This window comes from Aethina tumida, chromosome 1 (assembly GCF_024364675.1).
Source record: "Aethina tumida isolate Nest 87 chromosome 1, icAetTumi1.1, whole genome shotgun sequence".
NCBI classification, from domain to species: Eukaryota; Metazoa; Arthropoda; class Insecta; order Coleoptera; family Nitidulidae; genus Aethina; species Aethina tumida.
This window is the reverse complement of record NC_065435.1, coordinates 53,314,201-53,785,297: the sequence shown is the minus strand read 5'-3', so window position 1 is coordinate 53,785,297 and position 471,097 is coordinate 53,314,201. Positions and strand designations below refer to the sequence as shown.

At 30.9% G+C, this 471,097-nt stretch overlaps 22 protein-coding genes and 5 long non-coding RNA genes across 52 annotated transcripts; 15 read left to right on the top strand and 12 right to left on the bottom strand.

The window, feature by feature from the left end:
• Positions 1 to 13,336: 13,336 nt before the first annotated feature.
• LOC109594327 (retinaldehyde-binding protein 1) lies at positions 13,337 to 18,030 on the top strand. 4 transcript variants are annotated; one of them, XM_049968215.1, is made up of 5 exons: positions 13,337 to 13,354; positions 16,244 to 16,423; positions 16,503 to 16,915; positions 17,121 to 17,237; positions 17,292 to 18,030. In XM_049968215.1, the coding sequence occupies exons 2-5, from the start codon at positions 16,252 to 16,254 to the stop codon at positions 17,544 to 17,546; spliced, it is 957 nt and encodes a 318-aa protein (XP_049824172.1). In that variant the 5' UTR covers positions 13,337 to 13,354; positions 16,244 to 16,251; the 3' UTR covers positions 17,547 to 18,030. The 4 variants fall into 4 exon arrangements, with proteins under 4 accessions (XP_049824172.1, XP_019865108.1, XP_019865116.1 ...); XM_020009549.2 differs by having other exon boundaries at positions 13,353 to 13,462; XM_020009557.2 differs by lacking the exon at positions 13,337 to 13,354 and adding an exon at positions 13,899 to 13,917.
• A 2,192-nt stretch (positions 18,031 to 20,222) lies between these two features.
• Positions 20,223 to 29,525, top strand: LOC109594727 (far upstream element-binding protein 1). 4 transcript variants are annotated; one of them, XM_049962414.1, is made up of 12 exons: positions 20,223 to 20,318; positions 21,008 to 21,077; positions 21,266 to 21,427; positions 22,127 to 22,372; positions 22,863 to 23,137; positions 23,195 to 23,509; positions 26,038 to 26,311; positions 26,692 to 27,173; positions 27,232 to 27,441; positions 27,501 to 27,615; positions 27,889 to 28,046; positions 28,635 to 29,525. In XM_049962414.1, exons 3-11 carry the CDS (start codon positions 21,352 to 21,354, stop codon positions 28,014 to 28,016), a joined length of 2,121 nt encoding a protein of 706 aa, XP_049818371.1. In that variant the 5' UTR covers positions 20,223 to 20,318; positions 21,008 to 21,077; positions 21,266 to 21,351; the 3' UTR covers positions 28,017 to 28,046; positions 28,635 to 29,525. The 4 variants fall into 4 exon arrangements, with proteins under 4 accessions (XP_049818371.1, XP_019865534.1, XP_019865527.1 ...); XM_020009975.2 differs by lacking the exon at positions 20,223 to 20,318 and adding an exon at positions 20,705 to 20,911 and having other exon boundaries at positions 27,501 to 27,570; XM_020009968.2 differs by lacking the exon at positions 20,223 to 20,318 and adding an exon at positions 20,707 to 20,911.
• On the bottom strand, positions 24,668 to 25,970 carry LOC126264445 (nucleoside diphosphate kinase 7-like). The gene has a single exon (XM_049962426.1). It carries the CDS (start codon positions 25,945 to 25,947, stop codon positions 24,766 to 24,768), a length of 1,182 nt encoding a protein of 393 aa, XP_049818383.1. The 5' UTR covers positions 25,948 to 25,970; the 3' UTR covers positions 24,668 to 24,765.
• Positions 29,526 to 33,072: 3,547 nt separating the features above from the next.
• Positions 33,073 to 36,001, bottom strand: LOC109594311 (nucleolar complex protein 3 homolog). Its single transcript, XM_020009523.2, has 9 exons — positions 35,867 to 36,001; positions 35,553 to 35,815; positions 34,954 to 35,492; positions 34,766 to 34,899; positions 34,505 to 34,705; positions 34,266 to 34,454; positions 34,032 to 34,213; positions 33,357 to 33,977; positions 33,073 to 33,301 (listed from the first exon to the last, which is right to left on the bottom strand). Exons 1-9 carry the CDS (start codon positions 35,873 to 35,875, stop codon positions 33,094 to 33,096), a joined length of 2,346 nt encoding a protein of 781 aa, XP_019865082.2. The 5' UTR covers positions 35,876 to 36,001; the 3' UTR covers positions 33,073 to 33,093.
• Positions 36,002 to 37,019: 1,018 nt separating this feature from the next.
• On the bottom strand, positions 37,020 to 37,866 carry LOC109594291 (GTP-binding nuclear protein Ran-like). The gene has a single exon (XM_020009502.2). It carries the CDS (start codon positions 37,765 to 37,767, stop codon positions 37,063 to 37,065), a length of 705 nt encoding a protein of 234 aa, XP_019865061.1. The 5' UTR covers positions 37,768 to 37,866; the 3' UTR covers positions 37,020 to 37,062.
• A 2,302-nt stretch (positions 37,867 to 40,168) lies between these two features.
• Positions 40,169 to 100,135, top strand: LOC109594076 (sushi, von Willebrand factor type A, EGF and pentraxin domain-containing protein 1). 2 transcript variants are annotated; one of them, XM_020009243.2, is made up of 25 exons: positions 40,169 to 40,468; positions 70,398 to 70,498; positions 71,490 to 71,589; positions 71,790 to 71,972; positions 74,515 to 74,705; positions 74,763 to 74,865; positions 75,762 to 75,941; positions 78,655 to 78,846; positions 80,861 to 81,037; positions 82,853 to 83,035; positions 83,182 to 83,361; positions 83,413 to 83,614; positions 83,670 to 83,839; positions 84,031 to 84,235; positions 84,325 to 84,950; positions 86,663 to 86,893; positions 87,950 to 88,274; positions 88,356 to 88,528; positions 92,445 to 92,624; positions 92,679 to 92,925; positions 93,049 to 93,200; positions 93,278 to 93,451; positions 95,668 to 95,847; positions 98,568 to 98,738; positions 98,854 to 100,135. In XM_020009243.2, the coding sequence occupies exons 1-25, from the start codon at positions 40,384 to 40,386 to the stop codon at positions 99,057 to 99,059; spliced, it is 4,917 nt and encodes a 1,638-aa protein (XP_019864802.2). In that variant the 5' UTR covers positions 40,169 to 40,383; the 3' UTR covers positions 99,060 to 100,135. The 2 variants fall into 2 exon arrangements, with proteins under 2 accessions (XP_019864802.2, XP_049824701.1); XM_049968744.1 differs by lacking the exon at positions 95,668 to 95,847.
• Positions 88,555 to 89,612, bottom strand: LOC126265867 (glycerol-3-phosphate phosphatase-like). The gene has a single exon (XM_049968747.1). It carries the CDS (start codon positions 89,479 to 89,481, stop codon positions 88,564 to 88,566), a length of 918 nt encoding a protein of 305 aa, XP_049824704.1. The 5' UTR covers positions 89,482 to 89,612; the 3' UTR covers positions 88,555 to 88,563.
• On the top strand, positions 89,649 to 90,756 carry LOC109594821 (glycerol-3-phosphate phosphatase). Its single transcript, XM_020010062.2, has one exon. The coding sequence runs from the start codon at positions 89,705 to 89,707 to the stop codon at positions 90,644 to 90,646; it is 942 nt and encodes a 313-aa protein (XP_019865621.2). The 5' UTR covers positions 89,649 to 89,704; the 3' UTR covers positions 90,647 to 90,756.
• A 3,452-nt stretch (positions 100,136 to 103,587) lies between the features above and the next one.
• Positions 103,588 to 183,173, top strand: LOC126264148 (rhophilin-2-like). Of its 5 annotated transcripts, none has more exons than XM_049970872.1 (8): positions 103,588 to 103,923; positions 174,484 to 174,728; positions 180,160 to 180,697; positions 180,844 to 181,201; positions 181,459 to 181,653; positions 181,843 to 182,072; positions 182,129 to 182,281; positions 182,336 to 183,173. In XM_049970872.1, the coding sequence occupies exons 1-8, from the start codon at positions 103,852 to 103,854 to the stop codon at positions 182,528 to 182,530; spliced, it is 1,986 nt and encodes a 661-aa protein (XP_049826829.1). In that variant the 5' UTR covers positions 103,588 to 103,851; the 3' UTR covers positions 182,531 to 183,173. The 5 variants fall into 5 exon arrangements, with proteins under 5 accessions (XP_049826829.1, XP_049826827.1, XP_049826830.1 ...); XM_049970870.1 differs by lacking the exon at positions 103,588 to 103,923 and adding an exon at positions 143,587 to 143,679; XM_049970873.1 differs by lacking the exon at positions 103,588 to 103,923 and adding an exon at positions 148,609 to 148,650.
• Positions 183,174 to 183,888: 715 nt separating this feature from the next.
• LOC109594086 (NACHT and WD repeat domain-containing protein 2) lies at positions 183,889 to 194,788 on the top strand. 2 transcript variants are annotated; one of them, XM_049970361.1, is made up of 20 exons: positions 183,889 to 184,335; positions 187,865 to 188,082; positions 188,278 to 188,472; positions 188,529 to 188,696; positions 188,750 to 188,900; positions 189,218 to 189,425; positions 189,488 to 189,643; positions 189,700 to 189,995; positions 190,046 to 190,280; positions 190,335 to 190,706; positions 190,762 to 190,993; positions 191,047 to 191,234; positions 191,290 to 191,363; positions 191,786 to 192,307; positions 192,362 to 192,609; positions 192,667 to 192,739; positions 192,789 to 192,925; positions 192,975 to 193,175; positions 193,228 to 193,362; positions 193,418 to 194,788. In XM_049970361.1, the coding sequence occupies exons 1-20, from the start codon at positions 184,268 to 184,270 to the stop codon at positions 193,627 to 193,629; spliced, it is 4,089 nt and encodes a 1,362-aa protein (XP_049826318.1). In that variant the 5' UTR covers positions 183,889 to 184,267; the 3' UTR covers positions 193,630 to 194,788. The 2 variants fall into 2 exon arrangements, with proteins under 2 accessions (XP_049826318.1, XP_019864813.2); XM_020009254.2 differs by having other exon boundaries at positions 188,275 to 188,472.
• A 45-nt stretch (positions 194,789 to 194,833) lies between these two features.
• Positions 194,834 to 195,711, bottom strand: LOC126266435 (uncharacterized). The gene is made up of 2 exons (XR_007548806.1): positions 195,623 to 195,711; positions 194,834 to 195,570 (listed from the first exon to the last, which is right to left on the bottom strand). It is a non-coding gene; the product is annotated as an uncharacterized LOC126266435 (long non-coding RNA).
• A 1,651-nt stretch (positions 195,712 to 197,362) lies between these two features.
• Positions 197,363 to 198,824, bottom strand: LOC109594409 (phosphatidylinositol glycan anchor biosynthesis class U protein). Its single transcript, XM_020009633.2, has one exon. The coding sequence runs from the start codon at positions 198,699 to 198,701 to the stop codon at positions 197,400 to 197,402; it is 1,302 nt and encodes a 433-aa protein (XP_019865192.1). The 5' UTR covers positions 198,702 to 198,824; the 3' UTR covers positions 197,363 to 197,399.
• A 125-nt stretch (positions 198,825 to 198,949) lies between these two features.
• Positions 198,950 to 205,730, top strand: LOC109594833 (uncharacterized protein DDB_G0287625). Of its 7 annotated transcripts, XR_007547210.1 has the most exons (8): positions 198,950 to 199,424; positions 199,484 to 199,641; positions 202,230 to 202,743; positions 202,949 to 203,131; positions 203,184 to 203,424; positions 204,058 to 204,151; positions 204,842 to 205,215; positions 205,286 to 205,423. XR_007547210.1 is itself a non-coding variant. In XM_049962830.1 (7 exons), exons 4-7 carry the CDS (start codon positions 202,334 to 202,336, stop codon positions 205,652 to 205,654), a joined length of 1,203 nt encoding a protein of 400 aa, XP_049818787.1. In that variant the 5' UTR covers positions 199,502 to 199,641; positions 200,787 to 200,852; positions 200,914 to 200,983; positions 201,796 to 202,333; the 3' UTR covers positions 205,655 to 205,730. The 7 variants fall into 7 exon arrangements, 4 of the variants coding, with proteins under 4 accessions (XP_019865631.2, XP_049818787.1, XP_049818788.1 ...); XR_007547209.1 differs by lacking the exon at positions 204,842 to 205,215 and having other exon boundaries at positions 205,286 to 205,425; XR_007547208.1 differs by having other exon boundaries at positions 204,842 to 205,422.
• A 1,517-nt stretch (positions 205,731 to 207,247) lies between these two features.
• On the top strand, positions 207,248 to 208,500 carry LOC109594432 (transmembrane emp24 domain-containing protein bai). The gene is made up of 5 exons (XM_020009651.2): positions 207,248 to 207,571; positions 207,625 to 207,745; positions 207,885 to 207,955; positions 208,045 to 208,171; positions 208,229 to 208,500. The coding sequence occupies exons 1-5, from the start codon at positions 207,395 to 207,397 to the stop codon at positions 208,348 to 208,350; spliced, it is 618 nt and encodes a 205-aa protein (XP_019865210.1). The 5' UTR covers positions 207,248 to 207,394; the 3' UTR covers positions 208,351 to 208,500.
• An 84-nt stretch (positions 208,501 to 208,584) lies between these two features.
• LOC109594105 (NPC intracellular cholesterol transporter 1 homolog 1b-like) lies at positions 208,585 to 213,865 on the bottom strand. The gene is made up of 20 exons (XM_049961245.1): positions 213,827 to 213,865; positions 213,492 to 213,689; positions 213,063 to 213,435; positions 212,792 to 212,909; positions 212,560 to 212,728; positions 212,431 to 212,502; positions 212,156 to 212,373; positions 212,005 to 212,103; positions 211,767 to 211,951; positions 211,539 to 211,715; positions 211,164 to 211,368; positions 210,915 to 211,108; positions 210,632 to 210,860; positions 210,466 to 210,578; positions 210,275 to 210,413; positions 209,894 to 210,057; positions 209,175 to 209,838; positions 209,003 to 209,116; positions 208,786 to 208,948; positions 208,585 to 208,728 (listed from the first exon to the last, which is right to left on the bottom strand). The coding sequence occupies exons 1-20, from the start codon at positions 213,831 to 213,833 to the stop codon at positions 208,694 to 208,696; spliced, it is 3,636 nt and encodes a 1,211-aa protein (XP_049817202.1). The 5' UTR covers positions 213,834 to 213,865; the 3' UTR covers positions 208,585 to 208,693.
• A 4,452-nt stretch (positions 213,866 to 218,317) lies between these two features.
• Positions 218,318 to 223,596, top strand: LOC109594300 (uncharacterized). The gene is made up of 7 exons (XM_020009512.2): positions 218,318 to 218,494; positions 218,551 to 219,215; positions 220,243 to 221,261; positions 221,348 to 221,659; positions 222,481 to 222,738; positions 222,874 to 223,068; positions 223,118 to 223,596. Exons 1-7 carry the CDS (start codon positions 218,391 to 218,393, stop codon positions 223,190 to 223,192), a joined length of 2,628 nt encoding a protein of 875 aa, XP_019865071.2. The 5' UTR covers positions 218,318 to 218,390; the 3' UTR covers positions 223,193 to 223,596.
• A 392-nt stretch (positions 223,597 to 223,988) lies between these two features.
• Positions 223,989 to 318,992, bottom strand: LOC109594111 (protein jagged-1b). The gene is made up of 16 exons (XM_049961653.1): positions 318,755 to 318,992; positions 307,926 to 308,222; positions 249,098 to 249,152; positions 246,517 to 246,774; positions 246,191 to 246,251; positions 241,116 to 241,249; positions 234,797 to 235,030; positions 230,521 to 230,634; positions 230,254 to 230,460; positions 229,459 to 229,586; positions 228,870 to 229,020; positions 227,688 to 227,837; positions 227,516 to 227,629; positions 226,816 to 227,385; positions 226,233 to 226,759; positions 223,989 to 226,152 (listed from the first exon to the last, which is right to left on the bottom strand). The coding sequence occupies exons 1-16, from the start codon at positions 318,845 to 318,847 to the stop codon at positions 225,346 to 225,348; spliced, it is 3,900 nt and encodes a 1,299-aa protein (XP_049817610.1). The 5' UTR covers positions 318,848 to 318,992; the 3' UTR covers positions 223,989 to 225,345.
• A 69,168-nt stretch (positions 318,993 to 388,160) lies between these two features.
• Positions 388,161 to 439,935, bottom strand: LOC126264309 (uncharacterized). Of its 2 annotated transcripts, none has more exons than XR_007547067.1 (4): positions 439,814 to 439,935; positions 388,482 to 388,550; positions 388,344 to 388,433; positions 388,161 to 388,294 (listed from the first exon to the last, which is right to left on the bottom strand). It is a non-coding gene; the product is annotated as an uncharacterized LOC126264309 (long non-coding RNA). The 2 variants fall into 2 exon arrangements; XR_007547066.1 differs by lacking the exon at positions 439,814 to 439,935 and adding an exon at positions 405,080 to 405,209.
• On the top strand, positions 393,834 to 399,957 carry LOC109594651 (uncharacterized). Its single transcript, XR_002191244.2, has 3 exons — positions 393,834 to 395,097; positions 395,152 to 395,285; positions 395,345 to 399,957. It is a non-coding gene; the product is annotated as an uncharacterized LOC109594651 (long non-coding RNA).
• LOC126264141 (uncharacterized) lies at positions 405,296 to 409,089 on the top strand. The gene is made up of 3 exons (XR_007547068.1): positions 405,296 to 405,464; positions 405,520 to 405,699; positions 408,669 to 409,089. It is a non-coding gene; the product is annotated as an uncharacterized LOC126264141 (long non-coding RNA).
• On the top strand, positions 422,251 to 429,935 carry LOC109594850 (uncharacterized). 4 transcript variants are annotated; one of them, XM_020010112.2, is made up of 7 exons: positions 422,251 to 422,316; positions 426,176 to 426,311; positions 428,451 to 428,638; positions 428,690 to 428,831; positions 428,884 to 429,183; positions 429,239 to 429,383; positions 429,438 to 429,935. In XM_020010112.2, the coding sequence occupies exons 3-7, from the start codon at positions 428,451 to 428,453 to the stop codon at positions 429,896 to 429,898; spliced, it is 1,236 nt and encodes a 411-aa protein (XP_019865671.1). In that variant the 5' UTR covers positions 422,251 to 422,316; positions 426,176 to 426,311; the 3' UTR covers positions 429,899 to 429,935. The 4 variants fall into 4 exon arrangements, with proteins under 4 accessions (XP_019865671.1, XP_049817613.1, XP_049817611.1 ...); XM_049961656.1 differs by lacking the exons at positions 422,251 to 422,316; positions 426,176 to 426,311 and adding an exon at positions 426,828 to 426,844; XM_049961654.1 differs by lacking the exons at positions 422,251 to 422,316; positions 426,176 to 426,311 and adding an exon at positions 426,943 to 427,112.
• LOC109594844 (senecionine N-oxygenase) lies at positions 434,950 to 437,894 on the top strand. The gene is made up of 5 exons (XM_020010082.2): positions 434,950 to 435,238; positions 436,460 to 436,598; positions 436,656 to 436,955; positions 437,014 to 437,331; positions 437,389 to 437,894. Exons 1-5 carry the CDS (start codon positions 435,051 to 435,053, stop codon positions 437,698 to 437,700), a joined length of 1,257 nt encoding a protein of 418 aa, XP_019865641.1. The 5' UTR covers positions 434,950 to 435,050; the 3' UTR covers positions 437,701 to 437,894.
• A 319-nt stretch (positions 439,936 to 440,254) lies between the features above and the next one.
• Positions 440,255 to 442,682, top strand: LOC109594319 (uncharacterized). 2 transcript variants are annotated; one of them, XR_002191206.2, is made up of 3 exons: positions 440,255 to 440,372; positions 440,600 to 440,778; positions 440,966 to 442,682. It is a non-coding gene; the product is annotated as an uncharacterized LOC109594319 (long non-coding RNA). The 2 variants fall into 2 exon arrangements; XR_007546998.1 differs by lacking the exon at positions 440,255 to 440,372 and adding an exon at positions 440,525 to 440,542.
• A 1,063-nt stretch (positions 442,683 to 443,745) lies between these two features.
• Positions 443,746 to 445,895, top strand: LOC109594397 (RNA-binding protein 34). Its single transcript, XM_020009623.2, has 5 exons — positions 443,746 to 444,774; positions 444,832 to 444,974; positions 445,104 to 445,348; positions 445,402 to 445,539; positions 445,780 to 445,895. Exons 1-5 carry the CDS (start codon positions 443,873 to 443,875, stop codon positions 445,852 to 445,854), a joined length of 1,503 nt encoding a protein of 500 aa, XP_019865182.1. The 5' UTR covers positions 443,746 to 443,872; the 3' UTR covers positions 445,855 to 445,895.
• Positions 445,896 to 447,090: 1,195 nt separating this feature from the next.
• Positions 447,091 to 448,539, bottom strand: LOC109594421 (putative transferase CAF17 homolog, mitochondrial). The gene is made up of 2 exons (XM_020009640.2): positions 448,374 to 448,539; positions 447,091 to 448,315 (listed from the first exon to the last, which is right to left on the bottom strand). Exon 2 carries the CDS (start codon positions 448,295 to 448,297, stop codon positions 447,233 to 447,235), a length of 1,065 nt encoding a protein of 354 aa, XP_019865199.1. The 5' UTR covers positions 448,298 to 448,315; positions 448,374 to 448,539; the 3' UTR covers positions 447,091 to 447,232.
• A 14,920-nt stretch (positions 448,540 to 463,459) lies between these two features.
• On the bottom strand, positions 463,460 to 465,954 carry LOC126266509 (transient receptor potential cation channel protein painless-like). 2 transcript variants are annotated; one of them, XM_049970631.1, is made up of 2 exons: positions 465,826 to 465,954; positions 463,460 to 465,776 (listed from the first exon to the last, which is right to left on the bottom strand). In XM_049970631.1, the coding sequence occupies exons 1-2, from the start codon at positions 465,893 to 465,895 to the stop codon at positions 463,573 to 463,575; spliced, it is 2,274 nt and encodes a 757-aa protein (XP_049826588.1). In that variant the 5' UTR covers positions 465,896 to 465,954; the 3' UTR covers positions 463,460 to 463,572. The 2 variants fall into 2 exon arrangements, with proteins under 2 accessions (XP_049826588.1, XP_049826590.1); XM_049970633.1 differs by having other exon boundaries at positions 463,460 to 465,772; positions 465,826 to 465,935.
• Positions 465,955 to 467,383: 1,429 nt separating this feature from the next.
• LOC109594595 (uncharacterized) lies at positions 467,384 to 470,580 on the bottom strand. 2 transcript variants are annotated; one of them, XM_049970630.1, is made up of 2 exons: positions 470,450 to 470,580; positions 467,384 to 470,044 (listed from the first exon to the last, which is right to left on the bottom strand). In XM_049970630.1, exon 2 carries the CDS (start codon positions 470,040 to 470,042, stop codon positions 467,541 to 467,543), a length of 2,502 nt encoding a protein of 833 aa, XP_049826587.1. In that variant the 5' UTR covers positions 470,043 to 470,044; positions 470,450 to 470,580; the 3' UTR covers positions 467,384 to 467,540. The 2 variants fall into 2 exon arrangements, with proteins under 2 accessions (XP_049826587.1, XP_019865377.2); XM_020009818.2 differs by having other exon boundaries at positions 470,101 to 470,525.
• Between the last annotated feature and the right edge of the window lie 517 nt (positions 470,581 to 471,097).

Below are 471,097 nucleotides of genomic sequence, written 5' to 3'. Positions count from 1 at the left end.
TAACAAATAAATAACTCAGTTTATTGTCATATCATATTAATATTTTGTGTGGTGGTACCCTTTAGCTTTTATAACTTCACATCTCTTGGGCATGGATTCAATCAATGTATTAATTTACCTCTGTGTCCCTTTTTTACCACATAATTTTTCAAATAAATCAGCCTTGTTGCGTTCAAAAATTTCCCACAGATTCTCAGTAGGGTTAAGGTAGGGAATTTGTGCCGGCCACTTCGTTACTTCAACCTTTTCCGTTAAAAACCCATCCTTAACCAATTTTCAGGTATGTTTTAGATCGTTGTCGTGTTGAAAAATATGTCTTATAGGCATTTTTTTAAAACATTACTAAGGTTGTCTTTATAAACAAATCGATTTGTTATGCCCTCTAAATGGTTAATTGGACCAACGCCGTACGAAGAAAAACAACCCCATATAATCACAGATCCTTCTCCATTTGGTTTTATGTATTTTTAATTCAATCGTTCACCTTTCGGAAGTCGCTTTGCAATATTTTTAAGATCTTTTTGTAAACAATGTTTATTATTAAAATTATAAAAAACAAAAAAAAAAAATTGTGACTCTTTGTATAGATTCTATATGTATATTTTAGAGGAAATAATATTGTTGGAATTACAAAACAAGAAGTAATCTGTAATGAAAATAGAGCGACATAAAATAACAGCATAATCTTGGTAAACCAATCGTTGCCTTATAGAGTACAATGATCGTTAACCAAATACAACAGACAATTTATCTCGGGCGACAAATTCTTACAAGTAAATAAATATTTATAAGGAAGTACGTTCTAAATTTAGAACATTTAGTTGTCTCATAGGTTAGATACGAGTTAGATAACAATCAACTAAATAGATAATGCGGATATGCTTTTAATCAGAACAGTTAATTTGGGAATTTACCCACCTTATTAGTTTTATTATTAATTATGTTTGTTAGTGTTTATTGATTTCACGATATTTTGACTCTCTGTGTGATAATATCAATGATGTTGCGACGTTTTGATGTAATGCAATCTACAATATTGGCTATAAATTTCCAACTCAATTTTTACGAAAAGAACCACTTATTTAGTATTCTTCATATTCTTGGAATTGTTAAATGTCAAAAAAGTCAAGATTCAACAATTTCATCGAGACAGAAATACTATTGCCTTTAATGGAGATTTCTTAATAATCAATCAGTATTTATCCCATTTTAAATATGTGTAGTAACAAATGAAAAAGAAACGTTGTGCTGTAATTAGCAAATCTTGGTTTTTATCCCGAAATTGGCAAAATCTCAGTTTATGTAATGCTGCCTTTACAGCTGCCGCTTTTTCTCGACAATAAAATGTCACGACTAAATAATCTGATCGGATTTACTTTATAAGGTTATCTCCTTTGCTAGGTTCATAGGAAACCCACGGCAGAATAAAAAATACTCATATCCGTTTCATAATTGCCGCATATCTGGCCTCAATACAAATACGAACAATAGGTTCATATAAGATCATTATCGTGTCAATATGTGCAACAAAATGGTTAAAACTATTTGGGACAGTGTGTTCAATATGGCCCTGGGTTTTATTCCGATACCTTCATTTATAAACATTGTTTGGATGGACGGATAAAAACAACGCCGAAGGCAAAATGGACGTGAAGGACGTCTCTTTGATCTGTATCTGGTGGATTTGTCTAATGCGAAACACATTCGCAGTAGAAAAAAGACTGTAGATTGCACGACCACCGCTTTTTAACATAATTAATCAACTATGAAGATATTTTTATTATATTTTATAGCGAAATTTCATTACATAATCGGGTTTTTTGTCTGAAGAGATAATCCTAATGAGTTTGTACTTGAAGTTAATAAATTTTGAAGATTAATGTTTTTTTTTATCTTTTTCTACTAAAATTACGACGAATTTTACTTAAATAATTATGTGTGGATATGTAACACATTTTTTTGTGTCCGCATTTCTCCGTTTCTCAACAATAGACTTTCTATGTATCTGAAATAATTGTCGGTGCAGCGTGATAAAAGGCGGAATGGTTGCATTCGTTTCGAGGGTCACGGTCAAAATAGTTAGGAAAAAAATATGAAACAGCTCTCCCGGCCACAAGATTCGTGAAATCACGACAGATGTGTCGCATATATTGTTAAATAATTGTTTTATAATACACGACAATCATCAAACCATTAAAATGTGTCTGCCGAAAGCTTAATTTGTTCTCACTTTGTAAACCTATTATTTTATCATACAAGGTGAGCCACAAACTAGTCGAGTTTGTTTGTCAGTAGAACAAATTGTCACCCTCCAAATTTTTTTATAGGGGAATGGAGAATAAATATTACCTCATCAAAAAGATTTATTTATTTAAATTAATTTCATATTACGATAAAAACTAATAATAACTTTAAATGACTTTTTTTGTTTATATTTTAATTTAAATACTTTTACTTTAATTAAATTTAAATAAAAACAACGTATAATATAAAAATGACCTTAGAACTTTCTTGTTTGTGTATGTTAGAGTGACTTAAACTGTTTTTTTAACTTTGGACACTGAAAAATTGGTTCATAGTTGCCTATAAAAAATACTCTCCAATAGCTCTTAATTTTAATAAAAAGGTGCAACTCATCTCAGTTTTCCATTTTTTCTTCAGTTCCAAATATCAAAATCCATATCTCGTCGTTACTTGATCGTACAGAAATTTTATATGTACATTTCTTGTAGTAAATTGAATGCTTTAAAAAAAGGTGCTTTACAATTTTTTCATAACTCTTACCATTTAGCAGATATCAGAGGTCATAGATTGAAGAATTTAACTAGAAAAATACATATTTTAAAATGTCCAACATATATTTGTAGGAAATTAAAGGTTCTACAAAGAAGGTATCCTAAATATTTTAGATTTATCAATTTAAGTCATAAATTTTGATTTTGATTTCATTATCTATTTCAGAAAATATAAAGCTTTTTATCATATCATCATCATTAAATATATCAAGTTTCATTTCACTATACGAAATTTTATATTTTTATGTTTTACATTTGAAAAAATATATTTTTTTTTCTTTAGTTATAAAAATGGACCTTTGATACAATTAGGATATTTAGCTATTTGTAATATTTACTTATCTATGAGTTATAAAATTTAGAAAAAACTGTTAAAACTTGTTAAAATACAAATACAGAACATAAATAAATCTGGAAGATACACTTTTTAATTTACGCAGCATTTCTTCTATTGTTACTTGTGTTGAACCTGTGATTGAATGTTTTCAGTGTTATATTTGTTTCTTTTTTAAACACTAATACTGAAATGGGACTATGGAATGGTATGTAAACTTTGTAGTTATTTTATATTTCTTAATTTTTAACTACCTCGACTAGTCTAGAGAAAATCATCTCTTAATCATCATCATCATCATCATCTTAAAATAGCTAACGGTTTCATCGGTACAACAAAAAGTTTCTTAGGGTTGGTTTCAATGAAACAATGAATAACGTTTACTTTAAATCAATATTATTATTTCAATCGTTGAACATAGTTTGACAAGATAAATGAATGAAATTATAAAAAATCACTGTTACAATAAAAAAATCAAACATTATAGTACATTGATGTCATGAGTAACATATTTTTTTCAGTCTGGAATTATTTTTGCACGAGTGCATATTAACTAAGTGTAGTTAGTGACCAATCAGTATTCAGCAATAAGCCGTAAATCGATACACACACTCGACCTTGCTGAAGGATGTTAATACACAATGTACGGTTTGTAGGTATCTATCGAATGTAATTCGTGTCCGTTTTTTTTTGAACAGGATATACAACTTACCGTAAAAAACTACTGTGTCCTTGAGTCACACCCAAAATCGGTTTGTTTTTTGGACAATTAGCAATTATATTCAATAATATTTATTGTTAATGAAATATGGTTCGAGTTGAAATCGAATGACAACGCGGATTTTGAGTTAAACGTTCGTTTGTAGGAACGAACTAATTATGATGTATAAATGCACGCAGATTTATTTGAACACTTAAAATGAATTGTTGATATTATCTGTTGATTTCGACCATTTATCTCGTTGTCAGTTTCCTGTGAATGGCATTGTCTTCAAAAACGCCGCTTAACAGCTTGAAAAAACCTTTTCGGCACCTTAAGGTGTAATTCAGAATTGTTTAAATAATGTTGGACTATTTATCAATATTATGAGTAATGTCAATTTTTTTTGTATAACTTTGATGTGTTCATTAAGGTTTACGAATTAATTATATCAGTTCCGTAAGAGTTAGGGAATTGTGTGGCATTGACATATTCTACATTTATACGAAGATTTATTGCTTTAAGGAGTAAAAAATCTAGAAGACAAAAAAATCCGTTTAAAACTAGTCAAGACGGGAAAAAAACAGAAAGAGGACATCTTTTTAAATTAGAAAAATGTAAGGTGAACAAAAGAATGATTCAAAAAGAGGCAAAAAACTGAAATACGTTCCCTTGATGATAATCATAATTAAAGTTCATTTATCAAAATATTGTATTAGTTTTCGACATACTTAAAATGATAACCTTAACCTTTCCTTATTCGGAAATTGCAAAAAAATCAATTCGTGAACATACAATTATTTAATCAGATTAGACAAAAAATCTGTAATACAATTTATTATAAGTATTTTTTGTCCACAAATGTGTTTCATAACTGCGGTTGAATAGAGACAATAGAAGACTGTTTCACATTTTAGTAATGACTATAAATTTAAAAAATGCTCCTTATTATCATTATTGTGAAAGGGTCCAGACAATTTTATGCTAAATTATTTGCATATATGGATGTTGGCCTAAATACATGACGGCATGAGCTTAATTTTGTTAGTAATTGCCGGTGACTAACATAATTTTCAGTTTACCAATATTAATGCTGCAGCACTCGTACTTTCGTAAGCCTGTCTATAAACAATGTTGCTTCTAGACGTCAAATCTAAAGTAACTGACTAAATTGGCAAATATAATAATTACAGTACTTAATTATGCTTAGCTTGGCCAATAAATAAATGCATTTTTGTTGTGCTCATGAAATCTCTAATGATGACATAAAAAATGATCCAGTTATTTAGAATACATACGGTAAATATATGTTTTTTTTTTGTTCTTCCAAGCAACATTTACATAATATTAATAATATGCTCACATTTTGTGTCTGGATATAAACTTTTAATTATGCAAATAGATTCTTTACGAAGGCGGTTCTCTGTTATGTAACATGTTGCCAATTATGAAAAAAGTGCCTTAAATTTCGACAAGTTGTATTTTAAGACATGTAGCGGAATAAATCTCACTTGAGAATGTGTTTTGAAATATCCATGGAATCCGGAATAGGAAACATTTGCGATGTGGTACTACATTTATTATCTGCAGTAACAATTTGGTCGGCACTATTCGATTGCCAATTTGGTAAAGGAAATATAATTACTTATAAATATTTCAAAGGTCATCAATGTAGGTCAGACACCATGAAGTACAAGATTAAATTTTAATAAAATATTAACTACTACTACAAACAGTAAAGTAAATTTGTGTTGCATAACATTTTTATTGAACTTATTATTAAATTAAGGCGGATGCGCCTTACAAGTAAATTATAATTATAATATATAATATGGTGTTTATAATTTACTGTTGTAATTAAACTATTATGTGGATTAATCACCATCAATAAATTAATGGTATTTGATAAAAATTCATTTAAAATGTTATGTTGGTCAAGGAATTTGAAATTTTCAAAAATTAATTAGTTATTGGTTAGATAGACATTAAAAAGTTAATGTTAAAGGCAATTTTTACAAATTGTTAAATAAATCTAAATGATAAACAAATGACCAAAATGCATTAATTAAAAAAAATTATATATAAAAAGAAATTAGATTAATAACAACTGGAAAAGAGACCCTATTAAATTTGAATACATTTGCATCAATTATCGAATATTTAAATTTGTGTTCCCACACTCTCAAGGTTGTTACGAAAAAAAAACTTTTTATGTAAGTGATCTTTTCCATTAATCATATTAAATTAAATAAAATTAAATAAAATTTAACTTAGGAAGTGTAATTGATTAATTGTTTCTATCATTTTTTTAAACTTAATTAATATTAATTTTTATCACAATATTAAATAAAAATTAGCCAAAATTTTCTAGAATTTATATTTTGTTTTTACATTATTATTATATAACAATCTAATTAATGAAGTTCTTTATTTATTAATTGTCAAAATGTAAATATTAATTGATATTTTAATTTTATATTATGATAAATATTAAATATTATTTTTTTTTTCAACAAATTTTACAGACATACTAAATCAAATAGTATTTTATAATACACATACTAGATAGGATATTTTATAAAAATTTAGATGAATTACTTTTGCTTAAATTTGCTTTTTGTTACAAATATAATATAATATATTTTTAACCTTTAAAAATGTCTTATTATTTGACTTAAACATTTACGATTTAATTAATTCAATCGTACTATTAAGTGCCTGTTGTATCAAAATTATTGTGTTTTACGATAGAAAGGTTTATTGGAAAAATTAATTAAGCAGTGGAATAGCTTAAAGCAAATTGAGGTAGCTGAGAGGTATATTGTTTCCGAAAGTTTCATTAGTCGGTTGTAAAGGTGCTTTAGAAAAACTGATAGTCCCATTGAACAGCATCCAGGTCGCAGTCTCCGTACAACAATCAATTCAGGATCTATATTTGACATTAACTGCCCCAAGACAACCTTTTCTAACAAATTCTGAGATTGTAAACAATTTATAATAAGCACATAACGTGGTCGTTAGTTGGAACAGATTACGTGAAGCCAATTTACATTTTAGAAGATCACTAATAATGTGAAGATTTTGGGTTGAAAATGATTGGGAGACAGTTTTAATCACCGACGACCACCTATTTGATGTTCATCCAAAATTTTCAAAATTTAGAGAGGATCTAGAAAGTTTTTACATATAGAAGTGGCACAATAATCGTTTGGGGTGGTATCATTATTGGCAGTAGAGATGATCTCATTTTTTCAAATTTATTCTAATTCGTGAAACTGAATAAATGTGAATAAATTTACGATTTTTTATTAAAAACATACGAAAAATTACAATAGTAAATTCCAGTTTTTATTTACATAAACGCCTGAAACAAAATTCAAAGTTTACACATTTCTTGTATGTATGTTAATTATCAATATTATTGATGAATTATGCAAATTATCATTTTAAAAACATCTGTTCTTTTCACTTTGTGTCACAGCCAATTATTATTACTTTGTTGCCCTGCACAATGCCAAAATTAATCAATATTCATCAAAACTATCAACTCATTCATGTTTACTCCATCATCACGTCAATGAACAGGTTAACATGGAAGATCCTGCGTCAGATAGTTACAGATGAACGTACGAAATGGATCTTCAATTGCTGCTGCTCAACTTGCGTGAAAACCAAGGACGAATTTCGAACACTTTCGATTTTTATTACGTACATTATGTCATACTCCAACACACGAACGACGAAGGGTGTGTCCCGTCTAAATTTAATTACACCCAATCTGCGGCGAACGCTTCACCTAAAGTGATTTCGCGTACGTGTAGTGTTTGTCTATTTGAGAGATAAGAGGTTATTTTGTTACCCGCCGATTATACCGTTCAGTTCGACCCAGTTTCTTAACTGTGGAATGGATTTGTGTAAATTTCGTCACAAATTTCAAATTACGTACTTGTAAATTTGCAGGTATACCTGTTTTTTTTTTAAAGATGTAAATAAGATACACAATAAAAACCGTAACAATTCAAAAATGTGATTTTATTGTAAATTATTCATGCTTTTATTGAATTCCCTTAAATGGCATGATTTGAATTTATTTAATTAAATCTATATCATGCTATTGAAGGACATATATTTTTATTAACTCGTAGAAGATTAATTTTAGGACAAAATTACAAATATAACATTTTTTATAAATATTTATAATGCAATTTAATGCATTTAATTATAAGGTGCGATTGCTTTTATATAGATAAAAAATTTATTATGTAGTAGATGTTATATAATACTAATTGATTACCTTGACCATGTTATTGATATTTAATTAAGGTTGATTTTTCCTTTTAATATAATTTAGACGATTAAACATACAACTAAGTCTTTCAAAATAGTTTGTTTTGCAGTCATTTTATAAGCAATAAAATTTCAATTTATATTATAATTTAGAAATATAAGGATTTGTTTGATATACTTACTAATACTACAGTATATTAATAATAAACTATAACTAGGCTATGGAGAATTTAGAAACAAATTTTTTTTATTAATAATTTTACCTGTTATTGTTGTATTGGTCAAAAAAGAATAATATTCAAATTTCATTTTATCAACTATCTTATACTTCTTTATTTTACATCGTATGTATTTATTGTTGCAAGTAGCAATTCACATGTAAATTTGTTTTAGCTTAAATACAAATGTACCACATAGGGTATCATGACATTTTCTTATGTAATGTTAAAAATTATAACGAACCCTATATAGAAATACGACAATAAATAAATATAAATGTTGCAAACTTTGATATTACCACTTGGTAAAAATGGTATAACAAATTGTGCCAAACCTACGTACCTATGTGAGCTTCAATGCAGAAATGGACCAACTCTAAAAACGTAATCTTGTACCTATTTATCTTGCGTCTGAACACATTTACCAAACTAAGTAAGTGCAAGGGAAAATTAATTATTTCTCACACACTAAAATAAAAAATATATTATATTTTTGTTTGTTAATTAATGCCTAAAATGTAAAAAAGAAATTGATTATTATCGGTTTATTTGAAGTTTGTTGTACCTCTAAGATATCATAATACAACTGATGTTTAGGTTGTGGCCAACACTTTTTAAGTATACGTAAAATTAATTCAGTTTTCGTTAAAAATCGAATACTTCAGTGTGTAAAGATTGATAAAAACAAATATTTATCGAAATTTGGTTAATGATTAATGTTCTTCCATGGTCCTCATAGAGTCCGGAATATTTGAGATTAAAAATCCGAAAAAAAACATCGCCAACAAAGAACAAAGTATTTGTGATAAAAAGAATGGACAAATATTCTTATGGAAATGTGTCGTAATGTTGTCGATTCGATAAACAAATTGAAATACAAATAAATCAAATGAAATGGAAAATAAACTTATTCTCCACATTTTTGATCAAGGATAGAAGGAAAATATAGAAAAGGAATGTTCATATGAAATATGATATTTACAGACAAATATGAGCCTACATGTGCCCTCATTTGTTAATTTTTTTGGCAAATGTTAATAAAAAAATAATACAACTAAGATAATAATAATTAAATTAAATTATCGATAATTGAAAATGCGCCTGCGTTGGAGTCAACGATTCGCCGGGATTTCCTTCCAATAGGGAAAGTGAAAACGTGGAAACATTGTTGCTTTCGACTGGATGAGTCCGCGTCGCTCGTTCGTTACACTTTCCCCACTAGTTCATTGTCATTGGTTTCCTGAAATTTCCTCAACCCATTCGTCCTCTGACTCCCTCCGTCTGTCCGGTATTGAATCATGCGAAGCAATCACAAATTGTTAAGTGGTTTTAAGTTTTTTTTATATATTTCTCATTTACAGGAAATGATATCATCGAATTTACTGCTCTGTAAAACAAAATTACATGGTTGTAAAGCAATTTTGCTGACGGTAAAGGTCAAAGTTACTTTTAAAAATAATTAATTTTCGTTAATAAAAGTATCTGATACGAATCATGTAAATAAATTCTTTTTGCATATTAATATTAATTGCATCCAAATGTTAATGTTTCCCTCAATTAATAATGCACTAGGATGTGTTATTTAAATTTATTGCACTAATTAATGTTATTATGTACACAGGCAGTTGACTATAAATTAACATATCCTTGTCCAAATCAATAACAAAAAATTTAAAGGACATTTATAACGGGAACTTATTGCCGACAGTTTACAAGATTTATATAGATCAGATAAATATGTTTTGGTGTAATAAAAATATTTCTGAGAAATGTTGTTATTTTAAATATCTCTAATCTGTATCAAATATTTAACATTTAAATAAAGTGAATACACTTTTTGACATTTATAGGTCGTTGATTTCTTTCCCAAATTCCAATAATTGCTTAATAATAAATTTATTAAGCAATTTTGTTACACTTTTTTTTTTGTCTTAACACGTCACGTTCAGGTTTAATAAAAATATTTATTTAACGTTAAGTTCTCATTTTTAAAATATTAATATCTTTGACAGTAATTACTAATTGTCAGTTATTCTTTCAGAAATTTTTAAAATTTTTATATAGTGAATTATTAGTGCCTGAACAAAATCAAAAATATATTCGTGTATACTTTTAAAATGGTTTGTTAAAATTATATTCTCGTAGAAATATCGTTTTTTTATTATCCATGATGAGAATTTACTAATTGTTTATTCTCAAATAAAGTGAACATTTTTTTTCAAAATTTACACCGTTCAAGTGTAATTTAAACAAATATTCTTATTTTTAATTTTAATAATATACTAATTGCTTATCTACAAATAAGGTGAACCATTTATTTTTTCCAAATCTACACCATTCAAGTGTAATTTAAAATGTTTAAACAAATACTTTAGTTTTTAAATTTAATAATGGCCACCTATGGGCAAGTAGTCAAAATAGTAACCAAAGACATATACGCACAATGTTTTTATTAGAGGAAACTGTAGAATTGATCTTTTAACTAAGTGGGAATTTTTACAATTTACTGCTTGAACTTTCTTGTCACTACCATCTTCAATGATAGATGTCGCAAGTAAGCAAATAAGCTCAAACATTTACTTTTATGAAATTGACTATTTCATATTTGTTTAAATAACAACTTTCACAAAATCAGACTTATCAGTATTTAAATTTCATTGTGTATAATTAAATTTATTGATTAACATTAAAACTATTAAAATATTGTATAAATTTTATTAAAATTATTATGATAGAAATATTATAATGCAACTAATTTCAATTTATTTGAAATTTAGACTATTCACTTTTATTTAAAAAAAATAGAATAAAAATTAAGCATACAGATATCATATCGGAGGTTAATAATATATATTAATATGTATTTAAAAATAAAAAATACATACTAATAGTATTAATAATTTTCCCAAAAAAGACGTTTTTAACAATAATATTACAGTTAAAAGTCAGTAACACACAAAATTTAAAAGAGTGTCAAACAATTAAGTACCAAATTACAACATTTATGGAATAATACACACGACTCGACTTAATTAATAAGAAAGTTGATTTAAAAGTAGACTAAATATAATGTTCTGTTGGAGTTTGTTAATCAAAAAAATTAAGTGGAATGTCAGCATTGTAAAATCAGTAATAATTATCAAGAAAGTTGTGGTTGCTTCCAATCAAACAAATTCGAAACATTGTGTCCGTAATTGGAATCGCGTGCCTATAATAATAATTATGATACATGTACATGTATAGTGGGGTTAATAAATTGGGAAATCAAATATCAGTTTTCCTTTGTCCGAATTAATTTTATTACACATCCATAGAGCAATGGTTACAACATGATCCATACATTTTATTCTAACATGAATTATTAATAAATAATTTTAAAATAATTGCAGTATATGATTGAATATGATACAAATGAACATAATATAATTTTAATTTCGTACATTAAGAAAGCGTATCCAAAAACCGTTTCAGAAATAAATTTTGTTGCCTAATTTAGTATGAATTTAATTTTTAAAATATATTAATTAACGATAAGTAACGTTATAGTATTTTCCACTATAATATTGAATTAATTTAATTAACCATTTACATCGAAATGGAATAAGACAAAAGTCGTTTTTTAATAATTTATTTCATATTCTCGGTATTTTAATAATTTATTTCACATTCTCGGTATTTTTGCAAATAAATCATGTCTGTTATACTTTACTAATTATTAAAATAATATATCATTTACTATTAATATGATAAAAGTATTATATAAAATTATGCTACCACATCAGATAGCTTTCCAAAAATAATGATTAAAAATATTTATTTCATCAATATATATTTAAAATAGTCCTCTCAATTTTAATAAAAAAAAAAATTCATTTAGATTCAGAATGAGATAAAATTAAAACAATATGAACAAAATATATTATTATGTTTTTTTGACAAATTCTCCAGAAATTTTAAATAGGTAAATGTAGTAAGTATGTTTAATTCTTCATTTAAATCAATTCTTTGTCATTTACCTAAAATGTGAACTAATCAAATTGATAAAATATTAAAGTACATTAAAAAAATTCATCTGAAATAAAAAATATAATATTATATATTTTTTCTTTAGACTTTTTATACAAATTAAAAAAAATATTTGTTATATCAATTTTTATTTAAAATGGCCCTTCTATTTTAATAAAAATTTTTGATTCATGTTCAAAATGAGAAAAAATTGAAACAATATGAACAAAATGTTTTGCTTTTTGACTAACTTCTCCAGAAATTATAAATAAGGAAATGTATTAAGTATATTTAATTCTTCATTTATTATTTTTCAACTAAATCAATTCTTTATCATTTATATAAAATGTGAACTAATCAAATTAATAAAATACTAAAGTACATACATACAAATTTTTTGTTATCAAAAATAGAAAACTTGTATATTATATATTTATTATTATATTTTTTAACTTTTTAGATAAATGTAAAACAATATGAACGAAAAAGATATTTTATTATATTTCGCGGCAAACCACTTCAGAAATTTTAAATATAGAAATGTATTAAGTACATTTAATTCTCCATTTATTATTTTTCAATGAAATCAATTTTTCGCCATTTATCTAAAATATGAACTAATGCAATTTTGCATTTGTTTTTCTTTTGCCTTTTTAATTAAATTGGCGTTCAACTAGACAATAGAGTCATACCTAGTTAAACATTGTTGGTATGTCAACACATGCCTATTATAGCACAATAATTATACTTATAAATATAATCACAAAACACTGTCTGCAATTCCTAAGAATTTCCAAAGCCAAATTCAATTGTTCACAAAAGGAATTGTAAAAAATTATCAGGACATATCAACTACGCTGTCGCGTCAAGACGAATTAAAAATTCCTCCACCAAAATAATTTTCGAAAAACCGCATACTTTTTAAACGGCATTACTTTCTAGTGTATAGCGTGCCGAAGTTACTCATCTCGGATCGTCGTGTTTTGCAGTCTCACATTACGAATTTCTTCGGGCCGTAAGTAGGTTAGGGAAAGTTAACTTTTTACAATAAACAGTGCGAACCATTTAGTTTAACATAGACTGTTGTGGTGTACAGTGATATATTTATCGAAACTTTACTAACGTAAGTCCACTTTGTTTATCGGTTACCGGATACTTGTCAATATTTGATAGTATTTATTGTTTTAAGTACAGTTCTTTGAAAGTTTAACGTGCTATATTATAACTCAACAATAAGAATGTTCATATAGATCAATAGCGACTGTAACAGGAACAGTTTCCAATAGCTAGTGACATTTTTACAATAAAAGTTTTACATTAATAAATTTGAATAGGTTTTACATAGGTGAACCGAGTTTGTGTTGCCGTTGTAGTGAAAGTTCCGCCCAAGTAACTGTTTTATTGTTTTTTGACACACATAACAACCAGTTTAAACACAAAATGCCCAAAACGTTGTTCAATTTTCAGTAAGGTGTATCCATTTTCAGGTGTTCTTTTTTATAGTGATTCCATTCAATGATTTATTTATGCACAAGTGTATAAGGGGGATTCCCAAATCCACCACAACACACTGTACTTGTAAGTTTGTATTTATAAGTGCTAGGTAATGGTGTGTCGATAACATTTATTTTTTAACCTTGTCCTTAACACTCAAAATTCGATAATTTATACAAGCATCTAATTAATAAACAACAAGCAATTTTCTCTTAATTATCGCCTTCTAATAATTGATCAGCCAGCATCTGTGCAACGGTTTTAATTCAACAATGCCAGGCAGAGTTAATTAAAGTTTCTACTTGAACTTTCTGCAAAGATTAATAATTTTCTTCATTCAACAACGACACGCCTATCAGAAATTTCTAATAGATTATACGGGGGACAGAGTTGTGGCTGTTCAACACAGCGCTGCCATTTGTCAGATTTTTTAAAAAATCGTATTACGCACCGTGTTTGTAGCCGTTCTATAAGGTCAACCATAGAGAAGAATTTATATTGCTAATTATTCTATATACACATACAATTAATACTTTTAAATTGCGGTTCAGCAATTATTTTATGTTGAACGTCTACCCATAATATTAATTTTAACATGTGCCAAATGTGCCTCTTTTGTCGAATTAAATAGTGCTAAAACGTGGTTATTTGTGTGTTTGTTTATCGAGAACGAATTTATCTTTCGAATGATTCCTAAATTACAATGGTCCCAGTGCGTGCAGTTATAAATTATTTTTGATTGCAAATATGATTTCCTGTACAGATTTTTGATAACCGTAAACGTAATAATTAAAAACTAGACAAGGTCACAGTTAGATAACCGGAAAATTACCTTTTGATATCATTTTTTCGTGTAGTGCATTAAACATGTTCAGAAGAAGTGGAAGAACTGGTGAGTTTTGTCTTCAGTTGCCACATAATCATCGCATCAAATTGACACATGTAAAATAATTAAAAACTGTATGTAAATTATCGGAAAATTTGTTACTTATTACAAAACATCGCGAACTTGGATTACATCCTATTTTTAGACCAGTGAAAGCGTTGTAAAATTTAAACAAGACTCGATTACAATTTCTTTTTATTTCATAACCCTTTAATTTACATACCGAGCATCTGTTGTAAGAAGATTTAATTTCTACTTGGGATTTCAGGCGTCTTCTTTTAATTATCTAAATGTAAAATTTACTATTTTAATTGCTTCATTATATAAATTAGGCTAAACGAATGAATTTTTTAAATTCTTTTGTAAATGTTACATCTTTTAAATATTTTCTTCCATTAGTAATAACTATTTAACTATTTTCTCTTTACTTTTTATTTACTTTTCATATTGTAATTAAAAGATGTACTAATATTTGTACAATATGAAATACATTCATTTTCGTGATCATTATTTTATTTAGGTCACATTTGTTTCCGTTCCGTTGATATAACTGTACTAACAACACCTTTGTTTCCCATTTACTATACTCCAGTACTAAAATGTTTCGTTTTATTAGTATGTTTAACATGTTTTATTATTTATCTTTCAATTCTGTATATTATTATTCCATTATAAATTTAATAAATGTTTTAAATAAAAAAATGAATACAGTAATAAAACAATATAATATCTTGGTATTATTATTGGAGGTTAACAGAGCGAAAACGTGTCAAATATCCACTTTTGATAGACGTTTCTTCTTCCAGTCTTAAGCACCTTAAAGAATTCAAAACCCACGTACAATAATGAAAACCCAACGTCCCACTTGCATAAAAATTTCTTCCACAATTCAAACTCTCGCTCAAAAACTGAAGATAAACGAGCCACAGAGTATGGATGGCTGGGCTGTTTGCACAAGTCTCGAATCGATGTCATCGGAGTGATCGTTTCGTCGCTTTTCAGCAGCGCTTCGGCCGTGCGGTTGTGAAAGTGACGCGGAAATAAAGAAAGTAAAATGCTTTCTTCGCGAGCATGAAATACTAATGCATGACCCATTTCGTCGGCAATTATTTCAACGGAACGGTTTTTCTGTGATTGTCCGCCGAAACAAGCCATTTATTTCGGTAATTAGATTTTCGTTAAAGCGTGTCAGACTTGGAAGCATTCTGAATCACCTGACCTAGAATCAAAAAGTTCTTGTTTTCGTTATTTATTCACAATTTCTTAGTTCTTCGCCAGACACAACGGTTTTACTGTCCTAATTTACATGTGAATATGACTCTGACTGAATTTATACGAGACTACTAATAAGGACTGAATTCATTAGCACAAAAAGTATGCAATTATCAGAAATTAGTGAAATCCATCACGTGCTTCATCAATAAATGTTGCCTTATAAACAGTCCATTAGCCATTAATTCAAATTCTAAAACACACACCAATTATTGTTTATAGTTATCGATCAATTGTGGTTTGTCTTTACAGAAAACAAGATGGGTTTGGGTGGTGATAACTCCGTAGAAGAATACATTTGCAAATTGAACGATACCGATAAAAAACGAGCTTTAGATGAACTCAGGGAAGATGATAACATCAGGGAGCAATCACTGGCGCAAATGAGAGACTGGATCAACAAACATCCCAACATCAAGAAATGCAGAACAGGTAAAATAATATTACTTCAACTGATAACAAATTATGTTCAAACAATTGCCGTAATTAAATAATTAATTTTTTCTTCCAGATGCACCGTTCCTGTTGCGTTTCCTGCGCACGAAAAAATTCAGTGTACCGCAATCCTGCGAAATGTTGGAACGCTACCTCATCATCCGCCAGATCTACCCGCAATGGTTTAGAAATTTGGACTGTGATGACAAGGACTTGGCTGAAATCATTAATGCTGGGTACTTGGTGCCAATGCTGGACCGAGACCAAGGAAGATTGGTGCTCTTCAGCTGCGCGGGTAAATTTGACCCCCACAAATTCACCTCCGCCCATATGATCAAGGTCCACAGTTTAGTCACGGAGGCTCTGATGGACGACGAAATTAATCAAATCAACGGGTACACTTACGTGAACGATGAGAGTGGCTTTTCCATGTCTCATATCTCCCTTTGGTCTCTCACTGATGTTAGGAATATCTTAAGATGCATCCAAGTAAGTGGTGATTTACTTCTACTTCAACATTGGTCACTATATTACTATTCACATTAGCAAGTATTAGGAAAATGAGACTATTTGAAAGATATATCTAAATTTGTTTGACATCTTGGCAGATATATCCAAATTAAAATTTTGTATTAAATGTTGAAACTATTTTTTACACATATGAATTTGAGTCTAAATTTACGTTGCTTTTCAGAACACCACTCCAATGAGGCATAAGGCTAACCATTTCTTGAACATCTCTCCTACTGCTATTAAGTTAATCGAATTTGCTATTTCGCTGCTCAATGAGAAATTGAAGAGCAGAATTTTCGTAAGTAAATTTAAATTACATTCATAAACTTGTAATCACATATTGTTTTTACAGATATATAAAAATATAGAAGAAATGTATGAAAAAATAGACAAGAAAATTTTGCCCAAAGAATATGGTGGTGAAGTTCCTTTATCCGAAATGTTGGAGAAGTTTAAAGCATATCTAAAGGAAAAACGTGAGAAAATCTTGGCTCTAGATGACATGTATATTGAAATTGATGAAAAATCTTGTCCATTGGTCTCCGAAATGAACGAAGAACTTGGAATTGGTATCGATGGCAGTTTTAAGAAGTTAACAGTTGATTAATCTAGTCTTAATTTAGAGATTAATTTAAAGTGCACCTATTTGTAAATAATAGAATTTGCTTTTCATTTTGTTCATTACAAGAATTGAATAATAAGTTCATTTCTTCTTTATTAAAGATACGATTATTTTTGTTACATATTTAATATTTAATGTTTTGATTATGCAATAACTTATCGTAGGTAAGTATATGTGATTTTGCTTTAATAATACTTATTGTTAGTGGATATTCGCATAATTGTGATAGTATTAGTGCAAATTTCCGCAATCACTTTCGGAAATTATTTAGGTATCTATTCATTAAAGAATGTTTGTGTTTGTATTTCTCATATTGTTATACATAGATTTTTTGTTGTCCATGGTGGAATTAAGTTACCTTTATTGTTTTAGTTATTAGGTCAGCACTTGTGTTATGGTTTTCGTCACATTGTTTTTTGTTAATTTTTGTACTTAAGTTTTGTAGCACCTATTATAAAATTTATGCATATTTATTTGTTTTAATTCAAACACCTTAATAAAATAAAAAATGGATTAAAGCCGCGATAATCTTATTAAAATTAATAGATTATTTGTAATTAGGATACGATTAAAGAGGCCTATACCAGAGGTAGAAAAGGATGTTCACACCACAATCGAACCACAACCGTATTTCACAGTGGACATAGATTGACTTAATGTAATCTGCTTCTTACAGTATTTTAATTAATAACTATATTATGTATTTGCTGTAACTCCGTTAGCAACTCAGACATTGAAAGAATAAGTTGACTTCGAGATGTTAATGTGAAATATCGATCCTGAATTGCTGTTGTTCAGCATCCACGACCTGTATGCTGTTCAGCTAGACTATTAGTTTCCACAACCGGCTAATGACACTTTAAGAAATATTAAACATCTCAGCTTTTTTTAGTTTAAGTTAATGATGTTGTTCCATCGTATGTGAACTTAATCAAGTCAATGTTGGACTTTCACATTTTTAGATGAAAACAGTGTTTAACCATCTTCTCATAGTCCTTGAACTAATTTGTACCAGTCTCAGTCAGTTTCCTCCAGGTTGCCTTTAATTTGAATGGACAATAAGTTTAAATTGTTTTTTGACATTCGAATTATCATATTATCGATTTTCTTTAAAGTCAGACAAATTTTTTCGTAGCTATCTAACTACTTGGCTAGTTTCTCTAAATTTTTCAGCAATAGGGGAAACGGTCGACTCTTGGTCATGTCTCCTTGTTTTTCTCAGACTTGGTAATGCTAAATTTTAATTTTTCTTACAGTTTTATTTCAACCAATCATTAAAAAAGTATATTAATCAAAAGACTGCTAGTAAATAATCGGTTTAAATACTCAGAGCAATGAAAAACTACAAAGTAAAAGGTTCCTATATTTTTGTCCATTCAGAAATGAAAGTAGGCAATTTTTGAAAGAATATAATTAGGTTGATCAGTTGTCTTTACATAACAATAACAGAGAAAACAATAAACAGGTACTGACACCCAAATCAAGTAAAACACTCATATTTTTAATATTTTGTTGCTATAATTATGACCAATACTGTATTTATTATAAGTGTTTATATTGTTTTGATGAATTTGATATCTTTGAATGTTTGTATTATTAAAATAGATTATTAATAAGTAACATTTTGAAGTTTGTTTTGTAGATATTATCACTGTAAGAAATAAATTATAATTAAATACATCAAAAGAAGAAAGACTTCCCCGTAAATGAAATTAAAGTATTTCATAACAGGTACAGAGTTACAGGAATAAAATAATATTTCTTATTCTCTTTTAATTTTATTAAGTTCTTCAGATCACAATGGACACAGACCCATCCTGCTAGATCACATTTATACAAATATTACTATGCGCATTCTAAAAAATATGCCCGAAGGACCGAAGTATGTAATTTTACATCCAGCTTCCGCTCACTTTGCGCCACCTATATTGCGCTAGCTCAACTATCACACACATAATTGCAGTTGGCTTTGTATGTCACTGTTCACCGAACACGTTAATCATAAGGAGAAAACAAAAAAATGCAAAGGATAATTTGATAAAGTCGAAAAGAACATGCAAATTCTGCGAAAATAATGGTACGTGTATAATGTTTATTTAAACTTACATTGTTCAGATTTCACGAATTATATTATGACGCCACGTGGTATAAATAACAACAATTGTTTGTGTGTCGGTTTATCGAAGTATTATTTTACATTCTTGATAAAAGCTTGCATTGTTTTCCAGTGCCAAATCACAGAATACAAATCAAGCGGAATGTATTCTCACGTGCCGCCTTTAGTATGCGCACACAGCCGTGCGCATATACAATGCTGACACCCTAAGGGACATTTACGCATACTGATGTCCTTAAATTACAACTAAAAAGGTCAAATGAGCGTTTAATTTTCCCTTTCAAAGGTGTGAGTTTCAAAAGATCTAAATAATGATTAAATAAAACTCTAAAATTGTTTATTTTTTATGTTGCAATTGATTATTTAAGTTTGATTTGCAATTTTCAGGTACACCAACTTAAAATTTGAACTGTTGACGCTCATCTATTGTTGGTAAAAGTCAATTTTTTGACAATTACAACCAATATTAAATTAATATATGTCATTATTGACATTTATTAGAACATTCTACAAGTAGTATATAACATACATCATTACGAATAAGTGTCATGTCGCAAAACGTCGATTAAAGTAAATAATAAGAAATAAAATGAATGCGTTACATACAACGATATAGACTACAAGACACTCTATGAGTATAAGTAAGATAAAATATGTATATATTAATATTTGGGGTAATTATTTTATAAAACTTTTTATGTTTATTAAATTATTAAATGAAAGTGTTATAAAATTCTTACCACATTGGCTGATGAATGGAGTATGCATAATTAATTAAGAACTTGTAGCAGAAATTTAAAAAATATTATGTATATATTGTTACAGACATTTTTTATAAATTGTTTGCCTCCGGCCCAAGTACCAAAATTTAATTATCTGGTCTATCAAAGCAGCCAAAATGGGGAAGAGTATCCTGTAGGACAGCAGTATTTGAGTTTCGCGCCAATTGAAAAGAGCTCCGCAACGGTCTGTTATTAACAGGTAGTTGCGGTCGATCCTCCGAGAAGCGGTCTGTGCCCAGGCGCATTAAGTTGGTAATGCGCTTGTTACTGAAATAGTAACAAGCTGTCGGTTTTTCTCACTTGCTTGTTCGGCGACACCATTTTATGTTTTATGTTCTTTATAACTCGTTAATGTATAAAAAATGAGTGATTATTCAGCGGTAGCTCCGCCACCACAGCAAAATTTTAATCAGTCTTCAGCGTTTGCGGCCGCCTTACAAAGAGCTAAACAGGTACGACCAGGTGCAGCGACTCGGCGACATCGTGTTGGCTTTGCTAAAAATCTTGCAAGTAAACAAAATCATAGTGACTGAACGATTTCGTTTCAGATCGCGGCTAAAATCCAGCCAGCAGGAGGTCAAACAGATAGGAGCAAAAGGCCTTTGGAAGACGGTCCGGGTATGTAATCAAATTTCGTTAGATGCTAAACACCCGCCTTTTTTGTAATCACCCACCCATACACAGTCTTTAATTAGTTATCTAGTATATGTCGCACGTTTCCCCGTATTAATTTTGCTGCATTTTCTTTTATTGTTTATTCAATTTGTGTATGTTGACATACCAAAAAAATCGATGAGTTGTTGTAGAACCGGATGCGAAAAAAGGGCCAGGCTTGCCTGTACCAACAAATCAGGGACCTCCACTTGGTCGTCCACCCCAAAGCCAAGGTGGCATGGGTGGTCCGATGATGGGAAGTGGTCCACAAATGAACGAAGACATCAAAGTCCCAGATAAGATGGTTGGGCTTAGTAAGTATGCTCATTTCAAAGAAAAAGTCCTAACAAGTCAGTGTGGCGCACATCTTGTGTTGATTCCTGTGTGTGATTATGTTTTATCCATATTTTTCATGTATGTATACAATGTTTCGTTTTCATTTTCATTGTCCACAAAATTAAGGTGTTACTTTGGTGAGGTCTTGCTGGCTCTGAAAATTGTAATTTAAAGTGGCTTGCCCACTCAAATTTGTCCTAAACATTGTGAATGAAAGTCATAACAAATTGTGCTTCTGATTCATTCATGGAAATATAAGAACGGATTTATAAACGTTTAAATACGTTTTTTAATTTTAATTACAACACTGCTAAAATCTTCTTTAGTAGTGCATTTTATGTTTACATAATATGATATTAATAATAGGATGTTATTTTGTGTAGTAGATAGAAATTATTATTAGTGTTTTAACTATATTTATTCTAGACAATTAATAATCGTAAATGGCATTAAGAGAACGATTTTTAATTTAATAATAAAAACACAGTTTTCTTCCTATGTATGTGTGCGTTTCATTGTGAAATTGTATTCAGTTTGAACAAATACATTTTAGAATTTTAATATCAAACGAAAATGATACAGGAATGTGCTGCTCATTGCAATAAGGTGTCAGTGTGCGCCTTAAATCCAGACAAGTAACCGAATAGCCATGAAATTGCGATATTTTGTGTTTGCAGTAATAGGTCGTGGTGGTGAACAGATCACGAGACTCCAGTCCGAGAGTGGTTGCAAAATACAAATGGCACCCGATTCGCAGGGCATGCCCGACCGCATCTGCTCCCTTTCGGGTACTAAAGAGGCAGTGTCACGCGCCAAGGAACTTATCATGAGCATAGTGCATCAACGGGGTCGCAACGAAGGCTTGGACATGAACGGTCCACCAATGGGTGGCGGCGGTCCTAGCAATCATAACAACTTCCAAGGTTTTTATTGTGTAGAGACATTTGTATCCTCCATATTCCTTGTTCAGTAGATGGGCCCTTGTTATTCGTGTGGAATTTTTATTATTTTCTCTAATTGGCATGTCTTAAGCATTTATTTTGTATTTTAGCCTCGGATTAATTTTGTTTATAATTTTTACCATAACCATTTTAACACTTCTCATTGTTCATGCATGTTTATAATCATCTTCGTTAATTTCAGTGTCCTGTAAATGGTGTGTTTTTGCCAATTGTTATTGCTTGACATTATTAGGTAATTAATTATTGGTTATTGGTTGGTGACTAACAACTAATGCCTGATTTTGCTTACAACATATAAACGACTTCAAAATATTAATACATAATCAAATAAATTATTTTCCATTAATATTTTGAAATCGCTTTTACACCCACCACCACTAAACAACATAACACAATCCCGCACGTTTCTAAACAATTTACCAAATCTACGATTGATTTGTAAATTTTACAGGAATGAACAATATGAATCAAGGCATGGGTCCTGGCCAGGGCGGCGGTCCAGGTGGGCGAAACTTTGTGGAAATAATGATTCCCGGCCCTAAAGTTGGTCTTATCATCGGCAAAGGGGGCGAAACCATAAAGCAATTGCAAGAGAAGAGTGGTGCCAAAATGGTCGTCATCCAGGACGGTCCCAATCAGGAGCAAGAGAAACCTCTTCGCATAACCGGTGATCCTAGTAAAGTTGAATATGCAAAACAACTTGTCTACGACCTCATAGCTGAAAAGGTAAATTAGCGAAAATACACCGTCAGTAGTTTTGTTATTATCGATTGCTCCTTTCAGGAAATGCAAAATTATAACAGACGAGGCGGCAGCGGCGGCGGCGGTGGCGGCCGTGGCAGCGACCGAGGACCTGGCGGGCCCGGCGGTCCGGATCAATACAACGATTACGGCGGCGGACCCGGTGGAGGAAATGGTGGAGAATTAGAAGTTCTCGTGCCAAGACAGGCCGTTGGTGTAGTCATTGGAAAAGGAGGCGATATGATCAAAAAGATACAGGCTGAAACTGGAGCGAGAGTACAATTTCAACAGGCCAGGGAGGAAGGTCCAGGCGAAAGGAGGTGCTATCTCTCAGGAAATCCTAAACAAGTAGAACAGGTAAATTTTTCATACATATTTTACTGGAAGTTTAGTTCTAACGCAGTTTTATAATTTTGATCTAAACGTATGTTTAGATATTTTATTGCTTCTGAAATTAAATAAAAACTGGTATGTCATCAGTTTATACGTTATTATTAATTACCAAGGTTTTAATTTATTAAGGAGCACAGCTAGTGAAAAAGTGGTGATTTTTTGGGATTTTTTTTATAATTAGTATTTAGTGAAGTTATTAAATAAAACAATTTAATTCTAAGCTGCTGCAAGTGATGAGTTGCTTTTAAATTACAACTGCAGCATATTTGAAAAATGTAGTTTTGAGAAAAACGCGTTTAAAGATAAAATGATTCCATTGTTATGAAGAGATACACATCATATTTAGAGCTAATTTGCTATTCCAGGTCCTATAATTCACCTTCCTTTTCTTCAAAAAACGCCTATTGGGTTATTCTCTAGCTCTTTCTAGATGATCCACCCTATTACGAGGCAGCTTGTTGAAGACTGAACTGAATTTTAGTTGATTATTTGGTACCAGTCTTATTATCATTATTTGATAATGTTTAGTGAATCTGTCATACGTTGTAAGAAGTTAAAATACAAGTAGAGATTATTAACAGTGTAAAGCATGTAGAATAGTGAAAGAATTGTTTCTGTTCGTTTGTGGTATTCATGCAGTAACTGGAACGATATGGGCTTCTGTGGCGTTCTCTATATGAGCAGCCAATTGCGTGGATGACGATGTAGGGTCTCTACTGGCTCTCAGTCACAAATATCGGTCTTCATTTGCCGAATTTTTATGGTATATCTGAAGTAAAGACAATTATAAACTAAATGCACATTGTATTCACTTCTTTTAAATGCTTTTTTTCTATATTTTTCGTAGTGTAGACTTTCATAAAAATTAATAAAACAATCACTTGCTCTATATACAATTAAAGTAATTTAATCTACAAGTCTAATATTATCTATTTGTCTAACTGTTAAACAATATTTTGTTATTGTAACGTTAATAATAAATAAATTATAACATTCAATAATAAAAAGTTCTTATTATGTTATTATAATTATTATTATTATTATTATACAAAAAGTAATTTTTAGTTTCGTCCTACATTTGCTCAAATTACTAATCATCTATAATATTAAAGCAAGGTGTATAACTGATTTATAAAATTTTATTTGTATATATATAGTGCCATTTTGTATAATTTACTTAATTTTGTCAAAGTATATTTGATAAAGACTGTGAATTAAATTTATTGTAAAATTTTAAAGAAATATTCCAAGTCGATTGCAGCATCCTCTGCTAAGTCAGTGCAGTGCACTGCGTTGTTGAACTTATCCACCCCGAACTGGGCTCGTATCGTGCCGGGTCTAATCTGGCGTGCAATATCGGGATCGTGCGGCCCACACACCTCTCTGAAAGTCGGCTGGGCCGGCACATTAGGGTCCAACGTTCCAATTTCCAAGCCGACGCACGGGCCACACAGAAGACTGTCCACTAAACGGTCGAAGTTTTCCACAACGCTGCGGTACACTTCTAAAAACTCTTCGGCCTCGTTGCGTTCCAAATAAAATATTTGTATCATCGTGATGGTGAAGTTCCGTTTGCATATGTAGGTCATGATTTCGCCTAGCATTTTGTTACGGACCACGTGCGGTTTTATCAGACATATCGTGTTGTTGCCGATTTCCGCCGTTATAGGCGCGCTGCGATTTCTTAGTAACAGAGTGATTTCTCGATTTATTTCTTCCGGAGTCGTTGAAAGGTGGAAGGCGTTCGTCACTCTTTCGTAGCCGTATATGGCCCTAAGGCTGTTGGGTGCCTCTTTTCTTCCTATCACGGGATCGGATGGTCCCAGCAGTTTCAGACCGTTCTGAATGGCATTTTCGCTCACCAACTCCAGAACGACTATTGGACCGGATGCTATGTGGTTTCTAAGGAAGGCCGTGTTCTTATCGTTTGAAAAACTGGGGCCTGAGTACAGTTCAAATGCGTATTCTTCGTTAAGCATGATTCTTTTTATGTTGGCAATGCGAAAATGTCTTTCCATAACCGATATAATTTCACCGTACTGCTGATATTTAACCAACGGCTTTATTATTATTAACGCACGTTCTTGAGTGGATCCAATAAAACTTTGAGTGAAACAATTCATATAGTCCACGACACGTATCATCCTACCAAAAATTACCAAGGTGGTGCACGGATACACATCCTTCAGTTCGATATTTTTTATCTTCGTCCTTTTCAAAAAGCATTTGTGGCCGTGTGGGTCCAATAATTCTAAAGTGCCGTCTATCGGATAGAAATTTAATGTTAATATTATTATGTTCTCTTGATGATGCCATTCAGCCACAAACGACAATTTATCGTTGTACGCAAAGTCCTTCTTCAACGACATGAGTACTAATTGTAAATTAAGAGCAACATACATATATTAGTTGACAGTGACGTGAAACATTGAATCAGCAATTAAACATAACAAACAATCAGACCAGCAATAATCGATTTCATTGTTTTCCAGGCTCGACTGAGAATTGAGGAATTGATCGACAGCGTTCACCATAGGGACAACGACGGAGGCGGTGGCGGTGCTGGTCGCGGTCACGGCGGGCGTGGTCGAGGTGGACGCGGCGGTAGCGGAGGACGAGGTAGCGACGGTTACGACCGGGGGAACAGGAATGGCGGTGGCGAATATGGCGGTGGCGCCCCATGGGACGACAGGCAACAGGGACCACCTCAACAAGAAGTCACATTCACCGTGCCCAGTTCGAAGTGTGGTGTGATCATTGGACGTGGTGAGTAGCTCAATACTTCTCTGTTATTTGTTTCTTGTAATACAAATGCTTATTCTATTATTCTATATTTTAGTTTATTCCAGTGATTTTAAATGTACGCTAATCATATTATAAAAACAAGGTTTATTGTGAGTCTTGTGTTTCAATGAATCATTCAGTTTTTCTGCATTATGTAGGACTTATCTCATAGAGATTATTTCAAATTGTCCTTACATTTAATAATTTTTAGTGTTAGTTATACTTTTTAAATAAAAGATTATATAATGGGTTGTTTCTAAAAAATAATGATAAAAAGAAAATTTTGGCATTTGTAATTGAATCGTAACTAGTTATAATAAATAAAAAATTGGTGCTATTAATATATATTTCGTAAATAATAGGTGGCGAAACGATAAAACAAATAAATCAACAATCAGGCGCCTTCTGTGGCCTGGATAGACGTACACAGAACGGTCCTAACTCGAACGAAAAAACCTTTACCATAAAAGGCGACCCGGACCAGATCGAGGCAGCCAAGCGAATAATCAGTGACAAAGTACAGATGCCGCTCAATTTTGTCTCCTCTGGCGGACCAAACATGTCGTCTAACATGCAGACCGCTTACCCCGGCATGGCGCCGCAGGGTTACAATCCACAAGGTGGTTGGGGCGGCGTTCAGGGCTACCAACAACCTCAACAGCAACAACAGCAACAATGGTCGGGTCCGGCACCCGGCAACGATGGTCCAGTTGGTAGTGGACAACAACCAGGTGGCGGTGTGCAGGTCAATCCGGCCACCGGTCAGGCCGACTACTCGTTACAGTGGGCGGAATACTACAGGTCACTAGGCATGCATCGCGAAGCCGAAATGATCGAATTACAGGTATTTGATTGTGGAACACTTTGACCTTTGCAAGTACTGACAATTTAATTATTTTAAGGCTAAATCGAAAGCTGCAGGAGGTGCTGGTACTCCAGCGCCCGGACAAAACGGACCGTCGACGGTCCAACCTGCCCAGACGCAGCCGGCTGCGGGATCGGCGGCTGGCGGTGCTTCACAGCCGGACTATAGCGCCCAATGGGCAGAGTATTATCGAAGTATAGGGAAACATAAAGAAGCCGAAGCCATTGAAGCCCAAATGAAAAATAAGGTCAGTTTAATTGGAATTGTTTGGTTTGTTATGCAGATGTTAATTTAAATTCGTTTCAGGCTACTTCCAGTGTTCCTGCAAGCGGCAACGCTGCGACATTGACGCCGGGACCAGCGGGACAAGCACCAGGTAGTTACCAGCAACAACCATATGGTGCATATCAACCCCCAGCTGGTGCGTTTTGTTATTTTAGTAGTTCAGTTTTATTTTGTGGTTTTCGAGCATATCATTGTCGTGTCCTGATCATTACATACTTGTTTTCCAAGAGCCAGTATAAAGTTATTGAACTAGTATCGAAATTTCTCTTACTACTAAATTACATTATTAGTGATCATTTTAATTCGATTTTGAAGGCACATTTACACATTTTACACACACAAATAACTGTCTCTTTGAAACATTCCACAGTTTCGAAGTTCTCCTAGTTTAAACAAATTTTTCTCGTAGGATACTACGGCGGTCAGGCGCAGGGCGGAGTACAGACTGGCGTGCCTCAAGGAGGCTATGGTTACCCAGCTTACGGTTACGGTGCCCCAACGGCGGGATCGGCACCCAGCGGCGGTAGCGACAACTAGTTAGTGAATCGAACAATGGAATCGGTGATCGTGAGTATCATATTTTGCCAAGTGCACATACTTTCTCTCGTTTGTAATACATATGCTTTTTGGGTGTTGCCTATTACCTGATTTTTATGCAGTTTCTCATCTACTTTGGAAAACAATGTTTACTATGTTTGTTTGTTCCTTTCCGTTTTGTTCAGTTTTAATTTTTATTTTTTTTACATATTTCAGGAGTATCATTTACGTAACAATGTTTTCATTGTAGTTTTTTCATAATTAACGTTTTTACGATGGGTCGTCAAACTACCGCGGTTGAATGGTCATTTACACATGTAACAATTGGATCTAATTTATAATTTTTGTTTTTATGGCTATGCCAAGATGACTTTTTTCTGATCATATAACTTGACCATAGGTTAAAGTACGTGGTTTAAATAAAATCTATTTTTGAAATGTAACAGTATTTCAGAGCAACATTTAAATTTCGAAATGTTAGTTTTAAAAGATCCAGTGGGTATTTCATGTATGTGTATTTGGTTGACGAAATTCATTAAACCAAGTTCGTTTGACAGCCAATCATCACTTACAGGTCGACAGTTGCAGCAAGATATCAGTTTTATCTATCATTTCCAGATTTAAAATGTCACTTTTGGCCCCTCAAATTATCCAAGTTTGATCCACCGAAGAAAAACATTTCTTAGAGTTTTTAGTATGTAAGCAACTCTGTTTTATGCGCCGCCCATAGAAAATCGCCCAGCAGAGAATGATCCACATTAGATTTAATATAATAGACATAAGACGTTTTTGTTCAATTCATACATATGGCTGAAGACTCGTTTGTTTTAACAATTATTTTTTTTTTTGGAACACCATTCCAAACGTTATATAGCCATGATGCGACACTTTTCGTAATTGCATACAACTTTATTATATGTTTTATTATGTTTTACACAATTGGAATGTTTTTTACTGAACTATGAATTAAAAACAATTCCACTTTATATAAATTATAGTTTTGTAGCGTGTAGGTTTCATACAGGTCATGTGTGTTAGATTGTTATTTATAGGGATTTATGAGGAAAGAATGTGAGGCGATTATCATGGAGTATGGAGCTACCGTTTGGTAAGATTGCTTTATAAAATGCTGTACTCCCAATTATGTTCTGAATTCATGTTCGAGGACGATCGTGACAATTGCACTTGTATTAAGCGCAAAATAAGTATTATATTTATAGGATTCATTTTATGTAATGGTGATGCATCTCATCGTGATTAAATTCCCGTATCTTTTTTCTATTAGCATTATATATAATGAATCAAGTGCTTTATCCTCAAGCATGGACTATCTTTATATGCAAGACGTTTAGTATGAAGTCTTTCCATTAACGAATCATGGCATATTTTTAAATATACACCAGCGATATGTATACATTGGCATTAATTATTTTTTCTATATTGTAATCCACTATGTACAGCAGTTTAACTGCGTTTGTATGAAATCAATTAAAAATAACCTAAATATCACGTTGTGTTTGTTTTGTGTTTTTGTTCTATTTGCAGATCTTCCCACCTGCAAGGTAACGTATTTGATTCGCGTGCGCCCACGTATTTGTTCCCTCGTTCTGACATTTTCCCATTGATATTTATTGCGATAACATTTTAACATGGGACTTATATGCTTTACAATTTATGTCTATATTATATGATGACATTTTGACACGTTTTTTATTATGCATATGTATTTTGGAATGGTGGATTTTACTGAAACTGTATTTTTATATATGTACGATATTTACCGATATTGCTCCACATTGCTTGCTTGCTGTACTTCATGTTTATATATTATTATTATTATTATTATTATTATTATTATTATTATTGTTCGAAATTTGTTGTACCTTTTAGACAAACTGGATGTGTATATAAAACGGTTTTTGTGTATGACACCTACATTCCCTTTAATACAAAATATTACTTTGTTTGCAGTACAGGTGTATATATTCTACATATATTATAAAATAATGCATATATTTCGCAGTAAATACTAGTGGGGGACTGTTATAAAAAATCTCGATAAGTAAAACTATTTACTGAACGGTTACATAATTTTGAAACTGTTACTTTTAATTTTTATTATTTATTTGAGTGAAATACATATTATTTAACCCATTCAGGACAGAGTGAACACGTTCACTCCCGGTAGGTAAATAATATGAGGTGCCGATACTTCCACTTTTTAACAACTGCTGGTCACAGCTATGTGGTGTCCCAAGGATTCCAAAGTGTAAAGAGCGGAGGGAGATTTTCTCTGATATGTAATATGTGAGTAAGTATGTACATTATTATTTTGAGTAAACTGTGAGTCCTGGATGGGTTTAACATATATATGTTTATAACATGTAGTTATTTACATGTACCCTACGTATTTCGTCTCAAATCGAATTAAGCTAAACAGTAACAGGTTACAATTAATTTGTAAATTGTCCCCATTATATTTTACCATATTTATTCTATATTTATATGTATGTGAGTGTTTCTCAGTTTTACTATTTAAAATTTATTATTTATTGATCGCAAAAATTATCGGTTTGTGAATTATTAATATCTGTATTGTATAGGTAAGAACACAATTATTTCTGTATGGATGTTTTTTCTTGATATAAAATGTGTTTGCTAGTTTTATATGGGATTCGTTGCTATTATCCACCTGGTTTAAATGTTTTTGAGACGTGCTTTATGCGAGTAATCTTAGTTGTTGGTTACTTGTTTCAGGTACCAGACAAGATCATCTTTTTTAATTATTTTGGGTTTTGCTTGCTTATAGACTTAATACCTGTACTGCATGCTATTTTACAGGGTCAGCCTCTCCTTGTTGACATCCGCTAGAGAAAATATTACATAGATTCATTGCTAAATGTATTTATTTATTTTTTACATCAAAGAATTCATTTTCACATCGATATTAAAATTATAAAATGTAGATTTTTATAAATTTAGTTAGCGAAGGACTTAGAATGCCTGAGCCAAAAATACAACGCAACGCAGCAATCTTCAAAATATATTTTTGATATATAATAGATTTAATTTATGACTAACATTTATCTTATTGAATTAACATGAATTCTAGTGTTGTAAATTTATTGAATATGTATCATATCTGCTATTTATTTTTTAATATTCTAATCCTATTATTATAAGACATATCTGACATATTAAATAAAAGAACTGGTTTAAGTTTCAGCAAAACATTCATACAACATACAATAAATATATGTAAGTAAGAAATTTAGATAGGTACTGAAATATTTAAATTTTATATAAACATATTTGAAGATAGGTTTGGCCGACTAAATTTTAATAATGGATAAGAACACTGTCTATTATTGATTTTTTGTATGTCAGATCTCTAAAAGAGGACAGACTACTTTAACAAATTTTTGTTTTAACAATTTTTAATTTCATAACGTTACATATATATTCTTTTACCAATTGCCTATTTTAATTTTGATCAGAGAATAACTTTTCATGACTTATAATGATTTTATTCAACATATTAATTAGAACAATAATCGTCATAAATAAAGGAGCGGATCTTTTGGAAATGATTTGAATTTAGATCAATATTCTGTCAAAATTTAAAAAAATGGGATAAAAAATCACAATTATTAAAAATATTATAATTTTGTGTACATAATATACATTTTTAACTCAATTTAACAATTTTTGTTAAATTTAATAAGACTAAATCAATTAAGTACGTGCAGTGTATGGCAACAGACATATTTTAATGTTGTACAATAACACCTACATTGTAGTTTAATTGGGCGAACTTTGAAACTGAAAATTTTAAATGTGATAAAAGAGTGGATGTTAGTGACTAACATATGACTAATAAAATTGTAGATAAATATTTGTACTAATTGGTAGCACTAGGAAATATAAGACCGTAAATAACTGATAGTAGTGATAGTTTATCTGTTGCTATTTCTCACAATCGGACTATCAGCATCTTTCAAATAGTGTATATATGTGTTCTAATCGTTTTACCTACATTAATTCTTTTTACGGAATATAAAAATTTTATCACTTAGTACTATAAAATGATATATTAAATCCGGATAATAAAATAGAGGTAATCTGATTACTTATTCAATCATATATTTTAATGTGTGTGTAATAATATATTATTTTAGACTAAAAATCAGTTCTGTACATATGCTAAAAGAAATACTTTTTTATAAGTATATACAGATAGTTTATTGAATAAAAGTTAATAATATAGACTTGATTAAAAAACTAATAACCGGACACGTCTGTTCATTTAAAGATTAACACATAGAATATGCAGATAATCGGGGTTGCACTGAACAATTATTTTGCTAAAACATTAGTTTTGATTAGTACTAGTCATTTTTGGATATAAATATTAGTAAACTCAAAATAATTTGTAGATTTTTGTTTTTTAAGAAGTAAACTAAATTATAGATGATTAAGTAAACCAATTGGGCGGGCTGACTGCTAAGAAGAAAATTTATTGTAGGGTTAGGCAAGCGTTATAATTAGGTAATCCAGTAACTGATCAATTTTAATTATATAAGTTATTTGTAGACTTAAACTTGCATTTTTATGAACGGTTTACAAGTCGAAAGTAAAGCTAAAATTGTGTTTGTAAAAGTTTCGCATATTTTCCAGCGCTTACGCTACTAACTTAAAAACAAGATTAAAAATTTCACTCCTTAAAATAAAAGTAAACTTTAAAAAAGATGAAAATTTTCAGCATTTCTCAAATTAAAATAATTTGATTAATTATAGTTTGGAGACCCTTTTGGAACAAAATAATAATTTTAGCCGTTCCTTTGCTTATGTCGACAAAATCTTGTTAAATTGTCTGTCATAAAATTAATTAAAACATGGTGCATGATTTTTAATTTATGTTGCTTAAACTAGTATTTTTCCTTTATAGATTCTAGTTCTAGTGTTATATGTGTAATCTTGTTATTAATAAACGTGATAATTGTTGATTTTGTGTTTCATTTCTTGTACTTAAATACTATGCAATTTAAACACGGGGCATTGTCAAATTTGTTTATTTTTATACATTAAAACCAGAATCATTGATCCAAAAATTGGTTTTTCTTCTTTTGGATTTCATAATTTCAAAACAATCATCTTCAAAACTGGGATCACTGTACACGATCCTCTTGATACCACTCTTTGGCTGAACCTTTTTCGGTACTGGTACTGGAGGATTGAAGGCCATTTCTGTCATACTAAATTCTTCAAACAATTGTTCAGGAGTCCTGTAATGTGACACCGTTAGTAAATGTATGTTAATTTTTGTGAATAACCCCTCACTTTTTCCAATATTCTGCTGGCAGACTTCCGTCGCCAGTGGCAGGCACACCACTCGCAATATTGCAAGCATACTTATGTACAGTTGGATGGTAGTGATTCCTCAGTAATATCATCTCGTATAAAGCTGTGGTGGACGCATTCGCATACTCCGGATCATCTAGTTCTGGATGAAATTTGCCATCTCCCACACTATTATCCAAATCCAACAGAATATCAATTGTCCGATTTACCTGCATAACATTTTTAACTAAACTGAGGCAACCTAATGAGCCATTGTGTAATAGATATAAACTTAACGTCGCTATTCTCTTGACAAAACCTATTGCACGCTTATTCGTAATATTTTTTCGTCGCCTTAAAACCGCTTCGTTTAGGGTTTTCAACAGGATTAATATGTTTTCATGACTGACGGCAGCATTTGAGCAAAACATATCTTTATAAAGGCTATTGTAGAATCGAGTAGGGTCCATATTTATGGCTTCGCCATGGCCACTTAAGATTGCGAAGACGGTACTGATGCAGTGAAGTTGTTCCTTATACCCTAACCAATCTTCTTTCATCAAATTGTCCAATGCGTTTACAATGTCTACATAGTATTCCAAATTTATGCAATGGGCAAATCTAAAATGGACAAAGGGTTGTAAGAAATCAATTAATTATAACTAAATTTCTTACTTTGCTAAACCTTCTAAACACACTCCTAACACCTTTGTGTTGGTAGAGTTTTTCAATATTCTAAAATAAATATTGAAGATTATCTTGGTAATTTCAGTCAGATTTTTTTGTTTTGCTTGCACACTTTCCTCTGCCTTTGTCTCTAATAATTCCTTCTCCAGTTCCTTCAGTTTTTTCTTCCTCTAGAAAAATGTGTTACTTATTTTATGATTTATAATTATTATGTGCACTTACCTTTCGTTCTTTCTTTGACATCTGTAAAACGTTTTGCTTATGATGCATAAGTTTCTTCTGTTTTATATCAACCTCCTTTTCTTTATCTAAGTTAACATCCTTTAAATTCAAAACTAATAAAACTTCTAGTATATCTGGGTTTGTATTATGGGAATGATTTTTAAGATATTGATTTATAATCCTTAATATCTAAAATAAACTTGTTAGATATTTAAAAATGTTTTATATAATTTTCTTACTTTCAGGGTTACTTCCTCCTTTTTATCTTCTTTTATAACAGTTTTAACAGCAACTTTTACTATCTCCCTTACACTTTTTCTAGGATTGTTCAGACATGGAACAACAACTTGTGCAATATTCTGTGAATAATTAAAGTAAGGATGTGAAACCAAAAGATCACACATTCCCTGAACTGCTAATTCTGCCAATTTCAGTTCTTCCTAAAAAATAAAAATTTCTTTATTAGAATTCATCAATTTGATACTGAACTCGTTGCTCACCTCTGATCTTCTTTTAGAATCTCCTTTCTTCCTCATTAACATAAAACAATATTTTTCCAATTTTTGTAGAAACTTTTTATAATACAGCAACAAATTTTCCTCATATTTATACAGCTTTAGTGTGTCCTTTTTCACTGTTAAAAGAATGTAAATAGAATTTTAAACACTAGTCTTAAAAATTTACTTACATTTAGCCCCATCAGTGCTAATGTTTTTGATTTCATATGATGGTAAAATATCCTTGAACACTTCAACCAAGGATACAATCACTAATTTTCTGACTGTTAGATAAACTTCAGGTGTCTCCTCATCCATAATCTTCAGCAATGTTCTTAAATTAGTAATTTTTTCCTCAGGATTTTCCAAAAGACCAGAACTGAGGGTTCCTATGTGTATTTTTTTCTGCCTAAGAATATCATTTCTGGAAGCCAGTAATTGAGTTGCTGATATTGGCTTTGAAATATCAAATTCTGATTCTACCAAAGTGAATTCTTCTGCATCTGATGATGCAGCTTCATCATCTTCCTCAGGTTCAGCTTCATCTGCAGTTGGTTCTTCTTGTTCTTCCTCCTCTTCAATTGTTTCAACAGCTTGCTGTGGTATTATCTTGTTCCCAGACTTAATTGGGAGGAGATTTTTAATTTTGACATTTTTTTCAGGAATACTGTTCTCTTTTTCATACTGCTCTTCCACATCTTCACTGTCATCTACTTGCTTCTTTTTATTCCTATAATATAAGTAATTAATTAGACTTTTAGAACAAAAATTAATCAAACAATTAACCTACCCCACATATTTTATTTTGTTTAGTATATTATATGATCTGTTTGTTATGGCATTTTTAATGAACTCGAGATCATCATCATCCACCATTTCCAACAAATCTTCACCTTGATCACTTTCCTCAGAAACTTCATCTTGTTTCTTAACAATTTTCGGTGGTTGTTCACGCACATTCTTTCCTTTTTTAGCTCCCTTCTTTATCACACCTTTCTTAACCAATTTATTGCGCTTTTGGTTGTTTTTCTTTGCTTTTGATATCTTGTTTTTCTGAAAGAAAAATGCTGTAGAATGTTTTTTTAAAATGTTATCGCGACTTACCACTCCCATGTCAATGCAAATAAATCACAGAGAAAAGTAATTAATGTCTAAAACAACTAAAAACCTTAACAATCACTAGTTTACAGTTTAAAAATTGAAAACACATGCGAAATTATACATAACCTAAGATTATTGTTAAACAGAGAAATATAACCTGGAAACCGACAAGTGACATCTATGCGTATTTGTACCGAACCATACAAAAGTAGATTACTTTTTTTAAATAAAATAATGTGTTAATTATTTTTTAATTAGCATAATGAATATTTGAAAATACGCATAAATTTACAGATTTCGCAATAAAATGATTCAATATTTTAGACTTTAATTGATAAACCTCTTTAAATAAAATTATGCACTTTTTAAAATTTTTAACAATTGAAACATACAAACAGTAATTAGAATTTAAAATTCGAATTATTTGAAAATTTTCTGATAAATATACATCGCCCTATCAACGTGTTAACAAAAAAAATATTTTTAAAAAGGTAAATTATGAGGGTAATCTCTTTCTAAACATTAAGGAATGCTTTTACTTCTTCTGTGCCGTAAATGATAAAATCTGGCAATGGTATTTCTCTATGCGTGTGTCAGGGCCCCACATAATTCAAGTTAGTAAAGCCTGCCTTTTTCTTTCATCTCCTTCGCGCGGAGTGTAAATTCTTTCGACTCCAATTCCGCAGGCAGGCTGAATCTAGGTTAAATAAAGTAAAAAGTTGTGTAAAACGTAAACTCTGATAAGGGTGTTATCCTTGTTAAAAGGAATGGAACCGACAACGGGCAACGGTATTAAGCCTGATGTTTTACCGAGCCGCATAAAAGGCTTTGTCTATATATGTGTAATAGGTCGTGTTGTAATCCGCTCGTAATAAGGAGGGCACAGGTCGTCACGTACCATAGATTAGATACATTTACCTTCTATCTTGGATGCCGCCTTAGACTATTACACACATTATTTTAATACAGTAAATGTTTGTGACGACGACGGTTTGAATTAAATTTAGATAGTTAATAGAGAAAAGTGCCTATGTTTCTGGTTTATGGTATTTCCTGTTCAAGAAAGATTTTTAGACAATGAAACTCTCAATAATCTAAAATAACTTAATAAATAATTCAAATAACTGATATTGAAAACAAATATAAAAATGCGTAGTTACGTCTCATAATAAATTTATTTTAATTCAATAATTTCCATCTTAAGCATCATCTTTAGAATGTCCGTCATCAGTGAGTGCAGAGTCTTCCGAAACGTTAGCAGTGTTTTCCTCAGTCAAGTTCCTTTTCGTACCGTTTTCAGTCGTTAATTTATTGTCCATACATTTCCCTGTACTAAAATTTTGTACAATCGATAATTTTGGAAGCCGAATTAGCTCCAAGTCCATGTCGCCGATCAATTTTCTTATTATCCATAGAAAAGGGGTTTTCAAATTGTAATTTGTCTTTACCGATATTTCAAAATACTGCAATTTTTTCATTTTATGGCTCCTAAGATAGGAATACGTCGACTTTTCCCGTTTGTCTCTCGAGTCACCTTTGTTACCACACAGGACAGTGGGAATATTCTTGCAAACCTGGACAAGATCCTTATACCAGTTCACCGCGTTGCTGAATGTGACATTAGATGTGACATCGAACATAATAATGGCACAATGCGCTTGGACATAATATCCGTCTTTAAGTCCCACAAATTTCTCTTGGCCAGCGGTGTCCCATACGTTAAACATAATCGGGCCACGATTGGTACAGAATTGCAGGTTGTGAACGTCCACACCCACGGTAGGATTATAATTTGGGATATATTCTCCTGTCAAATGACGTCTTAAAAATGATGTTTTACCAGTAGCTCCATCGCCGATCAGCACGCATTTATAGGAAAAAGGAGTTGCTTGTTCTTGAGCCATCTTTCTAAATTAAACCATCTAAATCAGGGAAATTAGTAATTTTGCGGGAGCTCGTTCACTGCACTTGAGTTTTTGACAAAATAATAGTTTTTTGTTTTGATTTTTAATTTTCGTTAACATAGCGACGAAACCAAGACATCAGAAATATTATATGAAATAGAAGGTGTGCCATGTATGGACAAGTTAGAATCGGAGTGATTAACTAAATGTATCCACTTCTATAATTATAATTATTATTCTATTATTACCCTTTAATATTGAAAATATATATATAAAAATTGAGTTATCATTGACAATTAAGTTCTTGTGAAAAAATAAAATTTATTTAACAAAAATATAATAATATATATATATATATATATATATATATATATATATATATATATATATATATATATATATATATATATATATATAATAAATTTAATAGATTTCAGCAATTTTTATTTTTGATCAAATTTATACATTCAAATATTGTGTATAAAAAATTATGGTTCTGCTTATGTTAAACATCCATCAAGGACAAAACTGCACAAAAAGTTTGTTATATCTATAGTGGCAAATGAATATTATGAAAATGAGTCAACAATTTGCTTCCACACGTTGAAGAAATGATGTTCCAAATGTTTTTAACAAGAAAATGATCCCAAACACAAATCCAAAATTGTTACTGAGTGGTTAAACGACTAAAGCATTTATGTTTTGTTTTGTCAGTCCTAATCTCCAGACATATTATTTTATTATATAACCAAATTCGACATGAAATTTGTAAAAATTGTGTGAATTCATCACTGCACTTTAAGAAGCTTGAAAGAAGATAGACTTGTCGTATGCCTAGGAGATGAGCTAAAATTATAAAACAAAAAGAATATTATACAAAGTGTTAATGTTAAATGAAATAACATAGATTTAATCATTAAAAATTCCCTTAAAAGTTAAAGTTGTCATATTTATGTCCAACTCAATTCATAAAAATGTATAGAATAATAATATAGTAGTTTTTATATTATAATGTATAAAATAATAGTAAATTAATATTATTTTAACAGTTAAGGTGAAGATTTATGTCTAAAATGCTTAACATTTTAAAAAGTTGTTATAAAAATGACTGTTACTGTGTGCACAATTATATACGGCCAATATAACAAAATCATCCCCATACCATAATGGAACCCCTTTAAAATGGGTAAAATTCTGCCTGACTATTTTCTGAAACACTTCGTCTAGAGCAGGCGGGAACTCTATAAGCATCTTTATACAGCTACTTTCATATGTGAAAAGTAGAGATTTTCACTCTTCTGCCCATTTCACATGATACCTTATTCCTTCCAATAGTTGTATTGCTTATGGTCTTGGATCAAATGCAAGCGTCACAATTGTCTTTGTGAACGAAAACCTATGTTTGCCAAGCGCCTTGGTTCCATAACTGGAACGATATGAACTCCTGTAGCGTTTTCTAGCTGACAAGCAACTTGCGTGGAGGACGCTGTAGGATCCATGCAGGCTTTCCACTTGGTCTACCACTCCTTGATCTTTCTGAAGTGGAGACAGTTCGAAAAAATCGAGTAGGCAAGCGAGAAATAACACTTTGTGCAACATTGACTCTACCTATAATTCGAACACTCCAATTACTCTAAATCTCTCGAGTTTATTTACGACTAAGCATAACTGTCCGAACAAATTTCGACAAATACCTGTGCAAACACTACTGTAATAAATTATTAACTAAATGCACACGGTATTGACGTCTTTTCTGTTTGTTTTGAATTTTATTAAAATTAATAAAACAATCACTTGCTATATATACAATCAAGTTCAGTTAAAGTTTAATTCATGAAACTTTTGAGCATGAGGTTATTTAAATTGTAAAAAAAAGAAGTTTTTAAAGAACCATCCACTACCAAGTTTGTAAATTAGCCAGAAGGAACAAATTATTCAATTCATTTTATTTAACTTTAACAGTCCACTAGTTTTAATGACGGAGAGAAAACTGAAACAAAATAAAAAAATATCAAGAGTTCCAAGATAAATATAAAATACGTGGATTAAATGTTTTATTTTCTTATTATCGAATGAAGTGGAGCGTTTTGAAATAAATTGTAATTTTAATTCGCAGCTCAAATCAAAATAAATAATGAACGGTTTAGAATAATATTCTGTATTGAGAGATCTTATTAATAAAATTCATGACACACTCAATATGTTCAGGAGTTAAGCTACGTACAACTTTTAAGCATTCCGCAATAAGCGCCGTGTTTATTTAATTCACCCTAAACAACAAATGGTTCGGACACACTTTCGATCTCCTCTTCACCAGCCGCTAGATAGAAGTCCACGAGACTTCTCAATTTTCGGTACGGAGTCAGATGCTGTGCGAACTCCACGCGTGTTGGAAGTTTCGTCTCGCATTCCGGTTCACTCGTTGTCAGCGTGCGCGCGATATAACATCCATATAGAGTGGTCACGCTATCATCTCGCGAGTATCATTCCGATGCAGTGCAGTTAATTCCATTAATTTTCACTTAAACAACACAAGAACAATTCCATTAATAATATTGTCGAGTGGACAAAATGTAAATAAATGAAAATGTTTCGGTTGCATTTAAAATGTAATACATGACTTTCGATATAGTGCGATTACATGCGACTTATGCCATGGAGTTTTTCAATTTTATGGTGATCTGCTTAGTTCTCTGCTCTGGTAGGTAGATTTATAGAGAATGGCTGCGTAATTATTTAAATTGATGTAAACAAAACGTGCTTCAAAGTTGTTTGTTACGTCTTATTTAATTGTAAATTTACCCCTTTTAAACAGAATCTTGTTGATTGAAATATTTATTAAAAAAATCTAATTTGAATGAAATTTCTGAACTTTTTTATTTAAAGTAAAATAAAATTGAGTTATTTTTGAATGTATTTTAAATTTAGGTGGCTTCGATAAAAAATTATCCAACAACAACAGTCCAATTATAGAATGACAAAATATCAAACACTTCCCCTAAAAATATCTCGCCGGAATGTCGACGCTAAATAGACATGCAGTCTAGAGAGCACTTTAAAATTAGACACAAAAAATTTTCATTTTAGGTAATTTTTGAAAAATATATATCTTTTTGTATTTTAGTATAATAAGGGTAAATCAATAAATAAAATAGTTTTATATGTAAGAGTAAAATTTTAATAAAAATACAAAAAATTAAAATGTTAATAAATATAGAATTTAAATCATTTATATTATCAGATTTTAAATGAAATTTTTCGAAAATTTACACATAAACAACCAGTAAAAGTTAATTTTAAAAATTAATTGTAATGCTTATGTAGTATTAAACTAAACTTTTTGTTTGGCAGTTTTTTCATTTGAATTTCGCCTTAATTATGAATAAAAAAGGCCTTAATGGAAGGAAATATTTTATTTGTATAGTGTTATAAAGTTTGACAACCAAAATTTGATTCAAATTAGGCCCCCTAAACTTAATAGTTTTTAAGAAATAAATGATTTTTGAATTTTTATATATACAATGTGACTAACTGACTTATATAATATGTACTTGGAATCAAAAATAATAAATTTAAAGAGACATAAATAACTATTTTAGATAACCGACAAAAGCGCAGTGTCAGTTATCTAATACACATGTAATTTACGATAACAATGCGCCTCTTAAAGTATAATATAAGTGTTGTAAGGGGACGTTGTCCGAGTTTAGTAATTCCACTGTTTATTATATATATATATATATATATATATATATATATATATATATATATATGTGACCCATTTGAAAAATTAAAAATGAAAAATTCATAAAATTTGTATTTTTTGTCCGATTTTTTTCAATTGTAAAACATGAAAATATGTATATTCATAATTCTGTGAAAACAATAAGAATACTTGATGAGAATCACGTTGGCGATGACAAAAAAAATAAGTAAACGTAAATAAATGGTTTAACATTTAATATTTTGTCCAATATCTCTTATGGGCTATAACGTTCTTAGATTGGAAATTATTTGCCCGTCTATATAGTTGTAAACATTTTTGATTTGTTCAAACAAATTTGCTTCATTTATGATGCAGTTTGGTGTCATCATCTTATCCACAATCTCTCACACGTTTTCTATTGGATTAAAATCGAGAGATTAAGTTGGCCAATTTAAGACATTGATTTTTTGTTGGACAAACCATTCTTTAACAAACTTGGTAGTGTGTTTTGGGATAATGTTATGCTGAAATATAATATTTTTACGGCATTTCCCATTCACAATAGGGTAGCATGTCATAATATGTTACGATACCTAAGACGATATGATCTATTTTGTAAATCGGCACCATACCGTAAGCGGAAAAACAACCCCAAAACATAACAGTGCCACCTCCATATTTAACAGCTGTTGAAACATATTGTGGATGATGTCTGCTGTTTTTAGGGCGATGAACACCAACACATCCGAAAATATTAATCATTGATTTGTCCGAAAATTTTTTCTAATCTCTTGCTGACCATATCCGAGGCCTGAGTAAAAAGAAGTCATACTTTTCGATTCTTTTTTGAGGGACCAAAATGATTTATCTCCTAAATCTCCTAAATCTCTTAAATGTTGACCACGACGCATTGTTCTTAATGTAAACACAATATTCATGTATGAAAGATATAAATACGACTGAAAAATACTTGAGTCGCTTTAATTTTGTCGCGTACATTGTTTGGGCTTTTAGAAAAAATTAAATAAAAACAGTTTCTCCTCTATTACTTTATAATTTAGTTTTTAAACATTTTATTTAATATTTAAGACAATTGATCTAATTTTGTCCGATTGTGTATATCCATTTGAGGGAGTTTTCTATAAAAAATTTGATAGCATGATTTCTTTAATTTGCATGCCTAAAAATGTTTCAGTAAGTTTTTGTTTTTTGACAAGAAATGTGACATTTTGTCTACGAGTACATATTTTCATGCTTTACAATTGAAAAAAAGTTCAAAGTTCAAAAATTGTCAAAATCGGACAAAAAATACAAATTTTATGGGGGTATCTTGTTTTCAAATGAGCCTGTGTGTTTTTAAAAACCTCACATTTTTATGATTTATTATTTATACATTAAAAATATCTATCCATTAATTTTTATTATATAATATATAATTTTATAAATAGGAATATTTATGAAAATTCTTAGGATTTTTTTGCTATAAAATTATACACAAATAAATGTTTATAAAAATTTGTTTAATTAATTGAAAATGTTCCTGTACGTTGTATCACAATAAAATTAAAATTGCAAAGTTGTTGATCCATTTAATGGAAACCAATCACTTCAGTCGTTTTATTCCATTTTTAATAAAATTGTGCCGTTAAATGAGGACGCGCTTAAATGTAATTCACAAATGTAAACTGTATTTTGGTGTGTCTCGTCGAGATTTTAAAAATGTTTTTCATGTTTAAGCCCTCGAACCGGTCGCGTAGGTACTTACAAGCTCGCGAGCTTATGATAAATTGCCGACATTCCGCGAAAAATTCTAAAGCGACCCGCAGCCCGGCCCGCATTCATTGCAAATGCACCGTCTTAATTTTAAATGATTTATTCAGAATGTAGCACACACCTAAAACCGACTTAATTGTATAAATTACTGGAACGCTCGTAGTTCTCCGACGGTGTTCATTATCTTGTTGTCAAAACTTCGTAGACTGCCATTCGTTTTTCGTGAGAGAATTTCCCGCTATTCAGTTTAAGCATTTTAAATGATTATTACGCGGATGGGTATTGATCTCACGAATTCAATTTACGTCTCGCGGTTCGCTTATTTATTTTTTTTCCGTATTTCTTCCGTCGAGTGCTCGGTCTGATTCGATAAAAGCAAATTCATATGTTACGGACGCCCGAAATGGAATTATCGCGGAGCCGTCACTGAAATTAGATCCGACATTACCGCAATCGTTGGCTGTTAATACCGTCGTCGTCTGACTAATCTGTGCGTAAGAGAAGTGTCGCATATCACTGTAAATCTGAGACCCAGTTTCAGCCCCTCGTGGATAATGAATAGGAAGTTGACGTGAATAAGGCACTTCATAAATTAGGGCAGGAGCAGAATGTAATGCGGTAATTAAGCACCAAATGCAATTACTGTAGCTTATGCGTGTAATGTTGAGGTCGACACCGAACTGCCACCTTACTCACCCTATTTATAAATACGGGGCGAGTCTTTGCGGAAAGGAAAAAGTTCATCGATTGACCAGGGAGAGGAAAACTGACAAGTGTCCCGAGTTCAATTTTTGTCAGATTTACAACTTTTTTATTTATTTATTGATATATTGTCAAGTGGTAAAAACTTTCGACGGGTACTTTTTTACGCAGTAGTAGTTACTTTTATAGAAATCCTTAAAATTTAGATGTATAAAGTACAAACTTTAATTTATTTTTCATTTCATTAGATTTATTTGTACATTTTTTCTTATTGAATAGAAACAACTATATAAATGTGAATGTGAATGATTAAATTAAAAGAGTATAACAAATATATATTGCAACAACCACAAGAATGTTTGCCTATTCATCTTGTACAATTTGCTAGAATGGTTTTTTGTTGGTGATGTTTGTTTGTTGGATTTTTAATTCCAAATTCTGTCACAGATGTTCAGTTTAATCTGAGGGCCATAGAAAAACATTCACCATTTCATTAAAAAACCAAATTTTTACATGTGTGTTTTGAATGGTTATCTTGTTGAAACATCCAAACTACAGGCAAATTATTTTCTGAAAAGACAGAATATATTTTGCCAAGATATCTTTATAGACAAAACTATCCATTTTGTCTTCAATTCGTACTATGGGACCAGTACCAGATGCCGAAAAACATTCTCATACCATGATGTGTCCACCACCGCGTTTAACTGTTTGTTTTTGGTATTTAATATCGTATCTCGTTCCAACTAGTCTCCTTACATATAGCCTACCACCTGAAACAAACAATTTATACTTGGTTCCATCACTCCATAGATCAAAATGCGTCAGGTCCACTCCATATGATTTTTAGCAAACTCCATACAGTGTTTCGCTTAGATATATAATGCTTTGTCACAGCTATTTGCCCAAATAGTCCAACTTCACATAACCGATGTCTCACGTTTAATTAGACATATCTGCACCTATATCTTGGTATATTTCCTGGTTAATTTGCCTTGATGATTCTGTTGGATTGTTTACCGATACCCGTCTGATGATTTTATCAACATTTGGATTTGTTTTTCGAGGACGTCACATCCTTATAAGTGTTGTTACATTGCCCTGCGTTGATGGCGTTGATTTAGTCAATCACTATGAAAATCTTCAATTCTTTTTTGTAAATCTTGTGATAAATATTTGTTTTTTCCCATCTTTACAAACTGAAGGCTTCGACAATCTCCTAATGTAAAGAAATAATATTGAAATTCACTACATGACTAAAAATTAACAATTTTAGAAACATCAGTTACGATATCTTATCTCGATATAACGAATTTTCAGTTCAACCGAGATTAACAAAAATAATCAATTTCTTAATGTTACTCTATACTTTTGACGACCACTGTATACCGAGTCAACGAATCTAATAGATAGAAGATATAACTTCTAGGACATTCGGTATATCAAAATAAAATCTGGTATAGGTAAATGGTTTAGAGAGAGGAGAATTTTCTATTATTTTTCACTTTTCAGTCACTACCAGTTTCACCGGAAATGGTTGCGTTTTCGAATTTTTAAATGAAATATTCTGTATATTTTTACATTTTTCGATTTCTAAGACAATTCTCGATGTATATTGACCATTTTTACTTATATGAATGAATTTCGATCATAATCTATTGATTGAAACTTCTAAAGATGCCAACCACTCGAGTGATGAAACGTTAGCTGGCAATTTATTATCACTAAGATGTTTATGTCGGGAGAACTTAACATATTTTGTTAAAAAATCTCTAAACTTATGTGTTTATGTTATTTAAAAGCTTTTTTATGCTTTTTATCTTTTCCTCCATTGTATTTAAAACATTTTTGGCTTAAAAATGTCTTCAAGTTCAATAATTCACAAATTTGCTTTATAACTTCAAATATTAGATGAAAGTGATAGAAACGACACGTTTCATTCGCAGAGCATTTGTAGCATATCTGTAAAGGATGAAGTGACTCGTAGGTTAAAAAATGTGAAAGAAAACAAGGTCGTCTCAAATATAGCCGGTCTGGACAATCGGTTGAAGCTAGTAAACTTGGTGGAACACTGCCGAAAAAAAAATTTTAATGCCACAAGATACAACATATGTACAATTCTGTATGACTATTATGACAAAATCCTCCTCTTACCATAATGAAACCCCTTGAAATGGGTAACATTCTTGACTCCTTGATGATGTAATGGTCTGGACCAGACGATCAATCATTGTGCAGTCCAATTCCACTTTTGTCTGTGAAAAGTGCAGATTTCCATTCTTTTGTCAAGTGAACATAAATAAGATCTTGCTCATTCCAATCGTTGTTTATGCATTTGCCAAGTGTCTTCCTACCATAATTCTAGCTTTCGTTTTGTTTACCGCTCCTTGACCTTCCTGAAGCAGAACTAGTTTGATAAAATGGAGTACACAAGCGAGAAATAACCCTTTGTTATTGAACTTACCTGGGACTTTGATCTGATTGGCCCCAGATTTCAACTTTGTAATTTCTCTACCCTTCTCATCTGGAGTTAATTTACGTCTAGGCATAATTATCCCAACAAATGTCGACAAACACTACTGTAATCAATTATAATCTAAATACACATTGTATTGACTTACTATAATCACTGTCTTTATAGACAATCAAATACAATTAAAGTATTTTATTACTTAAATATAAATTTTGAATACGTGTGTATTAGATTCTTTATGTTTTGGTAAATTAAAATCTAACTGCTGGTTTTAGTTGGTAGATCGTTGCAAATTTGTACAATGCAAAAGTAATTAAGTTTCAAGTGCAATTAAAGTCGCTTATGTGAACAATGCTTCGGTTACAGTTGCATCGAATGTGTAGCCTTACGTTGTCGTCTATTTATATGTAGTGAACTTCTAAAATTATACACAGACGAATAAATAAAGTTAGTTGTGTCGCTTTGTGCGATTTAACACGGTTAAATCAATAGCCAGTTAATCAAAGGCTTGGAAGACCTTCTTCGTCAGCTTTCACAGGGTTGTCTACCTATTCCATTCTATTGTTCCATAATAACATTACGGACTAGAATTACACGAAAATAATCATTTCTAGCTGGTCTAATGGCACTTTTGTATTTGCTTTGCTACCCTTATCTGACGACACAATACACAAGTATTCCCGACAGGACAATTGGTTTTTAGATTTTCCAGATTTGGGAAATACCGTTTGTTTGTTTCGGTTGAAGTAAACAAATGAATGGGTTTGTGAAATCCCAAAGCCATTATGATAAGGCCCTAATATTTCAGTTTGACTTTTATGACTGGGGAGTGTGCGGCGCGCATCTCTGAGAGCTGTGTTTAGCGGGATAAATATTTATAATCGATTCACGTGGATTTTCTCTCCTGATCAATACACGACACTGCACACATACAATTGTAAATAACGACATAATGGCGTTAAAGAAATTTTGAAAATGGAGTTCGCGGTTAGTAAAGTTATGAAGGAATCTCCACATGTAGTTAAGGAAGTTTCCGGCAAGTACATCTACAACTTTTCTTGTAATAATAATCCTGTTGCATGTTTTGTTTTGCGAAACAGCGGCAATTTAAAAGTTTTTGAAATAGGAGTAATTGTGTTTCAGTTTTATGTGTTCATATATAGGGTGTTTCGCAGAAATTTTAACCACATTCTCACTATTGCATAAGTAGTCAATTTATCATATTTTTTTAAATGTGTATATGACAGAGTGTCTCACAACTTATCCGAAACATTTTAACCACCAACCCACGGTTACATAAGCAGTCCATTAAAAAAAAATATAATAAATCGACTACCTATGCAACAGTGAGTATGTGGTTAAAATTTGTCGGATAATTTACGAAACACACTGTATAGAAGATTAAAAAGAACGATGTGTTAAAATTGAATTCAGCGGGCCAAAGCTTGCATTCGAATTAAAGGGAACAATTTCGAACAGCTTTTATAGATGGACTGAATTATTTTTTATCTCTTTTCCTGTTGCTCTATTACATTTTTTTAAATGGACGTCTTATGTAACAGTGAGTATTTTTCGGATAAGTTGTGAAACACCTTGTATAAATTCTGATAGCTCTTCTTCGGTCATAAAATATATTTATAATTGCATAAGTTAATTTTTGTGTCTTCCATGAAATATTCCAAAGTAAAATTTCTCATTAAAATCCTTAAATCAACTTTATATTTGATTTGAGGAAGACTTATTTACAAGAGAATTAAGTTAAAATGCTTACTTACCTCTAGCAATTTTTGCCTTCGTTCACTTCAATTTGTGGAATTATTCAGAAATTTCAACTAAAGCAAGGGAGTTTTTTTCTAATTTCATTCTAATTTATGTTGATTACACAATTTTACACGTTTATACTCGAGAAATGTTTTGCCTCTTGATGTTCATCTTTTTAAATGATTTACTACTTGTTAACTTCCGGAATTGATTGTTCTGATGATTTTCCTTAATATAGTTTATCTTAATTGACATATTCCTTTTATTTGTTGTTGCGTTTTCAATCGATAGTTATTCTGCTAACTTGGATGACAAACATTGTTGTTTAGTATTAAATAATAGTATTGCTTCGTGTCTTAAATTAACCACTAATTTTTACTTACTTAATCGTTTGCTCCTTGTTTAATGCTAATCAATTAGTCAAATAAAGTATTGTTCAAAACTTAAAGGAATAATATTAGGAAAAGCTAATGATTTTCAATTGTCCAACAACTAAAGTCGAAGGTGGATAAGACACGAAGCGTAAAATTAGCTACGTCCTCTGATAGCCTAAACGTGAAGAATCAGCAACATGTCATATTTGCAAATTTATTACGCACTTTACTCCTATTTATAAACACTCCATTAATTTTTGATAATTCTAGATATTGTTTTTATGATCCTTCGATTCGGCTCAATTCCTGTATACACACACAGGAGGAGTTTGAGGATATTTATAAAAATACACAAAAATTATTTACATTTACTTTTTGTTACGAGTATTATATTTCATCTTTTTAAAAATGTTATTATTATTATTATTATTATTATTATTATTATTATTTGTAATGTACTGTGAAGTTATGTATAAACCCTGAATTGTTTTATAAAAATGTACGTAATATATGTATTTATATATCTAGCTATTCAAGCTTTTACGATTTATTATGTTTATTGTATTAAAATTATTCTCTTTTACGATGGAATAAGATTATTTAATTTTGTAAGAAATGAATCAATCAGTGGGCAGCTTCAAGAAAGGTCATTAGGCATTTAGGTGGTGGATACTGTACATCAGTAATTCAAAATTAATATTTGATATTACCTACTGGAACAAACCTCTTCTTAAAGCACGTGTATTGGTAACAGGAATACTGCAAGAATTCAATGCAGTCATGCTATGCTATATTCTAGACCACTTATAAAATGTTCATCTCTTACTAGAATCAATTGAGGAACAAGATTGGAATGGTGTGAAGATTTTTAAAACTGGGCGACAATTTTTTTTACCGACGAATTCCGATTGATTTTCTTCAGTATTCTCGTTGAACAAGAAATTTTTACATACAGAGGTGGCACAATAATTGTTTGGGAAGGTATCATTACACTGGTGTACAAGGTTTTAGACTGGAGCAACCAAACAATATTTGTAAGGTAATTTAGTGGGCTGGATTCGAATCTGCAACTGTAACGGGTTACCTATGGGAATTGGGAATGGTATTAAATAGATGTTAAATCGGTAAAACCAAAGTCTTTTTAACTTTAACTTAAATTAGATGGAGCATGTGTGATAGCTTTAGATTTAGAGACCTCTTGATTCAAATATCAAAATTAATTTTTTTATGTATATATTTTAAATTTAACAAATATTTCTTACTTTAATTTAACTTAAATATAGAAATATATAATATTAAACTTTGTATCTGATTTATATGCAAATCTAAAACAAACCCTTGTGGTTTACATAATAAATATAATAAATTGTTGTTACGAAATTATAATTACTTTAATGGAATATCAAAAACTAAAATTTCTCATTAAAATTTCTAAATTATGTAAATGTAGAAAAATGTGAAATTCAAATAAATTGGAATTTATCTTAGCTTACTTATGTCGAGTAATTTTTTGCTTTCCTTCACTTCGATTTATGGAGGTGTTCAGAAATTCCAATTAAAGTAACGCGGTTTTTCATAGTTTTATTCTAATTCAAGGTAGTCACACAATTTTACAAGTTTATACTCGAGAAATCATTTGTTGTTAATAATCATCTTCTTAACTTCTTGTTATCTTGTAACACCCATTATAATAACCATATTTTTTTAATTATAGTAGCGTTTTCAACTGATATTTTTGTGAATAATAATATTCATTTTAGTCAAATAAAATATTTTTTAAATCAAGAAATATTTCAAAACTCAAAGGAATAAAATTTTGGAATAAATTTCAATTGCACAAAGCTGAAACTGCAGATGGATATAGGACAAAGTTTAAAATTAGTCACTGATAACCTAAACGAGAAGCAGCAATATGTCGCGTTTCAAAATATATTACACACTAATTGTGTCTCCTATTTGATTCTTAATATTTCTCGTCATTGTTTTTATGATCCTTTAATTTCTCTTCGGACAGATAGTGTCCTGTTGCCTTGTCAATCACTTGTCCATGAGATATCAGTTCTTTGAAACGAATAAATACATAATGTCGTGCTCCAGAATCACTGATATTTTAGTCTATATATAGCAACATTACAGATTAAATTTTCAATAGCCATTTTTACCACAGGAATATTTAAAGGATTAACGCATACTAATTTCAATTTATCAATTCTATGGTTACTGTAGAATACTTCGGAAATATACAGAAACCGCATAAAAAATAAAAAAATATTTTTCATCTATTTAATTTAAATAAGACATTTAGGAAATATTAACATAGAGTTTATTCCAAATAAACTGGCGATTTCACCAAAAATTTAACTAATAAACAGACACGAGTTCATTGTAAATGTCAGTTTGTTTACTTCAGTTAAAAAATTCTAACTAATAAATTCCAAATCTACGGTCATTTGTGCTCCGATTAAATTAATTTACTTACCATTCGCAAAAGTTCGTTCGGCACAAAGAACCGCCAGATTAAAACCCTTCGGCTCAGTCTTATTTCTGAGTGCCTTTGTTCTGCCTTTTTTACTGCAACTTAATTTATTTAGTATTTCATATACTTAATTTCCAGTCTGAGTGTCATTTTTAATTACCTTTTTAATGCATTACAAGAAAGCGCTTTTAGGCTTTCGGTTCGTTCTAATTCAGCGAATGTAAATTCACGGTTACATTCGAGTCCGCTCATCGTCCATGAAGCCAAGCCAAGCGCAATAATGTTCATTAGAACGTATTTTATTAACATGTAAATTAATTAGTAATGTGACATTCTCAGTGCTCTTAAGGTAGACAATTTTAGAATAAATTAATAAAGGTTTAACAATTCCCCGAACATCAAAGGAAATACACTTGACATTAATTATAAAATTGAAATTGGGTGGCGGCAAATAGAAAATTAGGTTTGTAACTAGTGCCGCGAGCGTAATTGGTCCTAACATCTGCCAAAAATGTTGACTTAATTAACCGGGAAAGGAGTGGGGAATTGAAATAAAACAGCTTGTCTCGTTGACGTAATTATGTTTGAACTTAGTCCATTCCGAGAGTACATTTTCATTTGCATCCAACTCAAAAACCGCAACGGGTAGATTGCAATTTGGCGGAATGTTCGCATGTTTTAAGGTGGTTTTATGTGATAATAAACGGCATTTTGGCGGATGAATATTTTAGCGTTCGTATGCTGGGCATATTGGAGGAGGATGTAATTTATTGAATATCCGCATAAATATGAAGCGGAAATGTTAATCGTAATTTTCAGTAAAAAATTAATCTGCAACGGTACATGATTGATAATCTCATAATTCAAAATTTGCAACGTTAATCGATAAGCAATTTAATTGAAAACTTTTCCTATATTTCCAGGCCGTAGCTCGTTAATGGATTATTAAAATGACACTTTGTTATTCATTACTCTAGGCGATGCCTACGTTTTTGTTGTTAGCATTAATATTTCCAAGCCAAGATAAAGTTAATAAAAGCAATATCATTTTAAGCTATTATAATTTAATATATTTTAGAAAGGGTGACGAGATAATGCACACACACTTAATATTAAGATTCTACAGGAATTTTGGTAAAACTCTGATTATCTATCATAATAATCTTTATATTTGCAGAAAAAATAAAAATAAATTTTTAAATCAAATTAAAATTGTTTAGGTGCTGAATCAGAAATTGTTTAAGGTATTTCAATATAATCATATTTAATAAAAACAACTTTAGAAATTAATTGTGATATATAAAATTACAGAAAACAAAGTGGAACAGTTTTCTAATATCATATTTTCATCTTTATTTTTGAAAGAGAGTGTAATTGTCATCTAGAAAAGAATCCTATTTTGTCCAGATTTGTTTATATGATATAGAGATCATTACAAATAAAGTAAATGAGTGTTTATCTTAACTGGTTTGAACTGGTCAAAGTTAAAAATATTTTAAATTAATTGTAGCTTAAAATCATTAAATATAGTAAGTATAATTGGAATTATATTTATTCAACTTTATATACATATTTAAACTTAATTATAACTTAAAATCATTAAATATAGTAATTATAATTGGAATTACGTTTATTCAACCTTCTGTACAGATTCACAAATAGCATGAACGAATGATGAAAACTGAAAATGATGTGCACATTTTAATAGATAAGATTGTAAGAGATCTGCAACAGAAGCACTGAACTGAAGAGTTTGAAACTATAATTATTCAAAAATTTAAAATTCAGTAAAATTTTGAATTCGTTTTGTTAATATTGTTAATAGTTTCTGGAACCATTTAAACAGTAAAATTGGCCAAGAAGATAATATTTTTGCTTGCATAGGATCAAAATACTTCATTCTCTCTGGTTCTTCTTCTGGTATAATAATTGATAATAGACACAAAAGACAAACTAATCTATGTCATTAATAATATTTATGAAATAATTAATGAAATATCGAATTCTCTTAAATATTCCTATTAATTTTTAAACGGATTTCCATTAACAATCATTTATTTTATTTTAAGCTATTTAATTAAGAAACTAGACTAAGACTATAAATTTACTTTTTGCTAACTCAAATTAAAGTTTCTCATATCTCAAGTTGAAAGTTGTATTATTTTTATCAAAATTTCCCTAAAATGTATAAATTGCACCCAGAAAAAGACTTATTTTGTTGAAATTAGTTTATACAAAAGGACTCTGAGGGAATTACAAATTAAATAAATGATTTATCTTAATTGGTTTAAAAATGTAAAGGTTAAGCAAAAATATTTAGAATTTTATAACTTAACCTCCTATATATATATATATATATATATATATAAGTGGGATTAAATTTATTAAACCTTCTGTATCTTTTAGCAGTTTCTCAAATAGGCTAGGAATGATGATCTTAAAAGAAGATAGAACTTAAATAAATAGAAGAACTGAAATTGATTTCTCACAATCTTGGCTAAGAAAATATTTTTACTAGTTATAGTATTCATTCTTAGTAATTTTTGTCCTTCTTTTGAGATAACAATTGAAAATAGACAAACTAATTATGTCATTTTTATTAATTAAATTATATTAATTTGTAGACTTCCTAAACATTTATAAGATTTTCATTTTATTTCAGGTTATATCGTACATAAATCCGAGCAAAAAATTATTGTTTGAAAAAATATCACAATAGAAATTATGTTCTTTCTGAAATTCAATATCAGTGGTCCAATTTTAAGAAAATTTGTTGAATACATTTGTTCTTACGATTATAAAAATGTAAAAATTTTAAAGAATTCTTAGAGTATAGGGAAACGTGGAATGATAAATGAAAATCAAAACCACCGTCTTAGAATTTTAACTTTGTGGCCACTCATGCAATTGCCAACCAGTACATTTTTCTCATCGTCATCAGTTTGTACTACCTTTCACATAACAACATCATAGTCAAACGTGTAAGTGGTATAGAGAATGATGGTAAGATCTGATTGAAAGGCTAAATCCATAATTTTTTGTGGCAAGATCTCTCACTTTTAACTCTCACTAGATGCCCAACGTTAAATCGCCTTTTCCTTAGGATATTTTTCCAAAAGAATAATGCGCAATTTCATAATGCATATTGGTTAGTTTGGAATGTTTCTAACATTCCCATCTGAATTTATTGCCACGGCTAGCAAAATTTTCAGACCTATCATCCGTTAAACATATATGTCATATCATAGGCAGAAGCCTACGAAATTCATCTCCTCTTCCACAGACTTTGATCGATCTTCACCATTACGTAGAGGTGGCATTTAATAAGGTACCTAGGGACGAAATGGACCACATCATTAGACTAATGTCGAAGCGAGTCATTTACTTTCTATGTTGTTGAGTATAATTTAATAATATCCTAAAAATTGTTTCACTCACATAAGTTTAGGAAAACATCGAATGATAAATGAAGTCAAGACAACCGTCTTAGAATATTAATTGTACGAGATTGTTTTGTAATTTATGCAATTGCCACCCAGTAGTTTACAGATGGAAAGTTCCTTACTATGTGAACTGTTTTCTGTTGAATCCTGAGAACTTTTTCCCAATGTCTTCAGTATGTACTTCCTCTCACATTGCAACATCGTCGTCATAGATGAAAGTGACATAGAGAATGACAATGATAAGATGTTATTGAAAGACTAAATCCATAATTTTTTGTGGAGAAGTCTGTTAATTTTAACTTCAATTAGTGATAAAGGCCCAGCATAAAATCCAGGATTGTAGTTTTTCAACAGGACACAACTTCATATTGCAAGGGTTACTTTGGAGTGTTTCCAACATTCCATGTACATTTATTACCACGGCTAGCAAAATCTACATACAGGTTTACCATTATTAAACATGTGTGAGATATCGTAGACATAAGACTTTGAAATTTATCTCCTCTTTCACAGACTTGGATCGATCTTCAGCATTAAATAGAGAAGTCTGAATCATTGTAGGGGTTCAACTCACTATTTGTTTAAAAAAAATTATACTGGTTAATTCAATATATTTAAATTAAAAAATCATCATAACTTGATGTGATTTATTTTATATGTATAATTTGATAATATCCTGAAAACAGTTTCAGTCACTTAACTTTTAAAATAATTGAATTTTTACGCATTTGCCACACACACGATACACCAGCCTATTCGCAGATTTTCGTCTATCAGCAAAATGTGTTGGTTGGACAAATAAAATTAATACATAATCTCATTTATATACATTTGGTGCAGTACGCCGCACTGGCTAATTGTGTAAAGTGATTACGAGATGGGAATTGTGTACTACAACAAATTTACATACAGTATATGCACACGTAACAATATGCCTGGCAAACATCAGACTACGACTCTACGCTAATGTACTAATAATGCTTGCATGTAAATTTTGCTCAACACAATCATATTTACTTATTCATGATACCGACATGTGCACAGCTTCCGAACATCAAACCATTCAAAGCAAGATAATGACACCAATGTACGTTTGATTCCATCTACGCTTAATTAGTTCTCGCATTTTGCGAAATCGCCTTTAAATAAGCCAAAGATCCGGCGGGGTGCGACAAAAATATTGGACGCCGTGGAAAATCCTAACCATCCGATAAGGTTGCCATGCCGCCCGTGCCCGTTTGCCAAATAAATTGCCCGCGGCGTTTATAATCTCACTTATACGGTGGTAAATATTGCTCTCGAACATGTGCTTTCCGTTGCTGGGTCTCCGCCTTCCGTTTCCCACGCGAAAATCGCGTAGGAAACTCGGCGGGTTTTCTGTCGTTAGTTACTGCTCGGTAACATTTTCGCTTAGCCAAGATAAAGAATGATGGAAATTACTAAAAAGAAACAGGCAGCATATTATTACTTACTTTAATGTACAAGTTGTACCAAATATTGCCTTTATTCTTTACAATTCTTTAATAAAAAGACATTTTTCAATTTTAATTTTTGCACTAAAACGACGTCCAAAAAATGTTATGCAAGAAACTAATGTTAGTATTGGACAAAATTAGAGCGATTTTCTTTTTGTTTAAATACTTAACAATATATACTTACAAGATGTTTGTTCCTTTAAATAATAAAATACATATATATAAATTATATTATTTATTGACGAAACATATCTTGCAATAAAACCAAAAAACCAAATGTGAAAATCTAATGATTTAATAAAAACAAGTGTTTTTATTAATTAAATAAAAATATAGTGGAAAATGATATTACAACCCCTTTAAAAAATAAAATATCATCAACCGAATATCCAAATATTTATTAATATGTTAATTATAAAAATTATGTCATATTTAGTTTTTTTATTAAAAAGTAATATCTGCACGGAGCTCTTTGTTTATTTACGATCGACTTACTTCAACTTGGCATGCTCAATATCGGCTTATCGAATAAGTTTTTGTCCAGATTTCGCTACACCTCCTGTCTCGGAAAAATTATCTGCCGCAGGTCTCCATAATGGTTTTGACGAATCAAAAGTCTTCTTTTCATTGCATCCCATACTGTTTCTAGTGAATTAAGGTCTAAGAAGTTTGCTGACCAAGATTCACCATATTGGTTAAATAAGTTAACAATGGGTAAAACTATGTTGTCGCGATATCTGCATTCAAAGTGGTTTCAATTAAAAAGACAGTATTAATCCCTCCCCAAAACATCAATGAACATCGTCCAAAATTCACCACCTCACGAATATGTTGTAGCCGTGCTTGGTTTCCAGGTTCTCCCAGATACGCATCCTTTCATAATCTAGGTGGTAGCAAAGTCTCGACTCAACAGAAAAAAGAATACGGCTCCAATCATCCATCACAATTAAGATGTTCATGTGACGAAGCTAAACGAGGACAGCGATTTCCAGGGAGCAATCGGAGTACCTTTAAAGGTTCACTCTCAAACAGACCTTGCTCTCGGACAGGCTTACTGACGGTTTGACGTTATACAATCATATCATGAGATCTAGGAAGCTCTTGTCTTAGTACGGTAGCTGTTATTTTTTGCAAAAGCAAAAAGCAGATTTGTACCGGTGTAGTCATCCTATTGCGGCCTGGATGTCTTTCATTTACGTCATTATAGTCATCGTATCGATTCCACAATCTGCTTATAACACTCATAGATGTGTCTATTTGACGAACCACTTCACGTTGTGATTATCCACCCTCTATTATCTCAATTGCTCCTAATTTTTATTTGTCACTTAGAAGGTGACCATACAATAAAAGTATTTTTAGAAAAATTTGATGAATATTGGATCAATAACACAAAATATTCTAATTGCACAGTTTAACGAGTACCCAGAAACACAATAAATAGTAAAAAAACATTATTTTTAAAAAATGAATTATACAATGTCTTCTATCATGTTTAGTTATTTTATAATTTATAAATTAACAATATATACATATATTGTTCCAAAGATTTCTAATTTGTTTTATTTGAGATGCGATTTGCTCTAATCTTCTTATTCACAATCTCCCACAAGTTTTCTATTGGATTAAAATCGGGAGATTGAGCTGACCACTTAAAATATTGATTTTTTTGTTGAACAAACCGTTCTTTAACAAGTTTTACAGTGTGTTTGGGGTCATTGAAATATAAATTTCAAAGCATTTCCCATTAACAATTGGGTAGCATCACATCTTCTAAAATGTTACGATACATAAAACGATGCATTTTGCCTACTATTTTGTGAATCGGGCACATACCGTAAACGGAAAAACAACCCCACACCACAACACTCCCACCTCCATGTTTAATAGTTGTTGTAACATATTTTGATGGAAGTCTACTGTTTTTAAGGCGATGAACAAACTGTATACCGTCACTTCTGCGAACATTGCTTCGACCGAAAATAGTAATCTTATCCAATCTCTTGCTGTTCAGTTCCCATGCCTGTGGGGAAAAAAGAAGTCTTACTTCTTTTTTGAAAAACAAGGTCTTACTGACGCTGAATTGTTCTGGAATTAATTGATTTATCTCTTGAAATTTGAGTTGCGGACATCCTTGGATTATTTCTAATAAGCATTTTTATGTATACTGTTTAAATGTTTTTGATACCACTTCTTTTGATACAAGAAACTGTTCGCTCATAACTTTTTGCGATCTTCCTGATTTATAGGCCATAATAATTTTATTTTTTAAATTCGCCGACAAATGTTGACCGTGAGATCTTAATGTAAACACAATTCATCTATGAAAAATATAAATACGACTGAAAAATACTCGAGTCACTTTAGTTTTGTCGCGTACGTTTTTTAGTTTTTAGAAATAATTGAATAAAAACAGTTTCTCTGCTACTAAATATATGTGGGACATAAATAAACTAAGCGAAATAAAGTAGCGGGCATAAATAAAATTATAATTACAATTATAAAATACATTTAAAAAATTATAAAACTGTAATTTAGTTCTTAGACATTTTATTTAAGTTTTTTGGATATTTTCTTACATATTAAAAAAATTGCTCACAACTGTGTAATTCATTTAACCACTAAAATGGCATTGAATATAGAATAAAAATACCATGCAAATGAGGTATCACAATAATCAGTTAAAAAAAATTGTTGATATTGTCCATATGCTACTGAACAATTTAGCGTATAACTTTATGACAAAATTTAGTCAGATTGACAATATTTTACACGGTTTTTATTCGAGGTCGATATCTTGTTTCATTCAAAAGTTATCAGAGGCTGATTTTTTATGATCACTGTATAATAAATTTTATCGATCGATGTAACTATAAAGGGGGATGATAACCTTACTTACTATTCATTTTTTTTAAATATTTTTTATAATTTTGCTTGTCACAAAAATGTGATAATAAGAAAATGTTCAAAATAATAACATATAATGTTATCAACAAAATTTGATAATACTATTAGAAATATTTTAAACGTCAAACTCAAAAACATAATTTTAATTTGCTAATTATTCAGCCGCGGATGTAGTTAAAAAGAGGACGAGAGGGCTTTTCCATTATCAGTTTAATTATAAAAATATATTATTTATAAACATTCTGCCCCTTAAATAAACCTGTTTATCATAAAAAATATTAGACCAAATGTAGGGGAGAGTGAGAAAACATTAAAGTGATGTTAGAGACTCTTTATTATTTTTAGCGAAATAAATTAAATTATTAAAATAATTTAGTTTAAAAACTAAATATCCTAAATATCAACACATATGTGGTGTTTTTGTTATTTTAATAAATTTTCAAGTTTCTGTCAGCATGTTAACGTTAGAAGTAAGAATTCATTTAGTCAAGTGTTGTGACATTCAAAAATGTGTCTTACCCAAACACGCAAGTAAATTGAGCGAGTTTGTAAAAATTAATAATCAAATGCCATGGTATTATTTAGTAGTAAAATACTACGACAATGATGCAGCTACATTGCTTGTAATAAATGCAGGATTAGCAAATTCAAAGGAATCTTTATGGGATAAAGAAATACAATTAGGAACTGGTAAAAGCTTAATATAAAAAGTTTACAAAGAAAATAAATTTATTCCTTGTAAACTAAAAATCAGACACACTTTGTAAATTAAAAGGGAAGATGAAAGATTGAAATGTAGCTTATTAAATAATTAATAATATACTGCGTCCACAAAAAAAACAACACCTAGATATATAATTGATTTATTCCAATTTTTTTTTTCATATTAACTTATTACAGAATAATAATTGATTAAAAAATAAACAAAAATTTTAATGCATGCTTCATGTAGGGCCACTATTCTATCTCTATTAAACTCGCTTAATTGACTAAAATTATTTCTTCTTCGTACTCTAAGTATGTTAAACGTTTAGTATAAATTACTAAATAAAACAAACTGTGACAAAAACTAAGTATAAACGTGTATCAAATTTTATAAAAATGTCTTAATGCTTTCTGGGTGTTGCGTTTCCTTGATTATTAACCATTTTTGACAAATATAATTTTTAATTAAGTTTGCAACTACATACGTGATAAAATATGTTATTTATAAAAATTAATAAAATAATTTTTTTATTGAAAAATGTTTAGTTTGCATATTTTGTAATTAACGTTACATTAAAACTCGACATGAGTTTTTTAATTAATTCTCCGATGCAAACAAAGAATATAATGAAATGTTCATATGCGCAAAAAAATTCCCTATTAAACACATTTACAATATTTCACAGTTGAATTCCCATCCTATATTTAATTTTTTAATAATCGGCTACGAAATAGCATCGAACTGGCTTCCTAAATTATTTACGCTCGCATTAATATTTAACAGGGTTCAAGCCATATGGCTAATGTAAATTGGGGCTGTAATATAACTGGTAATGAATTGTGGTTGGTAATTCATTTTCATAAATACTAAATTATTCATTAACAATAACACCGTACAATGGTGAATTGTTATTTATTGTGGTCAATCTAAACTAACGACAACATGAATAATTTAAATTCTACATTATTGATAACAAATCAAATTATCGCCGGAACCAATTAACGGTTATTAGAACAAGCTATCTTTAATTACTACTTAAAAAAATAATTGAATTATCAAAACTAGAAAATTAAACTAAATACATGGAACAGATTTAATTTCGTCTTCATCAAAAATAACGATGGCAGAACAATTCCGAAATGAAATTTATTCGGCAGGATTAATCTAAGGTTTATGTTACATTACATTCATCTGACCTATAAATTGTTCAGACTGTCGGTAGAGAAAGTTTAATGATGTAATGTAAGTTTCATGGCTGGCACGTCAGACCATCGCGACGCGTCGCACAATTATTGCGGCAGCAAGAGAATCTGATACGAGCACGAAATGTATAATTAATATTCCACTATTTCAAATTAATTTCGGCGATTCGGGTTAAAATTTAGGGGGTTCTTGCAATCGTTCGGGGTCGGTAGATCAAAGCGTGAATACGGATTCGGTTGACGTTATCTGCTAGTTTGTGTCGTGTCCCGTGTTTCGTACCGGCTTTAAACCGTTTAACGAATGCACTTAATTATCAACTCTCGATCTCGATATGTTTATCCGGAAGCCATGGAAGAAAATGCAATTTCCTTCCGACAAAAGTGTTTATATTCCAACACACACTTTTATTACTCAATAAATCCATATTTTACAGAGCGACATAAACATATTCTCGGTAAATGTACACGGGCGTGTGGCTTTTTAAGACCTACCATAACCATATTTTCTCAGTTTTTACTACGCATTGTGGTCGCCTTCGACGATATTAAAGCGCAGTTTATTGAAAACGAACTGAATTTGCATTCTTTCGAGTCGTCGTTTACGAAACTTTACATGTAAATTCGCGTGCATATGAATTTCTTTTTTCTAAGACGTAACTTTTCCATTTTTTTGTAACAATGCTAATACTAGGATAATGAAAATGTGATGCCTCAGGGTTCAACTTATTGGATACTTCAAGTGCAAAATATGGCGAATGCGCAAGCTTTAGATTAAAAATTAACGTAACAGTAAAATTTGTCATTTTCTGAAATTAGTTATGGACAGTAAAGTATTTACAAAATAAAATTAATTTTAATAAATGTCACTAAAACTCAATATTATTAAATGTTACATTTTCAATTTTGTGAAAGACCTAATATTTATTTAATAACAGGCTAAAACTGGTTTTCTAACAAAAACTAAAGTGATTTAATCAACTTTGCTAATTACATTTTACTGATTATAATAAAATATATAAAGAAGCAAATATTTAGGTTTTATAAGACACGTTTCTTTCTTCCTTTATTATTATATATTAATAATAAATTTTCAACTAGGTGGTATTCTATGAAAAACAAAATAAATTTAATAAATTTTGTTTTATTACAGTTAATTATTGAGTAAATATCATAATTAAATTAAGATACCTATAGTACCTTTATAATTAAGGATCTGAATTTAAATTCTTCCACTATTATTGCATATTAATAATAAATTAGTTACTGGGTAAAGTGTATTCTATCAAAATCAAAAGAGATTTAATAAATTTTGTTTTATTACAGATAATTATTTAAATAAATACAGTAATTAAATTAAGCAAAGAAGAAAATATTTAAGTCTTATAAAGCACATAATATATGCATACCTATTGTACCTTTATAATAAAGTGTCTAAATTCAAATTCTTTCTTTGCTTCTATTATTATTACATATTAATAATAAATTAGTAACTGGTGTATTCTATCAAAAACAAAAGAGATTTAATAAATTTTGTTTAATTACAGTTAATTGCTTGAGTAAATACAGTAATTAAATTAAGCAAAGAGGAAAATATTTAGATCTTATGAAACATATAAAATATACGACCTGAATTCAAATCCTTTCTTTGCTTTCTCTATTATTGTATATTACTATAATAATAAATTGATATATATCAATATATTTTAGTCAGATGGCAAAAACAAAAAAGATTTAATAAATTTTGTTTTATAACAACTAATTGTTCATTAAATACAATTTATAATAATTTATAGAAGAGAAGAAAATATTTAGGTCATATAAAAAAACAAAATATTTACTTACCTGTTGTATTTTTTTAATTAAGAATGTCAACTCAAATTATTTCTTTGCTTCCCCTTCCAATCTATTTTAATAATAAAACAATAACGGGATAAAATGTGTTCAAACAAAAACAAAGCTGATTTAATAAATTTTGTCTAATTAGAGTTGAATGTTTTAATACATTCGATATAATGCCTAATATAGTTTTATAATTAAGGATATTTTTTTAAATCCTTTCTTTGCTTTCGCTACCATCGTATTTTAACAATAACATTTATGTTTTAATAAATTTGCCCTTATAAATTTAAATTAAAGATAAACACATTCGTTGAAAAATTTTACCTTAAGCTCATGTTAAACTGTGTAATCAGGATTTGTTTGGGTTTGTTTGCACAAAAGTTATAATATAACCGGGTAAATATTCTGGACATAAACAAAAGAGACGATGAACAACTGAAATTTGTTTTAATACTGTTAATCATTTTAGTAAATATTTCAAATGAATGAAAAGCTATTGCTATAGTCGCTCTACTTGAATCTTATGAAATAGATGGTCAGACATTTATTTATGTAGTATTATGTAATTATTTGCAACATCAAGGTCTATTTTATTCTAATTCCAGTTGAAACAAGTGTTATGCATGTCAATGGATTTTATTGGATTATATTCTAGTAAAAAATGTGTTTTATTTAAAAATGCAAAATTTATGGATTGATAACTTTGCACAAATAACAAAATTCAATCAAAATCCATATTAAACTTTATAAACGAGGAATTCCATGACAAATCCGATGGTTTAAAAAATTAAATTTTGATTTGAATTAATTATTCAAATCAAAATTTGAATTTTGATATTTTATATCATGATAAATTTTATCTTCTAATATCATTCTTCAAAATCTTTGCTTCCTTATATTTTCACATATTTTTAGAAAAAAAACAATAAAAAATTAAATTAATTGTATATATGTAATTTTATATTCAATTTATTAAATTATTATTTTATTAATTTAAAAATTTTGTCAAAAGTTATCTGCAAGTTTTCGATAAAAAAATCAAATTATAGAGAATAATAAAAGGCTTCAAATTTGACGTGGGATGCCTCAAATACAACTGGATTATATATATTGTAATATTCGAGTAAATTGGAAACAAAACCAGAAGAGATTTATGGTGTTTAAATACGTCAGCAAATATTTCACATCTGTATAATTAAATACATTTCTGAATAACTGACTTAAATTAAATATTGTGTGATAAACCTGCGCATTCGCCCTATTTCGTATCTTTTATTCAGAATGATCACCATTATAATCAATAATTTTTTGCCAATATTCCACAAAGAAATTCATGCCACGAGAAAAAAGTCCTGAAGAAATAATTAACCTCGATTTGAACTTTAAGTCACTAGTGCAGAAAACCTTTTCTAGATATTTTAAATATAGTTTAATAAAAAGTATACATCATAGAATGAGAATAAGAAAGCTTATAATTTAATACAAAGACCTTAAAATATAAAAATATTGATTACTTTTTCGTGTATCTAACATTATATTACTTGAATAGAAAAATCGCATAATTATTTTACTTTTATACAAAAATATATAATAATCCTAATTAAAATAAAAACTAAAACCTCATTAAAACTACGTTAGTTATAAAATAAAAGCGTCAGGTAAATATTTACCAACTTCCATCTGAAACTCGTGTTAAACTTTATAATAGGGATTTGTTTACACATTATTATAATATTCGGGTGAATGTTTTAGAACAAAAACAAAAGAGAACGTTTGAGTTTAATTATAGTTATCATAAATTAGAAGTCCCGAGCCGCGGGATGAACTTCTCACAAAACAAATTCAAAATAAAAGCGGAATGGAAATAAAACAAACCGTGCCGCTTTGATGGTCGAATAAATAGAATAATTTTAATTGGCGCTTTGTAGTGACCCCAAAAAGAGTGAGGGTTTAGCGGGGCAGTGCAAACAGAATGAATAAAACGCCACTTGAATAACATGTGTTTTATTTCCCAACTTTTCCCATAAATTTCATTTTACGGCACGTCAAATATTTTATTATACGTTGGTTAACTTTGCCGAGGAGCCATAAATCAACGTGCCACCAATCACCGCTAATTATTCCATGTTGATTTATAATTTTATCTTATTAATATTATTGAATGAATTGAAGTGTTAAGTATATAAATTACGCGCAAGAACTGCTGAAACGTTTCCTTTTAATCCCTCTCGGAAAATACATGATTAAAATTAATCTCTAATATGAGCACATTCCATTTTTCATAGCGAAAAATAAAAGTGCACTTTGATTAATGGCATCGCAGCTCTTTCTTTGTTAAAAGAGAAGCTTTTTATCAACATCGGAAGCTATCACCGATATTAAAGGATGTGATGGATATGGTTTAAGAAAACTCATCGGACCATACTCAAGAGAAATCATTTGTGTCATTTCCTAACTGATTAATTAATTCGTAAATTCGTCGAAGAAACATCCGTCGAATAAAAGATAAGAAAGCGGAAAACAAAGTTACGTTGATAATTTGGTAAAAACGCTTTCGTTCATTCGATTTCCTAAATCCTTTAACAGTCTCGTTCCGACGAATAGAAATTATAATTAACAATTTGAAATTAATTTGGTCCCTCAAGACGTACACGTTGAGACAATTCATCGTATTATTGTTTGTCGAGAGTACAGACTAGATGAAACTGTAATAATTAAAAAGCTGCAATAAATTCAGACGGCTCCATTTGAGAGTTCTCCAGTCAGAACGATGTACTTCGGAATGCGACCAACTTTTAAATCAAATTGCTGTTAAACGGTTACCAGTAGCAACTTTTGTAGTCAAATGTGTTTTGTATTAGGGAGGCACAAATTTATTGAACGGTACAACTCTTAAACAGTTACGTCGCTCAAATTCCAATACGTTTTCAGACAGAAGAAGACGTTTGATTTAAGAGCAAAACAAAGCAACAAAAGAAATTATTCGAGCAGAAACTCCAGATAGTCTGAATAGTCCAAAAAGCAAACTTGGAAGCTCTTGTTTAAGTCTATGAATAAATTGAGAGGAGTGGAATAATAAAAAAGTTCGTGCAGCTGTTTTTTTTTTTAAATTAACCTAAACACACAGACCATAAAACTCTTGGACCCCTTAATATTTTTGGGAATAAAAAATAGTAACATGTTATAATTAATTGTATATAATTTGTTGCTTTATCACAAAGGTTTTTAGCATATTTGTTTGTTTAGTTTGGTGTAACACTGAAAAACAAAAAGTAGTTTACTGAAATTTGTATATTTGCAAAATAGTATACTTTAAAGAAACACATAGACAGTCTAATACTCTGTATGTCTTCCTCTGTTCTGAAACAGTGCTTCTTTTAATGCATTTTGGACATTTCTTGTGCGGTGAGGTCGAACATTCTCATCCAAAAAAATGAATTTTCTCTCAGTTGTTATCTCACGGTTTAAATAATTTTAACATTTAAATAACATTTTGGAGGTAGATGTTCCCTCTTAATGTATGTGGTATATGAATTAGTGGAGTCCGTCGACCATGCATAATACCACCCCAAAAACATTTCAATTCCTCCCTGAAATGGCTATATCTTGTACTTTAGGCACTCTTACTGATCGTCTGGATCTTAAATTACCATCAGCAAGTCGTCGTCGGATTGTAGGTGCAGAAGTCAGTCTAGGTTCTTCTAAACTGTGTTCTTAGAGATAGAACTGTAACTTTATGGTTGCGTCGTACAAAATTGGTTACATAACCATTCTCCCTTGCATTTGTTACTGGACGTTCGCTATCTGGTCTCATAGATGATCTAGGTATGGCAAGTGTAGTCGAAATTCTGTATTTTGATCAACCCTGTTGATCTAATGGCATCATCTTTGCTCTATTGAAATCAGAAATTTGATTTCCAGGCATTTTTGGCAAGTAGATAGTAATTTTGGTCGCCATTTACTCCAAACTGAGAACTAGTAATCAAGAAACTACAATTTGTATATTTCTATTTCTATAAAAACGTTATATTGATATTAGTTTTTGTTTCTATTTTACGAGGGGGGTCCAAGAGTTTTGACGTTGTGTGTAATAAATTGCACAATCAGTTTTCCACATTTTATCTAAAAAGTTAAACGTCGTCAACCTATAATGCACAAACATCAAAGTTCCGAGGAGAATCTCAGGTACACAGGCGGCGTCACGTTCGATGGAACGTTTCAAGTATCTCGTTTTGCCATTATTTCGTCCTCGTCTATCATGAGTCTCCAAACATTTATTGCCGATCGCGGGACTGACTTTCAAACGGCGAAATGCATTCCGGGCATGCTGATATCACACGGTCGTTAAACGGAAAACTCAACTAAATTGCGAGTTAACGTTATTTACGGACCTCTGATTTTCGGGCGAAACGTCTCAACTTTAGGCCCATCGATTTGCTCACTGATTATATTTATGTGTATTTATCGATGACATCAAAGCAGCGAGTTCAAAGCACCACTTGATTTACACGAGCATTATTAATTAAGCGTAAATCACCGGCGCGTGTACGATATCGGTTTTTGGAGTAAATACGCGAAAATTAACGGGCGAACTTTGCTGCGACGTATAAATCGCACTTTCATGTTCGAAGACAGGAGTGTATTTGTGACGAAAGAACGTAATCGAGAAGGAATACTCGAGCTGAAAAGTATCGGTGAAACTTTTGCTAATACTTTTGCGAAACTTTCATTTGATATTTGTTATTGAGCTTTCGGGAGATATGTTTCGTTTCTTAAAACAAACATGTTTACGAGAAACTTTTCGATTGGCTTGTGATAAATTTTAAAAGACAAAAGTCATATGCAACGTTTTAAGGCGGAACTACTAAAAACTTTAACGTCGTCCCACATCAAAAATTAAATTACGCAGCGCTCTTGACTTATTTGATCTGATATGCTCCCATTTCACGCTATTAAGAGCCATCCATCATGTCTTACGTCAGAACTTATCAAAGCTTGCATTTTTGCATGCGCCCAACGTTTGAAATATGTCTATATTGATATGGAACGATGTGAAGTAGGACAAAAAAACTAAAGATAAATCAATAATTGGAATATTTCAATGAATACTTTAATCTTCTGACACCTTGAAATAAATTGGGGATGCACATTCCTGATTAAACAGTACATATACAGAGTTTTAAAATATTCTGTTTTCAATAAAGAAAAGCTAATAGAGGGTGTCAAAGTAAAAGCTAGAGCAAAAATTATTATAAATTCTGGATAATTTTGTTCTTTATACCGTATTTCGGTATTTGCTTAGAAGCGTATTGCAAGCTTTATTTTATCTTGACTTTTAAAACAGCTATTTAAAATCCACTCAATATACAAAAAAAGAAAACATAATAAATACGTCAGTTATCCAGTAACTGCAATATAACCAAGCATAAACAAAACCATTGAGAGATACATAATAGACAAAATAACGGCATTTTTAAGATTGTAAATAAGATTTAAATGCATAAAAAAGGAAGTACAATAATATTACTTGAAAACTTTGGAAAAGCAAAAACAATCAAGTAATTATTTATTGACTTTTATAAAGCATTTGATAACATAAACCATAAAACCCTTCCTAGAACATGAACAAGTACTAAAAACTGTCAACACAGATACATTTTAAGGTGGAAGGCATCCAATCGTTTTCTCTGATGAATCCCGATTCTGCTTGGGTGGACAAAACGGGCGAAAAAGAGTCAGGCGACATCAGGGAGAACCATGTCAATTTCAGTTTGATATTGTACACCGAACAATGGGTGTTATGGTATGGATGTTATTGCTCATGGAAGTCCTTATTAGAGGCAACATGACAGTGCAATGTTATCTTCAGAAAGTAGTGAAGTCGCATGTTCTTTTTTACCTTAATCAGTCCAGGGATCCAATATTACAGCAATATATTGGTCTGTCTCATGTTGCCAGGTTTAGTTCAAACTTTTTTGAAGATATCTATGTCTCTAAACATATTGGTATAAGACATAGTTCTAAACTGGATTAGATAATGTATAAAAATGTCAAAATTGGAAGATCATCAATGGATGCATAAATAAGGGGAGTATCTCAGAGGGGCCATTATTGTATTTAATATGTATAAAGAACTAGAAACTGTCAACACAGATACTCCTGGTTTTGATTGTAGATTAAAACATTCTTTGAGATTAGGTATGTATATAATCTGAGAGATTAATAGTATAAATAATTAAATTTTCAATTAAATAAATCAGTGTTAATATACGGAAATAATATAGTGTTAATAAAAAAATTGTAGCTTTAGTAGCAGAAGTACTGGAAACCATTAAAGTTGACCAGTAGGAATGGATTTCTAGAGAATGTCTAGTGGGCAATGGTAACAGTATGCTTTGTTTTCAAATGTGATTTTTGAGGTGAATATGTTGTACTTGTTGTTATTTTATTAGAAATTTGTACTGGCAAATTAGAGAGTAACTTCTCAAGTTCATTGACAATTAGACATTTACTTCAAAGACATTATTTTAATATTGTTCACAGGCATACATATATCAACTTGATACATACTAATCAACTTAATGTCCACTAAATTCTTCTGCTGCATCAGAAGTTTTTTAAGCCCTGCATAATGTCTAATTAATAGAGAGTAGTTTATATTAAATAATTTTCACTATACTTAGCTCATGGATTATCTTTTCACAGCTCTAAAAAAAATTCTATTTTATACCTCATAATCGTTTGTAATCACAAAAATAAAATAAGGAGAAGTTTACTCGTAATTTCTAAGCAAAATTTAAAAGAATATATTTTATAACTCCTTGGTTCTTTCAAAACATTCAATTATATTATGCTGGAGAATCAGTCAAATGTAGATCTGTACGTTCCCTGTTCCCTTGCGGTTAACCGCCATCAATATTCGCCGGAAACAACAACAATGTATTTCCACCGAGATATAAAGATATTGGAAAATGTATATGTGTATTTTCTACACTCTATACACATCCTTATATATTCATTATTAACGGGCACGGCGAAAAGATTCGTTCGTAAATATTTATTCGGCATTTCAGACGGGGCGTACGCCTTTTATATTGTAATATTGAGAAGCCATGGCAAAAAAGAAGTTTCAATATCGGGATTCAGGTGTTTCCTTTTTCGTTACGCTCCATTTTCGGTGCGTTTTGTTCGTCCTAAATATCAATATGCACGAATACAAATGATTTTATGCTACTGAAAATCTAGCGAAATGTTACTATGTAACATCATATATTACACAAAGCCGGTCTCGGTACTCCGCTTTATGGAGACTAATATTGTGAAATTTTACATTCTAAACTTCGGTACATTTAAAGTAAATTTCCTTAAACAAAAAAATAGTCGGTTGTACGTTACTGTCATCATAAAAAACGCATCTGCCGGCAAAACGTAACGACGAAGGAATTTTGGCCTTTATGAAATGGCTACAATGAAAAATACGATTTTTTTCAGTACACTCGCTTCGCACAAAGTGGAATTTAAACTCGTTTGACTGGAATTTTATTGTTTTATGTAAGAAAGATGGGTTTATCTTTGTTAGTCATTTCTTCGCGTTTCCCCTTTAATAAAAGATCAAAGGGACGAGAGCCTTGAAAGGTGCTTCTGCTGTAACGCATTCGAAATGTCTACTACATAAAAATCTTAAACACGAAACGCCTCAAATTTAAGCTATTATATTATCTTTAACGTTTTGTTGCGAGCTTTTATTGGATTTTCATTTTTATTGATGTTTTTTTTTTCTTTTATTGTTGCAGCAATCACGCAGTCGACCTCAAATCACGAAGATGGAGGATTGCCAAGCAACTCTACGTTCCTAACAAGTTTTTGCCCTAGAGATGAACAAGCCACATTATTGGTACGTCTAATTAATATCTTATAATCTAACAACTTGCAATTAAATCTGCAACAACCTGAAATTGTATCGTTGATATCGAATTACAAAATATTAATTATTAACGTCCGAGGACGTGGTAAATTGCCATTCAATATCCGTAGACATGCCGATCAAATTCCCCGGGATACCCAAAATACCTTACATCAGTCGTAAAGTGCTCGGTTAATTAGATCTGGCGAAATACAATTTCCGAAATAAAAACGAACATTATCCCGGACTCACTTTCCGTTACAGTCGTCGTCAGCCCTCCGAGTCATTCCATCCAAACAAACAATCACAAGCCATAAATACTGAAAACGACAACCTATTAAACGAACACAAGGGTTTATTTCAGTTAATTGCGAGCTTTCATTTATTAATTAACGCACAACATGAACGTTGTTGCGTGATTTAAACAATTCCCGTGCATGCAATGTTTATAACATAGAATTTCCGTCGTCAGCTCTGTTGCAGCTAATCCCGAAAATCTCGTTATCTTAACGTAATTGATGATTTATTTCGAAAAACTTAAGAAGCTTTAACATGTTACTTTTTGTGCGTGCTGGGGAATGTCCCGGCCGAACGTATTTCCTCCTATTAACCTTCGACGGCTCAACTTCGTTCTTTTTCTGCTGACGGGCAAGCGATCTACGGAAAGACCAAGGAGGTAAAAATAAATTAAATTATTCACCCTTCAGTCAAAAGACATCGACAAAAAATTAGGCGGTTTACATTTTTTTTGTTGAAGAACGTAACTCCGGAGAAATTTAAATTTAAAAATAAAACATCTTGCCAAGAGGCAATCATTACCTTTTCTTGATGGAACGCCCGAGACTGCCGGCAACTTTAACAATTTCATCTTTTTGCGGTGATTCTGTTGTCTGGAAGGAACGTTATTTAAAAAGATATATTGTTATTGTTGCAAAGGAAAATGTTTCGGGGGAAAGTTTACTTTTATATTTTCTTGTTGCAGGGACGAACTTGTCAAAAACTATGTATATCAGATAAAGACTGTAAAGATAAAACTAAGTGCCTTTGCGACGGAGAATGCGGAATGTCTTGTGTGGATCCAGGTACGTTGACTGTCGTTTTAATTAAGTCATGATGAACTCATTTAGTAAATTAATGAAAAAGAATTTTCCTTGATTTTATTACGGGAGTCGATCTTACGGCACATTTCGTATTTTATACTTTGGTCCCGATGTAAAAATCAATTCGTTTCACACAATAAGTTTTCCATTATTTGAGAGAGGTCATCTTTTGTCTATTGCAGAGCTCGAATGTCCGGTGCCGGACGGGATCCCCAACGGAACGATAAATTCGACCGGCCGGACATTCGCATCGACGTCGTCATACTCCTGTTCCACCGGTTATCAACTCGTAGGTCCGGCCAAAAGAACTTGTCAGGCGGACGGAAAATGGAGCGGCGAAACACCTACGTGTCTATCGTCATCTAGTAAGACATTTTTATTTCTATTTCCTACGGCTGAATTTTAAACCGGTCGTTGTTAATTGTTGTATATGAATTAATTTCGTGTTCATTTGTCACTTTACTTTTGTCACACACATTTAGTTCATTTAGTTGATTGCTTATTCAAAAGTTAATCCGAAACATATGAAAGAGCTCACGGAGTACCTTACACTAGATGTAGTTGTGGACTGTGATAAAGGAGGGGTGCGGTTTTAATCATTCTAAAGTTTCGAGCCCGGCTTAAGTAGTACAACTTTAGGTAATTTAAAGTCGGATATTAGCTAGATAACTATTGCACTTTCACGAAGTTTGATCATTATTTTTTTAAAATATTTATTATTATATTGCGAGTTCGTTGAAGTTAAGAACTAATTAGGTTTTATTATAATTAGTTTTGAAACTGTTGCATTCTAATATTTTTAAAGTCTTATCTCAACAAGTGAATTAAACTGTTAAAATCTACGTGAACTTTACTTTAGAAGTTTCGTTGTTACACACAGTAGTTGTTAAAAGAATTTTCAGATAGGTAATCATCTTTATCTATATAATTGATAAACTGGAAATGTGTGAATTATTTCATAACTTGTGTCTGGTTTATTGTAGTACATAAAATAGATTTTACGTAAAATTTAATAATAAAACTAAAATTTATTATTAACATAGTTGATACATTAATTCCATTTATTTACACTTTCTTGAAGCTGACAAAACATTCTAATATATTTATTCAAATAGGACACAGATTTTTGATTTTGATAGAAAGTAGAATTCAGTAAAATTTTCAATATCACTAAAAGCTTAAAACTGAAATATATTGATAACATTATTAATGTATTTTTCCCACTTGTTTGCACCCTATTGAATCCGACAAAAAATTCATTTTATTCAAACAGGACACAAATACGTTTGATTTTGATAGAAAATAGAATTCAGTAAAATGTTCAATACCACCAAAAGTTTGAAGCTTTTTAAAAGTTTTTGTTAGTTTCCTCAAAACTTTTGGTACTGCTAATAGAAAATAATATATTATTGTTTTATGAGAACCATAAAATGCTAAATTTGTTAGAATTATTGAATTTGTTCCAGAGAATTCATTGTTTCTATTTTTAAATGAACTATAAACATTTTCTGTGAAATTTAATGGTTAAATTCGAATTTATAGTATGTATGTAAAAAGATTTTACACATTTTGTTCACTCTTGTTTGCGTTCTCTTGAAGCTATTATTAAATTATTTTTACTTATCCTCCAATTGGACAGATTGATGTTATATTTTGGCAAGAAGTAAATTTTAGAATATTATCAAAAGTTTGGAACTGAAAATTTCTAATTCATTTCCTGAAAACTTTCGGAAGTGCTGATAACTTTTAACTTTAAAATATTATTGGTTTATGATAACCATAAAATTCTAAATTTATTACAATTATTATTCCCACTTGTTTACATTCTCTTGAAGCTATTAGTAAATTCTTTTTATTCAATGATTTGAGAAGAAGTAAAATTTAATAAAATTTAAAATACCATCAAAAGCTTGGAGGTCTTTAAAATTTTTAATTAATTTCATAAAAACATTCAGAAATGATGATAATTCTTAACTACAAAATATTATTTATTGGTTTGCAATATCATACAATTCTAAATTTGTTAGAATTTTTGATAATCATATAATACTGACAATTTCTTTCTATTTCGACACAATGACTACTTTTAGTACCGCTGATAGTATAACTTTAAAATTTTATTGTTTTCAGTAAACCATAACGTGTAAAATTTGTTTGAATTATTTATTGACAATTGCTTGATTCTGACTATATATTTTTTTAAATTTTTACATGATGGTTCAAGTTTGTACATGATATTTAACAGTTAAACTAAGATCAACTGTCGCATGTAAAGAAGTTTTGTACATTTTATTTCTTTCAATTTGCATTCTCTTAATACTACCAATAAATTATTTCTATTCATCCTCGAAATGGGCAAAATAATGTATTATATTGGTGCAAAGTAAAATACAATAAGATTTATAATATTATTAAATTTCTAAAATTTTTGATTAGTTTCCTCAATTCTTTCGGTACTGTCTTAAAATATTATTGATTTATGATAGCCGTAAAATTGTAAATTGTTAATATTATGATCGTAGCAATTAATTATTTTTGTAGTTAATGACCCATATTTGTTAACACTAACAAAAATTCTCTCTTGTTTTATTTAACATTCATCTACAAAATTCTTGCTCTTCTTATCTTGTTTTTCTCTCTTAAATGATGAAGTTTTATATTATATAATCTTATTATATTTTTAATTATTATTTTTCAAAATATTTCGTGAGTTATCTTTCTTCATTTGGAATATATTCCTATTTAACTTACGTTTTGTACGTCTGCCTGACTAACAACATGTTTCAATACATAATGTACTTTTAATGCATTATTCTTACTTTATTATCTTTATTTTATGCTTTAAAACGTAATAACAAAGGTATTAAAAACCCTATTATAGCAGACATCATAATATATAATTTTCAGATGAAACTGAAATATTCGTTCGACTCATCCGATCTGCAGATGGCACTACAACACCAACACCTGACGACGACGACGACGACTGGGAGGAAGAGGACTCCTCTGAAATTGACGACGATGGAAGGATATACAAGAACCCCAGAAACTCACCGTCAACTCTGTGCCCCAGGGACGAGGAGCAGGCAACCTTACTGGTCAGTTTCATAATTCTAAATCAACCCACATATAAATCCTCATCGGTTCGTTCACAGGGCCAGAAATGCTTGAGAAAATGTTCGTCCGATGAAGATTGCAAAAGCAAAAAGAAGAAATGTCTCTGCGACGGCGCCTGCGGCATGTCCTGCATCAAACCAGGTATTCGAACACTTTTGTCCGATAAATTGAAAGCCAAACATGCAACCGTGCCTCTTATATTATTAAATTACATCCTTCCCCATACAGATAGGCAATTCCCATTCAATACCCCCAAGGAAAGTCTTATATCTATCATAGGGTGAGCCGAGGGTCCGTATAAGAAAATTGAAGTGTTTTCCTTTTACAGGCCGTGAATGTCGTGACCCGGAAGTGCCCATTCGGCGGTGTTAACGCGGCCGTCTGCTCCGAATAAAATTATAAATCTTGTTTTTTGACAGCGGTCTGAACACATCTATATTAATATTTTCGGGTTGTGGGATTCAGCGAATTTTGCTAATGTCGTTTGTGTTTAATAGATTTTGCTGATATAGGACGTTTAGCACATTCATAGCATTTATTACATTTTGTCATATTTATATTTTTGCCTTTTTTTATTATTATTATTTTTTTTTGAAATATTAATATAGAAATTCTCTCTTACATATTTTTAGGGTAATTTTTATTTTTTGCTTTTTTACAGAACCTTAGTTTACTATTATTTAAAGGAATCTGGATACACTGAACCCTAAAAACATATTAATTTTTTTGTGATAGAAAAAGAATAAATTAAATTTACTGCTATGCTTTTCAATCATTAATAATGTATAAACCAACCACAAAATTTCCCAAAAATAGTGTAAGAGATATCTCTATTTTCACAGTAAACTAATCTGTTCAAAGATTTTAAAGGCTAAAAATAAACAAGAACACCATTCACCCTTCCCCTATATTAATCCCTCCAGCGCCTTTGTGACCGATTCCGTCATCCACGAATAGATAATCAATTTCCTTTTCACCCGGCCTCACACAAAATTAAATCGTGTTAAACACTTTTTTATTTTCTCTTCGTTCCACAGACCGCGAGTGTCCGGAACCGGAGGAGATTGCCTTTGGCAGCGTGTCCGTCAGCGGACGTTTGTTCGGCGCCCGGGCCACATACTCCTGCCAGCACGGCTACCACGTCGTGGGCCTGCAGAGCCGCACCTGCCAGGGGGACGGTAAATGGGCGGGCACGGCCCCCGCGTGCAAGCAGAATAGTAAGTGTACTAGGAGGGTGGTGCTCCTCTCTGCCTCGGGTTCGTGGGGTTTTCATGGAAATCACTGACGATTTGTTTGGATAGGCGCCTTGAAATGAACAACTGGCCAGAGACGTGGATCGAAAAAATTGTCTCGAGATTGGTTTGAGGGGGGGGGGTGCTATTTGTTTCGAATTAATCAGATGTCTGCGTCAGCAGTTTGACGGTACGGACACGGGGGAACAATACGTGTTGGGGCGACTACGGACGGTTTTGTTTGTTTCTAGAGTGTAGCCAATTTTTTTTTTCTATGTGCGATGCAATTTTATTTGTCGGAACAAACAAAACCGTTCGTTGTTTCCTTTGTATGAACGGTTACATCATGCCCACATCGTCAAAATGCTGACACAGGCATTTGATTAATATTAATCCTAACTGGAATACATGTTATTTAGGTTATTTCACATAATCTCATTTAAGAATCTTTTAAATGTGATCCTCTACAAAAAATAATCTTTATTAATTTGATTTGGCTCTTTTGGAGTTGAATTTAAATAGGTTTTTGAGTAAAAATTGATGCAATTCGTATTTCAATATTTATATGTTATAACACCACCAAAATGCCACATTTAGTAGATCTACTCGATGTAGATCTACTAAATGTGTCTGCCTAAAATTAATGATTAGATAAAGCAAATAGCGAAGCGTAATTATAGTCAATTTGGCTTTTATGGATATCGCTGAGCCACAAAATGCAGTTTCAGTGGCGTGATCAATGTAACATACCCTGTTAAATGATAAAATATATATTCAACTCGTTTATTTCAGGAGGACATTTTTTAATTAAATTTTTACCTTTGTAATCAGACTTATGAAGTAATTTAATTTAAAAATTAATTCACTATAATATTTATTTTAAAATTAATTTAATCAGACAAATAAATAATAAAATATTTGAAATCACCATATTTATTAAAACACGAAATAGGTAATTTACCAATTTCTCCTCGTAACTTGGAACAAAGAGTTTATTATATGGATTTGTTATCGGTCACTTTTGAACCCGACTAAATATACATCTCTGTACTATTTTGTAACTTTTTTTCAACTCATTTCATTCATTCATTTTTTAATGAACTTACAAAGAAAAAGTCTTGAATTTATCTTATATTACTTATTCAAAATAGATTTAAATGTTTCTAATTTCTCAGTTTTTGAAAAACGTGTTTATTTCTTCAAAAGTTAAAAATCTGTCAAATTTTGAACAAAAAACACTATTTTCTTCAAATTGTTCTTTTTTAATCAGCTTTGCAAACAATAAATACAGAAAAAAATGAGTAAAAGTTTAACATTTTAACTTTTATTTTTTTAAATATAAAATACATTTTTGAACATTTTTTACTTGAACTTTAAAAAAGTATATATTTATATTGTTTTAAGACATGTAGTTTTTTATTAGCTGCTAATCTGTCAAAATTTGTCCAAATAACACTTTTCAACCCTTTCAAATCATTAATTTTTGAATGAATTGGGTATAAAAAATTTCAAAGAATAATTTATTAATTAATTAATAATTACCATATTTTATTTTTAGATTTATTTATTTGACCGAACTACAAAATTCGTCTGTATTATTTTTCAATTGATTATATTGAAAGACATTTATTATTTAAATAGTTAGTCCGACTAAATACATAACACATTTTTTCCATATTAATAATTTGTTATTTTTAATTGATTTACACCATAAATTACAAAGAAAAATGTTTGAATTTATTTTTACTATTTTATTTTTTTGATAGACTGGTTCATTTTTAATGAACTTGAATCTTGAATAAGATATTTTATATACTTGAAAATAATTATTTATGTTTCAAATTTTGATTAATTTTTGACTTTTTTTACAAAGAAAGCTTTCATTAATTTTTCTTAGGTTTTTCTTAATTAATGCAATTTTTTTCACTTTTTCTCAACAGAAAAAATATAAAAATTCTTACACATTTTAGAGTAATTTAGGAGTGCAAAATATGAAAACTAATTTTTCTCTAAGTTTGTGCAATTCACTTACTTAAATTTATATTACTATTTCTCAAATTACAATTGTGCTTAAACTGGCATTCAGAATGAAGGATAAACCCGACTGAGATGAGTGACATTTCGTTATAATTATTAGATCAAGATAGTAATTTCAAATATCATTCATCCTCACATTTGAATTTCGAAATCGATTTGAAATTTCATCAGCCGTAACTCAGTCATTTTTCACCACAAACAAAAATTTAGGAGGCTACTATAACACATAAAAGTTTCAACGAAACCAAGGGAAAGGTCGGATTCAAAAGTCATCAACTTTACTACTACCCCACATTGCCCCATAAGTATCGGCATTTTCAATCACGCCACCCTGACAAGTTATTCCTTGGTTTCCGTTAACAATATAAGACAAGTTAAGTTAATTTGGTCCCACGGGCACGCGGGAGGGTGGCGTTTTAAAACTCGGTTTGAAAAAGCCGAGAAAAAGGTTATTAGCATAATTAACTTGGCCGTACTTTGGGGCATTTAATTTCCGCCCTCGGGCACACGATAGAGTACGGAAGATCTTAACTTAAATGGCAACACTTTTAACTACATTTTACGAAAAACGTCCCCACGGTTCTGGAACAATTTAGAATAAATTGTTTTACAACTTTTTATATGTCTCCGTGCCGCCCCTAAAAACATGATATAATTTCAGTTTATTGCTTGAGCCCGCCAACAATAGACCATGCCAGGCACAACGCCCTCCCGGAACAGACAACATTCGATTTGGATACAACGCTCCAATACTATTGTCACAACGGTTACGTGACAAATGGCTTCCCGAGGGCCAAGTGTCTGGCGATCGACGGACAGGCTTCCTGGTACGGTCCGGATATGTCCTGTGAACGTAAGTAGATTATTCGATTAGATAAAATAGTTCCACAGACACAGAGAGGATTCTGACAAACACCGTATAATATATCTTTTCCCTGTTTTCCACTTGTTTTATCGCCTTCTTCTGGATTACAATTGTCCGATGAGCAGGGTTGACGTTACAAACAAAACGGATATTTGAATGGGATAAATATTTTATGGCCCCATTCGTGATATGAACAGTGACTTATTCGCAAGGGTGGAAAGGTACTTGCGAATCTAAGCCCCCCTAATAAATTAAACATCAGAGCGGTAAGTGAAATAACAAGAAACAGGTCTGTTGTACTGTTGGGGGGACCCTGTGGGTCAAGGTGAAATTACAACACATCAATAAATTAACACCACTGAAGCACTAACGTGCGGCACGAGTTCGATGGTATTCTGAAAAAGTTTACAGTTCGTTTAAATTATTTATTTGGAAGTTTTTGCTTCTACTTCTTGTTGTGCACGTTCAGTTGGTTGAAATGTAAGAGGCTGTTTGCCTTTTTTATTTATAATTAAATGGAGAAAAAGTAGGCTATTTTTTGGTTGTTTTTTGTGTTTAAAAAATGGAAGTTCATTGGAGAGATTTTTATTTCGCAATTCGGCTAATTTTCCACATTTCTATAAATATATTTTAATGAGGTTAATAATTCTTCTTTGCAGCTGTTTTTTAGTACAATTTCAGATTTGCAGTTTTAAGTATTTAAATAATTAAGGGAAAAATCGCTTGTAATGAAACATGCAATTTGTTATAATGTGAATGTGAAGTATTATTTATGAATTTAATAAAAATAAATAAATATTTATATAAAATTATTAAAAACAAAGCAAAAATATTTGTTTAATAAATTTTGACTGAAATGTTTTTATAAATAATTTCAATTCAATTATTGTTTTTACAGAAAAGTCTATTCCATTTCCTCAAATTTTGATATTTTGTAAAAAAAATACTTAATATATATTAACAAATAAATTTTAACCTGAACCTACATGATTAATAATCGTTGATCATTATTTATGTATGCAAATTTATACTTTTCTTTTTCGGTGAAAAAAGTATGAATCTACGTTAAAACGAAAAATTTACATTTTTTAATTTAGATCCATTTCGTAATAAATTTTGATGTAGCGCAGGATCTCACGAAAATATTCGAAAATGCTTTTAAGTTAAGGAATAATTAACATCATTCTGTGGAGATTTTTATGTAAAAGTTTGCAATCGTTCCTTTCAAGCTAATGGAAATGTATTATTCACAATTGGAAATAAATCCATTTTATGTGAACTGAAACAATAAAATGAAGTAAATACAAATATTATTCATTTTAATTATTAATTCAAACTGTTGTATGGTGTATCAAATTATGATTGTCATTAAGATTTTGAAATCATACAGAGAAAAATTTATTTAGCTGTCCAAAGTTCAATTTATTAAAACGTTGATCATGTTTTGTAAAAAAACTCATGTACAAAATTTCGGGATATTGAAAAAGTATGTAAAAATCATGTTATCATAGATTTGTTATTTTTTAATGTTAAGGGGCACACCTAGTGTGAGATGTGTGATATTATACATATTATTATTGTTAAAAACAAAAATAAATAAAAAGATTATTAGACTTTTTCGAAATCAGTTTTTACAGATATCTCAGAAATGGTCAGATATATCAGAAAACCGTTTGAAACAGTCAACTCTGGTCAACTGGACATTTAAGAAAACATCTCTGTACTTGCTTTGGAAATACTTGCAACAGACAAACGAATAACCGATTTGAGACACCCTATATAAGGCGTACTTGCTGAAATAGGACAATTGCTGTTTTCCTGCTGAAATCATAATACGACAAAAAAAGGACGACTGTCGATCGACCAAACATTAAAAACCATGATCGTACGAGCCCATTAAATTCCCTCCTTCCGTTTCCACACATTAAATAAATACATGGGCTCTTTAAATAAACATTAAACCGTAGCGGCGAATGAATTGATTGCGGTTTGTTGGTTGCAGCACGGTCCTGCGGCGCCCCGACGGACATCTCTCACGGATGGCACGCCGGCGAGTGTTACACGTTCGGATGCCGCATCACTTATCACTGTGCCGAAGGCTACGAGCTGGTCGGCAGGAACGAACGCTTCTGCCAGTCCGACGGCACTTGGACGCCGAAGGAATTGCCCACGTGTGTCCGTAAGTTCGTTCGAATCGTCGATCTGTGCGACTTCTTTCTTTTCGAAGGAACATTGCCAACGGGGTGACACGACGTGACAAGACTTGGCGTGACGTGACGTTGAAATTTGATTGATCGAATGATTTTTGTGACATAAATAATGTCATTTTAGAGAATATTATATTATGTGGGTGGTTATACCAACCGTGCTGATTTATTTAATCCTGCTGTGTTGCGATGGTAGCTAAATTTAGTTGCGTAACGTTGGGTACCGGAAAATGTCATTTTTGGTTTTTGGCATTTGGCAACATTAAAATAACATAACTTTCATTCAACTAAATAATCACCAGTACGATCAACTGGTTTTTGCCAATATTCAACAAGCAAATGAAAAAGTAACAAAAATACAGGGTTCTTAGAAATGATGAATTGATCAACCTCAATTTTGACCTCCTCTGAAGTATTACAGTATTATTAGTAAAATTGAACAATGATAAACATGAAGAGACGGATAGAGAAATATATGCATTATTTGGTGGATAAGAAGTTCCCATTTAATATTGTTAAACTACCTTTGAGCCTCCAATGGGATGTGATCTTGTGTTGTCATGAAGATGCAGAACAACAAGAAGCACGTCTTTGAGTAAGTTCTTCATAATTTTTTACCAACTGCTTTATCAGGTTTGCCACCTTCGGCTCATTGTCCAAATCAACTACGTTTTATTCCTTATCGTGCTATATTATTGAAGTCGTAAAAATGTTTACTCAAAAAATATTTGGAAAGAGCATAAAAAAGCTTCCACGTAATAAATAGTCCATTACAAAATAGTCAAAATGTAATAAAAAAAAATTATTCAAATAAATCATAAAACGTAAATTACTTTTTCCGGTGCCTAATAGTATTTTTTGTAGCTCATCGATTTGTAATTTTGGTTTCGAGGACGGGATTGGTAAATCTGCAATGGATTGATGCCGAATGGCTCGGTGGGTCTGCACAACAAAAGCCGCGCTAATTAATGATCCCAGCTTTGGTGTTTATGTTAACAGGGACACTGCATTACAATTCGATTAAATACACACACAGGTACTGCTTGGCAATTAACGGCACATAAATCAGTAGCAGATATGCTGAAACATTAATTAATCAAAATTACATGTACCCTTAATTAATGCGTTTATAAATGATTGGGACAAAAAAAATGAGGCAATTACTCACAAGTTGTTGGTGATTTATAGCAACATGGGAACCTGACATCATTGAAGTTGTACATTATGTTCGCAGATCGATTAGGCATTCATTTGCTTGGCAAATAAATTACTAAAATTGTTCCGTCCAGTTTAAGTACTTTTATGTTGTCCGATAAAGTCACGGTGGGAAGTTAATACACAGGCAGTTGCTCATTTGCCCCGGGAACCGATTTGGATCTCTAAACAATGGTTAATTTTGAAGTTGGCAAATATATTCGGTGCTGCATTTTGCACTAATTACACACTAGACTGATCTCCGTCTCTTGTTATTTCCAGTGCCATTAATCGCGGTAGTCACTAATTTAATGGAGCATTCCACTGGCTGAAACGGACTCGGCACCGTGAATTCTTTTTAACGCCGACGCAAGAGTTGTTTGTTACTTTAATTGTCCGGGGAAAATGAAATAATTAGTTTCGTTCATAATGGAAGAAGTTGGTCTAATGATCGTATAAAGGGAAAGGGGTAATTACGATGTCCAAATAAATTAGCGCTGCGCCAACGCTCGGTCTGCAAAACCGTCCCTTCGATAGTTTCCGACTGAACAAAAAGAATACCATTTACTTTCCTGATAATGTTTTAATTTCAGTGGTGACGGCTGTTCAGTGTGCCCCGCCGGAAAATCCCAGACACGGCAAAGCCGTCTACACATCCTGCAGTTACAATTCCGTGGTCAGCTACGAATGTAAGTATGGTTACACGCTGGTCGGAGAGAGTACTCGAAGATGTGGTGCTGACAGGAAATGGACCGGCAACCAGCCCATGTGTAAAGGTAGGCCAAAACTTATATTAAACTATCACACTTCCATTGCAAAACAATCTGGTTCTTGTATTTAATGGAATTAACTGAGGTGCGAGACGCACCATCGAAAATTTGATCATCGTTCATTTATCATGGTCAATCTTTTATACGATTAGAAATTAACTGTGGACATCCTGGGCGGCTCTGGAATGGCTGGTTGGAAAATATTGAAGGCGGTACCGGTTTGGGTGCTTCCATAATATTTAGGTGTCATGATGGTATGTTGCTTGAAGGTAACACGTCGTCTGTGTGCCAGATCGATGGGAAATGGAGGTATCCTTTGCCAAGATGTTTAGGTATGTTTTAATATCTTTGAGATTCTCCTAGATACTGATTTATTATTACAGCCCCTTGTGTGGTACCACACGTTACCCAAGGAAGAGTTCTGCTGTTATCCAGAAACGACACAGCCACCACATCAACGGTTGTCCAACACGGCGAAGCGTTAGCAGTTGATTGTGATCCACAGTACGAGTTTTTAGCTAGTGTGTCAGAAGTGACTTGTAACAATGGAACTTGGACGGAAATTCCTAAATGCGATCCGGCTAGGTAAGTTTTTTTGGTAACTCATCTGAAATCATGAAGACTGATTCCGCGTTCTTAGATGCAAGAATCTTCCGAAATCTCCAAAATATGGAATGGTGATGGCTCCCAAGATGGAACATGGAATGAGGGCAAGATTCAAATGCAAAGATGGTTACGTCCTTCGTGGGAATCCGCTTGTTAAGTGTGACTTTGGAAATTGGACGGGAGAGGTTCCAAAATGTGAAGAAGGTATTGATCATTTTCTCCTGAAACATCCCAAATTTGATACCTCATATAATTCAAAGTAATAAATATTATGTTTTTATGACACATTTTTAAGCATGATACCTCAAAGCGAATAAATGTTATTAAAGCATTATTGTAACAGAGGCACTCTTTAGCTTTTTGGTTACTAATAATTACTATTTATTGCTATTTAGTTTATTGTCCATATCCGGGAAATGTACAGAACGGGAAGATATTACTAGTAGGAAATATGGGACTGTACGATTATCGTCCTTATGTGAGAAAAGTTATCAACAATAAGCAGATTATGTACGACTGTGACAAAGGCTACGTTCTATCTGAAGGTCCACCAGGTGCCACTTGTATTGGTGGTAAATGGAGTCCCAGCCAATTGCCAACGTAAGTCTAAAAAAGAAATTGAGTCGTTCTTCTTCTGAAAGACGTAATATAACAAATCACAAAAACTAGCTTGTCCATGTCTCTTACAGTTGCCTTTTGGGTCAACATCCAAGATTAAGATGGAACCGAAGACGCAGATCCATAGTGATGGAGAAGTACAAGCGTGCTTACATCCGCCACCACAAATTGATTCTGAACCAGCGCGAAAAACGATACATCCACAACTACCTGAGCGAACTCAACTCGATATTCGATGCGAAAATCGTCCGCAAATATCTGCGTAGGAAAACCCTGGCGGAGCGCATAACCGAAGCCATGAGGTTGGCGGAGTCGCGACGCAAAAAGCGGGCACTCAAAGGTGGTAGTAGCAGTCGTACCTTCAGTACCACCCACAAGAGCTCCAACTCCCAATTGAGTCTGCGCAGGAACAACAAGAAAATGAAGAACAACATCGACGACAACAGCGAGGACGAGTTCGCGGTGTCCAAGCCTTCGAACAAACACAAGAACAAAGGTCCGTGCGAGGCGCTTTCGAGCGAGCCGTACGTTAATGTGGAGGTGGTGAAGCACGGCAAGGATCCCAACGTGTCGTACAGCTCCGGTACGGTGGTGAAAATGGCGTGTGGATTGGGATATGGTCTCAACATGCCCGAAAATAAGACGGCCAAGTGCATGAGGGGCAAATGGAAGCCTGTTAAACCTATGTGTTTGATATGTGAGTATTCTAGGTTTTACTATTATATTAACTTCTTAATTCTTCTATTTTGAATGGATCTAGTAAGTCAGGTGCTAAAATTTGGTTCCAAATGAGGTGCAATCAAAAATTGTTGATGGCCTTGAGGACCATTATAAACTGGTGTTCAAAAGTTATTATTTAATTCTTCATTAATTGGCCTATGTCGGCGAAATTCCAGCTGAAAGCGCTGGATGAATATTTGGACAGAGTCTATGAGAATGTCTCTCTTAAATTCCTCCCCATCCCATAATTTCATAAACTACCACGATTGGACCAGACGCCAACTCGACAATTATCATTTCCAATTCTACTTTCATCTGTGAAAAAACCTTCCATTCTTTCGTTCAGTGAACAAGAAGCCTTGCCCATTTCAGTTGTTCCTGAAGCGATACAAGCTTTTGTAACGTCTTCTAGCTGACCACTTAGATGCGGGGAGGACGCTGTAGGGTGTCTACAATCTCTCAATCGTAAATATTGGTCTTCATTTGTTATAGTTTCATTGGTCTACCACTCCTTGGTCTTTCTGAAGTAGAGGCAGTTATACAAGGGAGAAACAACACTTAATTAATTTAACATTCTTCCAATATGGGTACGAACCAAATTTCTTAATTCATATTCTTCTTATAACTTTGGAGTTGGCAATGGTAAAATTGCCTTTGTTTTCAAGTGTGACATTTTTTATGTTGAATGTACAACTGCCAATGTACTTGTTATCAATTTCAGTTATTTAATAGTCATATTGTTGAAAGTTTGTATAGAAAAATAAGAAAGTAACCTCAAAACTCAAGCGAGTACATTGGCAAACAAGTCTCAGGCAAAGCCTACTTTATCCTTGTCCCTTGAACATTGCACAAAGATCCATCCCTTGAACACCTATATCTCTTCTACTACTGAAGCTACCACTTTTTTTTTCTTTACTTTACTTTTGCATCAGAGGTATGTCCCCTTAAGATGGGTCAGCACGTCCGAACAAACTGCTTCTACTTTCATCTGTGAAAAGTACATATTTCCATTCTTCCATCCAGTGGATATGATAGCTGATTCATTCCAGTTGTTGTTTCTTATGATCGTGGGTCAGATGCAAGCGTGACAATGGTCTTCATGAACGAAAACCTGCATTTGCCAAGCGTCTCCAAGCCGCAACTGGGCCATACGCTCCTGGAAACCCTCCGATCTGACCTACCAGTTAGAAAGAGGACGCTGTGGGGTCTTTTCTGGCAAATATCGGTCTTCATTTGGGGTAGTTTTCCTTGGTCTACCACTCCTTAGTCTTTCTGAAGTAGAGCCAATTTGACAAAGTCGAGTTCACAAGTCCAGATTCCAATATTCCAATTGGTCTAGTCTTTTCACGTAAAGCTAATTTACATCTAGGCATAATTATCCGACTGAATGTACATTGTATTGACTTCGTTAAAAGCGTATAAAATTTTTCCATAAATGTTTTTGGGACAAGTAAATTAATTAATCCATTTTAATTAATGAAAGTTTAATCTGTAACTTTTGGACACGGGTTTATATAAATTATATGAATTTAAATTGTTGAATTACTAATTAATTGGTGTTAATTATGTAAAATATTATAGGTACAATGATTCATTTACTTGAAAATTGTTCAACAATAAAAAATATTGTGTTGCAGCGATACTATCTATAGGATATTTTACGATATGTACGGTATTTATTTGTTTTAGTACCTTGTTTTGTACCGCTTACACCGAACGGGATTTATAAACTATCGAAAAGCAATTTACCGGAAAACTACACTCTCGATCCGGACGCACCGCTAAACGAGACAATAAAAATCGAGAACGGTCAGGTGGTAGAGTTTAGTTGCGAGGAGGGCTATAACGTGCAAGGTCCCAGCAATTTACGTTGTTGGCATGGTGACTGGACGGTCACCAGTTTACCAGAGTGCACGCCAGGTAAACTCAGCTAATAAATCAGCAAGTAGAGATCAGTTCAGGCTAACGCGCCCCGCAATCACATTTCACACCCGACCATCGTAGATCACGCCGCGCGTACCTGTCATCGTAGCTCACTCCAACGATATTCATTCACGTCACAGTAGATTTATGCACTGATTTACAGGGTGGTGATTTTTTTAAATTAACGTTTTTGGCAGCAGCTCCGCCGTAACTTATTCTAACGACGACTAAATTTGTTTTATCTAACAGGTACTACCTGATACTATTAGTTTACAAATTCATATTTTCCATCAAAAGTTTGAAATCTTCTTAATGTTGTATGAGTTTTTTAAGGAACACTTGTAAAACTTTCATTCTAGTATGTAATGTTATTAATTATTCCTATTAATTTGTTCATTTTAGTTTACTTAAAATAAATAAATAAATAAATTTGGCTTCTTTTAATGAAAAATATTAATATCAGAATAATGTTCTCTGATATAACATTTAGTAAATTTACCAGCATAATTGGAACGGAATATCATGAAACTTGCATCAGCCTCTTCATTTTGAGTAATACACACTTAATTAATTTTCAATTTGTCATATAGTAAAGCGTTTACAACCATGAATGCTCGAAAGTTTCGAGTCAAAACTGTGTTTAATTATTCACCAACGTATCAACCCACTTACTGTCTGAATCAGTAGTCAAAATACAGTTGTGGGTTTTATCGAATATCTGCTTTTAACTAATTTGTATCTCCATAAATTCGTTGTTCGAACGATTTTGGACTGTTTTAACTGCACTGCAAATAGTAATTTACAGCTACAATAATAAAACTTAATTGATTAACGTTTTGTTTAATTGTTTGTTAAAAAATTGTTTACAATAACACGACTAACTAGGTTTGACTTTTATATTTTAATGAACGTGCAAGTTACCATCATATAACCTCTGGTTAATTAATCATAGTGTTGTGACCCCATCGGTTTGATTCATGCATTCAGAAGCTTTTCTGACATCCACAATCCGATATTCCAACCACGTAAAATATTAATATTAAAAATTTCCAGCTCCTTGTCAACTTCCAAAGATTCCCAATGGACAGTACATGTCTGGATACCGTCACGGATTGACCATAGCGAACGGATCCAGCGTGACATTTCAATGCGACAACGATTACAGTACGAGTGCGGCGCAGCCGATCCAGTGTCTGCTGGGTCAGCTGTACCCGAAGGAGCCCAACTGTAAATCGGAAGATGGAGGCGAAGGAATTCTCGAAAATAAAGTGGTTCAAACACCTGAATATTTAGGCGGTAGCGATATCGTTAAAGGAGGTGACATTACCGTTGTAGATTACGGCATTCTCTCGGGGAAATATTGCGGACCACCTGCAAAGTAAGTACGTAGAATGATTTATAATCGGGTTTGTTGACTGTTTTAAATGAACGCTGTTTAAATACGTGTGTGTGGCTTTAGAGTACGGGGGTCTATAATATACAAAAACGGCGAACCTCTTGTGGACGATGAAAATAACTTCCCCGATGGTACCGAAGTAACTTTCAATTGCATTGAAAGTATAATGGGTGAGAAGACCACTTGGAAAATTATTTGCGAAGACGGCAGTTGGATCGGCAGATCTTTTAATTGCGGTTAGTATTGAATAATACAGTTATAATAAAATAAATCATTTAATAGAATCCAATAACTTATTTAGACTTTTCACATAATACTGAGGCAATAGATTACTGTCAATATTTTTGTACGTGTGGAGCTTCTCTACCGTTTCGAAGGTCAAAACCAGCAATGTGTAAAAGCCGCACTTTTGTCCAAAAACCACATCTTCGTGACAAGTACTTCCAATCATCAGGGTTGTTTTGGGGTTTAGTTTAACCACTTCCTTAAAGTGCTCTACACAAAAATCAGTGGGTTTTCCCACTACAGTGGCATTTCTTTTTGCTGCTTTTTCAACTGCTCTTAATATAGATCCAGCTCCTGGTACGCACACTTTTTTATTTGAAGGTACGGCTCTTTCGGCACTAGTTGCAATAAATTGACAGGATTTATCCTTGAGATACGTTACTGCTTTAATTAGTTTTGTATAAGACAAGTGTACATCCAATCCAATTACAACAGCCTCAACGTTTTGATCCATTTCTATAGTTTCCAATCTTGCCTCCACGGTGGTAGAAAATACATCTGGTCCAGGACCAAGACTGTTAATACCTATGGTCCTAAGTTCGTCAGCTAGGCCGTCTGACCCTATTATGTATACTTTCTTGCTGACTTTTTTAGATCGAAGGCATTTGGCTGTTAAATAGACCGAACTTACAATATTATTCATGGCGAATTTGAAACCCATATTTGTGGCTACTTTGCATAATTCGTCGGTAGAAAGAATGCTGTTATTGCTTACTAAATAAATGGTTTTTCCACCATCGGATAATTTATTGAATAGTTCGAGAGCTCCATCTATAGGAACCTTACTGTTATACCATAAAACTCCTTCACACGCAAACACAATTGTTTTAATACTGTCCAAAAAGCTGAGCAATTCCCCACTTTCTAAACTACATATGTCGACAAAACCCACTTTCTTAGACATTTCAAGATGACATTGACAATAAATGTAAATTGTAATGTTTAAAGGTTTAATTAAATATTTTTAATTAATGATAATTACTATAATTTAAAGAAACATATTTAAATATATATAGTTACCGCCTTTGTATTTTAAAAAAGAGTGGGGGGATTTTTATTTGCAATATGGCGGATAATGACAAATAGACAAATAGAAAGATCAAGAAGTTGTCACAGTCGCATGCAAAATGGCAGATAATTGCATGTTTCCCACTTGCAAAAACGTAATGGAAATGACTTCCGAAGATATACAACATCTACTCGAAGACATTGATACGGTTTTATTCGACTGCGAAGGTACGTTATGGCACCTAAATAAGCCTTTGCCAGGTGCCGTAGAAGTCGTCAACAGATTGATAGATATGGGCAAGCAAGTCTTCTTAATAAGCGACAACTCCACCAAAACTCAAAAGGATCTGGCCGATAGTATCAGAAAAATGAAATTCAACGTGACAAACGAGCAGATAATAAATACAGCTTTTTTGACAGCCAGTTTTTTGAAGCATGCACACTTCTTTAAAAACGTTTATGTCATTGGAGGAAACGGCATAACTGAAGAGCTGAGAAATGCTGATATCGTTAGCTTCGGCATGGGCCCCGACGAAACTTCTGTGGATGTGGAAGGCAACTTAGGAAACATCGAGATATTTCCTAACGTAGGAGCGGTAGTCGTAGGTCACGACATTCATTTATCGTATGTTAAGCTTCTGAAAGCGGCAACGTATTTAAGGAGCCCAAGATGCTTATTCCTTGGAACAAATGCTAGTGATGTACTTACCTCTGATGATAGATGCCCTGTGACTTTGCCTGGTCCCGGATCACTGTTAAAGGCTATTGAAGCTGTTTCCGGCAGAGAACCGTTTGTAATTGGAAAGCCATGTTATTACCTTGACGGATACTTGCACAAAGAACACAATATAAATTCTCAAAAGACCCTAATTATCGGTGATTCGGCTGATGATGACATAGAATTTGGAAATATGTGTGGATATATTACTTTCTTGGTTTTATCTGGCGAAACTTCAATGGATCAATTGGTGAAGTCTAAATCTAATTTACTGAAAACTCCCCAGTTTTATTCAAAGTCTTTGGATGCTTTGGCTAAATATTTTGAGAAGGAGGGTAACTAACATAAAATATTCACATAACAAAAATTATTGTGCAATAAGCAGAGATGTTCACTCGACTTTGTTATAATTTAACTTTATACCTTTATAATAAATGTGTTTAATGATAATGACACTGTTTTTTATTATTTTATGTATTATTATCTGTCTATGTAAAGGGATTAGAAAGACAGAAAATTCTTCTTTCTGGGGTGTAGTCGAAACATTTATGTAAATAACTTGGAGTTAATTTAATCTAGTTCTGTTGAAAAAACTAGCTCGGCGTGTGAAATAAGTGAAACATTTTACCAGAGGGCACCAGATGACAGTTCTACGAGAGTGACAGACAATTATAAAAACTAACCTCATATTTTATTTTTTTATTATTTTTAGTTTTGTTAACAAACAATTGAAATTTCGAGTACTACAATTAATGAGTTAAAAATTACCAACAATCATAATCAATAAATGTAAAAAAATTAAATAAAAGACCAATAGAAAAAAATTACTTTTATATACTTTGCGTGTTTGAAAGTCACCACTCTTTTTGACGTTACCATTTGACCAGACATATTTAATGCCCCTATATAAAGGGGTGAAGTTCTGGTCAAATTTTTTCTGGGAACTCAGAAATGTACAATATTAATTATCAAAAATCTAGTTTTCCATTTTTAAATATTCAAAATTTGACAATTATGTCCTGTCGATAGATGTAAATAGCAGAGATGCGGCGGTGCAGAGATGCGCAGATTCGGGGATGTGTGTTGTTAACATTCAAAACTTTAGTTTTCCATTGTTAAATATTCAAAACTCAACAATTATGTCGTGTCGCTACACTATTTAAATATGGCTGACGAAATTTCTTCCCGGTCTCCTATGAATTTTTTGGAATTAAGTAACGAAGACTTGACCGAGTTCTTCGGCGAGATGGAAACAATTATATTTGACTGTGACGGCACGTTGTGGAACAAAAACATACCACTTCCAGGGGCAGTGGATATTTTCAATTCCCTGGTAGATATGGGCAAACAAGTGTTTATGTTGTGCGACAACTCGACCAAGCCTCACTGGATGATCGCCGCCGATGCCAGAACGATGAAATTCAATGTTAAAAACGAACAAGTCATAAATACAGGATTTCTTACAGCTAAATTTCTACAGCACGTGCATCTTTTTAAAAAAGTATATGTCTTGGGAGGGGAAGGAATAAACAAGGAATTAGCTAAAGTCGGAATCACAAGCTTCAGAGGTACTCCATCGGAAACCGATATAAATCTAGAATCAGATGTGGGCGCAGTGGTCATAGGTCACGACGACAATGTCTCTCACGTTAAACTTCTAAGAGCAGTTACTTATCTGAAAAATAGGAGATGTTTATTTCTTGCAACTAGTCCAGATGAGCACCTTACGGTCCCATTGGGATCAGCTTTTGTTTTGCCTAATATTGGTTCGGTATTAAAGAGCATTGAGAAAGCATCTGAAAGGGAAGCTTTTGTAATTGGCAAACCATGTTATTATGTAGACGCGTATATGCAACGAGTATACAACATCGTACCGGAAAAAACTCTTATCGTAGGGGACTCCATTCCCAACGATATAGAGTTTGGTAATATGTGCGGCTACGCAACATTAATGGTAATGACTGGCAAGACTACCAAGGAAATGCTAAAGAGGAAGAATAACATTTGGAAAACACCTGACTTTTACATAGATTCTTTAGCAAGTTTACTTAATTTTTTCTTACCCCAGCCAAACCAAGAAGAAATAAATTATATCCAATAAATATTTTCGTAATAATTTGTGTTTTTATTGCATTTTTCAGATGAAGACGATTTATTGGGATCCCAAAACATAAATAACAACACTTGTATTTTTCGAAATCAAGAGCCAAACGTCATTTCGTTTTATAATGATCAACAAATCCGGGAAGAAGTTGTCGAATTTCCAGCTGGCGCAGTTTTAATCAGTCGTTGTGTTGACATTGGAAAATATGCAATGATTGGTAAGTGTTCTTTTGACCATCATCACCACCATTATTTAATTCCATAACATTAAGGTCCAAATAAACGCAAATGTTTGGGCGGAGAATGGGACGGCACCAAACCGGCGTGCTTCGGTTTAAATCAAGAAAACGACTACTCAATGGAGAAGCCACCCACAATTCTTTTCAGACATCAGCTTGGACCTATAGCACAGTCCAATGACGGCAAGTTAATAGTCTATCCCGGCACAATTCTTCACATGGAGTGTTTATGGATACGAAGATTTGGGAATCCCAAATGGACAGTTAGTCATGACTACAGGTAACATTCGGACTAAGTTTTATTTTGATTGTAATAAATTATGTAGAATTGAATTAACCGTTTTGCCACAATCGATATCACCGACAATTAAAACGAACGTATTGAATGTTCGCTCATTAACAGGAAATATCCCGAGGGATGGTCTACCGATCCTGGTCGCGATTCACAACTGGAATATAGACTCTCCATATTTCACGCGACAAAGGACGATTCCGGTTTGTTCACTTGCGTAACTCCGGCCAGATACACGCATTCAGTGGAAATCGTGGTGAAAGGTAACAAACATCAATATTTTAAACATAAATGATTCATTTTAAATAAATTTACATGTCGTTCTTTTTTTATTATTCAGCCGTACATTGTCCGGCGGTTCAAAAACGGCGCGGCTTGAGTATCAGTTCGCAGAAGACCAAGATGAACACTCGTATTCATTTCTCTTGCACGAACGGAAACGCTCTGATAGGCGCGCCAGAGATCACCTGCCTTCCTTCCGGTAACTGGAGCTCACCGTTTCCCATCTGCGAAAGTAAGTTGAAACTTAATTCCTGCTATCCTGCTGTTAGTATGCAACCACGATCACATAATCCGTAAGCTAGGTTGTCACGTCATAAGTAGCAATAATTTCAAGAACCTAGGATGTTTTGGACTTTTGCACAAACAAAATATTTTGTAGCAATAAATTAGTGGTCACTTGTATCAATAATAACTTTATTGTTCTAATTAATTGCACAGGTTATTAGTACTATCGCAAAATTAATGGTGCAATTCTATACACATAAAATGAATAAACCTATAGTTCATATTGAACATATCTGTTTAATTTATATAATAATAGGTGCAATAAATTTTGATTATTGAAATTTATTAACATTTATCGTTTTTATTACTTAATTATGCTATAAAAAAGGCAAAATTTTCATAAACTTAGCAATTTGTTTATGGATTTGCACAGAATTGCAGCATAAATCGATCGTATTATCATTATATCTAATCTAATTCATTTCGTTTATTAATTAATACTAATACAGACAATTTCCTGCTTTGTCGGATACGAAACAGTTTAACTATTTATCTTGTAGTATTTGCAGGAGCTCTACTTACATTGACCAATTACAAAATATTAATTTTCTAAACTATCGATTTTATATATTAGAGAATCCAATAAATTAACTATATTGCATGCAACCGTACACGGTTGAAATTAAATTTGAATTATTTAAAAGTTAATTATATATATTATTATTATATTATAATATTTAAAAGAAGATTTTAGCAATATACTTTATGAATCTTGTTATTTTGCATATTAATGTTAATTAATTATTAATATATTATTTATTAGTACATTATATATACCATAGAAGTCTTAAGATATTGTTTATGCCTTTGAATTAAAATTAAAATTTATTATTTATTATACATTTGTTTATTTAAAGCATATTAAAGTAAAAAAATATTTGTTAAACCTACAATATAAAGATAAAAACTTAATTCACATACAATTAATTTTCATCAGCATAACATGAAATGTAATTTAAATGAACAAAAATAATTATAATAAAAAGTATGTCCACCTTAACTGTTTGTAACTGCTCTACATCTATTGGGCATAGACAAAATGAGGTGATTAATATAATTTTGAGTCCATTCTGTAAGCAATAGTTCTTTAAATCCAAAGACGTTGTGACTATTGCTTATTTGCAAAGAAATTCTTCTTAAAAGCATGTCCCACCTATGCTCTATTGGGCTTAAATCTTGAAATTGTGCAGGTTATGGCGAAACCTCAGTTCCTTTATTAGTCATCCAGATTGTCACAAGGTTGAAAAATGTTGTGTAAATACTGTTATGGCCCTAATAACTAATTTGAAAAAAAAACAAATTAATTCTACCGCCAATAATGATACCACTCAAAACCATTATTGTGCCATCTCTATATATAAAAATTTGTTGGACGTGCGTAAGACGTTCTAAATTTCCAAATCCCCTCCAAACCCTTGTTCGACGAGAATCTGGATGAATATCAAATCGGGATTCGTCGGTGAATAAAATTGTTACCCAATCATTTTCAACCCAGCTTAGAACATCTTCATACCATTCCAATCTTGCCTCACGATTACCTCTGGCAAAAGCTGATCATCTTACTACGAGTATGTATCGTATGTAGATTGGCTCCAGGTAATCTGTTTCTTTATGGTATCTCGACTAACGACTACAATAACTACGTTACCAACTCAGGTGCTGTAAGAAGGGATTGTCGAGTAGTTAATGTTAAATATCGATCCTGTATTGCTGTTGTACAGCGTTCACTATCTGATGCTGGAGCCAGACTGACTACCAGTTTCTCTAAAATGCCACTACAACCGATTAATGAGACTTTTGGAAATACTAAGCTACCTCAATTTGTCTTAAACCACCAAAAATTAAATGACATCATTTCAGGGTAAAACTTAATAATTTTGATACAAGACTTGCTTCTGTGTGTATGTTATTGTTAACAAATATTGTTGTATAGTTCAATTTATAAAAGTTAATTTATTGCTATAAACTATAACTTAAAAAAATGATGCATATTTGCATTTGTAGACATTAAAAATAATTAATATATAATATAACGTAAATTAAATATATCTTATAGTTGGTCATATTTTGGAATTGACACAATTTATTTAAACATCAACGATCACCCCTCATGAAAAGTACCAAGCACATGATAAAACAATTTCCGTTTTACTAACAACGCAGGTATTGAATGCGGTGAAGTAGGTCCAGGTTTGGGGCCCCATTTAAAAGTGTTAATCGTCTCCAGAGAGGTAGGTGGCAGGGCTGTATTCAGCTGCGATTCGGGATACGGATTAAGGGGCCCCCAAGAAACTGTGTGTCAGCCCAACGGAGACTGGGCCTCGCCCTATCCTACATGCAAAGGTTTGTTCAATGTTCGCAAAACGCGTTTTTTGTTCCATATAAATGTTCGATGGGCTTTACGTGTAAAATTGTGTGTTCAGGGACGTTCGTCGATTTGCATCGACAATTATAAATTCATGTGGCCTACAAAAAAAAAAATAATAATAAAGAGTTAAAGAATGGGCTGTGGGATAGATGGTAATTGCACAAACATAATTTTATGGTAACATGGTCATTAATGTGATACCAACGCTTTTAAAACACAATTTTAATTACGCACACATTAAAAATATATGGTGTGTGTTACATCACGAAACTTGATGCAAAACGCTTAAGATTGCCTTTTAATTATTCTAGATGTAGGTAAATGCATGGAAAAATTTCGTCATGCACGTGTTTGCGTTCTACACTATTTTTATATGAGTTGTTTATTCTTGTTCATATTGTAGTGGCAGATAATGCGAATAGTGTTTTCAAATACAGACATGGTAAACTCATGTTCAATATTTAGGGATATTGAAAAGAGTATGTAAAAATCTCATTATTACTGATTTTTTGTTATTTATCTTACAAGAATTTGTTAATTAAAAATAAGTAAGTAAATCGACGTCTTCTTGACTCCTCCTCTGTATGCCTTCTATAAGATTATTCAATTATTCTATGCTACATTGGTCCTGCTTGAAGCTGGAAGAGTATTAGGACGGCGATGGAGCCAACATTTTTGCATATCCTATGTACGCTCGATAGGATTTAGGTCAGGTCACCTTAGAGGAAGTCAATATTCAACGTTTTGAGTCGTTTCATCACAATTTCTGGATGATACAGACGAGTTCATCGTCAACAAAAAATATTACCCGATAGCATCTTGAACATTTGTTAGCATACTATTAACAATGTTCCTTGCATATATCAAATGAGTCACCATGTCTTGAAATATACAATTTTGTACGGCCAATATAACAAAATCTTGACATGGATAAAATTTTCTTCGACGATTTCATGAAACAACTCCTCTGGACAAGGCTCAACGATAATCATTATACAGACCAATTCTAATTTCACCAAAGGACTAATTTCCATTCTTCCATCCAGTGAATATGAGCCTTGCTCATTCCAGTTGTTGTTGATTTTAATCGTAGGTCAAATGCAAACATCGCAATGGTCTTCGTGAACGAAGACCTGCATTTGCCAAGTGTGTCTATACCGTAACTGGTGCCATATAAACCCCTTTAGCGTCTCTAGCTGACCAGTCAGGTCTAAGTGGAACGCTGTAGGGTGTCTACTGGCTATCAGTCCCTAATATCAGTCGTCATTTGCTGTAGTTTCTTTGGTCTACCACTTCTTGGACTTTCTGAAGTCGAGCTAGTTTTGACAAAATCATGTAAAAGATTGAGAAGCAAGTACACCTACGATTCCAATATTCCAGTTGCTGTAACCCTCTCATCTGGAGTTACTTTACATCTAGGCATAAGTACCTGTCCATGTAAATGCACATTACATCGACTTCTTTAAAAACGTCTAAAAATTTAATATTCCTAACTTTTGCGCATGAGTTTATTAATGAATACATTGAGAAAATTATCATATTGTTTCATAGAAATTAGATAGGGACAATAATTCATAATAATCAACTACTAAAGAGTCATGTGGTATTATTGATCTGCATTTTGATACCAAGCAATGATAATATAATTTATAATAATAAATTTTATTGCCAATAATACCATTATGTCTATATGGAAAACAGTTACCAACCTCAGCTTTATTATCAATAAAGAGCACTAATAAAATTTTTAATAGTTTTTATACATTTACTACCGACAATAATGTTTAGAATACGCATTGCTTTCTCGTTTGTCACTATTCATTTGCTAACGAACGTTAGTCACTGATTTATGTATTTATACAAATCGCTGATTGCATAAAGAGTAGGACTCACATTTTTATTGTGTCTTGAGATTTTTATAAAAACTGAAGATTCATGTAAATGTGTATGTGCAACACTGTGAGACAACATTCTGTTTGACACTGTCGCTTATCCTAAAATATTTAACACATAATCAGATAAAATAAAACCCTAAAAGTTCATTTAAAAACAAATTCATTCGTACAAGAAATAAAGTAGTTATTGTAGTTATTTCTTTTTCTGTGATGATGTATATTTTGTGCAAATTATAGTGTGGTTAATTTCTTCATTTTTAATATCAGTTAGTATACTTTTGATAAGTGTATTTACTTTTTTTGAATCATCACAAGTTACTATGAACAGTTATTTGTAAACTAAGTAAGGCTTACTGGCTTGTACCCTTCCTGCAATCAGCGATTCATACGTATACAGATAACAAAGATTTCAGTCTCATAAATCGAATAGATGTATACGAGTGAAGCAGGTGCAGAACATACAAACGGCAGAGCTCAGATTATTTCCTTCTCTGTGTGCTCTTATTGTCGTGAATACGCCAGCACAGGTGGTGTTTAGAACGGAAATAAAATAGCGACTGATTCCCTTGTCACATTTGTCGTCTTGTAAATCCCCCGGAATTGTGCAACACAATGCAATACATATTACACGTCTGTATTTGAAAAATATAAAAAAATAGAGATCGGTATCCTACCGTGTATGCAAAGTTGTCGTTGGTGCAATTCTGAATAATTATTACTTGATTTATGCCTACCATAAATACCTACGTGTGTCCGCACTAGTTGGTTTTGATGTAACGAGGACTTTTCTGGCCTTGCAGAGGTGACTTGCGATCCTCCGGCACCACCGGAGAACGGCTACGTCCAAGGCACGGGCCCGTACAAGGCGGGAGACGTGATCCAATTCAACTGCAATCCCGATTTTATGATGGAGGGACAGCCAATTATCGCCTGTCAGGAGAACGGAAGGTGGTCCGGGAAATTGCCCAAATGTAAGGGATTGCTTTGTCATTTTGTTCCTTCCACTTTTTATCCTAATACATTTATCAAACATTTTACACGCCTGTGTGGAATTACATTTTTAAAAATACGTTTTTTGTATTGCAGGTCAACAGGCGTGTTCCTATCCTGGTACCACTATAAGTGGCAGGATGTCTTCGGTCAAGTTCTACTACAAAATCGGTGAAAACATAACGTTCACCTGCGACGATGGGATGCAGTTGAAGGGAGCTGCCATGTTGAAATGTCTTAGAAGTGGAAAATGGTCCAACGCGATTCCGACATGCATACCAGATAACAGTCAGAGACGATAAAGGATTTCATCTCTCAAAATAATTACGAAATTAGTCAATGATATTTCATGTCGTTTTAAATGATTAAAATTTGTCATTAATGGATTTAAGTATAGTAAAATAATGACTCATATATGTTTGTGACAGGTTTTATCAGTTACCTAATTTTTTGATTAATAGTTATTCATTTTCTGATTAAAATATTTTTTATAATTTTCTGATAAGCAGTTAATTGAAAGGTAAACAGTTTTATACGTGTAGATATATTTTATTTATTACATACTAACAAAGTTGAAGCGGTATAAAAGTAAGCGTGCTTGAGACTTATTTTTAAAAACAAAAGTTGAAAATAATTTTTATTTTATTAATATTCAAATGATCTGTGATTTTTTAAATAAAATCTAAAATTCCTAGCATCAAACTAGCAAAGGATGCACCTCTTCGTTTCTGACTGTCTCATTTATGAATATGAAATTATAACTTTGTTGAATATTTGTGGATTTAATATTTTTGTGTTCAGTTAAAGATTTATTGATAGTTAAAATTGTATTACTTATAGTTATAATGTACAGAGGATCACTCCGTTGATTTGATGCAACACTTCTAATTACTGTATAATTATTCTAATAATTATTTGTATATAAAAGTTTTATTTAAATATTTTTTATATCAACTGATTCATAAGTTATGTTAATTGCAAATTCATTGACATTTCATTAAATTAGTAATAGTAAAACCTAAGTAACTTAGAACTAGATTTCAACTAAACATTAGCACACGCACAATATCTGTGTGATACATATCTTTAAAACAAAATTTTTATAGAAATTTGTACTAGTCCATTATATCATTGCTATATATTAGTGTCTAAATCGTGGATTCGCTTGATTTAAAAAATTGTCGAATATATATGATAGTATCAAACTAGGTCTAGTGTCGACATATTTTAGGTAATATTTAAGTCACTTTATTTAATAGGCTCTTGTAATCTACCTGTGTATCACAGTTTTCTCATATCACTATGGGCTTAATTTAGATAGAAGGAAACTACATATTGTAATATATTCTATCGTGGTAAATAAATATGGTATAAATAAGTAGGAAGTTTTATTTACCCAGCAATCAATTGTAATGGATATATAGCATTACTAACAACACTTTGTTTAACACTAAACGATAAAATGCGATATCAATATTGTTCACTGTAGGTAAGGTACTTGAAATGGAATATTACATAAAACCATAAACAATATTTATTTAATCTGAAAATGCCAAGTTTCTGACATTCAAATAAACTTTCTATAATCTGATGATATATGAATGTAATGTGGAATATTTTAAAATTAAACAATAATTTAATATAAGCATTTTTCATTTGATCATTTAATTAAAAATAAAATAATTCAAAATAACTACAGTAGAAAATAAGTAAGGTAAGTACTTTACGAAGACATTTGCATAAATTAAGTAAGATAAGTAAAAATTGAACTAGTATCATTTTTTAATAATGACAAAATCTTAATTGAAAATTTACAGAACTGTAATCTGTAGTATAAAAACTTATTTTTCGAGTGATTCTAAGAAATTAATCCTTGCCTGTTTTTACTTCTTTGTAGTATTAAATTTATATTATTTTTTACAATCGTAAGATTTAAATTTTATTACACTACAATATTCATATTCAAATTTTCTGTAACATCTATATAAACAAGCATAACGTCATCCATAAACCTGCGACCTTCGACCTCTGCCTATGGCTCTGCCTCAGGGCTGGAAAGGATTTCGCGAGTCTTATCTAGTTATTGTATTTCGTGTAATACATACGTGCACACACGCACTCACAGATATATGTGTAGCGAAGGAGATGAAAAGCCTAGGAGATGTGTACACAATACGCTATAAATAACAATTATTTATTTAGTCTCAGACACTCAAAGAAAACGATTCTTTATAATCTTATAAATAACGTGGAATGTTTTCAAATTAAAAGATAATTCAATTTCATTTGATCGTTTAATTAAAATCTAATTGGGCTTTATTAAAAAGCAATTGAAAACAACGTAGAAAATTTCTAAGTATTTCCTTTATGTATTTCAGATATTATAAGCAATTTTATTTTGAATGAATGAAAATTTTATTTAATTGTTGACATAAAAACCGAACTGAAAATTAGAAAACGATATTAGGATTCACACTCATCTAACTATGTATTTTATCTCGAAGAAATTTTAAACAAATTAATATTATTAAAGTACCTTTATTACAAAATACCCAATAAAGAAATGTGTAATAAAATATTATTTTTAATATATTTAGTAAATTCAATTTTAAAATTAGACAATATTTTATGTGCTTAGGAAAAGATATTAACAAATCCCTGTAAAGAATTTTTTGTTATTTTTTATTTTAATACTATTTTATAAGTATGTTAACTTGAAGAAATTTTAAACAAAATTATATTATTATAGCATCTTTATTAAAAAATATCAAATAATGAAATATTAATTTATATGTATTTTGTAAATTTAATTTTAAAATTGGACCGCATTTTATGTGTTTGGGAAAATATATTAACAAATCCGTTGTATTAAATTATTTTTTCAATTGTATTATATTCTTATTCTTCTTATTATCTCGTCAATAGTCACAAACAAGTAGCTTAGGACATCATCCATAAACCTATGACCTTGGGCCTCTGGCAATGTCTCTAAGTCTGGAAATGATTCTGTAAATCTCTCTCCGACAATTTTGTGTATATCCAACTCTGTGACTAAGAAGATAAAACTGGCATGTATCTATGTAATAAATTATAAAAAACCTCAAAATTTTCCAGAAACACCAAATACATCAGCTAAGATTAATTTAATATATCATAATTTTATGGAGATATATTTTTTACATAAGAATATTAAATATTATGTAAAAAAGTGCTTGTAACCTTTTTAGTGAACTTTTAAAGACAACTGTAATTGTGATTTCCATTTAAAATAAAAAAGTTGCACATATCTCGAAATTTTAAGGATGATTTTTGACGTATTTTTGTATAGAAAATTTTTGTAGTTTATATATTAGCGAACTTTTATTTTTCGGACATTTTAAACACAACTTTAATTATAGTTTTGAAATAAAATTATTGCATATATCTCGAGTTTTATAGAGAAGTTTATTGTTGTTACATAAAAAGTGCTTGTAAAAAGCTTCTATTGTATATATGCGATTTTTTTTGACATTTTAAAAGAACCTTTAATTTTAGTTTTCATTTGAAATAAAAGATCTCGGAATTTTACGAAGATATTTTTTTTAACATAAGAAGTATATTTATTAGTTTTTATCATTCGTATTTTTGTGAAATTGTGATTCTTTCCAACACATTAAAGGCAACTTTATCTATGGTTCCCATTTGAAATAAAAAAGTTACACATATCTTTAAATTTTAAGGAGATAATTTTTGACTTATATATTGTATATTACGCAAAAAAGTTCCAAAAAAATATTTTTATTATTTTTATGATCTTTGATTTTCTCCAATATTTAAAGAAAACTGTCATTAGGGTTTCCATTTGCAAAAAAAGTTTCACCTATCTCCAAATTTTAAGAAGACAAATTTTTTTTCGTATATTACGTAAAAAAATCTATAGAAAGTTTTTACAGTTTATATTTTAGCGAACTTAGTTTTCATTTTAAATAAAATAGTTCCACATATCTCGAAACTTTATGGATTTTTTTAACGTATGTTTACTATATAGTACGTAAAAAGTTTTTATTATTTACATTTTAACGAAATTTGATTATTACTGACATTTTAAAGACAACTTTAATTATGCCCATTCCATTTGAAAAAAAAAAGTTTTTGAATTTTTAATTTTCCAACACTTTAAGGGAAACTTTAAATATCTCGGAATTTTATGTAAGTATATTATATTATAATGTAAAAAAGTGTCTGTCAAATGTTTTTATATTTTGCATATTTATGATCTTTTATTTTTTCCGACATTTTAAAGGCAACGTTAATTATCGTTTTCATTTGAAAAAGTTGCACATATCTCGAAATCTTGTTGAGAAATTCAGTGTTTGCCAATATATAAATAAATAAAAAAAAATATTTTTCACAATATCATTACTTTTATTTTCAGAAAATAAATTAACTGATACAAAAAGAATCCTGGCTTGTTTTTTTTCTTAATACAACTAATCTTATTAATATTATTTCAATCATAGTAAATTCTTTAAATTCACGGCATAGTTGATAGCGAAGAAAACATTATCGACGACCTCCATAAACAACCATCGCGGAACATCATCCATAAACCAGCGACCTTCGGCCTCTGCCTATGCCTCTGCCCCCGGGGCTGGAAACGATTCCGTTCTAGCCTCCATCCAGCACATAATTGTGTTTCGTGTAGTACATGAACACACACACACACATATCTGTGTGGCGAAGGAGATAAAACGAAAAACGGGTAGGTGTCTGTTGGCGATTGCGACACGAGACTACATTTGTTTACCTGTGCACCGGTGCGCGGTGCGAGGTGGGAGCCCCATCGTACCCCCATTGTCGGTCGCGCGGCCTGACAATTCACACGGTCTACGGCGCGCCGATTTCGAACTGGGTCGCGGCTAATCGAATCCGCCACTTTGTTTATGTTCGAGTGCGTTCAGTTTCGGTTTTCGTTGTGTCCAATATCTGCGAGCTGAGCGTTCGCCCGTTGTTTATTTATTTATACGTTAATCTGGTGGTTTTTTTTTATTATTTTGGTGCATGTGCGGGGTGGTTTTTGGCGATTAACGAAGTTGTGCCGACTACGATGACAACATGTGCGACAAGGATAAAGACAATATTTACATAGAGGATTGTGAGGACTTGCCGAGGAAACCGTTCATAAGGGTAAATGGGATTTGTTAATTAATGCACTTTTGTCGCAGACCCATTAATATGCGGTTAAAATTCGATTCAGCCTGTTCACGTTGATTGGTTGTTATCTTACAGTCATTTTCGATTAGGGTACCCTATTCATTTGCTTCGACTTTTTAGTGCGTGTTAATGTTACGGCGTTTTTATCAATTGCAATACATTTTTATTAATTAAGCGTGACCAATAAAATTTTCATTAATATACGTGTCCAGCAATTTGTTATAAAAATATCGCATAACATTACCAACACAATATCACATTACAACATATTGTATCAAATTTTACAAAAACATTACTACTTTATTATCACCTAGGTTTCCATTTACATAAATAATTTTTTTTATATTATAAATTTTATAAAACTTTTTGATTAATTGAATGCAAATTACATTTATACAATAATACCTATTTTAATACAAGGCTAAAGCTGATTAAAATAAAATATAAATGCATTTATGTATTTATTTATATTTTAATTATTTATAATTAAAAAACATTACTTTATAAAACAAATTATTAATTTTACATACATAATTAATTACAATTCACATTCTTATGTTATATGTTTTGATTTAATAAAAAAATTAATAAACAAGATTTTCTTTCAAAGGTCTAATTTTATATGTATAGTACCTTTAAATTATGAAGGTTTTAGCATTTTTGTTATTAATTATAATATACATATTAACTAATTGATATTCATAACCATATACTTTAATTAAATTTTAGAGTATAATTAATAAATATTTAAAGTAAACATAACAGACATACTACAATTGATGCCTATAAAAAATATAGAGAAATTTGGAGGCATTAAATTTTAATAATAATTGTACAATTTTAATGTTGTTAACACAATTTTCGTCTGTATACTTTTTACGAACTATGATGTACTGAATAATTTTATAGCCATTAATGTAAATTTTAAATATAAATTATTTACTTAAATATTATACAATCAATACTGTTGAATTTTATATTAAAATTAATCATAGCCATAATAAAAAAAAATAATTTAAAAAAGAACATAAAAAATTTTTGTAGTGGTTCTCTATATAATACAAGTCAGGAGTCATTATAATTTAAAATTTTTTACTAACTTAAGTTCTTTTAGTAAATTTTACATTTTTATGATTAAAATTAAATTGAAATAATAAAGATCTTAAGAACTATGAAAAAGTAATTTTTGTCTGTAATCATTCTTTAAATTATGAAGTTTTGAATAATTTTTTAACCAATATATATTTTATATATTTTTTTCTTAAATATTATATATAAAATTATTCATAACGATTATTAAGAAAACTACTTAAAAGACACCATAACAGAAAATTTTTAAAGGTTCCCTGTATAAAACAAGTGTACAGAAGTCAGGAGTCATTATAAATTAAAATTGAAATTTCTTTTTGTAAATTTTAAATTTTTTTATGATTGAAATGAAATTGACAATAATAAAATTGTAAGAGTAATGAATATTGAATAATTATATAATTAATATTTAATTTTTAATTGTATAGATATGTTTACTTGATTATCATACGATCCATACAATTTAATGTTATAATAAAATTATTCATAACCTCTTAATTTAAATAAAGTTTCATACATCATATTTTATTAAACCGCTTTTGCAGAATTCCTATAGACATTTCAAGATTAAATTTGCGATAATCGCTAAATTATAAGCTATTATTTGAATCATGATATTGCGTTGTATTCAGCTTATTGGAATTTAATAATTATTTGCCAGAAGATGACCATAAAGCGCTTAGAGGTTGGCGATTTCTTTACTCCCCGCGACCGTAAATTATGTTACTTATCATGGGCGTTCTATAGTTAAATTAAACTTCCCCCGGGTGTATAAATATTGTTCGACTTGTGCAATTTCAAATAAAAAACTCATATAATTTTAAACCAGACTGAATTTGTAATTGCACGAACGTACCATTAGGATCTAATCGGTCAAGGAGAATCAGAAAATCGTTTCTCAGTCACTTTCGATGCCAGCGTTAATTCTATCAACCCGTAAAGTGTACGGATAATTTTAATTACGCCAATTAAATATGATAGACTCGAAAACCGGATTATTATTAGTTTTATGTTATGGTTTTAAGTAGTTCTTATGACTGTTCATTACAATTTAATGTATGTAATTATACAACGAGTTAACGAAATTGAGGATAATATTATAATTTCGGGTTAGCAATGTTAATTTTGAATGAATTCTCTATGGATACAGACGTATCTACGTATAAAATAAATTTAATATATGTATACATACCAACAATTAGTTTTATTTCAGATTAATAATGCTGCTTTCTATTCTAATCTCGGTCTATATTGCCGGCTGTGTTTTGCTTTATTTTTTCCACGATATTTAAATTGATCCGTGTTCATGGGCGTATAGTTAACTTCGGCTTAATCACCATCTGCGATGATATCATTACTCTTGATTAGACGTACAAAACAAACCGCAGTAACAATTAACTGCGTTAACAATCCAATTAATAAGGATTTAATATACAATTACCGGCTAATTCAAGTGTGAAATGCAAATAGCATTAATTACTCGGGTTCGCGTGTAAAAATCGTGCGGTAACCACAGTCCTCCGCATTCTCCACATGTATCTACATTGATTTACCGGCCGTTGCAACTAGTGCATAAGAAACCGGAGGGAAAAATTATTGCCTTTAATTTTACGGTCTCTTGATTACAGTGTTTTTCTTGGGAGAATTATGGAACGTGAAAATGGTACTAAATGGTATCCCTTTACAATAATTCTATGTACTTACATTAAAATATTGTTCAATGATAAAAAAATTTAAAAAAAGCAGTACGCCCATTAATAGAGCAACTTTTTTAAATGATATATATTTTAGTCATAATTCTTTTATTTAATGTAAAGTGTTAAAATAATTTTAATTTACTATTATCTTTTTATGCGGAATTTTAAATATTAATATTAACTTCTTCTATAAAATATTTTTTTAAATTGAGCTTGACGTAGATATAGCAATTTCAATTTTGAAAGGGACTTATATAGATTAGATTCAATCTGTGTTATTTAATTTAACATTAACACTTTTTATACTATGCATTGTTTCATAATTTTGGCCCACATTCGTGGCATTATCTCGACCATTTTCCGAATATACGACAAGTTTATTTTCTTTCAAGCTTCTTGAATTATTGTGAAGAATTCATTTAAATTGGTAACATTTTTATGTTAAATTTGGTTATAAACGTGATCTCCTATGTTTACTCTAGGATTGATGTCTTGAAATTGAGACAGGCAAGACAAAACATCGATGCTTTGGTGTTTTAACCAATCTCTCACTATTTTTGATTTGTGTTTGAGATCGTTTTCATGTTGAAACATAATTAAGAACATAATTTTTTCAATATATGGAAGCAAATTGTTGTTTAATATATCCCTGTACATAAAACAGTCTGTGGGACCTACGCCGAATCCCTCTAGCATAATTGAACTGTCACCATGTTTCACCGTGCAGAACCATATTTGTTTTATAAATTAAATTTGTCTCTAAAAATTACTCGTCCCCACTGTTCTGTGGTCCAATGAATGTGATTTTGAGCAAATCAAACTCGAACTTTCTCATTTTTAGTGGAAACCAGGGTTTTTCTTGTAGATCTAGAGTTAAAATTCAAATAATTTTTGTCGTGGTTATTATGTTAAAAAAATATATATAGTAAAGATTAACTTTCCTTTATATATTTAACAATCACATAGTTAAATAATAAAAAAATAAAGTGTTTAATTTTACCAATGATTAATTGTTTTAGTAGAGTGAAGCAATTTATGCTATTTAAAGTTTTATTAGTACAACTAATTTGTATAATTGTATAATAATTTGTAATAATTTTAATTAATTCTAATAATTTGTAAAATAGTAATTAGTATGAATAACTTCTAAACACCTTTTTTTATAAACAGCAACAAATTGTCAATAATATTTGGATCCATGTTTTGCCAGGCCTCCTGCAAAACCGTAAATAAATATTGCTGCATCTCTCCCACAAGTTTTCAATAGGGTTTAGATCGGAAGATTGAGATGGCCAATTCATAACATTAATTTTTGTCCCTTAAAAACCACTACTTCTAATATTGTGTGTTTCGGGTTATTATCTTGGTGAAAATAATGTTTTAGTGACATATTTTCATATGAATTTCATGTTTTTCTTCAATATTTCTTTATACATAAAACGATCCATGATACCCTCTATTTAATGGAGAGGACCCACTTCAAATTCTGAAATGCAGCCCCATACCATAACTGACTTGCCGCCGTGTTTAACAATGGGTATGGATATACTTTAAGTTAAGCCTTTCATGAATAGGTCGCTTTACATGTAAAATCCCATCATTACTAACCAGATTAAACTAGAATTCATAAGACCCCCTATTGTAATCTGTCGCAAGTATTATTTTTCTGGAACTCAGGAATCTTTTTTGGAATAAGATAAAATTGTTTATCCTGAAACCTATTGGCTTTTCTTGGTCTTCCAGTTTTATTTTTTCTTTCCACATTACCAAATATTGAAAATTGTTTGAAAATAACAATTCACTATTTTAATTCTAGATAATTTCTTTCCGCGAGGCATTATATCAACTCCGTTGACTTAGGTGTATAATATAATGTGTATACGTTCTGCCAATACTGTATATTCAATAAATTACTATAATTATGGCTCTATATACTGAAAATGGGAATCGAAAAATAGTATTTTAGTCTTATTATTATTTTTTGACGTGCCTTTAATGTAATCAATTTAATTTTTTAATTTGATCTTCATGAATTGATGTCCATACTGAAAATCGGATGAGGTACTCATATGACATAATGTTACGATTATCTGGCACAACTTTCTCTGGGCGTGTTCCGAGCCATCGGATCTTACGGAATTTTCTCGCATTTTTTGTCTTAAATTCTTGTTATACACACAATACTACGTGCTAGTCCGAGGAGGTTTATTATATTAAAAAAATACCGTACGAGTCTTTTACTTCTCCATTCGAAATTGCTCGTTTGTCAGTGGTTTTGTCAGAGCGAAGACTTTAATTATAATAATTTGTACGAAACATAACGTGCATTGTGTGTATTTATCATTAGTCATATAAAGGTAGAGTATCATTATGACCGAATATTCGGTAAGAGCTACCGCTTCATAATCACTTTACACTATTAATCAGGAGGATAAATAAAAATGATGTTATTTACGAGAATCCGTTCTCATAGAAATGTAGTGTTACTATAACTGTTAGTGCCATGTGGTCATAAATATGGCTTATTGAATTTTTAATGGGCAATGAAAAATCATTCTTAAAACTAACAGCACGTTATTAGTGTTACTGTAAACCAATTTTCGAATAAATTTGGTAATTGCTTACGCCTTTTTTTGTTGTATTTTTATAAATAAAATGTGTCAAGGTTTAAATTTAGTTATGTGCTAGACGGATGCAATTTATCGATAAAAACCATAAATAATATTTTAACTATAGTTAGAAATATATATATATATATATATATATATATATATATATATATATATATATATACAGTGTTTCGTTACACACACGTGTTTTAAAAATAATTGGATGTCGCATTCGTACATTCAAACGAAAGTAAACTTGTATTTATGTTACAGCAACTAAAAGATAATTACTTACTTATGTACTCAAAAGGTTGCATATTAAAAGTGATTAAAAAACACCTCGGCAAGTTTTTTATTTGTAACTCGATTTTAATGAACTTAAGATAAAGAACAAAGATAGTTTACTATATCTTACAAATTGGCGTCGAGTCATACATAATAAGAACAATCAAACATTATCAAGTTCATTTTAATGAGTTTCGAGTACGATTTTCAATATAAATATCAATTCATAAAGATTAGTAACCTCAAGAATAAATTTTTATTTAGGTTAAGTAGTCAAGTTAAAAGATTAAATTGATTACAAATAGTAATAATAAACAAGTCTCTTTAAAAAATAAATAATAGGATGGACCAAAAAATCCCTAAATTCCTAAATTGAGTGCACAAATATTAACCACATACTCTTGACCTCAAAATAGGCCGATTCGATCCAATTTACCTATATACCTATCTGCTTCCTTCAAAGGTTACCAAGTATAGTTATCATGATACATCTCGGAAACTAAGAAAAGTAGAATAACGAAATTTTGTATAGTTACATAACTTTTAAAGTCTAACAAAATAGGTTTAAAATGATTTAAAAAAATTTATGCAGGGGTGTTGGAGGGGATGAGGAAGAGCTTAAAAGTCCCCAAACTTTTTTGTATGTAATTTTATTTTAACTTTGACATCATAATATGAAATTTTAAATGTTTTTGCTTAAAAATGGTTCTCTTGCTGAACTTTGTTTTCAAGCAAAATCAATTTTGAAGTTTTTGTGGACCTAGTTTAAGAACATAAAGATAAGTAATCTTATTTAACAATAAAAATTAGGTTAAAAAGTCGAGATAAAAAATGAAATACAACATACACAATTTGTATTTCACATAATCAAATTTATCCTTCATGGTTAATTTCCTCTGTAAAACACAAAACTCAAATCTAGATATCAAATTATTTATTTTGCAACCCGAAAAAAATAAACAACAAATATGTTTATTTCCACCACAATGAATGCCATGAGTCATAGCCAGGTCACTGCCAACATTTACTTCGACAAAACGCAATTTCTAACCGCCCGATAAAAACAAATCACATTATTTTTTTCTTCTAATCTTCCATAAAACAGTCACACGTGCAAAAAAAAAGGAGAAATAACAATGGATTATTAATATCAGCAGCAATTCCAGTCGAATTGTTTTCTGGTTCCCAGACCAATTAGCAAGTCAGTCAAATGGATATGATCTTGTGCGGTCGAATAATAAAACAACTAAAATTTTCATGGCATTGCATTTGCATGTTTCTGAAAATTTTATGCGATCTATGAATTATTCAAGGCGGTTTCTAAACCTGACCCACATTAGTATATTTTTTCAAGAACGGTGTACAACATTCAAAATTATGTTACATAGAAAACTGCATGTGTTACATATTCCTCACACGTATTTTAGTAAATTTTAATTCGGTTTGATTTCACTGTCTGTTTATTTAAATTGTGGCGAAAAAGAGAGTGAATGAAAGAAAATATCGGAGTAAAGTTTTTCGCCTTTAGGAAAAAGTTTTTGTCCATAAAGGAATAACTACATTAAGGGGGATGGTCCACGACGTTCTGTATAGGCCATATCTAGAAAGCAGAAAGTAGGATAAAAATAAAAATTGAAGGCTAGAATGGCTGACAACCTGTTCAAACTTTTAACATGACATAACAACCATTAAATTTGTCGTGAAAATCAGTAGCAACAAACTAAGTAATTTAAAAGACCTTAAAGAACAATTTCTGGTTGATATGAAATATAATATGGTTGTGTTATATAGGAAGAACCTTTGTATCACATGTATCTGTGTATGTTTTCTATAAAGGCTGCGTCTGACAGAAGAAACCTTACTACCGAACATGTGATATTAAATGTCACGCATACGGCCTCAGGTGTGTGGCGGTTTTGAAGATAATTAAATGTCGCGTTTAACCTTACGGAATAATTCTACATGAAATTTACACAAAAAAAAAACAGTTTTAATTACAATACATTAAGTTGTCGATAAATCAGCGAAGATATACAAACAATGCCAACGTTTAAAAGTCTGTTGTTTTTTTTAAATGCACACATAAAAACCGATATATTTATTTAACGACATCGACTTAGTTTATTGTAAAAACCTTTAGAAAACGTGACTTGGAAATTTTTAGCCGTTTCAATCTCATCCCAAGCCCGGCCGGCCGCATTGAGATACGTTCTCCGTAATAACTGTAAATTGCAAAAACGTAAAAAGTGGAATTGCACGATTCACCGTGTAATGTTACATGACAGCTCATGACGGAATTTAAAAGGACATAAAGGATGGCGGCGACTCCGTAAGACGAAAACGATTTGCGACTTCTTCTCACAAATAGGCTCTATCGGAGATCACCGATTTTTCGCTCAAAATACTTATTCCACTAATATAATAATTAGTCAGACTAGAAATTCATCGCTTTGACCAATGATGCCTCTTAAGTGCTAAAGCACTCAACGAAAAGGAAGTTTATTAGTGATGTACCACTTTGTATTGCCTACAAATAGTTTTGTACGCGAGACAGAGGATGATAAAAAGTGTATAAATTACACTAGATTTAACTTATCTGGAATAATTTCAGTCATAAGCTTTTCACGGAAATAATCTAGTTCATTGGCATGTATATTGTCAACTTTTTGCAACGACCATCTACGTTTACAAATAAAAACACAATTTTTCCAGTAATTGTGAATCTGTTATGTGCAAAGAAAGATATTATTACCAGGAAGTTTGGTTTTGCGCCATTATTGTACTTACGTCAGTGTAAATTACATTACGGAATTAGCTTGGTTTTTGCGGTGTCGAGTAGCTTCTGTTTCGAACAAATTGCATTGTGGATTTTCCAGGGAAGAAATTCACGCAATTTTTTTTCTATTTGCATTTTTATTACGTGTAAATTAATATTTATGCCTCTAATTTTTTACTGATTAATCTTCCAGAAGTGAAAGGAGATTGTTAACCAATTGTTTTTAAATAAAAAACTGAAATTCTCGTTTCACATAGAGTGTCATCCAATAAGAAAAAAGGTAATTGTTGAGAATCAAGGTTCTTTCAGTCATAAAAAATCAAGCAATTGAGCTGTTGACATTTTTTCTTCAAAATATTCTACTCTTCGGCGCAGTTAGAGAAAAATTAATTTTTAATCTGTAAAAATGCCGGCCTTTGCAATTTTTTCTTGAAAATTTTATGAATTTTTTTTTTATACTGTATGCCTGTTTTTTCCGAAAAAGTAATCAAAAATAGCATATTTAAAAAAAAATGTGTGGGTTTTTTGGAAAAATAAGACAGTACCAAAGGGTTTTTTCATGAAAATTTCAAACAAAAACGGTAAAATTTAGCATTTTTTTTTCAAATTTTAAATTAATTTTTCTTTTTTTTTAACTCAATCAGAATATATTTTAATGCACAGAAGAGTAAAATGTTTTGAAAAAAATATATATATAAAAAATGTTGTTTTTTCGATTTTTTATAGCCAAAAATAAGTTGGATCCGCAATTCTAAACAATTACCGAAAAAAAAAATGAATAATTGCTCCAAAGTAGTCAAGCACGAACTCTCCTAAAACATTTCAAAAAGAAAATTAATAGACTTAAGTATTTTTATGAAAAAATGGAAAATAAATTTTATATAGAGTGTGACTCATTTAGAAATAATGAATAATTGCTCGAACGTAGTCAAGAAATAATTCTACGTTAACATTTTTCAGTCAAAAAATGAGAAACCTAGACTAGGTTATTTTAAATTTAAACTATTAAATTTAACATTCTTCTAAAAAGGGTACTAACCAAATTTCATATTTTATATTCGTTGTAAATTTATTACTATTAGTTTGGACATATTCCAAAAAATTAATCAAAAATAGCATATTTTCAAAAAAAAAATGTGTGAACTTTTTGAAAAAAATAAGACATAAATGGTTTTTTCATAAAAATTTCAAGCAAAAACGGTAATCATCAGCATTTTTTCAAATTTTAAATTATTTTTTCTGTAAGAAATCTTATTTTTTTACTCGATCAGAACATATTTTTAATGCGCAGAAGAGTAAAATGTTTTGAAATAGATATATAAAAAATGTTGTTTTTTCGATTTTTTATAGCCAAATATAAGTGGAGTCGCAATTCTAAACAATTACCGAAAAAAAAATTAATAATTGCTCCAAAGTAGTCAGCACGAACTCTCCTAAAACATTTCAAAAAAGAAAATTAATAGACTAAGGTATTTTTATGAAAAAATGGAAAAATAAGTTGACGTGACGTGAGAGTGTGACCCATTTAGAAATAATGAATAATTGTTCAAAAGTAGTTGTATATGGTATATTTAGTAACTTAAACCATTAGTTCTCATAATCAGTCACATTGTAGAAAATTATTGCTCCTAGAAATGATTAAAATAGATAGACAAAATGTCAAATTTTGTGATTAGTTTTTTCACATTTGGGAACCGGATTTGAAATCGTTTCAAAACAGGATACCCCGTATCAATTTAGTTTGATTGACATCACAACTATTTTAATTCGTCGGGTGAAAAAGCAAACATTCTCACATGATTCCAATTTGCTAAAATTATCATAACTCGCAACATTGTTAGACCCGTTTCCAATTCAAAACTGACAGATCGTTGAAATTCCACCTTATGATCGTACGTACAAATTGCAACGATTTCACGTCCACAACACCAACAACAACAACAACAACAACAAAAATAAAAAAACAACCTAAAAATAATTTAAAGAGTGTATTACAGATATACTTCCTGCATGCAAATTGCACCACAGTTTATTCGCTGACAAGTATGTATGTAGATCGTTGAAGATAATTATCCCGTTCTCGTTTTGATGTTGAACTGGCATTTAATGAAAAACGCTTTGTGTCTTTTTTTATTTGCACGCGGATTTCTATCCGCCTAATTATTTAATACCGGCTACTGCACCTACAATATTTCCATAACGAATCCGGTCCGGCATTTTTGTCTAAAATTTTAATTGCATTCGGTGTAATTATGCAGAATCGACACGGCGATCGACCCATTCGACTTATGCAAGAGTTATTTAACAAATTTTTCGGTTTTCGGCCTTGAGGAATGAATAATAGTCGCAACAACACACACACACACACCCCGGCAAATTTGACAAGGTCCGCGTATTAACATAGATACGTCGACCAAATTAACATAGATTAACTCTGTACGTGGACAATTTTATTGTTAAAAATGCGAAGTCGGTGACGCATTAATGTTGAATTTTTCATATAGAAACAATCTGTTATCTTAATTGCTTTCACTTAAACGTGTTTAAATTAAATTTTACGTGCCTTTACACAAGGTCCCATTATTTATTGTGTTTGTTCCGTGCCTTTATCGACTTACCTTTTGGGAAACTGCAACATGCAACGTTTTGTTTTATCGAACGCGAAAGATATACGAGGAAAGTTAATTGTTTTTATTTTTTTGACGAAAACGAATAAATATTCAACATAATTTACTATCGCATGTCGCATTCAAGGTTAACGAATACATGAATCCACAATTTCTTATCACGTTTGAACGTGAACTTGTAACGATTTTTTTTATTCAAATGCATGTCAATAAAACCTCACTGAACCGTTGAAAAATCGCATGTGTTTTGGATTTTGACATTGTCTAGACGTTTGAGGACGAACGGCTGAAAAAGATTATCGATGAACAATGATCGGATGTTCCTAAAAGGTTTGATGCTCGACATCGAATACCATTACGGCAACAGTTAAAAATAATTATTATAAACTATTAAGTAACGTGCACAAACGAAGGAAACGTGACTTCTGAAACACGTTACCTGTTTTTATACGCGGTCCATTGTTTTTTTTTCTGTTATAAATAGATGTAGATATTAATGAACTGGTGCCGCATTCTTGTAATGAATTCATCGGGTGAATGTAAGGTTGTTTGTGAAAAAAGTAATTTACCGGTACGCAGTAAAAGTCATATCATGCCTGAAAGGTGAGTGTGTTAGCAAGGACTCTTGATATCATCCTCATAAATAATGTTTTCGTGAGGATTCCAGCTAATGAATGAATATGTTTTGAAAAACTAATCATTTGTTTTCACAGAAGTACATTTAGGTATCTTAAAACATTCATGTGGTAACTAAAGACAATTGTTTTTTGTACTTTTTTTCAAAACGATAAAATTTTCCTATAATTTGTTTGACGATTTCCATTGTAATTTATAATTAATACGATGTTTATCCTTTGATAATTTGCAGTTTATGATTTTATTAAGTTCTACTAAGAATTTTGTATTCCTATAAAATTTGCCTATAAATCTACGGAAATAGTATTGTTGTCATTAATCAAATAAAATATTTTCAACATAAATTCAACAAATACACCATATTGTTTTTGATAAGATTTTATAAAGCTCGCTAAAAACAAAAAAAAAAAAAACAAATTCTCTATCGTTCTTAGTAATCAATATTATTTTATTTATAATCAATATTCTCTTTGATTATTTTATTACAGAGAATATAATTTGTAATAAAGAAAATATAAGAATTACTTTAATTTTAACTTGATTAACTGTAAAGGATATAGATAAAGTAATACTCGAATAATTAATTATCAATTTTTTATAGTTATCACCAAAATTGTTCTATTTTTCATCTGATTTTTTAGAAGACCTTTTGAAAACTATTGGGAATAAAGCAAAAAAATATTAATTTTCCAAAAATTATTTATACAAAATAATTCACCTAATTGATTTATTAAAAATTTATGAAGCATTAAAAGAAAGATTCTTGACAAATTAATTCAAGCTTACAAATTCAAATATTAGTGCATTTTTTAATTCTATTTAAAATATTCAATATTCCACTTTGTTAGACAGATTTTTACATAGATATTTCTTATGTATTTTAAATAAATTCAACATGAAAATAAAAATATATTGCTATACCAAATAACATATTAATTAAAAAAAACTGAATCATATTATACAGAGGAAAATATTTTAATCTTGGTTCAAAATTTATTTAGTTTGCAACAAATAAAAATGGTTACTACATTGTTTTAAAGTTTGTGTCGGATATTGTTAAGAATACTAAAATCTGTTATTCATCTAAATAAATAGATAACAAATAATAAATCATTATTTATTATTTATGTTATTTTATTTATAATAATTATTTTCGTTGATTTTTTACTAATATATTTAATTGCTTAATAAGAATTATTTAAATTACATTGTAGCTTCTTCAACTGTTCAAGATTCAAGCAAAATAATAGTTTTGAATATACAATCAATAATAATATACTGATAATCAGTTTTTCATAATTATTCTCAAAATTGTGAGAAGTATAATTATCTAACAAAAATATCTGATTTTGTAGAACTGGTTTTAAAAAATGACAAACTACTTAACAGTATAAAAATCTAAAAGAAATTAAAAATTATAAAAAGTGATTCACTTAAATGATTCGAAGTTTATATATAATTACAAGAGACTATAATCTGAAATTTTACCTTCTGCTAAAGAAAAAAAACTGTCTATTTTTATAATATATTTTTAACATTCTTTTTTTTTCAAAAAAAATTCACACTTGACTAAATAAAATATTTATATTACCATTAATTGTAATATGTAATATGTATTAAAAATTACACTTGCTATATACATTCTAGGAGGAGTCATTAATACAATAATTATATCAAAATATTAAAGTATTTGCATTTCCGTTTTTGCTATTCTAAGTGTCAATAACTAACATTCTTATTCCAAATGGAACTACCATAAACTTCAAACCGTTCCACGAAGAATTTTATTCTATACTGATACGGTGTGGTTCAACCGGAAGTGACGATGCCTTGAAAATATTTAACAAAAAAAGATAACTGCAATAAAAATTTCAGACTGATATCTTTTTTAGTTAACTATGTAAAAATGATATAGTTTAATGTATATCAACGGAATTTATAATATATCATGTAAAGTAATATTTAATGCAATGCAATTTGAGTATTTCAGATAACACAGTTGGCAGGTAATAATTTGATAATAAAAGAGGACCATAATTCCTTGCCAGCAAACTAGCTTGCTGAAAAATTAATACAGTTCCGTGACAAAGATTATAGACAGTAGAATTGTAACTTCGCAGTACAGAATAATAAATGATAAGGCAGCCATCTAAATTTAGACTAGATGATGCATTATTTAGTGAACTTCAATGACGAAAATTAATAAACTGATCACACCAAAGTATCTGAAAAAAATTACTCGAAGCAACTGTTTAGACAGTCAAATGTGTGGTTTACGGTATATAGCTTTGTAATTAACGAACCTATTAATTATAGCCACAACAGACCACCTAAATAACCTCGCAGTTAGATCGATAAAGATCTACCACGTGAAACCCCCTCGACGTTTGTGGAGGAAAGTCCGTGGGTCGCAACGGTGAAATGCATTCACCAGCTGTGGTAAATTAAAATCGATCCTACTACTTATGCATAAAGACACTGCACCCCACACTTTATGATTCATGGTGCCATAAACCCAACTTGATCAATATGCATCGCATGAAACACCCTAGGCCTTATGGCAACTACGGCTTCGCATAAACGCAACTGCACGTTTAGCTGTTTGATGGTTTAAATGGATGCAATTTAATAGGGACGCGATAAAAGCAATTGTCGACATTAACATTATATGGGGATTTGATTTATTAATTACAACCATGTTTTTCATTTCCTTCCTTCGTTATGTTCATGTGCCAATACGTAATCTTTATTATAAAACGCTGCGATTCTCATAATTTGTAACAATTTCAGTTATGTGTTATTACTTAATTTGCTAACAACATATTTCGTATTAATTTTAAATGTAAGAAGAAACTGTTTGACAAAACAAGACTTTCCATATCAACTTATTTTAAAGGTACCATGTTTATATTTTGTCCTCTTTGTACAATGACATTCTTAAACTTCAATATTTGTAACCAAAACTCTAAAATATTTCATAATTTAATCACATAACTTATAGTATTATCATAATTCAAACTCTTGAATTTGTAACCGTTGGATTTTATAGTCGATTGAGGTACGTTAATAATAATTCAATTCCACAAAGCAACCGTACTAACGGTAAGACAAAATTACATTCTGAAACTGCATTAATTACGATTTAAATCACGTAAATTCACCATTATGCCCGGCCACAAAGGAAATTCAAAATATTAAATAGATAACTTTTTACGGTTTTTGACTCGTACAACATTGAATTGTTTATTGTACTGTAGCCGGACTGATAAAAATTTTTCGTTTATTCCGGTCGAAAAAAATGAAATGATTGTTCGACTGAGTCAGCGTCCCAAAGTTGTACATGAATTCGAGCTGTTTAAATCACGGCATCCCGAAAACGTTGATCAGAGAACAATGGATTTGGGACATGACTTTTCGATAAAGACTGGAACATTAGATAAAAAACGGCAAAACAAAAGAACGAAGAACAATGAGGAACGTTTATTTGTAACTAACAAATTCGACTTGTCAGCTGGTGATAATGCATTGTTATTAACATTATTATTAAAATACGCCATTGTGTTCTGCACTTTATGGTGGTCAGAGACCCATTGTAATATTGACCTTAGAAACTTCTTTGACAAATCGTTCATTGATAGTGTTCTATTGATGCGACGATGTCGTACTTGGAACGGAAGTGTGAGATGAATATTTTAGAAATGTGACAATCGTGTGTGACTCACTTTTAACAAAACTTCCTGAAGCTGTAAAATGATAAAACCGAAAGGATCATGATAGATGCTTATTTAAATATTTAAATCCCGCCGAATAATAGACACTTGTTTGCGCTTTGTTAAAACTTGTGTGTTAACAAACATACGGCAAGTAAAAAGACATTAAAATCTCATTCCACTTACACTTACACGTGATAAAGCAAAACCAGTGACACAGTAAACTACAATGGTGTTATATTTATTTAACCTTAACGTTTCTTGGGTGCGAGCACTTTTACTAGTTCAATGTCTGTGAATGGAATTCATTTTTTTTAAATATCACTATCAGTACTGTTAGAAACTGTATTAGTAAGTGAGTGCATAAAATATCGATGTAGAATAAGTTTAACTAGCTGCACACAATCATAAATGGTCGATCATTAGAAATCGTGAAGTATGAGATTTATGTAAGACTGTTCATATTGAACAGGAAGTATTTTACTTTATGTCCATTTTAAGTTTCATTTGTATGCGATGCGAAGATGGCACGTATAAATGGTATTCCAAATGCTCGAGATATTTAACTAGTATGAGGTATTATACATATGAATTTTCTGAAAAGCCAAACGAAATATTCAGGGAATGTTGACGTTTCTTTAAAACAATGTTTTTATCACAAAGAAATGTATTGGTTTAGTTTCTGTGAATCCGACAAGATGAAGTTGGATAATAAATGATAATACAGCTTGACTTGTCCGGAAAACTTCTTCTTAATAATCGGGGTCCTGAAATTATAAAAGAAAACCTTATAATTTTCTAATATGGCACCATTGACTTATCAGAAGTGTTATTTTTTCTTCATAATTTACCAATTCAAAATGCTTTTAAGACTTTGAATGATCTTATTATATTTACCAAAATTCTTATCATCTCTTTCTTAAGGTATGGTATCACGTTAAACGTTGAAACAGTTATTTTGTAACTTAAATTTGGCTGAACAGAGATTGAGAGACTTATCATCAAAGGAAAAAGTTCTTCATTACCTGAGTTCTATATTTTATAATAATTTTACATCAGCCATTTATGGGACTAATATGAAATTAAAAATTAATTTTGTGATGTTAATTTTTTATTGTATTTTTTCAAAAATAAAATATTAGTTATTGCCCAAATCCATGGACCTTAATTAGGTATTTATCGAATTTGGTATAATATCAAATTATCGAAGTTTGAGTTATCAAGAAAAAAAATACACGTAATTCCCATTATTGAGCCTATTACCAACCAATTTCATTCGAATTATCAAAAGTTTCAGTTATCGACGTTCGGTTGTATTGGCATATTTGAATATATGAACATTCAAATACACTATTCATTATTTGAAGGTGATAATTTAAATTATTTAAAAAATCAGAATACGAGTGGCATTATATTGCAACAAATATATTACCAAAACATGTTTTATTAAACAATGTCATCTCTTGCATAAATTAAACTAAGCTAACTAAATTAAGCTGGTAATAAAACTAATAATCACCAAATTCCTTGGAAATTAATGAACAAAATTAATTAAAATAAAAAAAATATATTAACCGCCACATTCTAATCAGTACTTGTTCTGAACACCTTGCATCCTCCTTGGCATACTCAATTTTAGTGAACAAATAAATTCTTGACCCATAATTGGTCAGATTTCTCTAAGAGTATTATCAAGTTGCTCTAAATTTTGAGGCTGCTTTTGTTTAGCAAAAATAATTAGAAAACAGTCCATGGTTGTAATTCGTTGCCAACTACCACCATGTGTCGTACATTGGCATTACCAGTTTGCCAATAATGATTTGAACGGCGATTTATTACACATTGTGAGACATTATACAGGGTGTCCCTAAATTGAGTGCACAAAAATTAATCATATATTCCTGATCTCAATAAGCCTAATTACCTATATACCAATTTCATATTGTGATGTCAAAGTTAAGGGACTTTTAAGCTACTTCTCATCCCTCCAACATTCCTGTACTAAAGTTTTTAAATCATTTCAAACCTATTTTGTTAAACTTAAAAAGTTACATAACTGTACTCATTTTAAGTATATTTGGGCTGTCTTGTCGTTGAGTACAATTGCCAAAATTACAATTAAAGTAGTAAATTTTTAAGAACTCCTCTTTGAGACATTGAGACAACAAATATATTAGAAATGAAATGAATAAATGTGTTTTTAGAAACACAAATTTTATTGTTTATTTTTTTGTCTATTAAATATATAAAAAGTAAATTAAATATAATTTTATTTTCTAAAAATTTTAAATTAAGTAACAAGTAAAATAATTTTAAAAATTTAGAGTCCTATTAATAACCATATTAATCAATAGTAAGCCTAACTGAAAAACATCAAGTTAAGAGACATAAATAAATAAATGTGATTCATTGAACAAACATTAATGAATTAATGTTTTTCATCTAAATAATGAATTTAATCAGGATTTCCCAACGCATATTTAACTGATTTGTTCACGTATTTTGTTGCAGGTGAGTCACAGATCGATTTTGACGTCATCAGGTAAACCAACTAATTTATTTCACCTGTTTATATGACATCACGTTTACTAATTAATATATGATAACGCTCCAGGCTATATTGTTCACGTTTCCAGAATCTAACAACGGAGTAGATAATAACAATAATATCAATTATTAAAGCGAATCGTTGCAATCAACGTGTCGATTATCGTCAGGTTCCTCGTAAAAATTTATGTGCACGAGGTGGCGTAAAAATTAAATAAACAATTTAGTCCGGTAGCCCAGTTGTACACGTTGATTGAGAGGTTCATGTTTCGCCATCAATGCCACGACGTCCCACGATCCGTGTTGTACAAGAAGTGAAACCAGAAACCAGAAATGCGATACTACTTAAGGAATTTTCTTATCGGTTACAAGAAATGTGCTATACATTTTAATATTGATAATATTTCATTGCAGACAAGTTTCGTCGCCACAGGAAGACAAAATAACGTTCGTGCAAAGGTGAAAAACCATTGCAAATTTTTTCGTTAATTAAACTTGAATTACGGCCAAGATTATTTTAATAAAACATGAAAGAATTGCGAAACGGTTCATTACTTGGAGGTTTCGTATTATTAATTTAATTGTCCGTTAAACGTAAAAGTTACCCGCGATCTCGTAACCCTGAAATTCCTTTTCACACACAACCTAACAACAAACAATCAAAAAAATATTAATTAAGATCTACGAATTCCACGATTTAATATATATATAAATGGTGTCCGGCATTGTTTCCAGTCGACAGGATCTGAAAACGAATCGGGACCATACGCCAGTTTCCGTAATTATCTAAATTGCAAACATCCACGACGTTTTAATGAATTCCTCCAATGATCATATACAAATAAACACTTAAACAGTCTTAATCGTAAATGCTGGCGTGTACGTTGCACTTAAACGGGATATGCTGTGGTTTTTGCAATAAGGAAATTAATCTATTTTTTGATTGGTTGACGTTAATAATGTCATAATTTAGTTCTTCGGAATAAATTAAACGACCGTTACAATGTTGAATGTTTAATTAAAATAAGTCTAGTAATTTTATATCATTAAAGTTCATTGATGCGAGCCGGGAAAGCAAAAACCCAACAGTCCTTTAATTAGGGATCGATAAGTTGCGTTAATAATTTCGTTGCTGGTGGGTAATAATCAATTATCACTTTTATTCGAAGACGCAACTGCAATTCATCTTTTTGAATTTTTCAATGAACTCTCCCGTTGAGGTTTTACCAGGCAAAGAAACGTTTTGTTTTTAGACGAGAAACTGGTCTTCTTGTTCTTAACACTTTCTACATTTCAGGAACAAAAAAATAATAAGTTTGTGACATGGGCATTATTTCATTCATATAATAATAATAATTAACAACAATTTACTTACATAGTATAAACCAATGCTAAAAGAGAAAACAAAATGGACAAAGCTATTAATGGCGATGATGATTTGTCTTTTATAGATGTAACGATCGATCCTATTATAGTTGACGAACCCATTTAGAAACTGGAGAAAGTACCAGTACTTCGATTTCGTAATAGATCACGACTGGGACTTATAACATGAAGTACTGTTTGCAAGTTTAACTGCTGTATTTTTATATTTTTTTCTAAAATAACGTTGATTACGGCCTGGGTTTTGTGGGAACCACTCGGATCCACTGATTAACATTCAATAACCATTAATTAAGGTAGTTTGATGCAAAAATGCAACAGTCCAGTATTACGATAACGGAAAAATAACGCACAATTAATTATTCCATCAAATTGGATTAGTTAGTCAGTCAGTTGTACAGTTATGCTCGCATACCTCGTGTTCCGTTTTTGTTTTGATTTGAAGTTGTGTTGTGTTTCGCACATGCAGCACATTTCCTATACATGTGCTACACATTGCACAGTTACGACAAGATAATTTGCACCCATTTGCGAAATTGAATCAAATTGGCTTAGTTAAAACAAAACGCTTTTGGTTCAACAGTTGGAAGGTGGAGAAAAAATAAATTGTCTTACGGGATCTGAGCATCGTTTTTTGTTTTTAATTGAATTAATTGTCTTAACAAACACTGATGGCTCATCCGTCATAGTATTAGGTACCGGAAGAAGTAATTGCGTTTTTGGTTCATGATTTTTTTGAAAACATTTTTTAACATTTTGTTGACTTGAGTTATTTGAAATACTAGCGGCATTATATTGCAGCAGATATGTTATCAAAATAAATTTCAATAAACAATGTAATCTTCTGCATAAATTACATCAACAACAGAACTTTTAAAACAAACATAAAATCAAATTCTTTGGTGTTTCTAATCAGTACTTGATCGGCAATAACAGTCTCTTTGACATACTCAAAATTAGTGAAAACCGTTCTTCTCTAAGGGACCCACCAAATTTTGAGACATACGGTTTCAAGTGTAAATCTATTATTGAAGACGATTCCATACATGTTTAATTTTATAACTTCTTCTTCTGATGGTATTTTATTTTATTTTAAATGAAATTTTATCCTCACATTGCAACCCCTCTAATTGACAGTTGTAACCCTTAATTTTTAAACTAGAAGATGAGCTCGTGATACATTTAAAATGTTTCTTCATTATCTTTTTAAAAATGTTATTATTTTGAATTTTATTTCAATGGTTTTCATTATTTTGTTTTATTTTTATTGTGATTTTTTCTATAAATGAAAATCATTATGTTTTTATTTTATTTTTTTTCTGTAAAATTTCATAATCTAATTCTGAAGTGTTGCAGGACTTTTTATAAATCTACTGAATAATTGAAATTATGAATTTAACCCACTAATGAACCACAAATTTACATGAAAATAATACTTTAAAATCTTAAGTTAGGGTCACTGTTATTATTTGTTAGTTCCATTGATTGGTATTCATTAATCCTTAACTAGGAAACAAAAGTGTTTCCTGTACATAATTTACATATAATAAACAATCACCTAAACCAGCATTTTAAGATAATTAAAAGGAACAAACGATACCTCATAGAAAATTTCAAACATATCAATTTTTTGAAATAATTTTTCTCGTCAATCTTATTAATGCACCGGCATAATAGTTTTGTACTACTTATATGATTATAGCTATGATTATATATTGAATAAAAGCTGTTTCAAAGAAAGTTACGTTAAGACCGTAAATTACTTTTTCCGATACTCAATATTTATGTAGATATTATCAATTTTATTTCCTAGTGATGAAACAAACTTATTTTAAAGTCCACTTTATTCTTGTAAAGAAGAATAATAATGGTTTATATTTATTCAGAAGTTTCTAAGGGAGTGGACCAAAAATCTAAAATAAAAATTAAAATTAATCGTTGATACAGAACTTTGACCTGATATTTCTCAAGTTTAGTGATTTGTCACTGCTTATTTTTTAATATGTTTTCAACATAAAACCAAGAAACTGTAGTTCTATCAAAATAAACTCAGATTTTTATGAATATTTCCAAAATTCATAATCTAAACAGAAATTTTCTGTACTATCAAGTAATGACGAGATATGGATTTCACCATATGGGACTGAATAAAAAAAGGAAAACTGAGATGAGGAGGACCTTCTTTTAAAATTAAGAGCTCATCTTTGGAGAGCATTTTTAAAAGGTTTAAAGTTAAAAAAATCGATTTTTTGACCACTCCTGTTTAATTAACTGCTGTTTAATATAATCTATCTAATATTTTTGTACCCATTTTAGAGTGAAATAGATTTTTTTTTTCAAATTATTTTAATACATGAATTAGAAATAAAAAGAAAACTAGTGTAGTATTAAATTGTAATAAAATAAATTTGTCCGATCAGTCCGATTAAACGGTGTAAATGACCTAACCTAACGTGACTATTTTATTGCCATTTTAGCATGTTTATGGCAAGTAAATCCTATGCGCATAACAAACAATATGTCATAGTTGTTAAAATGGCATAGAAATAATTTGTTCACAAGTCATTTAAAAACTGTAAAATTCTGGACATAATCTCGCTGCGAGAACGAATACAATTCTCTCGACCTTGTTTCTGGACCGTGGCACATCCGGTCTGCGACTTCCGGCCGGTTTGAATATTAGACAACATCATGCAATCAACTTGCGATTGATTTCCAGGTGAAACCGTAACAAACCGACGAACATTTATTTTATAATCGAACTATAACGTTCGATTTTACGTAACGTTCTGTCTAGTTCTGTTTTTTTTTATATAATTCCAGTAAATTTGCATGGATGTTTAAACGCGCATTACGCAAGACTTTCTAGCCGAGGACGGTTCTAACTGATTTATTGGTGGATTGATTGGTGGTACAATTTTTTTTACGCTAATTAGTGTTTTGTAATTTTATGGATCCGGTCGTAATGCTCGGGTTTATTATATCACATTCCTCAATGCACCATGAAATTTACATAAATCATTTCAGTTTACACTCAATTAAGTTACGTAAAAGACAACTAGGCAAAATTCACTCACTCATGTTTTATGTTGAGAGTGACACGTGCACAAGTTTTTGCCTTAGGAAGGATACAGGATGTCCTTAAATTACATTGTTTAATTATTACGTTTCAACTAATTAATGAAACTTGTTGTTTCGTTCCAATTTGAGAAAACATGTTTGCTACTTTTGAAATATATTATAAGATTTCTCCGGAGCTCAATTTTTTTATAACGTCAATCACCAAACGTTTCTGAAATATCTACTAAAAAAGGCACATGGCAAAGTTAGACAAAAAAAACATTTTTTTGTTCATTTATTCATTTATCTATTTGCCAACTTTCCACAGGCAATTTTTTACGAATTAAGTACAACATTTTTTTTTATTTAAATGTTAGTCAAAGTTAAATTATCTAAAATATAACAAGATTTCTCGTAAATTTAGTTGCCTATGAAGAATATTGAATATGAAAAATAGTATTTTTTTAATTGAGAATTTAAAAGATAAATATGTAAATTAAATAAATAAATGTAAAACAAATTATGAGTTAAAAAATAAATTAATGAACAAATTATATTATAATTATAAATTAAATAGAGATACATAAATTAATTAATTAATTAAAATAAATATATAAATTATTATTAGACAACATTATTTATCTCAAATCCATCTGAAATATCATTATATCTTTGTTGAAAGCATTTTATTATATCATAAATTAAATAAATGGAATAAAAAAGAATTATATTTTTTAAAAAAGTAATGTAAGATAATCATCTCAATAATAATAATAATAATAATAATAGCAAATAATCAGTTAAAATTGAATAAGTAAAAAATAAAATTAATTTAATAGACAAATCGTATAATAAATAAATAAATTAAAAATACATTAAATAAATAAATAAATAAATTGTCAGTTACGTTCTTTATATTGCATAGTCAATAATATTAATTATCTCGAAATTCATCAGAAATATAATTACATTTTCCTTAAAGGTACTTTATTATGTCATAAAATTAAATATTTTTGGAAAGACTCATGTTTTCTCGACACTTTGAAGAAAAATTCAAATACAGTTTCCACTTTGAATAACAAATAAATTTATTTTTAAATAAATAAATGAAAAATTAAAAAATTAAATCAAATAAATTAATAAACAAGTCATAGAATAAAATAATAAATTATAAAAACATTAACTTAAATAACAAAATAAATTGTCAGTTACGTCATTTATGTTACATAGATAATGATATTAATTATCTCCAAATCTATCAGAAATATAGTTATATCTTCGTAAAGGCAATTTATTACATCACAAAACCAAATATTTTTGGAAAGGTTCATTTTTTCTCAACATTTTGAAGGAATTTTAATATGGTTTCCACTTTGAATAATAAATAAATATATTTTTAAATAATTAATGAAAAAATAAATAAATAAATAAATAAATAAATTAAGTAAAATAAATTAATAAACAAATCATAAAATAAAAAAAATAAATTAGTTAGGTCCTTTTGGTTGTATGATAATAATATTAATTTTCTCGAAATCCACCTGAAATATAGTTATATCTTCGTTAAGGACAATTTATAATGTAACAAAATTAAATATTTTTGGAAAGATTCATGTTTTTTCGACATTTTGAAGGAAAATTCAATTATAGTTTCCAGGAATAAAAAAGAAATATCCTTTTTAAATAAGTAATGAAAGATACTCATCTAAAAAAACAATAAAAAATTATCAATTATAAATAAATAATTAAAAACTAAATAATTTAAATCAAATAAATTAATAAACAATTAATGTTCTCTGAGATTTGAAAGGCAAATTCAATTTATTTCAACTTGAAATATAAAAGGAATATGTTATATCTGACAATTATATTTAATTGAAATGAATGGCATAATTTATTGCTGGTCCGAAACCATCCCATGAAAAGACAACAACAGATAACAATTCATTTAAATTATGTTATTTTATCTAGCACAATACCAAAATTAAAAATTACAATGAAAAACACACAATAATAGTACCCACTCATTTACATAGTGATACATGATACTAGGTAATAAATACCATCTCTTGTAAACAGAACTAAATTGAGATATATTATTTTATAAAATTACTAATATCTTGTTTATGCATTTCAAACCGGAGAAATACATTATAAAAAAGTCTAAAAATATTTGCAAAACGAACATTCTGTATAGAATTTCAAATTTTTTATTAAGAGATATAGATTTTTTAGTTATAAATACCCCCCTAATCCAAATTTCAACAGATTTCATCAGTCTGTTGCAGAGCAATTAATAAATAATCAAAAGATTCTGTCAACTTTTGAGGCTCACAACTTTGAAAAGAAAAACATTTCACTGAACTCTCTTTTGACGAATGGTCCCAATTCGTTGCCCTCAATTTGCCGTTACAGCGTTGTCGGTGTAATTTAATAACACCCCGCACAAACATAGGAAGAAAAACCGAGTTCTACCAACAACGTCGAAATTGGAAACGTTTATTTATTTACTGTTACCTCATGAAAAACGATCGCGTATTATATAATTTAAACTATAACGCATTTCTATTATTAGACATCGTGTAATTCATTGAAATTTAATACACAATTGAACTACTTGGCCATAAAACAGAATCACAGTTACGTTTTCCTCATCCGACCTCAAAATGATTGCTATTAAAATTGCGTGAGTATCGTCCGCGCCGGTATCGGTTTGAATTAGTGTTTTTATAAAGACGTTAGAATTACGTTAAATCAAAACGTTTAATGGCCGGTTAATTTGCCGCCGTACGTTCGCGTGTAAAGAAATGAATTGAAAAATGATGGTGTGCTGCGAGAAAAAAAATTGCCCGTTTCGAACAATGGGATCGGGATCGCGACCGTTGTTCGCTAGTTATTGGAACATAAAGATTAATTAACGATTTCGTTGTGTGTGCATTTTAATTTTTTAATCGGTCATACCCGCACGGATCGATTTGCATTCAGTTGCGGTAACGGAACCGGTGCTCCTTGGTAATGGAAAGAGATTAGGTATCGGAAGGAGTATTTTACTTTTAATATGTAACAACTTTCTTTAAAATAACTTTTATTTAACAAAATAATCGCCAGTATAATTAGCTACTTTTTGACAACGTTCTACAAGCAAGTCTACGCCACGCAAATCTTATAGTAGTATCTGAAGAAGAAATCAACCTCAGTTTTGAGTTTCTCCGTTTATTACGAAAAAAATGGGACAATGGCAAAAATAAATGAATCGCGCCCCCACCTATTTTTGGCTATAACAAATCGGCGCATGAAAGAATATATTTTGATCGAGTAAAAAAAATTAAAATTTTTTGATATTGTATACCTTATTTTCTCAAAAGTTTTATTAAAAATAGCACACTTTATTTGAATTTTTGAAAATTTAAAAAATTAAATAATAATATTTATATCATAAAAAATCAAAAAGAATATTTTTTCATATATTTTTTAAATATATATGTGATGAAGAACTTATCTTGGTTAATTGAAAAAAATAAAAATTTCTTAGAGAAACATTTTTTTGAAAATATACTATTTTTAATGAACTTTCTGAAAAAAAATAGGTTAGGTTAGTTTAGTTTCTATTTTTTTCCTTTTTTTTTGAAAATATTCTATTTTTGATGAATTTGAATTTTTGAAATATGCATACAATATGAAAAAAAATTTCAAGAAAATACCTCAGAAATCAGTATTGTTTAAATTTAAAATTAATTTTTCTCTAAAAAATTTTGATTTTGCTGTAGAAAAGTTCTTGATCACATCTAAAAATATGAAAAAATATTGATTTTTTATTTTTTGTAACATAAAAATTTCAAGAAAAACCAAAAAGATCGACATTTTTCCAAATTTAAAATTAATTGTTCTCTAAGAAATATTAATTTTTTACTCGATCAAGACATATATAAAATATTTCGTAATTTGTCGAAAGTTCAACTTTTTGATTTTTTATGACTGAAAATAGGTGGAGCCATGATTCTAAAAATAAATAATATTCTGATTCTAACAAATAAATAATAGACACATGAAGAAATATGTGTGCTAATATGGTTGATGAGGTGGAACTTCTTATTTAACTTTTTGAAGCTTCCTTTGAGTCTCTAATGTGATACGATATCATGAAGAAGTAGAACACCTTTTTTCGTGTTTTAGTGAGTTTTTCATGATCTCGATCTATTTTGGAACTATGCTCAGATCTTTTGTATTATAATCAGTATGAGAACATCCACATGCAAGTCCACCACACAATCAACAAAATCATTCTTGATTTAAGATTAGTCCTGTTTCACCAAGTATACCATTTTCTAGATCGACGAAAATATCTGCAATATCTGAATCCATTTGTCGTCAAATATAATAAAACGATTAATGGAAAGTTCATTTGCTTTGCTAACAGGTTGGAAGTCAAATGCATAATTTTGTTATCGTCACTTACTTTATGTAGAATATATATGTACAACTTTTTGGTGAAATTCATTGAATGAAAAATCAAAATTGATTTGGAATTTTGTGAAATCAGTTACTAAGAGCATTACAGTAACTGGAAGAACCTTTGAAGATCTGTATCCCTGTTAGGAAGCATACGGGTATATAGGTAAATTTAATCAAATAGGCCTAATTTAAGGTCAAGAAAATGTGGTTAATTTTTGTACACGCAATTTAAGGACACCCTAAATAATGTGATATATGACAGGTTTCAGGACGACTTGAAATTCTTCGTCTTGCCACTTTTAAACCGACAAAGCATAGTTAGAAGATGCATAAGTAAAATATACAATTCAACATATCAAAATGTTAATAAAACTCAGTACAGAAATCTGTTCAAATAAATCATGAACCAAAAACATTCCTTTTTCCGCTCCCCGCAACAAAAAGACAATCGAAGAAACTGAAATGGATCGATCGGATAAGACGTGTGCACGGTTGTACTGTTAGGTCGGGCATCTAAAGTGCCAACAACAATCTCGATCTATAATTCCGCAATCACTTGTCGTCGGTTTCGTACGTATAAAGTTTCATTGCGCGCTTTCAGTTTCCGATGGAGCCGATAATTTTTTTCTCCTTCGTGTTCTTCTACCTCTCCTTCATTTCTTCTGTTCGTTTTATTAACGATGCATCGACGGCCAATTCCGCCAGGCTGTGTCGCGGTCATTTTTCAAATTGTGACCGCTTTTTGCCGGCTTCGAGTAACATTCAAGGAAGTCGGCGAGATGATAATCGATTTCCAACGACGCCGATACCGGCAAGATGCTAATAAGCTTTACTCCTGTGAGAAACTGATAAACCGTTCTCTTTTTATTATTTTTATACAATTATTAATTATTTACAAGCATTGCAAAAACTAAATGGGAACATAATTTTATTTTCCAATTATATCTACCTATTAATTTTGATTATTGACTTGAGTTTTATTTAAAAATCAACATAATAATAAAGAAACTTGTCAATTCTAATTGTTTTAATTTGTGTGCATATTTTCTTACTTATTTCCTGTGGATAATTAATAATTTTTGTTTCATTTATCTCTAATATAAAGTAAAACATTCGAAGTGCATTATTTTTTTAATTAAAAACAGCAATAAAATAATAAACAGTAGTTAATAAGTAAATGTAGTAAACTTGCATACTAACTTTAAATCTTTTGTATACATAATAGTGTAAAAAACGTATTTATTCCACGATGGAGGCCTTTAATGTTCATATTGTTTTCAAATGATCATAAATTATAAATTACTTAAAAAAATGTCTTAAAAACGTGTTTATATAATATTAAGTATTAAGTAATAATTTACATATTTATTAACTTAATAAAAATAAATAAATAATGTAATTAAATTGTACCAACAGCTCCATTTTTATACTTTATTAAAATATTTTGTCTACGTAACACTGACACAGGGTCCTTGTTTATACTGTAACAGTGACATTGAATGTGTATTCTAATTAGTCTAATCTAAAAATAAAATATTTATTTCAAATAATTATAAATCATTATTTTTTAGCAAATTCTGTTAATTTCCATAAAATCTTTGAAATATTTACATACTTCATAAATTTATAATGTAATTTAAATTATATCACCTTTATTATTATGCTTTATAAAAATTTATAAATCTTTTCTGTACCTAAAAGAGGAACAGAATACTTATTTATTCTATTACAACGGCATATAATGTGTATTTTAATTATTCTAAACCAGATATAAATAATTTTCATTTGATAATAAAAATTTTCCAATATATTTTCTTGAAAACATTATCATAAAAAATTTAAAGCAAAGTAATTTCTTCTGTGACAACACTTTATAAGATATTTGAAATTATTTCAACATCTTTATTTTATAATTTAGTAAAATCTATAAAACTTTTCTACATTCTCCTCTTTGTTTTATACTTCAACATAACCTATGAATAATAGTGGCAGTTATTTATTCTGTAACAATGGTATTTAATGTATTTTCTAAATATTCTAAATTAAATTATAATCTTCTTTTCAAATGACAATAAATTATAGTTTTATAAAAATTTTTTTATATGAAACATATTCAATATTTTGTAATATAAATTAAATTGTATAAATATTTTTATTTTATTTTATTAGAATCTATAAAACTTTTGTAAACATGACAATTGTACAGAGGTCTTATTTATTCTTTTACTGTGGCATTTAATGTCTATTCTAATTATTCTAAATTAAATAAATACAAAATATTCTTTTCAAAAGATAATAAATTAGAATTTCCTATACAATTTTCCTAAAAACATTTGTTTTTTTTAATATTTAAAGCATTTATACATGTTTAATAATTTTATAATGTAATTTAAATTATATAAACTTCTACACTTTGTTCAAATTTATAAAACTTTTGTATATATAATAGTGGCACAAATTTCTTTATTATTTTATGACACTAGCATTTAATGTGTATTATAATTAATTTAAATTAAATATAGAATATTCATTTCAAGTGATAATAAATTATAATAAATTTCCCAAAACATTCCCCTGAAAAAATATTTAAAATATATTTAAAGCATTTATTTATATAGTAAATAATTTTATAATGTAAATCAAATTATATTTAAATGAAAATAAAATAAATTATAATTTTTATAATTTAATATTTATTTACATATTTAATAATTTTATAAAGTAAATTGTGTAATCTTTATTTTTATACTTATCTGTTGGTAACAATGACAAACTATATAATTTATCTTTATATTTTATTAAAAACGACAAAAAACTTACGTATGTTGATAAAAATATTAACTAGCAAATAATTTTCATTTCCTTAAGAAACAGGACATTAACTATAAAGTTGAAAATAATTTTCATAAAAGTTATTGTAAGTGTCCAAACACATAAATTAAAATATTTGACTAAAATGACATCCACTAAGACAATATTATTTTTCCGGTACATTCTTTATATAACCTTATTGTTTGCTAAACAAAGGAAACGGGACATCCAGTGAAAATTCCTCGTCGATTATCTCAGCGCAAGAACATATTTACAATTGATGTGTGGATTTTGACTAAATTGTTAAGTTTAAAGTCACTAGAAGAACAATGGACTTGCAATTAAGTCAAATTATGTGAACCTTGCAAAAATAATCCTATACCTAATGTTGTTTAAATTATGATTACGAGGAAGTTCATTACTCCAGAGACGTTGATCCCGGAGAATTTTGCTTGTCTAAGTCAAGAATATTTTTTTGACCACACAATTAAAAATTCAGTTACATATCAAACAAGACTACAGTTTATTTTAAAAATTGCATATTACAATAAAATGTTTTTGGTGTTTGCATGTCAATGTCGATGACTCCTTCATATAATCACTAAAATTATCAGCAAGTTCAAATAGTCAATTTTCCTTCACCTCGACAAATATTAAAATGAACTCAGATAATTTTAAACAGGTGTATTTATCAAATTTTAATAAACAAATTTTTATTGTTGTAATACCATTTACGTCACAAATTCCTTATTTTTTATAGATATTGATTTCAAGCTTGTTTTACTTATTTACTTGCTGACTGACAAGTCAAAACCTAAAAGTAATTTCACACTTTTATTATGAATGATGGTGATTTTATAATAATAAAATACAATTTGATGTAAATTACTAATATCACTTAATAAAATGAGCAGTGTCAATCACTACCCCATTCATAAAACAAATCAATTAAATAAGAATACGGATCGAACATCTGTTTTCAAAATCGCAATGGATTGATAAAAGTTTATTTGAATCGGAAAAAACATTTTAATTCTTGTATTTATCGAAAAATGTCCTGCCAATTCTTCGGGACGTAATACACAAATGGTTGCATATACGCCATATGCCACATTAATGTGAATGCGGCAACAGTTAAGTCAATAAATGTGAAGAAGAGCAAAGAATGAGGAAATGTATTATCTCCTGAAAACAATTGTCCGGTTTCGCTGGCATTATCATTAATAGTAGTTTTTGTGGTCGCCGAAGAGTGCGTTTGCGTATTAGTATGGTAATCTAATTTAAGATGGTACGTAGTTGGATACGAGCAATTACCGGCTGTTATTAGCTGAAACAGGTTAAAAGAAGATCTAAAAGAGGCTCGCATAAAATCTCAATTGGCCATTTGTCGTTCAAAATCAATTACCGGCCGCTCCGCCATTGTTTCAGGTATATTTTCTAATAAGTCAAACAATAAGCCATAAAGTCCATAAAGTCTCAAGAACGGAGTGTCCATTTTACACTTACGTGCAGACACTTTCTGAGAACTGAGCAGATCATCAGGAAGAACAAATCAATTTTAGTGAAAAAAGTTGTGTGCCATTACTTCTTATGGAGGGGTAATTTTTGAGAAATTTTATTCATTTTTCAGTTACAGTAATCACATTATGGACAATAAAGATTGTCTTATTTTATTTTCCACAATGGTTGTTATTAGTGCCATGGACCTTTTTTGTCGCCGGTGATTTAATTCACTCACTCACTGAAACTAACACTGTTTTTTTTTTTTTTTAAGAACACCTTCCACCTTTCTTGGCATAATCAAAATTAGTGAACGTATAAATTCTTGTCCATAGCGAGCCATTCTTCTCTAAGAACAGTAGTAAAGTTTGCGATTGATGGTTTCAAAAGCAAATTTATCTTTGAAGACGATCCTATACGTGTTCATTTTTATGCAACGTCGAAAGCTTCTTCTGGCTGTAGGAGCAGCTTCAGGCAACCTTCTTGTGGTAGTGTACAGACATTACAACGTCTGTACGTAGTATATTTAAATTCCCTAAAAGTTACCAGTTACAAAAGAAACCATGTTATAGATAGAAACCACAGAGGAAAGTAGTTTTACTCATTTTTGAAAGCTTGATTTTTTTTGTACCCAAACAAATCATTTCACATCTATTTTAAATTAAGAAAAATATTCTGCAATGAAAAAATTTCATCCTCACATTGCACCCCTTTTAAGTAATAGTTTTTCATTATTTTATTTTATTTTTATTGTGATTTTTGCTATGATTGTTGGATTTCATAATCTGATTCTGAATTGTTTCAGGACTTCTTATAAATATGCTTAGTAATTTAAATTATGAATTTATCCCACTCTATATTGAATTTACATAAAAATAATACTTTAAAATCTTAATTTTTTGCCACTATTATTATTTGTTAGTTCCATTGATTGGTATTCATTAATCCTTAACAAATGTGTTTCCTGCACATAATTTACATGTAGTAAACAATCACTTAAACCAGCATTTTAAGACAATTAAAAGGAACAAACGATGCTGTTGAACCTCACAGGCAATTTCAAACATATCAATTTTCTAAAAGATTTTTTCTCGCCAATCTTATTAATGCACCGGCATAATAGTTTTACACCATATGTTGAAAATTGTACAATCACAAAAAGACCATAATTATACGATTTACTGTTACAGGATGATTTGCATTCAATAATGTGGGCAAACCTCAATTACATCATGTTAACCGGCAAAAAAACATATAAAAAGAAATTGAAATTCTTAGTCTACATCAGGTGCCTTTAAGTGCATCCGCTAATAATCTCCGGTTACAATTACATTATTATACAGTATCCAGCACAAAGATGTTTGTGCAATAAACAAGCGTCTGAAAAGATCGTGTTTCGGTAGCCACATTTCAACCGATAACAATAAACACTTCGAGTATTATCTATCCCACTACACATTATTATTATTCATTTTAATATGCGGCAGAGGTTTTGGTGTTTCGCCTTTAACATACTGTTTTCGTGGACCAAAAAATGTGCGTGTGTAGCCTTTGTAAAACTGGAACAAGACAATAATTATCAGTAAGAGCCGACATTAATCTTGACGCTGGTCTTTAGAAATGCGGAACCGTGTATCTGCCTCTGCCTGGGTGAAACCATTTTAAATTGATATTAATTGATACATCGGGTTGATTGATCACCTAAGGGCCGGCGTCCGAGATCGCCGCGTTCGTTTTGGTTCGAATGAGTGGCGTGCGTGATACATTTCACCTGTGCTCGTGGCGTTCGCTTCATTTGTAATGTATTCAAGTGAACGTCCGCTGGCAAGCGATCAACGAACGCAGAGGGGACACCAACCGGATACGTGGAAGACACTCTTCCTGTCTCTGCGCGGTGCAGATTCAGATGTTGGACGCGAGGTTTTTTTTCATTATTATTTTTGCTTTAATTCGTTTTTTTTTCCTGTTGCACCGGGCCACGCTTGTTCCGCAGCGGTTCCGCGGAGTTGTGTCAAGGAACTTGGCACTGCTAATGTGTGTGTATACAATCTTATGAATTAAATAAAATGGTAGTAGTGAATATAACAACATTTACGACTCAAAAAGACATGACATTTAATATACATTTTGTCGTTTGAAGAATGTATTATAATGGCTGTTTCATACTAATTTTTTTATACAATATCTAACATAAAAAAATAAAAATATAAAATATAACTATTAAATAAACAGTAGTTATTGCAATGATAATTAAAATGAAGAATATAAAAAATATAATTTAATAAGAGAAAATGAAAATAAAAAATATTTAGGAGTTTACGCAGGTGCTAAGTAAATTAAAATATCTTCTTCATTATCGTTAAGAAAAAAATTTACAATTAATTAATTTTTCTGTTGTTATGAAAATATATAATTATAACAATGAAAAACATTCATTGTTTAATATTATTTTTAATATTTAGAAATTGATTCATTTATTTTTTTTGTATTAATTTTAAATAATTAAATAATAAAATTATAGAATTAAAAACTTGTTTTTTACTAATTTTTAGAAAATTTGTACTTCTAACTAGAAAAATATTTACAGATATTATAACAATGAAAAAAAAACATCAGAATCAATTTTATTTATTATTATATGTAATACTTAGAAATTAGTTTAAGAATAAAAAGTAATAATATTAAAAACCTTATTTATATATTTATTTTAATATTACGTCTTAATATGTAATATAGTCAAATTTATTATTAAATTATAGAATAATAATTTTACTTTAGTATTTTTCTATGTTTCGGTTTTTATAAAAATATGTGATTATAAATAGAAAAATATATACAATTAAAGAAGGAATTAAAAAAACACTAATTTTAGTTTCATCTAACATTTTCTTTAATATTTCGAAATTTGTTTTGTTTTTAAATAATTAAATAATATAATTAATTAAATTATATAATTAAAAAGTATTACTTTACTTAATTTTTTTCTAGTTTTTAGAAAATATGTATTTTTACCTAGAAAACTATTTACAGATACATTAACAATTAAAAAAAACATCAGTATTAATTTTTATTATATTTAATATATAGATATTAGTTTGAGAATTAAAAAAATCATTAAAAACTTCAATTAAAAATAATAAAGAAAACGTTTGTTTTAATTTTTCTTTATTTATTTATTTATTTTAATATTAAAATTTAATATGTTGTTTTTAATCAAATTTGTAAAATATATATAATTTAAAACTATAAACAATAATTTTAGTTTCATCTAACAGTTTCTTCAATATTTCGAAATTTGTTTTGTTTTTAAATAATTAATTTAATTCAATTATGGGATTAAAAGCATTACTTAGTTTTTTTTTCAATGTTCAATGTTTAATATTTACAAATACAACAATAAGCAATTTAAATGAATTAAAAAACAACAATTTTAATTTTACTTATTATATTTAATATTTACAAAATAGTTTTGTTTTTAATAAATTTTTATTATTAAACTGAAGAATTAAAAAGTTATAGGTATTAAAAATTTTGTGTAATTTTATCTAAAAAATACGAAAAATTAAATCACCAATTAAAAAAAAAGAAGAAATCATTTGTTTTATTTTTTTTTTTTTTTATTTAGGTTAGTATTTAAAATTTAATACGATGTAAAGGCCAGAAAAAAACATGTATTTAAAAAAGGATTTAAAAAATTAAAAAGGAAATTCTCTCTCTTTAGTCTCATCTATTTTTTTAATGTTTTTATATTTTTTCATTTTTAATAAAATTAATTAACCTATTTTTAATTTTTTTTGCATCACTTATAAGTCCACTACAAAAAAAATCCATGACAAAATTGTATGATTGAAAAATTATTAAATTAATTATAATTTAACTAAAGAATTGATGTCTTTTATATTGTTTCAATATCTTAATTTTTATGAAAATATATAGACTATTAATAATTAAGTTAACAATGCTAATAAAACAATAAAAAACATGTTTCCAATTTGTTTATTAATATTATTTTTTAATATTAAAAAAAATACATTTAACACTTATAAATTTGTCTTGTTTTTATTAAAAATTGTTAATGAATAATGAATTAAAAAAAAATTATTATTTTCACATGTTCTTACTTTTTGCGTAATTTATAAAACCAGCTATGAAAAATATTTATAATTAAGTTATCAATTTCAACATAGTTTTAATTGTCTATATGTGTGATTTTCCAATATTGATTTGTCTTGTTTTTAATAAATTTGTATATTTTTATATTTTGAAATATTCATTTAGAAAATTTGTATTTCTATCTAGAAAAATATTTACAATTAAACATTATTAGCAATTGAAAAATAAAAGAGAAAAACTATTTTTAATTATCTTCTTCAATTTTTTGATATTTGTCTTTTTTCTAATAACATTTAGAACAGGAATAAAATTCCATGCCGTGTAGGTTTCAGGAAATATTACTGCATTAATTATTTTACAGTAAAACCTAAATTTCTTTTAAAAAATACGTTAAGTTAAAGTAACTAACCAAAAAAGAGAGAGAGCGCATCCGCCAAATTTAAGAAGGCAAACATTCCAACCATAAATTATTACATACATACACATATATGTTACATAAAACGTTAATCTCATTTGAGTTTATCGATTCATCAATTCTGTAACAGAGTAACAAACCGATCATGTAAATTTTGAAATTACCCGCAACTAGAAGAATAAAAAAAAAACTTTCTGAACAAGAATGTAATCCGCCTCGCAATTTACATACGGAATGTGTATGAAAATCGTGAAACTGTTTCGAGATTCGTGTACAAAATATGAAAATTTATGTGGCTTCGAGCATCTTAATTGGACCCATGTTGCATGCACTACTAACAATTCATGAATATTTATTTTCCGTAAAGAGATCAGATCTGATGGTTATCCGATTTTAATATGATGTATTGCGTGAAATTATGCCAACGAGCACATTAATTATTAGCGTTTTTCTTCTTATTATTATTTTTTATTATTGTTTTACTTAACAGAAATTGATATTCCGTAGGATATTTACGAGAAGCCGAATAAAAGGAAAATTAATGTCGGGATTCGTATGCACGATACGTATTCACATGCTTAACGTTAAGTGAAAAGGAAACGATTTAATGCACGTCTAGTACCACGAATTAACGTGATTTGTTTATTCTTTTATTTTGTTTTACTTTTTTTTTTCTTTTTTTCATTTCCAGTGATTTCAATTTGCGTTTCTATTAAGTAGCAGGGACCGCAGTCATTTGTAATGTTGTTGCATTGCGTTTCGTTCGAATGTACATGCATCAAATTGCCTCAACGAGATCGTTTCGGATTCACAATCCAATCCCAATGCATTGAGGTAATGGATTCCGGTGAATTAACGAGGAAGCCCCGGAGAAAAAGAAAAAGGCTGAAGCCAACAGTGAGGTCTCCATTACTCAACCATGCAGATATTTGCTCGTTTATATTAATGTAAATACTATAACATGAATAATGTATGGTGTTACTACTGCAGGATACTTAGTACATATTATTAGATTCATCTAAGCATGGGTTTATGCAATGCACATAATATTTAGGTTTCTTTTTGAATTATAACACTTTTTTTATGATTCAATCCAGCGAGTGCATTTTAATTCATTTCTGGTTTTATTGAGCAAGTTTTTTTTTATTTTTAATACACTGAGTGATCTATCAATTTATTCATTATGAGTAATTCATTAATAGAGAAACAATTCCTACTAACTATTCAACACATTGTGATTTGTGTACATATTTCAATACTTCAAAGTCGTAACGTAAAAGATGGAAAGAATATTTTAAGATAATGGAGAGATAATGAATAAATAAATGTTTTATTGTTGATTAAAATTTAATGATTTAACTTAATTGTTGTAAAACTATTAATTTTAATAATATCCAAGTGTGCAATGCAAATGAATACATTTGCACATTCAAAACCTATTTTCATTAATAGTTAATAAATATTGTTTTACCAAATTTAATTATTTATTGTTTTGTTTATAATTTTATTGATAATTAATTTTAATATTTTTAAATTACCTGTTTAATTTAGTGTACTGTATATTTTAAACGTCTAAAAAGGATCGTATGTATACATAAATATTTTATTGTTAATTTTAATTATTATTATGCTAATTTTAAAAATTATTTATTGCAAAATTGTTGTTTAAACGTTGTGCAATGAAATCCACAACTTTTTAATATATTATATTACTAGAAAAACGTCGTGTTTTAAACACATAAAATTTTAATAAATTATAAGAAAATCATTGGTTTTTCAAATTCAAAATCAAAAATTTATAATGTATTAAAATTGGTATTAAAAATGACACTTCTAAATATATATTGTATTTTATTTATTAATTGACTATTTATTTATATATTTTTTTTTAAATAAACAAAATTGTAATATTTTTGAAAACAAGCTTCAAAATAAATTTATTAGATTTATATTAAAAGTTCTTTTTAATAAAATTGTGAATATTATAAAATAATATCTTTAACTTTTTTAAATATTTAATTTCTAAATCAAAATAAGAAATTTCTAATCTCTAGAAAAAATGGTATTTTTTATTAAAATTAACTATATAAACATCTATTGAAGTTTTTATTGCATATTAATTTAAAAGTACGTCTAAGCTATAAAATATCCAATTTTTTAAATTATTTTACGTTACTGATTAATTTTATGATATAATAAATTTTAATAAATTTATAGTTTTTCTAAATCGAAATTACAAATTTGTAATCTGTCCAAAAATTGAAATATATGTAAAAACAAGCTCATTACAAAATTATTCATTTTTAAATATTATAAAATAATATTTTTAAATATTTAATTTCACTGAATGATCTAATAAAATATAAGAAAACTTTTCAGAATCAAGATAAAAAAATTCTAATGTATACCAAAACTGTTTTTCTTTTGTTTATTTTGTTTTTCTTTTTTTTTGTTATTAAATTATATATTTTTTAATATTATTAAGTATAATATAATTGTAATCAAAGTCAAAAATGTAAAAATTCTTTTAAAAAGCGTTTTTTACATTTTTATTTCATTTATTAATTGACGCCACATCTCGTTTCTTTTCTTGTTTAAATATTATAAATAGAATATGCAACTTATTAAAATATTTTATTTTTTTGAATAAATATATTTTATATTTTATATTAACATACAAAAATGTAATAAATTGTAAGAAAAATTAAAATTTTTAAAATGAAAACTAGAAATTTTTAATATAAACCAAAATTCGTATTTTTCAATTTATTTTATTTATTAAGTGACCCTATAATATTATTTAGGTATATTATTACAACAATATATAGCAATTTAATATTTTGTTTCACTCAATAAATATCGTACTTATATATTTAAATATTGTTTAATAAACATTTTGTACATTTTTTTATTTTATTTTTATATTTTTTATTAATAAAATGATAAAATAATTTTGCATTTTTTATGATATTTAATAACTTTATCTTAGACTATTATTTGTTCAACAATTATCATAAAAATATTGATATTATACAATTGTAAAACAAACATATATTAAACACACAAATTTTTGTAATTAATTGTAAAAAAATATTATAATTAATTATTTCTTAAAAATTAAAATCAGAAATTTATAAACTGTGTCAAAATTAGTGTTAATTTAAAAACGACCTTTAGCAAACAATTATTTCTTTTTGTTTTGCTTAATTTATTAATTGACCTCAAATTATGCTATTTCATGAGCATTATTACGAAAATTTAAATAAAACACAATTAATTTAATAACCGCGCAAGAAGCAGTACGTGCAATTGAAAGTCATAAAACTTCTCCGGACATAGACTCACACATACACACACATACAATTATGATTGCACGCGTGTCAAAACGTCTCGGGACAGGCCGCGTTCAAATTAAAAACCAGATGAAGTAACAAAACAAAATTACCAGAGTTTTTTCGCGTTTCTTCATCCTGCCATTAACCTTGCCCCAATGAAACCTCCACTACCATTGTTGTTGCGTGCGTGTGTTTTTGAATAATTGATACGCCAATTGCACACACACACACACACACATATACACACGCAAACACACATCCCTTCTCTTGTCTCGTGCTCATCGGGCGAAACTTCTTCGGAGAACCGTCGCTTCCTCAGCAACCTCATTTCTATATCTCGTGGAGTACCGTTGCAGTCCTTCACCAGCATCGCAGATGCTTAGAAACGACCGTTCGTTGATTGTCTTGTCCGACGTCCGATTGTTTCCGTGCCCGTATTGTTCTTGTTCTACTGTTTGACTTTTTTTTGACTACTGCTATTATTATTGACGTTTCAATAATTGGTCATTTTTTATGGAGTACTAGTACTTAGTGGTGGTATTGTTTCTTGTGTTGTGCGGATATGAGTTGAGGTGGTTGCTTGACGGACAAGCAGAATAAGGGATGAATAAGTTTTGTAGTTTTGGTAACAGTGAAAAATTGCAGCAAACCATGCTGCTCATGCCGGATATTACTATCCCACAGGTAAATTTACTTTTTAAAAATTTTTTAATATTCTATTTAATTTTTATCACCCCCTTATTGTCTGTAATAAGCTGTAAATAAAATGTTTTATATAATAAAGAACAAATTTGCGAATCTTTTTTGTTAGTAGACTTTATAGTTATTTACTTTCTTTAGTTCGTTGAATTGACTATAATAAATAATATATTTTATTCACCATAAAAATATTTTATACTTATAATTGCCAATTTTGAAAACAAGTTAAACTATAGATGATAAAATTAAGGCCTATTGTTAACTTGTTTTTAAATTATTTTTCATAAATCCAATATTTCTTTTTTATAATATGTTGCTAATAATTAGAAAGTTTGTTAATTAATGTTTTTATTTTAATATATTCAATAAAATTATCATTAAATCTGTGACAAAGAATGATTAATAGAACATTAATAAAAAAACTAAAACTTGTATATCGTGTAAAAAAAACAATTTAATAGTAAGTGACTATAAGTTTCATCAGTACGTACATAAACTTATATTGTCAAATAACGGAATTGTTTATTGTTACTTTAATTACACTATGATTGGGTTCTTACTTTAATATTCTATAAAAATGTCAGTTATGTACAAGTTTTAACGTTATGATATTTTAAAACTGAAGTAAAACTTAAATAAAAATACATATTTAATAATATACTTATTTTTAAAAATAAATATAAAATATTTGTTAAAAATACATTTGAGACAGTAACATGCACAGCCATATTCACAGCCAAGTTTGACAAATCACATTTGTTTAATTAAAATAACAATCTTATTTTTACTGTGAAAACAGGATTTAAAACTAGTTTTAGATAGTTTATAATAATTTATGAGTCGGAAAGAACATCATAATTTGTAATAAATTTCAATAATTATTAATTATTAGTTTTTAAAAACAAAATCACAATTTTTTGTTAGTATAAAGTCTTAATTCAATTAATTGAGTACATATTCTTTTATAAATAACAACAATATTTTATAAATATAAAAAACAAGATATAAAATTTTATTTATACAGTTTATATTATTTTTATTTTATTAAACATCAAAATTGGAATAAATTGTAAGAAAAACATTGTTTTTTAAAATAAAAATAAGAAATTTGGAACCTGAACCAAAACTATATTTTAAAACAATATTTAACTAGTTAATAATATTAATATTTTATTTTACTGAGTATATAAAAATAAACTGCGTAGAAATTATTAATTAAGAAGATAATTTGATTAATTTTGATATACATTTATAAAAATATATTTGAAACTTTGCCAACATATCATCGAAATAAAAAATTATGCAAAAATCGTGCTTTAATACTTGTTTTAAATAATTTGTAATATTTTAAAAACATTTTAGTAAAATATAAAATTCTTACATATTTTTTAAGAAAATTTGAACAAAGAAAGTTATGTAATGTGCCAATTTATTTAACAAATCAATAATTTTTGTTATTGTATAATGCAAGTCTTAATTGAATTAATTAGAAAATAATTTCATAGTTTTTTAAAATACATTTTAAAAGAAAAGTAATATTTAAAACATTTTTTATATAGTTTTTAATATTTTATTTTGCTGAGTGAAAAAAATACAGAATTGTAATAATTTTGTAATTTAACGTAATTTTTTTGTTTTATGCAATCTTTAACATTTTTAATATATTATTTTATTGAAAGAATATTTTAAATATTGAAAATCGTTATAAATTGTAAGAAAATTATTGTTTTTTTATTTTAAATAAAAACAAGAAATTTGTGTTAAAATTACATATATCCATATGTTATTATTATTTTTTGTCAGAAAACAAAATTTAAAACTTGAGTTTACATTTATTACAAAAAGTATATGAAGAAAATTAATAAAGCAAATTTTATTAAATAAGTAAAATCACAAATTTGTAACCTATCACATTTTTTAATATATTGTATTATTTTACTGAATGAACATAAATATATAAAATTGTTATAAGTTGTAAAAAAAAAAACATTTTATTTTATAATAAAAACAAGAAATTTGTGCCATATTTTATCAATTATATATATAAAATGAAATGAAGAAGATAGAGAAAATTGATAAATGAAATTTTAAATCAACGAATAATATATAATATATTTTATATCAACCCCCCTTGTACACACATGGGCGTCGCATTCGCCGACCCAAAACCGACTTGGCACACAAGAATTTCAGCAATTTTATTTCCACGCAATTATCGGGCGCACCCAGTTATGAACTTTCTTTGTAGGTGATAATTATTATTTCGCTCGGATCGTGATTTTTATAATTGTATGCAGATTGTTCGGACCAAACCAGCCTTAAACGAATCAGACGTCCATTCCCGCGTCCCACGTAGAAACTTTAACCTACATAACGTTAGAAGAAAAAAAGAATGCAACGATTTGCGATGCAGTTTTGTGTGTATGTGTGTGTTGGATAATGCAACGAACAAAAGTGAGGCATTCGAAATATTTTATTGTGCAATTATGTCGTCATTGACGGAACCATAAATATTATTATTTCGCATTCGATCACAATTTAAGATAAAATTTAATGAAGAGTTTGTTTAATTGCCTCAAGGTGGAACGTGGAAAAGTTGTGTTGGCCAACGGATATCCTGTGGTCTCCATCTATGTGCAGAATACATAACCATGGGAAGATCCTTATTTAGTAACAATTAGATACGCGACTAACGGCGTATCAATAACTTTATTTTTTTATTTTGCCGTTTTCGTTTTGGCGAGAAGGCATGATTCTAACTGAATTTTATTTATACAGTTATGGCAACTGCCAAGATTTACCATTTGACTTAGTGGTGCATGAAACCGAATCGCAACCAATTGTATCAGACCGTTTTGATTCACGAAGAAAATTATCTACTCCACGATATTCTGTTATGTAAAAAAAATTGTTTGTGGTTTATTTAGTGAAATGGAAACTAATTATATAATAATCAGGTCTCATTAATTTCTAATAAAATAATCACTAACATTTTTTTTTCAATCAAATAGAATGATTGAAATATCATATCACATTTTTATAAGACAGAATAATTTTTTTTTTTTTTTGATATTGCAGGATTATTTCTTTCAGACACAATTGTGAACTTATTCATTGGTAATATTTATATTATTCAATTGTATAACTCACTTTCAGTGGGTAGAAATAAACATGACACTCCTGAGAAAAATAATTAACAAAAAAATTCAAGGTCTAAGTACTGCTGACGTTGCTAAAACCTTAAGATGTCCTAAATGATTAAACAATGCACGTATTTGAAGACAACTCCTTTTATAGGCAGACAAATTGGAAGAATGAGTAAATGAAATCTTTTCTTGTCCTCTAATAAAATAAAGAATGTGTTAATATCAGTGTATCTAGTAGAACAATCAGACGTCGGCTGAGTTAACAAATCTTCCAATGATGTATTCCTGTAAAGAGACCATTGATAGCAAAAAAGAATATTCAAAAATATTAAAGTTTGCATTATTATCCTCCAGAATTTTGGCGAAGAATACTTTGGTGTGAATAGAATCAGATGGTAAACAATACGTTCGTTTTCTAAATTAGTTTTTGGACCTTAGATACAGTACAAAAACTTGGAGAAAATATTTTGGCTTAAGGTTTTCTTGGCACGGTATAGGTTTATAACAGAAAATTATTAGTGAAACGGACTGTTTCATACATAAAGATATCATGAAAGATATAATGGAACCACTTATCAATGATAATTTATCAGTTATATGGATGTTTATACATGATAATGATCTGAACTAAATGCTTAAAAAATAATACTGATGATTGATCAGCACAAAGTCCAGTTTATGGAATCAAATGTCTCTGTTTAAAACACCAAAAACCATCAAAATTTGGTAAATCGTCGAAATTTCTTTGATAAGCAAGAAATAATCCTCGATTTCTCTAAAATTATTTTGTTTTTTCATATAGTTTGTGACACTTATTTATAACTCTGTATAACAAGTCATTGCCAACCTAAAATATTGTGTTTTTGCATGTTTTTAAAGTTTACAAATCATTTTAAATTCATAGACATTAACATCGTAAAATGTCCCTTTTAACCTAGAAGATAATTTAAGAAAAAAACTAAATATGCACTGGAGTATGGATCAATTGAAAGGAAATTCGAATAATATTAAAAATGGTGAAAAACATAAAATTGGAGTGTTGCCTGAGACTGAACGCCAGTGTTAATTTCAACGAGCAGCTGCACCATGTTTATTTGTTTTCCTGCTAACAGATATAATTTAATTGAGAGATATATAGATCATAAATTCGTGAACATAACTTAATTAATATATTTCAATTAATTACCATTTTCACGATGCTATCATAACACTCGTGAGAGGATCCATAAAAGTCTGGCGAAAAAACAGTTAATCCAATATGGAATTAATATTTTATCAAGTAATTAATCTATATGTGGTTTTTACGTCTTTTACACATGCCGTGTGTCCGTTTTTTTCCTCTTTCTTTTACAGATCGAAATTCCGAAACTGGTTTTCCTTTAACCCATATTCGAGACGGCGAATTTAACGGTTCCCGTGTATTTTAATTGCTCCGTTAAAACTACACAAAGGCTTCGACTATTGATTTTTAAATCGGCCATCGCGTACGGTACGATTATGAACACTCACTTATTTACGATAAACATGACCGCAACAATGCGCGGCTGTCCGTAAACGACGATTATTTAAATCCGAATATTAAAATGAGCCACACTCATTAGTCGGGCCGCAATTAACGTGTTAATTCGGACCGATCCGTGTGTTGTAAGGTTCCTTTGTTTAGTGGTCGAACAAATTGCCATCGATGCGTACCCACTTACTACGGATTACGAATAATCTCGGCATAAGGATTTCCCATCACGAATTTTAATGTATTGCTGTAATAAACCAGGAAACTCTCTAGATGAAAAAGAAAGCAGCTCAAAAAAATGTATGTTTGTATTTACAAGCGATAGATGCGCATTCATTCCGGTACATTTTACACTTTTTGTAATAACACGGTTTGAGGTATGTTTTACTTTCTACAACAAGTTGTTAGGCAACAAAAACAGATGCATAAATACAAAGCGGTTCACATATATCAATTTTATTGGTCTTCCACCAACTTCTTTACATTTAAATAAATTTTTCTTCTAAAATATTCAGTTTTTAATAGGAATAAAACCTAGTCGGGTGATAAATATGATGACTGTTTGCTATTCAGTCGTTTTTTTTCTGCTTGTGCAATGATATATTGAGCCATTAGCAAGTTGTTAGTACCATTTGGACCTTGTCCATAATGAAGTTATTTTAATATGCTTCTTTTATAATAATTCGTATTTTAATATTAATGTATTAAGGTTTTTTTTCTTTGAGGGAGTGCTTTTCTTATGTTTATGCAATGATGTATTGAGCAATCAGCAAGATGGTCGTACCATTTAGACCTTGTTCCTAATGAAGTTATTTTTAACATGCTTCGTTTATTTATAATTTGTAATTCACATTTTAATATTAATATTTTTTGAGTAAGTATTATTTTATGTTTATGAAATGATATATTGAGTAGTTAGTAAGATATTGGTTCTCTTTAGACTTTGTCCTTGATGAAGTTCATTTTAACATGCTTATTTTATTTAAATTTTGATAAATCACATTTGAATATTAATGTAATAATATTTTTTTAATTTTTATTCAGGGATGCTTTGAGCAATTAGCAAGATATTCGTACTATTTGTCCCCCAAGAAGTTTATTTTTTCAAGTTTCTTTTATTTATAATTTGATAATTCATATTTTAATATTAATGTAATAGTGTTTTTTTAAAGAAATAAGTATTATTCTATGCGTATTCAACAAAGTACTGAGCGGTTAGAAAGATATTGCTATTATGTAGACCTTATCTTTGATGAAGTTAATTTTAACATGTATATTTTATTTAAATTTTAATAATAGGTTATAGTGTTTTTAAGGCTTAATTTTTTATGCTTGTGTAATGATATTTAGAAACATTAGTATGCTGTTGGCACCATTTGAATCTTAATTTAATTTAAAAACATTTCTTTATTTAATAATTACAGTTTAATATAAGTGTAGTCTTTTAAAGAGAGTATTATTTTATGCTTATATAATTATATATTGAACCATTACGTATTAGTTGTTGGTACTACTTGGACCTTGTTCTTACTGAACTTAACTTTACCATGGTCCTTTTATTTAAAATTTAATAACATACATTTTAATATAAATGTTTTTAAAGTAATATTTTTAAAATTTATGCTATGAGATATGGAATTATTACGTTGTTATACTCTTTGATGAAGTTCTATTTTAACATACTTCTTTTATTTAGAATTTAATAATTCGCATATTAATATTAATGTAATAATATTTTTAATGGTTATACACTGAGATATGGACCCATTAGCAAGTTGTTCGTACTCTTTGGACCTTACCAGTGATGAAATTGATTTTAACAAGATGCTTATACATTGATTTATTACACCATGTACGTAATGAAGTTAATTTCAACCATCTTTCATTTGAATTTTGATAACTCACGTTTTAATATTAAAGCAACAACGTTTTTTTGAGGGGGACAATTTTCAAACTAGTGTGAGATTTCACCATTCCGGGAATAGCAGTCAATTATGTCGTAATGTGGAAAAAGTCATTGTCAACCGTGGGTAGTGTTCTTGGAAACGCAATAAATACATGAGAAAATTCTTCAGCTCGACGTCGGAAGATATATATTATCCACGATGCAGAAGAGACACATATTGACATATTGATTATTAAGATCGATTACGGATGAACATATGATTGAAAGCTAAAGTTTTTTGAATAATCATTGATATACAGTGTGTTTTAAGAGTGTCGATCAATAAAGTGAATTCAAAAGTTGTCAATCATAAAAGTTTAACTACCAACAATTAATCATTACGTTGTATTAAAATAGAAGGTGAGCAACAACCCAACTTCGCCACACTCCTGGCAATTTAAACGGGCATTCATTTAGAAAAAATCAATGAAAAACGGTTCAAGAATAGCCGCTTGCTGCTTTTAAAAGCGTAATGGTCAATTGATTTATGTATATCGGCGACGGGAAAAATGGTATTACCATAAACTGTCACTTTCACTGATACATTTACACATCTAATAATGGCCTAAGCCTGTAACCAGATATCGTATTTAATTCAGTAACATTCATACTTTCCAATTCCTCTCAGTATCTTATATTCTTCTGGTAAAGTAAAAGTGATGTAGATTGGTCTATATTAAATATGTCTCTGTTGATTAATGGTATCAGCTGAAAAATTAAATTATTTGTATTAGCAGGATTGCAACACCATAGCTAGTATTACAGTAATTTTGTAAACAAAACCTTGTTATCAAATAAAACTTGAATCAGCCTTTCTATATAAATGGCATGATATCATATTGTTTTAGGGTGAATCAATTTTCATTTACGACACAATTAGACAACAAACTGTCGACACAAAATTTTATGTTTTTTTATCTAAATTTCACAAATATGTCACGTCGTAAAAATGACACGTTCCCCTCACTTGTCGTACAAATGTTGTGATGGGAACAAATTGAAGAATAAAAATTCCTAAAATTTTAATCAGACATACACAATCACTAAATTACACACATTAGAATCGTCGATCGACGCAATAAATAAACATTATCCAATAAAACCGTCCTATTAGCATTCATTCGATCGGTAATTAATGAAAAATCTGATAAGGCCGTTGCCGCGCGTCAGCTTAGACCCTTTTGGTGTATCGTTGATGGTATTTATTTTACATGCTTCAGGAATTCTATATTATACGAGCGTGGCGTCCATTTCAATTCACATGTCTCGGTATTTATAGCGTTTCCGTGGACGTATTCGAATGCGGAGCGAGGAAATGAAAATATTGCCGAACGGAACGCCACGCAATGCGAATAAATTTCGTATTTGTGCATGTGCCCGAGCAAAATTGGCGCTAGTTTTTACCACTTGGAATTCCTGGTGGTGGCCGTGTGCGACGTTATTGAATTACAACGACCGAAGGAGACGCGTTTTCTCGTTTTCTGCCGACGCAACCGAAAAGGCAAAACCCGGTTAGATTTGTAATTAATTTATTTTAATTTATTGCTTGTCACAGCTTTTATTAAATCGCCTTTTTTTCCTTGTGTCACACTAAGGATACAATCTGGTTGGTTCGACGCCATAACTAATGGTAACAATGTGGAATTACAATATGGAAAATCCGTTTGACACGGTCAATTATTTCGTCTAATTAATGCGGAAATGGGATTTCTCATGGGGAGCTGTGGGGAGCGGCGACGAGAGTGACACGCGTTGTTTTGTGTGGCACCGACGAAATCCTGAAGAAATCAATCGGTTTTACAAATCGCCTTTCGTTTCTTAATTGCCCTAGTTTGATCGTCAAACTATATTGTTGACGTTTCATCATCCAATTTCGTTTTGATTTTGACCATTTAGTGTGAAATCTCACCACACAATTAAACCATGTTTGTATTCACGTTAACCTCAGCCTCAGTTTGTTGACTTGTGTAATTGTTTGTTTGTATTGCATGTAAATTATTGTTTTGTTGCGTACGAAATGCGAAATTGAATCCCGTAATCCCGTTTATTGCCTGCTTAAATGAAACGATGGGTGGCTTATTCGTAAAAGGAAATTTAATTTAATTAAATCAAACAGTCACAGAGAAATTTGCAAGTAAATTGTCTTTAAATATCACTTAGATATTATGTGTGGCTTTACTTTCTCCGCTTAGCTCCTATAGATGCTAAAGACAATTTAGTTCCGTCAATCAAATTAAAGTAACAAATTAAGTGAAACCAACAACGGCTGGTAAAACGTGTGTGGGCATTTCAACATGACAAAACACCGTACGAAAATTTTACACGTTTAAACCGTAAATGAATTGGCAACATTAAATCGCCATTGACTAATTAGATTTTACTAGGTAACAGTAAATATGTAAAGAATGTTAAGTACACATGGCAATTTTGGATTAGGTACTTGGGACAAGAATATTCTCCCATTAAATATAAATGCCAAAACCATTATTTGGTTCACGTGTGTGTGTAATATCGGTGTATCAGCCCGTTTTCTAATATTTCGCAAGACAACAATGAATCGTTGTAGTTAACCACATGTTTAAACACTTCAAAAACATTGCATTTGTGCAACAACACTTAAAATTAACAAAACGCCGCTTTTTTCGACATTGTTCTTCGGCCGATCAATTTTATCTCTCTGGTGCAATGTTGCAATTGGATATGTCCGTTGCCCAACTGTGGTTAAACTTCGTAGCGAAATGGAATCGTACGCGTACGGTGTTTGTGTAAGCTTATCATCACAATTTATCTTTATTGTTTCACTTCTTTTACGTAACAATCTTTCACCCACATGAGCGTCGCGCAGTACTCGGCGGACATTGGTTGGCCGAGGGAAAATATAAAATTAGTTGAAATTTACGACGACACAAACTGAATGTAAACTAGTACGGACTATAATGAAGCTGAATAGGCTCTCAGCCTACGATGCCTTTTAATTCCGCATACGAAGCAATGCATCATGTAAAATCCTCGTACCGTTTAAACTATGATTTCCCAGGTATATATTTATTACGCACATATTCACATCGAAACTTGTTTATTCAATTTCCTCCTGCGGTAGCTGTATTTCATAAATTTTCAATTTTTTTTTCTTTCCCCGCCGACTTCCTACTTACGTCATGAATTATTTATTGCCGTATTAGAAAATGATTTACGGCGCACACTAAATGGCCGATTTTTTATGTTATTTTTTTCTTTTTTACAGGTAAGCCAACGCGACCATAACTGAAAACGGCGCAGGCGGTCAGTAAGTATGTTAATGTTTTGTCGTGTCCGCGTAATAGTTATGATGGAAAAATTGAATAACAACAAGGAAATTATATTTTTCTCGGCTTGGTTATCTTCCATCTGTTGCGACATCTTCCCACAACACGGATGATATGTTTGTCGTGTCCCGACTGACTGTGAGGGTCAAGTAAATTACGGTAATTATCTATTGGAATCGGCGATTTACGATGCACACACGTGGTGGACCTGCATTTATTAAAAATCCAACACGAATCGGCAATTTCACTTGAATTTCTTGGATGCGAATGAATCCGGGTGATAAGCATGGTAGGAAAGTGAAGATGGTACTTGTAATGGCAGTAGAAATGAGAGAGTAATGCTAATTTGACACCATGATTAAAATAGTTACATATGTGTAATGATTGGAACTAGAATTTAACCAATTAAAGCAAAACCTTAATTAGAAGAAATTTTTGTTGTGTATAAGTAATAGTAGTAAATATTTATGACTTCATTCATCCTCTTTTGGCTTATTGATTGTACATTTATTATTTGATTTGTTTATTATAAATTTGTATGCAATATATTAATCATACGTCTTCTCTAACTGACAACATCTAGAATATTTAATAACTGAATAGTGTTTCATTTATGGAATGTCCAGGATTCTTTGAAATACTTTTTCTTCAGTAACAATTTAGAATGTATAAAGAGACAGGATTATATAAAAATACTAAAATGTTTGCAGTAATTTAAAAAATATGTTTAAAAAATATATTTATTGTTAATTTACTTCTAAATTCTGAATATATATTTTCATTAATTTTTATTTATTTAAAATTTTATACTAACAATTTTTTAATTTAATTTTAAACTGTTTTTAAAAAATTAAAAATTATTAGAAATATCTAAATTATATATATTTTGGTATTCTATAAGTTTGTTTTTAAAAGATATATAAAAACCATAATAAAAATCTTATTTTTGCAATAATTAAAAATAATCAAAAACATTTGTGAACTTTTATATTATTTAAGAGAAATTTACATAATGAACATTACTTCTTGGATTTCAAAGTTACATAAAATCAGTAATAAAAAACTAATTTCTCCAATAATTAAAAAAAGTTTCATTAAAATACAAATTTATTGTTAATTATTTTTTTTTCTACTTATAAATTTTCGATTATATTTAATAATCATGTTTATCCCTGCTACATAAAAAAATTTTTTTCAAAATTATATTTAAAAAAACCGTAGCAAAAATCTAATTTTTCTCCAATAATTAAAAATCATCAAAAACATTTGTAAACTATTATATTATCTAAGACAAATTTATATAAGGACATTAATTTTTGTTTTCAAAATTACATAAAATCAGTAATAAAAAATTAATTTTCCCGATAATTAAAAAAAAAAGGTTTCGTTAAAAAACAAATTAATTGTTAGTTAACTTTTGTTTATACATTTTTAACTATATTTGATAATCATATTTGTACCCGCTATATAAAATACATAGAATTAATTAATTAATCTCCAATAATTAAAAAAAGTTTCGTTAAAACACAAATTTATTGTTATTTACTTTTCTTTTTTGTTATTTATTAATTTTTATTTATATTTTATATAATTTTTTATCTCCAATAATTAAAAATAATAAAAACAAAAAAAATACTTCATATTTTTTTGTTGTTAATGAATTTTTAATTATATTTTAAAATCATTTTTATCCTCCACTATACAAAATACATCGAATCCAGAAATTGCGAAGTTTACTAATTTTGAACGATCCTTTTACAAATAATAAAATTAAAAAATTTAAATTATGACTTTTTCATTACTACTCTTTTTAAATTCTCCACTATATAATATATAGAAACTTACAGTTAACAGCTAAGTTTTATTTGAATTAATATTTCAGTTTCTAGAATTTTGAAAAACTTGATTGGTATTTTATTGTTAATTTATTTAAAGATATAGTATTGTTATTTAATACTTCTAAACTATGAATTAAAATTTTTCATTTATACAAAGATTTTAAAAGAAATTTTTACTCTTTAAGGAAAATTCTTGAGAGCCTCATAATTGACAAATTTCTAATAAATATGATTAAAAGTTTTTATTATCGAGTCGATAAACTGAATATCTAAGAATCATATATACTGAGAATAAATAGTAAATCTCCTGCTGGACAAGAGACATTTTCCAGCCGGCCATTAGCGATATTATTCTGCCGGCATATTTCTTCTGCCGCTGCCATTATACCATCCGACTTTATGCAGATCGTAGCCAATTATTGATCCGTTCGTCCATCCAATTTCCGGTCCTTACGTGAAATTCGATCACCTGTTCACCGTTTCCCTCTTGTCGAGGGCCGTGAAATGATCGGTGTCCAATTAACCGTTAGGCATCCAGTCGAAACATGAAACCGACCAGTAATCGAATTGATTTCTTTTCATGTACGATCGCGACCAGTTACATAAAAGAAAACCAATCGGCCGGTGACATTGTTACCGATACGTGTTCCATACGCGTAATTGCCCGCCTGTTCCATCCCGGGCAGGCACTTATTTAATTATCCCGATTTGAGAGCCGAAGAAACGAGACCGAGGGAATCGACTGTCGGCAATTAAAATTGCCAAGTAGCATTTTCGCAATTAACAACTTTTAACAACGGGAATTTCTGCCCTGGCAAATAGCGACGGTGCTTGATTGAAATATGTTTTCATTAACGTCATTCGCTCCGTCAATCAGCAAACGATCGCTCCTCAGCTCCAGCTCCCGCCGCACATTCCGCATATTATTCCGTGTGTTTAAACTCTGTTATGCAATAAAAGCAAATCGAATTAGCCTGAATAGCCGATCGGTATTAGCACCCGCATGGGATGAGGCCTTAAAACGGCAACATAATCACATAACCTCCCGGTTTATTGGATAGAGGGAACCGATCGCGTGACCGCCTCGGCATTGACATTGACCGAAAGTTGCGGTCTCTTTAAACCGGCATGCCGACCTGGCAATACCTTCGAGCCGTATCGCTTCGGATGCGTGTGTGCTTGTGCGTTACGATTCGAAATCTGGGAAGTGTTTCGGGGACACGCGATCTCACCGCGTGCAAGGAGATTCGTCGGAGATCATGTGGAAGACCGACCGATTCGAAAATGGAATGAGAGTGCCGCACGGACACGTCCTGCGACTCATTTGGTTTTGACCTATTCATACACGACTGTTTCTTAAATAAAATAATTTTTAAGTTTGGGATAACTTAACAGTTGATTTCTATAATTGCTTTGTAAAAAGAACACCTCTGATTAGAAAATGTTTGTGTATTTTTGATAAACGTTTTCCATTGAAAGTGAACTCTCCATTCGCTCAATTACCTTAAGCACGTCGGCAGGTAAATTATAAGTCAACAAACGTAATCTCGACGTTTGTAATACAAAGGACAAATTAAGCCCGGCTCATCGAGATTCATTGATATTTGTCGAAAGTGTCCAAGAATTTCACTTCTTTACTATGCATCACAAAAAGGAAAAGTGTTGGATAAATTACTATTGGTGTGAAGTTTCTGTTAAGTAAAATACAATACAAGACTTTTAATTGAAAGGAAATCTATTGGGTTTCTCTAAAACATTAAAGAAGCTTTTAGTTAACCAATGGTGACACGTCACATTATGCATTTTTTACAAACTTATGTATAAAAATTATATCTATACATTTTCAAAATAATGAAGATGTAACGAAATTGATGAACATCATGGGCATCAGAGATACGATTTCTGGAATAATGAGGGATTGTCAGAGGGGGAGTCTAAGGACCGCCTTACCATTAGATCATACTAGATATAAAACATACTCTTTTCAAGGAGTGCTTTGGTTCCACATATAAAAAAACAAATTCGTGAGCAAAATCATACAAATTAATAAAGGTAACACCACGAAACTTACGAAAATACGAGAATGTGGGGATTGCAGATATGTTGCTGGGAACGAGGAAGAACGTTCATTAGTTACTAACTAAAAAAGTGCAAGAACAAATAAGTGCTGTGATGACTTTGTACCATCTTCGACATCTGAATACTCTCTGAATAATTCTGAAGGAAATTCAAACTTAGTTAAACAGTGAAGTAATGTGATTTGCTACAGCAATTTTTATATAGAAACCAGAAAAGTTTTTGATTACTTTTTCTTCCTTCCTATTTATTTTTAACCAATAACCGGATTTTACTGTCCCATCGGAATTCCGGCACATCCCTTTTAATAATGATGACTTTTTGTTAATATCAAGCAAATACTTTAAATTTTAGATCACTTCAAACAACACTTTTTAATTAACCTTTTAGAATAAATGTAGCATATTTTTATTTTTTTATAAAATATATAAAACAGGCACATTAATAATTTTTATATATTTATTTTTTCTCAAAAACATAGCGAGAAAACTAAAATAAAAAAGTAGGAAAATGTATTTTTGATTGACTAATATGACAAAATTTATATCAAAGCACTAAAGTATCACTTTTATCAATCAAAACGTTTATTAAAAAAAGTATTTTAGAAGCAAACTTCTTTCAGAGACAACATATTTTTAAATATATTATATTTTCATAACCCTTACCGTTTAGAAGATATCGGACGTCAAAGTTTGAATTTAACAAAAAATTCTTTTTTTACTTCTAAATTTTATAATTCGTAGATAAATAAGTATTATAAGATACCCAACATATATTTTTGTAAGAAATTAAATGCTCTACAAAAATATTTTCTGTGGTTAATCGATTACTCTAACCATTTGATTTTAATATATTTTTAATAAGTATTTTAAATTATGCATTTAAGTCATGAATTTTAAAAATATTCATAAAAATTTGAGTTTATTTTGATAGAATAACAGTTTCTAAATTATGTCTTATCTTTTGTTACGGAACATATTTCTTTCTAATCAATTTTTTAGCAATATTTTCTTTTCATAATTTTCATCATAATCACAATTTAGTATCGCAATTTAATATTTTTTAATTAATATTTTAAATTATCTATTATTTTAATTAATTAATTAATATTATAATAAATAGTTAGACTAATTTAGATAGATTTCATATTTCTCGTAAAAATAAAATATATTATTAAAATATTTTTTTTCATATTGATAAATTGTTAAAAATATCAATTTATGTTTTTTATATTTTAATATTATAGTTAATTTAGCTAAATTTTATATTTTTTGTAAAAATAAAATATGATAAATTAAATTTATTTATTTAAGACATTTTATTTTATTATATACAATATTTTACTAATAAAATGTTAGAAAATAATTATGCTTTATTTATATTTTATTATTATAATAAATGTTCAGATATTAAGATATTTTATATATTAAACATATTATTATATATTTTTTATATAAAATATATTATTAATAAATTATTAAAAATATAAAATTGCACTTTATTGATATTTTTATTATTATAATAAATTCGGACAGATTTTATATTCCTTGGAAACATAAAATATGATAAATTAAATTTATTAAGATATTTTATTAGTGTTGTAATAATTGTACAATTTTCTCTACTGGCGGTTAGATTCATAATAGAGACAGTTTTGAGTCTGTGTGGATCTGAAAACGAAACTAACCGGCTTATAGATGCAATTGTTCATGATTTGTTCCAGAAGATGAAACCAATTTGTGAGTCTGATTTCTTTTCCACATCGATTCAATTTTCCTTGCACTGCTCTTTGTTCTCGGCCAATAGATTTCTGAGAACAATTCCGACACGGAAACATCGCCACACCGGAGAGAGTAAAAGTAATACATATAACAGAAAAAAAATTGAACCACAAGCAGTGCATGAGAAACTTATTACATGTAGAAAAATGAGGAACAAAAAAATTCTGCACACAATAATTTTATCGCATAAATATTTATTATAACTTTCCAACACGCACATCTCGAACTGACACACTTGCCCAAATTTAACGTGACTGGATTTTATAATTTATGCAGTTCTTAATTCCCATAATTTATCGACTATACATTTTATCGTGTATGTTAGGTAACAGTTAGTGGTTAACTTAATAATTAGTTGCAAATGTATGCTGTTATTTACACTAAACACATAAATAATATCCGCGTTACATATTCATGCATCCGTGGATGGTTTCTCGAAATTAACTCCAAAGAGAAGTAAACGTAACCGAATTGGTTACAATATTTCCATCGTCGGTCCTAAAGGTAGAGAAAAAATAAAACAATTTCGTGTTAATTACATGGCTCACGCATCCATTACGGGATCCTGTTACAACAAAATGAAACATCGTTTTTTTATCGTCGTGTATTTCGAACGACTTGATTTAACGTGCGTCCACTCTCTTAATTTTTATGTGGAGCAATTAATTGAAGATTCGAGACTGGCCCGAAAATCCCGACCAAATAAGGACATTTGGCACAGGAAATGAACCGGTCGTGCTTAAATTCTTCGTGCGATTTATTCTCGTGCGATGAGAGTTTTACCAATTACAAGAAATTACTGTTAATACAAGATTTTTATCCATATCGTAAATATGTGCACGTATAATACACGATTACAAAATATACCCGCTTATAAAAAATGGTTTGACCATATTTTACAGTAACGGCATTTTTTGGCAAAAATTAAATTGAAATATTAAACCAATATTTTCAATATAGAAATTTGTAAATTTTTGGTGAAGGATAAAAATTATTATCGTTATATGAAATTTCAATATTATAAGTCAAATATAAAAAGTAACAAAATACAGCAATTACTTCCTGTACTATGGGAGTTTTACCATTTACAAGTAATTAGTGTCCATTTAAACCATATATTTTTTATTAATAATTTTTTTATTAAAATTTTATCAGAAAATCTTATCTTAAAGAGCTACATTTTTAGACAAAAATAAAAATTGAAAATTCAATAAAATTTAATAAACTGAAGTAAAATAATAAAACCCTTAAAATTTTCGTAACAATTTTGTAATTTTAAATAAAAATAAATTATTATTATTAAATTTTTCAATTTCTTGTAAATGATGAAAGATGAAATTTTATGAAATTTCAATATTTCAAGTTAAAATTATTTAGTTTTTTATAATATTTTTATAATTAAAATTTTGATAGAAATTCTTATCTTATTTTAAACAATTTAAAAAAAAAATTCATAAATTTTTTTCAATATTAAGTAAAAAAAATAAATATTTGCGTTATATTTGACGACTTATGGTTATTAATTAATTATATTAAATTTCAATATCTTATGTTAAAAAATATTCAGATTAATAGTAAATTTATTAATCACATTTTTAACATTAAATGTCAAAAAATAGAAAAAAAACTCCACAACTAACAAAAATTTTACAAACTTGCAAGATGTGGAAATCTGTAATCAAAGCCTTAAACAATGAAGATAAATTATACTATCAGACCAAAATTCAAGTTTAAAATTTCCAAGAACAATAAAATAAATAATTCTCTGTCTTAAAATTAAAACCGAAAGTTTTCGAAACATTTTTTCAATATTAAATAAAAAAACTATTATGAAAATTTAAAATCATATTAAATTTTAATATTTTGTCAGGTATGAAAATTATTCCGATTAAAAGCAAATTTATTAGACACATTTTTACACACAAGTTTAAATGTCAAAAAAACAATCAAATTGTCATTAAAAATGGCAGAACAAGAATTCTTATAACATTTAACAGTGTCGCATTATTCATAGAGATTAACAAAAATCTTACAAACTTGCTGTATGAGGAAATTTATTAGAAACATCAAAATTACAAGCCTTAGCAAATGTAGATAAATTATACCAATACACACCAAAATTCAAGTTTAAAATGTCCAAGACCATTACAATAAATAATATATTTCATTGTATTGTGGATTTTTGACCGTGAAATAGAAGTTTAGCTTTGGATAACGAATATAAATAAATAATTATCTATGTATAAGAAACATTTCTGCTAAATAACCTGCAAAAATTGTAAAAAAGAGAGAGCTGCTGAAAATATCATCAGTTCAAAAAATAGTAATAGTAAGTAATTTTTGTTATATTTCATAATAAAAATAAAAATTGCAATACGTTTGTTAAATGATTTTTTTCAATATAATAAAGTCAAGTCAAGTCTCCTCTTGCACCGAGTTTACAAGGTGTTGCGGCGAGATTCCCATGGAGAAAGTGGGAGAGCGCATCGACAGGTGAATGGACATTTGTGTTTAAATTCATCGATCTGATAAGGACGTGTCCTGTCTAAATATATAATCATTACCTATCCTGTTTACGGTTTATATTAAAGCGGCGGCCAATTAATTGAATTTATTCCGCAGAAAAAAATGCGACGTAATCGGCGGTTTTGTCTGTTTCAAGTCGTATAATTAACGAGCTTGTGCACATTCGATTCTGGTAAAACGGCGATGACTGCTCCCCGAGATGAGGATTGTACTAATTAGGTAAAAGTTGCTCTTGTGATTAATTCACCGTTTGTGCGTCTCTCGGACTTAAAAAGGCGTATCGAAATTTCCTCGTCAATATTAACATTCAGCGACAGTTGCATTGAAACGCGGAAGTCGTTGTCGATTCTTTTGTGTTTCGCGTCGTATTGTTTGCATGTGAATCATCTACAGATTCTCTCCTAAAAGAAGTTAATAAGCGAATAAGAGAAATCGGAAGCTCTGCGAAATTATTGATTGATATAGATATCCAACTATTGATTGTCGTAATTCAAAAATGTGTTAAATTTATTAATTATTTATTATTCTTATTATATATATTGATTCGTTGGTGGAGAGGTTAAAAATGAAATAAACAATATCCTAATAAATAAAATAAACCTTTATCGCAACGAAATTACTTGCCTGGATGTGTGACTCACAAGTTGGGGGGGAATAAGTGATTAGAGAAAACTTCACCTGCTCTCAAACAACATATGCCGATATAAATGTATATATAGTAAACAAAACAAAATAAATTCACATGACATCATCATCATAATAATAAAAGATAAACAAAATCGTTATTAATATGGTGGAATTAATATCCGTAGTGCATAAAAGCCGTACAGTGATGAATAGAAAAATAATACACATTATTAATTAAATATAAGCAAAATATTTTACTTTTTATTTTAAATAATGATATATTATTTTTACAATTAATCATTTTGAACCTAAATCAAAATAATTTCTACTTAAATGTAATCTTAAACAAAATAAATGGACAATGTGGCAGCTCACAAAAATAGCACACAGTAACGGTCATTATTATAGTAACTTTTTAAAACGTTAAATATTTAGCCAAACTCTTTCATTCATCGTAAACTGTTAAAATAATATTAATTTACTGTTGTTGTTGTTGTATACATATAATATTATAATAAAAACTATTATATTCTTATTCTATAAAATGTTACAATATTTTTCTGAATTGAACTGGACAGCAACAATTTCGAAAACGATTTTTAATTAAAACACAGTTAGAATCTCCATATATCGCATTATTTAATCCTACAGAAAATTTTTCCCTACATCTTTTGTAGAAAATTGAATGCTCTACAAAAAAAGTATAATATAATTTTTTAGAAGACATATATATATATATATATATATATATATATATATATATATATATATATATATTATAAAATGCCCAACATATATTTTTGTTGGAAATTAAATGCTTTATAAAAAGGTCTCCAGTAATTAATGGATGATTCTAACCATTTAGAAGATATTCGCATTATTTTAAATTTATTCATCTAAGTCGTGAATTTTGACCTATTAAAATTAAGAGGACATCTTTGGAAAGTATTTTTAGGGGTGTCTAGGAACCAATTTGTCAGTGTCGGATGTTAAAAAAATAGTCGTCCGACGTTTTAAGATGTGTTACAAAGCAAAGAAAACAATAATTATCACTATAACAAAATATTTCATAAACTTCTAAACAATACTTTTCCTCTTTATCACTCTCATTTGCCACACGCATGCCAATTCATCCTATCATATTGGAACATAATATTGCGAGAAAGGATAAACATACTAATAAAAGAAATTGTCGCTAATCAAAAGTGTTTAACAAGATGTGTGTTCGACACACAAACGCATTATGAGATACATCACAAATTCCCAATAAGTGCAAATCATGTATGTAACAATTTACACCAAAGTATCAATTAATTTAACATATAAACTAGTTTCAAATGGATAAAATAAATAAATTCATTCACTAATATGTCACGCCGCCATTAGAGATGATCCTGGTACATCCTTTTATAATTCCTCAAAATAATTAGTAAATCTTGAACATCAATAAATACTCAACAATCAATTAAAAAACTGAAAATTAAATTATTATGACTCTAGTTAATGATTGATAATAAATATTGTTTCAAACTAATACAACCAACCACTGACAAATATTTCAATGAATAACGGTAATTAAAAACTACATATTACCCTTCTTCGTCAGTTTCACTCTGCCTCCTCCTCTTTTTTTCATATCTAACTATCCATGGATATCACCAATCTATCTTCTTACGTAGCTCATTTTAAAACAGAGGTTCTGCTTCACATTTTACAAGGAAAAAATCAACCAGAATTGAGCGCACCTTAAACAGATATTAATCAAACTTATTTTAATATTTTTTCGAGGAAGAGAAAGTCGGTGGTATGCAAAATACCCAAGTATTAATGTCAGCCAAAGCCAATAAAACAGAGAGATTGCGACCATCTCAACTAAATTGAATGTTAAACAAAAAAATAAGAGTTATGCACTAGTTATTCGAATGATGCACTAAAAATTACAATTATTCATAAAAGGATCTGGTTTTTCTTAACAACAAATAAACGGTGGACAGATTATATTTTATCATTTCCATATAATCTCGAATCTTATCGGACTACAGTTATAGACCTGATGAAACGAACGAATATGTTGTTTTCTTTACACAAAACCAATAATAAGTGAGAAATGTCGCTCGTAAATAAGATATAAACTGGGACACGTAGAAATTATAGGCGTATTCGTGTAATCAACATTACAAAATGAAGATTATTAAAAGCTAGAATTCCCAATAAAATCCTCTACATAGCCCACGGGGAGAATAACAAATCAAACCTGGCCGTTCCCGTTACAACATCAATAAATGTCATGCAGTTCTATTCAGTATCACCCGAGAAATTATTTCGCAAAAAACCATTATTAACCATTATGTTCAAATGAGGCAGATATTTCTAACTGTGCTTGATTCGCTGCAAATGATCTGGAGTCTGGGATGCAGGAAAAAAACGCCCCGTGCTGTATAAATTACGGTCGGGCGTGGATTTTAGCCAATTTTAATTCGTCTGTGAAAAATTTAGAATCGGTGGGCCGCTCGCCGTGTAATTAAGACAATGTAGACACTGACTGTTATTTTCTCATAAAATAAATAGTTTGCATTAATCTCTGTTTAACCGGAAGTATTGAACGGGATATGTTCTTGGTCACTCACCTTGTCACTTAACTGAACTAGTTTGAAGAAGTACGCGTTCCAGCAAAAAAATCAATATCTGCGATTAATATAATTTAATTAGCACCATTTAAAAAGATTATTGTATAATTTATTAATGTTACCATCGAGTGGGCGTGTAAACTCGTCCACTTTTAACCACATTTATTGGCTTCTCGTTGTGTGAAGAGTCGTCGTTAATCATATGGTCGTACTACTGTAATTTGTACAATGGTATATTTCCCATCAATATTGTCATGGTTTAACTGTACTTCACAATTATGTAAACTCTCATGCCCACATCATGTATTGTGGTTTAAAACAATGTAAACGTCGCTTAATTGTTTGGTTGTTATTTTAAGAGGTTTCTTTGTTGTTGTAGTTCACTTTAATGCAATAAAATCATAAAAAGTTTTGGATGTTCCATATGGGTTTATGGAGGTTCTTTCCTTTAAAACATTTTTTTGTTGTTTACTTCACAGCAGTAGCAACATAGAAAGTATTGGACGTTCTATAAGGGTGTGGACAAGATGTTGGATTAATTTGTTTAAGATATTATTTTGTTCTTGCAGTTTACTTTAAAATGTTTTCTTCTTCTTTAAGAGATTTCTATGTTGTTGCAGAGTTGTAAAGAGTTTTGGAGATTCTATAAAGGCACTATATAAAATATTTGGTTGATGAAGAAAATTGTCCGTAATAGTTGTTTACTTAAAAAAGCAGTATCATAAAGAATTTTGAAGGTTATATAAAGGGAATGGACAAGATATTGACTTGGTGTAGGTTTTTTTCATTAAGAGAATTCTTTATTGTTATTATTTATGTAATGCAACAGCATCATACAAAGATTTTTTGTTGTTGTAGTTAACTTAAAAAAACAGTATCATAAAGAATTTTAGAGGTGGTATATAGGGAATCGACAAGATGTTGAGTTGATGAAGGTTTTTTCATTAAAATATTTCCTTGTTGTTGTAGTTTACATAAAAAACATTATCTTAAAAAATTTTGGAAGATATATAAAGGAAGTGGACAAGATGTTGAGTTGATGAAGTTTCTTTTCTTTAAGAGATTTCTTTGTTGTTGTAGTTTACTTAAGAAAACAATATCATAAAGAATTTTGGAGGTGGTATAAAGGGAATCGACAAGATGTTGGGTTAATGAAGGTTTTTTTTTAATCTTTATTAATAAAATTATTATTTTTTATTTATATCAAAGAGCATCAAGGTATTAATATTAATTGTATTGACCAAAATGAAGATAATATTTATTTCTTTGTTTCCCTAGGTTCAATTCTAATGGTATTCTTTTATTTTGAAAGAAAAATGAAAACCAAATCCAACTTGTCAAATGCCAAAATATACTTAATCTGATGATTGACCACATCAAATGGTATGCTGAATCTAATCGTCAAGTATCACAGCCATTAAAAATTTCAAATGATCCACAAAACCGTCCATTTTATATTGAAATACCATAAAAGATTGGGTTAACAGTGTTAGTTACCAATTACCGTGGCATCGTTCGTCCGCATGGTCAATGGGACACGGAAAAACTGGAATAATATCGAAAAAGAAGCGCGTCGGATGATCGCGTAAAGTGTCTAACTGTAACCGTCATAAGTAGAACCACAATCACTAATAAATAAATTGTGAAATAAAAATTTCGTCTATTCATCACATTGCAGTACCGTTTACGATTTTTACCGCTAACTGGCGGGCATAATTCGAATGTGCAAACGCATTCGCCTCCTGTTAGTCAACACATCTTGCCGGTGGATCTGTGTGATTTGTGTGGAAATAAGTGGTTTTGTGGGTAAATTTCGTACCACTCACTGTTGTTTGCTGTTTTGGGGAACTACGTGACGGTTTAATGGCATGAATTCAACACGTGAATTTTTGTGATTTATTAGAAAGATTTTTTTGACACGACAGTCTGAAGGTACATTTTTATTGTATTTGTTATGAACAAAATAAATTATAATATTATATGTTGCAATGATTTATATAATAGAATTAATCAATTTGGACATTATTAAACACAATGAAATTTGAAAATAAAAAATACAAATTGCTTATTAAGTACTTTCATTAACAATAAAATTTATTGTTGATTTGGTCATTTTATAGTTTATATCAATAGTCATTAAATTATATTTTGTACAACAATTTTATTTTACTCATTATAGTAGATAATTAAAATTAATTAGGGATTATAAAAAATATCGCTTTCATAATTTTAATTTAACATTTTTACAATGTAATATTTTTATTATGTAATGATATAAATTTCATTTAAATTTTAAAAATAATTATAATCAATAACACTAATATTATATTGAGGGTCGTAAAAGTCCCCCCTGATAACTTTTGAATGTAACTCGAATAGCCAATTTAAAGTATTGTCAATTTAATTACATTCTTTGTAAAGGAAAGGGTCTTGTGACACTTCTGAAAGGTATTTTAATTCTTTATTAAGTGCTATTTTATTGGAAAAAATCGGGTGAGTACTTACAAAGTTGTGAGTCATTCATTTAACGTGTTAAATAAACTTCCAAAAGAAACTGTTCAGTATTTATTACTAAAAATATCGATTATCGATCGAATATTTATGTAAAAAAAGAGTTTTCGTATCTCTTTTACGTCTAAATTTGTTGTGCCTACAATGGTTATCAAAGGGGGGATTTCTTATGACCTCACTGTATGATTTATTAATAAATAATTTATGTTAGCACATATTAAAAGTTATACGTCTAGAAGATGATATATAAAGATTGCTTTATAAAAATATACACTGTAATTATAAAATAAATTATTAATTAATAGGACGTTAATTGATGCTTTATGTTGTGCTCTCAAAATTTTAAGATTTACCGTCTTTAAAATATGGTACATTAACCAGTAATAACAGCAATTATTACCTAAAAATGCATAATCTAATATTAAAAAGTATAAATTATGTAAATCCAATATTTTCGAAACACTCCAGAAACTGCACAGATTATTTCCATGTCCATCCTAATTATCCTACTTATTAACGATTGCGTGATGAAAATAATTTACGCCGTCCTTATTAAATATAAAACGATCGCGTAAGAAAGTGTAAATTTAATTGCATCCCGATTCGATGCGGGGCTATTTGGCAATCCGAATTCGTCGATTAAAAGCTGTTTTCAAACAATTGGAACACCTTTTAGGTAACTGTACCGTATATTATTTTTTTTTTCCTTTTTGGAGACTAACCAGCGAGCGCTCTTTTGTGATGCGGACGGCGTCTTTCAAAAGCGTGTTTGTCGATGATTAATGATTCCGCGGTCCAAATATAGTCATATTAATAGGTGGATCATAGGTGCCCAATGATTAATTCGTATCCAAACGATTTCACAACGATTTAACGATGAATAAGGATGTACGGCCGCAAATGAATCCATTGTTATTGCATAATGGAAGGCGTTTAATGCTAAGGCCGTTTTGACATATTAAAATCAGTGGGTTAATGAAGCCATTATTTCCATTGTGCCTTCGGAAATTGTCGAAGATATTTAGGTTCATTCATGTGCGTACGTTTTAGTTTGATGGTCATGGTCGTCGTCAATCGTAAAATTTATAACGGGTTAAAAATTGGTGGGTTTTAAAAATAATTTTTCGTTATTCTCTTCAAATCATCTCGTGATGGTTGCGGTACATTTGCGAGGTGATATCGTTTTACAATGTTTCTCGTCCATTGTGTCGCACACGCATTCGAACTCTCATTGAACTTGGACGTGGATGATTCGTGGAACGGTAAATTTTTATTGAAACACTGTTTACCGTATAAATTTGCATATTTCATACTACATCACTTGCAAAAGATGGTTTGTTTAGAGACAGATGTAGTGTAATTGCGAATGGAACAGCGTATTAATACAACGACTGGTGTTATGCTATAATTCAATGTACGAGTAAATTATTTTCTATTGTACATGCAATATGGTAGCTCAAACAGTTACCACGTGAAGCATGTGGTGAGAATTTTGTCTCGTAGTTGGATTCAATTCATTACGAGTGAATTTGAATATTTATTTGTTTTCATAATTTTTTAAAAAATATTATTTTATTCGAAATACCGAGTTCCATATTTCCAACGTGTAAAGAAAATGTAAATACTTTTGAGTAAATATTTTTAAGTTATTCACTTTTTTGAAAAATTTTGACAATTGGAAGGATAGTCTAACTAAAATGTCTCTAAAGCTGTCAATTTTGATACTGGAGAATTTATTTTTGGCAAACGCTTTAACCAAGGACTATTTTAAAAGGAGTCATTATTAGTTCTTCCAAATTTTATACAAGATGTTCGTTATTTACGTTTAATTTTCGACATCTTAAAACAACAATAACTTTGGAACACTGTATATATTTTAGCAAAATTAAATTAAAGCATTACATATTAAATAAATGTTAACAGAGATTTACTAAAAATGTAAAAATAACGCTCATTTTCTTATGTGTCTGATGGTCACGTGCCATGGATGACATTTGTATCAGACAATATTACAATACATTTTTGATAATATGTACCTGGTGTTCCATTGGAAATAACAAATTTATCGATGGTTTAACGTCCTGTATAAAATTTATTAATACTAACAATGGTTCCTTATAAAATGGTCATTAGTTAATATATGCCAAAAGTGTGCCTTCCAACATACAAACATTTTAGTTAGACTAATCGATGTAAAAAATTTTGAAAAGTAGTGAATAACTCAAAAACAATTGTGTTTAAGGACATAATATATTCAGTTTATTTGTAATTATATTGAAAAGTAATTCAAGTAAAGCCATTGTCTATAAATTATAAGTTACATGGGTCAATACCAACATGTTGTAGCATGTTTATGTAGAATATTTGCTTATTTTTGAAGTCATTCATTATAAAATTAGGGATGTACCGGAATTCCGGTAGAATAGTAAAATCTGGTTATTGCTTAAAAATAAATAAAAAACAAGAAAAAAATATTCAGAAAGAATCCAGATAATACAAAGTCATAATAGTACTTTTATTTATTGTTTTTTTATTTATGTAGCAACTTGTTGATTGTTCTTCCTCGTCCTCAGTAACATTCCTGCAATTCCCACTCGTATTTTAGATTTTTTTGGTGATACCTTTATTAATCTCTAAGATTTTGGTTTTTTATATCTGGAACCATAACATTGCTTGAAATAGGTACATTCTACATTCCAGCTTCAATGACATACGTCAATTGTTGGAAATACATTGAAATAACCAAATCTGTGCTCTTCCACAGTTTAGTTACTTCTTCTTTTTTTTTTTGATTAGATTATTTTTGAGTATTGGCGACATAGAATACGATAAAATTTCCGATTCAGTAGTGACACTTCCATTACGTGTTGTATGAAATGTTCAGAAATTAGTGTGAAATTTTGCATTACATCAAAATGTAAAAAGCCTTCCTTCACACATAAAATTCTTTAATAGTCGAAGAGAAAACTATATATTATAAGAAAACTTGAAAATGAAGCAGAAAATTATGTATGTTATGATAAATTCTTACGTAAAAATTATGAAGCTACAATAATTTAGATAATTTATAGTCTTACTAATTTCCTTGTAAACTACTTATGTCTAATTAGCCTAGTCCAAGACAAGATTAACACTCTCTTATCTACTAAAATATAAATAAATAAAAGTTAAAGACTAGCACTGTCAACATACATTTCTCAAATTTAGGGTAAATGGCCTTGGCCCTTCACTGACTTAAACACCTAGATACTAGTATTATCCGAGGTTTATAACAACATACGACTATATTTTTAACTTCCAACAAATATTATATTAAATCATAAAATTTAGAAGTAAAAAAGAAATTTTTCTTCAAACTTTAACCTCCAATATCTTCTAAACGGAAAGAGTTATGAAAAAAATATAAGGTGTCATTTTTATAGAGCTTTCAGTCGATCGACATTTTCCGTACGATAAAGTAGTGACGAAATATGGATTTTGCCATACGGAAATGAAGAAAAAAATGTAAAACTGAGATGAGGAAGACTTTTCTAATAAAATTAAGTGCTCATCTTTGAATAGTATTTTTTAAAGGTGTCTTATAATACTAATATTTAGCACAAAAGGCATATTAATCAACTAAAGAGTAATAAGATTGCAAAAAATAATATAATCATTCAATTTCACCTCCATAATGATGTGTCCTACATATTAAATTCATCGTGATGAAACAAAGATACATATTTTGTAGAAAGTATAAATAATCACATAATTTCCTACACACGAAGTGCTAATTTTCGCATAAATTGAAAGTGATACATTTTTAGTACGTACCAGAACAAATATTTTCTTATTAATTATTATTTATTATCTCTGGTCGGTCAACGGAAAAGTAGAAAAAGGAAATTTTTGCAAGCATTGCTTGTTACTTTTTTATGTCAGTCGTAAAACAAAACAATATAATTTACTTATCACAACGATTAATGGTCCAATCGTTAAATTTTAAGGTTACCAATGGCAGATTTCGCATGAATTAATTCAGTTACAGTTATTAAATCACCCAGTTTTGTCAACCAGTATGCATTTATGCCACAACAACGACAACAACAACAACAAATCGATTTAGCACTTATTGCACCGTCGAAAACAAAAACAGATCCGCTACAGCCGAGGCACACAATGAAGAAAATAATCGGCTCCATGACAAAATCCGCACCGCCGGCATTTCACGGTGCTCAAGTGCGAAAAACAGTTACGTCGATTATCTTACAGCTGTTTCCAATATAATATAGGTCTTACAATCATATTCTGTTTACAATTGAACAGCGACGCATTGTAATGAGACTAGTGCCATTAAATCGTCATCGTCGTTCAGTCAGTCGATCGTCGGGCCGTTCATATTGGTGCGCCGGTTTTTGATCGGACGATAAGGGAAATAGGGTTTTCGGTGGCGAATATGATATCGCGACAGTTTGTGACATGATGCGATTTAAACAATGTTGAAGTGGGTGCAAAGACAAAGTTTCAGGTGGCCGTCTTCCGCTGACGACAAAGATACCGTCATTATACCGGTAAGATAACTTGTGACGTGTTCTAATTAATTTTCTTTTTGAAGGTGCATTCTTAAAAAAATTCATTAGATATAAATATATTTTTCAATAACCATTATTAGTCAACAACTTAAGTCACGCCCAATATTAATTATGTTAAATTTGCGGAAAGTCCCCCCTTATAAATTATTTTTTATACAGTATTTGTTTAAATTATTATTATCATTATTATTATTATTTTAGTTATTATGTATTTTCAACCAATTAAAAATACTGTAGTTTATTTAAATTCTAAAATTCATTCAAATAATTATCTTCAACATATACTTTTTATTTTTGTTTGTTTTTATTTAGTTATTTATTTAAAAATATTTCATAATATTCCAATAATTGTAGTTTTTAAATTTTATTGCAAATACGTATTTGTATATTATAAACAGATGTGGTACAAATTCAGTATAAAATAGTAATAAAATTTTAATCATATTTCTAATTTTTTTATTAATATTATCTTAGTGAATCATGTTTTTAACCAAAATATATTATTAATAATTATAAAATTAAATTTGTAAATAATAAATATTTGTTAGAATATAATTAAACCGTAAAATATTGATATAAAAAAATTAAAAATTATTTTATTAAATTAAATTAAAATTAATTTTAAAAATAATTCACAGTTCAAGTTTAATAATTCTTTTTCAAATTATTTTTGTTTTTTTTTATTTTTTGATGAAATTGTGTTTCTTAAACTTGAAAATAATGTAAATGAGGTTCAAGTTTAATAATTTATATATTTTTGTATACTGAAAAACAGTTTAAAATTGAAATTTATTTATAATTTTAATAAATATTCATGTATTAAGTCCTAAAGATAAAATTTAATTTTTCAAATTATTTTTATGTACTATTTTATTTTTTGACTAAATTTTGTTTTTTTTTTTAATTTGAAAATATCTTAATATATTTTTTTCTATATTCTTTAAATAGTTATATATTTTTAAATAATAAAATATTACTGAAAAAAATATTTAAGATTAAAATTTATTTTCAGTTTCATTTCAGTTTTAATAATTTTAGACATAAAATTTAATTTTTCAAATATTTTTGTTTTTTTTTTTATTTTTTGATTAAATTATGTTTCTTAACATTGATATATGTGTATATATTTACTAATATACCCTTATTACGGAAAATTATTTAAAATGTAAATTTATATTATAATTTTAAAAATAATTCATGTATGACGTTCAATTTTAATAATTTTAAATATAAAATTTAATGTTCTTTTTATTATTTGATTAAATTTTGCTACTTAAATTTAAAAATATATGAATATAATTATTTCTGTATTTTTATTTACTTATTATTTTTATTAGTAAATTATTATTGAAAATTTATTTAAAATTGAAATTCATTTTATATTTTAAAAATAATTCATGTATGAGGTTAATTTTAATAATTTTAAATATAAAATGTAATTTTTCAAATTGTCAAATGTTTGATTTTTAATTTTTTTTTATTAAATTGTGTTTCGTATATTTAAAAACGTGCGGATAATTAAAGTTTAGTTAAATTTTGATTGATCTGTTAGCCCATATAAATAAAAAAAATATAAATTGGTCATTTTCTATTTTGTATATTATTTTTTAGGTTAATATCAGGTGAATGATAAATTTTTAAATTCACTTTAAATCATGTACAATTCAAATAATTAATAATAATAAAGTTATCAGTAAATTAAAATCTCTATTTCTGATAAAAATCCACTTTCACATAATATTTTCCAATAATTCGCTGTTTTTCATAATTTTAATTAAATATTTCATTAGAGTTATTACATTATAGATGCAATAAAGTATTCAACAAGTTCAACAACCGCATTGATTATATAATAAGGTCATCTCTGTCTCATTCCTTGCAAAACGTGAAGAATTTCGCACAAAAAAGTCAAATCCGCGGTTCTAATATAATAAAGTGCAGACGGATGATTAAAATAGTTCAATGGTAAAAAAGTCGCATTCCCCGCTTAATATCTGTATCAAGAATTTTATATTAACTTATAACTAGCAATTATCTTATTATAAATAGCTGTTTAATTGTGTAAACAATTTAAAATAAATTACGATAAGTCGATGGAAATATTTCCCCTGCTAATAATATGAAATTGGTATTTCAATTTAATTATTAACATCATTAGGTCATTAACTTTCTGTCATTATCATAATTGCATTATAATATATTACGTTTTTACAAGAAATAGATAAGATTTAAACGTGGAAAATCTCATTAGAATGAAAAAACTCTAATCTTCGCGAAACACAAGTCGAAAGGAATTATCACTCAACCGTTGACCATCCGTTTCCAGGGTTCCGATCCACGAGTGGCGACATGTCGGGGCAAGCTGCAGAACCGCCGTTCCAAGCTCAACCAGGAGATCAACAAGGAGCTGCGGCTCCGTGCCGGTGCCGAGAACCTTTTCAAAGCCACCACCAACCGAAAACTTAAGGAGACGGTCGCCCTCGAACTGAGCTTCGTCAACTCCAATCTGCAGTTGCTCAAAGAACAGCTGGCCGAACTCAATTCGTCTGTGGAGCTGTATCAAAGTGACAGGTAAATTTTTCCATTTCGTTTCAATGGTGACGACGATGATGGCTTTGCACTTTTCGATTAATTAAACAAATCTAAATCGAGTCGCCGAGCGGGAAAAGCTTGTAAAATATCTCTCGCATTATTCGTTACGGTTCAAACACGGGAATTTTAAATTCTACATGCAGTTTATGATCTGGAAACATGATTTCTATATTTCTTATACTCTATCGAGCCGATCTAGTTACACACGACATTCCATTTAAATTAATAACAGACTAAGCGTACAAGACTAATGGAAATTATTATTGTATATGGCTCGTTATAGTGTGACACATGTATTTTATTCAGTAAATTCCATATTTTCACTTATTAGTTAGAAACAAGACGTTTATATGCCCCAGATCTGAAGATATTTTGTTATTAATTGACAGAAAGATATATTACTTCATTATGGTGGATTCGTTTCAGGTGTTGCTCCGCTTGTGAGTTGCTCTTCATATTTTTTAAGAATCTAATTTAAAAATGAAAGGAATTGTTCCACATTAAAAAAATCAAGATGGCAACGATGAATATAAATTACTGTTCAGCAGTATCTTTTCCATGGCAGATTGCATCATTATGTCGTTATATATTACGTCTTTGATGCGAACATATGGACAGAGCATAATATGTATATTATGTTATCCAAATAATAATTTAGAATGTTTAACGGTTTTCATATATTTTAAGGCAGACGGGCAGTGTTTAACGGGTTAACATGTCCGACATCTGTAGAAATATTCAAAACATTGAAACCAATATTTTAATTTTTATTCAATATCTTTATGAAGCGTATATGAATTGTATTTTATACCACGATAGATATGTGTATCTTAATTCCATGAAACGACAATCTGAATCATCGTAAACAAAGTTTGTTTTTCCTTTACTGTGTACAGAAGAAATAACGTTAACCCAACAAAACGATGTATCATCATGTAAATATATTAACACATCGAGTAAAATTATTCATGGGACTATTGATCAAACAATCGTATTAATTTAGAATTAAAGTCAAGGCTTGAATCCATCCATGGCCATGAATTTCTGACCTACGACTACTACACGCTTTTATATTATAAATCATCAACAATAATCAAAAATAAAACATTAACAGCTTATGATGAATTTCTTCTGGTGACAAAAATATGCATTTATCAATTTTATGTAGGTCAATTTTTAAACACAACACACTGAATAAATATGAAGAGTTAACATCCACTTTCAGTGCATCGAGTCCAATCAAATTACCATAAAATTATTGTAGGTCAGGTATTTCTACTCAACTAAAAAAAGAACCACTCGAACGAACATTGTTTGCCTAAACTCAATTAGAATAACATTAGCGCGATGAATGAGATGAATATTTCGGCGGCGCATCAGACGAAACATCCGAAGAGAGATTTTTGTAATTCCTCTTCGTGTATGTGTGATATGCAAATAACCGTTGGAGAGCGCGCGGAGATAAACACCGAGAGGCCGGAAGATGTGGGTCAGGCTAGACGAGCCCTGGGGCACAACTCGGGAATTATGTTAATGGAGCCGGTGCACCGTTCAACGGCACGCCACTACTTCACCTTCGCATTCTATCAACTCATCTCTCCGACAGCGATGAGAGTAGAGTGAGACGGCTACAGATTGATCTTGAGCAACTCCAGGACCGGATTCCGGGCAACGAATCGGAATTAATTCTAACAGTGAAAAAACGGTTTTGCTGATGTTCTAGGATATCGGTAATTAATGGTTTTTTGGTATCGGTGTCCTGGTCACAAATCTTTATGTCAGTTTGTACTGAAAATGTTTGTATTGAGCAACACCTTCAGCCACCCGTATTGAGAAATTTGAAATAATTACTAAAACACTCAAATTTAAAATCTAGCTAGGTGAAGCTGATGAAGCACTGTTGCAATTTTCAGATATTCAATATTATAATATTTCTGGGTTGTTTCGAAATTTGCAAATAGCATGAGTTTCTGTTTTTGTATATATATATATATATATATATATATATATATATATATATATATATATATATATATATATATTATTTTATTAATATGTTAAATAGTACGCAATTAACTACTAATGTTTAAATTAATTATAAATTATAATGTGTACATTATATTCCCATAATTTTGAGTTGTGCAGTTTTATTAATAGTACTTCATTTACAAAATAGCATTCATAGATGATACTTATGGCTCCAAATTATTCAGATATTTTTGATACTAATTGTAGAGAGATATGAAGAACACATAATTTATATATTACCATTATAACTTTTACAAGTAAAACATGTTAGTTTTAATTTTTGGACTCTTAAAAAATAAGGAACAACTCACATGTCAAACTATTTTGGTTGACAAAATTTTAGAAATATTATAGAATATCTAGAATATTTTTAAAATTTAAATTAACAGAACATATTTCTGACAATTCTTCAGTTGTAAAAATAAAAGGTTTTTTGCTTAATAAAATAAAACTAGCAATAGTAATTTATTAGAAATTATTTCCTTGGCTATCTGAAATCTTCACGGGCTGTCACACATTATTCTTTATCACACGTTTATTTCATATTTTCTTGAAATAATTATAAAAAATTGTATCCATATCCATGTGGTTCAAAAATTATACGAACATTATTTTGATTCTAGTCGTGCAGAGATAAACATGAAGAAATACTTAATTATCAATATAATAATTTGTCCAAGCAAGCCACGTTAATTTCACTTTTTTACTGTTAAAAAATAAGGAGCAACTCGCATTGCCAAACTATTCTGTTTGACATATTTCAGAAATTTTATTATCAAGTAAAATTTGGTAAAATATTTTTTAAACATAAATTAACAAAAACTTGTTTCTAACAATCCCTCAGTTGTTGAAAAACAAAGGTTTTTTTCTTAAAACATAAAACAAGCAATAGTAATTTATTAGAAATTATTTCCTTGACTATTTGAAATCTTTATGTGCTGTCACACCTCATTCATTATCAAACATTTATTTGATAGTTTTTTAAAGTTTAACTTCCCAATCTGTCAGCAGTCTTGAACCACAACTAAATTTTTGCAGATTTAAAACAATATCTTCATTTACAAAATTATATTCATGAAGAACTTTTATGGTTCAAGAATTATACAAACATTATTATGATTCTAGTTGTACTGAGATGAAATGAAGGTATACTTAATTATCAACATAATAATTTGTCCAAGCAAGTCACGTTAATTTCAATTTTATACTGTTAAAAAATAAGGAGCAACTCGCATTGCCAAACTATTCTGGGTGACATAATTTCAGAAATATAGTATAAAGTAAAATTTGGTAAAATATTTTTTAAACTTAAATTAACAAAAACTTATTTCTAACAATCCCTCAGTTGTGGTAAAAAACAACGGTTTTTTGTTTAAAAACATAAAACAAGCAATAGTAATTTATTAGAAATTATTTCCTTGACAATTTGAAATCTTCACGTGCTGTCACACCTCATTCATTATCAAACATTTATTTGATAGTTTTTTAAAGTAACTTTCCAATCTGTCAGCATTCTTGATCCACAAATAAATTTTAGCAGATTTAAAACAATATCTTCATTTACAAAATTATATTCATGAAGAACTTTTATGGTTCAAGAATTATACAAACATTATTATGATTCTAGTTGTACTGAGATGAAATGAAGGTATACATAATTATCAACATAATAATTTGTCCAAGCAAGTCACGTTAATTTCAATTTTATACTGTTAAAAAATAAGGAGCAACTCGCATTGCCAAACTATTCTGGTTGACATAATTTCAGAAATATAGTATAAAATAAAATTTGGTAAAATATTTTTTAAACTTAAATTAACAAAAACTTATTTCTAACAATCCCTCAGTTGTGGTAAAAAACAACGGTTTTTTGTTTAAAAACATAAAACAAGCAATAGTAATTTATTAGAAATTATTTCCTTGACAATTTGAATTTTTCACGTGCTGTCACACCTCATTCTTTATCAAAGATCCATTTCATATTTTTTTAAAGTAACTTTCCAATCTGTCTACAGTTTTGATACACAAATTGGATTCATGAAGAACTCTTATGGTTCAAGAATTATACAAACATTATTATGATTCTAATTGTGCAGAGATGAACATGAAGGTATACTTAATTATCAACATTATAATTTGTCCAAGCAGAACAACTTTAATTTTAATTTTTTACTGTTAAAAAATAAGAAGCAACTCACATTGCCAAACTATTCTGTTTGACACAATTTCAGAAATATTATTATCAAGTAAAATTTGGTACATTATTTTTAAAACTTAAATTAACAAAACCCTATTTCTGACAATCCTTCAGTGGTGATAAAAATCAAAAGTTTTTTACTTAATGACATAAAACCAGCAATAATAATTTATTAGAAATTATTTCATTTACTATTTGAGATTTTCACGTGCTGTCACACCTCATTCTTTATCAAACATTTATTTTATATTTCCTTAAAGCTACTTTCCAATCCGTCTACAGTTTTGGTACACAAATTAAAATGTTTTAAAAAATATATATTTTTAAATTTAAATTGACACACATTTATTTCTGACAATTCTTTAATTGTGATAAAAATAAAACGTTTTTTTTAACTAACAACAAAACCAGTAATAGTAGTTTATCAGAAATTATTTCCTTGGCTATCTGAAATCTTCACGTACTGTCACACCTCATTCTATATCAAACTTTTATTTCATCTTTTCTTAAAATAACTTTCCAATCCGTCCACATTCTTGATACAAACTATTCTAATTATAATCCATAGATAGAACAATCAAGATATGTAATATCACTCTAATACTAAAATAAATATAATAAAACTAGTACAGTAAACTATTCCGGTTTTGCAGTTAATAGCTTAGAGAATAGCTAATAGTTGCTATTGTAAAAGCACATTATCTGCAATATCCTTTCAAGCATTCTGAACGTAATAACTCGCTCAATAGCCATTCAAAAAAAAAGATAAAAGCCAACTTTAATTACTCCACATTTTATCGGATTCTAACTGTACACTCAGATCAAGTGCAACTGTAACAATGAACAAGAAGGAGAAGCATTCTTTGCATGCGGAATACTAATGGTCATGCGGCTCAGTAATTGAATTTCAGCGTTATAATTCACGCACTTGACTTGTAACGGTATTTTTTTTTTTTTTGTGACTTTCTGAATAAATCAAAAGTCACAATCACAGCCACGATAACTTTATAATTACGAGAGACAAAAAGTTTCTGACTGTGACACGTGATTCAAGAATCTTGAAACAATTGTGAGAGAATTGTGGATGGAGTACGCGTCAATAATACCATAGATAATTGTTTTTTAATTATACTTCCACTCAATTTAACTTCTTTCATTTTCTTACAAAAATACGTTTGGTTTTAGCACTGATGCTGTGATACCTATGATACCTTTGGGACTAAAGGAAACAAAAGAAATCGATTTCCGAGAACCTTTCAAGGATTTCATCCTGGAACATTACAGTGAAGATGCCAACGTGTACGAAGATGCGATCGCCGACTTCATGGACACCAGGCAGGCGATGAGAACACCCCTGAGGGATAATTCGGGCATAGGTTTACTGTTTCGATACTACAACCAATTATACTTCGTAGAAAGAAGGTTCTTCCCACCCGACAGGTCTCTGGGGATCTACTTCGAGTGGTTCGATTCATTAACAGGTGTGCCATCTTGTCAGAGGACTGTTGCCTTCGAAAAAGCCTGCGTTTTGTTCAACATGGGGGCTGTCTATACGCAAATTGGTGCTAAGCAAGACCGGTCCACGACAAAAGGCCTGGATGCTGCTGTGGATAGTTTCCTTAGGGCAGCCGGTACTTTTCGGTACATACACGAAAACTTTACCAACGCCCCTTCTATGGACCTGGGACCTGAAATGTTGGAGATGCTCGTTCAACTCATGCTGGTAGGTTTGTCCTTGAAATTATAAACCAAGTTAGGGTACTGTAGAAACGTTTGGTAAATTTGTATTACCCACAATTTGATTGACAGTCATATAAGAATAAAGTTTTATATTAGTTATACATAATATTATATAATATTTTATTACAGGCACAAGCTCGAGAATGTCTGTTGGAAAAACTACAGTTACAGTCAGAAGACAACAGATCACTAGACATCTGCCTCGACTTGGCTCAGGAAGCATCACAACTCGCCGACTGTTACAGTCAAGTGTATCAGCTGATATCTCACGAGTCGGTTCATGATTACGTACCCTACAGTTGGATATCACTTATCCAAGTGAAAAGAGAATATTATACAGGCATGGCACATTTTCACTCGGCACAGGGCGTCCTCCACAAGGACGCGACAAAACCTTCGGCGAATAAAACAATGCAGTACGTAGAAGATCTGACTTCCCAATCCGATTTGAGATTACCCAAAGATGAAGCAGAAAGAAGAATTTTAGGTGAGCATAATACATTTATCCCATGACTTCGATGCGTTTTTTTTATTCTTTTACATATAAGTTATCAGATTTTTTAGAAACTGACGACTATAAAGAGTCAGTTGACTGATGCTATCTCATCGAAAACTTTGCACTCGCTGTCACGCTTAACGTACATTATTAGTGCCAACTCCAAGAACCCCGCAGCACCATCTCGTGCTTTCATCACGCAATTAGTTCCAAATGAATACGTCTTAACGCCATGTACATTGTTCTAGCCAAGGCTCATTTAAGAGAAGCGCTGGTGCTGCACGAAGAGTGTCAAAGGTTACACCGCATGTGCCGCGAATTGAAGGGAAAGCACGCGCTGACTGCCGTGCTGAAGAATGCTCACAAAACGGCGATGCAAGTCTACTCGCCGCTGGACAAGGAGGACGACTTCACTGAAATGTTGGATGCGCCATTAGTACAAGGTTATTATTTAATTACGTTAATTTTTACTTTTAATATAAGTAAGTAGGAATATTAAGACTCACTTCGAAAATCAGTAATAATGAAGGTGCCAACTTCATCTGTATAAATTACACAAATCCGTTAATATGAAGGCAACATCCAAAAACACCATGATGAGTAAAAATTTAAAGCATACTTCTTTATTTTAGCTGCCACTAAGTTCCAGTTGTCTTTGACGCCACCGGACTTTGCACAATACAGAGTAAACGATTTGTTCAGAGGATTGGGTCCTATTGCAATTTTCTCCGCCAAAAGACATTGGACTGCACCTAGATTAGTGCAACTGCACAGAGGCAGAACTTCAGATGGATTCGGTTTTTCGGTCAGAGGAGACGCACCCGTTATTGTGGCCATCGTCGAATCCAACTCATTGGCCGAAGTGAGTGGTTTACCCCAATATAATATCGCTTTTTCTATTACAATTTTCTGTTACAGTTTGGAGGCGTTAAGGAAGGCGACTTCATCGTATCAATTAGCGACAGAGACGTGAAGTGGTCATCTCACGATGAGGTGGTTACACTTATAAAAAACGCCGGGGATTCCTTAAGCCTAAAAATTGTGACCCCTATGGACAGAAATTACTTAAAGGTAAGTCTGTATGCAATGTTGGATGCTTAATAATAAAACGTGTTAAATTTATAGCCGTCGAAGTCGAATAACAGCAAGGGGTCGGTCTCTACGCATAGCAGCAGTTCGGGAGTATCAAGTGGCATGTCTAGTCCTTCAGGATCCATGGCTCAACACAACAGCAACAAACGATTGAATTGGAACCCGTTCAAGAGGCACTCTTCGTCTAGAGAAGGAAAAGACTTTTTCGAGAACGTTATCCTTAGATAGATCATAATACTATCTATATATTTATCTACTTAAATTATTCTACTTTACCTGGTTCTGTTTTGGTAATTTTAGTTTCTTCTAGTATTTCTGGAGATTTCCTCGTATAGTAAATGTTATTCTAGATATACACTATTCTTAATTATTGTGTATTTGTTTTCAAGAAATGAACGATTCTCAAACTCAATATTTTCTACGCTATTGGGTTTCGAGATGCCCTTGGTTTATTTTAAATAACACATTAACTGTTTTATTTAAAGTAAAATGACCTGTGTTTTCTACAATCTTAACGCATTATAAATGAGAAATATCCATTTTCCAGTAACTAACAGTAATAACGCTAAATTGATTGTATAGTTATTATTTATTAAGTTGCTAGTTTTGGACTTATTTAGATTATAAGTCGAAGTACTGAATAGTGTATGATATTATAGACGTTATTTTTCTATTATAGGTATTAACAACAATAATAGTCACGCTGTTAATTATTTATGTTATTATTTTATATATTTTAATGTTAGCTTCTTTGATTCGCGGAGAGTTTTTTCGTTGGAAAATATTTTAGTTGTGCTAAAATATTTGTATATGTTTGATTGTTATTTTGTTATGTATAGATATATTTATGTAAATAAACAATAAATTATAATCTAATTAAATATGTTTTATTTCCACATTACCTAAACAATAATCCAAAATAAAATAAGCTTCCAATTTTACAGTGTTAGTATGATTTGAATTTTAACTAAATATATTAATTAAACTCTTATTTAAGTATTATCCTTGCAATTTATAAATGTGAAAATCAAATTAGTAATTGAACCCACAAATTTAAAATAAAATTAATTTTTTTGACTGAATATTCAATTCAAAAAGTGCCAGTTTAAATTAAATATGAATGAATGATCAAGACTCAGATTGAAGATTGAAGAAACTGTTAATAGAGTCCACATGTGTTCTCAAACACTGGTATAGTGGTAATCCAAACTTAGATGATACAGATTGAAATGTAGTTGGGTAAATAATTGGTTGCAAGAGGTGTTACTATTTGAATTTTCAACTCATAATTTAGATATTTATTAATAAATTCATTTGAATGAACCATCTGAAAACTGGATAGATTTTAGTGTGTTTAAGTGTCTGAAAATGTGGACAATCGCTCCATCTGTCGCGGCTCCGTTTTACCAAATGGGAAGTGAGTATCGAATGCATCAGTTCCCTATTCGGGACACCTTGCACAAGACCAACATCGGCCGCAAGCGTCGGGACGCCCGCCTAGATATTCCTGTAGTCGAGCGTCGAATGACGTCACAGCCCCGCGCTTGCCTGATATCTCACCGGTTTCAGCATTGATTATTACCTACTGTATGTGTGTGACTTACGTCAGGGCAGACATGCAGTCGTACTACTATTTATTTATGTCGACTCCAGTGTAAATATCTCAATCATATAAGTTGAAACAAACGCACCACACCGAAGTTAATACTCACGCACATTTGTCAAGTCGATCGACATGAAAACAATAAAAAAAATTTTGCAGCATGCCTTACTGATTAAAATATGATCTTCCATTTCGGACGGATTTTTGAAAACGGACCGGTGTTGTCGCAGCCCGCAAATCAATTTAGTGAAAATGTGTCTCAGTGATGAATTCCGTGGACGCGAGTTACACGAAGGACTATGACACGATCGTGCGAACTGGAATAGTTTTCGTTTTATGAAAAGTTGGATTAGTAAGCAACCATGGGCAACTCTTGTAGCAGCGGACAGGCTCACAAGGATAAGGATAACATGTCCCAGAGATCGGAAGAGTAAGTCCATTTGTTGGTTTGATTCGATTCTAGATTGAGTTCTGCAAATTTTTCGTAAAATCATCAGAATTGCGGTTGAATGTCTTGATGTGGCAAGAAATCCGTCTTATTACCCCAGCAATAGATACTCGGTGGCGAATTGATTTTTTGATTTGCAAAAGTATAATGAAAGCATTGTGGTTAACGGTTACTGGGATGCTGGGACGGCGAAATAATTTCAGGTGAATATAGGTCACTCAAGAATGAAGCGAAACAGAACATTAAGATGTACATATTCAGGTTCACATTTTAGCATTTAAAAAAATATTTGCTGTGACATTTTAATAAATTTAATTGATTAAATACATCAATAATTGTAATTTAAATATTTTATAATGTGTTAGTTGTTCATTATAGAATTACATATTAAATACGAAGTTACAAGTAAATTTCCTACAATTAACTAATGTAACTCGAAAGATTACTGTCAGAGTTACATCAGTTAATTGCATAATTTTAATGATAAAAAAAGCATTACTTGAATAATTTATATTATTTTTTAATCATTTTGCTCCTTAAGCATTAAATTTAAAAAGTCACTTTTTATAAAATCTCTGCATTTATTAATAAATGGTTGATTAATTAATAAATAAAACAATTATTGTGATTAATGTTCCATATTCATCTAATTAAATTAAAAATGAATAATTTATTGATAGTATTGATAAATAAAACACGTTTTCATATTAAAACAAATTTTGATTATTATTTGCATTTTAAGAATTTGTTTGAACTGTTCACACATTTTGTTAAAAGAAAACTATTTTAAAACTGTTAATTTTCATATTTAAGGAGAAAAAAATGAATACAAAATAAAATATGAAAATATGTTTTATAATAATTCCATACGATGTATCTCGTTTAAGGGCGTTTAACGTCGATAATGACACCCCCACATATCATATCATCATGATATTCTGAAGGGGTGTCTATAAAATAGTTGAACCATTAACAATTTGGCGCATAATTTCATAACAAACTGTGATTAATTTGATTGGATATTTTGAAAACAGACAGAAAGTTTGACATTATTTAATGATTTGATATTATTATTTAATGCACTGTTTACTGAACATCCAAGTGCTGCTGCATTGACTCCAAACGAACTGAATTGTTTTTATAGTATAATTTTGTATATTTCGGCTGATACGTTGAGTGACGACTTATTTATTGGTTATGACGACAGAAACCGTAAATAATTGGATTAAATTAAATTTATTGACGTATTTTTACGTCAGACCATTCCATTTACGATAATGTTTTTGACCAATGTGTCCAATTTACAGAATTAAAACGTTTGAGAAATATTTGTATGTAGGCATTTTGCAATTGCATTCTCAAGGAAAAGCAGCGTAAATTGCCATATATTTAAGTGACGTTTTATTTGTTATGAAACAGTTGCGATTTATAATTCCGCCATGGCTGTACAAGTAATATAAAGGTAGATCACGTACCGAAGTCACATAAAAAATAATATTTATTAATTAATTAAGTCTGGCTTGGAAAATACTGCTATTAGTCCGTAACAGGTCTAATGAAAGCGAAAATATTCAATTAATCTTTGAAAATTCCTGTTGCCTGTTCCGAGGACAAAATAATTACTGCGTTTTATCCGAATGACAGTCTATTAAGACGGAGACATGTAGTTCCTGACATTCGCGATATAAAACGGTCAAAGGATACAAAAATACGTTGCTGTCGCGTATTAATAGCACCGTTGAATTTCTCAGTATTTTTGGAAATGTAAATTATTATTATCAAATATACATTTATGAGTCTCATATGCTCTTTTTTTATATATCAGTTGGTGCCAAATTGAAAATAAAAATAAATCGACTGTGTAATAGGAATAAGGAGGGTATAGAAATTACAAAATTCATTTTTGTTAATTTTTTAAAAATAAATATAATTAAAATTTTATTACAGTTCAATCAATTTTGTACACATACCTATTTAATCATATTTGTACGTGCTCGTAATATATATTCACGTCAATTATTCTAATAACGAGCACTAGCAATAAAAATAAACGTTTTTATATTCATTATTAAGTAAATGTGTGAAGCAGACTGATTTCAATTAATGCTATTTATTTTATTTTTAAACGTAACTCTTTTTAAATATCTGAACTTTAATGCTTTTGCCATATATTAAAACCGCAGTTAAAGTAAATATTTAAATAAAAAAACATTTTTCTTAAAATTTTTAATCATTTGGACCATACAAAGAGTTACTACAGATTATTATAAGCCAAAAATGTTTGCTCTATACTTGAATAATATAAAATCTAACTTGAGTAGAGAAAAATTGACAAAAGTTCCTAATTATTTGAATAGCAGATTATAGTAAATACTTGAATAATCATGATCACAATTATAAGCAAACTAAAAAAATACACTCTTCCATATGTCACATTTTCGGATTTATTAAGTGGATTGATTTTTGTTTATTGGGAAAACTATGCATCACCAATTGATTGACGTAACTGATACTTCAATATTGATGTTGTTTGTCATGGCATTGAGATAAACAGGACCTATAACTGGGCCATTAAAATTAATGATAATGGATACCTGTGACATATAGAAAATTAATTAGTTTTCTTCAATAGGACATTCGTTCATATGGAAATAGATTATGATAACATTATGATTATGATTATATATGTGTGAAAACGCCAAAAAATGGAAAATTGTGGTAGTTTTATCAAATTTCACCGTGCATGTTACTTGCGTTACAGTGACGTCGACGGCGAAACATACTTTATCCCAGCGGATCCTGTGACCTATTTCTGCAGGATTGAGGCCAGACTAATGAAATATCTGTCGATGGCCACTAGCAAGAGACTTTTTATTAATAATCCACAATTACATCTAGTTTAGGTCGGGAAAAACTAAAATATTGGTTTGAAATTGATCGATTTATATTTTTACATTTACATAATGTTATTAACAATGTTGTTCTTGATAAACTGTAACAAAATATTTCATTCCATTAACACTAAAATACATTGTTTAATAAACAACTCTACAAGAGAATCTAAAATTAGAATTCAGTTCAAAATTATTGACGTAACTGACTATTTTGATTATTATTATAAGGTCACAGTGTCTTTATTATTTTCTGGGACTGAATCGATACAATTCTGGAATTGTGGACAAGTTTTTCTTAAAAAATTGATTATATTAATAAGCAAATTTCTTATAAAATCAGTGAAACAACCGATTTCTAGAACGAAAGCCTGCATCCTTATTATCAGCCAGTTTCCAGCTCTCAATTCCGTAGTATCGTAGTATCGTAAAGTAGGTCACTTGTGCCGTCAGCACTTCTCCCTCTCTCCTGGCCGTTCTTCTGTGCCCTTCCAAGCTCCCCCAACCCTCTGCATCCCGTATTATTAATTTGATTCGGCCGCAACACAAATTACAATCGACGTCGTAGATTGAAAGGATCGCGTTAAATATGATATATTTTATTTAATGAATTTATTTAGGTCGGGGAGCTATCAGATCCGAACGAGTCTGCCGACTGAGAAGCAACAGACTCTTCTGAACCATATAACACCCCATTCGGGTGTTATTTTAGAGCCGAGCACAGCGGGACAACAGTCGCTTCAGCGCACGGGTGGCCAGCAATCCGTTCCTTCGACGTTAGTGACAGAGAAAAAGCCAAATAAGATCTTGAAAGGAGTTACCGCCGCCAGTATATCGGGTAAAAAATCATTGTACATTCATAAAAATGTGGGAACACAAAGCATTAGGTCAAACATAAGAAATAACTAAAAAAAAACATTTGTGATGTTAACAATAGAAAAGTCTTCTGTTGTTTCATGAATAATGAAAGGAGATGTTTCATGAAAAACGACAATAATAATAAATTATTTTAAAATAAAAAATATTTTAGCAGATTCAATGTCATTAAGTTCACCACCTGGTACCCATAGTCCGAAGGACTTTGGAAAAGAGGACGGAAATTTGCCAAAAGAAGTGTCCAGCCTGAATGAACAATTACAACATTTAATAATGGGTAGAGTTGCGCACGCAAAAACCGCAACAAGAACTAGAAAGATAGTCATATATGTTTGTGCTGCCGACTCTCAGGGTAAAAAAGTCACAATTTATATTTAAAAAAAATCTCGAGTTTAATTTTGTTTGTAGATTGTACGGTTGAAAAAGGTGCATTACACAACACCGTTTATCCAGAATTAAGGGCTATGTGCAGATCTAAAGGCTATGAGCTTCACATAGTCGATCTTCATTGGAAAACACTTTTGGAAAAACAGCAGGACCACGAGTTTCCTGAACTTTGTATCGGAGAGCTGACTCGTAATAAAACAATTTTGCCACATTACATCTTGATTACCGACTGCTTGTTTTAGGTCAAATGGAAATTGCCTATGTGATACCAGTACTATTTCTTAACAATTCTTTGGGAACCCCGCTATTGCCCATTACAATTGAAAGTAATGACTTCAAAATGGCCATGGAAAGTGCTGAAAATCAGTCTGCTCAAACTCTGTTGTCCAAATGGTAAGTCTTCATTGATTTGATATAAATTTATTTTGAGCTACAACATGATAAAATTCCACGGACACTACACTAGCCGTAGTATTTTACACTAACGATATTTAAACCACCTGTTTTATATAGAACTCACTTGATCTTGGCTCGAAGCCAAAGCGTTAAAAATATTTATTAGATGACGTAGCAAACTAACAAAAACAAGTGCATGTTTTAAAATTGATCAAATAAATTTATAGCACAAAGTAATAATTTATTTTATTATGATATTTAACTTTAAATGAAATAAACATTTATAAATATAGGGAATGTTTACTATTATCTAGGTATCAGCTGGATAGTGATTCTCAACCGCCGTGCTATCGACTACAGCCAATAGCATGTCACATTCCTGGCTTCAAAGAGACATCACACGAATTTAGAGAGAAAGCCTTGGAAGAGTGGAGATCTGAAATTGAGAAAATGTTGGCCGTGCTTATAACAGTATTTTCGACTGAACTCAGAGACACTTACTTAACAACGGTGGTCGAACAGGTGACTAGATTTCTTCATTCTCCTTAATATTTTGTACTTAACAATTTTTGCGGGTTTTATAGGAGGTGCATAATACTGTATTCATGAGTCAAGAACTGGCGAAGAGGTGTATATGGATGAACCGAGTCTACACACCAACTGCAAAAACACCAGACAATATGAGCCCCGTTGACGCTGAAGCTTACAGACGATTAGGTATACTCCAAAAGGATTTAAGAGTAAGAAATTCCATAATTTTACCGTTTCCGTCATTACAAGATGAGACTTATTTTAGAATCAACTAACGGAGAAACACATTATTCGTATACCGGTACGCTATGTGGACGGGGGAATAAATATGGATATTCAAGAACACCAACAATATATTTCCTTAGTAACTTTAAGTTTACAAAAACAGTTGCATGAAATGATTGATTCTATCATAGAAGAACACCAAGGCAAAACAATGTTGAAGCCGAGTTACGGCATTGAAGCCTCTCTTTTCGAGGAACTTAATCAACAAACCAGTTTCTGCCAAAAGGCTGCCCAATGCAGTATTAATAGAGATAAAACTATAAATAATATTAGAACGTATGTTGAACTCCTTTTTGTTTACCCCATTTAAAACGAGGAATTTCCAGGTATATCTTGGGAGACAGCACAGCCCCATTGGTTTTGTATGGTCCCGGTGGATGTGGAAAGACAACGCTGCTGGCTCGTGTCGCGCAGTGTTGTCAGCAATGGTTGCCGGAAGCTTTCGTAATCCTTAGATTCGTCGGCATTAGTGCCCAATCAAGTACCTTAGAACAATTACTCAGTTCAATTACAAATCAATGTTCCATTTTAACCTACGGTCATAAATGTTACTGCACTCATGTAAGTTGTTTCCGGTTATTAATGGCCTTTTGTTTTAAACATATGTGCTTGTAGAGCTTGGAATCTTATGAAAAAATCCTACCCACTCTTTTGACGGCCAGTTGTTTGCAAAGGCCGTTAATAATAGTATTAGACGGGATAGACCAAGTGCGGTCCTACAGTTCTAAATCTATCAACTGGTTGCCAACTAAGCTGCCAGATAACATAAAACTCTTGCTTTCTGTATCAGAAGGCACCGATATGCATGAAGAAATGTCCCATAAATTTAATGAGGACAGCTTCATTAAAATGCCTCTCCTTGGCGAGGCCGAAGCCAAAGGTATTCTTATGTCTAGCGTAATGCAATATAATCATAGCGTTAATTCTAAAGTACAAGACTGCGTGTTGAAATCTGTCCAAGAATGCACACTTCCATTATATTCCAAGGTAATGCTAAGGCTGTCCTATTCTATGGATGGAAAATATAAAACATATAATATAGGTTTTAGCTTGGCAGACGTCTTGGTGGGTCGACAAAGAACACGATATTGTTCCGAAAGGTCACGTCAATGATCAATTGAGTTTGATGTTGGAGGAATTAGAAACCATATTAGATAAGACACAGGTCCAACATGCACTGGCTATCATAACTTGCACAAAACACGGAGTTACTGACTCGGAAATGATGGATCTACTAGCATTCGATGAGAACTTTCACAGTACGACAACTTATGGTAAAAATGTTTGAGTACCTTATGGATAAATTTAATACATTGTGAATTTTCAGTATCATGGGCCCCAGCATGTCTTGCATGGTCCAGATTGAATAAGCATTTGGCACCTTTCCTTCAATGGACGCTTACAGGCGGAGTTCTAGGGGTTCAGTGGAGGGATAACATGTTGAGGCAAGCGGTGGCTACCAGATATAAGCAACATGCAAAATGGGCACACCAAATGTTATATGATTATTACAACGTACGCATATCTCTAGCTAAAAACTATAAAGAGTAAATAAATTGTTTACTTTTAGGGCAAATGGTGGACGAACAATCCAAAAAATCTTCAAGCGCGTTTGGTGTGCCAAGATAATATGCTAGGAAAATGGTATGATTATGTGTGCCTTTTTATTAACAATGTAATTCACGTTTTAAATTTAAATGCACCTACATTTTGTAATTACATAGATGTTTATATTGATTTTAGTCTTGCATGTATTACTTTAAATAAATATTATTTAAGTTTTCATTTTGATTTTTGCATTTGCCCTCATCAAAGTAAAATAAATAAACACACAGGTTGCAGGTAATAGAAGATTGAAACCTCAATGATAAAGTTTTAATGTTTATTACAGTAGTAAGTAGTTATGTAATATGAACATAAACTTTTGTTTGCAGATAGTAGAAAGGAAAAATGTTTCACTACAAAAGTTTTACTAGTCCTGTTAAAAAAAATGAATGATTAAAAAAGATTTTTTATATAAATCATTAGTGATCAACGGAACAGTTCAATGTTCCTTTCGGTTCCAGGTATAATCGCAGAAAATTGGATGAATTACCTTTCCACTACTTCCAACTGAAATCTGAAATTGAACATTCTCAATACATCTCTGACATGAACTGGATCTATGATAAAGTATGCGGCTCGAATTGCTACCAAATTCTAGAGGATATCCAACTTCAAGAACAAATCACGGAAGAGTCCACCAAAATTCTGAAGACTTTCATCGAGACGCATGCCAGCGTTCTGAATTACGACGGCAGACAGTTTTATTCACATCTGTTTACCTATTTGGAAGGGAAAATGAAGATAAATGAGATTGTGATCGATTCGGATTCCAAAGTGTCGAATATGTATCAGTTGGCAAAAAATCCACCAGTTACGTCATTAATTCCGTTAAATTCCGACATGCTAGAACAAGACTGTGAAACGACTGAAAGGACGTTACGTGAAAAAACATTTGACTTAGTGTGTAGAATCCCCGACACTGATCAGTTTATTGTTACTGTATCAACCAATAAGGAAGAAATTTGTGTATGGAACATTAAAACGTAAGTCGAATATACAACTTGAGATCTTTTTTGAAATGCGTTCGTTCATTTTAGGTCTGAAGCTGTTAGAATTTTAAAAGGTGTGCCACATCCGACCAACTTAATACCAATCGACCAGTTTAAATGTATAGTATTATGTAGAAGGGAATTAAGAATATACGACTTAAACTCTGGCAGTTTCTTAACCAAGCTAAAAGGAGTAATGAACCAGAAAATGCCTTATTATGGGCTCCATGACCAATCGCACTTAGTGGCACTTAGTAGAAACAGAATGTACATTAATCTTATGAACTTAGAGACAGGTTAACTTATGACTTGTAATTACGTTACAATATATATTAAAAAAAATAAAATTCTAGGTGACTGTGTGACGACATTTAAAGCTGGAGAGGACCGCTTCCTAAATTCCCTCCTGGTTTCGGGCGATGGAAGGCAAGTTCATTGATTATATTAATATGTGTGCTAACGTATAAAATTACAGGGTACTTGTTTGCGGTGACGAGACCCAAAAACCATTTCCACTTTTAGTGTGGAATTTACAATCTAGAAAATTGCTGTATGATCTCAGAATACCTCACCATGATTTTATTACATCCTTGTCGGCTATCACTTATGAAGGTAGATTCTAGTATTCATCGTATTGCATTTTATAACCATATTATTTTAGGCAACTATGTTTGTTGTGTTTGCCATGAGATTGACGAGCCCAATCCGAATTTCATAGTTGTGTATGACTTACAAAGTGGAACTTTGTTTAAGAAATGGAAACCATCTTGTAATACGGTATCACTAGAAATTAGCTCTCAAGGTGGATGTGTCATATCTGGTCTGGAGGATGCTAGAATACTCGTTTGGGATTTAATAACAGGTGAGTTCAGAAAATTTATTCATTTCAAAAATGTCTAATTCGACTATGACAGGAAATTGTCGATGGTCCTTGTGTGGTCATACCGCTCCAGTATCCACGCTGAAACTAGACCCAACTGGTAGTTTGTGTCTATCCACCGACGCCGAATGTCGAGACCGTTCAATAGGCGTGTGGGATCTTAACAAAGGTAATATGAAAATAATTTTTCGTAGCAAGGACCTGCTTACAAACGTCTATTGTAGGTAACTTGGTAGCAGTGTACACACCAAAAATTAATATCAGTGCGTGTGAAATCACTTCAAACGGTCAACATATCGTACTGGCACTGGAAGACCACAAGCAGTTAGTGACCCTACAGCTTAGAGGACCGATAGCCAATAACGCACAAGAAGATGAGATCTACGGCAATCCCGAAAACTGTGGAAAAATTTTCGAATTGAAGGACGAGTGCTGACCGGCATAGGCTTCTCAATTATCCCAGGAATTGTATTATACAATATTATCTTTCAACAGCTTATTTGTCAATTTTTTAAGCCTGTGAACTGTGCTGGCTGCAGTTCCAGAACTACACCTGTAATACTTGCAATTTTAGTGATGTATATGAACATTCCAATGGCAGTATCAATTGCAGTAGCGACAAATCATATAGAAACAATAAATTTACTTGCTAGTCATTAGGTATAGTGTTGCAGATGCTGGAGAGTCAAGTAAGAGACCCACATAAACGTTTATTCTAAGAATAAGTTGAGCAAGAAGGTTATGAATTAAATTCCATACTGTGGATACATTGCATTGGTGTATTTGTGTTGGTCCAACTGCGAAAATTGCAATCATTGCACGTGTTAATTAAACAGAAGAATCGTGTGTTGCCGAGAATAAATGTTTAAGTCCAACGAAAACGAAAAATATTGCAGTTTTAAATGTACCGGACTCATACTATTGGCACTTAAAGTGAATACTAAATAAGTACTTTTGAGCAGTAATATTTTCATATATATTATATTATCTTTCGTGATTTCCGTATCTAGGTTTGCTTGAAGTAAGGGTTATTACACTTTATGTAAAAATATATTAGTAAGTATGTTAAAATTCTATTTAGTTAGATGTATCTTTCCTAAATTATCACTTTGAGTGTCGTTGCCATAATTTTCATTAATAGTTATAGCATTTAGTGTATAAACTATCATGAATATAACTTAATTCATCTTAAACATTAGATATTAATACAAAATTAACGTCATTCGAAATAGAATTGGATTTAAATAAACTTTAATACTCTTTTCTTATATTAAGAAAATCTAATTAGGTACATGCTATTTCTTCATAATATTGATGTTAGGAATGTTTGGCCTTCTTACTCAGTTTTTCATAACGTATATATGGCAATGGATTGTTTGTGTTTTAAGTTGTTTTAAAAACGTTGTAAATTATGTATATTTTTATAAAATTTTGACAAATAAGTAACCATTAAATGCCAATGTTATAGTGTAATTAAACCTCCTATTGTTGAAATAAAAAATGATATATTCCCATCTGGTATGTGGAACTATATTAATTAAAAATTATATTTGTATGTTGTGATTCTTGTGTATAAATAAATGTAATAAATATTACGTTTATCAATTATCACTCAAACTGCCCAATATAAACGACATGGATTTACGTTGCATGATTTAATAGATTTTTGTATCGAAATCAGTAATGTACATATTTAAATAATTTTCTAAACTAAGTTGTTTAATTATTTCCCGACGTGGCTCTATGTTTCCATAAATCGACGGCATATTATGCTTGTGGAACCGCGTACAATCCCTAATTTTGATAAATTTCTTGAGTTCATCATAATTGTAAGTATCGCGTTGTATCCGTTGTTGAATCCAGCACAACTGACACAGAAAGACTTCAAAATTTTTATGGAAATAATCGCCTTTACAAACACTCTTGCATTTGTGGCATGTGTGAGTGATATGCTTATTGCAATGCATGTCAACGCAAGGCTTCATATTAACTTTACCTTTAACGCAGGAATAATTTAATTTGTTGCACTTCTTCTTGTTTAAATTGTATGTTCCTGGACCAGGAGTCGTACTTATTGGTGGCTTGTACTGTTTATAATTGAACGGTATTGAAATTTTTTTCTTTTCTTCGAACTTAATATTTGGTTGATATCTTGTAGGTGACGGAGTTCTGACTTTTATTGGATTATAAACTGATGTGCTTGCAAAATACCCCACACCTCGATTACTTCGAATTTTTCGAGACAAAATATCTATGAAATTGTCGTTAGGATTGCAATAAGTTTGAGGTCCGATATTTGGAAATTTGTTGTCTACTTGCCAAATATTTCTGTTTAAAGTTGTGCCAAATGCTATTCTGTTCGCGAAATGTTGAACTTCTACAACATAATTATTTTCAGAAAGGGTGTGATCCAAAGGCTCTTCACTAACCGCCCTGCATTCCATTTTAACAAAAATATCCTTTTTAAACCGATGCTACAGCCGACCCCGCGAAACCCCCAAATACTAATGACAAATTTAAATATTACCATATCTGAAGTTGTCGTAGCAACGCATTAATTATACCAACCCAAATATTACAACAAACGTTTTATTATAACTTATGTAGAAAGACTATTGTAACTACGATATTAATTTCCAATATTTTGATTGTGTGGGATTTGTTTTTGAAAAATAAATTCCTAAAACGCAGTATTGTTCAAAATGTTAAATCCATTGATTAATATACACAATGCGGTCCCCCCTCCTGATAACTACACTGTGTATAATTTAAAATATTTTAAAAATCACAATACCAATGACATTATATTGCAACAAATATAGTATCAAAATTAATTATAATAAACAATGTTATCTCTTCCATAAATTAAACAAAACTGCATCAGCAATAGAACTTTTAATACAATAATAAAACTAATATCGCCAAATTATTTGGGAAATTAATAAAACAAAATTCATTAAAATTAACAAAAAACAGAATACTAACCGTTATACTTTTCCAATCAAACTTGGTCTTTGGCCCTTCCTTAGCATACTCTTAATTAGTAAATAAATAAATTCTCTCACCATTCTTCTCTAAAGCACTAATACGATTCTACAAATTTTGAGCTGACAGTTTCGAATCAAAATTTGTCCTTGAAGACAGCTCCATACGTGCTCATTTGGAACGCAGAGGCCAGTACATATCGTCCTGCATTCATAGTCTCTCAGTTTATTATGAGCAACTCCGTATGTGTCTCTCGAGAAATTCCACCCCACTCTATAAGAACAACAGTTCACACCATGTCCAAATACGGCTATCTGAGTACCTAAACTCACCTGTGATCAAATAATTACCCAATTCGGCTGCAATCCATAACCTGTGATTGTTGGTCCACACTCTGCGGGAAATCTGATGTTCCCTATTTAACAGAGGGTGTTGAAAAGGTTTTTTGGCTCTAAGACCAACTTCATGCAACCCTCTTCTGATGGTAGAGAGACAGTGGTTCGAACGTCTGCACAAACCCTGGATGAACATTTTACAGATGAAATGTTATTTATTTTTGTGTCTGTTAAATATATTGTTAACTAAGAAATCTTAAAAACGTGAAATAACACAAAACTAAATCCATCTTTTAACTCCTCTGCGCTTGTCCATTAAAAAAAAAATTGTAACAGCAACAGGAAACGAAATAAAAAATAATTCAATCCATCTATATAAGCTGTTCGAAATTGTTCCCATTGATTTGAATGGAAGGTTTAGCCCGCCGAATCCAATTTTAGCGCACCGTTCTTTTTAACCTTCTATACAGGGTGTTTCGCAACTTATCCAAATTTTAATCACATCTTCTTATGCAACAGTGAGTATGTGGTTAAAATTTGTCGGATAAGTTGCGAAACGCCCTGTGTAATAATATAATATCTCTTATTTATAATTTCTAACTTTATTCTGAAGATTCATATAAAAATCGAACAAACAATTAATAAATAAAATAATTAGTGTACAATATTGCACTCTTACAAACTTTTATAGTTAGAAGCAATTATCATTGATGTAATAATTTGACAAATAACTTAATACAGTTACAAAAACCAAAGAATTTTTTTGTACAATTATTCATTTATTTAGCTTAAATAATACAGACGAATTTTTTAACTTGATTTTGAAGGGTATTAAAGAAAACATCATAACAAAATTAAAAATTGTATTTATAAATTTTAAACAAGTTTATTCTAAAGTTAAATTTCCATCCTGGCCATTAATGCTAATATTTTTTCCATTTTTCAGATAGTACTCCCTTTTCACTTGGGCGAAAAGCACATCAGTTAACAAAAATATTTGCGCAATAGCAAAGGCTAAGGTAACACCAAAGTAAAAGTTTGCGTTTGCTGAATTGCAGTATATCCACAAGTGCCATAAAATGGGTGCTAATGTTGTTGTAATTATGTATACCACTGATGCTGGAAAACCTTGCTGGCAAAATCTAAATAGGTACATAAATGACGGAAGTAAACTGATAACAAAACCGACATCGCCAATGCAGGGATAAGATTTGAAAACAGTGATTAGAAATAGTAAAGCATATGTCAGTAGAAAAGGTTGCTGCCTGAACTTAATTGCCAATGGAATTAAATATAATATTGTCGCATTAATTTGGAATGAGTAAATAAATAATTCCCTGAAATGGTCAAACATTTCAGTGAAGAAATACCAAAACAAACCAATATTTGGTTGTAAGTCGGGCACACTCAAGATAAATCCATACACATTCATGAAGTATTTTGGATCATATTTATAACAAAAAGTGTGAATAGAAAATAAACTGGCTAGGAAGAGTCCAACACTGGAAACAGCTTTCAACTTGCTTGAGAAAGTATTAACAAAATATAAGCAAAGAGGTATAATTAATGTAATTGGATAGAATGACATAGAAGTACAAATACTCAGAAAAACTGAACTAAGGGTTACTTTCCCATGTACCATGGCACATAAAAACATGGATAAAAACAAATAAAATATAACAGCAGTTGAACAACCAATACAGTTTAATATGGTAAATGGATTAAACAAAAATGTCAGCAATACCAAATTCGGTGCCTTCACGGAATCCACAAATGTTAACAAATATTCTGTGGTATCAGGTGCATAACTAAGTTTCTGCCTTTCCTCTTTTTTATACAGTGTATTTAGATATTTCTTGGTAGTTATATACAAGACAAATCCAGTGAGCATGTCCAACGTAATAAACATGAGTCCTGTATTGTTCCAGAAAATCTTCAGCAATTGTTTGTACATGTAGAGCAATAGCGGACTTTCATGTAACAAATCTCCATTATATGGACTAATGTGCTTCGATATTAAGAACAGTCCTTCCGACACACGTTTCCATGAATTCAGTGGAGTCGAAACCTCGATGTGATTAGCGATTATTTTCTGGTACTTTGAATGCATCAACCAGAACCGCACCCCCGCCGCCAATACGGTCGCTGCAAATATTCGTAGTGATCCATTTTTATTGTTCGCTGACATCTCGCTACTACTTAATTTTCTATATTTTATTTATAAGGCGTTGGACTAGAACATTTTATTGTTTATCATTTACTTATTACCGAACAGGTTGACAGTTCATTATCCGGCAAACACTGTCGATAATACAGTTTTCATCACACACCGAAGTCACCACAGACCACCTGACTTATTTTTTTCTCAATTTTCATATTTTTTAATGTTCGTTTTTATTTTATTATTGTGAGTTTGAAAACATAAAAATAACCAAAATGTTATTTGTCATATTTTGTAATTAAAAGCTTAGAGATATCTCGTGCTTACCCAAATAATAAAAACGTTCAGTGTTGCCAAAATGTTTATTTACATACGAAAATAACTTAAATTACACTAATCACGCATTATAATATTTACAAGTAAACTGCATAAAATTGTTTTAATGTAACGTTTTATACAAATGTGTTGTAAACTGAAAGAAATAAACTATGGAAAAGGGAAACATGCTTGAAATAGTACTCTTGGCATCAGCGGCATAGATGGAGCTTCCCCATTGATTTTATGGGTTAAATCCTCAACGGATTTGCCCATTTTGTTGTTCCGTAACTAACATTCATTAAACAAGTAGTGGTTTATCTGCATCTGAAATAATTGGACGTCATCACAAGAATTGTATTAACTAAAATAGTACCCATTAACTGTAACAAACATTGATAACAAGATGTCTTCAAATACATCAAAACGTAACAGGTAAGTAAATACACAATGTTCTACATGTGCATATATTAACCACATAACTTAAATTTTAGGAAAAACAAATTAACTTTATTGTCTAGACCAGAAGTCCAAAGAGATTTTAATTCATTTAGGATAAAAATCAAAAGGCATGACATAATGGCTTCAGAACCCTCTCGACCACTACAAAGAAGCCTAGATGATCCCACACAACTTGTTATCCATAGGCCAGGTTAGCTCTTAACTCATTTTCCAAGTTATTAACATTATTTAGGTCCTCATCAACAATTAGTTTTAAAACTAATGGCATGGTGTAGAGATTACTTTTGTGACTTTGATACAATTCTATGATTTCTGAAAGATGTTTTATGCTTATGATTTATTCATTCTTTGTTTAACCACATATTTGATACATTTAAATGTATGTTTTTCATTTATTTTTCAATTGCAGGTTGTACTTATCATTGTTTCAAATGAAAATGGCAAATTGCAAATTTTGCCAGTTATCACAACTCTTTGTGACAAGATTGGAAATAAGTAAATGTATTTTCAGCACTTCACTTTTTCGAAATTGTTGAATATCATAATTTGAGTAAAAACTTTCTTAAAAAATATTAGGTAATGGAAAATTTATTATTAATTAGAAGTAAAGTATCACATAGATTATTTATCAATGTTTTATTATTTAACACTTAACATTTTTATTTCAACAAAATTAATAAATCAATTTCTAATATAGTTTCTATTGAGTTTTAGCTTATTTCCAATTCATTCTATAATCCTGCAATTAATAATTCATTTGAACTTTTAATCCTAATATTTTATTATTAAAAGCACAGATGTGGCTTTGATCTTAGTTCTGTGTGTTCACATTTATCATAATTGAATGTATTATTACATTAATGCTACATCTGTGCTTATACAAGTCAGTTTAACCATTAGCTTCACAGCAATGTGAATAAAAGAAGAACGTTCTAGAAGATTGAAGATTCATCTCGTCAACAATATTTTAAAATTTATTAAATTCATAAAATATAATTTTTAGACAGACTAGATATTTTAATATATATTATAATCATAAAATACAATTATTAAACTGACAATTAGATTAATTTAAAATTAATAAAAAGAAGACTGAAGAAGAAGTGAATACATCAGCAAGAAGAAAGAAGAATCAAGATAAAGAAGGCGACATGAACAACGGCTATGAAGATATATTGGAATACTAATTATTAAAAAATCCGTCCCTTGTAATTCATGAGTAATTAAAGTAAAGTCAATTATTCTTTAAAAATTAAAAAAAATTAGTAAAAGTTTCTTAATATAGTTGATAAAGCATAAAATAAAACATTTTAAGTATTCATTCATTGATTCCAGATTTACATGGGATTAGTTGAAGAATATTGTATGAAGATTTAAACCATACATACGGCTTTTTTGGGAGTAAGTCATTTTATTAGGTATATTTATTTTAAATGTTACTAAATACAGTATTTATTTTCAGGATTCAATAAGTAAATAAATGAAGAAAACAGCTTCTAGCGAGGATCAGACTACACATAAAAATTAACTGGGTATGTAGACATTAAATTAAATATATTTTTAACATAGAAAATAATCTTAGATGTGTTTAGTTACATGATAGACATTAGTGCTCAGTATATTTAAATCTTAGATTTAGATTTTGTTTTTCAAAAGTGTTAATATTTGTATTATTAGGTTTTATATAATAAATGGTGGTGGTGGCCAGATATATAAGAAATCTAATTAAATAGAATCAAACTGTTATATTTTAATTAAAATAGTACCATAGTATAGTATATTTTCCTACAATTATTCATTCTTAAATAAAATAAATTAACAATGTGACTAGTCATAGAAATAGCATACATTTATAAAATACAATTTTTGTGAAATTATACTTAACTTGAGGTGAAATGTCATAACGGACGTTTAATGGTTTTTGGTGTTTTAACCGAGACTTCATGTTGTTCCATAAGATTTTATTTGGATTTAGGTCCGAACTTTATACTGGTTAATCCAGAACTTCAACATGATTATCTTTTAATCATTTTCGAATATGTGTACTGTTTTATTGAATTTGGATCTATCACTCCAAAGTAGTGTTTGTAAATTTGCATTAAGTCCTTTTATGAAATGTCTTACAAAATGTTTAATTTTGTGCCACCACTGTATATTATGTGACAACAATATTTATAAACATAAAATGTGGTTTTTAAAAGTATTTAAAAAATATATTGCATATTACATTGATTAACTGAAACTAACTTATAAAAACATATATTTTTATATACATTTAAAAACTGCGAAGTAATATCACCAAGTTTAAAAATTTTATGTAATCATGTATAAACCAATTTTCCAGGAATAAGTATTCAAACATGGAAGAAAGAAGAAGATATACAACAATTAAATTGCATGCAGTTCTTTCATTTCTTTTAAATTTTGATTAAAATATCTAATGTAATTTCTTAACAATTAGTAAAGTAGTATTAGTAATAAATAACTTTTATTGTAAATGGCAAGCCGAAATTTTGAAGATTTAAGAAGACAGAAGCAAGAAGAAAATAAGAAGATAAAGAAGATGGTCAACGTCATTGAAATAGTTCTAAGTTTTCCATAATGTATCATTTGCAGGAGTTTATAAGGATATATTACGCAATCTTTGTGTAAACGGTTAAATATTGTTTATTTCATTTTTTTAAATCGCATCTATTCGTAATTTATGAAATTACAGGAAGCCACGTAGGTTTCCATCCCTCAAGCAGTGATTACTCTGAAACAAATCATGGTTTACAGGTGAGGGAACTAAACCGATCTTTGACAGAGACGATGTGTTGTGCAACGAAGTGGACTACGATGAAGATTGGCGACCGCAGTGTGCCAGCGTCGAACCCACTCGCATGGTTTACAAGAGTCCGACACGAAACTCGAACAGTCCCTACCGTCGCGAGACGCGAAGTCAATCAAGCGACAGTGGCACAAGTGAGACGAGTCCGCAGAGGCACAGGTCGCGCGACAACCGACGCACCAGGTCAAGTTCCAAGTCTTGTGATTACAGGAAGGGGGGATACAGAAAGGACTCGCGCGAGCGGGAATTCCCGCCGTTGACGGCCGAGTACTACAGACCGAAGAAAGGTGAAATTAGGCGGAGGTCGTGGTCGCGCACACCTCCCAGGAAGCCGGGCGAGTATGGCAGGAACGGTGAGAACCGTCGTTCGCCCGATAAGTTTTACTCGGAACACAGACACAAGAATTCGGGCATTCGCCGATCGAGGTCCAGAAGTCGGGAGTATTCGTCCGATAAGTACCGGTAAGGAGACTACGCAATTCGTTAAATTTCACTACAACACTATTTTTATTATTGTTTAATAAACACATTAATACCAACAAAAGAGGTATGGAAGTGTTTTTTGAACAGTTCTATCCAGGTTTATAATATACTAATTTCAAATAAGTACTCACATCTACAAAGTTATTGTTATACGAGGACAAAAATCTGATATAAATCATTGTAGTAAATACAGTAGATCACCGCGGAGAAAACACCTAGACGGTCCCAGAAGATCACCGTCCGGGAGCAGATCCAGAAGATACAGCGATGGTAGAAAAAGAAGTGCCTCACCAAGATATGAAGGCTCATACAAAAAAGAAAGAAAACATTCCGTTTCACCTTCCAGGTCTCATGAAATTCGTAAAGGGTATGTGCTATTTTCTGTGTCCATTTAATTTATTTATTTAAATCGTTTTTAGATCGCACGATAGATACAGGGGAGATAGTAGGTCACCACATAGACATAGTTACAAAAGACACGACAGATACAGATCGAGATCGCCCAATCCACCCGGCAAATCTTTCGATAGACCGTCAACAAGTAGAAGGAGTAGATCACCCAAATCTTCGAATAGGAGAAGCAGGTCACCCAAACATTACAGCAAAGGTGGAGATAGGTCACCTCATAAAATACCTGCGGGATATCCACCTTATTTTGAGGTATGTTGAATTAAAATCGTCTTGGCTTAATTACTGTTAGTGGAATGAGAGGTCATTTTCAAGTAATTGTTAATATTTTATATCATTACAATCAATCAATCAATTTTTTAAATGTTGCTGCATTTAGAGGTAATTCATTATTCAATATTTGAGTATACATAGTATGTAGGTATATATTATTAGGTTTCACATCTATTTGTCACAATTATTTTAATTATTACAATTTTATAGTCATTGTACGCAATTTTACTTGTACTTGTATAAGGTATCTAATATAGCTCAACACTCGTTCAATATTTAGTATAAAGACCTAAATAATATTTTTAGGCCAACTAGTATAGTCAAACGACCTGAAATACGTATTTATTAAAATCGTCGAACAATAAAAGATGTCAATAAATTATATCAAAAAAGCTTACAATTATAAAGAAATGACTGAGAATTCCTAAATAATTTTTATTTAATAGTATGTTGAGACTCGGAATTGCTGTGCTTTGTTGGAGAACAAAAAATTCACCCTGTTAATATTATGTTATGTACATTTAATTGTAAATTCTCTTTAATGAGGTGGAATTTTTTGGAATTCCAGATGTTTTTTAAAGTTACTATTTTTATATTGTTTGCTATTTACAGTTGTTTGATTTGGACTGAAATATTTAAGACCATTACTTCAAAATGAACTCAAAATAGCAAATAAAAAACGTTTGGAGGATACTTCTTTGCAAAGGTACAGACAGATTGAATTGGACAGAATCACAAAACGAAAAACTAGAAGAACATACGCGGATATGTTTTGTTCATATTAAAGGCGCACGTTTACGTAAATTCTAATTTACACAATTTTATACATCTATTCGACAAACTGGAACTTAACGAAGACTATCTGACGTTTGTCAAATAAAAATAAATGTATTATCGGTGTTTATGAGTAATGTTGAGACATTTTCATTTTTACACGACTTGATTATGAAACGTCAGGTACTCTTTTTCAAAATAGCATAAATGTAGAATCATGTCGTGACATCTCTTTAATTTCTAATGTATTCGTTTAAAATTTATTTCCGATAATCTGAGGTAACAAAAATATTGAAATTTTTGTGTTTTTTAGTTATATTCATATTTCTATTGTTTATTTTAGAAACAAGTTCTAGTTTTACTGAATTTCTAAAAAACACAAAAATATATACCTCGACAACACATAGTATGTCAGTAAACCTTAATAAATTAAATAACTCGTTATATCTACATTATTCACAACAGACGGATAATAGCTCAATTAACATTACACGATCTGAAGAAAGAATGTTACTTATAATACTACGCGGGAAAGGAAATCATAAATGAAAATTTAAGAAAGGCATACAAGCGGTTTACACAACTAGCGGTAATGTATCTAATTTATCCTTCTTTATTACAGCAGGAATCCATGATGGTAATCAATTTAAAACAAAAATAAGAAATAGTAAACGTTTTTCTTACGCCGATATTAAAAATGTATACAAACATCTTGTACTACAAATAATTATATGGAATTATGCCCCTAATAAATAATTTAATGATTTGTATAAATCCTGGGGTTCCTGATTTAGGTATATTGAAGTATACCGACAACGTTTATCTCCGAGGCTTATTAATCTTCTCAATCTCTTATGAAAGTGCATTTCAAATTTGCAATTGGCCTAGAATCTATTATTAAACGTTATCGATATATGTTGAAATAAAAAATCGTAATATCAATACCATGTAAAATCTATTTTGATAAACTTGATCACCACCCTCCGGAGACTTAAGGTAGTATGACACATACTACACGGTTTTTAAACGAGTATAGATAAATAAAGTTTCCCCTTTGTTCTTGTAGGCACCGGAGTTTTGGTTCCCCGGACCAATATTGCCGATCAGACCGATGTTTCCGGGTAATCCATATGCTCATCCAGTTCCTGGGCCACGTGTTATGTATCATCCTGGCGTGCGGGTAATGGGTTATCCTCCATACAGGGCTCGATTGCCCAATTACAACAGTCATAAAACCATCATTAAAAAGGATAATGTGGCAACAATAACATCGGCCCCATCGGAACCAACGCCGACCGCCACGGGTGAGAGTACGAGTTCTCGAAATGATAGTGCGGGTCAAGAAAGCTCCAGTGCTAATAAAGAGGACGTTACAAAGAAGGAAGATGGGTCGAAGGAAAATGCAGATGAAACTGAGGATTATCAGTTCAATTAATCACACCGATTTTGTATATTTATGTAAATTATGAACATATGAATTATATAATTTTAAATAAATTTAATAAGTTTTATTAACTCTCTTTATTATATTTATAGTTTCCTAAAACTTTACTTATAACATTTTAATTTATACGTATTTTATTAACAAAATACAGTGAATTGTCACGTTGAGCTTTAGTTTAGCGTTATTGATGCTCTGTTGATGGTCACATGTGTTGAATCTCTAAAACCTCTTCATTTTACTATGTAAGTTAAAACAATTTAAAAAGCGTTTGCAATACTTATTAATAATTATGAAACAACACACTTAGTTGAAAACACAGTAAGAAAATGTCCTAACAAATAAAAAAACAACTTATTTTATTGACAGATAAATTGGAAAAATTAGTAAACGACATCATTTCTTGTCCTCTAGGTAAATAAAGTGTCAATTAATTGGGTACAAAATCAATCCGTCTAATAGAACAATCAGACTCCAACTGATTGAACAAAACTTGGAAAGAATATTTCAGTAGAGAAACCATCAAAATGTAATATGCGAACAAGACTAAAAATTTGCCCAAAAATGTATTAAGGATCCTCCAGATTTGCGAAAGGAATATGGTAAAACTATACTCAGTGACAATGAAATACAACACCCAGAAGGGGATAACGGTAAAACCTTTGTTTGTTAACGATTAAATAGTCGTTATTAGTATATATATATATATATATATATATATATATATATATATATATATATATATATATATATATATATTTATGATTTTAGCGTCGTAATAGATTACAAAAAAATATTAATTTCTATTATCAAAGGGATAAAGTTGATTATATCAATATAAAACAAGGACATTTATGCATACTATCAGGCCGGGTGATTGCTGAGTTTTTTCTTCTGCTGATGTTTGTACGCCATGTAGACGTCTGCCGTGATATATATAAGTTTTTAATACTATTAGGAATAAAATATGTCAATGGCACACATGGTCATTTACATTCAAAATTTTTATTTTTTGGAATTTTCAAAATTGTCTGCCACTATGTTAAACGCGTGATGGTCGTCTGCCATTGGTATTTTCTGGTAGTAATAATATCATATTTTTAAATTTCCAAGTGGCAGACGTGGTCAAATGGATTTGAAATAAGCGAAAAAAGGATACCTGTCTCACATGCGCAGTACCTGCGTCCGCCACTTTGGGCTTAGTGAGTGCCCATCTTATGTAGGGTAGGTATAGAGGCCTCAATGCACAAAAACTATATATATATATATATATATATATATATATATATATATATATATATATATATAAAATTATTTTGATTTAGTTACAAAATGAATATCTGTGTGATCTTAAATAAAATATAAAATATTTTAATTGTATACAATTAGAGGTGTGCGTCTGTATTTATATTAATGTAATCTCACATATTGTATATAATCATGATGCAAATACAAACAAATAAATAAATTGAAGTATTATATTTATATGATCTACATTTAAAATCCAAACGTCATCTGGTGACAAGTGTTTTGTCTGACAGACTTATTAATATTGCCGGTTTGATACCGTGGTTGTTCTGTTTTCGGCTCCTAACGTTGGCGGTACTGTGTTTTGACAAGCCACCTCATCGTTTAGGCAAAGCTTCAACATATTTATGAAATTAATGCGAAAGTTTGCAAAGAAATTGTATTTGATTAAACATAGTAAGGTTTTTATAAATTTACAATAATATCATGGATGTCCGGCTCTTATTTTTGGCACTGTTCATGCTCATATCATACGGAAACTGTATTATGTGGAACTTGCAGCCAAACACACAGAAATGTTTAAAAGAAGAATTGCAGCAGAATGTGCCAGTTATTGGTGAATTTGAAGTATCTGAAGTACCCGGCCAGAGAATAGATTATGTGGTATGTAATTAAATCTGTAAAAATTCTAAATATTCCTCACATTTTTGTTGTAGGTAACAGATTCAAAAGGACACATATTAGCTCAGAGACAAGACATTAGCAAAGGAAAGTTTTCGTTCAATACGGAAAACTATGATACATACGAAATATGTTTTGTGTCTCATGTGCCACCAAGTAAGTTATATCTATGACAAATAAGAACTGGTCTAATAAGATATTGTAAGAATTATTATGTTTATTTTAATACTTGCATTTTTACTAATGTGATATGTAAGAAAAAATTACTACAGTAATTTACTTTGTCTGATTTTAGATCAACGAGGAGTCTCACAAGAAGTTTCATTGGTGACAAAACATGGAGTCGAAACTAAAAATTATGATACTGTATGTATTTATGTTTTTTTCTCTTCATCGAACAATAACTGTGATATTACTATTTGTGCTTTTTGAATAAATTCAGTAATATTTTTCAGTATGGTGAGGCAGCACAATTGAAACCAATAGAGAAAGAACTCAAAAGGCTTGAAGATTTATCGAGTGCAATTGTTCAAGATTTTGCGTTTATGAGGAAACGTGAAGAAGAAATGAGAGATACAAACGGTAATGATCATTTTAATTGACCTAAGTAACCATTTATTATAATATTCTATATTTTAGAGTCCACCAACACAAGAGTACTTTACTTCTCCATTTTATCAATGCTTTGTTTATTGGGACTGGCAACCTGGCAAGTATTGTATCTTAGAAGATACTTCAAAGCAAAGAAGCTCATTGAATAAACATGATATAATCACTTTCTCATTTTTGCCAACTTAATTGTTTTTGTTTATAGCGTTTAATAAGTGTTTATTTCTTTTTGTTCTAAATAAATTATTGAACTGAATCCTTTTGTAAAAAAGAGTAAATCAATAAAAATATATAATTTGTAACACTAGTTTTTCTTGCAGATATTTAAGTAAAAATTGTAAGTAAATATTTTTAATTCATGGTGATGCATTCTAAATTTGCAACCTAACATTTTTAATAAACATGTTTTAATAAAAATATTTTATTACTAAATTTAATTAACTTATAATTAATACAAATATTCATTGGTAAATTAAAAATTATGAGTCGTAAATGTCAGTTATTTTTCTTCCTTGGGTATTTTATTGAACCTAAAACATTTTTCCCAATTAAAACTAAAATACCTGAAAAGTAATATGTGATACTACCTCCCAAACTAAGCAGAACTGGTAAAAATATTAAACCATGAAGTGCTCCTATGATTACCATTCCAAGATACATTCTGAAGAAAAATATTCTGAATATTTGAGATTTTGCAAATGCTAACACGACTATTCCGGAAAATTTAGTCAGTGTGATACCAGAGAAAACCTAAAACAAGGTAAAATGACTAAATGTCCTCTAAAACATGTAACATATACTTACAGAGCTTCCCATATTTATTGAAGCATCAATAGCTTTCTCCTCATCTGTTTTCCCGTCTGATTTTGAGAAGCAGTGTACTATATGTCCACAAAATTCTACTGCAATTCCAACGCTCTAAAAATATATAAGAATAAAATAGCAATTTATAGATATATATATATATGTCCCATACCATTATTAAATTAACTAGGGAAACTGCATTTAAAGTAATTTTCCAGAAGTACATTAACCCAAACATGTTTAACAATATCATAAGAACAATTAATAAAATAACGAGGGACGAAAAAATATCAAATCCGGTCAAAATAAATGACACCAGAGTTACTACCAATAAAGAATATGCAAGTGACGTGAATGCATCATGCCATATATCTAAATATTGTTCGTAGAACACGTAAAACACACTGTAAGGGAAAACTTCGACCCCCTCAATATTAATAGCTTTAGTCAATTCGTCAGCCATATTTCTGGCATATCTCAGCGCATTTATGTAGTCCGCCGAATTTTTTAGGATTGTGTGGTATGACATAAAATTGGTAGCAATGATCTTCGTCGTCCCGTTATCGTCATTTGTATATGTAACTCCCCCGTAATAGGCAGCATGACCTCCTTTCGCACATGTGTCGTTTGGATTATCCATAAGAAAATACGGCATGAATTTGTAAAAGTACTCTTCTTTCGTCATACCCATATTATCAAATGCGCACACGCCGCATGTCTCGTTTCCGTGGGGACAAAAATCACCAGTATCCTTATCATATTTGCAACAATTTGGAGACACACTCCAGTCATTAAAGTCATCCACCCATGAGGTAGCTTGAACCGCTAAATATGTTCTAAAATTAAGAATAAGTAAACTATGTGTTCGAATTTATTGAGAAAATTCTTTACTTGTCCGATTCTAAGGAAGCTGTAAATAATTGGATAGCTAAGGAATCATTATTACATCCAGTTCCACCGCATAATTTTTTTTGAACGTCGTCTAACGAATAATCAATGTTGCCACGAATTACCCAGTACACCGGGGGTCCAACCCCCATCAGTTCCTTCATGAACTAAAAAATAATATTTGAATATAATAAAAATATATCCTCATTTGAAAGGCATAATTTCAAGACTTAATCAATGCTTGAAATTATTATACTGATCTGTCTTGATTTAATTTAATCAATTTGATATAATACATTAATTTTAAAACTATTCGTGTTCTAAACAATTTATGAACAAACAAAAACTAATAAAATTGCGTAATGTGTGCCATAAAAAATTTACCTTAAAATAAGTCAAAACATGACTGTCTGTTGGCATAGATAATTCTTGATCTAATCCCAATTCGACACTTGGTAACACGTATATACTGACCGCTGACAATGCGAAAAACACCAGAATAACAATAATTTTCACATATTTTCTGTAATAAACTTGTTAACTTTAACATCTCCTTAGTATATTTTAATACTCACATCATAAGTTTAGGTGTTAAATAATTCCAGATACGATATATTAATTCGGGAGTCTCAGGACTAGGCTTGGTATTATCACTTCGTATGCAACAAAACACATCCCACCTGTTGCTCTAAAAATAGAATATATAATATAAATAACTAATCTTATGAAAGAATAAATTACCTCGTATCTGATTTCATCTAGAGCTAATAATGCCACAAAGGCTGTAAGTTGTAAAACTAAATTGAATAGAACTGCAATTGTTGCGTACATGGCGAAAGTATGAACCGCAGGCATGTTGGAAAGCGCACCGATCCCGAAACAAAATATTTCAGAGGCACTAGTCAACAACATACTAGGACCTACTTTGCCCATAGTTTCACCTATTCTATCTACTAGAGGCTTGTCAAGGCTGAAATGTTAATGTATGTTTGCTATAATTAATGTTTAATGTTTTACAAAATACCGTTTAGTTCTTTGGTGATTTTGTACAATAATGAAAATATTGTCGACTCCGACAGCAAGCACTAAGAAAGGTATTACTTCTATTGTCAGCATTGTGGTCGGTAGGTTAATGTAGCCACAGATACCCAAAGAACAACCAACGGATCCCAACACGATGAATATTCCTCCAATACCAAGTGATAATTTTGACTCTTTCTGAAACCATCAGATGGTAAGACATGTTACATTATATGAAAGTAAATAATTTTACCAAGAGGTTAGTAAAGGAATTAAATCTTCCTAATGCCACGGCAATGTAAACAAACATAACGACGTAACTTATAACCACAGTTGACACTTCTCCTCTTGATTCTCTGTCGATTTCATCTTCGATAGATCTTTCTGCGCTGAATGCTACTTCGAGTATGTCATCTTCTTCTCTTGATGCTTGCCATTCTTTCATGTATTCAATAAATCTAAAATATCAATCTTATTTAGTTTATTTATAAAGTTAGTAAGAGAAGTTTTTGAAAACATATTTATCGTAATATTATTTTTTATAAATTATCATCATATCACAGTTCTTTATCTACTTGTTTGTTTTATTTGAATATTTTTTAATCAAGTATCAACAAACAGAGCAAACCTTTTTTCCCACTCCATTGTATTCACCAACTCATCTGTATTTATACTATTCGCAGTTAAAAAAGTTAAACTGACTGCAGAAGCATCTTGATATGTGGGACTGATTCCTCCTCCCATGACCAAACCGGGTAGAACTGGCCCTCCATATGGAGCCAAGCAGCTAAGACTGTATGGCGACCTAAAAAAAATAATTATAAGACCCCGTAGACATTGAATATGTTAAACGTACTGTAAACAAGTGTAAATTTTTGAAATGCTTTCCTCAGTGTTATTCTCTATCGCGTCGTAATCGTTTTGTAATGTTCCCAAAAGAGACATAATAGTACAATCGTTTATCGTTTCAGTTTCAGTAAAAGGCGTTCGTAATGGCGCGTAACATATCTTCTCCAATCCATTTTCCGAATCATAAGTTATCTAAACATATATTAATAATAATAAATTTGTAATTGCTTCTTAAAAATACTTACATTTTCTATTCCTTGTTGTAATTTAAATACTTCTTTTAAAAATGTGGCGTTGAATGCCGGACCCAAAGTAATAATGTCTCCTGTGTTATTAAAATTAAACTAAAAATTAATAATTTATTAAATTGTAAAATTTTATATTAATACAACTCACGGGTTCGATATTTTTCGTTTTAATGAACACTTGATTGGTTCTATAAAATGGATTGAAAGTGGTATCAAAATAGTCCTTTTCTAGACGACTTCTACTGGTACTAGCAGCCCAAATTTCGACAGGGGCGGTAGTAATTTTCATAAAGAATGTACCACAGGATAATCCGATAATTATTATAACCGCAATCGCTAGCACTATTTTACGATGATTAAATACAACTGGAAAATAACAAAACTCAATAGGTTAACTCCAAGCAAATATTTATGGTATGGTACATTTTCCAAAGTCTGTAAACAATTTTTCCAAGAACTCATTTAACTTTTCTCCTATAGGAATACTGCCGCTAACTGAAACATTTTAAATTTGAGTTTGTAACAATTAGTTCTTAAGATTCTACTTCATACCTTTGCCCTTAAATAAGTATACCACGAACGCTGCTGTCACCAATGCTAATATAGTATAGGCGAGACTCAGATATAACGTCAGATATTCAAAAAGATCTTCCAACTCCTTATAATCAAATGTTGCACAAGCAGTAAAACAATCGGTACAACTGCAAGGTGCGAGTCCGTCCTAAAAGTGAGAAGTAAATTAGTATCTTCTGGAATCGCATATATATAAATATTAAGCGCTCACATAGATTTCACCGCACGGTTTGGCTGGATAATTCATGACAGTTGTATTGTCCATACTATGTATTATATAGTCCATATCCAATGGTCCCATACCACTGTGACCCATATAATGGAACCATCTGTGAATTCACATTAATGAATGAGTGAATGAAGAATATAAATAACCGAGAAAAATATCAAAATTTGATAGTCAAATGTTTTGTTCACATTTTCTATAAACTAAATTTCAACAGAAAATTATATTCAAGAACAAATTTTATAATTTAATTTACCTTTCAGGATTACAGTTGACTTTACCGTAAGGATAGCACGTGGAATGCAAATTGTTGTCACCCGTTGAAGGTATGGAGACATTTTTGCAGGAGTCAAAGGTAACATTGACGTATTCTTCGGTTAGATGCATTTCAACTTTTACGACGTACTCCGATATACCATCGGCCGCTTTACCTTTTACAACATTGTCAAGATACGAGTCCTGAAAGGGGGAACACGAGAACATACAGATGTGTGCCTGTATATTCTTGAGACAGGTCGCACATCTGGAATAGACATTGGATGCGATCTTGAAACCTTCTGCCATCGTTTCTATTTGCTCTATGTCGCAACAAAGGCCACTTCCATTTAAAGCCACATTTGCTACTTCATCTGTTAAGAATACGCGATTGTTTCATTGTAAATAAATATTATTCGGGATGACTTACCAACATGGCCACAAAATTCAATAATTGATGATATAGCATTGTCATATCCAGGATCTGTGCTCTTCAATGATTCGGGTGGTGTAGGTTCAGCGCAGTTTGTTGTGAGGTGGTCACTATCCTTCGGGCAATGGTGAAGCATCACACAGTCTGAGTATACACATGTCGCACATCCTAACACTAACAAAATTTTCCAAACTGCTGAAAGTATAATAATGATTTTATTTCTGAAAAATTATAATAATTATCATAATAAATTGTATAATTTACTTAGAAAATGCATGAATTAATATAGTCTTAATATAAAATGCTTTATTATTTAATTATACCGTACTCACCTATCATTTTTACTAGAAACACACTAATTACACCATACCCGAAACTTAAAGAATAGCTTATTCTCAGCGTCAAATTATTAATACATACATTTGATAAGATAAATAACACCTGCAGCATTGTAATTGTATTAATTAATTAACTAAATCAGATAGATTATCAAGAATCACTTGTCAATTGAATTTCTTCCTTATAAATTTTAGTATCATTGTTCAATTTTAGATACATCATCTAGAAATATTTATAGTCAAAAGTATTTCTGGTTATAGATTATTTTACAAATTTTATATTTTTAAATTGTAAATAGTTATTCGTTAATATTAATTTTAAAATTTAAAAAATATGTTCGGGATCTAATCATTATTTTGATAAGAAAATTATTTTGTCAAGAATAATTTACCCCAGTGACCTGTATAGTAAAACATGCAATTGTTTAACCGATAACTATAATTATTGACAAGATAAAAATACATTTGTTTTGCATGGATTTTCAGATGATGAATAATTATATTTATTTAGTAATAAATAAATTAAAAAATAATTTAATAATAATTGATAATTTTATTACATTTATATTGCTTGATATATGTCCTGGTCTGATGAATGAATGATCTTTTAATAAATATACAGGGTGTATCATAATTTATCAAAAATTTTTTAACCAGATATGTACTTCTAAATAATAAGTCAATTTATTAAAAGAAATTCTAATAAAAGTCCATCAGAAAACGAGATAAAGTTTTAACAAATGTTACTCTAAAAAATAAAATTTTTAAGATTTTCGAAATAAGTTATTAATCACTTACGTACGCAGTACTTAAGCATAATTAAATTGAATACATACATACATTGAATATTATCAGAGATTTTACCAATGTATTGTTCTCAGTATCAAAGTTAGTGACTTTACAGACATTTAATTAAAGACCGTCAATTTTTCAAAAAACTCAAAATCTCAAAAACTTAAATCTAGGATATGGTGTAGCCGTTTTATTTGCATCACATGTAGAATATAAAAAACTTAAAATATTCAGGGTATTCTATTGAAAATAACAAAGTTGATGTTGTATAAATTAGAAAAGTAGTTAAAGTTAAGTTATAATTCCTATAAAATTTTCAAATCAATACTTCCGTTAAATTTTTCCGTTCTTCACAATGAATAATGGAAAATAATGATATTTTCGTCAAACAATATCTGGAACAAACAAACATTACAAATTTCAAATAAGCCATGAGACCAATTGAATCTTATCAAGACCACATATATTATAGTAAACAATTTACTTTACTAAATCTTATACTATATAAACGTTTTGTTTCTTTGTTATACAAATATGAAAGGTACAACCAAATCCCAAGTTCTATTCCAATTAATCATAATTTTGATTTATTTTAGTTGAAGAACGTAACTCCCTTAATGAAATGTTGGACAGGCCTCTAATTCACACCCCGTAGAGTATCATTTATATTTAGTTAAACAAAGTTATACAATATATTCTATATATTCTATAGAATGTGTTAATCAAATAAATATGTATAGTTTTATAAGTAGATAATAAATATATGTAATAAAATTGATATTAGTAATAAGTTTCATTATTATTATTATAATTTATAATTTGTAGTTGAACTTTGTCTAGGATTCATTTATTTAATATAAATGAATCTACACAGACAACTGATGAAAATATCTAATCAGTGGATTATCGGTCAGTTCACTATTTATTTTTAATTACTAATAAAACACCTGCAGCAAATATAAAATTTAACTCACACCTGCGTCATTTGCCGACGTTATTTTAATTATGTTACGTCGTCATTTTTGTTCAAATCACTTGTGTAAATTATAGTTCCTGTTCATTTCACATCCAAAAAAATAGATTTATTTATACAGGATATTTCATAATTATTGCGACAAACTAAGGTTATAGCAATTTTGTCGCATAAACGCCTATCTGGAAAAGAGTCGTTAGGGCAATAGGAAAAGAAGACAAATAGCGATTTCTAGTAGTTTAAGACTAAGCATACCTTAACCGGTCTAATGCACGTATATTCTTATCGCTTTTACACATTTGACTACATAACATTTTCTAATTAATTAATATACAATTAATATTCTATTTTTTTTTTTTTCGTATTTTGACAAGCTTTAGTTACTCTTTACCCAGAAAAATGTCTAAACAAAGACAGTACAAGTTCTTAAAAAATATGAATAATATAGGCTTTGAAAATGAAAATATATTGGTTGGAAATGATAATGAGTTTGAATGTACAGATACTGACAATGAAGAGGAAAATATTGTGAATATATGTTGTGGAAGAAATAGAATAATGTTACTCTCAAGTTCTGAAGAAGAGATAAAAAAAATGAATAACATGTTGTGAATGATGGATCTGTTTGCAAAGAAATACACCTGGAAGATCACCATTTCATAACATTTTCAGACAAGTAGGCCCAACAGGATATGTAAAGCGTCATATTATGAAAGGTATAGTTAGAACTGCATTTTCTTTCATAATTGACCACCGTGTTATGAACCATTTAAGAGCATGCAGAATAGAAGAATCAAAGAGAGTGTGTGGAACCGATTGGAGTTTATATCAAGAGAAAGCTGCATATGGAGCAAATAATTTGAAAGTTGCTTTTTTGTGGAATAACATATGGGAACCTAATTTTTTCTCTGAAACTATGAATAGAAATAATTTAACATTTTACAATTTTTTCCTTTATTTCCGTCCTGACATGCAATAAATTCATCAGCAATTATCCGCGCTGAACTCATTCTGTCCCTTAGGGTCAATAATCTAAGACGATGGTCTTGTGGCTCTGTGGGAGCTCTAGGTCTTCCGGAACCTCTTGCTCTATCTCTTCTGTCCTCTTCACTCCATGACTGCCAACATCGTATTACAATACTCACCTCTGTGATAAAAAGCCGCGCTATTTCTTGAAACGAAATTTCTGTTTCATTCAGGCTGACTATTTTACCTCAACTCGCTTAATTGGCTAAAATTATTTCTTTCCCGATTGACTTCAAATTTTAATCATTTCTTATTTCAATACGTACCTACCTACTTGTATACCAAATTTTATGAAAATATCTGAATACGTTCTAGGTGTTGCGTTTTTTTTACAGTTAGTATAATTTGGTATTGCCAAATTATGACGTCATTGAAGCGGCGCCTGTGTTTATGAGATTGCAATCCAAGTGAATACATATGGGATCGTCTTCAAAGATATTTGCATCAAAATTTCGTGGAGTTTGCTACTGCTATTAGAGAAAAACAGCAAGTATCATGAATATATTCGTTTATTACTTTTATGTATAATTTTATTAATTAACATAAATTGTAAAATAAATGAATTATTTTATTTTTAGAAAATCAACAAATATAAAATAAAATATAAGAAAAGAAAACAAAATCAATAGTAATATATAATAACACATAACATACAATTCGAATGATCAGTGCTTTTGCCATGTAAATTTACTCCGCAGATAGATTTTTCAAATCACAAAAACCCCTTTTATAACAATTATCTTCTCTACTCTGAAAGTAAAAGAGATGAACAGCAAAATAATTTGCGTTAGTCAGTCAAATTTATCATACAAAGATATAGTAAATCTTAGGTTTGTTTCTCGTATTTGCTTAAAGTGGAAATACACATTTATTTTAATAAAAAAAACACCACATCAACGGCATTTCTTATGTTAATAAATTCTTTCGTGTTATTACTGCCTGAGGCCATATCGTATTAAAAAACAGATGTAATATTAAAAACCTTTCTACAACTGAATCACTCAGACTAACCCACGACCAAGTAATTTTTGAAATTGAAGAATCGGGAATGTTCAGGAACTTCATTTGTGTCGACATTTGGGGTTATCTCATTAGCTAGAGGCACGCCTCTGCTCCCCTGCCATTAAAGAAAAGCCTGACCTTAAAGCACATGCGCGAATGTTGAAACCAAGTATTCAAGATTTATTTATGAAACAAATTGGTGCGAGGGGCACATTTAAAAGTCGGTCTGGAAAACTTGCGTACAAAATATTTATTGAAATTAGTAAATATTAATGTTTGTTTCATTGTGGGTTTTACAACATATTACCCTTTTGTCTTTATTTAAATTTTAAAGTATATTCTATTTTAAATAATAAAAACATAAAAAATGTATTTTTTAACATGAGGTATTAACTTACCTGCCTCTTCTCAGTAACCGCTAGTGATATGAGGAAGGACGTTGAAATTTTCTAAAATACTTCTTATAGTTAAAAATTTTAAAAAATTATCTGATTAACCATAAAAATACTTTATCTACATTTATAAAAGAGATTGTTTTGCATACATTTGCTATTATAAAAATTATAAATTGAGATGAACAAAATCTGCTTCTACATGTCTATGGCACAGATAAATAAGCGTTCCCATGAAAAAGAAGTCTTCTTTGTCTGTGATCTATGGTATGTTGTTATTCCTAACCTCAATAACTGAGGTTTACCTTGGTTAAACACAAAACATTGTATGTTAAATCAAGTTAGTTGTATGCTGTAGCATTTGTTTAAAAATATGGTTTTGCCTGGAGAATCAACATACCAATATAATAAACAAAAGTTTCAACAAAATAAACAAAATAAAAGCCATAGAAGACAATCATTTGTATGTATGGAAAGGTATGTAAACAAAATTATTGGCTTCAAATTTACTTTAAGCCATCCCGTTTATTTAGATCACCAATTCCCTTAAACAACGTAGGGAACCAAAAAAATAGCGGTTCTTTTAAAAGAATACCAGGCAGGAAAGCAAAAGAGATGTCACCGGTCAGACCACCTTCACCACCTATTGGAAGTGAGGAGTACATAAAACGGAAAGTCGCCGAAACTAGTCCCATAATTATGCAACGTATATTAAATCCCAACGCTTCTGTAACTGAGAAAGAAACTCCCAAGACTGATGAAAAGAATCCAATTGAAGAAACAGTAACAACTCAACCAGCAACAGAGATCCAACAAAAATCAAATCCAAGTGACCGTCCCAACAGACCCAAGAAAGTTTACAATTTTCAGGAACTGGAGAGCAAAATTTTAAAACACATCACGAATCTCGACAATGGAAGAATGAAAAATCTTATTAATGCCACCACAAGCAGCTTCGACTCCCACTTTCAAGAAATGCATAAACGCCAGAGGTTGGAACTGTCTTCTCTGTTACGACAAATGGTTTCTTCAAAGCTGCATGCAAATTCAGGGGCAAATAATATATGGAATACAATTATTCCTGATCTAGGCATTGATGTTGAGGAATTACCTACAGAATTCATTGAAAAGCTTTCTGAGACACTGGACCTTGACCTATCCAATAATGAGAAGGAGAACATTGATGATTCTAGTCAAGGTAATACCATATTGTGAATTTTTTTAATAGAATTACCAATTAAACTAAAATGTGTAGGTCTCTTAAATATTTTACTGTGGACTTTCTCTAATACAGTAGGAAAAAGGAAACTAAATATACAAGCAAAATGGATATTGAAACAATGTAAAAGATAAAATTTTGCTTCATTAGTGGTTTTATATGGTTAACTTAAAGCACTGTAAAATGCAGTGTGGTTGTTACACTTACACAAATTTCTGTACATGGCTAATTGTGTAACCTAACTGAGCATTTATATGTAATAAACAAACAAAATCCAATTGCAACTATTATTAGGTTATACTATTATACTAAATATTTGCATTGGACTCTAGTTTACTAGAATTTTTTAACGTTTTTGGATATTTATAAATTACTATTAGTGACATGATGTAGTTAATTCTTTTGATTTGACTAAATAACAGCAAAAAATATGAGCATTTAATATTTGACGAATATTGATTTTAACGAAACATACTGTATTTAATAATAGATATCATTGTTTATGCAGGTGTCTTATTACAGACAATTTTTGTCAATTCATTGTCCTTGTTTTAATTACGGTATAATTTCCAGATAAATTATAGACGTATTCTTATTTTGTATATATGCTAATTTGTGTATTTGTCTGAACTTTATATCATATATACATCTACACTTTGTATGAGTTGAGGCACGTCTCTTGAAAATGATTTTTTATTGACAACGTTAATATTAAAAAATACTATGTTTTTATTCTTTAAAACAGAATGTAACTTAATGTTTAAATAGAGATAGAAGGTAATATGTCGTAAGCGACAATTAAACAAGCAATAACAGTTTTACATAAAATTTAATTCCTGCCTACTCTTCAGTTTACTTGGTCGTGTGTGTGTCTGGTGGATTCAGTTGTAGAAAGGTCTTTAATACTTCATCTCTTTTTTTATTACGATATGGTGTCAATCATTCATTTTTTTTATAAACGCATTCTGTAACGAATCATAATTACTATACCTTTATATCTTTACAGAGACTGCGTTCCCGACAACATTCCCTTCCCATCAAATAGTACCCAAAATAGAACCCTTAGAATTGCTGTCAGATGATGTTGATGAAACAAGTAATTTATTATGTACTGAGGATGTGAAATTTGATTCACAATATGAAGTAGGCGACACCAGAACTGGTTCCGATATTAGCGATTTTAATATGCATAGCTCAGTGGATAATACTACGCAGACATTGTTGGCGGGACCTCATATACAACCTTATCATAATGATCATTTATTAAATAATTTAAGGGTACAGATAAAAACTGAACATGCAAGTTTTATTTCAGAAATTGTGGGTACAATTACCGTTAGAAATAATACTCAGACTCAGATGATAGAATCTCAGGTACAAACTGACTTGAATGGCGAATATGAATCTTGTATTAACAGTCCTTCAAACAGATCACAAAGTCATACTGAAAAAGCTAATGTTGCAACTCAAGTTGATCCACCAGTTGTTATAGATCGATCACAGCAGACCGAGAAATTGGAATTATTCAGTGAAATAAAAAATTCACTGTTAAAAAAATACAATGGGGTGGTACCCGTAAATCATTACCATTGTGTAGATATTATGTATGAGGTTGATGATTTAGTAAAAAAATTAACGGAATTTAGACAAACATTGTTTGATACGCGAAAATCTAATTCAAAACCTAAAAATGTGTCAAAGAGAAGGGAAACGTGTTATCACAATTCGCCTAAGAAGAAGCGATTCGATGAAAGACATGCTAAACCTCCAAAGAATGAAAATAGGGTAGAACTTCCTAACCAAGCAAAAAAACCAGAATTGGCGAAGACTCAGGACAATTCAGTAGAATTAAGTGTAGTCAATGAAAGACATGCTGAACCTTCAAAGGATGAAAATAGGGTAGAGCTTCCTAACCAAGCAAAAGAAACAGAAATGGTGAAAACTCAGGACAATTCAGTAGAATTAAGTGTAGGAAGTGAAATTTTGAAGTTTCCACTCATGGACGAAGAGGTGTTACAAATTCAAGTAAGACTCTTAATTATTAATGAATTATTAATTAGATGCATCCGTAAAGTTTTCAATTTCATAATAATTAACGATATTATTTGCAGGTTGAAGGTGAAGATGTTATAATTTCAACTAAAGGTGGAAAGATATTGTATTTCAGTATGAGACTCAAATGCTTCTTTTACACTTTAAACGTTACCGATGTGGCGATAACATCTTTGCGTTTTACAACGGTCTCAAATTCCGTTCAAATGTTCGTTGGCACTCTTGATCCAGTTTTAAGGGTGTACGACAATGAATCAAAACAATTGCTAAGAAGTACTGTTATCAAAGAAGGGGCTCAGTGTATGGATATACAATGGAACTACGTATTCATAGGAGGATCAAAGGGTAGTCTAATGCGGTATTCCATAAAGGTACGTAATTATTTATGTTTCAAGTTCAAGAGTTAGGGGATATTGAAAAAGTTATATAAAAATCGAGATATCATAGACAGTTTATTTTTTAGAATTTTTAATTAAGAGTAAATGTCATGAAAAAATAAAAAAATCAAATTTATAGATATAAAAAATTTAGTCCATTGTATGTCGTCGATGGACATCGCTGACTGTATCAAACACTATCATCAACAAAAACGAAGCTCTCGCTGATAGTAGATTGAAAATTTGAATAAAGTTCCTTTTGTGCTGCGGCTATTATGACAAATTCCTTCCCATATCACAGTGGAACTATCTTGAAATGGTAACTGGAGCGATACGAACTCTGTAGCATTTTTTAACACACCAGTCAGATGCGGGGAGAACCCTGTAGGGTCCCTACTGGTTGCCAATCGTAAATATGGGTCTTTTACCGCTTCCCTTGGCCCTACCCCTCCTTGTTCTTTTTCAAGTAGACCAAATTTGATAAAATACACAAACAAGAAATAACACTTTGCACAACATTGAATCTACCTGCCATTTCGATCTGATTGGTCTCCAGATTTCAACATTCCAATTGTTTACTCCTTTATTTAAGGTTAAATCTTAGCATAATTATATGAACAAATTTCGACAAACAAAACACTAATTATTTATAAACTAAATGCACATTCTATTGATTTCTTTAAAAATGTATAAACGTCTTTATAAAGTAACATTAAAGTGGACCCATTATGATTTATAAAAGCTAATAACCTTAACTTTTGAATATGAGTTTATTTAATTTAATATTTTTATTCATTTTTATATGTGTTTATTAGAACTCGAAACTTGAAAGCAATGATAAATTTTCCAATGAAGAAATACTGGCGTTAAAGGCTACACAAGAAGGAGCTAGGAGAATTTTACTTATAGGTTGTAGGAATTGTGAAGTATATGTGAGAGATGCCATGAGTGGACTTTTTATGAGAGCACTGTTGAAGTGTGCCAGACCACAATTCACAGTGCATTCTTTGTTGTATGGAGGAAACACTGTGTTCTGTGGAACAAGGAACAATATACTTGCAATATCGTTTTACGTAAGATCTCTATAAATATACTTAAGCACATTTACAGTCCTTCTGTATTGTTTATTTATAATTAAGAAGGGTTGTAAGTACAAAGTCTGTATAAACATAAAATTGATTATGTTTATTATTAATTTGGTATTTTAGGATGGATCTTTCACACATATCCTTAAATCTCCATGTAAAATAATTAGCTCCTTAAAAATGTATAAAAACTTACTACTTGCGAGCTGTTACAATGGAATTATTTATATCTTTGATATGAAAAATCATAATACCATTGCGGGAACTATTACTGCATCTAGCGAAGCAATTTTAACAATGGAAGTGGTCAAATCACAGGTATATTTTTGTAGTCAAATTAATTTGTGTTTAATTTTATTTGTTCTAGATTATTGTTAGTACAAAGGAAACGAAGATAGACGTTATTGCAATACCTGATTACATCTTAAAAAAAATAGTTTAGTTAAATATAGTATTTATTTTTAATAGTATAGGAGGTCGCAGGAATATCCATTTTCGACTTATGCTATTGCTAGTCTTAACACTTGTTCAAATTTATTCATATTTTACATATATTTTTTTAATGGGTTTTTTGAACTTTTGCACCTACAGTTCCATAATATTTATTTGATAAATAGAATATGAATACGATTTCGACAAGAATAATAGAGTATTAATAATCACACGTACAAAAACGGGCATTTTCGTAATATTACAAAAGAGTAGTTTTTTATTTTTATTTGTAGACTGTTTTTATATAATAAAAAGATGAAAAGTAAAGTTTTTTTTATAATTGACACATTAAAATTATGCACTGAAGAATTGCATCATATTTTCTTATTTTTATAACATATTTAACAGTAAATATTTCAATTGTGTTAAGTGGCGTTTTTAATACACATTGTAAAATTATGACCAAGCATTTCAGTCACGGTTTGAAGCTGAAGTACAAGCTTCAGTCACTGACTAAAGTTTACTGTAAGTTATATAATTTTTTATATACAAGTTATAAATATAAAAAATTGACTAAATATAATATTAAAAAAAAAGTAATGTTTTGAATAATGTAAATATGAATTTCAGTCATTCCCAACCTGATTAAAAAACATTTGGCAAGTTGGAAACCTCATATTTGCAATTGAGAAAAACTCTATTTTATAAAATTGAAATTACTGAGATGTGATATTTCAATACTCTTAATTTTCGACTTAATTTTCATATTCACTCCTCAATTTTACATTGATTATTTTTAATTATAAATCGTAAAAATGAAACTAATTATTTTATTAATTATTTATTTCATCTTAAAATTGACAAGCTCTAAATAATTTTTTAATAATTACACAAGCTTATTGCATTCTACAAAAGTATTTTATACAAAATATACATACATATTACTCTATTTAATACTTTTTAAGTTAAAAAAATCTCATGTGTGTAGAATGTGACAAGTGTATGATAGTTTTTTTAACATCCGTTCCATTGTAATGTGGAATCAGTACAAGGCACTATAGTAAATGTTATATAAGTACTGCGTTTAACATAACATCATTTCTAATATTCCGGAATGAGTATTTTACTATAAACTTTTAAAACTATGGTTTTAGTTAACTTTATGAATACTGGGATACTATGTACATATTTACAACAATATGTATTACAATAAAGATTTTTTATATTTCATAGGGCATCATTCAGATATTTATAAAAAATTCTATACGGAAGTAAAGAAAACTATTAATAAATTAAAATACTAAATATTTTTTACAGATATTTGAAAGATGCTTTTTTATTTAAATGGAATATTATGACATAAAACTAAAATCTAATAAAAAGTCAGGAACAATAATACAATAAATACAAAAAAAAAACAAAGTATATATACACATTTGATTGGAACTAAAGAAATATTAAATTTAAATAAAAATAATTTTAAAAATTCTAACAAATTATATTTATAAAAACAAATCAAAATATTAAATAATATCACACTATAATAACACACTTTCTATATTATTGTGTCACCAGTTGTTTTTTTTTAATCACGAGATCAATCTCTAGATATCACTTTATATTGTTCATTAGATTTATAATGTTCATATTTTAGGGGCTTCAGTGCAAACAATAATTACTTACTCAGAAAAACTAAATAATATTGATCTACATATTTTATCTAGTAACATCTTAATTTACTTACAATAATTTGTTCACAACATGAAATTGTTTAATGACATTATCATAGAGATTGACTGCAGTGAATATAAATAATAATATATTAAAATTCTAGTCTCTCTTACAACTAAAATTGCACAAATAAAAAAAAAAATTATACTGCAGTCAAGTTTTGCTCAAGAAGCCCAAGTTGAAGGTAAAAGGTTGTAACGAGTTTATGTATCACTCGATATTGTGTCAGCACTAATACTGCGTAAACCATAATAGCCAGTCAGTAAATCAATTTATATCAGAAATAACTGAGCCGAGCAATTAGACTTGAATCAAACTTAGTTTTAATGTCCAGCACTTGGTTTACAATAATAATCTTAACAAGCATAACACACAAAGTACGTGAAAACTCGTTACTACCCACTTATGTTCATTAACATTACACTGGCCCTGTTACACAAGCACTGTCAGCACATCCACACTACCACTAGTGTTCTGTTGTGAAGTCCTCTGTTTGTTTATATTAATAATACTTTTGCTAAAGTCCTTATGACCCGACGAATCGTCGAACGCAGCAGTGTTTTTTCGCACGTCCGGATTCTGCGCCTTGTACAGCATTATTTGGCTACTGCGATGCGCAGGACTGAGCCCATCACCTAACTTGATATTGTCACTAATTTTAACACCGTCGTTCAATTTGAGCGTGTTGGTGTCGGAACTTGTGCCTGGCAAGACCATCATTGTTTTCCTCGAACCTGGACAGTCCACTTCGGATATCATTTCCAACATTTCGCTGGAACTGTCGTGAGGCATCATAGACAGCGGTCTTACTACGCTCACTTTAGGCATGTCAAGCCCGCATGCGCCCGCTGAATTTATGCTAGCCATGCTGCCAACGTCATCCTTCAAGGGATTCGTGTAACGACGTAGATTCTCTTCGTTTTGCAAGTTATTGGACTTCTCATCTTCGTGATTTCTGTGGCAAGAGTCTGCGGAGGGTGACAAGTTTACACCGCTCAGTCCTAAGTTCCTTCTGCGCTGACGCAAATACAATAGTCCTATAAAACCGGCGGCACACAATCCGATTATGATGAAGCAAACCAACGCTATTAAATATTTGTTGCTTTGTTGCTCTTCTGATACTAAAGCGGTCTCCACTTTTACTTCAACTATCGACGTCAAGGCAAGTAACGTGGTCTGTTTCCTGGAAATTGCTTCCCCGACTACTCGGATTCCATCTAGAACCCAGTTGCTTCCAGACTGGAAAAGATACAATTTAATTAGAATGTTTATTGAAAGAAAAATATGTTTTAAAATTCAATAATTTTGAATGAACTTACCAGAGTTACTTCTACAGTGTCATTGTAATCAGCTTTCAAGTCGCAAAGTAGGAATAGTTCATCCTGTAAACCTTCATTTGCTTGTTGGTTGGCCAAAAGTCTTCTCAAGTCGCCACAGAGGCCCTCAACCGTTATACCTTGTGGTAATTTAATTCGGTCTAATAACAGGGTCAACCTGGCGCAAGTGTTACTCAAAACAGCTTGGTTAGGCCAACAAGTGCTAGGGCTGGGCACAGTTGGAGGCTTTACTCTTCTGCCGCTCTCCAAGTCCCTACATTCTCCATATGGCATACAAGGCGGCGACAGACATGACTCAGATGGAGCGGGTACGCAAACTTGGTTCATGTTGCACATTTGCTGATTGGACATTCTGCAATTGCCTAATCCGCACCAAATTTTCGTGCATTTAACGATACCGTTGGCGCATACACATGTATTGCACTCATGTTGCCATGTGACATTATTTTCCAACGTGTGACCTTTCCAAGAGCAACTTCCAGGTGACGGAAGATAAGACAAATCATCCACTAAAACAGAATAAAATTGTAGAGCTGAAATGAAGGAGCATTGTGAACTGACTTACCACTGCATATCTTTCCACTACGTCCAGGGGGACAGATACATCTGAAATCCCCGATTCCGTCGATGCACGTGCCTCCGTAACCACAGGGATTCGAGGCACAATCGTTTATGTTAATTCTACAGTCAGGCCCTGTGAATCCCAAAGCACACTCGCACAAAAACCAATTCACTCCATCAATACACTTGCCACCGTTGTAGCATGGCTGCGGAATGCAATCGTTGACGTCGTCCTGGCAATGGTTTCCTTCGAAACCGTCCCGGCAAATGCACTGGTAATAATCACCAGTGTTTACGCAGGTTCCTCCGTTCAAGCAGGGATTCGATCTGCACTTGGTTTGCTTGGCCAAATGGCAAGTGGTACCTTCCCATTCTGGGGGACAGATACACACGAACGTGTTGCCCAAATCTTGACAAGTACCTCCATTCTTGCACGTCGTGTGATCGCAGTGGCTGTCTTTAAGTGAACAGGTCTTGCCTTTCCAGCCGTTGGTGCATTCGCACTCAAAATCGGCTACACTGTCGATGCACGTACCGTTGTTCCTGCACGGGTTGGTGCTACAGTCGTCTGTGTCTATAACAAAGTTGTTTTTGTTAATTTCAAGACTCGAAAACTTCTGTTTGGGTAAGAAAAGGGAAGAAGTTAAGTTAAGATGCGATTAGTATATCTAAAAACTACAAATAGATGTGTTTGACTGGCTTACTTATACTGCAGAGAGCGCCTTCCCATCCCTCAGTGCAAATGCACTGGAATGCGTTAACTCTGTCCACACAAGTGCCTCCGTTCTTGCACGGATGGTCCTCGCAGTCATTGATGTCTATAAATTATGAATTATGTTAGTTTCCGATTACTGTTAAAGACCACTGGTGACTTACTCTCATGACAGTATTTTCCTTTATATCCGGGTTGGCACTGGCATTTGTACACATCGTTGTCGTGTTTGACGCAGTGTCCGTGTTCACCGCACAGACTGGGAGCAGTCGATCGGCTGCCTCCAACTGATACTATGGCGCAGCTGTCAAATCCTACAATAAAAACGATTTCCTATTACATCTAATTTGAATTAATGTATGAACTTTTGGAGAAAATGAGTCAAATGTTTTTTCTATTAACGGTTATTGAAAAATTTAATTACATTTCAATACTAAATTCATTAAAAATGATGATAATTACGTAGGTACTGAGATGGATAAGGAGTGATGTTGATTAATGATACCAATCAGAATATTGTCCAAAAATATTTGTTAAAAATTCTTTTGGCAGTGGCTTCATAAATACGATTTTGATTTTTCCACGGAACAAATTACACTGAATTGGAATAATTAGGTTTTTTTTCTATAATTAACCAGAGTAATTGGTACGTTGCTTAAGAAACGCAGACGGTGGTCCGTATTTGAATATTACCACCAATCCCGTTCCGAGGACGTACGCCCGTTCACCACAAATCAATTATTGTCAAGTTAATTAAAAAACATACGAAATTATTTCGGATTGATTGGTTTTTATGGTGGAATCGGCGTTAGACGCGCACATCGTGGATTATAAATGGTTTTTAATTTAGGCGCGAGCGAGCGCGAACGGTCAAGATGTACGGCAGTGTTAATATTGTACATGAATCTCCCGCGATGACCGCGGTTGACAGGTAATTTCAAGACACCCGAAGTGGGGAGCCCTGCTCCATAGGAGTCCCGGACGTCCCGCTGCTACAGAAATGGAGCCGGAGTGGTCAAGTGCCCGTTACTTGTCCGCTGTATCTGGACTGTTTAATTGACGCGACCACTAAAATTGTTAATGGCCGTCTAAATCCGCCGCGCTCCGCACACCATCAACGCCCCGGAACAGTGGCCTTTGCCGGGAAAACAACATGTATGTCATTTATATTAGAGAGATTAAATTGTTTCTACGGACTGCACCCGGATTCCATCACACTGCCGTGTCCACATTAAAACCGACGCGTTAAACATTTGTAACATTTAACGAAACTTAGTTTTGGGTCTGGTCCAAATCGTTGATCGTACGATTGTTGAAATAAATTTATTACTGTTGATTGTTCTTACCGTTACATGGCGGATTATCGCAAGTAATTCTCGGCTGACTGCAGTTCTTGCCCTGCCACCTTTCGTTGCAGTGGCAATAATAGTCTCCTTGTGCCTTGAAGCAAGGCGCACCATTTTGGCAAGGGTCGGGATTGCAGTGGTCGAAGTCGTTCTGTAACAGAAACAAAAAGTTAAACTAAATGGTTTCGTGTCGCGTTAATGCGTAAACAATTAAATGCGAGGCCCCGCGGTATCGAATCCATCATTTCGACCGCACAAATAAATAATCACGGTAATCGTTTCGGAGGACGGACATTAGAAGTAATGACCAACATTTACCGAGTTCTCGCGGCGAACGAGCGAATCTTTAGGGGCCGCGCTAATGCGCTCGATAATAAGAAAACACAAGCGATGCCCCATGGCGACATTTAAGCAAGATAATGGCTCGTATAAAGCCGTCAAGAAAGGTATCAGCAGCTGAGACATGCGGGGGCGTGTCCACGCACTTGGCTCCGTACATTTCGATCGCAACGTTTTTTCTTCTCCATGTGACGCGATCAATGCTTGTCAGTCTTTCCGTGTGACGTTCCAAAAGAAAAGTTCGACTCACCTCGCACTCGTGTCCCGTGATGCCCACGGGACAAATGCAGCGATATCCGTTGATCTGGTCCACGCATTCGCCACCATTTTTGCAGGGGTTCGGGGCGCAGTCGTCTATGTCCGTCCGACAGTCCCTTCCTGCAATAATAATAATAAAAAAAATAAAATCAAAAGGAGCAATTATAATTATGTCGGCGTAAACAACAGTTTAATTTGACCACCCGCATTGAATATCCGAACTTTGACTCGCTCCGGCAAGAGCGATACAAGAGCGATGCAAGAGCGAAGGTCTCGTTGCATCGCGACTCGAATCACTTTCCTGTTCTTATTTTTATTTCGAATATCGCGAACCCGCGCTACATGGCGATATTTATTATCGATTGTTTTTAAAAAAGAGCTACATTAAGTCGGTGCTCTGATTCGAGTAAGCGCAGTTTCATCGATCTCGCCGCAGATTAAACGGATCAACTGATGGTTTATGAAGGAGATTTCGAACAGATAGCACATTCGTCAGTGTCGGCATACGATAAATAGTTTCTGTGAATCTGCAAGAACGCTGGTCGGTTCGCTCCGTGCAAAACGTGGAATAATAATGTGTCATTAGAATTCGCTCTGACGTGTGAATGTTTCACTTTATGGAATGCCTCTTCCACGGCAGTTAATGCCTCTTGAAATCCCGATTTTACAATGCGGGATGCGTGGGTAAGTAACACTTAGCCGTGACGATACGGCCAGTCGGAAGTAAATTTACCCACTCCATTTTGGCTATCTTTAATTACAATAAGGAATTTGATATTTAACTTACCTGTATAGCCCGGCTGACAGGCGCAGTGATAATCGTTGACGAGATCGATGCAGGTCGCGCCGTGCTGACACTGGCCCACGCAATCGTTGATGTTCTGGTCGCAGTTTTGTCCCGTCCATCCTTCGCGGCATTTGCACTGATAGTCACCGACCAGGTTCGTGCAGGAGACGGCGTTAATGCACGGGTTCGTCAAGCATTCGTCAGCATCTGAAACGATCGAACAACGAGTTACGAATTTGTATCAATCGATAATTGGCGGGCGCATACCGATTTGGCAAACGTGTCCCTCCCAGGCCGATGAGCACTGGCACTTGAAGGAATTCTCCATGTCCACGCAAGTGCCACCATTCTGACATGGGGCCGAGGCGCATTCATCAATGTCTGCAACAGGAAAAACATATAATGACATCTGAAATAGTCGAGAAGAAACTAGATGTACCGTTCAGTATAGACACGAATCACATACATCATCTTAATCTAATTCTCAATCGATACCGGCCGTGTTATTTATTTAGTGGCGGTACTTCATCCTTTTGACAGCTGACAAACAATGAAAGTTGAAATTAGAAAAATTGTGTGTGCATTCCTCGCCGGATTGCGGCCGACACCGGCATATTTCCTCGGACGCCCTACCAAATTTAACTCAAACTGGAAATGGGCTTTGATGAAGATGTTATATCAATGGGAACTTTATGGGTATAATCACGCCCACTGAATGGTTATTTGAGTAAAAAAATAAGTAGCCATTGTGGTAGTACTGGCCGTAGCTAATCATAAATACACAAGTTATTTTGATTAGATTCTTGTGTAGGTGTAACTTAATTAATTCCTTAATAATACTTGTGGCTCCTTTTCTTGATTATACTTTAATCACTATTAAATTTCTAACGTTCATAATTAATCCTGGTATTTAGGAACTAACACTGAATTATTTATAATATTGTTGGATACTAATTCTCGATGTTATTATAGATAGTATGTTGAAAGGTTCGTCGTCTGCGTAGCGTCGATGTCTTTACATACCCAATATAAAAAGTGTATCAGTTCTGTACCTTACAAATTACAGACGAGGTTAATGGCAATCTCCCAAATCGAATAATTTATTAAATAACAATTTTGGAAACGGTAGACAACTACCATTTACTGAAGTAGTCGGGCCCCGAGATCCATTATAGACGTCGGTAGAACCGCTTAGTGCTCTTAAAAAACTCAATTAATTTTACTTCTTGGAAAATAACAGGTCCGTGCATCGTTTGATGGCAGCATCAAAGGCGTGGTACCAAAACAACTCCACTACAAAACTATTATTTTAGCCTCACTTTCTCCTGCCATCGTTTAATACCAGCCAAGTATCATTTGCGTTACGATTTTGTGAAATACCACGAATTCAAAAGTCAATAGCATCGATCACTTATCGGACTATAACCATTAATAAATGCCGCTATAAACTCTGGTCGCACAGACGAACACAGAGAAAAATTGAACGAAACAAAATAAAAACATTAAAATATTTAGACGAGCTTTCCTTTCTCGTTGTTATTTTTAATTGCACATCCGTATTATGTATGGCATTATAAAAATATTTTTAAAACCTCAGAATGAAATAAAAGTGCATCGGTCTGTGTCATTTGCGCCTTTCCACAAATTAGATAAGCCTACGATCGTGGGAGAATTATGTGAAATAAAAATGGGACTTCGCCAGGTTTGTCTTCGAACATTAGCAACGAACATTTCATTTACAAATATGACTAAATCATCTTCAACGGTACATGGTTGTGAGTAAGCATGTGCACGAGGATTTCTGGTAGTGGACCCTGCACACGTTAGAAGAGGGCCCCTCCGAGGCAACGGTGGAAGGTAAGAAGAAGAAGGTTCTCGGCCACGGTCTGTATAAATCAGCAACGTACCCGGCAATTACGGTGCTCCCCGCCCCGTTATTATATCTATTAGTTTGTAGGGAGCGCTGCGATCGCGGGGAAACTTAATTACGCCAGAACGATGCGCTTCTCCACCTTTGACCCCACATTCCACCGCTGCTGCCACCTATTCCGACACGAATCTTTCTCGAGAGAGAGAGCCGGTCTTATCAATGAGATTTTCAAAACCACCAATAATCGGACGATTTCGTATGAACTATGCGGAACTTGCGCCTACAAAAAACGAAATGATGTGACTCAACAAAGGGCCGCGCACCATTAACGTTCTCAGATTAAAAGAGTACACTTCTGTTCTGACGACTGGAATGTGTAAGTTTTCAGTGAGAAAACACTGACGACCTTAAAAAAAGTTAAGTAGTCGAGCAATAAATCTCTCGAGTCGAAAGTAGTTGTTCAGGGGCTAAATCGGCTCTTAAGATAATTTACAACCCTCCTTTTAAGACGCGCACAATTAAAAAAAAAACACTTGTTTCGCTACCACTTCAGAACTATTTGTCCCTGCCGGTTGTTGATAGATTCAGAGCAGCCCCATAAAAGCACTTCGTTAACTCGTTGAAGTATTTCGTTATTGGGAACGGATTTTTTTTACAACGTCGAACGACATTCAATTTATTTATTTATTTTTTAACTAATTTAAAACCTATAAAAGACAGGGCATTATCACACGCAGTAAATGTTGATTTAATAGAAGTCGAGACGCTTCTCCCGATAAAATTCCACGTATTTATGGCGATACACATAGAAGAGAATATGTGAGGTAATTTTATGAGAAACACCAATAAATTTTTAATGTCCCGCTATAAAATATAACTGCGGTCGGTTTTAATTAAAGCGATGTTGTTACTAAATATTTGTCATTTTATTAATAAGAATCAACACGGTAGTCACATTGTGAAGTTTATTGAAAATGCATATTTTTCTTTTTGTTGCATTCAAGTCATCCAACACCGGCTTTTTCCGGTGTCTTTTTGATTTTTCTATCAATTTATATTTCAATATTCAAAAATAATCATTTTATTCAAAGAATGATTCTTTTTAATTTAATTAATTAATTTTATAATTATTAAGTGTCTAAACATTTAGTATCTCCCTTTATATACGGATATCTTTATTTACATAGTCTTTATATAACTTTAATTTTGGGCAGCGTTCATAAGTAAAGCAATTAAACCGTATATATCATCAATACAGTTGATTTTATAATTTATTTCTCAATCCCACATCGTTCCTTAAAGCTAAAAATGCGTAAATATGAGAGAGTGAAATTGCAGTCTATTTAATTTTAAACATATCGATCATTTCGGGGACCAATTTTAACAGAAGGAATACCTTGGAAGGAGTTCAATGCGTCGGTAAAAAATCAGCAAAGAATCCCTTCATTCCTGAGTCTAAGTTAATTAAAGAATGGTTCGCTTTTCAAGGAGTACGTATGTCTTGTCCAACACAGATCTCAATCCATTGAAATAAAATTGTACAGAAAATCTATGCAAAAAGAAATATAGAACGATTATATTGAAAAGCTACTGAAATAAAAATAATGGATACTAAATAAAGGAAGGCTAAATGTACGTAAGGTTGTTTTATTTTATAGTATAGCTCTACTTTTGACCATTGAATTTATTTCAAATATTAATAAATACAGAAATGAACCCATTATAACCCAATTTTATTCCCGTATTGTTGTTATCAAACATAACTTAACTGACAATAAAATGGATATTTAAACATACACTTTTATCGCGATAGTGTATATGTAAATTGTTACACATTTTGATGAGAATGGCATGTAGGAACTGCTTATGTAGATTGTCAATTAGGTTTTTCCTAGAAAATGCCAATGTCTCGAAATGGGCAGACCATCGTTTATTTAAAATATAATTGTCAGTTCGAACAACGAATCAATTAATAAAGCAGATAACGGTCGTCATCCATATTTTCAAAGTGAGATGGTGAATGCCGATAAGACTAGTTTTGAGAAAAACAAAACAAAACACGCGTACCTGTTATGAGAGAATTGGTCTAATAGGAAATCGAGACGTGTTTAGGTATGAAATAACTACGATTACGCAACGGCAGTCATTTCAAGTATTTGCTCTAGATTAATGCGACTAATTTAGACGCACATGTTCGTAAACCTGTTCCAGGGGATATTTGACAATTGAATAATTATCCATCGTGTATACAAATTGCCACGGTCGTAAATTAATAAGCCGGTCTGAATAAAAATCCGGTAACGGGGCAAAAGAATTCACAATTGAAGGCAATTGATTCCGAATATGATCGTAAGTTTTGATTGGATCAGGATCTTCAATTCGAAACTCGCAGAGATGTCATGAGGTCGTGTTTCAAGCCCGGTTTTCTCAAATAGTGATTAAGATTTATTTGCAAGACACACATGATATATTCATGACTGGCTGAATCACTTACCTATATAGTAAATACATGCAAACCAGATTGAAATAAACATATCTAAATGGATGTCTGTGTGGTAGTACCAAGAATATTTACATCAATCCCATTTTAGATAAACTTTCACAATTAATCAATTGTGCAACTGTCTAGAATGCTCGTAAACCAAACGGTTTTCGTTCTTGTTCCACACTTACCGATGCTGCATGTGGGTCCGGTCCATCCGGGGGCGCATTCGCAGTTGAAGGAGCCCCCCGCTTCCAGACATGTGCCACCGTGGAGACAGGGCGCCGGGGCGCACGGATTGTCGACGGTTTCGCAGTTCGCTCCCGAAAAACCTTCGGGACAAGTGCACCGATACTTGTCGGGAGCGGTGTTTTCGCAGGTCCCTCCGTTGAGACACGGTTCGTGGGTGCCGCAATAGTTCAAATCTGGAAATAATCAATCAATGGTTGTTACTCTTCACGCACTTGACCAACTGTTTGGAGTAGTGAGTTAAGCAGATTAAAAAACATAAAAAAGCCCCGAGGGGATTTGAGAGCATTATCCGTCGTCGTACCCCTCTTTGACAGATATTTCGATCAATGACTCGTGAAGGGATCCCGAAGTAAACACAAATCACAATAGATGTATACATTATAATGCCGCCCTTGTAGTTTAAAATAAAAACAGATCCTATCAGATGGCCTATATATAATACCATATGACGTTGATCCGAAATGGCCATTGATTGGATTAAAACGTATTAAAAAGGTATTTAGTATCTTAATAAAATCGATGATAGACCCTTAATTAAAGAATTATTATATATTAACTATTTACTACTTAAGGTGACGAAGCTCTAATATATTTTTGGTGTAAGCTGATTCATATCGAAAACTCATTAAGATAACTTTAAGGTATATTAAGAAGGCATCACCTGTTTATCTCGGTTTAAATTTAATGAATATAAATCCCTTTTAAATTGCAAACTGCGACCTTTTGCATGACGGGAAGTTTTTCTGTTTTAAATTTCAAACGTCTCCCATGCCCAACAGATAAACGTTCCAGCGATCCGCAAACTTATTACCCTTTGGTAAAAGGCAATGTTCATGAACTTTATTATAATTGTAATTACTGTTATTTTATAATTACTGATCAAACGCCTTATACTTTTGATATCGTGCAGGCTATGTTCCCAACACACGTATTATTAATAGGTATGTTATTTATTGATAATTAACAATATGGTTCTGAGGCAAAAGAGCTTGTGTGCACTTATGCACGGGAGAATATAATGCGTAGGTTTTATAATTTTTAATAATATCGGTATCTGAACTAATGGAAATGTAAAACTGTATAACGAATTTTTAAAATAAATTAGGCATTTTAAGAATTAAAAGCAGAGATTTTATTTAATTAACACTGAAAAAAGTTACAACCTCACCTTTATAAAGCATATTAAACTATTTAGTTTTTATTGAAAATTGTAATGTGATATTGATTAATTGTTTCATAAATTTTAATTTAGTTTATACTCACAGACAGAAATATAATGATTAAAATATAACATGTTATTAAGTTTTTGTAAATTTTATGTGAAACTGAACGAATTTATTAGCTTAAACAATAATTTAGCTATTTTAGGAATTTTAAAACTTCTATTAATTATTACTGAAAATTTACTGTGACAATAATGTACTGTACTGCAATATAATAATAATAAAAAATACATGAATTCATTTTATATTTTATTTCACATTATTATAATAAAACTTTTGAAATATGTCATTCTGATATTTTATTATATTATTAATTAAATATGTTTATTATAAATTATGAAAATCATGATTTTTAAATTAATTTGTATTGCAAAAACGTTTGTAAAATATAAATATGTGATAATTTAATGATATCTTTGTAAATTTGTTGTAAAACTGTATAACGAATTTATTAGCTTATATAATAATTTAGATTTTTAAGGTTTTATTAATTATTATTGAAAAGTTACTGTACGTAGAAAGTGCAATAAAAAAAAATGAAATGAAAATGTTTTCATTTCATATTTTATTTCACATAATTATATTAAAATTTAAATGTGCCATTCTAATATTTTATATTATTATTTAAATATTTTTATTACAAATTAAGGAAATTAATAAAATTAAGTATTGTAGTATAGTATTGCCAAAACGTTTGTAAAATATATAAATGTGATAATTTAATAATATGTTAAGTCATTTTTTTAATTTGTTGCAAAATTATATAACGAATTTATTAACTTATACAATAATTTAGGTATTTTAGTAATTTTAAAATTTTATTAATCATTATTGAAAAATTAATGTATGATAAAAAAACATTAATTAATTTCATATTTTACTTCGTATTATTATAAGAAAACTTTTAAAGTGCGTCATTCTATAATATTTTTTTTTTGTAATAAATTATGGAAATGATACTTAATTTATATTGTAAAAAAACGTAAAACATAATAATTTAATAATATATTACTTAATTTTTTTGAAATTTGTTGTAAAACTGTATAACATTATTAATTTTACTGAAAGAAGTTGAAGACATTTCTTTAAAAGAGAACATATAATATGAAAAATAAACGATTTTTTTAGTTAATATAGTAATTTTAATTTTAATACTTAATATTATATTAATATATTGAAACATTCGAATGTCTAATTCAAATATTTTATCATTAACTTTTATTATAATTTATAAAAAAGATGATTTCTCAATTTTTGTAATTTTTTTGTAAAACTGTAAAGAGTTTTTTAAGTTTTTACAATAAATTAGGAGTTCAAACTCTTATTATTTATTATTAAAAAATAAGTAATTTAATTTATAATTTAGTTTTTTAGTTTATATTGGAATTTTAATTTTAATATTTATATTACCATTATCAGTTTTTATTATGAATTTGTTATAAATTAAAAAAATTATGATTTTTCAATTTATTTTGTAATGACTAATTCTAATATTTTAATATTAATTTTTTATTATAAATTATAAAGTTTTTACAGTAAATTAGGCATTTTAAGAGTTAAAACTCTTATTAATTATTAATGAAAAATAAATAATTTAATTTATAATTTAGTTTTATTGGAAATTTAATATTTAATACTATATTAATATATTAAAATATTATAAATGTATTAATACTTTCTCATTTATTAAAATTTATTACAAATTAAGGAATGGTGATTTTTTAATCAATTAATTTATTAACACCGTAAAAATTGGTTTGTGAAAATATTAAATTTTATTCAAATTTTGCACTTTTTTTATGATAATCATTTTAGTTTATAATAAAATTACGATAATAGCTATAAATTTTGGGAATGATTTTTTCCAACCAAACTTGAATCCAGGAAGAGAGAGAACGTGGTGAGTATAAAACTTGCCTCGGGGATTGGCAGTTCGCTCCTTCAGTGAACTTCCTGTTATCCGTTGGTTGGAGCGTATGCGTGTGTGTGTGTGTGTGTGTGTGTATGTATGCACGGGAGATGCGGCCATAAACCAATTTAAGCAGCTTACCGATAAAAATGTAAAGCCGTTAAAGATCGGAGCCGGAGCGCTGGCCGCGCGGACATGTGCATGATATTTCAGTTGGAGCAGTTTCAAGAGACCGTGGGATCCTTGGGTGTACAGGTGCTAAGCCAATCGCGCTGCCATCGTCTGGCACCTTTTTGCCTCCGCTCTTTAAAACTTTAAAACCGTGGCTTAATCCCGACCGGATGCTGGGAGAGACGCGCCTCCAAACTGGTGCTGATCGCACGGTGGTACTGTACGATTGCGCCACCAAAAATACTGATGCTTTACGAGTTTTTTCAAATGTAAAAAAACGTTCAACGCCGTTTCGACGGCAAATGTTGCCCCCGCACGTTCTATCTCTTCGCAATTCGTCACGACGTTGGTTGGTCCAAACGTACAGCCGAATTATGAGTGAGTAACGGCTAATCTAGTCGTGACTAATTCGTTTCCCCTTACCTTTTTATTAATACACCAGACAGTATAATTAATTATTGAAGATTTGTGCTTCAAATTTAATAATCTCATCTGTCTTATTGTTAAATTACTCAATCCATCATCTTTAATATGTATGTTTAATGTAATGTGCACGTTTATTACTCTTCATTAAAATTTTATCATAGACGTGTTAATTCAGTCCGTGAATAAATGGATTTATTTACCGAACCAAATCCGCCTGATCATACGCATAAGGATAAGAGTGTGCGATACGAATCTGCGGCGAGAGAAAAAAAATAATGGGACAATTAACACATGGTTAAAATTCGAATTCGTACGACGGGGGCGTGTAAGTGCGCACATGTTCGCGTACACATTAAAAAAAGGAAAAGAGTTAAAGGGTTGTTAAACCGCAACTGCAAACATTGAATCTGTTATCGATGTGGGGTGATCTTGTAGACTGATCAAGTGCGCCATTATTTCGGGGCACCTAGCGTAACGGCAATAATCCCCGCACTTGAACGTAACACTGTTGCGCCCCTACGTCGACATTGTGATCCACTTTTTTATATATTTTTGATGAATGACCATGGGGTCCTTTATGAGACTGTATTATTTTTTTTTTTTGGTTTCCAGACAGTTGCCTAAGTGTGGTCTCTCGCGCACTCTCGCCACACAAAGGCCCACTGTCGCATCTGCTGAACTCACAATGTTTTTTATGGCTTTTGATCATAATGGGTCATTATTTACGGTTAAATTTTTATTATTATGTTACAAGTTTGACAGCTTAATCTATTCAGTATCACGCCGTCATTGTACAGTACGAATTTGGAATATCATTATACTGAATAGTTTCTTATTGTTCGGCATAATTCAATTCCTACAAATATTTTCGTATGTTTAATATAAAGTTAATTAAATTATCCGAGACTCGTCCGGGGCTGGGGGAATTTAATCAAAATTTCTCGTATTGTTGGACGGCGCGATTCAAACCGAACTGGAATTTTGATTGAATATTGATATCGGGCCCCCACATACGCATTGAAAGATTTTTTAAAATGGCAACCGTAAATATCATGATTTCTATTAAAAATATCAGAAAATTTTCATTTTTCAGTTCAGCGTTTCTTCTCCAATTTTTTATTGGAAGGTACAGTTTTATTTTTCACCAATTTTTATGCTAGTAAATTGGACTATAAATTGATGTCTATGTAAAACAACTTTTAAATCTGAATAAATAACAATAAGGTACCAATGTAAAAACTTTGATAAACATCAAGAGAAGTACTGAAAAGTTAATGTAAATGTATGTAGACAGTATAATTTAAAAAAAAAAACATTAATTAATTTCATATTTTATTTCGCATTATTATAATAAAACTTTTGAAGTGTGTCATTCTATTTTTTATTATAAATTATGGAAATGATATTTTTTTTACTTAATTTATATTGTAAAGCAGAAAACTGTGGTAATTTAATAATATATTACCCATTTCTTTAAAAAAGAATATGTAACATTAAAAATAAACGATTAAATTTAATATTTCAGTTAATATAGCAATTTTAATTTTAATATTTCATACTATATTAATATATTAAAATATTGGAAATGTCTAATTCTAGTGTTTTATCATTAATTTTTTATTATAAATTTATTATAAATTATAAAGATGATTTCTCAATTTTTGTAATTTTTTTGTAAAACTGTAAAGAGTATTTTAAGTTTTCACAATAAATTAGGCATTTTAAGAGTTCAAACTCTTATTAATTATTAATAAAAAATAAATAATTTAATTTTTTAGTTTATATTGGAATTTTAATATTTAATACTATATAAATATATTAAAATATTAGAAATGTCTAATACTAGTACTTTGTCATTAATTACATTAAACATTAAGCATAGAAACATAAAGAAATACTGAAAATAAACATTTTTATGTGAAAAAGTACTTATTTTTATCTTTTTACTTTGAATTGTAAATCAATGCCTGCGGTACCATTAGTTTCACCTGGAAAACCCCCTCTTCCGTTGCTAGAATCATTTGAGGCTCTATGGAAACAATTTGGATCTTCACGAGACTTTCGTCTTGTGGTATTTTATTTCTGTTATAAATCTAATATGACAAGGATTACAATCTTAGTATTCCAGTTAGTATATAATATAATGAGGACGTCTGATAACTTTTGAATGGAAAAAATATCGACTTATGTTAAAAAAAGGTGTAAATTGTTGCCATTTTAACTAAATTTTGTCATAAAGTACGCAATGGGAAGGGTGTTCTTGTAATCCTCATTTGAAAGACATTTTTATTCTCTATCTAATGGCTAAGTTAAAATCTGGTAACTGGTTACAACCTTATAAACTGTTTGTTTAAAGTATTTAGATGAATTTCAAAAAAGAACTATTTTGTGCCTAAAAGGGGGAAGTTTTGGTCACATTTATAGCAGTTAATCAGCTTACACCATAAGAGCATTTTACATTTTTCCAAGGCAACCGTTCCTTAAAGTTGCAGCAGAATAAAAGTAAAGGGAGGTAGACTATGAACAAACCTTGATCGCAGAGAATTCCACCCCAATTGGTATCGCAGATGCATTGCCAAGAAGATCCGTTGCAATATCCATGTTTGCAGCCCGGATAGGGCTCGCACTGATCGCAGAAATCTCCTTTCCAACCGGGTCGACAACTGTAAATAAATAAATAAAATTAAAATCAATATAGGAATTAGTGTGTAAACATGTGACTCAATACAATAAAATATCAGTGTTATTTACACATTTGATGCGTTGACATTTAGTAATGCGACTTCTTATCTAGCTTAGCTCCATGTGAAAACAGTATTTGCAGTCTTTGCAACAGAAACTGACTGTATTTTGAAACGTTTTTATAAGAATGTGTCGCAAGTATAAATATTAAATAACGTATCCCGCGCATGTATAATTTCGATTAAGTGGTGGAAATCTGCGACATAAATAATGTATTAATGTAAATGCGCAGACAGGCCGGCAAAAAAGCTCCTCAATTACACACGCAACTTTTATTACAAATCGTAAATGAATTCGATTAGGTATTAATGTAAATTTATTTAAAGACAGTCGCAATTTTAAACAGAAACATAATTACAGGCAATGAAAATATAAATTGGTCAATTAGTCGGCGATTATGCGTCCGTAAATGAGTATCGGTTTCAGCTTCGTTCTATTACAAGTTGCACACACGTACACACGACGAAAACGTGGGGAGTTGCAACAGTTTCGTGGCGATGTCAACGACCCGTTTCATGTTCAGACTGAAAATTGAAGAGCGCAAAACAGATCTTTAAGAGAGACCATTTGTCAACGGAAGCAGCCTGATAATTGCTTGTGCGGCGCATTGTCGGGTTTCCGCCGCATTGAATTTCGCGAGACCTTCCACGTCGACCCTTTAAGGCGGTCAAATGCACAACGGATCAAAGGGCTGCTCCTCCGGATACCACCAACCGACACTTTTTGCCCCATTGTGGCGGCGACCATAGCAAATTCGCGAGCTCAATCCTTTAAAACGGTAATAGAGTTATTAACGACATAATGGCTCGCTAGACGGAAATATTAATAGTAAATACTTAAAAACTAAGTCATTCTGTTTGAAAAGAAACTAAATTTCATGGTGGGTATATGAGAGAATAATGGAAACGTATAATATGGAACCAGAAACCGTGTCCAAGATAAAACCCAGCAGAGACTTTAATCATAGATGAAAATACAAACCCGCCATTACATACCTATTAGTTGTTTTCTCTTTTTCGAGCATTATTTTTTGAAGAATACGCCGTAACAATATCCTTTATGGCTCGAATAAATACGATTCAGGTGGCTCACTATCAATTTATAAACGTTCAAAACCATTGTTCATTGTTTTCAAGCAAAATGTCTTAAAAATAAACTTCACTATTCAATACAAACATCATTTTTACACTCAATCAATTTCTTTAAAGTATTTTTTAAATCTTTAGGTGCATAAATTTATCGTTCTAAACAAACCTGAATAGATTATAAATACAATATTTATTTGGACACATTAATGAAATTCATTATTTTTACCTTAAAAAGAGAACTTTAAAGTAATTTTTAAATCTTTAAATGTACTTACATAAACCTATTGTTCTAGACAAGCCTGAATAAATTATAAATACAATATTTATTTGGTTACATCAATCAAATTCGTTATTTTTACTTTAAAAAGTGTTGGAGACATTTTGAAAAATAAAATTTAAGCTCAGGAATAGAGATTATTTGATTAAAACGAACGTTCGTTATTATAATAGTTAAAGAGCAGAACCGGCTCTTTATTTATTTATCGTATTCAGTATCGAACAGTTAGTTTTTATGAAAACCAAGCATCCAGAAGTCACAATACCAAACCAGACGCTCGATTCTTTGTGCAATTTCAAATTAATTGTAATTGTAACATAAACGTTTCAGTGTTTACAAGAACCAGATCCTAAAGCGGTCTAACGATCGAATACTAAATTTCAGTTTGACATAAGAAACGTCTATATGGTTCAGCGTAATGCCACATTAAGGCTCGGTGTTCGTTGCCGAGCCTCGTTCTACAACTGCAGATTAAATTATATCAATTGTTCGGTAAATTGTGCGTAACATAAAGAAGATACGTCAATTATTGGAGAAGTAAATCAGATTTAGATTAAGAAATACGTGAGAAACTTCTGCTGCCGGAAACCGATTCCTGGCTTCTCGTGCATCATTTTGCCCGGGACCGATGCGTAATGGATCACTCAGGAAATAATAAATCACCCGTCTTTTTTTTTTACTTAATCGGCCGTTTCATATGTATCCATATGATTCCTGCGACCAATTAATGACAATATTGAGGAATTGTATCGTGAAATTACGACGATGATAATATGTAAAGCTTAAGTGAAACAGGCTTTTATGTAAGTCGTTTCGCGCCTCGTCCCGTCCAACTCCCTGGGAAGTGTTTAAAATCTAAATTAAAGAGTCTATTAATCTAATTAATATCGGCAATTTTCAAACGTTACAAGAGCACTTAATAAAGCGCAACGTTATTAAATCATTGCCTTTATGCAGATAATTTGTGTATTTATAGTTGTAAATTGAAATGAAAATGTGGTAGGACCGACCGGTAATAGGTACAATAATTGCTAGCAACTCGCAATGCCTCTGGCCTTTAAACCACTTTTTTTATTCGTGTTCTCAATCTTGTATGTAAGTCCTTCCAGTTTTATTTGCTCGCATGCAAATACCTTCAATTTATTCGTAAACCGATTTAAATTTTATTAATTCCACAGTCAAAACAGAAATTAACTAAATTATATATGGCGATCGGTTACTGTACAATTTCGCGATGTGGATAAACAAGTGCATAAAAATGACCGTGCATCATTTATTTAAGCCGTTTGAATTCATCATCTTGATTTTCATGCTACGTCTTTCTTTAAAAAAAAAAGAAATGTTAACCGCTCTTTATTGGAGGGATTAACGTTAATGTGGTATGAAGTTTTAGATATTAATTTTGTTTCGTCACACTTTCCATGCCGCGACGTTCACGTCCTAGGTCAAGTAAAATTCATATTTATTGTACCACATTCTAAACTTACAATTTTTGGGCCAAGTTCAAACGTTGACTTATAAATTGTGACGACGATACTTCACATAGGTACACACACAAAAGTGAATTATTATCACTGAAAACTGAAATGACAAATCCGTTAAACAAGATAGTGGATTTTTGAAGAAATTTTAAATATTGACATGAAAAATGGTCTGATGCGTATGCTAAAATCGAAATTCTTTCTGTGGTATTCTAAAATAAATTTCCATGAAAGAATAAGTACTATATGATATTAAAAAGTATTTTCTTAACATCAAAAACTGAAATGACAAATTCATAAAACAAAATAGTGGATTTTTGGAAAAAAAGTATTGACATAAGAAAGATCTGAATTAAGTTTTTAAAATAGAATTTTTTTCTATGGTACTCTAAAATTAATATATATGAAAGTATAATGTGGTATAACCAGACGTAGCTGTACTATTTGTCAATCCCATTTTATGATCACCAAAAACTGAAATGACGAAATAGTGGACTTTTGGAGAAAAGTAAAGGAGTAAAATTTATATCTATTGTATCAAGTTATAAACTTATAAATTTATAACAAGAACATTACACATACGTCGTTGTATAGTATATAATCGGAATGAAAGAGTATTTTTTAATTATTGAAAACTGAACTTAACAAGATAAAATAGCGCCTTCTTGGAGAAAATTTAAAAATTGGAACAAAACATGTGTTTCTAAAAATTCTTCTTATGGTGCTCTAAAATTAATATTAAATATTTGTTAACCCTACATAAATAAATAAATAAAATTGATCTTATTACATTAATTAATTATCTATTTTTGAAAGTTTTTAATAGATTTATAAATTTCTTACATACAGTACAACATAATAATTATTTTAATAAAAGTTTTATTTATAAATTGTGATAGATTTTTTACTATACTATATTATATAACTGTTCTAGTGGAAAAACTTATATAAAGTTCATTTTAGATTAAGATATAACAACAGAAATAAAAAAAAGGTGTTTTCTGCATTTCTCAATTTAATTAATTCTTCTTAAACTATTGTGATCCAATTTGAATTCAAACAGTCATGAAAAGCTGAACTTGCTGTATTCTGTTATACAAGAAATTTGTTTTTTTTTTTTGTATTTTACTATAAAAATCTCCAATAATATAAAAAGATTCTTAGAAAAGGCTCAATAGAAACGAACAATTATCCGAATAAAAGATGCCCATCTCGATTTCATGACCGTGGGCTGATCCGTTTTTAATTACGAACGATTCAAAACGATTATATTTTTTGGCTATATTTTATGGCGCGTCCGAAAGCGATACGACCGACCGATACACATTAACTTCTGTTGTTATTATTATTTAAACTACGCCTTCTGCTTTCTTTCATAATTAATGTTAGATGGTCTCCTCACGGATTTCGATCGTATCTAGATTCGCCTTGTCTGGATAATCGTAATTGCGAGGCACTAGGCGTATGCTTTGCTTATTTTGAAATAATATTGCGAAAATTGTTAATAATAAAATTACAGGTTCACGGCGATAGGAACTGTATTAGAAGGAATTCTTGTTCTGTTGCATCATTTAATGTTAACTGCCAATAACAAAGACAATGTAATTAACTGCGTGCCCACGGAGTTTATTACAATATTAATTGAATTTCAGCTGTCCATGATTTTATTTCATCAATTAATCATTCAATTTCAAATGTGTCAATTGCAAAATTTTGCTGTAGCACTTTTTTTATGTCGGATTAAATATAAAATCTTGTAAAAACCGTAAACTTTTATCTCCTTTATAATCAACATAATAAAATCTGTATCTATCAGGACGTTTTTGTGACATTCAAACAGGTGTCTTATAATGATGTGAATTAAAAAAATTAAACCCATAAACCGTGTTATCTTAACATCCATCGGGCCATTGAATTACTGTTACTTTTTACTGCGCTGAAATTAATTAGCCTGTTACAAATTGTCAGATTTTTAGCATTTTTTGACGAATCAGGTCCATCCGACGAATTACTTACTTGCATTCCCCGGGATAGTTGCAATTCCCGTGGGTTGGATGACATCCAGTTTTACAAACAGCTGAAAGGAAAAACAAAATAAATTAATTATCAATTAATCTTGCAATATTTTTTTCTAGATTAGTATTTAATTTTGATTTAAACAATCAGTTATCTTCTTTATAATATTAAAATTTTTATTGTTTACTTTATTATTTAAATTTGTGTCTATATGGTTAAATTAATTAAAATTAATCATGAATAAAAACTAAGTTTTTAGATTGAATTAATTATATAAAGAATCTCGGAAGGGTTAACTAAGCTGTCCCCTTGTAGGTTTTACTCACCAACTTCACATGTCGAACCCTTCCAGCCATCAATGCACTCCTTGTCGCCGTTGGTGTCGCATCTGTAGTGACCGAATTTGTCGTCCCTCGGTCTGCAGAACTTGGTGCACGTCGCGTTGTAATAGTGCGTGTCGCATTTCACCCTCACCCTGTACGTAATCCGGGGCCGGGACGCGATGTTGTGGTTCAACGTGTGCCACTCCGAGCTCGGATCAATTATTCCCGAATAGTTGGCCTCCTCAATTATGTTGTCTTCGGCTGTAACAAAACAAAAATCAACACATAAAATTACGGAAACTGTAGAAGTTGAAAACCGCAGTACGGTTTGTTCCCATCGGACATCAATTATAATAAATTTATAGTATTTTTCCCGCCTCTGATTGCATACACGTATTAATTACTTATTTAAGAAGGCCCCGGCCACGGAAAATAATTACACACGGTGTGGAGATGTTGGCTTTTGCAAATCACGATTTGTGGGCGTCCGTGCATACATTAATGAACACTCCGCCGTTTTATTTCCTATTCTCAGATGTGTTTCTGAGTGTGTATTGACTTATGAAAGGACCGGCCCACACGGTACACACATCGCTCTTTCGAGTGGTGTTTTCAGAATAAACCCAATTAACCTACTAGAACATGACACTTTTGCTACTTTAAACAAAACACTTGTTTCATACGAGTTTTTTTCTTTTGCGTGGGCCTCCAAGTACTTTTCATAACATAGTCCACGCGAACGCGTCAATTCCCTTCATCTTTGGATTGAAATTGTTTAAATAAAATGGGTTGTTTTTTATTGTACATTAATAAACTAAATTGTTAAATTAGATATTAATAATGGAAGACATCAATCACATTTACATGCTAATTAAATAATTGCGTAATAATACCATTGTATAGGATAACAATCTTTATTTAATCATTTATCGGGTTATCCTAGTTGCTAAATGTATGTCATTTTTGTTAAATCATAGTCTTAATCTGAATAATTTTGTAATTTGCATTAAGTGTATGCAGTCTAATTATCTTATAATGCAGTATCAAGGACTATAATAATTTAAAATTCTTCAGGTTTTGTTCTTGTAACGTCGTTAAAAGTTTCCAGGTATTTATCTGTATTATAATTTAGCGTTATGTATTGAAATTTAATGGTTTATTACATTGCAATTATAATACAAATCAAGTTGTGTAATTATATCGTGTAAAATCAATTAATATAATAAAATTTTCGGAAGTAAACCACTGTGGTAACACATTTCAATACAGAAAACAAATGAAGCAGCACAAATTATCCCCGATTAGCATATCAATAAATTATTACGAATAAAATATGCGCGATAAAGACTATAATTTTAATAATGTCCATAATTTTACGTGATAATAATCTCGTTGATTAAAAGTTACAATAACGAAAACCGAAATGTGCCTTAAACCATCGATTAATCTGGCATGTCGAGGAACAAATGTGGAAGTGTGGTATGAATGGATCGGTCGAGGAACACGACTAACCTAAGGGTGTGCAAACGGTAGGCCGGTAATCGTAACCGGCGCATACCAATTATGGAATCACCCTGGGCAAGGTCAGGACCCATTTCAGGAATACAGGTTTACTGAACCACGAGAATTTGTCTAAACATTACCATATTCATATGCATTTTTTTAAAAATTTCTTTTAATTTTGATGACATCGAATTTTGTTTCTTCATGATGAAATTTTTTGAATGAGTCTAACACAATTTGTAACTTACTGAAAACTAGAATTAGCGTTACTAAAACTTTTCAACCATTTCTCTTTAATTTGGCATGTAATAAAACATTGTATTTTTTAAATAAATTTGTGACAATATATGTGTTAAGATTTGTCAAAATCTTTATAAATATTTTTCAATTACTATTCTGTAAATTGTGATGAGATGAAAATTTGTATATTTTTTAGATAAAATTGTGAATCGTGAATTTGGAGCTTTAAAAATTTGTAGCAAGATATGTATTAAGATTTCTCCAAAGCTTTTCAAATGTTTTTCAATCACTATTGAGTAAATTATGATGAAAAAATTCTTAAGCAGATTAGTGTTAAGATTTCTTTAATGTTTTACTGATATTTTATTAGTGGGATCAATATTTTTTTTATCTTTATAATATATTTTATAAATAAAACTAACATAATTTCAAATTTATTGTAAACTTGTACCTTTGAAAATTCTTAAAATATATGTACTAAGATTTCTTAAATGCTTTACTAAAGCCTTTCACAACATGTTTTTTAAATAAAGCTAACATAATTTCATTTGTGAACTTTTACCATTCTTGAGAAGTTACGTACTACAAGTTTTACTAATGCTTTTTAACAACAACAAGCTTTAAATTGTTTTATTTACAAAATTTACATCTAAAAATAAAAATAAAAAAAAAAATCAATCAAACCTAATTTAGAATCGTGAACTTGGATATTTGAAAGTTTTTGGAAAGATTTTTCAAAAGCTTTACAACCACGATTCTATAAGCATCATAATGTAGATACAATTTTGTAAATAAAACTAATATAATATGTGAAATATTAATAATTTAAAATTTAACTTACCAGGAACCGAATAATTGTTGTGATCCATAGCCTGCAATATCAGGGTAAACGATCTCTGCAAAAACCAAAAAGACACGAATTAGCAAAACGAATAGTATAAAAAAATATCATTTACACATTACTGTAAAATATTAACGCGACAGGAAACAATTATAATAATTGTTACAAGTGTATTAAAAGCAATTTACAAAATGTTTCCCATTGTACTTGCTAATGAGCATTACCATTGGAAAACATAACAGAACATGTAAACGTTTATGCAAACTACGACTTCCTTGATTGAAATTATTTGTAATTTGTCTCTTTCTCAACGTACCAAACTGAAACGCTTGAAGTTTTTTCTTTTGCTTTCATCGCAGTGGTATTAATAGTTTCATTTTGGTGTGTGCCTTTTTTATGTGGTGTTTTTGTTGTGTTACACGACAGTGTTAAGGTGCCCGGTGTCTTCTATGGCCGTGATGGAATGTATTCAATTTAACGGATAATATCCGTGCCTGAGAACCTCCTGATTTCATTCTCATTTCTGCACAGTGGAGGTGCCCAAACAGGGCATGGGTATAAAAAATCAATTATATTGGATTTTAGAACTGCAACAGACGGGAAAAGATTCTTTTTTCCATGCTGCAGGTATTTTGCAATGCAAATATATATGTATGTATATAAAAACAATATAATAAACTTCTCGGTTGCATGCAATTAAAAGTCCTAATGACTGTCGCTAAATGATAAAGTCACATTTTGAATTGTTTCAGAAATGCGTTTTTTTTTTACTGAAACGCATATAAATAAATAATAATAATAATAATAACGCAAGTAATTTATTCCACAGTAGCGTTTTTTCAATTAAAACACGTTATCTAATCAGTTAAGAATTTATTAAATTAATTGAGTGAATATATAATTGCTATTGTTTCCGATACATGATATGTCGGATTAACATGACATATTATAGTATGTGGCGCATGAAAAAAAAAATGGAATTTTATAAAAGCGTGGAGACCAACCCAGTCGTTTCAAGGAATTTTGCGATTAATTTTGAATAAATAATAAACCGTTCTTCATAAGGTGAAATATATTTAAAATCGAACTGCACTGGTGCAAAATGGCTGTCGCCTTTTACCGGTAGCATGCCAGACATTCATTTTAAGTGAAATATTGATACCAATTTCGCAAACATTGTAATTCAAGAAACCGCTACTATTTATTGCGTTCAGTGTAGAATCTCAATTTTACGTTAAGAAGCCACTTGTATTATAAACCGCGTTCGTTTTGACGTCCGAAGCGTTTCGCGTATTGTTTTTCAACGGCGTAATGATGGCCGATGTGTTAGGACAGTAATAAAATCTTTTATTGGTGCGTAAAACGTGGATTATTTTTTTTTTCTTCAAATAGCGGAATATGTCCCGTAGTAAAAATAGTTTATCAACCTCCTGAGGACACCTGTGCAATTAACAGACTATTAACATGTTTTAAAGATAATAATTCTCTTTGTAATGGAAACGCAGTATAACTAGGTGCTTACTTTTAATACTTCGCTTTGGGCGAATCGTAAATATATGTTGTTTAATTAAAGGATATCTAATGGTAACATTAGTACTTTGTTGCATCCATCAAAATATTACATCAAGCAAACGGTGTGTGTGCTACTTGCGCAGATATTCGCCAATAAAACCCTTCTTGAGATCATTAACGTTAACGAAGGAAGAAATAAATACTGTAAGTTTATTAAATTCAAGAAACATGCCGGAGAGACGTGTAAACCACCGATATAAAGAGATACAAACACGAGAGCTAATATTCCGTCCTGAATTCCCATTCAGGATGAACGGCCATTAATTTTAATAACGAATCAAAGGACGTCATAAAGGCTCTCAATAGCTTTTATGCTTATAAGCAATAAATAAGAACAGCTTATTGACATTTCTTTTTAAGCCCCATATCGGAGATGCTCGTAAAACAATTATTTAAAGCGGCAATTAATTACGGGGCTGTTGTGCGATTGTAAGGATTATTGGTCATAAATATTGATATACGGTCCGGTCATCCTGGTCTAACTGCGACGACAATGTTTACAATTTCTGCGGCGCCCGAGATTTATGCGCCGCAAAACGGTTTTATTTCGGTTTAACGCCGCAAAAATTGACACGAAACCGTTTCGTGCATAAAAAAAAAAAATAAAATAATGTGGATAATCGACGGCCGAAAAGAGCACAATGACGAGATCCCGCCTACCGATAAGATCCACATCCAGTCTCGGAGATGTCTCGAATCGCAGCCACCCCGATGTGACAGTGACAGACGACGACACACTCACGTCCCGCCAATAAAAATGTCCAGTTCTTCACCCGTCTTGGGCCATAGGTACTACAAAGACAATGTTCGACATTGCCCCGGCTACACACAATGCCTTGTTGTCTGACATCTGTACGCTAAACGATGATATAATTATATACCGCGGCTGCGACAATACGGCCGAGATGTGTTCATTATGCGGACGAAGGTTCCTGCTTCAAAAACAGCGACGTTGGATTTGCATAAATATACTCGGATTTGATCCTGCGTATGTGGGTTCGTCGTTTCAAAAAAAATGAGCCCAAATAATCACTTAGCGTCTGCATCGGCCGTGGAAATTTACTGTAATTATTATTTTTTCACCGCGAATCCATCCCACGGACATTAATCCTCACCTTTTAATATTTTAAACCCAGATTTCGCGGAGTCGAACAAATGCAAAACCGAGATTGGTACATGCAACAATTACCATTAACCAGGCTCATTAACCACATATGCAGATCTGAGGCGCCCAGCAGTACCAGAAGAGGCAGTAAATTATAGACGATCCTTTCCAGAATGAGTCGTCGAATTAATTGCCATCCGCAAACAGCAAATGGTTTCGATGTTGCTAACGTGCCTACTTCGTTGTTTATATTCAAAAGATGTCAACGTGGGCTCCACTCTCACGGGATCGGGTGTACGGAGACGACACACGCAAAATATTCACTTGAATTAAGGCAAATTGATGCGCGGCTGTTGTCTTGCCTGGGACAAACCTTGCAGAAATATTCTGTTATCTAAATTGTTTTTAACGAGCGGTGCCGCAACAATTCCGATTATTTTATTAGGTAGGCATATCCTGCTACGGTTTTGGGAATTTGTTTTATTGGCTAACTTAAAATGGGACATTATCATGCAAACTGTTAAATTATTCTCGATTAATCGACTATTTGAAACTATAACACTAATTAATCAGATATTTTAATTTAATTGTGTATTGGTCAATTTTTTCCCAGATGGCAATTTACCATAATATTGTCGCATTCCGGACCATTTTGTTGAATGTTGGGACAATTTCTGCGCCGGTTGTGCGGTGCCCAGTCCGGCATAAATTATTGATATAATTCCATTAGCATGTGACAAGTTTATCGTCTGAGCCAGAAAAAGTAAAACTGGTGCAGAATGACACGCGCTTCAGTTCCAACGTCTGTTATATAACGCCAATACTGCATCTGTTTAGCATAACAGGTAGTCACCGATGAAGATGATGTGGGCGGATGGAGACAGTTTTTTTTTGGTCCAATTTACATGTAGCAAATCGTAAATTTCGGTCTGTCGTAAAGAAAATCGTTCCGATAGCCTGTGCCGATGCTAATTGGGATTTGGATGGAGATTCGTATGACTCACGATGAAAATGTTTCGGTTGTGTCGTTGGCGAAGGCAGAAGATCATTGTGAGGCAACACGTTTGGATGTTTTAGGTTCTAATATGGGTCACATACACGTTGGTTTCTTCTACTAATTTGGTACTGCGATATGGAGGCTACAAACCATAATTAGTAGGCAATAAATATCCGAATTGTGAGAACGTAACCAATAAATCTTTATGGTTTCCTCTGGCATTAAAATGATGCTCCTCTCAGAAAGTCGATCATTTAATTAGCATGGATCAGGTCCGAGTATCTAGAACATTTATTGGTCCAGATAGCGGTGATACTTCCAATATCTTTATAACATGTTATCTGTTGATTAGTAATATATAATGTTAGTCGATAACAGGAATATGAGACTTCTGCTGTAAAAAATTAGGATGGTATTCTGAAAACTTTCTCGTTCCACGTATCCGAGTCCAAACCACTTTTTTTAAAAGTCCCGTGTTTAATTTTAATGTGGCGTGATGTTGACTACAAATCTAATTGTGCGAGGTCTATCGTCCGATCTCGACAAAAGATTTGTAATTGAATAAATGCCTCGGAAGAAATTATTTAAATTCATAATTGTATTCTTCCGAGACACTGATACGTGTGACTGGAACGTAGTATCAATTCAAGAGACAATGGGAATTTTAAAAAAGCCTGTGCACGACCAATTACGTGAAGTGTCGCAATCAAATACTTAACGAAAAGTGGTGACAATATCCAAAGCGAAACTATTCCCAAGTCGTGGGGCAAAACGGTCTACGGAACGACTTCCACATCATCCGATTGATAAGATCAAACCGTAAACGAAAGTCAATTTGGTGATATGCGAAAAAAATTGATTGATGGGAGAACGATTTTAAGATCTAACGGTTTAATAGCAGTATACACAAAGTGGGTTGTGCCGTGACATGAAAAAGTTAAGATCAGGGCGGTGCTTGTCAAAAGTCACTAGCGCGTTGGCTATACTGCGTTTAACTTGTCCGACACATTTTTCCAGAGTCATCCCGCACCGAAACATCTAGTTTATGTATGCGGCAGTTTAACTACTACTTAAAATTATTATGTTAATATATTGCCGGACCGAGACGCAGATAACATCAATACAGTTTTAATCGATTATGCGTGAATAAACAACTGATAGGATAAGTGTAACATGCAATTAAGAAACGTGTTATTAGATTTTGTACATGTTGGGTTTTTACATGGCATTCGCCGTAATTATCGGTGATGATAATTGAATTACGGACGGAGAAACTCACATAAAAAAAGTTCTTTTGCCGTGCAAGTCACCAATTACAACCATAATTAATTTTTATACGAGTCTATGAGCTTATCATCGCGATTCGTTTTCCATTTCCAAGTTTTTATTATTGTTTTAGTAGTTTGAAATAACTGCAGAAGAAGAACGTGTAGCTGGAATGAATAAACGAAGATCGTTCGCGATAACTGAATGCGTTTTAATTCAGGCCAGGAAAGTTGGTTATGATGCCATCAACTATAACCATATGTGATAATTTCGCTTATTAATTTGTCTATTGAATGAAAATGTGTATCCTCGTTTGTGTTCAAAAGGTTAATTACTGCGAACTAAGACTATGAACAACACAATGAAGAGAACTTGTTAAAAACACCTCTGGCTACTTAAATAACCACAATTGCTTTTAAAGTTAATGTAAAGGTTGCCCTGCAGCAATGGCAACTGCGAATTCTAAGAAATTCAATCAAACCTGGAATTGTGTGTGTCGCCTTCATTATTTTCTGCTAACATTAAGATTAAATTTCGCCTTATTCTATTACTTCTTTTAATTACTTCTGCTTAATCGCCTCAGTTACTGGACCAAGTGATTATTTTCCCATGCACTTAGTTTCCCTAATTTATTACCTTTATTGAATGTTAATTGGTTTACGCCGCGATTAATATTTCTTTGGCATGGCAGATGTTTAAAATAACATGTTTATTTAAAATCTTGTGCCGGAGCATTCAAATATTATTCTTAGTTTTCAAACAAGTCCTAACTTTAAGCACTATCAAATTTGTGTACCATACACTCCAAATGCTTCTGAGCACTGAATAAAAGGCACTTCCAAGCCATCACCGAAAAAGTGGATTCGGAGACATTCCATCATTGCCTCAAAGAACCCAGAAAGTTGAATTTGATATTTCACAAGGATTACGAAAGGTTACAAATTGTCCGAAGCAACGAACCAGACATAGATCATTTCAGTAAGAATTTCACGACTAATACCACTAATTAACGCAATATCATTAACGTCTAAAACACGTGTGATAAATTATGTTTTAATAATTCAGAAGGTGGGACAGTTATGGCTGGGCAACATTTCGTGTGGAATGGCCCGACATAAAAATTTGCCTAAAGCAATAAGGCACGCTCTAGTGCCGGTTCTTATGTACACAGGTGCTACAATTCAGTTTGTAAACATCTCAGCTTTCCCTTACCAAGCATGAGAATTTGTCATTCTGCATGTGGTGCATTTCTTTTCCCCGATATTGTTTATTACATGTAATCGAATCTCCCTAGGACCGCACCTTTTCTAAAATAAATTGATTTCGATGTTTCTCGTGTGCCCCTGGCACGGCTTATTGGCATTTGTCGCACTGGCTTACTGTCCATATGCAGCTGGTCCAATTAGAAATTGTGATTTACTGTGTCAAAAATCGTACGGACTACGACGACAGCTGAGGCACGCTCCGGCGACGGTTTATTTTCGGTTTCGGATAACGCCACGGTTCAATCAAAATTTTAATTTCGTACGGCGTAAAAAAATGTTGTACGTGTAAAGGCTGTTCACATTTTAATTTAGCGTTGAGTTTATCTTCGTCAAATGTTGAATTTGCTTCGTTGACAGTGCTGGATACATCCGCAAAACCGCCGTGCCAATTATGGACTTGTTATTGTTCTTTTATTTCATTTTCTAACCGTGACAGAAATGATTGATTCTTTTGTTTCTCGACTTTTTTACACCGGTTTTTCTATTGTTGCCATTCTTTTGTTTACATATTTACGTATTGCCTAATATTCATTTACTAAATTATATAATTACATATTTTTTATCAGCCTCGCATCATTCACGTATGTAAATAATATGTTAGAAAGTGCTGCGTGGTATAGAATTCTTTTTTAATTATAGTCGTTACTTTTTAATTGATCAGATGTTTGACTAGCATTGTAAAATATTTTTTATACAACACGGCTACTTTATTTTCAACACCGGGTACCGCCACGAAGAGAGGCATTGAACTGGCCAGAATTCACCGGAACACCAAGGCAAAATATTAGTCACGAGGCTTATTGAAGTTTTAAAAGAAAAAAAAGTTTTCTGGTGTGATTTCAATGTGGGTATTTTATGTGCGAACCACCCGCAGTCGCAACGACTTATGTACAGGATAATTTCAATTTCAGTTGACATTTCAGTCCATTGTAACGCTTAAGCGAATGTGTCAGAATTTCACTTAGCGTTTTAAAGGAGGAAAAAGCTCCATTAAATCTAATGGCGTGGACTGTCTATAATTTTATTATTAATGGGGTACGAAGTAATAATCAGTGATAAAACCCGCGATATATTTTCCACCTGTCAATTTACAATAATGCGGATATCAAATAGCTTTCCCGCGGTTAATCCAATAAAACTAATCCGTGTACCATAAAATTTCATTACACGTTCCCTGTATTAACTTTTTTACGTCAATTAAACTGGCGTTATTAAAAAAACGTTAATTCTATAATCTATTTTTAATGCGTTATTGACTCAAACAAATCATTCCGCGGTTTTGATCTTATTGCCGGAGTCCGCTGCTACACCTGAGATTACTTATAAATTACATGCGCATTTACAAACGCTAAATTATCCGATGTCTGCTCCAGGTTCTCACAGACCACTTATCATGAATTTATTTGCGACATGCTCTTTTTCTGACGAGGAAAGCAAATCCTGATTATTGAATAAATTTTTGTTCACTCCGCCATAATTGTTTTCATTTTCTATGGCATTTCCTGCAACATGAACTTGGGGAAGCTAACAGAAATTAGAGAGGATAATAATCGGCATTTAAACTTAGACCGTCACACTGCGTGTGACATAAGCTAGAAAAACAACATGTAGGCAAACGGGGATGAAAAACAGGAATCGCGTTTTGACGTGAATGGTGCACACACACACACATACACATATGTAGGTATAGAGAGAAGATCCCAGCGCACGGCCTCCCGAGATCGAATTAGAAACTGGTAGGACGGGTTGCGTATGATAATCCGTGGCCAGCGGTCGACGGCCTTCTCCGGTGCACAGGTGCAAATGCTTGCTGTGGGTCAGAATCGAAGAAGAATCTTGTCCGTGGATTTTTGGAAGCCGCACATCGAACCCTTCCCGCACACACGTATAGACTACATACGAACGGTGTGGATGGATGGACGGTCACGAACGCACGCACATAAATTTTAAATGACCGTCAAAGAGAGGGCTTAAAGATTTACCAAGTCGTTAATCGTTCGCTTGGGAAGCTCTTTTTCTTCTGGGCAGTACGGATTATTTAATTATTTTGCAATTTGCGTACCGGCAATCGGAGTCGGGTTACTGGATTTTTCAAAGCGAAGGCGTACAAATTAAATAGGAATTTGTTACGCGAGGTAAAGTCCAATGCACAATGGACTTTTAGCGTTTGCTTTGTCAACAGCCATCAATCATCAATGATCAATGATCATTGTACAATTGTGGAATTGCTTCGTTTATTAGTAACATTTAAAACCAATGAGATGGGGTGTGATAAAACAAATTTTTAAAAATGATCAATGTTACGACACTTACATCAATGATTTATTGACTATAAAAGGAGTTTATAAAAGAAGCACCACAATTACAATTATGAAAACTATTTAAACCAATGGGTTGGAATGAGATGAAACAAATGTTTAACCCTTAGAATGTTACCCATGTAAGGAGTTTCTTCAGCTTAAGTTTTTAAAATTTTCATTGACAATGTTAGGCTCTTTCATCACAAACATATTATTACTAATAAAAGGAGTTTAAAACAAGATGCATCACCATTACAAATGTAGGAGTTACTTCGATGACTGGTAAAGTCTAAAAGATACGAGATGGCACAAGGTTTTTAAAAAAAATTACTTAAATTTTTACACTCCTCCATCACAAATATACTTCAATCGTTAATGATAGTACCACGTAAAACCTGTGAGACTCTTTCATCAAAAATATACTTCAATAGTTTATACTACATTAATGATCCATAAAAGCAGTTTAAAAGAGATCCATCACGAATACAATTGTATTGGTACCACCTTAAAGCCTATGAGATGGCTCAAGTTTTTCAAAAAGCCTCACAGAATGTTGGTCACATCCATCAAAACCATACATTTCATAATTTTTTGTTCACATTGCATCAGTAGGTGTTCGTCCGTTTGTTATTACACCTAAAACGTTGAAGATCTACCATGTCAAGTCGTTCTCGATTTGCATATTCGGCCCATTAATTTATTGTAGCAACGAAAGCAAATATGTGGAATGCAAATGAGTGGTTGTCTTCGAGTGCAATTTCCTCAGCCACTCCTTTCGCACAACTCACCCATTGTTGGGTTAATTAAATCAGAGTCAAACGTTTGGGTCCATTGATGAATGCAGTCGGTAATTCGCCGTATTCGCCAAGGCTTATCGAAACCGAATCGAGTCTCTGTTTGTGTATGTGTGTGGAACGGCTACCGAGTGAGTGCAGCGCCATCCGAGAACAGAGATCACAATAACAAATGAACATCGATTTCACACATGCTGTCTGATTACATCGTGGTACCCATGTATAGTGCTCGCCAACTGTGATCATATCAATAATAACAGCCGAACACGCTGGAGAGATTGTTTGTACCAGTTTGCGGGCATTAGATGTAAATAATTATCGAATCGTTCCGTACCTACAGTTATACCGTCTTGATTTAATTAGACGATGATGCGTTGCCCCCACCATGTTGTACATCATATTAAAATAATTTAATTATCATAAAACGGCGATAAAATACGATACCACTAACATGTACGATCGGTATCTGGTTATGTATGTAACGTTTCCTGCGAATGCAAACTTTAACTCAGGATTAAAAGGAACAATGTTGATGATCAATCTTCCTGAAGCACACAACTTCTCCCGTTTTATCTTTAATGCTAATTAATGGAGATTAATTGCGGCCGAGAACAGAAGATGTCACCCGATAGCGCTTAGTTCTCATATTATAACGAATCACCCCATTCACGATTTTTGACGCTTCCAGTTTCATAGAAAAATACAGCAACATTGGAAATTTATCTTGGGATTAAGTTAATTTATTATGGCTAGATTAGCGGACTTTTTACGCATTATGGTCTCAGAAACTCATTTGTTGTCTAAAGGTTCCTGCTAACAGCTAAAAAATCAATCTTGTGCTTAAAGATCCATTAACTCATCATCTCAATAAAAAAACTAATAATAAGTTTCGACAGTTTTTTTTTCGGTGATCTCCAAACATTCGTATTAAACCTTGTAAATTTTGTAACGCTTGGATTCTCCCGGATCCTAGCGCTACTGTGGTACTGTTAAAGGTGCGACTACTGCCAGATCCCTTATGGGCATCATAAATATTATTAACTGTAAGATATACACTTTGCGTTCCTTTATCTTATAAACATTATCATAAATGCGGTTTATTAAAAGCCGAGTCCTCGAATATTTATATCTAATGGGTTTTATCGACGGGGGTTTTTATATTAAGTTGATTAGATTATTTTTTTCTAGGTGTGGACGAATGTTTTAAAGATCAGCTATTAATTATTGTGATAAGCGTTTTACGGTATTAATAACTATTGCGTTCTTATAAAATATGTAATTTATTATTAATAAAGGAAACTATGAAATTGCAATATATCATAATTTCTGCCAAGAGGTGTTGATAATTTATATGAAAAAGTACCATTTATTCATTGCTATAATTATGTTTAGTAAAAATAAACAAGCTATGCATAAGTAATCAAAGCAAAAACATTGATAATATGAGATATATCATGTGAAATGTACAAATAATTACACATATTCAGGAAAAAATCAATTGAGCGTACGCTTTATATTTGATAGTACCGTTTACCTTGATTTATTGGGCAACTGTTTACCGAGATGCAGATACACACGAGTACCAAGAGGTTGCTAATGATGTCAATATCGAATTACCGATACCCGAGCAATCAGTTAGAAAAGAGAGAGATAAATTAAAAATAATTGATCTTTGCTTCTTGTCAATTGATCATCAATCAATGAAATGAATCCGGACAGCTCGGCAATCCCATGAAAACCTTCTTTATTTCTTTGTCGATCCGTTTGCCGAATGCAGTATGTGGGATATGATTTATGGTTTTTTTGTAGAGCCGCCAGTTTAAGTACTGGTTAAGAGCCAGGAGGTAACCAGTAAAGGATTACAAAACAAATATTGGCAAATGATATCCAATTAGAAAAGTTGTTTTAATCAATTACAGTTGTCAGGGGTCGACTCCCAGATTCGGCCCAAATCTAAATTGATAGATGACTTTATAGAGAAATTCGATTTCTAATCCACCTTTTCCAAATCCATCAACCAACACGACATACCTCGTTATTCGCTCAATGTATAAATTATAATTTTTTCATGCGCGTGTAATGGGAAAAAGGTGAACGATCAGTAATTATAAGGCCCCCAAAGATTTTACCTAAGTTGGAAGTTTTTTAACTATTATTGATTTAATGGGCCGGTGCTACCGATAGGACGGGCCACGGCTGGATAAGGCCCCCCAATCCCGACCTGTTTTTTACTCGTCCGGCTTAATTACACATCTCTCAATTTCATAAACAGACATCATTCACGGACCGATTACGAGATAAAAATCAGAAGCGAAATGTTATTCTTCCTTTACCTGGGGCATCCCAAATAAAACAGTCGGAACGGTTGCGTGAACTGGTCGCGTTTAGGCGTCCGCGGGAGCCATTTAACAATTTTACCTCCCCGTGGACAATTTGCAACACGTAAGCTGCTTATGCGTCGCGACATCGCGAGATTAAAACCGGAGGAGAAGAGAGCCAGTCCACTTTATGTTTTCAACGCCGGCCCTACCATGGGAAACGTTTATGTTATAATTATGCTAAAGATTTTATGGGTACAACGAATTAATAAACATTTGTTTATCTGTGTATCTGTTGTGTTCATTATTATTTGTGATTTTAACGATTCGCGATGCTTAATTAACCGTGACTGGAATCAGGTTTTAATTAAAGTCGATATGTTTGCAGGTAGATTTGAATTGTGCTTTCCTAAACGCTACATTAGGTATACGGGAATTGAAGCATTTCAATAATTTAAAAATTAACAATTAATTAGGCGAACAGTTCTGGTTTTTGTTGTTTTAGTTCTTTTTCCACTGCGCTGCAAATGATGTTTCGAAGGAAATGATAACTTACTCGAGTTTGATGCTAATTAACGTATTATTTCGTCATAATGAATAAATTGAGGAGCTTGTTAACCAAATTAACTAAATATTATAATGGTTTCAGATGTTAATAATCCATAACGTATGAAATGCAAGTCGATTATGGAAATTATTTTAATTAATTGGACATACCGGGTAAATTTATCTTTACACTTTATAAGCGGAGGTTCAAATTCGATACATAAACTATAATTGTGCTAATTATGAATAATTGAAGACCGGGATTAAACAATTTAATGGAACATGTTAAACTCTTGAAGCCTTTTCGAGATAATAAGTCCCGTCGACTTGCTCAGCCAGGTAGGTATTTTGATTCTCTAAATTGTCTATAAGTTCGTAGCAGATTACCTTGCCATTTCTTAATTATTGATAAGCATAAAAGTTAATTTTTACAGCAATAAACCCATCATCCTTGTAGGTTCGGTTAATTGGATAAAAACATTGAGATAAAATGTGTTGTGCTTTATTAATTGCCAAAGGTGGTGACGAAGCCATTCCAATATGGAGTGATAAATGGCCTGATACAAATTGCATCTTGAATGCTCGGCCTTCGGGCTGTATTAATCTATCAAAATATTTCCCAGTATTAAAGGAGATGAATTTAACAGTTGAATTCACTAATGACATGGTGAATTAGCGGAACACCACGCGGGTACCTCAAACGCCATGGGCAACTGACTACCTTAATACTCGGCAAATAACATCGGGTGGAGAAAAAAGAGGAAAATGAGTCTCATTTCATTATCTCGTGGTGCACGGAGAGTTGGGTATACGAGAACCGATATCATTATAAATGAAAATAAACGGCGGTGGTAATAATATTGGAAATTAAAGCGAGCAAAAATTTTAAATTCAAGGATGAATGATCGCAGGTATATTTAGTTCTGTGAACAAATTGGCGGACGGAAACTGCCAATCACTCGACAATTTATCGACGAAATGGCATATTTGCGTAAAAAGTCATGTGAACATTGGGTTTTTATAACAGTTTCGGCAACGCCGCGGCATTTGTCAGTACCGGTGTTTAGTTTCATGAACTGTGAACGTTAACATTCTCCGGCCCGTATTAAAACATACATTCCGTTGCAAAACAGTTTTAATAATTAATCCAGCCTCGGAGTAGTTTCGTTAATTACCAAGAACCATAAAAACTGAGATGAGAGCACTAGATGACAATGCTAATGAATCGTCTACTTGTTCGAGGTCCTTCCTGGAAGCAACAGCCACGACAGAAGACAATCCGAAAACATTACAATACGAAATATTCCCCGAGAACATAAGGAATGTTATCACATTAAGAGGAAAATGGCCATTAACTTGATTTACCAGTTATATAAACTGTACGAACAGAATTTATAGCAACTAGATGGAATTTAATGGTAATATGTGATATATGCACCTGCATTCATGATACATTATTTTATTATCTTCTATTCAACGTAAATCAAACGTTATATTTCATTTATTACAATGAATTTATACGCGGACCGCAGCAGAGCGCTGTGTGGATACACTATTTCACTTCCTAACGATTTTCCACGCAATTATTCCACCTCTTGATCAACGATGTTCTTCATTTACTCCACGGAATGTCGGAGGAATTCCGAGCCATTGGGACTCTATCAAAAGTGAATATGACTGCGATGTGGTAATAAGCTAATTAATTCAGGAAGTGGGTCGTGATTTCTTTCACTGCCACCGACTCCTGTATACATTTCATTCCCTCAGTATAAAATGTGAGCATTATGTCTCCTAACAATACGTAATAAATACTAATAAAATACATTAATATGAAATTTGTGGTTTCCTGACAACAAAAGACCAGTTAATTTTATGTTAATTAGAACAATGACGTCCGAAATATAAAAGGAACGTGTGAAAAATGTTGTTTATTTGTATTTAACATTTTATGAATGAAACGTGGTTATTATCGCGTTTACTACATCGGCTGAATATTAAATTCGGGCGAATTTTGTATTCGAAACGGACGGAGCTGATCGCGTGTATCGAGAACACATGGGGCCGTTTACCCCATATTTTATTGCTCAAAAATTTGTTTTGTTCAAGTTTTAATGTCTTCTTTAAGGGTATCGTCTATAATAATTCTTAATCTCTGGTTCAATCATTTTTTATGCCAAGAAACTAGTTTGGAAGAAAACTAGTTCATTTTTTTTTTTTTTTTTGATAAAGGGAATTTGAAAATAACTATTTTTTACAAAAAGTGGTCTTGTTGGAACAAAGTGAAGAAATTAGTATCATAAAGTTGATTTTATGTTGCTAATTCCACATTGGTTACTATGTCGTCCTCAATATTTTATAGTTGTCTTCAATATTCTTCAATAATTTGAAAGTAAACTAGTTAAATTTTTAGATAATGGGAGAACAAATATTCTTCAAAAAAAATTATAAAGTTCCTACATTCATAAGAATGTACTTCAATTTACCTTCATTCCACGAAATTAGTTTGGAAGTAAACTAGTTAATTTTTTTTAACAAAGAGAAGACTTTAGTCTTATATTTTCTACGAAAAGAGGTTTCTTAAAACAAAGAGAATTAGAATTATAAAGTTGATGTCATACAGTTAATTCCTCTATGATCACAATTTTTTTAGAAAATAGCAGTACAAATATTCTTCAAAGAATGGTGGAATTAAAAAGTTGACTTTATATTGTTAATTTCACGTTGATCACTGTACACTCCATAATAATTCATACAATCTTCTTCAATTTACCTCTATGCCACTAAATTAGTTTGGAAGTAAACTAGTTAATTGTTTTTATAAAAAGACTCTTTTATTTTCAATGAAAAGAGGTTTCTTCAAAGAAAAGTGGGACTATAATGTTTATGTCATTTTATAATCATTTGAAAGTAAACTAGTTAAGTATTTCAGATAATGGGAGGACAAATTTAGTTGATCAAAGTGAGGTAGGATTATAAACGTGACGTAGTACCACACCGATTATCATGATAATTCATAGCTTTTTTCTCAATCTTCGTTTATAAGTAAAATAGTTCAATTTTTTAGATGACGTGAAAATAACTATTTTCTATAAAAAGTGAATTACTCGAAACAGAGTGAAAAAGGACCATAAAGTTGACGTCACACAGTTAATTTCACATTGTTCAACTGTTATTGAAACTGTTAATTAGTAGACTAACCGTCAAACTTTCCAGTCTTGCGGAATATGCCACATTCCAAACTGATTATAGAATACGTACGTATTTTCTGTAACTTTATCGTATTTTTATGACGTAGTAAAAGAGATTGAACAAACCAATGGCAACTGCAGAGCGCAAACATTCCGTGCATCATTAATCTGTCCCAATATTTGAATAGAGGTATCCGAGATGTACTTAACCGTACATCCGCCGCCAATATTTAAACTACCGCGAAAAATGTAACACCTCTTGACCCGTCCTTATTCCTTGGGCACGATGACGATTCGTCAGTCAATTCACATGGCGAATACAGGCAATACCAGCATTGCCCCGTGTGACCTGCAGGTCTTCACCATATGTTATTGATGACACATGGACGGGTTTCTTCAATTCCATAGCTTTGCCCAGCGCGGTCGTGAGCTCGGGCCGTATTTTTTCGCCGGCGTCAGCGGTCTGTTCGCTCACAGGACATACCGCGGCGTTCTGCAGTAATGTATGCACTGCTGCATGCTTACTGTCCATATTTTATTATTATAGGTGCTGTTCCTCAACCGTGTACCCTGTTTATGCTGTTTTATCAATTCAATTACTTCCTATGATAAGTCAAGCGTTGCACGCCGTTTCATCGCATTATCATGCCGGAGCGCCCCAGGCCCGTTCTACGTTCCTGCCACGGAACGATTTTAATAAGGATTTCACAGTTTTTAAATACCGGCGTTTAATTATTGAATTATCCAATTATACTGTTACGTGGATGGAGATCAGTGATTAACACACACAACACTATCACTTCCAGGTATCCACAATTTTTGGTGCTAATCATTAAACCATCATTAAGTGATCGGAATATAAATTTCGGACGTCACACATCCGGAATTGTGCGAAAAAATTTCCAAATAATGCAGTGATAACGAAGGCGAGGGAATCATCTCGCGGGGTACGGCGACAAAGTAGAGTAAAATTTATGGAAAGCGGTTCATTTAATATAACAATGTATTTTAATCCATCTGACCCTAAGGCGTCAATTATGATCCGACCCGGTGGGTTATATTAATTAACAGACGTACCCACTTAATTATCTGGGTGCTAAAACAGATAAAAGCACGCGCTCACAAAGGCGAACCCAAACCACAAAGTGGGTGATTGACTCCGAAATTTGGTCCTTGCCTAGAGCGAAACGTCGTAAATGCGGACGCCACTACCTCTCTGTGAGTATTCTCGGTAACCGGAGATCGCGGCGGGTTCACAGTAGCAGTTCGGAACCTCGGGGTTCTTAACGTCTTGCACCGCATTTATCATAACGTACAGATGCCCATTGTTCATTGACTTCTGTCTGAAATCATCAGTTTGGAACCGATTTAATGGGGGCAGACTCCCAGTGACGGGGCACAGTGAGCAGCGTGCGCATTATCGACGACGGACAAATTGTCGTCATATCGATGCTTTTTGTGGCCATTTGTTTTTATATCGATAATTTCATGTTTTTCATTCGGGTTTTATGATATTTGTAAATATTTATTGTTATACTACGTTGGATTATCAGAATTGTAGAGAATGAAAATTCTATAAGATGCTATTAAGGAAACTGAAACCATGTTCATCAAGTTGAACAGTCAAAAACTTGCTAAATGGTTGATTGTGGCAAAATACATTTTGACATATTATATCTTTTCAGAGGTAACAACGATAATTGATGTATGGTAGAATTTTATTGTTTGTCAAATGGATACATTTTTCTCAAAAAATGAAATATAAATGGAAACAATCATCATCATAATTTCTTCTTTTTAGTTGATGTTATTAATAGCTTGATTAAAATAAATTGTCAATTGTTCTTTCTATGTTCAATAGAACATATTAAAATTCATTATATTTAATACATTATCTTTAATTTATTTTAACATACTAAAAAAATAATATTTTTCGAAAGCTTAATTCTCGAAATCTAAAGAAAATATACTGTATTAAACAGGAATCTTATTTTATATAAGAAAGCTTTGTTTTATTTTACATAAAAATGTCGTTTTATGAAACATACACAAAACAGTGTCGTTTTATGAAGCAAGTACCTTAATTTTACATGAATAGTGTTGTTTCATTACACATATTTTACATAAAAAAGTGTTATTTTATTAAACAAGTACATATAAAAAGAGTCGTTTTACTAAATAAGTATTTTATTTTGCATAAAAATGTATTGTTTTATTAAACAAGCATCTCATTTTATATAAAAAGTGTTGTTTTATTAATCAAGTACCTTATTTTATATAAAAATGTATTGTTTTATTAAGCAAGTACCTTATTTTATATAAAATAGAATTGTTTTATTAAATAAGTATCTTATTTTACACAAAAAAGTGATGTTTTATTAAACTAGTACCTTATTTATGTTATATAATTTGTGTATTTTTAACAAGTACTTTATTTTACATAAAAATTGTTTTATTAAACAAGTGCCTTATTTTAGATAATAAATTGTCGTTTTATAAAAAAAGTACTTTATTTCATATAAAAAATATTATATTATTAAACAGGTATCTTAATTTACATAAAAAAAGTATTGTTTTACTAAATAAGTATATTATTTTACATAAAAATATATTGCTTTATTAAACAAGTAACCTTATGTTATATAAAAATGTATTGTTTTATTAAGAAGAAAATATCGTTTTATGAGACAAGTACTTTATTTTACATAGGAAACTGTCCAAAGAAAGATTTTCTAGTTTCTAATTAAAAATAAACACATACACATAGAATTGTAGAGTTGTACAAGGACATACAAGTTAAAATTTGGTTGAACCATTAAGAATTTGAAATGAAACTAGAAACCCAGGTAAAATTTCACATATTTTATCGCACGCCAATGGATTATATACCTAAGGTAGCGTATGTTATTAAAGACCTATTGCGGGCAATGAAACTTAAACAATAGCCTCCGTGGCTCTATAATTTGGCGTATATTTAACTGTGCCAAACAAAATTGCTTGTTAGACAATGCCTTATAATTTTTTCAAAAACCCTTCTACCTGACGCAAAACGCAATTTTAAAACTTATTCGTAGGACACAAGTTATCGCACCGAGGCCGATGAGAATTTTGTTATGTTGATGGATTTTGTTTTCCTTTTGTTTTGGCGTGATTGTTAATGAAATGTGCGAACCAGTTACAGGTATACCCACCACTTATGATAAATATATGTTGAATAACTCACTTAGGTTATCGGTACAAGAAATCTCGGTATATTCAAATTGACATCGATCCGTAATTAGCCGAAGCACGCCTGAATTTTTAACAACGCGAAAAAAATTATGTAAAATTGATTCAGCCCGTCCGTGTTATTAATACTATTATTGCAATTTTAACGGGAACCTGACGATTTATTATTACGGTTATGTTTATTATTATTGGATAAATACGGGTGTCGGACTCTAGTAATTTATTCGCTCAAATTACGATACTCCAAAACCAAATTGATATCTGAATGCCGACTCGAGACTGGTCGAAAGGTGGGCCATGCAACGTTATTTATGGGCCTTTAAGATGTTTCCGAGCTCGCCAAAATGTAGACACCCTTTTAAAACGCATGTTTATGCCATATGCCAATAAACCAACTGACTAGTTTTTAATTGAACAATGGCGCGTTATGTAAGCACCCCATTTTTGAGTTATTGGTGGCCTTTTTACCGCCTTCTGTCGTATCGACGGGACCTGTCCGACAATAAATCCATTATACGCATCGGGGGGTGTCAATTTTAACACCCCGCAATCATAGCGCGCATTGTTGTTTCGCAAGGGGGTGTGAGGGATGATGGGCCGGATGCAAGTGGAGTGTTTTTCAATAGATACAGACGCGATAGTCCGAATGGTACTTCCTCTGATATTATTTATTGACCGCACATCCATACGGTGCCAAAATGGAAAAACTGATTTACAACTATGTAGAAAAAAAACAGCAAAATAAGTCAAGATGCAACTGCTTCATCTAAATAACACAGTAATGGCCAAAGCAATTTTTCCGATGGTCATAAAATTATTAGTACCATAGTTCCCACACTTAATTATGACCAACAATATCCATATGGCAAGCGCTTGTTTCAGCATTCAGCGATTTGCATGGCTTTTTTAAACCTTCATTTAACAGATGCTTCTTCACTATCCAATTTACTCAATATACGACAGTTTCCTTTAATACGTCGCTCACGTTTACGTGAAGCTAGCCAGTAAATCACAATAGAGTTGGGCCCACGCAACAGACAACATGCAAATGTTTGAAAAAAAACACCGCCTTATTAAACTCAAATATTGAATTGTGTCTTGCGAGCGTATTCACGCCGGTCGCCCCCTTTAATTTCGGCTTCCGAATACGTTCGCCCAGACATTCTTGACAGTTCATAGGAGAATTTCGGTTCGATTTCAATAAAACTGAATATTCATTTTAATACGTCGTGAAATCAGACATCACAATCTTATAATGTCTGACATTATAATGTTCCAGTTCGGGTAAAGCAGTAGTTAAAGTCAATGGAAGTAATTTGTTATGGATAGTTTCGAGAATTTATTGCCGGATTCCATGTTACTTCCGATGCGATTTGCATTTTAAAACAACCGCATCAGGCAAAATGCACCGTAAACTGTGAATTTTAAAATCGAACATGAAAATCGGTGTTTGAAAAATTCAAATGAATTCTTGTTATTATTAGTCCAGTAATAAATTAACCAAACGCAGGATAATAATTAATAGTTGTTTAATGCAAATCCGAGTGTAATTGTGTCAAATAAGAAGAAATGGGTTTTTCAGTAATGTGTCTGGCCCACCCACTTTTGCAAAAGTGATAAAGTCATACCTTCTAGAAATTGTCATAAATCACAAAGTGCCATTTGTCTTCTTTGCGAATAGTTTAGTACCACTTGAACAGGAAACGTGGGCCGACGTAGCTTTCCTTAACTCAACTTGGACAATTCTTAATTAAATATCTCTAATACTACCACAATATAGGCATCCATAAATAACAAAGCGAATTGAAACCTATAATGTTGTTGTTTGCGTAAAATCAACAATTTTTAGAATTAAAGGCCACATTGCACAAAAATAAATTAATGCTAGGATCACATTTTGTGTGTGTGTGTGTGTGTGGTACAAAAAATACGTTTTCAATTATCCTTTGGTCAAACCGATTACTTACACAAATTAAATCTAGAATTTCATTTAGGGTTTCGAGAGCCTGACACGTGAAAATCAATGTAACTAACAAGATCGGCTTTAGTCGGTTTTTATTTCGGTCCAGTACTTTTTTATGTTTTAATTTCATGCCTATAAGAACAAACGAGTCCGGCGTGTAATGTGATTTATTACAATTTTTGTTTATGGCTCCCAACATCGATTTGGTTTCGAGAGCTCGAGTCACTAATCCGGCTAGTTGTGTTAAGAATTAAGTTATTACCACAGAAAAATCGACAAATTGAGTTTTTATATTGGACGTTAATGCATGAAAGTGTCGATTAGAAGTTCTTCTAAGAGATTTCTTCCTAGTATTATCAAATTACAACGTAATTGTATACAAAAAGGCAACGACCACACGTTGAGTTTGTCTGATGATCGCTTTATATAAGTTATTACCGATTAACATAAGTAACGAACATGTATACCTATTTGAGGCAGGTATTGGATTTCTCGACATGAAACAAACATTTGCCGTGATTAAAAACCTAATTAATGACAGTCCACGTAAAATGCGATGCTAAAATATGGACATCGAACAGCAATTTCTCGCAAACAAAAAGTGTATTACCGATTTAAGGGTCATTAATAGAATTTTTAGCAAATCGAACGATTAAATTCTCTCATAAAGCAGCTCTTAATGATACTGAACCTCACGAAAGCAGCTGAAGCACCGGCATTAATTGCTTAATCTATCAGATAACACACCCATCTCTACCCTGCACACATTTCACTACGTCAAAGATAAAAAACACTGGCTTGGTGGCCACGAATTTTAACTCGTAGCCTCCCAGTGGCGGATCGAAAAATTATCATCCAACACACACACACACACATTTTTTTAACGCTCAACGTTTTGTGCAAACTTGAATATTGCAGTGTGAACAAATATAGAATTCTCAGAGGAGATCAAAAGGTTACGTTTGAAATCACACTGTTAATAGGATTCCTTGTAATGTATTTGTCATGCCGTCGTTGAATTTCCCTTCTCTTATTTGAGGCTAATGGGACATAAGTTTAATACACATATTTTACAGTAATGCAAATTATTCATTCTCAAAATAGCAAGTGTATCTTTTTGCTGGATGTTCCCACCTTAGAATGCGGCACCATGTGTACCCCAAAGAAATGTTAATATGTTAATTGCGCGAATTCCGTTGGTAAATTAAAAGCCACACAGCTATTAAATACCTCAAATTGCCTAACGAAGACAACAATTTATTTCTGAATTAACGGGTCGCCGTGCTGATTGGTCGAAAATCTATTTTTCTCCTTTTACGTGGTAATTAAACAATTTTTTAAAATTCATCGTGTCTTCCTCTTGGTTCTGTTGGTTCTGTAGATAGTGAGATAATTAAAATTGTCATCGGGAATATTAACAGTAAAGAGACTTTGCCACGTTTATACTGCTACAGTTCTCAATTAAACGGCACATAGTAGATTTGTGAAAGGAAAGGTGATTTTTTTTGTTGGCGGAATGCAAGAGCCGGTTCTGCGCTTATTTACGTTGTCCTTATTAATTCGCGCATCAGTAACTTACATATGCAACATAAATTTATTTAATATTTATTACAAGTATTTGCCGGACCTGTTTCTCGTATCTTTTAATTACATTCCCATAGGTATTTTACGTGTTGCTAAATTCTAGCCATCTATAGCAATGTTAACATGTATCTACAGGCGATTAAACGCCCAATTAAAAAATAATAAATCAACCGTGGCATCATAAAACTTCGGTAGGTGAATTTTATGAATTTATTTATAATTAATTGTGCCGTAAATCTCTGACTTCATCAGCCGAGATCCGCAATGAGAGTGTCTAAATTCCAGGCTTATCTGAAGTGATATGCAGAATGCACAGTTGGATCGTAGACATCGGAGTAGTTGCACGCCCATTAGTCTTGTCACTTATCGATGTATTAACAAATGAGAATCAATGGTAATACGTTCATCTTATATCATTAGTAATAGTTGAGATTGTTTTGTTTGTCTACAAACGCTGTTATCCGTTTTTGAACAACTAACCATCTCCATCGGATTCAGTATCGATTTATCATCGGATGATTTATCGAAACGAACAGTCTTATCCGTTTTCATTAAAGGATTTATCTGAAATATTCTCGACGGCATCATTATCGGCACACTGAAAGGCGAGAGAGAAATGTTCATTAATTTTTATTAAATGTGTACACAGCCCAAGTGCGTTTCTCAAGAGGCATCGATTTCTGGCTTCTATTGTGAGTGCAGTGTATAATAATACATCATATTGTTTTAAATTAAAATTGGATTGTTTATAATTTTAATAACACCCTGTCACTAACACGTAATTGTCTTGTTCATAACAACATAATGTACATTGTTCTCATTCATCCCATTATTGAAAAACCAGGGACAGGAGAAATCACGAAATTCACACATTACATCCTTTTAATCTGCACCGAATTATGCATGTATCTGGAGAGCGATAAACCCTCTTCATCCCTTCCATAATCTGTGTCGCTTCGCCATGATTACCACATGTCAGGTATATCATTAATTTATCAATCTCCCATGCTAATACAGAAAAGGATATATCGGGAGGCGTGAGTCTTGGAAGATGTAAAAGAAAAAAATAAGCGAGAAAAGAAAAAAATGCTTTTGTGTCCTTACGACAATGAATTCATCAGACGGACACAAAGAGAGGAGCCCACCACTTTCATTGTGCAACCGCATACGAAGCGAAGTATGTAAATAACAATATGCCCGATTATGAGGCAAGGTAATAGAATAACAATTTGTGTTGAATAACGCTGCAGACAATAATTGTTTATATGAATTGTTAAATGTTGTGTGTCCGTAACTGTACATTTTATTGACTATTACCGACTAATAACGCACCAAATCGTAAATCACCGATTCTCATGCATAAATACCCAATCCAAGACATCTCAAAAATCAATGTCCAATTAATACAGGCGTAGAAAATCAGTTTTTATGGGTAAGTTAATTACACGAGGCGACTAATGGCCGACTAAAACTGACAAAATTAAAATATGCGGACCACAGACAGCACCAATGTCTCGAGTTAAGACATTTGATTAACATATTACCACTTCGCGCATCACAAAACCGGTTAATGAAGAAGTACGCGGACAAAAGAAAAACCGAATCCGATCCACGTAAAATGCTAGAAACACGAGTCGGCTCCAAAGATATATGTTTCGACATGAATAAACCTGTTACGATCTATTTTTAAGTCAATACACCTTTAAATGTCCCGGTTATTCTTGCATAATTCAACGGGTTTCTGTGAAAAATTGTCTATCTACCTAAAATATTGCAGTACTAATGATTATAGTTGTCGAAATTGTGACACTGCTCTTTACTGCAAATGTTTCTGTAGAACATTTTTTTTTTTGTTTTGTTATAACTTACGGTTGTTATTTGGGGAAGTAAAATCGAAGACTTACCTGAAAATTAATAAAATTATTAATAACAAATTTATAGTACTAAGTGATACGATGTAGTTTTATTCGTGACAAATATTTCTGTAAAATTCAATATTCAAATGGACTAAAATAAAAAGAAATATTTGACCTATACTCAGAATATTACAGCACATATTAACCCAAATTTATATAACATTAAAACAGACAGGTGCCATTAAAAGTTCGTTGATAGCATAAAACACATTCCCAACTAAGAATTGTTTTACTTTTCTTATAAACACGCTATTATTCTCCATTTTTTAAAAATTGTTATGCCACTATAAAATATCACTATTATGACAATTATAAAAACTAGTGGCCCTAAAATGGAGCCTTGAGGACCTCTCATAATATGGTATTTTTGGTTTTAGTGTTAACTGCCTGATTTGTGAATAATCTCAATTATTTAACTACAATTAATCAAATATAATTTTGTTATTTGCTTGTAAATCTTATGCATCAAAATTTATAATAAATTCCTGATTTTGAAGACCAAAATAAAATTCCCATAGCTGAGCTCACATCCTATTTTGCCAGTCCAAAAGTAAAAGTCCCACAATTTTTCCAACGTAACATAATACGTCTTGCGAGTGTTGCGAGATAATTTGAATGCCCGAATTAATTAATACGAACCTATTCTAGAATATAAATAAAATTGTTGAATTTATTGCGTAATAAATTAACTTAATTGGGACAAAAACAAGTTTCACAGACAAGTCGCAACAGAAAAAAAGCAAATTGCTGTGGACTGAGTCAAAACTGTTCAGCTACTTGTGGCGTTCATTTATGTATGAATAGTGTGAAAATAACACAGAAGAAACTGGTATTACAGTAATAACATACACAATTCAGTGGTTAATTGTACTGTCAACTCCCAGAGACCGGATAAAAATTGCAGCATAAGAAAATAGGCACTGTGTCAATGATATTATTACTGTAACCGTCGGATAATGATGCCACTAAACGCCAGAATGTCTATATTGGCGTTAAACGCTGGATAATGGCAAAATATTGAGCCTAAGGATGATTCACAGCTTATTTACTTATTATTACAATGCAACAATAGTCTTCCGTTACTTAACTTTGCTACAATATCTACGCCATCATCATTGTTTTATTTGGCGAGATGACTTTCTAAGGAATGCCTAATGTGGAAGTGTTCGCGCCTTTCCAGACTGCGACAACAAAAATCGTTCGGCGGTGGTGGGTGGACTTTTACCTTCTATCGAAAGATTCCGATAATGGGTGAGCAAACTGCGTGAGAAATGATCATAAAATATTATGAAACTGGGTTAAAAGCGTCGCCGTGTGATCAAATCTCGAATTAATAAAGAACAAGTTCTAGTAGTTAATTCGCTTTACTTAGACGTAATCGCTATTTTAGCTGTTTTTACTGAATAAATTTACCTGTTTTAGTTTGTTTGGACTGTCTGTTAAATGTTACTTATTTAGGCCACACACACATACAACAGGTTACACGCGCAATAATTATAAACACGGTTTTATATTTGGTCGAAATGTTCCAATTTTAAGGTTACTTGTTTACCTGCCAATCATTTCTATTTAATTTAGGAATTTGTTCCGACCCGTACAAGAACGGTATCAATCATTATTTCGTCTTGGCATCGAGTTTCATTGCCACACGAGTTCCAAATGATCACAGGCCGGTGTTTGTTAAGACACATATTTCATACCTGACGTGTCCGTTTTTTATTTACCATTTGAACGGCTCACAACCCAACATACATTCGTCCGTGGTAAATCTTTTCCAAATTTAACAGCCGGACACTTTTAATTCGCCATGCCGGACGTGTGTGTGTGTGTGTGTATCTTTTTTACGACCGTCTTTGTATGTTTTCTTGGTACTGCGACAATTCTGTGGGAGATCAACGAAAAACGCCAAATTTATTCCATGATCGTCCTAATATTGTGATTGATATACAGTATGCATGTACAGAAGTTTCCATAGAATATCAATGAGTCCACGTTCCGATATCTATCACTCAAAGTGACTGGGGACCAACGGTTTTTGCAATCTTGTAAAAATCCGCCGTACGTGAATCACCGTCTCGAATGGATGACATGTTCTACACGCTTTCGATTTGCATTGTCCTTAATTCAGTAATGCACGGAAATAAACCATATAATCCATTTTTTTTTTAAATTTACTTAGTTAGGATTGTACATATTCAATAATCTGTCAGGGCATGTTATAATTCTTTTAAGTTTCTTTAAATAACGTTTGAATTATAATAAAAATATTGTATTATTAAAATTAAATAAATATATCATGATTCAATTTTTAATTTCAAATATGAAAAAAAATATTAATCCATAATCAATTTTTTATAAATCACTCAGAATTGTACTCTTTAAGTTTCTTTAGATGATGATGTTGAATCTTTCATTACATTTTATGCTTTGCCTTGTTTGGTATATGTACTTATACTTACTAAAAATTGTTAATAAATTAATTTATTTAATAAAAATATTAAGTTATGTTTAAAATTAACATGTAAAATGTGAAAAAATATGAAAATTTATTTTTAGTAGTTTTAAAGGAAAATTAATTTTAATAAGACTTTTTTCTTTGTTTTTTTTCAAAAGTTTACAAAAATACTATAGCCCCATTAAAAATATAAAAATATAATTTGTGGTATTTCTGAATGCTGAAATTTTTTCTTCATAAGTTGACAAAAGAAAACCTAATTAATTTAATAAAAATTCACAAACATCGTGTGAATCTCAATCTTAGCGATGGTCCAGAGATTTTCAAATGTTCATTTTCCTGCAACACACCAGTGAAACCAGTTACAGCATCAAAACACGCTTACATTTGCATTACCCTTAATACAAGACGTTTGCAAGGAAATTGATTAATTAATTTTTCAGATTTGCATTAATATGAGCCGGAATGTACGGAAACGAATGGTAAAAATCTAGTTTTATTTTAGTGAATCCACGCAATTATTTTTAATACACATTTAATTTATAACGTCGGAACGGTGCCTGAACAGGTTACTTATTGTGAGTGGAAAACGTTGATAGCAGGCCGTTATGGAACAGCTGATTGACGCGAAGCCAAGAAATTTTTTTAATAATCAACAGTTTCCAGTTAATCAATCCATTTCGTGATCGTTCACGAACAGTTAAATCTCATTTTTCATCGTACAAAAATAATACGAACGACGACATTGTGTGTTATAGAAAGTTGTTGTACGTTAACTGCGATGTTTACCTGTAACCAGGAAAATCCGTGCAAACGTATCAATTATGTTGGCGTACCACAATAAGCTAATTAAAGACATTTCTTTTCTGTGTACTACAATTATTTCATTACAAATGCATTATCAAGTAAAAAGAATCGCTTTGTGTCTCGTGTTGTTTGCTGAAAACGGCTCTTTCATGCCGGGACAATTGCCCGCTGTGAGATTTGAAGAAGTGAAACGCGGAATGCCTTAATGTCGTTTCTAATTGTAGGTTTAATTATTAATTTAAATTTAGATTAGTAATTTTGTTTCGAGTGCCATTTGACGTCGTTTGGATTATTCTTTTTAAACGGTTGAGTCGGTTTGACATTTGACTTTGTGGTTACCGTTCGTTTCAAAGGAAAGTAGCGCGTGAGATCAGCGCGACAATCTTGAAAATATATTCTTTCAGCGGAATAAGTAAACTTCGCCGGGACATACTTATGATATTTAGACGAAATGTGCCATTAAGTGAGTTTCACTTTTTATATTCGAAATTAATTGTTCACGATTTCCCAGAAAAATCCAGCAAACCAAGTCAACAAACAATCACGGACTGGACGTTGTTAGAATCACAATTAATTGTTCTTATGTAATATTTATCAGAGGTCGCATCCAAAAATACCGACCGCTGGATGGAAATAAAAACAATAACTAATAGACAAAAGGAATTTACTTCGAGTTAATCAAGTTTTATTGATTTTTACATAATAAATCTAGCAACAAAGCCTCCGATTAATAAGGAAGTTGAATAAGGTGGATTAAAATGGTTCCGTAAAATAGACAATTACTTTAATTGTCAGACATCGAGTTCCCAGGCTCTAAATTGCAACAAAATAATTAGTTGCGTTCAGTTATTAACACAATTCATTAACACGGCTTTACTGCAGTCGATTGTTCTCCATTACGGATTAAATCGACTCTTCAACCAGTTATCCATTAAATTATGTCGTTTGTCAATATTGCCAAGGCATGTAATGGCTTAATTAAAGAAAATAGATTATTAAAACCGTGTGGTATTGCTAATTTGTTGTAATTAAATGAGACAACTAAATACAGCACAGTTACGAGAGTAAGCCAAATTTGGCGTCTTGGGCAACGCACGTAATTATGGTTTAAGGAGGTGGATCAAAATAATGAATTAATAAAAAAATAAACAGTTTCGTGAGATGATGTTGTAAGATCGGCGAATCTCAGCACGAGACATCTTTAAAAGCACCAATTTCTCTCCGGCTCAGTTTCTCCAATTTGTGTGCAAACACTCGGAGGATTAGTTGAAAAAGCCATTAAGTTAAAATCACTTTCGATTTACTTTATTTATTTATTTATTTATTGAACGGGGATTAAGATGGCATAATTTGCGTCCATCGTTATTTCCCAACAACCATAAACCAAACCATTATTCAAACTGAATAACACTCGTGTAAAACATTCTAATCCGTCATAAAGTAAACAATCTTAATCGAATTGCCAAACCATTACAACAAAGACCGTTGCGCAATCAAACACAAATTTCCAATCGCAGATATAACACTTGTTCTCGGCATCCTCCCCCGCAAATCCGACAAAGCGGTCAGTATTACAACTCCCGCAAGCAACAAAGGTCGATTAGAGACCACAATAAAATTGCAGTGTAACCGTAACCGCAGCCCATTGGGTTCCCAAGACTCGTTGTGGGGACACATCGTATTGTTTCCTCTTCTTATTCACTCGACACTCTTCCACTCTTCATTGTCTTCCCGCAGACGAACGCCACAAAGGATCGGCGCTAATCGATTGAAATGTTAAAATGATCCCCTTTAAATTACGTGAGAACTGCAGCGTGTTTGATCGTTTAATCCACTGCCCCCGACAAGAGTGATTAAGCGATCGCTGCCGATCCGTTTTGTTAGATTCTGGAATGAAGATAAAGCGCAGTAATTGCATTATGTTAATGGATGATTAGCGCCAGATACTTTGTGTGCTAATCCTGGCCTGAAGTTAACAATATTATACAAACGTAAAGCAAGGTTCCAGGATAATAATCGAGAGCTGAACGACTGACTTTACAGTAAAATTGATGTTCCATCACATGATCAAAAGATAAACGATTATTTAAACTATGCGCCATAAATTATTGTATTAATTTAATTATTGTTTTTTAATTGTCAATTAATAAAGGAAAATTGTGCCCATCCGACTAGTTAAAACTGGTTTTCGGCCCGTCTCAAAATGCGAATTGACATTATTATAATTTAATTACAGTATCAGATCTACATAACAAATATCTTAATTATTGTCCGAAGTTAATGGACAATAAAACCGGAGATTCAATCATCGGGTGGTATTCTTAACCTTTTTGTCTGTTTGGTCGCAAAATTCTTGTAGGACGAGTCAATGCTTGCAGTTTCAGCGGTTTCATTATGAAAGTATGCACTAAGGATCGAAATAAAAGAGTTAGATAAGGATCAGTCGAGATATTTTAATTAAAAGTTTGGCAACAAAAAAGCGGATCCGCAAGGCAACGGCTGCGGACAAGAAGAGAGTATTTTGCACCACCCGCGGCTTGATTAGAGTCCGCTGCTCTGTTCCCATCCAATTAAAATCCGCCTGATATTTAGTTTATTGTCGAAACCCGATTTTATCCAAGACCCGGCCTTGCACAATCGAATTTTTCGGACGCGAACTTGGTACTATTTTTCGGACCACACCTCGTTACGGAATTGTTTTTATTTATTTATCGGCCGGGCCGCGAACGTTAATTCGATGTTCGGGTGTTGTAAACGTGGTTTTTACCAAACACTATGGGCGTTCGCGTTTGACGCTGTTGTTAGAGCAATTTCAGCAGTTTTGCGACGTCGTGCGATTGATGTTAATGCAGCTAACGTTACTTGGACGTTGGTTGAATGGAGCTACTACCTGTTCCCACATCCCAGATTTGAAAAATGCCCCCGATTGTATCCAATTTTCCTGCGACCAAATGGCAATACATTAAACGGAATCGCAGGTATTTCCGATATGGTGTAGTGAAGCGTTCATAATAACGCACTGGGTACTATCTGGGCTGCGTTATTAGCGAGATATACCGGCGAACCTTGAATAAGATCGTTAATTACGGCCGGACTCATGTATTCAAACTAGATAGTGTGTAATTATCTAGGCATTTTCTGTAGCAGAAACTTTGACATTTAAATGTGCTCCGTACACGATAATACACCTGCAGTTATTCGGTAATACGATCCAATTAAAAGAGAATTCGTAATATTTGATTTTAAAGAACCAATTAAGAAATTTCAACAATCAATCCAACAACCTTAAGAAGCCAATAATTGGCGTATTAAAATAGTCCGGTACCACTCTACGATCCATCCTTGAATGGCACACAGCGAAAACCGTACAATCTAATCAAAATTTGGAACATCGAAAATCAATACAACATAACGTTGTGAATGTACAAAAAGTGTGGCCAATTCATCAATGTGTACCTGTCAAATTGTTACGTCAGGAATTTCGATTGCACAATGGCAATAATGCAACGTTTTTAAAATTAATCGAGTGATAATCGAAAATTCTTGAGCCGATAAATCACTGGTCCCCACCCAATATTCAAATCGGTGTTTTTCTGAACGTTAGCCTTGACTTATTTGTATTTAATCTTAAGTATTCTAGTTTTATGGAAAACTATGCAATAAATTATAGAACTAGATCAAAAACGTCGACTACGTTTAAGGAACTGGACAATTTGAAAATATTATAAATGATACCTGTCGTAGTCCAATGCCAAATGATTTTTTCCACGACAATTAATTTTTATTTTATCCGAGCTTAATGTCTCTATAGTTGTTTCCAATGTCTCATTGACAAAAAGCAGATCTCGGACTGAGATAAATCAAACACTTTTTATAAGTATTTCTATTAATGAAGCACAAACAGTATATAAAGATTTAGTAGCCATCTAAAGACGATATATGGAAAATTTAACATTGCCATTAAGTTAATTTACGAGGTAAATTTATGGTTCTCTTTATTCTTATTTGTATAATCTTTGCGCGCACTTCACTGTTTTCCCATATTCACAGAATTGTGAACTCCCTCTATTTCATTAGAAATAATGACCATAGACGTAAAAATAAATTGGCAGCAGATTCCAGCGAAACATGGAGGAGTGTTATATAAAAAAACTGCCAATTTGAAAATAACTTCCGTCATGCACCAAGATGTTGTGCATGTTTTATCCATAAAAGCACGAAAGCTGTCCTTTGTATTATGTAAAAATTACAATGAAGATGCCATTGTCAACTTATTATGTCACTGCTCTCTCTAAAAGGATATGAAATGTATTCTAACCGCGTAAGTGGTAATATAATTTGTATTAAGTATGTTCCTTTTCTGTTCGCCGCGGATCGACTCTGGGTAAAAACAAAAAAGATGGGAATAGTGCGGATGCCTCAAATTACATAAAGCAGTCGCCTCGTCCAAATACAGACTACTGTGAAATGTAGGGATTACTTTATTACGACGCTACAAGATCAAGTTCACTAGGTGTTTACCACGATCTCGCTGTAAATGGCGATTCACTCACTCGAATAATTAATTTACGTATTTATCTGCTGTTTTTTTTTCTTTTTACCTTTTCACCTATTTGCTGTAGTAAGTCGTTTGAGGAAATCGGCACAATTTATATATCGAAGTTAGGTGTTACGTGGGAAGGTGCCTAGTGATTAAAAACTATTAAATGCCAACAAATGTTGTGCCAGTTTAACATTATAACCAATGAGAAAAATAATGTGGATTATTATCAAAATTTCTCCGAAATCAATCTGAACACAAAGTGTGTGAAATATCGTTGCGAATACAGTGAATTTTTGCATGTTTCGTAAGATTGCTGCAATTTACCGAAAATGCAATATCCTATACTTTCAAAATTTTAATTAAATATTGATAATGTCCGAACTTCCCAGCATCACTTTCAAATAATTACTTACTGTGTTTAGTAATCACATATGGTATATAAAACCATCATGTTCTCATCACGGGTAACGTATGATAATTACATGAATCCCTCCGAGAATTCCTGTTTTATCAGGCCGTTGCCTGTTTACCATTAAGATTATAATTATACAATTTTTGCTAATTATCCGAGATTTTTATGTGATATGACAGCTTTCTTCATGTGCGATCGGTTTTCGTGAAATGTGCTTCCTCAGTCCAAAACGGATTTTTTAATGCGATTAAAGAGTTACCGGACTTGATTCACTGACCAAAATTGCATTAAATTAATGCAAATAACCATCATTATTAAAATTTAGAGTAGTTTTTTAGCGTTCCATTTATAAATTAATGGTGCACTAAATTTTAAATTGACGTTGATTATTCAAAAAAAATAAAGCATCATTAATTTTGGTAAGTACCAATATCGGTACTAACGATTGCGTAATTTTTCCGCATAAATTTTACAAATTAGCTTAATAAATACATGATACGCTACTTAAATTTAATGCACGTTAACTTATCTTCAATCAGGGAGTATTTGTATTTAAGTGGCTCTACTAATTTGTTTTGCAGCCCGGCGATTACCGAAAATTTTAAGAAAACATTTACTTACAAAGTGGCCGTCGCCTTGTGGGATTGATACACCCCATACAAATTATCTTTCTTTATCAGATTAGCAATATCTTATAATTGCAATTCACTTTCCATTAAATCAGCACATTCGTAACTTATAGGCTTCTATCACAAAAAGCGCTGCTCTGATGGACAGTTTTTATTTTTATGGGGCGCTATACGAAGCAGCGAAACGATTCATTGGGGAATTCGAAATGGACATCACAATGGTCGAGATCCATTGATACCGTCTGGAACCAGTTCTCTATGCAATTAAATCAGTCTTAATGTGGTGACTTAATATCGAATCTGATTATTAAAATTGACCGTATGAAATTTGAAAATATTTTTATGTCTCCGATATTTTCGGTTTTTGCGCGCATTGCCTTCTGATGGCGATCTTGAATGAAATCTGCTCTGTATGAAGGTGCAATTTCACACAGAATGCAGTGTCACTTATACAAAACAACATTCTACTGCTTCGAAAACGTTCTACATGAATAACACATATGAATTGGAGCCAATTGCCAATACAATTTGGCAAAAAACTTCATTGTTATTTTACGACGTGTCCATTAAAATTTGGTGGTCCAACGTAATGTTTTATGCATAATTCCACACGAAAAAATGCACCAATTTCCACAATGAACAGATTGCAAGTCAATCGTTCATTGAGCAAATCGACATTTTTTTTTTGTTTTGTAGCATTGACCTTGCATTCGACTCGGTAAGGGTATAATCTGTGAAACATCCAGTAGTTAAAGACATCCAACCATCCCGATACTGTCTTTTATGTTGGACCTTCGTCAAGGTAGAATAATCCAACCGGATTTTCATCAGACTTGTCCATAGTTTATAATTAGAGGTGTCTAAGCCGATTCAATTTGATTTCGACCAGGGTCAATAATATATTAATTAAAGTAGGGGTTCTGAAACACAATGTCCATAATTAATAGTCGTACCCCTTTTGTGTTACACTGCTGATGAAATAAGAGTCCAACAAAGGCTTTAATTATTGGGTATGGATGTGGACGTTCAGGGAAAATGATCGAAGTCAAATTGTTTTTGTATGGTCACTCCGTTTTGTGGTACTCGTATAGTTTCAATTAAAATCAGATTTATGTGCGGAGATTATAAACTAATTAACACACCATTTAATGGTCGACTGTTAAGATTTTTATATTATATATATCTGGGTGTTCTCCATGTTATCAGAAATGTATCCGAAGGTTGGAAATGCGAGGTATATAATAAAATTGAGATTAAAATTACATGTAATTAAAACGAGAGATGCTCATTCGCCATAACCCATATTGTTTCCATAAAAACTGCATGTGTACGGTTTTTACTGATATTTTAATAAGTACGTACAAACAAAAACAGGTTTTAATGATATTTTAACTCACGGTAAACTAAAGAGTTCAGTTATTTAAAGAAATGCACGTCGCTATCTCAATGACGAAGTATCCAGCTAATGTTGATTAACTACAATTAGCAACTAATTAATATAAATTCTAGTTTTTCCACAATTAGAACTTTTTCAAATGTCAACAAGTAAGGTATCGAGCAAGCTTTGTACACCAGTAATGGCCATCACATAATTCTAAATGACTCAACTGGAAATATATTCGATCTATTCCAAATTTAATGAGCTACAACCAAGACCGGTGACATTTTTGTTATTAATCCGTTTTTTTTATACACGGACTGTGAGGTTTTTACAAGTTGTTAATCACGTCAAATGAAATATTAGGGTTTCACAGGGTACTGGTTAATTGGAGGTGTATAATTAACTATCGTCAATGAATCACAGCAAAACACAATTTGTGTTTTATCTACCGAATTCTTCTCTTAAAAAAATGAAAACCTTTATATAAATTAGCAGAGATATGAATTATGTTTCCTATTAGATATGTTAGGAGTAAGTGTATATGAAATAGACAATATTTAAATGTAGATATTAAGAATACTACGGTAGTAACTATATATAGGATTAATTGTTTGGTGATGTTTAAAACCAACTAAGAAAATATGGAATTATTAAATTAGTCGTGATACCAAACAAAGCGATTACTATATAATAAAACGATGTCCCAAGTATCGAATAAGGCAAGTGCATTTTAGCGTTCAGAAATTTATTGTAAGACGTTTATTATATTCCTTATTCGTTTTATCAGAATAACAAAGTTGTTAATTGGCTTGAACGCTCGGTAATAAACATGGCTAAAAGCCTTTTATTATGCATTAGAAACTGCCTTTATAAGTTAAAATTTCAAAATTATATATAAGAAGTGACCCATGACTCTCTGGTGAGTACCGTTGCTCAGAAATTACATTAGAACAAAAAGCCAAGTTATTACTGATTGGGGCCCGCTTCCGATGTCTCAAGCTAATGCTGAATGGGATGATTAATATTTGGCCCTCAGTAACAAATATAAAATAATCGGTAAATTGTCGTCGGTGATTTTTCGCCAGTATTATTGGCCGTAGACGGGCCGGGGTCAAACTAACAGTTTATATAGCTGGGCCACTCTACGTCTGTCGACGTTCTCCATTTTCCTCCCGCGCTACCTCCACTCACTATCTTTCTCGCAAACTCTTCTCCGTGGATACGTAATTAGGCGCATTGAATGCCTCGCCAAAACGCACAGTCATATAATGCACGGTTTATCTAACATCGGCTTGTGGTAGTGTTGTTATCTTGTACCGACTACAATTAAATGTTACATAAAGATAGTAGGTATATCTCGTATCAGTTTAATAAACAACTTCAGCTACACGTCACACCATTTAGAACGGTAATATTATATGTCCAGCGATCTCGATCATTGCCGATCTGAATAACGACGGATTAATGAGAAAATCATTACTCGTCTCTCAACAAGCGGACTCAACACATAGTACTACACATACATGCATTAATTATCTATTAGTGGTGTTACACTAACCTCGGATGTTCATCAGCGAGGAAAAACTCATGAGAAACGGATATCGAATCTGAACTGACCACCACATTAAATTTAATTTTCTACTCTATCTACGCGGGATTGTCTTCCATTCCTTTTTTTGCTTTAAATACTATTTATTACTTGTTGCCAAAGCACTCAATAGGATCATGAAGAAATGACTTTAGCAATGAGTAACAGCGATTTATTCTGTCTTTGTTGTGGGGAAGCAAGGCCGGTCTGGTTAGCGAGTGGTGTGAATGAGACTGAGTGCTGTTACCGCATGAGACTTTCCCGTGGAATGTGAATGTCCACCGCACTTGCTGGAGAACAGGTTACTTTGTCTCTCTCTTCAGGAATACATCTGCAGAACCAGTCTCATTCTCTATCAATGCGAATTGTTAATTTTATTTTGTCGATTAAAGGGCCAATTTAAAAAGACGTCGGTTGCGTCTTTTTCTTTCTTTTCTTTCACAAAGCGAAATTTTTGTTTTTAGCTGCGGAGCAATGTCGTAAAATAATTGATGGGGTTTCCTTTGAGTTCTGGAGGTGTCTTGCTGGGAAACTCGTTACCCGAACGGATGCTGTCCCACCAAATATTAATTAATTTAAACTGGAAGTATTTACCGGTCGGGCCGGATAAAAAGTGCATCTTAGTCGGGTTGCGTAAATACACTTGGCGAAATTAAATAAGATACGGGGCTAAACAATATTTGTTTGGTACTGATGTTTATGAGTCGGTGGCTTTTACATTTTCTACACTTTTATTTGAACCTTTTCATCAATCAAGTAGAATTTTATTTTTTAATGTATAGGTAAATTAAAATTAAAAAAATCTAAAAATGAATTTTTAACAAGGTCTTACCAAAATATACTTTTTTTTTACTTTTACTAAACAATACTAGAAACTTTCATAAACTGTAATCTAGAACAATAAAATTACAATTAATATAATAGTAGAGAATATTTTAAATATTTTATGAACTAAAATCTGAAGCAATTAAATTACAATTAATATAAACTGATTAGTAAATTAATTAATTAATAATATACTAATACGAGTTCATGCATGTACGTACTATGTATATAATTATTATATAACATATTAATAATTTAGCCACACATATAATTATGAACATTATTGAGTAATTAACAGGGATAAAAGCTTAGACATTTGTCCCCGCCAGTGTTGCTAATTGACAATATAATAATAAATCTCCCATTGTCAGCGACAGCGGCAATTTCTTCTAACAACAATAAAGCTAACCATACAAATATGCGACAAATAATTAAATCCCATTGAACAAATCGCCAATAAGAAGTAATGAGACCTGCTCTAACAAATTGCACCTTTTTTTCTCTTTTATCGACTGACCTCGCAACGTATGCAATCCGTTAATTGAACATTGTTTATGTAACGATTTATCAATATTAGAAACAAAACGGTTTTTAAAATACTGCGGGGAACGTTCTCATAAAAAATTCAATAAAATGCTGATCGATCGAAGCGGCTAAATTTGCATGAAGGTTATGGCGTAGCGAATTACGTTTCTAATAAAATAGTTGTAACATTGTCAACACAATAAAATAATTTAAAACTGTGGGATCAATAAATTGATTGACCATTTACTTTCTCCGATGCCAGTCCCGTTTCGAGTAATCGATCTAATTAATTGTTGTAAAACAAGCGAAAACAAAACTTTCTAAGCCATTTTTATTAATTAATTGTATCAGTGTGTCAATTTCTGGTTACAAAAACCTTGACAGGTCCCACACAATCAATAAAAATTTACGTAACTGCTCCACATTTAGCGTCAATTAGGATTTTGGAAACGGGAACTATTGTGACCCACTCATTAAAATTGCTAAATAGATCGATCGATATTTATTTTTCCCAGATAAAAAAAATGTCCACTCCGCCCGACTCATGTATAATTATTTAATTAACATATAAGTTTTTTTAATTCGTCCTTGGCTCAGTGATATATTGTGTCTGTCCCGAAAACTAATTTATATAAATAACATTACGTCAGATTTCAGCTTCACCAAAAACTGTAACAGAACGTTGTCATGAAACTCTTTATACCCACATTTATTGTTCATTGAGGAAACCACGTTGAAACGCACTGGAGTGTATTCAGTTAACAAGATTACACTACGACAGTCCTGTTTAGATCAACTAATGAGTCACGGTTAATTACATTTGTTTAGCTCATTAACTGGAAATTATACGGCTTAAATTTTGACCAAGCAGGTGTAACACCCCGATAGCATCGCTACCACCACAGAAAAAACCACTACGGGTAAATTCAGGTAAAACAGTATCAAAATTGATTATTGCTGTCTAACAGATTTGAATCTAATATAAGGCTACACCCCGTAATAAGGTTTTTCGTTCATTAAAAGAGAATTAATCACTGTGCCCGTAGATAAACCCACCTTCGTTTTAAAGTCGGTTATAAATGGTCTGGGAGATTCGAAAATGTGCGTACGTTTTAATTGTTTGGTTGAATGATAAAACTTGGACGGTTAATGAAATTGCAATTAATTAACCGATCGCAATGGTGGTGTATCACGAGAACGATTCTAATTGTTTTGTGGGGATTAATTGGCGATTTTTTTGGTGTGTTACTGCCGATTGTGTTTGAGCTTTCTATCCACTTAATTCTAATGCATTATTCAATGTAAAATAAAAAGTCGAACGGCACGTAGTTTTTCATTGGAAGAATGCACAGGCCGTGTGGAATGTGAAACGGACAAAATTTCTTCGGAAATTATTGCACATGTAATTAGAGGCAATCGTAAAATGCATATATGTTCCATTGTGCAAGATCGTTGAACGGAGCCGGTGTGTTGATTTTAATGATTGTTTTAATTTACAAATTTTAATGTTGACATTTAGCCGAAGACCAATTAGTTAACTTTTAGTTTCATTAGCGAGGTTTCAGTATGGCCGGCCGCGACATACCAGACTCATTCCTTAAATATCCCGAGTTCGGCGACTGACTTTGTTACGGGGATCCAATTAATTTTGATATAATTGACTTTTGGTTTCGTTTTCGGACACGTCCCCTCAACAAATATCTTAAGTATTCCCGAATTTTGTCTCTCATTGACCACGAAATCTCGCAGGCAAGGTTATTTCGTCCATTAGCCGGCCACGATTTTTTTTCTCCTTCCAACGACATAGACAGCAATCATTTATTAGTTTTTACCGGGAAATAGGCACACAATGAGACCAATAAAACCGCATTGAATTTATGTATCTGTGAATCGATGTCGTTAACAAGCTTAATTGTCGTAAACATCTAATGCCCGTACTCATGAATATTAAAGAACCTCTTAAAATATCCGAATGCTGTATGATTTCCTTGAAATGTATCTGGATTCCTCCGTACCAGTATTTATTTATGTCTTTTAATTTCCGTTACTTCTACACCTGCATAGATCGCAGCCACGATCGTTACTCAATTTATTTGATCACGCTGAATTTATCGGACTGTCGAAAGTACACTCACTTCTATAAGCCCAAACACAATCGTTGCGGCATTGTTCGTTTTCAAAAACTTGCAGGAATGTAGAAATCCACAGTTAATAACACTTTTTAGGTCGTTGAAGTTATTAATCATTAGTTAATTTCTAAGGATTATCTTTCCGCTTTTTAAACCAGCGCTTGTAATTAGCTGATTCACTTGTGCGCTAAAGAAAGTGTTGAGAGGTGCCCATAAAAATCAATGGTTCGAAAGTAAATCCACTGTAAAAATAATTAATAATAATGGGAATATAGTTGTTGGTTTACAATGACGTAGTTCACATTGAGACATTTAATATTGATTTGTCCTTTGTGTAATTATAAAATCCCGTCTATTGTTTCTTATATAATCGCTTGATAAATACGAACAATTCCTCAATAAACAATTGCAAAAAGCGCTATTAATGCCATCGCTAATGACATTTGCGATAAATCCGATGTTCGCATTGGATAATTCACATCATAAACATCGATGGTTAATTGGAATTCAGTCGAGGTACTCCACTTCGTACCCGACTAAATTATCGTTTTAAAAGAAACAATAACCAATAGATATGCGCATCTACTTAAAATAAAACCATTAAGTATAAATTGTCAATATTGACCTCGTAGTTAACGTACTTAAGTGACCTTACAAGCCAACCGCATTGCTATACCATAATTGGACATTTTCTTTTCTAATTAATAAGAGAAATGCATAAGCCAACTCAGGTAGCTGATTTGTGGCGGATAAATATGCGTGTTTGTGCAATATCATGTTGTTAGTTGCGCTGGAACAAATGAAAATAAGGAAGTTTTATATGCATACTCTATATAATTTAATGAACTTACATTAATTGTATGCAATTAATAGGCGACGAACAGAACGATTATATAAATTGCTCATTACGATACGCTAATCTGATGCAAATGTTGAAAATCTGGACCGACGTCTTAAAACAGCAACACGACAAAACGATATTAGATTTGCTTCGAACAACACCAAACGCAATTAGATATGCTTACAGTTAATGATTTTAGATAAACCCAGCTGCAGGTGAAAATAATTCCCAATCAACGGTACACATCTTTACGGAAATCTATTAAAAGATGTTAGGAATGAATTGAAGTCGAAATTTGACTTTTAATCTGAAGCAATCCAGACTGTTTATCAAGAGTAAGTCGAATATTCTCGATTTAGAAATGAATGGATAAAGATCCTTCGAAAGTCTTGATTTTATTGCTCGTGACATGAAACTTGGAAGAGTTCAAAACGTGCTTCGAAATGTTTCCGTGTATTTATTTCCTGTTAAAAATGTAAGCAACATTCATATAACTACAAATCAAGTTTAATTAAACCTCCAATTGTCAAAAAGTTATCAAATTAAGTCATTCAAACTTACAACTCATTTTTAGTAGACAATTTGTCGGGAATAACTTGGAAAAATTAAATGGATTAACATCCTTTATTTTGCTGCTCATAACATGAAATTGGAAGATTTCGAAACGTGTTTCCTTCAATTATTTCCCGTTTCCATTTATATTACTACAAATAAATTTTAATTGAACCTCCAAAGAGACAAAAATTAAATGTGTTAATTTAAATGAATGAATTAAAATCCTTGAGTCTTAATTTTGCTGTTAATGACATAAGACATGGAAGAGCTTAAAATATGTTTAGCAGTGTCTTCTTACAACTATTTCTGTTAAAAATAATTAAATATCATTTTTAATAGAAACTATTTAATTGATAATAATTTATTAAAATAAGTCGCAAATTATTTTTAGTTGATACTAATATACTAAAGATGAACTGAAGTCGAAGTTTGATTCGTAATTAGAATGAATTTAGACAGTTTGTCCGGGGTAACTTAAGTGAAAGGAGAAATACATGATAAATTAAGTTATATGTTTTATTCTCAAATCACTTGGAAATGTTTAAAACATGCTTCGAAGCATTTCCGTACAACTATTTCCTGTTAAAAATACGAATACAATTTTAATTGTGCCTCTAAATTTGTCACAAATCGTTTTTTAGTTGTTACTAATATATTAAAGATGAACTGAACTCGAAGATTAACTCATAATTCGATTGAATTTAGACTATTTCTCAAGAGTAATTCAAGTGAGAAGAGAAAAAAGTGTTAATTTCAGGCATATCTTATTGTCGATTTAGAAAATAATGAATTAAAATCCTTTGAGAATCTTCACTTTACCATCATCACATGAGACTTGGAAGAGTTTAGAAACTGCTTCGATGCGTTTTCTTACAATCATTTCCTGTTAAAAGTACTATGAGTATAAGTCTTCAAGTTACCTAAATTATTAAATTAAATTAAATTAGACAATTTGTTAAAAATAGCTAATAAGTCGCAGCTCGTTGTCTTATCGATGTGGGAAATTTCATAATTTCGTCCCCTAAGTAGGGCGTCAGAATCAACTTAGAAATTGTATGTAAAAAAATAATACCGCATGGACCTTAGCGCTTTGAATGTTCTTTCTGACTTTGTAGTCCCCGCCATAAAAATTGGAAGAGTTGAAAACGTGCACTGCAACGTTTCCCTACAATTATTTCCGGTTAAAAACACAAATAACGCTAATATGAACGAAGTGATTGTTTGTTTCGCGTCGAAACGGTCTTTTAATTGGCAATGAGTGTGCATGTAAATGAGCCCAATAAACCGAACGTATTTGTGACTGTTTAAATTAGCCAGGATATTGCCCATATCCGTGGCTGGGCTGTTTCTTTAATTACGCGAAGCCACGTTTTTCATTTTTTTTTTTTTATTTCTGTGTGATAAAACACTTTTATCGTTTGAGTCACTCGCTTGCGTAACCGCGCGTATTCCGCTGCTGGGCATCCAACATCATAATTGTCATATTCGTCTTAGGTTAATTGCTGTAATTAAATTTTTTTATACGTAACAAGAATAAGATCGTTCTTCATCCCGGGAACTTGGATCCAACTATTTTTATGTGGTTTCCCAAAGTTGTTTGGTGTAACGGGGTATTTTCATTATGGTTTTGGATTTTAATTAGGTGGCCGATGTCGGTTTTATCTTGGGTTTTATGACGGCACGAATCTCTTGGTTCACAACAACAGTAGTAATACAGTTAGGAAGTTTGTAATAATTGCTTAGCTACCACTAATTAGTTACATTTTAACTCCGGGCTTAATTTTGTTCTTGAAAAAACTTGGTGGTTTTCGTTAATTTTTAGTCACAAGTGTCATATACGTATGTAGATTCCTACACCTAATGCACAACTAGTATAAAATGATTTGTTTAGAATAAATTAAGCGTTATTTTATTGCATCTTGTGCGTCACGCGGCTAACTTAGCGGGGTTCTGCGGCGTAAACTGCAAGCAAAAAAATAATTGATCATCAGACGGTACTATAAATGATAAGTGGGAACGCGTATCATAAATTATGGTACAAGTCCAATTTCTGCGGAGGAAGAACCATCGAGTAAAAAAAGTTGAAAGTTAATATAAAAAGAAAAAAACGTTAAGACAAACCAGGGAAGAGTCAAGAGGTGAGTATTTAGCCTACTTCTGAACTGAATGCCGTTAGCAATGGCGTATATAAATAGCAAAATGCACTTTTCTTCAGCGAACAGGTTATGAACATATTTATGCAAATGCTTATTATTATTTATTTATCAGGCTTATTTAATGTAGTAATACGATTTATCAACTTCTTTGTGAATTAACGACAGTATTTACCTTGTGACTAAGCGGTTTTCAAACAAACCATTATGGAGTAAACGAGGATTAAGAATTTTAATGCCAGATGAACAGAACTCACTGGTCAGGCTCAAAAGCCATTAATTAATCTTTCGGCATTTTTTATTAGTAATCATATTGACCATTAGCTTCTTATTTATTAGTTTTGTATTATGCTCACATTAACGTTATCAGAATGTGCGACAGTTTTAGTAAATTGTAAACAATTAATTTTAACAGTGTTGCAAAATTTTAGTACACAAAGTTTCTATACGTTCACAACAATAAAACACGTAGATGATGCGATACGGGGAATATAAATGAATGATATTTAAATAATGCCAATTCAATCATTGCTCGGGACTTCATTAAATCAATGAATTAACCCGGCAGAAATTAAAAATACAGGTGTTTGAATGAATCATAATTCCATTACTGATTTAATGGGATTCGAATGTATAATTTAATAACTGCGGTCAACGATTTAAGTATCTTTTTTATAAAAATCATTAATATCTATTTTAGGTAATATGATATGTTACAGGCAGCTTCTTACCTGTTTATTAATCGACACTGCCCACGTTGATAACTATGCATAGTTCAGACGCTAAAAATACTGTAAAATTAAAATATGTAAACTGCGGATTAGTGGATTATTTCCAGACGCATGTATTAACATCTGCCAACGGTCAACAGGTCAATATTACAGTGTCTTAATACTAATTATTCGTTAAATGAGCATTAGTCGAAGTTTTATGTTCACCAATTAAGTCATTTAATATGTGACAGTTGCATATTCCCGGCAAAGCAAACATCGGAACCGACGAAAAGCTCAAACTGCAAACTATTGTATGTCATATGTGGGAACCAAGATTTATCGGCTTAGCTGGAGAGTTATTAAAGCCATCGCTTAAATACGGTTTTCGAAATTGAGTTAATTAAGCGAACCAGACGTGCACGGAGTTGCGCATTCATCCTGCTGAATAATAACATTAAAGTGGTCGCCTCGGTTATTATAATTAAAAATCGTAAAGTTTCCGACTCATTAGTAAACAGTTTCTCTGGATTCGGTCCTCTTCTCAGTGGAGAAACAGTCATTAGGGTGACACTTATAAAGAAGGCCACGATTCAAAAGCCTGCTGGATGTTTGTTCAGTTAATGTCTTTTCTTTATGCCTTGTTTGTCCTTCGGGCCAGTTGACAAGCGACTGTCGCTTGACAATTGAAAAGATGAGAGAGGATAACGGTGACAAATTATACTAAGGAGCTTATTTGTGGTGCAGGGCCACGAAGTTTCTTGGGTGGTTCGTCTTAAGATGGGAAAAATGATTCACGGCTCCGGGGCAAAGGGGGGATTAATATTATTAACTTGTCAAAATATCTTCGGGTTCCGTCCGATCGGTCATGAACGCTTTATTTATTCGACGGATTAATACATCTAGTTCTTTCGTTTGTTTGTTTTAACTTTACGATATTCAATCTCGGTGACTATTGTCCATAAAGTTGCAGTTCATTGTACGGATGGTGTATGTGTGGTTTGGCTGAGAGTGTAGTCTTAGTCCAATATATTGGTATTTTGTGATTATGTCGCTATAGACAACGGAACAAGTTTCTGTGAATCTCGGTGAGAGTAAATAATGATCGTATAATGTTTTAAATAATTTAACTGTCACAGTCAATTTATAATAGAAAATTAATATACTAGCAGCGACGGATATATAAATATATGATGGAATTAATATTATTAATGATGTGGATTTGGCCTGGGGGCACCCGACCAAAATCACCGAGACATGTTCATATAAAGCGACACATATATTTATAATAAATCTTGGGCCCTGATAGAACTACCATAAAACGTCACGGAATAATTATTGCCTTTTGGTCTTACATTTTGACAAGTCAATAAAGTCGTAGGGAAACCGCTAACTGGAAAAGCCACCCAGAATGCCGGTCGTCCTCTGTAAATGGTTTTCATCTGTCGCCAGATGATCGATATAAGCTGCGGTTAATTAATTATTCAGCTATTTTTGTCCGATTATACATTTGTCACCGCAAGATATATTAATTATATCAATTTACAAATAATATCCAGTTTTTGCGGCCGACTTGTTCGGTCAGGTAATTTATATAATAAGAGAAAAGTGCACGTACGCTTTATGATTGATCCAAAAACGAATTTAATTACGGTTAATCGACGTGTTAAACACTCATGTATCCAATTACAAAATCGATTAATCCCCCCATGAATTATTCCACGAATTTGAAATAAATGCGGTATTGCACAACCGTGTAGGTTCGCTTTACAAGCCGTTTGACTAATTCAAACAACCTGCTATTTAAATGAGTACAAAACGTTTAATCATTATACATCGGGAGCGAGTATTAAGTTGTCGTTGAAAAAAATTAAAAGAACTGTACTAGTTTCAGACCAGGTTGCACGTTACCGATATTGAATGGCCGAAAAAATTGGTTTAAGGCATAAACCACAGTGATTAACCTGCTGCAATTTGTCCGTAACGGAACTTAATTTTATACCACCACAACGGATATTGCATTTCTCAATTGTGCCCAAAATGTAATCGGTGAACGGATAAGGGAGAGGACCAAATTAAAGAAATCCGAAGCGTCGAATTAATCGTCGGCCAACCCGCTAAACCGTCGATCGTATCTAATTGGATTGCGAGCGTTGTTCGGAAGAAAATTGTGAAATAATTCTAAAACAATTATTAATAAATCAGAGGAAACGGTTCAGCGGAGTGCACACGATTTTATGGGTTTCTATCGATTCCCATATACGGCGTCTAAATATTGTAAAAGTCATTCATGATTGAAGTGATGCCCTCGATATCAGAGACAAAATCCATCAATACATGTACATTTCCATATTCGATCGGTAACTACCTCACTTATTTGAATATGTTGTTTTAAGTAGACATTACGAAGATTTATGTGATGCTCTCAACAGTTTTTTTTATTAAGGAAATTTAACCTGTCCGGGATAAATAACAAGACAAATTCATGTTCTTGTGTATTAAGCCAGTGTTTACAAGTTATGTTTATTTATTAATTGTCTATTTATAATTTAATTAATGCGAGTCGATGGTAACAGATGTTAATTTATTGAAATCGTTAAAATAGCTGTAGAAGTTTTTTCTATGGGATTTCGGCCATTAATAAAGCGAAGTTGTGTAAACTTTTATAATAACGTCATTTTAAAGACACTAATTTGATGAAAACTACCTCAGTTTCCTGTTGTATAACATTCTTATGAGTATTAACCATAACTCACAGTTTAAATTGGCAAAATATTTCAACTTTTTTCGCAGATAATTATTTTATTAATTTGACATTGACCACCCAACTGTATGAATTTTTATACGAGAAAATATTGCCAATTTAGTTCCCAACCTCCGTAAAACATATTACTACATAGTATCTAGTTTTTTCCTCATTTACAAAATTTCCAATACCGTTTATTGGAATATTAATTCTGGAAGCACTAAAACTAAAATAATTTTAGTTGATATGAGTCACACCACATGTTGAGTCTTCTCTGTACTTTTAATTCTGCCGGCATTAAATCAACGTCACTAAAATAAATGTTTTAAAACAAGATTAAGTACAAACTAAATCCACGAGATCAGACCTGCGCCAGATAACTTAACATGGTGGATAAAATGCTAAAAGCATTGGCTTAAACGTATTGGTTCAAAAAATCGATAATCCGTATCGTGATCTGATTGAATCAAGCTTCAGGTACAACAAGAATCAATTTAATTAAGAGGAAATAAACAGTTCTAATGCCTCCTTAAAAACTGGGATGGTTCACATGATTGACACAATGTTAATAGGCACTTCAAATGTAAGAATTTTTAGACTAGATAATATTACAAACGTATAGTTCTTAACATAGGAAGCCTTGATAACATTCAGTTTTTTGGTGGGGTACATAAAATTTCCAATACTTAAGGTGGTATGACCCAATCCACAGATTGAGTCTTCTCTTACACTTTTAATTCTCATGGCAAAGTAATTGTTTTTAAATAAGATTAAATACAAACTAAATCCACAGCTTTTGAACAACAGGATTCTAATAATCGGCCTGTTCCATGTAACTTAACGCGATTGAACACAGATTTAAGATGTTTATAGCCATCGTATTGGCTTAGATATGTTGGTTGTAAAAACTCTTTAACCCATATCGTGATCTGTTTCAATAGCTTGAGCTACAACAAGAATCAATTTAATTAAGAAGAAATAAACTGTTCTAATGCCCCCTTAAAAAATGGGATGATTCACATGATTGACACATGCTGATGCACACTCCAAAGCGTTGCGTTTTAGAAAGTACTTTATCTTAATTCTTACCAACTACTAAAAGCGTACGGTCCCGAATTGGTTACTCACCTGCAACAAAAAAAAAATACCAATTAAAGTTAACTTGTAATTAAAGCATTAATAATGGATTAAAAACTCCGAAAAGTGTAACGATTGCGGTGCAGAATGTGTTCATACTTAATAACATTTCGGATTATCATAAAGAACACCTGTGTTCGTGGCCCGCGGGCGATTTAAATAATTAGGAAAGTACTTTTTAATCAATAGATCGGATGACTCGCGCCCTGTCATGAGGTCGTTAACGACAAGCGTCCGCTGTCGGGGTGGGGTGGGGCGTCGATAATTTTTGCAATTATTAAGGGGTAACACTTTCGCAGTCCGAAACAATTTAGAAGACAAATACGTCCATCGAATAAATCGGCCGTAAAAACAGTAGTAACTTATTCGGATAAGGTAAGCTCATAATTTATGTGAGATGGTCCCGATAAAAAAACCACACGACAAACACATGTTCTGGTGAAGTATGGTTCAGCGACAATCGTAACTACCGAGAGATGCTAAGATACAAGTTCGAACCTGTCCGAGCAACAGGCGATTTTTGTTCGCTTTTTTCAGCGCTCTCCCACGCATATGTGTATCAGATGCAATCACAAAACATTAATGTGAAATATAAGTGATGCTTTTTTCGTCGCGGCACCGTTCTGTGTGTGATTTAAAAGTTTGATTTCGCTCTCTTCGGCGTAATCCAAACGCATTTACCGCCCGTACAATTAAGGATGCGAAAATAAATCTTAGCGTAAACTGTATTTTACATTAATTATTGGTTTAAAAAACCCATTATAAAACTTAATTAGGTAATTTAAGTAGATGAAGAACCACCAGATCATCATGAACACTCCTGAAAGACGTGGTCTTCTAGAACATCTCCGAGTACCGTACCCAGTCTCCATTAAAATTGTATCAATCATCTTCAAGAAAAGTGTATAAATAAAGAGATCAAGAATGACATAGCCTGTAACACTGAAAGAGGCACATTTTTGGCAGCAGATTCGTGACGACTTTTGAAAATTATGCACGTTCAGGAATTCCATTCACCTTGAACTTCCATTCGGTTTGTTTGTCTTGGCAATGCGCCAGTTGCAGGAAGCGCATACCTGAAGTTTCGGGCCAATTACGCATATCCTGTCATGTATTTTAACAGGAATTCGTTGAAAAAGAAAACTGGGCACTACGAGTTGGGTAACATCAACGATCTAGTTGTTTACTGTTTCTAATTAAGCGCACCGATTTTCCGATGTAACGCGAACGTATTAGTTGGAAAGTCGAGATCAATGGGCAAGGTTTACATAACCATTGTTATATAGAGTGCAACATTAATTGCGATAAAACCAAACATACCCGCCGACTTTCTTTATTCGTAACGAAGAGCGTCCGTCAAAGCCTCGGAACGGAATCAGGACTGACATGTAACATATTCGACATTCAAACGGTGGAATGGATTAGGATTAAAATCGTGTGCTGGTAGAGAAGTCGTGAACCGCATTCGCTTATAAGTTTCCTATTACATTGGATCTTCCGAGTAATGTTATGCCCCGGTTGAAAATGTATACGATTTTCTGATTTACAGCCGCTATGGATTTTTTCATTCCGGACAGTACAACACTGACACATTCCAATCATTTTTGAGTTTGACACAGGAAAATAGAGATTTATACTTTGATAAATGGTCTTGTTTCATAAATTATTCATTTCATCATTTTTATAATGAGGCTGGAATATTTTGCATGATTCAGGTTAAAATATTTTTGCTAAGGGTGATTTTTATCAATTATTTTATTCTTTGTCTTCAGATTTCCAAAAGTAACTGTGGTATCTTTTGGATACTCCTCATCATACCTCACAAACTATTCTCGTTCATGGCACCTCTGATGAGGATTCATCCTCCTGCATTTATAATTAGCATAAGATTAGACAAAATATCACCAGTTATTCATTTTCATCTTCAGTAATTTCAAATATAACTATTAAAATCCATCATTTGTAAAACTTCAGACAATTAAGGAAAATTTTGTATCCCAGAATTTATTCCTGATGAGAATTTTTAAAGCTATTCTTTGTTATCATTATAACTGAAACCTATTTTTGACTATTGCTTTATTAAATTAGACCTTCATCATGGTTGAGAAAAGGATTCCTGCTTCCTTATTAATAGATACTACTTTAGACAAAATATTTACAATTATTTAAATTTATTTTATGAATATATTCATCATTTGTAAAATCTGAGGCAATAACCAAAATTTTGTATTTCAGAGTTTTTTTTAAAACCGTTAAACTATTTTTATATCATTTAATGATATACAAAGTAAAAAAAGCGAATGAGTTTAGAATAAGTAGTCTTGAATATAGTTTTTTTTAATTATATTATTATAAATATTCAATTGACTTCCCACTTTTAGATAAAAAAATGTGTAAGAAACAACAGTTATAAATTATTTTTTTGTTTTGATCTCTTTGGAAGGAAATCCATCCGACAGATTAAACGTAATAATTAATAAAAGTGTTGATTATAACTGCGAAAGTGTTTTTGAAGATTGCCGTTCTGCATTCAGTGAATTCTTCCGGGATATGAATGCGTTCTGTTAGTTTCTCACGTTTGTAATTGTACGGATTTGGCGGACGCAAAGAAGGAAGACATTTACAAGCATCCAGACATTGGAGATAAAAGAGTGGACAAGCTCTTATCAAAACAAATGGTCCGTTCGGCGTTGGAACACCGGTAGTGCAATGTGTGGGTTAGAGACGATTGTATTCGCTTCGAATACACATAATATCAAGATTAATTCATACAATTACATTTGAATGTCCGCGAGAAAAGGCCGATCCGCGAGCCGCACAGTGTTCGCCGCGCAATTTACATATGTCATAACTTTAGATATTCCACGACATTTTTCACGGACCGTCGTCGTATTCCTAGGCTTTACGGGTCTCCAGGTGTATGACGGCAAAACTATGCAGCCGCTTATGTCGCTGCGCCGCCCAAGATAAATGGTCTACACTTCTCTGAGTTATTGTAGCCACCATTAATTTCAGATGGAAAAAACACGGATGTGTCATTAGATTCTTTGTGGATTCCGCGAAACCGCCGCGAAGAATCGAAAAAATCCTATTTATTAATTAACTGTAAATTCACAGTCGTAGGAATGCTGTCGCGATCAAACGGAAAAATTTCACCACAAGAAACCCAGGGAAATTAATTGATGGATGGCTACACACTTAGTTTTTAACATCGGACGATAAAATTAAATTAATAAACGTTTTCCATTGGCGCGTTATCTTTTTTTCCTGGTCGCCATTAAATCCGGAGTTTCCACATGCATGCGACTAGAAACGGACGGAATGCGTGTGCTCGCAGACCATCTCATAAATGGGTTAAATATTCCAAAGAAGGCAAATAATACGGGCAATACAGTTAGTTAGTTCAAATAGCGGAATCCCAGCGTTTGCATAAAATTAATCGGACTGACAGGACAGACAATGGTTTTATTGAGGACAATTGGTGTATGATGCTGAGTATTTTCGTCCAAAGATGGAAACTGGTCTAATGAAAAGGGAACGTTCCTCTACGAGATTTAATCTGAACTAATTTATTCCAAAACCGGATTGAACTTCCGAGTGAGATTGTCTAGCGATATAAGCCCTAACGACACTCTTAAATCGCTCTAACTGGACTCTAACACGCACTTAAACTAGTACTTAGTATCAGTTGCAGAGCTTTGTCTCGACTGTTTAACTAAATTGCCAACCGTATACCTTGCATATCCCTGGCCGGTTATATCTCAGATAAAATTGGTAATTAGTTGGAATGTATTAGTGCTTAGTCATACAAATTGTTTAATTGGTGACAACACGTCGGGTTCGTGGTTTTGTCGTTTCCCCTGAAACCCGACGCATTAACTGAATTTACGACGAGCTCTCTATGATGGATGTTCAAGATCGTTTATGTTTGATGAGGCAGATAATATCTTGTTACATGTGGGATCAACACTCTTATTATTCCCATGGCGGCAATTTTTGATACAACCGAGTTCCTCATACCTTTTCAGTCACTACTAATTTGTTATCTCTTATAATCCTATAACATTATGAATGTATTTAGCAGTGGTCAGGAACGGTCCATCTGTGGCGATCACGAATCTGTCATTGTATTTGTCTCGTACCAAAGGAAAAAAAAAAACAACAAATGGAATAAATCACCAACATCATAAATAATTTACAGTTATAACACGAAACTTCAATCGGAAATTCGTTCCGTGGACATAATTAATTGCAGAACATTAGCAACAAATAAACACAGCTGACGTGTTATGTTACGTTGGGACGACGATTAATCCAATTGTCTTCGGACACACATTCTCGCGCATTAATTAAACACGGATCAACCGTATCGACGTAAAGCAATTTTCGGATAGTATTTATAAACTGTTCAATCATGTGCAGGTGCCTCGGGACCATGTCAACGATCTTAGCCGTCTGGAATTAGCATGTAGCAGGCGTTATGTAAACAATTCAGGGAAATTATAACAATCGGCGGTGGATTTATTGACTGCCGAACTCGACGCGCGTGAATTTTAACGCTTTTGTTGCCAGCTTTGACCGTCATTTAATTTATTGACTATGAATGGAGACACTTTTCGTTCCCACCCAACTTGTTATCCTCGTCGTAGTTCAACCAGACGTTTTCTAGGATTCATGCTTGTTGATGATATCCAGCCATTAAGTATAAATACAAGAAGAAGACAGCGTCAAGTCGAAGATGCTCTCTGACCCAAATCCCGGGAAGTATATATTTGTTAGCAGAAAGAAGACAATGACGATTAGAATGTGCGGCATTCGATATTCTCCGTGCACATTTGGACGTATTATGACTATTAATAATCGGCCCGAATGGACTGATTGATTAAAATAAAGGCGAGGAGTACTTCAGTGTCCAGTTAGTGTTGTGTGAAAATATTCAATTAATCTGACACACGTAACAGTGAGATAATTAATAATATTTATCCACTTGTCAATGAAGAGGCGACCTGCTTACAGGAAATTAATGATGGCAGCATACGATTATCGGTCGTATATGTAAATAGTGTACTTGAAAGGACATTGTTATCGAATTGTAATTGCACCGGTCATTGATTAATATTATATTTAATTTCAACAGTATTTGTACGACGAATATTTTCCACACCAATTAAAAAGACCTATTGTGGGTCGTGTTACATAAAAAATATGTTGTGTATATATAATTCAGCCATTGTTGTTCCAAACACTAATTGTATAACATTTATATAACGCCGTACATAATTTATCTATGTAGGTATAGATTTCAATCAGACATTTATTTTGATACAATGATTCTTCATACATCAGACATAAATATATTATCTGTGGATTTCTACCTGTCAGTTTTTATTAGTAGGCAATCATTTTTATATATTAGACAGGCTCGATAATTTATATTGACCTTATTTATATATTTCGCCGACGAATATGGTCTCTTAACAAGCACAAATAAGTATAAAACATGAAAAATTCAATTCATTAGCCTCGATACGTATTTGATTTTTATGTTTGCCATACAAATTGGATTTTATGTTAATGGTGCAATTATGGAGACATTAAACCAGACAGTCGTTTTAATCAAATCGGTAATAACATTAATGCACTTACAATCATTAAAAGGTATGAATTTCTCATGAGTAACTTGTAACAAATACAAATCGATAAGCATAATCAACAGAGTTTCTGTGGAAACAGCCGAGTTGTTATTTTATTGTTGTGCATGGAAATTAAATCAATTTACATATGTTGCAAAATTATTCTACGTTACTAAAGGATATTGTCAATGGACAAGTGACAATTTTATGTTCTGTGAATGAAAATTTAATATAACATTGAAAGGAGATGGAGGAGTTTCTATGGGAACAGATAAGTTATTTTATTATTATGCATGGAAACATTTACATTTGTAATACAATTATTTTATATTGGTAAAGAATATTATTAAAGGACCAATAAAAATTTTGTATTTACTGAAGGAACATGAAGTTTTTTTTACAGAAAGGCTCTCTGTACAAACAAATAAGTTATTTACTAAGTCTGGACAAGTGATAATTTTGTATTCAGTGAATGAAAATATAAGAATAAAAAAGTTATTTTATTGTTATGCATAGACATATTACATTTGTAATAAAATTGTTCTATACTACTAAAGAATATTATCAAAGAACAAATAAAAATTTATTTTTAGTGAATTAATATGAAATATTTTATTTATGGAAGGAGTTTCTGTACAAACAAATAAGTTATTTACTAAGTCTGGACAAGTGACAATTTTGTATTCAGTGAATAAAAATTCAATATTATATTGAAAGGGGGTTGGGGAGTTTCTATGGGAATAGACAAGTTATTTTATTATAATGCATGGAAACGTTATATTTGTGATAAAATTATTCTGTATTACAAAGGAATATGATCAAAGAACCAATAAAAATTTTGTATTTAGTTAATGAATATGAAATATCTTATTTACAGGACGAGTTTCTGTAAAAACAAATAAGTTATTTACTAAATCAGGACAAGTGTTGAGTTGAAATAGATGTATTGATTTCTAAAAACACTTCCCATTTAATGCTACAAAATAAGTTTACATAAATATGATGAGTTTAATTAGTTTTTTTACTACTTCATGTTTGTGTGAAATAATTTGTAGTGTATAAATGATGAAATCCAACAATTTTATATATTGCATCGCAGACGATTATTAAATATATTTATTGACGCTGATTTAGAACAATAAGAAAAACGACTGTCCCAAAATAGAATAAAATCCAGAACAATGTAACAAACAATGCCTTAACTGTTTAAGAATGATAGTGTTGTTTGGAGTTATTTAACCCGACGATTTCATACTAATTAAGTACTGATTGAGTTGCCTTATATAGATTTGATGTAATTAACGTTTTTAATAATTAAATATTGTTGTATCATGACGAAAACGTTCTGTTGTTTTATACACTCAACTTTCTAATTAGGGTGCACATCAAAACAATGAGAAAAAAAAATATGAAAACAATGTGCTTAAATGGTAATCTGTGCCAAACATCAAAAACGGCAAAATGGAAGACGGCGGCAACGCCGTAAATTGTGGATAACCATTAAGTAACCTGTCGTGCGTGAATTTTTATTATCATGCTCCATTTGTAAACGAAATTTTTTTATGAGTAAATCGTTGCAATGTTTCTCGTCGTAAATACTATTGTTTAAAATTAAACATTTTCCGCATTTCGTTGGTAATTGTGTTATAAAATTTAAAGTCAGCTAAGGTAAATTATTCACAATCAATTTACCATGCCGTACAAAACATTCATTTGTCAGGTCTATTAGTATTATAAAAAGCTCGTGCTTAGCCTTACTGGCGAATAAATGGTTAGGTCCCGATAGAATAAATTGGGCGCGATCTGATTTACGATGTAAGTGTAATTATTTTCGGTACCGTTCAAATATGGCAATGATAATTACAGGATATGATGGTGGTTATTAACAATGCTCATTGGAACCGCAATAAATAAGATAAATGAAACGATATTTTACTTTTAATTACTGATTGTAGTGGAATATCCACCTACCAGCATATAATAAATAATTACGAAATTCGATCAAAAAGCTTGATGACCTTAGTCTGGTCAAACTCAGGCAAGGTCGGCGGGAGAGTTTGAGATCTCGATTCAGCCAGCAATAAAGAAATATCAAAAATAATGATACGCTTCTTAATTCTCCCATATAATAAATGAGGCACAATTTCGAGTTTTTTACTGCCGAGGAATGGGTATTATCCGTTTAAAACTTTGTGATAATTGCAATAAAAAGCCTCGGTCACAAATTGTTATATTAAAAGCAATTATCAGCATTAATCGCTGTTTGTCACGACATGTTTACCAGTAGCTCTGTGCGGCAAAAGAATTATAATCACATTTGGCATAGGAAGACGTTATTTATGTAAGTATTCTTTCCCAGTATTGGCCGTCCACGGCATTCCGTCACGTGACATTTACCTGATAACTCGATGCTTTCAGTCCGGGCCTACTTGATTGATATCCCATAGGAGACTCCTCGGACAAATAATAGATGAATTGATCAACGAGTCGTTTGTTATTTGTGTGGATGCACTGCGCACGATAACTAAATAAGGCACTACCTGTTTGAATTTAAAGCCTAATTGTTTTGTCCGCGGCGGAAAAATCGAACGCACTCCAATAAATTTATCGCCCAGTCAACTTTCAATTTCTTGCATACGTAAATTTTATTGTTCCCAGTGTGAATAAAGACTTAAAGGAGTTTTTTAAATGGGGCATCGAAAATGATCCAATTTTCTTTGTCCGAAGTATCGAACGTAACCAGGAGCAGCAGCCTCCGATCCGTGCCGTACTATAACCGGACCTCAAGTCCCATCCTCAAACGCCACGAAACGGGTTTCATCGTCGGATAAAGTTGGAAAATGATTGCGATAAATGAATTGGCATAAAATAATTAGGTGGCTGATATATTTCCTGAATGGATGGCAAAAAGCACCACGGCGCGGTTTTTTCCAATTCGTCCGCGAGCCGAGGCGAGTACGTGGTGCGGACGTCGATGAATGCAAGTCAGAGACTGTCCGCCAGGACCGGCTAAGCATACACAATGAGCAGGCACCGTTTTCCCACGGTGCCTCGACTAGCACACAGGCCGTGATGTCATAGTGTTGGCTCATGCACGTACATGTTCATTGAGCGAGTACTCCGAATATCGTCAATGTCACCACCACGCAGCGAGTTATTATGTAAATGTGCGTCTAATCGGCCAGTCAGGAACTTACGGGAGCAAATTGATAATTACGGCTCATTAGGCGGGCGGTGGTCCTCTGTAAAAATGCGTTATGCCCCGACGGAATTTTCGACATGTTTTCTCCGGCCTAGGACCAGGTTTTTTTGTTAACAACCAGTGAAATTGTGCTTAAAAAATTTTATCTCCATGAACTTTCAATTTTTTTCGCACTAATAAATTGAAATGAAGAAACGACAAGTATTCGGTCATATCAAAATGTTAATTAAGTCCATATAGATTATGGAAGGAGTTTTACTGGTCCCCCACATATGTTAAAACTATTATTGGACTGAAATACCGCCAAAAATGACCGTTGTAGCTAAGAAATTTATTTCCTAACCTTGAAATTATTTCACAACCAGTGATTAATAAATAAAATTTCACATTACTTACATAAAATACTTCAATGTTCAATCAATAAAAAAGAAAAGCATATATAACAAGTCTACTTTTTAAATAACAAAGCTAATTAAATAAAATTAGTCAAATATAACATAGTTTTAAATGAACAAGATTGAAATGTACCATAAAATAAGGAGCAGAAGTGAATGACTTACAACTTAATTTGTGATCTTTGTGGGTTTTTGGTCTGGCCGAGGCGGTTAAGTAAAGGCCCAAGTTAAACGTCACCATTCTGTCCAATTTGTACGTTAACAATTAGAGTCGAAAATCAGTATTTTAATTACGGGAGCGAGAGAGAAGCGGTCACAATGGGCTTTAATTTATTTTACGAAAATGAACCGGTTGCAATTCAAAAAATCCCATAACATCGAACTGTTAATGAAGAAAATAAACGAGAGAGACCCTTTACATTCCACACTAACTAAAAGCGGACCTAATCCGAATTACCTGAAATATGTTTCTCTTTCTGACAACAAAAAAGGATTCTAGTGCCATCTTCTACAACTGGACATAATAAAAGATAAACTATAGGGACTTATCACATCATTATTGGAGGACCGCTCACCGGTTCCGTCTCTTTTCACGTCGCGGTTAAAATAAGGACGCGAGATTACGGTCTTTGAACGTCGTATTTCGTTTTATTATACAAAAAAGGTCCCCACAGAACGAACGAGTCGAACGGATGTGTAGTGCACGACGATTAAACAGGTTAAACACAAAAACCACGGCTTTTGGTTACATTTCGAATCGACCGCCACACACCAATTATGACTTTTCGTATGGTACAAACGTTTGCGCCAATCGACATCTTTGATGTGCGATAAGCGAAAACACCTTCAGTACGCGAGGAATGCTTTAATAAACAAACCATTTATTTTAAGTCACAAGCGGCCATAACTGTATGCGTTTGCACAATTTGCATAAATCTTCATTTTGCAAACACATTTAACGGATACGAGACACTATTTAATACTTTCTGTTTCCTTTTCTGAGGTTTTTTTATTGCAATTACTCCAATGATTTATATATTGGTCAAGTTCAATTGGCAGGAAGTACACAAATAACGGATGTAAATAGCATTTTTAGCATTGATATAAAAGTTATATCTTAGTGCAGTGGCACGTAACGTTCACCTACAGCATTTAATCCATCATATTAACATCAATTAATGAATTTAAGTGGCATATGTCTAGATGTTGTTGAATGCTATTGCATGAAATAAAATGGGCTTAGTTATATGTAATTAAGCAACATCTACTCGAGCAAATACATACAGGAGTCTTATAGAATCATTGTCTACAATTGGGTACCGAGAAATTATCCCCGTAACTCTGTAATCATTTGCTTTAATGTTCAGTTAAAAATGACTCACAATGAGCATTTGAAATTGCTGGGATATACTTCGGTCGTTATTTTGTTCTTGTTTTTGTAATAATGACACAGGCGGTGCGGCAATTAAGAGAATTAATTGGGAAATTGAATTCATCATATCAATTGTTAATTTCCCGAATCACGATACGGAGGAGACAGACGACTTTCAAATAAACTGCCCATTGTAATTGGCGATTAGTTATTGAATCACCGTAGGAAATTTGCATCTTATGATTTATTAATTAGTTTAGCAGTTTCTCACGAATCTTTCTCTACGCTCAGGCATTTAGCATATTAGTATTTGTATCACCTGAATATTAATTTATGTTAATTCGTACGTAGGCAATACAACTAACACAAGAAACCAATCATACAGATTGCACAAGTGTAAAACCGTAGATATTAATTTAAAACGAAGGTTAATGGGTTTGCAGAGAAAATACTTGTAGAAGTCATAAAAATTCCACTTGAAGTAGAATCACATTTTTGCTACAGTGCGTCAGTTCTAATTGCTATAAAACTTTATTTGCTCCTCTATTCCAATTTTTGAAATGCCACCATCGGCATCAACTAATGAATAATGTAGATCAAAATGGCTCTTGCAACTTTTCATTTTGACACACCCCATTACTTCTTCCATCACCATGTACCATTTCAAAAGAAGTAAAGCAATTCCTTAGTCGATACCTTAACCCCTCCGTGTTCGATTAAGCAACGGCGTAAAAAGAAATGCACTTACCGTCCATCTAAATGTGAATGGCAGCACCAGTTTTCCGCGTTCCGGATCGGACAACGTGAACGAGTCTCTTCCCAGCACTTGGCTGGAGTTGCTGCCGAACGAGCAGCTACCCGTGCTGGTGATGTTGCTTTGGTATTCCTTGAGGCACAGCCGGAAGAAGGTGTTGCATGGCGCCGAGCAGCGTCCCGTCACCGGCGACCGAACACCGCCTCCACAGCACTCGCCACTTTTCAATTCACTGCGCGGGTTCGCTATCTCGAGCACCTGCAGTTCGAAAATCCCTGACCCGTGGGTGCACTGAAATAACACAGAAAAAAATCTCATCAATATCTTCAAATTAAATTTTATAAGGGGGGGAGATGAAATTTTGGGGGTTGCGGGCAATTTTCTTTGTCCCATGAGAAGCTGTATCAAAGAAAATTGTTTAAGCCTGTAGGGACCACTTGAAAAATGGACCTGCACCAGGTTGGGTACCATGACTTGCTTCGAAAAAGAACGAAATATTACGTTTTATCTTTTGGATCAAACAACACAAATCCATAATTAAAATGGGTGACTGCGGACGTGTTCAGAACGAGGTGGTGTGGGATCATTAAATAATTAAGTAAGTAATTTTCTGACGCTTCGTTACATAACTCCGCCGCCGCCTTCTATTTCTAGAAATCCGGAACGGCGGACATCTTACCACCTGTTTTGGTTGTTTAATTTTCATGACCCTCCGCGTCTATTCCCATGGGTTTATTTATTATACAAAACAATACGGAACGGTGGCGTGCTATTTTAAAATTCAAATAAATACTCATTTCACTACTTAGTATGTAAACCTGGGCAATATCAGCCGTAATTTTGATTAATTTTCTGAGAAAATGGGCCGCACTGTGGTCCCCGAAATTCAGTGATATCGATCTTTATTGCAGCTTAAAATTCTATTTGTATATTATGTTTGAAGAAATGGTGTAATTTCAAACTCGGGCAATACGGAATACTTGTCTGACTCGTATAATAAAATAAAGAATACAACACGATAACAACGTTGAATTATAGTACCGTAATACCTGTTTACCGTAAAAGCAACAAATTTGATTATGTACTGTTATCAATTATAAAAAAATATTACTTTTGCATTGTTGATATTAAATTAAACTGCGTCCATCAGCTTTCTAATGAACTGCTTTTAATTGCGGAATTTTTTGTGCTTTCACACGACAATGCGCGAGTAATTGCCTAAATAAACGCGGCCAATAATCGTTTTTATGTCGATGGCAACCATTAATTATTGAATTTCGTTGATCATTTTCAATAAGAAGTTGCCGTTGTTTTTCTAAGAATGCAGTTTTTACGTGTATTATAATTATGTGAAACAATTCCTTATTGTTGAGTTTGTTTTTTTAATTAACTGTATTAATTTTTCATAGGTAATCGAGAAGTTAAATAGGCGTAAATTATAAAGTATAATTCTGCAAATGTTTTTAATATTAAAAACAATACGCTTGATATTTATAAAAAATCTCAAGAATGTGCTCTTGTATTGTGCATAATGTTATGGTAATCAACAACGCGATTACCATATTCTTTTTATTAGAGATAAAGTATCCTATGTTGTGATAAATGCAGCTTAACCCGTGAGAAATGCCTGTCGGAAATAAAAAAAAAACCGCTAGTACACATTGCTGAGTACCAAATATTTGCTTTTTCAGCTACGTTTTCCCCAGCTGATAAAAATGAGTATCCGACTACTGCATTATCCGTTTGAAACTACGGTTCATTCGATACGAGACCAACAGCAAAACATGCAAAGCGTTACTTTTGATAAATCGAATCGAAAGATGACTTAAATAAAACACATGCAGTCGTGTGTCCTATAAATAAAAGCAATTTTCGCACGTTTACTTTACACACATCCGGATCAAACACGTACACGTAGATATTTACACAGATATTTACGCGTTCATACACAAGAACGTATTTTCTGCGACTCGACTGTTTTTTTTTTTTTTATTATTTTTCGTTAAATAAAGGAACGGTATCTGTTACTGTGCCGGTGATACTTGGCCAGTTTAGAATTTCTGACAAGCTCCGCAACACCAGTGTCGGATTTCGTACGGTGCACCGCGGTGTAGGAAACAAGACTCCCCGGCGAACTGTAAAAATCCGTTCAGGTGCATTTTCAGCCTTTTGAGACACCTGAAATAACGGATATGGAGGTTGAAGTTGAGGTTTTCCTGCACGGTTATGGTATCGCCGTTCCAATGGTTTATGTCCTCCAAAATTGATTGAACGTGCAAAAATAATGGACAATAGATACGCCCGGAGTTGACATGAGTTTCTCTTGGGAAGCGTGATTTTGGCACGGTTATGATTGGGAGCCTCGCCCACATTAATGATAATGCAACTATGAGAAAAGTGCCTTTTATTTACAACAATGGTCTCGTTAAAAATAGAACGGGCTCCTTCATGCCAATTTAACTGTGTAAAAATGGTACTGTCAGAAAAATTATACGTCGCTTTATGTTAGGAAAAGGATCACTGTTAAATGGTTTTTTGTTTGCATTGAATCCGAAAGGTGTAATTAAAAGGTACCCGTAATTTGGCGTGTCGATCAGGAGTGACACCGTTCAGTTTCGTCTATGATGGATGGCTATAATGTTTTCCAACAAAAGTACTATTGTATAATCGTAGCCGAAAACACCAGAGAAAGTACCGTGTTGCAATTGATACCTTGCCCATTCGTATAACCAAATATTAGCACATTAGAGCTGCAGCAACTCAAAAGGAAAAAAAAAACGTACAAACTACAAACCAGAGCAAGATTATTTGCGTAATAGCATTCGGTTTCTGACATACATTAACAGTGTTAATTTCGGAGATGAAACGAGCAAAATCATCTGTGGCGTGGATAGCGGTAAGAGTAGTCTGGCCATGTAATTAGGTAAGAAAATAAGCAGTTGCATAAAAACAAAGTTGTTCGTCCAATAACAATGATAATGACGAACTACTCTATAATAAATGTAGTTCGTATGCAAGTTGTGGCTATTAATAACTGAACTGAAAGCAACCTGCCTTACCGAATAACCGAGAATGCTTTTACACTGCCTGTGTTATTCAGCGCTTATTTTATTTTACTCAATTACATAGACCTGATATTTAATAATACACCTATTATCCGTAACAATGATGTAGATGCATGAGAACTAATACAATCAATATATCAATCTTTATTTTACAACACGCTGTTAATTTTTACTCTATAAAAACATACCGCACAAGTAAATGTCGAAGTACGTACAATTGCTAATTTAATAATTATCCAATTTCGTTAAATACCTACGTTCGTATATGCAAGGGTATTATTTCACGTTTTATTTAAAATCCACGTACAAGCACAGCTCGAGAGAATTAATTATGCATTCGGTCTTGCGCTTTAATTAGAAAAATCATAAATATTAACCGATTCATTTACGGTTTGGTTTTGAGGAACGGTCCGGAATATTATTTTAGATGATTGATTGGTATTGGTTATTCCGCTAAGTTAACTATGAATGTTGACAAGCAGAATGTTGTTATTAATTCATTGTAAACGAAACAATGGAATTCTGAAGATACGAACGTGTCGATGGTTGAATATTCTGAACCATTAACAACGTTTGTCGTTTCAATTCATCACTTCACTAAAAATCTAGATTAATTCGGCGTGATATTCAATAGAAATAGTTGTGTGTCATAAAATCAGTTTAAATTTTTTTCTAAGTAATTTTCTAGATCTAATATTTTATGTATCAACATTCAAATTTATTTTTTTTTTAATGTAAAAACACAAATAATAAATATTTTGTAACTATAAAAACGACTTTTTTAATCTTTTTGATTTTGATTTGTTTTTAAGCAATAATACTGAAAACAAATTTTATAGATAAATTAAAGCAATTTAACCATAAACAACAAATTTATAATGTAATAAATATTTTTCAATAATTTGATTATAATTAAATAAAAAAACATCAGAACAAATTTTTGACATAATTATTTTGTACACTCGTTTAATATAACAAAATTGTTGGGTCGAAAACTAAATATATATAAGTAATAGATTAAAATTGTTCTCAAAATAGTTTTCTAGATTTATCTTTTAAATAATTATAAAAAAGTATCTTAAACATAAAAACGATTAGGTCGATTATTACACTAAAATTTATAATCGAAAATTATAATTAATAATAATTAAGAAAAACATCAAAGTAATTATGTTAATTATAATTTAAAAAATTGTTTCAATTTTCAAAAATTTGATAATAAAAATAATTTGAACATGTAATTATTCCAATTTTAAATCATCATCACTTCATTAAAAGTTTATATTAATTCATTGTAGCATTCGATTAAAGTTGTTCCATGGGTTAAAAATTGTTTTTAAGGTAATTGTTTTCGAGGTAATTTCCTAGATTCAGTTTTTTATATTTCAATTCATTTCTTTAGTTATATTAAAATTTGATAATAATAAAAATAATTTGAACATGTAATTATTCCAATTTTAAATCATCACTTCATTAAAAATTTATATTAATTCATTGTAGTATTCGATTAACGTTGTCCCATGGGTTAAACATTGTTTTTAAGGTAATTTCCTAGATTCAGTTTTTTATTTTTCAATTCATTTCTTTTGTTATATTAAAATTTGATAATAATAAAAATAATTTGAACATGTAATTATTCCAATTTTAAATCATCATCACTTCATTAAAAATTTATATTAATTCATTGTAGTATTCGATTAAAGTTGTCCCATGGGTTAAACATTGTTTTCAAGGTAATTTACTAGATTCAGTTTTTTATTTTTCAATTCATTTCTTTAGTTATATTAAAATGAATATATTATAGGAGAATAATTATAATTTTCATTTCTTCAAATTTGAATTTTTTAAACATTTGAAATGATGAAAAATGATGTTGAAGTTAAACATTTAATTATTGCATAAAAAAACTTCTAAAAAAATGATAATAAAAATCGAATATTTACACAAATAAAGACGAATATTAAATATATCTACGTAAGTGAGAATTTAAATATATTTGTCAATATTTAACAAACATAAAAAGACAGATAATATTAACACACTATAGGCGGGCAGCAAAATAGTCCAAACTAAGTTGTTGAATTATAACAAAAATTAAGAGATAATTCTTTCAGTTCCGTATGTAAATCAATAGAGTAAAATTATCTCACCCCGCTTTTAAAGTAAGTACATTCAAAAAGGTAAAAATTACCCGGCCAGCTAATAATCAACAGTTCTCGAGACGGGTATTTTTACCCGACCCGCTTATAGTGTGTTAATAGGTATATTACATTATATAATAAATAAAATTTTGAATAATAATGAATAGATTTTAAAAACACTTGTATTTCTGAAAAAAAATTAAAATAGAATTAATTTAAAATAAGTTATTTTAGAGTGGTACTTATATTTCCTGGTATTACGAAATTAATTCTAATCAAAAGAAGCTTTCTGATAAAAATAGTTGGTCATTTCTATTAATTTTTGATGAGTTTTCAATTGAGAAAATTATAAAAAAACGTTAAACATTCCAAGCGACCATCAAAGCGCCGACTAAAAGTCGACGCCACAAGAAAAAACATATTACCAAATAAATTCGAATTATTTTTATGAACTTCTCATAGTTTAGTACCAATTTTCTAGTCGACTGGACGTATAATCCAGTGTTAAAACCCAACAATGGCCCGTCGATTTTTTCGTCAATGTCACAACCATTACGATCGAAAATAAGCAGCCAAGAAAAAGTTAATAACTTAACAATGCCTAAGGATCGCTTAACTTTTTAGCATCTCGGATTAATCGTCTCGAAACGCTAGATTACGTCGACATTGTTTTTGGTCGTTTTTTCCCTTTTTTCATTTGTTTCGTTTAAATTGTACGCGGTCTCGCTCCGTAGACCGGCCAGTCATTTTACTACCTCCGAGATCGGTTCTTGCACGCAATATTCCCTGTCCAGCTGTGTTTGTAGACAAGCTAAGCTACAAACTGGATTTTGAATAAATATTAAAACACCACGTGACCTTCTTAGGTAGAGCCTCTTTGCTCGTGTGCGCACTTCTAGGCCCGATACCGAGAAACGTTTTACAACACTGGAGGCTGTGTTAATTGTACGAGGAAAAAAATAAATAACGAAAACTGTGCGGTACCAGGACCGGACGACGCTACCAGCGATCGGCAACGGCGGCGGAACTGCACCAGATTTTCGTTTAAATGATTATCGTTATTAATGCTCTTTTGACTTGTGCTGTAACGACTTATGGAGGTGATAAAGTTTTTCATCTAATTGTCTCGCGACGTGTCATTTGTCTTGGTTTTTGCCGCGCTTCACTTCAATTAAAACGATGTGATCGTCGCACACAAAGACTGATGTCGTGGAATGCGTTGCACTTTTCCTATTAACCGTTCTTCTTTCCACATATAAGTAAACAATACATGGTGCTTTTTAAATTGAATGCCACTAAAATGCATTGTCCGTATCATTGGTAAAAACGTGACAGAATTCGAAATGTGACGGAGTCGTTGAAAAGTTCTTAAAAATTTACGATTCTACATGGGTCTTACATTGGTTATGTTAAAATTGAAAAGGCGAAGACAATACTCCACAAAATGGAACGGTGCACTAGACTTGTTTAATTGTATGATAATGAGGCAATTTATAATTAAATTAGCTTATAATTAAAAATTTAAGTATAAATACTTCCTATTTAACATATAATTAGAATCAAAATACCTGCATTAAGTGCCTAAATTAACTAAGCTGATTTGCATGTATTATAACTGGAGTAGAAAATTTACCGAATTTATTTATGTTCATGTACTTGTTCAGATTTATCTTGTTCACAAAAGCACTGTTGGAAGTAGATCGTTTAAGATAACGTACGAATTTTTACACTCACACACATGAGAGAGTGAAACTAGCCAGCATTGTTTTTAATTTCGAACAATTAAAGTAAATGTGAATTATTCAAACGTCTTGTGACAACAGCACGTTATTTGTTTTTCGGCTTGTTGATTGATATTCGAAACCGTCAAGCACTAATATTTCTTAGCGCTTCAAGCAGTTTATGCAAACATAACCTATATTTGCCCAGATCTTCTGAGATACTAAAAAAATAACATAAAACAAATATAAATACATTAACAGGACATTAATGCGTTGAATAATAATTAGAATTTACTTGCTGTTATTTCAAAATACTAGTCGCGAGACTAAGTTCTGCAAATATTTGTTTAACCCCACTCTTTTTTATGTTTTCCACTTTCGAAGAACAGGATCTTCAAAGTGGACAACCGAGAATATCTCCATAAAAATAACAATTTTTAAATGCACCTCAGAACATTATTTCAAATTCTATAGTACGCAATAATTGGTTACGATTAAATTGAACTTATAAGACTAATTTTAATTGATTTTTTTTGACTAATAACAATAAATTAGTATAAATTAATTTTCACTTCACTTAAAATTGATACGGAATTACATCAAATTGATTACTTTAATAACATCAATTATTTTTTGTTTATTCCATTTTTTATTAGAAATTTGTTATCGAATAATGTAACACCCGATGGATAGAGAGCAATTTTTCTTCCTCATTGCTACTATTAGTTAACAATCAATATTAAGAATGGGAACATGCACATTATATTAATTAAATTTTCATCGATTTGAATATCAATATTGGGGTTGAGGAACTAATTAATCATATGAATGCTAGTGGTTTATAAACCAGAACCGAATTAATTAAAATATGTTGGAAATTAATTAATCGACGATGTTGTTTTGTATCTTATGGCTTTTGCATAAGCTGGAATGTTTTGAAGATGAATAAAATTTAATTATTAGAATAAAATATAATTTACAAATTAAAAAAAAAAACAGCTAATTAACTATAACGAAAATAAAATGAGTAATTAGATATTTGAATAACATAAGTTTATTTTTTATTGCGCATAACAAACAATATACCAAAGATATTTCTTCTCAAAATTATAATTAAAAACATTCTTAGAATAAAATATAGGTGTGTTTTTAACAATTAACTTTTCTGTAGAATTTTACCATTTTTGATTAAAAAAATTATAATATAATAATATTGTCGTAGAAATACTATTTTAAGTCCGTAATTAAATAAATATAGTAATAATAAACAGTTTTTTTTACTGAAGAGAAATTACAATATTTTAATACTTCTAGAAATATTAAATTAAAACATATTAATTTAAAACAAGAAAAAAAGTTGATGTTTATAAAAACTTTTGAGAAGGCTTTTTTCCTAAAGATGACACTGAATTAGATTGATTTTGATTAACATTTAACCAGCCCTATCGTTTATGTAGCATATTAGATATTCTTATACCACGACTTGAATTTACAACAAGCTGCGCAAATATGTATTTAGTTAGATAAAATGACGTCCGATTCTAGAGGAAATTGGATAATGATTTTTTTAATGCATAAAATATTTATTCTTCAAATATTAAATAAAATGTGTCCATGTTTACTTGAAAACAAACTATTTTATAAGTATATGTGAGAATATCTTGAATTCCTCTAGAATTGCATTATAACTGAATTCAAAGAATTTATTTTTTTATAATGATTTTTTGCTTAATTGTACAACGCTGGTGTATTTTAAATCACGCTAATTATAACAAGTTTTGGTGAAAACGTTATTTGTATTTTTTATTATCTGGACTAAACATTCAAGTTTTGAGTTCTGATCTACTAATCTACATTGATAAATACAAGTTGCATTTGTTTTATAAAATAAATAAAAATCTCATTTATAAAACACTTATAAAAATTTAATAATTTTATGAGAAGAAATTTTGGCTTTAAATTTTAAAAACGTTGCGGTTATTTTCTGTAATAAATAAAAAAATAGTTAATAAAAATGCTGTGTGAATGTTAACATATACACTATTAATAAATATTATATATGATAAAATTTTAGTAAGAAAACGTAGAGGTTGTGTACACATGTATAACATCCGTGTAATTTAAATAATAATTTTCTTAACAAAACCCTTTAAGTTTTAAACTGTGATTAAATAATTCGATGTATTTGCATATTTATGATAAATTCATTAAGTCTATTTTATATCTAAAGAAGTTGTATTCATTATTTTATAATAAATAAAGTGAATATTAGATAAATTAGAATATAAATATGAAAACATTATGAATATGAGCTTTTTAAGCTATTTATTGTAGTCTGAATAAATCCCGAGTAGACTTTTCTAAGTTAAATTTTTATAATAAAAATAAACGAATCAAAATACAAAATATACTTATATTTAATATTATGTCTAGGATTAAATTTCAAACAAATATAAACTGTTGAATTCAGAGAATTATGGAAGAATTTAATTTTATTTGCTGAATATTTTGCTCACTATTATATATTTTTCATAATTTAAACAACTCTAAATCCATAAATTTTAACAAAAATGTTTTATATTCTTTAATTATACGGTCTAACCCTTTAAGCGTCCAATAGTCAGAAAATATTTATTGTAGTTTAGATAAATTCTGAACATACATATCTATATTGTCAATAGTTTATTTAAATTTGAAAATAGAAGTTTCTTTAATTTTTTATAATAAAATAAACTAATCAAAATAAAAAATATATTTATAATAAATATTATGACCGTCATTAAATTTCAGTCAGACCCCATAAACTGTTGTATTTAAAGAATTATGGAAGAATTTATATTTTCTTATGTATTATTGATCACTTGCACAACTTTCATTTTATTTAAATAACTTTATTTATATTAAGAACTTTTGGTGAACATGTTTTTTATATATATATATTTTTTTAATTTTGATAAATCTTGAGCAGACTTATCCATATTATTAACAATTTATTTATTTAAAATAAAAGTTTCATTAATTTTGTATAATAAAAATCAACGAATTAAAATAAAAATAAATTTATAATAAATATTAATATGATTAAATTTCAGTCAGGTAACATAAACTGTTGTATTCAATGAATTATGTAAGGATTTATTTTTTCTTATGTATTTTTGATCACTTGTATAACTTACAATTTTTTTTGATTAACTTTATTTATATGAAGAAATTTTGGTGAACATGTTTTTATATTTTTTCATTATCTGGTCTAACCCTCAAGCTTTAAATGGCAATAAAAAATTTATTTCAGTTTGGATAAATCCTGAGCACATTGTCAGCAATATATTTAAATTAATAAATAATATTTAAATTAATAAATAATAAAAATCGGCGAATAAAAGTAAAAAATATATTTATAATAAATGATTACGATTAAATTTCAGTAGATAACATAAACTGTTGTAATCAAAGAATTCTGGAAAAAAAAACATTTTTTTCTATTTTTCCTCGCTCTTGTGTAAATTAAATAAGTTTATTTATATTAGGAAATTTTGGTGAAAATATTTTAATTTTTTAATTATTCGGATTAACCTTATTATTATTAATCTTTAAAACGCAATGAGCGGACTTATATATATTTTCAATAAATGTATTTAAATTAGAAAATGGAAATTTTTATAATGAAAATAAACGAATAAAAATACAAAATATACTTATAATATAAATATTATGAATGTGTATTTAATCTTACTCAGACAACATATATTGTTTATAACAAAAATAATTAGGTTCACTTCATGAAATTATCCAGCTTAGATTTAGAGAAGGAAAACAATTGATTGGAGTTCTCAATAAAAATAGAAAATAATTAAAAAGTGGACAACGTCCGTCGGCCTGAAGACCGAACCCCATACCTGCAGCAATGTCAGCAAGAGCAGGAAGAACTGCAACAAATATCCATGGGTCATGCTCCTACACAACAATCGCCACATGACACTGCACATCATCACTGCAAACGTAGCGTCGCGACGTGTCAACAACCATCGGTACAATCCATGAAAGAATACGCGGCGGCGGGCTCTTTTTGCTCAACGTGCGTCAAAACGTCGTCTGCGATCGGTGAACGGACGCGTGTCTCTCAGGCACCTCAGAAACGACACGCTCTGTACAACGGGCGATCGACTACTGGGAGATCGCGCAGCCGCAGGCACCCCTCTCGCTCAGGGGCCAACAGCATCCATAAGGACCAATCGGATTGTGGGCTCAGCGACTTCCTTTGTGCACCGTGCACACCGGAGCGATGTTTGGCTGTTTGGCTGCTCCGGGGCAACAACTACTTGTTGATCGTTCGACGATCGTCGTGCTTTCGATGCCTTTGTGCCTTGTTTTCGACGGGGCCCGTCGCTGCTTCCTTCCGATAGTGGTTATCAGCGAGGAAACGGCGCGCCGCGTATCTGTCCGAGCCACCGGGGATCGCCGTCCAAATTGGGATTGGTTATCTGGATGGTCCTGAGGGGTTTGCGTCGGGGCTGACGCTTTGGTTGGTCAGGTGTCGAAATTGGGAATTGATACACTGGTTTCGTCTGTTTCGCTCTCGCTGCTCTCCCCATCGTCATCAATGTCTCCTTGTTTCATTCCTTCCGTGATAACTTTGATATTAAAAATTATAGTAGTAGTTCAAGTTACTACCTGGTTCAACCCACGAATGTAGTTTGGACAGTTATAAAATACAACTAAAGGATTACTTTATATTTCAATTTATACAAATTAATATATAAATTAAAATTTTACTGTAAATGTTAAAATATGCCTATATTTTATTATTTATTGTCTATTAATAAACCGCATTTTTTATATAAAAAAATATATATATATATATATAAAATCTTAGAACAACAAAGAGTAAGAGCAAAAAATCTAAAAACATTTTTAAAACGATTTTACTTAGATGGTATATATAAGAGTTTAATGTTTCTCCTTTTGAAAGCAATGAATAAAATGCCTCATCTTGAAATTAACTCAAAACTGTTATTTACCTTCTTAGTTAAATATTTATTAATCTGTATATTTCATGTATTGCAAAAAGCTCCCAAAATTAATTCAAATATTACAAAACAACAAGAAGTTGAAAAAGTAAAGGGGTAATATATTTAGTTATCGATTAAATTAAATTTCAGAAGAAATTCACATTTATTTCTAAATAATAAAACGAAAATTAGGAAACATTAATATTATATTTTCTTCAATATACATTGTTGTCATTTCTGGTATCTTCTACATATTAACCTAAATAATTTTCTTTCTTCATTCTAATTACAGTTACAATTTGTACAAATTAATACATAAATTAAAATTAACTGGAATATCAAAAAATTACTGTAAACGCCGGATTTTGCGTAAATATTAAAATTATGTTAAAATTAATTTTTAGTAACATATTGACATTTAATAACAAAAATTCATTGAATGAATGAAACATACTTATAAGAAAATTGTATATATTTTAAATTAAAGTATTCCTTTTAAGAATAACATCAAGATAATATCAAATACACCTATTTTTCCTAGAAAAATATTGACATTTTAATTAAACTCTTATAATAACATTATAAATATTAAAATAATAGCAGTTTATGATTGAGTTAATCAACAATAAATTATTAAATTATTCATTCATAAATTAATCATTAAAATACCATATTTGCTTTAGATTTTTTTAATGAAATTGGGATTTTGTAAATATTTAAAAAATATAAATTTTTCATTATGATATTATCAATGTATTAATTAAATATATTTTATAAAAATATTTTTAAAAGGCAAATACGTAAAAACTGCTATTAAACAAAGTTATTAATAATCAAATTTAGAATGACAGAAATGAATTAAAATGTAAGTACTATCTTAATATCTTAGGATGATGAATTTATTGTTTGTAAATAAAAATCATTCTAATTTATGTGGAATTTATGCATCATTACTTATATTATTTCTACTTTTTTTCTGTCATTGTTGTATCTATTATGCAACTACTCAACCTAATTTTATTTTTTAACAAATTGTGTACCTTTTTATTTTTCAATGGACAAAATTATAAAAACATTTTCTTTTATATTCTTTCATTGCCCTCTGTGAATTTAAATATAATATTTACTAATTTATTATAATTATTTAATGATTGGTCGTAAGAAAAATTATAATTTAGCGTTACGAAGACCGAGAGAAACACGAAAAGATGGTTAAGAGTTTACAGCTAAATAAGTCAATCGTTTCCTGTATTTTTAATAAATTTAGAGAAACTGGTCAAGTGACTGGTATGAAAAAAATCTTCTGGAAAATACGTATAAAACGCTATTAAACAATTTTAAGTTATTAATAGTCAAATTTAGAAAAAATGTAAATATCTTAAGATGATAAATTTATTATTTGCCTTCATAAAGATCTGACATTCTAATTTAATGTATCTTTACTTATATTATTTCTTTTAAGACTCTAATTAATTTATGAGCAAACAAAAAACTATTAAATTATATTAATGCTAAATGTTTTAAATATCCTTATAATTTTTTGTCCTTTTTATGATATATGACAGACTTAATGCCACATTGAGTTTTTGCTAATAATACACAACTCATATGAACTAATTTTTGATTAGAATATGATCTGATGCCCTAAATATCATTCATGTATTGGTCCCAAAATTAATTTAAATATTATAAAATCTTAAAACAACAAGGAGCTAGAGCAGTAAAATCTAAAAACGTTTTTACTTAAATGGTATATATAAGAGTTTAAAGTTTCTCATTTTGAAAGCAATGAATAAAATACCACATTTTGAAATTAACTCAAAAGTGTTATTTACCTTCTCCTTAGTTAAATATTTATGAATCCGTATATTTCGTGTATTGCAAAAAGCTCCCAAAATTAATTCAAATATTATATAAAAATAATAAAATAACAAGAAGTTGGAAAAGTAAAGAGGTAATATATTTAGTTATCGATTAAATAAAATTTCAGAAGAAAACGTTTATTTCTAAATTATAAAACGAAAATTATGAAACTTTAATATTATATTTTCTTCAATGTTCATTGTTATCATTCCTGGTATCTTCTACATATTAACCTAAATAATTTTTTTCTTCACTCTAGATACAGGGAATATATCATTTTTAGATAAAAAAGTTTTTATTCACTTCCAAATGCAGATTTGAAGGAGCAAATTGGACCCCCAATTATTTTTAAGACCGTTTTGCTAACAAATTGCCAGCTATTAAGCGGTTCCTTGTGATTGTTGACGTCACAGGCACACCATAATTTTCCAGTTACCTATACCCTTTGGGCTGTATGGACTTTTTACTAGAAATAAACTTTTTATCACCTCTAAAACGATTTATTTATTAAGATTCTACAATTTGTCCAAAAATACTAGATAGATTTATTTTTTTAACTTTTAAAAATTAACACCGATAAAATGAAAAATTGATTGCAGCGTCGGGATTCATTTGCGGTGTGGGTCAGCGTACACCGATCGCATAATTTCCCGTAATACTAATTTGTCGTAGCCGAATTTTAGCGCGATTTGCATAAAGCCGTCGGTCTCCGGTCCCCATATTTCAAGGGCCTCATTTATATTGAAATGGGGGCCTATCATATGGAGCACCTCCGCCTCGCAGGAGGCCCCACTGATTTCCACCTTGTCCCTCGGTTGACTAACGACCGCCATCCACGCCACCGCCGGATAGATGCCGCGGCCGCGGCTCCACCACTCTTCGGACGGTCGTTCGTTATTTTTAATGAAGCGCCGATTTATGGTAAACATGGCCTATTTGTAATAAACATGCGGTCCCGTGGCACGGGGGGCTTTTCGCGGCGGACCTCTAATAAATGAGATGTGATTATTGGAGATCGGAATTCAATTAAGCTGTCGCTGGGTTTAATTGAAAAATACACGAGGTGATGTATCGGGTCGGACGATTATTTTATTCGGACCGGTCGCACAATATCAATATTGATGGGAACAACTCTCCGATGTGACTACCATTTCTACAAATAATGTCTTAGCAAGATTGTAATCTGTAGTAAAAAATGTATGTGCAAACAATTTCATCTGCTAAATTGGATCACAATTTTTATTATTAATCAATTAAAATTATGTGATGTGGCTTTCTACATGTTTTCTTAAATATTAAATTCAATTTACTGAATATATTACTAATATAGATGTTTTGAATTATGACAGCTTTTTATTTGATAAAGGTATGCAAGATTAACAGGTGCGAATATTTGTTTTAAACTACTGAAATGTACTTAGCATGAAAGATTTAGATAAAATTACATCAACTTATTTAAATATTTTAAAAATATGAGATATATTACTTAAATTGGAGGCCAGTATATATAACGTTTATTGTTTTTTCAGTTATTGTTGTATCTGCTATGCAACTGCTCAAAAAAATATTATTTTTAAAAAAAATTGCGTACTTTTTTATATTCCAGTGTATAAAATTATAACAACACTTTACTTTACAGCCTTTCAATGGTCTCAGTGGATTTAAATAGATTATTTACTAGTCGTTTTTGCTTATTATAATTATTTAGTAATTGGTCGAAGTAAAGCTGTAAGAAAAATGATAAGTCAGAGTTACCAAGACCGAGAGACTAAGAAGAGTTTACAACTAAATAAGCCCAATTATTAAGAATTCTAGATGAACTGGTCAAGTGGTAGCTACGAAACAATTTGTCCAAATTTGAAAAACTTAAAAGAACATCGATAACTGGATAATTCGAATGTAAAAAAACAATCCAAACTTATCGTCTACAGAAATTAGAGCCAACCTGGAGGAAATGGGACTTGCTGAAATTAATTTATGGACTGTAAAAGATGGTTAGTGGAACGGGTTTAGTTTGAACTCAGACCTACGCATACTTATTAGTGACGAGTCAAATATGTTATCAGGATGCTTCAATTCCTTTGACATAAGTCGTTTAGACTAATTTATGTACAGTGATATTAGGGTGGGCTAAAAAATCGACTATTTTTTTAATTCCGACACAAAAAATTGGTTATTAGACAGACATCTTTAAAAACTGTTCCTCCTCATCTCAGTTTTCCATTTTTCCTTCAGTCTCATATGGCAAAATCCATATCTTGCTGTTTAGAAGATATCAGAGGTCAAAGTTAAATTCATACTGGTTAAATTCTTCATTCTTGTCAAATTCTTCAATTTAACAAAAAAAAATTTACTTCTAAATTTTATAACTTATCTACTTAACAAAAAAAAATACTTTTAAATTTTATAACTTGTAGATACTTTTCTTCCAAGTTATAAAATTTAGAAGTAAATTTATAACTTAATTGTAGATACTTATCTACAAGTTATAAAATTTAAATAAAAGTTTAAATTTTTTTGTTAAATTGAACAATTTAATAAGAATGAATGTTGGGCATTTCATAATATTCACTTGAATATTATAAAATACCCAACATATATTTTTGTAAGAAATTAAACGCTCTACAAAAAAGGTTTTCTGTAACTAATCAATTACTTTAACCATTTTTAACCGTTTTTTAATAAATATTTTAAATTTATCCATTTAAGTCATGAATTTTGAAAATATTCATAAAAATTTGAGTTTATTTTGATAGATAATTTTTAAGTTATGTCTTACGTTTTGTTTCGGAATATATTCCTTTCTAATCAATTTTTTAACAATATTAATATTTAATATTTTTCAAAAAATTTACAATTGAATATTTTATGTCAGGGGAATTTGATTCATTATTATTATTTAAATGTTGGTAGTTCTGTTATTCAAAACTTGTCATACTAGCGCCATCTGCATTTTTTTTTTTCGAGTAAACTATTCTAGTTGTAATAAAAGTAAATTTTTATAACTAAAGCTAAAAAATATTATTAAATAATTTTTTGTATCAAAATATAAAATTTCGTATAGTGAAATAGATTTTTTTTCTATTGATCTATTTAATGATTTCTCAAATAAAAAACTTCTGAAATAGATAATGAATTAACTCAAAATTCATGACTTAAATGGATAAATTTAACTGAAGAAATAATGAAAAACTGAAATGAGGAGGATCTTTCTATTAAAATTAAGAACTCACCTTTGGAGAGCCTTTTTTAAAGGAATCAATTTTTGAGTGTCGGATGTTTTTGGCACACCGTAAGGGATAGATTAAACAAGAATTTGCTTCCAAATATTGAAAACATGGAGGATTGTCTTTAAAACCAAATTTGACATATATACAAATTTAAATTAACTAAATCACATCAATTCAAGAAGCTTGGGGAAATATAGACTTGTCGAATGTTCAGGAAATGGTTGAGAAAAATTAAAAAATATCTATAATATAACAGTTGAATATAATAAAAGAATCATTGTGATCTTTGAAAGCACCTTAGCTCATTGTATTACTACTTTCTTCCTCAAATTATAATACAAGAAGGAAGAGACTTCAACAATGCTAATTTCCATGTCACCTCAAGTGATAAAAATTAATAATGTTAATTTCAGTAATAAATATATAGGTGTATTAAAAAATGAAAGTCCTTAAATTGTCCAGACATATATGGAGAAAACAAAAATTATTAATAATTATTTTAATGAGGGATAACACTTTACATAAATCTCTAAAATTAATTGTCATTATCACCTTTTTCGTATAAAACCTGATACTCCATACTTAATTAAATTACTGGATACGTTCTAATGATCGGATAAATAAAACATTAACAACAGCATCATGACTACCAAAATGCAGTCGGACAATCGACCAAATGTTGCAGTACGAAATGCTAATTAGCCGAAGGTGTACCACAATGTACCTCAGTGTAGAAATTATCGAATATTTCCGATACGGTGTCCAACCATAATCAAGATAATCCAAATTAATGGTAACAATTTGTCAGAGTTTAATTTTTTATGGCCAGAATACCGCAATGTTTACACGTAATCCTATAGGTACTGGGTGTACTATAATTATTATGGTCGAGAATCCAGTTACAAGATAATTGTGCTCATATACATTTATGTGACGGCAGTTCCGAATTTATGGCCACATCAAACAGCAGTTGTGTTCGGTCAAAATAATTCACCAAAATTAACATATTCGACATTAATTTCCTATCCCAAAACTACCGGCGATGTTTAATACAATCTTCACACGGAGTTCCTATTATATCCTACGTTTCGTTCTTCCGCGCAACGCATAAATTCCGTAAGTGGCGAAGATATGCACGTTCTAAGGTTATTAATAAAGGAAATTTATATGTGTACGTACATTACCATAAGTATTCGGTTACAATTAAGTTTTGCTTAGTTTAATTGCGATTTTAATGTTAGTTTTGGAAAGTCTCCGCGGGCAATCAGTTATAATCTTGGAATTTATGATAGAGCCCCAAGCTGCAAAATAAAATCAAACAACTTCTGTTTTACTGGCCGTCGTGTTGCATCTGTGAAATTCTAATGCAATCATCAATAAATATTCAATGCGATGTGACCGCCCGAAGCACCGAAATTGCCACAACGAATCAAACTGATCTCCGTTTAGACTAATCTCTATACAACAAGGTGTCGTCGGACAAAAACGTACATTTCTTTATTTACAACGAGCTGACTTAAAAAGGTACGTTTACCAAATAATATACAGGTGCCTCCGTGAAAGGTGCAAGGGACAGGTGTTTTGTGGTGACAAAATTAGGCATTAAGGCCAAATGTTATCCAAATAAATAATTACAGTATCTTGCACAACAATTTTCTTATTTCCTTACAAAAACTGTTCACGGTGTGGTAATTTGCGATATATGCAAACAAGTTGTGTCATTATAAACGTCTCAGAGGTGCCGGTTCTTTTGTTTAACGCAACCATTTGGGATGCAATTCATTTTCGATCTAATAGAACGCTTTTTAATGGTCGTCCTTAACGTTGTTGGTCATTTTAACCCTTATGGGGGGCTGTTTTTGTTAAAATGTATGTTGTTTCACTAATTTGAAGTGTTTTTACCACAATTATGGCCACATTATGATGTTTTTTAAGTGCTAAGGTAATAAAACAACAGAATATATGCAACCAAACTTATATGGAAACACCTAATATTCACAAGAAAGAATTATATTTCATGAAAAAAATTAGTCTTTATTCCTGCAGTGTCAATTTGACTGTTCCCACGTATAGTAGCAGTGAAGAAATAAGGCATGTTGAAGAGGAAAATTACACAAACGGTAGAGGTCACTCAGAGGGTAGTTCCGAAAACCTATTTCGATTTCTAGAGTTAGGAACCCTAAAAATTAGCCCAGGAGAAGTCGTGGAAGAGTCACTACAAAAGGCCAGGACTGTTTTTTAGCTCATATAGCAAAGAAAAATCCCATTTCGAGTTTCAAAGACAACTTGCGTAAATTACAGGTGTTAGCCTTTCGGTCGAAACTGTTAAGAAAAAGCCATTGGCACGAAAACTGGAGAACTGTTATGTTTTGAAGTGGCATTATGATTATGAAAAGACTCCTTTGATTCCCATTAGACAATCATTAACCGGTCTGAGATATGTGGATTTAGTGCTACAACCTTATGCAGGATACTGCTCCTCCACATACCAGCAGAGTTACCAAAAATTGTTTGGAAATGGAAGGTGTGAAAGAATTAGAGTGGCTTCCTTGTTCGCCGGATCTTCATCCTATTGAACACTTATGGGATAACTTTAAAAGAAGAATTAGAACTGGTCAAAATATCCCTGATAACACAGAACAACTTATATCGGCAGCTTTAGGAGAATGGGAAAATGTTCTGCAAGAAGACATTAATAGTCTAATAGAAATCATACCACGTTGAATTCGTGCTGGCATTGCTGCTAGAGGTGGGATCACTGATTATTAGATTAGCAAAAATCTTTTAATTTTTCTTAAAATCTAATTTACCTTAAAATTTATTTTCTGAGAAAACCATATTATTGTTATTTTCTCTATATAAAAGTTTTAATTTTAATGATTTTATCTACAGTTTTGTAGTAAAATTGGTTTGGATATTAGTTTTTTTTTAATATTTGTTTCCCAATGAAACACTGCCTCTCGAAATTAATAGGTGATTCCCTATATGTTTGGTTGTATGTACTTCCAGATAATATGAACAAAGGGAAAGTGATTTATATTGAAGAAATAAAGACGAAAATCTTTACTTTCAATTAACTTACAGTAATTAATAGTATAAACCTTAATATACAGTTATGGACAGATAAATAGCATACAATTTAAAATTAGTAATTTTAATTTCCTAAAAGGATTTAATCAAAATTTTGTATATTATATATATATATATATATATATATATATATATATATATATATATATATATATATATATAAGTATATTTTGATATATAAAATTTATATTATTTTATTACATAATTCACTTTCAGTGGGATAAAAAATACATTGCACTCAAGGGAAGAGACAATTTACATGAAATGTCTAGGTCTAAATATTGCTGACATAGCTGAAAAATTGAAATACTTCCTGAAAATGGTTTACAATGTTTTTAACAAATATGAAACGTTACTCTCAATTGATAATGAAGTGGATTGAATAAACAAAACTTGCAAGAATGTGTTTTAGTAAAGAAGCCATGGGAATCAAAAAAGAATATTCGGATAAGACTAAAGTTTGCACAAAAATATATTAATTAGCTTCCAGATTTTTGACGAGTATTTTGGAGTGATGAATCCAAGGTCAATAGAATAGGATCAGATGGTAAGCAATACATTCATGGAGTTCCAAATAATGTTTGGACCCTAGAAACATTACAATAATATATATTTTTTAAATGTGTATTATTTCTATGACCTGTCACATAATTCAAGTAAAATTTACTTTCATTTTGCTATAAAAAATGTAATATAATTACTATAAATAAAATATCAAATATTTTGTTTACATTTAATTAAAGTTGTGCATTTCTTAATTAACAATAAATAGTAATGTGTGCTATTTCTATAGCCACTGTACGTTACATTGTATGTCCATAAAAGTCATTTTAGCTAAGTCAACCTACTTTGAGCCAAACTTTATCTGGAGGAGCATTTAAAAATTTTCCTGTATATTGAAGCAGATAAGTTTAAAATCAACCACAAAAAATACTACCAGTAAAAATATTAATAACACTTTACTTTTAAGTGACTACTGTTGTAAACCCTTTGTTTAGCAAATATGGTGCAAATTAATATATTCAAGGTCTTTACTTTATTTAATTTGTGAGTGATGATTATTAAGAATCATTTAAAAGTTTATATCGGTCACGGATTTCTATTTCCACTTGCATTGTTACGAGATGAATTAATGGCAAAATACATCTGTTCAAATAGATGAAAACTGTGTTAGAAAATGCGATTTCTAATGTCATAATTCCCCGAGAAGACACTCATATAAACATTAGAATATGATGATCTCTAATGAAGTGGTAATTTTCTTTTTCAATTTTACGAGGCCTTTCACTGCGCCAATCGCATTTTTATGAAGAAAAAAAAAATTGAGCCATAACAGTAATAGTTTTACAGCATTCTAATATCGATTGGTATTCATGAAAGGTCTCGTTAGGAGACTTTCTTCCTAGTTGCTGAATTATCGCGTAATTAAATTACAGGCAGGGCCCGGAGAACTGTTGTCGCTGTATTTGGTCAAAGCAAGTGCCAGTCCGTGCGCCACCAGTTAAGACCGTATTGGGGAAGTTGCATGTTTCACGGTTGCTCCCAATAAAATTTTCGTCCCTAATTATGCGCCTGTGGCACAATTGAGATGTGCGGAATTTCTTATTGTTTTCTGCGTTTAGTAATTGCACCTGACTTATTGCGTGTCCCTTTTGCACCTCCACTTCTGTTTAAAAGGACCATTACATGATCGCAAAATATTACTTTATTTTCTTTTCTGGTTGTTTATTGTTTTGAACGCAGTATTCCTTCCAGTTTTGTTGTTAAGTGACTTATTAAATATCTCCAGTAATACAAAGGTGTCGCTGAAAGACCACTAACTTATCAGAAAAATCATTTAAAATATTTTATCATATTGTACTTGTCATCACAAATTTTAAGAGATTTAGGACATACATATTGATGTTCTAGAACAATTCAGCAACTTATTTTCGCTCATAGGTATCGGAACTCAACACTAAGGGATTGGAAAAAATACTATTTTCGGATGAATCTAAGTTTAATATTTTCAGAGATCTAAAAACAGTAGATTTAATCCAAAGTATGTAACAACAATTACTAAATATGGAGGTGGCAAAGTGAACCCTATTGTGAATGGAAAATGTCGTCAAAATTTGTATTTCAGCATGATAACCCAAACAAATCAAAAATGTTTTGAACAATATAGACGAGGAGATAATTTCAAATCTAATCTCGTCTGTTCCAAAAGGATGTGAGGATATTATAGCCAATAAGGGATACTGGATATTAAATATTAGGCCATTTACGTTGGATTTACTTATTATTTTTTTTATTTTTTAATTTTATGAAGTCACTCGAATTTTGTTATTATAATAAGAATTATTAATTTTCTGGTTTTATTTATATTTATGTCATCATTAACGTGAAATGTTCCGTCAATAAATAACGTAATTTATATGTGTTTCATTCATTTTATTACTTAATTGAACAAAAATCAGTCTCGTTAGTATATGTATATTGTTTAGTATTTATATTTATTTAGCATAAATTATCATTACTTGATTTTTATCTAAAAGAGAGAGAGTTTTATAAAAATACATTTTTAAATACAACTTTGTAACTCACACTGCAGTGATTATAAAAGGTACGGTACACAATACCCTAATAATGCCGAAAAAAGCAATTCCGAGAGTATAATGAATTCTCATTTTCGGTGTTAAATAAATTTAGCTGGTTACAAATAAAAAAAAGCTACCCAAAAACTACTAAACATGGGTAGTAATAAAAAGGTTCTGTGATTACAGCCATCACCCGATGTAATCGGTCATTTATTTAAGTTTAATATTTTCTGTCGGTATCATTACCGGACTGGCCGCGGCTAGACCGGCCGTTTTTCTCACACGATTCGCCTTCGAGTGTGTTTGGTTTCGTAACCTGTAATCAGAAAATTATTTATAATGACAAAAATAGAGTCATTTAGAATATCTGTATTGTTCTATTAATTTAAAAATACGGGGAATGATAAATCATTGTCTTTGTGTTTTGAGGAAATGACTTATTTATATCTTGTCTATGGTTATATATTTTTTTAATTGGATGCAACAATGGGACAGTTGAACAGATGTAATGCAATCGTCGAAGCTTCAGCGGATCATCAAAAACTTTTGTGTGATTGTGGCACATTGAAATTTGTACAATTGAATAATATCATTGTTGTGTAATGTTACAATCTCTGAACATATGCTCACCAGTAGCACTAATAACATTGATTAGCCTGTTTTTTAAACTTAATTGCAATATATTTAGAAAAGTTTCTTAACGCTGAATAAATTATTTAATAGGCGTGGTATATTTGCTTTCTTTGTATGGCCTGATAATTTGTGTTAATTAATGCGAAAAAATATATATTCAAACCTGGAAAAAAGTAGACCAACAAATTAAGCCTATTTTTTTTTGTATAATGTTGGGGAGCTTTCTTTTATTGCACCGATTAAAATTAATGCGATGCTAACGACTGCCAAGTTGTAAACTACACCGAAACATGTATGACAAGATAATTATACGAAACGTTGAGTTATATTGTTTGAAAAGGCATAGTTAGCAACATTTCTCATTATTTAATTCGGTTTTATAGCGTCATTTCCTTAAACTGCGAGCAATGAGTATAATTTTTACTCGAAATCTAACGGTTCCCCATCAAATTTTACGTTTTCGTATGTAATTAGATGATCTCCAATTAAATATGTTTTCAAAATATTTCATGTGAACTGAATGTATATTATGGTAAATTATGCTATTCTGGTACTGTAAATACGTGTATGTATTCTAAGGGAATCTTGCTGACGACTCGTGAGATAATTTCACTAGTTGTAATTTAAATTTTTATCAAAATTCTGAGCATAAATCCCACAAATGTATTACTAATATTTTTTTATAACATCATGTATCACTTCATAAGGTCTAAAAATATACAACAGTAAAATAAAATATTGCTTACTTTAAGACTGTGAGATCTAAATTTTATATAAAGTATCGGAAAGTATTAGAACGACTTTTGTTTAAATATTAAACAATATACATCTACGAGATTTTGTTGCATTAAATAATAAAACACACATATATAAATTATGTCATTTATTGACAAAATATATAGTGTTAACTATGACATAAAAAATAAAACCAGGAAATGAACAATTATTAAATAATTTAATAAAAATTAAAAAAAAAAAATCCAACATAAATATTTTTTAATATTTCGACCAGTATCCCTTATTGGCTATAACATCTTCACATCTTTTTGGCATAGACAAGATTAGATTGGAAATTATCTCCTCGTCTATACTGTTCCAAATATTTTTGATTTGTTCAAACAAATTTGCTTTATTTGTGATGCAATTTAATCTAATATTCTTATCCACAATCTCGCATAAGTTTTTTATTGGATTAAGATCGGGAGACTAAGCTGGCCACTTTAAGACATTTTCTGTTGAACAAACCATTCTTTAACAAGCTTGGTAGTACGTTTGGTGTCATTGTCTTGCTGAAATGTAAATTTTAACGACATTTCCCATTCATATTAGGGTAGCATGACATCTTCTAATATGTTAGGATACACAAAACGATCCATTTTGTCTTCTATTTTGTGAATCGGACCCATAATGTAAGCGGAAGAACAAAACCAAACCATAACATTGCCACCACCAAGTTTAATTGTTGTTGAAACACATTTTGGATGAAGTCTACAGCTTTTAGGGTGATGAACAAACTGTCCACCATCACTTTCGCAAATATTAAACTTTGATTCCTCCAAAAATAGTACTTTTAGTCTTGCTTCTTTTTTGAAGACAGAATTTTTTTGCTGGACGTCTTCCTGGCAGCTCTGCCTCTACTAACCGACGCTGAATTGTCCTCGAGCTAATTGATTTGTCTCCTAAATCTCTTAAAATTTGAGTTGCGGACATCCTTGGATTATTTCTAATAAGCATTTTATGTGAAGACCTAACGCTCTGGAGGTTTTTCTCTTTCGCCCACTTAGTTTTCGATTATACACACTTCCATGAACTCGAAACCTTTTAATGGTTTTTGATACAAGAAACTGTTCGCCTATAACTTTTTGCGATCTTCCTGAATTTTAGGCCACAATAATTTTATTAATTAAATCCGCCGACAAATGTTAACCGTGAGGTATTGTTCTTAATGTAAACACAATATTTATATATGAAAGATATAAATACAACTGAAAAATACACGAGTCGCTTTAATTTTATCGCTTACATTTTTTTTTTTTAGGTTTTAGAAATAATTGAATAAAAACACTTTCTCCCCTACTGAACGTTAAAAACGTGGGGGACATAAATAGACTAAGAGAAATAAAATAGCGGGAATAAATGTTTTATAATTTCGTTTTAAAACATTTTATTTAATATTTAAGATAGTCGATATAATCTATCAGTAAAATTTCAAAAAATACTGTCTGGTCCAATTTAGGAGGGAATAAGGAAATAAATCACTTTCTTTTATCTTATTTTAATAATATTACTGCTGGAACGTTTAGGTGACATAATTTAAATTTATTATATGTTTTGTGACACGCCGATTACAGAAACTTTGTTATCCATATATTACCATTTACATAAGAACAATTAATCTGGAGCAGAGGCGTTTTATGATAGTTTCACTACGACACTGGTGAATGTGTATATAATAAAGCAATAAAAATCCGTGATAATGATCTACAAAAGTCTAATTATAAATTGACATTTGGCTATAATCTACTCAGACAGTGGAACACAGAATGAACTGATTTTTTATTAATATCATAAATTAGCAATTCAATGTCACCCGTTTAATTATATGAGCCAAATAGTGACATTTAAGCCGAAACTCACTTTCTCACACTGTCGAATATTGAACGAGATCCGAAACTTTTTCGTTTAATTTGACGGTCTGACAACAGATTGCAACAAAATTTAAATAATACACGCAAAACATCGCGCCGACGACCGTTCGCCAATTCATTAGCCTTAATTTCACGAAAGTGGCAATTTAATTCAATTTGACGATCGCATAGAACCGATTCAAAGACGATTCAATAAGTACACAACAACTAAATGAAAAGAATATATATTTGGAATAAACAAATGTTGCAACATCAAGCGGATTTCGACAATTATAAGCCACTTTCCAATACCATTTAAGCGATTGGTGATTGGCAACTGAATCGCCACCAAAATTTTATTAATAAGTATAATTTTATTCGGATAACTTGTCATTTTATAAACGTATAAACGCATGAGACGTACGGATCATTAACGGCAAACAGGCTGTTAGTTTTTATTCTCGATTATTAGAGGCAATATAAATATTGACATATTTTTTAGCATTTAATGACCGTGATTTTGAATTTATTTCAGGGCTTAATTAATTTTGCGAATATGTGTGAAGACATATTTCAAGTTAATTACGTGAGAATCACTACTTTCAATTTATTTTTGTGAAATCATGTGTGATTTCCCATATTACTCATTTCATGGATAAATACACGGAAACAGTTTAAGTCAATTATTTTAAATAGTAACCAATTCCATAAAGTTATTGCATATGCACAATTAAGACCAATAAAGTTTATTATACCCACTTCCCGTATACATTACTGCTTTGTGCGGTTAAATCATTGAGTCAAAGAAATTGTTAATTCGGAGATGCCCGCTTAATTTTGTAATTTCTATAAATATTTCAGTTTTATAATATAAAATAGGTTTAGATTAATTAATTTCGGTTCAATATTTAGCGTATTTAAAGGTTAAAAAGTTGTATAATGGAGAATAAGCATTTGGCATCGTGGAATTCGACCTGTAAATGTAAAATTTTCTAATTGGCGGCGTTCCTGCCATTGCATTTAATTAAATCGGTCCGGTAGAAACGTACGATTATTGATATTCAGCTCGTTTTAATTAGCGATGCGCAATTTCAGGTCCAATTTGGGCAAATGGCCGGGGTAACAGCCATTCACAAAGAAATACGCGAAGTGAAGTTTAGTTGTGCGCATCGCAATCCACATTCCTAAATAAAATCTCGGCTCTTAATTCTCGAACATGTCTGTGTTGTGCTTCACTGAGTGCGGATCCAGTTCGAAAACTTGTTAAAAGGGAGGACTTTTCGTGCAGCGGCGTCCCCTCGGGGGGATAAATACCATTTTATGTTTTTTGCCACACCGTATACACACACACATACGCGACCGGTGGGAAAAACACCCACGTCTGTTGCACCGGCATACATTATTTTCTTTACGATCGGCCGTGACAATTATTAAATATCTCAAGTATTTCTGGCGCTGTTAAAACTTAACACTGCAAATGTCAAAATAATCTTTTGACTTTTTTGCAGTTGGACAAATATTTTAACGAACGGACAAGACGGAAATGTGGCTGGATCGTAAAATTGTTGGTTTGTTTTGAAAATGTACGCTAATAAGAAATTTCCTGCCAATTAATTAATTGATAATGATAAATTTTATTACGCGTAATGCTGAAGAATTTTTCATTCAATTTCACTCTAGGTCGGTTAATATTTATTTTATTTTGTTCGAACTGCGCCACCACTGGAGGCCATCAAAGACTTATTCATTTGTTACATTTATTTAGGGCTTTTTCGCTCGCGAATTTATTTCTCGATGTGTTACATACGTTGTTCGGGTGTCCGCTGTGAGCTAAGAACAAAGAGAGCTAAATGAGGATTCGATGTTTTCCCATATCTTACACAAATTTAGTGTACATTTTCTGTGCACCGCAAGACAACTTTAATTTCCAACTGGATTTTAGTCTCCGTCCTTAATTAATTATACCAGTTTACAGATTTTGAACAATTTCACACGCAATGCACGAAAAATAAATTTTCTAGAGTAAAAATTGCTGAAAAAATAGAAGTTGTTAAAGTTTAAAGTTACAATAAAAGGTTTTTCAAAAAGTTAATATTTACTGAAATAGGTTACAGTGTGTTTTAAATTAGCTGTGACTCTGAAATATCTACGAATACTGTCATTTAGTATATTTAAATTAAAGACATACTACAGTGTGTAGTATAAAATATATAATAGCTCTTTAAAATAAGATAATATGTTCAACTTTCATTTTTTATAACATTTTAAATGTAAATTCAATTCACTGGTATTTATATATTTATAATTATTCATTTTTGAAATACAACAGTTGCACCTATTATTTTGAAATTTTAAAGAGACTTTTTTTAAGATGAGTATCTTACACTATAATATATAAAAATGTCTGTTTGTCTGAGACCTACGAAAACTGACGTTTGGCACATTTAAAAAATATATCTAATAATATCTATAATAACATTATACAAACAGAGTACGTAGTATAACATATATAAAATAAGATAATATGCTCAATATTTTTATTTTAAATCGAAATTATAATTGTATTTGTCAGATCACTAAAATTGCAAAATCTGGACAATTGAATTGAAAGAAATTATCACAAATACATATTCTTTTAAATTTTTGTTTTATTTCTAAAATTTTAAAGGTAGATTTAATTCAATTATTTAAAATAAAAAAGTTATACCTATTATTTTGAAATTTACATTTTTTAAGATGATTATCTTATACTACATAAAAAAGTTCCTGTTTGTCTCACACCTACGAAAACTAATATTTGGCACCTTAAAAAAATATATATGTTTTATAACATTTGGTTCATTTAAAAAAATATGTAATAACTTTTTGTGCATTTTTTGTCTCTAATAACATTATACAGACATAGTATGTAGTATAAAATATATAATAGCTCTTTAAAATAAGATAATATATCCAATATATTTATTTTGAATGGAAACTATAATTGATTGATGATTTTTTAAAGAAATTGTAATAACATCATAAATATATATTTTTTTAAACTTTTATTTTTTCTGAAATTTTTAATCCAGATTCAATTCAATTTTGAAATAAAAATGTTGCACCTATTATTTTGAAAATTATATTATATATAGGTGAAATGTGCCTGTTTGTCTCACACCTGCGAGAATTGACATTTGGCACATTCAAAAAAAATATATTATTTAATAACTTTTTATATAGTTTTTTGTCCTCAGACATCCAAGGGGCAGTTTGTTGGAATCAATGTTCTAAAAAAATTAAACTCAAAATTTGAGTAGTTTTTCTCTATTTTGTATACAAAATACTTGTAACAGCGACAATTAACATAAACATTTTTCAATTTTACATTAAATTTTATTATAAAAAGGATAATTTTGACATTTTGTAATTAGTATTAGCAATGATTTAAATTTGGAATGATATATTTATATTTTTATACTTAAATAAATTTACAATAAAATCTTATAATTCACTGTAGTGACAGTGAAATATTGAGTTATTTTTATATATAACAATATATAATGTATGTAGATTAATAAAATTTTATGTACGTATTGAGAAAATACAAAAATAATAGTTTAAAATTACCACTACTTACTGATTTTGTTGATTCTTAAACAAATACAAAATTATCATATACAATTAATATTTTAAATGTGCATATTTGTAAAAAAAATAAATTTATAATAAATATAAAATGTGTCTATAATTATATACAATTAGATAATATTTTTAACTTTTAAAATAACAAAATAACCAAGATTTGATTATTATAAGCTACAATATTTAATGAATATTACCTTATATAGAATTATTTAATTTAATCCTCAATTTTAAAAACAATATTCTTAAAAAATATGTTTTATAAATACCTTTCTTTACATAACTTAAATATTTATAATAATTGACTAATTTCTGTCTAAGGATGAGGCATTTTGACTACACTTTAGGATGGTTTGTTAAAAACAATAAAGATCGCCAAATAGAGAAACATGCCGTTAAAGCTATTTCGATATCGAGAATTCAAAGAATTTAAATGTATTAAAGTTTCACCCCTCGTGGCCCGGCCAATCACATTTAATATGCAATATTAAAAACACCACTATTGTCTATTAAAATAAAAACTCAACAATAAATATTTTATAGCAAATTTTAATTAGTAAATTGCTGTAAAGATTAATGACGCACATAATTTAGAATGCATGTTTCTCATTAACGAATGTCCTTCAAAGAGAAACCATGCTTTTTGTATAAAGTGATAGGCTACCAGTTATTAGGGGTTTTTTTACAAAGGACAACAATTATACAAATTCGTTTGAATGCAGCGAAAATGAGGAGACAATTTGCGAACGGGGATAATGCATGATATTTAAATTTTCGAAATAACCAAGTTGTGCCCAATAAACCTTCCTCATTAGTTGCGATAGGCACATATGAGATAATGTAACGTGGTAATTTGCGTTTTGCTTATAATTACTGTTATTTTCCATGCTTGAAACTATATATTTAAGAGCCTGTGCAGTTAAAATTTTAATTATGAATAGTTGGGCCCCAGTAAAAAACAATAAATAATATTGGAAATTAATTATTCATATAATAATCCGCGGCGCATAGTTCAATAAAATCACATTCCCATGAAATTTATGCGAACCTAATTAAAAAAAAAAATAATCTCCAGGAAGTTCAAAACGAATCCGACGATCTTTCTGCAATTATCCGATGGAGCATGCACCTGCAAATAATTTCGATTTCTGGTGGGATATATATCACTGTGAAAAACAACAAACATGATTTAGTAATATGTTCGAACGACATGCTCAATTCTATGAGATGTGATGATGTTAATGATTTCATGGGTGTATGACTGTGATAATTTATTTAAGTAGTTGTTTAATGCCTGTTTAGATCCGATGGGGATTTAACGCATTATTGGCCACGACAGCTACAGATCGATGTTCGGTTAAGACTGATCATTTAAATTGGACGTATTATTTGTTATTCAATTATTTCAGATATTTTTACTTGCGCAATGTTATATGAAAAAAAAAATCGGCATTCAAAAGTTCCCATTCAATTGATACCGTAACTATTACAAATATGTTGTGTATGTTCTAACATGAAATTGAATGTGAGTATTATTAATGAGGCTATAGAAATAAGTTTTAAAAACCTTGTATGGGTTTACAGAAGCAATAACTAAGCATATGTCATTTTTACGTAGTACGCTCAGTTTCAAGGAAAAATTACGACAAATATATTTATAAATTATACTGGGTGTTCCGTAAAAATAATACAATTTATCTTACAATTTTGATAAATTTCTGAAATAAACAATATTCTTATACAAAATTTAAGTTTATAAATTAGATTGAAAAACATCATTTATAATAAAAATTGTGATCCACAAATAAAAAAGATTTATTATTTTTTTATTATAAAAATCAGTATTTTCACAAGTCATAAACTTTGGTTTTAATAAATTTAAATCGAAATAAAGTAAATAAATTCCAAATTATTCAAAACAAAGCCTAAACTCTTCTTAAAAATATAATAAATATACCCCAGTTGAAATAATATTAAATGTTTCGACTGTAACTTAACTTTTGAATTAAGTCACTGTAAATGGTTATTCTTTACCACCTGCTTATAAAAATTGTAAAGCTTTAATTGATTTGAGAAACTGTTAGTATGTAAGAAATAGTCTTGTTATATGTTTTTTGTACTGATCTTTTAGTAATTAATATATATTTATACAATATTTAACAATTTAGATAAATAAACAGTATTAATTTATACTTATTTATTTTACAAAAAAGGAATAGTTATTAATTAAAATCTTCAATGAAAATTAAATTCTTGTACGTAAGGTATTGGGATTTTCGGAAGAAGGTTACATTGCAAAATAACCACATAGGAATTTGCTATTTTTTATTCATCGTTTATTTCTTTATTATTTGTATATACTTATATTTGTCACAGAATAAATGTCTTCAAACATTGTCATAGAAATAATTACCTATCTAAATACAACTGGACTTTCTGAGAAACAGTATACGTGGTTCATTTTACAATGTTGTGCAACTTATGCTAAGAACATCGTACTAAAATTGGATATACCAAGCCTAGTAGTGGACACTGTAATTTGTTCGCAACATTTTTCGATTTCATTGAAATCACAAGCACTTTCACTGATGCTGTTTTAGATTATTTTAATAATATCCTATTTTAGATATTAAATTAACTGTTCATAATACTGCGCTCCACAGTCGTTAAGTGTGACTGAACACGCTATTTGTAATTGTTTCCAGTAATAAACACTTACTTTCAATAATAAATCCATTCTCTGAGCTCTGCATTTTTCTTCACTTTCTTCCAACTTTTTTTTCTCACACACGAAACACTATATATATATATATATATATATATAAACGGAAGGCAGAAGCAAAAGCATAATTTATTGTTTGGATTAATGGATCGGTACCTATAAATAATTAAAATTATGCGTAAAAATAAAAGGGTATACATATTTTAAAAAGTGTTAAAAATGTGGTGGCCTTCGGTACATAAATAATATAGAGGCTGGCAAATAAGAACAGTTTAATGAGAGGAATGACTGAAGTTTATTTCTTAATTAGACCCCCGTTGATAGGTGTATTGGATCCAAAACCCACATACAAAGAAACTTGGGGCTCGACACAGCACAGACACACAAACGTGCATTTACATTTCTAATAAACCATATTAAAATCGAAAGTCGGCTGCCATGACAAGGGGCTTAATTTCAAGGGGCTTAAAATTTTAATTTACGATTTTAGAATTTTCCAGTTACTCGAAAAGTTTAGCTAATGTGTTGAAATATAAATATTTGAACGTTTCTCAGAATGCACAGTATATGCTATGTTGGTGATGAATAATAGTCATATTATATATTTATAATACATATTAAAATCCAAATTATTTCATTCAAATAAACCTAATTTAAAGATGTTTAAAAGATTTGCACGTGTGTAAAATGAAATTTACTAAAAATAATTATTCTATTAAATTTATATTTTATTTATATGTTTAAATTAAAAAAAAAATTATAAAATATTAAATTTTTATGTAAAGTTGATTCATATTTTTTACAGGAGATTGGGTCGGCCACGACAAAACGAATTTAACGAATCCGTCATAATTTTGGATTTCTGTTTGAGATTCTTTCTCATATTGAAACACATTTATTAGGAGCATCATTTCTTCAATGTATGAAGGATGTTGTTTAATATATCTCTGTACATACATCATTCTCAAGGGGTCTACGTCAGAAGAATTAGAGTATCCTCATAGCATAATTGGATAGTAGTTTTGGCCCTGTAGGATGTTTAACAAAAGCAGAACCATCATTTGTGACTAAAAACTACGCGTCTCCACTGTTCTGTGATCCAGATTCTAAGCAAGTCAGAATTGAACACATTTTAAGTAGAAACCAGATTTTTTTTCTAGTAGGTTTGGGATTAAACAAACCCTCATCCACTAACCATCCTCTAACATAACTAATTTCAGTTCTATTTCCTCCAGGTTGACTTTAAGTTATCCATTTTCGAATGTGGACGCATTTTTCATAACTCTTAAAGGTGATTCAACAAATAAAACTGTCCTAGAGAGTTGTTACCAAATGTTGACTCCGAGCTATCCAATTATCGATTTTCTTTCAAGTTTTTTCATAGAACTTGGCCAGTTTCTCTAATTTTTTAAATAATATGGAAAACGAATGACATTTAGCCGTAAACTCTTAGCCATCTTTTGCTTTTCTCGGTCTTGGTAACGATGAGTTACAATTTTTCTTACAGCTTCACTTAGACCAACCATTAAATAATTATAACAAACAAAAGCCGCTGATAAATAATCGATTTAAATTCACAGAGAGTATTGAAAGACCAAGTAAGAATAACTACAAATTAAATGATATTTATTGTTGTTTATACTATTTTATTTGTATATCAGAACTCCATTTAAATTATTTCTTTTTTTATTAAAAAAATACTAATAAATTTATTTTTTCATCGATGTATACACTTTTTAATTACTTTTTCGTGACTTCTGAAAATATCTTAGTGCACCTAAGAAAGATTTTGCATTTAGACATTATATACAAGGTGTTCAGATGTGTTTCTTTCAACTCATCATAAGTCATATTTATCATCCTTGATCCTGGTTAGTTAATTTGAATAACTATATAATTTAATAATAATAATAACATTAATAGAAATCGAAATCGAGAAAATACCGAAAAGATAAATTTAATATACAAAATTAATCAAATAAACTCCAATTAAGCAATTTCTATAAATATTATTTAAATGTGAAACCCATCAGAATATCTATTTCAGAAAATTTCTAAAAATAGCACAAAGACATAATTTGTATGTTCAAATGAAACCATATAAATCCCGAATCCGCCATAATTATTGCAAATTAGCAATATAGTACCCGACGCACGTTTTTCTTGTAAAAAATAAGGTTCCTCGTGTTGCGCAGATCGTTCTTTTGAATTACAAATTTGGTAAAATGCCCCGTAAAAAATGACCGAGTGAACACCGATTTACATTGTGTCATCTCTCAAGATGATTGATAATTCCGTTACGAGTGGTGGAAGGCTCTGACGGACGGACAAAAGCCTGAATTTGCAAACTCGTCATTGGAGGCGCTGGCCGTTGTCTCGGCGGAGCCGCCTTGATCGGAAATATTCCAAAATCTTGATAGCCATAACATACGTAAAGTTTTGCCGGGTTTAAGCATATAATAACTTGTATCGTAATAAAGTGTACCGGCGAACAGTTATTCATCCCGACCTCCCGCTACTTAAGACGACAAATTTTAAAGGCCGTCTCAGGAATTATGTTTTTGCCAACTTCACAAATGGACCGAGATAATATCTTGCCAATTAATTTCCATGATGGTTTTCCTTGTACGAAACCGAACGACGATGTACCTGCGACATGATTTCTAGTCGCAAATTTCACATAGTAGAAACACACACGTTCCCCACTATTCACCTGACGTTTCCCTCAACAAAATTCATTGGATTATGGCACAAAAAAGATTTGCATGGCTGCAGAAGAATTTTGTGCCGTACCGCCTAAGCCCCGGGTAAAATTATATTGCGTGATTGGTTCTCTTAAATCAAGGCCCTGGGCAATTTCATTCCGTGAACTATGCTGTTATGCAGGCTCTCTTCGGAAATTTAGAAGAAGCTCCGCGAAATTGTTATAATCATACTTGCGTCGCTCTTTTTTCATCGTTAATTGAATGGTTGTGCACGAAAATAAGGGAAACGAAAGCAGTTTTTAAACATTATAATATGTTCGGGTGTCCGCAATACCAACGTCATTATTGTTATCTTCATAAATCCACTTCTTTCGTATCGTGGTAAACTGATGAGAATAAGGAATAAATATTGTCGAATCTGAGTTTCTTTTATTAGAAATTTTACAGAAAAGCTTTACTGTTAAAGGCGATTTGAAAAAAATAACTGTCCTAGGGACGTGTTGTATGATTAAAAACATTATTTTCAGTTAAATGTTGGGTTTGGTTGACTATACGAAGCGTTGAAATATAATTGCCTGAAAAAACTAATTTTTAAGTGGTCCTTTTTGTATTTTTACATTCCTTGACAATTGTAAACAGTTTTTTTTAAATTATATTAAACATTTTAAAGACTAATCATTAACACATTAAGGATTACTTCACAAATGTATAACTTTTCTATGGATAAATTTCCCAGAAGTCATGAGAGATGATAAAATAGATAATGCTATCTATACCAACCACTGAGGATTAAAAATATGAGATCCCACAGAGTGGACAGAGGTGTAAAATATAATAGAGGCATAGTCAATCATTTTGGATACTGAAGTACATACTTTTACATGTTTTTGGCTTCTGCAAGAAAAAAAAAATGAAAGGTTATTTAATATTCTTCAAAACCTTTGTTTCAATTCATTAATTTGCCGTCCAGAAAAAACGTGTATTAATTACTCAAATGAAAATAATGGAAGAATTATCAATTTCTCAAAAAATTTCAGATGTGTGACAAAAAAAAACAACTTTTTATAACTTTATCCATAAATGATATTATATTATGAATAATATTAGAGCTCCAAGGAAGCAACCATAAAAAGAGATGATAAAATAATTAGAAATGTTAGCACTGCTAGCCTTTTTCTAATCCTAACTAACTCCATACAAATAAAACAAAAATATTGGGTTAGTATCCAACTGTAAAAGGAGGGCTCAACCTTACCAAACCTTACAATGTACTAAAGAATACTTGCATAATTTTTGGGAAACAATTCTCTGGAACAATGAATCTAAATTCAACCAGTTTGGAATGATGGACGTCCTCCTAATAAATCTCTCAAAACATATTAAAGGTTGGCTCGACGACAATTTAATTGATGTTTTAAATTGGAAGAACATTGAGAAAATGTCAAAGAGGCTTAGATTGAAAACAAACACTTCAAGGCTTTAGCGGAGTCAATTCCTAAAAGATTGGCAGATGTTATTCAAAATAGTTGATACCCAACAAAATATTATTTTTTGTTTTAAAGAAGAATATTTATATTTAAGTGTTATTTTTAAGTGTTCTATTTACGTCACAATATTTCTGGAATTTTTAATATTTTGCTATTATTTGAATAAATAAAAATGATTAATTATATTTTTTCAGTTCGTGTTATTAACTTTACACTCGTTATGAACTTGGCAACACTGTATTATGCTTAATATTTATATTAAGTTTTACTTAAAGGGATTTTGTTAAATAAAGAGATAAATCTTAATATTCAGCATATTTTAAGTTGTATGGTTGGTGGACATTTCCAAAGAAGTTAGGAACGTGTGTTATATTATAATATGCACACATTACCGTAATTCCTGCTCCTTCACGTTCAGATATGTCATCAACGTAGCCACCGTCATCCGATCAAGATGTCTTCGTGGGCCCCATGAAAGGCCGTATCAGCATGATACACATGCTCCGCACAGATTCATTAGCCGAGTAACTAAGATGCAATAAAAATATGTCCGTGGTATGTAGATGGATCCCCGATTCAAGACACACTCCGGATCCAGATCATGGGGGTCGCGGGAGATGGTTGGAGAACGATGGCTGAATACCAACGGACGTTCGGTTTGCGTGCTCGGCCTCTCAAATCGTTTATCTGGGACCAGCTTTCCGCTATTAAATATTATAATTCGGCCGCGCTATGTGCACTATTGTTTACGGGACGGCAATAAAAACTTATGGCGCATTTTGTGCTCCATTTAAATCGCGTGCTCCCGACTCAGAAGCGGGCTTAAACGGCCGCCTGGCCAGTTTTTTTCTGGTTATGCTTTACAAATTGTTTGTTAATGATACGATTATTGGTAATAATTCTTTCGGTTTTTGTTATGGGATATCGACAATTGTTTTGTGTATTGTCTCGTTGTGTCTTGGCGGACAGTTTCCCACATGCTGGACATCACCACTGTCACAGATATTCCGATATTTTTATGTACTGTTCTTAAATTAAATCATCAGCTTCTTTTATGGGATTCTTGGGGAATGCAGGTTGCATCGACAATTGATTTGTTCACTGAACAGTTGAAAATACTAAAATCCACAAATAAGATTAAATCAATATAAACTGGTTAAAAAATTTTAAAACTATTTTTACAGTATATATAAACTGCGCCGCAAAATTATGAAATATTTACTAAAGTTTGAATATTTTTTTTTAATATGTAATTTAAACGACCTTTTTAAATTATTAGCTTTGACATTTTAGCATCGATGTTTCTTGTAGTTTTATAACAATTAGTTTTGCACTTCTAACCGTATTTTACGGTTTAAGATTACTTTTTAAAAACTTTAAAATGAACAATAGAGCAAATTATCTCAACATTTCTAAAAAAATTATGCGGTGGACTTTGTTCTTTACAAAGAAGGAAAAAGTCAAAATGTGACACAATCAGTAATTTCAAAAGTAATTAAACAAATTTACGAAACGTATATCAACTAAAAAAATACATATGGACAGGGGCGATGTATTGTTTAGTAATGAGTTTAGGTTTTCATTACATATCATCATCGTTGAAAGTATATAGACGACCAGGAGGAGACTTTTGGTCGAGGATAGGTAATGGTTTAGGGAGGCATTAGTTTGCAGGCACATACAGAACTGGTTGTCATTGGTGGTGGAAGTTTAACGACTGATAGGTATATAAGGGAAATCCTAGAATCGCTCCATTTATTGGTCAAGAGTTTATTTTTATGTATGACAATGCTCGTTCTTATATGTTACTATGTGAATTGTCAGAGACTACTTTGACAAGATAAATATTCCGTTGATGAGCTGGCTAGAAGTCCGGACTTAAATTCGATTGAACATCTATGGAACCATATGGGAAGACAAATAAGTAGAGTATTTCAACCAACACCAAACACTTTAAACTAACTAAAGGAAAAGATCATAGAAATTTGAGAGGACATTGATCAGGATGTCATAAAAATATAAATTTTAAGTATGAGGCGACGTAGTTGAAATATCATTAAGGCACGTGGTAGAAATACTCCATATTAGTGTAAATAAACTTAACTTGAATTTTGATGAATTTTTTTCTTTTTCATAGATTTTCCTGTATTCTTAATTTATTGAAAAAAAAAAACTACAACGCAATGTACTTTCTAATTCACATCTTGTCAATATTTATTATTATCTCATCCACAACACACAAATACTCAATCAATTGATTAACAAATTTTAATTTTTAAAAGAAAAATATTTGAAAAAATGTGGAAACATCAAACCTCAAACACCTCACACACAGTTCACACACATCAATTTTTTATTACGGTACAGTTTCTAATCTTATCAATATCTGTTAATTTCAAAGTCCACTAAAAATTATATGCTTTTTATTTTTGTAACATTCATATTGATTGGCAGATTTCACTAATTACAAAACAGGTGAAAACCATTAGAACTACTTGACAGCGGTATGTTTCTGGTTATGGGTAGGCGTTTTACAAATTCCACTTTAAAATCACCAGTGAAATATATTGTTAAGTGAATGGTCTATAAACAATTGTGCGCACCCATTTATTAGTTTTAGTAACGAATGATAGTAGGATCATGAAATTTCGTGATTTTCATTTTCTTACTGGTCATGTTTTTAAAGTAATGGTGATTAATCGATTTAATAAACCGTTCTTTTAAACGGCAGCCAAGTTATGGGTATATAATATATGATGTTAAATTAGTTTTCGGTAATTTTTATGTTTTGTAAATTAATGAAATTACCATCTTTATTATATATGAATGGAGTTGTTGTCAACGAGAGAATTGTACCCATTCACACACACACATTTATCTGTTGCACCCACGTTACACTTTTGTAAGCAATCTTCAAATTAACATTTGTTTCATAAGACAATACGATTTCAAGTCGAATACATATAAAATTTTGTAAGAGTTATATTTAGGTAACCGTTCAATTAAATTTTATTGGGTTATAAATATGATTTTAATTAAACGATTCCCATGAGATACATATTTTTATATCAAAGACAGTTAAAAGATGGTACTTATAAAACGGATGCAATAGATCTAGTTGCAGCTTTTGCAACATGTAACCATGAAGTAAGGCGAAATGGTCAGAAATAATTCATTAAAGTAACATTCACTAAATGAAAAGCACTTAAATATTGTCAAATTGTTCTATAATCATTCAATCCTCTAAATAATAAACAGAAATTAAACAGTAAATAGTGTAGTAATTTGAAATTTTATACATTCAGAAAACTTTTGGAGATAAATGAAAATATTATTAAATGTCTAATACATAATTGAGATACTCACATTTTTCATAATTTTTTTTCTATATTTTAATTGTTTTTAATTATGACTATTAGTTAGGTCACTTATTATTCTTAAAATTGTAGTCATTCAAAGTTAATATATTTTATTAGTCATAGCATAAAAGGTTGTGGTTGTTTAATTCAATGTTGATTTATAGAAGCAATGAAAACGCATTTTTAAACTAACATCATAAATTATGCACATGTATTAAAATATTTTGTTTTGAATTAAATAAATTAACTTCATAAACAAACCGTACAATAAATCAATAATTAAGCCAGCGAGAAGCCGACTAACTAGTTGAATTAAGTGTTCAACATTTTATGGGTACCCCATAGAAAGAATGTGACACGAAACTATTACATTTTGTATAATTACTTGCATAATTTGCAGGCTAATGAATATTTAAAACACATTAAAGAGCATGCCAGTCATTACTGTCACTATTTCAATTAATTTAGCGAGTACACGGACCATGTTTTAAATCGAATAAAACAGCCAAAGGCACAGCCGAAAAGTAAAAATCGAGTAAAAGCAAATGGATTACAGTTTTTCTATATAAGTAGTAGTGCTAATCAGTTCACATGCGGCTGCTAATTGATTTAATTTATTGAAAAATTGCTGGAGTAATGGGTAACTGGACTATCGCACGCAACCAACTCCTATTACCATCCTCTAACCGATATATTTATTAGAAAATTTTTAAAAGCATCAACAGAAATATTTTTTAGTCGTGGCTCGGTATATGTGCCGTTTATGGGACGTGTCAGTTTTACGAAGTGCCCATCAGGCCGGATAAATTCAACACACAGCACTTGCACACCAATTACACACAATTATTAACTTGTAAATTAACTTTGGTGAATTTAAACTGCTAATTTATACGGGTTTGTTTGTTGTTTTTGTTTCGTTCTTTTAAAATAACTGTTCAATATTCTCCATTCAATTGTTTGTAGTAATTTTTATACGTCAACAAACGTATGCAAAATAGATGGCTATTAACAGGTTAATTAACACAAAGACATCAGATCGACAGATCCAGATTGTGCTTTATGACCGTCATAACTCACCGCTTGTATAAAAGACAATCATAATGATACACCGATTAATTAAAGATGGTCTATCTAGTTATTACACCAGATTAATATACACGGACGATTAAAAATCCAATTAATGTTCTACTCAAAATAAAAGCAGCAACTGCACGGGCACTCGTCCAATAATAAATCCCGACACAGGCTCGGTTGTTAATAGGTGACAGAAGTTAACTTACAAGAGCAATATCAAACTGTGATCTCAACGGGCAATGTGGTATAATACGATTTCATTTATATGTATGTGTATCATATAACTATGGGATTCGTGACCACAAAACGCGCTGCATATGCTTAGTAATAGATTTGTAATAGATTACATGCCAGGAGATGCAAACCGCTGATTAAGCCGGAATAAAATTACACACTGGTGAGGATTCGGCGGTTCTAATAACTCCGGTGAAATCATCTAGAGAATGTGCACATGAAAAGTATAAAAATTAGTGTAAAATCGGGTTGTTATTAATTTTTCTTCGTAATATCATCTAAGGGATTATTCGAGATGCAGAGCCAACGTCAATACTTAAAAAATATAATATAATAATAATAAAAAATATAATATAATAATTTTTAGATAATATAGTTCGAAAATTGTGAATTAAACGTTTTCCCGAGAAATAAAATAATAATGCCCTCCGTCAAAAAAAAATAAAAATAAAAGAATATTGGTATGTTTGTCCCTATAAAATAAAAAATATAAAAATAGTTGTTTCCTAATACATTTTTTTTAAAAAATCCATATTTTGGATTTTTTTATTTATTATTATTTTTTTTTTTTTTGATTTTCACTACCCCCTGGAGTATAAATTGAATAGTCAAAAAAAAAAAAAAAGAATGAAAATATGGATTTTCCAAAAAAATATATTTGAGAACGTTATTGCTCTTAACGAGTTTAACCCGTGGTTAAATTTTCGGCACTCATTTCTCTAACACACTGTATAATTAATTAAATATTCATATAAAATATAAACTAACGAACTAAATATGATTTTATCTTTATTTAAAGAATTTTGAGACTGTAATAAATATAGCATTTAAAATTTGGAGCATTCTTATTATTTTTTATAAAATTTTATTATTTATTATTATTAATAACGACAGTAAAAAATATTTTTAAATCCTAAATATTAACAAATAACTAAATTTTTAATGTCTTAAGCATTAAATAAAATATATAAAAAACTAATATATATATATATATATATATATATATATATATATATATATATATATATATATATTAGTCTAACCATTTGGAAGCATTTGAATCATAATATTAGTTTTTTAATAAATATTTTAAATTTATCCATTTAATGTTTTCTTAAATAAAAAACTTTTTCTGAAATAGAATAGAAAATTAATTATATCAAAATTCATGATTTAAATGGTTCAATTTCCTATAAAAAATGTAAATAGAAATTTTCTGACTTTCCTAGTTAAAACAAAAAATTGGGTTACCTTAATAATCATATAATTAAAAAATTTGTAATATAACTTTTTTGGCAATATTTTACAAAATTTCAATATTAGTTGTAATGACAACAGTGAAAAATATTTTTAAATCTTAAATAATAGCAAATAACTAAATTTATTCAAGTATTAAAATTTAAAAAAAAAATAATATTTTAAGCATTTAAAAATATATATTATTTGTCTGTCAATAAATAAATATATAAATAAATTACAATAATGAAAAAAAAAGTTCTAAATTTTATAAAGAATTTAAATATTATTTTCTATAAAATAAAAAATATAAGAATAAGAACAGTGGAATGAATTATATAATTATAAGAATAATATATGCAATAATTAGAACCCATAAAAACCTTAGAGTGAAATGAATGTCACGAATTCAAATAATTTTATTAAAGAATCTTGAAAATGTAATAAATATAATATAATCATATAATCTATTTAGTCCACAACATAAAATATTAAAACGTTTTTAAGAGAAATAAATAAATATATATTATTCGTCAAAAAAAAAAAAAAAAAACAAACAAATAAATTAAAAAATGTTCAAAATTTTGGAATATTATAATTTGTATTAATTTACCCTTTCAAATGAACAGTGATTTGAATTATATATTGTAAATTAAAAATTTAAAGAATTTTAATAAGGTAATAAAAATAAAGTTGGCATTGAAAACATTTGATTTAAAGAGATTTATTATTACAATAACGGTTATATTTTCTAAATTCTAAATATTACAAAGAAACTAGAAGAAATTCTATATTAAATATTGACAAAAAAGTAGAGAAATCTAATCCAAGTTAAATGCAAAACTCAACGCTTTGTCACCGTTCATCTAAACCGTCTAATTAGTTTGAACAATATCAAAATTCAATATTACTTTGTGCTTCTGTATTCCGATGGGAATATTTTTTTGCAAAATTCCGTTCTTAATTATAATGGCGCAGTTGACCCTCTAGAATTTCCCAGACAATTTTTTACCGTCCACAAACTTTCATTACTGCAGATATTAATTTATTATTCCCATCGACGTTTAATGATTTTTTACGAATTACACCGTAAATATATGCAACCTTCCCGCGTATTAATACGCAATTTATCATTTGGACGTAGGCAACGTACACGTTTTTACAGAAATCTAAATTGACTATAAATTGTTATCACTCTAATTAATCTGCATTTTATTATTTATGTTGGCCTTATCATTATAAATTATGTTCAAGAGTGTAGGATTTTTTCCGGTGAGTTTACATGATTGTTTATTAATTGAATGTTCGCAGATGAATCACATACAAATGCTACATGACACTAACACCATTAGCACTGAATAACTAAATATTGTATATGTATAAAAATATATGTATTTTTTAATCTCATGTGAGCACCCGAAGCATTCACCAATTCTACGGTATCAATAAAACGGAGTTAAATTTCACTGCCTTTAATTAATATACTCACATAGTATTTTAATTATTTGGACTTTATTTATTTTATAGATGTATAATAATTAACTTGGAAGAAGCAGGGTAATTAAAATTGTTTAATTAGATTAATAGAACAACATTCTTGCTATATATAAATTATGACCGGAATTCTCACATAATTTGTATTTATTGATACATAAAACTTAAATAATGTGAAATTCAAAGAAATAATTTCTTATAGTGATGAATGGAATTATATGATCATTAGCATTTTGTTTTGTAAACAGAAAGTTATTTTAACCATTAATTTTAATTATTGTAATTTTAAAAAATTAATATTCTGAGAGAACAACTTGCTGACACACAAGTTCCTTACCTTTTTCCAACTTGATATCTTTATTACAGAAAAAGGCGTTTTTATTTCAACACATGTTCCACATGTACGAACCCATCCATTTCATAATCATGTAGATTTCCTCTATTAAACTATGACGCCGACCGCTAAAAGTATGTTTTATTTATAACGCAATAAACCCGGTCCCGAGGAATAGGATAAGGAAGGATGAGCAATAAATTTAATTGAAATGTATCGATAGAGCGGACTAAAGCACATCGCGGAGTAATTAAATGCGTTTTTCAGTATCAATACGTTAAACTAGTTTACATCTACACACTGAAAGCGGAATGCATCACTGGATAACGCAATTCCCACTACTGCACCGCACATGATATAAATCTTGAATGCACCACTGAACAAAAATATATAACGCAGGATGTCTAAAAGAATATGTTATTGCATTGGTTATATCATGGATCTGTCCTAAGATCCTAGTCCTTTTTTTCTTCTGACCGAGTGTTATTCAATAACAATGTAATAACTTCGGATTGAGATCATTCAGATCAGTTGAATTGAGTTTGTCGTATTGTTTCAATTTAAAGCAAATAAAACTATTTAGTATATCACAAAAATTAAATAGAGGATGTTTATTATTCGAAAAACGATTGGACCTGTATCGATTGATTCAATAATAACATTGTTAATAAATAAGTTAATTAACTCACAACGATTACAAGTACTGTAAATTTACGTCAAAAAATCCTACGTTTGAAAACAACTTAGTTTATATTGTCTAAAAACGCTTCCTTATTGGCCATCTTTAACAGTTTCTTGCTCCTTATTATTGAATCAATTACTACTCGTATATTAATATTTTTTTATCAACACTATACAGTGTTTTAATAAAATAACTAAAATAATTTTAGTATAGGTCAAAGTAAACAGGAAAGTTTCAATAAACAATTATTTGTAGTTATTTACTTACTTATTGTGTACAAATAAACAAAAATCATGACAAAGTCAAAAAATACAGCTACAAACTTTCCTTCTTTCATTTTTAAGCAGACATGATTTCTGACATTTTTAATAAATTCTCGAGGCACCATCAGGTTTAAAAAATCTGTAAAAAAATTAAGTTCCTTTCTACCTACCTATGTGGAAACATTTCATTTAACGGCAATCGAAAAGTGAGCTAGTAAAGTAACATATTGGAACGTCATTTGTTGCCTTTTGTTTTTAAAGATTATTCATTGTATTATATACGAAGTTCAGGTAAGCAACAATTGTTAATTTATTTGGTAAAACAACAGGACCTGGAAGCTTTTTAGTCTTCTATAGTCATTTGAATGTTGAATGAAAAATGTGCCCAATGTCGAGACTCTATTTCAGCTTAAAGATGTGTATAGTGAAAATAACTACAGTATACTCACATAGCATCAACAAACTATGATATAAAGGTAAATAAAAAAATGTCCAAAAAACTGCTATTATCTCTCTCTTTTTGGATCCATATTTATTAAGACTTGTCTGCTTATTTTGATACATGCTATTGCCTCTGCAACTAAATATTTTACATTCTTTTTTAACAGGAATGTGCCCCTTCAAAGTGGTACGCGCATATCAGAATACCCGGTATAGTATAGTTACTATAGTGTAGTGTACTATAGTATAATATTAACACAGCATAAGTCACCTAATAAAATTATCTTAATTTGACATTAAATTTCAATTACATTTTATGTTTACTAATAACTTCAGCAGTTAACATTTAATTTTTTCACTTATACTAAACGTGACTTATAACATCCTAACGCATAACAATAAAATATTCTTTTTAGTGTAATGTTTTAACAAGCACATAAAATTAATAATCATATTAACTTGATTTAATATTTGATAATGACTACGTCTTTGTGCTATATAACATTACTTTGTTATTAAGTATACTCACAAATATTCTTAATGCTTATTAACCAAAGTAATATTAATTATTAAACTAAATATAATTATAATAATCACGAAAGTAAGGCGTCATCTGTTTGTCGTCGGTTTGTTACACGAAATTACGTCCGATCAAAATGGGAATTTCGTCGATCAAAAAAATGTAATAATAATAATAAAAAAAAATAAAGACGAAAAAATCGTAAAAGAATTTTTCGCAACGAGATAGTAGCCAGAAAGAGCGACATGTAGCGTAGTGAAGTGGTGAGTTCTTATAAAAGAATACGCTGTGTCAGCGTTGACAATTAGGATCCGTCCCGGAGAGTTGAAAACTTGTTTAAGTGTAGTTAAAACTTACAAGTTATGTGGTAGTATAACTAAAATGGGCTCTACCTCATTTAACACTTTGTTGTCCGTGCACACCGTGTCTCTCACTAACTTCTATCGGAATTCTCATTATTTAAACTTGATTGCGCTTGGATTTTATGAAATGAGTTGATCTCCGCCGATTACCGAGAATAAATAACAGAAATTTGAATAACACACGGGAAACGCGGTCGCACTTGTACAGGTCCCCCCGGCCGATCAGATTCAAACGTTAGATTAGTGCTATTACTCGATATTTATTCTTCATTTTACCCGGAATTTTTAAATTTTTCTTCGGTTGTTAACGACAGTCTTTATGTCACTCGTCCAACGCAACTATTATCTGGTTTTTTTGGATTAGGTCACGTAAAACAGTTCATTAATTAAAATTCTTCTCGGTGGATTGATTGAGGAGTAAACTAATTTTTTGGAAAAAAAAAAATTGGAAATAATGTATGAATGAATTAGTGTAATTTTAGTATACTAAATTAATTATTAGTTATTAATTTTCATATTTTATTATATTTATAATATAAATATTATAAAAATTTTATCACTTAAATTAATTAATTTTCTATGGAAAAAAATTTTGTATTTGCCTAATATTTAAGTTATATCAATACTAAAAAAGAAATATGATAGTCATAATAAATAATTGTAAATATTAATAATAATAATAGTAATAATAATAAAAATATTCTTATTAAAAATATATTCTAATAATTATGAATAATTAACATTTAGCCCACTTAATCTAAAATGAGAATAAATAAGTAACATAATCCATTCTTATAAAGAAAGGGTTTATTATTATTACAATTGATAAATTTCTTAATTACATAATTTACTAAATATGAATATTTATTAAATGTCACAAAAAATAATTTAACCATATTTTTGTAGCAAATATAAATAGAAAAATTTCGACTAATAATATACTAATATTAAAATTAAATTGTTATATTAGCTAAATTTAAATTTACCATTAAAATGATTCGGATTTAACTTTGACATTGTTTAATTTACATTTTCCATTAAATTAACTTAAATCACATTGAAATAAATAATGTTTACTTTAAATATAATAAAAAAATTACTCTTTTAAATGAACCAATTTGTTATGGAAAATATCTGAAAATGAAAATGAAATATTAAAATGTCATATTTTTATCGCAAATATAAATAAAAAAATTCGATTAATAATATACTAATATTAATAATAAATTGTTATATTAACTAAATTTAAATTTCCCATTTTGGTTTGAATTAAAAAATGAATGAAATTTTGTATTATATTAATATTAAAAAATGTTTTAAATTCAAAAATATTACTCATTGAGATTTTTATTTGTTTATAAAATAAAATCTAATTTTAATGAATTTCATAATTTCACCAAAAAAATTTGAGTAAAATTCAATCAATATTTTCTACAAAGACAAAGACGAAATAGAAAACTTTAATAAACTCATTCATTGTATCCGAATGTCCAGAATTAATTATTGAAAAATTGAAACTGAAAAGTATTTTACATTGTTGTGGTGGATGTAAAATAATATACTAATATTAAGAATAGATTATTATATTAGCTAAATTTATATTTTCTATTAGTTTGGCTTTCAAAATAGTGAAATTTTTCTATGTGACCTATCTAGATTAAATTATTAATATTTCTTTATATTTTTTTTGATATCCAAACCAATAATGTTTCTAAAAAATAATTTCATCAAAATCAATTATCACTACTCCCAATATTTTTTACAAAGACGAAACAGAAAAATGTTGAAAAATAATTTCAAGAAAGTGATTCATTGCATCCGAACGTCCGGAATTAGATATTGAAAAATAATCCCGGAGGAACCGAAGGTGCAATTAAAATAATTTCCATTGTTAGAAAATGTGCAAGTTAACGAATTAGTGGGGGTCAGGTGGGTCGGACGGAGTCCTAGAAAAACAAAATTCTCACCCGTTCGTATGCGCGTAGGTTTCGTAGGAAGATAATCCTGTCGTTAAGGACCATGAGTCGCCGATTTTGCCGAATCGGGTAGACACCTATAATTTCCCTTGCCCGCTCCTACTTATCTACTTATGTAATTAAAACAGCCTCAGCTTTTCAATCTCAGTTTTTGTAGTTATTTATCTGTATAAAATTCCTTTATTGTTCGACCAGGTATTTTACTGGTGACCAATGAATAAGAATAAAAAAGACGGGTTATTATCACGGATGTGAAGGTGACTTTTGTATAAAGTATCGTGTAGGTGTGTGTGGACTGAGTAAATTAGTTTATCTGTGCCAGTAGTCATTTATTAAGATAATACAAAAGGGCAGAATTATGTATAATTATTTGAATAGCAGTTATCTGAGACCATTATTTTCCATTTCGAAGTCCATGAGTTATTTCAATTAATTTTATTTTTAAGATACGATTGTATTGGAATTTACCGAATTTCACTCTAATTTAAATTACAAATTTGTTTTTATCTTATATGTTTTACATTGTATAAAAAATGCAGCAATGTTGCATCAGTGAAATGTCGAACAGATGTGAAACATACTTTATTAAACGCAGCTCGTTATCATATTCAAAAAGAAGTATTGCCCGAAGTCGAAACTGCAAACATTCAACACTTACACACGATACAAATTAAACCCCATTGATAAGTCGTTATGAAAGGGATCGGGGATTTGGGTCAGGCCCCCTTTTCGACCCGCGTATTTAGAACGGTAACAGATGCGTATTTCAATACCCTCTTCATTAAAGTAAGCGTACTAATTTAACCGCATTATGCACGGTCAATCTGTCTATAGAGGGGATTAAATCATTCGTAACTTCGGATCAAATTGAATATTGTTCGAATTTTGAAAACTTCATGCTGACCAATCAATTTTCGGACGCTTCGAACGTGAGTGATTTTCGGGGAGAAAATTAAGACGTACGCGACTACAAAACGGGAACCAATGAGAAAATCGTTCGGAAACAATTTAATTTCGCCAGCGAGGAAAGTGCTCGTTAATTAGATGAACAGATAAAAGATAGACCAACCATTACCGCGTAATAGTAAGATGATATGGCTTGATTCGAAAAACCCAAGTCGCTTTATAGTTTAATCCATGCCATAAGTATACAACTCGGTTTGTACTCACTCAACCATTTTAATTGATGGCAAGCTCGGAAAGGCATTAGAAGGCGATTTACTTACCCATGTTCCATACACTCACGACATGCAAAAACTCTAATAAGTATGGAAAATCTATTAAGTATCGCTAATTAATAATCGCGGATAAATAAGTAGAGGATCGTACAAGTACAAATAATTAGCCATACAGGTCCGGATTTCAAAAAAGAGGATAGTCCATACCTGGCCTCCAAATTAACCGTTTGTGGCACCGCGGTGAGGCCATAAATTTAAACACACGTTCCTGAATCTTCAATCGATTTGTTTTTATTTTGTTTTATGTAAGACTCTGTCCTTTGCTCAATTTTTATTTTATAGTATTAATATACGAGTACTTTATTCAAGTGTATGTTGTGGGTACCCGTTTTATTTAATGTTCACAAATTTTTAAAATAAATAATTCCAATTTTATAATTTGGGTTCTTGTCCCTTGTTCGCATAGGGTCATTAAATTTATAAGTCGTTTAAAATCATAAAAGAGTAAGGATCAAGTTTCCTTCTGGTTTAACAATGTACAATATTTTTATTATCTAAAATAACGATTTATTCCATCTATAATAAATATTTATACAATTTATATAATACGCTGGTTTCTTTCTAAATTGATTTACAGAAGTGCCCCAATAAAATATAGTTAACACAAAAAATAGTTAACAAAAAAAACTTGCTAAACGTATGTAATGTGTTGTACTCCCATTACTTGATTTTTAGTGACTTAAGAGACTTTTCAACCTGAGGATTTTTATATAGACTAAAAATTTTAGTCTTAATATTAAGTAGTTTATGCAAACAATGTGTAGAAATTAAAAAAGTTAGTTCAAGTTGAATAAAACTCTATTGCATTATGATTAAATAAAAATAGCTATAAAAAAGTTCAAGGAAAATGTTATCAATATAGATTTAGATTTTAAAATATGTAAAATATATATTATTAATTATTATTATAAATTTTTCAGGCAACGAAAGTTAATTCCAATTTTATTATGTGTTCTATACTTTTTATTAAGTGTAAGAATATTATAATAATAATATGATCAAGTTTTCCTAATTTGTGTATTAACCATCTTTTTCATACTATTGTTCTGTAGTTTATCAAGACAATGTTTTCTTCTGCCCATGTCTATGTTTTTTGAACTGAAATATTCCTCTCTGACATTTAGTTCTATTATTTTGGTATTAAAATAGGTTTAATATAAAAAAATGTAATTCAAATTTTTAAAGATGCGCATACAAATTTTGTTTGGACTAAATTTTTTTTTTAATTTTATATAGTTTTTTTTTTTTTGTAACGCCCGACTTGAAAAAATGAAATAAAAATAAAAGTATGTAACATATATATTATTAATTATTATTCTGAATTCTTCAGCCAACGAAAGTTAATTCCAATTTTATTATGTGTTCCTTTTTGTTTAAGTTTAAGTATTAAGTGTTCTCATTACAATAATATTATGAACAAGTTTTTCTAATTTTCTTGTGTATTTTGAAATATTTCTCTCTGATATTTATTTGCATTAGTTTGATATTAAATAGCTTTTACATAAGAAAATTTACTACTTATGTCTAATTTTTAAATTTTTTGTTTAGACTGAAGACTTTATTGTAATCAAAAATATATTTTGGTTTTAATATAATATTATCCAAAAAATGTAAACAATGTGTGAAAATTAAAAAAAAAAAAATCATTTAATAAACTTTAAAATTTTTTCAATTGTATGGTAATTAGCTTAATCTTCTTCTTAATCTCTAATAAATTATGTTCAATTTATTAAAAATATTTATACACTTTTTTAAGGATTTTGATAAGTTTACATATATTTTTTAAGCCTCTAGACACATGTTTTTTTATAATTTTATATAATCAAAATATAATTTGATTTTAATGTGATATTATGTAATATATATGTGTTGGTTCTGTATATTTTTGGACTAATTTGAATTTCAATTTCTGTCAATTTCCACATTATACCTAATAAGGTTGCTCTTGTTTTTATTCTATAATAAATTATAATCAACTCAATAAAAACATGTGTACAGAAGTCCTAATAAAGTGTTGTCAATAGATGAGTTAGATTTATGGTTTCAGAATTTGTAACACATATAATACATATATAAAGTTATTCTAAATTCTCCACTGAACGAACCTTCTAAGATCGAACTTAATGAATACTTCCATCCAAGCATTAAATCAATCATGTATTAACGTTCGACTTTCGAGTTTTTCAGAAGCAATAATTCAAAAATTATGAATAATAATCCAACCAGATCGGATTGAGGGAATATTAATAACACGTTGCACACTTTAGGCCAGCCATTAGGTATAAATTGTTTAATGGGTTTCGGTTGCAATTTTTTATAATAGTATCGTGGTGCGCGGAGCGCGAATCTAACTGTAGAACATGTTTTTAAATTGTAAACTCCGAACAGATCTCCGCGGAACAGTTATTGTGGCTGCAACAATCATAAGAAACGCAATAAATTACCTTTTAATTATCTAAACATTACAAAGTACAAATAGGAGCTTACATAAAATCCAATTAACCCATCATTGGAACCCGATGGGCGCATGTAGCAGCACCGTCGTGGTTACGTTTCACGAAATAATGGCGGTATATAGATCATATTTTCTCGTTAGACCACCTAGAACCCCGCTATGAGGAAATGGCTAAACTATTTAGTTAATTGGACGAATAATTCCCGTTTGTGTTTGTTGTATTTATTGCTGCAAATGAATAGAAATCTGTGATATATTTAGAACGATTAATTTGTTTTAAATTTCTCGCCATATTACTGGAAGGAAACGCGACATTACGGTATATGGGAAGATTAACAAAATATATACGTATATTATTTTTTTCTTTTTATAAATTGCTATCGTCCGTGAAACTGTAGATCGATTTTGGTGCTAATTAAAATTTGAAAGAAACGAAACGTTGCCGGACAGTTATCGGAACGACGCGTCGTTAAGGATTCAAAGTGGGGCTTTTGCGCCAACAATATCGTAACGTTTAAAGAACTCCTTGTTCCGCAAATGGGCCCAATTACATGCCAATAATGATTACTAATTACACTGATTAAAACTGTCATAAGAAACGATGCCGCTAATGTGGTTACATACTTTTTCATCGGCCACTAGCATCGGCCCCTGATTAAAAGCGTGTAATTGATTTCGGAAACTTTGGGAAAGAGTCGCTCGGTTTGAATTCGCCACCGATTGCAAAAAAATCGGGACATACCTGCTAATAAACTTTCGGAAAATAATTGAGATTTTAACTCTCGTTTAATACATAAGTGAACTGTTTAAGTCGTTACCTCCACATAACTCGAAACAACCAATTAAAACACGGCCTCATTTACATTCGCCGTATTCTCCAGAACTCACTTTTGTCTCGGAATTATAACATTAATAACGTCGTGGAAAGTTAATTTAACTTTATCGTAAATGATATTAAATTAAATTGCGGCATTAAACAACCATTCGTATTAATAAGAAAAATTTTATTAAATTAATTAACCAGAGATTATTTTAGTTTATCCTAATGAGAAGATAATATGGCCATAAAACATATCTAGGGTACAAGCGCTCATTCTATTTCATTTTAATTAAAAACACCTTTGTATTGTCTATCAAGCTCACTTTTTCTTCATTAATTAAGCGTATATAAACGACACGTCATTGTCCAAATAATTAATTAACTGGTTTTATAAAGGAAATACATATTTAAAAAAACATTACATCCTGTCAAAGTTGTAATATGTACACATTCCAAAAATTTCTGTTACCACCTCATAATTTGACAATTTTAGTTCATGGAATTTTCAATGGAAGGTGTGTAGGGCACCTTAAAAAGTCAAATTGTAAATTTTATCAATTCTAAAAACATTTTCTCCTAAATTTAGTTACTTTCAAAATCAAAGAGTTCAAAAAATACATATTTAAAAAACATTACTTCCTGTCAAAGTTGTAATATGCACACATTCTCAAAATATATGTCCCCACCTCATAATTTGACAGTTCGTGAATTTTTAATGGAGGGTGTGTCAAATTGTCGATTTTAATAATTCCAAAAATATTTCTCCAAAATTTAGTTACTTTCAAAATCAAGGAAGATGGCTGAAACCAAGGGCCGATATGAATAATTAAATATATATTTAAAAAAACATTACTTTTTGTCAAAGTTTTAATATATACACATTCCAAAAATTTATGTTACCACCTCATAATTTGACAGAGAAAGTTCGTGAAAATTTTAATAGGGAGTTTAAGGGCACCTTAAAAATTAAAATGTCAATTTTAACAATTCCAAAAATATTTTTTCCAACATTTAGTCACTTTCAAAGTCAATTAGTTACTAGTCAAAGAAAATAGCTGAAGTAAACTTTAGAACCAAAAACTGATATGAATAATTAAATACATATTTAAAAAACATTATTTCCAATCAAAGTTGTAATATGCACACATTCCAAAAACATATGTTACCTCCTTATAATTTGACAGAGTTTATTAAATTTTTAATGAATGATGTGTATGGCACCTGTAAAAGTTAAATTGTCAATGTGAACAATTACAAAAATATTTTTTTCAAAATTTAGTTTCTTTCAATGTTAAAGAAGATAGCTAAAATGAATTTTTGGAACCAAAAACTGATATAGATAATTAAATACATATTAAAAAGATATTACTTCCTGACATAGTTGTAATATGCACACACTCCAAAAATTTATGTTACCATCTCATAATTTGAGACTTAAAGTTCTTCTCTTTTTTGATGGAGGTCTCCTCAAAAAATCAAATTGTTAATTTCAACAATTCGAATTTTTTTTTTCCAAAATTTAGTTACTTTCAAAGAACTTTGAAACCAAAAATTGAAATGTATAATTAATTAAACATGATTTATTTTTAATTGTTCCGATACATGTCCTATTGTTTTAAATTTGAATGGTCGAAATTAAAGCAGCATAGAAAGAAGAAACAATGTTTACTGAGCTCTCTCATGATTAACATTCTAATGTTAACAAATGAGAATGGGAACTGAAACAATGTCCATTGATCGATGCCGTAGATTATTGTCAGAGCCGTCTCCGTGGAGCATTCCTCAAATAAATTTTATTGCCAATTTTCAGATAATAGAATCTTAAAAAGCACTTACTTGCAATTGTATAGTAATTAGGCGAGTTGGAGCTAAGCAGGTTTCTTCTGATTTAGAGTGTTATTGTCCGATTGAAGGATAAACCTCTACATATATAATTCCGAATGAGACCGGATGATGGCGCCTTGACTACTGTGTGTCGGGAATATATTCCATACTTAATTGATTGTATACGATACGAAAAAGTGTATTTATGGTTTCGGAATGTATATTGTTTATCTGCCGTTAGTAGTTATAAGTACTGGTTCAATAGTTCTATTAAATTATATTAGAAATGGTTACTTCTCTGTTTTATGATCGCCTTTGGCTGTTACCTTTTTGTTTCTACATTGATTATTGGATAACATAAGTCAATACCTAAATACGTTTTAAAACAACTGATTATCGGAAAATAAATCTTTACAATAATTGAATGTTTGAATTACACTGACATAAACACAAGTCTGATATAAACATTTCGTGGATTCATACTCCAAAGCTAGTTCTTCTGCCAATCCTTCATAATGCCATGAAAAGAAACTGAAAGAAAAACATCAAGTTGGCAAAATCATTGTTCCACAAAGGCTTTACTGGAATTGGCATTTGAGACAAAGAAAAAATGCCATATTCTCCTGTTTTTAACATTTTAGAGACGTGGTATCAAATATATACTGCGTGCAAAAAAAAAAAATGCAACATCTAGATATAATCGATTTATTCCAATTTTTAATAATAATACATGTTCGATTGGGGAAAGGTCTGGAGATCTGGATGGCTAAGGCAGTAAATTCACATGGAAGGTTTCTAGGAAATTTAATGTATTCCTGGCAATAAATGGACGGGCACTATAATGCTGAAAAATTAGTCCGAGATCTCTTCTTATGTAGGGAAAATAATAAGGTTCCAAAACATCAACGATATATCGCTGAGACGTCATTTTGTTTCTAATAAAAACTGAAGGTGACCTACTACTATGAGCAATAGCACCCCATACCCTTAAACCCATAGTGTTATCAATATAACTCTTTAAAGCAAAGTGAGGATCACGTCTTTCTCCTTGTCGCCGTCTTACCAACACATGACCATTGTGGATGCCCAAGCAAAAGCGTGATTCATCAGTAAACACAATGTGATTCCATTCCTCATCCCACCGTTGACATTCCATACACCAGTTGTTACGTTGATGCCTATGGTTTGCTAGTAGAAGTAAGTCCAAAAATGGTCTATAAATTCGTAGTTCAAAAGACGACCTTCATCGGCAAAAAATTCATCAGCAATCATCCGCGTTGAACCCATCCTGTCCCTTTTGGTCAATAATCTAAAACTTGTCTTGTGGGTTTCTAATAGTTCTGGGCTTCCTGGAACCTCTTGTTCTATCTCATGTGCCCTCTTCACTCCATGACTGCCAACATTGTATTACAAAACTCCACTATTCTGCCTCTATTAAACTTGCTTAATTGTCTAAACTTATTTCTTCTTCGCACTTTAAGCATGTAAAACATTTAGTATAAATTACAAAATAAAACAAATTATGACAAAAACTAAGTAAAGGATTGTTTGAGATATCTTAAAGATATGAAGAAAAAAGAATAAAAATCCGACAAGACATATAAACTTTAAATGATCTCAACCTTCTCATTACAAAAACTTAAAGGTTAAAACCTATTAGCAGCATATTGGAATGTAACACATTTTTAATGTCTTGTCTCAATTCCGTAATAATACTAAAATATGCAAAGCCTTATCAAAAAACGTTGTGGAAGATGAAGAAGTGTAAACACTGGATGGTTAAGGGTTAATATTGCCTACACAGAAGAAATTTTGAAGAACTATAAACTTTAAACGATCTCAACCTTTTTATTACATAAACTTAAAAGTTAATACATATTAACGGCATATTGGAGTGTGACACATTTTTGATGACTTGTCCCCATTTCGTAATAAATCCGTTTGCATACTAAAATATGCAAAGCCTTATCAGAGAACGTTGTGGAAGATGAAGAAGTGTAAACATCCAATATATAAAATTTGAATGTATGGACATATAACAGATACTTTACGATTGGGCATAAAAGAAAGTTTGTCCGGTAGATTATTATAAACCGTAAAATTTACGACTGGCCGGGCGCATTTGACGACAAGCAGAAATCCGGCAGCGACAACCCCGCACCAATTACCGCGTTTTTCATCGGACGGGCGCGATACGAACTGCAAAACGCAGCCGCCGCCATATTTTACGGAATGAAGTGCTTGATAAACTGTGTGCTTTGCGGGTTTAATATTCAAGTTGCATCGTTACCAAACACTAAAAAGTGGGCGAACCATTGATGCGTGAACCGAACCGCGGGATCCGCAACTTGTTTGAGCGATTTACGATTTGGGTTCACGATATCTTGATACCGGGCGATGCTGCTGCCGTCGATACTTGAGTGTTTAGCACACACGCGGGTCATTTCCCTCCCCGAAGATGCATCGGTGCACTCCACGATGTACCTGTGCCCGCAACCGAACTCGAACCACCTCCATTTTTACTGCCGATATTGTTATAGGTATCTTAATACTTTCTTTCCTTTTATTTATTCACGTACGACACTTTCTACAGTGGGCATAAGCACCAGAGAAGTAATATCACTTTTTAAAAAATGTTAATTTAAATTTAGTGTACATTTGTTATTGGTAGATTACGTGGTTCTAATGATATCGTTTTGGACTGTCGTCATCTTTGACCCTTCATATTTCTCACTACTAATGCTGTCGGGTAATCTTCCGATGGTAATTCATTTTATTTCACTTAAAGAGGGCAATGTTCGCGATAGTTCAAAACAATATCATTTAAATGTTTTGAATTTACACCAGTTCATCATTCTATTAATTTATACATTTTGTCGATTTGCTGTTGTTAAATGACTGAGATGTTTTGATTTATCGTTAGCTTTAATCCTCTGTTTTTTTTTTTATTTTTCGCTTAGTGCTGTCTATTCGTCTTCAGGTGATAATTTATTTCATTTCATTTGAACATATCAATGTTGACAATAATCCAAAACAACATAATTTAAACATTTTGTTTTTACGTCAGTTCATAAGATGTGTAAATTGTCGATTATCTTTCACTCTCAATAATTCGATTAATTTTGTTAATTTACACATTTTGTCCATTTGTTCTTGGTAGATGACGTCGTCCTGATAATATTTTGGACTATCATCATCTTTAATCCTCTGTTTTTTTTTCATTACGTTTCGACTAGTGCTGTCTATTCATCTTCAGGTGATAATTCATTTCATTTCATTTCAATACTTCAAAGAAAACAATAGACCAAAACAATATAATTTAAACATTTTGATTTTTCGCCAGTTCATAAGATGTGTAAATTGTACAATTATTTTTCAATTACAATAATTCGACAATTTTAATTTAATGATTTTGTCGCTTTGGTGTTCTGTTTTGAACTATCTCCATTTTTACTGTCGATATTGCTTTAGGTATCTTAATACTTTATTTCATTTTATTCACGTACGACACTATCTACAGTTGGCATAGACATCAGAGAAGTAATATCACGTTTTAAAAAATGTTAATTTAAATTTAGTGTACATTTGTTATTGGTAGATTACGTGGTTCTAATGATATCGTTTTGGACTGTCGTCATCTTTGACCCTTCATATTTCTCACTACTAATGCTGTCGGGTCATCTTCCGGTGGTAATTCATTTTATTTCACTTAAAGAGGGCAATGTTGGCGATAGTTCAAAACAATATCCACCGTTTTACGAGATGTGATATAGTCGACTAACCGTAAAACATATACTGACCGAATGTGAACAATTTCGAGGAGAAAGAACCGAAAACGACATACCCAACACTATCCAAGAAATCTTAGAGGACAAATTATCAGTCACTAACCTAATAAAATACTTAAAAGATATTCAAATGTATAATAAAATATAATGTAAAACTATCATTTAAATGTTTTGAATTTACACAAGTTCATAATTCTATTAATTTATACATTTTGTCGATTTGCTGTTGTTAGATGACGTCGTTCTGATCATAATGTTTTGGTCTATCGTTATCTTTAATCCTCTGTTTTTTTTTTTGATTATTTTTCGCTTAGTGTTGTGTATTCGTCTTCAGGTGATAATTTATTTCATTTCATTTGAACATATCAATGTTGACAATAATCCAAAACAACATAATTTAAACGTTTTGTTTTTACGTCAGTTCATAAGATGTGTAAATTGTCGATTATCTTTCACTCTCAATAATTCGATAAATTTTGTTAATTTACACATTTTGTCCATATGTTCTTGGTAGATGACGTCGTCCTGATAATATTTTGGACTATCATCATCTTTAATCCTCTGTTTTTTTTTCATTACGTTTCGACTAGTGCTGTCTATTCATCTTCAGGTGATAATTCATTTCATTTCATTTCAATACTTCAAAGAAAACAGTAGACCAAAACAATATAATTTAAACATTTTGAATTTTCGCCAGTTCATAAGATGTGTAAATTGTCGATTATCTTTCACTCTCAATAATTCGATAAATTTTGTTAATTTACACATTTTGTCCATTTGTTCTTGGTAGATGACGTCGTCCTGATAATATTTTGAACTATCATCATCTTTAATCCTCTGTTTTTTTTTCATTACGTTTCGACTAGTGCTGTCTATTCATCTTCAGGTGATAATTCATTTCATTTCATTTCAATACTTCAAAGAAAACAATAGACCAAAACAATATAATTTAAACATTTTGAATTTTCGCCAGTTCATAAGATGTGTAAATTGTACAATTATTTTTCAATTACAATAATTCGACAATTTTAATTTAATGATTTTGTCGCTTTGGTGTTCTGTTTTGAACTATCTCCATTTTTACTGTCGATATTGCTTTAGGTATCTTAATACTTTATTTCATTTTATTCACGTACGACACTATCTACAGTTGGCATAGACATCAGAGAAGTAATATCACGTTTTAAAAAATGTTAATTTAAATTTACTGTACATTTGTTATTGGTAGATTACGTGGTTCTAATGATATCGTTTTGGACTGTCGTCATCTTTGACCCTTCATATTTTTCACTACTAATGCTGTCGGGTCATCTTCCGGTGGTAATTCATTTTATTTCACTTAAAGAGGGCAATGTTGGCGATAGTTCAAAACAATATCCACCGTTTTACGAGATGTGATATAGTCGACTAACCGTAAAACATATACTGACCGAATGTGAACAATTTCGAGAAGAAAGAACCGAAAACGACATACCCAACACTATCCAAGAAATCTTAGAGGACAAATTATCAGTCACTAACCTAATAAAATACTTAAAAGATATTCAAATATATAATAAAATATAATGTAAAACTATCATTTAAATGTTTTGAATTTACACAAGTTCATAATTCTATTAATTTATACATTTTGTCGATTTGCTGTTGTTAGATGACGTCGTTCTTTATCATAATGTTTTGGTCTATCGTTATCTTTAATCCTCTGTTTTTTTTTTGATTATTTTTTGCTTAGTGCTGTGTATTCGTCTTCAGGTGATAATTTATTTCATTTCATTTCATTTGAACATATCAATGTTGACAATAATCCAAAACAACATAATTTAAACGTTTTGTTTTTACGTCAGTTCATAAGATGTGTAAATTGTCGATTATCTTTCACTCTCAATAATTCGATAAATTTTGTTAATTTACACATTTTGTCCATTTGTTCTTGGTAGATGACGTCGTCCTGATAATATTTTGAACTATCATCATCTTTAATCCTCTGTTTTTTTTTCATTACGTTTCGACTAGTGCTGTCTATTCATCTTCAGGTGATAATTCATTTCATTTCATTTCAATACTTCAAAGAAAACAATAGACCAAAACAATATAATTTAAACATTTTGAATTTTCGCCAGTTCATAAGATGTGTAAATTGTACAATTATTTTTCAATTACAATAATTCGACAATTTTAATTTAATGATTTTGTCGCTTTGGTGTTCTGTTTTGAACTATCTCCATGTTTACTGCCGATATTGTTATAAGTATCTTAATACTTTCTTTCGTTTTATTCACGTACGACACTATCTACAGTTGGCATAGACATCAGAGAAGTAATATCACGTTTTAAAAAATGTTAATTTAAATTTAGTGTACATTTGTTATTGGTAGATTACGTGATTCTAATGATATCGTTTTGGACTGTCGTCATCTTTGACCCTTCATATTTCTCACTACTAATGCTGTCGGGTCATCTTCCGGTGGTAATTCATTTTATTTCACTTAAAGAGGGCACTGTTGGCGATAGTTCAAAACAATATCATTTAAATGTTTTGAATTTACACCAGTTCATAATTTTATTTATTTATACATTTTGTCGATTTGCTGTTTTAACATGACTGAGATGTTTTGGTTTATCGTTATCTTTAATCCTCTGTTTTTTTTTTCATTATTTTTCGCTTAGTGCTGTCTATTCATCTTCAGGTGATAATTTATTTCATTTCATTTGAACATATCAATGTTGACAATAATCCAAAACAACATAATTTAAACGTTTTGTTTTTACGTCAGTTCATAAGATGTGTAAATTGTCGATTATCTTTCACTCTCAATAATTCGATAAATTTTGTTAATTTACACATTTTGTCGATTTGTTCTTGATAGATGACGTCGTCCTGATGATAATATTTTGGAATATCATCATCTTTAATCCTCTGTTTTTTTCATTACGTTTCGACTAGTGCTGTCTTTTCATCTTCAGGTGATAATTCATTTCATTTCATTTCATTACTTCGAAGAAGACGATAGACCAAAACAATATAATTTAAACATTTTGAATTTACACCAATTCATAAAATGTGTAAATTGTTCAATTATCTTTCAATTATAATAATTCGACAATTTTAATTTAATGATTTTGTCGCTTTGGTGTTGTCGTTTTGAACTATCGTCATCTTTGTGTTTTTTACTACGTTTACCAGTGCTCTCTAATCGTCTTCAGATGATAATTCATCTTAATTCACTGGAATACGTCAACGATGACGACAGTCCAAACAATGTCATTGAAACGTTTCGAATTCATACTAATTCACAGGGCGTGTAAATTGTTTGATCATCTTTCACGTTAAATAATTCGAGAACAAAAAGCATTTCAAACATTTCGCCATTAGATCGCGGACCATTGAAGTTTAATTGAACGTAATCCGTTGATGTAGCGGTTAATCTCCCAGTTATATCAGTTAATAAGCTCTCAGATAATGTACCTGGGTATAAATTGGCCAGCGTGACTCGGTACCGCTGATACAATTTGTCAATTATTTGTTCTAATAAATTATTATATTCTTCTTTGTTCGTTTCTTGCGTCCGTGCCCACCTACAATATGTTGTTCAGATACGGACGGAGATTGGCGATGGTGATTTAACACATTTCCACCAAATTGGTTTGATACCTACGCCAGAGGACGTAAAAAGAAATAAACACACAATTTTCCTATTCATTACGGTCGTTCATGATGCACAGTCAGCGACGGGTTTTTTAAAAGGACGGGTGCGTGTTTTGCAGTCACATAAATTAGACTTATTATTTGTCATTAGATACGAGTATTTGGAATGTTCGTACTTAAAGACAGATCGGAAAAAAATACTTTTTAACTTCGCCGAATTAAAAAATTCCCATTCGGTGCTGCAATAATTATTAATTAAAGCACGTCACCACATATCGAGGTTTTGCACACTTGACTGGCTTACACGTATGCAGAAAGTTTTATGTCTACGATTCTTTGACGGTAAAGCCATACATACACCGGTGCACACACCAAACGAATTTATTTATGCCGAAACGTAATCTGTTAAAAATATTTGTAAAAAAAATGACAGGGAACACAATTAATTCGATTACTTAAGGAGTTCAATTGGGCGGAACAAAATGTGCCGTGGCCGCGGGCGGTTTTTTCACAAGACAAGTGGGTGGTAACCTTTAACGTGAACTTTTCGATCTAACTCTCGCAAGTTGTCGAATGTTTCGCACAGCCACCGTTGGATACTTCCACCTTTTAACCTGCTACATACCGATTTCGTAACCATAATATATATTTCAGATTTCATCGGTCATGTTATGTTGAGGAATATACACCAATAACATTCAATTATCATAGGGAACGCAGCCTGTAGCCACGAATCGCGGACTAAAATAATGCACGGCATTTAAATATACTGCTATCTGAAATGTTTATTGCGAGGGATTTTGATTTGATTAATGCAGAAATATTCTGTCTTGAACATCTTTATAATACATTAATCTTTTGATTTTTTGACTTCAAAATCTTTCAAAATGTGTGTGTGTGTGTGTGATTAAATTAAATACCATAAGTTCAGTAAGGTTGGATAATTAATTTAATTTGAATAAAATATCCCAAAGGGTTTTTATAATAGAATATAATTTAAATTTTTTCATTCATTTGAATGAATGATTTAATTTTATTTTAAAACCTCTTCTTTGATATTACTGAAGAAGTTTGACAAAAAATTACTAGTAATTAAATTTAGGGATTGTAACTTCCTCATTGTTATTTGTTATTTTATGAATCAATCAATTTGATATTTTAATAATATTTAAACACCCTCATAAAATTTGTATTCTTTTGTCGGACTGAATTTTTTTTTTTTCAGTTGCATTTGTAAACATTTTTTAGCCAAAAAAATCGAAGAAATCATACTAATATATTCTATTACATACACTTTGTTTTTACAGCAAATCTAACTACACTACTGGATTAAACACCCCCTGAAATGGGTATATACTAAATTTCATAAAAAATATGCATATTTATAATTCTGTGGAAAAATTAAAAATCACATTCTTTTTATGAATTTATTTTTTTAGTCAATTAGTTAGTATACGGAATGAACTGTTAAAAATAGAACAAATTATCTTATTTTCCAAAAATATTGGAATATTGTACTAATAATATTATACCAATTATATTATACTTGTACTAATACTCTTCCATTTTTTGTAAATATAATATATTAATAATACTGTACTCATTAGTGTGTGCCAAAAAAATTGACTAACTTCCGACACCGAAAAATTGGTTCCTAGACACCTTTAAAAAATGCTCTTCTAAGATGAATATTATTAAAAATCTATTAAAATCGGTATGAATTGGGATTCGAATATCTTCTAAGTAGTTAGTGGAGTTAACTACAGGGGACCTTTTTTGTAGAGCGTTTAATTTCCTACAAAAATATATGTTGGGTATAAAATTATAGAGTGATAAAATTTAGAATTAAAAAAGAAATTTTTGTTAAATACTTCAAACTTTGACCTCCGATATCTTAAATGGGAAGATATCTTTTTTTTAGAGATTTCAACTTCCTACAAAAAATGTAAATAAAAATTTTCTGTACGATCAAGTAATGGGTTTGAAGAAAAAATGGAAAACAGTGATGAGGAGAACCTTCCTGTTAAAAATTAAGAGCTCATCTTTGGAGAGTCTAGAAACCAATTTATCAGTGTCGGAATTAAAAAAAAATAGTCGAGTTTTTGGCTCAGCCTAATACCACGAAAATTTGAAGTGTACAAGTATAGTATATAATTAGTATAATATTAAAATTATAATATTTTTGAAAAATAAGGTAACTTGTTCTATGTTTGACAGTTTATTCCATACATTACTTAATTATAAAAATAAATTCATAATAAGAATATGACTTTTTAATTTTTCCATATAATTATGAAGATGCGTAATTTCTTTATGAAATTTGGTATATATCCCTTTAAGAAGGTTTTTATTCCTGTGGTGTACTTAGATTTTCTATAAAAAAATTGCTACTACGATTTCCTTAATTTTCAAAATTTGTTAAATATACGGATGTATATTTAATTTACCATTTCACAATTGAGAACTTTTTTTTATCTTTTGCAATGGGGCTGTATCCTATACAAAAATTCCTTAATCGAGCTCAAAAAATGACTTTCTTAAACACAATAAATTTGATTTTTTTTTTCATTTCTTGGTCCGGAAAAACTGAAAAAAATAGTTCTGGATTTTGTATTATATTAAAGTTTAAGAAATATTTTTGCCAAGGTATTTAGACTGACTCAAATTTTTCATGGTATATTCGTGAAACATTTTTCCTCCCTTCCTCCTTCACTTATAGAATCACGCAAGATGACCTACTGTGGTAGAGTTTTAAAATAGTAAAGTAAATTTTAAAATTATGCCTAGTTTTAATTCATTAAGATTAAATTTCCATTTCTATAGCATCATCCTCAATTAACGTGAAAACTGATTTCCTTCCTTTTTTAGAATATTTCCAGTTTTCAAAGCAGTGCGAGATAGAAAGTGTGCGTTTTATGTAAAATATGTTTTGAAATTCAAAAAAGGCAAACGTCGACGCAAAGAAATTCTATAAATCCCGAACAAAGGCCGCAGTAGATAAGTCTCGTGTTGACACACCGAATGGTTATTAATATGCGAATAAAAATGTCACGCGGAACTTAAACAAGATGTATGAAGCGGATCTGTGATTGATCGTCGACCAGTTGAATCGATCGGTTATAGTTAGAGGACGTCGTATAGACCAGCCGGCGCTAGCATATCTTTACTTTTGCCGTGTAACACACCGTTTCTTACTTCTTCGATATGTTGGTTCTTGAGGAAGGCAATTATATTGGTTTAAACTGTTTACGTAATTAACCTCTATTAATAGACGTGTAAACTCACGTCGGTGATACGGGTAGGAAGTGGATTCGACTTGAGATGTGCCGATGATCAGGTGTATGTAAAGCACCGAACCAGGAAATTAATACGAAATAAAGACCGCCATATTTTCTAAGCACGCAAAAAAGCCGGACAGTTACGATTGTCCAGTAGGTACATAACGTGCCGTTGGCCAAAGGAAACGACAAGAAGAAGCAATGTCAGTCATGCTCTATAATGTCTTGGCACGGTAGAAAAAAGCAGTACCACCACTCATGCAGCGACAATCTTGTCAATTCCCTTCGAGACAATTGCACATCGTTTTCCTACGCAGCCACCTGCAATACATTAAAATTGCGATGCCAAAAGCCAAACTAAGACTAGAATATTATTTGATGTATGGGGAATTTATATTTAATAGATATATCAACGCTGTATCGTACCAGGCGTACCGTCCAGGCAGGTTTTTTAATGCTGCAAATAGACGTAATTTATAAACAGGTAACGACGATTTGGTACGTGACGAATTGTTCAATTTAAACAGTTTGGCGAAGATGTAAATAAATCCAAGACGTCGCGCCGAAACGAATTTATACACATTCATATAAAAGATGTCTCTTCCATTGTGGCACGTCGTGTTAAATTACGGAACTTAATTAGACTAATGGGAAACACTTTTAGTTGTATTAATGGCAACTACATTGAAAGTTTATTCTTTATGACGTTCCACTAATTAGATAATTGGCATACATTGGTTTTTTAATACGTTCATAAAATAATATTGTTTACTACACTATAGTGCAATCTCCAATACTTCCAGCAATATTCACCGCTAATTATTTAAATAATTACGTTATTATTGCCTGCGCATTTAAACTTAATTGATGGCAAATAACTAGGAGGGGTCAGTTTTAACCGAGCTTTGTTTAATTAATACTAATAGACATATAACAATAACGTAGTTAGGTCAAACGGCGACTTCGGCAATAATTCAATGCGAATTTATTGCACACGGTGAACACTTAACCATTAAAATATTTATATTTGTACGTTACAAGTGGTAAAAATTACTCATTCCCTTCAGTATAAATAATCTTATGAATAACGTCTTAATGAGATACGAAATTAAATAATTAGAGAAAACAATTCAGCCAATGTGTTTGCGGTATTCACTTCATTAGTCAGCAATTAAATCATGTTACTGTGTTTGCAATCGATTAATTATAGATTAACGAGTTTATTCGAAAAGTGTTGTATATTTATGATTATTTTAATTGAATTATGGCGCACGATTTATTTATGTTCGTAAATCAATTAAGCAATCGATAATTTCAGGGCGAATGTAAATTTGTTTCGTATTTTTTGTGGCTAACTTTATCATCATAAAATAAAATGACCGTAAATTATGCTCAGCAGTTGCAAAATTGCTGGCTGAGAATGGGATCATCAGTGGTGAATTCCTCGCACTCAGACGGAGATTTAGATTGTAATGTGTTTAATTAGTTAAGAGGTAAATTGCATGTATCTTAACACTGCGTTAATCCATGCGTGTATAAATAATATATAAAATATTGACAAATAATAAAATAAGTGTATAATGAAAAATAGTAATTTCTTTTTATAAATTATAGTAAAACATGCACCTAGACATCAATTAAAATATTGCTAATTGGTATCGCTATATTAATTCTTGATATGGCCTTTGTCGCCATTTTCTTCTAACGTAACTAATAATTAAAGACGGCCATAAAACAAAATTAATTCCAGCTAAATAATTACTGATTTGTGAGTTGGGACGCAGGATTTATAATTAAATTTCTATCGAAGTATCGATACTAAATATGTGGTAATTAGAAAGTTATCAGACGAAATTTATTAAGTGATAAATACAAGGTAACTGTAACCATAAACATAACTAAAACTAAATCTGCTCCATTGATTACATCTAGACAGAGTAACATTTGCTTAATGATGGATATAAGAGTATCCAAGATTAATTGGAACTAATAGACTGAATATTGAAAATAAATCTGCCTATAAAATATTTAACATTTCTCTCGTAGAACGAGTTTCTATGCTAATCCATTAAGCACGGTCAAAAAGAAGCACATAAAACATAAACACAAATAAAGACACATTCCCAATTACTCAAGCAATCAATCCGAAATGTACAAATAATGCAGTAATTAACGACCGTGGTCCCGTGATAAGACAAAACTGATGGTGGCAGCGTTCGGACGCGGCTCGAATTTTAATTAAATTTAACTGTGAAAAATATCCTAATTAGCAATAGTAAATTTATAAGCGGGTATCTGAAAGTGAGTGCAATAAAAATCTCTCGACGGGAGCGCAGATGAGGAATTCTCGGAATTTCAGACGAGTACGTTCATCAAGGGTTTGACAATCCAAGGCCTGCAGAGATTACATCGGGACGCAGTTACCATCGGATGTAACGAACAAGGGGCACGGAAATCCAGGGCCGTACCATCAAACCACACCAACAACTAAATTCTCCGCATATTTTAATTAGACACACTCCTCCATTTATTTCTAACACAAAGGAAACCTTCGAATGTCACGGTCCTACGACGACGGTACACCATTTCGTCAGTCGGAGACTTCAACGGTAGGTATAGATTTGGCTCGTTTGTTGATTTGTATCGGCCATTACCAACCGCTTACGTTGGGTAAATATTGGATCGGAATCTATATGCTAAAATAACAAATGTTGAAGTAGGACAAATAGGCGGAGCGTACAATCACGAAACGGAATTCTTAGATCTTTGGATTGGTCCGGATCGAAAATGTTGCAACACAGATAGAACAATCATAAATTAAGCCCAGCGTTTTCAGAACAACAAACCGAGAACTCCGGCAACTCGTACCTTCTAATCCCGTGTGTTATTAGTAGCAATAAATGTGTTACAATTTGATATTTATTATTTACCCACTGTGAGCGTGCACCATTTACATAATATTTGATATTTTCAGCGAAACTTTTTGTAAATCAATTAATGATATCTTTATTGGGGCAACTGTGTGAGAAAGTTCTTACGTTGCTTTTAATTGAGATTAAATTATTGTTACTTGCTCCAGATCTCTTTATTTATTTATACAGTGTTATAACTGTGCAATTTTGTGTTTTTGATTAGTTATTCGCATAATCTGTGTTCATGTAGATTATTATTATTATTTTTAGTGGGACTTATAAATATAAATCAATTAATGATATAATTGTGGATTACATAAATTATCTTTTGACGTAAAGCGTATAATTTTAAATGAAAATAATGTGGAATTTGTTATAATTTGTCGAGTATATTATATATTTATAGAATAATACGCGTATGTGAGAATATTTAGTTTCCAATGTCGTTAATCGTGCAGCGTCTAATTTACTTATAAAATATGTAAATTTTTTAAATTATGAGAATGATTGATTTGGTCCGAAGAATCCAATAGCGGCAATTTATTATCGAGAAATATTTATCTTCATCTTTCCGCAGATACATGCAGTTATGTTTAATTATACGAGGGGTACTTATTAAAAGAATGTTTTAAAAACCGATTTAATTATATTAAAGAACGAATTATTGGTAATTATGAAGTTTTGTCGCCGTGGGAAAGAGACCCGACCCCGATGCCTCCATTCGATAATAAATTATGGAAAAATCGGCATTTTAGATAATACTTTTTGCAAGTCAATTTGTAGGAGATTGCGACGTTGTTCCTGTGTATCTTCCAATAAGTTGTAATTAGCTCACTTTCAGGTCATTAAAATCATTCCTGTTTGTGCTTGGAATATGCTTAATAAAATCTTTACCACGGACCATATTCATTAATTAGTTTATGATGTGATACCATTAACAGGATGCAATTTAACCGGGAAATTCCAAGTAAGTTTTAACATTGATATGATTAAAATGAAATTTAATAGACGGTCTTTATGATATTTACTAATTATCATAAAACTAACAGAGCCAGTTCTGCCAGCAATTATAATTCTCTAGGCAAACGCATTCAGATGCAAAAGATTTTTTATGCATTTATGGCTAATATGGTTTACAATGTAATATGGTAAATGAATCCTTGTTAAATTTAACTACACGTATGCACTTTCTGATGCGGCAAAATTGGCCGCCACACAGCAATGCTAAAAAAAGATCTCGACGTCAGAAATTATGTTTCGCAGTCCAGTTTTTGGGCAATCAAAACGCTCAGTTATTCCAAAAATTGTTATGCTTTAAAATAAACACCCAACATCTCCGGACTGACGTACGATTTAAACAGTTAAATCCACCATGTGATTCTGTGAAGAGCCTTATCTCCCATCTAAATCAGAAATAGAAGTGCAATTTTGTGGTACCATCTAACGGTACAGTTTAATTGCGTTCCTTAGTCCGAAATATTGGCACCACCACATTTTAATCATATTAACCCAAATCAATGGACTCGTGATTTGTCGTTGTCATCGCGATGACTGTACCATTTGGCTCGCAATTATTCTGACGGTGCCCGACGTGGCATGCGGGTACTGTTCGACGCACACACATATTTTCGTGGATGCTTCCTAGAGATGTTACAACACAGATAAGTGATGATCGACGTGTGATTAATTATAAATGGAATTCTTCTGGTAAATGAATTAAATAGGCAATTAAGGCATTTTTAATGGCGATATTCAGCAATTTTTCAGTGACGGCGAACGGAGCAGTTGGAAGCACCGGTCACAGGTCACTGGGCCATCAAGCGGAGTCACGAAACACAATTTTATGAACACGAATCACTCAGCTCGCTGATGTTACACAAATAATTAGTTCGTTTTTTCATATATTTTATTATTATTATGATTTGACCGAGCTCATTATACTTCACGAATTGGGACTGTTTACAGTAATACCACAAAGGCACGAAGAAAAAAAACGTCATTAAGCTATTTTCTTTTTTGTTATTTTTTTGTAAATAAAATTATGTTCATTAGGGAGGCATTTTAGTATTGATAGCGCAAGGGTAAACGTGCCGATACCTATCTAACATCAATATTTAAAAAATATAAATTGAGGTCGACTTTTAAATAATAAATGCCCGGTTTGTGGTAAGCGAGAACAATCCTGTATTACACTATATGTGCGTGATCATATATCAAAGAGCCACGAACATGTTTTCATATGTTATGATCAATATTCCTATCGGGGAAATAATTGTACATGCTCGTAATGGATATTAAGACCAATATAAAGCGGTTCCAGGTTGATTTATGCTATTACATCGACAACAGTACGAACACCCTGTAGGTAACGAGAAATCATAAATTTATTTTATTATTATTTTTTATTATTAAAAGATTGTAAGACTGTAAAGCCCGAGAACATGGTCTTAAAGAAAAATACATAAAGAACACCTGTTAGTTAATGCCATAATCTCATTACTTTTGCCGACTTAATTTATTTAATAAAATTAGTTATGTTTTTGCTTCCAGGACATCTGTTACTCAATAAACGTTAAATCTGAATGTAATTAATTTGAATGCACGCACCAACATGTGATTAATGTTGGAAAGATTCAAATGAGTGAATATACATAATAAATTGTGGAAGCGCACTTGACATGAAAGAGATAAAGAACAAACAATTTTGTTTTTATAGTAATCACAACTTGTCATGCAAAGTCCGACAAAAATTAGCACTACCTAATAACTGGAAGTTACAAATAAATTAGGTGGAGTTATAATTATAACTAAATGATTAGTTATTAACGGTTTACATGTAATTTTTTTTTGTTTAAACACACAATTTTTTCTTGCTGTGACGCATAAATTGCCATTAAGGTTTAATTAAATTTTAATTAGAACAAAAAGTGATTAAATGTTGTAAAGTCTTTAAATTATAGAATGTTGGTTAATATTAATAAAGACATAACTTATATACATTATAGTCTATTGATTCATCCTAAACTCATTAAATATTACATTTGTCTGTAGTTCTCCAAAAGAGATTTCTTGACATTTCTATTTACCCACCCTGTCTGAAAATAGTATTTACCATTTTTCTTAGAGTGTCTAATTTTAAATGAATACTCATCAATTATTAATTATTTGAAGAATAACTAGAAGTTTTAGGTTAATTCCACATTTCACTCATATCCAATCCAAAGTCCAGTGAAAAGTAACCGAGATCTAAGGAACAAGAGATAATTAAATCAAAAGATAAATCGCGAAATCCTGATTGCCCAAGCCAAGTGGAGATCTATTAGTTTCCAACTTCTGTGTCATAATTACGTATCCCATAAATCCGTACGGATCGGAATAATAAATATATATTAAGGCATTAAATCTACAACTTTCAAACGGTTTAAAATTCAGATTGGCCGTCTCATATAAATCATTGTTGCAAATATCGACCCAGTTTAAATAAGGTAAAAATCATCTGGTATAATATGTTCGACTGGATTTATCGACGATGTACCGGATTCATGTCGGGCTAGAAAACACATGTCCGCCAAGATCTGTTATATAACATCACCTATGATCTGCAAACTATGTGGGAGTGGTCAACGAGTTGTGATAGTAACGCCGGTTGTTTGAACCTCGGCTATTGCCACGATTATAATTAAATGTTATAATAATTATTAGGTAAATAATGGCGGAATTTCTCCCATGCCCCGATGATTGGCTGGGAGATCCACGTAACAGGTCTCGTACATCAATGCTTCCATTAAAATATTATTTGGAGGAGCGTTTCCATTTCGACTTGACTTGTGCACAGAATATGTCGTTGTAATCGTGCGGATTGTCTATGGAATTGTTGAATTACATGCCCTTCGTCCCAGATTTCGCCTCATCCGGACCAAAGGCACAATTAAATCTTAATGATGGCACGGGGTTACGTGAAACAATGTTAAGGAGCAATTGGACTTCTCTAAAGGAATACCGCCAATTCCAGTAACGGTGACCGCTGAGAATTGATTTTGATCTCGCACCGAAAATTCATATATCCGAAAAGAACTGGTCGCATTAATAGTCTGTTCTCACCTGCGTTCTGTGTTGTCTGCTTAATTGGTGTGCCAATACAAATTAACTGTATCCTGCAATTAACGAATCTCAAATGAATTATAAGCGATAATTACCAAATTATGGTTAATCGGGTGTACCAGTTCGGTAATTCATAGCTTTCGGACGGGTCTAGTGAATGGATTATTTTCTTCGCTGTCGATGATCTAATGCGGTAAGCAGTTATTATGGAAATTTTTAAGGATAACTAATAAATTTATATTAATGATTAAGCGTTTTTATATTTAAATTGGTAATCAAGTCCAATTATTTTTTTCTCTGAAAACAGTCACTAAAAATATTGTTTTTATAACAGTGCAATAGCATAAATTAGTCTAGTGCTATAAATATTCTTCTATAATTTTACGTCAGGTGCCGGCACGAATAATTAATTACATACAAATTAAGAACATTTTATTGAAATACGCCCGACAATTTTTCTTTGTGCTAAGATTTAATTTTAATTAGAAACATGTGATAACACTTAACTTTTACAAAACTATTAATTTTATTACACGTGAAAAATTAAAATACCACGAAGAAATGTTTACTATTTATTAAAAGACATGTAAGTGAAAGATAATTTTAACACTAACAACACATGTTCATGTGACAATTGACCATGTTCTTATTAGGTATAATTAATTAGCTTTGTTAATCTCCCAGCATTCCCGCAATGCAAATAATTTTTTAATTACTAAAATAATACTTTTTCTAAAGTAACAGAAAATACACATTTGCTTTGCTTTTAGTTCACTCAATATATTTTATAACATGGAAAAGACTTATGTAGTGATAGTGTGGCTGAAAATATTACTTTTCATATGGAAAACAACTATAGAAAAAGGCATTTAATTAACAATAAATAATGAATGAATTTGAATGATTTTAAATTGTTGAGCACATTAAGTACAATACAATGTATAAATATCAGTTGATGTTATCAACAGTAACTAATCATATCTCCACAAATTTATTAACTCACGACATGTATATATCATAAATAAATAAAAAATAATACTTTGCGTGCAGTAAAAACACCTAGATATAATTGATTTATTCCAATTTTTTAGATAAATATTCACCTTACAGAATAATAATTAATTAAAAAGTTAGACAAAGGCACCTAAGATTTGCTGGTAGAAGTAAGTCCAAAAAAGGGCGATATATTTGTAATTCAAAAGACCTTATCAGATCGAATACCAATTGGCCTACTTTCATTGACAAAAATTTATCAATAATCATTCGCGTTAAACTCATCCTGTCCCTTAGAGTCAATAATCTAAGACGTTGATTTTGTGGGTCTGTCGTACTCTGGGTCTTCCGGAACTTCTTGCTCTCCCTCTTCCGCCCTCTTTACTCCATGACTTTCAACATCGTATTACAATACTAACATTTCTGTTCAAATGCCACACTATTTCTGGAAACAATATTTCTGCTTCATCACTATTCTATTTCTATCAAACTCGCTTAATTGGCTAAAAATATTTCTTCTTCGTATTTTAAGCATGTTAAACATTTAGTATAAATTACTAAATAAAACAAATTGTGACAAAAACTAAGTACATGCTTGTTTGAAATACCTTAAAGAGGAAAAAAGAACAAAAAAATACACTACGCTTTCCGATTGTCTTCAAATTTTAATAATTTCTTATTTCAATTTACCTACTTGTATACCAATTTTTTTGAAATTATCTGAATGGGTTTTTTGTACAGTTAGTACATCTCGTGATCATATTAATTTCGCCAATGTGTTGCTCCAGAAAAACTATAGGCATAGAATAACATATATAATAAAATACTGATCCACTTGTTAATCTTCATGTTTCTATTGAAACTGTCAACAATACAAAGATGTCATCTCTGTAATCTTGCAATTCATTGGATTTCATTCTTCTTGTGATCAATTCTTTTAATTTGTTCAACACTTTCATTTTGTAATATAACATTTTTTTCTATAAAAATATAAAGATAGAGGGGTAATTGCAATTAAGTTAAAGCGTATTTAATGAGAACTCTAAACAATATCTTGTATCATCATTAAATATGACAATCCAAGATGTAAATTCCCCAAATGTAAAATTATGGATCTCAGACTTACAAAAGATGTTCAGCATGTTCATTTCATTTATTTTATTTTGGTAATCTTGAAATTAAATGCAATTACCCACATAAAATATACCGCACCGATATCCTCAGAAGTTGCAACAACTTGGTATATGTTGGAGTGATTTTGATATCATCATGTAATATAATATTTTTTCCATAAAAATATATAGATAGAGGGGTAATTGCAAGAAAGTTAAGGCGTATTTAATGAGAACTCTGAATAATATCTTGTAATTGTAGTCATCATTAAATATGATAATCCAAGATGTAAATTCCCCAAAAGTAAAAATAAAGCAATAAATAGAAGCCGTATAATGAAGTATATACATTAAATTAATTTTCTTATTAAATATTCTCCAAACATAATTGTAGATCTTAGACTTTCCAAACAGGTAAACTAGCATGTTCATTTCATTTACTTTATTTTGGTAATGCTTGAAATTAAATGCAATTACCCACATAAAATATACCGCACCGATATCCTCAGAAGTTGCAACAACTTGGTATATGTTGGAGTGATTTTGATATCATCATGTAATATAATATTTTTTCCATAAAAATATATAGATAGAGGGGTAATTGCAAGAAAGTTAAGGCGTATTTAATGAGAACTCTGAATAATATCTTGTAATTGTAGTCATCATTAAATATGATAATCCAAGATGTAAATTCCCCAAAAGTAAAAATAAAGCAATAAATAGAAGCCGTATAATGAAGTATATACATTAAATTAATTTTCTTATTAAATATTCTCCAAACATAATTGTAGATCTTAGACTTTCCAAACAGGTAAACTAGCATGTTCATTTCATTTACTTTATTTTGGTAATGCTTGAAATTAAATGCAATTACCCACATAAAATATACCGCACCGATATCCTCAGAAGTTGCAACAACTTGGTATATGTTGGAGTGATTGTTCAATTTTTCAGTTAATATATTAACAGTACCTAAGAGAATAAACAAAAATGAGAAAAACATTGTTGAAAAATATCTCGTTGGACTGAAATAAAATCCTGCTCTGCCAGGAATAAGATCCAAATGAAGAGTATTGTCTTAACAAGTCATGGTATCACGCGTCACAATAACAATTTCCTAGTAGAAAACAGATGTTGACGGTTTAGGCAATATTAATCACCAAATTGGGTAATGACACATGGCGTGGCCTAGTATCGAATTTATTTAAACATTCCAGTTGCAGCGGTCATCGAAATGGTGAATTACCACGAACAATTTTGACAAATAGTAACAATAAACCCGAGACAACAATAGAAATTCGTGATGTTCGGCAGTCCGGTTGAAATAATTCAGCGGCGGCAGCGGGTCCTTCTGGATGCGAGTCTAGAGTCCAGCCGCACGATATTTATGAAACTGTCAGCGTCTATATCGTAATAATGAGGGTACCTCACGATCTGGACGCTCGCAGAGAGAGAGACGCGGATCGCGGGCGTTTGTTGTCCGGCGATTGTTTAACATTGGCTGCGATTGTTCAGGTGTCAAAGTGATTATCATGGCTAACTACGTCCTTAAAGTGTTGACCGATACAATGGGCCGTGAAGGCAAGTGTATGCAAGCTGTGTTATTACCATTGTCGGTGCCGACGCGAAAATCTGATCATATCTCTTTTATTCTAATAATTTCTGGCTTATCTGGCCGTTTAATGAACGCCCGATGATTCGTTGCTTTGCCCGTGGACCATTCGAAATTCTCTCTGTTTACCAAACAAAAGTACCGGAGATTAGATCTCTTATTTCCCCTATTAGATCTGACCGTAAACGTTTTGTATTGAGTGTCACTCTGTTTATTACTTTCTGCAGGCCCACTTGACTGGCAAATTATCGTTATGTAAATGAACACGGATGAAACGTTGTTACGCCCTCAAACATACGGACAAGTTTAATATTACTCTAAATTATTCAATCAACATTTACTTTCCTTTATCTCTTCGGCTCACACTTTTATTATCACATATTTATAAGATGTATTTAATTCTAGAATGAATCATTATGGAATTTGGTCTTAAATTCATTTTTATAGTATGTGCTATTTATACATTTTATGTCCTCACAAGATTTGTAAGAATTCTACTACTAATTCTTGAGATGAAAATAGATAATCGTTAATTATGAAGATATAAGATATATAAAAGTTAATAATTTATTTTGAATTTATTACTTACATTTTTTGTTGATAGAAAAATGTCAATGTTATAAAACATGATATACAGCAGTTTTTAGGGGAAAAAGTCAAATATAATAACAAATTTAATACATGGTGAGGAGGACACCAACTACAACGTATAGAGCATTTGCCATTTTTTATACATGATTCTGGAATGGCAATATTTATTCGTCTACTTCTTTGTTAATATAGATAGGAGTAACTTTATGTACAAAAAAACTTCAAGCAAGCGTTCAAAGAAAATTAAGACTGTACTCATTATTTCCACATATAACGGCCCTATAATTCCTCATAGGTATTTATAGATATGGAGTAAAACAATTTTAGAGTACTCTATAAAAAATAATGAAAATAAGTTACATTCCACATCTCCACAATTGTCAACTTTTATACCAAGATAAACTAAAGCAAATTCAGATATTTTAACCTGGAGAAATTTGCAAACATTCATTTGGGGACACCCTGTAGTACTGAAGTACTAGTGGAATATTAGCATGTGAATAAAAAAAATGTAGTAGAATAAATAATAAGTTACAAAAAATATTCAATAATTTGAAATAAAATAAACTAAAAATTATGATGAAATAAATAATATAAAAGAAACACTATTAAACTTATTTTAACTTCAACTTTAGTAAAATAAGATAAATTTGTGATTTTTTTTTTAAATATTAATTAAAATATTAACGAAGACAAATACATAATACAAAAAAGCGTTGAGAATCTGTGATAAAAAAAGAATATAACTTTCTCAAAAATTCAAAATTTTAGACTCAATATTAAAATTTGTTAATTTAAATAGAAAAACATGTAAAAATCCATGTTTATAAATAGAAAAAATATCGTCTTATTAAACAAGATTAAATGCCATTAAGAGTTCAAGATATTTTACCTCTTACCATGTAAGCTTATTCATTAATTTTTCAATATCTACACACACCGTCAGAACTCTTGGACCTAATATTTTTGGGAATAAAAGATAACATGTTATAATTAATTGTACGTAATTTGTTGCTTTATTATAAAGGATTTTAGTATATTTGTTTGTTTTATAGAAAGAAAAATACAAGGAAACTAAAGTCAAAAAAGTAGTTTATTCAAATTTATAAATTTGCAAAAAAGTATATAATATACAATAATTGTCTGTAAATCTTTCTCTGTTCTAAAACAGTGAATTAATCCGCCGTGGCGTTGAAAGAATCAAATTATTGATGTCTTTTTGGGAAATGTTGGCCCATTTCGTCTTGAATTGCTACAATTAGCTCCTGTGGATATGTGAATGGATTTAGTCTCCTTAGAGTTGTTTAACCTAGCATATCTTATACGAACTCGATCAGATTCATATATCTGGCGAGTTCGCTGGCCAATTCAATCTTTGCACATTTGCTTCTTCTAATGCATTTTGGACGTTTCTTGTGGCAACAAAAAGAATAAAGGCAATTGATAGTAGAATGTCAAAAAGCGAAGACACGTTTTTATTTTCCACAACTTATCATTTACCCATAATTTAGAAAATTCCACATGGAGATTCCGCATTTAAAGTTTAAACCATAACATCAAACAATATTGATATTAGTTTTAGTTTCTCTTTTACGAGGAGGTCTAAGAGTTTTGACGTTGTGCACATTTTCACCTGGAGAATTTGTGATAGAAATCTGCACACTGAAATACCACTAGAATATTTCCATGTGAATATAAATGTAGTAGAATAAAAAATATGGTACAAAAAATGTATCAGTTTCAATAATTGAAATAAAAAAAATATGATAAAATGAATAACAGTAAAGAAAAACCATTAATCTTATTTTAATTGTTAAAATAAGATAAATTGATGATTATTTTTTATTTAAAATATTAATTAAATTACCATTAAGAATTTTAAATACAGAGTACAAAAATAAGTAATCTGTAATAAAAAATAATATAGCTTCCTCAAAAATTATGATAAAATGAATAACAGTAAAGAAAAACCATTAACCTTATTTTAATTGTTAAAATAAGATAAATTGATGATCATTTTTTATTTAAAATATTAATTAAATTACCATTAAGAATTTCAAATACAGAATACAAAAATGAGTAATAAAAAAAGAATATAGCTTCCTGAAAAATTCAAAATTTTAGACTCACTTTCAATGTTTATTAATTTAAATGGAGAATATGCAAAAATCCATATTTATAAATGGAAAAAGTATTGTCTTATTAAACAAGATTAAATGCTATTAAAAGTTTAAGACCTCCTAACAGCTTATTCGTTAATTTTTCAATGTATAAGCTTTAAGGAAATCCAACTTTCCATCCCTATGAAAAATCACTTAATCACACATTAACAACCTATTTCCTGCGGTCTCTTCAATTACTAACTTAATATAGCACAACACAATTATCCGTTAATAGAGAGAAAAGTAAATAGTAGGAACATTCCTAATAAAAGACGACATGACATGACTAACGTGTCTTCGAATATATATCAGAAAACTAAAGGAAAATATTAAATTAATTGTAAGACAATTATTAGTTGACGTCCCACTACGGATTCTAAAACTGAACGACGGGCGACGTGGTAAAACTTTTGAGGGGAATTACAATACGAATTCCCGAGATGGAAGGAAGCATCGGCGGCAGGTATAATAGAGACTGTATCCCTTTGTGCGATGTGTTACAGGTGGCACAATAAATTATGTAGTGCAAGACCTAATGCGTTATTGATAGTGAAACGGTGAAAGCAACATTGACAAGAAATAGAGACAGCGGGCGTATCAGCGTCGTTAAATGAACAAGGTTTCTCAGTGTGGTCGAGAGAAGGTTGTGTCGTTTGTCCCGATGTTTACCACCTGGGTTTCGCCATTTATCTTAGCATATTCTTCCTGCTGTACTACAAGCGAACAGTTCTTATAAGTCCAACTCGACTTAGGCTAAGGTACATCGATAAATTTGTCATGTGGCTGAGTTACAGAGGAAGAATATATTAATACGAGGCATTAGAATACCGAAAGAATCCGGAAATTGCTCAATGCTAATATGTACTTGGATGCGGTGCGATTTTTGCGCAACGCTCATAAGTTTTCATTGTTCGTAATGAGCGTAATTAAAATTCCTGGAAATCGATAAATTTCGAATAACACCTTAATTGGCTAGACGCTTCCAACAAAAACTGGACGTCGACTTAATTAAATTTATTTCCTACAGCAGGTATTATAATGATATGAATTGACAAAAATTTCATTTAATGAAATAAATTATATCCCACTTGACCAGTTTTGTAACTCTTATTTATACTTTTGCCACCGTCTCAGTTTCATTTTTTTATGATTGTCAAGGAAATATATTTTAATGGTGACGAAACCAAGTCGAATATGCACTATTTATATGCGTATTTATTGTGCATTAACTAATTACATCATTGTGAATTAAAACAACGGGATAAAAAACATTTTTTTTTTTACATTTTTAAGATGTTTGCTTCCACCAAATGTAGAACTGAATTCCCACAAGACAATAAGTTACCACATTCACAGTTATCTAAAAAGAATAGTTTAGTAACGTATAAAACTTGTTCAAAATGTTTTACCGAAGCTAATAATTTCAAGTCGTGGGTGACAATATTTGCTGAATTGGTGATAGGTTTTTTCATCGTCAAAGTATTAATAAGCATTTCCACCTATAACAGCCAGCATTAAGTTGTGTTACATATTTAAACGTTAATTACCTGTTCAACTTCAATTGGGTGCAATTTATTTATTGGGGCTGTGTACAAAAATGATTTTAAATCGTTGGCCTGAAACATTTTTTTATATTATTATTGAACACAACATTTTATTATAGATAAATAGGATGCAATATAGTGTTTAAACCTCAGTTGCTGTTATCAATCGTCACTAATCATAACTCACCACATTTGTTAATTTATGACAGGAAATCATGTATATACTACAAATAAATAAAAAATAATTTCTCCTGGTCATATTAATTTGGTCAGTTTGTGTTGGTTCGGTGTCCTCAAGAAAGGAAATCGCTTGCGCCAAAAAATATGACAAACTATAGGCATAAAATAACATAGGTAATAGAATACTGATCCACTTGTTAATTTGCATGTTTCTATTGAAACTGTCAACAATACAAAGATGCCATCTCCGTAATCTTTTAAATTCTTTAAGGAAATGACTATCGAGATCTTGTAACTTATTGGATTTCATTCTTCTTGTGATCGATTCTTTTAATTTGTCACAGCACTTTGTTATCATCATGTAATATAATATTTTTTCCATAAAAATATATAGATAGAGGGGTAATTGCAAGAAAGTTAAGGCGTATTTAATGAGAACTCTGAATAATATCTTGTAATTGTAGTCATCATTAAATATGATAATCCAAGATGTAAATTCCCCAAATGTAAAAATAAAGCAATAAATAGAAGCCGTATAATGAAGTATATACATTAAATTAATTTTCTTATTAAATATTCTCCAAACATAATTGTAGATCTTAGACTTTCCAAACAGGTAAACTAGCATGTTCATTTCATTTACTTTATTTTGGTAATGCTTGAAATTAAATGCAATTACCCACATAAAACATACCGCACCGATATCCTCTGAAGTTGCAACAACTTGATATATGTTGGAGTGACTGTCCAGTTTTTCAATTAATATATTGATAATGCCTAAGAGGGTAAACAATATTGAGAAAAACATTCCTGAAAAATATATCGTTGGACTGAAATGAAATCCTGGTCTACCAGGGTTTTTGGAGTGTGGACAAGAAACATCTGCAAACGATACTGAATAAGATCCAAATTCATAAAGCAGTCTTAAGATGCAAATCAGGCAATTTTTAGGAACCATAGTTCCGATGAAAATCAATTACTATAATTATTTTAAACATCTAACTAGAATTAATTTGTAAAGTAGTACAATGTTTGAGGACAGCAAATATATTTAACAAACATGTGATTGTACTTATAGATAATAAAGTAATTAGGACAAATTAAAAAATCAATAAAAGCTACTTAACTGAAAATTATTATTAATTGAAAAGATCTCTATAAAATATATCCTGAAAATGAATTTGGGGCAATTACAAAATTACTTTTATATATTAGAGACTTATATTTAATTAAAAAAAATAAATTAATACAATATGAGTAGACAAATTGAAGTTCAGTAATTAGATAAAGTAATATACATATTCTTGACCTCAAAGAATACATTCTTTCAAAATTGATTTTGCATAATGTGATGTCAAACTTACATACAAAAAAATTAGGGAACTTCCTTGAAATTGAAGTTTCTCCAACACCCCTGTAGTAAAGTTTTTATATCATTCAAACCTATTTTGTTAGACATAAAGTTATATAACTGTACAAAATTTCATTATTCTACATTTGTTAGTTTCCGAGATATATCGTGATAACTACATTCAGTAACTAACCTCTTTCTTAGGGAGCATTTTGAGGTATAGGTAAATATTGTTGAATGCGCCTATTATGGGGGGATACTAATATTAATATAAAAGATTTTTTTATGCCTTGTAATTCTTATTTATAAAAATGTGAATTATTTAACTACTAGTGTATGTACTTACAACATTCATCAGCTCCGTAAATACAGTCAAAATGATACCATTAAAAATAACAGTAAAGATGTGTCTCACTACTAAAATATATTCCAAATTTGTAAATTCGATATTAGGAAATATGATTATTATCATTCCAGTAATCCAGGTAGCAGCAAAAGCATCTAATATTAGATGAGAAGCTAAACTATTTTTTCTAATATGAGTGCTCCGAAGAAAGTTGTCAACTGTCCTCAAGTACAAAATTTTTATATACACTAGATGACTTTGAAATTTAACGTCTTCCCATTGGGAAGAGTTCTGACACCTATCAGTAATAAGGGTTTTCAAATGGTCAAATAAAGATAAAAATATGACATAGTAAATTCGGTTTTCTATTGTGTAATAACACAAGCTAATATACACAAAAATCGCCATGTGAAAATTTATAATTTTAACAATTTCGTATATTCCAACATCTCCAAGTATCATCAGCCCAATTGACAAAACATTAACCAATACAGTGCTAACAATGATGACATTTGACCAAATAACAACTATATCCAATTTTTGAAAATAAACAGTCCTTGACATACGTTTTACAATTTCCGTAAGCTGAATCATTTCCTTGAACTCACAGTAACGCTTCTTCCAACGCAAATTCATGGTGAACATTAAGGCAATTCCAAAATACATATTGAGTATTTCCATCAGATAAATGATGATTTTATACGTGAACTGATTATTAATTACCATCACTGTTTCTATGAAACCAGTGATGAAAAATAAAATACAAAATGCGAAACCAAAAATTCTTTGTCTTGTTGACGTTTTAAAAATTATTTCACCATTATTTGCATGATGACGACGCAGTGCAAGAAACTGAGTAGAAAAACAAGTTAATTTTAACAATAATTTAAATTTGCAAGCAATGCATGAATAATCGTATTCCATGACTGTACAGTAAGGCATTCAAATTCGAACTTAATTAGTTAAGTTCAAAGCAATTATTTACTGATCCAATCTCACTTTTGTTTGATTTACTTGAGCAAACATGTACATGTAAACATACAAAAAAGCAATAAAGCGTATACTTACTGTTTCCGCAGTTGTTCTGTAAGTCTGCAGCATGCCAACATTGGCAACCGGATAGCAAAGAAACCTTGTGACGAATATGATCTCCAAATAACTCAACTCGTAATTTTTAGCAAAATAGAAGAAGATGAAGAACCAAAGGTAGAAGATAATAGCAAGGCTGTAAAAAATCACGAATCCCAGAAATATATGTTTGCGGAAGCCGGCGTTCCTGAGAAAGCTGTTGGTTATTCTCAAATAAGTTCTTTGGATTTTCACAATTTCCCTTTGAAAGTCTCCACTTGCCCTCTCGACTTTAGGTTTTTTCGTCTGTGCAATTATTTTGTTTTGTAAACTGTCAAATGTGCACTTGAAAATTTCGTTGTACATTAAATTTTCTAAATTGATTTCCATTACACAAACCCCAGTGAATGGTACAAATAGAAAATCGACTGTTTTTACAAACATGTATGTTGACGAGGTCTCGTTAATAATTAGTGCTATGATACTAAAAATGGTGAGCATTGTTACCATCCATATTATAATATAAAAGGCAATTCGTAATTTTTTTATGTCACTTCGCCAGAATTTAGTGTCTCTAGATAAATGCAGTAGACTATAAAATTCTAATAGTTCTCTCCTTCGATTTGGCCAACTAATATTCATTGCCGAAATGAAAATAATTCCATACCAAGCCCATCCCAAATCTATAATATACATTACAGCTTTATAACTCCAAAGATTGTTGTAAATGTAGTTGAATTCTAAGACACATGTGATACACAAAATTAAACATAATAGTAAATTTATAATCCTCTTCGCTTTGGACGATTTTATGCCATGTAGTTTGTTGGTATTCTTGTGTTCGTGATTTATGTTGAAGAAATGAGAACCAAAGGAGCTTGCTCGTATTAATAGTTTGAAATAACACACAAAACACCTAATTTCTGGCATTATTGAAATTAGAATGGAGACTACACAGTAATTCACACCTTTTATTATTTATATAAGGTATCATTAATGTCAATAAAAATTAGTAAGTAAATAACATTAATGTTTGTAAACTTTGTTGTATTTAAATATACATTAAATATATAACATAACAGATGTTTCTTCAATTATAGACAGTCATTGTAATATATAATGTAATTAGTACAACATTCATTAAATCATACTATAATTTTGCTATTCTATTTTTCAAAACATCACTTCAAAATCTGTGTTCCGATTAAAATTATAATAAATGGTCATTTATGGAAGATATATAAAATTTTAAAGAAACAACTAAGCACAAAAAATATATGTATATTTATACAACTAAATTTATTTTTAGTTCTATGATAAAAAAATTTAAGTTGTTGAATGTGATGGTATCTAAGAACAACATTGTAAGGTAATGCGATGACTAGCAGATTAATAAATTTTGTTTTGTTATAAATCTAGCAAGTTTTGTAAAAAGTTGTAATGTTAAAGCTATGGTAACGATAAATCATTATAAAATAATTCAAGCTATGAAACACATCCAAATATGAGCTCCGATAAAATGATGGGAAAGGTAAGAAATATTAATGTTTTATTAGAGTCTAAGTACCTAACATTATATTCCCTTAGATACTAGGATAGGATTTCTCTACATTCATGCGAAGAATAATTGAATTTTGGAAACCGAAAGGCAATATGTGCTCCGATGAATATTGTCTAGAGTAGAACACCGACACAAGATATATTTTAGATTTAATAGACCAGCACGACCATACTACGATAGGATTTCCCTACATTCATGCGAAGAATAATTGAATTTTGAAAACCGAAAGGCAATATGTGCTCCGATGAACATTGTCTAGAGTAGAACACCGATACAAGACATATTTAAGATTTAACAGTCCAGCACGACCATACTACGATAGGATTTCCCTACATTCATGAGAAGAATAATTGAATTTTGGAAACCGAAAGGCAATATGTGCTCCGATGAAGATTGTCTCAGCAAAGATCAAAATTACATTTATATAAAGGTATAGTGATCTCTATTACTAGCTTGTAAACAAGCCGACCTTACTTTGTCACTATAGAACTATAAATCATTTAAAAATATTTCGAACAACCCGACACATGGAAATATATGCTCCGTTTAAACATCGTCATTCACAGAATAAGTAAGAAAGACTGGAATTCTGTAAGAAGAGCAAAGTCTGTGAAGTATTGAAGACTTGGCTACAAAATCAAATTTTGTGCTTCGAATCTGTACACCAATGAAAATTGCAGTGTTTCACTCACAGAAGTAAGAAAGAATGGAAGTCACCAAGAAAAGTGAAGTCCAAAAGATATTATATAGAAGTGCGGTAGAACGAACAAATTATACGCCTCTAGAACTTCTATTGGGTTCACATATAAGCGAGAAATATATAGTATATTGGAGACCAACGTAATGAAATTGCGATCTTCAAAATCTTTGTACCAAGGTATGTTGATATAGATATATTTTATTACCTTGGAAACACTGAACAACATAGTTGGCATGTTTATTAGAAATCTAGTAGCACATCTTTTGTCAATATTGTTTGTTGCTACTATAGAAACGAGAAAACATTTAAGATACTTCGACGGATGCAACACAACTGAATCAGTATTCCGACAACCACTGCAAGGTGAACATCATGAACAGAAATATATAAGAATGATTGAAGTTATACAAGAAGTCATAGTGGTGTTCATATTGAAGAAGTATTGAAGCCATTCACAATACGGAAGATCCTACCTAATGGTCGAAGCACTTTTAACCAAGGTATCGTTATGGATGTTATTAGCTTTTTAAACATTGAACAATCTCTAAACTTTTATTGAGAATATAGTAACAAATCATTTGATATTTGATGTGGTTGCTATAGAAAAGTGAAATCATTTGAAGATTTTTCGTTCAGTGAGATACACACACAAATCTGGGCTCCAATAACTCAGTGTGTTTCCACTCCAATAGATGTTGTATTGCACTTCGCATAAGTAAGACATCATGAAGAAATAGAGAAGTATTTGTTCCACTCACGGTAGAAGCAAGAAAGATTGGAGATCCACAAGAAAAGCGAAGGCCAAAAGTCTAATAGAGAAATGCGGTACAACGGAAAATGTGCCCCTTGAGTGGAACTCTTCACCTATAAGCAAGATATTTTTTAGACTAGTCTGATGAAATTCCGAACCTCAGAATCTTTATACCAAGGTATTATAGATCCATTTTATTACCTTATAAACAGTGAACAAGATAGTTGGCACTGTTTTATTGAAAATCTAGTAGTATATCTTTTTTCAATGTTGTGTTGCTACCATAGAAACGAGAAAACAAAAACAAGATACTTCGACGCATGCATCATAACTGAATCATTACTCCGGCAAGCATTGAACAGTGAACATCATAAAACTAAGAATGAACTTATACAAATATGCGAAGTGGTTCAGAAAAGTGAAATCTGAAGATTGGAGTCATACAAGGAAATCTATGCTTCAATACAAGTTGTATTGAATCAGTGCAGGAGTAAGGAAGTTACAACCAAGTGTGACATCCTCGAATAAGTCTGATCTACTGTTGAAATTAACCCGAGCTTCATGCAAAGCAGAAGTACACAAGAAAATGACATAAAATGTATATGAACATGAAAATTGTTCATATACCACCAGCAAAAGAAAGCAGTTCCATAATAATAAAGGTAATTATGTAAATATTATAGCATACATTTTTTAAATAATTTTTTTTTAATTAGAAAGAACAATCTCAAACAACATAGGAGCAAATTAATATGTGCACCCCAATAAAAAGAAGTTTCTTCATTGGAAACAAGATGTGCTGCCCCAATAATTATGAATCCTGACTGGCCAATCCAACAATCATCTAAAGGTAAGTCCTTTTCTGAAGTCGTATCTTTTCAATGATTCTATTTGTTTTTTTGTAAACAGTTAATTATTGCCGCTTGTCCAGAAACAAAATACAACATTTGGAGATATATGTATTCATAAAATTGAAATTTGGATCATCAAAATAGCTTCAGAGAAAACAAACATATGATACATAGTTATACATAATTTGTTTGTTCTTTTCTTTAAAGTTATTTGGATGGTCCAAATTCCAGTAATTATTTCGGTTTATTTATTGTAACCTACTAGCATGGTTATACTATCAAATTTTATAATTTTCAAAAAGCTGAGAACAATGTTTCGCGTTTAAACTTTTTGGGACCGGTACACGAAATTCAATATTCCAGTAACTATTTGAAAGTTTTCCATTTTTTATAATTTTGTTATTGAGAACAGTAATCTACAATAACTATATTTTCCAAATTCCAGTACTTTATATTTTTCAAAACTGTAATCGATAAGAGCAATCATATTGTCAAAATTCTAGTAAGATAGCCACTTTTCACTAATGGCTATTACTTAACCGAGGGTCAAAGTGGATATGAACATCTAATCTAGAATAGAAGCTAAAAACCTACTATTTTGATCAAATTTTTAATATTGTCGCATGATTTTAACTATATATAATATATTTATTATTAACATAAATAAAATTCAACCAAATTCCAGTAATTATTTAAAGATTACCATTTCTTACAAATGGTATATCGCACAGGAGGGGGGATATTTCATAATTTTATTTTATAGAAGCCTTTTATTCCTCTGGAGTTTAAAATTTTATTTAAATACATATACAATTTTCTTTGTGTCAGTAAATGTCATGAAAATCCACATATTTTTAAATTTATACTACTCTTACATATGGTATAAATTCAAGTAATTAATATATTAACTCATTATTGGACATCACAATATGCTATACATTAGGATATTATCTTCAAACATCAAATTATATTATCTTTTTATATTTTTATATTTATAATCTATTAAGAATGTTTTACAATAGTATTTACTGTTTTATTCGTTCATTTTTTAGATTATTACTAAAATTAAAATCAAATTGTCTAAATTCCAGTGGTTCTTTACAAGATATCCATTTTATACAAATGGAATCTTATTTTTATCAGCGGCAGTCACAATAAGGTACACTAACGAAGGTGTAGTGGAATGACGGTGAAAAAAGTACGAAGCATATCAAACTGCAAAAAAGACATTGACAATTTTAATTACATTAACTTATACACAAAATACACTATTGTATATTCAATTATTTTATACATTTGTTTTATAAACTACTATATATTATATTGTTTAGATCACATATATAATGAATAGAATTAACTAAATTCCAGTGATGAAATAACAGACGTAAAATAATAACAACAGTCACTGCGTTATCTTATACATATATATATATAATAAAATTAACTAAATTCCAGTGATTCTAGACACCAATTTTTACATGTGGAATATCGAATACTTATTAGTGGGGAATCATAGCATTATTATAGCCAAACAACAAAATTTGCGTTATACTATAATGAGATGATTAAATATTCCAGTGATTAATTTTTTTTCAAATGGTATGTATATCGAATTAACATCTAAATAAGTAGGGACAATCTTATATGTTAGACGATCACAATAACATGCAAATACACTCGTTTAATACGTGTAGTAGAATGACGGTGAAAATAGTGGAAAATACGGAATATGTAAAATTCTATAAGACATAAAGCTTTAATTACATTTTTATATGATTGAACATATACACAACCACCTAGCACTCAAACGACTTTACTATTAACACATTTACATTTTTACTATTTTATACATTTGTTTTATGTACGACTTGAATCACTTAGGATTAACATAAATAACTAAATCCCAGTGATTTTAACATCTAATATCGAATAACATTAGTGGAAATCATGACAATTTGTTATGAGTTTTATACCACGACAAAATAATTAAAGGACGGAAAGTAATAACAACAGTCACTGCCTTATCCTATGAGACGAATTAAAATGAACTATATATTATAGATGGGGACCATTTTGGGTTTTACGACTGACAATCGCTTATCTTTTTATTAGCGGCAGTCAGAATTTAGTACTAGTACACTCGTAAAAAATGTGCATAAACTATGACACTGACAATTTTACATTTTATATATTTTTTAATTATATTTTTTAATAAATACACAGAACATAATAGCACTCAAACGACTCCTGATTTACACATTTCCTTTATTCGCTACTGTACTATATGGATCAAATAAAATAAGAACAGAATTGACTAAATTCCAGTGATTATTACAATTAAATAACGGACGTAAAATAATCAACAGTCACTGTCGTATCCTAAAGAGACGAATAAAATTAAGTAAATGCCAGTGATTCATTTTTAACAAATGGTATGTATATCGAATAAACAACGGATTATTGAGGACCATCACATGTTTTATGACTGGTATTTCGCTTATTCTTATCAGCGGCAGCCACCATAAGGTACAAGTACACTTATTATTTAATACTTGTAGTGTGGAATGACTGAAAAAAAAATGGAAAAAATATTAGCCGTACAAGATGACATTGATAATTTTACATTACATTTTTATTTGGTTCAACTTATACAGAACCTAAAGATTTTATCTATTTACTATTTTATACATTTGTTTTACACACTACACTACTAAATCTAGATTACTTATTCTATGAACAGAATTAACTAAATTCCAGTAATTCTAACAACTAATCCATGTATTTATTTCAATTAAATAACGGACTCAATGTAATAACAAACACTGCCTTATTCTATTATGACTAAATTCCAGTGATCCATTTTTAGCAAATAGTATGTATATATTGGTGGGACCATTTTAAATATACATTTTCCCAGGATTCCATCATATTACATACTTTTATAAAAGTGGTATTAAGGTATGAATCGGTAGATCTGTATCACATGTTAAACTTATACAAAACACACACACTTATCTAAATTCCAGTGATTTTAAGAATTTCCATTTGTTACAAATGGTACGGCGTTAATGGGGAATCATATTATATATATTTTCAACTAATAATAGGCTATTTTTTTTAAACAGTCACAATATGGTAAAAATACTTAATTACTAGAAAGACGGTGAACCAAAAGTACAAATTTGCAGTAGTGTATGACAAATCACAATTTCAACGACACTCAAACGATTTAATATTTTTGAACTATTTAATTTTGTGTACTGGATCAAAGTATACGCTTAACTAAATTCCAGTGATTTCTAAACATTAATTAATTTTTTTTTTATAAATAATATATATATAAGGGAAGGAATACCATGACATTACTGCATACAAAGAAAATACGACTTGACGGTTTTGATACAAATAATAAAATAACTAACGGACGTAAAATACAGTCACAGCCTTATTCCTACCAAGAGACATCACTTTTATAGATGCCATCAATTTAATGCGCTATAACGACTAATATACATTTTATACACATGAACTATTTACACTGTGCTATTTATTTCGAGGCTTGCATTTCCTTAACTCATTACATATTGATACACTTTTATACATCCCTGTTTATATTTATTTAGTATATTTGATTTAATGCAGTAGAATGTGTTCATCATTTATTATATATTATATTTACTCTTGAAATACACCTTACACTAACTAAAAATCTAGCATTAACTAGAGCTCATATTTCCTTAGCTAAATATCTAACAACAACAAAATACATCCAGACAATGTAAACCCATCAGAATGTATAACATCATAAAGAACCCACACATACACTCAGATTTTCGACCTTGGTGATATCACTTTTATACAATATCACCTATTTTATATCCTTTGAACTATTTACTATATTATACTATTTATACCGATCCGATTATTTTATTCCATAGAACCCACACATACATGAATCCATATACAATAACCTTATACTACGACCTGCTTAGTGGTATCGCTTTTATATTGATATCACTAATTTTATCTTCACTGAAGCTATTTTATATTATACAGTATATTTCAATTTATACAATATATTTATACATTATTGCCGCTTTTCCAAGGATCTATGATCACATTATAAGGTACGTTCAACCTATAGTTGATGTAGATTCACTATTAAGGCTCTTATATTTGTTGCTTATAATACATTTCACATTTCCATGCATATTACATATAATAAATTGGTATATTGATTTCCGGCTCGCACTTCCTAACATGTTAATATTAATATAGCATAATTTGGTAGTCGTAAATATAGTTACATTTCTTCAAAAAAAAAAAAATATATTCATATTTGCCACTAAAATGTAATAACACAACGACCTTTATCAGTTTCTCATAGATGTCCCCATCCAATTCCATCTTTGGTGAAGTGTCTTATTGATGTGGTTTTCAACACTTCATGGGGGCTTCTATGGAACAAACATTCAGACATATCCCCTCCATCGGTTGTTGTTAAAAAGCATTGCGGTGAAAAATATGAAACAAAAATATTGTTTCCACATAACGTAATTATAAATGATAAAAAATAACCAGCGCTAATAGGACAAGTTCGACATTGTTTTTTATCTAATAATTAAATATTGTTGGAGACCATTGTTAATTAAATAGAATATGTTGTTCCTATTTATATTGTTTTATTTCCTTATTTCACATTTCTGATGATGGTAGTATGTAATTTGACTAATAAAATAATTAATAAAATCATTTTCTATAAGTTGGTATTATTATTTGTATATTTAATAAGATTTTACACATGGTAACTGTAAGAAAATTGATATAAAAGCAGATTAAAGAATGAAGGTAAGTAATAAATTAAATATTTATTATTTGATTTATCTTTCTGTACCAACCACTTACCATATTTTTATTTAATATTTATATATATAATTTTTATTTTCTAATTTGATATTTTCCTCAAGGTAAGTAAGTCATATATTTTTTAATATACTTATTCTAAAAACAAATGTAATAATTGTTTTTAACTGCCAATTAATATGCATTATCCCCCGGAATTTTATTCTCTTAAATTTTCGAGGGAGTTTAAGTCAGGTGATTATTAGCTTCAACTTATCCGAAAATTTTAATCACAACTCACTGAAAAAACAAAAATATAATAGAGTAACAGGAAACGAGATAAAAAATTCAATCCATCTATAAAAGCTGTTCCAAATTGTTCCCATTGATTTGAATGAAAGCTTTGGCCCGCGGAATCCAAATTTAGTTTTTTTTTAATCTTCTATACAGGGTGTTTCGCAACGTATCCAACAAATTTTAACCACATACTCACTGTTGCATAAGTGGTCGATTTATCATATATGTAAATTTTTTATAAGATAGTATTATTTACACTAAAAAATAATATAAAATATATATCTCATTTAGGTGCGTGTAAATTAATTAAATACTTTATATGTTATACTTATTAAATATTTAATTTTTCCTCAAAGTAGGTTAATAATATATATATATATATATATATATATATATATATATATATATATATATAATAATTTTTCCTTGCATTCTTGTTTTGACAACAATATTGGAAGAATAAAGTTGTGAACACAACATATGTGGCACAGTGGTGCGAACAAAATTCGACACTTGGATCAACTAATAAAACAAGAAATCGTAAAGTTTCGGCACACCAAAGGAAAAGCCATTACATCGGTGGGATTAAAATTTCTACCCCACGCAAATATAATTTTCTGCCTGTCAATTTGATTGTTTTAATTTCGCCAACAATGCGACTACCTAAATATATAATTGCGAAATTAAAGTTTTCAATTGGATTTAGAGAACGCGGCGTACATAAATAAATTAGTGTCGTCAGTATATCTAATAACATCGTGCCCTGCGAAGCTGCACGGTCATTGTAAACGAAGACCCGTACAAAAATGGAACTAATTTGACGTTTGTGTGGATTAAAAGTCGTATTATTTTTTTAACATTGCAACATCGTCTCATTGCAACTATATCGTTACGGTCCGAGTTTTGTGTTGCCGCACTTCTCGACAACATTAGAATAATAGCTACGATTTGCGGCACATCCGCCTCTCGGATTGAGAACGTGTACCGTAGGCTTTTCTGGTAGTTTTTAGCATCACGATCGATATGTATTACTCCAGTTCGCCGATCCGACCAATCCACTATATCCATTTGATTTATACGACCACCGTTCCTTTACAGGACGGTAATAATGGTTCGATGTGCACGCCCGATCTCCTCCACCGTCCAGTAATGTATTTAGGAGCGAAAGTGGATTAGCATTTATTTGATTTGCTCACACCGGCTTAATAGACCAATTACACGCATAACTGGCAATTGTGATTTGTTATTAGAATGCTGTAACACAGTCGCATGCATTCGAGAATTTACAATGTTGCATATTAACTCTTCATATTCGGAGAGATGCCGAACTGATCGACCGCATCTTGGATGGAATTGAAATTGGACGAATAGAAAAAAAACCATAAGAGTAAATATTTTTTCTAGTACGTTCCTGGTTGGGTCTAATGTAAGTCGATAGTGTTTCATGATGCAATTGAATGTCAAAGTCGGACGATATAAATTATCAACGAGGTAAACAAATATTATAAAAGCTCTGAGATCACGCAAACTCACTTGCGTTTAACCGTATTACAAATGCTACATTAATATAATTTGTAATTGTTTTTCAGTAACTGAGGCAATGCCATTTATGTCTTGTTTCTCGTAATTAACTGGGCAAGTTGCCCAACAAATGGTAACAAGGAATGAATGCCGTTGTGAATTGTTGTTGTTGTTTAGATGGATGTATTTATGGCTAAAGCTTTTAGAGCCATGTACAGTTGATATTTACCATGTTATTTAATTAAACCTTAAAATTTAAAAAAAATAGTATTATTTAGTTCTCTCAATTTAGTACATTTTCATCCAGCAGGTTAGGTATGCTTGTGAGATAGATTGTCCCTTTGGAGTCTAAACTATGTGTTTTAAAAAATAAAGATTTGTCTTGATGCACATTGTCCTAATCTATGATTACATCATAAGAAATTCACTATAGTTGGACGGGGGAATAGTATTTCCATTATCTCCTCAAATGAATCACTGCTTCACTTGATGAGGTAATGAAGTGAATCACTTTTTCCACACCACTATGTAGTTGATAAAAAAAAAAATATTCAAAAAGTATTCATTCATATTATCTTTTATTTTATTTTATTTTTATAATAAATTATATTTAAACATAAGTTTTTTTAACAGAGATTTGATATTTTGAAACAATTTTGAAAATTTTGTTATTTTTATGTACTAAAAAAAATTGTAAAAAAGAAAAGAAAATATTATATTACAGTTCCCTTAAAAAAATACACAAAATAGAATATCAATATTAGATACATATTTCATATATTTTGATTTTAACTGATTACAATGTCATAATTCCATATGGTTTTACTTTAAAAAAGTTTTAATATTTACTTTAAACTAACGTTTTAAATTAAAATTTTTTAATGTTGTAATGTAACGTGAATTAGTGTATTCAAATGTTAATTCGTGCAAACTTACTTTATGAGTTCAAAAACCAGCTTAAAGTAACGGAAGTGGCGTGTGGCATTCGCAATGCGTTTAGACAAGAAACGGTAAAGAAGGTAATTTTTGTTTCGGGTTAAAAATGGCAATGAGTGTGTTAAAGATGAATAACAACGTTCTGGAACCAGTACTAACCAAGAAATTAAGCAATATTTCGTGAAAAATCCTAGTATACCACGTTTATAAGGAGGTCATTAAATTAGAAAGAAGCTTCATGCAATAAATTTCATCAAAATCATTAATTAAGGATAACAAAATTAGGCGATTGGCAATTGCCAATTCTCTTCTTGCACGCAACGCAATCAGGCTTTCATTAATATTTTGTTACATGCGGTGAAAAATTGGTCGGTTTCGACAATAATTGTCTGTGGAACAATACTTGAAAATCGTCGTAACCCAAGATTTTTATGAGTGCATGTTATATTTGACTGCTTATCAAAAGGCTAAGCTATCAATGCTACTGTTTACTGCTTGCAAATTGACCATACTGTGTGAATCTCTTGAAAATACCTTGCTTCTAATTTTCTTCTCATAAATTTTCCAGGGGGTTTATGTCAGGGCATTCTAAAAGTTCAGTTTTATTATTCTTTAACAATTCTTTAATCAATTTGATTAAATTAGTATGTTTTCGGTGGTCATCGTGTTGGAGGAAAAATTTTGGTGGCATATTCCACTTTGCGAAAATGAACATTGTCATACCATTATAGTTCATACGCATAATCCCTTCGACGCGATGAATTCATATAGTGATCAAAAAAACAACTCCATGTTACCACCACGTGATGAATTTAGTCTTTCATTTTTAGGACGTCTTATAAATATATTATCAGTTTTAAACATATGAAACTTTTTACTCTTCACTAAATAGAACTCCTTTCCAATTCTGGCAGTGACCTAACTATAAAACTGAATGATTTCAAACTGGCTAATTTTATGAATTAAAACATAAGATACAGTTCCAGTAAAACATACTTGAAAAGTTGATAAATTTTTGTCATCCGGCATTCAAATCACATAGATTAGTCCGAGAAAACAAAAACATCCACCATTTACATAATAAATAATAAAGAAAAATCAATGAAAACAGTCGAAATCAAAATCCCTTAAATCTGCAAGATTCCTTGTGATTCCTGAAAACGACTGGTACGTCTTTAACCTATTTAATTTATTTGCACTTAATTTAAATATATTAGTAAAAACTATATTTTAAATAATAAAATTAAATTTATACATTTATTGATCTAAATTAATTAAATGTCTTTTTAATAGTCTACCAATAAATTAAATATAATTTGTAACATATTTAGTTGCCACCAAGGATACATCTAGTGTCCCTAGTGTTCTAAACCAATTATACTAATACTCTTAAATATCAAATATTCGTTCAAAGTTTGTGGTAGAATTAATGAATCATGTGCAGACATTATCCCAGAACACTTGACAAAGAAAAACATGGTGGAAGTAAATAAATTTTGGGTATTAAATGCATTAGTACAAATACATGCATTAATCTAAACACAGAATTATGAATATGTATATTTTTTTATGAAATTTGGTATATTCCCCCATGGCTAACCCCATAGGTTTTGGTTTTGGACCAAAAAAGTGACATTTTGTTTATATGTACATATTTTTATACTATACAATTGAAAAAAAGTTGAACAAAAAATTCAAATTTTATAAGGGTTTCGCTTATGTTAAGTTTTGACAATTGGTTTAAGTGACAAAAATATAAATTTTACACTCCCATAAAACAAACCTGTAATTTTTACTTACATGACATGTTGATAAATTTTAATACGTATCATTAAAATCACTTGAATTATTCAGCGAAAACATAATGTGCCCAACCGACATATTTACATAATAAATACACCAGAAAAATTGTTGAAAACAGGCAAAAAATCAAAGTCGTTTCAGAATTCGTTTGGAGGACGGACATCTTTGACCAATCAGAATGTAGCTAATATAGCTTAATTTTAAAATTCACAGCCAACCATAAAAATGTGTTTCCAACTTAATTATTATTAATTTATTTGTTTGAATTATGAACACTGACATACACAAAAGGACAAAATAGCAATTGCTATCGTTGTTGTAATACAATTATAATAATCCCGCCATGTCTCAAAATGAAATTCCTAACCTAATAAACAATCCAAATAAAACGTACCTGAAATGTGTTTCAACTCTGAGTTGAAATCAACGAAATCAGTCAGTGGAAATGTGAAACACGCACCCGACACATTTACATAATAAATACAACGGAAAAGTCAGCGAAAACCGAAGACCGAAGATTCGCAGACGCATCAACATACGTTGAAAATGCAATTGCACATCTTCGACCAATCAGAATGCAGCCCGCCGCAGTGATTCCTAAAACCGACACGGGGATACCGGCTTAATTTTAATTAATTCATAGCCTACTATAAAAATTTGCAATATCCGTTTTATTTTGTTTGTTTAAATTATGAACATTAATATTACCGTAACGAGCTTGAAAGACAATAAAGCAATTGTTGTGGTGGAATAGTAATAACACCGCCTTGTCACAAAATGTAATTCCTAACCTAATAAACAGTTTCTATAAAACTTACCAGTTATTTCTTACAGTTCTGAAATAAATCCAGCGGTGACACATTGGTCAAAGGAAACATGGGACCCATTCAAACCATCAACTTTAAATTGGCGAAAAACTGACGTAAAACGGCTGACACGTCCTGTTCCCATTAAAATGTTGCGATTCGTGGAAATCATAGGTGGTTGACCCATTTAATTTACATTTATTTTAAGGTAAGTCTTATTATATTTGTTTTAATTTCTGCCTAGTAAAAAACTTAAATCAAGTAGTTCGTATGAAGTTAGTAAAACTGAAATTTTTTACAAGTAATTAACAATTTATTAACGACACATTCTCCATCTAGTCTCGTTTTGATTTGTTGTGGGTGCTTTGCTAACTTGTTACTATTAAAGACAAACGTGTTGTAAATACATCAACAGTTATTTAAAGTCGTACTGTTGTAATTAAGTTATGGTTTTTGAGGTAACTATTCTCCTGCCTACTTTGTGTCGCACAGCATTGAATAATAAAGCAATCATTTGTATATATTGCAATAAAACAAACAACCAGCAAATATGCTATGGCTGGATTCTTTGCAGAATATATATTAAAAATGTATTTTTAAGTTAATAAATAATAGTACTAATTGGGATATTGGATAGTCTCAAAGTTAGAGGATAGTATTAAATTACTACAATATTTTATTTGATTTATTACAAACTTGTCTACAAAAATAATATTTATGTATAATATGTACCCATATTTCCACATTTTATTATAAATTCATATTCAAAGTTATGGATACTATAAAAAGTAAGTAAAAGTCTCAATATCGTTGACATTGATATTTTATCTTTTAGAATCTTTTAATTTAATGTAAGTTCACGTGAAAAAAATAAAAAAAAATATTTAGTAAAAATATACATATTATTTTTGATCATATTTATACATACATACAATTTAGTACATTGTATGTCCTCCAAGGACATCGGTGACTGCTTTGTCACCTTGTCTGTATGCCTTCTATAAGGTTATTCATTTCTTCTTAGGGTATATTGGTTCATGTCGACAAAATTATAGTTCTAAGCTCTAGAAGAATATTATGATAGGATTGACTGCCAAGGAAGTGTTCTGATATAGAAATCATTATGTGTATCAATGAAGAACAATCTCATTAAATTATTTTATTGTTGAACGTTAATGGTGCAAAAGTTTTTATCGAATGATACATCAAGTGTTGATTAGTACGACACTTATTAATTTCAGACAGTTATTAGCAATTTGGAATTAAGTAACAACCTTAAAAATAGATATTTTTGCAGCCATATATATTTTAAGGTGATGTGAAACAAACGGTAATGAAGTTCCACCTCTTCCTTTATTTATTTCATTTTTTTTTTCTGATGACACAATGACTATAGGAGATAAAAAAATATATACAAATCGCATTGCCATTGACTTTTTGTTATTTCATATTATATAATTTTTTAATTAAAGGTAAGTTCTCGTGAAAAATTAAAAAAATAAATCTACTTAGTAAAAATATGCACGACCATAATAAATTTAACTTAAATCAGTAATTTTTATTTTCGATTAAATTTTTACATACATAAAATTTAGCTGTTAGCCCATATTGGCGAAATTATAGCTTGTAACTCTAGAAGTGTATTATGGTAGGATTGATGATGAAAACTGTTATTTTAGTATATTCCATGAATGTTTGATAGGATTTAAGTCAGGTGACCTCGGAGAAGTTGCAGGATCTCAATACTCGGTATTTCCAGCTGTTCAAGTACAATTCCTGAGCGATGTCGACGTACATTATCTTCTACAAAAACGAAGAACTCGCCGATAGAAGATTAAAAATTTAACAGTATATCATTAACAATGTCCCTTACGTATCAGACAAGGTAATCGTGTCTCGACATATGTACAATTCTGTAGTGCCGTTATAAAAAATTCCTCCCCCCACCATAATGGTAACCTCATAAAATGGGTAAAATTCTTGAACCCTTCAACGATTTCGTGGAATAGTTCGTCAGGACCAAACGGGAACTCGACGATCATCATTGTACAGCCCAATTCTACTTCATTTGTGAAAAATACAGATTTCCGTTCTTCCGTCCAATGAAGAAAAGACTTTGTTCAATCCAGTCGCTGTTGCTCACGGTCGAAAGTCGAATGCAGGCGCCGCAATAGTCTTTGTGAACGAAAACCTGCATTTGCGAAGCGTCTCCCTATCGTAACTGGAGCGATACGAGCTCCTGTAACGCTTTCTGGCTGAGCAGCCATTTGTAAGGAGAACGCTGTAGGGTTCCTACTGACTCCCAATTGCATGTATCGGTCTTCATTTGCATTAGTTTTTCGTAGTCTAGCACTCTTTGGTCTTCCTGAAGCAAGGCCAGTTTGATAAAATCGAGAACACAAACAAGAAATAATACTGCAATATTGAGTCTATCTGCTATTTCAATCTGATGAAAAATCCAAAACCAAAATCGATTGATCAACTCCTCTCATCTGGAGTTATTTTACATTTACGCATAATTATCCGAACAAATTTCATCAATTAACAATAAATTTTGAAGTAAATGTACTAACTACTTTAAAAACATTTTGTGGTGATTGTATATATATACAATCAAGTACAATTAGAGTGGGCCCACCTTAATTCATAAAGCTAATTTTGGAACATTGATTTTTGGTCTGTTAATAAAATATTTTTTTACAATTCAGATATCCTTTCTAACTAAACTAGTTCCTCTACTCTTCAAAATACAAATAAAAAACATGTTATTTTATCAATTTCCTAAAATGTACTCGTAAATAATCTAAAAAATATAAAACACTATATTACTTCACGTCATAGTTGTGTATCTGTCGACCCAAAAAAGATGTGCGGTTCACCTCATGTTTATCATGATAATAGCAATATTTAAGTAGACCGCAAGTGGTTGTTTCATTTGACATTTACAAAGGTTCGGCTTTCCACCATTCCGTTTTTTTCCCTGTCTTTGTTCTCCTCCATTGTAAAACGTTCGGTGCACTACATTTCTTCACGAGGAAGTTGTTAAGTATTTATGTAGTGTGTTTTTACATGAACGCATTGAAAATTTATGATATCAAGATATAAAACCCCACCGGATTCCTGAGCGTACTTTTATTTGGATCGGAATTGTGATGTGTTGAATTTATAATGTTATAGGGCAGATTTCTGTGGAAGATTCGCGTGCATGGAAAAAGTAAATGCGACGATCTCTTTGACACACACACCCCCGGCATAATGGTCGTGCGGATGAATGAAGCGAAATATGTGCATCGGTGGGGAATGGTTAGTCATTGGATCCAGATTGACGGCAACTAATCGAGAAGTGGAGAAGTGCGGATCCGAGGTGCACGCAACGGGTCACAGGTCGCAACAAACGGGTCTCTCCGCGGCCACTTCCGCACTGGTGCACGGTCCTATCATGTCCCAGTGCCTGTTTAAATTATCGCCGGGATTAATTTACCGTGTCCAAGTGTAATTGTGTTACAAGACACTACCAAATTGTGCTATTTGATTTATTCTTTCATCATCAATATGGATACAGCTCTATATTTTGTAACTTGTAAAATATATCGTATATATATATAAGATGTTAAACGTGGCTCCGCCTGCAAATTTTTTATTTAGAACTCAATTTTAAAGAATTATATAATAACCAAAATTTCTTTTAGATCTGTGATATCAATTTTGTTTACGGACACTTTAAAGTTGACTTTCTTGTTTAATTTTTACAGTGACGCAAATAGTCAATCAAGCATTGAAAAGAATCCACGTGAGGGATGTTCAAAAAGTTGATCCTGAAAATAGAAGATATAGTTTTGAAAAATTGTCAATTGACCAAAACGGATTCCTTAGATACTATGAACAATATTTTAAGTTTTAGGATTTAAAAAGCCATGTACAATTGTGTGAGTCATTTCATCACTATGAATGACACCTGGCTTAACCACCATGATTCTGAATTAAAATATAAGTCAAAAAATCCTCCTCTGAACCGAATTCGCCTTTAGGTATCGGCCAAGAAGGTCTTAATGTGAGGTTTGGGATACTAAATGAATTTTGATTGTCGCTGACCTCCAAATTGGCAAAAAATTAAATTCAGATTATTATTGTAATCTTTTAGACTAATTGGATGTAAAAATTCAGTTCAATAAACCATATCTAAAATTGCTGAACTGTGGTACCAAATATTGCATCCAGTGCATTCGCCAGATTTAGCTTCCTCTGACTTCTAGTTTTTCTTAAATACATTCATTAAACGAAGAGTTAACAGTTGTTAGACACTATTTTGAAGGCTTCTGGAAAATCCCATCCAAGGATGTGGCCCAAAAATTGGGAGGTCGGAATAAGTGTTGAAGGGGATTTTATTGGAAATGAAGCGAATTTTACACGACCATAAATTCTCTTTTTTATAAACATTAAATATTATAAAAAATAATGCATATTAATAAATATGTGACAGAATTAAAAATCACATGATCTAATAAATTTATTTCTTCTGAATAATTAAACCATGGATTAAAATGACAAAGATATCTGATAACAACAGTGATAACGTGACATATTAGAGCAGTTTAATGTTTGTTAAAATATATTTAAAATTGAATGTTTTCTTCAAATGTTCAATTTCTCTTTTTCAGGTTATTGATCTAAACCAGTTTTTTTTTGAAAAGTGTATGTATCAATTTTGATTACACGTAGTCCAATTATATGATACTTCTCTCGATAAATAGAGGTTCTCTCATTCGGCTTATCAATAATTCTCATTCTTGAATCTACTGCCAAACATTTTCATTCGAATTATTATTAATTAACTTTCTTTCAAAAATTTTGTAAGTACTCGTTTTTCAGAAGGGGAAGTTCAATGAATTCAATTTTTACTATAAAAATGTTATAGTAAATTCGACTTTTTATTTAACAATTATTTATTCAATTCAAGTTATAAGTAAAAAAATTGTCAGTAGTCAGTCAGTCTCTGTTTTATAAGTCCAAATTATAAAAATCTTGAAGAAATAAAAAAACATCAATTTAGTAAAAACAACAGTTAACATAATCAATTATTATAATAAATCTGTGCGACCTAATAATTTCTAAATAAAATGAGGTCTATAATAATTTTTTTAAAGAATTATTGGATGTCTTTAAATAAGTGAATTGTGAAGATTTTTTAAACGATTACGTGATTCTCATACATCACTGAACAAAAAGGTATTCTATGCTCCCATGTCATCGTCAATTAATTCGAGTTTAACAAATAGTCGTTTCAAATCTATCCGATATTTCAACTGTGTAATGCATTTTTGAGATGTAAGGTACTTAAAATGATAATTAATAGTTTGTTATTAATGAATTCCATTAAGAAATTAAGATTAATTACATTTAATATAACGTGAGATACAAGAAGCTACTTTCAATAACTGTTATTATGTTTTCTTCTCCCGGAGTTGGTTGCGCTGGGTTTCAAATTAATTACAAATTTTATTGCGTCTGGTTTTGCGTACTTTACGATTATGTATACAACTATTCAACTTTGGCAAAACAAAGTTTACAACGAGGCAAAACGCAAACACAACAAAAGCATTCTTCCGTCAACCAATTGCACCTAAGACACATCATGAGCGGTTCAGGCTCATTAATTAATTAGTTATGCAAAGCGCTATAATCGATATTTCTACAATTAAATCGCATACCAACGATTCCATGTTTATGAATATTATCTATTAACATAGGCGTAATTTAAGCCGGTAATGCTGAAAGTGAAAAAGAGTGTTATTGACGACTGACCGCGGAGGAAGTGTTCTGATATAGAAATCATTATATGCCTAATGATCCCTATCGATGAAGAACAGTCTCGTTAAATTATTTTGTTGTTGGACGTTAATGGTGCAGATATAAAGTATTTATCGAATGATACTTGCATCAACTGTTGATTAGTACGGCACTTTGATAACTTCAGAGTGTTATTAGCAATTTGGAATTACGTAACAACTTAAAAAACTCGGCACCGATTGATAGATAGTCCAATTATACATTTTAAAAAATAATTATGCAAAACAGATTATTCGTTTTTGCAGCCATATATATGGATGTGGAGCAAACGGTAATGAAGTTCAACCTCTTTGTTTATTGATTATTCATCTTTTCTGATACAATAACTACAGGCCACATAAAACTATGTACAAATCGTGTTGCTATTGACTTTTTATTATTTCGTCTTTTAGAATTTTTTAATTAAAGGTAAGTTCTTGTAAAAAACAATAGACACGACATAATAAATTTAACATAAATCAATAATTTTTATTTTTGATCAAATTTATACATTGTATGTCCTCCATGGGCACCAATGACTGCTTGACACCTTCTCTACATGTCTTTTATGGGGTAATCACAGCTCGAAGCGTTGAAAGAGTACATTGGTAAGGGTGATGGCGAAAGCTCTCATATTAGTGTATTCTATGAATATCTGATAGGATTGAAGTCAGGTGATCTCGGGGACGGACATCTTCAACGAAAACGATGTTCTCGTCGATAGCAGATTGAAAATTTAACAATATATCATCTACAATGTGCCTTACGTATATCGGACAAAGTCATCGTGTCTCGATATATGTACAGTTTTGTAGGGCCATTATAAAAAATGCCTCCCCATACCATAATGGTAACCCCTATTGAAATGGGTAAAATTCTTGAACCCTTCGACGACTTCGTGGAATACCTCGTCTGGAGCAGGCGGGAAGTCGACGATCATCACTGTACAGCCTGTACACCAATTCTACTTTTATTTGTGAAAAATACAAGTTTCCATTCTTCTGTCCAGTGTTTCCGTATCGTAACTGGAGCAATACGAACTCCTGTAGCGTTTTACAACTGACAAGACAGTTACGAGGAGGATCCTGTAGATGTCCATTGGCTTTCAATCTATCTACCACTTTTTAATCTTGTGATCTATCCCTCTAATCTGAGATTAATTCACGTCTAGTCATAATTATCCAAACGCATTTCGAGAAACGCTCGTGCAAGCACTATTGTAATCAATTGTATTTATTGACTTCTTTAAAAACGAATGTTTTTTCCTTTTTACCTTTTGTGTTGAATTTCTTAAAATTTAATAAAATAATCATTGTCTTATTGTATTAATATTGTATATACAATCCAATACAATTAAAATACATTTTAATTTAAACTTTTAAACATGAGATTATTTTTGGAATACTTTAATTCATTTCAAACACTTTAAAGACAAATTCCATTGTGGTTTCCAGTTAAGAAAAATTTTTTTTGAGATTCTGTCTAAAGAGGTGTCTGTAGAAAGTTTATCCATTTGTCAAAATAATAATAATAAATAAAAATATTATTAAATTTTGTCAAAATTTGCCAAATGTCAATTTTCGTAGATATTTCATAAATGGTGAAAGATAACAAAATTAATCTATGGGTATTTAAATGTTTTAAATTTAAAATCAAACATTTGAGACACCCTGTATAAATTTTTATAGATATCGTCGTGAACGTATAACACATTATACTCAGAAATTTGTCATACAACAAAAAAAAATATTACATTGAATATAGAATATAATAAGAAGTTTAATATGGTATATTTAAGAAGCACTCATGTAACTTTGATGGACGTTAATGGTTCAGTCATAAAATATTTATCGGATGACACTTCAACTGCATCAACTGTTATTATTATTCCAGCACTTTAATAACTAACCATCTCTTATTAGCAATTTTATAATTACGAAACAACACTTAAAAAACTAATTGATAAATAAGTTGTATTACATAATTGCGCAAAATATTGCATCGATATGTAATGTAAAATAATATGACGCAAATGTTTATTAAATTCATTTTCTTTTTTGACGATAGATGACAATATTAAATATCTGGCCTAGAACTCATAACAACAAAATGAATTAACATGGGACATCCTGTACATTTTTTCTAAATGTCTTCAAATAATTCTAGCTATAAAACTTATAGCTTATAACAAAATATAAATATATATATTATTAGAATTGTCAATTTAAGTTGGAAACAATTCTGTAAATAAATTCATCTACAGATATAAACTGTTTATCAAAGATACACCAACTGTTGATTAGTTTGGTAATTTGGTAACATCAATCTATCTATTAGCAATTTGGTAATTACGTAACAACCCAAAAAACTCGGCACCGATTGATAGATAGTTCAATTATACATTTTGACAAATAATTATGTAAAATAGATATTCGTTTCTTGCATCGATATGTAATGTAAGGTGATGTGAAGCAAATGATAATGAAGTTCCGACTCTTTGTTTATTACGTTCATTTTTCTTTTCTGATACACATCAATGACCATGGTATTTTATGATTTATGTTGAGATGAGAGTAATAGAAGAAGACGGGGTCCCGGTATCCTTAACGGCAGCCTTTTATTTTCGAACGGACCCCCTTCGGCGCGAACTTTTCGCTACTTGACAAGAAGAGATCGGTACTAGACCTCTTGAACTCGCCTCTCTTCCCCACCCGTTTTACGGGCCGCGGCGCGATCTTATTTTAATGTCGGAATAATTAATAAAAAATTACGAAACCGTACAGCGATTGTGGAGTGAATTTTATTGTGAAACGTTCTCATGATGAACACCTCCTGATAACGACCATGGGACGTACGACATCATTTATTTCTTTAATGTATACAACTATTAAATGTTGTAATTGTTGTGCAGAAATTGATTTATTTTAGGCATATTTTTCATATTGCAATTAAAGCCTTTGTTAAAGGTGTTCAGAATCTTCCTGCAAGAAAGACTGGTGGTGACTATTACGTTGTAACGTCAAGTGAAACGGGAAAAAAAAGTTGAAAAAGAAGTGGACATTAATTTGAATTTGTAAATCGTAATTAAAAGGACAACCAATTATGCATGGTACGGTCGAGTGGTTAAGGCCTTTAGTTCACCCAGAAAAACCCGTGCATCTTGTTTGTTGGCATTTTAATGTTAACGCATTATTGCACACATAACTAATTATTATTAATTGTATTATGGAAGTTATACGTTAGCTGTTTAGCATCGGGATTTTGCACGGTATTGAGGAAACCGCTCACGTCTTAATACGGTATTTTTGCGAAGGAGATCGCGCCGGTCGGTTCTCACGCTGCCTAGATCTGAGCTCGCAGGAACACGTGCATGGCAGCCTCCTATGATTGGGAATGTGAAAAATGATGAGAGCTGGAACTGCACTAAGTTATCGGTGAGACGTCGTGTCCAGCTACTCGACTGCATTTCCCGGCCGTAGTGTTTCCGATTGATTTTGCGACGCGATTAAATTTGCCCCACGTGTGTACCGCTATTTAACATTCTGCATCTTATTTAGTTGCTGATACGTTTCGAAACGGCGCCTTATGATAAGCTAACAAAAATATTTATCTGAATAAAAATAACTGGTATAATGTACTGTTCAAAATTTCTACAAATAAATTATCAAAACTGATTTATATTTTAATAATCTTCATGACATTAATCAACTAATTATTATTATTAATTATAAAATATGTGCAGGTGTTCACAAATTGTTTAATTTTAACTGTTACAAGTATTTCCAGTCTAAATAAAAAAACTGTAAAGTGTAATTACTTTGTTTTTTTGACAAATGAAAAAATATACAGTGTGTTTTAGGAGAACATAACGATTAATATTTCTAATTTTCTAACGATTTTTATGTCTAATGGGAAACTAATATATATCTAAAATTAAAGCCGTAAGCAATCTATTTGTAAAAAGTGGTACGAAAAATTTTTTATTTGTTTTTAATGGAATGTTGGTACCAAATTTTCAAAAACATAATATTTTCCAATTTTGGAATGATATTTCGTAGATTTCAAAAAAGTATAATAACTTGTTTATTTATTTAGCTTAAAAAATGTACAGTGTGGCCCAAGATAGATGTGAGAAAAGGTGAAATGGGTTTTAACCTTCCCAATTTATAAATGTTTTTCTAATTTTGAAATGTTTCTCACGGAATGAACCTTGCCTAATGAAAAACTAATGTATATGTATAATTAAGGCTGTTTTATAAGCAAAACATGAAAATTACCACTAATAAAACTAATTTATTGACTAAGATATGAAAATATATTTTCTTTTTTATTTGTTCATTTCTTACTTGCTTTTGATAGAATTTTACTAAATTTCAGAAATATAATGTTTATTTCAGTAATTTTATTATTAATCTATTGTTTCATCTTAGTCAATAAATGGATTTTATTATTGCTATTTTCTTATAAAACCGTTCAACTAAATCAATTAATTTTTGATATACGCTAGTTTCCATTAAGCAAGAGTCATCTCCCGAAAATTGTTCCAGAATGCCTATTTCTCTTGTTATATCCTGGGATATTCTTAAAATTTCGAGATTACATTGCAACATTTTGTTTCAAATATATCTATCTCATTTGCTTTTAAATTGTCGAAAAAATGAAGCTGTACTAAAATATATAATTAGTGATACATTAAATTATTTTTAATTAAGATATATCGGTAAATTTCGAGATATTTAATATTGATATCAATAAAAGATGTAGAAAATAGTAGTTTTCTTAGAAGTCTGTTAAATCTACCAAATATAATATTCAAGGAAATATTTATTAACATATCCTAATCAATAATCAATTAAATAAATTGTCACTTACGTTATCTCCTCTCGAAATTGTATCTTAGCTGGAGGTTCAGTATGTAACAAATGTATTTTTCGAAACCTTGTTTTTTCCCGACGTATAGATTTTTTATAAATATTTTCATAATAAGCTACCAGGTACCTCCAGGATTTGAAAAGGTTTCAAAATAATATTTTATTAGAGAATTTGCATACTTGCATATAAGTCTTTTAAATCATAAGTAAAATAAATTATCAGTTACGTCATCTTTGGTCTATAGACGATATCTCAAAATTTATCTAAAATATCATTGTATCTTAGTTAAAGATAATTCAATATATAACGAATGTATTTTTGGAAGCTTAATTTTTTTCTTATATTGTATATATTTTTTATTAATGTCTCCATAATAAACCTTATTGTAAAATAAACTGTACCATCAGGAATTGACAAAGGTTGTGCCACAAAAAATTATTACTTATCATATAAAATAAAAAAGAAATAACTTATTTAAGATAGAAACGTCTCTGAAATTTTTTTATTAATTATTTGATTTTAGTAAATTTTAGCTGTTTTATTAATAAACCATAAAATAGATTGTCAGAAATTGAAAAAGATCATTCAGCAGAACATCCAGTATTTAACAAACAGTTCACAAGTTCACAGTTCAGACTTTTATTGTTTATCTTTGTAATTTTGTAAATTGGTAAATTTGCAGACGAACTATCAATCGTGAATTTCCTGTTTGTACATTAAATATTTTCTACTTTATTGATAGTTTCAACATCACGAGTGCAGTTTTTACATTTTATTTTGCTTTCTATCAATTTTTAGAATTTACACTCGGTTGTAGACCACTAATTTGTAAAAATATAATGATACATCGTTACTGTGGAATATTGACCATAAAATAATATCACAATTATGTTAACTGTGGGAAATACAGGGTGTATAAAAAATGAACATCATTTTACTGCAGTTAATAAAGAATATAAAAAAATTGTTTTTAAATATAATGTCAGTAGAATATTGTTATATAAAGGAACTTCTTAACCTTATTACTACTCCAGCTTTTTTGTATGATTCTTTGGTTAAAAATTTTGCTTCACTGCATTCTGTAATTTATTTAATTGTACAAAATTATATAGAAGAAAAAACGTAATTGTAGTCTGTTTTATCTTGTAAAATATTAATTTATTAGAACATGATGACAAATAATTAAAAATAACCTTAATTCATGGAAGACTCCCCGCAAAATTTAAGTTAACAAGTACAAGTGAACATTGTAAAATGTTATTATATATCTTTAAGCCTGTTTTTCATAAATAATTTATCAGTTAAAATTTCCACATCAAATTGACATAGCTTCTAATTACAGTTTTTTATGTTTTCTAAAACAGTGTAGTATTACCTGTTATTATACACAACAACAATTAATTAATTCTGTATAATTTATTTATATTTATTTATAATTAAGCTAATTTAGAATTTAATATACATAATAAATTACAAGTCAATTTAAATGTGTAAAAACCTAATAAAAACAAATATGTGCAATAAATAAAAGTAATTTATTAAATATAGGTATAATGCTTGATTTTAACCAAGGACTAATTAATTAACCCATCTTAATTCCCCATACAGTTATGTTGCCATTTCAATCGCAAATCCCAGATACCATTTTGATTTGCATTTTCCCGAGGCGAAAAGGGGGAGTGAAAGCCATAGATAAAGTGTACAACGTGGCCCTGTTAAGCACCACCCATTGTTCCGCGAGATCATGTTAAATGCTCCCGTAAAGAAGTTCCAATCCTTTCACGTGAAAATCGTGTCTAGGCGTGTCGATGTTGTTGCTCTAATACTGTGAGAATAACAAAACGAACGATTTTTTCACCAGACCATCGTTTTTAGTAGTCGAATTCAAGGATTTACCAATGATTTAATGGTTTACGGGCGAAAGAAGCGTACCGGCGTTTCAAATAGTCGAGGAGGGACACGACGAATTATTAAAGATTAATAGTTGTTGTTATTGCTCTATTCTACTATTAGCAAATTGTGTTTATTTATGACATTCTCAATTATGAAACATTTTATTGTTGTGAATTTATCGAGATCTTAAACCGTGATTATAGACTGTACCGTACAATTATGTGGTAATCATTTGACCGGTTAAATAATTAGATCGTGTTTTGGAATAGTTGTTGCGCAGCGATTAAATTGTCAGTCAAAATCAATTAGATCGGTCGTTTTTAGACTGCACAAAAAGTTGTGTGTGTGTAAAATAAATTCACTGTCATTAACAGTGGATACATCAAGATCATGCGCATTCACCCTTTTTGCAACACCTTGTGGTTCGTTTCGATGCAATCTTAGAATTTTTACCATTCGTTTTTTTTTTTTTTTGTCGGACATGTTCACGTTGAATTGTATCTGCCAAAACGATATGAACCGACGATAACGAAAATCGTTGTGACTGCCATTTCTGGTTTTCATCGGTGAGCAGCGTAAAAGTAGTAATTTTCATTGCTATCCGGCGTATCGAACCCGCATTCGGATCCACTTAATTCGTCTGACCGAACGCAACCAAATACTGTTAGTTTAAAAGCTCCGTCCTGATATTTGACCTTCACAATGTGGAGTAAAATTTTTCGGAAATCACGATTCGGTTTGGGTCATGTGGTCGTATGAACTCTCTTAGCGCGGAGATTAATAGATATCACGTTCGTACTGGACGGGTTACATACGAGGTTGGAAAAAAAACCTTACGGTTAATTACTACATGTTATGGATTATGGGCATCTATCTGGTGGATTCCTCGTTCAATCTTTTCAACTGACGAAATACCAGTGTTAAATAATTAAAGACAAAAAGTAATTATAAGATTAAGTGGTTTCTAGCACTTTTCATGTATAAATCAATTTGTGAGCGCTGCAGCACACGCTGGGATTACTTGTTTAAAAAAAAAATGTCTCAAAAATTAAGTACATAACGGTATTTCAATTTCCCTCCGCATGTATAATAAATAATCAAGATATTAATTATTTTTACATTAAAACATTGAAATGATTTTATATAATAAAATAATAATTGGAACATTTTAAAATTATAATTACCACCAAAATATTCTGTGCCTGTAGTTATTGAAAATTATGCTAATGTTGTAACTACACTCTTTTGAAGTGGTTAAAAAATATTTTCAATGTTTTATTTTACCAATAACATTATTTCCTATTCTATAATAATATTTTTCTGAATTGAGCTTGACTTTAAATAGATAAAATTTTTGAACAAACTTATAAATTGTCTCGTTTTTAATTTGAACATATAGAAATCTACAGTAGTGGTCATTATTATAGCAACTTTGTAAAATGTTAAATATTTTAGCCATAACTTTTTTATTTAATTTGAACTGTTACAATAATATTAATTTACTATTATTGCTTTATATAACATTACATACACCGTCAAAACTCTTAGACCCTCTAATATGTTTGGCAATAAAAAAGAATAACATGTTTTAATTAATTGTACATAATTTGTTACTTTATTACAAAGGTTTTTAACATATTTGTTTGTTTGGTTTGGTGTAACACTGGTAGAACGAAAAATAAAAAGAAACTAGAACAAAAAAAGTAGTTTATTGAAAATTGTCATTTTGTAAAATAATGTACATTAAATAAATGCATATATACTCTAATACTCTGTTCTGAAGTAATTAATTAATCCGCCGTGGCATTGAAAGAATTAAATTATTGATCTTTTTTATTACAATTAGCTCCTAAGGAGTTGTGGGTGGATTTAGTCTCCTTAAAATTGATTAACCTGACATATCCCACACGTGTTCGATCGGATTCATCTCTGGCGAGTTCGCTGGCCACTCTAACGCATTTGTACATTTCTTTTGGGGTGTTGTCGGTGAAATTTTCTCCCACTTCTTGTCTCATGGGTTGGATAATTGGTCAGATAACATTTTGAAAGTAGATAATCCCTGTTAATGTATGTGATATATGTCCATCGACCATGCATAATACCGACCCAAAACATTCAGTTCTTCCCTGAAATGGGACTACTCCTCTGGGAAAAGGCAATCGTGCAGTACATCCTCGGTTCCCTCAATACCCTTAGACGCCAGCTGTCACTCGTCAAACCAAACCTTTCTCCACTGCGGTAAAAGCCAATTTATGTGCTCTTCAGCTATGTGTTGCCTAGTAAGCCTAGGCATTTTTAATATTCATCTGGATCTTAAAGTAGTATCAGCAAGTGGACGCCAGATTGTAGGTGCAGAAATCAATCTATCGCAGGTTTTTCTAAAGTGTGTTCTTGCAGCTGGGACAGTAACATTACGATTGAGTCGTACAAAATTGGCTATATAACAATACTCTTTTTCATTTGTTACCCCTGCACGTCCATCACCTGATCTTCTATATACATTTGCACTCTCTTGGAATAATCGCACTATTCTGATCACAGATGAGGTATGGCATGTGTCTTTGAGATCCGATGATTTAACCTACCCTGTTGATGTAAGGCCTTGTTCAATCAAAAGTATCCTGAACAAGTCAAAATTGGACTTTCACATTTTTAGTAAAAAACAAGATTTTTCTTATAAGTCTGGGATCAAACGAACTCCACTAACAATCTTTTCACAGTTCTTCAACTAATTTCAGCAACAACAGATCTTAGACAATTGTTTTCGTAGCTACTACCGAAACCGTAAACTTAAAGCCATCTCTTCTTGCTTCTTCCAGTTCCATTTTAACTAATGATTAAATAATTATAAGAAGCAAAGGACCACTAGTTATTAAATTCACAAAGAGCAATGAAATGCAATGACCATAAAAAAAAGATGTCCATTTAAAAATTAAAAAGTACCCAATTTATATCTAATAAAATTACATTGAACATAGTAAATACAATAATAACAGAAAAAAACAATAAATATTATAGATACGGATGTCCAATTCAAGTAGTACATTTCATATATATTTAATAAGTTGCTATAATTATGCTACTACTGTATATAGTTCTACAAGTTTATCAAAACGGTGACATTATAAAAAATTAATGATAATAGAAGTACATTCTTTAAATAAAATCATATTATCAAATATTTTATGAACCACGCATCTGGTGGTAATCGAAATCATGTAGAGAATGTTTGGTAAGATAAAATACATATCAACAATAAATTTTGCCACCATAATTAAGTAATTATAACATAATTTCCATAAAAATCCTGTGCATTCCTTCAATATTTCTCAGACCATCTGGCCAGAATGCATGAAAATGATTTCCTTAAAGACAGATCTTGCGTGTTTCTTCTGTTGCGACAGAAATTTTACGATTTGATTTAAGACCGTCAACTTTGCAGCAGTTATTCTCACTTCCTGATTCTTGAACTCGACGATTCAGGAATTGTTTGGCGGTCCCGATCTCCGGCATTTCGCCATCGATCTCCGGCCATTGATTTACAATCAATTATGCATCGCGGCATAATGGAAACATTTGACAATTTACGAGCATAGAATATAAATTTACTGAAAAGCAGTCATTATTATACCGCAATTGCGGTACTGGAACCAGCGTGAAATTGTACGAGTAATTGCATTTGTTTTAATTATTGGCGGCCACTCACGATTGTCGTGCTTCGGCCCAGCCATTGTGAACTACGTGATCCCGACAATTATTGCATATAATTACTAGGTGCAGATCTGTCCGAAAATTTCAGCTTGATGCAATGTCGCTTGGAAATTGGGAAATGTTCCAGTTTCTACACCGTTTACTCAACTGTTGCCCGTGGATTTCATTCCAGTCGTTAGTTTAATTTACCGCATTAATATTTTGTTAATTATTTAATTTTATATCAAGAAAATACATTTTGAATATATATTTTTGTTATCATGCCCCAAAAATCGTTAAATAAGAGTAAGTTTTCTCATGTTTAGATAGAATAAATGAATTATTTAAAAACAACACTAATATTAATAAAATTCATTATTAAAAATATTGTTCAGGTTATTTAAACAAAATAAAACATGTTTTATAGATGCGGTAAGCTTGATAATAACAGCAGTCAGTGAATTACCATTATACAACAAGGTTATGTTACTCGTTTTCTGAAAAATAGTGATACTCACTTCTATACAAAATAATTAAATTTAAGGTAAATTCTAATCATTATTAAGTAATATCGTGGTATTTAGACATAGCTAGACAAGACGTTTTTATGTATACCTATATATAAAAAACATTTATAACAAAATATAAATCTATAATATTCTAAGCATGATTAACAAGTGTCATCTTTGAGTGTAAGTATAAACTAAGCTTGGCAAGAGACAGGTCTCTGTCCGTGACTAGGCAAAATATTTTTAAATACTCTGTGTCGAAATTTATTTTTTATTTGTATTCACAGTGGTGGCCACAGAAACAGCACACATCATTATCCTAACTTTAATTAGCAAACACATACCATTAATTAAATGAAATTAAAATATTTTATATTTTACTTAAAATAATTACTCTATATATTCTCCCATTATTCATTTTGTACCTATATCAAACTAATTTCTATTTAAATTAAATTTAAAGGCACACTTTTGAAAAATACATATTTGTTAAATAATTTATACATAAATTGAAACAAAATTGTTAATATTTTGTTAGGCATCCTTTGTTCGTTATAACCACCTATAAACGGTGAGGTAAAGGATCAATGAAATTTCGGCTTTGGTCGTTTCAAATTAAATTTCGAGGCTCGTCAATTAATAACAACTAAATTTGATGTTTTTTGGTGTTTTAATTGAGGTAACATGTCATTCTACAAGTTTTCAATTGTATTTAGGTCTGGACTGTACGCTGGCCAATCGAGAATTACAACATTTTTATCTTTTACCCAACATTTAACAATGTTAGATGAATGCGTATCATTATCGTGGATAAAAATCCGTGTAATTGGTACATAATCGAATAGTTCCATTACGTGTCTCATGATGGCTCTATTTACGAAAAGGAAAGTTTTTGTAGTACATCTGGGATCCAAACTTTTATTAGGAAGACGATGTTGATGATGATGTATTTTTAATCATCTGATCTTGTTCTATTGAACATGGATTCATCACTTCAAAGTACCATTCTTCAAAATTCTGGAGAATAATTAATTCATTTTTGTACAAATTTTAAATCTTGTGCGATATACTTTTTTGATACCAACTGTTTATGTACGGAAATATATGCTTACAAGTATTGTTCATTCAGTCGACATCTAATTATTCTACTAGGCACACTGGTGTTGTATGATCCAATTAATTCATTTTTTAATTACCTAGAGGAAAGCATGTCGTTTCCAGATTTTTCCAAGTTGTCTGTCAATAAAATGAGTTGGTTTTTTTTTTTTCGTTAAAACATTTTTTATTGTATTTTCAATTGAGTGTGTTATTTCATATTTATTAAAAAGCATTGTAAATCATTTTTCAGAAGCATCATAAGTTTTTAACGATATCAGCAATATTTAGACATTGATGTTTCAAGTTAATTATTATTTTCCTCTTCTCTGGAGAATTTATTTAATAAAATAATATAAATCCTACTAAGAATAAATTCTAACTATTAAGTGCATTGTTATATACCAGGGTTGGGCCACATGCGACTCTTTGAAGAATTCCAGAATTATGAAGAGAAGTAAAATAATTTTTTTTAATTTTTAATATGTAAATTCAATACACTTATTTTGTACTTTTATTTATGTTTTCAATAAATATAATTTCTGTAAAGAATTTTTTTAATACTGTGCTACTTCTGTGGCCAACCAAATCAGACTAATATATGCGTTTAAAGTAATATCTTCGATGTTTATAAAATGTGTAACAAGGCAAAAAAAATAAATTTGAATATTAAATTTTTTTTAGTGACTGGATAAAATTTGAATTAAATCCTATTTCTCTGGCTATCATTGTATATCTCAGGTTCGATTCATAATTTTTTTTTAAACTCAGGAATTTATTGTATCCATTAACAAAATTTACATGCAAATTATTTAATTAATAAATAATTTAATTGATTTACAATTTTGATAAGCACTGAACTGTACTCTATACAATACTAGTAGTTAATTGATAGTATCTTAATTTTGGCTGTCGGTGCGGTGATGTTCGGACCTAAAGATTTTCTTAATTAAGCAATTAAGTGGAACTGTTTGATTGTTTAATTAAGGATGCCACTTTCTAGTAATATTTGATACAATCAAGATGCAGACTATTAGACTGGTACTTTATTCGACTATGTTAATTAAATATTTCTGTTTGAGTTAATTCATCGATTATTTCTTAAATGTCTTTATTAAAATTAAATTCGTGGTAGGTAGGGAACCCACCCAAACAGTTATTTAAAATTATTTGTCATCTATGTAAATGATTTTGAATTTATTGTATCCACGACGTTAAGAAGATTACCATATTATGCAATTAATATTTAAATAACTAAGATTCTCTAAGATAAAAATGGGATTATATTATAGAAAAAACCCACATTCTATTAATATTTTAATGACTACTATTTAAGTTCAAAAATTCACATATATAAATTCATATATATATAATTAATTAATTGTGCATATTGTATGTTTCACATGGCAATTATTAATAAATTAATACATTACCTTAAAATGTCCTGACATTAAAAAATATGTTCACATTATAGAAATCCTGTCAGGTTACAACGTACCACCAACTGACTAAATAATTGAATTTTTTTCTTTACAAATAATTCACCTATAATAGAAATATTAATTAAAATTAATAAAAAGAAATATTATATAATGTATAAAATAATTAAAAATGTTTAAAATATTATCACCTTTACAATTTTTTATTGTTTAGTAATTTTATTACTTTTACACACACTTTATACTAATTTTTTCTTGTAATTCAAAGTGCAAAAATGAAGCAGCACTAAAATGTTTATGTTCATTTTTCATTTAAGTCTACAGCTAAAGTAGTTTATAATATTGAAGTGTAAAGCTGGAGTTAAGCAAGCTGACATTTCTAGGCAATAGGAATTTTGGAATTATTTCCAAAATCACTATACTTTTCCTACAGAAAACATAGTTAATGTCACTTGGTGTCGTAGATCTATAATATCAACAACCCTCCTGCACTCTTTTTAGAAAAGCACTTAAAATTAAGGAGGTAGATACTAGGACAATTGCCTTGGCCGAAAACTTCCGAAGAAACATTCATTTAACTGAAAATAGACTGGCCTGCCTTGAACTGGATCATTACCAAGTGGAATACAGATGGTATTCATTGGAAGAGAAGTCTAGAGAACATATCCAAGGTACGCAGTGGTTGCAATTAAGGATGGTACTGGAAATGTAATGGTTTGGAGACGCCTTTCTAGTATTGAAGAGGTTTTTTTAAGAAAAATTAATTGATTAATGAATAGATGTCAGTAATAGTGATCCTAAACGTAGAGTCCAGAACTTGAACCCATTAAACCTCTTGGGAGAAGGTGGATAAGGACATTTGATCAACCAAAAAATTACAAAATTCTGAACAATTTATGGTGCAATTGTTACAGCATCGGATTAAATTCTATGATGCTTAGAAATTATAAAAAACAATTAACATAATAATATATGAAATAAATTTAATAAATCACTATTAATAATATAATATTAATAATAATAACAATAAAATATATGAAAAATTTATTACTTCAATTTTGTCTGTCCCTTTTATATGTATTTTCTAAAATTTATATTTAATGACAAATGTGTGTTTTATTGTTTATATAAAAGAATTTATTATCATTAACAAAAAATTATAAAATAAATTTGTTTCCTAAATTTTGCTCGGTACTGTGTTTAATAACATAATAATTAATAGAATAGGATTTTTTTAATAGCAAGCAAATATGAATATCATATATTGGAATATTTGTAAACTATTTATAAATAACAAAAATAAGGGACTCTGTGAACACACGTGTGTTTGAAAATATTTATAAATACGACCTTATTACAGATAATGGATTACAAAAATACTTCCTTATATTATTTTGGCTGTAAAACGGAAACCTAACAGAGATACAAGATTGTCCAAACGTATAAAAACAATATCTGCTGCATCTTGGCTTATTACAGAGGTCTACACCGAGAATGTAAGTTTAATCTATAATTGTTTAATATTTCAGTTTAATATTTATTTTTCTTTACGATATTATTATTGTATATATTACAAAAATACTTTATTATATTATTTTAACTGTAAGATGGAAATAGAAAATATTTAGATTTTTTTATGTGTTTAATATTTATATTTTTCACGATATTGTTAAAGATTACATTATTTTGTCGGTAAAACGGAAACCTAACAAAGATACAAGATTATTTAAAAGTATAAAAACAATAACTGCTGCACTGTAGTTTATTGCACAAGCCTACACTGAGAATGTAAGTTTATAATTTTGATAATGCTTTTGCAACTTTTTTATATGCACAATATTTATTTTTTGGCGTGGATATAAAAATATTTTTAAATTCAAACTTATTGGCCAATTTTTGTTTTTTAATATTTTTATTTTATTTATCTTGGTGCAGTAATGTTTATTAAATTAAATTATCGTCGAAAGCGTAGTTTGTAAACATAACATTAATCACACACATAGCTCCTTATCGTCTCCGTAGTTTCAAGGTATAATATTTTGGCCAAAAAAAAAAAAAATGCATGTACGCAAATCGAATTCTAGTTAAATAGTGGTGTACATCATTAATCCGAATGGAAATGGTTGAAAGTGGAATTAGTAGAGAGTGTAAAACAGAATGAGTGCATATTTTACCAGTTCCCAAGCTATTTTCCACATGCTCGGCATAGTAAAGCGTGATTAAAGCGGTTTTTCCGCGAGCTCGCCTCACACCAAACAAATTAGAATAAGAGTGGTACCAGAGGAGGACAGGACAGTGTAGGTGCAGGCGAAACGAATATCACGATATGGATGTGCAAATGTGTATTTACAAGTTGGAAGTGTGAATGTCGAACCGTTCTGGGCATTGGGAGTATCCGTGTATCGCACCTCGCACGCCGAGCAGGTGTTGTTCTTGTCAGATCTAGCGATAATTTGAAATACGTACTCGGAAATGTGCACACCGAGATGTTTTCTTGAATTAATTTCCCATTCGCGACTACACGATTCAGATACAATGCCCGTTCGCCGGTCGAATTTATTCGCCGTGTACCGTTACCGGACTGCGATTTCTTGTTAATTTCTTTAATTTTAACTGTACACCGCGTTAAATCGACTCCGATTGTTTCCGAATCTTGTCCAATTTTACACTGCCGCTGTAAACCGCAAACCTCTCCGACTGCAGAATGCGCTGTCCGGCCTTTTTTCATTGTCGATCACGCAAATTCTTCTTGCAACACCATCCGAAGTAATTGCTCCAACATATCGGTCCGTTACCATTTTTATTCTTCGACATTGGCCTTTGACCTTTTGAATGTGCCTCGCACACCGCATTTCCACCGTTTCCACGCATTTCTGATGTTTTCTCAATAAAACCATTATTAAAACAAGGTCGTAAATCGGTAACTATTCGTTCTAATTTCTCGAGACGTTCCCGGTTGGTGGAAGGGCACTGCCGCGTACTGATTAGCATCTCCGAGTATCTGATGGCTCATCAGTCAGTACTGATACGATCTACTCAGATCAATCATCGTACGAGCAAAGGGACTTATGGAATGTCCATCATGCGCCAGTTTTCGTTACATCTTCTCATTCCCATTAATTAACTAACTACATTGTTAAAAGATCACAGGCAGTTGTCTAATTTATATTCAAGTGAAGTGGTGAAGGGCGTTCGGAACAGTCCGACCCGTTTTATAAACTCGAGAAACATCTCAAAATTATCTTAACGAAACCTAATATACTCGTACAAGATTCAAAGGTTGGTAGCGGTTTTTTTTAATGGATTCATTTTTTATCGTATCTAATTGTTGGTTTATTTAAATCTGCCTTCGGACATTGTTCCTAAATGCGGTAATTAATTACGGTGTAACTAATTAATAGCTATCACTGTTCGAAATGATACTATTCACAGATGCTCGATGTTTGTTAACGACAATATTATTCAATACGAAAATCTCCATAATTTAAATGTATAAACCAAAATGTTTTATTTCAAGCACATAAAATTAACATAATATAGTTTAATGATAATAAATAATAATTCTAATCTAGTTTTATTTCAAATGATAAGATAAAATTACCAGACAGACAATTAACCATTGAATTACTTTTAAGATGAAAATCGCTGTGATTGGAGCTGGCGTCTCGGGTTTGGCGGCCGCCAAGTGTTGCCTAGAAGAGGGCCACGATGTGGTTGTTTTCGAACAAACAGGAAGCATTGGTGGAACTTGGGTGTACACAGATAAGATTGGACTGGATGAAAATGGATTGCCGGTACATTCTTCTATGTATCGGGGATTGAGGTGCGTGCAATCACTCCTACATCCAACATTTATAATATAACCCTGTTGCAGAACTAACATACCAAAAGAATTGATGGAATTCGACGACTTCCACTATCCGGAAACGTTAAAACAATCATACGTTGGACAAGAACAAGTCTTGGCATACCTGGAAGACTTCACCAAACACTTCAGTTTGGGTAAACACATCAAGGTTGCCCACTTAACGATTTTAAGTCCCAGTAAATTATCTTGATGAGTTGTAGCTCCACCATCAAGTCACCGAAATTGAAGTCGCACCAGAAAAACGATGGAGAATCGACTACAGAGATGTGCGTCAAAATGCAGCGAAGGAAGAAATATTCGATGCAGTTATGATTTGCAACGGCCATTACTTCAAGCCTTTCCTCCCCGAGATGTCGGGACTTGAGAAATTTTCCGGTACGGTCATACACAGCCACAGTTACAGATCTGCCGAACCATACAAGAACAAAAGAGTTGTTATTGTTGGAGCCGGTCCGTCTGGAGTCGATATCGCTAAATTGGTATCTAAGGTCGCAGCTAAGGTACTTTCTAATACTCAAGTACTAGAGCACAAAAAACGGATAATTATTTTTGTAGGTTTACATCAGTTTCCAAGGTCAGACGTTTGGTGGGCTGGACAAACTTGTGGAAGCGAAGCCGCGAATATCTCAGGTTAATGAAAAGTCCGTGTTGTTTGGGAACAGTGAGGAAGTAGAAGTTGATAGTATAATTTTTTGTACAGGTACGAGGGCAATTGAAGCTAATAAATTTATGTCTAACAGGATTATTGTTATAGGATATTGCAAAGAATTTCCCTTCCTAAACAAAAACTGTGAAATAGAAATCGATGATGGCTGGGTCATGCCATTATTTAAACAAATTATTAACATAAATCACCCAACCATGGCTATTATAGGATTGCCCAATAAGGTTTGCCCTTTCCCAATGGGTGAATACCAGTCGAAGTTCTTCTTGGCATACTTGAAAGGTAATTTTAAACTATCTAAAGAAGAAATGTTGGCAGACATGAATGCTGACATGGAATTGAAAAGAAGAGCTGGCATTAAAAAGAAGAACTACCACGTACTAGGTGATTTGCAAGGCTACTACTGGGATACACTAGCTGTCACTGCCAAAATCAAACGGGCTAGGCCAGTTTTGCAGAAGTTGTACACTTTCCATAAACTTGTTATGTCACCTGATGTTTCATATAAAATTGTTAATGACAACGATTTTACGTACGAATTCATTCAATAGTTAAAATGGTAACCAAATAAAGAGCATGATATTTTAAGTTAGTTTTTCATCATCTGCATTTCAAAAACTGATGTTTATAAATGATTATATATCACGTAAACATGCTGTGTTTATCGCTTATCGCATGCTCCTTCAAAAATAGACGTACTTTAATACAAAGTTAAAACAGTTCCCCGAAAATGATTAAATTTGGCAAATGATCCAGTTTAGACCGGATAAAATGATGATTAACATTAAAACTAATTGGAATGCCATATAATCAGACTCCTTCAAAAATAAATTAATGTTGTTAATAATATATTTATAATATAAATATTTTACCTGCAGCTGTTACTACTATGCAACACAGTTAACAAATTTTAAGATTATTTTAATTTTTTCTTGCTGATAAGTGAGATTTCTAGAATTCCATTTATTACTTGACCTAAGTTACAATAACAACTCACTATATTAAAATCGTAAAATTTATATTGTTAATATTACAAAATGATTTTATCTGGTTGTCATGAGTTCGACAACCAGATATTAATTGACGTTATGATGTAATTTATGTTTACGATACGTTATTTGGAATGGAATAATTTTATTGTTAATAAATAATTTAATGTTTTTCTTTGAATATTTCCTTTGTTGTTATTTTAGTGACATTTGACGTATCGGTTTTTCCGAATTATCTAAATCGAATTAATTTTAATAATGTGTTAAAATCATAACTACCCATATTGGAATTGAACTTAGGTAATTCCCCAAGAGATTCAAGTTAATTTAAATATTTTGTTAAAATATGTTTATTTAAGTGGAAAGTAAATTAAAAATATCTGAAATATTTAATTAAACAGGATGATTAGAGAGACCACATCAAACACCTGTTAATGCCGCAAAATTTTATATACAGTAGAGGCCATAACTATAGCAACTTAAAATATTAAAAATATAAGTTGTACTACTTAAATTAGATGTAATGATTTTTTCTTTATTGTCTTGCCTATTATTTATCTAATTTTAATCTTTAAAAAATTTCGTACTTTTTTATTTTTCAGTGGACAAAATTATAGCAACTTTTTAGTTTATGGTCTTCCATGACACTCTAATGCTTCTTTACTAGCAGTCTTTTGCTTATTTAATTGTAAAATCATTGGTCGAAGTGACACTGCAAGAAAAATTATAAGTCAGCTTCACCAAGGCCCAGAGAAACAAGAAAAGTTTGTTAAGACATTAATGCTAAATAAGTCAATCGCATCCCATATTAAAAAAAACTTAAAGAAACTAGCCGGAGGTAGGACTTGAAGGAAAATCGATAATTGGATAATTCAAATGCCAAATACAATATAATCTTATAGTTAACTGAAATTAAAATCAACCTGAAGGAAATAGTACTTGATAAAACTAGTACAAAGACTGTGAGAAGATGGTTAGTGGATGGGGGTTCGTTTGACCCCAGATCTACAAGAAAAATACTGGTTTCTACTAAAACGTAAAGTCCAATTTTGACTTGACTAGAGTCACGTTCACTGGGCCATAGGATAGTGAGGACGAGTAGTTTTTAATGACAAGTATACATTTAATATATAAAAACTGATAGTTCTGCTTATGTTAATCTTCCTACATGAGCAAAACTATACAAAATGTTTACTATACCCTCAGTGAAACATGGTGGAGGTACAATTATGCTATGGGGATGCTTCAATCCTTCATTCAATTAGACTTATTTATGTACAGGGATATATTAAACAACAATTTACTTCCATATATTGAAGAAATTGTCTTTAATAAATGTGTTTTAACATGAAAACGATCCCAAAGACAAAACCCAAATTTGTAACGTATTGGTAGCATCAATGTTATGTCTTGCCCGTCCTAATCTCCAGACATCAACCGTACAAATAACGTGAGGGATCAAGTTTATAACCAAATTCAACATAAAAATTAAAAAAAATTAAATAAGCTAATCACAGCAAATCAAGAAGCTTGAACAAATATAAACTTGTAATATATTCGGAAAATGCCATCCATGAGATGAGCCAAAGTTATAAAACAAAAAGAATATTATTTATAGTGTTAATATTAAATTAAATAAAACATATTTCATCATTAAAAATCTCATCCAAAATTCAATATTCTGTGTTTATGTTCAGCTCAATTCAGAAAAATTTATGTAACATTTTATAGAATAAGAATTTAGTAGTTTTAATAATACTGCATAAAAAACAATAAAAAATTAATTTTATTTTAACAGTTCACATTAAATAAAAGAGTTATAGCAAAAATTTTAAACATTTTAAAAAGTTGCTATAATAATGACACCACTACTGTAAAATTCTATCTGTATGTTCAATGAAAAACGAAACAAGTTTATTAAAAAATTCTAAGTAGGTGATCGATTCAAAGGGTATATCCTTATTATTTATAACTTTACTTGATATTTCTATTTACATTAATATCCTCAAGGTTGCTGCTTTTCAGGTTTTTTATTTGTTTCATCATCCAAAAGCCCCCCAATCCACTTTTATCATAATTATTACGATAACCTCAATACAGTTTATTTAATTATGCAAACCGAAGTTACGTCAAGATTATTTTGGAATCTTCAAAAATGTGTGTGTATCATACTTCCAGACTTCTGTCTGGATGCTTTTTATATTAATAACTTCGATAGATTATAAAAATAGAAAACAAAAACTTCTTGTTGGTATTTGAAAAACAAATTGTATACTAATTGTTTACGCAAACATGTTCATCAGAAAGATCGTCTCTTGGCCAAGGAAGTTCCTTATTCAAACCAATGCTAGTGATATCAGTGGTCGTGACTAACAGAACTAATTGGCCAATAAAATGACAAACGGCCTCAAGGATAATGATGATACACTGGACAAAGACCATTGTGAAAATATAATAATCGACGCAAGGAGTGAAATAATGCATGTGAACGCATCTCGTCGATTTACGACCCGTAGAGCGGTTTCAATGAGAGGCACTTTCTATCTCAACATTCAGACTTATTATTTTTGATTAACAAGAGCGAAATCTGAAATCTTACGTGCCACGCAAATGAACGATATAATTGCAGTAGACAATTTTTATTAATGCCCCCATATGCAGGTGTTATGTTAATAAAATTTAACGACCACATTCACTAACGAGATTTGTCAGCGAAATATATGAACCGATCCCATTGGATCTGATTGAGCAGCGCCGCATCCGCTCAATAATGTCGAAGAGTTTCGCCAGCCTAGAGGTGCAACACACATATTAAATAGCAAATCCTAAAACCGGCCCTGATTGAAACTATTTTCAGTGAACCAAACGACAAAAATTACGCATATGTGATTGGATTTATCTGCGTAGCCGGATATTACCGGTTTTGTTTATAGTTAATGCAATCAGTCATTAAAATTACAAGAGACACGATTTTGCTATGGATGAAAATGCATTGGGTGACTTCTCTAACTGGAGAGTACAGATTAACCCAGATAATGTGAATATTTTAGTAAATATGCCTTAGAAGATTCACATTCAGTTTGATGCAATCAACGCTCATGTTTACCAATGCATGTTTACGACGATAACTGCCATTTCTGAAGAATGTTTCATCAAAATTTGTATTTTAAGTCGTAATATTTGGTCCTATCTGCAACAGCATGTGCAAAAATTGTTGATATCTAAATTATTTGATTACCTTAAAATATCAATAGTACCATTTGAGTTATTAAAAAATTAATTTGTTTACTGTTATTTAAAATTCACGAAATAATTTGTGAAATAGATAAAATAGTTTACAAAAATCGTATTTCCAATTAAGTTTTATGTATCATAATTTTGCAAGATAATTTAGAAGTATCAAGGCCAATACTTCACAGTTGTCTTTGGTGATAAAGTATTTTATGTTTGTCAGAACAAAGTCTAAAAAGTCCCATATATAAATAAATCAATAACCCATGTGATTCCGTTTTTTTAAAATTCAATAAACATCATAATTAAAGATAAAAACAACTTTCATGACAATGATACAGATCACTAAAAAAATTAATCAGGATAATATTTATTTGCAAAATATTTTTTAAAAATTTCGTAAAAATCTATTGTAAACAGATTTGTTTTTTAGATATAGTATTTATGAGTATACGTTATTGACAAGTTTACAAAATAATATTAACTAGTAATTGTATTTTAATTGTCTTGATGTTCAATTTTAAAACAACATTAAATAATAAAATAACCTTCACTTCCTGGTCAAAAAATAAGAAAACATGTTTTTTATAAAACGCTTACGAAATTATTCTAGAAAAAAGCAATTTTTGTATCATATCATGGTAAAATAAAAAACTTTTTATTAAAAAATTGAATGTATTTTTAAAAAATTAATCGTAGTATCATATGGTATGGTAACACATATTCACTGTTATGAATATTAATATTAAGGTGATTAAAATAATACAAAATAAATATAAATAGTTTAACTAAATTCTATCTGAAAATATTATTGTTAAATTTATTATTAACAAATATAGTAAATATTTTTAAAATAGTGTTGTAATTTGCCCAACTGTCATTACTTATACTATTTTGCGCAAATAAAAATTTCTCCATTAAATATTTTGATGAACCAGCATTGACATTAAAAGTCAAATTGTTCTAAAAACAGAATACCGACTATTTACGTTGATACAATGGTGTATCGTAATAAACACTAGAGTAAAATGTTTAGGAGCACGCCATTTCGACATGAGAAATTTTGTTATTTTATTACGCGTATTTACAAATAAAAATAACAACTGGTTTACCACAGAACTTTTTAGATTTGACCTGATATAAGAACAAAAATGTGTGCCAAATAGTAGATAAAGGCAAAGAGAAGTGGAACAGAATTTTAAATAAATTATATGTTATGAAGGAGTTTATCAGCTGATGCTGATAGCATGCGTAAATAGATCGTCTTTTAAAAAAATCACCGATTCCCGCTGAGAAAGAAGGAAGACTGATTGATAAACAATTCGCTTGTTTGTATCTAATATAAGTTAAAGTAAACCCCGAAGCACATTCATTGACAACCGTACCACCGATCGCTGCGTGCTGTACCGTACTCTCGTGTCGAGTCCAATCCGACTTTTACTTCCTTCTACAACTTTATTAACTTTTCCGATTCCTGCCAAAAATGCGTGTCGCAATTATTGGAGCTGGTGCCGCCGGTCTTTCCGCCGCCAGGCATGTCTCTGCCGATGGTCATGAGTGCAAGGTTTTCGAAATGGGTGCCCAACTTGGAGGCACTTGGGTCTACACCGATGATGTCGGAACCGACAAATACGGATTTCCGGTTTACTCCGCCATGTACAAGGGTCTAAGGTATGTCTGATTGTTTAATTAACTCAAAATAAACTCCTAAATATTTCAGTGCTTTACATTTTATTTAGAGTTGTTAACAGTTTGGTTATTAAGGTAAAAATTTAACCACTGAAAGTTGGGTTGTTTGAATTTTAATTACAGTAACACGGGGGAGGGTTTCTCCTGCCACAAATTTATTTATATTAAAATAAAACCCTTAGAGTGCACAAGGAAAAACTGTATTCCAATGATTACAAATTGTTATCTTCATGTAACAACCTCATGTTTGCAACATTGTAACTATTTGTTTTTTAAGTTTTTATACATGCCACAGGTATACATTTTTTTTGGCCAAATAAAGGTGTAAAAAATCTGGATACATGGTGTGGCCCAGTTTTTACAAACTTATGCTTTTTTATTTTTGCTTTTTTAAATATTTTTTTTACATAGTCAGTAAGGTGATGTAACATTCCTTCAATATTATTATATAGTTCAACAGACTGATACTTTCACTAAATGTTGATACGAATAAAAATGACGGAATTTTTCAGATTCAGTATCATTTGATTCGGAACTGAACGATATGCATCGTCTTTTTTAATTGCAATGTGACATTCTAATATTATCACATCACACATTAAATTAATTAACTTAGTGATAAGTCATTATCAAAATTTGTTTTTGCATGTTCAGAACTGAAACATGGGTCAACATATTTTCAAAAACTGTGTAAAAAGTAACATTGAACTTTGCGGTATAATAAAAAATATTTGACACCAATTTATGATTATATTTATCGGTCAGTCAATCCAGACGTACTTAATAGCTTACAAAGTATTGGTATTCCCAATTTAAGCCAAATAGTGATTGTGAAACATATTAAATGACATAATGAACACAAGCTCCAAATTCATCTAATAATAGAAAATAAACAATGACTATTATTTATGTGTAATAAAATCAGCAAATTGCAAAATGTCAAGAACACGAGAAATAATAAAAGTTGGGTAACAATTTATCAAAACTTGAAAAGTGTTAAAAATCACCGCCATAAACATTATTGTTTTTATCATCAAGAGTTAACAACACGTCAAGAATTAACGTATTTTTCAATCTTGGGTAATAATTAATAATTCCTGATAACACCGTCATTGAACATTGTTGACTTCAACTTCTTGAGATAAACAACAGCAAAATACAATTTACGGTAAATATTACTATAATCAGTGTTATTTTTTCCAGAACTAACTTACCCAAGGAAGTTATGGGATTTCCCGATTTCGCAATTCCGGAGCAAAAGAAGTCCTACCTTACCCAGGCCGAAGTCCTCGACTTCTTGAACCTGTACGCCGAACACTTTAAACTCAACGACTTGATTAAGGTAACAACCCGATGATGGTGAATTCTTGAGTTCAATACACAAGTGATTTAATTGCAGGTTAACACCATGGTAACGAATGTACGTCCCTCGGAAGGTCACACCTGGGAGGTGACGTCTGTCCACAAGCCGACAAAACAAGAAACCGTCGAAATATTCGACGCCGTGATGATATGCAATGGCCACTACAACGACCCCATTGTCCCAAAACTCAAGGGACAAGAAAACTTCAAGGGCCGAATTGAACACAGTCGTAACTACCGCTCTCCCGAACAGTTCCAAGGAAAAAGAGTTCTGATTATCGGAGCGGGTCCGTCAGGCTTGGATCTGACATTACAAATCTCCGCCGTGGCTGAATACGTGAGTCTCATCGAAACTCCGTATTGAAACAATAATTACCATAAACATGTTTGTTTAGGTGGTCTTAAGTCACCACAGCACCGAACCTATCAACGCCAATTACCCATCCAACGTGAGTCTCAGGCCCGATGTGGCCTACATCAAGGACCACGAGGAGATAGAATTCGTGGACGGGTGTTGTTGTTGTTTCGACGAGATAGTGTTCTGTACCGGCTACAATTACAATTTTCCATTCCTCGATCAAAGTTGCGGTGTAACTGTAGACGACAATCACATTCAACCCCTTTACAAGCACATGATCCACATCGACAGGCCCACCATGTGTTTCATCGGTATCCCATTCAACGTTTGCGCTTTCCAAATGTTCGATTTACAGGTAGGCATACGAAAAAGTGCGGTACGTTCAATGTTAATAAAAAATTGTTACACCTAGGCTCGTTTCTTCTGCAAATTCATGAACGGATCGATGCAACTGCCATCAGCGGACGAAATGCGAATGCACACCGAAAACGATATGCAGGCAAGATGGGCTAAGGGTTATACCAAGCGACAAGCTCACATGATGGGACCCGAACAACTATCCTATTATGAAGATATCGCATCAGATGCCAACACCACTCCTATTCCGCCTGTCATTGTAAAGCTGCGGGACCAAAGTGTCAAAAGATTGTATGATGACATCCTTAACTTCAGGCAGGATATCTATAAGATTGTGGACCCACATAACTATGTTAAAGTCAACTAATTGTTTCGATTGCTGTAGTTGCAAAATCCTAACGAATGTAGTTATTATTAAATAATAATTGGCTATCTATCATTTATTTTCTACTAATAATTATAATTAATGTATACTAAAATGTATTATAATTTATTTCTTTTATAAATTAATTTAACTATATTTATTTACACAATAAAAATATTTACACATCTACTTCAAAACACTAGTTTAACTTTTAATACATGTAAGTTTTGAGCGAAGTAAACACAATGATAAAAAGACAAAGGGGCCAACAAAATAATACATACTAAACTATAGAAGTAGATGAATATTTACTGTTTTTAATAAACACTTAGAATTTGTTCAACAATTTTAATGAAATGATCAGAATGAGTACAACTCAAATCCAAACGATTAAAATTTTAACAAAGAACTTCAACGTTTTTTTTTGCCTTAGAACTGTTTTTGCATCAATGTGCATGTCTAGCTGTGTCACTTTTTACTGGATTTTTATAATACACCACTAAATAAGTTCCCTGTCTGACACATATATGGCAAAATTATTGACAGAGCCACATGATTAACGGATAGTACTGATATTCAAACAATATGTGCCAAAATTTACACAGTCGTTTTATTGACCCCAGTTTTGTTAAAGCCAAACAGTGGCTCGATAAGCATTATGGAAACTCTGCACCAAGGAAATTGATTATGCCGAATTTAAACCTACAAACACCGATAATCTAGAACGATCTGTTCGCCCAAAATCTACAGTTGTTCCGGAAAACATAAATGTCCACAAAATAGACACCTTGAAGATATCATACCTTTTACATGAAAATTTGGGCCTATGCAAGTGCCGCCTTTGTTCACACCCGACAAGAAACAAAAACCGATTCAGAACGCTGTTTGGAGCTGTTCAAGCGAAATAAAAAGGATTTCTTGCGTCGGCATGTGACAATGGATGAAACGTAGATCCACTATTACACGCCTGAATCAAAAATATCGTCAGCTAAGTGGACAGCAACCGGTGAAAGTTGTCCAAAACGACCAAAAAATCTAAAGTCGGCTGGCATCCGTATTTTCGGGCGTGCATAGAATGTTGTCTTCAGAAAGACAAAACTATCAAGGGTGAATATTATATGGCACTATTGGGTGGATTGAATGCAGAAATAAAGAAAAAACGACCCTATATACAAAAGCAAAAAGTGCTGTTCTACCAGAACAATGCCTCGCAGTGATAGGTCCTATAATGGCTATGATGCCAGTATATTGGCGTATCTAACGGTGTGATCTCCCTCCTTACCGACCATTTTTGGGTGTACCTCTCATACACTTCGTCTTCATCGAGCTCGTTGGTTGGAGTAGTGTAATGAACTAGTTCGCTAGGTATGAAAATGGTATCGGGAGATGTTTTGTTTGAAGGACCATAATGGTCGTAGATGGGTTAGACGTGTACATGGAGACCACTTTTCTATTTAACGCCATACTACATGGAGTGCAAAAGCAGTTGGGAGTGAATCACCCTTAGTTTTCCTTTCAGGCAATTTAAATAGTACTCGTTATATAACACTGTTCTAGAACTTATCACAAGACCATACCTTCTAAATATTCCTATATTCCTGCAAGAAACGTCCACTCCACACAACAAGGATTGCAAAAGTGTACCTCTAAGAAGCTATAATAGGAGATACTCCCATGGTACACTATATTAGAGGATATAAATTTCATCGAACATGTTTAGAATCATATCTACAGAAGAATCGGTACCTTACCCCATCCTCCAGTATTCATTCAGCCATTCAGCAAACTTGGTATCAAATAACACAGACAGAAATTGATGACCTCATTCAAAGCATGTCTAACCGAATACAAGAGTATGAACGTAGTAGTGGAGCTCCACTATTAAATAAGTCAACTTATTATTAATTGTTATATATCAAATTGTAACAATTTCTGAATATAATATAATTTATACTTATCTGAAAATTTCAATAAATGTAGCATTTTTTATTAAAAGCACTATTTTAAACAAAAATGTTTCACTTAAAGATTACACTAAAATAATAAATAAATTGATCTGCGACGTGAACAAAGACAACAATATACAAACTAACAATTATCATTTTTATCAACTTACTTGGAAAATTTAAACAATGGTTTGTTTATATTGGCGATCAACATTGGTAGTTATGTTTGTATAGTACTTCTTAGCAACTGGTCGTCAAGGAATGACAATACAAACACACATTCCCAAAATGGTGCAATAATCGTAGTCACCATAGTCTCTTATTTTTCGTAGTTACTATGACAATTTACAATTACAACAAATATGTAATGTTGGGTTTACCTTTATAATATTAATCACAAATAGACATTTTCAATTATATATCAAAATATGGTCTGTTTAATTATTCAAAAGTTGCTTAATATTAAAAGAGTAAATAATTAACAGATTACATTGTAAAATCATGCATTTAAAGTAATCATTTTACAGATATGATTTTGTCATATCTATGAATAAAATGTCTATGGTTTCGTAGAAATTTGCTTTAATGACCTATGTCTTAAATCTGAAATCACAGTAGCAATGAAAAAAAAAGTTGAAAATCGTCTCCATGGGACCAAATCAACAAAATTTAGTTTACCTGCTTAGCACTTGCACAACACAAATCATTTACACATCCACAAGAGTCAAAGTAAGTACTCCTCTTCTAACTAATTGTTAACCAAGTAATATTAGTTTGATAATATTGTAATATAATATCCGAATACATTTATAATTGTGATACAATCATATCAGAATACAATTATAATGTATATGGAAAAGAGTCACCTCATATTACTTGAGTATTCTTAAACCTTTTGAGTATGTGGTGGTATACTGCATACTTCTTTTTTCTACTTATTCTTTATTTTATTTCAGTTTTAGTTACATAATCATGTAGCTAATAGCTCACAAAATTCTCCGTGCTAGCGCACGACCTAGAGGTTTTCATGGATAGAACATCGCCGTGCAATTCGAACACGCCCGCTCTCCATTAATCACCATCCGGCACAGTAATATACATGATTCCCCTAGAGTCGCAAATGTTTATCAAACGCGTAAGTACATTTTTTTTTTTAATTAAACTCTAATGAATCTAATCGAATAGATTAAGTTGATGTTTATCCTTTTTAATGTAAAGATGACACTTTAAGTTTATTTAATTTACCTTCGTCCTATGCCCTATGATTTTGAAACCTCTTTTTGTCTCTGAAAAACTAATTTTTGTTATTCTCGATCTCTTAGATCACACTAAACACCACCACAGGGTGATCGACGTTACGGAAATTCATTTCGAATGGAGTCCAACGTCCTACTGCGTTGATTCAGATACAACAAATAAAAAAAAAACAAAAAAATTAAGAAGACATAGACATTATGCTTAGCATTGTTAATCATCTGAAGATAGGTTATTTTTAGTTATTTTGGGATTCGGGACAAGAAAGTAACGCAAATACAATTTGCAAAAAAAGTTTCCCCTCCACAATGTATCGAGACGACGGCTTCAATAGATATTACTTAGAATAAGTTAGCTTTAGTCTTACGATGTAAGAACCGGCGACAAACTTTCCTACTACCCGCTGCGAAAAATATCAAAATCCAAAAAAATATTTCGTTAATTTTTTTGACTATGGCAGGTCTAGTCAATTATTTTGTGTCAAAATCTAATGTCCCAACAGAAGATATTTGACCAAAATATCTATTTTTGTTGAAACTGCAAAAAAAAAAAAAATTAAAAAAACTTGAAAAGACCAAAAAACAACTTGTCACTTAGGTACCATCGCTAATGTATTTTGAAAATATCCAATGTTTGCATCTTTAGATTAGCAAATGCGACATTTTAATATTTCAAAGGCTTTCCCGAAACAGAAAAAACGGCAATTGATTAAGTGAAATGGGTCAAGCTTGGTCAGTTGTTAGAAAAAAAATTCAAAACCATGATTTACCATTGTATGAAGCTTTCCTGAATCTAAAGCTACTTGTAAAACGATAAATCAAAAAAAAAAAAACAAAAAAATGTTAAATTAAGTTAGATTAAGTTAGGATTAGTATGTTATTTAATGATTATTGATACAAATACTCTCCATATTGCTATATTAGTTACAACAACTTCTTTATACTATTGATAACTATTCCTGACACACAGCTACAAAATATAAAATCGCAAAAAAATTGAAAAGATAAAAAAATAATGAAAAAACAAACCTTGGTATAGTTCAATTTATATATGAGATTGTGATAAAGCAAAGTCAAAGACGGTCAAAGCTTTAGCATACCCTTGTCTACTAGTTATAGTTATAAAAATAGTAAAATACCAAAAAAAAAACATGTCCATGTTTGAAAATTGTTATACATACGCGTCACAAAAATGATACAATCACAGAATACCCCTAAACATAAAAATAAAAAAAAAAATAGTTAATTTAGTTTAGATTAGATTAAGTTAGTTTTAGTCACAATTTTGTAAAATATCTGATATTGATTTTGTTGGCACCAAAATCAACAGAGGATATTTATGGACTTAACATCTATTGCCAACAAAATTGTTTGTTTTCGTACCAAATACAGAAATAGCAAAACACTTAAAATTGAATTGAAAGAAATCCCTATAAGAGAATAATAATGTTACATGTACAAGTCATAAAAATGATACAACTGTTGTAAAGAAGATAAAAAAAACAAAAAAAAATGTTATTAGAATTAGATTATATTAGAATTAGATTATATTAGAATTAGATTATATTAGAATTAGATTATATTAGAATAAGTTAGTTTTAGTCACAATTTTGTAAAATATCCAATGTTGATTTGCCAGGTTCCGAAATCAACAAAGGATATTTTTGGTATTAACATCTATTGCCGACAGAATTGTTTATTTACATTGGTTAGTCGTACATTTGGGTCCTGATGAGAGATTATTGTACAATGTTAACTGTTCCAAATAAAAAAATAGAAAATCCAATCGTTGAGTATTTCTGGTAAAATATTTGTAGTATACAAACCCTCTAGCATAAGAGTGTCCCACTTGTGCAGGTAAGTATATATATTCATATATTTTAAATTACTTAAACAAGTCATAAAAATGATACAATTTTAGAAAAAATAGATTACTTTATAGTAAGTTTCAGTCACCATTTTTCAAAATATGTAATGTTGATTTTTGCCAGGTTCCAAAATCAACAAAACAATTTGTTGATGTAGATGTACAGAAATAGTAAAATACATAAAATTGAAAATTGAAAGAATATAAGAAAATAATAATGTTACATGTATAAGTCATAAAAATTATACAATTGTAGTAAAGAAGACAAAAATAAGTTTAGTCACTGTTTTGTAAAATGTTAAATGTAGATTCCAAAATCAACAATTTGATATTTACGGTCTTAACATTTATTTCCGACAATTATTTATGTTGGTTAGTCGTAAATTGATTGTGTCCAGATGAGTTTATTATACATTGTTAACTGTTCCAAATAAAAATATATAAAATTTAAACGATTAGTATTTCTGATAAAATATTTAGCAGTTTACAAATCTTCTAGCAGAGGGATTCCACTTGCACAGGTAAGTATATTCAAATAGTTTAAATTATTTAAACTTGTAAAAATTACCAATATTTTGAATCAACATGTTTATACACATTTAATAATATTTGATAATATAAATAAATCGTGTGTGAAGTTTTTCAAAAATAAATACTTTCATAAGATAATTGAATATAAAATAATCATTAGTAACTATAATATATCTTAAAGCAGAAATTTCTTAAATAATCAATGCAGGTGTCGAATTATTTGAAAATAAAGACTGTGTGGCACCATCTAGTGTGAAGTTAACAAACTACTCGTAAATTCTCAATTTACATTAATGTTATTCATTGATTATATTTATATTTTAATTAAAATTAATTTATTACTAAAACCAAAGTTTTAAATTAATTCGTAATTACATTATCAGAAATTTCCCTTTCATAGTATTATATCAATATTAAAAGTTGGCAACAGTGTTGCCCTAGGTTTCTTAAGGTCACCTCGCCGAAATGCGACATAACCTCCAAAAACATAACCTGTCTTAATAACAATCAAAGTTGTTTAAGCACGTGTATAAATATATTTAAATTGTGCTGTGCGTTAATTTAGATTTGTCCTTACAATGGATTATTCAGTTGGGAGCTTATCCGACTTAATAACAGGAAAAAATACGCCTAACAAACCAAAAGTTATTCAGAAGGCGTATACACCTTCAAAATCTGATCCCGTTGTTGATGAACCCAAATCTGAAGACAGTCCAAAGAAACGCCGATTGAGTGCCACAGCCAACACGAATGACAGGAAAATTTCTCCAAAAAAAAATGGTATGAATTCAGTACGAAATTCTGTGTCAAATGAAATCAAAGAAAGCCAACAGATACCTATTAAAATTAAGAAAGAGAAGGAAGCAACAGAAAAGCCGGAGAAAGTGACATCAAAATCGAAGCAGAAAAGAGAGAACCAACAGTCACCAATTAAAATTAAAAATGAAAATGAAGCAACAGAAATGCCAGAGAAAATGACACCTAAATCGAAGCAGAAAAAAGAAAATGAAGAATCAGAAGTGCCAGAGAAAGTGACACCTAAATTGAAGCAAAAAAAATTCAAACAGAAGCTTGTTTCAACAAATTCAAATGATATAGTTGAAAACCAAGATGAATCACAGGTTACAACTGAGAAAATTAATTTAAAAAGAAAGGCTGAAACAGAAGATCAGTCCCCTAAAAAGAAAAAATTGTCCAAAAACGAGGCAAATGCTGCCAAGAGAGTGTTATATAAAGAAAGAGAACTGATAAAAGATAATCCAGAGGATCTAGCTAAGACTATTTTTATTGGCAATATACCATTGGCTAAAACCTTAGACCTAACAAAAAAACAAATCAAACAACACTTCAGACAGTATGGAATTATATCAACCATTCGACTTAGAGGTATTTCTGTTGCTGACCCAAAAACATCTAAGAAAATTGCTGCTATCAAGTCAGAAATTAATCCAAAACGTAAAACCGTAAATGGATACATTAAGTATGTGGTAGTTGTCTAAACCATTTGGCTTTTTTTCTATAATTTTATAAATTTCAGGTTTGCTAAGGAAGAAGATGCCAAAAAAGCTGTAGAACAAAATGGGAAATTATTTAATGACCACCATTTAAGGGTTCATCTTTTGGACTCATCAGAAAAACCTGATGAAACCAAAGCCATTTTTATTGGAAATCTCAGTTTTGGTAAGCTAAAATTAAAAATACTAAAATACTTGTTAATGTAGTTTCTCAAGTTTTTTAAGTTTTATTTTTTATAGTAAACAAAAGAGATAAATGAAATTTACAATTTATTAAAAATACTTTAAATTTCAGAGGCTGAAGAGGATGATTTATGGAAAATATTTGAGCCTTGTGGTCCCATTGACAGTATCCGTATTGTTAGAGACAGAAAAACAGGCATGGGCAGAGGATTTGCATATGTCAACTTTGTTAATTCAGATTCAGTGCAATTAAGTCTAGAAATGGAGAATGTTCAATTAAATAATCGTGAGCTTAGAATATCCCTGTGTAATTTAAGTATGGCCAAGAAAAATAAGAATAAAAATAAAGTTGCCAAAGTATGTGTATATTTTAAGTTAATTTACAGTTTCATTAATATTACTTGTTTTAGATCAACAAACCTGGGAAACCTAAGCTTAAGAATAAATTTAGGAAGTTTAGAAAAGTAGAGGGGGATGGTGAGAATCCTAACAGACAAGGTTTTGAGAATAAGCAATTTCAGGGTTCAAAATTCAATGATAAAGGAAAGGTAATGTATTTTTGACCAACAAGTAATTAGCTACTTTTTATATAAAAACGAGATATTGTGATAGTAAAATTTGCTATTTAGTTTTTTTTTTTAATTTTCAATTCTGCTTTTTATAGTTTTATGTCTTGAAATGAAACTTTTAAAATTAAAATTCATCAAATCAAAAGAGAAATTATTTATTTATTCAGTGTGATTGTGTAAAGTAAATATGCTAAAATTAATGAAACGTTTTATTTTCAGAAAAAGAAGTTTAACAAGGGAGATTTACAGAAGAAAAAGTTAATTAAAAAAATTGCACCCAAACCTCGAGAATAGTTTATAATATGACTTGTTTTATAATAAATTTTATAAATACATCCAACATCTTTTATTTATTTACAATAATAAACTCATGTTTATAACTTAGGGATGTTAATCTAGAGTACACTTTAATTATTCTTGATTGTATATTTAGGCAATAATTATTTTATTAATTTTTATGAAATTTGACACAAATATAAATGTACATTTACTTTATAATTGATAAGAGTGGTGTTTACACGGGTATTTATCGAAAGTTTTTCGGATAGTTAGGACTAGAAATAAATTAACTCCTGATGAGAGGAGTAGATCAGTAGGAATGTAGGTATCTGGGGTCAATCATATCGAAAACTGACTCTACTTCATAAAAACAAAGAAAAACTATGATTGAAAGCCACTGCGACTCGCAACAATAAGTAACAACGATGGGAATTGACAAGGCCTCATGTTCACTGAATGGAAGAAGACGTCTGAGCATTTCACAGATGAAAGTAGAATTGGACTGTACAATGATGACACGAGATATTCTACGAAATCGTCGAAGGATTCAAGAATTTTACCTATTTCAAGAAGGTTCTATTATGGTATGAGAAGAATTTCGTTATCATGTTCGTACAGAATTTATAAGTAGTGTATATTTTTCCTATATAAATTTTATTTATTTTTTTATTTCGTAATAAGTTACTATTAATTAAAAAATTCTTTTTATATACTTTTTAAATATTCTTATTTATACCAACATGTATGAGATACAAATGTATTCAGTATTGGTGTTGTTAAAAATCAGTTTCATACTCATTAATTAATAAAAGACATGTGGATTACTAAAATTAACTTATGTTAAAATAATTTTATTTAATTTATCTTTTACAGTTTCTGGAAATAGTTTTATATCAGCTTTAGCACAGTGTATACAATATGTACCATCATAATAAAAACTGCAGTTCGGATCTTTACAAACAGTTTTGTTACATTTGATACAATGTGACCCTAACATAAGTATTTCTCCTTGTTTTGGAGGCAGAAACGGATCCTCTATGACATATGTATTCTCTGTTAGTCTATATTTTCTAAAGAACGGTGGATCTATTCCAAAATATGAAAATTGTTCATGAAGACCACATAAAGAACAATCAAAATATTTTATATCTATTACTTTTGGTTTATCCTCACTTTCTTGGGTGTTACTCGCTTCTGTAGATTCATCAGTTTTTGAATCCATATCTGTAATAAAATAAAATGCAATTTTTAGTTAAGACATTTATTAATATGTATAATTTTTAAATATACAGCCTTTTTTAACATATTAAATTTTCTATCTTACAGTCTTTTTATGCAATTATAACAAATATAATGTCAATCTCACTGCTTTCTTTTATAACTTTAACTATAGCTAAAGCTTCTTTATTGCAGCTCTCTCTTTTGCAGCTTCAATAGGCCACCATGTTGGCCTAATGACTTTGGCAACACCATCTCCTACATTTATTTCACCAAAATTCAAAGCCTTGTTTATTCTAAGCAATGCCAATCCAACATCCCCTTCTACACCTCTTAGCTTCCCTAAATTTTCTTTCTCATGTAAAATAATTTGATCTTTGGGAAATTCTTTAGGAACTTTTGTAAAATAAAGGGGCATTAATCGTTTTCTAATTACACCTGTATGATGTGTACGTGCTGTAAGTTCTTGACCAATATAACAGCCCTTATGAAAACTAACACCATGTAAGTAATCACAATTTGCCTCAAGGGGAAAGCTGGTTCCAGAAAGTAAATCTTCCACACCTTCGCCAATTCCAAATGCATATCTTAACCACTTATAAGATTTTGTGCTTGATTGATCTATTTCTACCAAATCACTTAATTGCTCTCTTACATTAATTTCCTTCTTTGATAAAATTCTTGAACCTAAAGATGATATTCGAGGATCTTTAAACAACATTAAGTCTTTATAAAGAGTTGAAGATGATTTTGGTAGAGTGGCATTAAGTTTGTCACAGGGCACAATGAACCCATCATCAATTACATTGACATTTTTGTCCAACAGTTCCTTCATATCCCTCAATTTGAACAAGGCATGAACGTCATATGTATCTTGTAAGTTAGTGATTTCAATCTTACGACGCACCCTATACATCTTTAAATGTTTTTCTAAAGCTGCTGCTATTTGTTTATCACATTCAATTAAATAACCATTTTGTTCCTGCGCCCTGTATATAATTGCGTCATACAACACACGTCCTTTAGTATTGAGAAACATTGCGAACATACTGCCTGGTCCATCTTTTAAATGCTGCATGTCATTGGTAATCAAGCCTTGCAAGAAGTCCGAGGCTTCGTTACCTTCAACTTGCACCAACGTCCTATTCTGCAAATTCTCAAGTGTGTGTTTAGAGGCGGAACTCGTACAAAATCTTACGGGGTGATATAATTTAAGAACTTTTTTTAACATATTGTACATTGTAAGTGAGATTATATCCTGTAATTCAATGAAATGCAATATAATGAAATTATTGTGGGAATGAATAAGGACTTACCTATATTTGGCATTTACAATTTGAAGTCTCCAAACTATCTTATAGGTTATGTTTATGTATGGATTTTAATCGTATTGGATTATTTGAATTTTAGAAGCAATTCTTCTATTGAAAACGTAAAAATGGATAATTTTACTTATTGATTTAAATATAAATTTTGAACAGTTTAAATTACCTACACCTAACCCTATGATGATATAATTATAGTATTGTAGTATTACAAGAGTGTATACTCTCTTTGAGGCGACGTTGCACTGAAAATAGAATATAATTATTCGATTTTAATTTTATTTGACGTAGATCATTTTATGTTAAATAAATTTGCTTCATAATATTTAACGAATATATTTAAAATAAATTATAGAAATCTACTAGTTTAGTTTATAAGAATGCATGTAGGTGGCAGGAGAATTAAATTGTGTTCGTAGATTTAGAGCAATAAATTATTTTGAATTTTTATGATTATAGGACACTTCAAAAAGGTGGTAAGCTAATATTATTTTATTCGTTATTAAGAATTATCGGAATCGGTATTTATTTTACAAGTTTTTGTTGTTCTTTCTGTTATTTCACATTTCGATATACCACTGACGGTGAGAAAAAACGTACCGTAAAAGTTATACCATATAACAATAAGTGGAGCATTGTTTGCCGTAGTTGACGTCAGTGTTTGCCCTGTCTGACATATTGCGATCTACGAAGGGTAATTTCCTGGCTGGCTTCGGGTTTGACTCCATATCCATATATTGGAGCCGTCGCTCTTCGAGCCTTTGCTATATTAGAAACGTGACTGTTAATGACCCCTACACTCTCAATTTTCCAATATAGCCACCCATTTTGATCATTATACGATATTTGTAATTAACTATTGTATGTAGGGATTAATTGGGGGGTGTTTTCATGTTGTCCCGTATAAATTACAAATGCTTCACCGAGTAGGATCCGAGACTATAACAAAGGTTACAATTATTATGTCATGTAGAAATACACAAACAAATAATAATAATAATCCTTATTACGTACTTTATTTTATATTTTAATTAAATAGAAATTAACTAATAAATGATATTAATTACAATTTTTTCGATTAAACCTGATTTCTTGATTACCGAAATTATATAATGTCTGTTTTGCAAATATTAGTTTTGTTTTCAATGTAACAATAATTTTCATTTAATATTTAAAACCCATTGTTATTTCATTTAAAATTTACCATTATTATATTTATTTGTTTCAGTAAATATGTTTATTTTATTAAATGCTATGATAAACAAACTGCAATTTTATTTATTTATTATTAATATTTGTTTGCGGTAAATAAACTACTTTTTGAAACTTTTAAAATTGATTAGTTTAAAAACACCTGATCATTTATTTACCAGTTGACAACAAAATCGCTGTTTATTTCAGCAGAATATTTCTTTCTCGTATGTACAGTGTTGGCTAGAGAAATAACACACACATTATACTAACGTAATTAGGAAACACACACATTTAATTAAATGCAATCAAAATATTTCATATTTTATATAAAATAAATATAATGATCTTATTCTACTGAATGATTCATCATTTCAAAGTACCCTTGGTCAATATTCTGGAGGATAATTAATATATTTTTGTGCAAGCCTTTAGTTTTGTTCGATTATTCTTTTTGGATACCAATAGTTTCTTTACTGAAATACATCCTTGTAAGTTTTATTCATTCAGTCAACGTCTGATTGTTCTACTAGACACACTCATATTGTACGACTCAATTAATTAATTTTTTATTTACCTAGAGGACAAGAAAGGATGTCGTTTACTGATTTTTCCAATTTCTCAATAAAAGAATTTGTTTCTTTGTTAGGACATCTTCTTATTATATTTTCAGTTGAGTGTGTTGTTTCATATTTGTTAATAAGCATTGTACCATTTTTCAGAAGTATCAGTATAGCGATATCAGCAATATTTAGACTTTTATGTTAATTATAATTTTCCTCTTCTCTAGAGTACATGTTTGCTTCTTAATTAAATAATATAAAAGCTGCAAGAATAAATTCTAACTAATAAGGGTATTGTTAAATACATACACAAAACGTAAATACATTTGTATGTGCTACTTATTTGACGTTTAAAGTAATACGTTTACAAGAAAGTGAAAAAAGTATAGAATGTTGAAATATATTTTTTATATTGACCGGGTAAAATTTGAATTAAATCAATCCTTTTATGAAATTTTTTACAAAATGTTTAATTTTAAATTTTGTGCTGTATCTCTGGCATCACTACATGTTTTTTACATTATCTTGTAGAGATAAAATATAGTATCATATATTTTTTGCACATTTATAATCGAATATGTATAATTTTGTTCGAAAACACTTCTAAAATAATTTAATCCTATCGAATAATGTAGTAAAGTAATAAAATAATAAATTTGTGGTGCAAACTTCTCGTAATTTAAATATAATGTACTCAATAATATAATATACATTTAATGATTATTTTTATCTATAGAAGAACAATGTCTGTATCTACACACATATTTATATTTCAATTATTTGAAATATAATTGAGATTAAGATTTATGGTTCAACACGTTCATACGTTTTATTTAAAATAAATACACCATATTATTTCTACCATTATTCATTTTGTACCTAAATAAAAATAATTTCTACTTAAATTAAATCTTAAACAAAAGAAATGCGCAATGTGGATGGTCGCAGAAAAAGCTAAGATTTAAAAAATATATATTTATTAAATAATTTATAAATATCTTAAATAAATTGTTTATATTTTCGTTATAAATGACTATAAAGTGGAGAATGACAAAAGTATCGTTTAATGTATGATCCTATTCTATTGTACTTGGAACTTCAAAATACTTTACGCCAAAATTCAGGAGGATAATTAATATTTCTTGTGCAAACTTTAGTCTTATTTGAATATTCTTTTTTGATATCTAGGGTTTCTTACTGAAATACATCTCTGCAAGTTTTATTCATTCAGTGGATGTCTTATTGCTCTACTAGACATACTGATATTGCATGACTCAATTAATTCATTTTTTATTTGCTTAGAAGACAAGAAAGGATTTCGATTACTGATTTTTCCAATTTATGTGTCTTGTTTATGTGTAGTTGTTTGTTCTGTTTTCTTATTGTATTTTCAAATATGTTGCTTCATATTTGTTATTAACATTGTAAATCATTTTAAGGAGAATTTAAAATAATATAAAACCTACTAAGAATTAATTCTTCCTATTAAGAGTATTATTTATCAGTTTCATAAAATGTATATAATATTTGAATGTGCAATTTTTTTGGTCAACCAAATGAGACTAATATGTGCTTTTAAAGTAATATCTCCGGCGTATTTAAGGTGTGTGACAAAAAAGGAAAAAGGGTTTAGAATATTGAAATATGTTTTATTTATTGACTGGACAAAATTTGTCTCTTCTTTTATGAAATATCTTACAAAATTTTTAATTTTAAATGTTGTGCTATTTGATTGTCCACCTCTAATGGGAATATTAAACTAAGCTCTAATTATCAGTAATTTTTTTTCTACAGGACTGTAAAACTATGTACGCACAAAAAATTATAGATTTTATTTGAAAAAGAAAAACAAACATGTTTTAATAGAAAAAACTTAATATATAAATAAATAGAGCCGGGATCGTGTTTTTTTCCAATTTATTATAAATTGCTATTGTGATGGCATCAGCATTTTTGAGGTCCTTTTAAATTTTTAATTTAATAATTACTTTAAAAAAAAAACGAGATATATTTGTTTGTTGGATATGTAAACCGTCTGTTTTGTTTTCATTATATAAATTCAACAATAATTTTGCTGTAAAACTAAAATTTTAAAAGAGTACCGTTTTCATTTCCGTGCGGTAAAAATTCCCTAAAGCTGATTATGTTTACACAAAACATGCGAGGACCGTCATTTCCGATTCCTTTAAGAAAATATAGAGGAACGCGCATAATTTTTAATAAACTGCGCTGTTGACATTGTTGAATGAATATTCCATTTAAAGATACATAATTAATTTTGTTGTGCGAGAGACGTTCTTATAAGTTTCCATTTTAAAGTTGCTCTCATCCAAAAGTCGTGCCAAAGGGTTGAGATGACGCTGAGCAAACAACAAGACGAATCTCAAGCGCTTCCTTAATTAATAAACTTCTACTAATGAAAGAAATAATTAATTTCTGCCTACCACTGTGCCACGCCACGCCGTTTTCAACAAAATATCAAACTTCGCGTCTTCCCCCTGTTTCTCTCTACTTTTCAACTAAGACACTTAAAAACATACCAGAAAAGCGACGGCAATTAACATACACTTCCATCCGCAAATCCAGTTGATAAACGCACCTTACCCACTTTTCGGCTTGAGGAAATTGTCTAAATTAACATCGACTGGACGTATTAATGTGTCTTAGAGGTCATTAATGTGGAGCCGTAACGTACGCTGGACAAGGTGTATTTGATTGATGAGAACATTGTTTGGATAAGTACTGTTAGGGCTACGTTGGCTATCAGGCAGACTGGCATTGGAGTGTTTGCTCTGGAAATGGGTGAAGGTATGGGGGGTCGGCCCAGCCTTACCAAGCCCCGACAATAGTCTGGACACCAGGAATGCAACCCGTCATGTGTTCCAACACAATCGTTGTCAGGTAATGAATATTTCATGAGTGTATGGGAAATATTGATAAGCAAATTATGGTAACTGATGCCCTTCATTTGATCTTTTATGATAATGCATATTATGAATTTAAATGCATTTGCAATTTTTATCATCAATGAGTAAGAATTTAGCAGAGCAAAATGTTAATATCTTATGTGGTAGAGGAAAATAAGGATAAAATTAATGTTAATGAGGTGTATAAATATATATGATATGATTTTTTATTTTAGTTCTTTTTTTACATACATATCCAGATGTGTACCTACTACAAAAAATAAATTCTCTTTCATTGTTTTAATAGATAAGTTCTGGTAATTTTTAGATATTTATTTTTAAAGTTAAATATTCAGTCAAATAAATAATCAACTCATCAGAACACATATAAATACAAATAATCAGTTTGTGTCTCCTTTCAATTCACGCCTCTGGGAAAAGAAAGAGACGCATAAGGGAACATTGATTAGTTCGTACCGCAGGTAACAGTCAACAAGATCAAATATTTGCAAATCCTGAATGTAAATATCTCTCATCAACGAGCCAAATCTGTTTATACATTGTAAGCAATGTACTAATCTACATAGGGTTATAATTATTTATCACACGACAAACCGTCATAAACAATACGTATATCGTGTGTGTATTATAAATAATTTGATGAGAAATATCAGACTTTCAATTTATTCATATTTACACAGTTATTTAATTTCTAGTAGACAAAAACAAAATAAGAATTTTAAAATATTTATTGTATTAAAATTAACAATACTCATATAAAGAAATTATCACCTTTGTTTTTAATGAATTGAGTGCATGTCAATCCAACATCGTTGAGAATTGTCGAAGATGTCGCCGTCTAATAAAGAATGTATTGAAGAAATATTTTCAAAAATTATAACAATATGTTTATACATTGTGAACATGTGGATATATATAGTGAATGTACGGATATAATTATTTATCACACGACGAACCTAAGATAAACAATACTTATATCATGTTTATGTTATAAATAATTTAATTATAATCATCAGGCACTTCAATTTATCTATATTTATACAATTATTTAAGTTCTAGTAGATAAAAACAAAATAAGAATTTTAAAATCTTTATTTTATAAAAATTAACAATACTTATACAAAAGAATTATTTTGATCCTTCTTGTGTAGAGTTAGTTATAATACTTGTTGAACGTTTAAAATTTATTTGATGTCTAATTGAGTTGATAGAATCATGCATATCCTTCAGTTCCTTGTAAATCTTGTACAATGCTTGACTGGTATTCTTCTCTATAATTTCTAAGCCAGCTTGGAGTTTATCGTCGACTGTTTTAGTCAATCTGTTTTCATATATTGTTTTTATCTTTAGTTTAGAAATATCGCTCAGTTTAAAATCCCTTAATGCTTTCCTGTGTCTGCATTGTTCAGTTAAGTGGATGTAAATTTCAAGTTTTAAACCTCGACTCTTGGTTTTAATAAATGGAGAAGGTAGCCTTAGAAAATAACACAACTTCGGAAACTTTGTGTATAGTCTTTCTACAAATTGTATAAATATTAGAACGTTGTTGTAGGAGATGCTTTCCCAATTTCTATCCAATTGGTGAATGTCGTTTACAGCGAGTCCAACGAGAAAATTCATGGTTCCTAGTGAAATTATCACAAACCCCACGAAAATCAAGTAAACGAAGAAATTTTGTTCTGAATTCTGAAGACCACCGGGTACAACACTGCCAGATAAAGTCTGGGCGATTATGAACAACGAATGAAAAATGTTGTAATCCTCATCATCAGCATGAAGTAAATGTGTAATACCAATTGCAAAAGCAGACAATGGAATAAACAAGTAAAGTAAATTTATGAAGTACGTTTTATAAACTCTTTGAAGCATCACTGCCCACTTCGAAAATTTCAAGTTGTATCCCAAAGTAATAAGTACCGATGTGGCCAAAAGTACGTAGATGACACAGTTAATTTGTCTCATTATAATTGTAGGGACTTGAGAACCATGAAATCTCTTGATCGAAATTAGTATGACATCTAAGAAAAATAAACTTGTTAACAAAAAATATATTATAAAATCTAACCACCTGGTTTTGAATAGATGTACACTCCATAAAGTCCAAATTGCAAAGAAAATTGATTCAAAGATTAATAAACCGTAAACAGATGAACCGTCCTTTAATAATATCAGAAATATCAAATAGCAATTCAAAAGTTTAAACAGAGCAAATATATTAAAATATGTCTTACACAAATGCCATTTAACATTAACAAAAATATCAATTAATGGATGTTGCAACATAGAAATTGTGTTATCAGAAGAACCGAATTTTTTAATCAATTCGACTTCAGACGTTTGTTCCTGAACGACATTAGTAAAATCTAGGGTAACTTTGGAGTCCTTTTCTGATAAAATTTCGCTGTATTTATCGAAAATTATACACGAATCGTAATAAGACTTAAGATCTTTCTTACTGATGAATTCAATACATGTCAATCCAGCATCATTGGGAGTTGTCAAAGATGCTCCCCGTCTCAATAAAGAATGTATTGAGGAAATATTTCCAAATATTATAGCGAAGTGCAGAGGAGTGTTTCCAAGGAATGACTTAAGATTTACATCCAAATTTGGAGACTTAAGTACTTGAAAAAAATATTCAGTTAATAAATGCATACATCTGTATTTCACGAAACAGTTAAAAATAGGTGTTGTTATTTCAACTGTCTCAATAAGCATGTGAAAAATATCTTTGCGGTCCAAAATGGCTGCTAATAATAATGAGGTGTTCGGATTTCGAGTGGTTATAGCATTCTTGTCTGTATTCTTGTTTAATAACGTGTGCACAATAGATTTATTGTCACAAATAACGGCTAGCTGCAGCAAAGTACACTCCCCATCATTTATATTACAATTTTCTGTTTCTTTGTAGAGATGTTTGAATTTACTTTGTTCGTTCCTTATCAGATAATCAAACAGCTTTTGATTGGGGTTTAGTTTTGCTACTTCATTTGGGAAATTTAGTTTATAATAAGATTCTTCAAATTCCTTCAGAGTCTCTTCGTAAACTCTAGTTCTTCTGGCACCATGTTTTATCAGTATTTGAATAACTGAATCCATTATTTTTTGACCATCTTCAGGTAACTTTAAGTATTCCTTCAAAGCTATTGTAACTGGTGTTTGGGCATAATAATCCAACTGGTTAACGTTTTCTTCGCAAACTAAAAGTTTCACGCATTCCACGTAATTCTTTGAATATACATTACCAAATTTTAGTAAGAAGGCGAGCGGTGTGTTTCCAACTTTTGTATCAATCAAAAGACTGCTCGTGGTGTTCTTCAGGCTTCTTTCTATGAAGTACAAGTCACATCTCGCGGCGGCATAAAATAAAAAATCTCCAATTGTCGATCCTACATTCAAAATGACATCCAACAACTCCCTTTTTTTTTCTTCGTCAATGTCCAATCGATATTTTACAATAAAAGGTAATGATAAGTATTCATTTGGGAGGTAGAACTTATAGTCAATCATATGAGGAAATTGTTCCAAAGCTAGTTTAAATTCTTTAACATTGATTTTTTTCGGGTTTTGACTGATCATGTCCAATATATCTGCCGCAGCTGAAATCACATAACTTTTATTTAATAAATTGACTATAAATGATTTACGATTAATGTTTTAGGATCTTGCTTGTTGTTTATGTATTAACCAACTGATTAACTACTTTGTTTTATGTCTCAGTTGATCCTAGACTAAACTGTTTTATTATTTGTCAGTCAACATATAGCATAAATTATTATACCCCACAAAGTTTATGGGACCCTCTAGTTATGCCTACATAAAAAAGACTATTTCGTGATGCACAGCTAATTTAAATTTACCACTTAATCGTACAATTAAGTTATATTCTATAATTTGTAGCTTAACCATTTTAATTCCTGTGTGTGGTGGACTAATATTTTGTTTTTAAATTAACAGTTTCTTAGTTAAAATTACATGGACATTTCTTATACAAATAAAACTATGTCTAGGTATGTGATGTACAGCACGTTGAAATATATCACTGACAGGTGATGCGCCAATAAAATTATTAATATCAATAAGTCAATATTGTTATCGTAAGTAAAATTTCAATCTGATGAAAAGAAAAGAGACTTACCACCATTATTATTTTAAAACAGTATTCTTACCTTGGCAATCATTTTTGTGTTTCTTAGTATCCTCTGATTTTTCAGGCTCAATTAAAAGCGCACTATGCTCGTCTAACATTTTGAACAATTTGTTTTGTTAAAATATCATGTTGTTGTATTGAGTTTAGTCACAATCGAAGTGGATCATAGTATCCTCCTTATCAGGACCCTTATCGTAAATATTAAGGTTGTAGTACAATGTCAATCCAGTTATATAATTATTCGTTGTCAGATTTTACGAATGTTAAGCAGTGGACGATTACTAATCATTGAATATAAAATGTATTATAAGGGAACACCTAAATATTAAATTATTTCAGTAAAATCAAAAAAAACTAATGTGAAAATATAATGAATTAATAGAAATGTGTTTTCTACTAATTAAATAAAAAATATACTGTAAAATGATGTTACAACACCTTCAAAAATTAAAATAATACCACCCACCAAATATCCAAATATTTATTAGTATAATTATTATGGCATATTTTTTTTTATTAATAACTAATATCCGGACGATCCATTTGGCATACTCAATATCAGCCTTCGAGCAGGTTTTTGTCCAGATTTCCACACACCTCTTCCAAAAGTAGCTGCTAGTGGTGTCCATAATGGTTTTGGCAGTTCAAAAGTTTTCTTTTCCTAACATCCCATATTTTTTCTATTGGGTTAAGGGTTTCTGAGGATTTGAGCTGGGACAATCACATCGAGGGTCCTAATAAGCTCTTGTCTTTACTCGGCAGCTGTTGTCCGTGTCTCCGAGCTGCAAAAGCAAAAAGCGGTCTTGTTTAATTATTATTTAATTTAATTCCATTTTTCTGGGCGTTTCCTAGATACATTGACTGTGTATATTAATAAATATTAATGTTTGTTCTATTATACTTACTTATTTATTATGTATATCTGTGTGGTGTATGTTTAAATAATGTTATGCCTTAAGTTGACTTCAGGTTTGACACAAAAAATACAAATGTTAATACGTGTACAATTTATTTATTTATTTATATTACAGATATTGCGAAAACTATAATTATTATTAAATATTTGGAAATTACATTTTGTATAAACATTCAAATCATATATAAATTAAAAAACTATATATGGTATTTTACATATAAACAACCTATGAAGTAATGTATATTTAATTACCATGTCAAAATTACTTTTGTATCTACAAAAATTCCTACGAATTTATTATAGATTTGTTATTAGTTTTTCTTTTTTAATTCTTTAATTGTCCGTTGCAGACTATGATTTTTTTTCTTTAATTCATTAATTATCTTTTCTTGAAGATTTCTGTTTTTTATTGTCAACTCGTTAATTACACTTTGTTGGTGTTCTATGGAAAGTTGCTCTTCAATTTGTTTCTTTTTATTATAGTGATCTATTAGCTTATTTTTAATTTGTGCGTTTAATTTTAAATTTCGTAATATTTCATGGTCGTACGCTCTATTTTCTCTGTTAATGTATATATCAATTTTCCCATCCCTGTTTTCTTGGAATAAAAACGGACAGTGAGTTTTGAAAATAGTATTTTTCGTATAATTTTTTTCTACATATTGTATAAACTTGATAGTGTTCTGATGAGTAGCTCGTTCATTATGTTTTTCAATTTTGTCTATATCGGTGACCGTAACAGCAGTCCAGAAGTTCATTAGGACGACGCTCATGCAAATAACAAACGTAATGAAAAATAGTTGATTAAAAAATGTTATATTATCCTTAATAAAATCTTCAGATGCATTAAATTCCCCTGTAAGCATAACTAATACTGAAAACATCGAATATTGCATATTGCTAAATGCATTTCCCTTTTCCCTAAATATTTGCCAAAATCCCAGTGCGAAAGCTATTATGGGAATGATAAACAAGAGGAACAGCTTAAAAAATGAACTATATACTTTTCGTAACATTACTGACCATTTTGACAAAGTCGGATGGTAACCCAGAAGTAATAGATACGACATGGCCATGACGACATATATACTGGATGAAATAGGTGCGAAATTATTAAAAAAAAGATGCACAGTCATGAGTAATGATAAAATTATTTCAAGAATTGAGTGTGTGTCGTATCTCAGGAAATCATTGTACCAGAATTGATACGTTATAACATATTGACAGATTGCTAAAAATATTATTAGAAGATAATTGTATGAATTAAATAATATGACAGTTGCTAAAACAATGTGAATGAGTCTAACTGCAGAGAACCATATGAAAAGATTTTCTACAAGTTTCCATTTAAGGTTTATAAAAATGTCTAGTAGTACATGAGTTAAAAATTTATTGAATTTGTTTGTACATAGTATATCAATTTCATTATTATTTTGTAATAAAAATTTAAAGTCCAATTGAACTTTATATTTTATATCTTGCACATTATTTGAATAGTTATCCAACCTCACACACGAATCTAAGAAATCGTTAATATCTGAGGACTGAATCATGTCTAAACATGATTTATTGTTGTCGTTCGTTTTACATAGGGATGCTCCTCTTTTCAACATACCTTGTATCGCATTTTTATTACCAAAAATGATGGCATAATGTAAAGGCGTATTATTCTTTTGTGCTTGAATGTCTACATTAATTTTCTTACATTCTAGGAACCTATCAAAATACTCCGTTCTAACAGGATTTAATCTGAATTTTATAAATTCACAAAATAACTCTCCGGATACCTCCAATCTTTTGTTTGTTAGAAGTTCATTATACAACTCTTTATCACTTTCTTGTTTACCAAATATAGCCAGTAATAAAATAGGGTGATACTTATTTTTTTCTGTTGTTTTATTAATATTAGCGCCATTTTTTATTAAATATTCAGCCATGCTTAATTGCTTCCTTATTATACATAATTGTAACAAAGTATTTTCACCATCATCGTAATCGCAACTATCCTTCTTCAGTTTCTTAAATTCTTGAACTTCATTTTTGATGACCGAATCAAATAGTTTTGTGCGTGTTGTTTTTTTCACTTCTTTCTTTATTGACATAGTTTTATACGTTTCATCTGAAATATATTGTGGATCAGCTCCTTCTTCTAACAAAATTTTAATTATGTCTCCCCTTTTGAATTTATATTGTTTCCAAACTGAATAAATGGGTGTATGACCACTATAATCAATTTTATTTATGTTGTCTTCTGTTATCAATAATTTCAAACATTGCTTAAAATTGTCATTGTCATAGTCACCAAATTTGAGTAAGAACTGTAAAGGTGTATCTCCTTCTTGCGTACTACTTTTTAATTCATCATTGTCGTGTGTTTTCAAATACTCCAGCTGACACCCAGCGCTTGCAATGAAATATTTGTATGTTTCTGAACACTTTCCAGTCCATACCAAATCGATAATGTCTTTGAAAATTCGACGTTTAACTGATACTTCTAACTTCATTGAATATATTCGAGGAAGGGTGGATTTAAATGAAATCTTTTTCTTAATATTACATATTATTTTTTCTGGCAACAAGTCGGAGTATTCACGAAACACATTTTTAAAATTGTTCACCATCTCCTCATTTATATTACCACTCTTATAAATATCATTCCATATTTTTTTAAGTATTTCCTTTCCTGAAAATATTATTTATGAGCAAAACTGTTGAAATAAATATAATATTTGTAAACTTATATCTATGATACGTTCGACTTGCCGATTCATTACTTTTATTGTATTTGCCAAGTATATCCCGAAGTACACGAGATAATTTAATAAGTAAGTAATAAATCGTCACTTCGTATATAAAAGAGTACTGAGGTTACACAGAATACTATTATTACATCCTGTACTGTATTTTACCAACAGTATTATGTAATTCAACTATTTACCTGCGTTATATATCCCCGAAGAGTGTAGTATAGCAATTCTTTAAAATATACACAATGTGTCTAAGGAACACCAAAAAATTAAATTTAATTAAATTCGATTTAATTTAATTAAAAAATAATTTAACTTATAAAATAACATGATTAAATACAAAAAAAAACACTGTATAACACATTTTTTAAAGCAAAATATGATGTTTTTATAATATTTATTGTATTTCTGTGTCCGTTAAATGGTACAATTTAGTATATCTTGTGTTGACCCAATATTCATCAAATTTTTATAAAAATACTTTTTTATTATTATGGAAAGGCACCACCTAAGTAACAAATCATGGACACATCTGTGGGTGTTATAAGCTGATTGTGGAGACGTTACAATGAGTATAATGATGATGATCCCTGAAAATCGCGGTGCTCGTGTAGCTTCGGCATAAGAACATCTTAATTGGAGTCCTGATCATTGGAGCCGTATTCTCTTATATCATGAGTCAAGATTTTGCTGTCACCCAGATTCTGGAAGAATAAGCATCTGGATAAAATCTGGAAACCAAGTACGACTACAACATGCTGGTGAATTTTGGAGTAGGTTCATTGATGTTTTGGAAAGGAATTAATATTGGCGGAAGAACCGAGCTCTTTTTAATGGAAACCACTTTGAATGCAGTTCGATGTCACGACAAACATCATTCGGAGAGAATAACATAAGATATTAGTTTTTAATAAAAAAAAATAAATATGGCATAATTATTGTAAATAACATAATAATAAATATTTGGGTGCTATTATTTTAATTTTTGAAGGAGTTATAATATCATTCATTTAATAAGTAAAAAACACTTTTTATTAATTCATTATATTTTCACATTAGTTTTTTAGTTTTATTGCAATAATTTAAAAATATTTAGGTGTTCCCTAGACATTTTGACAGTATTTATTGATAAATTTAATTTTTAAATGTATTATTTTTCTCTTATATTTTAGCAAATGACACTACATGGCAAACTTGCATTTTTCGGTTTATCATTTTAAATTGCGGTCTGCAGAACTAACGAAAAAACTAAAACTCATCTAATTCGTATCTTTCAGAAACAAGCTTATGAAGCATTTTTTACAATTTCGCCATTTAAGTAATATTTTTCAATAAAAATGATTCAAATATCGCAAGTTATCGCTATTTTAAACCATAGTTTAGTTAATTTACACATTTGGAACCTCAACAAGCCAAATTTTGGTAAAAAATTTAAATGTTGGTGGTGAGAGAAAGAAGAACAGTGTACTCAGTTATTTTTCACACGTGTAAACTGCGTAAACTTATGAAAAATTGGTTATCTGTAATTTCAGTTAAACAGACTGCAGAACTAACTAAGTCGTTTCGTTCCAACATACATTTTCATTATGTATTCAATATTAGTCTACTAGAACTTGCAATAAACTATTAAATAAAAAAAATAAAATCATTCAAATGATGAATGTGATGTCTTTGTAATTATTATTAATCTTTATATAGTTACTCTTTATTTCTGATGCCACATTAAAGAAAATAATAAATATTAAAACACAATTTTGCCATTATATAGATGAATGGTTCAAAAAATGTTTTTTTATAAATAATGATTGAAACAATTATTTTTAGTATTATTGTGAACCACTTTTAACACTGTTTAAACCACCCTGTCCCTTACTTTCACTTTAATTACATCTACTAAAATAACGTAAAATAATAATATTTTCGATACATAGCAGCCAACATATAAAAAAATATATTTTTTTAAACACTGTACCTTCACTGAATGACTTAGGCTTCTCATCTACAACTACTTCATCTAATAAATAATCGTTTTCTTCCATTTTTGTTTGATGTAAGAACAACGCCTGTGACCGATGTGAACTATTTGATTGATTAATAAATTAAAAATGAACAGTGGAACCGAAAATAATATTGTGACAGATAATACATCTAAGTGTATACGTATAATCGTGACAATACATCGCTAATTTTTACCTTATCTTCCCAGTTTGTCCTTGGCGGAATGATTAATATATCCGTGAATATTCTATAGGATGTTAAAATAATTATTTTTTCCATGACTTTGCATGCATGCAAGAATCTACACATTTTTATACATTTTTATCAAGTTGCCTAAATTTCATTATTGCCTTATAAGATGTGAGATTTCAAAATCAGTCATAACTATGTATGGTAACATATATTATTATATTTAGATCTTAATTAGTTTACGTTTTAAAAAGTCTCTAATTTTCTAAAACTTTAATTAATTTCTAAATAAACGATTTGACGTTAAATTATGAAAAGTACCGAATACTTTTAAGCTATGTGAGGATTCATAAAAAATACAAATTTAACCATGAGAGTTTATTTGTTCACATTTTCTAGGTTACATTTTTTGTACATTTCATAGGTGGCAATTACTTTTGAATTTATTTAAAATATCTTTAAAACCAATATTATGATATTAATTTGGATCATACTTTTTTAATTTGTACTTAGATATTTGTTCTTTCGTTGTATAAATTTATTAATTTAGTTTTAATTTGCACATTTAATTCCAAATCCTTCAGAAATTTGTGGTCAAATGCTCCATTTGTTTTATTAATGTATATGTCTATTGTCTTATTCTTATTTTCAGGGAATAATAATGGGCAATGGGTTTTAAAAAGGAAACGGTTTCCATAATTCATATAAAAATTTTCTACATATAGTAAAAACTTTATGGTGTTAATATGACCATCTAGTTCATACTTGTCAGTTGTGCCTATATCGGAGACAGTAATAGCAATCCAAAAATTCATGAGGACGACACTTATGTTAATTACAAATATAATAAAAAATAATTGATTAAAAATGGTTATATTGTCTTGAATGAAAACATCAAATGCATTAAATTCTCCTGTAAGCATAACTAACACTGAAAATACCGAAGATTGTATATTTTTAAAGACATCTTTTTTTTCTCGGAATAACTGACAAAAACCAAGAGTAAAAGCTAATATGAGGGGGAAGAAAAAGATGTGCAATTTAAAAAATGAAATATAGACATTTTGTAACATTACTGACCATTTCGACAAGTATGGATGATATCCTAGAAGCAGCAGAAATGAGGTCGCCATTATCACATAAATAATGGCTGAAATGAATATAAAATTGAAGTTAAACAATATTAAAATCAAGTGTAGGAATATTAGACATGTTAACAATTTTTCAAAATTTGAATGTTTGTCATTGTTACAAAATTGTTTCATTATAACATATTGAAAGATTTCAATTAATATCATGAAAAAAATATACACACTTCTCTCTATATTGTCGATATTAAATAATATTATGGTTGTAAATACAATGTGAATGAGTCTAATCGCAGAAAACCATATGAGATAACTTTTTGCAAGATTCCACTTAAGGTATATAAAAATGTCTAACAGCACATGGTTTAATAAGTCCTTAAATTTTGTTGAAAACAACATATTCATTTCGGTACCGTCTTGTGGTAAAAATTGATAGTTTAACTGAAATTTATAGTTTATATAATATACGTCGTTTGTATAGTTATCCAAATTTATACACGAATTTAGAAATTTGTTCATATCTGAGGTTTGAATCATGTCTAAACATGATTTTTGATTACCATTTTTTGTATATAGAGATGCGCCTCTCTTTAGCATACCTTGTATTGCATGTTTATTGCCAAAAATGATGGCATAATGTAGAGGCGTATTCTCTTGTTGATCATCCATCTTCATGTCTACATTAATTGCTTCACATTCCAGAAATTTATCAAAAAAATCCGTTTTTATGGGGTTTGATCTGAATTCTATAAACTTATGAAACAATTCTTTGGAGATACGCAACTTCTTTTGTTTCAAAAATTCACAATAAAAATTTTTGTCGGATTGAATTTTTCCAATGATAGCCATTAACAGAATAGGATGATAATTATTTTTTATTGTTATCTTATTAATGTCCGTTTTAGCGTTGGATATTAACAGTTCCACCATATTCCATTGTTTTCTCATTACACACAATTGTAACAGAGTATTTTCACCATCATCATAATTATAGCAGTCCTTAATTTCCTTTAGAATATTTTTAAAGACGTCAAGATTATTGCTGATGACCGCATTAAAAAGTTGCGTATGTTTTGATTCTGCTTGCACTGCTTCTGATAAAATTTGGATTATATCATTGCTTTTATCATGGTGCTTCCTAACCACATCCAAAGGTTTTTTGTTGTTATAATCCAATTTATTTATATTCTCCTTTGTTATCAATAATTTCAAGCATTCAACAAAGTTTTCATTGTCATAGTCGCCAAATTTTAGTAAATATTGTAGAGGAGTATCTCCTTCTTGTGTGCTATTTTTTATCTTTAAATTATCCACGTTTGTTTGTAAATATTCTAAGTCACACTTGGCACTTGCGATGAAATATGTGTGTGTATTATAGTAGTTTCCAGCCCATGCTAAATCGATGATCTGTTTAAAAATATTATATTTTTCTGATTTAAAATTTTTAATTAAATATATTCTTGGTAGAATAGACATGAATGAATAGCAAAAATGAAATTTTTTATGCGTTAAGTTAGGATCATTTTTCAGCAGGTTTAAGAGTTCCCCTTCGGTCTTCAGGTTCCATTCATTTTTTTGCGCATGGATTTTAGACCATAGTTTCTTTAATTTCACTAGCTGACTACCTAAAAAATTTTACATAGATGTAGGGAAAAAAATATTAAAACACTATACCTGGACTGATATCAGGTGTCATATCTAAATGTTCCTCAGGATTTTGCTTTAAATAGTCTGTTTCTGTCATTTTTATTATGAATTTAAAGGGTAAATTTATGACACACAACCTATGAACAGATGAGTCAAGTTGTTATGTAGAATATACACTACATAATCTTTTTGAGGTATCTTCAAGTGAGATAAAGCACCGGAACATAATGTCATAATCAAGTTGGTTAACAGATGTCACTAAAGCATACTCTAAAAGGCGCGGATATTAAATTATTATGTATAAAATGTGTCCCTCCATTTTAATTGTACTGTATTTAATCTTGAGAGAAATATGCACGACAGAGACAGTCTACCTTTTTACTGTGACCTATTGAAATAAGAAATGAGTAAAATTTGAATTCAATCAATTTTTATATCTCAAACAAGCGTGTACTTAGTTTTTATCACAATTCGTTTTATTCAGTAATTTTTACTAAACGTTTAACATACCTATAGTACGAAGAAGAAATAATTTCGGCCAACTAATCGAGTTTAACAGAGATAGAATAGTGGGCCTGCATGAAGCAGAAATTTCGATTCGAGAAATACCGCGGCGTTTGAACAGAAATGTGAGTAATGTAATACGATGTTAGCAGTCATGGAGTGAAGAGGGCAGAAGAGATAGAGCAAGAGGTTCCGGTAGTCGTACGTAGTGACTGGACGTCAACAGTGGGATGAGGAGTGGTACATTGTGTTTAGTGATGAATCACGCTTTTATCTGGGCATGTACTATAGTCATGTGTTAGTAAGACAGCGACGTGGAGAAAGACAAGATCCTCGTTTTACTGTGGAGAGTAGGTTTCATTAGTGGTAATATGACGTCCCAGCGTCCCACAAAATCATTGAAGAGTTTACCCATTTCGAGCGGATTTCATTATGATATATGAGGAATTTGTTGTTTGTGACATAAGAAATATTGTTAACGGAATACTACCAAATTTTCAAACTGTTATCGGCGAGAATTTCGTTTTTGTTGTCCGGCTCATAACACTGGATATTGAGACCTTAAGGCATTCCCCGAGGTCACCTGATCTACATCCTATCGAGTATGCACGGAGTATGCTAAATCGGTGACATTCTAACCCTCAACCTCGCCTTAATACTTTTCCAGAACTTTGGCCAACATGGGCCAATTATACCCCAAGTAGACTCTTCACAGAAGCAATATATCTGCAACACATTCTCCGTCATTTTGTGGCAAGTATCTATCCACTGAGTGTTTTCACCAAGATGTTTATAGCTGCTGTATTTGCTCTTTAATAACAGAAAATAAATTAGTTCTTATTAGGCATGTAATATGCGAAAAAATATGTTTTATGTATGTTTGCATTTTTATTTTTTTCAAATAATGTGACTATATTTCGTAAATCTCATTTATATTTACCAGCATTCTGATTAGAAGAATTATTATTATTATTATTATTATATATTTGGTATTAATTGATCCAATTTTTTAGTCATAGATATTTCTGAAAATACAATGATTTAAAAATAGTTAATAGTTATTAAGAAAACTAACAAAATATATATTTTAACATTTATTTATACTGTACATGTTCAATAAAATTTCACTACAATATACTAACTCTATCCTATATACTAATCACCATATGTAATACTGCATTGTAACTCTAAAAGAACTATAATAATTATAATTACTGGAATTATGGAAATATATTCGATTAATATTTAACTTTTGATTCTATATTACTAACTTTTCGTTCACATAATTCTCGCAATTCTTCGATTGTCCTTATATCCATTTTAAAGTGGTGCAACTTTTCATTTATAAACTTATTTTTGTTTAATAAAAAGTTCACATAATTCTTCGAATTTCTTCTCTTCTTATTGCTTTTTTGAGGTATATCATTTTCAATTAGCAAGGTTTTTAAAAATGGATTGGTTAATTTATTCTTTAAGTGACTTGATGTTTTATAGTAGTCTTCAGCAAATCTAATGAATTTAATAATATTTTCGTATTTGTAAAATTTAATAGCTTTAGTAAAATCCGAACAACTATCTAACAATGCACTAAACAAGTTTGTTAAAATTATTAAATAAATTGACAAACTTAATAGAATTATGGATATACATACGGATTCATAACTAACAGGATTCCCACTGACAAAGTTTTCGACAATTACAGAGTAAGCCAGATAAAATGAAATTATTAGAAATACATAGTTCAATAATGATTTTATTTTGACAAATATTTCTAAAAGGTTGGATTGTAGTAAATTATTTTTAGGATGATAGAACCATACTTTAGCTAGTATTAAACTGACAATGAATATTGTAAAATAAATTAATAAATTAAAAGAATCTAGAAAGTATATACCGTAACTTAAAAAGATAACTGCACATGTGGACGCCCAAGACCTATCTGTTCTTTTAGTGACGATCATCACCATCGGCATCATTAATATACCGTACAAAAAAGGCGTCACTATACTTGAATTTGAGATAAGAAAAGTCCACATTAAGAAATAAAATGATCTGGGACTTTTTTCAAATAAAGCAATATTAAGATTTCTTAGAAGAGAATCCTTAAAGTCACACACGCACAATAAATAAATAATTACACTAAAATACCTTAAAATATTTAAAACAAAAACACTTTCCACCTTACTAAAAGCAAAAATACTAATTTTACAAATAATTAAACAAGCTAAAGTCAAACATACAGTCTTAACTAGATTCAAGTAAAATTGTGAAATTAAATTGTACTTTAAATTTATAAAACTTACAACTATAGGATGTCGGATTAACGGCTTTAAGTTCTTTTTGCCACATATATGCTCAACTGTTTTAATTTCATTGTCCTCGTTTCCGACGAACATACTGAAATCTAATCTGAGTTCATATTTGCCATTGTAAGGTCGATTATAATTGTCTTGTAGGATGCAGCTATCCAAATATGTATGTAAGTCTTCCTTGGCAATATAATCTATTGGTGCTTTTCCATTCTTATTTTTGCTTAGAAGAGATGCTCCCTGCTTTAACAAGTTTTGTATGGCAGTCTTGTTTTCGAAAAAAATTGCGAAATGCAGAGGAGTATTGCCGTTGGTATATCTTAAATTTACATCGATGCATTTGGACTCCAACAGAAGATCGAAGTATTTAGTTTTAATTTGTCCTCCACGAAAATTAACAAAGTAATTAAATAGATTTTGTTCAATCTTCAAGCCTTGTAATTCGTACGCTTTCAATATTAAATCGAATACTTTGTTAGATTTCTTTATTGCCGCATAAGCAAGAGGATACGTCTTATTTGAAGGTATTGTTTTATTTAGATTAGCTCCTAATTCAATTAACTTTTCTACAGCCTGGAATGCGTCGTTTCTACATGCCAGCTGTAAAAGTGTATTAGAACCGTCGTCCAAATCTTTATCTTCGGGTTGTACTTCTTTTAAAAATTCATCCAAGTTCTTTTTGGACAACAGTGTGAATGGGGATGTTCTGTTCTGAACTATATTAGGAATAGACTGAAGTTCTAGGCCATTATTCCTTAACGTCTTCCCTAATGTTTCTTTTTCTGTTAACTCTTTTAAATCAATAGTTTTCGTTGATAACAGTAGTTGAATGCATTTTTTGACTGATATTTTCATATTTCCATCCACTCTATCAAGCTTCTTAATTAAGTATTCTAGTGGTGGCATATTAGAATAATCTCTTTTGTTAACATCTACATCAGCACACTCAATTAAATATAACAAAGTGTCGCAATACTTCTCATTATTCAAATTCGAGAATTTAAAAAAATACGTAAGAACTGTATTACCTTCACGACTTGTGTTGATGTCTTCCGAATCGTGTTTCAAATATTCGATTGCTTCTTTCAATACCTCCAATTTACACAAGGCAGCTGCAAAAAACATTAGATACACGTGCTCCTTACGTTTCCTGCATTCGTCGATACCAATTAAATGAATTTGATCCATGATTGTGTATTTGTTAGAAATTTTCGGTTTATGTTTCTCAATAAGGGGCACTATGGTGGTGTATAAGTTTCTCCCAAAGTCGTAGAATATAACATCGGGATGGAGTTTAAGTTTTTCCATAGCTTCTTCCACATGTCCATTGATAATTCGATCTCTAATGATTTTTGCATTTTCCCTGAGTAACACCTGGTTATCATCGACTTGTTCGTCTGTTTTTAAATTTGGATATAATCTCTGCACCATGTCTGAAACAAAACTAGCATATGTTATAACCATTTTAATACAGTTTCGATACTAATACCTTGATTAAGTGGTGTCAAAGGTGTATTATCTATTGATATCTGGTTGTTTATAATTGCCTTAAATATATATATATATATATATATATATATATATATATAAATATTTCTAAAAATTGATAAACGTATTTTCCTATAGTGTGGGAATTTTTTTTAACTCATAAGTAGTTCATAGAACAACAAAAATGATAAAATGATAATTAGAAATCTTTAGACTATGAAAGACACAAATTTTTTTTTTCTCCATAAATCAAATAAATAATGGTATAGGTTTACTTGATTTTTATAATTATAAAAGTTATTACATTTATAAAAAAAATATACATTTATAATTCATAGTATTTTACGTACCGTATTTCAATAGATAATATTATAGAATCAGTTGAAATTGATAAAGGTAATTTTAAGGAATTTTACTATCAGCGGCACTTATACCATCACAAGTTGTGATTCACAATATACTCATTCGACTTATTTTAAATAACACATAACTACATTATTAATGTATTTAATAATAAGTAAATTGTTATCGTTCATATGCCAAAGGAAATGTGTTATGTTATAAGATAAATAAAAGTTAGATAAAATTTACTATATATGTATTATCAGTCTCGTGTTGCCAACTCTGTATTACACAAAGCCCCAGAGGAAAACCAACAAATCCCATATTTACATAAAAAATCCAATTTTTATTGAAACTTCACGTTTAGTAGAAGTACTAATCAATTTTTCAGGTTTATATTGTTCCATAATAGCTTTAGCTGTGACTTTACCAATTTTATGGTCCCAATCTTATCTAAAGTTATAGACATTTTGGATATTGTGTAATGATTGATTTGTCCTCAGCAATTATTTTGTTTGTTAACAGCAATATCTGAATTTAAATATAATATTACAATAAATCAGATAATTTGAAGAAATATATGAGAAGATAGTGACCTTTTCGATTGGTATTGGTGTCCCACGAATCGTGCATCAGTTTTTTGATGCTTCAAGTTT

Bases quoted from the DNA above. Each gene is read 5' to 3' on its own strand.
- LOC109594397 (XM_020009623.2), top strand. From the start codon at position 443,873: ATGGATTATTCAGTTGGGAGCTTATCCGACTTAATAACAGGAAAAAAT. The intron at 444,975-445,103 runs GTAAGCTAAAAT...TTTAAATTTCAG, and splicing joins TATTGGAAATCTCAGTTTTG to AGGCTGAAGAGGATGATTTA. The intron at 445,540-445,779 runs GTAATGTATTTT...TTTTATTTTCAG, and splicing joins AATTCAATGATAAAGGAAAG to AAAAAGAAGTTTAACAAGGG.
- LOC109594421 (XM_020009640.2), bottom strand. From the start codon at position 448,297: ATGTACAATATGTTAAAAAAAGTTCTTAAATTATATCACCCCGTAAGA.
- LOC109594432 (XM_020009651.2), top strand. From the start codon at position 207,395: ATGGATGTCCGGCTCTTATTTTTGGCACTGTTCATGCTCATATCATAC. The intron at 207,572-207,624 runs GTATGTAATTAA...TTTTTGTTGTAG, and splicing joins GCCAGAGAATAGATTATGTG to GTAACAGATTCAAAAGGACA. The intron at 207,746-207,884 runs GTAAGTTATATC...GTCTGATTTTAG, and splicing joins TGTGTCTCATGTGCCACCAA to ATCAACGAGGAGTCTCACAA.
- LOC109594595 (XM_049970630.1), bottom strand. From the start codon at position 470,042: ATGGTGCAGAGATTATATCCAAATTTAAAAACAGACGAACAAGTCGAT.
- LOC109594076 (XM_020009243.2), top strand. From the start codon at position 40,384: ATGACTTTCGATATAGTGCGATTACATGCGACTTATGCCATGGAGTTT. The intron at 71,973-74,514 runs GTAAGACATTTT...TATAATTTTCAG, and splicing joins TACGTGTCTATCGTCATCTA to ATGAAACTGAAATATTCGTT. The intron at 74,706-74,762 runs GTCAGTTTCATA...GTTCGTTCACAG, and splicing joins AGGAGCAGGCAACCTTACTG to GGCCAGAAATGCTTGAGAAA.
- LOC126265867 (XM_049968747.1), bottom strand. From the start codon at position 89,481: ATGTCTAAGAAAGTGGGTTTTGTCGACATATGTAGTTTAGAAAGTGGG.
- LOC109594300 (XM_020009512.2), top strand. From the start codon at position 218,391: ATGGTTTTGCCTGGAGAATCAACATACCAATATAATAAACAAAAGTTT. The intron at 218,495-218,550 runs GTATGTAAACAA...CCGTTTATTTAG, and splicing joins TCATTTGTATGTATGGAAAG to ATCACCAATTCCCTTAAACA. The intron at 223,069-223,117 runs GTATATTTTTGT...TATTTGTTCTAG, and splicing joins TGGAAGTGGTCAAATCACAG to ATTATTGTTAGTACAAAGGA.
- LOC126264148 (XM_049970870.1), top strand. From the start codon at position 143,599: ATGAATAAGTTTTGTAGTTTTGGTAACAGTGAAAAATTGCAGCAAACC. The intron at 143,680-174,483 runs GTAAATTTACTT...ATCCGTTTCCAG, and splicing joins CGGATATTACTATCCCACAG to GGTTCCGATCCACGAGTGGC. The intron at 180,698-180,843 runs GTAGGTTTGTCC...ATTTTATTACAG, and splicing joins TGCTCGTTCAACTCATGCTG to GCACAAGCTCGAGAATGTCT.
- LOC109594311 (XM_020009523.2), bottom strand. The intron at 34,900-34,953 runs GTAAGTAAATTT...TTCTTTTAACAG, and splicing joins TAGCACTGATGGGGCTAAAT to TGAAAAAGGACACACTAAAG. The intron at 34,455-34,504 runs GTAAGAAAATTA...AGTTTATTTTAG, and splicing joins AGGAGGAAGTAACCCTGAAA to ATATTAAGGATTATAAATCA.
- LOC109594821 (XM_020010062.2), top strand. From the start codon at position 89,705: ATGGCAGATAATTGCATGTTTCCCACTTGCAAAAACGTAATGGAAATG.
- LOC109594327 (XM_020009543.2), top strand. From the start codon at position 14,701: ATGTTCAGAAGAAGTGGAAGAACTG. The intron at 16,916-17,120 runs GTAAGTGGTGAT...GTTGCTTTTCAG, and splicing joins ATATCTTAAGATGCATCCAA to AACACCACTCCAATGAGGCA. The intron at 17,238-17,291 runs GTAAGTAAATTT...TTGTTTTTACAG, and splicing joins AATTGAAGAGCAGAATTTTC to ATATATAAAAATATAGAAGA.
- LOC126266509 (XM_049970631.1), bottom strand. From the start codon at position 465,895: ATGACAGAAACAGACTATTTAAAGCAAAATCCTGAGGAACATTTAGAT. The intron at 465,777-465,825 runs GTATAGTGTTTT...AAAATTTTTTAG, and splicing joins GACACCTGATATCAGTCCAG to GTAGTCAGCTAGTGAAATTA.
- LOC109594727 (XM_020009968.2), top strand. From the start codon at position 20,822: ATGAGTGATTATTCAGCGGTAGCTCCGCCACCACAGCAAAATTTTAAT. The intron at 22,373-22,862 runs GTTTTTATTGTG...TAAATTTTACAG, and splicing joins CAATCATAACAACTTCCAAG to GAATGAACAATATGAATCAA. The intron at 26,312-26,691 runs GTGAGTAGCTCA...CGTAAATAATAG, and splicing joins TGGTGTGATCATTGGACGTG to GTGGCGAAACGATAAAACAA.
- LOC109594291 (XM_020009502.2), bottom strand. From the start codon at position 37,767: ATGGCTCAAGAACAAGCAACTCCTTTTTCCTATAAATGCGTGCTGATC.
- LOC109594850 (XM_020010112.2), top strand. From the start codon at position 428,451: ATGAAAATCGCTGTGATTGGAGCTGGCGTCTCGGGTTTGGCGGCCGCC. The intron at 428,639-428,689 runs GTGCGTGCAATC...ACCCTGTTGCAG, and splicing joins TCTATGTATCGGGGATTGAG to AACTAACATACCAAAAGAAT. The intron at 429,384-429,437 runs GTACGAGGGCAA...TTATTGTTATAG, and splicing joins TAGTATAATTTTTTGTACAG to GATATTGCAAAGAATTTCCC.
- LOC109594409 (XM_020009633.2), bottom strand. From the start codon at position 198,701: ATGTCAGCGAACAATAAAAATGGATCACTACGAATATTTGCAGCGACC.
- LOC109594111 (XM_049961653.1), bottom strand. From the start codon at position 318,847: ATGATGTGCAGTGTCATGTGGCGATTGTTGTGTAGGAGCATGACCCAT. The intron at 229,587-230,253 runs GTAAGTTAAATA...TTATTATTGCAG, and splicing joins CTGTCAGCCGGGCTATACAG to GAAGGGACTGTCGGACGGAC. The intron at 229,021-229,458 runs GTGAGTCGAACT...TTTCTGTTACAG, and splicing joins TCACGGGACACGAGTGCGAG to AACGACTTCGACCACTGCAA.
- LOC109594833 (XM_020010072.2), top strand. From the start codon at position 199,396: ATGTCTTCAAATACATCAAAACGTAACAG. The intron at 202,744-202,948 runs GTAAGGAGACTA...AAATCATTGTAG, and splicing joins TATTCGTCCGATAAGTACCG to TAAATACAGTAGATCACCGC. The intron at 203,132-203,183 runs GTATGTGCTATT...AATCGTTTTTAG, and splicing joins TCTCATGAAATTCGTAAAGG to ATCGCACGATAGATACAGGG.
- LOC109594086 (XM_020009254.2), top strand. From the start codon at position 184,268: ATGGGCAACTCTTGTAGCAGCGGACAGGCTCACAAGGATAAGGATAAC. The intron at 189,996-190,045 runs GTATGTTGAACT...AGGAATTTCCAG, and splicing joins ACTATAAATAATATTAGAAC to GTATATCTTGGGAGACAGCA. The intron at 192,740-192,788 runs GCAAGTTCATTG...ATAAAATTACAG, and splicing joins CTGGTTTCGGGCGATGGAAG to GGTACTTGTTTGCGGTGACG.
- LOC109594105 (XM_049961245.1), bottom strand. The intron at 212,729-212,791 runs GTGAGCGCTTAA...TCTCACTTTTAG, and splicing joins AACCGTGCGGTGAAATCTAT to GACGGACTCGCACCTTGCAG. The intron at 211,369-211,538 runs GTTTGCTCTGTT...TTGATATTTTAG, and splicing joins ACAATGGAGTGGGAAAAAAG to ATTTATTGAATACATGAAAG.
- LOC109594844 (XM_020010082.2), top strand. From the start codon at position 435,051: ATGCGTGTCGCAATTATTGGAGCTGGTGCCGCCGGTCTTTCCGCCGCC. The intron at 435,239-436,459 runs GTATGTCTGATT...TATTTTTTCCAG, and splicing joins GCCATGTACAAGGGTCTAAG to AACTAACTTACCCAAGGAAG. The intron at 436,599-436,655 runs GTAACAACCCGA...ATTTAATTGCAG, and splicing joins AACTCAACGACTTGATTAAG to GTTAACACCATGGTAACGAA.
- LOC126264445 (XM_049962426.1), bottom strand. From the start codon at position 25,947: ATGTATGTTGCTCTTAATTTACAATTAGTACTCATGTCGTTGAAGAAG.